We start from the raw sequence: 476,580 nt of genomic DNA on the forward strand, positions 1-476,580 counted from the left end.
TCTTTCACCAGTAATATCTTAACAAAGAAAAACACTAAAACACAACATCCCCCCTTATTAATAGAAAAGCAAAAGATTACAGAACCATACAAGAAAGCTGAGATCAAATATGGGAAAAGCAAAAGAAAAAAGTATCACTTAGGTAGCCCAGGGTCTTCCCGAGCTATGATGTTTATTTGAGAGCTCACACAATATAAAAAAAAAAAAGTTTGGGAAACACAATCACCCTTACAAAAATCTGGTGAGTGCATGACATGAAACCTTGCTGTTAGACATCTAATGCCTATTTCATGTGTGAGATTTATTCTGAGCATTTGTTATTACACCTCTGAACATAAACATAAAACACATATGAAAGCTAACAGGCAGGACAATTCACTCATATAGATCATTCAAAACACATCTGACGTGGTCCCTTCTTTCAGATGGCCAAGCACATCTTTCTTATAAGATCATATATATCCATCCGCATAAAAGAGACGTTTCTGCCTCTGGTGTTGCACGCTGGTATCACATGGCCACTGTAAAAGAGGTTCAAGGGGCTCATGAATCTGCCTTAGCCATCAAAGATAAACAAATCTGGAACTCATTAGTCTTCACACGGCAGTGTTTTGGCACACAGAGGAAAAGGAGTTATCAAGACTAAATTCAGAAAGGTTGATATATGTATCTACATCTCAAAATGTCTGTTAAACTGCCAACATGCTTCACATAGTCCCTGTGAGGTTTGTATTTTTTCCTGCATTGTTTAAGCTGTCAAATGTTAATGTGTTTCTGGCTTAATTTATTACACTGATATGACAAGTTATGAGCAAATGTATTCTTGTTTACTACTGTTAATATTTTGGTTATACTCATTAAGAGCAGTTTTAAGATTAGTCTTTTTTGTTATTTTGCATAGTGGAAAAGAAGCAAAAGTCTTCAGCAAGGACTGCAACCCTCTGCTGATTGCAGCACAGGCTTCAGACTGGAGTGGTCCAATTAACTATTAAATCATCACCACAGATCAGGACAAATCCTAATTAAGGGCAGTCCCAGTGCCTGTCTGATGGATGAACCATCTGGCTGCTTATGAGGTCTCACGTGGATGTGAGATGGACACTTCCACTAAGTGAAATTCCAGAATGTGCTTGTAAATAGGTAGAGTGGCTTTCTTCACTTGCAGGAAGCTGAGATGCATATAATTTGCTTTAATGCCAGTAGGGTCACCCTCTCCAACTTAAAGGATGGCACAAAATATTTCCCAGTCTTTCTTCTGAAGAGTCCAGTAGCTTTTTGTCATATTCAGGCCTCTTTAGCCTCCTAAGAGAGCGACAGATTCATTGATGGAGAATGAATTCACTGGTAGTTTACAACTACTAGCATACAGTTTCCCAAAGGACTATGTGTGTCTGTTGGCAGCACTATGATCATCTCATGTAAGACACTGTGATGAGCACTTACATCAGGCTGCCATTCACACAGCACAATACAACATGACATAGTTCAGTCACAAATCCTATTGCGACACAAATTTATAAGTAGAGTTGGATTAAGACAAGGAATTCTGACATGGGAATTATTTCAATATTCTGAAGTTTGTCTTAATTCTGGTTTGAAAGGAAAAGAAGGAAATCTAGAAGGTTTGAAAAATTACCAAGCAAATTGGATAAGTCTCTAATTAAAATGCCACTTGGTTGCATAATACAGAGACAGGAACTTGGAAGTCCCAGATGAATGGGAGTCTCAGGACTCAAGAGCCAATACTACTGGCTTTCCATGCATACACAAAGCCCAGAGCTGCAGCAATGGACTGTCAAGTTGCCCATCAGCTTAGACTCCTATGACTCTTCTGGTCTTCATCCAACCAGCTACAGATCCTGCTCAGATCCTCACAAAATGAAGCGTCCAGGTAACTTTCTGGGAAATCAACATCTGTCTGGGCAGGAGCAAAGTCCTTGACAAATATGAGCTCCCTAACTTGAGGGCATCCCTGTTTATGTCCAGGAATAGAACTACATGATTTCATGATAATCGTGGGTGATAAAAGTACATCCAAGTCAACAGCAGGATTTCTGTCACTTTTAGTTGCCTTTGGACCAGGTGGCTACGTCTACAACACCTTGCAGTATTTACTATATATTGCAAAATTAATTGCAATAGTGATAAATTGCCAACAAAGCCTTAGCTCAGAAGTATTTACTTATCTGGCATGGTTTCTCAGTAGACAAGTTGAGATTTTTCTCTTCCAGTAGCTCAATGAGGCAGATGGTTTGATTCAGTGTGGCTACAGAAAAAGAGCCAAGGCAATTCTGGGGCCATGTGTGAAAAGCCTTCACATCAGGGCTCAAGAACAGAGCTGCTGTAACATTCAACAGCTGCCTTTGCTGGAAGAGCACTGACAAAATGATGGAGAATGTGGCAAAGAACAAACATCAAGTCACTGTTGGAATGACTTCTGCAGAGACAGCTGCCCTGGACTTACTGGCCTGGTAGACTCTGCCCATCCATAGCTCACACAGTTCATGGGGGCACAGAGAAGGGGATTCTTAACTCGCCCACTCATTCCCTTGCATTATCAGAAATGTGATTTATGTGTGTGCTTTAATAAACATGAAATGCCTTATAGTCATGTGCCTTCAAAGTATCTCTGAATATACTTATCCCAAGGACACCAAGAATGGCATAACAGGCCTTTTTTATAGCACTTCCTCAGGTAAAGAGCAGCAGATGAACTCCAGGTCTTGCTTCTGTCCATATGTGACACAGCAATAATGAGAATACAGTTTTGATTGAAGGGACTTATTTTTCCACAGGCTGTGGTGCCCCTTGGAAACACACAAACAAGAACTCCATTCTGACCTATCACTATGCTATTATATCTTCCACTATTATAGCACTGCCTATGTATTGCATTACATTTCACTATATCAGCAATCCTAGATATACTTGTCCTATCACTTATCAGACCCATATTATATATACATAATTTTTTTTACAATTCTCTGGCAAGCAGTCTGAAACAGGACCAAATTTCTTGTTGCTACAAGCCAGTCCAGCTGAGGAAACACGCCAATTTGCAGAGGTCCTTTATATACAGTTTGCAACAGATACACAGATTTGATCTGTTTCAGCTATTTTTGTCTGAGGTATCCCAATATCCAGCTAACCCAAATTTCCAGGTTAGGATGATGAGGCAATCAGGCTACAGACCTTTGCTTGCTTAACCATAGGAGGCACTACTCTCTTCTCGATGCTTTACAGTACATCCTTGGCACAGCTTTCATTCATTTTCACTTCACCACCATAGTGTGAATTGGCCTCCAATGCTGACATTCCTTCTGCCTAAACATGCTTTCCCCCTTTATTTTCTTTGTTGTGCTTCCTGACATTTTTATTTTCAGGGTCACACCCTACTCCACTGCATATTTTAAGCAAAGCAATAAAATTACTCACATAAAGCCCCTGCAAGAACTGGACCCGTTGCTTTCATCAGTGAGCCCCACTCAAGTTTGATTGCACAGATCTGAATAACTGGAATATGTTTTAAGGCATAAAAGCACATTGTTTCATATGCTCAGGAAAGTCGGTGATGACGGGTAGATCTGAGCCTGCGTTGGAAATAAAGTACCTCTCTAACAAGTTGTCAATCTCAATTAAGACATCAACATGTCAAATTAAGAAGGTACTGCTGCACAGCCTATTGTTGAACTGTGTGTCAGGTGAAATAAGCACTAATTATACACTTAGCCAAATATGTCTGTTCAATATTACTTCAAAACTAAGGTCACTGAGTTATTGTGAAGTGGTAGTTTACACTATTTTGGATCCCACCAAATGGCAGGTGGCCATACAAATATGCAACTCAGCATGTTCTGCTTGGTCCCCACAGCTGTGCTGCCAATCAGTTAAGGATGGCTGCAAGTAAATGCTAATTAGCTTCTGTTGATCTGCATATTCCAGCAGCCTCCCAGGATTCCCATTTTGATATGCAAGATTGCCAGTTGGGTATGTGATTGAATTAAGAACCAGAAAAGATTTTATCTTCCATGCAGGAAAATGTGGGTCTGAATCCCCAGTAGAGGCTGTTATCACTCTGATTTATGTTTGGCAATGCCTGTCATTGGAGTGGTAGCAAAGGCTCAGTGCTAGAGGGTGCTACCTCCCTTCTTTTGAAGGAGAAAGAGCCTCCTCATTAAGAGCAAGCACTCACCATCTGGGGTCCGACCCACTCCTTGGCTTTGACATTTGCAAGGCTTCCACGTCTGCTTCCCCATGCAGGGTCCAGCAGATGCTCTTCTGTAGGTTGACTGGTCCTCAAAAAACAAAATAGAAATTAAAAAAAAAAAAGGATAGAAAGAAAATCAAAGAGCAAACAGATTTAGAGTGATAGGTTTGGGTTTTTTGCATTGGTAGGGTTGCAAGAGGCAAAAAAGAAAAAATTAAAAAGATTTCCCAAAGTTTTCCATAGCCCATTAATAGTTGGCTGGTTATGTTTGCAAGGACCACTTAAGAAAGAAACGGCTGGAAAGTTGCACTTCTGGGAGCAAAGTGTTTAGATTTTGCACCTGTACTTCATAAATGAAAAAAATATGACCTCATTATGTAAACATTACAATAACAATTTTCAGAAATTTTGCTTGGCTCTGCTATTAATGAGCACCGGTTCCCTGTAGTGAGGAAATTATATTTCTCAGAAATCGCTCACCACATATGATGGCAAAATAAAATTTGTCTCATCTTTGTGATTTTTCTCTTTATGGTTTGATCAGACATCAGAAGAAAAATTATTATTTAATTATCCTGCCAAGTTTCTGTAGGTTGTTATCAAATTCTTCCTTGTCTTGAAAATAAGTAAAAAGACCAGTTGGCTTCAGAGTGATGGAACATTGTATTCTGTGTTAAAATGCTGGGAAACTCTTCTTCCTTAGGAATTTGAAGTTGTTTTCATTTTTAAATGATGCTGTTCTCCCATTCATAAAGCTTGTCAGCTCTCTGCTGTAAACGAGACACCAAAGTACATGAGCAATAATCCGGTTTAATAAAGTTTATAGGCAAAATTAATAGGTAAGATTTCACTGCAAATTTCAGTATCATATTAATGTACAAGCCCCTGAAAACAAGATTACAACCACTGCTTTAAAAGGTACTTGTGTACCCTGACAGAGTTGAAGTTGAAAACATCCTCCTTTTTCTAAAGGACATAAAAAACAAATTGCTGGGTTAAGAGGCAACACTTCAATGTGTCCCCAGTATTTTCAAAATTGCTCTATTTATGTGTTTAGAATTAATACAAAAGGTGGGAAAGTGTTTAAAAGAAAGAAATGACTGACAAGAATTCTAAGTCAAACAACACTTGCTATCCCTTCTATTACACGTACTCAAAATGAGTCTTGGTCTTAAATGCAGGAATAACCTACATATATATCTATATCTAGATAAAGATATATATTATATAAATATACATATATGTATATGTTATATATATGTATTTTATATATATATATGGGATGAAGACCAAGCTTCTATATGGGAGAAACAGCTGTGAATTCATCCTATGGACAAAAAACCTTAAGTTTTTATGTGTTCATGTTTATATAGTTTATATGTTTATAAGAAATTGGAATTATCTATAAACTGAGCACTATTAAAATCTTGTAAGCCCATGCTTTAACCAGGCCATTTTTTAGTAGGCTGTGCATTATCACTATATATATGGCCCCAATTCCTCAAGGCAATGAAGCACACAGTTAACTTTAAGCATCTTTGAAGTCAAAGAGACTTATTTGCTTTGTGAAATTAGGGCCTTGGGCTTATGGTGTTATTAAATAATATGTCATACTTCTCTCCATTAAGCAAACTGCAAGAACCAGACAGTCTGGGAGGTGTTTTGTTTTAACTTTTTGCAATGACATGCTCAAAATAAGTATCTTTGTCCTCGAATACATATGGGCAAGAGTGGCTTCGTGCCCTAACATATCGCACAAGCTCCAAGGAACTCAGGAACTAACACTGAGAATGGATAAGTCAGAAAATGTCACCAAAAGTGCAGTTCAATCTATTTTTGTAGTTTTACCATTGACACATTTCAGGAGAAAGTTTTGAAGTGCTCTGTGACCTCTGTTTATCAGATCGCAGGGACTTACGTCACTTGTCCAAGCTTGGCCAAAACAGACAAGGACTTTCCAGTCCGCAAAGCAGACTGGGAGAAAGCGATAAATATTGTACTGCATAAAATCTAAACCAATGCAAAAAAAAAAACAGAAAAAAAAAGCCAAATACACTCTTAATTTCTCACAAAACTGCAGTTAAAGGCACTAAAGAAGTTATCAGGCAGCTAGTTTAAAATAAAGAATAAAAAATGCTTTTTTTATTTTTAATATGCATATGTGATAGATGAGGTGATAAAAGGTAATAAACAGTACTTGGGGTGGACATGCTATGAAACTAATGAAAAGTCTGTGTTGTTAAACAACATTAAATCTATGCACAAAGAGATAAGCTTAGGCTATTATATTTTGGAATAAATGCTCTATTCATGCATTCTTTACTATCAAGTGAACTGCTGTAATAGTGGTGATACTGCTTTGCAGAAGGACTACTCAGAGGAAAGATGTATTTGAACAATGTATCAACGTATCATTCCTTGCATCAAAATAATAAAAATTGTTTGTCCACTTAGCTCTACATTCACATTTCATCTTTGTTTGTAAATCAGTGGTTTCACCTAACAAGGTAGAGCCTGATTTTTGCTTTTTTTCAGCAACTCCACAAAAATAAATACCAGAAATTGACAGTTAGTGTACATATCAAGGGGAAAAAAATCACTATAATGAGAATTATTAGCTCTTGGACCTGTCTTCCAAGGGAAAAGGTTATTCTATTGAGTTCTTACTGTCCTTTTAGTTTAATTGTAGGACAAAATCTTGCCTCAGCAGTGAGGAGTGAACCCAGGACAAAGCCCATGTGTACAAGTAATCTTGCATTGACAATCGAAAATAGAAGAACTACTGAAAGAGAAAAGCTTTAAAATGGCAACATAAATCTGAATAATCTCACTCAAACCATATCAAAGCTAAAAGCTATTCAAACTAATTTCTCTGGAGGTTGGGTTGGACAATCTTCAAGGAGGAACCTGCTTCATTTTATGGATGTGAAGTAATATGATTCCTTTTCCTGGTTCCAGGGCGACTGAACTAAAAGATGGGGTTCTAAATATGATGGGAATAATCTTCCTGAGGTGGCTTCAGTATTCCAAGAGCTCTACACAGGCAATATATAACATTAGCTCTTGTCAAAGTGACCAGAAATTGGTCGCTTAATAGCAAACCGAATAAATAAATACTCTGGTTTACACCCAAATATATGTTCCTATCTGACTTCTTTTTCCTAATTTTACCCTTTTCATAGGCATTGGCCACTAAAACTGACCACCTGAGATCCAAACTCCTCTGAACTTAGAAAGCTTGTAGGATGTTTGCTCCAGAACCACACATCTCTCAATGAGAACAATGAGGGAGGACACTCAGCTTGACAGCTAGGGCGTAAAACTCCCATTCTTTCCTTAAACACAAAAATGATGAAAACATTTATTATGAAACATATTTTCCATTACTGTATTGTAGAATGTAAACAAGTTCTCATGACATATGGGGCCATGTGTTTCCTTAAAGAGGTGTTATGTATGTCAGAAGCAGCATATGTACCGTGTGATACAGCTACCACCATGGTAAGCATTTGTTATTGCCTAGTGAACAGGTGCATAAAATCCCCATGTAAACAGATGTCATAGCTGCACTGACATCTCTTACTCATGTCTACTCCTGCAGGAAAATGAGGGGGTTTGTTTCCCCTTCTTGGGTGTTTAATGTGGATGGCCTAGACTTGTGAGTTTGCATCTCCCCGCTTTCACATAGCTCCTTCTTGATTGCACAGTGGCTTTTAGAAGGAAAAACCAGCCCAAGAAGAACCATTTTCTGTAAGGGACTTCAAAATGATGCTCTTTCTAGAAGTCTCCATATGGGCAATTTTAACAGACATATCCAGTTTCATAAAGAAACTAACTCAATACAGAGAGTCCTGAAAGGCACAACCAGATTTTTTCTTGATTTGTCTCTTACCCCCTACAAGACAATTTTTCCCATGAAAGAAAATTTTAAAAATCACAGATAATTCAAGTGGAGCCCACTAGAAAAACTCAAAATATACAGAAATGCTAGGAGAATCTCTGACCACTGCTCTTTAAAGTCTCACTTTGCACGATGATGCTCACAGTGGACTAGCAGGACACAGCAGATCTCACTGGAAGTCTTTGCATGACCAAGAGTCCCTGCAGCGGAGCCAACCCACTCACACTTCTCATGTGAGAAAATCGTCCTTCCCCACTAGTGATCTCAGAGTTACCTGCACATCTCACGACCTCCAGGTGCTGTTAATTTACATCTTAATTAGTACAACCCTCAATTATCAGGTTGCTTTGATGAGAATGAGCCAGAACCTTGCAGAGCCCTTTGTACAAATCGCCTGAACCCTTTAGAAGACTCAGTAATGTAAGGAGTAAACATAAATATGTCGTTTCCTTTTGTCAAACATATGCATTCAAGTCAGGCAAAAAGTCTCGAAAGCTAAGTGTGGTACAGCTTCACACAAACATGTAGGGGCTCGTGTGCCAGATCTGGCTCTTCCTTCTCACACCTTCTTTTAAAACGAGATATTTGCCAGAACTTTTCAATGTAAGCCAAGGCTGTGGCTCTCTGCTGTTCTCAGACATGGTCACATTTGTGCTTGTCCTTGCTTGGTACATATTAAAATAATATTTTTTCTCCCTTTCACCCTTCCAGAGCAAAGTAGTCTGTTTTTGCTCAGATACTAAATTTTTAATGCAGTTTTCATTTTAAATTCCTTTAGCACAGTTTCTGTGGTTCTCTTTGCCTTCCTTCTTTCCCCACTCTCCTCTGCTGTGGCTTGTCAGACAAAAGAAAAAACCATTCTCTCAAAATTATGAAAAAAGACAGTATATTATGAACATGAATCTGGGCTTGATCCAAAGCCCACTGGAGACAAGGCTATTCTTTGCATTTATTTCAACAGGCTTTGGATCAGTCACTCCCTCAGCAAAAGTCTCTCAGCACAAATCATTTAAGTCATTAACCATGGCAGGTTTCTTTCCAGTGAAACATAGTATGGGTGGCAGCAGCTAACCCTGCAAAAAATGTATATGGTAAATCTGAGCATGCTCAGCACCTCATTTATGGCAATTTCTGACAGAGAAGCCAGGGTACACAATATCCATAAATTACTAATAAAGGAGGTGGTGTTTGCACCAGAAGCAGCACGGGTGCAAGCTGTGGCCCCATTCAGGTGGCTGAGGACCTACCATTTCTTGGCTTCCCTGGGGTTTCTATGGACTGGTGATGACAAATCACAGTGGGAGCCTGTCCTTTACAGAAAATGTCCTGCAAGTCCAATCCTGCTGACAGGGATGAGCTGAGGCAGTGAAAGGAGTAAAGCACAAGCCAAGGAGATGGAAGGTAAATCTGCTAGGGACCACCTGGGAGAACTGATCCTTCCATGAAGAGACAGGCCTATAGGAAGGAAGAGAAAAAGTGCTGCATGGTGATCATCACTGACTCCACAGACTGCCAGCAAACATCACTGGTTTGGCTGCAGGTGTGGAGCTACAGATGGCAGAAAGGTCTCTTCCCTGGCCAGAGGGGTCTGACCCAGCTACAGCCAACAGCCTTCAGTTACCTCTCACTTCTGGAAACACCTCCAATTTTTTTTTTTTCAGGAACATCTCTCAGCCAAGGACTGACCTGATCTGGCACAGCTGAGCTGGAGATCAGACAAGATCACAGCCTAGAGCCAGTGGTACAGCTGCAGGCGGTAGCAGGATCCAGAGTATACCCTGGGACTAGGGAATCATCCTCCTTTCTTCTCTGCTTTCTTGCATTGCCTTTCCAAGAATCTGCGCACAGGGAAAATCCAGTCTGCTGGTTCACAATGATATTTACATTTCCAGTATTTAAGTACCATTGAGAGATGCTCTACAGCCATTTCCCAAGGAATTTTTCCACAGTTCTCATTTCTGAGCAAAGGAGCAAGTTACAAGTCTGGGCCCAAATGAGAAAAACAACCATCACATCCAAATAGCCCCATCTTTCTCCTCATTCCCTGATCACTTCATTAAATGTGAACGAAACCATTTTTAACTGACACCAGTAATTTCATACTACAGTTTTTTAAGGCACTACTTTTCAGACTTGTATGAAACCAGAATGCAGGATCTGAAATTGATATTAAAAATTCCCCTCTGAGCTGCCTCGTTGAATGTGCGTATCCTTCCTGAGTTGTCTTGGTCTTTCTGGGAACATTTTCATTGTGAAAAATAGATTCCTCCATTTTTCTTTCTGGCAGGAAAAATCTTTGGTACATCAGTGGCTGGATCAGAGGCTGAATCAAATGAAGGGATTCATCCCAAGATCAGTTCTGTTTTCCATCCCTCCTCTCAACCAGTACTGAGCAGCAGGGTTGGGACAGGCAGATGCACAGCATAAGGACCTGTTGTTACTCAGCATTCAGGTATCAAGGGAGCAGAGAGGGGAGATGTTTTTTCAGAGAGGAGCAAAATAACTTCTAGTCACAGCATTGACTCAGTTTTTACACATTGAAATAGGAGTAATATGATTTTAAACTTTAATTAGAGTTACTAAAGAAAAATGGCTGAAAGAATATATTTCTGGATCCAAAATCTGGATCCTAGAATGGGATTCATGACAGGGGTTTTATTTGCTTTAGTTACACATACCTCTGATTGCTCCTTGGGGTCTTTAGCAGAAATAATAGAAAAAATGAGCCAGAAAGCAGACAAACTGTTTTGCCCTTATAAAGTGAAAAAATAAATGGGATAAATAGGGGAACGTGTTAGAAATTGTGATGTTTATAAACTAAAAATTATTGGGGGAAATAAAAGGATGGAAAGCCAGATTGTTAAAGAGCTGGCTTTCTAGGAGGAATTAAGTACTACGATATATGCTAAACCATGTTGTATCACCCAAGGTCTATTAAAATGTCATTCTATGGTCCAGATTTTACCTTCCCCCATCATTGCTGGTGTTTGTTTTCATAGAGCCTTGACTTAGCTCCATAATGCCACTACTGAGTAGGGTCCCTTGAGAAACTCCATTCCTCTATTTTATTTTTATAATTTCCTCTGGTGATTAATTTCTGAAAACATATTTCAACCTTTCAATTTCTAGCACATATCTCATTTCACATGTCATGGGAAGCAAAAATGTATTACTTTTTTGGGGGGGGGGTGGTATTTCCCTTCTCTCCCACCTCCTGTATTTGACTAAATCATTTCTTTTGCAGCTGAGCAGAATGACAGAGGTTTTGGTGTGTTGCCACAGTTTTTAGCCTGGTAGGGCTGAGACACCAAAGACCAGGCTGACAGCTCCACTGACCCCAGCAGGGCTTCACTGTGCTTCTCCCAAACAATGAATGATCCAGTATCCCGATATTTCCCAGTACCAGCACTATCCAATTAGCTTTGGCTGGAGTAGGTTGACAGAAAACTGGAGAAACCATGTTCTACTTCAGGTTTTTGATAGTTGATTTGGACCCCATGCTGTGATGAAGTGCTGGATGCTGATATGCATCAAATCAAACAGCGCAGAGGTAAAGCTGCGTGACAGCTTAAAAAAAAAGTAGGAGAAATAAAAGAGAAATAAGTGATCCTTCATTTCCAAGGACTTCCGTGTCTTATCTTTCCAGAAGATTGCTACAGCTAGCTCAATTATTACTTTCCTGGGATGTCTTGTTTGTTTCCACCAGACGGAAGTAATATAAAATTATGTAAATCAGCTTTCTCGAAGTAAAGAATCATGGACCAGTCAATAATGTTTATGCATTAAGAAAGGGCAGCTCCTCCTGGAAGAAATAACACAGGGAGCCGATCATAAGTAAACATTTCTAAACAGACAAAGGGCTGGTCCCTGCAGCACAATATATTATCATATTTCCACATAATTAGTTTGTTTTCCACTTGAAATCAGAAAACGATTCGACATTCCATTCTGTGCCTCAGGATGGTGCATACAGTACAATTCTCATGTGCAGGTTCATATGTTGAATAATTAGTAAGAATTAATCTGTTGAAATTAAAGTTTGGAATATTATAGAACTCATGAATAGTGCATGGAACAATCAAGTAAATTAAACCAGAAACAGAATTTAGGAAGCCAGACAATAGCAGATGACTGCTGGCAATCTGTTTTTTAATCAGTGCGTTACAAGCCAGAGGGATGAATATTGTTACTGACTTTGGAAAATAGTGTAAAACGTTAGCAGGCACAATAAAGAAGACTTAGGAAGTAAGCACATTTTTACTATGTTTGTTTAAGAAGGGCACTTCAAAAGGACCTGCTCACTTAGACATGTATGTGCTCTCCAGGATGCTCAGATCGAAAAAGATTGGACTTACAGAGCGTCCTGTACTTCTGGTCTGCTCTGCAAGTGCACTAAGGACTCCAAGAGCTCCATCCCTGTCTATTTTAAAGTTGCATTTGCCTATCTGGAGCCAAAAACGTGTAAGTTTCTTTTTAGTTTTTTTAAAATTACTGACTGAGTTGTTATAAATCTCAGGCAGCATGAGAACAGGGTGGCGATTTCTCATTTTAAGAATTCAGAACAGCTATACCTTAGTCCAGTTTTATTTTAAATGCATCTAACCATTTTAGTTTTTTTGCTTGCTTTAGTGTGAAGAAAGCACTGGTCATGTCTTTAAAAAAAAAAAATTGAGAGCAGTCAGAAATCCTGTGAGGACTAGGTTGACTCATGCTGAAATGTATATATTCCTTCCCTTGAAGGGAAGAGCCTTAAATCTACATGCACACTTGACTTTTTCTGTTCTGTATGATCCTGTTAAATTGGAAGACGTTTCCAGATCTGTTTGAAAAATGGCCACTACAGTTAGCTGAAACTTCAATCTTGAAAATGAATGAATGGAGCTGGTCCAGTACATTGGCTCTGGACCAGTCTTTAAAATACAGCAGAACAATGAATAACTGAATTCACAGCCAGCTGGTATCATAGTTGGGCAGTGAAAGTGTCAAAATATTAGTGACTTTTTTACATTTGTCAAAATCATTGCCAATATGGGAAGCATGGGCAGCTTGCAAATGCGAATCTTACACCAAAATAGTTTTAAAATCTTGCCTTAAGAATGTGAGTGCAGCTCCTGATTTTATCTCATCCATCACAGAAAAGACAGAAGAGAATAAAATATCTTTTACTTAGAAGATAAAAGCTATTATTGATTTATCATCAAACATCAACTACTAATGTGGTTGAGTGGTGCTATATGCCCTGAAGGAATAATGGATCAACCAGCATTTCTGTGCCTTATTTTCTGGAGTCTAATAAGTCCATTCTAATATGTCCATCATCTGATTTGTTTCTAGAATGTTGCAGGAAGGGTCTCCTATAAAAAATAAGTATAAAATTTATATCTGTATATACATACTCACACAAGGTAAAAGAGAAGGAAACAGAGTTTGGCCATGCTTCAGTTCCAGGAGAGAAAAAGAAAAATAAACATATGTTAGTGGTGTCTGACACATCTTTCTGCTCCAATAATTTGAAAAATGTTTGTTTTATTTTTAAAACAAAATTTCTCTGGCATTCACTGGATGATGCAGTTGAGATAGTTTCACTCTTTTTGGAAAGAATAAAAAAGCATCTACACGACCGAGTTACTCCACTGCAGCAGAGCAGAAAGTCTCTGTGCTCAGTTTATTCTCCAGCAAAAGAAGCTGAAGAATTTTTAGTATCTACATTGTGTGTGCTTTCTTACCCTCATTGAGGCAGATTTGTTCATGTATCAGGACTCCAAAGGGGCTACATCAATTATCCTTCCTGTGACTATGTACATGACAGCCCAGGACCACTCAAACCAAACACATCTATCATGGAACACAATGGATTTTCACAGAGAGTTTTGGAGACCTGAACCCTCTGACAAGTTATTGATGATCTCTAAAGGCCTGATGTGCAAAAATGAGTGCACAGTTAACTCTCCTGACCAGTTATATTAGCATCCATGGAAGCAATCATGGAGCTAATTAACTTGGGAGCTGCAGCTCCATCACGCACAGGTGGATTTGTGGGAGGACAGTGCAAAACTTCCACTGACGCATTTCAGACACAAATCAAAACACAACTTTTAAAAGAACAGGACATACCTACTCGTTTTTTCATTGAAAGACTAATTTCCAAATCAAACACATGCATAGGCAGATGTATACTTTATATAGGTAAATTCCCCGCAGTAATTAAGAGAAGCTTTTAACTGCCTCTGTGACTAAATATTTATTGATTCCTTTTTTTTCTTCCTTTGGAATTCATTAGTTAAATGAATAACCTCTTTATATTCCTCTATTAGTTTTATACTGAAAACCAGGAACCTGTGCTATTTTTCTCTGCTCCTCTGCAATGTTCTTATTTCAGCAAAGTAAGGTTTGAGCTGGAAAGTTTCCCTGAGAAGATTTTCATTTCTCATCTTGTCTGATGCAAAGTAAAGAGTATGCCAAGTGCCACTGACCTTAACTCTCCTGAATCAAAAATATCTGATGTGATATATAGAAAACTTTGATGTGTAGATATGCTAATCAGCAGAGAAATGTCAAATTTGCATACATTTCAAGTGACCCAACAATATTTACCTTAGAGCTAAGTTTCATATTTTTCTGACAATTGCAGCATTGAACAAGTGACTCATTTAGCATATCTAAGCAGCATTATGTCACAGGGATTTACCTCAGAGTTGTTTGAAAGCATCAAAAAGATGAACATCACTGTCTGAAATTAACAACAAGTCTAATTTGATTTGACAAATGATGTTGATTTAGATAGGGTCACTAGCTATTGAAGATGCGGAGGACAAATAGTGCCTTGAAGCCTTGATAAAACTGAATATTTAAACAGTTCATTATGCAAATTTGCCCTCTACCTGTCAGTAGTGACTAAAGTATAGGGTTAGAGTGCTGGAGAGGCTCGGTGCTAAGGAGATGACTGGTATACATGTACCTGACTCTTCTTAAAAAAACAAATCCATAGACATTTGTAAAGTGGACGTGCATCACCACTGTCCTCCTCAGGTTTGGCAGTGACAAAACAGACAAGGGCTTGATTCTGAAAACTTTCAGCATCAGTGCAGAAAACTTAATTTTACCAAGAGAGTCGGTAGAAATGGACTGCTGCATATTCAAGGCCTCATTCTCCAACCCTTTCTTACAAGATACACCCCCTGGGAGCCCACTGGGCTTCAGTGGAGCCACCTGCATAACCCCTGCTGCTGTTCAGGGTGAGGATGCTGGACAGGAGCCCTGTGGTGTAACCAGACTTAAGAGACAGAATCATCAAACTTGGAAAAGACCTCCAAGATCATCAAGTTCAACCCTTGATTGAATAGCACCATGCCCAATAAACCATTGGCACCCCTCTCTAAAGCCTGGGAACCACAAATGCCCAGGTTGTTTACAACTCTGTGCAACACCTGCACATAAGCTTCCACCATCGCTCCAGTATCACTCAGCCAACTGATACACATTAGCAGCAGAAACAGAAAGTCTTGTCCAAGACAAGACCTTGGGTTTTGAAAAAATACCAGGAGATACCATTGTCTATTCAAAACAAAGGTCTTTAACCCTTGAAGGTCCATCCTAAAAAATGAAATATACTGACTTGCATCAACCTTGTGTGGTTCTGGTCAGCTGAGAACGCATATTGCACCAAAGGAATAAAATGTGCAGTAAGTCAAAGTGGATATTTAAGTGTTCAGGAATAATTAACAATATTTGCATGTTCCAAATTCCAATACTTACTTTGAAAGCAAGTGCTGCAGAGTGGTCAATCTATACTGCAGCAATTCCTTAAAGTTATGTTCATCTTTTTTTACTATATATACAGTTTTAAACATTTAGTATAGTAGTATACTTTAATTTTGACCACAGGTCAGCAGCTTTTAAGATACCACATGGCACTTTACAAGTTAACTTTTAGTAAGACACTTTCCACTACGTTTTCCTCAGAGCTCAGAAAAGCCCATCAGTGTAAGCCAGGCTGAATTATAACACAGTGCATTTAGAGAAAATGTCAGTTTAAGTATTGGCAAGTAGATACTATTGGAACAGCAGACAGAAGCTATTTAATTAGAGAAGTATGGGAGAGTGACAACAATACAGAGAGCAGACAGAAGAATATCTGTTCCAATTAGATCCTGGGAAAGCCTTGCGTGGAGTGAGCTGTGCAGGGTGCCTGTGCAGCAGATGAGGGATGCTCTGTTGGCAGAGGGGATTGCACCCACACTGCCCCGTAACCAGAGCTCCTGGTGATGCTGGTACACAGACCAAGCCACACATGACTCAGGAGACAGTGCTCTTGCTCACAGCCCTGTGCATGAACATGGCATACCCACCAAGGAATGGGATTTCATAGGGCTGAGGAACCAGGGAAATGTTTACACCACACGTGGTAGACTTAGGCTAAGCATAAAGCAGCACACTGTGTAGACTTCCCAGCTCAGGAGCTCATTAACACCCAGGAATCTAAGCCAAAAGCATCATAAACCTTTTCCATTTTATGCTTTTATCATGCAATCTTATTGACTCATTTACATGTGTTTTGGAGTATTTGTGTTTTCTTTATCCAGGTTATCCCATCTCCCCCTTGCTGGCCCGACTAATTGGGAGATGACTGTATTTACCATTTCCCCGGATCTGAGAAAACATGCCTTGTGAGCAACCTTGATTTGTTTATAAACTACTCCCCCAACTCTGCTGAGCTTGTAAGTTCTTGGCTAATTGCTCTCATGTCCATGAAATGAGAGAAACCCAAGTCTGAAATACATGGAAACAATTAGGGCAGAAAAAAAAAAAAAGGCTTTCCCTGTAAACAGATGTCCATGCCAAGATACCCTACCTAGAGCAACTGGCACGTGGTATGTTTGCAGATGGATCCACAGTAGGATCTAGCCACTTATATTTAGCATGCAGTGTTATTTGTTCTAGCTTGCCAGTGAGCAATAGGTGGAAGTTGGAAGGGGAACTCATCATTTTTGCACAGAAGTGCACCAGTACTACACCAATCGCTCTTAATTATTACAAATGCAGCAGCCATTACAGGAATATCTGCTTCTTTCCTTCACCAAGTTGTCTTAGAAGAGCATAGGTAAGCTGATTTGTAATGTGCTATCCTGTTATGTAGTTCTTCTGACATTTTGTTCACATGTGGAAAAATAAAGAGCAATACAGCAAAGTGTTTCAGCCTGTTTCATTAGGCTGGTAATTTCCACTGCATGGATTTTCTATAAACTCTGGTTAACATGCATGAAGTAATTCAGCAGTCTGAAGGCCAGGAGGGATCATTTGTGCATATAGTCAGATCCTCCTCCATAAACCGTGCCACAGAGTTTCCCTGTCTTCATCCTCTCTCTGTACTCTGCCTTCTTACCAAGCTAAAACAATAGCAAATCTTGACTTGAAGCCTACAAGTGATGAGAAAAATCTATCCTTTTTCTACATAAACTATTCAAAGCTCAAAATTAGTCACTATACTTTCAATTTCTTCCCCATTTGAAAACATTGATTACAAAATCAGAGTTGTCTTTGGACTGGACATAATTGTACTCCTGAAGCAAAAAGCTATTATTTTTTATGGGAAGAAAAAATCACTTGAAGGGAATGAGAGCACTGAAATGTCAGACAGACTTGTTCTTTGGGCTCACATCCAAAAGAAATGGCTACATTTCCATGACCCACAAAGCAGGTAGTCGGTCATATTGACCCTTTCTGCCCCAAAATAACCCACAAGTTTACAAGCTGTCACCTTGGAGCAGTTTCTTTAACAAAGTGTTTGTCAATGTACAAGTATTTGATTCCTGGCAGTTTGCATATGACAGCCTTAATATTAAGGTTTCCTTCTTATAGAAAGATGTTCCAAGCACTGCTGATCTCAAAGGTATTTTTCTCTTTATAAAATCATGAGTCAAAATACCTTTTCTGGTAAAAGGGTGGTGACTGAAACAACTGTTATGATGGAAAAACTAAGAGCCTAGTCAGTTATTTATATATTTGGATGCAGAGTTCATCCTCCCATCCTGCTGAACAAGCACCTCTGCAATCTCTGTATGAAATGAAAAGGCTGTTTGAAAACATCTCAACATTTCTGAGTTATTGCAAATGGCAGAATCCAGCAATCAATAATTGAACCAACTTCAAGGAGTGCACATTTCTTTAGGACCAAATTCTCTTTTTGCAAGCATTGTTATTCAGTGTTATTAATTTTATGACTGAAAGTAACTGTTTGGGTTTGGTTTTGTTTTTGTAAATCACGGTATCTTCAAAGCAGACTGAGTATTTTTGACTCCTCTTTTGCCATAAAGCAGATTTTCCATGTGTTGCTAGACATAGCCAATATTCACCAGTAGACATTCTACCTTTGAAGTTGTTTCTGAGACATTTCAGGGTAACTTACACTGCAGTTGCTCTGATAACTTTGTGTTACACCTCCAAGCATAGGTAGGGAGGCAAATAACCAGCTCTTCAGGCTTGAGCAACACCAAAAAAATGTGGTTCTTCACCCTTTCAGGAGCTCTCCACTCGATAAAGATTTTCTCTGTAGAAATGAAAGTATTAATATCTCATCTGAGTATCTCATAAGGGATGAAGATTGAAAGACATTATCATAATGTGGTTTTACACCCTTCTTCAAACTTGCTTTGTGAAGTTTAAAGGTCTGTGATGGCTTGTGAATAAATTCAGGTAAATAAACAGCTTTTATCAACTAGAATTTATTTCTTTATACTAGAGGAAATCAAAATCACATACAATTTTTAAATAAAAAAAACCAAACCAAACAAAACAACAACAACAACAACAAAAAGGCAAAAAAAAAAAAAAAGCCCCAAAAAAGTCTCAATTGTAAAAAGAACAAGCAACTGACAAATACCAGGAGGATGAACAGCAAGCAGTGGTCTTCAGAATATTCCTGGAATGAATATCATTCTAGTAACTGGATTGCTGCCAAGACTTTTTATTCTGTGTTTTTAAAAATGCATAAACTAGGAGAGTCATAAAAGAATGTTTTTTCTCTGGAATATGCTGGAACAAAAGCCAGATATGCTTCGACTTTGACACAGACATTCATCATGTCCCAAGCTGAATCAGTTATTAATTCTGAAAGTATTAAATATGGAATGATTTGAGTGTCTAACAAGTCTCCATATTGTTCAGTTATAACTAAAATGTTAGAATGGCTGAATTTTCAGAAACATCCTCCTGTATATTAAGCTGTGTGAACTCAACCAAGCAGCACCTCCAATCCTATTCTCCATGGGGACCTCCCCCGGTTTTCCTGACAAGTTGAAGCACCAGGATTATTTTCATTTGCATGGAAAGGGTTTCCACACACAGAGCGCAAGATCCACATAAAATTTATAGAAGCTTCTCATTTTGAAAGTTTGCTCTGCACTGGCTCCTGCCTGCTGGCCAAATTGCCATCTATATATAAGTTGTTATAGCTCATGGATTCACAAGAATTCTTAAGGACATTCACCATATTGACATAAGACTTCAGTATTTTTTGCTCCTAAATGAAGAAAACCTCTTACATTCAGGAGCAAAAAGACACCTTTACAGTCAAAAATACTTTTAAATACATTCAGAAGCAAAAAACAACTTTATAGGCTAAAATATTGTTACATGTGAATTTCTGCACTACTGTTTTCAACATGAATGCATACTCCACAAAAAAAAAAAAAAAAAGTTTCCTAGGCTGACAGCTGAATGTTTCTTAAACTCCCAACTTAGATTGTCTTCAGAAGCTGAAAACAGATGGAAAAAAAAACAAGCCACAAATCAGGTTGGGTCTTGATTAAGAGCTGATCAAGAGGCTCTGTTAGGCTCTCTTGGAATGTGCTTCTCCATTTTCTAATCAATTTGTTAAGTGATGGCAATAGCAGTAGCAATAAATATTAATATTACTGCTGAGCAAAGTCACCACTGGAACCTATTGCACTGTGCACTACAGGAGTGGAGAAGGGACAGTTCTTTTGCAGAAGGACTTCCACGTGAAAGCCATCCCTAGACAAAGGGACTGCAAAGCATAGAAAGAATAAATAGGACTGGGAAAGTGCCCAAGGGTTCAGGGTCAGTCCATCATCCTATGGACCTCCCAGGATCTGACCTGATTTTTAAGAAGTCTTGCTTTGATGACAGTACAAGGCCTCCTATATTGCTTCTTATTCCTTACTTGTAGGAAAATCTCCACATCAGAGAAGTGTCCTCCTCCCTCCTCCCTCCCTTCCTCCTGCCAGAAGTATTTTCTTCGAGTGGGGAAAGCAATACATATTAACACTGCTTTGGACTCCATTACCAGAGGAAAGTGCCTTTTGAACCATGAATTCCTGATACTGAAGATCATCCACTGGAAAAAGCCTTCAGCCTTACCTCTGACATTCAGAGCTTTTGTTTATTCCAGCAAGCATGCATGTAATTTTTAACTCAGAGAAACAGAAGACAAATGTTGTCTTATGCGAACCCAATGCAATAAAGAAGATGGGAGAGAATAAAAGGATGTTTGTGCTGTTCTATGTTAAACTGAGCTGAGTGGTTCTGATATTTCCTCTCAGTTTTAACACCGTGATAGCAATTAACATAGCTGAAGTCTCAGCATTTCTCCTGCCTTCAGTTTGAGGAAGTGGCTCAAACAATCTGTAGCATTTTATCTGCTCAAAATGATGTTCAAAACCAGCTTGTCTAAATACTTGCTGGTTCTGTGCCCTGACCCTCATCTGTATTATCAGAATATTGTATTATTTAACCCATTAGGTACCATACCTGTTCAGCATAGGGGATGCTCTGCATGAAGAAGGAATCCTTACAGAATTCCTGCATAGATTCTAGTTTATTAAAGTCAGAATAAGCTGAAATAAGTCACCCTCAAGCCAGATACGAAGCATTACACACAAATAAGAAATACTCTAACCCAACTATGTTAAAAATCCCTCTTTATCAAACCAGTGCAAGTTTGCTTCTAGACAAGGCCTACTAAAATTTGCTACACTGTTTTAAAACTATTTTTTTAATACTTTTGGGCAAACAGCTTATACATCCACTGTGTGTCTAATATTAATGGCAGAGCTGTAAATCCCTCACAAGGGAGTTCATGGAAGTGCTGATATATCCATTACCATCACAGGAAAGTGCTGCCAGCCTCTTCTGTAATTACAGCTTCTTCAAAGGCAAAGTACATCATTTGGTCTGCAGAGAGAAGCAGCAAAAGCCAAGATGAGAGGAGACTGGCTGACTTGTCAGAAGTCCTGGTGCCAAGGGCATGAGTACTTTGGTACCCAAACATCCTCACTCAGGTCCCACTGCAGCGGAGAAGAGCAAATACCGCTTCCTACCTTCTCCACCACTTTCCTGTTCCTCTTCTTCCTTCATTACACCCACTTGTTCTTTTGCAACCCATGTTTCCCCAACACCCATCAACACAGCAGTCATGCTGTCCCTCTATATAGCACTTCCATCTGTAACTCCCAGAGCATTCTGCAAGAGGCAGTAAACAAGCTGCTTCCTCCACCCAAGGTCACCCAGAAGGTCAGTGCTGAGCCCAGGAACTGACCTCAACCTCTTGAGACCCACACCAAGGATGGGACATGCTGTACCACTCACAGCCACCTGTTAGGGAACACCACAGCCTGAGTAAGAGCTGAGCTCTTACAGAGTGCTTGACACTACTCCTAATCATGTAAAAATAATGAAAACTATTTTCTGTCCATTTGAGGCACTTGCAAATTACCATTCACTGTCATATCTAAGTGCCAAACAGTATCAGGCATACTGACAGGCTTTGAAGGCTTCCAAGATGAGGTGGTATTAATACAAGCCTGCCTCACCACAGTACTACAAGAATTATACAGTAGATACTTAAATGCTGGACCCTGCAAGTACAATCTGATTCCTTGCAATCGGTAAGAACAGAGTCTTGGAATGGAGTGGGACAGCTGTGAAAGGGTCATTCAGCTCAGCACCATCACATCCCTGTAGGGTCACCAACAAAAGGATGTTGCGGTCATGTCCCACAACTTGAGGGCAGGGGGTGGTGCCACACCACATCCCCAGGAGTAGGTGGCTATTTCCAAATAAGTGTCTGGCTTTCTGCTCACACAAAATTCAGATGAATCTTGGTATTACATACCAGATAAAAACGTTGTGTTACTAGCCTGTCTGCCTCTGATTTTGTCTCTGCACTGTAAATAACCAAGGGGAAAAACTACCTGGTTCACATGCACATAAAAACAGTCTCCTACACCACTGGTCACTGCTCAGGGTACCAGGACTCATCAAAATGCATCAAGAAGTTTCTCATTCTGCAGGCAGACACAAAGGGGAACTCAATACCAGAGGATGGGAACTTGGGAACTGCAATGGCTGTGTGTATCACTACTGCACAATGGCACCTTGCTCTCGTGTGTGGCCAAGGAGAATCATTTATTCAGAGAGAGGCTTTAGTATGAAAAATATCCACATTTTGCTGTCTTACTCAGATCCTGAATCTATGTTCATGTAGTACTGAGCCTTAAGAGGATTAAAGGAGCTTGGGCTCATTTTTGAGTATGCTACACTTTCTTTCACGCAAGACAACAAACATTTTCCACGCCATCTCAGATATGGTTGGCTACTGGTGGGAGAGAACTACTTTGGGCCAGGATATAGGAGTAAGAAATGCTATTTTACTTTCTGATAAGGTCAGTAAAACTGAGGTTAGAAGTAGGTCAAACTCTTTGCATTTTTTCCTGACTCATTAGCCAAATAAATTCAATGATTCCCTGCTCAAAGGGTGTGTGATTCTTTCTCTAGTTTGTGACAAAATTCTGTCAGCAAGCAAGGAGAAGAAAAAGTCTCCTAGACATTGTCAGTTATTACATATTTAAGCCTGTGACTGGTGTGGACATAAGTCACTACATATCAGAAAGGCTTCTTTATGAAAGCTCAATGTGTCTGTGATAGAAGTTAATTAATTGTAAGCAAATACTTCTCAAACAAATTATATTTTTTTTTCACCAGACTGAAATCATTGCAAGACCTGTTTTATCTTAAGGGGAAACCTGACTGAGGGTTTATTACAACAGGGGGATTAAATAATACAAAATAGGGAAAGATAATCCAAAAATTCGGCTATTCAGTACTTTTTTACTGCCCCCCAAAAAATATCTGGTCAACCACCCTACGCAGCTACATGTGTAATATTTCTAATTCCCCTCCCTTTCAAAGACATGGATTGGAAGTGCTTTTTCCAGTAGCATTTGGAGCACCACATAAGTTTAAAAAGCACAAACCCACAACTATACTACAACATGCAGTTGCCTAAAAATATGCAGAGTAGGTGAGAAACTTCACCTGTAATTACATAATTACAGTATTTTGGACAAGTTACCCAGTACAGGATCAAAGGCGATGCATCAGCACACTCTCTCCCACCAGATTCAGATCTTAATTAGAAATGGAGAATGTTTCTTTTCAGGTTTCTGTCTTGAGGCTTTTTTGTGGTTTTCTTTTTTCCTATCATTTCATCCAGAGAACCATCTTTCAGACATGGTCAAACTAATATTGTAAGACACAGACTATCTAATGATGTTGAGCAGGACAACGAGCAATGAATCTGCTCAGCCCTCAGCGGACACCTGTCTCCAAGACCAGCATCACTACTTTACATTAACATTCACTACTTAACATTTCATGTAGATAAAGTAAGAATTGAACAGAGCAGGACACACCTCCACACTACCTAAACCTGCTTTGGGCACTGTGCTTAAGTCTCAATTGCTCCAGTGCTGCTTTTGGCCTCTTTCATTGTCTACCTACAAACTTGGTCCAGGAGCTGGAAGCCTTTCAAGTTTTAGAAACTAAAAGCAAAGCGTGTCCATGTTGGGCAGTTGCAATTGATTCTGCTTGTGCCTGCTCCTGAAGATGACTCACAGTTTGTCAATGCTTAGACAGAGCAGAGCATGAGCACGTTCCTCCTGGTGATCCATGAGCCGACCTGCTGTGTCACCTCCTCGACACCAGTCTATCCATAAAGCCTCACGTGGGCTGGAGCGGAGCTTCCTGGTGGATCACTTCTCTCCCTGTGCCATCACAACACCCAGGCTTGGCATTAACTGCATCTGCTGGCAATCCACTGGCTGCATGTTCTGGGAATGAAGGCTGATGCTTTAAGCAAGGGGTCACCAGATGGCTGTTCCTTGTAGCTGAGCTTGACCTTCAGAGAGCTCTGCTGTGTCCTACGCAGCGCAGCACCGCAGAGCTCCAAGGCAGAGTGTAAGATGCATTAGTAGGTCAAACACTCACTTGGCTGAAGACCATTGTGGAACTATTTATTATGGCCAATTGGGGCAGATTGCACTGGGCATGGACGTGCTATAATAAGCACATTAATGCTAAGTGTCAAATGCCAAGATCTGACAAAGAGGGGTGAAGAACATCAGTTCATACTTCACTCATCTGTTTTTCTTGGGTAACTGCACAAGAGGATTAGAGAGCTTCTGCCACACTACGTCCAACCTGCTGGAAATCGGAGACCTCAATTTCCCAGCCCAAAACACAATCCAAATCCACTCAGTCTGATTCAGCTGCAGTCAGAAATAAATCCTGACTGAACCACACAGGGTTAAGCACTGGCCAAAATATCAGCAGAAGCAGGAGGCTTGAGTGCTTTGAAACTCTGTTCAACATATGTCTGAAGGATTTTTGGGACTGCACAATACTGCACTAAAAGAAAAGATTGGCAAGGCAGATGTTCGTTGTTTACTGACCCCTGATGAAACCTGCCCTTTCCTTTACCCATTTGAGATGTTCAATAGATACGTTGGTGCTGATTTTTAAACCATGTGCTGCCAAAAATCTGGTGTATTTCTACGTCCCTGAGAGTTTGAAAACAAGAAGTACACTAGACTAGTGTGAAAACACACTTCCTTATGGCAGGTTTATAAGCTGATCACTGGAAATGAATTTCTTGCAAAGTAACATGTTGAAAACCATGACAGGCTCATTGACAACAAGCAAAGCCCTCACATTTCTATCTCAGGAAGAGGGTCAGTTTGCAGAGCAGGCACCAAGCGATTGTTTATTGGAGCTTTTGCAGAAAAAAAAAGGAAATTTTGCCTTCCGGGTATTTATGTGGAAAAAGCTGATACTGTCGCAAACACAAATAACACAAAAACAGGACTGTGAGAACTCCCAACCACACTAAAGCTTTCCTTTCCACGCCATTTTTCTATATGGCTAACATGGCAATGTTGGAGTCTCAGCCAACGTGGTAACACTTCTGACTTTGGAAGAGATCAGCATTTTGCTTTGCTTGATTTTTCCCCACCTGTCAAGCATATCTTGTCCAAGAATATTTCCCAAGCAGCTGAAGGGATGGAGGTGCAGACATGACAAACACAAAATAATGAAGATACTTTCTAGAGCAGCTTCCTAGAATTGCTGGGGCAGCAGCCAGCAATAACCCTTGGGACTCTCATTCATTGGAAGCCAACACCATGGTGGTCCCAGATGGAGTAACTCAGCATTCATGAAGTCACAGGCACTATTTCTATCACACATTCACACCCTGCTTTCATAGTCACACTTATCTTTGCTTCCACTTACATTTCCAGGTCTTGTGACTGCAAGAAAACACCCCCCACACAGGTAGTGTGTAAAGCTGTTGTAAATGGGCACAACTTCAGATCTAAAAACCTGTAGAGCCAAGTGGTACAAAGTGGCATCCCAACAGGGAAGCCTCCAACATCCCATGCACCCTGGGATCAGTCTACTCACCTGAGTATACATATCAACAACTCTGGTCTCATGCTACAGGACACACAAGACTCTCAACCTCAGAACACAGCTAAATACCCGAACAGCACATCAAGCCCCACAAAGGAACACCAATATTGTTAAACATGACACACAGTGTTCAGTTTTAGGCTGTGCATGGTGCAGACAAATTAGCTTTCTTCCATTATACTAACTACATTAAATGAGATTTCATTCCATACATTATGGAACAGCAGAAATTGATGAAGAGTGGGTTTCGAAGTCCAGATTGGCATATTCTACTACCAACAAACTCTTCATTAGGGAAAGATGTTAAGCAAAGTTATGAACAGATACAGGGAAAGCATGCATGGAATATTGAAAAGAGTAGAGGAAATGTTATGCCTGGAGTCCCTGGAGTAACCTGGCAAAATGGCTGGGTGAGAAAGCAAGCAGGAGTTCAGAGAAAGTTTGTCAGTCACCATCAGTGTTAATACATCTTGCAGTTTTCACAAGCTAAGCTGATGGCCTTTGCCATGTTTTTAACAGAATACACGTCATTAATGCTCCATGATTAATAATGTGAAATATCAGAGACCCATGTGAGAATACCAGAGCATCCTGAGCTGTCAGGTAGGGCAGGAGGCAAGGAAAGCCTTCACATGCAGCAGAGCTCAGAGGAAACTCAGTACAGCAGAGATTACCTTGCATACCAGAAGTAGATATTCCTATAACAAGAAGTGCTACTGCATCTCCATTAATGAACTCTAAATCTGTCTTTTCATGAAAACTAGAGAGAAACACAGCTTTAGTAGGGATCAAGAATCCTTACGCCATCCTACGACTTGAAATCACCATTCTTCAAGAACAAATCCTTGCTTTGCCCAGTGTAGCTCATTTCCTCCAGGATCACAACCTCCAGAAAGTTTTTCTTTCCACAGAGGCAGACACCCTAAAATCCTGAGCACAGATCTTGGAGATATCAAGTGCCTCAAGCAAACCTGGCACAGGGATAGTTGTCACAGGCAAGGACCCCACACAATGCAGCAGACTCACCTCACAATACTGAGGAGACACCAAAGTAATGCAGGACAAATTAAATGAAAGAATCTATACCAACTAACATTCTAGTAGTCCCATCTCAAATATAGCAAGCACAAATCCCAGCAGGAAATTACTTTGGACAAGTGCAAGAAGCACCAGGGAAACTTTTTCTCATTCCAATCTCAACAGGTTCATCCTTCATACAAGCAAGGGAGCCACCTGTTTTTTACTGGATCAGCAGACAGCTATAATATCCAGCCCACTGCTGTCACATACAGGAAGGTTAATTGTAATTACACAAGTGAAGTTTCGTGATGAATGTATCAAGGGATCTGCCATTTGGCTCATGCTCTTTCTATTTTACAGGTAAAGCTAATGAGTACAAAATTAAGCACTTGAGAAACAACACTGACAAAGTCCACACCGGGTTTGTTGGAGAATGACATGAGCAAAGCCCAAGGAATATTCCCTATTCTCTCATATCATCTTTCCATCTCTTCAACAGATATGAAGCAAACAAGATACCAAACACCTTAAGCTGTTGTTTTCATTTTATTAATGTATTCCTACTGCCATTTTCAGCTTCTAGTCAGTGTCTTTGATAGCTGACACATCGTTGCTATCATATCTTATTTTGCTGAAGGCATTTTCCAATTCCCTTAAGCCTTTTCATTCCCAGCTACAGTGCATACTTTTGAGCTAATATTAATTTAAGTGACCTTTTTTCCCTTAGATCTGCTTTTTAAATTTAATAAGATCCCAGGATTAGACCTGTACTTACTAACACCCACAGAGTACAGTCCCCCACAGACAAACCGTATGGGCTGAACTAGGGAATGTAACAGAGGAAGGAAGCCTTACAGGAAGAATAAATTGGTATGGGTGCCATGCTCCTGCCTCCCCTCCAGTAGCACCCATGAAGTTCAGGCTCCCTGTTTATATTTTGGCTGTCTAGTACCACTGTGAGTGGAGAGAAAAGGAAGGCTACTGAGCTTGAAAGCTCACCTAGTGAACACTTCCTTTTTCTAATTATTTAGAAAATAGAAAATCCTCAAACCTGGAAGGTCATATATCCAGCATTGGGGCCAAACACACACAGCTTCTAAACCTATAAGCTCAGTCTCCTTCCCACTGGAAACCAGAGACCCCACATCCACCTTCTCTTCCAGCCTCCAAGCCAGGATTGAACAAGCAAAGGACCGAGACTTCCCACTCCACCAGCCCTCCTTGGCAGGCTTGCCTCCCACAGCTTGCTTCTCCAACACCTCCCCACCTACAACTCCTATTCCTGCTGGGCTGCAGCCTTTTATAGCAGCTGTTTTTTGATTGGCACTTTTTCACAGATGGGGGAGGCAAATAGGTCCTTCTTTAACCCTTTGCAGGTTGCTGCCAAATGTGTGTGTGGGTTATATGTCATTTTTGTTAATGAAGTGCCTTCTGGAATTGAACTCTGTGCTCCTTTTCCATAACTGTGCAGTTCGGCACATCTAACTGGAAAGTACAAACAATATCTATTCTTAATCTTGTTTATTGTCAGTAAATGAGGCAGTGAAGTGGCTGGGTGAAAAGCCAGAATTCTGAACAAACAGTTTCCTTTATCCAAGATAAAATTTAAAGATTAGCAGACTTTGGAAAACAAGACAAGTATTTTGTCTCCATAGTTCTGTTTGATTTTTATTTTGCTAAAAGAAGTCTAGGATAAACAGGAAGGAAGGAAAGAAGCATCTTACTTCCCCACTTTTTCCTTATATCTTGCTTCAAAGGGAAGTCTGTGGAGTCCCAGCCTGTTTGGATGTCTAGAGTAGCATACAACATTTGTTTGCAGGTAAAGCCTCCTGTGTATTGGTAGTGTGGGAGAGAACTCAGTAGCATGTGTGTGCAGTGCTGCCTGCCTGGCTGACACACATCTTGCTTTGCTGTCTTTTTCTGTCCTTGCTTTGCACACACTCCTGACCTAGTGCCTCACAGGAGAAATCAACTTGAGAAGGTTTATTAAAATAAAAAACTCTCTGCCCCATATGGGACTTTATGAAATTTTGCTGTTGGTGAAAGATGGATAAGGTTGTAGAGAGAAGCCTTCAAAAGTGAGATTTAAGTGATTTAAAGCAGAAATGTCTAGAAGTATTTTTTAAATCAGTGTTTACTCAGTTGTCCTACTCGTACTGTCGCCGCAATTAAGCAGGGATACACAGCCTACATCCGCACTACTTCTCAGACACAGATCCTTTCTTTACCATCCCTCTTCCCAGTGTAGGGTTAGGAACAAAGCCATGTGGGAAAAGGGGTGGGAACAGGACAAGGTACTCAAACTGCTGCTTGTGACAATGAAAACTGGAGGAGAAATTATTGATTGTGGCTAGAAAAAACCTTCTACCTCTGTTCAGGAGCAAGCAGCTCAGTCACTCTGCAAACATGGGAAAGGGCTGATTGATTAACCTACACCTTGAACCAGCTCTGTGGTTACTTCTAAAGGACACTTGCTTAGCACTCATGTAAGTCATTAACATGAGTAGTCAATTCCACACAGTTTTGGAGGGAAAATACAGTTAACAGTAAAAAGCGTCTCATAAAATGTATTTGATGTCTTCTGCATGATGATATAATACATCCAAAATTTGATTTTAAACTTTTTGACAAGTTGCTCCAGGCTTTACATCAAAATTAGCCTCGTGCTTATGCTGCTGAAAGGAAGGAGGAGGGGAGACAGAAGAACACCGTTGCATTAAGAAAATAAGCAACTACATGAAAAGGGTGTTCAAAGTATAAGTGCCCCAATACTCCAATGGTTCCAGGGACATACTGTGAATAGACACGAGCCCAATCTGTCCTCTTTCCAAGGTGGTCAAAGCGTTGTGGTTAATACCATGCCAAGACTGAATGGGAAAGCCCTGCTAGTGACTAAATATATTACCTTGGGCTTGGTGCTGCCTTGATGCAGCCACATGGAATTTGGACAAACTGGAAGAACACAGACAGAGTAAGGCTGTGTTTGCTGCTGAGGTACTGGCAGATGACCTCTACGTTCATCCATAAGAGCAAACAAAAGGTCTTCCTGCACCATGTCATTATGGCAAAACATCCTTTCCAAATTTCACCATAAAATGGAATGGACAGGCTAGAGCTCGCTGCAAGAAAGGGATGTATGTTTGGACAGGCTACTGAATGGCTGAAGTTGTGCCTTCATTCTGCATTTAGTGCAGACTGTGTACTCTCTCATAGGCACATACAAAAATGTCTCTCCTGGGGACATCCAGAGTCTTGCACATTAAAGGTGAAATGACATCAGCAGGCTCCAGTGCCTGCATCCTTAATGATCATGGAATATGCAGCAGAAGAAACCAACACTGGTTCCCTGTTAATGCTGTTTGGATTTGTGTTTGAAATCCTGCTTGTTTTGGTGCCTTATGCAGAATAATGAAAGAACCACTAACATACTGCCACTATACATAGTCATGCTGACTTTTTAAATCTATAACCACACCTTGGGCTTTGGGGCATAAATATTCTTTCAGTTATGTTACTCTGGTTGATGAACCTGTGAATTGGTAGTGCTTCTTTTTTAATTAAGCTCTGCCTGTTGGTAATGGAAGAACTACTCCTCCAAGAACCTACACCAGGATGCTTGTGAAGTCTCAATGAGTGGCTTGATTTCCCTCCCTTGATTTCATTTACTTCCCCAATGTAATGTCACATTTCCTGGTTTCATCAGCATTAGAAGGACAAAAGCTGAAACAATATTTAAAACTATTTATTTTTTGTAAAATCAGAAATAGAAAGTATCAAACATCCTGTGAAAGAGCTTGTTCTCCTGAGGCTGCTCTACCTCAGCATAGTTTATTCAAATGGCTTTGAATAAACATCTGGAACAGCTGAGTGCTTTATCCCATCTTAACATTTGACACCCATCTCTAATAGTGGAGTGGACCATAGTGGAATTAGATCCAAAAAGAATTTATCTGCATTCAAGAGTGCTGTGTTCAGTGAAACTTCACATCCATAGACAAAATCCACAAATTGTCACAGTGCCCAGACAAGTTACTTGTCATTATGATGATCTGCAAGGCATCCATAGAAAGAAATCATTTTGACTGAGCTTCGTTCCTCAAGGACAACGCCAAGGTTAATTTATTTGTTTTTCACTTTGAGTTGGGGGTGGACAGTCCCTGGAAGAGTAGCAGTGTTTGCCAAACGCGTTTCTGGGAGTATTTGCTCAACAACTATTCTTCTATTCCTTCCAAACATCTCCAGGAACGTAGGATGTGTCCATAAGCTCAGTTTGTTCTCACAGTTTCACTCCACTCAAGTGGCCCCTGGATGAATTTCCCAGGATTTGGAATAGTAAAAATGGGGATAGCTAAATGTCAGTGACCAGTAACACAAGAAAGATACTAAGAAATGGTAGATACTGCTCTCTGAGATAAAGGCAAAATATCTAGCCTTTCTCCATGGCTTTTTTTGTCACATGAGGTGGTATCTCACTGTTTGAGAGCCTGCACAGATATCAGTGACATTTTCTGAGGCCCCCTTATCTCTCAGGAGCTATCTAAGCTTCCAAGATACAGTCTTGAGGCTCCATATTGTATTTTATAGCCTGTTGTACCATTAAATTCTGTCTTACCTGAGAAGACATTTCAAGAACTCTACACTGTATCTTTGCAAGTAACTTTTCACTATATTTTTGCTTTAGCTTCCAAGGTTCAGAGACGTGTTCATGGGCATATAATAACCAGCTGCAACTTTACCTTTGGAATCAAGCCCTTCTTACAGAACCTCGTACACAGAGATTTTTGGCTCTCAGTAACACCATGATGAATAACCTTACCTCCAACAAATTATTTCCAAACCAGGCAAGAAAAGTGCATATTATAAAATTACACTTATTTAAGGGAAGTTGGACTGCAGAAAAACTGACTGCAGTTTGAACACACTGTGCATTTCATGGCAAAAAGTAATACGCAAAGGTTCTTGTTAGTAAAATTCAACTTTCTCAGGCTGCAGTTTGGCAATTAGAGACCAGTCAGTGTTTGAGGGTTTTTTTTTCCCATCTTCACTCAGACTTTGAAGGCTGACCAATAACTCCTGGAGGATAGCACAGTTCACATATTATATCATGGATATTTCTGCAGTGGTAGAAGAAGAAAACCGCCAAAAGAAAAAGTAGACAAAACAGGATGTGTTCAGAAAAAAACAAGATATTTTATACAAATTTAATAATAAAAAAATTGATATTTTTGATGGGAAATGGAGCTTGTAATCCTAAACAACAATGTCAAAACTCATCCTCACATGAGATATCCGTGCCCCATACATTTGATCAAATGTGGACTTGAACTCTTCTTAAAATTACAGATGTGTGTTTAGTGGTAAAATGACTTTTTACTGACAATGTGTGTCATATCCATTTACATTCTGGCCAGCCCTCCAGTATTGAGAACCATATGGCTGTTGTTTTAAACAGGCTGAACTCTTTTCAAAACCCATTATAGAGAATGTGCTAAACACCAGCTTTCTGAAATGAACAGAATTTGTGTAGCCCCATCTACATCCAGAGTTCCACGTGTGTAGTGAATTCATGGCTCCAAAGGAAACAGCAGATGTTGTCAGGACACAAAAGGTATATTTAATACACTAAGAACATAGAGAGTTCAGATTGAAATTAAAAGTTTTGATTGTGTACCTGTCTATTAAAAATGACTGAAACAGAGTTAGGGTGGTGGTGTGATCCCAACCTACAGGACTTGAAAGGAATACATATCCCAGTGGTTCGTAAAATACTTACAGAGATGTGAACTTCATTATGGCTTCTGCCTTCATTGTCCTATTCAATAGCAATAATAATTACTATTGTTATTTTTTAGGATAAAACACACATAGCTAACAGTGATTCCTGATATCCAAAGTGTCTCTCCCAAAGATAAGACTTTTCTCAGATGACATTCTTCCTGTTCCATGCATCCTTTCTGTGCTGAATCACACAACTTCCCAGGATATCTGACTGGGACTATAGCACCTTGCAGCCCTCCCTGATCATTCATTAGTACATTTCTACTATCAAATGTTCCTATCCCACTCCTGAAAAACTGATCCAATGTATTATAACTGTCTGGAATAATCTTTAAAATGGTCACTAAATACTTTCTCTTATAGAAATATGATATTTTGGGTGTTCTATTTAATCCTGAGTTCAAAGAGAGGACTGACTTACTAAAGTCCCGTTGATTTCAATGAGATTGTTTTGCATAGGGTGAGTGCAGAATTTGGCCACTATTCATTATTACACCACATAAATAGCAAGGTGATTATTTCCAAACTCTCACTCAGCTATTTTATTTATTTAATTACTTACATCCTTCTGCAGTTACAAATTGTTGGCCCCAAATCATGACCGCAGAAGGAAACGAGCAGCGTAACCACAAAGATAGAATATCATGTTTTACAAGGCTCCCAAAGAATCAGAAACTCAAGTTTGCTGTCTCCAAACAGTCACAGGGATAAAGAAGAAAATAAACTCATGCAAATCAGGGAACAATGCATCTTGGGGAAGCCCCAACTTCTTGCACCTTATTACTTTGTGCAATATATTAATGTTAACCTGACACAGCACATAACTGGAGAACTCAAGGTAAAGAAATGAAATCAGCTGTCTGACTTCTTTAAGATAAATGATGTTATTACAGCATAATTGTATAACCTCATATAGCTTACAGCAGCACAAGGATGTGTATTTCACATGCCCTACTATAATTACATTCCCATTATAATTTTGCAGTTAGTTGCTATGAGCTCTGGTCATGAAAACATGCCAATTTTGTATGGGATTGAAGTCTGCCTAATTTTAGCAAATTGAGAGCTGCACAAAAGAAAAGAGATAAATACTATGTTGTTATTTTTCATTAGAGAATTGCTATATTAAGAGGCTGTGATCCAGCTGTGTTTGTTTAAATAAAAGTGTGATTTGAATACCTCCTACAGCTATGTTCCTGCCAATGAATAAAAGATAAAATGCGGCTCTCGTTGGATGTTAGTCTCCGAGTTCTAGCTGACTCAGAGATTTATTGTTTAACATAAGGAAGTGAAAAGCATGTAGAGCAGACCACACACAGGGCTCTTTTGTGTATTGTTTCAAGCCATACCACTAATAGATTTGTTCCACCAAGGCTTGCAGCAATTCAGCTGTGCTAAAATGCTCCACTTAACTGTGAAAAAAATAATAATAAAATAGTAATTATGTCTCGATGGCAAATGCAGCTTAGACCAACACCACAAGTAGTGTAAACAGGAACTAATACCATTCAAAGCTGTATGTTATCATCATTATGATAATGAAATTAAGCTTTTATTTCCAAAAAACAAGCCCCTTAACATACTACTCAGTGTCTGTATAAACACACTGACTTCCTCTCACAGCCTGATATGACTCTATAGTTGCTGAGCTAATATCCTTCCAACAGTACATACAAATAAATCTACACATAAATACATATACAAAACGTACAGTGCACCCCAGCAGCCTGAAACTTATCACAGACAACTTACAACTCCTTGTGTGTTGGAAAAGCCTTTTACAACGCAAATAAAAAGTTGCATATAAATACTCCTTGCTTTGTAGCTGCTTGTTTTGTAGTTTCCTTCATGGTAATCTTAGATGGAGGCACATCGTTCTCCGGGAGCTGATGTGTTTGAATGGATTTCATTATGGGCAAGTGCAGGAGTGAGTGGCTGTGTGCCAGTCCCAGCCGACTACCAAAGGGCTTAGGTTGTCAAAGGACTGACTTGGGCTGTCGGAGTTCATTTAAATAACACAAGCATCTCCAGTTTGGGGGAAAGGAAAAAAAAAATAGAAAAAAAAGGAAAAAAGGAAAGGAAAAAAGGACTTTCTCTACTATAATATTTACATTAGATTTACAACTATAATGGATTGAGAATGTATATTACATACGTACAGTTTTGTTCAGTGATCAATAATTATATTCCAGACTTGGAATAATCTGAAGGAGTTGGAATCTTCCTTGAATAAAACAGGCCAGAGTGCACAGCACCCATAACCAAAAGGATCATGCACAGTCAGCTTGAGACTTGAACTATGTGTTTGGAGAAAAAGCTTGTCTAATCAGGCAAGCTGCATCTTGCATTTTATATTATCAAATGGAGCTTTGTGCCCAAAATTTACCTACTCGACAGCAGGTGGAAAGCAAGGAGAAAGACCAGAAACCTGAGTCTGCTCGCTGTTCTTTGGGCAAACAGCAAAGTCAGCAACTCTTGGTGCAGGACAGGCAAATGCTCCATCCTCCTTCTCGCCACACCATAGATGTAGAGGATGATCCACAACTCAGCCCTGAGCTGGAGCCACCCAGTCCCTGGGGCAGAGCCGTCACTGTTCTTTGCTCCAGCCTGTGCCAAAGGAACCTTCCACAGCCTATGATGCATTGAAGCTGCAATATGTGTGTTTTGAAGATACAATCTCAGCTCATTCTACAGGACTTTATGCTTCAGACTCTCAAGAATCTTAATAGCAATATCCTGCTTTTTATGTAGCACCTGTCAACCCGGAGGGACCAAAAACACTTCAAAAACTCTGTGTGGTTGTTGCTGTTAAAAAAACCAGGAATCACTGCTTGAGTTGCCTGCAGGAGGCTGAAATGTAGGATATTTAGCATTAAAGAAGAGCAAATAATTAGCTATGAATAATTTATCCCCTTAAATCAGCTTCTTTTTGACTTTATTAAACATCTGCAAATAGGTCTCAGCCTCAGTCAGCTTTATTTGACAGTTTCATTTCACTTTTTCTTTTTTACATTACTACATACTTTTATGAACCATCATCTACCTAAAACCACGGACAAGAATAGAGTAAAGAAGGGCAAAATTTAAATTACCTGATTATAAACATGACAAGAGACACTAATATGTAATGAGGGTGGAGAAAATTTTTAAATAAAATTATGAACAAAAGAAATGTTGAGTAAAAGGTTGGAAAGAGATGAGAAAGAAGAGAAGAAGGTGAATTGTCTAGGACACAGCTGGACAGAGACACTTTAGGGAGATATTTTACTGCAATAGCATTTTGAGGCTGTAGGCTGAAGGGAAGAGAGGCTCTGTGAGAAACTGGAATAAATGTGGTTGTTTGGATATTCATGTCTTGGAGTAGACATCCCAAGGGAAGCTCTAATCATCAGGATGAAAGGAAGGGAAGGTATGAGTAAAATTTCGGGAGGGAGACATCAAACCTGTAGCATGACAGAAGCCATTTCTGAAGCTATGATTAATTCACAGCTTAAAATGGATTAATTTAGACATTCTTCCTCCTGCTCAGAACTTTTCTATCAACACACTGTGTTTATTTGAAATAGTTGAAAAGTTTCCTGAAAATCTGTTACAGTTGGAGGTTGATGACAAAATATTTGGTTTCACATGTTTTCAATCAGACAGTGTCCTCAGGATGGGATGGGATGCCTTGGCCATGTGATACTGAAGCAGGAGGATGGAAATCATACTTTGCTATGTGAGTGCTTCCTACTACACATGAGCAATGCTGGAATGAAATTCTACCTATATATATAGAGATATATATATAAGTATATATATAGATATATATAGGTGTATATGTATTATGCAAGATAAGTGCAGTGAAGAATCTGTTGGATGGCTTTTTTAAATTGGCCTACACAAAGTTTTGTCTCAGGATAAAATTCGGGAGAATTCTTCAATACAAGGTGAAACAGATATAGGATGATAACTTTAATAAATGCTCTAAGGAGAGAAGTAGAAGAAAGAACTGCTCTTGACCTCTCTGACTTTCTAACAAAAGCCTTCCTTCACCTTCCTGGGAATTGCTTGTAATGGAAGACTGTCCTGGGGTCCAAAAGATTTACTTCTTAGATTTGCTAGTCCTGGCTGTTTAACATTATTGGTTTTACTCTTTGCTGGTTTTCTAGGGATCTGCTACCAGCACAGTAATGCTGACATTTCATTATTTTCTAGGCTTTACTGTTTCAACCCTTCACCTTTTTCCCTCTTTTTACTGCTGGCAAGGTTTACTTGCAGTTGCAAAAATACAAAGGAACTTATTTTCTAGCTGCGACTGAACTTAAATAAACTGAAACAAGCAGAACTATCATAGGATTAAAGCAGTTCAACAGTTTACAATGTGAAATGATTTAAGTTTTGACACTTATTTCCTCAGCTATCTTTCCTTATCGGAATATACCACAAATAACAGCTCAGCGTGGTAGTGCTGACAGCACTGCTACTGCCTGTGGAAGGTTCTAGCACCCTGTGCAGGGATCCTATGAGCTGAGCAGCATCTGCCAGGCACAGCCTCAGTGCTTCCACACACAGGCAGGATATGGCTGGCAAACAGCAATGGGAGCTGCTGGGAAAGGCTTCATCCCGCAATGCTTCTGAGCCCTTGGAGCTGGGGGAACCCCAGCACAGACACTGGAGCCAGGACAGGCCACAGAACACCCCTTTCATGTGACACCAAATGCATCCCAAAGACCGCAAGCAAGCTCAGGGTCCTTGCTGCAGGGCAGTGGAAAGTTCTCTGCCATTGACTGGGAGCAGGAGGGTCTCTAGATTTTGGGAGCTGAGCATATGCAGCCAAACCTACCAGTCAGTCCAAGCAACTAAGATCATAGAATCATAGCATCATTAAGGTTGGAAAAGACCGCCAAGATCATCAAGTCCAACCTTTGACCAAGTACCACCCACTAAACCATATCATGAAGTGACACCTCTACTCATTTTTTTAATGCTTCCAGGGATGGTGACTCTACCACTTCCCTGAGGAAGCCTGAGGAACCTGTTTCAATGCTTGACCTTTCTTCAGTGAAGAAATTTTTCCAAATATCCAACCAAATCCTCTCCTGGAGCAACTTGAGGCCATTTCATCTTGTCTTGTTGCTTCTTCCCTGGGAGTAGAGCCTGACCCCCACCCGGGTCCACTCTCTTGTCAGGGAGCTGTAGAGACAGAGAAGGTCCCCCCTAAGCCTCCTTTTCTCCATTTGGACTTATGTTCCAAATCTTTCATTGCGTGTTGCCTTTCCCTGGACACACTCGAGCACAGGATACACCACTGAAAACAATAAACTGTCTTTTAGATACTACACTTATATCTACATCTAGTCTACTACATACTACCTGTTCTATCTAGCCCGTTCCTATTCTTTTAGAGGAAAGTAGAAGCCCTAAAGCATGGAATTAGTTAAACACCACACAAATACAACAGAACTCATGTTCACTGATCAAATCTCTTTTCACCACCCTGTTGCGAATAACAAATCAACAAATCAAACCAGTCCAAGCTACATGATCAGAAACAGTGGTTTCCAGATTGCCATTATCCTGTTTTACGATCTCTTTCATTAATTCATTAAAGTTGCTCTTGAAACTCTATCCTTTTGGTGAGGGCATTCCAGAGCTTCTGGCAGCTACAAACTCTCCTCTAATTCCTAGTCTAAAAATATTGAGGACAATACATATTCATTTGATATTGTACCAGCCTCATGTAACCTCTCTTTAGGTGGTTAAATAAAACATTCTGATGCTTCAACAAGTGTTAGGAAGTTCTCATCTGTTACAGCTCCTTCCCAGAAGCATTTGTGATAATATAGGAGAATGGGATGCCATTGTGCTGGGTGCTGCAGAAATGCACAGAATCAAACAACTCCTGCCATTCAGGACTAATATAATGATGTATACATTTTTAATGTACCTTTAAAATGTGGATATTATTAATCTTTCCTCTCTCTCCAGGTCTCTTTCACTGACTGATTTTATTTTGGTTTTATCATAGAGGTGAAACCTGAGAACCAAAAGGAGACGGTGGCACTCAGTGTGCTGTGCCTAATATGGCTATATATATAATACAAATAGAAATCTGAAAACAAAATATATATAAAACAGAGCTGTTCATATGAGATTCTGGTTCAAGAGCAGCTTGTCCGGGTGCAGGAGTGGATGGGTACTACAACAAAAGACATAAGAACATAGTACAGATTAAGGCAAGGAAGCATCCAAAAGACTAAGAAAACAGTAAGGATGATGAGGTGAAACAGGATAAATAATTAGAAGAATTTGTCAGATAGATAGGCAAGGAAAATAATCTTTACTGGTGTCATTTGTTTGGACCAGCTGAGGGAGCTGGAGTTCTCCAGGCTGTAGAAAAGGAGGCTCAGGGGGGACCTTCTCTCTCTCTCCAGCTCCCCGACAGGAGGGTGGAACCAGGTGGGGATAGGGCTCTGCTCCCAGGGAACAAGGGACAGGACAAACAAGGGGAAACAGCCTCAAGTTGCTCTAGGGGAGGTTTAGGTTGGATATCAGGGAAAATTTCTTCACTGAAAGGGCTGTCCAGCCCTGGCACAGGCTTTTCCAACCCACATGACTATGGTTCTGTGACCAAATTAATTCCTCATTTTCTGAGTCAAACCTGACCATCACCGGCTGCAGACCTAAGCAGCAAGGGAAGAGTGGTGCAGCCAAGGATCATAAAGAACAAACGGTGTGAAAGAAATGTTAAGGATACATTAGGAGTTTACTTCTGTCTATAAAGCATTTTAGTTACAGCAAAACAGCCAGGAAGGTGGATGGTCAGAAAGAGTTCAAAAGCAGAAGGTCAGAATACAGGGGGTGTAAAGACAGCAGGTGAATGTGCTGAATGGGCAGGTGAAAAAATGGGTAAAGGGTATGAAGAGAAGAGAGGAAAGCACAAATAAAAGTGCCATGAGGCACCCTCACTTGGAGGGAGGAAAGCACAAATAAAAGAGCCCTGGGCACCCTCCGTTGGAGGGAGAAAGAAAGGAGAGAACAAAACAAGGAGATGAAAAATAAAGAAACTTAGATTTAATGAATAAATGAAATAAGTCCTGAATGTTTCCTGTTAGAAAAGAAATGCTAGCCCACATGTCCTGCCCAAATTTCCACTCTCCACAATTTAATTTTTCACATGGATAAAGATGTTCCTCTCATATTGTTTTTTTTTCTATTTGGTTTTATAACATTACCTGCTATATTCCACATAAGAGATGAATGTTTTTCAAAAATGCCTACTGTACTATATACATCAGTTGATTAAATGCATGAGTGTAAGGGATGAGAGATACTACTCAACAAAGATCTATTATTAATGTTCTCGGACCATCGATACAGAACACAACAGTCATTTTCATTATAAGGTTTTATCTCTCCTTCCACAGAAAAGTTTCTCAGGCAAGAACCACAAAGCAGGTTTAAGACAGAGCCTGGCTACAAGTATGTATGGATTTTGGATACAGTTTTGTTATGCCTTACTTCAGCAGAATATTCAAGGCAACAAAGAGAAAGGAAATGTGAAACCGTCCAGAGCACTGGCTGAGCCGGAGCGCCAGGGGGGGAAGAAAGCACAGAGAGACAGAGAATGCCTGAAATGTCTGCAAAATGTAACTCAATTATCAGAGATCAGCCATAACAAGGAAAAAAAATCACATAAGGCTCTAAGAGCTATAAGTATCAAATAGTTACGTTTACTGCATTTATAAACAGATATCTTTTGGCAGGAGACTCAAAGAGGCCTCCACAAGGCACGAGAATCTGGGCTTGAATCCATTCACTCTGTGAATTAATTGACTTGGTTTGAACTCTACTGTTTTCAGTTGGAGAATTCACTGTGAACATGTTGTACATATCTCAGATATCAAATAGCAAATGTACTGAAGCCAGATACTGAACTGGAGCCAGAAATTTTTCATTAATCAGTATTGTATGCTTTCTGTGAATAGGAAATAGAACAACAACAAAAAGCAGACAAGAATGGGGAAAATATTTTTCTCTCTCTCCCTGTTTCTACACCCCCACATATGCTATTATTATTACTCAGTATTTACATTGCAGTCACACCCAGTGGTTCCAACTGAGCAGGAGCCCCACAGTGCTAGGTACTGTACAAAATAAATACACTTTAAGAGACTGTGGTTGCTCTCAAGAGCTAAAAGTCTGAACAGATGAGACAGATGAGAGAGAGGTATAGAAAGGTGACTGAGGTGGCCAGAGGTCAGACAGTGGGTCTGTGGAAAAGCTGAGAAACCTTTTCTAGAGGGAAATCCTGAAATAATTGTCAAACCCTGTAAGTTTTAGCAGAGAAAACAGTTCATCCCACACTGCCAGCGACCCTTATCCACCAGCCTCCAGCAGCTCCCCAGTGCTGCAGATCAAAATTCACTTCCAGGCAGAAAGGGTAGCTGAAAATCACAATAACACATTATAATATCACACTCACATGCTTTTGTGAAAGGGCAGATTTAGCAGGGAACTGAGAGTACAGTAGCCCTCACCACCATCTGACAGGAAAGAGGCTGCCCCCCCTTCTTGTGCTCCTTTAATTAATCCACTAATTTGCTCATGGTTTACACCATCCAAAGGTCAGACCCAATATCTTCTCAACCCAGGGAAAAATTGTAGGTTAGATTTCCATTTCCTTGCAATTCTCCCTGGCAAAGCACAAACAGAGCAGAACCACCCCACAACTGGCAGCCATCATGAACAAAAGCCACCCCTCCTTTCCAGGAGCCAGGCAGAATCTATACGTTTTGAACAGCACCTTCTGAGTGCCCAGCTGAGATGGTGACTGAGCCTGCATTGTGTTCTCTCATCTCCCACATTACCTGCCCTGAATAAAGCTTCATCACTGTGTGTTTAGATTGTGACTTGCCATGGCCAAAATCATTTATTTGGGAAAAAATCTGCAGGAATATAGTCTAAACACATGAAGGTCCTACTGGAATTTGATGATGGCTTCTCTGTCTTGCCTCAGCTCTTTAAGCTATCTATTTGCAAACCAAATATATACATGAAAGGGAAAGCACATTACGCTGTTGCTGGAGGGAAGGATATTTCTACTTATACAAATGAGCAGGGGGAAATGGAGACAGAGAGAAGAAGACCATAACCAGGAAAATAAATGAGCAGATGGAGAAAACAACAAATGAGGAAATAACACCAGGCAGAGTCATGGCTGTGATTCCAGACGGCCCACCTGCAAATGTTTTATGGGGAGCATGCATAAGAAAAAGAAGAATATTTCCATTGGCCATCTCAGTGTTTGCCTCCCATTACTGGCACATTCTTCTTGCCCTAAATCCTGATGAATGCTGGAAAGAACACAGAAGCAAACAAAAATAATAACAGAAAGTGTTTATTAATGTCTCTGTAACTTACAAGGCTGCTGGCAGCAAACTGGGGAATCCTCTCGGGGAACCCACTGACCCAAAGCTCTCCCCATTTCATTCCCCCTCTGTTCTGACCCCAAGCATCCCATTGTCCTCATCTCCAGCTATTTTGGAAATCAGCTCACTAAATAATTTGAACCCATAAACCACTGACCTTGGAAATTACATTCATACTTTAAAGGCCCAGTCCAGAATAGCCTGATGTGAACAGAAAGACACACACTGTATATTTAGCCCACAAACCAGAGCCATATATATAAATTCTATACATGTTTATCTAGCTAACTCCCATTATTGTCCTTGACTAGATAATGCATGTTAAAATACAACTGCTTTGTCTTCAGCAGGATTTTAACATAAACTCAGACTGGCTTAAAAATTACGTATTTTTCCTTTGAGGATATATGTAGCATTTGAGCAATTGTTTGGAGAAAACTCTCTATCCTGTTCTGCAGAGCTCCTTGCCTGAGATTTGCTAAAGACAGGTGGTCCTACCTCATCTGGTCTGGAAGCACTGTTTGCTTTGGCCTATGAATTTTTTCTGGTTTACGTAGAGTGCTCAGAACAGTTCCAGCCATGTTCACTCCAACTTCCTGAGCAAGAAAATGTACATCAGCTCCCACACTTCCTGCCTCGTAGCCCTTTTTACAGATTTATGAAGGTAGACAAACATCAAGGAAACACAAAAAGAAAACATGAGCACTTTCCTTCCCGCCCTGGACCCATATTTGCACAATTAATTGGAACAGGAAGGAAGGAAAACACTATTTCTCCAAATTTACAAAGCAGAATCCCTAAATCTCTCCCACAGTTAAAATTCACACCTGCTCCATGTTTAAGAAGGTCCTGTTTCTGAGCAATGATGAAAATTTCGGACAAGTGAAAATCCAGCTTTAAATAAGGGAAAAAAATCTTTGTTACTTTGAGGACAGATTTCTATTTCATTACTCTTTTTTTACTGTTTCATTTGGTTTTTTTCAAATGGTCCCCAAAATTACTAAGCTTCCTCAGGCAAGAGGAGTACGACTCACTAAGAATTGACCTCTAAAACCAGTAAGAGACTCTGACACAGCCATTCATGCTCATAAAGTATGCAAACTGTATTCTTCCTTTCAGCACCCATTTAGTCTGTTCCAGAATAAATATATTTGCTTGCAGCCACGCCTGAAGAAAGTACAGTCAATAGACAGATGTGTTACATGTTTGGGTAAGAGAGTCCATTTCCTTTCCTCGTCACCTCCCATTTCTGGTAGTTCTATACTTTAAATAAAGTATTACTAAAATCCCTTATTTGGCATGGGTGACTGCCAGCTATTGAATCCAAAGCAGTTTAATTTAATCTATACAACCATTGTCTGGTTCAAATGAAATATGAATATTTATCATTACTAAATATATGAATTATTTACATTATTTATATTAGCCAGAAAAAGAGTTGCAAGCATTTTTAAAAGAAGTGATGGTTATACTGCTGACTGTAAAAAGACAGAAATATAAAAATGTTCTCAAATATTTTATTTATGGATTGAGCATACACAGTTTGCATAACAATCTAGTCATATATTCAGACACACATATATATATGTATGTATACATATGTATATATTAATAGACCAAGAACTGAGAGAAGGGCAATGTTGCTGATCCCAAGGGGATCAAAATGCTGTAGGATGAAAGCCAGGTGAACTATGAAACAGGCAGATGATAATAAGCAGGAAACTGGGAAAGAGTCTACAGTGCAAGTGTCCATAAGAAAGAGAAGGGAGTGGTAAAAAAGGGAGAATTTACCAGGACATTTAGGGAGAAGTCATAGACCCTGGAAAGGAGTGAAGAGTAATTCACTGAAGTACAGTCAAATAAAAAACAGGGAAGAAATGTGAAGCTGAAAAACTTGGTATAGGTGGTGATCCTGAGAAAGGGGAATCTTTCCATTTGGTCTCTATAGCAGGCAGACAACTGCTGATAACAGCCTGTCTAGAATTTGAAGGGAGGAGCAGGAGTTGCAGGAGTGAAGGCACCCAAGGATTCAGCCTGAATGAGAATGGCTGGAGCGCCGGCTGCAGTCACAGCTCAGTGCTAACCAGTGCTCCTAATAAAGAATTTAGTTTTGGAAATGTGGAGCCTTCCTGTGTGATTATGCAGCAAACTGTACGTACAGAAGTGTCTGGGGTCAGCTGTGTGGCACTCAAAGCGCAGAAGGGAGCGATACCATGGGAGAACAGCAGGGTAGAAGCAGAGCAATAGGCAGCACTCGGATGGCTGGGAAAGCTGGACACGCTTTGAAGGAGGGGAAGATAAGGATTTGTCTGCGTCTTCACCCATTTTTTTTTTTGACATTTGGAGAGTATTTTGCAGAGGCATGTAGTAACAGAACTGCCTCGGCTAACAACTAGACATGTCCAATGCAGATGAAACATTTATCCACATATCCTTGTGAGTTTCCTCTCAGAGGGCACCTTTGGCTGCAGATGCAATACAAATGCCTTCATGAGCTTTAAGAGGTGTGAACAGAGACAGCACTGGGCATACTGGCTTGACTGTAAAGATCTGCACTTGACTCAGACCAAAGAGAATAGGATTTTGCTTTGGAATCTTTTGTTTTTTCCTGAAAAAAAAATTTCTAATTTCATAGAACCATAGAATCATAGAATGGTTTGAGTTGGAAGAGACCTTAAAGATCAACTAAGTTCTACTGGGGATCAAAGTGCTAACATTAAACAAATGACCATAGAGAAACTGAGGCAGAAATTTTATTGTTAGGCCAACATGAAGGACAGCTGCTGCTAAATAATGCAGCAAACATCCAGGATTTTTTTAAATCTTAGGAAAGTCCAATCACTGACTCAATAGTTAGAAAATGTTTGTGAATAGAACATTCTTTAAAAGGCTGTTACAGAGTACCCTGTGTTTGTTTTAGGACTGTCTATACTTTAAGTTATTTTAACTGAGGGTTGATCTGAATTTTGAAAACAAAAGTCATTTTTGAGTAATTCCATGCTAGGCAAGCCACAGTCACATACTCACATAGCTCACGTTATCTTATCATGTAAAATAACATTGTCGTATGATCACATTAGATGCTGGACAAACCGTGTACTGATGGTCCCTGCTCAGGGGGAGGACCAGCACAGGACTGGGATTGCCTTGCTGAAACCACCCAACATCCCGATTTAACTCTTTCTGCACTTTCTCATGCTGATCAGTAGTCTGGTGTTCCTCCCTCAAAGCATTATGCCCACAGAAGAAGCACTATGCACATTCCTGACCTACTAAGGTGTATGAGAGGGTTGGGAGGGAAGATGGAGATGTTCCCCCTCCCTGCCCTGAATCTATGAGATGCTGAGAACAGCTGAGCTAATCCACATTTTCCTTCTCTTAGCCAGTGCATGACCTCTTCAGTGAAAACATACAACACATTATGTAGCTGCTATTAGTAACAGAACTGTAGTTCACAAAACTAAAAAGGTCAGATTAATATTAATTATCTTATAGGTATCAAGTTATATGCCATATATATTTCTGCTAAAGGTCAATATGGCCTTCCTTCATTTTATATCTATCTGCTTCATTAGGTAAGGGAACGTAAGCTAGGTATAATGGATTCTTTGGTAGTTTTAATCAACAATTTCATCAAAAGTACATTTTTCACCTGTGCCAACGACATAATGGAAAACTAGATCAATACATTAATTATACCAACTGCTTTCTAAACTCTATTTTTAAATTAATTATGGTAAGTGTTGTGGCAATTGGAAAAAAAAACACCTGTACAACTAAAAGATATTGCCTTTCAGATTCAGGCAGACAGATATGTTTGCCTATTTTTATTTTCTGAAGATTTTCATTATTGTTCCATATAAAAGACCAGAAATTACGAAGTCTTTAACTGTAATGTCCATACAGTGACAAATAAGCAGCAGAACTGATTTTGATAGCACATTACACAGAGCAGGATGAAGCAACGATTGCAACATGATAGAAATGGCAATTGTAATATTGTAGCAAAAATCTAAAATATTTACTTTGTGGGACCTCCTCCTCAGACCACTACGGTGAGGATAAATGTCCTTGTCAACTCCATCCATCCAAGGTTCTATGACAACCACAGGAAGAGAGATTAGGCCTCTGTCAGAGGTCTCTGTCAGAGCTGTAAGGAAGCACCTCTAGAGCCAGGCTATTTTTTGTTAGAAAGACTGTTTCCATACTGAAAGGCTTATCTCCCAGGATGCTGAGTTCTTATAAGCCTAGAAAATGGAAAAAAGCTACAAATCAGCTGAAATTTCTCTGCAGACCTTAGCAGGGTTTGAAAAACTTTTGGTCTCCAGGGAAAGTGGGAGCTGCAGTTCTCCCCAGTTTGCCAGCCTCGTTAACTTCCCATATCACACCGTCTACACCCACAGCTCCTAATAGGTCAGGTTATGTGCTTCTGTACAACAGGGCACAGTGCAGAGAGCTACAAGCAAGCACCAGCTTGGGCCAATAAGTCTCTATACAGTACTTACACAACACAGATCCACAAGCAACTGCCTCGAGGATAGAGTTTATTAATTTGGATGAAAGCCTGCAGAAATGTATCTGTACAGATTCAGATGCAGCTCACAGAGAAGAAGGAGTGTCTTTCCCTTCTTGCCTCAGAGACACCAGTTCCAGAGTGGACCTGCACTAGGTCAGCTGTAACATCTCTCAGTCTGCAATCTAAGTCAGCTTCACACAGGTACTAGTAACTATTCTGTGTTATGTTCCAGTTTCCTTACCCCAAAAGACACTTCTTTCAGCTGGCTGTTTTCCAGCTCTGGACAACCTTGAGAAGACTGAAGACAGAGCAGGGGATCGATTCAACTAAAAATTAACAAAATAATCTAAGTTAGCAACTCTTCATACCAAAGTCTATTCAGCTGCTGTTCCCATTTCTTCTCTTCATTATCCCCAAACCAACACATCCTTAACAGTTATTTCTTAATTTGTTCACATATTTTAGTTGCCTGATAAAAAGGAGAGCTGAGTTCTACATTATTTTCTTCTCCTTGAAGGGCTCACTGGTTAATTCCCAAAAACATCTTGCTTCCAGGCATTCCCTGAAGCTTTCTGATATAGAAGTCTATACCATTTGAGTAGCTTTAATTTCATAGACCAGTATCCCATGATCCTGATCCTCTGACCCCAATGACAGGTCAAATCTGAAAACATCTGGGGCCAGATTCTTTGCTGGTTATGGGGAAAGGGGAGAATTCTAATCTTCTGACTGTGAAGGGAGACCACTGCAAGTATTAAACTAATAATGGTGTGAGCAGTGGAATGAATTAAACCTGGTGTCTTATGAACTTAAGGTGTATAAAAGCATGACCTTGGACTGAAGCTTTTCCGTATAGTCCTGTTGTTTACTGCAGCGCTCACCTCCATAGATTCTCTGGAGTCTCATAATGTGTAAGTTCATGCTGCACCTTTCCCTCAGCTGTGCAACATCAACATTTTTTTTCATCTGTCTAGCTCCTTATTTTTGGAAATTTGTTAGAACCCAGTTACCCTGAAACTTCTGTCGTTTCATCACACTGGGTTGGAAAAGGCCACTAGATTCAAAAATTATTAGGGGGTACACAAGGACAGATACATGCACAGAGACAGCCTGATCACAGATGCCTTGTTTCCATAGGAAACCAAACTAAAAATAGACAGTTTCCTAAGTGTTAAAGATGGAATTTTTATTTGTTTTTGCAGTTGGGAACCAAACAGACCCACTATTCACATGGCTGTAGCACATGAGAAATATGAAAGAAAAGCAATCTTCAGTTTTCTGATAGATTTCCTCAAGTGGAATACAGTGACCAACGACACAAAAGCCAAGTGTCCAAAGTCTGCAATCTGCTGGGCTGGATTACAAGTTGTCTATGTGACAGTATATATGAGCTTTTTTTTCTTTTAGCATTACCTTTAAAATAATTTGTTAAGTTGGTTTGCTAGAAATGCAACACATGATGGCATCAAGTCTGTGTAAACTTCATTGTTTTGAATGATCGAGGCAAAAGTAGGGTCTCTGTTTGGTTTTTCATTCACCAAAAAAATGATAAAACAGATGTTAGCAATTCACTTTTCCCCCCCCTCAGTTGCTAAGTATCAACCTCAATGTGGCATGAGGCAGCAGATGATAGCTGGGCATACCACGAGTGAGAAAGCACAGCTTTCTTTTATAATCAAAACAGTATAGTCATCATAACCTGCGTATGAGCTGTGCAGGGCAACCTTTGGCTGCATCCTCCTAGAAGCTGACATCTTACATACGGATATCTTTGATGTATTCAAGGTGTTCGAGCTGAATCACTTGGGGATATTATATAAAGCTGTCTATAGAAGTGAGGTGAGGCTCTCGAGCGATGGAGAGAGTGACTGACAACTCAGGCTATCTGTGTATCATCCAGCTAAACACATAGGGATCTTAGGACCACAAGAAATGTATAAATACAGATAATCTGAGAACACCAAGGGGTCTCAAAACAGAAGGCTATTTTTAAGGTGTAGTAATAACATGGAAAGAACTTCCATGACATCTTATATGGCAGTACGTGAGCTCGTTGCATGATAACAACCTTTTAAACCCATTTTTCTTGGGTCTGAAGCTGCAGGTGGTAGAGGATGATCATAGGTATTGCTACCACCACACCTCAGGTGAGATCTGATAGTCAATAGCTTGCTAAGAGGCAGAGCATGCCCATACAGCTTTACAGAGATATGGATGCCTTAACCATCACCAGCAAACAGTGGATGCAGCTGGAAATTGCCCAGAAAGTGGTATCATGGCATTCATTTATATAGCTTCATGCAACAATAGACAGCAACGTAACACGGTGAGGGGGTCTGCACCTCAAACCTCCATACAACTCAGCTGCTGCTGGTCCTCAGCTCAGACTTTACTGTAACTACTTTCTACTTCCTACATCAGAATCATAAAATCACAGAATCGCTGAGCTTAGAAAAGCACTGTCAGACCACTGAGTCCAAATGTCCCCTCAGCACTGCCAAGCCCACCACTAAGCAGTGCCCCCAAGTGCCACATCCACACACATCTTTTAAATCCCTCCAGGGATAGGGACTTCACCACCATCCTGGGCAGCCTGTACAAGAACTTGACAACCCTTTTGAAAAAGAAATTTTCCCTAATATCCAATCTCAGCCTCACCTGGTGCAACTTTAGGCTGCTTCCTCTTGTCTGGTTCCTCTTTCACTGGGAGAAGAGCCCGACGCCCAAACTTGGCTCCACCCTCCTCTCAGGGAGGTGTAGAGAGCAAGGTGGTCTTCCTTCAGCTTCCTTTCTTCCAGGTTTTATGCTGCCAGAAAAGTACTGGGTCAGTCCTAAGAATCACATTTGTGGCTTTTAAGGACAGGAGGTCCCATCCCTCTCACCAACAGCCATAGCGGGAAAAACCCTGTGGCTGTTTCCTCCTCCAGCACAGTCAGGTGCCAGCAGACACAGCCCTACACTTGTGTAGACAAGTACTGCAGTTGTATAACAACCTTGCAGCAATAATTAATAACCTTGTGAGGAAGGGTGCTCAGGGCCCCCTCAGGCAGCACACAGCCTGCAGTGGAATGGGCTACAACAAGAGAAGCCACGAGGCTCCTCATCTTTCTGCCATGGCCGTGCTTTAGGGAACGGAATAATGTCCTGAATAAAGAAAGTGGGAATGGGGAGTAGATGCAAGACCCCAGACAAGAGGTGAGCAGGCAGCTGAGGAGGGTGTCTATGCTGACCAGTGCAGCATGAGGGAGGGAGACGAGTCCCTGAGGGAGCGGGGCTGAGGCAGCCGCCATGATGGCGATCTGAGGGGGAGCGCCGGCCCCTGATCGTAAACGAGTTAAAAGTCATGTCTGAAAACTTTTTCCACACCGCAGCTTGGAGGCTGGGTAGAGAAAAGGTTAGGAAGTGCTAGCTTAAATCCAGGATGGAGTTTTTCAAGGATAGGTTGTTACACACAGATTGATGCCACACTGTTGTCAATATGCCAGGGGTAGTTTTAGCTGTCAGCTCTGTCAGTCTGCCAACCAACTTTAACTTGTTTTCTGACTTTTCCAAATGTTTTCCAAGTTTTCGCTTGCTGTGCTGAGGATAAATTGTCCCTCAGTTTCTGTAAAACCACATTTGTTTACTTGTTTCCTTTTCATCTCCGTTTCTTTCTGTGGTTTTCCCTTTTTAGGGAAAAAAAAAAGCACAAAGCTTGCACCTTTGCCCAACCATAATATAAACACAGTTCACCGAAACTGTCTCATAAACCATAAGGTTTTGCTCATCCGCTCTTATGTGACACGCACTTGCCTCCCTCTTGAGCTGGATGTGCTCCACCATGGCTCTGCCCAAGGTAAGGGACTGGGCAGCACATCCCGGAATAAACTCAGGAATAAACTGCCACAGCAGCTCTTCTCTGCGTTTTCCTACAGGTGAAGACTTCTTTCTTCTGGAATGAAAAATTTCAAGGAAAAATCTTCCAGTTTGGTCAGAATTATCTGCCATGTGTGCAAAGGATTTGAAACAGGTAAGCTACAATCCTTTCTCCCTTTCCCAGAGCCTCCTGGACTGATACTAAATAACTCCATTTGGGGGAGAAAAAAACCCTCTCATTGCAAACACAGTAATTACAGTGAAATAACATTTAAGGAATGTTAAAAGGACTGGGGACTTCAAAGGTTGAAACATTAGAAAGCTGAAATTAAGACTGCACTACTTCTGTCTATGCATTATGCTACGTTTACTTGCCTGTGTGTTTTTTTATTCACATATAAGATAGATGGGACAAAAAAACTTCTGTTTCTCCTCACAGTTCACTGTGTGGTCTCAGGCCTTGTTTACTGCCCTGAGTTATTAATTTCCTCTTCAGCTTTTTACAGCACTTTTTACAGTCACGTTTATATATATGACAACCAAAATTTAATTTATTTTTCTTATACCACCGGAAGGTGAAGGGAAATGAGGTACAGAAAGAAAAAATAAAGCATACTAATGTTAAATCATAATTATTTTAGAATATTTAACATTAGATTTTCATATTAATACACTAATTTGGGGTAACTACAGAAAAATGTGTTCTTATGACCATTATTTTAATAAAATGCAGAAAGATAAAAATCTGGAGCAGTTGGATGACCTAAATGACATTAGTGAGTTATTAAACTCAGTCATTTTACTCCTTTGAATTCATTAAATTCACAGTAATAATATGTATAAAAGAGAATTTTAGATTCAGGCTTCTTTCTATTTTCAGTGTATCTAAAAAAATTACATCTTTTCAATATACTCATAGTTGATACTTCTTTTTTACTGATATTTGAGTTTATTATAAGTGTTTTATGGAAATACTTAGTTAAACTTTACATGTTCCTGGCATGGCCCTTTATGTCCTCACCTTCAGCTAGTTCAGCACTTCAGTATTTCTAACCCTTGACTATCAATTTGGGCCCCCTGAAAATGAGATACATAGAAGTGACCATATATCATTGACTATGTGATTTGTCCATCACCACATGCTGACTCTAGTAATGGTACTTAGAGAGTCTAGATCTCAGCCTTAAGTGGATTTAACTCTCTTGTAACTCCAAAGAATATCTACCTCATTTATTACCTCTAGTTTCTCAATATGTGAAGATCCAGAAGATTCTACTTCACTACTCAACCCTGGTTCATCTCAGTGTAGGTCAGAACTGTGCAAGGAATAAGGCAAGAGAGTTGTAGAAAAAAGCATCATGCAATTATGTTATTAAAGATATAATGCATATGAACAGAGTGAGTTCAATTTCAACTGAGGGAATAACATTGATTCTGTAATCTCTTTTCCCATAAGTCCTTGGCATTGAAAGATGTATAATTTTAGTATAGTTCCTGCCTGTCATCTTTCTAAAAGGATCATAAATAAAATGGAAAACAGATCTTGCATCACACTGACATCCCTCTGGGTCACTCCTGAGTCTCGGACCTTTTGTACCACATCTTGGACCACTCTACCTGAGCTAATGGAGCAGTTAACAGCACCTTCTACACATGATGTCCCCATTGGCTTCCTATTGCAGGTTTCACCCCTTACACTCCTTCCATAGCCAGCTCCAGTCCTTTTTTTCCCTTGCTAACTTGTCAGACCTGGTTTTTTTGTATCCTGTGAGTGTCTCTGGTTTAGGATTTTATCAGTGAGAGACTAGAAACAAGATCTATAAAAGGCTGCTGAACCCTTCTCTCTACCACAGTATGGAAAATCAGGCTTGTTGTCTCAGGTATGTCTTGGAAAATTAATCAGGATGAATTTTGATAATGGGTTAGAGTAAATGCAGTGATGGGGGATAAAGGCACATAACCAAAACATCCCAATATATATTTAAGCAGAAAGTTGGTGGACATGAGATGCTCTGCAGTAGTTGCCTGTGTGCTTGTTGTTATTCCATTGTAAATTAAATATAACATAGCCCTGTGTGAAATAAACTATTTAACATTTACCTCTACAGGTATATGCCTGCATACTATGATAATAAGGGTTTATATACTGTAAATTCACATTCAAGTTTAGGTTACTCTCTATTTCTAGGCCTGTGTGAGAATGAAGTGGCCCTACTTTGTGTGTGTTGCATTTTGCAGCAAGGTCACTGTTATCCTGCATCCACCAAGTGTTTCATGAAGGGTAACAGATCCACTCTTAATTTACATTTCAAGTCAATTCAGATTTTCATACATATTTCCAAGTAAACAAACACTTTTCCACCTCTTTTAGAGTCATCATCCCAGGAGGAAGTTGTCATATTGTGATGCAGCTCTGTGAGTGGACCTGTCTTTGATGGCTGTGGTAAGTCTACGGCAGAACTATCAGGGTTTTCTCACTCCAAGTCATATAAAGCATAACAGTAAAACATGCGAGAGGAGGTTGTACATGATATATCACAAAATGTGGTTTGGCACCAAGCACAGTAACAGTTTAGGGAACAGGCTGTTCTTTAAATAATATGCTTTTGTTTTCATGTTTAATTCTTCATGCTGCTGATTTACAGCAAAGGCTTTTTCTTCCAAAAAAAGTAGACCCTTATCTAATGCATCAAAACAACAAAGTATGTGGTTTCTTTGTCAAACATTTCAATAAATGATTTGGCTTTCTCAGAGGCATTTGTAGAACTCACATGGGAATAGAATTCTGGGGTTTTTTTCATTTGAACTGTGGGCTGGATTTTCAAATGTTGATGTGTGCAGATGTACCTGCACAAATTCACATGCCTGACTTTGAAAATCTGATCTTAAACATGCAGCAGGTGAGTGAATATGTGGGAGAATGAGGGGAAAATTTCAACATTTACCTAAAAATATCAAAAGAACTGTGAGCTGAGAGTGCTCATCACCAGGCTTTAGCAGAGGTCAAGGGGGTGATGTAATTGGCACCTTTTGGATTTGGGGTTGTTATGTCGCTAAACACAGACCCAGCAGCTAATCCTAAAAAAATCAGGAGAGTTTCAAAGCTGCACTTAATTTTGTCTATTTTCTCACTCTCTTCCCTTTCAAAAGTAAGTTTATTTTCTGTCTTATTAGATGTTTATACTGAAAACACTGTAATAACTGTAGAGCAATGTCTGACAGTCTATAGTAGTATTACAGGTAACAGAGGAGTTTAGTGTGTGGTAAGGGGTGTTGTTTGATTGTGTCACTGTAGCCAGCTCTCTGGTTTCCTGTATTTGCCTTAAGTTGCAAAAAATAGCTGAGTGATCAATTTTTCAATTCCATCACAAAATAAAAATTAAAAAAATGTGCTCTGCATCATCCCTGAATTTAACATTCAAATGTAAATTAATTCTCCCCCCAACCCCCCTTTTATATCACTTACAATTCCTTGAGAGTCTTGTCTTATTATAGGTTCAGGTCAAATTTTAAATGACAAATACTTGCTCTGAGGGAAAATTCTTAACCAAAAAGTGTCAGCATTCCTGAAATTAGACATTTTTATTTTGAAAAATACTAGAAAAATATGGTTTGCCATTTACAATATTTTCTGCATATTTTTACCCAATTATTGACCAAATATGTTCTCCAAAAAAAATATTTTGTTTTCTTTGAAACTGCCCTAAAAAGCCCACCTGGTTCTCTTTTGTACACTTCCTTTGTGAGGAAAAAAAATAGAACAAATTTTGATTAAAAAACATGGAGATGAAACAGGGAAGGTAAAAAGTAAAATGCATTTCCACAAGATGGACCATTTAAGACTGATTTTTCTTCTGTCCTTGAAGAAATAACTCATTTTTCACTAAAATCTGGTGATAGATAGCCAAGGTATCTGGTCTTCAGCAATGAATGAAATATTATTAGGCAAACCGGCAATAATGGAGCTTATGGGAAAGACTAAAACGGAAGCAAGTGGGAAAATTACTTACTTGGTGGACTAAAATCAGTGAACAACCACCCTGATTGTTAAACTTAGTGAACACTGAGCATGAGTGGAGGGGAAGCACTAAAATACTAAGAAGTACTTGGGCTAAGCTGTGTTGCATTTAATGTGACTTGAGGCATTGACCCTCATATGAGTTCTCTCTTTCTGAAGCCCCTCATCTTGATAAGCCCTGCTTATAAAGCTGCATCACAATGAAGCTGACTATTGTAAGTGTGGAAGCCAAGGGTGAAATCCTGGCTCTGTCGACATCATTAACAGCTCTGCCATTGATCTGGACTGGGGCGGGTTCAGCCCAAATTAAAGCAGTGGCCTTGCTGACAAGCCACCACCGGTCAAAGAGAGGCCCTGTCTTTGAGCTCGTCAATCCCGTGCGTTATATTCAATAAAGGTCAATAAGATGGAAGGTCTTGGATTTAGATGGCTTGAAAGATAAGCATACCAGGCTGAAACAAGACTCCAGCAAAATCAAGGGACAGCATTATTTGGATATTTGCTGTATGGCTTGTTGGTGAATTTTAGAAATGTGCTTTATCCATATTCAAATCCCATATAAACCAAAGTAGAAGAATATGATCTCTGTGGGAAGAGGTCATGGAAACAATATCTATGCACCTGCCTACAGATCTATGCAAGCATTTTCAAAACAGGCATTTTGGAAAGAGGCAGCTAATCTATTATTGTTTCCATGCAGATATTTATATAAATCCTCTTCTTGTAAAATGCCACATACCCTGCTAAGCTTTCAATTTAGTCAGAAGAGGCATAAGTTCAGCCTATGTAAATAAAATCTAAAACTGAAGTGATTTAGGAATCTGGACTTAATATGTGCAACCGTGTAAGAATTATCTATTAATTATAAAATCATTAATTTAAAAGGATAGTGTTTGTAACTTTTTTTACTGACTCTTAAACATTTTCCGTTTATTGTATTTCCTTAAAGAAAATCTAAAAATGCAGTTTGAACAGCAGCCACAACCCTATCCTTTCAATCAGCTGTACCTGTTAATTTAAGGCACAGTCACTTGAACACGGTTGGATAATACACCCCGTAATGCCATGTGTGTGCCACTGCACACACATGTGTTTATCCGTACATGCCTTCTTTAATTTCCTTCCTGAGACCAGCACACTTTGGAATGATATTTTAATTTATTATTATGAAAGGAACGGCAACTGGTTTTTAATGGTTACAGAATGGTGACTCACAACACTGTCCCAGATGCTGTCACCGTCGCTATGAGAGCAGATTTGCAACATCTTGTCATAGGCACACATCAGTGCTCCTGCCTGCTGCCTTCATCCCAGAGGACAGCCTAACACCTGCTGCTGGCAGCGTGCCGGCCCTTCAGGGAACAAATGTTCCATTGCTGCTGGGTGATAGGAGAGGACAGACTCGAGATTCCAAGTGAACTGGCTAAAGGCACCCTAGGGCTCGGTGCACCCACCCCAGCACCCAGATGGTTGCTGTTTCTGTAGGAATATTAGAGAGTGAGTGGTATGCCTATAGCTGTCTCCTATAAATAAAGGAAAAGAGAAAAATCAACAGCACACTTGATGATAAGATTTCTAGCGTTTGCTATTGTTTCTTAAGAAAAACAAAATCAGTATTTTTCCGGTCAGTATTATACTGAGGGAGGGCTACATGCCTTCTCTGTATTTATCCATATAAGCAACTTTGAAGACTGTGTTAAAGACACTTTTTTTAATAGGAAAATACAGGCACAAATCAACTTCGGGAAGGTTAATATGCTTCTTTCCTGCAGAATATCCTTAACCTTATACAATTTACAGATTCTAGACAAAATAGACATGATTTTTATATTTCACATAGTGTTCAGCTGCCATACCTTTATGTTGCCAGATATACTATGTTGAGATGTAAGAACAACAACAACAAAAAAGAGCAAATACACTTTGTGTTCCCTTTAAATCTATTTTTCAATACACCTATCCCAGAGTTGTAAGAATAAAGAATACTGTGCATTAGCTCTGGAGAGCCCAGATTTCTCACTGAGGTCAAGGAGAGCTAAAAGGACTCCTGGCTTGGAATAAGAAGCTCAGTGCAGTTCAGGATCAGGTCTCTTGGATAGCGTGTAATGTGTTTCTTTCCATTTATTACCACTCCACTTCCAGTGGGGTGATAAAAGCAGCGTTACAATGTCTTCACTTCATGTGGATTGAATAGCAGGCTAATAAAGATGAGGGTGGTGCTTTTTTCAGCTGTTATACTCAAATTTCAAATAAGACCATTTTTATTCTCTGCTTTTGAAAAGGCTTTTTGTCCACATTATTCCCCAAAGCTTAGATCAAAAACATGTCATGTTTCTGAGGGAGGTACAATCCAGGACACAGTGCATTAGTATTTCAGCTACTGTAATATAGATTTTGATACTCTTGCATTTCAGCACAGGAATCTACTCCTGTGAAAACAGGATCCCTTAAAAATAAAAAGATTGGTCATGTATTTATAAAGGGTGGCTTGATCCGAAGCCTCTAAGTTGCTGCAGTTTAATTCAGTGTGGTTTAAATCAATGTGCAGTGGAGCAAACCCCAGGTGATATTTCACTTTCCCTGCAGTGTGCTGCACTTCTCTGCAACAAATCAATCAAATCTACATCACAATACACTGAGTAACACTGAACTACCAACAGGAGAATTCTGGATGACTTTCACCGGTTAAAGTTTCCCTCTCTTTCTCTTGTTAGGCTAATGGCTGGGATATGTCCCTGTAAATTCTTTGGAAAGAGCAGCATCATACAAACAGTGTCAGCACTCTGTGGTTCTTTGAACACGTATTCCTATGTTATTTTTTCAAATGATCCCTAAAGGAAGGTCCCAGGTAATGGCAATTCACAATAATCCGCCTGCTAGTTATCCCACCACTGACCCTGGGCAAATTTTGTTGTTTTTCTTTGTTCCCCGACTGCTTCTGTAAAAGGATGCTAATAATATCCACCCCAGAGAGATGCTGGGTGAATCCCTGTGCCTACAGAGGGCTTTGAAGATGAAAAGGCTTATTTAAATGTTACATATTGCCAATAGTATTATTATTAAAGCTTAAGGGTGCATTCTGCCTTCAGATGGACACACGCAGCTGCCTCTATCCCTACTGTCCATGTTTACACAGAGAACTGTGCAGTGGGGCAGAGCTGTGAGGATCTAGAGACTGTGAGTTCAGCAAGGAAGCTTTGCTGGAGCAAAGGCAGGGTTTTATGTGCAGATGGCAGGCATGCAAATTTGGTATGATCACAATTTAGAGGTGCTTGTAAAGCATTTGCTTTCATTGAACTCTTTACAGCTTCTATTTCTACAATGATATTAACTGCAGTGACAAAGAATACAATGGAAGAGCAGGAGAAACACTTACCATAAACCTTTGGATAAATCTCCTGTTCAAAAATGAGCAGGTCTCAGGCAGTCCTGGGGACAGAGATCAGGATGTGATTCAGAGGTCAGGCTGAGCTCTCATGTCACATGTGGGTCATGCTGCATGAATTGTCTCTTCTGCAAGGCTTCCTTGTAAACTGTCAAGTGTCCTGAGTTCTAATGCAGGAAATGAGCCCCAAAGGTTTGATGAATCTTAAAGAACCCTTCTAATCCAGAATTTTTGTTCAAACTGAAAAAATTAGGGAGGCCTTCTTATTGCTCAAACATTGCACTCTGATTTGACATTCTTAAAAATATTTCTTTCACTGTCGTGCATATGGCCTTTACAGAGGATTTACAAGCTAATCTGTCTGACTGTGCCATGTCACTCCTGAGAAATTCAATTGCAGTTCTACAGTCATACTGCCTTTGACTATCTTGCCAGGTATAATGACAATAAAATTTGGCCTAATGAGTAGAAACAGCCTTGTTCTCAAATTTAAATAGATTGTCATCTTCCACTTTTCAATATAGACTGCTTTGTTTTAATTCCCTTTTTTTTTTTGGTTGAGTCAGTACACTTGCAAAATAAGGGTCATCTGAATTCAGAAACAGAATAAAGAAAACTGCCACTCTGAGGTTGTTTTCAAGATAGTGTTGTTAAATAGCAGAGATGCTTCTTTTACCAGGCAAAGCTGGTAAAAGCATTTATTTCTTTGTATTAGAACATTCTGAGAAGTGACCAGAAATTAGCAAGAACCAGGGTTTCAGAAGGAAAATAAGCAAGTTCCTGCAATTAGTGTTACCTTCCAATATACTTTTTAAGGTCAAGAATAATTAAATCCCGAACAGGAGATATATGCATCTACCTGCTATTTTCTGTGGACCTATGGTTTGAGAACTCAACGTTACTGGTAAAGAGTTCAGCATTAAGATAAGGGAAGCCAGAGAGTGTGGGCCAAGCTGACAGATCAAGCCAGTGTCTGGGCAGCTGCCTAAGTGCTTAAACGGCTCACTCTGCCTTTTAAAGTTTAAGACAAAAACAAGAAAGAAAGAAAATCTTTCACTGAGGCTCTGTTGCCCTGGATAACCAGGGACAGATTCTGGGTGGTCCCCATAAAGTTTCTTTTTAACTTGATAGCCGGATTCATGGGTACTTTTCCAACAGTTGTAGGGGATGAAATGATACTGAATTAATTCCCTTTTTAAAAATAAAAGGAATGAAAGGAACTGCTAGATCTCCATGCAACTACCTTTGAAATAATCACTATTGGGCTTGTCTGTTGTATCCAATATTCTGTATTTGCATGGCCTGGTCCTCCTTTGGGCTAAACAGCTAATCTTGGTAAACTGGAATGCCTCTCTTGAGCACAGCAGGTCATTTGGGCTGGTTAGTGTTCAGGAGGGTTATTAAGGTTATTTAAGTGGTAAAATAGATGACCTGCTCACCTGGCTTCTTAGAAAGTGTAGACATCTTCCACCTCCCTGTCATGTTCTCCTGCACTGTAGGAACCAAAAACACATGATAGAAAACTGTGGGACGACAGTTGTTAAAACCATTGATTGAATTGGTTACCTGAAATACAAGGTCCCAAACAAAGTTAAATATCTGACAAGGTGGTAAACAAGAAATCTTCAGGATCAAGAGGGGATTTTACTTGCTGTCCGTGTCTCATGAGGCTCTGGAGCAAATGGCTGCCAATAACAGTGAGCCTTGATCTGCTGAAAGATAACTGAAGATATGTCCCAGTCACACTTATATACTTAGAGTCAACACACTTGTAAATAGGGAGAGCCAAAATCCAACATCACTGCCTTGGTTTGACCAAACACATATAAACTCATGGTCTTATCAGGAAGCTCAGTCTAAGGCAAGTGGAAAGATGAAAACTGTTATTGACAGGGCAAATGAACATAGGCAAGAAAAAATGTAAGTTTTTGTTAGATGGTGTTCATCTGAGATTTGAATTAAGAAATAGTTGTATTTTTAAGTATTAAAAAATACCTTTCATAAGGGTATTATCAGAAAATAGTCTTAATTTGGAAACTCTATGTAAGGGAACAATTTATATTCTCTTGCAATCAAATTTCCAACTGCTCACATTCTGGTTTGCTTTTCCCAGATGTTCCTTCTCAGGTTGTCAAAGAAGTGAAGTAAATTTATGTAGTTTGCAGGTGTTTAGTTGCAGGTAGTGAACTTTCATTTTCAAAGATAAAATTCAATAATGAGAAATAAGATTCTTGGAAGCTAAATGTAGTCTTGTGCCTATTTTTTGCATTCCTATCACTGCTTTGTTACTTATATTATTAACATTAACAATCAAGGAAGAGCTACGAGGTAGATTGATGGTGTCCCAAAATCTAATTTCTGATAAGAATTGCAGATATATCCAAGAATACAATGCTAATTGAACTGACATTTGATTATGCATTCACCTGCACAGATATTAAAAACCTCTATGTGGCCAACAATGACTGTTCCATGGCTTGAAGTAGTTTGAGGACACTTTCCAGCCCAGTTACTCTTCAACCAGAAGAGATCTGAGACAAATCATGATCTCATCATGGAAAAACTACAATCAGTAAAGTGAAATCGAAACAAGCCAAGCTCTCACTAAATATTTTTCTGAGTTCTAGGTGCCAGTCAAAGCAAGAAAGATCAAATATTTGAGTAGTAATGAAGTCAGCTCATCATTATTTGTCCTTTAAGAAGTGCTGGAGGCACATTGGTGGCTTGCTGTCCCTCCCACTGTAGTGTAAGGACTCAAGGCTGCAGCTGGATCATCCTATCTAATGGCTATCAGTAGTTATATTCTCCATAAATTTGTTTAACTCCTTTTTTTGTATCATCAGATTTATTATTCTCCAGAACACTGCCAGAGTTTGGGATTGGATCATTGCAAAAGTACACTGCACATTATTTATATTCAAAATATTTAATGTCTGCCTCAACACTATAGCTTTACTTGTTCTAACACTATATATGAGGTTGATATTCCTGCTTGAGTAAACATACACTTACAAGTTAATAAAAATAACATTTTAACTGCTTCAGTGCAGTTTTCCAGTGACCCATAAGATCAGTTCTAGGCTCTCTGCAGTCCTAACTCAGCTCAGCAGCCATTGATCAACTGATGAACTTACCTAAAAGAACAGAGCATAAAATGCAAACAGCAATTTAAATGACTGTGTGGTAAAAGCAAAAATTTCCTGTTAAACCACAGCAGGCTGAAATGAGAACTGAGAATGACAGAGAGGGCAGGTACTGACCCCATATTAAAAGATGTACAACAAAGGCATTTGCTGTAAGTTCTCATGGAAAGCCTTTTAGACAAATTAATTAAGCAATAAGACATGACAGGGTGTGAATCACTTGGTAATGATTTACGCCTATTGTGTTGTTAGGCAGAAGGCCAAAGGCCGAGTGCTGTCAAATCACCTAGGTGTAAATTATCATTTGATAATTTGAGCCCTGGAGTGGCTTATTGTAATTAGAAGGTGTTCTATCATAGAAGTTTTGTACTTCATTCCATTTTTTTTTCCGTTCTCCGCTCCATTTCACTGCTTAGAATTCTATCATTAAAAAGTGAACTTTTCTTGCAAGATTATTTCAGACAACTAATAGCCTGAGAGGCTTTACACAACAAACCCTGTCATATTCCACAATGCATAGCAGAGAAGTCAATGCAGGCATGTCATCACTGTAATTTAATCACTGCGCCTTCCTTCATAAAGCCAGTTACAGACAAAGGGAAGCATTAGGGTTATAGGGGAATGTGCATTTAAAATTAGTTGAAAGTTAGAGATGCAGAGTCGATGAAGAGGAATGAGGCAGCTGCACTTTCTTTTTTCAAATTAAATAGCACAAAAAAGATAGAGGGATAATAACATGAATTCTTCCAAGATGCAGCATCCAGACAGCTGTAGAAACCACAAGGAGAAGGCAACTCAAAACTTGACTGTTCAAACTGAGAGAAGCAACGTCCAGCAAGAGCTGTTCCATGCAAAGATGTGAACACCAACTCTGGCTTTGGAAATTCATACAATGCAGCTTGTCAGAACTTGGGAGAAAGTTGTCACTGTCTATGTGTCTACTTGTTCTGTTCTTTTACGATTCTGGAGACAGGCTATTAAAGTAGCAGGATCTCCAGTTTGATTCAATTTGCCATTCTCAGGTGCCTATAGTCATTAGGCCCATTCCATGCACAGAGCAGAAGAAAGATCTTTTCAAGTCTGGCATAGAAATGGAAGTTATGACAGCCTCTTTTTCCTTCCTGTCTCATTTAAGGCTCCAACATAGTTAGGGAAAATTATTTAACCAAATCCAGCTATTGCTTCCTAAACATTAACCAAGGTCACAGTCATATGCAATAGAATATTCTTAATGTTCTTGCATGACTAGATGACAACAACCTTCATTGCAGAATTCCTAACACTAAAATGATTGCCCATTGACAACAAGCAGTCCCAGGATGGAAGTAGGCCAGAGTGAAATGTCAAGGCCAATCAAGAGAACGTCTTTCCAAGCATTAGGCACACTCAGAAAAAGAGAATTATATTGTTGGTCAGCCATGATTTCAAAACCAGCAAGAAACCATCTTGTAAGTGATGTAACTGTAAAAACAGAACGTGTCAAATCTGTTCTGATAAACTACTGGTCTTAACATTATTTTTCTGGAGTTTACTTTTGATGTTTGCTTGTTGATGGCATATGTTCCTTTTTTTTTTTGTTGTGATTCTTTTTGCATCTATTTTTTTCCATACATTTTGTGTTGTCACAAAAGCTGCCACACATCCCTTTGCATTTATTTAATCAGAAGATAGTGTGATAGTTGGTTTTACCATCCGTCTAGCATATTATTAGTAGGTTAGAGTTTGGAAAATTGACAGAGAAACAGATGTTGGGATTATTTTATGTAGCTTGAATACCATAATGATATACAGTTGTCAGAAGCTTCTATTTTCTTATTTTAGGAAGATGATTTTTTTATGGAGGAAATGGCTCAACTTTCTACAACCCAGGGGAGAGAGGAAAATAAAACGAAAGACCTGAGGAAAAAAGTCTAAGTAAGGAGTGATAGATGTTTAGTCTGTGCCTAAAAGTGCAGAACACGTGCAATTTATGAAATTGTTCTAAGGGAATAATCCTGGCTGTGCCTACTTCCCTCACAAATACATATTTAATGGAATAAGGAAAAATAAATCTATAGTCTCATGATTTGCACATCCTTGGCCTGCTGTAAAGTGTGACAGGAAGGAGGCACCATTTTTGTTAGTTGCAGTTTAATAATGTATTATGCAGAGATTACTCCCTTTCTCAGAAGGAAATAGAAGGTTTGCAAATGAAGAACCCGGACATGCTTGGCGTGTCTTCATTCCCTTTCTGCTATGCTTATCAGTCACAGTGGGGAAAAAAGATCTAGCTGGTGTCCAAAGGACAAAGGTCAAAAAAACTTCATTTCCATTTTTTTCCCCACATTTAGTGTCTTAGTATTGGACTTCCAGATATGAAATAATGAGATCAAAGTGGTTTTTAACTGCTCATGAGTTTGCTTCTTTTCTTCTCTGGCCACCTGCTCAAATTACATTTTAGAAAGAAACTAAGGGGCAGTGGAAAATACTGTGAAAAGGACATAGTACTCATATGCTTTGATGCATACTTTTAGGAATGAATATCCATTCCTACCTTTCTTTACCTCTAATTCCTCTTTTCCTGACCATTTCATCACTGCATGTTAGTGCCAGATGTGGAAAGAATCCAATATCTGGTAAAACAATTATATTTAGTTCCCATCACTATAGTTTAAGTCTAAATAGTTCAGGCATTCAGCTACTTCTGGAGGTAAAATAAGTCTCAAAAATTAGTTCCTTGAGCAGTGGGGAAGCCAGTAGCTGTGTCTCTTTTCACACAACATTCATGAGTAGGGCTTGATACTTCTAACACTGACATCTGGGGAAACACTGACTGGGGAAAAAAAAAATGAGAAAACAGAGTTGGATGTGGATTGGTGTGGCACTGAGTACAAAGTTGGGAGAAACTTCCCTCCGTGTACATGACTGTTCACATGTGAGCACATACCCACAGAGAGAGATGTTACATGACTTCTGAAATCTCTCTTATTTAACAAAATAGAAAAGATGAATGATCAGTCTTTAAAAAGCACACAAAATTGGGCCTGAATAGAGTAACTGCACAAGATGATATAGTCAAGTAACTCCCTGGAAATTTGCAAAGACCTCTATTATTAATATCAAATATTCTCTTTTCTTCCAGATTTATATTCTTAGTAGGGGTTTAGATATTTATGGATACCTCCCAGAAATCTAAGAGGTAATAAAGAACTACTGATCTAATAAAGACAACAGGTAGTTGATGCAATATTTGAATTTAGACTACACTTTTTAATTATAGGGGCACTACATGTAATATAAGGAACTGCCTCTGGACATTCATCAGAAGCGTCTCCTTTTGATTTACTTACCTTGCAATTGGTTTCTAGTATTACTCAATACACAGGCAACTGGGAAGGGATGTATCTGATAGTAAAACTATTTTCATTAAGATACTTAAGAAGCAGAGTGTGCATTTTTTCCATGCAGCTTTAATAAAAAATCACTGTTCATTGTGCTTTAAAACAACAATGGTTACTGCCAGTATTACCATAAGATTATTAGATTAATCCACTGATCATGTTATTTAGTCTTTATTCTCTGTCCTTTTATTTATTTTAAAATATGAATTTCATGGGTGTTACTGACAGACAAGAACAAAGAAAAGTCAGCTGAGTATCAGCTGCACAGTGTGCTCCACTTCTGTTCTCACAGGACCATGTTTTTAATATTCAGCTGCGCTGAGCCGTTCTTTGAAGTGAATAAAATGTAGATATTAGCATAAAGTTCACACAAAAGTTCTAGATCCAAACGTTCTTTGTCCCAGTGAAGACTCTGGTTCAAATTCCATATTTTTTGTCATAGTCTAGTTCCAGGCTCTGAATCCCGATTAATCCAGGATATTGAAGTAACTGTGATCTGAGTCTTAACTTCATAATTAGGGTCCATCTTAGTAACGTGCAGTGACTCCATAACATCCAAGTGATATTATAGGTGACCGACTTTTAAATGCAAGCAGTCTTTCAAGTCTGTCAGGAAAGCTGCTAGGATTTACAACTCATTATTAGAAGAGACAAACCAGAAAATAGTGGGTATTTGAAATATTTGAGAAGTGTCGGTGTAGTTTTACGTGATTAAACTACACACCAAAAGAATGGGAAGGAATTAGCTGTCAAAGATAGCAGGCAGGGACTAAAGCTACAGAGGGACGAATTGGGATCCCTTCAAACAGATTGTTTTATCCTTTGGGTAGATGTGTAGGAGAACTGGATTTCAAGATTATTCTTTTCCTTGGAGAATTAACCAGAATAATGAGATGGTCTTTACAGCCTTCAGTTTAACATAACCAGGATCAGTAATTTAGCACTTTTATCTATTGAACAGATCTGCACTGGGAAATGCTAAAGACAGCAATCAGCATGATACAGACTGTTCTGTAGCTTTGACCTACAAGTACATTTTATAGCTGAGCTGGTGTCAGGATTCTGTCTGGCTGCTGCAGCAGTCTCAAAACACAGCCCAGCTCCCTCGTACTACTTGCAAGCAATTCAGACACAGAATATTTTGGGGATCGTAAATGAGCAACATCTATTCCCAGGGTAAGGCAAGTCTATTTCACAAGTTACTTTATGGACCATATGGTTATACTTGGTTACATTCAGTCACATAACATCACATAAAGCAACTTAATCCAGTATATGCAGATCCCATGCAATGCAAATGGAGCATCACTTCCAAGCTTTAAAGGAGCCTTGTCTCCTTCCCCGGGGAGCACGGTGTAGACTATAGTTTTAAATCAAACTTCTCATAAACTTTTAACACTCCAGGCTTTGCAAAAAGCATGTCAGCCTCCAACCTGGTGTGATGTAACTTATTATCTCTATGTCTGAGCATAAAAAAGGCACTCTGGTGTTCTTCTAAAATTATGCTGAAAATAGAATATGAGATTGCAATCAGTGAAGAGAAGTCAGAATTGCTTTAGGTTTTTAGTACAGTCCTTGCCAAAACCAGCAAAGCATCCCTGAGGCCTCCTTATCTCGTATGCTGAGCCGAAGCCTTCTGGAAACAGCAGGCTCAAAGGTTGCTAAGCCAGACACTCTCTTAGATAATTTTAAGGCTTATAACTAGGACATTTTATTACCATACAGGGAAATAGTTCTCAGTCTCAAATATGGCACATATTGGATGTAATTATGGGGTGAGCAAGACAGAAAGCATTGCTCAAGAGGCAAGGAAGGAGTTAAGCATTATGCACTCAAAGGTAGGATTCTGTCCCAGGCTAACAGCCCTCCAACACAACTTCCCATTGTTCATAGGTCTGGGGAGCTCCTGGGGTAAAGTACTTTTTTGGCTGTTGATGTCAGGAATGCTATCACTTTTTTGATATAATTTGGTTTTCTGTGTAATTACATCCTGGCAAAAGCCTATTTCTAATAGCACAGCTACGATTTTCTGTTTAAAATGCATTGTTGACTTTCTGCTGGAATGCTGTATTTGGTTACATTCCACCCTCATTCTGGAGCTCTCTGTACATCCCCGAGCACAATAGCATCATTATACACTACCTTGGCCTCCAGGTCATGAACTACAATTATGTCTTTTCATGGCAACAATCTTTATAACCTAGAGACTACGCCCAGGGACAACATCATAAAGAGGGATTGGCATATGCATAAGTAAAGATGAATAGATATTGGCACTCCTCAGAGTTTTTGCCATTGATTATGGAATGTTGATTAATGCCATAATCACTACCTCCCCTCGTAAGTGATAGCGGCATTTTGTGCTGGCTTTACTTTTCTGTCTTCACATCTGCTGCTTTCTCTCCAGTCCCTGGCTCTTGTCACCCATCTGATTCATCCTCATAGCATGATGACAAAAGTCACAATGTTTGGTTGCCAGCGAGAAAATTTCAGAGGAACAATTTTGAATCTGATTGTTCTCGACTAACATGCTGCTTCAACGGATTATAGCACTTTTATATGCAGTTGCTTTTTGCTAGGTCCATCTGTCTGCGCTCCAAGCTGTGCTCCTAAGATTTGACATTTCAGGCAGTTCTGATTCTCTTTTCTCTCATTCAGTATCAGTTTTTAAGAACAGAAATCCAGTCAGGAAGGATATTTGGGGGGCAGTAAACAAAACCCATGATTATTATTAGCACTCTTCAAGCTATTAACCACAATGCTTTGTATTTACTTGACATTACCTTAAAAAAAATTATCTACAACTCATCTACAAGGCAGATGAGTAAATAGCACCTGCACTGCATGTAAGTAACTTGAAACCAGAAATCAGACATTCAGTAATCCACAGAAGGAGCTTATCCACCCTAACAGCTACTCCCAAAGCACTAATTACTACAATATTCCCTGTCCTCGTTAGATCAATTATTTGAAAGTTCATCTTCACTTCATGTAGGATGATCACCTGCATTTACAGGCAATGAATGACTTGTAAAATGCAGCTGCATTTTAACAGACGTGGCCACACAGACTTCACAGAACATGATCAGAATCACTACCATAGAGAATGCTCTGCTCTGCTAGAAATGTATGTCAGAGTAAAATAATTAATTTACATGCATTGTCATTTTATGCAACATATGTTCATTTTTTAAATATTTGCCTTGCCAGAAGCTAAGGAACCAGCCATAAAGATAAACTAAAGCAGACAGTGTCTGGTAAAGTTTAGAGTAAAAATTGCTCCAAGTCGTACTGTGCTGTTCTAGTTGTCCTCCTGTAGAGTTTAAAATATATAATGACATCAAGCTGATTAGGTTAGTCCAAACACACTAGATGAAAATTACTTGGTTTTGTTATCAGGGAAGTCTTCTGGTTTCATGAGAAGAAAATGCTTGAAGGGAGTTTTTTGGCCAAAACCAGCACAAATTTTGTATGAATGACCATCAAGGCTTATGCATGTATTTTGTGTATCTGATGTGTTTGGAACAAGTAGAACAAAAGGACTTAATCCCTTTTGTCCCTCTGCTGTGGGCCATGTATCTGAAAAATAGCATTGTTCCTAAATGCCCCAGGTTCCTATTGCAATAGGGTAGCTAGGAGCAGGAGGGGAGTAACATACATATATAAGTGGTGTAAAAATATATCAAAAATTCAGAAAAAATAAACTGAATGTTTTTTTCAGTTGTACAGGACAGAGGAAAGAAAACTGGACCCTCAAACTATAATATTCCAAATAATAACAACATTTAAAGACTGTGATTTCATTTTCTATGTCAAAAGATTGAACTTTTTTATTGTTGTAAATAAAGTCATACACTGGATACATAAAAGCAGGTTAATGAAAGATCTAATGAAACCTTTCAGAGACAGGGAATTTCTGAAAGAAATAGAGGTTGTAAAGATATTATTGTTTCCCTTTATTCAGTAGCTGGCAGAAAGAGGACAAAATATGGCAAGCCAGCAGTTCTAATGCTCTGGAGATACCCAGGTGTGTAGTTGTTGCTCCTCAGGTCCTATCACGAGAATGTGGCATGTGGATAATGAACCCAACTTTTAAATCTTGTTTTTCCAAAAACCTTGTAGACCCGTGTCAATGTGCTAGAGGTATGAAGTGACCCATTGCTGTCAGCTCCCAGAACATTCAAGCCGGTTTCTTTCTAAGATGGGAATTCATCTTCCTTGAGATTTGCCCCAAGATTTAGCTGCATGCAGATTCAGGGGCAAAAAAAAATTCTCGAGGTGTGTTTAATTATGTTTTAGCACAGGGAATTAATCACACTAAGCAGGACTCCCATAGCGTGGATATAGAGCAAATCCCCTTAACATTTGCCCCTGCAATCCAGAGGGGTCAGCAAACAACAAGTGTGTTCTCTCCACAGTAAAGAGAGCAGTAGAATTGAATGATAAGTAATATCCTACTTTCTGTACAAAGTACAGAAGCAGAGTAACTGCTTTGAAGGATCCCTCAAAATCTGTAAAATAATGAGAAGTTTAACTGAATGAATGAAAGGGGTGAAATGTAGAAAAACACTAGTACAGTAGGGAAAATAGGTTTGTCCAGTACAGCAGAGAGCATAACATGCTCCCAGCATTTGACAATGAGCCAGCAGCTGCTGTGTCCTCATGCCTTTCCATTTTTATAACTGCACATCCATAGTGAATACAGTTTTATGTAGAAGGAACTGCCTCTCACAGATAGAAAATTACCTGAACACCAGCATAGCTTACTACCCACTCCTGTGCAGATTTATACACAGAGAAGAAGAGAAACTGCAGTTCCCAGGAAGGTCTGCTGTCCCTTTAAAGAATTCAGGTTTAATGCCTCATGTTTGGGGAATCTTTTATCAGTTGAATGATCTTCACTGAAAAAATAACATCTGAACTGAGCTGGCTAGAATACATTTATGCCCATAGAAAATCAGGAATTCTTCCGCTATTCCTAGATAAAAGCAGAAAAAAAATTATATCCCTGTTTTTAGAGGCTGTCTATTATGGACAAGTACCATCTAAAAGCAAATCCAGAGCATTCCCATTCAGCCTGGTGACAGACTACGTAGGTAGGCTGGAACTGAACTGAGCTCTGTGTGTCTGTGGCAGCAGAGGTGACAGGAGAACACCATTTGCAGTGAGGCAGCCAAACAGCAATGACAGCAGGGATGATGGTAGTTGCAAAGTGCCAGCAGACTCAGCTTTGGAACAGATTTGCCAAGACTGCCACACCATGTGATGACACAGATTCCATGCTGAATGCACAGTGACATGGAAAATGTCTCCTAGTGGTGTCCAGGCTTCACCAGTTAACTCCTCTAATAGCTGCTCTCCCCTGACTTTGTCCTGTTTCACCAGCTGTTGTGCATCTCCTGTTCAGGAGACACTGGCACGGTGGAAGCATCATTAGGGAAATGCAACAACATATGGATAGGAAAAGGGGGGTGTTTTAAACAATGTGAGAGTGTGTGTTTGTGTTCAGTACATAAACAGGGGGTACCATCTTAGTTACTTGAGCTTGATTTGCTATTTGTACTGTTCTGTACCAAGGAGCTCTTGGAAGTGCAGGGCATTCTGGAAGGTACAAGAGCAAATGCACCAAGCACAGAGTCAGTTCAACCTGGCAATGCAAAGAAACTGCAGGGTGGAGAAAATTCCTGTTTGGTGAAGAGTCAGTTCAATATTCCAGCTGAATATCCTTCATTCCTGGTTGTCTTCCAGGGCTGAAGACATTCACCTGATGCCACCATGATCTATGACTGCCCCTTGAAGTCTGTGGCATCAAGTGAGAACTGCCTTGAATAGCCTCAAGATCAGAGAGCTGAAACAACCTATATCTATGGGAATTAGAGCTACTGAAGCCTGGGCTTCTCTATGAATTTTTCTCTTAGGGTAACTCTTTGGTGATACAAAACTGAGGTATTTGGATGCTAGGAAGGAGCAACCCTCTGAGGATTCTCTGACATCTAATACTGTCAGCCTATGTGATAAATGCTTCATTAGAGAATGTATAGGTTCATTTAGTGGGTCTTTCTTTTCTAAATACTGATTTTTACCCAACCTGGAGAAGCTTAGCTGTCCTTAAGACATATTTACAAAATATTAAAGGACACAATGCAGAAAGATAGCATGTGCCCCCTAAAACTCATCCCCTCAAGAGTGTTGTTCTGCAGGTCTTGTTTCTCTATGAAGAATAGTTAAAATAAATTATTAAGCATTTTTTTTGCACTTTCCTATCCAGTTTTGCCTGGTTGGTAGATAGCCTGGCTGTAGCATGTGATTCCTGGCATTATTTGTTCTGTGGGTCATGAAACCCTCAGGATGGTGCTGGGGCGATAAAGTCTGAAAAAATGATTACACTGTCTTTTGCCTTTTCTAGATCCTGTGGCATGTTCAGTGTCTCCAGTTGTCCTGAGGCAAAATTTGTAAGAGTTATTGAGGTTTTACGATCTCTAAGTTCCCATCCAAGAAGCACACAATTTATTTGGTCCACACTTAATTAAAGGCTTTTAACAGTTTACTAGCATTTCTTCCAAGCTCTCAGTTTATGGCTGAGATAAGAATGTATTCCTACGTTCTGCCTCACACCTGCCTATTATGTGTTTCATTATTAAAAGCTTTCATTTGTAAAATCTCCCATGAGATGCATACCTTAGAGAGTAACTCAAATCAGGCAGTCATAACCTGTCCAATTTAATGTTTCACAAGAAGGAAGCTTTAGGATTCCATCTGGTACAGTAAAAAATCACCAGATACTCCACCATAACAATGCATTGGAAAAATAATCATTAGAACAATGTTTAACGAGGCTGGTATCTTACACTATGTTTCTCGGGGGCTTCTATACTATCCTTAGCAATGTGGCAGGATCAGTGAGCAACCACTGTTATTCAGCAGAATGGTGGCTTTTCTCCTCTGATTCTGAGGCCTTCCATCAAATGTCCTCATCAAGTTTAGGAGCACAAACATACTCACTCCTCCTGTGTCAGTAGGCCTGTGTTAGCCCAGGTTCTGAGCCCAGTGGGTGGCAAGGACATACCATTTCTGTGTGGGGGGCCACCCACTGGGGTGCACCTCTCTTGCTGCCCAGAGAGGTTGTGGATGCCCCATCCCTGGAAGTGTTCGAGGTCAGGTTGGTTGAGTCTCTGAGCGACCTTATCTCGTGAATGGCATCTCTGCCCACGGCAGGGAGTTGGAACAAGATGATCTTTAGTGTCCCTTGCAATCCAAACCATTCTGTGATTCTATGATTCTACTATTCTAAGTACCAACCTTTAGAGATGAGGCCTAGTGTGGCACAGAGCCCAAAGTAATAAGACTTATTATGATTATCATTGTGGTTCTCCATTGACATAGCCAGAAATGGTGAGAGAGAGGACAAGAAGATATGGAAGAAACATTCATCCTGAGAAGGGTCATCCTGAGAAAGGAGATTATGATACAGTGATGGTAGCAGATTCCCTAGCCCGCACATTTGTCGACCACTCATTTGTTTTAGGTTTATCTGCATTCAGATCATGACATGAATTCAAAGCGTAGTGGATCCAATTTTCTGTTGCCTGGCACTTTGTTTAACATTTGCCTCTTCTGCAAACGAAAGGAAAAATGGATGTAAAATACTACTCAGAATCTGGGATCATTATTCATCTCACCCTAGTTTAGCAGAAATGCCTCTATATTGTTATTTTTTCCTGAGTTACCCTTTCATGACAGCAGCAGAACAATATGACCTTCTTTTGTCCTTGTTCTACTTATATGTAGCTTATGTTCTTATCAAACTGACCCTAAGCCTCTTCTCTGCAGGTCAAAACATCAATTTTGGCAATTCGGCTGCCCTCTCTGCCATTTGGAAGGAGCAAAGTGGAGACAGCTGGCAGTTAGGGGAGCACTAGGAAGCATATGGTAGCTCCGTGCAGTGTTGTCCAAGAGCTCATAGGACAATCACTCACTTGCTTCACTGATTTCCATAATGTATGTCTCTTTTTTTTTTGTCTTTTTTCATAAGCCCCCAGGATATCCATTGTTTAGGCAAAGGTCATTTTAGAAGAAACTTCATATTTTGAAAATTTTGGTTCTTTCCATAAAAGAAAATCTGCTTTAAATGTATTCTGCTACCAAAAATAACTACAGAGAAAATAGGGTGACTGATAAATATAAATAACTGGCCAGAAACACTTTTTCAGAGACTAAGTGGGACAAAAAAACGCTAGAAGACATCATCTTAAATTTAAGGAATTATATAGCTGGGCATTTCCAACTTGTGTTTTTAGCATGGCAGCTGGTCGGAGGGTTAGGAAAATATGTGGCCATGCAACATTGGCTGAGATCCTGCCTGATCTTGAGAGTTAAACACAGCCAAGCCCTGTAGTGTTGGATGGGAAACCACCAAGGAAAATCCAGTGATTCAGTAAGTGGCATTCTTCCTGCGTGATTACAGCAACCCAAGTGCCAGCATGGTGCTCAGGGATAGTTTTGTTGGTGGCAGTGATGTTTTAATATGAGATGTAAACTTGTTGAAAGATCTAGTGATGAACTGCACAAAGATAAGAAAGCTTTGGTAATAACTTTCTTGTAATTCTACCCTCTGCTTTCTGTTGTATTGGGCTTTCTTCTTGTTTTATTCTGTTGGCTGATCATGGTCATCCCTACAGTAAAACTCGTGGTTTCTTCCAAGGAGGTGGCTGCTTTCCTGTAGTACATTCTGTTTATATACACTACCTACAAAACATGTACAGCATTTGGTGAAGTGCATCATCAGAAGTTTATGCCTGTATAGAGACATTTTAAATATTCTCCAGCAATACACAATACTTTGGGAAGATCTTTATACAGTTTCTTTGTACAATTTCTCTCTCTACTGCAGTCATTGATTCTAGCCCCTGAATTACAATATTTGTGTTGATGCAACTGTGCTTTCTAAACCAGATCTATGAGTGGTTTGGACTAAAAAACACCCTAAAAAGGCACATTTTAAAACTTAGATAAATTCTGATCCAGTTTGAAGTGCAGCCATACAATCAGTTTCTTTAGCACAACTGTGGAGGCAGTAAATCCCAATGTAGGCCTAAATGTGGTGGAGCAAGGAGGCAGGAACACTTTCAAGTGGTTTTTAAACTGGAAGAAACAGCATGCAACACATTTTTACCAGAATTAAAATAGGCATTACCAGAAGAGTAATGCCTATTTTAAGTTTTGAAGTTTAACTACTAAACATCAATATCCAGTCTTTGTATACTTAAATTTCCATCATATAATTAAAAGTTTGGAGTTCATAAAGGACATAAAAAATGCTTTTGGATCTTTGGATTATAATTGTCTCCTGTAATACTCTAGATAATGCGCAAATAGGAGTGCCTAAATGAACATTTTTGCAGAGGTCAAGCTGTAATTTTTGTTATTTCACTTTACGGTTACCATTTGAAATAAGATTCCGTGACACATCTAAATGATTATGCACAAGAGTCTATTCTAATAGTAGTAGGCTCATAAAAAATAACAAGACCAAATGATAACTGTCTACTGACCCATACATGTATTTACAATAGAAGTACTTTAATAAAGGTAGCTACATCCTCTAGATCCCCAGACCTTTATTTGAACTCTGCTGTAGCATAATTGACATACAGAATTAGAGTGCATATTAAGACCTGGAACTGAACTTTTTCTGTAGGCTCAGCTTCACTCACATCACTCATAATATTAGAAAGAACCTGTGACAATCATATTAAAACGATGCCACTCTGACATAGATTAACAGAGTATGCAATTATATTTAAATGCTGTAATTGGAACTTCCGTTAAGTGCTTACTGTCACTTCTCAATTCCCCTCAAGGCAAGTAAACCACTGCTTCCTTTGCTCTATAAATTTAATGCCATATTCTGCACACAGAAAGAGCTGTTATTTCATCAAGAGCATTTTGTTTGCCTCAAATGCTGTGAAAACACAGGCCTTGTGAACACTGCAGGATATAAATCCATCCTGTAAAATGACTCTGTTAAAAAAAAAAGGCATTTTGCCACTTCATGCTTATGGGGACAACCTGAGTCTTTACATTTCATTAGTTTCTTCACCTGGAAGCTGTTTTCAGCTCATTCTTTTATAGACATCATTATTAGGAATAAAGATTGCAAGGGCAGGGACAGGTGAACCTAATGAAACTCAGCTGCATCTTTTTAAACCCCATGGATGCACCCAGGTGTTTCTGAGGGTCTTGACTCAGTGTCAGAGTAGCTTCTGCTTCTGGTGGTGTGTGACAAAGGAGAGCTCTACGTTATCTTCTCGATAGAGGTAGGACTGCAGATGGGGCAGATAGGAAAAGAGCATTGGTGTTTATACTTTGAAAGTAAGGTTTTATGGGAAATTTGAAAGAAAACGGTGATGGGAGTTTCTTGTGTGGCTCTCAAGAAATATCCTCCTCTTAGTGTCTCTCTGCTCTCTTGTGAATGTAACAGTATTGGCTGTTGGTCATGAGTCAGTTGTTTTTGTGTTTTCTTACATTTAGTCAGAATTGTGTGTATCCCAGATTTTGATATGATTCCTTATTTGGCTGGACTGTGTTAGTTAACATCATTGCCCAACTGTGTAAAGAACATTAAAGTGATAATTAAAGTTTGGATAAGAATCTTGCCCTTCTTATGGACCTAGACTAACTGGACTTCTAGTTTTCCAGCACAACCATGAACTTTTCCTTCATGTCCGTTGCCAAAATGACCTAGACTTGAACTCTCCTAAGAATGGGAAAATGTTTTTGTGTAGTCTCCATACTTTAGCAGTCCTGGAGATCTCAGCTAATATGTGTGATAGCCAGCGTGTGTCACGTTGGTCATTCATAAATCTGCAGTGTTGACTCTTGCTCACTAGAAACTTATTTAAGATAAGTAAGTCCTTTCATGCTCAAAACCAGCCATTAAATAGTATTCATTTGGAGGTGCTTTGAGAAAGGCTGACTAGAAAGTGTAGTAAGGAAAAGGGAGGATTTTTTTCGTTGTTATGACTGACTGTAGCTTTACTGTGGAAATCAGTATTATCCAGGCTGGGGTACGATTAGATACGCATTCTCAGGGGTGTTACTTTTCTACAAACTGTACTTGTGTTAATTGTACACAATGTCTACAGGCCTGTGGATGTTTTGAAAACAGTGACTATGACACTGTACATTGATGGCTTGATAAATACATAGTGGACTCAAATCTGAGATCAGGCATTGCTCTGCATTGTACAAAAATCCCTCTATTAATCCCTTTTCATTTTCTGTCTTGAAACCATGTATTTTTCTCTGAGCAATGAACTAGAAACCAGCACACCCAGATGCTACAGAGGGCCCTTGGCTCCTTCACAAAATTTGGTCTTAAATAATGTTTTGCATTGTGGCAAGTGCTAGAACCCCACATGGTGACCTACATGGCGTTGGCTACAGCTTTTCTTGTGAATGTAATCCAACAAAAGCAGCTGTCTCTAAACTAGTAGAGCTGCAAAAGCACCAGTGTTTTAGGACTACGGCTGTTCTTCAGGGAACCTGATAGTAAATGTGAATGTTTCAAATGGGATAAAATACTCTCAGTAAAACTCTAGCGTGCACATTTTCCTGTAAAATTATCTTTTTTTAATTTTTCATTCTTTTTATCTTTATGCTACATATACTCTGCTCCCTCCCTGCACTGGTGGAAGGTAAAAACAATGCAACTGAAAACTCTCTTAAAGAGAGTTCATGCTGCATCTGATCACTATTATTTTATGCTAATGGCCTCATTAGAGAATAATATTGAAGTAATACAAGGCAAACAGTAATATGAAAACATACAGCTCTTCCTGAGTCTAAATCTGTGTGTACTTCCATGCCTTTGTGTCAAGGCAAGAGTTCAACATACAGGGAGTACCAAGACTGTCACCATTCAGTTGTCCTCTGTAAAAGCTTCCCTTTACTCTTGGAGTCTAACAGCATTACTAATTCAAGGATTTTTTCCAAGTGCTGTAAGCATTGTCCTGCAACAAGGATTCACTATTAGTTAACCAAAGTTTGCAACATTGGCTGCTGCTTTCTCAGCCAACATGGCAAGATTCTGTAGATCAGGTCCTGCTCTAAGTTATCTGAGACACAACCTCCATTACTGAGACGACTGAGAATATTTCAAGGCTGTGTTTGTTCCATTGCACTTGATAATCTACTTTGTTAATTAAATTCTTTCTCTCAGGATTCCCTCTAGAATATGTAGAGCGAAACTCTGTCCCCAGTGAAGTCAGTGGCAAAACTCCCATTGTTTTCAATGGTCTGAGTCTTCATCCTTAAAACCAAACCAGAAGAGTTGCAGGCCAAGGGGCTGCAAAAATACTAATAGAGTAATTTTCAACCCACTGCCATGACTGAGGCTTGTATTTTGGAAGTGAGAAGCTTAATCCCAATAGTAGGCGACAATACATCTCTCCAAGGAAATAGTGGAAGTGCTGGTGAGGCTTAGAGGTTGTGACAGGCCTGCTGTCCTAATTAATAACGTGTCAATCTCAGGATGGAGTTAGGCTATTTCATCAGCCCAGGACTCCAACCTGGGGATACGCAAAGGCGGGGTTAATTGAAGTGATGCACTGGCTTAAAATATCACAAAGTTTGGGGGGATTGAAGGATCTGGATTAAACTTCTGATACGCAGTGATACTTCATTAACTTCAGGATATATCTCCAGCAAACATTGTCATATTATAAAATAAACTGGAGTTTCAAAATTCCCTCATGCTACCAAAGATGTGCCCAAAGGATCAGTTATATCTTAAAGCATTTTTTATCTAGTAAAAGAAAAAATCTTTCAGCATTTTAACGCGTGGGAGGATAAAGGGGTAGATTTCCTAAAAGCTCTGTTGTGTTGAGAAAGGTATCAGTGATAATAAATGGAAGAGGAGAGACAGAGTAATGTAAATACATTACTTTTGGGAAAAATAAAAACAGCGTTTGAATACAGTGACCTGAAAAAAGAAACAACAGCAACAGTGACCAAATTTTGCTTCAAAGTTTTGCTCAGATATTTTTGTCGTGAGACCCTGGCAACCTCACAGTTACTTTTTTTCATGCTTTTATAAGGAGTTGTTCCCCTCCCCATTTATACACAATGGGAAATGGAAGCAATAAAAGGATGTGCTAAAGACTGTAGCACTTACTATGAGTTTAGAGAGTACAATCCCTATATCCTATGCCAGCCTTCTAAAAACTAAACACAACTGTGCAAATGCTCCAGTAGCTTCAACTGTAGGAGTCAGAGGAAAAAGTATGTTATGTTTAACTGGCAAAAAGTCTTTTACAACTCACTAGTTTATACCGGGCACGCTGTTTGTGTGCTGAAAGTCATGTTTTGATACTATGCAGTTCTTTTTTCACCAAAATGCATTGAAGATGCATACCAGCTTGTCCTTTCATCCAGAGTTTGAAAACCTCTGAAACTGAAATCCATGGCTTAAATATCTATTGTTGATGTACAGTTCCTATTTTTTGAGTTGTTAAGTAACTCCCTGCTCCTAGAAGCATCCTTGCAGCCCTTGGGAGGTTCAGATCTCAGTCAGCACCTTTTAACTCTGGTTCATCTCCAGTGTTTGCTTCAAGCAGTCATGTAGATAAGTGCAGAATATTACACACTTTTCATCCTTCCTTGAAGAAGACAGTCCTTTGCCAGACATTATCCATCAGCCATTTGAAAAAATAAGGAGAAAAAGAGCAGAATGTGTGGGGTTATCGCCTGCCAAATGGTGCAGAAACCCATCTTAGCTATCTCAAATCCTGGTAGTCACTGGATTCCTTTGTGGAAGCAAACTTTGATTCATTGTCTCGTTCTAGCAGGCAGCCAGAAGGGGGGGATGACACCCAGGTTGTTCAAGACTTAGAGGGCCAAATTATTCTTAACTCCACTCCTCTAACATGAATAGAGAAGTTTTGCTATCCGTTGATTGGGAAAAAATAGACTTACAACTAGCAGAAGTGAAGTATGAGTAGAAATAAGGAAAGAGAATGCTTAAAACTTTAGGAGGCCACAAGGAAATTGATTTTGGGAGATTTTAAGTTCTGTCCACCTCCAGGGGGAGCAGGAAAGGTGCCTAGTTGAAAGAGTTTGCATTAAAGGACCGTGTGTTGTGTGAACAGATCATGTTAGGTCTACTTTGTCATGGGCGTCTGTCAGGTCTGATGGTCAAGATATCATCTGTACTCCTATAAAAATAAATTCAGTTGCCAGCCATACTATTGCATGTCAACAGCAAGGTGTAAGAGAAGTAAAATGTCAAGTGATTTAATCCATTAAAATTAGGTGTGAGAACCTATGAAATTCAGTGAAAATATTGTTTATGCATTAAGTGTCTTGTGCCTGGCAAGCGCTGGTTCCTCTTCCTGCTGACAATTTGGATTGTTGATGGTTTCACAGCTCATTGTATTTCAGCTGAGATTTTCTGTGTTACTCTGATAAAATCATACTGTTTGGTAATAAAGTTGGGAAGGAACAGTAGCCTAACATGGGACTTATCTAATGCTGAAAATGGTTATTTGTAAACAGATGCTGCTACTAAGTGCTTAAATTAGATAATAAATGGTACCTATCTCATGAATTCCTTCCCTCCATTTACTGTGGTATGCAGTCTGGGATTTTTTTTTTCCTGCTTTTAGGATGTTTTAGGGATGCAATTTGCTTGTGAATCTTGCACAACTGCCACTGGTTCAATACAGGCTTAAAGGGATTAATTCTTTTCTAGAGGGTCCCATGTGGATTTTTTATTAACCTTTTGGGTAATAAACATTTATCTCATTTTTACAGCAGCGTTTAACACTATCTATTTATGGCCAAATATCTCTAAATCCATTACATGAGCTGAAAATGCACCTGCTTCAGAAAAAAAGCTCTCTGGAGAACCCAAAGCAGGCACTGATAATTGTAAACAAAACAAAACAAGAGCTCATAAAATAAAAATAAAAGTATTACCTTGAGTATCATGTCTTACAGAATGGCTGCTTTGAACAAAACCCTAATCATTATCATAGCATACCTATTAAAAAAAAAAAAAGAAAGAGAGAAGAGGATGATAGAGTTGGTGTGAAGTTGAGGTGGGTGCTCATGTGCCCAAGACACAACAGCATCATCTGGAATGTCGTATGTATGTCAATTGAGACCATGACTGTACTGTTAATATATTACACTGACCTATTTGCACATCCTCTGACTTGTTGCTCATAAATTTACAGCCTCTAAAAGTGTTTTGAATGCTCTGTATGAAGAAATAATAATATAGACTAGTGGTGGAAGCAGCCCAGGCAAACTCCACACGTGCCGTAGTCTCCCCTCCCAAAGACCTTGGAGAATCAACATAGGTTTTAAAGGAGTAAGGATGAGAAAACAATGCAGGAAAGTAGGCTAGAACACTACCTGCCATCCAGGGAACATCCCCTCACACCCAGAACAGAGAGGGCGCACACTAGAAACCTGCAACAGTGTTCTCAGGGGGAACAGATTTTAAGCACATGTTGGTTTAATTGTCGTCTTACTTCCCTAAAGGTAAGCATACGCTTAAGAGCTTTGATGAATCAAAGCTGTAGTAGCAGAAATAGCTATTGCCATTAAAAATTGTTTGTATTTTTATTTGAAAAGTGTGACTGAGTCTCAGCAATTCACAGCATTCTTATTGAAGGTCTACTAGACCTTTCATGATCTCAAAGCCTTTGAAATTAACCTAGCCTGAAGCTTGGACAAAAGTTTGGATTTAATCAGAGCTGCATTTTTCCTTGTTAGTTACTAATGAACTGCTAATATTGTATGTGTACATCACCTTTTCCTAAAAGGTGATTATTTTCTTATTATGAAGCATACAGTTCGTCATAGTTCCCATCTTTTCCAAAAGTTACAAAAATTCAGTTTCTTGAAAAGATATTTAACTGGAGCAACATGACAGGAGGTGTAAATGCCCATGGCATTGAGACAGCCTGAAAATTTGCCATTTTAGAAATAAATACTCATGTATTTTCACCTATTGAAGTAATTATTCTGGCAATGAAACTGCTAATAATGCAAAAGTCACTAATTTCAACCATGTGAATCTCTTTTATCTAAATGGTAGAAATAGGGGTCAAAGAAATTGCATCATTGCAGCATGAAAGAAAGAAGCACTCTTTTCGCTGGGCTGATCAAATTAATTATGCTAAACAGCTGAAAATAGAGGGAAATGAAACAGAATTAGCCCTTCAAATGATGCTTAAGGCAAAGCCAGAAATGAGCCCACTTCAGAGTGGTCCAGTGATATTTACAAATGGGGATCTCATGCTGTGCCCTCTGGCTCTGGCTGACACCAGTTCAAGTTACTGGTGTGGGTTCTGTGGTGGAACTGCGCCGTACGGGAGCAGAGGGTGAGAGCTGTGAAGTTCTGGGATGGCACTACCGCTAAACATGCAGGTTTTTAGAGACTTTTCAGCAATTACTGATGCTGAATTTTGATTTGCCATTTACATAATGTGATTTTTCTTTTTCTGTAAGTGGAAGCTAAGAGCTTCCCAAGAAGTCTTGTGTTTGGAGGGAATAGGTAAATGTGCATCAAGCCAAATTTCTGTAGCATTTACACCTGTGCAGCCCAGAGGGAGCAAAGGAATCAAACAAATGTAATGGAGTAACATGCAGTAGGGGGGAAAACTGTTGTGAGCCTTCATTTATATCAAAATAAATCCTATCTTTGTATATTCCCAACACTGAATCCGTCACAATGTGATTTTGATTTAACTTAATTTTAATGAGTAGTTCTTCCTGCTGCTGCAGTGCTCTGAAAGTTATTGATAGTGTTCAAGTCACAACATAAAAGACATTTGATAATACTATCAATTTAATCATACAAGTATTTTGGTTAAAATGCTTATTCTATTGATATCAGTATTTATTTCTTGCCTTATCAGAGTTAACAATATAATCAAGGTACCAGAGGTGCCCATGATTTGGAGAAAGGATTTCTTAATATTTATAACTTTTCAGATAAACTCAAGCAAAATTCTTCCCTATGAGGGTGGTGAGGCCCTGGCACAGGTTGCCCAGAGAAATTGTGGCTGCCCCATCCCTGGAAGTGTTCAAGGCGAGGTTGGATGGGGCTTGGAGAAACCTGGGATAGTGGAATTTGTCCCTGCTCATGACAGGGATTGGAACTGATGATATTAGAGGTCCTTTCCAACCCAAATCATTCTGTAATCCTGTGATTAAAAACAGTAAGACAAGACACTGCACAGCCAAGGAACAGACCAGGCATGTTTGCTTTGGTTTTGAGGTTATGTTTTGCTCTGATTTTGATTAACACGAGGCAAAACTTTCTTCTGCAGAAGACACAGTGTATCCTCCCCGCATCAGAAGTGGACTTAAAGTCTTCCCCTTCTGTCTCTATCAGCCAGGAAATGTACAAGTAAGAAGTAGAAACTGTTCCCAATAGCTCTCATAATTCAGTGAAGGTCACTGGTTTTCTGGTACTCAACCAGAAAAGACTTAACATGAGAAATTAAACAATGACTGTAGTGAAGGTTAAAAGTCTTTTGTACTAGAAAATATTCCAGTGTATATGGAATAATAAATGTAATAAGGTTTGTAAAACCATTATTTTTAATCTAAAATCCCATATATTTCTTTACATTTACATATAAGTTATTATTTCCACTTTCTAGGGAGCCTTAGGCTCTGGAATACTGTTTCATTTAGCTGGGTCATGTAGTGTATCCGCAGAAGAATGAGGAATAGGGAACTGTCCTTCTTCCTGAATCTGACTGTACATTAGCCACTACAAGACTAGGTAAATAAAAGGCTGATGAGAGAGCTTGCAGAGGCCTTAAAAACTCTTGCTATGATGGGAAATTTAACCCTTTGATAAAGAATTATTACTTGTTGAAGCAGACAGTAATAAAGCCACTGTAATACTGCTATTAGGAAGTGTTCTTGAGACAAGATGAAATGCTTCTCTGGGTGGAACTCCTGAGCCAACAAGGCTGTTAGGATTATATAATGGTTGGGGTTCCTCCATAAATAATATATATGTAAATCTCTGGTGGGCTGTGTATTACTTAATAGAATATTCTGCATACCAAAAATGAGAACTGCAGAAAAGACTAAAACTGCAGAGGACTATCAGTACTGGTGGGATTTAAACTATGATTCTTCACATATACAAAAATAAAACTTTTACGAGAAGATGTTACTAGTGGATGGTCTGAAGCATACAATTTAAATTTGAGTGGTTTCAAAACTCGAATTAGAAACTTGAGTGATTCATCCAATTCAACATAAAGAAACATGAAGTAATGAGATTGAGTGAAAGGTAATGAAGGGAAAGGTTTTACTGTTATTTCTTATATGTTACGGGCATATGAACAAAAGAAAGATGTGGTAGTGATTTGAAATAAGCCCTCTGAAGTAATTTTCAATAGCAACAACAAAACCTTAGGAGCAAGGAAAAGTTTTCATGTTAGTTACCTCATTTATTAAACCAAGAAATACCATACTAAACAAATGGATGGGTGAAAGGTTGTTCCTCTCAGGGTGTTCTGTGATACATTAACACTACAAATCCAACTCTCAGAAAATAAAAGCTCCTGAGCTCTGTTAATAGTACATGTGGCTTCAGAAGTAAATTGTGTACATATTAGGAAAAAGAAAATATTGAAATAAAGCTTGTTACCAGACTTCAGTGGCCCAGGAATTATGAACACTGTGGTTTTATGCTTTCACAATCCCAGCTTCTTAATGATTTAGGTGTATCAGAAGCAGAGTTGTGGCTTTGGCTTCTGTATTGTGGTCACTGACACTGTCAGATAAGAGAAGTGCCTAAAACCTTGCACATGTGGTCCCTGAACCAGGTCTCCAGTACCTGCTTTCCTTGGAGAGATGTTTTGATAGGAAATGCAGAGTAATGTCAGTGGAGCTTTCTATTCATCAAGTTAAAAATTCTCTGCCCTTGAGCCCAAAATTGAACTCATTTCTGTTTTGAATACCTAACTGTCCAGCTACAATGTTTAGTCACAGTCAGATTGAAGACATGGTGGAAAGACTCTTGGGTTCTATAGTTACCTGCAGAGTCCTCTTGCTCTTAAAAAGATGCTGAGACCTTACTTTTCCTGTTAAGAAATCTTTCAGATAAATGAAGTTTGGAGATTATCAGTTGTATTCTCTGGTATTTCAACAAAATGAGTTAGAAAAGGACTCATCACAGAGAACAGGCATGAACAGGATCTTTCAGGGACTGCTGGGACATCAGGTGAAGAACCACAAAATAAAATGAACATTGCTGGGTCCTCAGAGCAAAACAAGGAGCACGTTCACATTGCTGTGCTCAGTACAGGCCCCAGTCTGAATGCAGTGAACTGTTCTCTGATCCAAACACTGGAGTGTTTTTGAGGACAGGGCTGTTGTAAACTTCAGTGCAATTCATAAGTGATTGTTTAATGTGGTGCCAGGGTGCAGCAGGCAGAGCTGTTGATAACAGCAGTTCCACTGTCATTGCAGTTACTGCTAAATTGAAAAAATACAAATAACCGAAGTACCTGAAAAATTGTTTGAATCAAACAAGAACACACACAGAAGCTTCACACTGAAGTGAAAAGAAATAAGCTTTGTCTCTTATGAGGGTTACAGATCCTTGGTTAACCTCCACTGCCACAGGAGTTGTAATCTGCCATAGTATTTTCCAGAACTGCTACTAGAGTGACGGTGGCAAAAATAAGTAAATAAATAGCTCTGAGAGGTTTTTTTTCCTGTTGCAGTTTTGGTCTACCTAGAAGCCACTCAAGGAAAGACATTTCTCATTGTGTTTCTGCCTTGTTTTGTATATTCTCTGTTGGTTCGACCAAACACCCAAGCTTCTGACTTGATTCAGCCTTTGCCCACATTTAGAGGTGTCAAATCACAACTGAAAGATGGAGAAGCACTTGATTTTCTTTTTCTCATTCATAGCTGCCAAGCTACTCTGTTTTAGCTTCTATCCAAATTAGCAGGCTCCGCTCCAGCCCAGGACTGACTCAAACTTCTCTAGAGCTCTTATTATGGGCTAAACCAGAGATTACTACTGGCTTCAGACATGCCGGCTCTTCTTTTGGTCCCTTTTGTACCTCATCCAACCAGAGGCAGGATGTATTCTGAGCTGGTGAAAATGAATTTGACCACACAAAAGCCAGGGATGCTTTGCTGCTTTACATCTATCAAGGATCTGACCTATCTGTGAACCCCTCACAGGCTGAGGTTGTTGGCTTTCTTCCAAATTTTTTTTTATAGTGTGATCAGGTGAACCTTGTCCAAGCTTTAACTTACAGAGTATCACTTCTGCGGGTGGGCATGGCTGAAATTGAGCTTACCTTTGCTACTTTATTAAGTAGCCAGTTAAAGTCTCTTCAGGCAAACCAAATCTTATGCAAAACATCCTTCATGGCCCACCCCCTCTGCAGCAAACAGCATAAATTTCGGGACAGTGCTGTCACCATAGCTTTAAATTTTGATAAATACCACCCTCTGTGGCTGCTGGCCACTGCCATGTGGGAAGTTAGTGCCCAGGGATAAAACTTGACCCTGAGTGACTGAATTTATAGTAATGAGAGCAGACATAGACCAAGCTTCATTCAGTGTGGCTGCAAAAAAGGAAAGACTGGGAAAAGGTTTGTTTATTCAAAGAGAGATGCTTTGCAGGGAAACCTTCCTGATGGTTTTGTACGGGGCTTGGAGTCACTTCATGTTGCAAAGTTAAAGCACTGCCTATATTTTTCCTGTGAGTACCACGCTGGACCTGAACTCCTGTGTGATTTCAGTGCCAACAGACTGAGCCTCTGCCATCACTAACGTACCAAAGCATCAGCAAGACCATTAACCTCTCCTTTTACGTGCTGAGCCCTGAAGTGCTTATTATTTATCAAGCAAAGCTTGGCTGCACATATGCTCAGCAGGTTTTCTAGTTCTCTTTTCCTTCTTTTACTGGCAAGATATGATGCACTATCTTCCCCTTGTAAAGAGGAGTAAATAATACAAGGTATTTCACAAAAAAAGCTAAATAACTTTTTAAATATGCAGAAATATTAGTGAATGCTTATATCATATTTCTAACTTGGATTTCAATGATCCTTGTGGATCATTTCTAACTCAGGGTATTCTATGATTCTAACTGATTTTTTTGATCTCTCACTCTTTTGAAAATGGCTAGAAAAATTGTGTACCTGACAGACTAGAAAACTGTCTTTCACTAATTTTTTTGAAAACTGCAATTACATAAAATTGTCATTTTTATGGAGGTTTTTTTATTTTTGAGAAAAATCCCTTTCACTGGGAACACTCAAAATTTGTTTAAAAATATTTTTCTTTGTGAAAATGTTATTTTTGTATTATTTCAAACTATTGCAAAAATGTAAGCACATTATTTATTATTTTATGAAATTTTGAAGTATTGTTCTGATTTCCTACAGTTAACTATGAAGGCCATCCCGTATTTTTTGTGCGTTGCTATATTCAGCCATATTGTAGAACACCTTGAAAACTATACACACAAAGGTTGTCCCTGGCATTATTTGAATAATTTCTAATTACAGTGGGCAAAGGAAGCAGCAGCAGTGAAATGTGAAGAGGGGTAGAGCTAAGGCTGCCTTTTTTTGCTTGATGAGACAAGGTGGCAAATTCAACAGAGGAAAAACTGCTGGGAGTCAAAGCCAACTTCTCCCAGCCGTGGGGCATGAGGCTGCTCCCGTTGGAAGCAGTGCTGCTTTTTTCAAGGCTCTGGGAGCCTGGGGGGATGGTTCTTGGGCTTTCACTAGCCCACATCTCCCCTTTCCCTGCCAGCAGCCCTGGCCCCACTCCCATTTCAGTTCCAGCACTGTGAACGGGTCTGTAACCTTGGTGGAGAAGCAGGAAAGTGGTGTTAATAATAAAAGGGCTAATTGTCACTGTACACCCCATCTGCCTTGGAAATGACAGAGTTCAAAGAAACTGGGCTTGCATAAAGCAAACAGCTTTTCTCCAGAAAGCACACAACAATGTATCCTTTAAATGACTTATGCAGAGGAATATCTGTATAGTGTATCAGTGTTAGAGCCTAATGCAGCTGTGGGTCTAAAAAATGATTTAGTGGGTATTTAACGAGAGCATCTTCTTTCCATTCTTTTTTTTCTTGGAGGCATTTTATATGGCAGTCATAGAAGTTGACAGAGCTGAAGGGTTTCACGGTGGAGACAGAGAAATTAGTTTAAATGGTGGTCCAAGTGGCAGGACCTTGTGAGGCAGGGGGTCTCTTTTTCCAGAACTCTCTTCTGTATTATAAGGTTTATATTATAAAGCCACCCTCCACTTGTACTCTGTAATGTCCATGACCTTAGGACTGAGAGGAAATGGGGTTAACTGGAAGGAAATGAAGTTATCCCCTATGCCCTCACGCACACCATTTTTAACCTTCCGACATCAGACACAACGCATGTGGTCATGATCTCATTTATAGTACTACAAAATGGAGATTAATTCCATCAAAATCACACACCAAGTCAAGTTTTGGAAATGTACCTTTAAGAAACATATGGCAGAACACAAATGTATTAAAGTCATCAATATTTATGGAGCAGGTAAAATGCATATTAGACAGGCTAGATGCCATCTGTCAAAATAATCTTGATTCCAACTTGCTATCCAAAATGATGAAGACTAATTCTAGGGCCAGCTCCTTAAGTCAGGTTAAAAGACAACATATTCCTGTGCCAACAAAAGTGGGGTTATCACATAAATGAATATGAAAGGATATCCTTATGTATTGAGTCACTGTCAATTCCAGACATGTACCAAAAATGTTGGACTGTGAACACATCATGGAGTGGCCTCTAGGCACGACTTTGTCAAAGTAATTTTGTCCTTCAGACCAGAGTGCTAATTGTTCAGAAGTATTCCAGGCAAATTACACCAAAAGTAAATTAACTAGTGACTCCATATCCCATTTCCTAAATCACCTATTAGAAGAGTGGACCATATAAGCACATGGGTGGAAAAGATTATTTTACGTAAGGAACAGGCTGAAATTTTCCCCTTTCTAGATTAATTTCAGGAAGTGTTGGGATTTAAATATTTAACGGTCTAATCCTGCATCAGCTTATGTTAATAAAACTGTCATTAAACCTGGAGGAAGAAATTTCAGACCCTGGAAGTTAAATTTATTTTAATCCTGTTACACAGGGCTGTTTAATGTTTTCCACAGAAATCCCTAAAATAAGGCAAAAGTGACTTGTTTTTCAGATTTTGGGGGAATTTTTGTTTCACATGCACCAACCTGAATCTCTGATCATGTTTGCCAGTTTGGCCAGAATTCTGACTAAGCTTAGGGAAAAAAAAAAAAAATGTAAGTTATAGCAGGGGTTTCATGTGGTTTATGGCTTTTACCCAAATAACTTTCACTTTAAGAACTGTTTTGATTTCACTTGGAACAAAGAAAAGAAAACAGTAAGTTGAAGGAAAGGGGACCTGAATGGTGATGCAGGCAAGCAGGTTGATTGTGTAGGAGTAGAGGGAGGCCCTTCCTCTGGTCATTGTCAGAGGTAGGTGCCACAATCCCCCTTTTCAATGGTAAAAAAGTATTAATGTCAGCATATATTATAAGTATAAAAGTATTTGAAATTCTGTTGGTTAACATAGTGTCAACTGCCACTTTTTCCCCTCATTCTTAAGAAACTCCAAATGTAGACATTTTCCATATATTTTGAAAAGTTTTTAAAATGCCAGAAAGTGAGTGTCACAATCAGTAACTAACAGACACTTCATTTGCAAAGCTGTTATTAAGTAACACAGAAAGTCCCCTGAAATCAAAGGGGAACTTTCCATTTCCACTTTGAACCAGACCTTTAGATATGAGCCAGGTAGTAAAAAATCAGGCCTAATTAATACATTTATTTCTTATGAAATTCTTATGTCCTCTATGTTATTGAATGCAGACTGCCTCAAATGGATTCTCTGAGACTACTTTATGTCATAGCAAATATCAACAAAATGTTTCTTTTGTTGATTGACGCCTTCATTAAATACTATTTAAATTTATAAGATGAAAGCAACTATTTAGTGTTGGTTTTTTCCTGCTACTGGCTCCATGTTTCATCAGTGATGTGAATCATGGAATCCCATAATGGATTGGGTTGGGAGGGACCTTAAAGATCATCCAGTTCCGCCCTACTGACATGGTCAGGGACACCTTCCACTAGACCAGGTTGCTCCAAGCGCCCTCCAACCTGGCTTTGAACACTTCCAGGGATGATGAATGGATAGTTTGTTGTTGGCAACACAAAAAACTTGCAATCTTTTCAGTTTTTCTCAAAACCTCTAACCCCTTAATGGGATAACAGATTGAGGTATTAAGTGTAGTGGGATTTGTTTGTCTTCCCCCCCTCAAAAGGTGTTTATAGAATAGTAGATTCTATAGTAGATAACTTGATATTCCAACTCATATATAGCAGGGGAAAAAGAAGAGTAGGATCAGGGGAAATGGAGCATATTTTTCTGTACAAGTAGAGGTTTGTGTTCTCATTTTGATTATTGAAGCCCATCCTGCAAAGTGCCTTCAAGTGTGCACTTCACTGCAAGTGGATGTTGCTGAGCTACATCTCTAACCCAGAACTCGTATAAAAGCATGCAAGGAAGACTAAATCTAATTTAATCTATTACATGTTAGTGCAAAATTGCTTAACCGCATCAAAGAAGCAAAGGCATCTACCCTGGGACAGACCTTGTCAAAGAGCTTTCAAATGCAAAATGCAATCTTACAGGTGACTTAGTCATGGGAATGCATCACTGAGTGTATGCTTCACTTCTGCCTCTCCAATCAAAACAATGGAACCATTATCAGAGAAAGAAATATTAGAACCGTTTTCCTTATTAACTTTTCTTATTAGAGGATATGTAGCTGTCTATTCATCTTTTCTCCTTCTTCATTTAATCAAAGCATTTTTTAAAAGGATCTTTACTGGGAATAAAGCATCTTCCAAGGGTCAGGAGACATTTTAAATTTTTTTTCTTAAGCAATAAATTTAAATATTAGTTGGAAGAATGAGGAGGGGGTAGAATTCTGAATGAAATGAATGAAGTTTAATTCTGAGTGAAGTTTCTTTCCACAGAGACCAGTAATTCTTACACAAAGGTAATGTTTCTTCCACACCCAGCTCTTGCTTCTCAATCATTTAATGTTCTTTACTGGGAGAAAAAAAGATTGGTGTTCTGTTATTTTGTTTCTGCACAAAGTAGTTTCAATGCCTGTTTACATCTCTTTCCGTGTTAAGCTGGTAAAGTTCATTGAAAAAAAACCTCAGGATTTGGGAGTTTATTGATCATCTGCTAACTCCTACTTCAGGCAAACACAACCGTGAGAGAATGACCTTACTTCACTGAAACTCTGCCCTGTTTTTCATTATTTTAGTCTGACATTGCATCTTCAGCACAGGAGAGGAATAGTTGACACAAACCTGTGGAGTTTGGCTCTAGGATACCTGACCTCTGTTGTCCTTTGCAGGCCTTTGGTTTTGGGGCCATTTACACTCATTGTCAGAGCATGAAGGGAATGTTATGGTTAATAACAATACCTGGAAAAAGCCTGGCAGTGGCACTTCCCCAGGCACAGCTTGGAGAGGGATCACACAGAGTATTCCTCTCACCTGCCTCTGATCATCCTCTGGAACAGACTGATGCAGTCACATAACCAGGCTCATTTTGGATACTAGGAATCTTTATGAACCATTAATTACTGAGGGCCCAGCTCTCTGACATCCATCCCACATCACCCGAATCGCCTGGATCCTCCTCCATAGCTTCATTTGGAGGCGAGCTGAAGCATAGCCAACCCCCCAAGGCTGGCAGTGATTGAAGGGGGCAGAGTGCCCGGGAGCAGGGAGTTATCCTTTGTGGCAGAGTGGGAGTGCCTCTGCACCCTGCACCTCCTGCCTTGCTCACAACCACAGAGCACTAAAAACATAAACTGGGGCTGACAAGGGAGAGTCAGAATTGACTTTACCTGCGGAATCTGGTAACTGCCCATAGTGCAGTTCCTCTGTGCTGTAGTGGCAAGAAGGAGGCAGGCAGAGCAGTCCAGATGTATTTTCCTGCAGCACTTAATCTTTGCTCAGAGCACAGAAAAGTCTAGATGTGTCCCCCTTCCCAATGAAGATGAAACTGGATAAAATAACAGTGTTTAAAAGAGGATCTTTGTGGGATTCTAGGACTCTTTCTCTAAGAGAAGTGTTTGGAGGTAGAGACATGCTGGTTTCGAGGTCCTGTAAATGCTGATATGGACCACCAGGATGCTTTTTGATTACAAATGGACTTGCAAATGCTAAGCAGTGGTGCAGCAAGACCTTAAAGCTTTTTTAATTCTCAGATATTTGCAGCTTCTGTTAACAACCTGCTCGTTCCTTGACTGGATCGAGAACCTATAAATACACTTAATTTAGTCATTTTAAAATAATAATGTCAATAAAAGGCTAGAGTGACCTCTTACTGGTGATTAGCAAGTGACATGTAGCGTGTAGCTTCTGTGAATCACACATAGTAGTGCACACATGTAGTTATGTGTCCAAATGTATAGCTATATGCTCAGATGTGAGTGTGCTTCTGTTTGCGTTCAGACAAACTGCATAACTCCAAATTCCAGCACTCATGGGAGTGGGAGTTCCTTCATCCAAGTCAACGTAGTGGCCTGAAAACTAGAGCTTGTATAGAAGTGCTGGTGCAGTGTGAGGTGTGGCAGAGCACCTGCACTGCTGCAGTGCAGGTTCAGTTGTGCTTCTGCCAATAACACCTGCACAATCTCACCTGTGTGTTGTGATCAGTTTTTAGCTCAGGTGAATTAATACCATGGGTTTAGCCAAGGTGTGACGATTACACGAGCAATGCTTCTGCAGCAGAATCAGCCTGGTGCAAACAAGCTGCTTGTGTTTCTCAGTGGGTGAAGATAATGTAAATATTGAATTGTATTTAAAAGCCCAGAAATCCTTTGTCATTCTTCACTAATTGGAGGAAGCAGACTATGGCTGCCAAAACCACAAGTCAAATGCTAATAATTTAAAGCAAAAAGTAACTGAAGGAACAGACACACTAACCTAGATATTAGAAAAATCGGGTAGGAGATGTTTTCTGATTCTATTTTAAGCCATATAAAATTATCACTTCATTAACATCCCTGAAACATCAACTTTAGGGCTAAATTTAGCTTGTACCAGCATAAATCCAGATTACCTCTCATAAGGCATTCATTTTATATAGATATAACCAAAGTCTAATTTTGTATGCTTTTGAAAGTGCAACCTTGTAGCCATAGAGATGGCAGCAGAATGGTGAATTTGGCCTTTTAATAGCAAAGCTTTTTAGTTCGTGACTAAGTATGCATCTACCTTAATGCAGAGAGACAGTGCACAGGAGAAGAGGAAGAATTAGGTTGAGGGGAGCTAATTCTGAAGAGAAAATATTAGTAAATACTCTCCTTGGTAACCTTCTGAAGTAGGGTGCCTGTAGCTCAGAGTCCCACCACTTGCTTTCTCAAGCAGTTTCATTTGCTGCATGAGTTCTCCTCCTTCATTAAACATCACGAGCCAAGTGCTGGTGAAACATCCTGCCATGATAAATTCAACACTGAGATATTTCTTCTTTCCAGAAAGTACTTAGTCTGGACATTTGGTCTTGGGCACATTGGAAATCACGCTGGAAAATAAGTACAAATCCAGACTGGGAAGTCTCTCTAGCCTTTGAAGAGCAGACTGTGGTTCTCCCAACACCCACAAGAGCACATAGAAATATTGTATCTTCCTTATGTTATTCCTGCTGACCCTCCAAGTATTTCGATGTTTTACATAGCTTCTTGTTCAGAGTTGGGATCTAAAGGCCTCAGCTAACTAGTGTGTTTGACAGCAAGCAAAAATATTTCTTCATATTTTGAACTGTTCTGTGGGACCTTAAGAATTAACTTGCTGCTAGATAAAAGTCTGGGAAACCTATGAGAGAATATCAGTCTCCTCCAATTCTTTTCTTTCCTCAGGTGTTTGTGATGTACTTCTGTTTTCATCCTTGTAATCTAGGCTCTTTTCCCATAAAGAATTAAAGTTCCAGCAATAACAATTCTTTCTGGAAGTACTCTCTGGCTGATTGGTAGTGCCAAAAAGCTTCTACTGGAAATTTTGCAGAGAACCTGTTTAAATGATTTACACACCATCTTCTGCATTTACTTTTTGCTATAGATCACACATATATTGTGTAACAGCTTTGACTATTCAGTGGGTAGTCTGAGGAACAGGAGGAGTACATGAGATGGTGCAGAAGCCCCAGCACTTGCTTCCTAGAGCATATGGTGTTTCTGGTCTCCAGGACACGTATCTGTGTCCATAAGAATTGAACTACAAAATGTAGCCAGTCATTCTGCATATGCTGGTGCTTATGAATCCTTGCAGTGGTTAGAGATGGTGTAATTGGCTACAGGAGAGTATAACCAACTCTCTGTCTCACAAAGAAATAAAAACATCCTTTATACTTAATGAGCTTTAAATCTATTTCAAGTTGTAGCTGCTACATTATCTGAGTACATATAGCCACTGAAACCATAGAGAACACACTGAGTAAAATATTCAGTGTTGGAAAACATAGGAAGATGTGGATGTGGTCTTAAAGCTCCAAACTTGCCTAATTGTGTTACCCATAGCCTGTAAGTTACAGTGCAATAACTGACAAGCAAAAAAAGCTTTTATCAATATTTGTGTGGTGTGGGAACCAAGCAAACCAATTTTGCAATTTGTGACTGCTTAATTATGTGTTTGGAGGCTAGGTCTGTTGCAGATAGCAAAACAAGGTTAATTATGTCCCTCAGTGAAAGGTTTAAAAGTCTTCTAAAAGGTTTTAAAGCATTAAAAATGCACTTAATATTTTGTTTATTGCTGGACATAATAAATTACACACATTCTGCTTTGCACATCTCCTCAGCCAGCAAAGTTTTGGACTGTTTTGGGGTTACCTGGGGAAAGGAAAGGAACCATTCCTAGGTGCCCTCAGTGCATTTTGTAGTAGCTCCCTGTCCAAATCCACGTGTCCTCTCACAGCTGTGTCTTCTGTAGCTTGTGGGAATCATTTCTTTCACCTCCTGGCTTCAGAATGCTGCTGCTGGATTATTTGCACACCCACAACAGCACAGCTGCCAGGGGATTTTGGAGTGGGAGAGGGGGAAGCAGGAGGTGGTGGCTTTGCTTAGGACACTGCGGTGATCAGAAAGGGAGTAAAAAAGTACCATCTCAAAGGGATTCTCCATCTAATTTCCCTCCAGAGTCAGCTGACAGCCAGTTGCTATTTCCCTCCCCTCCTCCTTTGTGTTCCAGGGAGGAAAGCAAGGTGGGAAAGGAGCAGGAGGCTGCAAGCAGACTAATTAAAGAAAGGTGTCCCTACAGAAGACATATCTTGTCATTGGGCTTGGCCTCTGCCTTCAGCAGCATCAGCTGGTGCCACAGCACACACTGTGTCCATGGATCAGCTGATGCTGTGACAAATGTGCAGACCCCACTAAAAACCAAATCTCTCCCTGCTCAAACTTCCCATAGACAAGTCCTTTTGGATACTCTCTCAGGAAATACATGGAAGTGGTTGGGGTACTAAATATTTGTTGCGGGTCCTTTCTCCACCAAGTGTGTCCTATCAGGAAATCCAGTTGGCTTGATTTACATCTTCTGCTTTAGTCTCTTTCAATCTTCAAATTCTTTTTGGACTGTTTCTTACCCTTTTTTAAGTGAGGATGCACTTGACTCTGCTTCCAAGACCACCTTGTCCAGTGTTGGCATCTTCGCTTGCTGCAACCAACTGAAAACAAGCCCAACTTCCGGAAATTTGATTATGTCTGTTCCCCTGTGCTGGTTCCTCTACACACAGGAGTGGATGCCTGAGTTTCAGGTTTATGCAATAAGATTCATTACAGGCAGGAGCAGGCAGCAAAAAACACAGCAACAAAAGAATTTACTGGGAGCTGTGACCCAGAGGTAGAAAGATCCTGTTTTATGAAACACTATTCTCAAGGTAATGTGCTACTTTTACTTAAACAGAAGTTATCTGTTCCTTGGCAAAAGAATAACTTCAGTTGCTGGTTGACGTTTGTCTTCTGTATTGGAGTTCTAGCTATGCTGTGTATTAGTCTCCAGTTCTTTCAGGATTCATTTTAAATGTATCAGATGTTGAGCTGGAGAAATCAGCTCGTTCAGTGTATTAGAGACCTGAGCTGCTTCCCAGTGAAGCCCAGTGCTTCCCTTTTCTTTCCCTAAAGAAAAAGATAAAAGAGGGAAGTCTGATGAAGTTTACAGGAAGGATGGATAAGATGCAGACAAAGCTTTTTGTCACTGCCACGATGGCGTCTGCTGACCAAACCTCCGTGTAACACAAGATGCAAATGTTCTTTTGGAGAGTATTCACTAGATGTGATGCCATCCAATAAATTCTTGAAACACTTGAGCTGGCTGAAAGGTTGGGAAAGGAATTGGGGAGGTGAGATCTTTCTTCTTCATAATCCTGTTTCTGCTTCATGTTGCATTGACTTGCAATACATGAAGAGAGAAAGAAATTAAATCAAATTTAGTCCCACAGCTCATGTAAATTATAGGTTCTGTACAGAAATGTCCACCACTGTGAATGCCATATTTAAACTATATGCTGACTAAATCATAAGGAGGACCCCATATGTGATATACAGCACATATCAAGGGTCAAGTGTTTAAATAACATTCTGCAGAAATATAACTTCTAAATTACAGAAAAAAAAATAATCTTATCACCCCTGAAACTGAAGGAAAATTTCTATCAATAACCACCAAGAGACAGTTTCTCCATTGCAGTTAGGAAAAAAAAAATAGAGGCTGCCAACCTATAAATTCAGGGGCTCTGGATATTTTCTCCTTCCAGCTCTGGACTGCCCAGCCAGAGTAAACACAGAGCCTTCAGCCTTCCCAGGTGACCCCATCCGTCCCGTGTGGCTCCAAGTCCCTGAGCCAGTACAGTGTTTTCCTTCCCGTTGCAGTCCAACTCTGGATCAGGCAGCCACCAGTGAGAATTCTTCGGATACACATCACCGAGCTGCTGTAGGGATATTGCTCGGATCCAGGGACCTCCCCCACACCACTGTTACCTTGTTCTCATCATGTTTCAGAACTTCTGCTCCAAAATGCCCAAGAAATATTTTGAGAAAAGGCCCTACTGTCCTCCTTAAAGAGCAAGAATCTCCAAGGCTACACTTCCTGTTATCTACAGTTTGCTATAAAATTCTCCACTATTTTTCCAGAGCTGGGCACAGTGGAAATGAGCAATAATTAGGAACAGGACAGATGACCTCCTTTTGAACTTAGTGGTTCCTTTAGATTTTGATGAAAACTTCTTATCTTTAACCTTTATCTCTACTTCTTCTCTTGGAGAGGTGCTGAAGTTTTGAGCTTTTTTTTTTATTATTATTCCTAGTCATTTTTGCTGAGGGAAAAAGTATAAAATTGACTGAGAAAGGAATTTTATTCTGCAGCTTTTAAAGAGGGCAAGGACATTGCAAGCAATGGAGATTTAAAAAAAGAAAATGAAACCATAAAGAAGTACTTGACAGTGTCTCTTCTGCACTTATTGGAATATGCTGCTCAAGCTAAAAGAGAGGGCAAGAGGTAATCTGCTCTGCTATTTGCTTTTAATATGATCATGTTTTTGGCTCCCACTACATCTAATGCTGCTTGTATCATTCAAAAACACACCTCATTATCTCCTGGTAAACGTGGAGCTGCTGGAAAACCAATTGTAGTGGGTAGAAAGCCTCTGAGGTTAGGACGTACGTGAAATATATACGCTCAAAATATGTTTGTAATCAGTGACAATACTGCCGGCTAATGTATTATTGCACCATTTGTCTTGTTCTTAGTCATAAATATTTTGTTTCTTAAGCTTTAAGGCAGCTCAGCACGGGAGATCGAGTTTTGTGTAACTGGTTTAGCTGTTGCTGCTCTGAGATTTATCTTGGGTGCATTTACTTGTGTGTAGCCTGCAAAAATCAATACATAAAACATGTAAACTTAGTTGGAGAAGAGTGAGTGTCTTTTAAGCTTTTTTCGTATGGTAAGTATAGGGCTGATTTGAACAAGGGTGAGGGAGAAATTGGGTTTCACTCTCTAAGCCTTGTTTTCAGGGAATGCAAAGCTCAGTCCAGGTTCAGTGCAGCATTCTCAGAGCAATGAACAAAATCAGTCTTTGTTCTTCAGTGAAACTTATCTGTGGAGGAGCTGCACTGCTTCCTGTGAAATACAGCCCTGCAGATGTGCTGTGCTCCTCATCCCTCTGCTTTTGCTTCCTTTGGTCAAGGAGTCGAGAATGGACACTTTGTGTGGGGTGAAAATGATGCTGCCTGATTTGCCCTCTGCTGAGCTGGAACCCTGCTCATGAAGGGACAGGACTTCCTGACAGTTATTCCCGTTTGTTTATTTGTAAAGTTCAATGGGAGATCCTGCGGTGAAACCAAAGCCTCCCTCCTCCAAACCTCAGGAAAAGAGGCAGCAGGTTCTCGAGCAAGTGCAAACAGCCTGAACTGATGCTCTTAAGGCATAAATGTAGGCAATAAGCAAGCAGAGAGAATGAACGTGGTAGACAATAATTAAATAGTTTAGCTCTAAGAAGCATGTGATCAGAGTTCAGGAAGTAGCTGATCCACTCTAACGAGCAGAAAGTAAGAAAGTGAATTGTAGCAAGTTAAGACTTTAAGTGGTTGGGCTATAAACCAGAATAGAAATTGATTTTCTAATAGTCTTGCATACTCCAAATATCCTTAAGTGCTTTATGTTTTAAATAGAGTAAATGCACAGCAAAATGAATTGCCTATTATGCACCAAAGAGTGCATTTGTTATTAAATCCTAGATCAAGACAGATTTTACCAGTATCTTTTCTGTAGGGATTTATTTAGCATAACATTTATTTCTAATATGAAATTGTCCAGAAACCAAATCCCTATTCATGGCCCCTGCGTGTTAGGGGCAGTATAAATAGAGTTAATAAGATCTCTGCTCCAAATGATCTGAGGTGTTAGAAGGCAAAAAGCACAGAAGTTGGTGAACACATCTGGCTTTTTCTATTTGTCTCTATATATCTTTGTGTTATATTGTCCCAAGTAAGTGGGATGAATCAAGCATTTTTTACTTGTAGATTGCCACAGAGGCGGGTGTGGAAATGACCAGAGGACTCCAGTGGGGCAAGGAAAGGGTGTTACAGAATGAAGTGGGAGGAAAAAGAAACCAGAAATATATTGAGAATGCAAAGAGGCCACAGTCGGGGAGCAAGGGAGGTCTGAGCAGAAGCTTGGCTATGTGGATGGATGAGAATACCTATGGGATAAGTTTGCGTTGCTGCTGAGTGCAGCTAAGACTGCTGAGCATTGTGTTCTAGGCTGGGGAAACTGATGACTGCAGGTCTGAGAAATAATGAAGTGCAGAAAGAGTAGGACAAGAGGATGTACAGAGGGGAGAGGGTGGGACCTGCAACATGTCCCATCCCCAAGGAGGATGGAAACATGCTACTGCTGACAGGGAGATACCAGCAGAGATGTGAATAGAAAATATGAGTACAGACCCACTGTGGTCCTGTGAAGCAGTCAGAACAATGCAGTCTGATGAGACACTGAAGGGGGACAGGGTTTAGTTTTCTTAACTTCTTTCTGCTTGGTTTAGTTTAATATAAAAGCAGTTATAGCGATGCATGTTCACAGACTGTGTGAGTGTTTTGCATTGTTTGATACATAACACTTGCCCGTTTTCTCTCATTTTACACTGGTCCAGGCAGCTTTCCCAGTAACAAATTCTTGGCTCATATTTGTGGTGTGACATTTTCGATAAGTATTGTCTGGGTTAATCCACTGTGGAATAATGGTTTGGATTATTCACCGGAGCCCTGGCCTTCCTGCACAAACATAAACAAGCTGTAGTTAATGTTGTTTCCCTTTAGGAAGGTGATCACTGTGTTCTCAGGTGAAGCAATTACAAGAAGGAACTTGATTCTGTGTTTATTTTAAAGACAAAATGAGGTTCTCTAGGCAAAATACTATGCATTCCTGATTGAGGGTGTGTATGTGCATTATATACACTCTACATTTCTGCAAAGACCAAGTTCTCTTGTTCCTTAGTCTTTCTGCCTCATTTGGAACATATTCAGCTACTGGAAGTTTAGAAGGCTGACTCAGGATGAGGTTTATCTAAACTAGTGAAAAAAACATGAATGTGTGCCTGCACATTTACATACGACAGCAGATATAGAGCTACTTAGCTGAGCATTAGGCTCATAGTTACATTGCAAGAAGTCTGGGAATTCTGAAATGGGAATGTTGCTATATAGATTTTGACCCAGAGGCTCAACAGAAAGCTGATGGAGAAGGCCTTGGATTCTCCATTTTACCTCCCGGGGTAACATATTCTTAGCCCCATGTTTCCTTCTTAGCAATAGTTTTCTAGTCTTCCTGAAATACAAGTTATTCTCAATAAGCTGAGCCTGTGTGCAAAGTTTAGGGCTTGAAATATGCTCTAACCCACTACATGGAGCTGTTTGTCTGCATTATCTCATGCAAACAAGAGAACTTATTTCTTCTACTTCTTATTGATCCCAGTAGTTGAAGGAAGAAACACCTGATTTATTAGTCATTGGTCCCCCTTCCTGAGGACTCAGCACGTGAAATAAATTGAATGGGGTTAAGAATGTACTTCAACCCAGACACAATTGTTTGTGTCTTGTCTTTACAACAAGAAAAAACTAAGAAGTAAATTCAAAGTGTCATTTACTGTCATGCTATAAATAAACACAATGCTGCACAGATAAGAGAATACAACATTTTCCATCCTGGAAAGAGCTTACGAGCCATTAGGTGCAGGATAAGGTACAGAACCACAGATTTAGGAAGGAAAAGTAAATACAGATAAGTGCTGAGGAACAGAGAGAAAAAGCAATCTGTGATAGCGATGTCTGGATTTTCCATCCCGACATGAAACTATTCCCTCTAGAAACATGAGAAAGCATCAGTATTATTTGGCAAGGTACTGTGCATCATTCCATCTGACTTTGAAAAACACTCTCAAGGAATGGGAAGCTGACCAGAGCTGATCTGATGGAGTTTCTTCCACAATGGGAGAGCCAGTGGCATCTCTGGGTGCTGTTTCTCTCCACGAAGCCTCTGGCAGTAGTTAGGTGCCAGGACGTAGGATGGGGAAGGACTAGAGCACCCTAAATTCAGCTTATCACATGGTATGATGTACATCTATGGAACCAGTTACTACAAGGAAAGACTTGCTCCTTCAGCATCTCAGAAATCACGTAGGTCTAACACACTATTTCAGTGTTTTTCCTTCTTTTTTTCTTTCTATTTTGTTTCACACAGCAGTCAAACCAACTCACTCTGTCTGGGCGGTCTGCAGCCCAGGAGATAAGAGAGCAAACACCTCCCATAGTGACAGGGACTCGTTCCAACCATTTGTTTTGAGTGGAATGGTAGATCTTGGAAAACATGTTTTCCATTCATAAAAAGAAAAAAAAAAGAGCTACTCTCAATACTTTCTAATGCCATCCTCTGGAGGCTTAAGGGCCATGTGTCTCACACCCTTACTTTGTAGGTCTTGCTTTTATAGACTTTGTTTTTCACTCCCAGAGATTTATTGTCCCAGTGAAGAAACAGTCTGGATATGCCTTGGCAGTGGAAATGTAGCCATCTATTTGCTAAGAACAAGTTTGTGGTTTACCAGAATATTTCTGTTTCCTTCTGAGGTTTCCAGCTAATGAAGGGGAATTTATCCAATACATTTATTGACATTAAAGTAAGAGTTGCAGTCCATAAATAATCCCATTGTTGTTTTAGTTTGCAGTTTAAAACATTTTGTCAGCAGCATTGTCATCTACTGTGACTCAGCTTGTGTTTGTGCTCACAATATCAGAGCTGGTAATGCAGACACACATTGCAGCTGTTCCCACCAAGTAGGCTGCAGAGTACATTTTGAAATCATTCTTGAGCTTTTCAGAACTGAGTCCACAGTTATTTGTTAAGTGATGTCTATGAAGATAAAAGCACAGCCCCCAGATTGATTTCTGGGTGTGTGCAAACTCCTGCCAGCACAGAACTGCAAGAAATCCTGTGAGGAACAGGTAATGTGGCAGCAAAAGGGCCACCTCCTGTTTTACCCACTCCCAGAAACCCCCAGGAACATTCCTGGCCCTGACCCCCCTCCAAATGAGTTGTAAGCCCTGCAAAGGAGTCCTAATAGGTAGATAGTGTCATCTTCTTGATGGTGGATCCCTGTGTTAGGAAAAGATGACAGTGCAATCCCTGCATCCTTATGTTTCCTAGAATGCTGACCAGTTCTTTCATATCTGTCAGCCAGAGTTATCCTTTGCAAAAGCAAATCCTTTAACATGAGGAACATGTCAGGTCTACAGAATTGAGGCAATAAATAACCACGTTTGTAATATTGTCTTATTTTAATAGAAATGTCCAGTGGATACAAGAAAAAATATCAAAGAACTTCTACATAACCTCCTCTTTGATTTTCAAAAACTTGAAGTAATTGATTTTCATAAATTCTAAATTCATGACAAATTTTCAACTTGATTAGCTGAAACTTTTCTACCCTTCCTGGTGGGTTGGTTTTTTTAATCAGCTAAGACTCCTACAGATTTTTAAAACCTGTTTTGAAAAATAAAATGAACCACACAAAAAGAGACAAGTGCTACAGACTTCATCTCCATAGTTCCTTTCTCTGTATGATCAGTTAACTGGAAGGGAAAAAAGAAAAAAAAAAAAAAAGGATGTTTAGAGTGATGTGTTTTGAATAAACTACATTTAGAGATTTCTCTTCCATGGAGTGATGTCCAGTGCCATAGACTACACAAGAGTGTAACTATATCTTTATAGTCACAAAAGTGTTATCTTGCTGTTAAATATTAAATAATCCAGAGTTATTTCAATGGCTTATGCCTGACTTGCTTGTAAAATTTGCTTACAGCAGCTCAGCCCTGCCAAAGCACTTCTCCAGGTATTTAGCTGAGGTGCTCAGCCTGCTGGGCACCAGTCAGCTGCATTAGCAGGAGGACAAGTTTGACACTCAAGAGGTGAAGCAAAGAAATAGGCAGGTATTTAAATACAAATACAAGCCAGCAAACAGGAGTGGTTTTAATATTAGTAGCATTTTAATCTTGTTCTCTAAACAAAAGAGGATTTACTTATTCATGGCTCAAGAATTACATATTAATGTGTGGAACTGGAATTAGTACTGAGGGCACTGGAAATTCCTATGATTCAGTGTATTTATTGTTTTAATTGTTCATATTTCCTTTGCTTTGAGGGATTTGGTCTCTGAGATTAATATGATGGTCACTGCCACATGTGTCTTGGATTCCTTATTCCTCAAGAATAGCCCTGAGCAGGGAACATTCCAGAAGTCTCTCATTAGGAAGGAACAGTCACAGTCTTTTATGTAGCTGCAGATGATAAAAGGCACTGATTTAGCACTACTGCCTGAAAGTCCACCAGCACTGCTGGACTCAGTAGGTCCTATGCAAGAAAACCATTTCCAGAGACTGGGAGGACTTGTCTGTCCCTCCTGATTCATAGTAAAAAAATAGTAAAATTTTTTTTCCACTATGAACCACTTGCAGCAAATCCTTATCAGGAACTGGACAAATAAGTAAAAATATTAAAGGATAAATTGACAAATTAGTTTCCTACTCCGTGTAAGACTGCAGTTTTTGAATCCAGAAATAGTTCTGAGTCCAGTGGTGTTACCTACAAGCTCAAATGGGGATGTGAGACTTGCCTATGCCTGTACAAATAGTCTACCTGGGTTGTGTACTCAGTAAGCACCAGTACTCAGCAGCCTGTGTCTGATGGAACTAATGACAGAACTCTGTAGGGCTTCTGGATTTTCACCTGCTGGATTCTCTCTCTTCCCATTCCCTGGAGACCTCAAACACAGAAACTGTCTGGAGCAATCACCCAGTTCCCACTTGTGGTCTTTGAATTCTTCTGCACACCTCTTCCTTCCTGACCTCTCTCTTCCTATGTGTAGGAACTGACCTGTAGTGATAGGACAAGGAGTAATGGGTATGAATTGAAAGAGAGGAAATTTAGGTTAGGTATTAAGAAGAAATACTTTACTTTGAGGGTGGTGAGATACTGGCACAGGTTGCCCAGGGAGGCTGTGGATGCCCCAACCCTGGCAACATTCAAGACCAGGTTGGAAAAGGTCTTGAACAACCTGGTCTGGTGGTAGGTGTCCCTGCTCATGGTAGTGAGTTTAGGAACAGAATCTTTAAAGTCCCTAACCAATCCTTAATAATCTATGATTCTGTGATTCTACCTATTCTGGATTTTCTTTTATGATAGCATTACTTTTGAAAGAATAAATTATTTGGGCTTGGGACAGTGACTCATTATGGTGATGTTCAGCAATTGTGTCCTCCCTAAGCAAAGACTTAAATATTGACTCACCTCTGCTATGTCAGATCTGTTTCATGATGATAATTTACTTCCCTAATTATCTGCAATTGATTTGCATAAGAGTCATACTGAGATTATTATATGACATGAAAACTGTCAAAAATTGTCAATTTAAACAAGTTTTTATATCAGCCAATATTAAACAACTCAAAACGATGTAAAATTCAATAGGAAAACAAAAATTGTGTCCTCCTGAATAAGACACTCCAATTGGCTGGCATACAGAACGAGTTCATCTTATATATGCCAATTTACAAATATGTCCAATAATAGTAGAGGGAGCAACTGTTCCACAGCTCTGCCAGTGTTCATCAGACACAGTGACAGTAGCCACATCATTAATCTCATGGTATATTAGAAATAAAGTCACCAGAATGGAATGGTGTCAAAGGATAAATGTTTCCCCCTTTGAAAATAAACTTCTCAGTTTCACTTCATTGTGTTGTCTTTTTTTTTTTCCCCTTTCCACCCGCCCTCCTATAAATCCTTTGGTTTCACCTGGCATTTAGGTAACAGTAGGAGACCAATATCCTGTGTCAGAGCTCATTCTACAGTTATCAGTTTAGCATACCCTTAAATCCCCACGATTGCTGTGCCAAGACCAATCCTTCCTCTGCGAGGTTAAACATATGCATTACATATTGAAACAATGTAAGTAGCATGTAATTAGCACTGTTTATGCATTCTCACTTTAAATTATACTTCTAAACCTATGATGTTTTTGAAGGCACTTCATGTTAGAGAGACTTAAATGAGCATTCATCTTGTCATTTTTAACTTTATTCATAAATAACCCTCTAAATATATTTGAATGGTTTATTACATTAGAGCCCATGAACCGATGTACACATTCTTCCCTTAGAGAATATAGTTCTTAATAGAACATCCTTTAAAATTATAAAACCCGTGAACATGGCAATTGAATTTACAAACAGTGTCATCGACAACTTTGACAAAAGATGTTTGAAGGGGGGGTGTGTTGGGGGACCTTTTTCCTGTCCTTTTTTCTTTTTTTTTTTTCCCCCTTCTCTTTTTTTCCCTTTTTTTAAAGCCTTGTTCCATAAGGATTATAGCTCCCCCGCTGTTTGGAAAAGATAATTTCACTTGTAACACTAATAACTTGAGCAGGGAGAAGGCTGGCTGGGTGAATGGAATGCACTTCACTGCACATCTTGGCTTCGCTAGAAATCGGAAACAGATGGTCCTTGCGGCTGGCTTCCCACTCGGGCCCGCTCAGTGCCAGCCTGTGGTCGTTGGCTGGTTGCTGCTGGCACTGTGTGACTTGAACATAGTAGGACAGTGGCAAAAGAAATCAAATCTTTTTCATTGAGCAGCAAACTGTAATGAAATTTGACAGATCTGACATTCTATACCCAACATCTAGTTAGAATATATTAACCTTTTAGTTTTCTTGAGCTCCTCTCCTACTAGTTATGAATCTCCTTATTAGAGGTTTGTAGTGGCTCTGGAGATGGCAGGAAAGCAAAATCTTCTGAATTCCCTCTAATGTTGGAGCCCAAATATATACTTCAAATAGTAAATACATATTTCAAATAGTAAGGGAAATGTGGGGTTCTAACTGCTCCTAAATTCTTATGCAAAAAACCCTGCTAGTAATAGAAATATTGGTTAGATATTTTTGTTAAGATTTCGTACCAGGAAGAAAAAAAATAGTAATAGTAAGGTGATGTTCCACCCCTGTGTGCTCAGTATTTTCTGGGTATATCCTGTATCCCCACCCCAGCGGGCAGTGATATCCAGCTGCATCCAAATAGAGCTTGTAATTTTGATAAATGCTTTTATTTATAATTCTGTGAATTTGCATTTACTTAGATGGTATAGATTAGTCCAGGGCAGGATTCCTCTCTTGTCTCTAAAGATTTCTTCCAATATATGCTTGATATTAGCTTTTTCCAGATTAGTCCCTGTTCAGTCCTTCTCGAGGTCATGTTGGCTGTCACATGGGCCTTGAACCAGCCAAGCACGTGCTCCTTGGGGACAGGAACCTCTCTCAGGTGAAAAGCATGTTGAAATGTTGTACTGAGTTATGGTCACAGATTAGGAAATAGTGGGTTATATTTAGACTTAAAAATAAATCTGGTTTATGTTCCTTTACATTTTGGATTGATAGAGAAGAATTTTTACTTATTTTTTAAAAATGTTTGTATGTGTCATTCCTTTTCCTTCACTCCTTTCATCTGTTCCTCCTGTTTCTTTCAGACATGAAGTCACAGCACTGTCTGTGATGTCAGTGTGTTTCCATATTGACAGACCGTTCTGTCAGAAACAAGATCTTGATGCTTGTTTCAGATGAGGCAAAAGGGGAATACAGATGGTAGGAAGAAAATCAGAAGAGTGAGAAGGGAGCGGGGAGAAACACACACAACGGAGCTACAGGGGGAAATGCAGAGTCCAAAAACAACTTTTCCTGCAGAGGGGAAAGAACTATTTTCCCTGGGTTCAGGAAAATCATCTGAAATATATGTGTAACGTTGAGCAACCAGTAGAAGCTTTACCATTGCGCTCGTTTTGGCTCGGGAGTCCTTGAAGGTGCAGCAGCCGTGGTCACATGCTGCTTCTCTCCTTGTTTACGCCTTCAGCAACAGCAGATCCTCTTGATTGAAGCCAGGATTATAGGATTTCCAAAAGCTAGAACACACTCGTTGTCAGCAACTTTGCATCAGTTCAGAGGCTGTCCAAAAATCAACTGCCGGCTCTCACATGGCACTTGAACTAATTGTCACTGTTCGAGATAAGGAAATCCTCTTCGTAGCTCATCTAAGTTCAGGCTTCCCAAGGAAAATGCCTTCCAGATTAGGAACAGATCTAAAGTCACACTGGTGCAATCGGCTGAAAAGGTTCTGAGCAATTGCAACTGGAGAAATAGGGGGAGGCAAAGGGGATAAAGAGAGGGTTAATGAGCAATGGGTGCTGTGCAGTTAATAGATAATCTAGTAATGAGGACTAAGATCCTAAAGATGTGTCTGGTGCTGGGAGCTGCACACAGTTCTACCACGTTTCTTTTACCAATGTGAATAGCAGAAGCCAACATTTGGAGGAACCACCCGCTATGCCAACATTTCTAATGCTCTCATGCATTCAGTTTCCAGTAGACTGTAAAATGCCAGCTTGATACAGTCATCTGAATTAATATACTTTATTAGCCTTTTTTAGCATTCGTTCCTGGTTCCATACACAGTATCCCAATCCAAGTGTGCTGCTGAGGGGAGGTAGAGGGGCCCACTCGCACTGTTTGAACTGTTGCAGGTAACTCTGCTCAACAATTAAGCCAATTATTTTCGGGTAGTTGGCCACTTCTCCAGCAGGAAGTCAGAAAGAAACTGGCAAGTCCTTCAATCCATTGCTTGAGGCCTGAAGCTGTCAGAAAACAAATCTCTTCTCCTGTAGCCCACAACCATACACACCTAACTTATTTCCAACGTGAAATATCACTCCTGTATTGCAAGCATTTTTGTTTTGCAGCTGTGTCTGCACAAATGTCGATGATGCACGAAGGCTTTTCCTTTCTTCAGAACAGATCTCATTTAGAAGCAAACATCTTTGTGGCTTATTAGTCTTTGGAAGGCATCGTTTTGTCCCAGTACTATTCACAGGGAGTGCTGTGCAGAATGCTGATTGACAAGAGTTAAATTCAAAACATGTAGCCATTTTCTGGTGTGTGGTTTTTTTCCTGATTGAAGGAAAACTACTTAGATGTTTGTTTCCAAAACGGCATCTGTCAGCAATCAAAGGGGAAAAATTGCATAAAACAAATGCAATTGTTTGGAGTAGCATTTCCTGGATCATGTTAAATGCTTGATTTGCTCCCCATTATGCTCACCAAATAATTTTATTTTCCACAATAATTGCAATATTTAACATGTTGTATTTAATCTTGTTTTAATGCTATTAACAACAGCCGCTTATAAAAGGAGTAATTGCTCTACGGGTAAGAACCCACCATCCCCAGCATCAGAAAGAACAATGGCAATGTTAACTGCACCTAATTGTTCTGAATTTAAAATGCTGTTAACCAACAGCACTCCTCATTTCTTTGCACATAACCACTCCACTGTCAGGAAGGAAATGGTTTCATGCTTCTGTCATTCATAATCTGAAAAGTGTATGATGTAAAAAAATATTTAGTTGGTGTGTTTATAATTAATATTGGGAGGTAGAGTCACATATTGTTATAGGAAGAAGAGCAGTTAATAGAGTAGTGCAGAGAAAGTTTGTCAGTAGCTCTATAACTACACCAGGTGCTGAAAGTCCATATAGAATAGAGATTTATCAGAACTTGTCTGGAATGATGTGCAGCACAACTGGGTATGAAATACTAAATAAATAATAAGCCGGGTGGGTATGTTGATGGGTTTGAGAGGTAGGAGCAGGAGAGCAGCATAAAATTGAATCTGACACTGATTCAAGGGCTGATTGCTACTGAGCATTTTGCTTTATATTTTGTGGGATTATTTGGAGGGAAGTTTTTTTCAATAAGCAGCGACCCACTGAAAGGACAGGTAACAAACCTGCAGTAACAGAAGATGACGAATGCTTTGCCTAGCCAGAGCAAAGACAGTTCCTGGCACAGTGTCCATCTTTTTTTTTCCTGGACTCGAAATAAAACTTAACACTTCCCGTGTTAGTCAGACCCTTTCCTGTAAACTGCAGTGAGATTATACCTGCTACCTGAAGCTTAAAGTGGAAACTGGTATGCTGAGTAGTTGCAGAGATCATTCATTAATGTATTTTTCCTGTAGTCCAAACAGATTGAAAGGCTGGGGAAAATAAACCCAAACCCCTGGTCCCTACATGTTACATTAGCAGTTTGTACCTACCCTAAATCATTTGCTTATCATCTCGCACATCACGGAAATGTGAAGGTATTATTGAAGCTCAATGAAAGTTAGTCCTGTCCTGAACTGAATGGCAGTTCTGTAATCTGTGCAGCCCCAGAATGATCATTTTGCTGTAGCCAAATAGTTAAACAACAGTTAGTACACAGAACATCCAAGGAAGAATTGTGTGCCCACGAGCTCTCTTTTTTGATACAAACAGAAAAGGATATTGTTTAAAATCAAGTGGATGGTTTTAATACATTTTCCTCTTGCATCCAAATCACAAAAAGATTTGCAGAGTGTAGCTGTTTCTGAGTGAGCAAGTTGTATTAGCCATAGCTCTACAGCCCTAAGAAATATTCCTGGCAAGAGTCCGTTTGCCAGTTCAGAAGTTCATTTTTCCGAGCACTTGAGGAAAGGCACAACTGTATATGCTGGAGTGCCCTGTCAGTGAGGGGTGGTAGTCACAGCCCAGCAACCGTCACTCTGTGTGACACAGCAGGGTGATTTAAATGGAAAGCATTCACTGCCTGCTTAATAGTCAGCTGTCATAAAAGTAATGCTTCTGTTTGGCTTACAGTGCTCCAGAAGAAGTGGAAAATTGGGAAAAATCTATTATTATCTTTGACTTTGCTATCCAGGAAATGGATTTTAATATTAGACAGCAGAATTTCATAACTTTTCAAAATTTTTTCTTTTGGAGTTGTCTTTTCCCAAGTTGTCTGTCAATTCCTCATGTAAATTTTGAGTGTTGCAGAGAAGTTTTGCATGAGGAAAAAACAAACCTCTGTGAGTTTGGTGGTTGTCACCCGATGGTATTAGAAAGTGTAACATTAAAAACCAGATTTAAAAAATATGGTAGCAAAATTATATTAAGAAAAATATATATATAAAGGGAATTCTTCAGTTCTTAGGCGGCACTTTGAACCTTCATATGAAAAGTCATTCATTTATACAATATGATCTGATATCTAAAATCAAGAAGGAATAAAGATCCAAAACTTTAACACCTCAAAAAAATGGAAGAGCATTTGATTCCTTCAGAAAGCATCTGTCACTGGGTTGAGAAATTAACTGGAGCAGTTTATACTTTTGTTGTGCCTTTCGCTGCTTAAATGATTATACACACAATTATGAAATAAAGAAAGAAAGACGCGATCTTTTTCTTTTTTTTCCTCAGTCTTTTTTTCCCCCTCCCGGTCACGTACATGAGAAAAGTAGCTGCGATAAACAGATAGTGAATCAGACTGAAAGTCTTTTAAAAAAAACAAAAAAAAAAAACCCACCCAAAACATTGCATGATAGTCTCTAAGCAGTTCCATCTGTCAAGCAGAAATTTTAGGCTAATAGCCTGTGGCGATCTCCCTCCACAGTCCACTACCTGCCTTTGTCCTATTAAATCTCTTTATTCTTCTTAAAAAAGAAAAAGAGGGAAGGAAAGAAAAACCTTGCAGACCAAAATCATCTGAATGATGAAGCCCTAATTTTGACCGCCTCTCTTTGATGTTGAGCAGTGGGTTCTTATTTAAAAAAAAAAGAGTGAGTGAGAGAGGGGGAGAGAGAGGGAGAGAGAGAGAGAGGAGAAGACAGTGCTAGGAGCAGATGACTTTTCATCTCCACTTCACCTTGCCACTGGGTCTGTGAGAGATTGGTTCATTGTCAAGGAGATTTTTTTTTTTACCCATGATTCCATATGGTATGGACCGGGCTACATGTTGCCCAACATGCCAGTGCAAATGTTTTCTCAATTAGGTGTCTTATCTCCCGTGAGTTAGCATCAGATGAAGCTTGCTGACAGCATAATGGCAGGGAAAACCTCCGACGGCTCCATCAAATGGCAGCTCTGCTACGACATCTCGGCCAGAACTTGGTGGATGGTGAGTTGGCAGCAGGGCTGCTTTTTTTTTTCTCCCTTTTCTACTTTCCCTCCCTCTTTGACAAAATGTCCCAGACCTCACATTTATCAAATTAACATTTGATTTTTTTCACACTCTTCAGTAGAGCAGCCTCACACTTGCCCCACTTGTGTGCTTTCCCCTGTGTAACAGGAGATCGTTAATGTGCACTACAGTTTCCAGAGGGAAGCTTTTTCAATTCTCCTTAAGGGAAAAAAAAAAAAAGTGTGCAAAGAAGTAGTTTGAAAAAGCCTTGTTGTGCAGAGTAACTTGTCTCAGTCGGCTGCCTAGCGCTCAGTTTGTTTTACTTTATCTGCTGCTTTCCAGCGTCCGTGTGCGCGTGCATTTTTTACCATGCAATATTTTGTAAAGAGGGGAGGTGGAAAGTTCAGTCCGTTACCCAGCGAGTCGCTCACTGTAAAAGCCTGGAACGGTGCAGTCGTGGCGTGGTGTAAAATCATCACGTGTGAGAGGAGCGCGGTTTGCGAGGTGCTGCCTTTCAGCCGAGACCCCGATCTAACTTTTCCCTCCGCTTGTTTGCGTTAGAACAGGTTCCCGGGCTGTGCTGACCTGGAGCCATGTGTTACAGATCCCACATAGTCTGGCTCTAGCTGCTTTTGGGCGCAATTAAAGTTTCAATAAAGTCCCAACGTGCTCCGTAGAACGAGTTAACTAGCATGTCATGGTCAGCCGGGCCAGACAACCTTTGACATCTTGAATCTATAAGAGGTATAGTGAGTTAGGAGGATGCACAATAGCCCATTGTAGCAGAAGATGCAAGTCCTGTTGCGAGGAAGAGAGTCCTCAAATCATTACTGCCCTCGTTAGCGTGTTGTCCGTTAGGGATTAATTCGTTAGCAGCGCATTTTTAGTTTTCTGTAATTATTATTCTTGTGGCAAGCGTGAATTCTTCCAGTGAGAGGAAAAGTTTGCTGCCAGGACAATGAATGTATTATCCGCTCCTAACTGGACCGTGAACCTCAGCTCATTTCACATAGATATCAGTTAAAAAAGAACTGGCGAGTGGAATTACAAAACAAGGCATGATCACTTTCATTGTATGATACGCTGAAACAAGTCGGGGGCTTTCCCTCCCCCTCGCCGCCCCGGACCAATTTTGGTATCATTTGGAAAGTTTAAGACCTCAGAGGACTTGAAAGACTTTTAAAAGTGAGATCCGGAAGGTTTTTATTCTGCAGCTTGGTGGTGGCCATTGTGTATATCATGTGGCTTGTATTTAAAGGTGTTTGGGCTCGGGGTTTTCCGTTTTGTTTTGTCTAAACTCTTAATTTTTTAAGCGTCTCCTAGAGGTTTGCCAGCGGTTGCCAGTGAAATGTAACATGCAGTGTTTGGTTAATGGGAATAGGGAAGGGTAACCACTTTACTTATAGTACTGATTTTCCAATTAGACTTTCTGCCAGGAGAAGTTGGAGGGGGAAGGGGTATTTGCATGCATATAAACTGTTGATTATTCATGTGACTTTTTTTTTTTAGCTTGTTAAACCCCTGTAAATAAGGCTATTGATTTTTACTTATCGTTTCCAAAGCAAAGTTTTTCAAGTACCTGTTTTAACCACAAAGATTTATATCATGCTGTGATTTTGCCTTATTCTAAGCCATTTGTATATTTTATTACCACTCCTCTTTTATTGTGTATCGGCTGCTTTTATGAAGAGGTACGTCCGTGTTTATTATTTAATAAGTATCCTCAAATGTTACTAGGCAGTTATTATCCCTCTGTAGAAAGTGTCCGAGGAAGTTTCATTTCAGTCGCATCTATTTCACAGATGTTTTAGTACTGTGAATATAATATGCAAAAATCCTGGAAACATTTAGTAATGCACTTGCCTAAAAATAAACAGTTTTATAACCACACATGCTGTTGTTTAGATTAAACATTGCAGAAAGTTCTCCTTAAACTTGAACGTCACACCATTTATTTTCTAACAGAAAAAAAAATCACTAAAATAGCCTCTTTTTGTTGAAGTTGTGCTAGATGAAAGAGATGTTATTTTTAGCTGAAATGAATAATTCAAGATCTTTACAATAGATGTGTTAATTGCAAATAATTTTCATACAAAGTTTCAATTATTGATGGAGTAATAAGCAGGCTTTCATACACTGCTAATCTAAAACGTACAACCAAAAGTAGATATATTTTTTCTTACCCCCAAACCTCATCCCATTTGCCACATTCTTTTAATCAAAAGTAAGCTAGAGAGCAGATTTTAATGTTTTAAAGACAAATAAAGCTTTGAAAATTACCTCATGCATCGTCTGGCTGCACAAAATCTCAGCTGCACAGTGCTAAACTTCGGTTTGGTACTGCCAGCATACAAAGAGATGAGTGAATACCCCTTGCACCCATATGGACTCAGCTGCCAGCACTGGGATATGCAATTTTGCTTTTTAATGAATCGTAAACAATTTGTGTGTCAAGCAAGGGAGTTTGTTTTCTTTCTGGAGCAGGTTCTAAATCCATTTGAAGCTATAGCTGTGTACTGTACTGGAGTATTATGCCCAAATTTAAATGTTCTGTGTCATTTGGATGAAAGGACCTGTTATAATGAAAGAAACGGCTTTATAAAAGGCTGAGTGTAGTAATCTCTCTCTCTTTCTTTCTTTCTTTCCCTCTCTCTGTCTCTCAACCTCACACTCTCCCTCTTTCACCCCAGTGTATAGCATGTTTATAGCCAGCCCTGGAGATAATGGAGATTGGTTGATTGCATGATTAGTAAAATGAATGGATTTTAGCATTGGGCAAAGCAGCTTGCAATTCTGAAAGGTGGCTTTAAAATGCAGAGTTCTAATTTTGACCTTATTTTCTTTCATAGATAATCTTTATTAATGCTCCTTTAATTCGTTTTTCCTCATCACAGCTAGTTTTTCTCTCCCGCCATCTGATGGAATGGCTAATATATTTTATCTTACTTGCCAAAATAGCAAGAGGTCAAAGTAAAAGAAAAACGTTATTTTTCTTTCTTGTAGACAGTTGTAAATGTTTCAAACATTTCAGCAGAACCCACAGGATTTGTACATTTTAGCAATAATTGCTTTTGTCACCACTGTTCAAGGCAATCTTACACCTAATCTACTTTTTTATGCTTTAACCAAGTAAATGCAGAAACAGTATTATTTTGGCTATGTTGTAATGTGACATTTTAGTACAAAATTTCTCCCAAATGCTGTAAATTTGCATAGAAATAAATTATATTTAATTTTTAAATATAAATATAATAGTAAATAATTTAACCGCTATAGAAGTCTGAAGATATGAGATGAATTTGTTGGAAAAATGATCATTATTTTGTTATCATTGGCACTTTAAATTTAAATTTGCTGCTGTCATAGAGACACTAAAGGGTTAGTCATAGAAAAGTTTCAGTACTGTCTTGCATTTGTAACAAATATGTGCAGCTGTGCTACTTTTATAAACATTTATTTCAAGCTGATTATTTTTTTAAAATTATTTGCTCTAACAAAGCCAGTATGATGTGACTATAATATGTTTAATAAGGGATTGTCTGCAAAATTCCTTTGCACGGGGTTATTGAAATACATGTGCAGCAAAGGTATGTACTGGAGGAAAATTCTCCATGACAATATAAAACTAAAGATCCCAAATTGGGCCAAATTCTGCTCAAAGTTTATGCTGCCATCGGCCTGGAGTTGCTGTGCTGGGAGGAGTAGAGCGACTCCAGGTTTACTCACCTGAGGGACTGAGAGCCAACTTGTACCCATAATTTGAGTTCTCTCAGTCCGAACAGTTTCAAACCCCCAAAGTGTTCTCTTTGTGAAACATCTGAAGAAATATAAAAAGCCTCATTAATAAATAAGAAGCCATTTCCAATGACTCCATGTATGAGTTAGCAGGCAAACTGCTCTTATTGAATGCAACAGTCAAAGCAGAGCTTTCAGTCATTTTCCAAAATAATTGGTTTTCTACTTTTATTATCCATAGTTCAGTGTAAATGCCTTTGTTTTCTTTAGATGCCATAAATAAAGAGAGAATTTATTAAAAATAGTCAGACTGGACTTGAAGTGGTCATTTTGTTACTTTAGTGGTTTTTAACTCAACAATATTTTTACACTGGAGCTGTTGGTAACTACTTTTCTTTCCCCCCGCTGTGCTTTGTTTTTTTCAGAGGAATAGCTGAAATTGCTCAGATTATTTATGCAATCAAAAAATCTCAAAATTTCAAAATGTTACCATAATTTCCATCAATTAAGAATTAGTAGAATTCTCACTATAAATCTCATTGTAAATGAGATTAAAAAGAATGGTGCATCTAATAAATATTTAATTTCATCATACAAAAAACTAATTGCTACTGCCAAAATACTCAAAAGTAGTATTTTTTTCTTTAAATCACTGAGCGTATCTGTATGTACTCTCATCCAAGTTTATCATGGTAATCCCCACATGCTGTTGAACCGTCCGTGGCTTTGCTGATCTGTGCTTCCGACTTATGATTTACTGTGTATCAAAAAGCATATATGTATTAATAATTATCCTGCTCCTACCCCTCTAAAACTAATGAAGTGTGAACAGAGTGTAACATTGCATGGATTTCCTTTGTTTAATACAGTAACTCTCACATGTTCATACACTGCTCAGCTGCTGTATAAATATTTTTAATAAAATTATTCCTTCTCTATCAGAGTTCCTAAATTCTATGTATAACTTAAACACTTCAGTGCATTATTATACATACACTTTAAAGTATCTTCATTTTCTATACATGGTCTCCTTTTGCCTATAAGTATTTGTCCTAGTTGTTTTCTACTCTTTTTACTTCACCTGTCCTGAATATTGCCATGAATGTTTCTAATTTAAAGCCAGAGGAGTCAGTGGCTGATTAGAAGACAGGAAATTGGAGGATTAAACTGTCTGGTTGAACTTCCTTTACTTATCAGTACCGTGTAACTCTCACTGGATTATAAACTCATTGGGACAATTTCTACAGTGTATCAGTACTTCTGTTTTCTTAGTCTTTATTTTTCTGGAGAAAGTACAAAAAATGGGGGAAATGGGTAATTTGTGACTAAAAACCAATACTTTTTAATAACGATGAAGCACTGGAAGTTTAAATTAAATTTTTACAAATGTCTTCAGATATGAGAATTCATTCAATTTTAAATCATACAGGTTAATAATATAGGTTTTAAATTCAGCATATAAACAACCAAGCAACAGACACTTTTGGGGAGGGGGAGGGAAATTACATCATTTTAGTAAGAGGAGAATGAGCCACGTTAACCCTTGTTCAACCCTCTTCCCCTCAGAAACTTCCGCATTTGTTGTGTCACGATGGTGTAGCTGTAGGACACCCTGAGGAAAGGCTGGAGAGAAAAGCCTGTTTATCCAAAAAACTTTGTCTGGCCTCCCAGTGCTGCCCTCTGAGTCAGGAGCCGGAGATCTGACGTCCTCGCCTGGCATTTGCCGGGATGAAGGACGTTGTGTAGATCGTGTAACCCAGAGGAGAACAGAGAAGGGCACAGATTTGTACCCTTAAAGGCCACCTCATTCTTGCTGGTGATCCCCATGTCTTATTTCCAGAGTTCATCATGACCCCTGGTTATGAAATCATTGTGATAGCTGGGAAAAACAAGTTAATAGCACAATCTGGAAGATCTGTCTGGTGAGGGGTGAATAGGAGGATTTCCAAGCTTAGTCCGTGCTGTACCTAGGGTGCCTCTGTGCTACCACTCACCATCATTTCATTTTACACACTGGGTTGAGAACTGAAGGTGTCAAAACTGCGTTGAAAACAGAAAAAGATAGATTTACCTGAAAGGTCGAACACTTGATCTGAAATCTGAAGCCTCTGAGACTAATCATATACTCCACTTTAAACACCAGGATTGGATCTTTAAATTTATTGGGATGGTTTGTGACGTTTCTATCAGCCTGGTCCTGCTATATTAGGCTACATTTGGCAAGTTTTCCACTAATACTGGGAGTAACTGGAATTGAGATGAAAATAAAAGAATATTCTGAAACTTTTTCTGCTAAAGTCCCAGTAGTTCCCATACAAACAATCTGAAACTTTTTATAACTTTCCCTACCTTCATATGAGAGGAAAAAGGTAACATTTTTGGTTTGTCTAAAGATTCCCCATGTTTAAAATCCAGAGTGAAAAGAATCTTGCTGTGCTGCTTGATGCATCCCTCTCTCTCAGATGTGGTCACTCACACTGATTAATATTTAAAGATGATTTTAGGATGAATCGAGTTGTTTCTTCATTGATACTGGGAGACAAATGTTCCAGTTCATAACAGAATGCTTTGGATTGATAATATCTTTGTTATTTCCATTAGTGTCAGTAGGAACCTCTTTCACAAGTGCTGCAGGTAATAATTACAGACCTCATTGCAGGTGCTCGAACTCTTTGTACATGTTCATACACACTATATATGGAATAGGTATGGAATCCACCCATAGGCCCTGCCACATTCCCAAGAAATTCAGCTGATCTCAGAGCAGCAGGAGCCAGTCTTACTGAGGTGCCTTCAGAGCAGGTCCTGCACAAACCTGCAGTAACTCTTTTACACAAAGGTTTTAGAATTATATTCACCACAATGAAGATCTCTGGGTCTATTTTCCATAGAGGAGATTAATGAAGAGTAGTTCTCAATAGGATAAAAATCATTAGAACAGATTAAATAGATGTGTTGGCTAGTGGAGTGAGATTCAAAATATTTTGCCTGTAGAAGTGTATCTGTTGTTCTTTGGTGGTTTGTGTTTTTCTCAGAGGCTGTGAAACGCAAAGTTAGCAATACAACTAGAGATGGGTGGAAGTGTTGGATAGTACAGATGGCACTATAAGCTTGTAGGCTTTTACTACCCATAATTGCAATGCCCTTGCTTTCAAAGGAGTGCAGGTTGCCCTTGATGTATGGAAACAGCCATATTAATTTCACAACCCAATTGGAACAGCACACACGGATTGAGGTTGTCAATAGGAGCAGTGTGGAAATTACGAGCACAAAACAGTGCTCTCAATAGGCCTTTCTGCTTTAAAAACATGACTAACTCAAAAGACACAGGGTGTACATGGTCACTAGTAGGGTATTTCCATAACTGAGAGAGTCTGTGAGTTAATTAGAAGGAGTTTTCCCATTTTTTTAATCCAGAATTTAATTAGGCTGGACCTGATTCTGCATGAAAATACACTGATATTCTTAAGTTGTCATCTTTAGTAAAGAAAATGGAAAGTAGAACATGGCTTATTGGTTTATGTCAAGGGAATATAAAGAGTATTCCAAAGTGACCTAAATTAACCTTTTGTGGTCAATACAAGAAGAGAAAAACTGTACCTTTTGATCGCTCAGTCAACATTTATATTTGCTTTCAGAACAAATAGACACAACATACATGTGCACTGCTGTTTTCCAGGGCTTTTTTTACTATAAATTTTCTTTTGTGATGTTATTTGAAAGAATAGATTAAGAAGAATGGGTTACACATGGGTTATTTAGGGCAGTGACTGAAAGGTGAATCACCAAGGTTTTACAAGAACACAAACAGAATGTGCTTTCAAGGATTATAAGCAAACACAAGTAAAACTCAACTTTACTCATGATCTGCTGCTAATGTGGACTTAATTTAGACAAATTGGGACTTGTTGCTTCCTCTCCTTTTACCTTCGTTTCCTAAGAAAATCAGCTGTCTGCCATGCACAGGAAACTGTAGCATAAGACATTATTTAACACACCCAAGGAATTTCCTTCCTTTTCAAAAATCAATGTCTAATTCTTAAACAATTTTACAGAAAATAGTAACTTTCTTACAAATTATCACTGTCTCATCTGATTTTATATGATGCACCTTTTTTACTATGGAGATATGTAGATTTGTTGAAATTGATTATCATTTCTATGAACACCATTCTTTTTATTCTTAATGAAGGTTTCTAAGAATTTCCCACAAAGAAATGGAGGAAATACCTTCCAGGGAAGTATATGGGCACGTAGGAAGAGGACAGAGGTTTAAAAATGGTGGGAAGGTCTTGGAAGGCCTGGCTGCTGTAAACAATGACGTCTGGTAATTTCTAATAGAAGTGTGTGTCAAGAAGTGAAAGTGTAAAGAACAGAAGGAGAAAGACTGCCCAAAGTGTGGCTGTTCAGCACCAGCACTGTAAAGGAGACAGGAGGGAAGGCAGGCTCTGATATGAGAATGTTTCCTGATGTTAGGAAGAGCAGTGCCAAGAGATCACCACCTGAGGCAAAGGCAGTGAATCACAGGATGGGTTTTTTCTCCTTCTCCAAATCACTCCTTGAAATTTTTTCTTTTCAGTGCTTAAAATCCATTCAGTAACATATGGGCTCCCAACTGCTCTGGTCCCTCCAGTAACTGGACCACTGCACAGGAAAATCACTTTGTGTTTTATTTCCTCTCTTCAGATGCAGAGGCAGGGTTTGAATTGCAGAGCAGACACTCATTTGCCCAAACTCTTCTGTACTGAGGCAACTCCATAGCAGGAAGCCAAATAGCCACAGGACAACAGTGTGAAGAGAGCAAGCTCTGTGCCAGCTCCAGGAGATGTCCCCCGTGACCAGCAGTGCAACCACTCCTGATTGCATCTGCTCGGTTCCACAATTTCAGAGAACGTTTTAGGGAACTTTGCTGTAAACTCTGTGCAAATTGAGAAGGGGGAGGGGGAAAGGAAAAAAGGGCGAAGTTGAGGATTCAGAAAAGCCTAATGTTGCATTGATCTTGTCCCACAGTCCTGCATCCTGGTGTCTCTCACTTCCAGCTTGACAAAGTCTGTGGTTTCACAGCACCTTTACTCTGAGAGCCACATGCCCTTATGGAAACAGTTGTTCCCATCTCTGAGTGGTGCAGTCCACCTTTCTCTTACTTGTCCCAACACATCAGTTTTCAGATCTGCTCCTTGATCATGGAACTGATCCTGCATAAAACCAAGACCTTCACAATAGCGAAATGCAGTCACTGAGGGAAAGCACAAAATTTTAACTAAAAATATTTTATCTAGCCAAAAAGTGGATTATTGGCTGCCTAGAACCGAAAGATCGATGGGCTGAGAACTTTATTTTCTCTTGCAACAGGATAAGGGGCTGGAGACAAAATGAGTGAAAGCTGTACCCTGAAACAGTGTGGAGATAAGGCCTTCTGGAATATGAGAAATAAACAGACCGATAAGGGTGGAGTAACAGAGCTGCAGAGTTTTGAGGATAGTGACAGTTTCATGTGATACACAACATCTGTTCATGTGCTCTGAACTGAAATAGTGAAACACCTGCACTTCCATGTCCTGTGTTCATGCCTGAAGATTTCTTTGTTCCAATGAGTTTTCTGGGTGCATGCTTCAGGACGGGTGTGCGCGAGTGTGGTGCAGAATTGTTATTTGTTGCTGTCGGTGTCCTGCACCTGCAAAATACAGGTGCCTGCTTAAACCTGTGTTATCACGAGATGATATGCAATGTGTTTCCCTTGGTTTTCTGAGAGGTCTGCCAAAACTAGCACTTTATTTCTTATGTCTCTCCTTCCCACCTATGGAGTAGAATAATTAAACTCACTTCAGAATGGTGTTAGATATTACTTATTGAGTTTCCAACATTATCTGTAGATGCTGTAAATTACAATATTATTTTTTAATAAAAATTACTTATGAATATAGGTTTACAGAATTAGGGAACTAAAGACAGGAAAGTCTGTGGAGCCTTTCCATCTCCCAGCAGTCTGTTTTTTACTGTTTATTTATTGCTGACTTTTATTTTGCCTTTAAGCCAAACACTATGGGTTACTCATATAGCATATGCTTCTTCACTCTGTACACAAGTAAAAGCAGTGATCTCCAAATCAAGATAATGTTTTAATAAATCTTGACTGAGGATGCCTGAAGTGGTACGAATGTTCACACTGTGTAAGGCACAGACATCTCTGTGCATGCCACTGTTTCATATTAAGTAGGAGTTTGGTAAATTGAGTGGATTACTTGGATTTCATTAAAAATTAAATGTACAATTATTTAGATGAATTTTTCACATATGCTTGTGGGCAAACAATTTTTGATTAGTTGTTGACATATAGTACACACAGTGAGTGTGTGTGTGCGTGTGCACATGTATATTTACATGCACAATATATAAATAAAATACAGACAGTAATGCAGTGTTAGGAAAGTCCACTGGTAGTCATTAATTTGACAAGACTTACATAGGATGGGAAGAATGATTTTCCTCAGAGTGAAAAACTGTTTTCATACATCACATTAAGACTTATTTATGCAACAAGCAGTGTAAGTGCTCAAGACCAAGCACAGCTCATCCCAGCTCATTTTACTTATCTCTTTGAAGGAGTTTTTCTTCCAAATGATGCTGTGGAAGGAAACCCATGCAATGCCTGTTACTGGCCTGGGGTTGCGGGATTTACATCAGCGAAGCAACTTTCTCAGTTTAATTTTAATTAGAAATCAGGTGGTAAAGCTGGGGAAGGATTTGTAAAGATCTGAAGTGTCTGAAGAGGAGAGGCTTGAATAACATTGTATTAGTCATGAGGCGAGGAAGGAAGAATGTTGTCGTGATTTGAAAGTAACATTGTTCAGTAAACGAAGATGTGTGAAGCACTTGCTAAACTAAATTAGTTCTGAGGTTTGGTGCACGTTTGTGTAATTCTGTTCATTGAAGCTTTGAACAATTGTGAAGGAGAAAACAGAAGTACATCTATTAAGGAAAAAAAAATGCTTGAATTGTCTTCTAGTGGTGTTTATCTGCAGTGATTCAGCTGCAATTTTACATATTTCAGACAGAATCATTAATTGGTACAAATAAATAAACACAAATAATACAGAGTAGTTCTACGTTGAATTTTATTTTGCTGTGATGGTCTGACAAAGACTTTGCTTTCCCTCACACAAACAGAAGTTGTAGGGAAGTTTTAGGAGCCTGTGCCTCCTAATTTTTCTACAGAGGCTGTTCCTCAGCAGATGACCTTTTTCTAATGCATGGATTCAGTGTGCAGAAAGGGTAAATCTCATGGTTTGAGTGTCCCCTGTAGAATATAATTGAATAATCGTAGCCATATACTTCATATTGTATTATCTTGTGATTAATTTTGTTAAGATGTGGTGCTCCCAGTTCTCTGTGGGGAGGGGGAACAGTACCTGCACTCTCAGGTCATATTCTCACCTCCCTTTATTGCACCCCTGACACTTACCCGTCTACCTGGGATCTTTACCTTTGTGCCATTACACTTGTTGCTGTCTTACTCAGTTAAGAAGTACAAATAGCCCCAGCATTGCCAGCTGCAGTCCCAGGCTGGATCATTACTCCAGATTTGAGGTTAATCAACTGCAAATTCCATTAGCTTCATACAGAGTGAAAATAAAGAACAGACGGTCTTGCCTGTGAGCCAGAAGTCAGGTGCAGCACAATACGGCCAGCCTTCAGGTAGAGGGATTTTATCCCTTCAGCCAACATCTCTGAGACCAGACCAAAGGAGCAGATCAAAAAAGATTTTCATGAAAGTTTCATAGACTCACATCCTTTTTTTTTTTTCTTCTCTTTTCTGTCCAATTGCAAATGTTAGTTCTTCACTTGATTCTAGTGGTATTTTTACCGGTTTTTCTTCTGAACACTATGGAAAACTGTTGCTAAGAGTTGTATTTTCAGGCATCTTACATTCTTTACCTACTTGTTGATTGTGCAATTTACATTATTGCTTGAGGAAGTGCTGGGTAAAGTTTGGTGGGGATTTGGGGGCAGTTCACTACTGAAGACCCATTTACTAAGATCCAAGCGCTGACAGGCACAAGCACCTTGTGAGCTCTGCCAGGGATTTCAATAGGACTCGCAATATCAAAGCTGGACACACAGGAGAGCAGAGGCAGGAACCAGGCCTAGACGCTTCCCTGCTGCTTTTATTCTGTGTGCTGTCTCCCCACACACTCCTCAAATAGTGGGTTTGTTTGTCATTGGTGGTTTTCTCATGAGTCCTTTTAAAATGTTTAATGTTCTTCTTTTTACATGTACTGCAAGCAGTCAATATTTATAGAAATTAAAAAAGTAATCTGCAGTTGAATACAAAAATAATGCCTCTGATAATCTCAATTCTCTAAAGCAAAAGCTTTTTCATCTAACAGAAGGAAGTGCACAAAGTCAGGTCTGTGGCCAGAAGCTGAGATGCTGCTGCACTCAGAATTCTCTGCACTTTCCAGGCTGAATTCTCAAAATGTACATTAGCACCGTGTTTACTGAACAATATGAATTTTGTATGCTGTGGGTTTTCTGTACATCTTTCTCTCTTCATCCAGTTTTGTTGGGAAAAGGAAGTGCCTCTGTGTGTGTGTGTGTGTATCTTCCTATATACATATGTTAGATTATCACTGGCACGCCATTACAAAAGTTAGGGAAAAATATTGCTGCCAACAGAACTAAAGATTAAATAATCCAGTCTCTGGGAACTGTAAACTAACAATCACTATCACAAACGGGCCCTTTCTAATCATAGTTTGTGGTGGAATGAAAGATGCAATTGTCTGGAATTGATGAATATGGGATCCATGCTGGCTTCAGGGTCAAAGGTGACTTCATGCAAAGGTCCCTTTCTCTCTGGCACTGCTGCCTTTGTATAGCATAGCTTGGCAGCTATCTCTTTGCACTTCGGCTACCTGCCAATGCAGCTGGTACTGTGCAACTGTCTGGTACAGACTACAAAGCATCACTCAGCAACCAGCAGCTCCGCATGGGGCCCCTTTTCTAGGATGACAAAGAAAGATGGGCTATACATTCTGCCATCTATGCCCATTAAAAAGACTCTTAAATTGCATTACTACAAGTTATTGTTAATTATGTAGTAGTCACTGGATCTGTATGATCCTTTTAGGGGTTGATAATCTTTACTGTATGCTGGCAGTGTGAGTAATCAAGAGGGGAAAATCAGTATTTTGTTGTGTATAAAGTACTTATGTGGTGCATTGCTTGTGTGTAGCCATATGTATTAAATCTTCACTTGGATTATGCACCATGGTTTTGCAGCATGTACAGGAACAGAACTGATTGAACTAGACAAATTACTTGTGAAGTTGTGTCCTTATACCTTCAATATTCATGTTGCAGTTAGGCTTGGGAAGTGTTTTTGTTGGTAAGAGTTTATCCTGAAACCTCGCTGGTTGTTAAAGTGTGCCTTGAGCAGAAACAGAGATGGAAGAAAACAAAGTTTCTGGGTACATTAAAATAAACACTTTCAGTTTAGAAATCATAAAATTAACCAGTGGTTAAAGGAGAGCATTCTGATAATAAAAGTGACATCACTGGCAGACTGATGAAACACTGATTACTTTTTTCCCCAGTAGTGAAATTTCTTCCTGTTCTTAAGAAATTGTTTGTAGTGTGGCCAACAAAACAAAAATGTTTGTCCCCCCTAAAGCTGAGGCCCTGGTTGTCTCCTGAGGAATGGCCAAGCTACTTCTGTTCTTCAGTCCAGGCGTGATGAATTGCATTGCAACTAAATCTGTAGGCCTGATTCCAGTGGATATTTTCCAACTCCTGTAAGTCCATGAGTGTTAATATAAACTGGAATCGCTAATCTGGGCAAGTGAGATTGGATTCACCTTCAGTAAGATGTATCGATGACTTGCTCCATAGATCCAAGTTATTTCAACTTAAATATCTTGAGCCAAATGCTTAGCTCCTGTCAACTGGCACAGCTCCACCGAGGTTAATGGAGATGTACCAGTTTACCTCTCCTGAACTTTCTGGCACTTGTTTTTTCTAAGATTTCAAGGAAAAATCTGTAAAGAAAATGATGGGACATTTTTACTTGTGACTGGGGGTTTTTCCCCTTTTCTTTTTTCCTGCTTTCCCTGCACTGTTTATGATCTTGCACTTGCCTCCTGTAGAGCTGGCAGGCAGCCTAAGATGTACACCAAATTCTGGGAAGGAAGCAACACCATTTCTGTATAGTACCACTTCAATGAGTCTGTTGGACCACTTTTATTTCCTCTTTTGTTCAAATTACACAAAAATCTGAGAGACACAAGATACAACAGGAGGAGACAAGAACCTTCAGTCTTCAGTTTCTCTCTTTCCTCCTTGCATCTAATATTCCTTTTCTAGCCTTGTTCTGATATCGGCTATTTGAAATAGTTATATATAATTTAACATTATACAAAAGTATTGTCATATCAAACATAGTGAAATGGATTCCAAAAACACCATCTGGTATTTGGGAATGCACTGTGAGTTGGGAACGTGAGAAGAGATATTCTTTGCCACTTTGCTTGGGACCCAGCCATTAGCAGTGTAATTGCCAAGAAAAGGTGACAGGCTTCAGGCTTAATGCAAGTGGTTGGGTTTTTTTCCTCTCTCTCTTCCCCAGCCTGTTAACTCTATGAGTCCTAAACTAAATTCAAAAGGCACTGTAAGGACAACGCCATGGAAAAAAAAAATAGGCTCCCTTAAATTTAAAGGAAGGGCAGAAAATGAAAACAGTTGCTGAGCTCCTATAAGGAGACTGGAATAAGTGAAAGCAAAATAAGCTTGTTGAGAGAAGGAAAAAAAACAAGCCATGTATGCTTTAAAGCTGCAGTGTGCTACACAGAATTGTTCTCTTAAGTAGTGGATTTGTAATGATTAGAGTTTCCCAAGCTTTATCCAAAAGCTCATTTCAAAGCCATCATTAGTTTCCTCTAATCCACCCAAAATTGCAAAACGCATGTTGTGAAGGTCATCCATGACCATTCTAAACCTGCTTTATTTGACGTTATCTCGCTTCTTCCTCCCTGTCTTCATCTATCCCTTTAAGGTGGGGAGGGAAGAGAGAGAGTGTTTTATAAATTAAAATCTCAGATTGATTTCTGTGGGAATATTATTCTGCTGTGTAAGAATCCAAAGGGCATACACAGTACAGTTTACAGAATTTCATGTCGCTACCATGTATGCTGCCATTGGCAGGTGTAATTCTAACAAGTTCTGCCAATAATTCTCACCTGAGAACCAAATCAAACATGAGGGATGTAAAAAATCAGGGATATTTGAATAAGGATTAAAGTCTCTGTATTACATGCAGGAAGGCAAATAAACTTTGCAGCAGAGGATGAAAATAAGTGAATAACACAGAAAGGTTTTAATCTTTCTTGATTTCCATCTAACATTTGAAATACAGCCTTGTATTAATTCTCAACTTAGAAAAAAGGCCACATTGATTTGTTTCAGTATGTCAGAAACTACGATGCTACAATAGATCTGCTATTAAATTACACAAAATAAAATGATTTCTGGTGGGTGTAGCTAATGCTTGCCAAATTAGATGAAATGAAAGCTAACCCTCTAAGTCTAGCTGTTGTTTTTAAATATTTATGTCTTTAACAGACATTTGTGTGTGCCATGAGGGGGACTAGAAACTCCTTTGCTATCAGTCAGTTGATGTAGACATGCAAAATTCTTACAATCTCAGTACTAGACTTGCACAAAACGTTCATCACCACAAGTTCTTTCGATTTATTTGAGACAGTCTCACCGATTCCCCACACTGCCGGCTTGGCTCCCGTTACTTATTTATTTACTGCGACTGCATTTCTCTGCAAATGAGTTCTGTATGCAAAATTTAGGCTACAAGGTGTAGCACAGATTTCCGGAGCTGAACCTTTCAGTGCAGAGAAGGTGGTGGCAGCCCCACGGCTGCCAGATTGCTGGAGGGACTGAGAGAGAAGCTGCGAGCCCAGAGCTTGCCCTCTCTGCCTGCGACCAGCCGGCGTGAAGTTTTGCCCTGAAACGAACACCATCAAGCCAAGCGTCACCACGCACTGGAGTGGGGAAAGAAGTCAAACATCACAAAAGGATCTTTCTGTTCTTTCCAGTGCTTTATTGGGTGCAATTTTATCCCAGTCATGCTCGGCCTGACCTTCAGTGCTGTTTGCTTTCTAAAAGGCAGTGATGGTCTCTGATACAGCTCTCATTTAGTACCAGGTTTCTTGCTTTGAACTGTGTCGATCTAAGGCAGTCCCCAATGCACTTAATGTCCCAAACCCTCCCCACTAAGAACCCAACCTGGGCAGCCCAGAAGAAAGATAAAGTTCTGATTTCCATCTTATAAAAACAAACACTCTTTTCAAGCAAAATCACTCTCCAACAGAGTGTGTATTCTGAGTCTTGTGCAGTACCTGCTGCTCCAACAGCGCTGGCTTTGGAAGCTTGGGATAGAGTGGTGAGGGACCATCCAGCACATCAGAACACAGAGGTTTTGTGCGTGCAGAAACCAAGGCCATGTGATCAGTTGAGTGACAGAGGTACAGATCACATATGGGATTCCTGATGCTCTCTCGAGGAGTCAAGAAACACAATGAAAACTGTTCTGCAATTTAATTTCTGAAGGGTGTATTCACCTTTGAAAACTTTACATACAAGAGGTAAAGCCCTTCAGCACAAACGAAGTGTGATAATACTTTTGCATTACAGTTCCTTCTGTAGCAGGAATTGCACAAATTCTCTTCATTCTGGCTGTGCTTTTCTTTGATCTTTGCCTATTGAATACTCTACTGTTTCTAGATTGTGTATTTTATTTAATGGTCTTAGTCAACAAGTACAGTAACAAAAATCTGCATCTTCATTCACTAACTTAATATTACAGAAGTGTGTTTTAAGCCTCTGTTGAGCACCTGCATCTTCTGTGACCCAAAATCTGCTGCTGTGATTAACAGTGGCGATACTTTGATTCAGTGTAATTTATTTCCCATTCATCCCCACCACACAGTGTGAGAAACTTTGGAGAAACCCTGGGCGTGTGCAGGCTGCAGCATCCCATCCCCAGCTCCATCCAGGTCCAGGCACACGGGTGCTTTCCTGGGTGGTAAACTGCCAACTCCAGCAGCTTATAGCTTTTTATCACCTTAACGGGAACGTACCACCCACAGCAATGTGGAATTATTGTATCTTTTGCATTGAGGGCTTTGCCTGTTTTTCCCTTCCCAACCTATGCTGGGCTGGAGTCTTGTTTTGCTCTCCAGTGACATGATGACAAACTGCAAATGAATGATCAGAAGTACTTAGAATGAAAATGGCAAAAATATTATTAGTTGCTGCCCCCCACCCCTGCTCCCGCACCACTCTCCCATTTTCCCCTCCCTCCTCTTTTGATGACAGGCAGAAAATGCAGATGCCAAGGCAGTGGAAGATATTTTTAAGCAGGAGCATCTGGCTCCTTGGCAGACTTCACAGGCAGTTGGTTTGGTTGTTTTGGAGTTGCCTCTGGGTCTGTCACATGTTTTGGCATCTGACTGATTGTCTGGGCTGCCTCCTCTTATTGGACATATTTTTTCTTTGACTCACCTTTGATTCTGAATTGTCTCTTTATTTTCATTTGCCAGTGAACAGCAAATTCAGCTGATCCTGTGCTTGTTTATATAGAAATAGTCCCTGTCGTTCCCTGCCTGTGGCTCACGGGAGCCTCCTGCCTGCCCAGTCTGTGCTACCAAAGGTGCTTCCTGCAAACACTCCTTCCCCAGGATTCGAGTCAAGCTCCGAGTGCTCCTTGGGAGGGAAGCTATTCCAAGGAGAAGAATTTTCCTGCATCCAAACATGTGACCAACAGCACAAAGACCCTGTTTCAGATACATGCTGTATCTTTGCATATGTTTCGTTGGTTTTTTAAAATATATGTGTAATATTATTATTTTGGGGAGAAGGTTTGTCTAAAAACAACGTGGGTTTTTCAGTAGATTTTGTGCAGAGTTTAGTAAACTTCTTAAAATTACAGGTCTGTTCCCTGCCTGAAAAAGTTAGACGCTTAGCTCTATTTGTTTCTCTGTTTTCTCTATGTGTTAAATCATGGGCAAAGCTACTTCCCCACGCCCCCCCAGTCATCCCCGCGAGGCAGTTTGGGAGTCTGTCCCTGTGACCTGCCTCAGCCCACAGAGCCAGTCCCGGGATTTTCTGAGTGCCAGGGCAGTGAGGTTGGAGAAACAGGTGGGCTCACAGCAGGGAGCAGCAGTGAAAGCCCCGCCACAAGTTCTGCTGGGATTTTTTTAGGTGGCTAAACTAAATCTAATTAAACCAGAGCATGTTTAAATGAGCTTCATTTAATGTGCACATAGTGTTGCTCCTCTACTAATGATGGCAGCTCTTGTTTTTATTATCACTTTTATGTCTTTCTTGATATTCCCAGGAATTGAATGGATTATTTCTCAGAAGGGTTGGGCTTGGGTTTATATTTCTAAAATGCTGGTATGGATCTGTCCTGTGAACTAGTCCTTGCTGCGCTCAGGAGGCCTGCAGAGACTCAGAAATGAGAGAGAAATCTGTGCTTTTAAGCTAAAATAAGACCCTATTCCACAGAGAAAGTGTTTTTCTTTTAAGGAGAGCTACAAATAGAAGGGAGAAAAAAATGCTGGTTTATAAATACATTTGTGATGTTTGAAGGCAACGTTGTCAAAAATCATTTTTCATTGATCTGACATAAAGAAGGCATCATGTAACTTATATGTTGCTTGGGATTTTTTCCTTAATTACACCAAATCAAATTAAACTTAGCCAGGGAAAAACATAATATGACATTTTAAAACAAAAGCTCCCCAGTATGTGATTTTCATTGAAGTTAAAGTATTGCCTTATCTCTCACTGGCCTGTCATTATCGCCTCAGTCAGGTACCTGTTTTAAAGACCTATGTGTATTATCACTGTAAATAGTAAAGGAAGTTAGAAGATTGGAAATTGGCACAGAGGGAATAAAGCTATTTATTCCCAGACAGGACATTTTGGGCAGCTAAGCCCCATCCTTGTCTCTTCTATATGTACACAGCAGAGAACTGCAGCATAGCTCCAGAGTTAGTCCCCAGGTACTCAAAGTTGAAAACACAGAGAAAGTCGACTAGGAAGATTTTAAAACATGAGAGAAACTGTATTTGCAGTTAATTTCTGTGTGTGTGTGTAAAGGAAAAAGTATTCTCAAGGAAATTCTAATTCCTAAACCAGTGACTGAAGGAGCAGGCAGAAAAAACCCCACTGGTGTGAATGTAGACATACTCACATGTACACACATCATACATAAAATTACTTTTATCATCCCATCCTGAGTCTTGGCTTGACTTATTCCAGGAAAAAAAAAAAACAACAAACCCCAGATCTGTACAGGAATATTAGTAAACATTTGCACTGAACACAATATTACATACAAATGAAAGAGATTTTCCAGCTCTCGTGTTCGCAGAGTGAGTACAGTGTGTTCTGAAATCTGAAAAAGAAAATTACTATAAAACCAGCAAATTCCCCCGTCTACACTGTGTTTTTTAAGCCATCTTGGTATTCTAGGGAATGTGCATCATAAATTTTGAATAGATGGGATTAGCAATATCATGAAGGGGAATCCCCAAGGACCTATCTACAGCAAGGAAGGAATCTTGTAAAAGACATTCACAATAAATCCTTTCATAGACCTTGGCACTTGGATGTAACTCTGTAGATTCCCTGTTAGGTTTCCCTGTGAGGGGAAAAAAGAAACAGGTCTTTTTGGACTTTCGATTCTGTGAGTCAGTTTTGTGATCTGAAAGCACAATATGAGTGCTTTCACCTTTGTTTTTCGGCACCTGCAGCACTTGGCAGATCCATGGCAAAGCAGAAGCAGCAGCACAAAACAGGATATTACTGGGAGAGGGAGATGTGATTCCAAACCCTCTGTCCTCTTGGGGTAAGCAAATAGCAGAAAGCAGCTACAGGGCTGTGCCAAACTAGTCCTGGGGGACGATGTGGTTACAATAAGTAATTTTGAGAATAGCCTTGTTCATGCTACTCTAAGTCTGTGCAGCCTTGTCCAACGGGAAACTCGACTTTCAAGGGCACAGCTCTAAGAGTACAAGATTATAATCTCTGAACAACAGGTACAGGCTTTGGACATCAAAAAGCGAGGGGGCTTTTCTGTCCTACACATGAACAGTTCACAGCATAATAAGCAAGTCTTTAGAAGCACAGTGATACTCCTTAAAATCTCTTGGATCTATTAATACTGCGAACAGCACTGCAGCTGGACAGACATGCTTCTCAAGGAAACAGACACACCTTTAGCACTTCTGGCTTGGTCTCTTGGCTTCTGGTGAGTCAAGTCAACACACATTCCCCACCAAGGTAACTGACTGTATTTCTCTTCTTATTGTTAAAAAAAAATATCCTCAGTCAAAATCAAGGTGTTCCAGTAAATCCTTACCGATGTAGTTGACTTTTAGGCTTTTGGGAACCCTACAAACAAGTCCATCTGTCTTGCTGTGTCCTTTTCTGTGGTCTGTTCTATGGCCACAATGGGCTTCGGGTCTCTACAAGACTGACTGAAGGAAAACTTCAAAAATATTGGGGAAAATAATGGAGTGAGACCATTCCACTTGACAGGGATCAGCAGTCTTCAGTTTACCGATAGAGAAAAAGGGGTTAATTGATTCTATGAATATTGAACACCGTCCTGTACAAGGCCAAGACTCATTCCATCACCGCATCAATCCTTTTGTAGACTCTGCAAACATGTTGTAAAAAATGAATGATGAGCCTGACTTCTTTTCCTGCTTTACCAAGACCCTTTATGTCATGAATTTCAGCAATTTGAGAAAAGGTTGTTCTGCTGTTGTTTGTAGCTGAACTAGGAAGCAGATTCATCTGGTTTCTCTCAACTCTAACGAGTAGCGAGGGAAAGTATAAAACTGTTCAGAAATCATTTGTCATCAGGACACGGAGCTAGCTGAGGTCAGAGCTAGGGCTGAATATTATCCCATAAATCTCCTATAAGCTGTGCCCGGTTATGTTGGTCACAAAGAGGCTCAGAGCATCTTGCTACTGCAAGTTTTGTAAACCTTTATTCCACTTCTAATTGAAAGGTGTTGCTGCTGCCAGTCAGATTTTCCAAAACAAGGACATGGCTTGGCCACTGTTGAGATGGATTTAGTCTCCCAGAAAAGTTGTTTTCTCTGCCACCATCTGACACAGGTGGAGCTTGTGCCAACGTAGTGAGCACAAATTACAGCCAACGTGATGCAGAATATCTTGTGCATGGACCTGTGTAGCTGTGTAATTGCTTGGCATGTCTTTGGCCCTTCACTTGTCCCAAGTGATAGGTGTGTGAATGGGTTTATAAGAATAATAATTCCCAAACTTAGAGCCAACTCTTTTCCTCTCTCCATCACCCTGCTGGAAAAGATTTCACAGTCGTTTGTGTTGGTTGCAGAAGCCCGTGGAAGAGGTGAATTTAATCAGGACTTTGGCTGTCACTCCCCTCCTAGAAGAGGTTTTTTGGAGCTGCGTTTCCACGTTCAGAGCAATATAGCTTTCCTCGTATTTAAAATGATCCAAGAGTTGGCCCATGACAAAGATAAAATAATAGCTTAAGATCTAGATCATCTGGAACCTAAACCGATCCATGGAAACAAATCCATGGGCCAAAACAAAAAAAAAAAAATAAGAAAAAAGAGAAGAAAATCAAAACCACAACTGAACTAGGAATAATTCTCCTCCCACCTCTCAAGGTTCACACAGAAACGTGTGAAATTGAAAGGGCAAACTGTGGTATAAAGTTCACTCACCTGTTGTGGCATTGAGATCAGTGACACACTGAGGTTATGGGAGTGAATCCTGGGGATTCATTGCAGGGGATAGCAAGGAATACCAGGTACTTCATGCCTAAAGTTTAAACGAACGTTTAAACATAACTCAGAAACAAAAAACTATAAAATTTGAGAATGAGAATGCTCTCCTGATGCACTGCATGCTCATTACCAGAGCATCAATCACTTTGCCTTCTTCATGAAATAGATCATATTTTCCTTTCCCACTCAGTGTTTTGACTGGGCATTTGTGCTCAGCATCCTCCCCAAATACTGGGAGCCCCTCATAGCAAGAGGAGAGCACTGTTCTTCCTTTGTATTTTCCCTGGGATGAGGCTCTCTGCTTCCAGAACGACTCAAGCAAGATGGAGTCAGAGGGTCAGAGAGCTCTGAAAGTCTAAACACTGCTCTGTGGGTTTGGGTTTGTGGATTTGTGTCTAATCTATGAACTTTACATCACTTAAGTGTAAATTCTCCCTGTGGTTTAGTACAAGCAGCCAAAGGTTGAATTCATACTGTGTTCTCACAGATGAAACTTCACTGACTTGTGCCAAGCAATATATTCTGTATGTTCCCACTTTACACATTAAATCTATGGGGTAGAAGTGGGTAAAGAGTAGGAAATCTCTTATTACCTATATACAGTGAGAAATAACATTCAGTGGGTAGATACAGTTTCTAAAGGAAATGAGCTGTCTCTGCTTTAAAGGAACATTTCAATAGGAGGGAATAGTTTGAAGCATAAACTGAAATAGAAAAATTCACTTCCAGCTTTATTCTAGAAAATATCATTGATATTCCTCAGATAGGACAAGTATATGTCATCATCAAAATCATTTGCAAACCTAGATTTTTACCTTCCTAGAGTGCAGAATTTACAGTGAATCCTTTGTTCACAGAGATGGAAAAAAATAATTGAGGGTTTTTTTCTGGATGGGGAAAGTTTTATAAGCAACCAAGACGTGTTTTGAAAGATGAAGGTGAGAATGAGCAGGGAGTTGTCACTATTGATATTCCATAGTGTAATTTAAAAACTATTTTTTTAATTGCAGCTCATTATGGTTTATTATGTGAAAATTTACTCATTCTTGAATTGTGTGATATATTAATGCACATAGCCCCTTTCTTCCCTACCCTACATCCTTTAATTCAGGGTCTATTCTTTATCCTGTATTTGTACAGCATTGATCCCAGGAGGCGTCTGGTCCGCTCCTCAGGCTCCTAACTGCTGTTGCAGTAAATATAAATAACATCTCTGAATTTCAGCATCATTTATAGAAGTATTTCCTCTTTCTGAGGAAAAAACTGGACTTGTCAGGATTTAAAGATCCCAAATTTTGTTTCCTGAAAGCAAACCAAGTGGAAATGACAGTCTGTTCGTGGAGAACCCCACTGACCTGTAGGACCATGGGTAGTTAATTTTTGGTATAAAGCAAAATACTTTTCATTGTTCATGTGCTGATGCTCCATACAAAAAGCCAAAAATGAGTGCGTGGAGACTATCTTGGAAGTTAGAAGTGTAAAACCTTCTCTTAAATAAACACCTTCTCTGGGAATTTTTGGTGAAAATTACAGGAGGGCAAACTGGGCGGGTGATTTTTTTACCACTGCTCTGATTCATATGGGGTCAGTTCTTGCCTTTCTCAGTGACTCTGGGGAAACTCAGTTTGTTCCTGAATTTCTTCACATTGAAAGAATCAGACATAACACACCATTGCTCTGTAAGGATACTGGTAAGGTAAAACCAGTATGAAGAGCAGTAGATAAATATGGTGGTGGGGCAGGTGTGCACTGATGCACAGTGCTCAGTCTGTGAGCTGCATATTTGCATAACTGAGTTAAACTGAGACTGTTAATACATTATATAGACACTGTGCAATGTATTGGTGACATGATCAGCTCAACAGTTGGAACAGAAAGTTGAGATTTTCCTATTTTCTTTGCATGAAGAACTTGACTTCAGTCAGACAAGACTGAAAAGATTGTCCTTTGTAATGGACTGTCCTAAAATCATGTTATCCTATAACAGGATTATCCATGGGAAGATAGATAATTGATACCTTCATCCTATAAAATGACAGCCTTAAAATGATCTCCTTGTTAACCTGCTAGTCAGCTTTAGGGCAAAGAAGTGACAAGTCAGCTACTTCACAGATTTCTGTGGGTTTTTAGGAAGAAGCACAGACAAGACCTGGTGTGATGAGTCATAACACACCTTTGTCATACCAGAACATTTCCAAGCTCCGTCTGTAAAATTTTGTTTTCCTTTGAAAGCATGAGAGCCCAGGCAGCCCAGCTCCCCCAGCACTATGGAAGTGACTGTGTCATGCCAGCTATACTATGCCTGCAATCTGTGCTCTGGTGATTGATGGATCCTCGAGATCCATCCTGACCTTGCTATTCCTATCAATGGGCATCCTGTCGGAAGCCCCAGGGCTTCTGTCACACTGACACCCTCACAAGCCCGTCACAAGTTTCATGTTGCAAGTACTTTCCTTTGAAGCTGCAACTCCTTTATTTAGCCTGCCCCAAGTACAGCTGTTTTGTCCACCTTCAGTGTTTCATCAGCAAATGCATCTCTCTGCAGTCTCAGTTGCTACCACACCCACGAGGCAGTGGAACAACAGGACTTTGCCAATTAGTAGCTGTATTTCTGATCTCTCTTGTCTGTTGTTTTTTTATTTCTGACTTTGGTTATTGCAAGTTTATCTTCAATATAATCCCAGCCTCTCTGCAGCATCATGGTTTAGGGAAGCAGGAGATTCCCTCCCAGTGTTTCACATCTGAACTCTGGACACAGGACAGCATGTCTTGATGCAGCAACTGTGGAGCCCTCCACTTAATATAGAGTTCAGGACAGAGCAGAACAAATGGGAGCTGGCGTCCAAGACACAGGCTGAGAAGTAGGGCTTTAAAGTAGGTTATGCCACCAAAAACCATGAAGAGAAAATAAAACACAGGTGGAGCAAGTAGTGCCACAGAAACATAAATTATTTCTGGTTGGAGCTCCTGATCTCCAGCATATAGCCAGGCTACCAAGAACAGCTTGCCAGTGACTCCAGAGCATTTCCTTCGTGCTCTACAGTCTCTGTCCCAGCCTTGTTCCTCTCCTCCATTGGCAGCAATCCAGGTGAAATTGTTCATTCTTCCCTCTCACCACTGATAAATGCAGAGAAGCATTTTATTTCATTTTTGAATGCTTTCAGCACAGGGAATGGTATCAATAAAACAATAAAGCTCCTACCAAACATGACATAATGATTCTTGGAGGTCACATCACTCCCTTCCTAGATAGCAGAGCTGTTCTGGGGCTGTCAGCCCATTAGTCTGATAGCATTGTCATGATAACCAGAAAAATACAGTCCCTCCGAGCTCAGAGAAAAATTCTTTCCTCTTGCAAAAACGAAGCTTTCGATCTCTATGTGCCCTGAGATGCAAGAGAAGGTGACTGAAGCCTGCGAGGTTCCTACAAATAGAAATCTTAATCATTGTAAATCAACTCAGTGAGTAGCAATCGACTTCTTTGTCTCTAGAGACATTTAATAAAGTACCCTGCAACCTCTTTGTCATCCATTAGTCACTAGATATTGGACATTCCATTTTAAAAGTACCATTTCTTCTTTTAAATATATAGCCTATGAAAGGTCTATATTTTACCTCTTTTTGGATGGACACATTAAAAGGATATTCTTACTTCCCACTCTGGATTGAAAGTGCTAAGAAAATGCTGTTGGTCATGAAGAAAATGTAAATGCATGTTTAGCAGGGATTTTGCTTTCCTATTTTATTGCTAATAAGGTGTACACACCTCCAGCCTGCTCTTGAAGCCAGAGAGAACTGTTGCTGAAATCCAGCCTGGCCAAGGATTTAGGGAGAAACAGCATTATGGAAAATAGGGAAAACTGTTGTTACCTTTCATATAAGATTTAACAAAAACTGTAAGCCAAAAAGTAGATCAAATTTATCAGCTGCTGAAGTTCATTAGTGTGCACATGTTGAGGAGTAAGAAGTAGAACATAGAATCACAGAACGCTTTAAGCTGGAAGAGATCTTAAAGCTTATCTTGTTCCACCCCTGCCACAGGCAGGGACACCTTCCACTAGACCAGATTGCTCCAAGCCCTGGGCAACCTGTGCCAGGGCCTCACCACCCTCACAGTGAAGAATTTCTTCCTATTTTTCCTTTATTTCTTCCTCCTACTTTTAGTTGGTTTGCCACCAACATCTGGTTCTCTCTGTGCTTCAAGTCCTCCTTGTAATAGACTTCAGTCCTCAAAGGCAAGAACTGCCGGAGGCTGAACGTGCCACTAATCTGAGCTTTGGCACAAAATAAAATACACTTCAAGTCTTCATGGAGACAGAGCAAAGCTTCACAATGCAAAACCTAGAAAGTGCAAAAATGTCATATAATAATATGAAGCGCATATATTTTGTTGCTTCTGTTTAGTCTCCTGATTCTCCAGTCAATGTCATTTTTGTGGGATCTGATGCATGATTTTGACATCGATAAACACTGTTCTCACAACAGAGTGCTGTTGGAATGGGCACTATATTGTACCACTGTGTAACTGGACCCCAGTTCCCTGGGAAGTTTTCCATTTTTAGCTGTTCTCTCTATAGGCTGATGACACCAGCATTTTCCTGCTGGACAAACATCTTTCTGACTCCTTACTCTGCATCCCAGCATAAGACTTCAAAGCTGTGCTTCCACGGCAGGGCAGGTGAAGACCTTGCTGACACTTTGCACTGGGTTTCACTGCAGTTACTAATTTTGTAAAAGTGACCATAGACAGGACTCAAGTGAATGTCTTAGCAGTGAGGAATGCCGCAGTCGGTATTTGCACTTTTCAGTAAATAGCTTGATATTCACCGTGACAAAGTTCCATTTCTCTGGAGTGCTTTATTACATGTCTTTTATTGGCTTTTTGAGTTCAGATTCTGTGATTGGTATATTAATTTTATTTTTTTATTATATTTCTTCCTTTTATCTTCTGCAATTACATTAACTCAGCCTTTCCCAATCAATAATTGCTGCAAACTATTTGCCTTTCACTGCACATACAAAATCTGTAATAATGATCTTCAAGTCTTTATAGTTTCTTCAGTGGTGTTAAATTCATTACACCTTATTAGCATAGGGAAAAGGATCAGTGAATACCTGCTGCGGTGGCAGGTGAGTAGCAGACCCAGCATTCACTTTTGCAAAAATGTACTCTACAATGGAAAAAAAACCCCAAACCCAACATTTCTTCTACAGAAATTTGTGGCCAGTCTGTAATCATCAGCATTGGTATCTTTTAAAATCAGAGCAAGCTCTGTTTAACTTCCTGAGTATGTTATTGGTTCCTCAGCCCCTTTCAGTTGTGGATGGAGTCAAACAGGATTAACATAATTGTTCTTTCTGGCCTTAAAAATCAAAGCCAGCATTGGAAGGGTTTGACTGTCCCCACTTCTAACTGGAATGTGCAGAGAAAGGTGCATGTGGTAACCTCTGTCCTGCTGCTCCCTCCCCTTTGGTCCATGGGCCTCTTCACTGAAGTCCCAGAGCAGGAATAAGCAGAGGATGCCAGTGCTGCCTCCCTCCTCCAGCAAAGCAACTGGGAAGGGGCAGAGCCCTGGGCACAGGTGGCTGGGAATGGCCACAAAACCCTGCAGCTCCAGAATGGTGCCAGGGAACCAGGAGCCACATGGAGAGCCGGGATGAAGGCACCTGAGACTCGGAGCAGTGGGCATAGGGGTTCCTGCCCCCCAGGCTATGCAGGGACAGGTCAAGCCAAGGAATGCTTGGCTTCTCCCCTCTGGGGGAAGTAAAATTATTCATATTATTTTCTGTAGACTTGAGGCTAAATCTTACTCATTTTATTTACAGAAACTTTTTCAAGCCATTGACTTTTGCAACACTACTCATATGGGTAAAGGAAACAAGAATTTGGCCTTGTGACAACTTTAAAGTCCTAGGATTTATGTTCCTTGCATCCCTCAGATATGTTTGCAAATGTTGACGCATACTCCTAGATTTTCACTCATAAAAATGCTGCTTGTGTTTTGGAGTTTCTTAGAAAAATATTTTTAAATCACTTTCGACCCTTAAGGGCCTTTTGAAATTCACACTCCCAAGGCAGTAAAGCAACACTCCAGGTTTGGTTTTAACAGGGAAAAGGCAGGAAGCTGGGTTTTAGTACACTGCTCTCAGAACAGTAGGTGATTCTGAAGACAGCTTTGGTGTCAGCTCTGAATATCCCATCTTGTACTGGTTCAAACAAGACCAACATATTTTATTTTTTCACTTTGGCTTTCCAACATTTAATTTTATTAACTGGGAAAAAAAAAACAGTGGACATAAACTTTTAATGGAAGTGTATGAGAACTGACACATCGGGAGCAATTACAAACACAAGCTGTGCAACGTAAATCTGCAGGCACTCCTTACAGACCTGAGGCTTTGACTCTGTGCAGTTTAATGGCCTGAAACATTCTTGTCTGTCAGTAAAAAAAAATAAACATTTTCTCTTCAGCATCATGTGTATCTAGAACACTGGCATAATTTTTAGCATGACTGTCTTTGAAGAGGGATTGAACCCAGCACCTCCCTCCCTGAAAGCACTGACCTTCAGGCTGAAGTTTGTAGCTGCTCCCTTGTCCCACGGAGGTCCCCACTCCAAGGTGCAGGATTCCAGCAGGAGCACAGCTCTACAGCTCCAGCATGGGTCACCCTGGGAAGGAGGAGACCATTCCATAGAATCAAAGAATCATAGAATGGTTTGGGTTGAAAGGGACCTCAAAGCCCACCTAGTTCCAATCCCCTGCAATGGGCAGGGACACCTTCCACTATCCCAGGTTGCTCCAAGCCCCATCTAACCTGGCCTTAAACAGTTGCAGGGATGGGGCAGCCACAGCTTCTCCAGGGAACCTGTGCCAGGACCTCACCACCCTCACCCCTCCTAACATTTAATATAAGCCTATTCTTTCTCAATTTGAAGCCATTCTCCCTTGGCCTGTCACTCCAGATTCTTGTAAACAGTCCCTGTCCAGCTTTCTTGTCAGCTCCCTTCGGGTCCTGGAAGGCCACAATTAGGTCACCTCAAAGCCTCCTCTCCTCCAGGCCGAACAATATGAAGCATGCTGACCTCCTGCAAGCTGAATGCACATTCGTGAGTGAAGGGTTGAGCTGGAGTGTACAGTGAGGCAATGCTCCTTTGGGTCAATAGTCCAAAAGTCCTCCACCCTTTCCAAGGGGCACACTAATACCCAGATGGATTTGGTTGCTTCTGCTTACTTTTCCTGGTACTTACACTGACTTCTGTTGTTACAAGTAGTACTAGTTAGGATCACCCTGATTGCTATGAAACCTGATTCTGTGTGCATGCAATGCCATATGTTCCTAGGGGATTAGGTACGGGTGCTCCGACAGCTCCTGGGACTGCAGCGCCATGTCCTGCTCCCTGCAGATCTGCACTGGGATCTCAGCACTCTGTGCCTCTCCCTTCTCATGCCAGGAATGGGAGACCCTCATGGCTTTGCCACAACAGCACCAGGGAAGTGGATAAGCTGGATCTGGTGTCAGGCTTCTCTTTCTCTTGTAATAACTGGGGGCATTGCAAGGAAGAGCTAAAAAGATGTTGTGAATTTGAGACAGAGCGGGTATGTTGGTCCTAGACCTCCTGGAATTAGTCAAGGGAAGGGCTTGTGCTGGACTGGATGGGGTAGAAAGGAGAGGAGTGTCCCGTTGCCCTGACCATCAGCCTACACCTCATCTTTCAGCATGGGGCGAAGGCTTGTTTTCCCAGTGAGAGGAGGACAGCTGGGAAATAAGGCATTAATGAATCTGTGCTCCACGTGCTACCATATCCCACAGCTCCCTCTACCACCTTTAGAGCCTCTGTGGTGCCGTGACATTTTCAGCATGTAGGTATCACGCAGGATTCATCAACTGATTGTTTCTGGCACCTGTTATAACACACGTTGTTGTCATTTTTCAAGGTGAAGCTTCTCTGCCACTTTGCATAGGCCTCTCAAGTGGTAATCCCAGTCTTTCCAGCCAAGGAGAGTCTCTCCATTGATTGTATTTTGTCCTGTAAAACTGCTATTAAGCAAGACAAAATGGTGAACATCATATTGTGCAGCTTCTGTTTTAGCCACAGCTGACAACAGGACTGGGAGAAGGGAATTGGATCCTGATTTCCTATAGGATGGAACAGCATTGCTGTAGCCCTTCTGAGCTCAGGGATGTAATTACAAAATGGGTCTATAAACAAAAATTCACCATTATGGAGCAAATAAAACCAAAGGGTAGTTAATCCAGGGATATATCACACATCAAATTAAATCTCACTTTGCCTGTAGTAATAACAGAAATAATTCATTAAGATAAACCTCTAGATTATGCACAGCATCTGGAGATAGAATTAAGACCTTAGCTGTGAGTGCCTGTGCACGCACACTCGCTTCCTCCCCCCTCCAAAAATTGATGCCAGCATAAAAGGCAGTTTAGAGTTCACTGTTGAGCTTTTCCCATCCATTTCTTTCCGGCACTTACAGAAAAAACAAATGTGATTTCAAAGGGGAGCTGTCTCTGGAAGGGTAAAAAATTCCCACATCCTTTATTCTGTGAAGGAATGTAACATGATGTAGGGGCCCCTGTGCAGAGTCAGGAGCTCTCAGAAAAATGTTGACATGCAGCCTTGGAACTTGATCTAACTTCTTGTGAAGGCAGTGTTAGTTTTTCAGTGTATTTCAACAGAAGCTGAAAAAGGCCCTTCCATCTGCTCTGCTTCACCTGTTTGGTGGAAGTAATGCTGGTGGTGAAGCTGTTCATGGGCTCTTTGAAATATTTGTTATCTTAGTGCTGACTGTGGGATGACAAGTTTCATTTAAAGAACTTGGGTGTGCTAACAGAGGTAGAAGTGAATCTGCATCCACATTCAGTCTGAAGGTATCCCAGCATCGTACCAAACTGGCATTCCTGATCCTATCACGGACCAAGGAAGAGCAGTGCGTTACTCTACAGCCCACATTTAGCAATTTTCAATAAAATCTGTAAAGCATTGTAAAGCATTTCCTTCCTATAACCCTGAATAATATTAAAGATGGAAAAACTGATTTGAGGCAAATAAAATTGGATCACAAAGCCTAAAAAACACTCAAGCTGAAATGGATACAAAACTCCTTTATAATTTCTATAATGGGACAGAAATTCTTTCTTCCACATCTGTTTTCATAACTCTGGTGCAAGCCCACTCTTACTACCCTGAACCAGTTCTTACAGCTGTCTGGAATATGCCTCTGGAAGCTGTCAAATACTTTAACTCTCCATCACATGTTATTGCTGCTCCTCTTCTTGTTCCAGACCTTGCAGGAAAACCCCTCCTTAGGACATGCCCAGGCCACTGTACCAGAGCGTGCTAAAGAATATGCTAGAATATGTTCCTCTGCCAGGAACAAGCCAGCTTTCGGACAGAAGTTCTCACAGGGGATTTTTCCAGGTCCAGACCAGCCCTGTTTTCATGAACCCATCAGCAAACCGTATGTTAAAAATTCTTACTGGCAGGAATTATAATGTTGTAATTGGTAGAGCGGAGATAAATCAGCCCTCATCTGTTCCTGAAGGCAGTCTATTACATTCAGACAGATTATTTTCTTCTGGACCTTTCTAGAAATGCCCTGACACCTTGTTTCCCATCCATGCCCTGCAACAGCTGTTACAGCAAATGGATTTTTCTATGGCTCGTACTGAGTAATGTGGGGCTATAAATTAGTGCATGCTTGGGAGCTCCCAAGGAATAGCAGCCATCATCTAATTACATTTCTAATTAATGTTACAGGACAACTATGATCAGTAAAGAATAAATGTGTGGACTTGCAGCAAAATATGTATTTAGAGGATACCATCAGGGCAGCCCAAAATGTGGTAGAGAGCACAAGACAAATGGAGGCACTCTGAGGGCCTCGATGAAAGATGACTGTACACAAAGGAATTGACAGTAAACCCATGGGAAAGGACAGTGATGAGTTGGAGATGCAGGCATGAATCCAAAAAAAGAGAAAAGGCCTAGCAATGGGTGTCTGAAAGAGCAGATCAAGAAGACAGGATCAGAGAGAGTGGGAAAGCCACAACAAAAGCCAAGGCTGGGAACTGCCAGGTCATAGCATCTGCTGCAGCAGGGCTTCAAAATCCTCAGGGAGTGGGAATAGGGACTAGCTATTAACTCATAAGCAAGACACCATGGAATGGGCTTAAATCACTTTTTTTCTCCTCCAGGAGAGACCCCTGTAAGGGTCTTCTGCTCAGTATGGTGGCAAATGTCACAGGATTCTAGCTTCAGGGGAAAAAACTTCCTCTCGATTTTTTCACTAATTTTGCTGGAAAAAATCCTGCAAGTACATTCAGCTGTCGAAAAGCATGGTCAGTTTTCTGACGTTGTCAAGACTTCTAGTGATGAACAATCTGTGACCTCTTCACACAACCTCTTTCAGTGCTTCACAGAGGATGTTCAAACCCCAGGGTCTGTCCTTACAGCTCCCATTGCTTCTCATCCACATTGGACAGTGGGATCTCAAAAGAAGTGTTCCACAGGAGACAGGTGAAAGGTCTGCAAACATGAAAAAGGGAGCTACAGAGAGGAAAGAAATAAATCCTTCTTCTGTCCATAACCAGCTCCTGTTATCCACCACTCCTCTCAAATTAATCTATATCATCTTTTGAATTATGGTGCCCAAAACTTATTCCTCAGAAGGCAATGTTGCAGAAATAGATTAGCTGTCTTGGAAAAGGAAGCTGAAAGAGAAGCTTGAATGTAAGAAATTCAGATGCAACTTGCTTGCATCAAACAGAATTAAAAGGAGATGAAAGGTGTATGGGTGCTGTGGACTGAGATTCGCAACCACTGCCAGGCTGGATGTTAAGTAGAGTCTCCATGTTAACACAAAAGTAAAATCAAATCTTTACAGATAAGGCTGAATCTTTTAGTCTAAACAGAGAAACTCTTCCAGAAGGAGAGTTCAGGCTTTGGTTCTTGATACAACCCTGTTGGCTTCCAGGCGTGGAATATGAATCAAGCTGCCAGCCAGGACTTGATGTCCAGAGCTGCAGTCTGATTCAAGTGGATACACATCAAATCACTTGAGCCTGGAAATCAAACAAGAAACTGCTCAATAGGCTTCTCACTCAGACCCTGTTAGTTTTTTACTGCATCTAGGACAGAAAAAAACTACATAACCAGCTTTTTCCAGTGTCATTTCTTGTTTCCACTTCAGTTAGTGAGCAAAATCATTAAGTGGGAAAAGCAATTAAAAAAAGGAAAAATAATTGGGTTGGGTCTTGCTTGACACATGGGCATGAATTGTTCTGCGTGTCAGCATTGGCAGGAGATATGAGTGAACAGGGACAGAGGAAATGTTCAAATCTATGGAAAAGGACGGAGGCGTGTTAATGGTGTAACTTCGAAGGTAAAATGGGGAGAGATCACACAGACATTTTTCTTTTCTGTTCCCCAGTCAGAGAAGGCCAGGCTTTGTGGTACTGCTTTGCTTCCATGTTCTCCAGCAGGTTAATTTATCCTTTTGTACCCTGCTCATAGACCACATCCCATGGACTTCTAGTGGAAGATACCCTTCTAGTGGAAGATACCCTTCTAGTGGAAGGGCTGGAATTAGATGATCTTTAATGTCCCTTCCAGCCCAAATCAGTTGATGAGTCTATGACCATGAGTGGTCTGCAGGCCCACAGGAATGAAAAGAGCAACCTGTACATGCAGGTTTCTCTCCCAAGCCTCTAATCAGAAACTTTAGTGATTTGCCTCTTCCCTCAGAGAGACCTTATATTGTTTGAGATATCCTTGCATCCCCGCCCTGGACTGAATTTAAGAAAAGGTACTTATTTACTGCAGATTAATACTTCTTTTTTTCCTTCTCCCCTCCCACCCCCCCCCCAGTTTCCAGTGTGTGCTGAAGCATTCAAATGCTAGATTATTCCTCAAACATCCCTCATTTGTTTATTCATTCATTCCTATGACTGACTTGGGTTCTCAGGCTATTCTGACAGTACCTTTCTGTGTAATCATTCCCTCTGTGAGGATGCCAGCTCCAGGGTATGGGTACTTAAACCTCTTGCCCTCTGCAAGGTAACTGAGCTCCCACATTGAGCACTGACACTTGGAGTTTTGAAACTATCACTTGCTTAATAACTCTACATCCGTCATTCTTGGATGAAATCCATGGCAAACAGAATGTGAGAAAGTGAAAACTAATGAGCGTCTTCAAGAAAGGATAGGGAGCTTCTGTTATTTCATTTAGTCCTAAGAGTTTAACTTCTGCCACCTCCATCACATTTCCAAATGGTAACTAAAGGTTGTTACTTTTTCAAGTTGTGCTGTGTAGCACATTTCATCAATTAAAATGCACCCTCAATGTAAAATCACAACAGGGCCAGCCTGGCATGAAGGATGCTATCATGTCATTTTTTTCCCCTGTTTTTAAAGGATACTTTTGTCTCAAATTGCTGAGATCTTTATAGAGCAGATTTAAATTAAAGAAAACACAGATTTAAATATAACCATGGAAAGAATACAACATGCCTTCATCTTGGAGTACTATGCAATTTACACTCCAAGTGGAGCGAACTCTGCTTTGTGTGCTTTCGTTTCATGCTGTTTCTAATGGTGATTATTAACTGTCTTTGTACTGAAAGGACATAAATATCTCCTTTATTATGTGTGGTGTTATGCAATGACCCCATATGGGTCTGAAGCCTCCATAGCAGCGTTATCAGATTGCACTTTCCAGACGGTTGAGAAGCTTAAGATGAAAGACTCAGAGTTGCACAGCAGTTAGAGAAGAGCAGGATGAGGATCAAAGTGGTACAGCCTCTGCTCCACTGTCCGCTGCTGCCGGGAGCAGGTCACTTGCTGCTTCCAGCTCTCTTCCATTTACCCAGGATTAGTAATGTTTGTGTGAGGAGATTTTGTGGAAGTGTGGTGCATTAGTGTTTTCAGCCACTATCTGTTTTTATGGCTGCACCTGCACAGTTGCTCTTCCAGTTCTACACTGGTACACCTGAGGCTGCTCAGCAATCCTGAACCACCCTCTCTCCCCTCTCTTCCTTGGTTCTGTTTTACCACCTGTATTTCTGTTCATGAGAGCTGAAGAAGGATAGAGTTAGTGAAGGATGAAAGCAGGGAAATGCAGTTCAATATGTAAGTTCCCAAAGTTACCAAAACTTCAATCAGGTGACAAGAATTCCAATTGCAAGGGTTCCAGTTCAGGCATTTTTACCAGTGGACTGAAATGAAAACCAAAGTCCTTTCCCTGCTACAAGACCGGTCTCTTCGCAGGTCCTCATTAATTAGACATTGCCTACAAATCCTAACTTGAACAGAAATGAAGTCAAGCACCTTGCTCCATTCCCAACTAGCATTCCCTGTTTTCCCTTTTGAATTGCTCAGGCTGAGTTTTGCACATTTTTGCTGCAGTTGATATCAGGTAAAAAACTCCCATAAAAGTCTGTGCCTAATGAAAATGATACAGCAAACATCCCCTGGCAGAGAATGCAAGTGTGTTACCGGGTACCCAAATTAGACTAGTTTGAGTCAGACATCAGAAGTACACGTTTAGACAACCCCTACCTCTTCCCAAGGGTACATCTTCAATCAATCTTGCTGTGGCGCTGGCTCAGCTGTCTCATCCACAAGTGACGCTAGGACCAAGGGCACTGAAGGAAAAGACTTCTCCCACTATCCAAAGGGAGTCCTCCCTTTGCTAGAGCAGAAGTGCAAAGCTGAAATGATGTTCAAACTCCATGACATTTACAGCTCTGAGATTTCTTAGCAGTGCACTGAAACCAAACTGAATAATGATCTCTGTTTTTGTTTTCTTTAAAGTTGCTGACATTTAATTTGTTTGCTTTTTACATCAAACAAAACTATATCCTAATGATTTCAGCTGCAGTGATCAATAGGAGAGGTGGGTCAGCCAGGTAAATAAATGCAAGCCTTGCTGATCCACATGGTAATTGTCATATAGCTGACCTGCACCAGCTTATGCTAGCTAAGAATATGGTATTTCATTTCTATTTTAGTAAAGTTTGGGAAAGTTTCAGGTACTAATTTTTGTGCCAAGTTTCACCATCGCTTTGGGTGAAGACTGATCCTCCATAGAAACCTGAAGCTGCTTCAAAGCTGATTTACACAAAAAGTGCATTGATTTTGCTAGAGGAACAATTTTTCACGACCTCAAGGTCCCCAAATTTCCCAAGTGTGGAGGGTACAAGTAAATGCATAACTCGATCTCCTCTGAGTCTATCAGCAATGCCTGGAATCATTTGTATTCACAACAGTTTTCCAAGCTGAATGCAGGACCAGGATTTAGGTCTGATGGAATGAGGTAGGGACAAAAGTAGGTCAGGCTTGGAATCCTGCTTTACCAGCCTGCACGCTTCAGGACTAGTGCAGATCCCCAACGTCTGTAGGGCTAGTGATGATTCCCATTTGAATCACTACTTTAGATTTCATCAGCAAATTGATGCACTGGCTCTATTTTCACAAGTCTGCTCAAGTGCTTGTGAAATAGATTTTTGGTTTTATCTGTGTGTCCCCCTTACTGCAAATACTGTGCTCTCAGAAAGAGAAAGAGCAATTTTTTCTATTGATGGAGCGGGTGAACAGCCATTCATTTACAGAGTATCTGTGTGTTCTGTACAATTCAAATGCTGCCTATTCAGCCAGTCAGATATCTTTGTTCTATGTCCAAGTAGGCATTTATTCATCACTACATCGCACTGCGATTCAAAGGCTCAGATGTTTAAAGATATATATAGGAGACATTTGGCTGGCACTGGCAAGCCTGAACGGCTTGGACAGCCAAGTCCCATTGGACAGCTAAGTCCTCTTGTTAAAGGGGAACAGAAACCAAGGCTCTCAGAGCTGACTTTCAGGCACCTACATCACTTGGACTGCATCTCCTAGATGTTTAAAGGATCTGTTTTCTGTGGCCATAATGAGCATGTGCAGCATGGATGGATGTATGCATATCATGGGATGGGCATATCCAGTGACCTGTTCTGCATACTGAAATTCACTGGTATAGAACCAGAATACTTATTTAATCCATATATAGAAGTTGACTGAGAAGCCATAGCTGGTGTGCTGCAGTTGATGCTTATTAAATACATAATCATTTCAGCCTTACCTTGTGCTTCCCCATTTGTTTGTGTCTTCTCTGTGTCCTCTACTCAGACCTGAGCTCCTTGGGATGGGGACTCCTTTCACTGAGTTTATACAGTCCCAAGCACCACACAGCTCTAAACCCACACTCAGACTGAGATCGTGGCACTCACTGTGAAAACTTCCAGTGTTGTAGAAGAGGAGTATTTTTAATATTTCCATGTGATGAGTTTACTTGGAGAGTTACTTGGAAGATGTTTCTGTCAGGTATTTAAGACCAGAGCTTTTGATCAACTCATCTGACCTACCTTATACCACAGACTGTAGATGTTCATCCTTTTATTCCCAAATGGAGGAGATTGATGTATGTTTGACTGGAGGTCAACTTCTGGAAAGGCATCCAGCCTTGTTGGGATGAGATTAAAGGGAAAAACAAAAAGAGATGTTTTTGTCTGCAGTAGTTTGTCCCAGTGATCCACTGCCACCACAGCTGAATGTCTCGTGGCTGGTTCGTAATTCTGGTGAATTCTTATGGATGTGCTTGTCTCAGCCAGACAGTTAAATATTATGGAGGCCAAATAATAAGAGTAATGGTAATGAATAAGCACCTCGTAACTATTTATGTGACATTTGCATCCAGTGAGGCAGCGTTCCAAGTGACACAGGTGTTGATATCAAATTGAGAGTGGCTCAGGCTCTCTTGGCAATAATAAAAAAGCTGCCAGTCTTCTTCCTTCATCAGCATCTACTGTCCCCTCTAGAAAACTGTAAGTTTCCTTTGCTTTTACTTTGGTTTCCAAATAAACAGAGAAGATCCCAGCCTTACCTAGTTCTGCAAGTTGTGTGACACCTATGCAGGACTACCTATGTATCCCTTAGTGCAACTTGCAATTTTAATTTGGGATTAAGTTGTCCCTTATTATTTCCTGAGTTTGTTCAGCACAGGGTTTGAAGCATCTCCAAAGAATCTCCTTTCTCATGGAGCACCTTGTAGACAGCACAGGGCCAAATGAGCAGGTCAGCACTGGGGACACTTGACCTCCCAGCCCTTCCTTCCCTCCCAGAAGGCAACAGCTTTGCCTGTGGAAGGTGCAGGAGCACAGACACACAGTACCATGTTCTATCTCCGGTTTGCTGCTGTGCGTGTGTGGTTTTTTGGAACCAGCTCAACATATGTAAAGGAGAGTTTAACCAGAAAAGGAAATATAAGCAAAGTGGTTGCATCCTTTTGCAATCAAGTATTTTCAAGGCTGGCCGTCATGTGCTTAATGAGCAGACTTTTTCCAGTTACCAATGAATAGTTTTATTTTACGTAATTGCAACCATTTCAGCATGGCAATTAAGATAGAATGTTACCTTTGGGATGGGATCAATTAAAGGTTTGAAAATTGAATTTGGGATCATGATTAGTCTCTTTTACATCACTTTAGTATTCTAAAATATGTAATTGTATCATTCAACCCTTTTTCATACATACAGTAAACATAAACTTTCAGGGTTTCTTTTTAAGCAGAAACAGATTTTTAGAGGCCTACTGGTAACTAAAACCATAGTAAAATGGGGGAAAAGGGTTTCCCCTATTTGATTAGAGGAGATTTTAAACTTATAGTACATGAAAATGTTGAATTTAGTGTAATTGGTTGTCGGATTTCTTCAGAATTGAAATCATTATGCCCTGGACATATTCCAAGACATCTTTTCTTTATTTTATTCTCCCTTTTTTTCTTTTCTTTTTTTTTTTTTTTTAAAGTTACAATTCAAACCAGCATGGAACACACTATAACGTTGTAGTTGGTCATGTAATGTCACCGAAGCTGACTTCTGAATATAGACAAAGGACTTCATGTACTGGAGTGCTCCACTGGTGGAAAATTGATAGCAGCACGAGATATGCTATTACAGGCTTTTTGTTCTTCCTCCAAATTTGTGCTGACTAAAGTGCTTTTGTGCCTGCACGGGGGAAAAAATCTGTCTAGAGGAGGCTGGAAGCTTAAAACAAATGCAGCATGGAGGGCATAGATTCTTAAGCAGGACTGTGTGAATTTAGCTGGAGCTCACTAAATAACAACCCAAGTGCTTTATTTCTGTCAATTACTATTTCTTAAAAGGACATGAATCACAGGGAAAATGATCAAGAAGCAAAGAATAAAATTCACTCCAAGACCGAAAAAAAAAGTAAAATGAAATAGAAGAATTAAGCAATGTTTCCTAACTCTTGTCAGTCCAGCGTGGAGTTATTGCCAGGTTTGTACACACCACAATCTATTCAAGCATTACTGAGAGATAGGAACCAGAGATGCAGTTTGAATGCCAATTAAGTGTGCACTTTCTTCCAGAGCAGCTTGAAAAAGTCAGCGTGACCATGGATATACGCCCCCTTCCTCCACCCTCCTTCTGAACATAAATAAATCAGCCAAATAGCACCAGCGCCGCTGCCCCCACACTCAAACTGCAGAGAAAAGGCCAAAATAAACATTGTTAATTGTGAGCAATTCACGTAACCCTCCATCAGCTGTACTGGTGGGGTGTCTCAGGGACAAGACAGTGCACAGCAAAAGCCTTTTGCTACTTGTGTGTGTTTTGGGTGACTTTGCAGATCCCTGGACAATGGAGTTGCCCTTGGAGAGCCATGATGGCCATGATCCTTCCTTTACTGCAAACAGTGCCTTTCCGGAATTTGGGGAATGAAATTGGAGTCCTTTTCTGTTCCCATCTCAAGGCAGTCCCGAGGAACTGGTTCTTCCTTGCAAGACCAGGTTGGTCTGCCTTTGGTGCTCTGTTCTGTGGAGCGTTTTATCCTCTTCCTGACCCTCTCCAATGTCACTCACTCATTTTCCTTCCCACTTCAAAATAAATGTCTTCCCTCTCCATTTCGCCCCTAGCCCAGGCAGTGTGCACTCTGTGTCTCTGTACAGTACACAGCCCCAGCACTGCCTGAACAAGCAAATCCCTTTTTTCCTTAAACACAAGGCTGGGTTCTCCCTCTGACCTGACAGGGGTTGGCTTTGAATTTTCATGTGAAATGAAAGGTGCAAGGTTAGCTGGTTCCAGACAAGGTCACTTCCATGCACAGCAGCAACAGTGGGAATGAGTAACCTCCTGCCCATTCGCAACACTTGGTCATATTTATCTCTAGTTTTATTGGGGAATTCTTCACTTCCACTCAGAAAAATCGAGCTGCCATCCTGAGGGGTAACTAAATGGCAGTTACAAAACAAATGGACCAATAGTCTATTTAGCCTAGTCAGTGTGAGCAGAATATATCCTTCAAAATAAAACACTATTGGATAGGCTATGGGAGTTCTCCAGATGGCCGAGTGGATAGCTTTCCAGGGTCAACATGAATATTTAAACAGCATTTTCTACAGTGCAAGCATTAAAGGCACAAAGTTAGAGTTGCTTGTGGTATCCATGGAACCCAGATCATGAGCAAGGATACCCCTTTACCAAAGGAAAAGGTAAAGCAGCCAGGTTTTGTGATCACTGAAGTGTATTTGAAATACATTTATTTAAATATGTGTTTTAATCATGCAGGTTTTCAGCAGTTGGGTTTATTCATGCTGGCTTTGTACTGGCTGACAACAGCACCAGAGACTTGCCACATTTGGCATTGGTACTGGGGACACATCAGTGGTAGCAAAGTGTTAAAATCGGCTTGCAGATGGTTACAGTGGTTCCAAAGAATGGCCAGTACCTTCTGGAGGGACTGGGGCAGGCTGTGCTGCAGCTTTTGCAGACTCCTTGCTCACACTGAACTGACCCTGCTTAGCAGAGACATGCAGGACCCAGGGGCTTCATCAGTGGGGAGATTATGCAAAACAAGGTTTTTCCCAGGGTGTTTTGTACCATGTGAAGGTTTCTGCTCACTCCTTTCCTGGAAAGATGCGTACAGGGGTAGTCCTGAAATTGGGATCTCATATTTATTACCCGAACTTTGTACCCAGGTCATTACACTTTTCTTTCCCTAACAAGCAGTGTTTTTCACTTAGAAACTTCATTTCTTTCCTGCCAGGATGTTATTCCTGCATCCCTGAGATCCTGACCCTGTGTCCCCACTCTCAACAGCCCTTTCACCAACAAGCATGTCCTTGCTGTCACCCAAAGAACCCCCTTCTGAAAATAACCCTGCTTCCATTAATTCCTCTCTTGAAAGAAAAATATAAAAAGAGATGAGTTGGTGCTATTATGAATTCAATAACCACACACACATCCTAAAATTATACTGCCATAGTTTTCAGTCTTTGGGATGAAATCACCCAGGGGTTCACAGAATACTCAACAAGTCCATGAAAGGCCACTAGAAAAGGAAACCTACTCACTATGGCCTTAAATTGCATGTGCATGGATCTCTACCTCCAATGGAGGTTAGCAAAATGAGAAAAGACTGAAATCCATTTTCCAGCTATATGCAAGGTCTAAATTCAAGCTGGTTTATTTCATAAATGAACAGCATCATTCTAAAGGTCTTGAATGCAGGTCTGGGTTAGTTGGTGTTAACCTGTATTTTGCAATGGGACTACGCCCATGTCTCAGCCCTGCCAGCCAAAGGCTTTGAGATGTTCCCAGTCCAGGTCAAAGTTTTGGGTGTAAGCTATAGATCAGCAGGAGCCTGGTTGTTCTGTATCACCTTGTTGATGTTACTGTAGGAGCCAAATGATTTGAACAATGTGACTTAAAATTTCTTAAAATGTAGGTGACTAGAGTGAGATAAGGGGAGTTGTGAGCCAGGTTTTCTCAGCACACATTAGCACTATTTACCAAAAGAAATTCGTTCATTATCTAACAGTGATCATTATAATCTACATGTTGTTTCTTTGATCTTTCAAATATTGCTTTGCTAAACAGACCTCTGGTGATTTCTTTTCTTTTTTTTTTCCCATCTGTTTTGCTGAGACTAAGCCCCACAACATGTGCATTTTTTCAGTACACAGAGTGTTTTCTGTACTGTGAGGTATATTCCAAATCTCAGTGCCCAGGGTTACTGCTAGATAACCAGGAAAGAAATCTTTCTTGCTTCCTTGCTTACTTTCCTACCTTCTCCTCATAACTGTAGTAAAGACATGACAAATACAGTGAATTTAAAGGGATTTTTTAAGCCAACCTCAGAAAGCTAGTTCTAAAAAAGTCAAACCTGCTGCACATACACAGCTGGGTGTGTAGCTGCATGTGTACCTCTCCTCTCAGGCATTTGGCATTTGGTGATACCCCTCTGATGCACCGCTGCCTCCTTGTTCCAGGACAATGGAGTGATGAGGCAGAGGATTGCATCAGTTTTATCCTGGGCACTGTGCCCATCCCCCCGCCTGTGTAGGGGGGGAGGGGGCACAGAGAACCCCACTTAGATACAACACAATGAGTAAAAGTCTTTCTTCTTCCTCCTGAGACCCTGCTCCTACTTATATCAACTCTGCTCCTTTGCCAACGAGAAAGGAAGCCAGCAGGATTTGCTTTCAAAGCTCCATCCTTTCCCTTATCCCACACTGCCCAGCTGCAGTCCCAGGACATTTCCTTTGGCTGGGGGCAAGGCAAACAGTTTTCTCCTCAACCAACAGACATCCCTTTGCTTCCTGAGCCAGCCTTGGGTGCTACTCTGTGATTGGGACCATCTTTCCTGTTCCAGACACCAGTGAGCTACATCTGGGTTAGATTTAAATCTTCCTCTTGGCCAAAATCTTTCCTGACTCAGTTATTTGAAATAACTGTTTCCATTCCAGATTCCTGCCCATCTTCCCCTTCTGTCCATGACAGAAAGTGAAAACAGAAACAGCACTAAAACACATTCTCTAAAAGTTGTCAGAAAGAGAATTAACACATTTTAGTTAGTAAATATGATTACTTGTGGGAATTGCTCCTTTGAAACCAAACCAGCAGGAGGAAGGGACTGAATTCTCCTGACTGGTGCTCAGCTGATGTGTACCTAAGTCAGGTTGTCAGTGACACCCTTTGAAGTCTGTGCAAAAAACAGACCCATAAAATAAACTACATTGCATTCCGGATGGGCACATTCCTTTTCACTGGCTGGAAGGGGTATTACTGTGACCATAATCCTCATGTAGGTGTCTTGCTTAAGTATCTACTGTTTAGTAGGATAACTGAACCCAAGCCAAAAGCCTTGCAGTGCATGGTGCCAGCCTGGACTTTGGGATGAAACAGGCTGGAGTTATCTACTGAAACCTGACTTCCAAACGAGTTGTACTGCAGGCTTTGTTTCCTCACACAGAGTGGTATCACCAGTCACAGATCAATACTGGCATTAAACAAGGTCGTGTTGAGTTTCTGAAGCAGTGGCATGTCTGGCCCAGCTTCCTTTCAGAGAGCAACAGTGGAGCCAGAAGTGTGGTGGCAAGTCTTCTGTTCCAAGCAGGAAAAATGGGGAGGTGATGAAATGAGTATCCGCCCGAGGCTCTGGAAAACTGGAGACAGATGATGATGCATCGTATTAGGCAGGCGCTTGCTGATGAACAAGAGCATGTATTGGATCCAGCCGAGGGGACATTTGCTTCCCTACAGATTGCAGGAGTAGCTGGTCAGAATCATTATAACACCAGAGTCCCTATAAAAATGACATGAAGAAAATGCTTTGGAGTGGCCACTTTTAACAAGCTGGAGGGAGCAGTTGCCTTCCTGCAAGTCTGGCACCTCCTGACCTACTTCTTAGTAGGAGCCGAAATCAAAGACCCTTTATGCTGCTGAAAGTCTGAAACTGGGAAGCCCTTCCAGCAAGGAAGAAGTCCTGAGGCACTTCTCCTTGTCCCTTATATGTTCTTTCTAGCCTTTGGCTACTCATGGAAAGAAATGCCTTTCTACTTAAACATAGTTTGACTAATTAATCTATTCCATCTGTTCCTTCCTCCCAAAATGTAACCATGACACTGAAGTTTCCGAAACAGATTTGGTTCTCGTATTGATTAACAGGTCACAGAAAAACAGGAGTGCAGGGAAAGGGATGAAGGGAAATGGTGGTATTTTAGCTTGTATTTCACCCCAACCAGGTTCTGATGCTTTCATGCAGACAATGATTTGTACAATGTGCTGGGTACGTGCAGGCAGTCAACAAACACCTCTGAGATCGTTCATGCAACTAGATCAGGAAAGCCAATCAGTGCTGGCAGAAAGGACTCTGAAAGCGCAGTGTGTTAAATTTGGGGCTTGTAAAGATTTAAGCACAATTAAATCATTCTTTTGGGGTTTTTGAGTAACCTGTAATTTTCCTCTTGAAGCAACTACTCAGAGTCTGCTTGTCACCCACAGAGACTAGTAAATAGGGGTATAGTTTGATCATTTTCTTAAAACATTAGAAAAGAGCCAAGTGGGTAAATTTTTAACAGTTCGAAGTGCACCTGAGCTGCTCTGACACTCATCAGCTCACGCTGCTGCAGAGCTGAGTGCAGCCCTGTGCCATGTGCAAATTTGCTTCTCACAAGTTAGCCCTGCTCATGGAGATCAAACGCCCTTCATCTGAACTGACAGCAGGTAACTGATCAAATATTACTGAGTTTGCCTTTAAATTTTAACCTGCAAGACTTACACTGCATCGTGTCGGATTTTATGTTTCGTGACACAGTGTGCCAGAACCAGATAGTACAGCGCAGCATAATGCAACGTGACAGCTAAATTCAAAGGAAAAGACACTTTTCCTGCAACAATTAACTACTGTGGATACTTGGAGTGCTTTGGAGTTACGGCAGCCACCAAGGCATCCCCATAGCAGACCTGTCAACTGCAGGGATGCCCATCTTTTTTGAAGGCTCAAAGCCAGGCTGCTGGTGCTGGTTTCCTGAACTTCAATGGGTTTGAGATGTTCGGGATATAATAACTTCGAACGGTTTGGTTTTTTTTCTTTTTTTAATATTCTGATGAGGTTCTCTTTTTTGGCAATAGTTTGTCCATGTTACTGCTCCATTGAAAAAGTATAATATTATTATTTCCAAACTTGAAGGGAACATAGTAAAAAAATATATTCTCTAATGAGATAAGTGTGCTTGGTCCAGACTGTATGTAATTTGGATAACCTTGACTACTAACACAATAAACAATGCCATGATTTTAAGTGGGGATGAGCTGGCATGTTACAATCTCTCTGCCAAATCTAATACAAGTGCCAAGCCTTCCAGGTGTTTCATTGTGTTATCACACAGAACTAACATAATTTTTTCTTTCAGTTCTGAAGAGGTGGTCCAAAATGTTTAAACTACAGTAGTTGCAACATGTCAAAGAGGGAATTTATTATCTCAGCCCCAATAGGTCTTAATAAGCCTTACACAACTGTTTAGGCATTTATTCTATTAACGGCTGTTCATTCCAGTGGCTTCACCTGAATATTCATGATCTTACTATTCCCAGTGCTTCAGTGTAGCAGCTGTTTGAAATCCACAGCAAATGTTCAAGAGAGTTCCACAAATATAAACACCCTCACAGCTGAATGTTTGGGGCCTGTGCATCGCAGAGGAGAGACATGAAACATTTATGTGGAGTGATTTTTGGAGGACGGCATTTACAAAGCTTAAATAGTTCTCGCACATTTGGGAGCACTTCAGTGTGATTGGGACATTACCATGGAGGACAAAGAGTCTGGAAGAGTCCACATCCCACAAAGATGTTACGCTCGCCTCTGTGCGATAATTCAGTGTAACGGATGATTCCTGCTAAATTCCAGATTTGGAGTCAAACCTAGGCAACTGGAATTGATGGTGGGGTCTTCTGGTTTTTTTTTTTCTTGCTTCATCAACATGGGATTGAATGAGGATGGAAATGGCATGCACAGAAGGGAGGGACCACAAAAGTAAAAAGAAGCAAAGTGCTCAATTAAATTAGTTAAACTAAACACAGAAGGAAACAGGTCATTATACAATAAATCCTAAAAATTTTGAAATCACCCTTGCTCATGTAGGAAATGAGTGTCTAACTCCAGTCTCTACTTATGTAAACCATTTGTCTCGTATTAAGTAGAAAACAGGTTATGATGGAGTCTAACCAGACAAGACACTTTAATTAGCAGGCACATGGAGGACATAAAGAATTCAAGCTCTCTCAGAGGAGTGGGGATGGGAAGTGAGTGCTCTACCTGTGGTTCCATCTGTTCTGCCACTGTCCGTGTTGCTGGTGTCTAGAAATTGTCATGGGCTCAGGATTATTTAGGAAGAAATTCTTTAATGTGAGAATGCAGGGGCATTGACACAGGTTGCCCAGAGGAGCTGTGGCTGCCCAATCCTTGGAAGTGTCCAAGGCCAAGGTGGATTCTCATGGCAGGTGGGGAACTAGACAAGCATTAAGGTCCCTTCCAACCCAAATTCTATGATTTTTTGATTATTGGTCCTTGCTGAAATTAATGGGGACATTTAGCCCATTTGTCAAAGGACAGGTGCTCTCCTGCAGAAAAGTGGTTTGAGGGCATGAGAGGATGCTTTGCTCTGAGAATACGGAGCAGGGCAGTGGGATCAGATGGCAGTGGGATTAGAGTTTGGCACTGTTGCTGTCTACATGAAGGACTCGGACAGGAAGGAGCAATAGCTGTGCTGTTGAGGGCACAGTCCCCAGACCCTATAGAAGAAGATTTCTGCTCTGTTTCATAGATTTCTGTATTTGTGAGATCTCTGATGCTGGGGCTGGTTTTCAGCCCCAAAATTGGCAAGTGAGACTGAAACAGAAGAGCAGGACCATCTCCTAACAATGGCTTAAAAACTTTACCTCTTTGGTTCGTGATGTGGGTCTGCATTTCCTTTCCAGAGACTTTCCTACTTAAATTGAGATCCGATGCCCTTCCAATGGAAGAACAGGAAAATAGAAACTGGAAACACAACAGACAGAACTGCTTCCCATTGCCTGAACTGCTCAAATAGGAAATTTTAGAGCAACTCTGGCTGGAGTTTCCCTGGACCTGTTTTAATACATCAACAGATTTGACATGACAGTAACACTGAGTTAGAGTTAATTAAATAGTTAAATTGTAGTTACAGTTAATTAAATAGTTAAACTATAGTCAAATTACAATAAATGTCAGTCTAGATATTGCAAATATATACACACACATACATATGTGTTGTATATGCAAACTGGTTAAGATCTTCCATAAACTATTGAAAACATCTATATTTAGCTTTTGTAGAATTCAGAGAAAAGGAATGTCCTTTCAAAGCCTGTGCCACCACACTGGTCTCACAAAAAATAGAATTCTAGTGTTTAAAAGAAACCTTACAACAGCCACGGGATTTTCAGTAATATACTGGGGGAGGCATTGTTCATATACAGACCTGATCTCTGTGAACAGTAACGGTTCCAGGCTAATAATGAAATAATCCATTTTTAGTAGATGAAAGAAGGGGGATCAGAAAAGTAACTCGATCTGTGGGTAATAATGGTGCCAAAAGCTTATAATGGAAAATATCTGAAGAATCCGAGACTCTCTTTGAGAGATATGAATGATTTCTTTTTTCTTGTGAAAAGTGTACAAAGAACTTGAGAAGAAGTGCCTGAGTGAATTTTATGAGAAAAGCTCTGTTTGGGGGAGAAAGGGGCAGTATCAGGTTGCAGCCCAAACACAGCCCAGCCTTACGTAACAGGAGGTACAGCTGAAAGATGCTCTGACGCCTGCACTTGATGCACTTGCACTTTGACTTTTTTTTTCTTTCTCCTTCTCCTCTCATTTCCTGCTCTCCCAAAACCAAAGTTTATAAATCAGCAGGAAAAGTCCCTGCATCCAATTTTCCATCTATTAACACGCTCCATGATTCATACGCTAATGATCTTTCAGCAGGAAGAAAATATGGGGTAAAATCACTAAAATTAATGGGACACTTGCTGTTTATTTCAACACGGTCAGGGTTTTGCCATTCCTGCCCAAATCCTTTGATTGGGCAGTCAAACTAAATTTCATACAGATACATCAAACTGGCGTGCAATGCTCGGCTTAGCTCACTAGTGCAAACAATCCTTACTCAGACAACCAGCCCTAATAAAATCCCAGAGCCTCTCTGCTGAGGAAGGTTTGCAGGAGCCACCCCTCCATCTGTGGAAGTTTTGAGACTGCAGCTCTCATCGTTGCTGTCCTGTGGCTTTTTTCCTTGACTTCTTCACATAAAACAGGTTCAGGGTGAATCAAAGCAAAACCAAGACAGATTTAAATATTTTTATGTTTAGACCCTCCAAATACAGGCATGAAAAGGAGAGTGCAAACAGGGTTCACCCAGCTCTGAGTGTGTAGCTCTCCAAATGTGCCTCTGTACAGGGTGGGCTCATAGGACAGGATGTGTGGTTCCGGAAGAGTCCAGGGGACAGCAGTATTTAATTCTGAAACACAGTGAGGATTTATCCAGAACTAATGTTCTTGTACAATAGTATTCTTGGAAGTTTTTACAGGTCATCAGACTACCTATCCCTGTTTTAGATTTGGGGAGGATGAGGCACCAAGGGAAATACTGCCCATGGTTACACAGCAGTTCTGTGCTCAGTGTGCTCTCAGCAACGCTGTGCTGTATGTCTGGATGAGGCAGAAATGGCAATGAGAAGGAATAATTAGGAAGGTGAGTTTAAGGCAGGTATAATGGCCCTCTTGGCCATTTTCTCTATTAAAATCCCTTTATTTTCTGCAGTTTCATTCATTGCATTGTAGGCACTGGCATAACATCTACCTCCCACTCAGTCATCCCGGACATGTGTGTACTGGGTACCAGCAAGTAAATAATGAAATTGGGAGAATTTCTCTGGCACAATAATTTAAAGTGTATTGCAAAATTCAGCCTTTCTCTCTCTCTCTTGTTCACACGGAAACCTCCCTACTCTGTGTGTGTGAGTGCGTGTGTAATGCAGATAAATCATTGGGTTTCAATGACTACCAGGCTGAGATTGAAATAAGAAATAGCTTGTTGATTACTAAGGCGATTAAAAGGATCATCTTATTGATTCCCACCCAGCCAGGCACAGACCTCAGTAATGAACATCGACTGGTTTAATAAGGGAAAAGGCAAGATTTACTGGATGCATGTGCTTTTCATTAGAGTGAGCTGAAAGGAAATAAAAATGCTGACCTACCCAGTCATGGGCCACTGTGCCTCTTACTCTTACGAGTGCAGCTAGTACAGGAAAGTAATAGAAAGCAGTATGTGACTGCACAGGGGCAATACTAATAAAATTATTGAAACTAAAGTACCAGAAATTAAATTATTTTCTTCCATCTTTCCCTCTTTTTGTACTGATTTCCATTCCCCTTGCTTAGAGCACAAGAATTTGGATGTCCATTACAAATGAAAGCTGACTATGTGTTTGAAAATCAGAGGCAAGTTCTCCTCCCTTGTAGATCTGTTGGGAGATATGAGATGCCTATAAGTAGCTCATCCATCTGGGTTCATAGTAGGAGCAAATGATTCTCTAAAAGATAAGCCTGAGGTTAAAAAGGCATCAGTGTGGACGTTTGTGTTATACAGGAATTCAGACATTGGTCCTATTTGTTCTTGTAACGATCGATTGCTCTGTGAATGTCTCCTTCAGAAAGACTTTCATTTCTCAGCTTCTGGTAGAACTGCAGGTACTTGGTAAAGGGGATGGGAAATTTTTCTTCCTAACTATCAGCGGCAATAGTTGATTTTACAAGAATACAAATAACCATATTTTCACATGTGTTAATCATACTTCAGAAAATTTACACCCCTGTCAGAGAACTCGTACTTGAACCTAACTCCTACACTGATGTGTAACCTCCTCAAGATCCGAGGCAGGAAGGTCAGTAGAGTACAGGATTCAGGCTGTGCAGCAAAGATCTTGTTTCTGGAAGAGAGGAAGCAGGTCCCTGACGATTAAAGACGATGTGGGCTGCTGAGGGAGACTTTCAAATAAACATCCCTTCACATCACCCCCTGATTCACAGAACCCACAGTGCTGCTGAATCATAGGGATTTTTACAAATAATCAAATACCTTGCATATCACTTATATGAAACATGATGTTCTTACTTTAGCCCCAAGGAGAGTATTCCTTTCTAAAACAACACAATGTGTGTTTTCTTTGCCTGCTTACACAGTGAATGATGAGGAAATGACAAAATTTAGTATTGTGACCAATTTTTTTCTGCATGAGGAGTGCAGGTTTCCTGAAGCATTTAAAACCAGAGGGGCCAAAGTCTGCTTAGATGTGCAAAGTCTGCAAATCCAAAGTACCTCCACTAACCCTAATGGTAATACACGAGATCTGCCTCTGTGTCCCATTTTAAGGAAAGGAAGGACAGACCTTGTTAGTAAATGAATTTTCCTTTAACTTGAGGAATTGGTACAATATTCACAGCTACATCTGTTCCTTTGTGAGGGAGTCCCTGTCACTGTGTCCTTTTGACATCACAAGAACTTGGTTGATCTTCTTTCAGTTTAATTTCTTTTTAGTACCATTAATGACTGTGGGATGGTACTGAGACCTCTTCATTAATGTCAAGTCCCTTCCTGCCCATGTGACCTACTGGAGCAGTTTTCTCTGCTCAGTCTTCTTGTCTTGTGCACCTTGTGAGCTCAGCTCTTGCCTTCAGGGATCACAGGCAGAGTCCCAGGCTGGTTTAGGTTTTACTTAACTTGGCCCAGGAATCAGCAGCCCGTTAGGAGTGGGGTGCAAGGCATTTCTTTCTCTCTCAGCTGAAAGCCTTGGGGTAACAGCTCAGCAGGAGTTTGGAGAATTAGCCTCCCAAAGAACCAAGATGCTGATAAGCAATATCCTGCCTCCAGGCATATGCTCCCAGCTCCCAGGAACTGCTGAGCTCCAAATTCAGCAAGAACCAGTGACACTGACATGACATTCAGGTGAGAGAGGCCACCACTGAGGGCATGAAATATGCCTCATAAGTGATATCTCATTGGGAGCTGAGAGCCCTTGCCCTGCAGGGACATGTCTCTCAAGCCATCCTGGTGCCTGGCCTGGAGCCAGCTCTGCCATGTGCCGCTCAAACCTGGGAGTATCCAGCCCCAGTGCAGTCCCCACAACCCACAGGTCTGAAGGCAGCACCTCCAAGCTCAGTTTCCCTCTCAGTTCCACCGTGTCCCCACTGCTGCCCAAGGCAGGTTTGGTTAAATGGCTGCAGCACAGGATGAACCAGTGGCATGAAAATTTGTTTCAAGAGCTGTGAAATGCTACCTGCACAGAAAGGTTTTGAGGTGCTAACATTAAACAACTCCGAGTGCTCTGAAGCCCTTTGTGAGCACCTTTGTCCCTGCTTATGAGTGTCCTATTTGAATCAAACTCAGAATGGTTGAGTCAGAAATAAAATGCAGCTGAAGGGTTCCAGAAGCACTGAGATAGGATTTCAACCCAGAAGAAATGGCTGAGCTTCCAATCACACCAACCATCTGTCTGGTGCCACTGGCCAAAACCTATCAGAGCCCGGCCAGAAAGGGCGGGAGACTCTCACCTTGAGTCCTACCACATTCATCTCTTTCCCGGAAACCTAAGGTGGCATTTCCATCCCTGAATACAAGCTAGTGATTTAAGACATGTTGCATATTATTCTGTAGACTAGAAGAGAAACCTACATTGCCCAGGCAGACCTTTTCCTAGAGCTGATTTCCCTACTCTGCATGCTTCCACCCAAGCGGTACTGGCAGTCAAAGCTTCCCCTTCCAAAGCTGGCAGTGCCAGCTTCCAGCTGAGGTCAGAGTTAAGATTTGTTCCTCTTGCCAGAGGAATCTGGGCATGTTTTAGATTTCTTGGATGCTGGAAACGCAAAGGAGTTTCTTGTGGAGGCTGTTTCTTGGTGTGATCGCTTGCTATAATGTGTGGGCACAAAGGGGTGTCCAAAGCTCTCCTTAGCCAAATATTTCCCTGCATTTTAAGATTTGCATGGGTGGGTTTTGTACTTAAGCAGCCTTTAATGTATTCAAAAAAAGGTTTGGTTGGTGGCTTACATAATCGTGTTGAATCTGACCCAGACGTGTTGTCACAGCACTGCTGTCAGAGAGAGAGTGAGCTGTCAGATTGAAATATTCACTAGTAATGTAGGTTATTGGGCCCCTTCATTCTACAGTGCACCCAGCAGAAAGGCAGCAGTGGCAGGAGCTGGAATTACCAGGTTCTGCAGCAGGGTTAAATCTTCTCAAATTTTCAGGTAATTACCTGATAATTTTCAGGTAAACTTCATTCTGTTTCAGGACCAGCTTCCAGCTGATTGGTTTTTTCACTCTTCTTCATCTGAATCATGGTTAGAGGTTATAATTTCACCTATAGGTCTAAAATTCCAAGAATTTACCGGAAATATGCCCAAGTAGGAAGTAAAAGGATTCAAGGACTTAGGTTATCTGCAGTCAGCCTTAACATAGAGTACTACACCATCAGGCACCATCATTACATAGTTGATCTCTAATTAAAACCTTAAATATCAGAGACCATATAAAGGGCTGACCTTTTGCACTCAGAAAAGACTCATACTTTGTTGCTAAAGATACATGAGGTATCTTTAAAGACATAACCTTGCTTGTTCCAGGACACTTTTTAGAAAGGTTCTGCTGTGGTCACTGATAGGAGGAACAATAAAATACATTTTATACTAAGTAACAGCAGTTATGTACATTTGAAAACATTTTACTGTATATTTCTTAGCTATTCAAGTTTGAATTTTTATTATGTACAATATCATTTTTTTAAATCAATTTCGGTATCAGAGACCAAGAATGCTAGCATTGTGTTGGAGAGTATTATTTCTCAGTCAAAGAATGTAATGACTTTCCATGGATAAATCTTGCACTTGCCATGTGTAGACTTTATTCCATAACACGGTGATCCTACAGTGTTGTGACTGCTTGACACAATATATCACATAATATATCTGCTATCGGGATTCTCATTACAGAGGGAGAGACAAGTGAGATTGGAAAGTGAGAGCAGAACCCTTCAGATCAAAGTAAGAGGGAAAGTGGTTGGAAGTAAAAAAAGACTATGTGGAAAAGCCATGTTATCAGGACCTTGAATTCTCCCCAGGTTCAAGTGACACAGGTAGAAAAACGGCTTAATTTCTGCCCTACCAAAAGACAAGAGTCTTTTGATCAGAGGAGAGGGAGGTTAGGAAAGGAAGTTAGTTTGTTAGGAAGACAAGGCATCTGTGGAAGATATCAATCTGAACCAAAAAAATGTGTTTGTATCCTTGGCTGAGCAATGTCTGCAGTCTCGGTTCCCCGGGGCTCACGCTGTGGTTCCTCGCTCCCGACTGCTCCAACTGCATTTTATGTTCCCTGCGCCAACTCCAGGGCAGCTCGTGTCCTGTGCTGGGGCTGGGGGGCTCTCTCCCGTTACACACATTGCAAACACTGGATGTTTTTAACAGTTTAGTTAAAAAACTCTTCATCTGAAGCTTCATCCACAGGGACGGCTCCGACAGTTTCACCAGAGGCAGAGAAAGGGTCCCAAGCTTCTCACCACCAGTGTTGTACAGGCTCCAGGAGGTCCCTGATAGCCATCAGTTCTGCTTTGCGTTTGTACACACACATCTGTCTGAGCTTTGTTTCAGTTCGGTACTACTTCTATTTCTGATAGATGAGGAATCTAGCCCTGCCTATAACAATGGGCTTGATTGCTTAATTGTGCTTTGTGTTGGGTTTGCTCGCACGCAACTGAGTTCACAGAAATTCAACATGTGCTCCAATATCTCCTTCTGCACAGAAGGAATAAAAGAAACTTTGCCTGAGCCATTCAACAATTTGTTCTCTCTTTGCTGTGTTTTCCTGGTAGTCTTTGGCCTGGGCACCACCAAAGCTCATTTTCCTGCCCCAGCTGTACAGTTTGACTTAGAGGATGGAGAAAGATGAGGCACCAGCTTCACTCCATTTCTTTTCTCTGAAGTTGCCCCAGCTCACACCACTCAGTATCTCACCATCATGATATCTGCTTTGAATTATTCCAGGCACTATATGCAGATACTGGTCCTCACTTAGTAAATTCAAGTTCATTCTTTGAGTTAAATACTTCAGGGCAGAACTGTGTATAAATGGTTGAGGCTAGTTGTATCTGATAATTGACTGGGAACTGAACAGTCTCTGCTAGGACTTGTTCCATGAGCAGTGGTGTGTTCTGTCACAGAAAAAAAAATTTGCCAAAGCCCAATCTTAGTGCCGTTTGCAGGGCAGGACATGGAATAGGCCACAGCCCAGTATGGATCAGATCTCTTGCCCTGGGCAGTGTCTGAACACAGCAGCTCTTCACTGAAGCTGGAGCAGGCTGGAGTAGCTGCCACCAGCTGCAGTGCTATTAATGTACAGGGACCACACCAGTGTGCGCTCACTATCTTTGTGACATTACCAAAGAAAAAAAAAAATAAGAAGGAAAGAGAGGCTATAAATCCCCTAAACTGGGGAAGATAAATTTGTGTGAAAAGTCATAAGAAACCTGACAGGAAAGAGTTACTTTATACCGTTTAGTGGTGAGGAAAAACAGCCTTAGGTTTTCTATTGTCTGCAGGTTTTTCTCTGTGAGAACAGAAGGTTGGGCACAAGGTGAACTGTCAGGAGGAAAAATCGAGGGAATCATAGAGAAGATGTGCCTTGTACATAATTGATCTGACAGAGTGCTGCCCACTCCATCATTGTGGCTGAAATATGCTCGGCCTCCTGCGCAATAATGCATGCGAGTTTAGCAGCGCAAGACTTGGTCTATTAGGGAGTTTGTTTAATCAGGAATGCTCCCGTCCCTGCCAGTGCTCAGCGTCACTTGCACAACACAAAATCTGCTCTCTGACTGAAAGAGAAAATTCTGCTGTGCTCGACAGTTTCAGCTGCAGACATAAAAGCAGAAAGTGACTTTGAGTAAAATCGGGAGCTATCGGAAGTAAGAGCAACATCTCTAATGCCTTCAACAGGGCCAGTACTATGCTTTGTACCCTGAAGAATTCTCCCACTGTTCCTCCCCCTCAGATTTCTCTTTCCCTTTTTGATCCTTTTAGCAGAAAGCATTATCCTCTCATTTAATTGTCTCACAACTGTCCCAGCAATACAGAAAATCAGAAGCTCTGTGGTCCTTTATAACTAGCTGTAAGTGGCTTTCATGTGAGGGGCAAAAGATCCCTGAGGATTGGGGATTTCAAACCTGGAGTGTTATTACAGCCACTAAATATCATGGCTTTGCTACTGCAAGATAAAGAGGCAAAGCTTAAAAGATGAAGATACACCACACTTTGTGAGTTCTGATAAAAGCTGACGATAGCGTTTTGAAGACTCTGGGTGGTCCAAGCCTGCAGACCTTTTCGGGAAGCCTCTGTCCTGCCTTGCTTTGAGCCACACCTCGACAAATGGGCAAGTCCTGCAAAGTGCCAGCAGTTCTCTGTGAGCAGAGAGCTCCTGGACCCCACGGAGCTCAGTGGAACTCAGCTCTGCACCAGCTCAGGCTGCAGAGGAGACACAGATCCCACTGGCTGTTCTCAAAAATACAGAGCTCAAGAAATATGGAGGAAACATGGACATTTCCCTGCACTGTGACCTATGTCACCTCCTGCTAAGGGGACAGAGGGAGTGCTGGATGTTCTCACAGCCCATCCTATAGTGGATAAATCAAGCCAGAAAGAAAGCCAGGAACATTGCAGCAGGGTCACCACAAGCAATTTTCTAAAAACCATGCTGACATCACCAGAAATTTTATTTAAATCCTTACTATTTCCAGCTAAAAAATCCATCATCATTATGAGAATTACTTGTATCAGACCCCAGAATAATCTTTTCAGAAAGGATCACTCCTGATGTTTAAACTGATTGTGATTTATTTTACCTCCTAGGTTTTCCCTCTGGCTACTGTAGGCAAGAGCCACAGTCACCAACTCCGAACTCAGTAATTTCGCCTAAAAACATTTGACAAAGGAGGGGTTAAAGATTTCTATGCAGGGTGAAGCAATCAGGAATTAGTGCTCCAGAGTGTAGAACATTCCCTTTTACAGTAGGTGGTGTTCTTGTTACACTTTCATACATGCCAGGCTAATTAACTGTCTTAAAGACCACATCATTAAATTATTTCCCCTGCTTAAAACATTGCAATGTTTAATGTACCCCAGCAATTCAATTATGTTTAAAACAATAACCTAAGGATGAACTAGTACGGGCTGGCATTTGGAGGAAATTTCACGCTTTACCTCAAACGCAGGTAAAACACGAGGAAAAATTGAATTTTAATTCCAAAACAGCTGTTTGAGCAAAAAAAAAATCTTCCACAAAAACTTGTAAATGAAGCTAGTTATTGTAGTCTGGATGACTGATTTTACCTTTACTCTCTTTTGTAAAAGTTCTTTCAAAGCCTTTAAAGAGCTCTATTTTTCCCTTAATCCTTGTTAAGGTCTGCTTGTTCCACCTTAGGATATATTTCTATATTTTTTTGTTACTTTACCTTCATTCCTCGTTGCGATTTCTCTTGTTTTAAGAAAAAAACATGAGATTTAATTAAGTATAGCATCCTGGAGGGGAAGGGGGAGGTCCTGATGGTGTATTTCAGACACTCTGTTAGGAAATACCTACGCAGAGGTCTCTGTTACACACCTAATCAAACCGTCTCACGTTAATTCATGAGAAGACAAGTGGGCTGCGTTCTGGCTCTGCCACTTTCCACACTAGCATCACTTCCAGGCACCAGCAATGCATCTCAGTGTGGCAGAATGAGTGCAGGGAGAGCACAGAGCCCCGCACGAAGGACACTGCTTTGGTTGTGCTTCAGTCCCTGCGCAGGAGTGCAGGGAATGTCCTCTGAGCCGCGGACAGGGAGCTGTGCTGTCAAGGGTAGGAGCAGCTCCCACATCAGAGGCTTATGTCATTCTGGACCTGTGTAAAAACAGGGCTAAAAATGACCAGAAGAGTATTTTGGAGCACACCTGAGTCCAAAAAACACACATCAGTCTCTCCTCTACCATCTTTGCATGGTGTTTAAGAAATACTGATCCCTGACGTCAAGCTTAAAAACACTTAAAAGCCTTGTTGACAGTTGGTGTAGAAGGCTGTGTTCTACAACAGGTATTTTAACTACTCAAATCAGTCTTTAAAATCTTACTAGGCACCCTTCAGGTCAAGATACAGATCTTGTAGTATAAGATAGGATAAGTCCCAGTTAAAATGCAAATCATCAACCCAATAATTTGAATTGAGTCCATCTTCATCTCCTTTCCCTTCAACAGGAATGCCAGTCATCTGAATAGCTTTGGTACCACTCCATATGAGGGAGATGCTGCTTCCTTCCCAAAAATTATCCCATTTTCTAAAGCCTTGTGCCAAGGCATGTGAGAGTAAACACGATCTCATAGGCAAAACCTGCCGAAGCCTAACTCAGGTAATAAACCACAACAAGGATATGTGGGAGCCACACACACACAGAGAAACCACAACTCAGAGTTGTTCCTTACAGTGACTAGAAGTGTAGCTCTCATTTGAAAAAAAATGCTTGTATCCAGCACGTGACAGTTTTCCTTTTGAATGAGAAAAGTCAGGTCATGTGCCGTGTCATCTGCCATGTGACAGAAAATGTACTCGGCACCTGGCTGTGCAATCCTGCTTCCCTGTGTGACCCCATTATACATGGGGAGATACGTCATTGTTGTGTAAGGGAGTGTGGCACTGCTGTGGGCTTGTAGTGAAGACCTCAGGTGATGTAAGGTGGAAAAATGGGATCTGCAAGTAAGTTGGGGCCACCAAAAAATTCATCCTCTTCTCAAACTTGATGATCTTTCCTGGTGGGCTGAATCCAGCCTTTAGGGAATAAACCAACTATTCATAAGCTAAGGGAAATGAAAGGGAACTGCAATGTCTACAGGAGCCTCTGAGTTTAGGAATTTAGTGTGGAAGCATCAAGTTGTTCTTAATGTAACTGACTGTGTATCACTGCAGCCTAGAACCTCACCAGGGAGAAAACCTTTTCAGATTTTAAAAGTCTAAAATTAGAATATATTTAGAGGCAGAGTTTTGGTTGATTTCAATTATAAGGAATTCCCTCATCATGAGGGAAGAGCATATGCACAGGCAATTTCTACTGAGCAGTGGCTGCAAATCCCACAGGGACTTGCTCGTATGGCCAATATTGGCAGAAGGAGCTGCTTCTTCAGCAGCTTGGTGGGGGTGAATGTTCTCCTCATGCAGGTCTGTAAGGAGGCCCATGATCCAGCTGGATACTGATACTTGGATACTCTTTAAGTATTTTCAAGCACTTCCCCACACTTCCAGAGAAGTTGAGCAGAGAAAGAGCCCCATCCTACTTCTCCCAACCCTGGCTGCCTGCTCCAGTCCTGCTTTGCCATCCCTCCCCCTTCACAGATTTTCAGTGAACCCAGCTAAGGAAATGGCCTGTCAGAAAAACAAGCATTTCTTCTTTAAACCAGGTCAGTTTTCACTGAGATCAGTTTTCTGATCTCTCACTGCATGGTCAGAGAAACACCTGTGCTGACACAGGGGGAGGGAGTGCAAATAACCATCTGGAGAGCATGGGGGGACAGGAAACCCATTTTGGTTGCAGAACAGACTCCTGCCAGCTTAACTAGGCATGGACTGGTGGCATTAATCAAGACCTTGAAACAAGCCTCAAGGCAAACATAGCATGGCATCCGAGGGATTAACCACGGGCTGAAATACATTGCTGACCATATGATGACCCAGAAGTCCTTAAAATATGCACATCTACACTGAGATGCCTCAGTGCTGGGCTAAGGATGTCATCAATTGTATCGAGAGCTGAAGGGAAAATTCCGATTATGTGATGGTTTGAAATAAGTAGGTCTTAGATGTATTAATTCACAGTAATGAAGTCAGAACAGAAATATATATTTGGAACGTCAATAGGTACCTGTGTGATTTCTAAAACATGTAGAACATAATCCCCTTGGACCCTGCTTAAACTTGTGCAAAAGGTTTGGGATAAGATCCTTGTCCAGGTGAATTTAGCAGGGAAGTACAAATATACATAACCATCCTGACTCCACTTAAAGCCCAGGCACATCCATGCTGTATATTCTGTTGTCTCATCTTGCATTGGCTTTCTTCTTTTGAATTTATCTTCACAATTTTAAATTGGTTTTGACACATTTAATTTTCCATATATGTCCCTATGATTTATTTAGCATTTTATTCCAATTTTTATGCCATCATATACTTAGACAATTCTTCTTTTACCTTCAGTTTCTGCATCTGTTTTACAAATAAATTGCAAATGTCAAGATCATTTCCTTTCTCAAGCATTTCCTAAACCCTAACTAGCTCAACAAGTTGCATGAAACATAAAACATACAGCAGGAACTTAAAACACAGGAATGCATATAACAATCTCTCTTTTTTCCTAATGCAGTTATGCTTATTTAAGGCATTGATTCCCTTGAAGCAGTCAATAAAATACTTCAGGTAGTAAAATATACCCTGACAGTAATATATTCCATTCAATACTTCTCCCTTTCCTTGTTGAAGACTCCAGTCATTAGAAAAGTGAAGATCATGATTGTTATATATGTTTAAATGGTATCTCAAGATCTCAGTTAGGCCCTGGTCTGCTCTTGACCCAAGCATTATAGATTTGGACCATCCATAACATGGATATTACTCAGAATGACTCAAACACTCACTTTTTTTAGGAAAGAATTTGCTGCACTGATTTCAGCCTCTCAGTTTTATAACTTAGCTGAACATCCAAAATGAGATTTTAGAGCTTTGAGAACCAGTCTCTTAAAAAGGCTGTTATGAAATCTCTTTAAATAAGAGCAAAGCCCACTGAATTCTGGAAAGCAATTTCTCCAGAAAGAAATTATAGCCTGTATGGGAAGGGAAGCTCAGTACATCAGGCTCTGCCTATCCCTGGATACCCATCTGCAATTAAAGGGCCTCACAGCAGCAACATTTTTGAGTAAAGATAAATCCTGCCACTGGCAAACACAATGACGATTCACCCAACTCAATGAATTTTGGCTTTTTTGCTTCTGCTCTTGTCCCCTTAAAATCTGCACAGGAATCCCTGAGAAACACTGGTCTAAACCAAACTTATCCATAGAGGCAATGGAAAAATGTCCCTTGATTTTTGTGGGTGTTACCCCTGAATGTCCTTTTCTCTCAGGACCAGCATCACCACCAGGAGCTGAGGGCATGGCACTCCACAGGGCCTAAAGCTGTGCTACGAAAGCCTGGTGTGACAAAGACCAGCTGTGTGTTATTTGAGTTGCACATTTAAAATTGCTACAAATACAGTGGACTGTTTAGTGCAGAAAATAGGTTTGCTGGGATTAGAAATGGCAGTATCCAACATATACATTCTTTGCTCCTAACTAAACAAGTGTCTCAGCTTCATGTCTGACTTGAACCTATAGCAGAATATGGCAGAAGGTTACAATAGTTTTGCAACACTTATTTTATTTTAGATGCATATGAGAAAGATGCAAGGAGGTGCTGAACACCCCCATTCCTAATTTGCAGTTATAATTATTTTGCAAGAAACATAGTTCTGCAAAGACGTCTTTGAGCTACGGAGCTGGAGACCAGAATTTTTCTTCTTTATATGCACTAAAGGTGTTAGTAGAGATGGAGCAGGGATCCCACACTGACCTAATCAATCACCTCCACCTCATACCTGCCAGAAAGGCTCCAGTGTTGGAAGGGCCTCCTTTTCCACCTAGGAGCCTTTGGCTTCTCCATTGTCACTTCCACATAGGACCAGAATTACAGCTTTGAAACAAGCAGAGGCAAGAACCTCCTTAAAGTCCTGAATCATTTCTTGCTCTTCTCTAAACCACCATCACCTGGGAAAAATTCATCACAAATAACCTGTGTCTGCTTTCCTCTGGAATCAGCAAGGTACAAGGCCACATACCCCAGCAAAAGTGCACTAGGCTTTGCAATGAATTTCCAGCAGCAAATACACAAAGCTAAATTCAAATTAAGAATGGCAAACTTGTATATGGAGCAAATAACACTTAATCAGAAAGCAATCCCTAAAATTTTATTTTCTGCCTGCTCTGTTCCTGTGAGCCCCCAGTTCCTGCTATGTGCTGTCACCTCCTTTCCAAAGGGAAGAGCATAGCCTCAGTCTTTCAAAGAGCAGGGAGGATTTCCTTTGCTCTGCCAGTGATGGCCGCTGGGTGAGTGTGCCGTGCAAGTTAAACAGCCCGGTCACTTAGCGAGCTCAGCAAAACCATGTTCTCCTAACAATCCTGTCTCAGCCAATTCACGCAGCATCATCCAGAGGGTTTGGCTGCTATTTGTCATTGCCTCCAGGAGGGGAGGGAATGGAGACAACTGCTACTGGAGATCTGAGTACAACTTGTCATTGTGCTACTACAGTTTGAAACAAGTGTTGCTCTGCTGACTTCTTTGGAAGAAGAAGATTCTTCTTCAGAGGGTTAAAATATCTCAATAACCTTATGTTAGTGAAAAATTGACAGTTCTGTTGTATATTAAAAGATTTTCTATTGCAGGGACCAGACAGAGATGCTGTTTAGGCAAGGCAGTAAGTGAGAGAAGTCCCTGTGGTGCAGGAGGGCTGCGTGGTCTGGCAACTAGGCAGGAGCATAAGGGGGAGAGACCAGCCTGTTCTGTGAACCCCATTATAGCAAATGCCCTAGTCATTGTAAGGAATAAATAAGCAGGTATGTGTATCCACATACATCTTTTGTTCCAAAACTTCAGGTACCAGAATTTCCACAATTTTGTTTCAAATCACAACTACTGCAAAAAGCAGCCAGAATATTGTGTGCTAAATTAACCTGGTAATTCACTCATAACCTGCTCCTTTGTCACTGGGCATACTGAGCATATCCAAGGGAGCTGGAGCATTGCTAGAAAATGTTTGAGACAGAAATTCCTGCGCCTCTTGTAGTCTTTGTAACTCCTTTGCGGGCCAATGTACTGCACTCTGTGTCACAGAAACGTGACGCTGTGCTTTAGCAGTGCCAGCAGATTGCGTTACCCTGCCTGACTGTACCCGAGTCACACATTTCTCTCTGCCTGCAGTCCCAGAGGTCACAGCTAAGGTCAGGAGAGAACAAAAACGATGCTTTGTGATCCAGAATTTAGACAGTTATCAACTCATAAATCTTAGTCAGACTGTAACGACAAAGCATGGGACAGTTCAGTCCACACACACACACACACACACACACAGATGTCTTCAGGGAAAAAAAAGGCAAAACTATGCATCAGACAAAAATTACCGAATTTAGCGTGTGGCAAACCAGACATGCCTTCCTCAGCTATTTTTATTTTTCTATTTTTCTCTCCTCTTTTTCTGCACTTCTAGGTGGGAATAGAAGACCGTGTCACCACTTCGAAGTATTTATAGCAGTTAGCTAAGGAGTAATGATCATAAGCAGAATCACTTAAAGAACAACATTGAAATGTTTTTCATACTGAAAATAAATGACTCACTCCTTTGTATTTGGCAGCTTGAAATGGGACCTCTTTCCTTAATGACATTCCTCCTTTGCAGCGTGCTTATAGTCATTTGCTGTTGTTCATTTGTTTGTAGTACCAGTAATCCTTGGCATTTACAGTCTGTACTGCCTTTTAATTCAAAGACTTTATGAACACTGATTATTTAAACTGAACAGTCTCCTTAGGAGGTTAGTGGTTATACCAGTATTTCAGATCAGAAAACCCCTTCAGATCAGAGGGGTTAAGTCTCCTGCATAAAAACACCCAACCCTGCTGCAAGTCACAAGTGAATTCCAAAATTCATAAGGGTTTTGTTCCCCTTCCTCTGTCACCAGGATTGAGGGCAGCATAGCATGTGCCATGCAAGATTTGTACCACTTGAGACCAACCTGGTGAGCAAAGAAGTATTGGGAATTTTGTCCCTGGTTTGGCTTTGAACACTTATCCTTGAATAGGAGGCAAGAAGACTTTGGGGTGACCTAATTGTGGCCTTCCAGTACCTGAAGGGAGCCAACAAGAAAGATGGAGAGAGACTTTTTACAAGAGCCTGGAGTGACAGGACAAGGGGAGATGGCTTCAAACTGACAGAGAGTAGTTTTAGATTTGATATCAGGAAGAAATTCTTCCCTGTGAGCATGGTGAGGCCCTGGCACAGGTTGCCCAGGGAAGTTGCATCTGTTCCATCCCTTGAAATGTTCAAGGCCAGGTTGGATGGGGCTTGGAGCAACCTGATCTAGAGGAAGGTGTCCCGGCCCATGGCAGGGAATTGGAACTGGACGATCTTTGAGGTCCCTTCCAACACAAACCATTCTATGAGTCTGTGAACTAATCTGGCTGCAGGTTCTTGTGTGCATCTTCAGCTCGTGAGTGTAACATTTAAGTATTTGAAATTGTAGCTGCTCTGCAGAACAATGGAAGGATTCTGTAACATCTGGATCCATGACTGCTTCCCTCAAGCTCTGCTTCGAAAATAGATACTGCAGCCACTGGAAACACCCTGGCCTTGCCTGCATTCATACAACTTCCTTGTTGAGCAATTTGATCTCTTATTCTCCTTTTCTTAAGTCCTTTTTTGCTGGTGAAAGGTATTAGCAAGGTAAAGACAGTGCTGAGTCAATCCCACTGCACTGGAAAAGTCCTCAGGAAATCTCCTCTTCAACTTGCCAAGTAGCTTCTGTCTCTGCAAATTTTCTCTCGCCTCCTTTTGCAGAGAGCCTTTCACACTTGTTCTGAAAGATGTACCACTTTGGGGTAATTCATTCAATGACTGTCAGATCTTTCCAACTGCTTTATAGCCTATCCTCCCCAAGCATTCTTTCAGTAATCCCTATACCAAAGCTGAACCAAATGTGTGTTTATGTAAAACAGCCCATGCTATATGCAGCCTGTGCTTTTTGCATGACCTTTAGTGTAAAATGCAATATGTCTGGTCTCAGTTATGTTATTCTGTCAACATGTTCCAGTTTGGGCTAAGCTGGAAGCAGCACTCTGTACATCTGGCTCAGGAAGAGAGGACATCTGTGCAACTAGTCTAATAAACCAGAGCAATTCAATGAAATATTGTTCTAGTGTTAGGGAATGAAAAGAATTTTTGCATTGCAAAACACAACAAATGCTGACTTCTACCAATAAAGTGACCTCCAAGTTATCTCCAGAAATCTGGGAGATAAATCAGCATGAGAAAAAGGCAAAGAGATGTTAAATGATGCTCTTATTTCAAGTATAAACATCTTGCAAACATAAATTGTCTCATTTGACTTAAAGTTATTTAGTTTACATGGAGTTAGGTAATGTCCTCCTTTTAAAATATAACTTTGGAAATTTATGGATGAAAAGTGCTAATTTCGTATTTTTAAATGCATTTGATAATTTCAGTGTATGAATCCCTTTAGGACATAATGCTGTCTATAAATCCTTCCCCTATCCTAACACGGATTGTGTAAAGAACACAATTGCTAATGCAGTCTAAATTAGACAAAGGCATTTGGTGAGGTCAGAATACTATTGCTTGGAAGTTCCCATTTTATTTTCTTTGGCTCTTATAAAAAGAATAGCACCTTACACTTACTCTAGCAACAGCGTGTAACTCTTTAGTAATTCATTCTGCAATTGCTTTTAGCTGCTTTACAGTCTTTATGAGCCATATTTATCCTTCTTTCCCAAGTCTCTCAAATAATGAAAAAGTGAAGTAAGCTCTTGCCTCCCTTTTTTAAATTACAGCTCCACTTGTAAAAGCTACTGAGGGTCACTGACAATGGAGAATAATCTTATTTTTCTCTTACATACTGAATTTCATACTTTGCGTGAGTTAGGGCAGAAAGAGCACAATAGTGTCAGATTTCTCATTCCATACTTCACATTCAACACCACTGATCTTTCTCCTGGAGTTTCTCTTCAAATCTCACCATCCATTCTGCTCATGTACACCTTGTTGTTGTCCACCTATCCAAAAGGGTATCCCAAAAGTATAATACTGTTCATTTGGTTCAGAATTTGATCCAAGGGCCCATCAGGCTGTTTTCCAGCTCTCCTGCAGTTTGCTGTCAGTAAACTTTCCTGCTCCACAGCCACCTGGCTTGGTCCCCACCTCATCTATCACCATAGAAGCCCATATAGAACTGAGTTCATCCTGTTCATTACCTTTGCAACTGCCCCATTCCCACTGATAACCTTTTCCCAAGCCCAGTGTGATGAGCATGATCTCCAGAGAGCAGGGGATGCAAAACATCTGCATTTAATAAACAGCCTCTGCAGTGGCTGCTTACAGTGCACATGAGGTGACAATATCTCCAGAGAATCCAAGAAAACCCAATACAGTCAGTGACAAGAAAACTGCAAACCCAGTAATATTTGCAGAAAGTCTTTTCTTAAAAGAAACTAAAATGCTCTTAGAAGTTTCCTTCAGTCAATTTGATTCTAATCCAAGGGCTCTGAAGAAAACAAACCTGTCCATATATCTTGGTGCATTCTTAACTGTCCCAGGATATACTTCTGACCCAAGGAAGTGCATCAGTCAGGGAAAAGGCACATCAGCACTGGATCCCTGACAACGTGTTATGTTTGCCTACAGGAATTTAGGAAGCGGGGAGGTAGTGGTGTTATATCCTACAGCCCCAGTGTATAATTGATGAGTGTATTAGCATAGGAGCAATAATGGTCCAGCAGACCAAGCACTTGATGAGGAATCAAGTTCTCCTCCTCTGAGCCCCTCCACATACCAGACACAGGATCCAGAGAAATTCTTTTGTCTTTCTGTACATCTTTTCCCAAAATATGCATTGTTCTAAATTGTCTGTGAGGACAGGGACCTCTCGTATGTTTCCTAAAGCACGTCAGTCCAGGACTAATGGTCTGGATGCTGAGAACCAAAGAGCGTTCTTACAGCAGACCCCGGAAGTCTCTTTTTTCTTAAAAGGGGAAAAAAAGACTTTTCATCTCTAGAAGTACAAAAAGTATCCAACTCAAAAAACGTAGGCAGTTTTTCTCACTAAAAGAACTGGGTTTAATTTTATATTTTTATTTTTTTTATTAATAACTTCCAGATGAATCTTTGAATTTTGAAACTTCATTTCAGAGTCAATTATATTGCCTGCCCTAGAAGTCCTCAGAAAAGTTCTAATGGAAGTAAAACCAAGGCCAAACTCCCTCTAATTTTCCTAAATTCCAAGGAAATGTATATCTGAGCCTATACTTCTCACTCCAGAACCATTTCCTCTCCCGGCTCCAGAGAGTGGCGGGAGCTTAAACGTATCTGAACTTCGGCAGCATTTACAGGCAAAAGGCTGCTTTGTTCCTACTAATACATGTCACTGCATATTTCAAAAGTCACCAGAAAGCTACAACCCTTGCTGAATATCTTGTTCCAAATTACTTGCCCTGAATGGTCTGGCTGCCCTGCACAGAGGTTAGGAAATACAATATGGATATGGCAGGGAAATGAAAGTGAGGAGCTCTCTAATGGCAAGAGTCAAGACATGGCATAGTAAGACAGTAAGATGCTGGCATTGTACTTGAGCTGTAAGGACTGCAGAAACACACATGTAAACGTCAGCATGTCATGGTCTGCCTAAAACTCCTGAAAACCCACAGAAGCTCTAACCCTGTTACTTTTCAAGCTCTTAATAAATACAAGACAGCAACAAATTGGTCTCTAGGTTTTCCAGGATGTTTGCAGTATGTTCCCCTGCAGCACTGAGCCCCAGAAGCCGTTCTACCACCTCGGATTTCCCCCGATAAAATCTTCCTTAAAATTGCTGAAAACAGTCGCGCTTTAGCATCACCTGCTGGGAGAGATGGGCAACTGACTGGGAGGCTCGAGCAGCTCCCGCAGCCGCTCGCGTCCGCCTGTCTGCTCCTGTGCAGTGCTCAAGCCAGACTCCAGCCACACAGGGAAAACTGGTTATTTTTCTCTTCTGAAGCTGCATTTTAAGGAATAGAGCACATGTTTTGGTGCTAGTGCAACGGAGACGACAATAAGTACTTTCTACCTTGATGCTGCTTCCTGTCAGGCCCCTGAGTCACGCAGCAGAAGTCAGTAAGAAGCCAGGAGGAAGGGAGCAGCTGATCTCACAGATCAGTTGGTGCTACGAATTTTGTCACCAAATCTGAGGTCGGTTGTGGTGGTGCTCAGCGCCACAGGGCCCGGGGGCTGTGCTGTCTGCAGTGCACCATATGCAAGACAATCTGAAATTCATGATGAGCTTGCACTTTTCACCGGCAGCGTCAGCCACCCAAAGATCTTAAAGCACTGGGGACAGTAATCCTGCCTGGCAGGTAGGTGCTAACCCTGTGTTGAAAACAGGGAAACAGAGACAGAGATTTAAGGGCAACAATCCCATCAGTGTTGAGATGTCTAAATAATTGATTGCAATCTGGATGAATCACTTGACACCAACAGCACTTCACACCTAAGCATCCCTAAAAATCCTGCCTAGGGTGATTTTTCCAAGGTTCAAAGGACAACAGTGTGAGAGAGACAGCATCCAGATCCTAGTTGTGATCCTTTTAATTGTGGTCTGTGCTTTAACTTAATTTCTATATCTCTGTAAATGTCCTGACATCAAATGTACATATAATACCTACAGAAAACAGCACATCCCACATCTGGGCATGAAGGGTGGATTCACCTGTTATTTTTACTGCCTAACAACTAGATATCTACTCTGAAACAGATACTAGGCTGCCTTGGCAGTCAAGAAAGAGTGGGGCACTTCCAGGGAGGAATTCATCTTGCACAACACAGGATCACTCCCTTGGGGTACAACAAAATCACCTGGCGTTATCTCACCTTCTCCAACTGAAGCTTTCAGTTTGGAACAAGTGCTTTTTTACTTTAATTCTCATTTTTGACACCTACATCTTGTCTGCAGATACTCGTTACTGTCTTTCATGCGGAGTTGCACCATCTCGGGTGGCTCAGTCCGGAGCTCAGACCAAGCAACCAGCTGCAAAACCTCATCCCCTGCAGATTGTTACAGCACTACAATTGATGCTATTCAGAAGAGCAGAGTAACAGTTTCAGTGGCATTCCATCTGTATTAAAAAAAAAAATTACATATGTTTTTGAATTCAGTGGAGTGACCTTTTGACTAGAGATTGAATACATTGACTCATCAAATAACTGTAATGAAGGCCGGGGCTTTTAGGTGTGAGGTTTAAAAGCTCCTGCAGGTACTAAAATACATGGCTTGATTTTTCAAGTTCCTCACAAAACACATGATCCTTTTTAACATTTCTGATTAAGATTCCTTGAAACATTACTTTGCTTCAATTTTAAAAGGAGCTTCTCTTTGTAGAGTTCTTGGGCAGCTCATACTCATCTGTCCTTTAGGACTCTGCACATCTCCCCCAGCTGCCCTGGAGGCCACGTAGCAAAATCCTCATAAAAGATGCACTGAAATTTCCAAAAGTTGACTAAAAATAAATGCTGAATATTTGAGAACATACAACTCACATAATTCAGAAAAATCTCTAAACCTGCTTTCTAAAATCAGCTGCAGTGACTGTATATTTGGTACACACCTCACTTTAGAGGCAGGAAAACCTCCTGTTTCTCTCAGCCATGGGTTTCCCTCAAAGTGTGTTACTAACATGCAGCTGTAAAACTCTGCATTTGGACTTTCCTCATTACTAACACTCCCAACTTTTCACTGCCTTCAGGAAATGGGTTGATCAGTTATCACACCTGGAAACACCTCCCCTTGGGAAATAAAGAAGTCACCAGACACCTGGTTGAGATGAGCCATCCACTGGCTTTCCTGAGGCAAATGTTCTTTGCCTAGCTTCACATTTTGGCAGGAGCAGTGACAGTCCCATGAGCACCAACCAAGAGAGCAGCCCCAGCCCTGCTGGGACAGGGTGGCTGTGTGAGGAAGCTCTTTAAGGGCAGGCAGGCAGAGCAGATCCCTGCGTACCACACAGATTCCTCTCCCAAGATATTTTGGATTTTATTTTTTTTTGAGAAAAATGTAAGGAATACTGCCCAGCTTTACGCTGGCTTGCATTTGAAAGACCCAGCCAGCATTTTGCAGCTGTCAGTGGCTGGTGTGAGATGTGGTGGTGCAACTCCCACCTCACAAAACCCCACCACAGCTCTCCAAGAGGCCCCAAACTGAAGAGGCACTAGGACTGACCTATCCTCCTCCTCACAGAGAGCACCTTTCCAGATCTGTTCCTTGTAGGGGTGGGATAATTTTCTCTGTCCCACTGACTCTGCTATCTGTATGATTACCAATAGGATTATTTTTTAAGAAATATTGGAGCCCTCACTGGGTGCTCTTCGTTAGTTGACAGGTACATTACCTGTTCTTTCAAACCCCAGCATGTCTGACAGGTCAGAAACACCAAGGAGACATGAATTTCATTCAGACTGCCCTTTTAGTACCTAAAATAGCACAGAAGTTGAGAACAGCAGTGAGCACCTCACATGGAAATAGGGGGCTGCCTCAGGGGAAGACAAAATAAGGAATAGACCCACTCATGCAAATCTAAAACCGCTCTATTAACAAATATTATGTGTCAGTTTGGCTCTGTATGTCTGGTTTGTTCTTCATTGACATGCCTTGGACTGGGCAGTTATGAGGACAAGGGTGGTCCTCTGCTTTGTGCCTGTTCTGCAATGGCAGAAAGCCAAAGCCTTCGCAGTGATGAGCTGATACCTTGAACCCATTAAAGGCCTCAGTTGCATGTTGGTTATATCTGGTATTTAAGCACCTCAGCCAGTCTTATCCCTTGAATGCCTGAAACCCTGAAAGGTTTATCTTCTCACCTCTTCACCAGTTCCAGGGTCTAATCAGTGCCCTGACAACTTTGGGGCAGCCGAAAGCCAACACTGAGGAAAAAAACAACAAGGAACCAAGCCTGAGTGCATGAGCAGACACTCAAACTACTTGTTTTCATCTTGTGGGGTTTTTTTACAGGACTAACTTTAACACTGTGTCTAAGTTTTTCCATCTGTAGAAAAGTCTTCTTTTGCAAAGCTCTGTAGCACTCTCTATTCTTAGTGCTGTTATGCCAATATGTAATTAATTTGCCTAATTCTGCTGTACTGTTCTGGAATATTTGGAGATTGAAGTGTAGACTTTTTGTGACTCGGTTAAATAGAAAAACAAGATAAAAATAATGGAGTGTTGGATGCAAATTTATTCCCCAAGTTATTAACACATTAGATTTCATATGCACTACTGAAGATAAAATATATATCTGAGTACAAAGATGCCAAAACGTGGCTTACTGAGCAGCTAAAAAAGGAAAGAGTGACACGGCCAATGACAATTTAAATAGTTCTGACGACGACGTGAGACCTGATTTGTTGCTTCCTGAACACGGATGGTAATTTTTGCTGTGTGCGTTGGCTGGGTTTGTATGTGCTTATTTACTTGCCATCCCATGTTTAGGTGTTGCTACTACAACGGGGGCAAACTGTTGTTTGCTGGGTGCACAGCATCTCCCTCCGCACACAAGAGTTGCAGTGCTCATTGGGAGAGCCCAGTGTGCTGCTCTCCATGCAACTTTGCCAGCTTCCCAAAATCCCAGCCAGCCTTCACTGGAGTCAACAGAGACACTCCCATGGACTTGGAGCTGGATTAGGCCATTGGCTGCGATGGGAGAGGAACAGGGCCAGGTCTGCTGGCTTAGACACGCAGGCAGCAATGACTTCAGCATATGAAGGAGATGAAAATAGCAGGTTACAACTTTTTAACAAACATTTAGGACAATTAATCAATGGTTAAGTGATACCATGTCCATTTACGGATAATGTTGAGCTACAGGTATAGCGTTGTAAGCCATGGGTTCCAAAGGGCTTTGACCTCTTTCCCAGCACTGAGGAACCACAAATCTTGATCTTACAGATCAGCTCCCAGCTCCTGCTCTGCGGTGAGCCCCACCTGCTGGGGCCCTCCTCAGAGCTCCTCAAAGCTCAAACCATAAAAGACACATGAGGTTTTTTTATTATGCTGTGAAAAGAAGTCAGTTTGGCCCTGACCAGCCTGGTCTTCAAAGGAAGTCCCTCCTCAGGTCTTGTTCCGTGCTAGTTACCATGTGCTGCTGTGACTCACTTAAAATGCTCTTGACACTTAGGACCTAAATGAGCTGGCAAACAAGTCAACTGGTATTTTTAAGCCCTTCAGCCTTCACTTCTCCACATCATTATTTCATACCAATCTTTAGGAAAAGGAGTGGCAGCACTTCATCTGGGGCATCTGCTCCTGCAAATCTCCCTGGAGGAACCAAATTGTTTTCCCCCAAATACTGTGATAGGGTAATTTCTCTTCCATCCTCTCCATCAGCCCATGCTACCATATTCAAAGCATTACTGGTTTCCTCTGAGATGTAGGGCAGAAGTCACCTCTTCGCCTACAACCCTGTAAATAATGCCTGTACCTGAAACAGTGGTGGGCTTTTAATCCACAGATCTGTTTTACTGAACTTTCTCTGAAACACTACAAGGTTTTAAAAAGCAGGTTCTGTGCTCTGTGTGAGCATTGAGTGCTGAGGAGGGGCAGATGCTGCCCCATCCCCTGGTACCGTGCCCAAGCCTCAGGTTTAGGTGTCCTCCAAGGTTACTCAGTCACAGGAAGCTCTCCACTGTCTAAGCTGGTGTTTCAGGAATGATGGGTACTTTAACTGTTTGTTTGCCAATGGTAAAAAAAAATATAAGAATCTCAGCCCTGGATTCAGGAGTTTGGTCACATTTCCAAATACAAGCTCACTGAATGTACTGATTCATCTCCAGGCAGCCCTGGAAACAGATCTCAGAAGGATACCCACTTCCTGTCACTCCAGCCTGGGACAGAGGCCTTAGCCCTCTGTCAGCTCCAGGAGCTCCCTCCTTATCATCCAAGGAAATTTTATTCTGTATAACTATATTTTACAGTGGATACACTAAAAAACTCCTCTACAAAACCAACTAAAATATTTTCAGCATCTATTATCTACTTTATGCCTATGGAGAACTAGGAAAGTTTACATGGGTACACACATATAAGAACTTCCTCAAACACCAGGTTTCATGAAAAGCCTGGCCTTTGGAAGTTGTAATTTACTTAATTCAATGGCCATATACACAAATGACATTTCAGAAGATGCCAGTGTTCCTGTTTCCTTGATCTGCATCTCATTGATCCAAAAATCTGTGCAGCATTTTTATGTGTGTTATACATAGAAGCAGTTGTACCAAAATAGATAAAATGACAAAAGAACCCAACTCAAAAGGGCTGTAGCACAATTAAACTTCAGAAGGTACTGGTTCATATTTATCTCCATTTACTTTAAAAGTTTGCCCCTCTTAGACACAAAAAGGTCTGAAGATGTGGAAAGCATTTTAAGAGAAGCTTTTATATTCTTGATTTAAATTCTTGATTTAAACTTGATGAAGTACTCTTAAAGAACAGGTCTTATGTCTTGTCATTACTATTTTTGTTGTATCTCCAGCGTGACAAGAAAATACTTACCGAAAATACCAAAAAAGAAAAACCTCTTGAGAGAGCCTGTTCTTGCAAGATTTCCATCCCAATATTTACATCTCCAGGAGGTCTGGATAAGCTTTGGATATGCATCAAAGCTCTCAGACCAAGCACAAGCCCTGAACCTTTTGAAGTTTGTCCATCACTAGTTATCACATCCAATTCTTGCTTTGTTATTACAAGAATCATAGTCTCTCTCTTCAGGAAGTTCTTATGCTCAGTGACTTTTGATTTTCCACAGAGGAATATGTAAGATTTCACTAATGTCTATACCAGGCTTCCAAAAGAAGTCATACCCCTATTACTTTCCAGCATTTAAAACTTATTTAAAACTTGAAACACAAGCTGAGCTTATACTTCAAGTATTACCTTGACAAAGTATCTGCAATTCTCCCCAATGCCGAGTCAAGAGTCTGCAGGTTCAGGGGTTCAGTGAGGCACAGACTTGGCCTTTCACCATTGGGACCAAGGCTGGAGTTCATCCATCCTGCACTCTGGAGTGAAATACGGGCAGCAGATTCTACTCAGTCCCCTGTGAACAGTAGCTCACACAATAAAACTATCATACCTAATTCAGCTTTTTGAGGGAAAGGCCTTGCCTGCAGGCTGATTTATGGGCTAACCCAGCAGAAGATACTCCTTATAGGTCAGGTGCGATGAGGTCATTGACAGGGCAATAGCAACGAAGTTTTTGACTGTAAATTCCCTTTATTTCAAAAGCTCTAACAGACAACTATAAACAATTTGGATAAAGTTCCTCCGTAACTCAAGAAAAATACTCTTGCTTTATGTACCGCATAAAGGATTGCCATATTGCCATTATCTTTCCTTTCCTTTTCCTTATGTATAAACAAAGGCTACCAGGATAAATTTATTCTCCATGTTGACACGTTGACTGTCTTCTGAGTACTTTCAAGTTCATTTACAAAATTCAGTGGAGATTGCTTCAATTAGGGTCATCTGGTCATGTATCCTTGATCCTTTGATCACCAAAGCAGAAATACCATGTTAGTAATCTCTGGGCTACCATTTGGGTTAATGAATCGGCTTGACTTTAATTCTAGCCCAGATGTAATCTTTTATAGCTTAATGATTTGTTCCAACATGAACTCCAATTGAATGTAAACAGTTTCTTTATTTAGAGCGAAAATTCTTTTTTATAACTTGTTTCTCTTCCTAATTAATTCTAGAGCAATTAAATCAAACCTTGATCTGTGGCAATCAAGATTAAATCATAGTATAGGTTAGGCTGCTAATATCGTCTTTGAGTTCATTATTATCAAGGCTAACAGTAATCAGCAAGGGAGGGAGAAACTGATGTAGCAAGGGCTACAGATCTGAGGACTTGTTCTTGTTTTTAATAGCTGATCTGATTTAATGTATGATAATACTTGCACTTATTTAGTAACTGTTTTCCAAGGAGCTCAACATACTCTCCCAAAGTTAATTTATTCTCACAACACTGATGTGCGGGAGGTAAATATTATCTCCCAGGGACACTGAGAAGTTTTGAGGCACAGAAGAGTTGTGGGCTGTGTGCGATGTCACAGATTGGGGCCCAGATCTTAATGTCATTAACAAATCATTAGCTGGGGAGCTTTACCATGAAGTCTGGTTATGACAAGAGAGGAACAGCACCTCATCCATAAGCATTCACGGAGCATCCTGCTTAAGATGGATTTGCTGGCCGTTGCATCCAGGCAGTGCTCGGAGTTAAAAGCTGCCCATGCTGTGAGCTGGCTGCCTCCACAGATCTCCCTCCACCACACCTCCTCGGGAGGACTTGCCATATAGCTCTGCCCTGCAGTTGCCAAGGCGATTTGTGTTCCTAGAGGTAAAGGAAATTCATTTGTAAGTTAACAAGATGGAGGCTGATTGATTTGACAGACGTTGTAGTCCTTAGCTCTACCTAAATAGTCTGGACTGTCCACATTACCACATATCTTTATTTTGAATCAAGTCTACATTTAAAGGACTTACAGCCCTGACTCTCCTCAAATCAAGGCACTGATGTTCCAGACGAGCCCCAGCTGAACCCATTCTGCCTGGATCTCTGTACGTAATTATATTATCCCATGCTGTGGCAGATTAATCCTGACTGTGCCGGAAACTCTTGCCCATTTGGGTCATCTCCACGTGGTACAGCAATTGTGTGGAGAGGACCAAATCACCCCGGTTCAACTCCAAACAAGGAAAACACAAGAAGGCATCACAATGTTGTTTGTACTCCAGTTCTATATTAGCTTCAAAAAAATTACAGCAGTGCCATTTTCAATTCAGTATTATGCTGGAAAGGTTGCAAATTAATTAGAATTATGCCTTCTTTGTGCCAAGTGATAATTTACTGCAATTAATTATCAAAAGATCTACTGCTGTCAATTACGGTACTTGCTCTTTGGGGGGGAGAAACTATTTACGCATAGATAAATTCTGTAACAAAGTTCCATTTTACTTTTATTGTTTTCAATTAAACTATCATCATTTGCTTTCCCTCTGCCAAACACAATAAAGACTCGTTAAGAACTAATCATGCTACTGTGACCTTTTTTTTTAATCCAAACACTAGCTAGACCTGCACTGAGTCAACACTCCTATTGTTACACCTGCAAATTGTACGTAGAGAGGAGCCTACTTCAGAATTAATGAGCACAGCTGTGGTCTCTCTTACATTCAACACTTGTAAAATAGACCTCTTTAAAGTGCCATTATCACAATATTGATAGAGTTATTTATAGTACTGCAAACGTTCCCAGTCATAACAGAGTCCTTGTTATCCCCCACAGCAGTTCATGTTGTTGCCATCTCCTGGACTCATTCCACAGTTTGTGATAAGGCACCACGTGGACAATCCTTCACCAACAAACTATAAAAGACATTAGGAAAACTTCTACATAAGCAAGTTTTATAGTTGGGAATAGGTCACACTGTCAAGACCCAGCCTGCATAAGACTTGTCATGTTCTTCTGCTGTGCAGTTTCCTGTATTTTCTGGGGGGGATGTGAAATGAAATTACAGACAGTACAGGCTGCAAATGATCTGCATGGCATTGTCCAAATGAGAGCTGCTTTTTGCAATTACTAATACTGTTCTACCGTAATTCAGTAAAACAGATGTAAGTTCAAACTCTTGGTGTCAGTCGCTGAAAACAAATATCACAGGTGCCAACTTTGGTTGCTAAGGGAATACAAGCTCCTTGGGCTTCCCAGTATGTGTGCAAACAGCTAGAGATCGTCCAGGGCAGAGGTTCTGCTGTCAGCAGGAAGGTGGTTGCTTTTTTCAGGTGTCTTTCTACTCAGCTTGATCTCCTGACACGTTATGGAAGTATCAGCCAATGTGGTCAAGATAAAGTCAGTAGGAGATTTCATCAGTGCGAGTTTTCCCAATCTCATAACAGCAGCGTTGGGCATTCATTTGTGGTAGTATTCTTATTGTAACTTTTCATATTAAGTTTTGTCACACTTGGCTCTGTATCCTACTAAAGATCTAGATAGAGCTTTTGTGGGGATACATTCATGGGAAGGCCTCCAGAGCCATCCTGCAGACCCAGCAAACCCATTGCCACCAACACTTTTCCTCCCTCTTGCTGGTTGCAATGTTTTATTGCAAAATAAATGTTTTATTGCAGGAAATATCTTTGCTTCTGATCCACTGTCCCTTATCTGAGGCATATCATTTTGTCTTAATTCATCCTTCATTTTGGAAAGAATTGCTGGAAAACCACAAATCCCGGAAGAGTGAAAATTCAACTAACACTTAGCTACTTATGAGTTATTTTCCCAGATCCATCTATTTCATATCATAAATGCTTCATGGCTGAAAGGTCAGATCTAAAATAACTTCATATTATATTCTCCCTCTGAATTTAAGAGAATACTTTTGATTGTACAGGTCAGCTCAGAGAAGCAGCAGAGCAATGTTCAGCTCACAGGTGTTGCTGGTTCACATCTCCTGCAGGCAAGTAGACTTGTGTAGGGATCCCCAGCTGGAGGCTGTTTGTCTTTTGTGAAGTTATTTGTCAGCTGTTCCTGCCTCCCTAGGGAAGGGAAGAGATGAACTTTTGCTTTCTCTGAAGCAGTGGGGAGGTACTTTCACACAGAGTTTTAAATTACCAAATTTCTCCTGGTTGGCACATATTGGGCTGTATCTCTCAGTGAGGATTTGAATCTATACATACTTTCTTGTTTGTAAGAGTTTTTACAATACCTGATTGTTAAAAAAATTTATTTCCAGAAGTCTCTGAATTTAAGTACCTTTTTTTTCCTCCTGAAGAAGTCCTGTTGCCAGGGTTGCTTATCTCTACAATTTGTACCTATGTAGATTTTTACCACAGTTTGGAGTACCCCTGATTTGGTATATTTATCCTCAGCTGTATCACTACACTAGGGCAAATGGAGGAGATGTGTCAAAACCTTCCAGTTACTTTGAGATTTGAAAGAAGTTTACATTTTAAGTAGCTTTTTGGGGCTTTGGAAATGTTGCTGTTTCTCAACAAAAGGAAAGGAAGAGACAGACTAGTTATGGGGATGAGAAGTTTGTGGGAGTGAAGGAGAGGGAGTACCTGGCTGGTAACCAGGGCTGTCACCTGGGACCCTGCCTTGACATTTTCCTCTGAGTGACTTTGTTCACCAGAAAATGACTCTTCTGGAACAGAGCTCTTCTCTGTGGAAAAGCTACAGCAGGGCTGAGGAAAGGGACAGCGAGTAGTATGTTGCTTTCTGTTTCCATAAACTTAGGGAGGAATGGCACGCAACTTCAATGCACATGTGATTAAACTAATCTAGTTAAAATCAGAAAAGGATTTCTCATAATTCAATTGGAGTTGTTTTTAATGTTTGGACTTTGGTCAAGGACAGCTTTATTGATTGAATTTAATTGCATATATTTTCCTGTCCATTTATTGAAGCCCATTTTTCAAGTCACTTGAGAGGCTGCTAACATTTCAGAAAGGGGATATGCCAAAACATCGCTTTAATTCATTATCTTTTTGGACATACAGTAGTTGCTACTTGGCCCAAATGAAATCCGTTAGAGAATGTGATAGCATAATTACTTACAGGTATCCAAAACTGCTTTTAACTGAATTCTCTAGGAGGTTATGCATAAGATTTGTCTTGCCCTTACATTGGATGCAAATGTCTGAGATTTCAATGATAAATAAATATTTCATCAACTGAGGACAGATTTTTCTCATTTCCTTATGTTGCTTATGGACTAAAATTCTTGTGAGGTCTTTGTTTTTCCTTAAAAATAAAAGTCTCTTGCAAATCAGCTCAGTCACTCTTTCAAAATGTGTAAACATGGTGATCCTTGAGGTAAAGAGGAAATCACCGGTGATTCTGACTTGATTTTTTTTTCTTTCAAACCATGTTCCACCCTGAAAGTCTTTCTAGACAAAACTGAACATTAGCTATGTTGCTCCACAATGTGTTCCCATGAAGTGAAGTCTGTGATTTTCCAAAAGTCACATCAGCCTGCTTCCAAATGGAGCAAAGGGCTAGATCTTCCCAGCCTGGGAAGACCTATGGGCTGGAAAACCCTGTAGGAAGGGCAGCAGTGTTACACTGCAAACCACCAGCCACAACCCTTCCACTTCACAGAACCAGAGCTCCTCTAGGCTCTGTCCCTGATTTCCTCACCTATTTCTTCCTATTTCTTCATCTTTTGCTCCCAGTTGTGGCTTCCTCCCTTCGAGAAGTTCTCTGTCTAGCAAAGAAATGGTACATGTGCAGGTCTTTAAGGATGCAGGAGTTTCTGCTGGCATTTGTGGACCCGCCTGTGTGTTGGGCTCAGCTCTCTGGCTCTGCACTGAAAGTAACTGGCATCATCTTGTTGTTTGTGAAAACTAAAAGCAGCAATAGTTGCAGCTTTTAAAACTGTATTTATCAATACTTGGTCTAAGTAGAAAATCCAAATCCACCTTAAAAAACACTGTGCTTTTCGGGTGCTGACTGTTTTGTAGGGAGATTCATAAGGCCAGAGTTGGTTTAGTTTCAAAAACTGCAAATCAGACACAGTCCAGACTTATTAATTCTTTCTTATTTAAGAAGGCATAATGCTTCCTTGGAGTGAGGGAAGATTCCCACAAAGACTCCAGATTTTATGTTGTTCTTGCACTAGCTCTGTGGTTAACAAATACAAGCTGAAATACCTGAAATCTGTAATACCTCTCGTCCCCCCAAAACACCTGACATTTAAACGTTGCCTGATTCACAAAAGTTCTGTTCTGGAATCCAGCGGTCATATCTGATAAAAGGCACAAGGAATTCCTTTCACAAGGAACTGAACCACAGATGGTTATGTGATTTGAGGGCCACTGAACATCGACAGTTTTACCGAGTGAATCAGAATTACAGAAACACCTGCATGACTGCATCTGCAGACTCAGCTAAATTACGCTTCCATCCAGCTACATGATATCTAATGTGTAATTCTTCTGAATTTTAATCAAATGCATTGTAATGACAGTACAAAATTTCAATATGAATGCATCTTAATGTAGGAGTAACTAATAGCTGCCATCCATTAGTACCAGCTAAGAGATATACTTCCTCCTAAGCAACAGGGGCACGGTTATTTTAACTCATTACCTGCTTTGTAAATGACATTTAATTGCACATGAAGAGGGGATATTCACAGGACACCGCTGAGAATGCAAGATTGAGCACCTAAAAGTTAGCAAATGTTTGGAAGAATGTTAGAGAGGTGTTCATGGACCCCCTGACAGTGACACAGGCTTTGTGCACTCTGCCCAAACAGTGTAAAACCTGCTCTGACTTTAGCAGTTTAATGCTGTAAAACTTTTGCTGAGCATGTGCAAACCATGAGTTTGTCAAGGATTTTTGGATTTGATGGATTTTTGAGGCTTCCATAAAGCACTTCTTAAGAAACAGATGATGTAGGCCAGTCTCCCAGTTGTTGCTTTCAAACAAGGATATTTTCCAAGCTTTACAAGGACAAACTACCAGAACAGTAACACTGAAACACCTTCTAGCACCTTTCTTACAGATAGATGAAGTAGTTTGGATAAAAATTTTCCAGAAAGAAATCAGCCTGACAAAACCATGAATTTTGGGAAATGTCCTCTAATGGTTATTAGTACCTGGTAAAGTTATGAGCACTGAAAATCAACTTTTAAAACAGGAAGACCTGGTCAACCTTGACTGGGCAATCTTGGGCAATGGATAACTCTGTGAGTTACTGCTTGCTGAAATTGCTGTATGTCTCACTTCGCTATGTCCTGAGATGTGTCCCCAGCTTAACCTTGAGAAGTGAGTCCTGGTGCCCACAGGACTAAATTCAAGATTTCTGCCCTAGTACAAGGTTCTGCTCGCAACGTAGCTGGTGGGATCAGGACCAGATCTCTGGAAAACAGGCGTTGTTTTATCCTGGTACTCTGTTATAGGTTTGTTCATGCTCCTAGTGCCAGTATAGAAGGCCTGGAGTGAGGTAGAAAGTGAAGATTTAAACTAAGTAAATTAATTCCTGAAAGGCTGGCTATTGAAACACAGTGCTTCCTGCCCGTGTTTGACTTTACTTCAGTTCATTAGTCCCTAGAGCACCCAGAATTATAGCTCAGTAAACTTCTCCAAGGATCATAAGTTTAAAAAAAAAAAAAATAACCTTCCAAAATCTCAAAATGTTGCTTAAAAGCAGGAAACCGCCTAACAGAAGAGATTGAGAGAACACTTCTTGACTTGGTCATTTCCTCTTTCAGATGTGTACACATGTTCATTACAAATTACTCTGAAATCAGTAATTATTTTCATATGGTTAGCAAATAATAATGACTCAACATTTGCATCTCCCTGAATTGCAGCGGAGTGGGATTACAGATGGCACAAGATGCATCAGTTTTACAAAACATATTGAAGACTTCAACTTCGTGATGGAAAGTGTTCTGTCATCTCTTAACTTATAGGCACGTGAATACCAGCAGAGTGGGGAGCCTGCAGTTATGAGAACCACTAAAGATGCTAAAAACAGGTACACAGAAATAAAATGTAAATGCTCAGGGTTACGTCAGCTTTTCATTTGTTTTCATAAGTACTGAATGCTAAAGCTTCAACCACCCTGCCTATATGGAGACACAGACAGAGCTCAAATGTCCAAGTCCCTCTTCACTCCTTAAAAAACCTGTTCTTTCTTTAGTGGAGTATCTTAACTGTATACTGTTTCATGGAAAACAGAAGGGAGCACACAGAATAAAGCTACTTTGTGCAATAACCTTAGATTCCAGTTTGTGTCTAGGAAATATTTACCCTGAGCCTGCAAACCCCACCAAGCAGCTTCCATGTGGAAGAAGGGAAGGGAGGTTTTACTCGGTGGTCCTCTTAAGTGCAGTGGTTTCTAATAACAGCCACGTTTGCTGTGAATGATCTGGATCAACATCAAAAAAAACCCCCATCTAGTCAAGTGCCCAGCAAGGGGTCTATTCTCATGTCCATGCTCATATGTTAAGTCCCATTGACAAGCATTAGTGGGAACTGCATGCACATATGGATATGTGAATAGCCCCAATGGGATCTGCATAAAGTAGTGTTTGACTATGCAGAGATTGCTTCAACTGCCACAATGAAATGATCTATGGGGAGAAACCTTAAAAAATGCTGTGAATAAGCCAAATAAATAATGGAGGTTAGAAATGAAACACCAAAATAAAAACAGCGTTACAATCTATTACTTGAACTGAATAGTAAACAAGAATTATCTTTTAGAAATTAACCCTGGCCAAAATTTACAAAACCAGCGCTTAACTCAGAATTCTCTAATTTTTAGAGTCTCTTTGTCTTCCTCTTACTCTATATCCTAAATAGAAATGAAAGATACAGCAAAAAGATCTTACTGACAAGAGGTGAGTTAAGAAAAGCACTGCTCTGCTGAAGAACACAGGGCATGAAATAGTGGCAGCTCTGCAATAGGTCAATGATAATGATGCTCCTGAGGTTATGCAACACCGACAGCCACTCTATAAATGTCAAAGCCTCCCAGAAACTTCCTGAGAAAGGTTTCCTGCTACCTGAAAAGCCTCCAGCAGCCAGTCTGCTGGGCAACAAAAATCTCTAGAGATCGGCAGACCATCTTCAGATTCTTCCCTGAAGCCACTGCCTCGTTCAAAATCCAATCTTGGAGATTTTGAGGATTTTTTTAATCCCATTTTGGTGATTTAGAGAACTATTCTTACACTCATATAGCTGAAACAACAAAACCTTTCCTGACAGACACACATAAATAGGTGCAATGAACAATGAAATCATCAATTAACAGAGCAGACAGCAATCACTGCAGTGATAAGTGCCCATATTAAGAACCTAAACTGATGGGATATGGAATAAATGACAAGTAAATATTATGTATAAATCAGGTCTAATTGTGATCAAGATCACTAGTTTCTTATCCTGTTTTGGTGTCCATAGTGGAATTCAACCATTGAATTGCAAGTTATTCCAGAGTCCTGTGTGTCTGTCTGTCTCACTGACTTCAGATCCAGGTCCAAACTGCTCCAGCAACACTGCTTTGGAACATCCTGAGGTGAAGCAATCCATATGACTGACAGTGAAAGCTCTTATCTTACAGGATGTCCGTTTCCAGTGGTCATTTAGACCAACAGCCAACCTATTAATCAGGGCAAACCAAAGCTTGTTAGGTCCCTGCTGGCCAAAGCACTTGAGAAGACAAAAGTCGCCATGTTCCAGCTGACACCTGCAAGTAATTACACATGGTGATAGCAGTGCGTGAAAGAACAATTTGAGAACTGATGTAAGAACAGAGGTGCATTTCTTTTTTATAGACTGAACTATTTTCTGATCTCTAAGTGCCTTAGGGTCTTAGAAATCAAAGGCAAATTAGGCAAGGTGAAGAAAATCAGTCACCAGGTGTTCATCTGGAGAAATGAGAGATCTCTAGTGATTTTCACCAGTTCTGGAAGCAAATTCCCCTTCCCAGATGACCCTATATTTTATAAGGCTGTTTGATCAGACTTGTGGCAGAAGGCAACTGCTCCACAGAGAACAGAATCTGGAGACCCACACTTCCCAGTGTCTTCTCTGCCTACCAACAGATCTTTCAGTCTGTCTCCAGTGTCTTTGGATATCAGGACACATATGAGACATAGCAAAGACGGTTTTAGGAGAAGCTGAAATATGGTGGCTGACCCTTTCCTGAAAACCTCCTGAAGAGAAGAGGAGAAAAGATGGATCCTCCTCTGAAGAATTCCAGATGACCACAGCCAGGTAGGCGAACTCTGAGTTATGTTCCTCATTAATATTTATTACATTATCACTGTTGAATATTACTGAATGCTGATTAGAAAGGGGATGATGTGAAGAGATTCAATTTAAGCAGTATTTGTTAATAAAACTCAAAATGCATGCTATGTTTTCGGTACTGAATTCTGTTTTGATAAAACCCACAATCAGAAATTGTTTTCACTCTGTGAATGCATTGATATAATAAATATCTAGAAATCCCAAGCAGAAAATAGTATTGCAAAGAGCAGTAAAGAGATATGACAACGTATTTTGCCTTGTTTTCTAGATTTCCACGTCTGGAAGGTAACCTACCCCCATCAGACTTCTTCCTATCAAAAGAAAAGTGGAAGACCAACTTCTGTTCACAGATTTAGAAATAAGTCACCATCATGTCGTATCACCACATCCTGGATCTATCAGTTGTTTTAAAGACAAAGGAGTTCCTCAGATAACATCCTTTCCAGCAACTAATTTCAGACTGTTTCATTTTAAGCTGCTGAGTCGATCAGGGGGACAATTTCCTGCTTTGAGTTGATCACCAGCATCACTGCCAGCCCAAAGGCAGGTCCTCGACCACTGGATTGATCTCTGCCTAAGTCCCTGGAACTGTCTAGCTGTCCAGGCTTTGCTGTCACTGACCACTTCAATGTCCCCCAAACTTCTGGGATTTGAGTTATCAATTAATAATGCTGTTCAGTGTCTTTCTTTGCTTTGGCTTGTTACTGAGTTATCAGTGTCTCTTCTGTTGTAGTAAAGGTGCAGATACATAGACTGGAGTACCATCAATGACATCCTGCACTTATACATGCGTGTGATGAATGAAAAGCATGAATTTCACAGAGGGTTGTACTGAAATTACCCTGAAGAATGGTGCTCTTGGGGAAAACACCCAGGACCAATTGGAGGCACATGTTCCATGCAGTTGGTGGAGTGTGTGAGGGAAGGCTGTAACCCCAGCTAGTTACAGACAGTGGAGGGACTGCCTCAGATGAATAATTAGGAGATGGATACACACACAAAAGTGCCATCTCTTCGTGTACCACACATGCATTGTGAGCTCTACTGAATGCAGTTACTTTGCAGAGCTTGATTCAATCACTTAGAGCTGAGATTTTACAGAGGATGCTTAGTATAGACTGAAAATGTTATAACTGATCGGAATGGCATCTTCTCTGGAGCATCCTTTTCTAGGGAAAAACAGCCTGGTCTTCACCAGCTGTACATGGCAATGCTGCTCCCACAGGAGAAAAGGCTCCCTGGTGGCTGGAAAGACTGCAGGGAGCGGTAGAGTAGAACTGAGAATGAAAGTATTTCCTACCAGATCCAGTTACATCCCTCTGTAAAATTAGTAACAACACAGACACCTGGTAGTTACATTTCATGGGCTAATAAATGTGTTTAAAGGCAGAAAGGACTGTGCTGAGCCATTACGCTGGCCCCCTGCATGGAACTGTCTATGCTATTGGATTTGATAGAGTTTAGCTCCCAGCTTTGGTCAGGGCTAGAGGCCATTAGGGTAGGCTAAGCTGTGCTTCATCCAAAATTAGATGGGAGACCTCTGAATATGGCAGTGCTGAAGGAAATGGGATGAGGTCCCTGCTTTCTTTTCCTTCTGCATTACACTGAGCTGCAGTCAGAGGCATCGTGTGGTGGTACTGTAGAGTCTTGAAATCGTTTCTGTTTGCTCATGGCTTTGATGGTTGTTGAATTTTTTGGAGAGGTGAGAGAGGAGCAGGTTTGTAGGATGCAAAAAACATATATGTCTGGGAACTGCTGTGGTGGGTATGTACAGCCACAGCAGAAAGAAGCTGTGTGAGCAGCAGGACAAGCAGTTGGCACCATTTCTTACGGGAATCAGCTGCTGAGGCAGGACTGCTTCAGAAAAAGAGGTTTTGGGGTGAAGTGTCAGCCTAATACTCTGTCTGTAACCCACTCCTGTCCAGGAATGTCTGATTCACACTGTAAATAAAACTGACTTCCAGGTAGAAGATGCCCAGAGATGGGGTTGCTGCTTCTCCTTTACCAGAGAGTAGAGGCACAGAGCTGAGAAATCAGCTGTTTCGTGTCAGGAGGCAGGCAAGGGATGAGATATCTGCTGGTAGGGGGCCGCTTTTGGTAAGTTTGTGTAGCCCCATCAGCACATAAACTCTGTTTCTCTCTTTTAAACAATATGTTATTAGAGAAATATGAATGTGCAATATCTGCACACCTGGCCTGGGTCTGGAGAGCCCATGAAATGTGTTAGACTTGTTATTACTTGATTATTCCTTTGCACAGGTGTACGTTCCTGCTTCCAAATGCTTATAAACTCACAGCGTTGAAGGCTGAAGAAAGGCCCTTGATATATGACAACTCATCATGTGCCATTGCTGCTGCATTAAATGCTTAAATTTGGTTTCGGTTACTGCAGGTCTTCTGGTCTAGCTTTGAAAGTATAAAAAAAAAAAAGACAGTATCCACTTTGTGCCTTGAAAGTCAGCCTTCAGCCACTCTGGCTTTTAAAAAGCTCTAAATTCTCACTTGAGTTTGTTTGACTTTGACTTGCAGTTATCCGTTTTTCTCTGAAAGTTTAAAAACATCGTCGTTATCCAGCAGATACTTCCAGACACATCTCACAGATACTTAAACACTTACACATTATACTCATGTCACGTCTCAGTCTCCTTTCCAGTAAGTGAGGCAGATTGAGCGCTTTAAGTCTTTCACAATTAAGCACTTTCTTCAGCCCTGAAATCCTCTCTGTGGCTCTTTTCTGCACCCTCTCCAGTTTTCCAACAATCTTTTAAAAGTGTGAGCAACAGAAACCACATAATCTTAAATTGTCTGTATTAAAACCAATTGTGTTTGAATGGGCTCAGCTCATCAAGCAACTGAGATCACTTGGAGTGTCATTCTCATTGCTGTCTGTCACTCCACCAGTGTTCTTGTCACCCTCAGATTTATCAGCTGTGAATTTACAGTGTTTACATCCAAATCATTGAAGAAAACATTGACTAGCATCTGACCTGATGCCGATCCTGGTAAAACTCTCCTGTTTGATAACGACTCCTGATTCATAGCTACTTTTTAACAGGCTGTTTGCCAACTCCTAATCTAATTAGTGCATGCTCTGTTGCTATTTCTAATGCTTTTTGATCAGAATATCACACAGTGTTAATTCTAATCTCCATAGAAAAATGAATATCACATCTCTTCATTGACCTTTATCATTCAGTCTTTACCTTCATCATATTATTTGATGCGCCTCATCAAAGAAAGAAATTGCATTTGTCTGCTAAGGCTTATTTCTCCTAAAACTGTATTTACCATCATTAATTCTATTTCCATTCTTCATTGTTTCAATCCCACGGCAGCTTTTCCAATATATGACAAGAGCTCAGGGTGTGTTAGAAGTCTGGCTTTGAGGTCAGTACATTGGGTTATCAACCCAAACAATTCAATTCTTAAACCCACACTATGAAAACTGATATCTTTCATTGTAGTGGCTCAATGCTTATTTACATTTATACATCATCAGGTGCTTAAAAATGACTACTTGCCATGCTGCTTTAAGTGTAACCTGTGGAAAAACTCCTAGTCCTGGCCACTGTTTTCCAAGTGTTTCTCAGTGACCGCTGGTACAGAAACCATTACAACCTTAGGCTGCCAGGGAGAGCTACACACTTCCTGAAGCCTGCCTTAGATCACCACCATGAAAGGGACGATGATGAAATATCAGCTATCATGTAACTATCTATAAATGTTAGATTTCTACAAAGTGACTCCACTGAATTGTAATTAAGGGTTTGAAAGTCGAATGATTTTAAGTGCTAGTTTTAATTACCGCTTGGTGAACTTTAGTGTGTTAGAATTGTCACAACTTTCCTTTAGAATTAGTGTCAAGCCAGGCAATACAGTGGGAAATTATTAACTCATACTTTGGTTCGGCAATTATCTGCATTACAAGGTTTATGCAATTAGCTGTTTAAGATGTCATTATATTTTGCCATCTGGTACACAGGAGTTTATGCATATGAACAGGCACATGTTGAAGTGATTTTCACTATATGACACTTGATCTCAACCCAAATCATCACTATAATGAGTGGAAGACACAGTGTACAGTACATTAGTGGCAGGTGCATACTATCAACTTCATTTTAATAGAAGACTTTCATGTTTCCATTTTTAAAGTATTCTGCACAAGTGCTGAAGAATTAATTGCTCGTTTGCAATTTAGCAAAAACCGAGGACACGTTATTGCTAAATGCTAAGGAACATCAGCTTTCAGGAAAGCGGCCACTAATTTAAGTTCTTTCCATCTGTAACTCCAGGCCAGTTTCTGCTCCAGACAATAAGAAAGTCTCAGTTAAGTTCAGCTTAAAATGTTCTCTGGTTTCATGGGGAACGCACTGAATTACCTTTCATGGGGTCACGGCACTGAAGGCCTCTTGAGGATGCCTTAAAGCCACCTGTGGTGTGGCCCATGTGTGACAACCTCCAGCTTCACCCGTCTCTGCCATTGTGCACTGTAGTGTCACTGTAGTGTCACCTGTGTCCTTGGCCTTACCTCAGTCTGTCTGACATCACTAGTGCCTGTTGGCTCACATTTGCCTCACAGATTCTAAATCTGGGGGGAAAAGTTGTTGCTGTTGGCAGCCTACCACAAGGAAATCCTTGCTTCCAGGCGGTACAAAATGTAAATATCGATAACACCAGCCCTGCGTGCTTAGATAATACCTGGAATTTCTGACACATACTGCGTCTGGTGTGCTAAAAATACTCGCAATCTTTAATTAATTAAATTGCATGCTGCTATTAACCTCATTTGACACAAGAAAACCAGTGTCTGGAATGGTAAAAGCCTCCTCAATCACGGGAGGGCTGTGCAGAGCCTGAGAGCGAGTGAACTGCACTGCAGGCTGTTAAAAAAGAGCTGCAACTGCAGCACTGTCCTTTACCTGCAAAAGTAGGTGCCATGGTTTGGGGCAAGACATGAGTTTGGCATTGGGGAATGGATGCAATAACTCCTGCTCCCTCCTCCAAGCTGGACTGAGACCTGAGCGTAGGACTGCTTGTGAAACAACACAAATCACATGGGTCTGCTGGAAAATAACACTTCTTAGCAATATTTATTATTTTGGGTTCTGGTATTTCACTCTGGATACTCCCCATGTCTCGGGGCAGCAGTGCTTGTCTCAGAGAAGGAGAAGGTGACGTTCCAGCCCTGGCTCCAAGCAGGGGACGATGCTACATCTCCATGTGCAGTCACTGCAACTTCATTATTGAATTACATTAACAGGCCGCCCTCTAGTGTCATATTTTATTACTTGGGTAAAAAAAATGGGCCGGGTGGGTAAAAACGTGTATTTTCAATTAGCAAACACCAGCAAGAGAGGCAGCCACAGAAGCAGCCAAAAAACATTTCAGTGGAGCACATTGGGAAGTCCTCTGTCAGGTCACAGTCCCTAAAATTTGGTGTGAAAGGGGTTTTCTGCTGAGGCTCTGGAAGCTGATTGCAGAAAGTCCAAGGAAAATATTACAAATTCTGTACAGAATTTGCCTTTCCTTTAAAACCAACATTAATGTTCCTGTGGATGGTTATAGCAACACCGTGGTATTTATGTGTCTATAACATGAAATGTTTTGTCCTCTTGTATGTACAAAAGTGTCATTCAGGGAGATTCAGTAATATCCTTCAAGGCAATACTCCCAGCACACAGGATCATTTTGCTCAGACTAAAACCAGAAAGGTGATAGACATAAGGTAACGGACAGTGATTATTCAGGAGTCTGCAGCATTTCAGAGCTAAAACCGGAAAATACTTAACACTGAACAACCAGATAAATACTTTTATGGTCTGAAAGCCTTACTGGCATTAACACTAACTGATCAGAGCTGCCCTTATAGGGCTGGTTAGGAGAGGGGAAGGGCGGTGAAGCACCTTTAGAACCATCAGCAGGACAGGACACACCAACAGCTGGCGTGAATTAGCAGGTGAAGGCAGCGAGTCCATCAGCCGGAGACCTGTCCTTGTGTGTTAATGTCCCCCCGTGCTGAAGCCACCTGCCCATCTTCTATTTTTCTGAGCATATCTGCTCGCGTGGGAGATGTGCTCGATCAGATGACCAAGCATCCTTCCCTTTGGGTAAATAAAACCTCAGCGCCAATTGCAAAGCACAAGGACCCCTCTCTGACCCTCTGGGGATGGGGGTCTGCCTTCACTGATGGTGTCCAGGGATGGGTTGTGGGAAAGATGGGAAATGGTGTCCCTGGGGAGTGTGGCGTCTCTAACCTCACTCCTCCTCCACAAACCCTCTGGAATTCCTAAGGAAGGAGCGGGGGACACGCCACTTTCCCCTCCCCACACGCAGGCGTGGGGGACAGGGAAAGCCTGACTCTGCTGGTATCGTATCCACACATCGTGGCTGACGGAAACCTCGGGCAAAGACCGGGCGAGCGTGCTCGGAGGTTTTAATGTGGCCTATTTTCCCCGGGTTCCGCAGTATTTCTGCCGGGATTGGACTCAAAGGGCCCCCTCGGGAGCCCGCGCGCTTCCCGCCGGGAGGGGGCGCTGCGCGGCTGAGGCGCGGGGGGGGGCCGGCGGGAGCGGCGCGCGGCCGCCTCCAGGGGGCGCCGCGGGGCCCGGCGGGCGCGGGGGCGCGCGCGGGGTGCGGGGGCGCGCGGGGTGCGGGGGCGCGCAGTGTGTGCGCAGGTGTGCGGGCGCAGGTACCGCCACCCGCGCCCCCCGGGCTCCCCCCCCGGGCCCCTCCATCACGGCATCGCGCACGGGAGGGGGGCAGCAGAGAGGAGAGCGGGATGCGCCGGTCTAAAAAAACTCATCTGCAAAAGTTGTTGGGTGTTACCGTTCAAGCCACCCCGAATCCGCGTTTTGCAACCCTGCAGGAACGCAACTGGGATTATTTATTATTGCTTCTCCTTATTAATTTAATTAAGTCTTGTTGGTGTAGCATTTCCCCCCCCCCATGTTAAAGGAAATGAAGTCAACATCATTAAAAGGAGTGGAATAGGCGTATGCCAAAGCATTTGTAAGAGCACGTTAAAAATATTCTAATATGAATTCCAGCTGTCTTTGCAGACCATTGGTAACTTTTCCGAAGAAATCCAGTGACGGCCGCAGCCTCGCTGCCGTCGTCCATGCGCTGAATGCAAATTTGTGGCAACAAGGGAAAGCCACCTTCATTATTTCCTACAATCACACTTTTTAAATCAAGTTAGCTAGGAATTTATAAAGGCCTTTGGCATCGGCTTTGGAGTAGGGCTCGCTCATGACGTTTGGAATTAAAGGCAAATTGCACCAACCTCTCCTGCTCTGGGGAACAGCAAAAACCCCAGTGAGCCCAGCCCAGGGCTGTGTGGGGCACAGGGCACGGCTGGAGGTGCTGCCCAGGGGCCATGGGTGATGGGGTACCTGAGTGCCAGGGTACCTGAGTTCCAGGGGATGTGTTTTGGGTTATCTTTGTGCAGGTACAGTCATGTGTGGGGCACTGGTGTTCATATGTAGTGATGTATTGGGGTGTCTGTGTGCTGGGGCACCTGTGTAACAGGACACCTATGGGCAGGTGTAGCAGCATACTAGAGTATCTGTGTGCTAGGGTATCCATGTGCAGGTATAGTCCTATACTGGGATATCTGTGTCCTGGAGTGTCTGAGTGCTGGAGTACCTGTGTGCCGGCAGTTATTTTGCTTGGGAGTACCTGAGTACTGGGGTACTTCTGTACCACACTTCTGCCTGTGTTCTGGGGTACCTATGACTCAGGGGTATCTGTCTGATGGGATACCCAACCCCATCCTGCCCTGCCTTCCACAAAAACTTCCAAACTGCCATAAAACCATCCTAAAGGATGAGGTGAAGGATGGGGGCACCAGCAGGAGATGCAAAGGGGCCCCCCTGCAAGAGGGGATGTCTGGCTGCTGCCTCCTTTGCACTCCCATGGCTGGAGGGCACTGAGAGCACCAGCACTGGTCCTTGCAGATGGGAACAGGCTCCTTCCCCTACAGTGTTCCATCCTGATGTCTCAAATGTTTTGGGAAGAGCAGTACTGCTGCAAGGAGGGAAAAGCAGCTTCCCTGGAGTCTGCATGGGACAGGGAAGGCAGTTGGCCACGGCCACTCTCTCCCTACACTCAGGTGTCCTGTGTCCTCCTCTTCTCTGTACATTCCTCCTCTGCTTACTGGTTTTCCAAACCTGCAAGGGGCAGGATTTTCTGTGGAGATTCAGTGTTCTTTCTGTCTTGCATATGCAGGAGGCCTGCCCACATGTTCCCTTTGCCAAGCAGGGCAGAAGTCACTTGCATCAAAGTTTGGAGCTCAGTGACACTGAAAATCTGGAGATATTTCTTGAATTTAACAAGCGAGGGGGATTTTTTTTTTAGTCAGTTTGATGCTGCAGTGCAGCAGCAGAAAATAGTTTCAGCCTCCTGCTCTGTGTGCTGCATTATTGTTGGGGGGTTTATCCCAGATTTTATTAGCCCTGTAAGCATCTCCAGCTGCATGTGACCATCCTGTTCTCAGGAGTGACTCCTCCCTTGCTCAGCAGCGCAAGTCTCAATGACTTGCCAATGCAGCTGGTGGGATTCAAGCATTTCTGAAACTTCTCCCCTGCAACCCTGCTCTAACTTCTGGGTGCAGCCAAGGGGACCCAGCAGAGCCCACATTGGGATGGAAATCCCCATGGATTGTGTCAATTCCTAAATTATAATAATTCCAACAGTACTTTTCATACTGATTTTCCTTTTTTTTCCCCCTGATTTTACTGTTAAAGGATGTGATGGGAAATAACAGGCAAACCCACTGTATGGCCTAACAGGTATAGTGGAGAGAGGCCAAACTGCGACCCCAAGCTGTGATGCTCAAATATCTCTGGTCCAGAGGACCCCTTGGCTTTGCAGATTTGATTCATCGGTGGTAGGAGCAGCGCTGGGACACAGGGGTTCTGCAGTCGCTGCACCTGGCTGGCACAGAGCCCCTCTGCTGCAGGGCTGGGAGAGCTGGAGGCTGCCTGGGGGGGGGGTCTGTGTCCCACTGTCACCGGGGAGGATGCTGCGGCTCCAGCACCGCGCTCCGGAGCGTGTAACCCCCCCATAGACACACATATATTGGGATAGGAATAATGTCTGTGGATAAGCACATGTGTAAGGGAATTGCAGCGGCGGTGTGTGCAGCTGCTGGCAGGCAGGACCGCGCTAGGCGGGAGAGCTCGGGGGTGCCCCCGCACCCCCCTCCACGGAGCCGGGCCCGGGAGGCACTGCGGGGAGCGGCGGGGGCGGGCGCGGCGGCTGCCAGGTGCCCCCCTCCCTCCGTCCCTCCATCCCTCCCACCCTCCGCGCCGCCCCCGCCACTTTTATTGAGACTTTATTTTGCGGCAGGGGTCGGGGGGCGCCGGCTCTCCCCTGGATTTCTCCCCCCTTTTGGTTATTTGTATTTTTATATTTTCTTTTTTTTTTTTTTTGGGGGGGGGGAGGGTGGCTCCGAGCTGGCCAAAACCTCCTCGCTCCTCGCATGTGCGTGATTTAGAATGACAGAATTGCGAGCCGGGGCTGGAGCAGCGATAAATCAGCCCTTCGCCGGCGCGAGGTTGCCGGGACTCGCCCAGCGCCGGACGGAGACTGCGGCAAAAGAGAGGGGGAAAAGGCGGGGGGGAGGGGGGAAAGGAAAAAAAAAAAAAAAAAGGAAGGGGGGGGAAAAAGAGAGGAAAAACATAGAAAAATATACAGGAAAAAAAAGATCAGCCCGCGGGCCGGCGGAGCGAGTGGCGGGGTTTGCGCGGGCGCGGAGCAACTGGAGCGGCCCCGGGCTGCGCTGCTTCGAGGGTTTTTTCCTTTCTCGGTTCTTCCTTTTTTTCTTTTCTTTTTATTTTTTTTTTTTTTACTTTTTTTTTTTTTTTTTTTTTTTTTTTGCTTTTTCTTTCCTTCTCCTGTACCTTAGATGAAAATGGCTACCAGTGACTTGGCGAGCGTTGGGAAGGCAGAGCTGGCAGGTTGCGAGATTTATTTATTTGTTCTCCCCCCACCCCAAAATAATCAAGAGCCAGACCAAAATCAAACAGCAAACTTTAAAGGCTTTGCTTTAATTCTCCCCCCACCTCTACTTTCTATCCCCCCCACCCCCGCGATGCGGTGCCAAGGCTGTGCCGGAGGGGGGGCCCGGAGGACCGGGAGCTGCGACGCCCATCACCGTCGCCCACGCCGGGCAGCGGCTGCTCGGAGAGGGGCAGAAATCGGGCAGAATCGGGCAGAAACCTCCGGGCTGCGAACTCCCTCGGCGAGTAAAAATGGTGCCGCGGAGCGGGCGGATGCTGCGGCGGACACTGCGCTCCCGCGCGTAGGGATTATCCACCTTTTTTTTAATTATTATTATTGTTATTATTTATTTTTATTGTCGTGCCACAGATCTACAACTGTACGTGCAAATAAAAGCGAGAGCTCACGGATACCGGTTTCCTTCCAGCGAGGACTGAGTGGTTAATCCAATAAGTATCTGTATTGTTCGGGGCGGTGGGGGAGTGGGGGGGAAGGCAGTTAATCATGTATCGCAATGTATGGATAATATATATGAATATTAAAGTGACGTGGGGGAAGAGTTTCGACGAGGGGGCTCCTATCGGGGGAGAGGACAAAGAAGAAAGTGGAAACAATCTTTTAAAATATTTTCCATTCATAAAAATGGCAGAGGGCTTATCCACCAGTCTATTTCTGCGTCTGACTGAACAGCTAATGCGTTATTGCAAGCTTCAAAAGATAATTGTAGTGTCGGTAGAGACCTAATAATACAGCAGCACATGTAATTTTAAACAACACCTCATTGTTTATTGGGATGTAACTTTCCCAAAGTTTATTTGTAGCATTAAGAGATTTTTAAGTGCAGAACAAATTGCAAATGAGCAGCTGTGGGGCGATGCACGGTTTGTGTGGCTACAAGAGTTTCTATATTTAGTGACAATCTGAATCTGAAGAGGATGAAAAAAATAGAATATTTTTAAGGAAATGCTTATTTCCTCCTGGAGAGGGGGGGAGCTGGGCTGGGGGATCTCCTAGCTCGGCTTTTCAGTTTTCTGAGGGAGAAATAATACAGTCTGTGTGTCTCTGCCCGCGAGCTTCATGACCATACGTACACCTGCTTCATAGGCTCAAAAATAACCTTTTCATCCAAGAACTTAAGGAAGGGGTCGGGCACACGTACGTGGGGCGGTGTCATGATTTATGTGCTTTTCCAGGAGTCCAAATAAAACCGTGGCTGAGCACGTCCCTTTGTAAGGGCCACCTGTGCATCGTGCCTGGTTGTTCCGGGGGTTACCCTGTGGAAATCTTCCCAGCCCAGTATAGAAGTTAACACAACAGTCGGGTGAGCAGAGGATGGTCTCACCTTCTCCCTGCTGTTAGGAGAGGAAAGCAGTGATTGTGACAGGCAGCCCACACGGATTACACTTCTTTTTTTTTTTTTTTTTTCTGTCTTATTTTTTAAGAAAAACTTCTTTTATGCAAAAAAACCCAACAAAGCAGCCTCTCCAGAGAGATCCAGTACCAGTGCAGGGTGCCCAGCTCAGGGATCTATATTGCCAGGGCTTACAATGCGGCAGGTCAGTGAATTACAGTAATAAAGACTTAAAAAAAATTCAGGTGCTGAGACAAACACATTTCTTTCACTATTCCAAAGGAGCCATAGGCACTGGGAAAGGCAGACCAAGCAAAAGAGAGCGGATGTGCTTCAATCTGTGATTTTTTGTGACATCTTTTAGGTAGAAGTGTTGGGTCTCGTGCAGGTGTGAGTTGTTACAACCAATCTTTTCACATGAGATACAGCACAATTTTTATGACTCACTCCTTGAACATTATGAAGTTGTCTATAAAATTAGAGAAAGTAGTGAGGTGAAAAGTTACTAATCTTGGTGGAAGAGTATTACTTTTTATTCTCTAAAATTTCATTCAGTTCAAAGTTTATGGGCTAAAAGCGGGTGTTTATAAACTATCTGTGTTAGACAGTGCCTGTTCTTCCTGTGAATAATATATAACTTACCACCTTCTAAAGAATATCTAATTTAGGGCTGGATTTTTAATAGCAGAAAAGAGATAGAGTTAGCAAAACTTGCGATGGAAAACCTTCCTGCTCTGTATCATTGAGGAAAGTGATCAGACCTCATGTGTGCTATAGGTCAGCAGGGCTAAAATTATTTTATAAAAAATAATTGTGGAAGAGATTTCCAGATGAATTTAGTGCCAGAAAAGCAGTAATAAACCTGCACCTGTTACTGTGTCCTCCTAACCAGCCCATCTCTAACCTAGGCACAAAGTTTTCTGAGTTTGTGTCTGAATAGGCCACTCGGATTATTTTTTTTTCTTCCCAAAACTTTAACATAGACAAAAAATGTGGAAAAAAATTTGCTTAGTAGTGCAACAGATTGGTGGTTTGATTTTTATTTATTTATTTGGGTAAATAATGCCCATCTCATTGTGAAAGTTACAGACCCCAGAGAAAAGCCTGCAGTGAAGGACAGCAGGGAATGCATGTTAATGAGGGCTAAAAGACCACCGCTGTTTCTAAGCAGTGTAGGTGATGATTATTAGTAGTATTAATATTCCTGCTTTCTCTTAGACATAATTTTTTTTTTGTCACATACCTGTTTGTGTTACCTGAAACTTTACAAAGTCCAGTCAGCAATTCTTAAGGTTTATTTTTCACAGCCTGCCTTGAATCTCAGCTTTTATATTCTGAGCAAACCCTGGATGTAAAATGTTCTCATATAAAAGTATTGACAAAAGCCTTACTTTCCTATTGAGAAATAGATTGCATAAATAAATATGACAATGCATAGATATATAATATACCAAAATAAATAGTGTGTGTATGGGTGTGTATGGGCACATAAACATTATTTGCCACACCATGTTTATACCACTCTTGCGCAAACTTTATCAAGCGAAATTTTCATCGAGGCGAGCGAGATTAGGTCCAAAGTGTTTATGCCAAACTGCCTGATAAAACATTGGATTTGGGACAATGGCAATATCAGTTCTGTGCTCTGCAATCGCTCTATATCGCTGGAGAATTATTTTGTACCATTGTGAGAGGTGTCCATCAGCTTCTAGCCGCAATAACACTGCGGGACTGCGTACAAATAAAATATATCTGAGGACAACTGTACCTGTTTGCATCTTTCCTGGTTGTGCATGGAGGATTTATGCAGCTGGATGGTGGCATCAACATGGTGGAAAGGGATTTTTAGGTGTCTGCTGGCCCTTGGAGTGGCCTGGATCTGCCCCAGAACTGGGCCAAAGGGCACCGCTCGAACCCATGAGTAAATCACAGCGAGCTTAATAAACTGCATTCACTTTCACACAGAACTTTCACTTCGAGGTCTATTTCTGTTTTTCAAATAAATCCTGCTTGCAAAGCGGTTTTTAGGTTAAAATAGCATTACCATTTATTTTGCTCCCCATAGAAGATCTACAGTAAAACAAAAGGGGAAACACTGCCTCTCCTGTCTCTCTCCGTTCTGTTGCTTCCTTTCTGCAGCCTGCACACTTTTGCTGGGAAGTTATTTCCTCCGCAGTGCATTTCGCAATAGACTCGAGACCCCGTGGAAATGCATTACAACTCTGCAGGCATTTCTGCGATGCGCTCGGCTCCGGAGCCAGCGCCCCACGTACGGCCGTGCCAGGCAGCGATGCCGCCAGGAATTCGTGGTTAAAGCAGGAGTTTTCACAGAAAGGAATAACACTGACCAATTTTTAGTGTAGTTATTCCCACTTGCCCTTAGCACAACTCCGTTAATTCCCATCCCCGCCTTGTGGCTTGGGCCTAGACCCCAAATTCTGGTGCAGTCGCCTTCATCTGTAGGATAGGGACTGAACCACCTATTTATCCTCCTCTGCTTTCCTGCTGGGAATCATGGCAATGGACAGAAAATACTGCATGCAAAAACCTTATTACGCATATGTATTTAGCAGTGTAAAGTGAGAATTTCCATTAAACATATTACCCTGCTTATTAAAGCTGCTCCCTGTAATCTGGAGCCTGGAGGTTGAAAGTTCTGCCCACCTGCCCTCCCGTTTAAGGGCAACACAGTGTTCGCATGACTGTGGTATTTATTTATTGTAGAATCATGGAATGGCTTAGGTTGGAAGGGACCTTAAAGATCACCTAGTTCCAACCCCCCAATATAGGGAACTATATTGCATCAGGGTTTGAAGCCTTCTAACTAGAGGAGGAAAATCCCATTATGCTCAGTTCTCCATGTACACGTAGAACAATAAAACAATATCTTCCCTGGAGAGAGTCTTACAGAATACTCTCATTTTTGGTATCTTCAGAATATTATTGATGCCACGATGGATGCTGGGACCAGGTTATGCACAGCACTAACCTACAGCTCCTCCATGACATTTCTGCTGGGATTTGTAGATAATTCCATAGCAGGTCATGGGATGACACAGAAATATCAGGACATTGATTTCCATCAACCATACTGGCACTTAGGTCTCTTGGAGATGTGAGTCAGCAACGTGTGGCTCTAAGGTTTTGATGGAAAGGGGATCAGGATTGACCTCCAGCTATTTCGGGGGGCTTCTGGCTCTCACTGGGGTGCAGCTGCTCCCAGGGCAGGCAAGCTGCTATGGTGGCTCTCCCAAAGCCATCAACACCACTCAGGGCCCCAAAGAGCCCTGTTGTCCGGCTCAGGCCTTTAATGATTGCTGCTGTATGTTAACAGGCCATACCACATATAGACTGGCTATTGTCAGCACTGATCCTTGTCCAACTGACGGGCTATTCAAAGCGCTTCTCAAGCCTCTCCAAAATCCCAGCTTGTTCTACCCCGATGACAGCCATCCCTCCCATTTGGAGTTTTCTTTGTATGCTTGATAACATGGTGGAAATCCCTTATTATGCTTCTTTTAATAATGCTTTCACATGGCAAGGGGACATGATGTTTTAATTTATGCAGTACACATCATCCTTCGACAATTTGCTAAGAGGAGCCCTTGCGACCTAAGCCTGCGCCGAATACCACAAGTTTATGCAAAACCAGTGGTTTCCAACCTGTGGTCTCCAGACCGCTGGGAATTGGCGGAGTCCTTCCGAGGGGTCACCAGGAGGTAACCAAGAAAGCAGAGCCGCTGTCGGGAGGTTCAAACGCGCCGCAAATGGAGCCGCGCTGTCACCAGCGCAGGTCTGGGGCTCCCAAACTGGAAACTGAAAATCACTGTCTCAGGGTTTTTTTACTTTCTTACTCCTTTTCTTTTTTTTTCATCTCTGTATTCAATACACTGTGGCTGCAACCTCTGTCTCTTTAACTACCTGCTCAAGTCAATTAAAAGCAGTAAATTCAGAGGGGTAACCACACCACTCCTTATGAGTTAAGTTGTGTGAGTCAAAGTCTTACTTTGTTGTCAAAAAATAGTAATTAACCTTCAGATCCACTTGCTCCCCCCCTTCCAAATTAATTTTGCAGTATTATCACGCATCTTGAGGCTTCCAGTTTTAAGCATATAATGCTTCTGCTGTTAATGAAGCGGGTATCCACGATCAAGGGGAGCTGAGAGCCACAGACAATTGTTTGTTTGCCTTTATTTCTCACGCCCTTTGAAGGTTTTTCTTTCTCCTCTGTTTTGCCTTTTTTTTTTTTTTTTTTTTTTTTTTTTTTTATTAAGTGACTTTAGCAGATTGTACCCTCGGAGCTGTGAATAATGGGGTTATTCTACAAAAATGGCCAAGGCTAGTTAAGACACACAAAGCCAGGAAATCCTTTCAGGGATGAAATCAGGACTATTTTAGGGGTGCCGTGTAACTTGGAGACTTTGCAGCTCGGCTGCTGCATCGCTGCCAGGCACGGCCGCGCTGCGGGGAGGATCGGTCCTCCCCCGCCGGGGGCTCGCACGACTAGGGGGGGCCCGCACCGGCACCGCACCCGGAGCGGGGGGGGGTGAAGCGGGGTAGGGTTTGTGCAGAGCAGGGGGGGGATGTAAAGGTGCTCGTGCAAACGAGGATGGGGGGTTTGCCAGTGCCGGGTAACTTTGCCCGTGCAGCAAAGGAGCTTTGCTGGTGCAAGGGACGAGGGGTTCCCCGCGCTGGGGAGGGCTGCCCGTGCGAGGGGTTCGCATGGGGGGGTACCCGTGCAAGGGAGGGGTTTACCCGTGCCGGGGGGGTTACCCGTGCAAGGGAGGAGATTACCCATGCAAGGGGGGGTTATCCAAGCGGCGGGGGGAGGGGGTTGGGTGGTTATCCGTGCGGGATGGGGGGGGGGGTTACCCGTGCAAGGGGCGCTCGCAGCATCCACCCACAGCATTCCCCCGCCGCCCTCCCGCGCAGGACCCCCGCGGCTGGGAAGGGGCTTGGCGGGGGCGGGACACACTGCGGGGCCGCCCGGCGTTGGGAGGTGTGCGGGGGATGTCCATGAGCCCCGCCGCCCCCCGGTGCGGGTCTCCTGTGCGAATCGCGGCGATTGCGGAAATAAGCGGGGGCGGGGGCGAGGAGGAGGAGGAGGAGAAGAGGGAGGTGGGCGGGAGGCTGCCAAATCGCTCGTAACTTCTGCAAAGTCCCGGGCACTGGAAGCCCACCAGGCAGAGCGGGGAGAGGTGGCAGCAGCGCCCGGATCCCCCTGCCCCGGCCCCGGCTCGCCCCGCGCCGTAGCCACCAAAACCCCCAAATCACCCCAAAACTCAAGGGGAAAAAATCAAAACCCCAATACATCCCATCCAAGAGCCGGCCGCAGTTGGCTGCGGCGGGTTTTCCCTTCCGGTTCCCAACGGCCGCGAGTTTATTTAAGCCATTAAAAAATACCAAAAAATCGCGGAAAAAAAAAAAAAAGAAAAGAAAAGAGTGCCGCCAACCACCAGAGCCCGCAAAGTTTCTCCCGCACTGTTATCAGTGTTATGCCTGTTATCCCTGCCTGTGGGACGCGGCGCCGCTTAAACTCCTCTTTTTTTTGTGTTGTATTTTTATCCCGATTCCCACGCTTTCGCAGCAGAGGGGAATTCGCTATTGTGTCTGCGCGGGGTCTGGGCGCGGAGGGAGCGCGGGAGCGCAGTGCTGCGCCGCCGCCTTTCTTTTTTTTCTCTTTTTTTTAACCTTTTTTTTTTTTTGAAGGGATTTGAGAAAACCGCTGAGCTTGACAGATTCCCCCCCGTGTTTCCCCCTCCCCGCCCGTACGTGCGCGCCGGCCCCGCGCGCGCCCGTCCTGGAGCGGCCGCGGCCGCGCACAAAGAAACGCGCGCGGGCGCGCGCCGTGACGGACCGTGGCGCGGACCAATGGGCGGGGCGGAGCTCTGTGACGTCACCTGACACCGCCCAATCAGCGCCGGGGGTGGGTGTTGCGACGTTTGAACTCTCCCGGGGGGAGGGGCGCGCCTTTTTTTTCCTTTTATTCCTCCTTTTTTTTTTATTCTCATTTTTTTCTCTATATTTTTTCTTCTCTTTTTATTTTTTCTCCCTTTTTTTTCCTCCTTTTTTTTCTCCTTTTTTTTTTTTTTTTCCGCCGAAGTTGGCGGCGCCCCGCGGGGGAACGGGGCCGCTGGCGGGGACGGAGCCCTCGGAAATCTCCGGATTTAGCACCCAAAAAAAAAAGGGGGGGGGGAGGGGAGAAGAAGAAAGAAAGAAAAAAAAAAAGCCAAAACTCCCTACATTTAAAAAATTATTTATTTTTTAAAGCATGCTTAACAAAACGCTGAGTTGGGAGAAACGAGGATAACTTGCGCGGCCGCCCGTTTAGCGCTCAAATATACCGCCGGGGGGGAGGTGGTTTTGTTCTCCCTTTATTTTTTTTGGGGGGGGGTGTCCGCGGCTGCGGAGGGGCTGCACTTGACCGTGGCCCCTGCCTAGAGGGCGCAACCAGCCGTCCCGCGGCCAAAAGTCTCCCGAAGGGCGCCAAAAGTTACTTAAAAGATAATGCTGGAAACCGCAAAAGGCTGGGAACGGTGCGGCACGGACGGGGGAGGGACACAACCCACTCCTCCGCCACCTCCTAAACAAGCTGCGGGGAGGGATTTTTCCCCTTATTCCCCTATAGATGGAATTTTTCCCTGCGTGTGTCGTCGTTCCCCCCACCCTCAAAAAAAAAAAAAAAAAAAAACAAAAAAGCCTTTAACTACGCGCCTATAGCTGACACGGGGGTCACCTAAACCGCCTCCAGCAGTAGTGGAAAACGCTATTTCCAAGCGGAAATGGGGGACACACACACCACCCGGGACACCCTCCGAGTCCTCAGGAGCGGGCTGGAGAGCATCCAAACCCCAAACCCAAACGTTGCCGGTGCCAAGACAATGCGCTTCAGAAGTGGCAGGAGGCGCGGGGGTATTTTTAATTTTAAGCGCTTCACTTTTAGATTTTATGAGTAAGGAAGGTGCGGGGGGTGGGGGGATGCGATGTGCAGCTGAATTTAAGTGTTGATATTTTTTTAAAGAAATTTATTATTATTAAGTGGAATAAGGCACCCTCGATTTAAAAGCGCTTGATTTAAAATGACAAGTGCCAAAGGGAATGGGGAAAGTTGTGGAAGGCAACGCCGCTCCCTCCGGCACCCCCCCCCCCCTCACTCCTCCACCCTATCCCTCCACGGTCAAGGGCCGAGCGGAGCCGCAGCCCCCCACGGGAAGAGCAAAATAAATAAATAATAATTATGATTAAAAAAAATACACAAAATACTCCCCCCCTCCACCACGAAAAAAAACCGAAGAAAACTTTGAGTTGGGCTCTGTGCTCCGCGGCTGGCCGCGCTGCGGGGCGGCGGGGCGGAGGGAGGCGGCGGCGCCGCAGCCCCCTCCCCGCCCCTCCCCGCCCCCGCGGGCGGGCGGCGCGGGGCGCGGGGCGGGCGGTGCGCGGCGCAGAGCGGAGGGGCGCGGAGCGGAGCGCAGGGGCGCGGAGCGGGGGCGGCGGAGGGGCGCGCAGCGGAGCGCTATGCCTTTAACGGCGCGCGGGGCAGGCATGCCGAGCGCGTAGTGCGGGAAAGTCGAGGCGGGGTTAAAGTTCAGCTCATGGAGCGGCTCCGCGCTGGCTGCAGTTTGGCAGAGTTGGAAATGTGAAAGCAAGAAGCAGGCTCGGGGCTCCCCCTCCTCTCCTCTCTCTCTCTCTTTTTTCCCCTCCTCTCTCTCCCTCTCCCTCTCTCTCTCTCCCCCTCTCTCTCTCCCTCTCTCCCCGCACACGCACACCTCCAAACCGCAGCCCCCCGCAGCAGTCATGTATTCTCCGCTCTGTCTCACCCAGGTAAGCGGCCGCCGGGGCGCGGTGGGGCCGGCGCTGCGGGGGTGCGCGGCCGTGCGCGCCGGGGAAGGGGCACCACCGCCGCTCGCCGAAACTAACTTTGTTGCCTTTCGCTCGCATCCCCCCCCCTTCCACCCCCTTCCCGCACGGCCATTTGTGTCGGCACATGGCTAATGGCGCCTACTTATTAATGCTTTAATTAACGGGGGGGGCCGCGCGGGCGCGGTGCTGCGGGACAACCCCGCACGGCCCCGCCGTGCTTGGTCATCCGCGATCGATGCCGCCGATGCTGCCGTCCGCGCCGGAGCGCCCCGCACAGCCTCGCACCGCGGCCCCGGGGCAGCGCTGGAGCCGCTGCGCCGCTCCCCGCCCCGGGCACGGCGCGGCCCGCACCCCCGGCACCGCGCCCGGGGCTCCGCGGGAGCGGCCCCACCGGCTCCGCGCCACCCCCCCGCCGCCCCGGGCGCGGACAGAGGGACCGTCCCCCGCACCTGGGCTCGCTCCCGCGGTGCGGCGCGGTGCAGCCGCCCCCGCGCTCAGCGCCCTCCGCACCCCCGGAGGCCGCCGCGGCCGGGGACCCGTGAGCGTGTCCCCGCACGGACACCCGCAAACTTGTCCCGCGTGTGTCCCGTGTCCCCCCCCCGCCACCCTCCCGCCCGCGGATCGGGCCCCCGCGGGACTCGGCGCAACTTTTGCGTCCCCCGCTCTCGGCGGGACGGGACTACGCGGGGAATGTGATGGGAGGGTTGTCGTTCCGCGGTGCCCCCCAGTTGCGCGGCCGCGGATCCCCCGGCCCCCCCTTTTTCCCCGCGCGCTGCTGCCGGACGCTGAATTACACCCCTTCAATTAGCAGGATATAATGGTTTAACGAGGAAATGCTTTGTGGCGGACTCAAACCCCAGATTATTTCCTCCTGCAGGAGATTTTGACTACATTATTCTTATTAATTTAATTGGAATATTTTTTTTCTCCCGGTGAGAAAGCCTCTCCGGGCTCTTTCCGCCGAGAAAAAAGCAAGGAATTGCAGAGAGAGGGGCGGCAGCTTCCCAGGCAGCCCGAAGAGCTGCAAAAGTTTCGTCCCCTTCTCCCGTCACAGTCCTCTCTCCTTCCCCAGCCTCCTCCAAATTTTGGGGTGCTGGTGAGGAAATGCCAGGCCGGCGGGGACATGAAACTCCAAACCGTACACTTGCTCAAAGGCAGGAGGAAAACAAGAGCAAAAGGAGTTTGCAGAGGTTGGGATGCAACTCTGGGCTCTGCCTGGACAAAGTTTGTGCTTCTAATTCAACTCTGAAAAATACCTGGTTTTTGTCAGCTCTGCAGCTGCAGGAGGGACCCCCGGACGCTCCGTGCAGGGCCCGCAGCACCGACTCGCTTGGCATCTCCACGTGGGGCTCCTTGGGCTCAGTAGGCCCAGTTGCACATTAAGGAGAGAAAATAAATCCATGGGCTGGTTGCTCATGGCCCACTCATGTTATGTGGCCCCCCTCTTTTTTTTTTTTTTTTTTTTTTTTTTAATTTATAAAAAGAAAAAAAAAGGGCAAAGAGCCCGGCATGTGCTTTGACTCCGTTAGGAAAATCTCGCATTCTTGCTGCACGTTTGGAAAAGTAATATGAGGATTAGAGGCCTCCTGACAAACTCTTCCCTCTGAAGGATCAATTAGGTGGTTCTGTCATTTTTCCATAGAGAAGGGGGCGAGCCCTGAGCCATTGCAAGCAATTCAAGCGATTTCCTATTTTATCATTTCGGGAGCTTTTATTGATACAAGTTTTGGACCAGAATTTTTTTTTTTTTTTTTTGGCAAGTTTTGGTTCAAATTTAAAGGGAAGCTCTTGAAAGTGGATTAGACAAGGAAAACAAACAGAAATCGTGGTTCTGAGCATATTTATCCAAGCCCTGGAACCGAAATGGCATGAGCATTTTGTATCATCTGTCAGGAAAAATCCAAACATTGTTCCATTTACGTATCTGCTGAGGAGCTAGGAAATAGTTGAGGAACATATGCACATCTCCTCATAGATTTACAAGTGAATGGATTGTAAAAATATTAGCAAGGGTCGCTGTAGCTGGCTTAATTTCAAAAAGATCTGCAGAAATACATTGTTTCGAAGTCTCCTTTGCAGGATTACATTATTGCGGGCACCTCTGGGCTGGGTTTGAGGCTCTTTTATCATAGTTCTTGTGGGGTTTTTTTTAACATCTTTTTGAAGAGCAGAAGAGAATTTTGGGATAACAGTACCAAATTGTGTGGCCCAAATTTTGGGTGCTGCTTAGAAACAGACAGCTCTCTGAAGAGCTGTATCCTCAAACTTTGGAGAGTAGTGCAATAAAGAAAAAACCAACTTTTTATTATCGCTTTCCCAGCTTTCTGATGTCTTTTATTTTTAGGTGACCCATCCAACACCAAGGGGGAAAAGTAAACAGCTTTATCACATACTTTCAAAGTTTCCCTTCAAGCTAACTTGGGGAAAGGGAAAGATCATTGCCTTTTCCACCAGTTCCTTAAAATCCTGCTATTTTGCAGTGAGGCTGCAGACAAGTTGTGTATCTGTTAGCATACTTGCACTGAGACATTTCCAAAACTTTTGGGGTGTTTGGGGGGGCTGTAATAATGCTGAAATAAATAACTATATTGTGCAGAAACTGCTCCCCCCTCCTCCGTCCCCGCTTCCAGCCCAATTCTGTTTGATCAGTCCTGGCTGCTTTTATTTCCACTTGAACTTTGCTAATACCTCACCGCTGAGATTGAAGCGGTGCAATTTTCCGGAGCAACGTGTTTACCAAGACAGTTTGAAAGTTGGTCTGTTTATGAGTCATTAACCTTTTCTCCTCATACACCATTTTGAAAAGACACATTGGAGTCTAATAGGGATGTGCACACCTCGCGCACGAGCAGCGGTGCTTCTCGTTTACTTCAGCCACAGACCCTGACTTTGCACCAAAAAACATCATCTTTTTCTCCCCCCTCCTTCTAAAGTGGTTTTGTGTTTTTTTTAAATTTTTTTTTGGATGTTGTTTTTACCTCCCCTTTCAGGTTCACATCGTAGAGAAATCAGCTTTAGCGCAGGTTAAAGCAACTCTCTCTTGGACAGTATCCAGTGTTGAGCCAAAAAAGTCTCGAGCACATGAGATCAAGCAGGACAAAGCGCTGCTTAAAGCAGAAAAGTTAAAATATTTCAGGATGTACCAAGACGTGTTTGGAAAGTGGGAAGGCTGGAAGCGTTACCCTGGCTCGCTCTGGGGCTGTCGAGCCTCTCTGCTCTGTGTACCTTTGCAGATAAACTTCCACTTGACAAAAGGCCTTTTTTCCTTGACTCTCCCTGAGTGGGGAAAAAGAAGGACAGGAGGGATCAAGAGGGAGGGTTTATTATTTTTAATAGCTTGTAGGGACCTGTAGTTTTTATATTTTTCTTCTCTTCCCCTCTCTGCCCCCCCCGTGAGAGCTGTTTCTGGTGGGTGAGAGCAGCTCCATGTGCTGGGATTGTGCCTCCTCTCACTTTTTGAATCTGCCGACTGCAAACTCGCAGCAATCTTTTTTTTTTTTTTTAACTTTATTGAAATTTGAAACTATCATCTTTTCCCATAGAGAAGGGAGAAAAAAAAAAAGGAATGTGCCAATCATTGGGGTGATTTATTTTATTTTACCTGCTTTTATTTTAATAATCCTTCATAGTACTTTGATTACTACCGCTTTGCTCTAATGAAATATATTGTGCTGTTTGGGAAGTTTTTAACAATATGTGTTTAAAATAAAAATAAATGCAATGGTATTACCTATAGATTTAAGTATTTATAATTCTGGGGCCACTTAGAATAAGTGCAATGAAAGCTTTTGGGAAGTCAGCAGAAGGTCTTGAATTTTGACAGGATTTTGCTGGTAGATATTTTTACTATTGAGTTCTCAATTTTTCATAATTTCTGAGAAGAAAATGCAAATTAAAATGAAGTGTTGAAAGGAAGTAAAATGTCTCTTTTTATAACAATATTTACACAACCTGCAATGATTTGGGTAGGAAACGTACTCCATGGGATAATTAAAAAAAAAAAAAGTTAGTTAATCTGAAAAATCTCCAATGTTTTCTTGCAGGAGTAGGCAGCGGGTGGCTTTTCCCATGCTGGGGAAAACTTTGCACAGATTACTTTATTTTTCACTCCTGGAGGGCCCAATCCTGAGAAAAGGAGGAACTGGAAGCAGGGACGTCCCCAGCGCACAGTGCTGGATCAGGCCCCACAGGCTGGATACGTTTTTATGTGCAGCCTGGAGTTCGGTCATTCGTTTATTACAAGAAAAAACAAGAAGTGTGGCCCCAGTATATTATAATATGTTTTGATCTCTTAGGCTGATTTATGTAGTACTTTCTGCGAATATATATATATATAATTTTTTTTTTAAACAAAATCAAGGGGTCTTTCTCACTTTTTTTTATCGTCAGCATAATTTCAATCGTGATTATTTTTGTGCCAAGGGAGAGGGGTGATCTTTAACTCCTCATTACACAAAGCAAGCAGTGTCTCCGGATGGCCAAACTAACTTTCCAAGTAGGGCATTTCTTTTTAAATATCTAAAAATATCTGACAAAATTAATAATTCTTCATATATTTGCGCAAATTGTACTACAGTTTTCATTTTTTCCTGTTGTTTTTTATTTTATTTTATAGAAAGGCACAGAGTTTGACTTTCCCTTATATGCCCAAATGTCAAGTTTTTGGTTTTTTCTTTTTGACAAAATATACACAAAACTTAAAAAAAAAAATTAAAAAAATGCAAGACTTACTTATTTTAGGATTTTAGTGTTATTGTTGCACCCGCAGGATAAATCAACTGCGGTACTTTCTACTCCCTTCACCGTTTCAGGAACCAGAGTGAAAACCACTGTTCATTGTAATTGTATATACAGCTATAGTGGCATTTTACTATACTGCCGGCTGCTATTTCCAAATATATCTTAGGGAAAGTTTTACTATACTTTAGACTTCCCCATACAAACATTGATTGGCATCCAAATGTTTAGGATTTGCCAAATTGGCGGGCAAATGCTGGCTACACCGCAAGCAGCGGGGTCAGGGAGAGAGCAAAGGGAGATATGCGCTCCGCTAGTGGACTTAGAGCCGTGTTTTTAGCTTTTAACTCATTCTAACTTTTTTATTTTTTAGAAATTTGGGGATTGGGAAAAGGGGGCCCCAGCGTTGCTCCATCTCCATCTGGGCGCTTGGTTGAAGTTGGATGCTGTTTTTGGGGGCGGGAGCGGAGGTTTTGGGTCGGTACAAGGGGAAGCGGGGATGTGGCAGTGGCGGGTTCGGGGTCTGTCAGTGAGCGTTATGAGTCCCACAGCCCTTAAAGCCCTTTATAAACACCCTCCTAATTCTCACCATCCCGCGAAAGCCCCGTTTCTGGAGGCTCTTTCTTGATGGTTTCGGTGACATCGACCCTTCTCTGTAACTTTTTTCAGGATGAATTTCATCCCTTCATCGAAGCACTTCTGCCTCACGTCCGAGCGTTTGCGTACACGTGGTTCAACCTGCAAGCCCGAAAAAGAAAATACTTCAAAAAACATGAAAAACGCATGTCAAAAGAGGAAGAGAGAGCCGTGAAGGACGAACTGCTAAGTGAAAAACCCGAGGTAAAGCAAAAATGGGCATCCAGACTTCTGGCAAAGCTCCGGAAAGATATCAGGCCTGAATTTCGGGAGGATTTTGTTCTCACAGTCACAGGAAAAAAGCCTCCGTGTTGCGTTCTTTCCAATCCAGACCAGAAGGGCAAGATGAGAAGAATTGACTGCCTTCGCCAGGCAGATAAGGTCTGGAGGTTGGACCTTGTTATGGTGATTTTATTTAAAGGTATTCCGCTCGAAAGTACTGATGGCGAGCGCCTTGTAAAGTCCCCACAGTGCTCTAACCCCGGGCTGTGCGTACAGCCCCACCATATAGGAGTTTCTGTTAAGGAACTCGATTTATATTTGGCATACTTTGTGCACGCAGCAGGTAAGTGCCTTTCTATACCACCTTCTCCAATTTTTCGGTTATCTCTGTGCCGGGTGCTGTGCCCCGGTGGCGGCTGCATGGGCCGGGGAGGGAGCAGGGGTTGCTGGTTTTCGCTCTCCCGGGGTGGTGAGGAGGGTGCCAAAACTTCCCCCCTCCGTTTTATTTTTTTTTTTCCATGGGTTTTTAAGGTACAGCCACATAAAAGTGGCTCTTGTTTTCCCATGGTTAACAGCATTTCGGGCATCCTTCACAGGTGTTATCCTAAATGTTGTCCTAGAAGGGCTCACAGCCAGACACGACTTCCTTTATCTTGATTTTGGGGGAAAACAGATTTTGATTGATTTTTTTTTTTAAATAAAATTTGTATATGTTATGCATAAAGTAGTGCAAAAGGGCTAGAGATGCTTGAGGCCTGTGAGTCAGGAGTACCAGGTATCCTCACCCCATGGGATGACATGAGGAGCATAAATTCCACAGGACTGGGCTTGGAGGGAAAGGAGAAGACAGTTCCTTGATAGCAAACCTAGTCATCAGGTTAGAGCAAGCAGGAAACAAACATCTGTGTAATCCTAGGTGGGAAAGAAGACATTAAACCCCCCCGGAATATCACAGTGTATATACCTAGAAGCTAAGGAGGTCTTGAAAATAATTCCTGATTTGATAATATTGTGCTTACTGGGGGAGGGCCGAGATGTTTTTGTGTGTGATGAAAATCTTGGGATCCCTGACTCCAACACAAAGTACACTCTGCCCGCGGCATGACGCGGTGTACCCAAAGGATGTGTATTATGTTGACTGGATAAAATAATATTGTAGTTCTCCTGAGTGATTATAGCGCAGAAATATGTGTGTGCGTGAAGTGCAAGGCCCTGAGTTTCATGTACGGGATGCTTAGGCCACCCTGCATATCCTGACTTGTGAGTTGAGGGGCTGGACAGGCTGGAAAAAAAGAGGAGCAGAGGGGAGAGGAATCATATTAGTAGAAACCACTTCGACGTAAATATTTATCAGTAAGGAAACTGAGTGAATTATAGCCCTGGGAGCTTTGCACTTCCCATGCCAACTGCTTTCAGAGGGTCTTGCAGAATATTTTGGCTCCCCCAAAGTTCTTCTGTGCTGAGTCCCTACCGTGGTTGTTGTGATAGGCAGTGTCACCGCTGGGATTTTACAGATATGATCCCTGTTCGGAAATAACTTTCGAGTGTCCTCGTGGTATTTCCTTCAGATAAGCTGCAACGTTTGCTTTACACTTCAGTGCAAGGTGGTAAATCCTATTGCTCATTTATGACAAAGGGGAAGTAGACAAATATTGGGGAAAATTATTTATTTACTCTGCAATTTATTATGACCACAGTGAAGGAAGGATTATGGATTAATGGCTAACTGAAGGGAGGTTGGGACTGGGGCATTTCAGGTCACTTCCCGTTCCGTCACCAACCTTGAGGAGACTATGGACTCGCATCCCTTTTGTCTACCTTAGTTTCCTCCTCTGCATGTCGAAGTGGGATGATGCATTTAAAGTGCTTTGATATCCACAGCTAAAACTGCTATTTACACTCCACGACACACAGGTTTTTATTATTTAGATTTATATATAGCATGGTGCTGGTAAATACTGGTCTGTATTGTGTTTCCCAAGCAGCCCTCCGTGGAGCGCACAAGTTGTTCATAGAAACCAACGGTCTTGGCTTAACCTGCCTGTAGGGTCATAAAAATGTAGGATGGGGAGAAAAGAACCAAACCCAGGGGTGGAGGTATTTCAGAGAGCTTGAAAGGATCCTCTCCGTGTTATAACAGTCGGGCAATAGATGTTATAAAAGTTCAATATTGCGATTAGGGATATCCCATCTTATCAGCACGCTGGTGGCAAACAGTAGCCTTGGTAGCGAACTCTTATTTATTTCTGCCTTCATCGTCAACAGGCAGCGATCGCACTAACTGTCCTTTGGACTACGTTTGCCACAGAACCTTAGCATGAGGCCTCGGCTTGGCTTTTGGGGGTTAGATTTGTGGATTTGTGTGAGCAGTAATGCGCTTGTGCGAAGCGCACCACTTCGTGTTTTTGGCCGTTGTTTGCTGATTGCACGCATCGCATTGTGCTCTTAATGCTGTAGCGTGTGCTGGCGTATTCCTGCTAAACCTCAGCGGGGAGGGGGACAAAATGATTTTTGGGAGGTAGCACAGCGCGGTCGCCATCCATATCGCTTCACAGAGGTGTACCAAAAGCCTTGCGTACAGGCTACCTCTTTCCCCCCCCCCCTTTTTTTCATTTTTATCCCCCCTCCGATGTATCCCAGCAGTCTTTGTTACACCTGAACATTGGCCAAGTAGACAGCCATTGGTTCCCGCAGACCCGCAGTAATGGCAGCTTGTGCCGGGTGCGCAACAGGAAAATTACGAAAGAAAAAAAATATTAAGGGTCCTTTGTCTCCAACTCCATCAGAACTCGCTCCCTAAATGTATGGACTGCATATTTATAAGGAGGTAGTCACCAGTGCAAATATTAGGTAGGCTGGTCAACTTACATATAGCGGATTTGACAAGCATCTGCTATAGTACAGAAGATTTGTAAACACTAAACAATGTTTTTACCTCCTTAAAAGTTTTGAGAAGTTGCCAGTATTGGCAGGAGGCACAGACTCCGAAACGTGCTTGAAGATACGTGCCAAAACCATTGTGACCTTTTCACCCATAGTGCTCGCTTCTCTTTTTCTTGTTTCCCCCCCCACACACACACTTTTCGTCTTCTTTTTTGGGCGAGGAGTATTCTTTTCCAAGATGCCCTTATTCAAGATGACTTCGGCAGCAAGATGTCCCTTTCCTTCTAAACATGTAGGATAATTATTGCTTTGAATCCACGCTTTTTCTTCAGTAGGCACTATCATCTGTAAGGGAACACATGTGCACAGATTTAAATAGTGCTTCTTACAAAGCTACTGAAATCAATTATTCTCTTTAAGAACTGGCTAGAAAGAGAAAACAAAAATATGCAAATAGACAAACTACATGTCATTTTCATTAAAAGGAAAAAAAGGGAAATTTATTAAAAAAAAAAAGGAAGATCGGTGTTTTGTGAATTAGAGGTTGACCAGAAAATGTATTGAAATCTAGAGTATTACTCTCACATTGGAGTTTCTAATCTGCTTAACTAAAAGCAGGCAGCATTTTCATACCCTGAACTTGGATTCGCTTTTTAGTTTTCACTTATTCTGTGCTTGTATCAAATGACAAGTTGGAAACCATTGTGGCAAACCGTTTTCTTTGTGGGAGTCGAACAGTAAAGCTAATTTATGACCGGTCCTTTACCAGATGATCTGTATCAGAATCTACAATATACTAGGCACGTGGCAAGGTCACAATTTAAGTTGTTAAGGTCACAACCTTAGCCACCAGGCATTTGACCTTTTAGATAAAGTTAACCTTTGTTCATTAGTAGGCACTCAACCGAGAACTTTCTGGAGTTTTTTACTGCTTTGGAGTTCCTTCTGCTAATGTGATCAGATTGGAGAATAGATTCGCAATTGAAGTAGTTAAATTTTGTGAGAGGTCACAGTTTTTAGAGCCTTCTCTAGTAGCCAAAGCTGGATGGCGGGCCAGGAAGCGATGCTGCAATGCCTGGTTTATTTTTTTGGCTGACCATCGTTATGCGCTTCGGGCGAGAATTAAGCTCACGAGGTATTTGTGGCAGAGAAAATCTTTTAATCTTTCAGAACGACATTTAAAAATCCCAAATTTAAGAAAAATCTGGGGCTAGGACTTTATTTACATGAGCTTATTTTTCCGTTCATGTTTAGACTAGAAACCAGCGAAGATGCAAGAACTTAGCCTTATTTCTGTGATTGAAAATTTATTTAACCTCTAAATATGCTCTGTGGCTAATTGCTGGGCAGTGGTATAGAGCACATGGCCTTAAACTTTAGGCAGACCCATTTTATGTTCCCATCAGCAGATTTAAAATATTTCTACTTGGACCACCACAAAGAGACATTGATGGGGAATAATGCAAAGATGGGTTAAGGCAGAAAGCGCCTGCGGATAGCCCATGAACCCGTGGAGATACTGGGGGGTCCAAAAGGTATCTGAGGCTTTGCGCTGTAATCTTTTAGTACAATTGGTATTGATTGTTGCTGCATTAATCCTGTTAATAGCTGCAGCCGGCCCGGCGTGTCGCAGGGATGGCAGAGGTGTCCTGACAATACCGTACGTCACCGAAAGAGCTGTCGCAGCGCCTTGAACTCCCGATCGCTGCTCTGCAAAAGTGGAGTGTTCCATGGTGGAAACTATTACCGGCTCATACAGAAACACACACCGTATTGTTTACTTAATTATGCTGTAGTGAAGGCTCATTTTTAATTATTTAGCTGATTTTCTTGCTTTGCTCTGATACCACATTTATTATTTAATTTAAAATCAAAAGGGCTTGCACTACTGTTAGTTTTTGATACGTTTTGGCTATGTTATTGTCATTCCATCGTACCGGGTAATCCAGATAGCCGTGATATGCAGATTGGCCAGATGGTCATGTTAACAGATTGAGAACCTACTTCCCACTGCTAAAGAGCAGGTGTAAGATCAGTGGGCTTTTTTTTTTCCCCTCTCCTTTCCTCCCAAGTTTCAACCAAAATGCTCTTTAGACAGCTCATAATGGTAGTTAAAAAGGGGCACATTTCAGATGGTGTTTATTCTGTGGAGATAATACGTAATGTACATGTCATTTTTACGCGTATCTGAAGAGTTTTAAAGCATCCGTGACATTCCCTCCATCTATAATGCTTTGGAAAACCTACTTCCAGCTTGTGACTGTTCCAGTGTATATCCAAAATAGTCCTTAAAGTTTTGTTCTACAGACAGAGTGCAGTTACGCTTACCAAAAGACCATTCAGCCAGCTTTGCAGAAGGTATCTCACACATGTTCCCTGCACAGGGCTCCTTGAGCACGCCCAGGGCAACCTGAGCAGATCAATGTTCAGCGGAGATTTTAATGTTTGGGGACTCATAGAGTTGTTTTTCTACTCCATTATTTTTTGCCACAGTGAGACATCTGTAGTTTTAAAGAAAAAAAAAACCAAAAACTAAGACATCTTGCAGTATTTCTGCCCTCAAGGAGTAACAGGAGAAGGCAGATTTTGTGTTGCTTTAGCGTTATAAACAGTACCCCTAAAAAGTCAGTGGTGGGAGCCTGGGTCTGTATCTCAGTTGGGAGAGGTAAGGAGAGGACAGTTACAGCAAATCAACATCCCAAATTTCATTCAGCCACCTATCGCGGACAAGCGAGACACAGCGACCTACACACCCCGCATGGCACGGAGAGATATCTCCATGTATGGATGCTCTCCTCTTTGGGGAGTGGGACCGGCTGCTTGCTGCAGCCACAAACAGGGTGGTAGCTGACAGAAGAAGGATTTAGGTGGGACAACTGCTCTCCCTGTGCAGTTGTAACTGAGCCGGTGAGTATCCGTGATAATTCAGATACTAACTGGTGCGGCACTTGGGACAGTCTGCTCTATCATGAACCCCTGGCAGGAGTTCAGTCATGTGGTTTAGCTTTTCCCTTTCTCCAACAACAACAACAGCAACAACAAATAAACATGGGATAAAGGCGTATTTCGTATGCTCAGGATGTTTTCCAGGTGATGGGTTTGGCTGGTATAAGGGTGTGTTGTTTCCATACCTCCCTGTTTCGAGGTGCAGAAGCAGGAGAAGCCTGTGAGTGGTAAGAAAGTCTCCCAACACTGCTGGCTTTTCTACAAGTGACTGCACTTTTATATTTCCCTTCTTTTCCACCCAATGATGAATAGCATTAATTTAGATCTATTTAAGGCGAGTGTGGGAGAAACCACAATCTTTGTTGTGGTCACTGCTGTACACAGCGGGGCTGAATGTTTCTCTTGGTTGAGGCCTCAAAGCTGAATCTGGAGAACCCAAAACATCGTGTCAGCTTTTCAAACCCTTCAAAGAGACAGTGGAATCCTAATTGTTCATAAAACTCAGTATTTATTATTACAATTATGTATTTTCTCCCCATTCGGATGTAAAGGAAAGGGCATCCCTCGCTTTCCGTGCCTTGAGCTTCTTCACAGCTCCTCCTCCTCCTCCCCCTGATGCTTCTGGCTCAGGCACTGGCGAGGTTTTTACAACCAGCAAACAAACCCCATTCTGCTGCTCCAAAAACCCTCAACCCCTCCCAAAAAGCCGGTGCTTTGCAACACGTCCCAGAGTGGGACCCTCTGGGTGTTGGGGACTGTCCCCAGCGGAATGGCTTTGGGGCATCCTCATTGGGAGCCATGGATCTGGCTCTGCCCAGCTCCCTTCCGCACAGACAAGGGCTGGAGCTGATGATTAAATTACAGGCTGTAAATTCAGGGGAAATTATTTTAGCCTCCTAACAGCAGCTGACCTGGAGGTTTCCTTATGCCAGTGAGGGCTTTTGGTAGATAAGGGTTGTCGGTGGACTAAAAATCATTTTAATAATTTTGATTTTCCTATTCATGTGGTACAACCACATCTCTAGTGTTGTTAATTATTGCTGATATTATAGGAACCACCAAAAACCCTGGCTGGGATCAGCACATGGGTCATGGTGTCTCGGGCGTGTGGGGCAGTTTTATCCTAGCAAGGCATTGCAGTGTTTTATCCCCAGTTGCAAGGGCAGTGCCTGGGCAATCCCCTCATCACAGTGTAATTAATTTTAAAGAGAAAGCAGTGTTATTTATATGTATTTTTTAAGTGTTTCTAGCTACCATCATCCCATGTCCCTACCCCAGGGGTGGCTGTGGCACCTGAGCTCAGCCTGATGTGTAGCACCATCATGGCTCGGCACGTAGGAGGAGGATGTGACCCTGTAGAGTGTGGATTTGGGCTGAACTTGAGCCGCTGCCTGTAAAATACACGAGGGCCTCCATTTTGTGTGCCAGGCTCTCATGTGTGAGTCAAAATGGAGAGCGGCGCGGTTGAGTTTGGCCTAGAGCGAAGCGGGTAGGCTTGTGTTGCCCACGGTCCCTGTGCCACTGCAGTGCACCCAGACCCACAGTGAGGCCCAGGAGGGGTGTCCTGAGCTTATACATCCATCAGCTCCTCCTAAGGGGGTCTCGGTCTCTTCTCCAGGTCTTTAATATCCACCTTGCCAGTCGAAGTGCTCTCCCGGTGTCATGGCCCAGCCGGCACGTTGGCTCTGGGACCAGCATGAAGGGCCTCGGGGAGCTGTTCCTCCTTCCCGCGGGCTTTGGTGCACATCAGTGCCATTAGATGAGCGAGATAAAATCAAGACGGGTTTAATGACATGCTCTTCTGAAAGTTTCCTGGTTTTCATTGTTCATAACTTGGACCTGAGTCGGGTTATTTACACATGAGGATTAAAAAGCTGCAAACAACTGTGTGATTTTTAGGGGCTGAAAGCAATTAACATATGTGGGTAGGAGGATACACAGCATGTCTGCGTTCCTTTAAAATATAAATCACAGTTATTTAATTATGCTTGGAGAGGGCAGATTTAAGGATATACTGCAAAATGCATTACCTATTATACCAACATGATAATCTTATTAACCTTGCTTTCTACTTTTTAATTTTATTGTGCACCCTGTACAACTCTTATGATATCAAAAATAATTACTTGGAGAATACATGATGTCAGAGGTCTGATATGACATTTATCTTCACAAGTGAGGAGAAGGCTCTCTCGTGCATTGCATTGCAGCATGGGAGGCATCCAGCAGGTCCACACCAGGGGAAGAAAGTGGGGATGGGTGTCATCAGATGCTTTTTAATGCATAGAAGTGTGTGTTTGCGGATTCGTGTTGTATCTGAGGGATGGCTTCATGAAACTTGATGCAATTCAGCATCCTCAGACCTCCTAAAATATATTTTCTTACATGTGCCGTACAACTCCTGTAGGTGAGCCAGTATTTCAGGGTGGCTCCATGCATCCAGCCCCCAATTCCAGTTGGATCTCCTGTTAAACCCTGCGTTCTCCATCCCATCCCTCACTCTTTTTTTTTTAATCCATCTCTCCTAATGTTTGAGATGTGTTGATATTTCCCCCTTTATTTTGGGAGGGAATGGGTTAGGGTGAGGGGAAACAAACGCCATAATAATATCCTTTTCCAGAAGAATATAGTTTAATTTTGTGTGTGCGTGCAGCAGCTGCCATTGGCAAGCTGTCGTCTTTGTTGCCATGGGCTTTTTTTTTTGGCATGCGTGCCAGAACATGATTGGATGTTTCAGCATGTTCATGTTTTGGGGTGAGATATATCTGTAGTGAAGCACAAAATTATCATGGGGTTGGTGGGTGTCCAGAGTAGGGTTATTTCCCTAGGTAAGCCAGCTGTGCTGGAGAGGGTCATGTGAATGTGGTACCTGGTGGTTGTTTGGTCGATGAGGGAAAACTCGCTGGTGCCCTGGATTTTTTGATGATGTAAAAAGGTGGTTTAAAGCATCACAGAAGGGTGTATCACTACGGTTTCCTCCAGTAGGACACTCTTGGGGTGCAGTGGGAAGGCCCTGGTGTTATCTGGGGGGACTGACTGGTGGGTTTCTCCTGCCCATCTCACTTACCTGGTGCACGGGAAGGTTGTGTCCATCCCTGGCTCACTGACACTGTGGGGAGCTGAATGTTGGCACCGGAGAGTTTGTGCTGCCTGAGCCCTGGTGATACAGAGGTGCTTACAGGAATGGAATACACCATCCACAGGCATTAAACCAGCGCAGCATCACCCGTGAGAGCTGCAGGTGACAGCACGTCCTCTGGACCTGCCACCATGGCTCTGATCCCTAGTCACAGAGGTGTAACCCATGTTGTTCTTCCTCCTTGTTTTCATCCATTTATCACATCCATAAGATGCCCATAACATCAATATCTAAACAAAGTCTAAACCTGCTCTGCGCCATCCTTTCCTGCTCATCCCAGCTTCTGTCATACCATGTTCAGTACGATTGGATTCAGTGATCTTAAAGGTCTTATCCAACCTAAACGATTCCATGATTCTAAGCAGCACATGGTGGGAGAGGAGTGCTCTGGGACCACCCCATGTGGGATCATTTCTAGGTACAAAATGCATTAACAAACTCATGAGGAATATTTCATAGTGAGGCATCTCCATACACCTCAGATTAGTCCTAAACCAGAGCCCCTGGCAAGGGGAAGGTTTCTGGGGCAAGTGCAGGCTCTGTGCACCGTCTGCCAAAGGCTTCCGGAGAAACAAGAGATGAAGAACTAAATGCGAAGTGTTGGGACAACCTCATTCATGTTGTGTTTTTCCACATCTGCCAATTTAGTCTGGTGTGTGAGGGACAGATAATGAACTTTGTAATAAACATGGCACCTAGTTAGATCACCATTTTGGTGTTTAAAATACCCTGTAATGCACTGAAAGAACAGGGCAGGGATGCACCTCTTTAAAGGTATCAAAAGGCAGGTTAGATAGCTACTATGTTTATTTTCAAGATGAACACTTACGGGAGATTTTAAAGCAGAAATACATTGTTAATCGGATTTCATCCTAAGGTTATTGACTTGAAATTTGTTGATCTTTTTACCTAATAAGGCTTTAATTTGATATGGAAAAAAATGGCCAAATGCCTGAGTGATGCTGGAAACTTAGGGTAAAATTTAAATTTAATTCAGGTTGGGTGGTTGGTTTTTCTTTTAAAATTTTTGGGGTTTGTGGTTTTTTTGGTTTGGTTCGGTTTGGTTTGTGTGTTTTTTTCATTTGTTTGTTTTTTTTTTTGTTTTGTTTGTTTTTTTGTTTTGGTTTTGGTTTTTTGTTTTTTATTTTGTTTTGGTTTTGTTTGGTTTGGTTTTTTGGGGCTTGTTTGTTTGTTTGTTTGTTTAATAAGGCAAAGTAGTTTCAAGTAAATCAGAAGAATGAATTCTTTGTATCAGGATGCTTTTCTAAAGCACAGCTATTGTTGGGATGCTTTTAGGGAGGATAGCCACTGCAATGCTTTTATTGTGTGATGATGAGGACTTTTCCTGATGCCACAAGGACTTCATTAAAATAGCCAACAAATCTACTTATGTTTGGTTTTGTGTTAAAAAGTAAAAATTAGTTGTCACTTAGCTGAAAAGTAAATCCCACGTAATTTTATTTAAAAGCTTGTCTGATTGGGGGAGCATCATCCTCAGTAGCAGCTGAACCCTTGCAAGCAGAAGTTTGGTATTGCTGGAAAAGCTGGGAAAAACACTTGACAGTCAGTTAAGAGGGGGATTTTTGTGGTCTTCTTTTTTCCTTAGAGAAGGACATCACCTTCAATAGCTCTCATTTAGGTTCTTCCCAGGTAGATGCAGTTACGAACACCCAACCATGGAGCTCGGTGTTGTTTGGGAATGCACACTTTCATCTTGGAAGTGCATCTTGAAGTTGTCTGTTCTTTCTAATGTGGACACATGAGTGTGATTTATAGGCAAAATAATGTGCTCTATGCCCACTTTAAACATGGACATTGTTTCCTTTTTGGTAAAAAACTGGAGGTAAAAATCATGATGGGAACTGAGAGTGGACCAATTGTTTTTTACATGCATGGTCTTATACTCTTCCCTAAAAGAGTGAGGTGTGTCTCACAGTGAACAACCCCAGGGTGTGAAGCTGTATGTCCATGGGATGAGGATGGTACAAGTAGGGTCCCCATCCTGTCCTGGAGCTTGGTTACCTGCTTGGTCCCGTACGGTGCAGAGTGAAGGATGCTGTGGGCATTGCGTTGACAAAAACAAATATAGAGAGTTTTAACTCCTGAATGTCCTGTTGAAAGGGTAGGTTTCCATGAGATGGATTGCTAAGAAAGTGTTGCTTTTCTCCCCACTTTTGCCTTCTGGAAGCGACTTTGTTTGCCCAGGGCCTGGGGCTGAGTTATCCTTGGCTGCATGATGCCTTCATCCTGATTTTGTGCCAGTCCATCCCGGCTCACGGTTCCGGCAGTGCCGCCATCGGCACAGGGGTGGGCAAAGGGAAGGCATGAGTGCCCGCAATGCAAAGTAAGGACACACAGGGCATTTGGAAGGAGTGAAACGAGTCAGAGTTTGAAAAGAAAATGGGATGTTTCTGTTCACACAGTTCCAAAATACAGGGTGCGATACCTTGGAGCTGATAAATGGACCTTGGAAGCCTCAAAAAACTTTCTCTGGTTGCAGAAGTGGTATTTAATATTAATAATATTTCCTCATTAAAAAAGATGAAGGCTTTCTCAGACAGTCTTTCTCATGTACATCATTTTTTTGAACAAGCTTCGCCTACCTTAGCAACTTCTCCAGGGAACTTTCCAGCTTGTGCTGGGACCACTGGCGCGGCTTGAGGATGGGTCAGTGGCCGTGGAGGCTTTTAACATTTTAATTGCCTTCCTACACTGATTGCAGATATGACCTGTTTGCTTGGCTTATATCTCTTTTTCATATTTTAAAAAAAAGGGAGAAAAAAAAAGAAAACAAAGGAAGTACAGTGCTGTGCACAGAACAGTTATTAAAAACAGTTGGGAAGCATATAAAAGGTACTGTTTGTGTGAGAAACGGGACAGCTGTGATGGTCTATTGGGAAAGTGTGTACAGATGGTGGTAGGGAGGGGAATGATGACTACATGGCTGATAAATGAAATACAAAAAGCATTAAATTGGTGATCTTTTTAAAGAGTACACTTTTGGTGAGCATTTTTGGTGCATCATTAGGGCTCTTTGTCTGCCTCTTATTTCGCCAGGAAGTGCGACTGTCGCCGCACATTTGTGCCTCTGATTTTGTTTACAAATAAGGAGCTTGTTTAATAAATCACATACCATGGAATTATTAAAGAAGATAATTAAGCACACGGGTTTTTCCTACATTGAGAATAGGCACGGGATCATCCTAAAGACCCAACGAAACCACAAATGCAGTTGGACTCGAATTAGTTACAGTAACATGTAGGATTTCCTGGAACCTAAACTGCTTTCTTTGTTTTGCAAGAAGTGGGACCAGCGGTGTGAACCGGGTTCAGGAACTGAGGTTTTGACATTTTGAAACCGTGGGAGGCAAAGCACTCGACATTTTGCCTTTATTTTATATCATCTTACAGTCCCGAAGGTGGTGGCACCCAGTGACAGATGCCCAGCCATGGAATCAGGGAGTTGCTGGGGTTCCCAGGGGATGCAGGGACTCCTCTTTTGGAGGAGGCAATGAAGGGAAGAGGGATAGAGAAAGATGGAGATAACATTTTTCCCTGCAGTTCATAGGAGAGGGATCCTTATCTTCTAATCCTCAGCAAAGCTTTATCACAACCCTTATCAGGGATCTCAACTATCGGGAGATGATGGAAATTAAGACAATATCATCATATTTCTGCACACTGCTCTAGAAATGGTCACTCAAATACTGCAAACTCCGGCACATAAAGTTTTTAAACTAATGTGCAAAATAATCCCCTTCCTCCTGGTATTTCATCCAGTTTCCAGCTGAAATAATTCCCGGTTTCCCTTTGCCTTCCCTCTCACCCACCCGTTGCTTCGTGTTCCTGCTTATTGTTTCTGGGTGCCATCGACAGATGAAAGCATTTTCCTTAATAATAAATAGTCTTTGGTAATGCCGCGCTTTTCCATGAACCAACCCCGTGTCCGGCCACCCCATGAGCCCTGGCCATGTCATTGTCCCTCCCTCAGGGGACACAGACCCACTGGCAACCTCAGATCCATGTCTCAGATGTGGCTTCAAGTGCTGCAAAAAAGGGAGTTCATAAGAACCTGTTCAGAGGGAATTTTTCCAAAGCCCTGTTGGTGCAGGTTTATCGATGCTCTGAATTTTGTTTTACAAACCTTCCAAAACTTTTAACACACCACTTTGGGGATTATTTCTTCTCCTGACACAATATCACAAACTCCTCTTGTTACCAGACTTGATGAATGACATGTTTCACTGTACCTTGTTTTGGGCCAAGTAAATTTTCTTCTGCATTTTCTTGGAATGTAGAAAAAAAGGAAGATTTTTAAAAAGGTTTAATGTGAAGAAAATGTATGACAACTTGATAGATTGCTTGGGACTTCAGTGCAGTAATTGTATAAAGTAGGTTGAAATTTTTTTTACAGATGCAATGTATTAAAAAGAACAATAGACAAAGAGACATAAAGCACGAGGATGGAGAGACCATCTTGGCCAGTCTCTAAAACTTTGTTCCAAATTTCAATTATTAAATATCACAAAAACATGTTTATTGTAGTAACACTGTACGTTTTCTTGGCTGATTGGATCTTGAGTCATTAGAGGGGTTTTTTGTACACCTCTTACCAAGAAAACAGTCCGTTGCATTTGCAGGTCACAGTGGAGGGATGATTTAGAAATATCTGGACATGTATGGATTTAAAGATAATTTGCTCTAATAATGTATTATTTTTTATCGGTGTGAGTGTGTGCTTCCCTATGGCTTCACTAAGCAGGCAATCCAGGAGGTTTCCTAAGAGCTGCACTGGTGGGTACCCAGAGGCAGCAGAAACAAGCAGCTCTTTGAGATGCTACTGTGGTGTCTCTTGGTGATACTGGTCAAACTTTGATCCTGGCCTCGCAACCTTGTCAGCTGGAGACGAAACAAGGATGTGTTTTAGGAATGTGGAGGTTTTCCTCTTCCTCTTCTGCAGTTCGAAGTGTGCATTGCACAACGTTTGAAGTGTGCATTGCACAGCTTAACTCACTGATGGAAAGCCAGATTTCACTGCTAGTTTGCACAGAAGTGGTTTAACCTACCACCCCTGAGAGCAGAATTAGGCTGCGAGCTGCTAGAACTGGGTGCATGGATTTCCTCTGTTCAGAGCCTTATCGGAGCAGCCGGGGTACGGAGTCCACCTCCAGTTATTCAGCCGCTATTTCGGTCTCTCCTTCAGGATGTTCTGCCAACCATGAGAGGAGGGGGCAGAACAAAATATCTGGGGTCCCTGGATACTTCCCCGAGCTTTGAAAGAAAAGGTTAATTCTTCCTGAAGCAGTGATTTGCGTCTTTGATTAGTTACTAATTTTGCACTCAGAATAATAATTCTCTTATGATCACAGTTGATGAGAAAGCCCTGCCACGTCGTATGGCTGTGATTTACAACTTGTGTTTCCAAACTTTTCTTTTTTTTCTTTTTATTTTTTTTTTTTAATTTTGGGGGTCTTGGTCTTGCCCAGAGCAGAGGATCTCAGCTTTATTTGAGATCGGGTAGTGCCCAGTCCCAGAGAAAGAGCCCTGTCCCTGGCAGGGGCTAGGCAGGGTGATGCTTCTCCCATCAGCAGACTACAGGAAGGCAAATATTAAGAGTACAAAGCTATTAAGCAGTCAGGTTTTTATTATGCTTTAGTGTTTTGTTTAAGTCTGTTCTTAATTGGTTGATTAATGTAAGCGAAGTCCTTTTCTCCCCCACCATCTCTACAGATGGCAAATGGTAGGTCCCAACTGTCATTGTGCGCAAAAAAGGTTATGGTTCAAAGTCAGACATCCAGAGATACCACGATAATCAATCATAGGAACTTGTCTCGCTGTGCCCAGCCAGGCAAAAGTTAGGCTTGGTAGGAACATTCCCTCCAAACCCATCCGGAGGAATTTCTTTTGCACTTTATTTCGGGGGGGACAAGTTGCTGCAAACTTCTCGCGGCCGGATCTGGGGCATTTCAATAAATCCCGGCAGAGCCGCGGCGCCAGCGCGCGTGTCTGGGGCTTTTCTTCTCGGCATCTTTCTCCTTGGCAGGGTCTGTATGAAAGCAGGAGGTGCAGCCTGTGAACCTCACTGCTAAAAAATGAGCCCAAGAGAAATAGGAGCTTCATGTCTGCTTTAGAGAATTGCCTTCAAATAAGTACCTTTGAAACTTTTTTCTTTTTTTAATCTAAGAGGATGATTTATTAAGGCTAACTTCCTTCTCAGGATGAAGCATAGAATTATGTTTCTGGTATCGATCTCTAAAGAGGATTTGCATTTTACTCATACTATAAAAGTGCTTTTAATGGAGACATCGTGGTAATTGAATTTATACTGTGTGTAACTATCGAAGTATCTTTTTAATTATTTTACGTTATGTAATACAATAACTAAATCTAAAGCCTGTGAAAGCGGATGGCTGTACTCTGTCCTTAGGAGTAACATATATAGCTTTTAATATTCTAACGGTGGAATGCAGTTAAGGACATTCTTTATTTGAGGGGAAAAAAAAAAAGAGGAGAGAGAGGAGAAAGATTTCATTACATTCAGCACAGTATGAGACTAAGTCAAAGTAGTTTTGCTAATTAAATTCAATTGCCATCCATTAGACCAATGGAATGAGATGAATCTACCATATAGCTGACACAGCACAGGTATGCAATTTGGCTAAATGGCCATTCCGGAGCTGCAGCACGGCTTCCTCTGCTCGCTAGTTTTTCCAGGCTCACCGTTTCTGCACGGAGAGAAGCCGAGCAGCCCCCAACACCTCTTGGGGAGCACGGCCACGTGTTTGGATAGACAGGATCGCGGGCTGAGCACTCACTGCTGAACACTTCAACATGTACTGGAGCGAACTTGTGAAGTCCGAAGGCAACGGGGAGATGGGTGGAGGATTTTTTTCTGGGTTCATCTGTGGATATTTTCCTTTTCTCTGCCTGTGACAGGCTCCTCGTATTGCATCCAGCCCTCCGGCAGCTGCTGAGAGAGCAAGTCTGAGTTACCAAAACGAAACACAGTGAGCAGGGTACATGTGCTGGCGTTTTGGCATATTGTACTACTTGGGGAGATCTTGTATGTCAGACGGAGAAGTCTCCTACCCCAGTGAAATGACAAGAATACCTCTCAAGCATTGGCGGAGGCAAAATTTTGACAGCCAGCAAGGCTGCAATGCTGCTGAGCGCACAGATTTACACTTCCTGCCAAGATTAAAATGGGCTAAACCCAAAAAGGGTATTAAGGATTGTCACTTTAGGAAGAAATAACGCCTTAGTGTAATGTGTGGAGGCGATTGGCCTTCCAATAATTTTATTTCCTGAGATCTCGCAAGCTTATGTGTAATGGTTGGTGTGGTCAGGTTGGGACTGACAGGACAGGAAAATAAAAAAATAAACTTGTAAGACAACCAGGATGAAAAATTTTCCGTCTCCCTTGCTGTGATGCTGGCGCTAAAGTTCCAGCTTTGCCTCTCACTGGAGCAAATCTCAGCAAAGTCTGGGGAGTTCGGTGTGAATGAAAGCTCTGAACTTCTCTTTCTGCTTCTGATTAACTGCTGCGGCGTATTTTCCTTCAAGCTATATTTAGTGAAAGGAAAAAAATCGCCAAGTTGGGCTGAAAAAAGGCCCAGCAGAAAGCTGGTCATTTAAGCCTCTCTTTGCTGTACAGTATCCCTAAACTTCCTTCCGACGGTATCCTTAAACTTCCTTCCGAGCGCAACCGGTGATGCTTTTTATGATCAATCTTTCGGGTCGGGGTATTTGCTCAATAGAATCCAGACAAATAAATGTGAAGAAAAGCATCCTGCTTTAAAAGAAGGAAACAATTAAACCTCCTACTTTGTTATTTACAGTAACTACCTTTTTTTACCAATTGTTGGAGTTCGAATGGAAGTAGCAGTGTGAAGAGGGAAATGTGGGAACTTTCATTTGTCGAGACTTTGCATTTCTTCTGCTTTATAGCCATCAGAAAAGAGATTGTTGTGCATTCTATTAAATACTGCCAGTATGATTAATTTAAAGGGTTACATTTTATTGAACCCTGGTGTAGATGTTCTTTGTCAACTCACATTCACTGCTAGTTAGAGTGTGTGTCGCATTTATCAAAACTTTCTGGAGCCCCTCTCACCTCATTAGCATGTGAATCTCTATTGAGCAGTTAATGTCCGTTACAGCGAGAGTGCTCAATTCTTGTTTTCAATAAGCCAGTTGTAAAATGTCAGACTGTCACTTACAATATAAAAAAGCAAAAATGATGGTATTTGTAAAAATGTTATCACCTCATAAAAACAAATTGTAAAGACATGAAAGTGATCTTGGTATGCTTTGCTTTCAGAAGTGAGTTAGTACAGCTGCTTTAAATACCAGTTGTCTGGATTCCCACACTTTCCTACCAATGGAGAGGTTTACACAAGCATAATTTAAGTTACAATTACCCTAATTAACATCTCATTTGCATAAATTGTTGAAGTCAAAACAACAAAGAATTGCTTAAGAAGCTTAACCCTATTTGTCCAAAATAAAGAGATGAGTTTTCACTTTGCAATCAAAATTGGCAGGTTCATTATGTCGGAACTGGAATACAAACTGAAGTTATACTATTAATTAATACTTTACATTTTTATGATCGGGCTGTGCTTCTCCTATTTACAAGGTGTGAGATTTCAAAATATCTCACTGTTGCTGTCAGAGGTGCAGAGCTGTCAGGTGAGGAGTCCCTGGAGTATTTCTGGAATTAGTAAACCCCAGCTCTGTCCCCCTCATCCCTCTCTTCTGCACACATAAGCCAACCTTGGCTAAGTCTGCTCTGTCTGGGATGGGGACTGGGGAGAAGAACTCAGCCAGGATGTGCTGAAAGCTTTCAGCCTGGGAAGGAGGGCTTGTGGAATGGTGTGAAGAGGCCAAGTGACAGTGGTGACAGTAGTGACGATGGGCCAAGAGACTCTCTGTTCCCCTGTGACAGAGCTGGCCAGTCCACCTGGGTTATTCAAGTGTTTCCAAACTTTCCAAGGCTTCTGCAAACTTTGGCTCTGAGCTTGGAATGCAGAAGTGCAGTGAAAGAGAACTGCAAAATAAAGTTTTGATAGTTTATTTAGTAAAAACACAACTAATCTTCCAATTATGGGTTTGGGGCATTGGTTTAGAGGAGCTTCCAGTGCTCGTGGGTGAGTCCTGGTCCTGCACTCTGATCCATCTCTGTTGAACATCTGACTCCTGGTCAGTGCCTGCTGCGGCCAGAGGGGGTGGACGGGGCTTGGCTGAAGCTGATGAAGACAAGGGGAGTTTTACCCTTGGACAGTTGCTACTTTTCTATACCTATTAACTGTTTCCTGTAAAAAAAATACATTTTATGTGCCTCTGCTATTGATATGGGCAGTCCCTGCTGGGATGCTGAGGGGTTTAAGCAGGACAGGATGTGGAGAAACTCGTTAGCCTGCAGAGACAGAGGGTGTCACAGGGTTTTGATCGGCTGTCAGGTGCCTGTGCTAATGAAAGCATTTCCAGTTGCCAGGGCCATATTTTCCTTTCCTATATTATCTTGTTGCAGCTTCATTGGCTAAGTCAGAGTGAATGTGCATTAGCCCAATAAAATCCTTCCTGCAGGCCTGTGATTTAGCATCCCCTCCCACCAGTGCCCTCTGGATGGAGATTATCCTCCGGTGTCTGCAAGTAGGTTCTGATCGATTGAACTGTGCCAGAGTCCTGTGTTGAGCTCGTGTTTAACTTGAGGTTGAACCCATACTGGAAAACTTTGCAAAGCAAAGATGCCAGTGAACTTGTAATTGTAAACCAGCTGAACCAAAGAGGAATCTTGCCTCGTGGTTTTGCATATTCTTTTTAAAGATTGGGTTATAATTGAGTGGTTGACTTTTGCACAGTACTCTTCTTTATGAGCTGGTGATTACACAGTGTACGGTGCTCACACTCTGAACATGAATGAATCTGCCAGTTCTACTACAGTACTCTTTATAAAATAACAAGGCTTACCAGGTGGCAAGAATTGCATAATTGAATTGGACTGAATCCTGGTTTTCCCAACCCAGAGCGGTTACACTTAGAAGTAAATTACAATTAAAAAAGGCAGAATGTTTCCATTGTATTAAGAATCTTTAATAGGAAACTTTTCACCCATAAGGCTCTGTTCTCCTCCTAAAGTGTGAGAGGAATGGCTGTATGTATCTAACTACCATTAACGCTAATGGGAGCGACGTACATAAATCCCAGCACAACGATGGCAAACCAGACTCCACATGCCTTTAAAGAGGGAAATGCTTTTAGGGAATGAATAGTGGTGCACGAGTCTGTTGGTGCCTGTAGCATCTGCTCTGGAAACGTGGAAGGTCTCAGTTTGGGGTGCGGGTTTTCTTGAGTTTCAGGCATTGTGAAACCAGTGCTCTCCTCCCTCAGCTGTGCTCTTCCTCCAGGGCACTGGGAGGAAGCAGATCTCAAAAGCAGATAGGAAGATGCCATGGACAGATTCGAATGCCACTAAAACCACTATTCATTTCAGTGCTCCAGAAAGTTTAAAAAAACAAACTGGCACTGTTTGCCAAGAGTACCCACACTCCTCAAGTTGTGCTCACCACTTCCTACCCTTCGGAGCTGGAGATATTGAGAACATCTGTTTCCAAATGGAATGAGAAGGGGATAGTCTGCTTCCTTCCCTCCTTTCCAGAGGACCTTCGGGTTTCTCTGCCTCTTTGTTTCTTATTCCCCTTCTCCGTGGGATGCCTGTCAACAGCAATACTCATCCAGCTGTGCAGGTCAGGCACCACAGAGAGCAATTCCTTCAGCCATCCTGAATAGCCAGGGACAAGCCCTCCCTCTCAGCCCTGCTCTGGCCATTTGGGCATGGGCATCCTTCATCCCATACACAGTTCACTCAAGGAGGAGAAGATGAGGATACAAACCCTCATTTTTATTCAAAACCTGGTTCTTCATGAACTTTCTGATCTGCACTTCTTGGTGGCGATGCAATGCACTGTCACCTTGCCATTAGGGCCCAGTAATTAATAGCTACCTAATAGAAGTGAATGTAGTTGCTCAGCAAAATGAATGATGTGTGCTACAAGGGAAAGCACTAGAAAGTAAAGCTGGAGCTGGAAAGTTGTTAGCGAGGGGAAATTTCTGCTTGCCCTTCATTAGGAGAAGCTCCAAAGAAATGTAAAGTGTGATCACATTAATCAGAAGTGGCATCATGCGATATTTTTCTTTGTTATTTGGCATAAATTGCATGGCATTAAATGATTTAAATTATTCATATACCTGCCATAAATTTTTTGCTGATATTTCATGAATAGTGTGCGTTGTCTTTGAGCATTGGAACATAACTGGCTCTTACAACCATCTTTCCCTCATGCTTTTCACGTCACTCACTCTCTTGAAGAGGAGCCCAATCCTGTGAAGAGCAAACCAGCTCTTCTTGCACCTCCACTGTGACAGATTTTAACCACTAGTGTAGTCATGAAATGACCACAAAATACCTATAACTTGTCAAAGACCAGCTGTGTTTTTGTAAGGTCTACTTTGAACAAGTTGCAGTCAATTTTTTCTGGCTCTTTAGAGGCCCTGACTGACATGAGCACATATAACATCAGAAATACCTTTGTATGATTTTTCTTCTGTTCTGGTACTGTGGTGTAATTAGCAGGTTCAGACTTGCTTGTGCTCTTTTCAAATGCAATTCTTCTTGGGGAAAGAAATTAAACCAAGGGATGATGTAGCTTTTCACAGCCACTCAGATGAAAGTAAGTGGTGGTTACAATTATTCAAAAGTACTCAGAGAAGTATTGAATATGTTAATCTTTGCAGGGAGAAAGCACCGGACTGGTGCACGTGGCTGGAAATGTGCAGAGGTTGGGTCCTCTTCCAGCTCCGCCACAGCCTTTCTTTGTGGCCTTGGGCAAAGTATTTAACTGGTTCTGCAACAGCACAGTTTGTCAGGAGCACAAGTGGGAGTGCCACTGTTTCTTTTCATCTTTCTATTTGTCTGCTTAAGATATTAAAGCTTCCGGAGTGTAGACAGTGTGTATTTGTGCCGTGCCCAGCCCAGCCACAGCACACATATTGATGTTATCACCACTACTGGCGTTCTTGCCTTGCAGAAGGCATTTACCAATCTAGCTCAGACCACATAACAGCAATGTAGGAACTTATTTAAATGTTGCAATCTATAAAACTCTCTGGTATATTCAAAAATGAAAGTGGGTGACACTCTCTCTCCCGCTGCCCATCTGCCTGGATGGACGTTGTGCACAGGATAATGCTGTCCTTGTTCTCATGGACGTGGCAGTGCTTTCTCTGATGGACAGGGCCAAAGCAGTTCCTCCCACACATCCACACACACCTGCAGAAAACCCAGAGATTCTTGATGCCTTTTGCTGCTGATGCATCCCTTTAGAAAGGAGGTCTGTTAAAGGTGTGAAAGAAGAACAATTTTGAGGAGTGTGTGGTAGAACCCAACCCTGTTGTACGGTTTTAGAAGCACTCTGAGATTTGCTCTCCCTGGCCCATGCACAGAATGTCGCCACATGACTTATTATGAGAAATGTTGGCTTTATTCAACCCAGACCTCTTGAAAAGTTAAAAAAAAATCAGTGATTTTAAAGGCCAATATCAATGGCTTTGACACATGTTCTCACAGCCTCTTTGTCCAAAATCTAGTGCAGCACAGAAACAGGGAGTTGCTCCTGGGTCTCTGCTGTGTGGCTGCTTGAGTGTCTTCTATGAAATCTGAATGGCAAATAGAAAGGAGGCAAATAAAAACCAAGGATGGTTTATCAGGTGAACTAGGAAGAGAGGGCTGGTATGCAGCATCAGGCCTCATCAGGGTAACCCCAGTCAGGGTTTGTTTTTCCCAACATAGGGGTTTGAACTAGTTGTGAGCATGATATGATGCAAGAGAGACTCAAAAAGGGGAGTCCCTGGTGGGACAGTCCTGGGGACCTCAGTGGGGAGAGACTGGCTACTTTTTTTGACTGCAAAATTTCTCACCCATCCCTAGAACCCTTGGCCATGCTGTTTTCCATGTATCAGTAGGGCTACTGACACTTCTTTTGCTGTGGGTACCTTTCCTCACAGCACCATCGGAGAGGTTATAAAGGAAATTGCTACAGGCTGTCCAGAGAGAACAGCCTGTTAGGAACAGGCTTGAAAAAAAGACCAGGGGAGCAAGTGGATCTCCTGGGACATAGCCATCAAAGAAATACCTAGTGTGAGATTTTGTTGAGTTTATTTCAAATAAAATTAAGAGAGGTCTTCTCCTCTGCTAGAACCATGTTCACTTCATTATTAAACTTACCAACAGTGAGTGCCACGTGGTAGGAGGAACATACCCATCCCTGTAATGCTGTTCTCACAAGCCAAGGAATTTACATGTCCAAACGGGATGTGTATCATAAATAGACTGTTTACAGTAGACTTAAATTATATGATGAGCCATATAACAGCAGTGAATATATCACACCGTGAGCTCCTGCCAACCATGCATGACTACTATTTGCTTCTCCTCAGGCAGTAAACAAAGTTTTCAGCTGACCTACTGTTTGGTAGAAGTGCACTGAAACAGAGATAAGCAGTACTGCTTGTAATGCTGTAGTGGAATAAAATCTGGCATAAATTTACCTAGAAAGTAAAAGGAATGTATGAAATATTATTTCTTAGTTCACATACAACTTTTCTGCCAGCACGCCCTGTAATATTGCATTGCTCAGAAAAGGGGATTTATTCCTGCTTCTGCAAGGGTTCATATTCCAATCGAGTGGTCAAGGTAACATATATCATATGAATATTAAATCCTTTAAGATGAAGTGCGTATTAAATGGCTGGAGCCCCTCTGCTGTGGAGACGGGCCAGGGGAGCTGGGAGCGTACAGCCTGGAGAAGGAAAGGCTCTGGGGAGACCTTAGAGCACCTTCCACTACTAAAGGGGCTCAAAGAGAGCTGGATAGGGACTTACTTTGGACTGGGGCATGGAGTGACAGGACAAAGGCGAATGACTTCATGTTGACTAAGGGCCTGAGTAGATTAGAGATCATGGAGAAATCCTTGACTGTGAGGGTGGTGAGGCCCTGGCACAGGTTGCCCAGGGAAGCTGTGGCTGCCTCATCCCTGGAAGTGTTCAAGGACAGGTTGGATGGGGCTTGGAGAAAGTGGTGTAATAGAAGGTGTACCTGCCTATGGCAAGGGTTGGAATGAGATGGTCCTTAAGGTCCTTCCAATCCAAACTGTTCTCTGATTCTATAAATATTCTAAACTAGTAACCTGAAGAAATACACAAAGCGTGTGAAGTTCCCTGTATCGCATTGAAATGCCTCGAGATTCCTGCTGGATTCAGCATGACTTGGAGCAGCCCTTCCAACTTTGGGATGAACGCTTTAACATAACACTGGAAAGGCACATCTGGGTTCCCAGGATGGACCTAGACTTCACCTATGCTCAAAAACATGCTGTTTGGGGCTCTGCAGATTTGCATAACACACTTTGGACTAATTATCCAATGCCTAATGGGAACATTGTGCATTCCAGCCGGTTGTTTGTTTGTCTGCCTGCACCTCGCCTCCCTCTTACCCTATTTATACACGCACACATGCAAAAAATATGAGAGTTAAAGAAAAATGTCAACCATATGTAACATACATGGAGATTAGTGACAGTAACAGTGAATTCATTGTGGTTTTGGCAGTCAGGACACCATCCAGGCCATATTTTAAAGTTTTAGACAAATCCACATGTATTCCAGAGATTGCTGTGGATTTTCAATATGTGTGGCTCATTAGATACGCAATCTGCCTGCTATTCTCTCCTGTCACACAAAGCTGATGGCAGCAAACTGGCATCTTGGAGATGTTGGTAACACTGCAGATTTTAGCATTAATGCCAGCCTTGGGCATCCTGGAGCTCTGCACCCTTCTGCAGCGCGTGCCGGCGGTGAGGGGTGCTGGTGTCCCAAGGAAGGGAGATTATGGAAAAGAATGCAGGAGAGGGCTGGTGGTGGGGTGGTTACTATTCTACTTTCAAATGAAATATGATGATTAAAATACATATTGTGTCCCAAATCATTGTCCTTAAAGAAGGAAATGGTAAAAAATTGGAGCTCTACAGATTTTGCTTTTTCTGGTCCATCACCAAAACCACTGACCAAACTTCAGCTCTTGTGCATTGTTTTCTCTTATCACAGCTTGAAAATACTTTTTTGGTGTGCTATAAGTGAACATAAACCTCTCCTAAATTCAAAATTTTTTTCAGATTTTTGCATTCTTCCCGGATTCCTAATTTTTCATGTAAATGTTCATAGCTCCATATCCCTGTGAATATATCTGTATAGAGCTATTGCTACAAATCTAATAACCATGTAGACATGTACAGCATACAAAAGCACAGCTTTGACTCACACAAAAGTGCTAAACTTGCCTAAACCCGTCCGAGTTCAGTCGAGGCTACGATCGGCATGGGGCTGGGTGCTTAAATATAGGTGAAGGCAACTCTGGTCTGCTAATTTCAGCAGAATGTTTCAAACAAAGTGTTACTGTTTAATCTGGGCACATGACGGGTGAATGAATGTTTGAATGAAATGACATAATTGTTGGTTAGCCTGTATAATTTGGAGAGCGTTCGCACAAGTTTAACTCTCTCTGGAGGCAGCGGATCCTCAAGGCAGGGAGGGAAGCGCCTTCCCCAAAGGCAGAGGGTGGCCAGATCCTGGATCCTGCACATACCAACCTTTGGAACGCCTTTCTGGACTGGCTTAGCATGGCATTTCAGTTCCAGAGTATCATCCTTAACCCCTCTCCTCACGTCTTATATGATATTTAATGCGTCATCTTTGTTTTAAACAAACAATACACAAGCTGTTGCTGGCAATGCTGGGAAGCTGGTGGTCCATCTGGAAAGCAGGGAGATAGATGAGGGGGAAAAGGAGAATTAAAACAGTTTAGGGGTGTATTTGCATGTGTAAAACCCTGGGATGAGAAAAGGGTGTTTAATAGCTTTTTAAAAAGCAGTTTGAAGACAGGAAAGGTTCTTTGTCTGTAAAGGAGTCTATCAATAATGAAGATTATTTGTGCAATAAAAATAGGGGCTTTAATCAAAGCAAAGCTGTGAGTCCATACCTTTAAAAAAGTTGTTTATTCATTATTTCTGCTGCATCAGATCCATTCACTGTAAAATTAACCAATTTTTCCTTGACAAAAGTTCAGGACAGTATAAAATTAACCAATAATATGGCTTATTAATTAAACCAGTGGCAAAACAGCTATTTGAGCGTAACAGGCTCCACGGGACAGTTACAAGTCGGGTTTCTGGCAGAGTGCTTCTGTCATTCCCAAAGACAGAGCACCCCACCTCAGCTCACCACTGCCCAGCGTGCAGCCAATCTGCCATTGAAAACCTTGATTATAACCAGAGAAAAGTTCATTGAAACCAGAAGAAGTTACAAAATCATTAATCTTTCCTGCCATCTTGGATTCCCTCTCTCGCCAGAATCCAGCCAGATGTTAAGCAGTCGCTCCATGCACAGGGCACCACGATCCTATTTGCACAGCTCGGGCTTTTTACTCCATCCTTAGGAATCTTTGCTCCGAAATCATGCGTTTTGCCATTGCTTTGGAGATTCTCCATACCTGCTAAGGGCTTCCTGGAGAACAGGAGCCACTCTTTCGGCACAAGCCTATGTGCAAATTAAACTCTTTTACACGTGCAGTGGTTTTGCTGCTGTCCTTGGAGAGCGGGGGTGAGCATTTTGGGGAGCAATTCCCTACAAGAATGCCAAGCGTCGCCACCAGGCCTGAGGATGATGTATGGAGCAGGTGGTTGCAATTTAGGGTTCGCTGCCGTTTCTGGGGAAATGGGTGGAAAAAAGGAGGATTGGGAACAGAGTGAAAAGGCAGCGGGAACAAGGCTGGCATTATCCACGCCGCTCCCAGCCCGAGCCTGCGCCCTGCACAGCTCAGAAAGCTGCATCTTCCCCCCTTAAAAAGGACCTCAGTGAATGAACAGGCGAAAGACCTGAGCAAGGAGGTTTTTATAAAAAAAAATATATACAAAAACTTAATTGGGGCTCACCGAGCAATCCGACATCTCGGCAAATCCTGCTCTGAAATATATGTGCTCTGCTTTAATGACAGCACATAGAGTACTGCTGAGATAGTGGAAAATTTTACAGGGAGTTTTGCTTAAGGAATGGCTTTAACTCAAGTTACCTGTAGAGCCCAGTGTCATATGGAAACACTTAGGGAGCTGTGGAAAACTTTCTGAAATACAGTGGAATTTATCTAGCGCAGCATTTCGCATAGGGAGGAGGAATATGGATTACAATGGAGTCAGGAAGGAGCAGGCTACGGCGCTCTTGGAGACGGCCACTCACAGCCCTATGACCGCAGATGAAAAGTCCATGTGTAACCAGGGGGAGCATTCCTCACCGGCCGCGTCTGGGATGCATTTATGCTATTTGCCATGCACGTAACCTCGTTATATAAAACAGAGTCCAATAACCTTAAAAAGATGGACGGTATAAAAAAAAAAAGGTGCAAGGAAGCAGATCTGCTTCCAGATTTGCACGCCCGGGGCCTGCAGTGGGGTAGAAACAGCTAAACGTGGATCTGAGAGGTGAAGGCGGCCCCCGGCGTCAGCAGCCTGTGTTCGCTGCAGGGATGGCGCTGGTGGAGCTGGAGCTCCAAGGTGGGAGGACACAGGACAGCCCTGGATTGGTGGGAGCATCGTGTGCTCTGTGGTCCTGCATGGCCGTGGTGTGCCGAGGAGAGCTGGTGTTTAGTGCCATGGGGTGTCCCGGGAGGTGGGGAGGAGAGGGATGGGGAGGAAGCAGAGATGTTTTCAAGTGCATTTGGTTATATATTTGCTCCCTAAATGCTTATGGCACTGGTCGCCAGAGCATCTGGGCACTTCACAATAATTAAAACTGACAAATCCATAAACAGTAAACAACAGGCTCCCCACTTGGGCAGCCAAAAACCCACTACTGCATAAGCTCAATAGCTGCACCCATCTGCCAAATAAAATCCTCTCCACTGCCTCCCCTCATCTGCAAAGGCCAGGGCAGTGCCAGCCCCTTCCCCACCATCACCCCCCAGCTGAGCACAGCCTGACCCCTCACCCTCCCTGGGGCGTCTCCAGGGCTTCATCATGGCTTCAGGAGCAGCAAGAGTTTATTTTTAATTTTTTTTTCCAAAATTTTTTTCCCCACCACAAAGTGGCAAGAAGTAATGACACCCTTTTCCTTCTGACTTCTTGGCCCGCTAACCCTTTCGCAACACAATGGGAAGGCAACCGCTCGCACCCAGGGGAGGGGATTTAATGACTAGAAAATAAAGAGAGAGAATTTGCTTGGAAAAACTGTGGAATTAAAAGTTCTGGACAAAACACGCATCACTGATGCATAACATTTTTGTTAATTGGGTCTTAACAGGTTTGTGACTCAGGCTGTAATTATTTGAGAAATGGGTCACACCAGGCAGTGCCAGCCATGCGTCCGCCGCTGCGGGAACTTTCACCTAGTTGTAAAACTACATCTAGACGCGTGCTCCCTCTGCTCCGGGAGGGATCCCGGGCTTCGGAGGAGCAACGGCAGCGTGCGGAGCCCCATGGCCTCGGGGACGGGCGCCTGGATGCTCCCTGCAAACTCCCTCCTGGTGCGAGAGGGCTGGGACAGCCGTGTCCTGCTCCCTTTGCCATGGAGAGGCGTCTTATCCCCTGCCAAACATTTCCCCTTTCTCTCACGCTGTTGTTTTTACTTCTGATTTTTTCCCGTGTTTTCCTGACCCGGCAGAGGCACTAAATCTTCCTAGTGCCTCCCTGCCCCCATAATGTAAAACGGGCTGCAGGAGGTTGGTTGTTTTTTGGTTTTTTTTGGACTAAAGCGATATTAATTAAAATATAAAAAATGCACCCAACTGTGGTAAATCGTTTCTCTTTGCGAAGCAATTGCTCTCTGCTCTATCCACCTCTGCTTTCCTCGGCAGAAGTATCTCCATGCGAGCTAAAGTCTTCTAATGCTCATAAAGCACCCGAGATATTATCTCACTAATTAGCTGCTGGAAAAAAATAAATGAGAGATCAATTAATGCTATAATTATAAACAGTGCCTTTAGATGTGTTGTTTGTGGTGAGCAAATTCTTACGCTGACAAGAGCCATGCTGTATTTCTCCCCCAAAAAAGTTGGAGCAGGAACCCCCTCTCCAGCCTCAAGTTGTTCCTGGCTGCACAGCCCACCTCAGGGTGCTGGGAAGAAGTTTGAGAGGACTCCCACATCCAAGGACAGCACTTTTACTGGTCCCTGACTAGCTCTGGGGAGGTGATGGGGTCCCATGGTGGGGCCAAGGGGGGTTTTGCAGCTCTCTCTTGGCCCTTCCCTGCTCCGTGGTAAGCTGTTTTTCATATATTGTAGCCTGGGAAAGCTGTGTTACTGTTAAAAGAGTAACCATATCCCTTTCTGAGCTGTTGCCAAGCAGATGTAGGGTTTTGGAAAGTTCCCAACAAACTTCCACAGCTGATACTTTACCGACTTGTTCCTTCTCCCATCCCTCTACTTGCACCTATTTAAATAACCAAAGGACATAATTTGGGGGAGGGAGCATTGCTCTGCAGTTTCTCCCTGTTAAATATAATTAATTGAGAGTGACCTGTTAGTCAATTACAGTGTATGGCTTCGAAAAGAAATAGAGAAATATAAAGTATTACTGTTTTACCAAAAAAACCTCCTTATTTTGTACTGAAGGAGAAAAGAATAATGGAGAAAATCGAGCCCTTTGTGCAATATGGGGCTGCTACTGCTTCTTGCCAGGGCAAATATCTCATTTACTTTCTTAATAGCAGTTTGTGGGGTGACTGCAGGAAGAGGAGAAGAAGAAATTGGGAGAAATCCAGGCTTTTAAAGGCTGGCAGTGGCATGAAACTCGGTGTCAATGCAGACGCTGCTTGCATGTGCCGGAGGGGGGACGACACAGGGCACTGTAACAGTGGAAAGCTCTCACAAATCATATCTCACAGGAAAGGTTTATGGGAGTTCAGAGTATAGCAGAGGGGATGGATGTCAGGTTTTCCTACACAATAGAGGGTCTTTTGTTTCCGCGCTCCCTCTTGGCAGCAGCCCCCAATGCCACTGCTGGTAATTTCCTGTCCATCCGTCGCTGAGCGGCGGGGCTGGAGCAGGGGAGTAGTCCCACGTTTTTGTTTAGACTGTGTTTTTTTAATGCTGAGCCTTGTCCTAAGCAGGATATCCCTGTGTATGTTTGGAGTTCCTGAACTTCTCTGGAGAAAATTATCCTTAAAAAGCCCCTTCCATAGCGCTGAGTTCCTAACTTCTGTCTTAAAAAAAAAAAACAAAGCAAAACAAAAAAAAACCCCACAAACACAAAAAGTCCAGATTTAATTGCTTTTGCTTGTGAGAGCTTGTATCTTGCAGCTTAATCTGCCTGTGTCTCAGACATCCGTTGGTGTTTTCCTCCTACCCAGCGGCTCAGGAGCAAACCAAAAACCGGAGGTGGTTGGGTTGGTAGTTTTACTTTTGGCAGCTGTGGGACACTTTGGCAGAACCCAGACCTCACAAGGTGGGACAACATCCCTCAGACTCCGCATGTGCCGAGGGCTTGAGTTCATCCCTGTTTTCCAGAGCATGGATGTTTTGCAGTTTAAGGGGCTGGAGGACCCAGCTGATGGTGTCTGGCTGCTGACTGGAGCCATAGGTTTCTCAGAAGCTCTCCAAAATTGTTAACCGGTGCCTATTTTTGTATAATTATTTTTTTGCCTGTCTCTCCCAGATGATTTCCTCAGACAACCCCATCTGCATTTGTTGACACCACAGTAAAACCAAAGTAAAAGTAAAAGCAAGGAGCCCCGTGGTTGGTGTGCACGGAGGAAGTAGACCAAGCTCCCAGCTGTGGGCTCTTTAGAGGAAAACACGGAAAAATATATCCAGTAAATCCAAAACTGAGGCATCTCTATAATGAATCTCAGTGGTGGGACGGCCTTTTGCATTTGAAAAACACCACTGCATTTTCTGTAAAACTCACATCACCTTGATAAAACAGAAGTGAAAGCAGGACAGGATCTTTCTTTATCCCGTTGTGGCACCCATGCCATTTGGGAACGTGGCGCTCTCAGCCATACACCATTATTTAGGTTTAGAGCCCCTCCAGATTAGCGTGATGGCTCGGTGAGCATTCCAGGGCAGCCCAGCCACCTCCGCGCTGCTGGGCCGCAATTGGCCTGTGCCGAGAGAACCTGGCTCCCAAGGTTTGGAAGCGGAGCGGCAGTGCTGGAGTTAGCCAGGTCACTCCCACGAAGCCCCGTGTGGGTTAAGCTGCAGCTGCAGCCGCAGCACGGTGTTGTGTGGTGCTGTATGCTGCTGTATGGTGCTGTGCAGCGCTATATGATCCTTTACAGTGCTGTGCTGTAGGGTGCTATAGGGTGCTGTGTGGCACTGCGCAGAGGGGTACAGTTCTATATGGTGCTGTACAGTGCTGTGTATTGCTGTATAGTGCTCTAAGGTGCTGTACAACACTGCTGTATATTTGTACAGCACTGTACAATGCTGTATGGTGCTGTGCAGAGCTGTGCAGTGCTGTACAGTGGTGCTGTGTGATTACTAGCAGTGCTACACAATGCTCTCCAGTGCTCTACAACATTGTACAGCACTAGAGGATGTATGGTGCTACAATACATGTTACGGTGCTATACAACGCCTGGTGCTACATGACGTTGTACAGTGCTACACAAGGTTGTACAGTGCTACACAGTGTTGTACGGTGCTACACAGTGTTGTACGGTGCTACACAGTGTTATACAGTGCTACACTGTTGTACAGTGCTACATGGCATTATATAGTGCTGTAGGACATTGTACAGTGGTATAGGGTGTACAGTGCTATACAATGCTGTACCCTACTATACACACTCCCCCAGCTCAGGCATTCTTCTGGGTAACTTGATCTTACTTCTGTCTGCTTTTAACAGATAGGGGAGGTGAAGTTATGTTAAACATGTCACAGTAAGTTTGATTCGCACCGCTCTGGTCTGGTTTTCTTCCTTGATTAGCTTTAATCAAACCCTCCACGTTACATGACCTTAATAAAGCTATTTTTCCTGACAAGCGAAGACCATCTTAACAAGCAAAGCTCATCTGGCCTGAAACTAAAGCCAAGTCAAGATGGTGTTTTAGGTCCTCATTAAAGTCCACAGCGTGAAGCGAGAGGGGAAATGATGAAATGGTGCTCCACCAAACCATCTCTCCTTTACGTTTAATTAGAGGAATTATACGCAACCCAGTAGATGCCTTGGGAAAGCAATCACCAATGGGTTTGTAAAGAGCCCGGCGGTATAAAAGGGGGCAACTACGGCTTTGGCAAAGGGTAAATTAACACCAGGAGCTGGGTGGACTTTGGGATCAACCAGGAAAACAAACTAATCATACGATGTTAATATGAAGAAAGATCAGAAGCCGCCCGTCCCTGCTCCAGAGCTCACATGGGGAGCGCACAGAGACCCTGCAATGCTAGGGAGAGAAAGTTTCCAAGCATTGGTGTTTATTCTCCCTCAGCCCTTTCCTTCGGTTACTGCTGACTCATGCAGGTTGGGTGAGCTATCAGCGGCCGGGAGGGCTGGGCAGTGGGGTGAGGAGGCGAAGGAAAAGCCCCGGCGGGGAGCGATGCCACGGGGCTTGGCAATGGGTGAGGAAATCAGCCACATGCAGACAAAATGCGGTCAAGCAGCCACCCCATGCAGAGGATGTCCCTTACGCTCATTAGCATTGTGTTTGGAGCAGGGCTTATCAAAAAGCAGCCAACAGCAGAATCTGTGGTTTGCGCTTTCTGGCGTTCCCTTCTTTTTTTTTTATTCTCTTGTTTTCTCTTCCCCCCCCCCCCCCGGAGGGTTTCTAAAGGGATGTAATCCACTCTGGTTTTATTGCCATTGCCTCTGGACATGCTGCAGCTCCAGCCAGCAGTTATTCCAGCCTCTTCAGCTTCCCTGCGAAGGTCTGTGCTGCTGCTGCTACTAAACTGTAAACCATAGTGCTGCCTTAACCCTTTGCCTTCTGCAGCTCCCCAGAGGGACCCTTCCTAAACCTGAGCCCCCTGGGGCTTTCTTTGAGCTTCTTCAAAATGTATTTTTGCACATTGATGGCTCTTCTCTGCAAAGCTGAGGAATTGTGGATCTGCTGGCTGAGAGAAGACCCTCAGTGCTGCCGTCCCATGGACTCCCTTGTGCCGATCACAGTGGGTTCTATGGGTGCCCCTAATCCATCAACTTTGTCAAATTCAGCCATAGTTCTCTCCTTGCTGCGAGGAGACCGTGGGTGCAGCCTCAGGTGGTGAAAGGGTCTGAGGGCTGCTACCCCATCCCATTCGGCAGCTTTGGTGGGATTAGGGAATGTCTCTGCATCTCTCAGTGGCAATGTCATCATGACTTGTGAACTACTGTACCTACTACAGATAACATGCTCAGCCATCTCCATTTTCCTCATTTGCACTATTTCATCCATATCTCCCCAAATTCAGGGATAAGCCAGGAATGTTTGTCCCACTGTGTGCTGTGAGCCCACAGGTGAGTGCTGTCCTTCCCTGCCCTGGTCCCACTGAAAATCATAGGATCACAGAATGATTTTGGTTGTAAGGGAACTCAAAAATCATCTTATTCCTATTTCCTGCAATGAGCAGGGACACTAGACCAGGTTGATCCAAGCCTCATCCAACCTGGCCTTGGACACTTCCAGGGATGGGGCAGCCACAGCATCTCTGGACAACCTGTACCAGGGCCTCACCACTCTTACAGGGAAGAATTTCTTCCCAATATCTAATTCAAACTGCCCTCTTTCAGTTTAAAGCCATTCCTCCTTGCCCTGTCACTCAATGCCCTGTAAAAAGTCCCTCTTTGCTCAATCAATTCTTTACTCCCTTGCCCATGAGGATATTTGGAAATAATCTCCTAAAAAGGCAATCTCAAAAAGGTCCTGTTGTTACCCATATTTGTACACAGGCTCATGAGCGACGGGATTCCTCAGGCTTGTCTACACGGAGACAATTGAAATGGATGTGAAATAACTTTTAAAGTGGATTACCTAAACTGCATTACATCCTTGTGTGGACACTGTCATTTAGAAATGAAACAGCCTTAATTTGGTTTAGTTGAATTTTGCTTTAGCAATTTAATAAAGACACTTCAAAGTCTGAGTGACGAGTTTACACAGGGATTTAATGCAGTTTAATTAATCCACTTTAAATTCACAATTTTAATTAATTAGGATGAACTTTCCTTAAGTGTTCCCCTGTTGAGATAGTGGCATGGCATTTGCAGCCACCTCGCCCGATGACCTGGCAATCTGGGACTCAGAAGAGCTGTTGCAATGATACATGACCGGTCCAGTCCCCAGAGCAGGGAACATAAAGAAAGTAATTTAAAAGTCCTTCTGGTCTGACCACGGCCGGGAAGTCCTTCCCTGCAGTAAATTACCTCTGGAGAACCCAAGTTCCTATTGTAATAAGCCACCATCCTTCCAAGTGCTTTAGGTTCTTGTGTTGCCCATGAAACCATAAGCAGAAGCATCTGTCTGATGTAAAAGGGGTTTGGGAAGATGTGGCCCAAAACACGGAATGGCACAACAGCCTCCTTCAGCTCTGTGAGTGCCGCACCGTGCTGAGCGCTGACAGGATTTCAGTTTCTTCCCCGGCTTGTACCATGGTTTTGCAATACTGGCAAAGCCTCAAAAACACTTTCTGTGCAGGAGAATCCACCTGCACCTGGGCTGATGCTGCTCAAGGCTGCAGAGCTCCCCTTGTCCCTGTTTATTTATCATGAGTAGAAATGTGTGCTGGGCTCGTTGTGAGGGTGACCTCTCCTCAAGGTGCTGACCTTGCTCTGGGTCCTCATCATCAGCCTTCATCTCCCGAAGCCCACTGGCAAGGGTGGAGTCTGTGCAGGGCTTTTTATGATGGAGTTTGCACAAAAGTTTCTTTCTGTGATCTGGAAGATCTCCTTGCTCAGCTCTCCAAGACCTCTTTAGTCCCCTCCCAGCCCTTTGGGATTTGCCTTCCTTGGGACCCCTTAGTGTGCTGCCCTAAGTATCAACCCCATGTCCTCCTGCCCGAGCCCCACAACCGTCTGTGTCCTTGGGAAATGTCCAGCAGCATAAGGTCTACCCATGGCTGTGTTTTTTTGGGCTACAACCTTTTATGCACGGCTTTACAGAAGCCGTTAGGGAATGGGAAAGGTGAAGGAGAAAGGGAGTAGATGAGTGGGGCTGAAGTATCCGGCAAATAAAGAAGTTTATACACACCAAGCAATGGTTTTGGCACTTTAAAAATCCTTTTGCAATTTTAGGCACTTTTTAAATCCTTTTTAAATTTTGCTGCCCGGGTGTTGGCAGTGCTGCTGGTGGTGGGAATCACTGCCTGCTGCTCACTTCCCAAGCACATGGCCCGGAGCATCCACACTCCCTCTCCCTGCCCAGCGTGTCGGGGCACTGGGCACAGCTCAGCCTTGCTTTGTAAACACCAAGCAGCTTTTTAGGATTGCTAGGCCAGTGCCAAAACCCAACAGAGGCTTGCTCATAGCCTCCATGGCACTCTCATGCTGCCACAGTGCAACATGACGTCATTGATTGGAGAAAGTGTCTGCCACCAACTGCAAGCTCAGAAGTGCCAATTTTAATTAAAAACTTCTCTTTTGCAGTGCTTGGGATTTATCTGTGGCTAAAAGGATGTGGGGAGGAACATTCCTAGGCTTTGGTGCTTGGATGTCTCTAGGCTAGACAATGTAGGGGAAGTTTTCTGTTGTTAAATGACTGGTAATCTTGTGTGTGTCCTAGATTTAGGGATAGTCCATTTTCTCTGTCATACAAAGGGATAAGGGATTCAAAACCAAATTGATGGCAAGCATCTGGGTAGAGACAGTCTTCCTAACAGCCATAAAAAGATTGTCTTTCATAGGGATTTTGTTATTTCACTGTGGAACTCATTACGAGGGAAGATCTCGTATCACTGTAGTTAGCCACTAGATTAGCTATTCATATATTTTATTGGTAAAAAATATGACAGGGGATTATTGTGTGAGAACTTTGTGGAAAAGCAAAGAGATAAAAGCAGTTTAACTGTCAGTACATTAAGGCTGTGGTTAGCTCTGTGTAGTGTGCTGGATGGAAGGAGACCTGGTCTCTGAGGACTATGGCTTTTTGATTTGGATAGGCATGGACCATGCTAGGGGCTAGAGGAATGAGCCTGGGTAGCTGAAAGAGGAGAGGCTAAAAATGAAAAAGGGTTTGGTTTAGGCAAAGAGATGGAGACATTCAGGGAAGTCAGCATTGTCCCCATATCCTCATCCAGCTGCAAAAGGGCTCTGGGTCACATGAATGCAGAAGGTGATGGCAGTCACCGCATTTGTGTCGCCTTCCTTCCACGTGCCTCCTGGGGGTTTTCACCTCCATTTTTTTTCCATTTCTCCATGTTTTTGGCTGCAGACATTCAGAAGTCTTGGACAAATGGCTGTGGTAAACATACAAATTGGTTGCACAGCAAGCGTGCAGGGAGCACACACAGGGCTTGCCACAGCAGTGCACACTCCGTGTCCATCTGTGCAGCACATGTGCGCCGGGGCTGAGGCACTGAGCTGGCTCCTGGGGTGGAAGATGGAGCCTGGCCACCCAGCTGCTCTTCTGGAGCAGGTTGGAATGTGGTTTGTCACGAGAAGATCTTTTTTGGAGTGGTCCTGGTATAGTGGTGGGGAAGGCTTGGCTACTGGGAGCCTTGGTGAAGATGGACCACTGTGATGGGAAGGTAAGAGGGCTGCAGAATAATTCCCCAGGATGGAGGTCCTGCTTTGTGTCTAGCTCAGCTGGAGTGCAGGAGAATGGATAATGAGATTCAGGAGAGCACTTGGTTTGGGGAGTTTGAGAGGCATGGTTGGTCCTTGCTCTTCACAGGGCACTTAAGCCAATGCTTCATAGAAGATAAAGAGATGTTGTATTGATAAGATGCCTTCATCTCTGGCTATACCCAAATCAAAATCCATGTCATCATTCTCACCAATGCTGCAGGATTATATCCTTAATTTCTTAACTTCCTTTCAATGAAATCAACCTGGTCAGCACCAAAGGCTTATACTGTGCCTTGTGTAGAGTCTGGCCTTACCATGTTGCCATCCGTCCACGCTCCTCCTAGATGTAGCTACGAAGTCCTGTTATATTTCATGGATTGTGCTGCTTATAGTTGCAGGTTTGGACACTTCAATGTCTTGATCAGTCCTGCTTTGCATGCCAAAGTGTTTTCATTAGCACAGCATTCATGCATGTGAGATTGTTGCTAACTGATATAATTAACCAGGATGTCAAAGGCTATTTGTTTATTGCATATGCAACGGCTTTTCTAGAGTAAGAAACCGTTTCTGCTGACACTGTGCGAATGGGAACATGCTAAACTGAAGGAATAGCCCTGACCTGGAGGTGGAAGTGAGGAACAATGATTGAAAGAAGCAAAAATAATAACACAGATTTGAATGGGTTTGAGTAAAGATGATCGGTGTGTGGAAAATGGAAGACAAGGATGAGGAAAAAAGAGTTTGTTGGGTAATTCCCCTCCCCACTTATGATTATAATATGAGAATATAATGTTATTCAGAAACACAGGTGTCTCCTCTCTCAGGTGGCTTGGCTGAGAACTCTTTGAGCCTTCTGTATATCATGTCTGTTTGATGACATCATTTTGGATATCTGTGCAGCTTTTAAGAGATCTTTTCAGGAAACCTTTCATTTTACTTGTTTATAAATAAATATTGCTGGGGTGTTCCTCACAGCAGGACTCAGTAGTTCCTGCACTGAAATATGGACTGTAGCATTCACATGTTAAGTGTTAAAATGTGTAGTTTGCCATGAAAAGATGAAGGTCAGAGGAAGTTTTGAGGTTTGACAGTGGATTGTATTCCAACAAATCTGAGGGCTGCTGCTGCAGAGATACCCAAATATCTGCCACAGAGATCTCAGTAAGAGTCAGAATTTCTCATCCCCTTGTGTCCCAATATCCCCATTTAGGCTTCCTCCTCTACGCCTTCTTCCAAATTATTTGCTTCTGCTTCCATGTTTTCAACTCCCATAATGCCCAGACTATTGCTCCCATCCCGCTCTTCCTCCCTCCCCTCCACACTTTTCCATAGTGACTTCTGTGGAAGCAGTTAAACCATCAGCATTATTTAACACCATCAAAAGTGACTTTCTTGCTTCCTCCTCTTCCCCTCACCGCTTCTTCTCCTTTCTCCAGTCACTGCCAATGGATGACCAAAACCTGAGCTCCATCTTTAACTTCTTGTTCCGCAAACGTGCAAACAATTTGTACCTCCCCGTCTCTTGCCTTGCCCATCCCTCAACACATGATTGCTCTTTTTTGTTAGTCCTGGCTGCTGCAAAGCTGTAAATTCTGTGTCCTGGATTTTCTCAGTCTCTTCCATCTATGCTGTTTCACACTGGGGCGCGATGTTATCCCTGGCCTTTGACCCTGGCTATGCCCTCAAAGCATCTCCCAGCCATGCTTTCCCTTAGCACTTGCACATCTATTGAACAATCTCCTTTGCCCTGCCCCCTCTCCCTTCTCTCTCCTGCAGTCTTCCTTGCCACTTGATTCAGATTCCCTCTGTGTCTTCCTTACCCATCACCTTCCCTGATGTCATCTGGTCCTTTCCCTCCCAGGTGCATCCTTAGGATCCTCATCTCCCACATGTCTTTGGACCGCAGGGGTTGTCCGTGACACTGCACCTTGTAAAGAAAAATCCCATATGCTGTGTATCTGTGCATTCCTCTCCCTGTTAACTTTTCACCTGCTCCCTCTTAGCACTTTGTTGTTGTCTTTGGCTTATCTTGCACTGTAATCTCTGCAGGGCACAGTGGTCTGTGTGTTCCTATAATTCATACCGTGCCTGCTGCAATGCAGCCTTTATGCTGTTGGGTACATGGGAACATTTCTAATGCAAACAACTAATAGCTAGGAAGGGAGTTAAAAAATTAGAAAGACTCCAAGCCCATGTCACATATTCTCTTGCAAGGAATGGGGAAAAAAATTGTTTATTCTGGCCCCAAATTTTAATCACCCAAGGACTGTTAAGATAAAAATAGTCAGTTCTGCCTTCTGTTTATGGTATACTTGGTTGAGTGCAAGCCAATTTTGAAGCTGAACATACTGTCTGCTATTTTTGCTTGATTTTAGATTCCACATTTTAAATAGTTTCTTTAACAAGAAGCATATTTTCACTGATACAAACTTAGCTTGAGGAGAAGCATCCTGAAGTTCCAGCCATATTGAAGATCAGTGAAATGTAGTAAACTCTGGTTTTAAGGGTTTTGTTTTCTCCAAGAGCTGAAATGAAGAGTGTGTTCTGGCAACAAGTGCTGGCACGTTGTTCATTAAAAGCTCTCTTCCGAGCCTTGGTTCCCACACACATGTGCCCTCATTCTTCGGCGGAGCTTCCAGGCAAGGGCATTGGCAGTGCTCTAGTCTGATCTTCAGCCATACAATTTGTCTTAATTGTCTACTAGCATCTAGGCAAGACTTAGCTCACGGGTGGCCACAGCAAGGGGCCACATGCAAACCGATGAGCTTCTTAATGTGGCCTGCCCGGCAATCGGATGATTTAATTATCTGTGCCCGTCGTAGGCTGCCTGGCTGCTCCCCATCCCGCCTGCCCTCAGGCACGGCAGGCTTAACCACATGCAGCCATGGGGGCAGCTGCATTTGATCTTCCTCGCCAACGCCAGGGTCCAGCCCTGACAACAGCCTCTCTGTTCGGAGCTTTCTTTCCCCTTCTTTCTTTTTCCGCTTCGTTTGGCACCGTGCCCCCGGCATCATTTGTGTGTAGGGGAGGATGGGAGAGTTGGATGGCAAAAACTTAGAACATGGAGTTGGGTGTTGACAATCCCAATGATTAATTGATCCTCCGAGGATCCAAGAGGATTTGCTGAAGCATCAATAATAGAAATCCTGTCATTATACACTATTTACTTGGTCTTTCTGTGGGAAGACATCCTGTCTCACTATGTGTCTGCATCGTGTGTCTCGCACGGGGCCAGCCTGTGGTTCCCAGAGCATTAAGGACTGGGCTGTCACCCTCAAACTTTCTGCCATCACACAGCACTGTCACATGCTGTAGAAAAATCGAGCATGTCCAGTACATTGATTATTTTCAAAATCAACTCAGCAAAGCCCTTCACTCTCAATGCTTCTGGAAAATAGCTCAATACCTTTTAACTAGCAGAAAGTACTGGGGTTGGGCTGGGACCGGATGGGATGTGGAAGGCAGAGGGGCCACGGTCGTCTGCCTAGGACATTTCACTGCTGGAAAGCTGTTTGGACACTTGTGACATTTGCCTGTAGCATTTCCCGCTCCTGACACGTGTCAAGTAAGGGCAGGAGACACTGTGAGAGAAGCAGTAGGATCAGGATGACCTCGTGCCCGGGGCAGAGATCAGGGATGTCCCCAAGGATGACCTCTTGCCATCCTGATCTCTTCTTATCTGCCCTGGTTGAAATGCAGCTGACTCTCTGCTACCTGGGAAGGTGGCTCTGCTACTTGTTAGAAAGGAAAGGAAAGTAGGTGACACCCAGGTGGAACAGTGCTGATCTGTACTGTGACAGTGATATCAGTATCAGGGATGCTTTAGAAATGTTGGGAGAAGGGGAGAATGGTGCTGTGTGTTCCTGACAGCACCATGCACAGCCCCCCTGGGGCTGAGTGTACTTCAGAGTCACAGAATGGTTTGGGTTGGAAGGCACCTTAAAAATCATACAGTTCCACCCCCCTGCCATGGGCAGGGACACCCTCCACTAGGTCAGGTTGCTCCAAGCCCCATCCAACCTAGTCTTCAACATTCCCAGGGATGAGGGAGCCACAACTTCTCTGGGTAACCTGTGCCAGTGCCTCACCACCCTCTGAGTAAAGAATTTTTTCTTAACATCTAATCTAAATCTCTTTTCCTTTAGTTTATAACCATTTCCCCTTGTCCTATCACTATTCGCTTGTGTGAAAAAAATCCCAAACACTTCCACAGCTCTATGCCAAGGCAGAATTTTATCCAGGGATTTTGTGGTATTTTTCATCTGTATTAACTCTAGGGGAGTCAAACATTTTCAGGTGGTGTCAGTCTCTAATACTGGGCCAAGAAAGGCTGTCCTTTGGGTAGTTAATGCATCTCAGACCTGCTGGTAGAATATAAAGTCTTAAACATTATTAGTGCTTTAGCAGACACCTCAGGAAGTATTCATACTCCTCTCTGCATTTTGCTTTCATGCAGGACGATGCCTGGGGTGAAAGTATTTCACAGAGTTGGGAAAAGGGCATCAAAAGTGCTCAAGTCTGCCAGGCACTGAGAATATTTTATTCTTTCATTGGTGTGGCTCGAGTTCAGCTCCTGGATCGTACTCACTGAGTTGTTTTGATGTGTTTCATTTTCTGAAAATAGTGACAGTTTTGGAACAGGCTGCCCAGGGAAGTGGGGGAATCACCATCCCTTGAAGTGTTCAAAAACCATGTAGATGTAGTACTCGGGAACATGGTTTAGTGGTGGGCTTGGCAGTGCTCGGGAAATGGTTGAACTCGATGATCTTAAAGGGCTTTTCCAAACTTAATGATTCTGTGATTCTGAAAATAGTGTTGAGTCATCACTAGACTGAAGATGCTTGACCCCTGCACCTCTTACATGCCTTTGGAAACCCTCTTTGCATAGATCCTCAGGGTGCCAACCCAGCCTATGCCTGGGGAGAAGTTGGCTGCATGTCCCCAGGGCATTCCAGCTACTGTCCTGTGTGGGTCCCATCTGTGGTCCCTGCAACCACCTCCACCATGGCTCCCAAATTATTCCAGTGCATGGCGTGCGAGGCACAAGCAAACCTGCGATGGCGAGGCAGGGTGGCAGGATGGGACAGCTGATTTTAATTATTTTACATATAAATAACTTGCAGATAGTTTGCAAGTTTGGCAATAGCTGTTGGCGTAGCAATGTGACCTTGTTACTCTTACCCCATTCCTCTGAGTGTTTGTCTCACTCACTTGTTTTTCCGTATCTTAAATTAGATTGCAAGTGGTCAGGGAAGGGGCCGGGGCAGCCTCTGCGCAGCATGGCCTCATGGGTCCCACCACAGCAACGACAGATAGTGAAAACACATCAGTTTGGGATCTGCTGAGTCCATGAGGATATGAAAGCCCAAAGTGTTGTGTTTTTCCCCAGGATGGTGTGGTCGATCCCCATCCTCCAGCTCCACATGAGACTCTTTGCTGGCGGCCAGGCACAAAGTGGGGGCTGATGCATCGCCCAGCCACCTTCCAGAGGGATGTAGGGACGAGGAGGGGGACGGGTGTCCTGGATTTTAGCACTTTGGGGAGTTTATTAGTGTTGACAGTGTGTGAACTTGACATCCTTTGTAATAATGCGGTTTTAAAATTTGCATTATTCATGCATGCTGTTTGAATACAGGCCCACTGTGTAAGTTCGAGAGGAAAATTAATTAAATAAATGTCAGTATCCTTGAAGAGCATGTGAGATTTCACATTGCAGGATAACAGCTCTGGCTGCTTTAACCACCAAAGGGAGTAAAGGGTGGGAAGAGGAAGGTCTACACTTAGGTATATAGCCTTTCCCTCACCAGTTCCTGAGAAATACTGAAAAGATTAGAGAGAAATTAGTCCAGCCACACAGATCAGTAACATTTCATGTTTTTATTAATAACTGTCGTTTTTTCTGCTATTTATTTGTAAGTACTGCATGATTCTGAATGATTTTATCCTGGGAAACTCCCTTCTAGGTTAAGGTTTAAAATTAAAATGTAGAGCAGATGGCTGAGAATGCACTGGCTAGATAAGCCAGACAACTGCACCAGTGGGTGGAAATGGAATTACATCCATGAATATTATTTGCAAGAGTAACAGATAGTTATAAAAGTTTTGTTTCTGCTGAAGCACCCAGTGATGCCAAGGCATGATGGGACAAATAATGCCAGGAGAGGTGAACAGGAAATCAAGATGTTAAGTGAAACTTGTAGGTATTTGTCAGGAGGTGGATTTACCTTCAGTTCTGTACCTGGAGGCTGCACTTTTCCAGGCTGAGAGTGATAGCAGGATTGGCCAGGGATGCTTCTCCAAGCGGAGTTCTCCTGCAGAGCAGGAAAAAGAAATAGAGTAGATATTGCAAGAGAAAATACTTTGTAGTTAAAAAGTAGGAAAAGGAAGAAAAATGTGCTTGTTAGGTCAAATCAACATTTTATTCTGGTTGCTGCAGTTGTTCTCAGAAGTCCTTGCAGAATGAAAGTGTAGAGGTCCATCGCTGACGGAGGTAACTATGCTTGTGGTCCAAGCGCTTCACTTTCTTGGTACTTGATGTTTATGTTATTCTCCAAATTATTGAGGATCTGTCTTGAATATGTATGTGCAGGGCCTTCCCAGTAAAGTATGTTTCAGAGAATCCTAGAATGGTTTGAGTTGGACGGGACCTTAAAGCTCATCATGTTCCAACCCCCTGCACTGAGCAGGGACACCTTCCACTATCCCAGATTGCTCCAAACCCCATCCAACCTGACCCTGGACACTTGCAGGGATGGGGCAACCACAGCTTCTCTGGGCAACCTGTGCCAGGGCCTCACCACCTTCACAGGGAAGAAATTTCTGTTAAATGGGAGAAGCCTTTCTTCCAAAGCAAAGCAGGGCAGGGCATGGCAGGACCTGAAGGACTCATCTGTGCCAGCGTGAGGATCAGGAGCTGCTCTTCAGGTGGGTGCAGCAAGGGTCCGGGATGGTCTGTGCTGTGCTGCACCTGTAAAATAAATTGGAAAAAAGGGAATTGGGAGTGCCACAGTGATTTAGGTCTACTCCCAAAGTCAAGTGTACATAAAGTCCTTGCAGCACTCCAGTGATTTTGAATTGCTTGACATTGTGGGAGCGCTCCAGTCTCGGTCTCTTTGAACCTCAAGAGCCTCGGTGTTATCTGAAGCACAGATTTGTTTTATAACCCAGGCAAACAGCATCCTCACCTCCTGGTTTTGAATGCAGAGACATGTGGTTACACACACCCATGCTCACAGTTAATGCACGGGGTAGGGGGAGAGGGAGGAATCAGTGTTGGCAGGAGAGCCCGGCAGCCTGGAATGCACTATCCCACTAATGCTGAGAAGCAACAAAATCAGATTGCAGCCCATGAATGTCCCGTCACTGAGAAAGGGGAGTTTAGAAATAGCCCCAAAGATAAAGGAGGGCATTTATCCGCACAATTGTTTGGCAGAAAAAAGCGATTTCCATAGTCTGCTGATGGTCAGTCGGGAACGTGCTGCAAGGGGCCCGTGGTTGTCTCGGATGGAGCTGACGGTTTTACTGGCTGAGTTTTGTTTCAACTTAATGAAGTAAGTACTTTGCCTGCGTCCAGGCGCTGACGAGGAAGGTTTGTAAACTCCTCGCCTTTGTTGGGGTGACTGAAGTATTTTTTTTTTCTTTTTAACCAACCATTTTTGTTTCTTCTCAAATTCGTTGCCATAGACAAAGGGTGCGTTTACTGTTAAAAAAAAAAAAAAGAAGAAAAAACCCAGAAAGACTGTAAAACCTGGTTTGCATCTTGAGTTCTGAAAAGCCCATTTTTTATGCAGGGGAAGAACAGAGCCTTAGAAAAGGCAGGAGGCAGGGATGGAAGCAAGGGGGTGGGGAGCTGGAGATTTATGGCGCTTTGAAGGCAGCTTTTCTGCTCAGCATCCTGCCCAGGCACAGGGGTACCAGGGTTGGAACCTGCACCTCGTAGAGAGCCGGACACAGCGGGTACATACCTGGACCTCCCAGTGCCTCCCAGTGATCCTACACCCATCTCAGCTGATGCAGATGTTTAGTTTGAAATCGTCACACGACCTGAGGTTTTTGACTTTTTTTTTTTTGACTAAATGTGGAAACGGCTGTCGCAGTTTGCTACCAGCCTGCGTTGAAGCACAACAGCCTCCCATGCTCCAGGAAAGGGGCACATCAGCAGCCCAAATCCTGTCCAGCAGTACAATAATAATTGAAGATATTTAAAAATGTATGTATCTTCCATCTTTTCCATATGGGCTCCTTAGGCAACATGACCTTATGTGGCCATTATCTGACCTCTCTTACACTTGGATTACTCGGTACAAAGCAAATTTATGGTTGTTTATTCTCTCCTCCTATCAGCTATTAGTGCCTAATCATATGGTCTATCGATCAAGTGATTAATCGCCTGCCTAAAGAGGCAGCAGGTCCCCGGGAATGCTGCACTGCACCAGCCTGAACTTCAACCTCTTATACAAACCAGCGGAGTAAAGGCATTAGTCACTGCCTGAAGCCCGGGGCTGGAATGCCGCGGGAACGCCAGGAGGTAAAGCCCCTGGCTTTCTTCAGCAGCCGACTTTGTATTTCCCTTTCTTAATGGATAAAACTCCACCTAACTGAGCGGGCACACAGTTGTAAATGGGATGATTTCCAATGCATCCTATAAATAATGATCAAAGAGGAAAATATGTGGGCCTTATTACAACAGTGCCCGCTAGTGCTGCTATAATTAAGGGTCTGTCAGCATTTCTATTATAAACCTTTATTTTCAAGGGTTTATAACTCGGCCATAAAATTTTGCTCCGGCTGAGACTTGGCATAAAATGTCCCAGCATGTGACCAGTTTTTCTTGTTACCAAATTGTTAAAAACCTAGCGATCAGCCCCATTTTAGTTATAACAACATCCAAGCACCTTTGTGTTTCAGAACCACTTTTTACTTCTTAAATAAGCCGCTTACTATTAAAATGAAATTAGCATTTGAAATGAAAAGTGTGCACCGAACCTCTCTGCTCTTTATTTTAACTAGCCTTAAAAATGAATGTGTTATTCCCTTCTGTGTGGGTTGAGTTGATGGTACCCATGCCATTGCCATCAGCGGGATGTGCTGTGGAGGGGTCTTCTAGTGGTGCAGGACTGGCATTTAGTCTTTGCTTTGCGGGGCTCTCTAGTTCCCTGGCAGGTACATGCTCAAAGAAGCAATTCTTGAAACCAGTGCATTGATTTCAGCTCTCAGTGGTTATGTATAAATCCAGAGTACTGGACATGGGTGCCCACTATGCTCCAGTTTAGCTGGAGTGCTGACCTGCCTTAAGTGGATTGTTTCCTCCATGATCCGTGCACGTTAACTCCAGCTAATGGGAATTATAGCTTAGTCGAAGGGGGGATCTAGAGTTCACTTTGAGTGAAACTGAGTGAATTTCACTCTAAAAACACATAGTGAATTTTAAAAATGTAAGGTTGCCATACCTGTACCTCTCTGATTTCAATGAGAGTATGTTCAGTTTCCAGAAACATGTCCTTGATGTGTTAGCAAAGGACAGCAAATTGGCTCAAAAAAAGATGCAGCCACTTGAAAACATTGATTCTCCCAGGACAACACGCCAAAATGCAGAAATAAATTAAACATAAGCAGATGCTGTACCTCCTTTCCATTTTTGGCTAGCACATCCCATTGTGGGACTACTAGTGGGACAACTGAGAGTGACTGACATTTGCTCAAACTTAAGGCCTTAATGGACTGTCCTGGCAGAAGTGATAAAAATTCAGGTTTGTACTAGTCTTAGATCTTAATGTTTTGCCGACTTTTTAAGGCACGTGTTGCATCAATATAGTTTTTCTTCTGTGCTGTTTTTTCACTATTTCTCTTTTTTAAAAGGACTCAATTGAGTTTACTAACATCGACTTGGATTTTCAAGGGAGCATTGGGGGAGACAGGGACCCAGCTCCTATGGAAAATCTCAATCTCAAAAAAAACCCCCAGAGTTCCTATCCTGGCAGGGATCCCACAGCTAAACTCTTTCCATTTCCAGAAAAATCATTGAGCTGAGGCTAAGAACACTCATCTGGTGCCTGTCGACTGTATTGTCTGAATATAAACACAATGATTCTGGAGCAGGGAAAGAGCCTGCAACTTAAATGGATTTATACTGGCTAAGAACCTGGCCTTCTACACTCGACTTCTGACATTACTTGAGAGTAAACATTGAACTGAACTATTTTGTGCTTTACACGGTCATTTAAGATGCATGCCGTGACCAGGCAGTCACTCTTATGGTGAGTTTCACCAGGTTTGATGTTTTCCTGAAGGTTCCAGGTAACCAGGAATTTCCATGTGCATCTCAACTGCCATAAAAAAAAGAGAAGAAGAAAAAAGATGAAAGCTTAAGTTTCTGACTCTTGAGAGAAGCCTGAAAATGTTCCTTGTCTGCACTTTAACGGCTCAGAAAGCAGAAGGCAAAGAGAAAAAAAGAAGTTTGAAAATGCCATGATTTTTGAGATGTGACATATGCTTTTCCTGTGCTCTGGGTTGGCAGGAGGCGTTGCTTGGTGGATTCAGCCCCGCCAGAAAGCAGGTGCGGGAGCCTGAGCGAGCAGCGCTCCCTCTATTCCGCTGGAGTCGGAGCCATCCAGTCGCTTTTCCTTACTCTTGTTCCCCATTGAGCAGCAGATTGCTGCAGGTTTTTTGCAGAAGATGGAATAAATAGTTGTGTATGTGCCCTAAAATCATTGTGTTGGTTGGTTAAGATGGGAGCACCGAGGCTACTGAAGGGCTACTGCAGTTATCCTGTGGTGACAAGTCATATGTACCGTTGTGTGCCTCAGAGCTGCAGGAGGACCAAAAAATCCTGGGGCAGAAATAAACACCTGCTGGGCAACCCAAACCACTCACTTTTATGCATTGTGGGCCAAAAAGTGTGGGTGAGCAGTTTTCAGGATGACAGTGGTGATCCAGGTGCTCCTCCAGCCTGGCACAGCACGAAGTTGGATGGGGATGTGGGTTCCCAGGGAATCCCACATGGGCTGTGGCAGCCCGCAGGGCTGTTTCTTCTCCAGTCTGGGGTTTGGCTGATGTAGCAGCTTGTGTGCCCACAGGGCCTATGGGTATCCTCAAGTCACCCTTCACCAGGCTGTCCCTAAGCTGGATGGTCTCCACAATGATGCTACTTGAAGCCTTTGGTCCGATCCCTCCAAGTCTCCTGTAGGGATGCAAAATCTGGGGCTCCTCTTGCATCCATAGTGTCACCATGGGCCACTCCTGCTTGACAACAAAGCAAGACATCCTCTTTGCCCCCTCCTCCCCACTGAGAATTAGTTGTTTAACTTCAAATGAGGGAAAGATCTTCTGCACAGCACATTTTTGGACTGCACGGCAGAGAAGAGCTAATGTTGTCCTTGTCCACATGGGCTCCTGCAAAGGAGCACCCAGGGCAGAGCCTGGGCGGCTCAAATTGCTTTTCCAAAGCCATCAGGGGAGTTTTGTGCATTTATACTAGACTGGGAATTCCCCCCCTCCCTGCTCCCTGTGTCCTGGAAATGCTTTTCTCCCTGTGCAAAAAGTGAGCTAAAGATTTTACAAACACTGAATCTGGCCCCTTTAATATGACAGTTTTAAAAAGTTCAGCAAAATCCAGAGGCTGGGGACAGATGGGGGGGTCAATGTTCTTTATCGAGGGGAGGAATGGTGGGTTAGTAGCAATTCCTTCCTCACAGTTAGTCTGGGTACCACTGGAAGCAGAATTTGTCAGTTCTGAAGTGCACAGATTAGAAAGGAATGTGGAATTTGGAAACGTGGCAGCTTGTAGCACTGTATGGTTTAAATTAAACCTTTTTTTGGAAAGCAGAATCGCTGTAGGCCACATTTAGGGGGAAAGCAACAGCAGAGAGGGCTGGCTGTGGTTTTTGCTTTGCTGTGTAACCAGTCCACTTTCTCTTGTTTTAACACAGATTTTTTTTTCAAATTAAAAAAAAAAGAGGAAAAAAATATGCCTCTGGCCTCCTTCTGCCCAACCACACAGCTTCACTGCTGACCACAAAGAGGAAGCCTGGGGAAGCAGCCATAGGATTAATACCCACTGTCTCTTAACCCAACAGGGTGTGAAAACATTTTATAAAATATATCTTTTTTATTTTTTTCCCCTTTGGGATGGATAGCATGGCTGGGATTTAGACATCTTGAAACAAGCACATGGTTGCCTTTGCCTTGCATTGTGTTCAGAGAGAGCGGGGGGGGGGGGGGATCTAAATCACGCTGGCCAGATCTGTTGTTTAAAGTCTGTTTATACCCATCTCCAGAGTTTTCGCCTTGCAAATCATCAACAACTTTGTTGGTCTTGCTGAAATGACAGGAAATATAAAAATGAGTCTGCTGCGAGGGCTGCGCGGTGTAGATCTTGATCAGTTGGAATATAATTGTTCCTAATGAAATGGAGACGCCTAGCTCTTAACTGAACAGCCTTTGCTTCTTTAGAAATAATAAGATTAAGATTATGGATTCTATTAATCATTTGATCAGCGTTATTCATTCATCTTATTTCCTTTACATGCAAAAAAACCCTGCTCTCTCCATGCCTTTATCTTTTAAGATGATGACATTTACATATTTCCCCGTCCCAGGCATAATATACAGATTGCTCCGCTCCGATCTTGTAAACTGACTATTTCCACTTGCTAAGTACTCTCGGTGATGAAGATCTTAATAATGTGATTAACTAAATTGTGTCTTTATGCTCTTCCTCGTGCCTCCCTCCCTTCCCCACCATGGCCTCCTGGCCGCCTCACTTACCACAAATGGCATCAGCTGCCGGGACGTGCCTGTGTTGGTGACCCCAGTGACAAGGAGGTGTCACATAGCACAGAGCAGAGAGGTCTGTGTGCCTTGGAGTCAGGGTGTAATTCAGATGACCCGTGCATTAAGGGAATCTGCTTTCTTGGCGTTATGCAGGAAAGATGCTGAAAGCAGGAGTTTGGAAACGTTGAGGGAATTATTAGAGGAGAAATTTGTTACTCTGCAGCATAGCGACAGCATTGTTATTTCTTGCTTGGATGTGCTGTTGGAAAGGTTTGATTTTGTTGTCATTAGAGAAATCTCTCTGTTGTTATAACGCTTTCTATGTGTGAAGAAATACAGACATAATGTGTATCTAGTCCATTAAAACACTCTTTCAGAGCCTCCACCTGTGGCACAGCCTCTCTGTACTGCCAGTATTTTGCTGAGTACTGTTAATAATTCCTCTCCTTCTGCCTTACATGGATTAGTAGTTCCAGTGAGTTTCAAAAAACCCTCAAAGTAGCAGCAGGTTCTCTCTAACTTCTGTAAGCTGAGCTGGAGAACTTGCACTGCGTCTTGGATCTTTTTCATCTTGGTAGAATTATACTGTAACTAATTGAATCCATTGATCACTGTCTTGTTTTTTTCCATCTTCTTCTCAGAGGATTCATTTCACAGTGTTCCCTACATCAGTCAAGAAAATGGCTGCGGTGGAATTACCAGGGTTGATAATAAAGGTAATTTAGCCCAGTTGAAATTATTTTTTATGTATCTAAGTAGGGTAACGCATTCACACGTGCTACCTTAAACCTCAGGATGAAATACCTGCATGGTCTAGGCTGCAAGATCCCGAAATAGCTCTTCTCAACAACCATGAAAAGTAGGAGTAGCTGATCAAGGGACCTTTTGCAACCCCAAAGTGACTAAACAATAATCAGCAATGTTCATTTGATCAAAGAACTGGCCCAGAGCAGGATAAATAACCTCTGCTTTGTGCGCTTCGTGGGACAGGGAGTATTTTTGGATTAGATAGCAAGTGCTTAACAAGCAAGAATAGCGGTAAGTGTCGGGAGAAGCGGCGTCTGTAGCTGGTGGTTTAGCAGCCTCCTGTGATTCGGGTTGGAAATAGGAGCCAAATCTGGCCTCAGCCAGGAGGGTTTTACCAAGGATGTCTGGTGGTGGCATTTAGCTCTTACTAAGTAACAGTTTGGAAAAGGATTCTCCTCCTAGATTAGGGCTGGTCTTGTCAGTAATACGCAAGACAGGATGTCATGAGATCTGAGCTGAGGTCTGCCACAGATTTCCAGCATGATTTAGGTCAAGTTATCTAATCTTGCCTCCTGACACAGTTTCACCCCAAGACAAGGTGACAGGAGAGTTTGTAAAAGGTTTACTGAACAAAGAGGCATTTTTATTCTCTCACTCTCTCCCCAGTCAAGGGCTGGATGCAGGAGCAGAGGAGTCTCCTGCTTGCAAAGCCACAGGCGTTCTTCTTGCTCCCGCTCCTGCCTCTAGAAATTCAGCCCCTGGGGCAGTGTGGCTATATCAAGCCCTCCAAGGTGACCAGGTCCATTGGCCAGTGGGGTTCATTCCCAGTGGGAGAGACCCCACTCACAGTCTCTCCCTGGCAGCAGCACAGCGGCTGCGGGAGCTGCAGGGCTGCCGACAAGCACATGCCCTTTGCTGAGATCAGCACTTTTTTGGGCAATGTATAGTATTTGCAAATGGGAACTGACAATGGAAGAAATACAGCAGAGTGAAGGGTTTAATATAAAATATTTATACAGTAAAGATCTTTCATCTTTTGTCAGTCACAGGGTAGGGAAGTGAGGAATGTATTGGGAGTACATTACCAAGAGTATGTTATAAATTAAAATCTCAAATTGAATAATACTGGCTGCTAATGTGCACAGCGTTGGAAATGAGTCACTTCTGAATCAATGTAATTTACTGTGCCAGCTGAAAGATATTTACAAAAGAAGGTATCTTCTTGTTGTTTTTTTTACTTAGATTTTATTCAACACTTACAGATAGCCTGTGCTGTCAACACTGACCAATTTGTCATGGAGAGAAAGTCACAGCCGTTAGTGCAGAGCTGTTTCAAAAGCACTTGGAAAGCAGAAAGGTGGGCTCCGGGCCACATGGGTGGTCAAACAGTTTATACCCATTGTTTCCTCTCAAATTCAGCACTGGTAGTTAGTAATACAGCAATTTTGTGGAGATTAGCTATTGGGAGAGAGCAGACCGACTGTTTTCTTGTAGAACTATTAAGTGCAAAAATTACTGTTCCCTCCGCATCCTTCAAGTTCATGTCCCACCATGTATTTAAGCTTTTCTTTGGGCACTGTGACCTCAGTGAAGTAGGGCTTTGACCTCATGTCTGTCAGATGGTTGGCATCATCTCAGGAGATGATTGATTGGTAGAGTTTCAAGATAGGATTTATTACCTTGGAACATCCAACATTTAAGGTGAAAGATGGTGTATCCACAAGGTAGGACTTTGCAGAATGTTGATTTTGGAAGGTTGTTAGCCAAAAGCTCTGCAGGAGCTGTCATCCTTTAGTGCCTAAAAAACATTGTAGCAGGTATAAGCAGTCCTGCTACAGTGCTGTGCTCAAATCTATGTGGTTCTGGGTCCTGGGGAGGGTGACTTCTGCTATTTAAGACATTTTGGCACTGCACAGACCACTTCATTACATCCTGCAGAACTGCCTTAAGGGAACCATGTGTTGGGAATGGTGGGTCCAACATGCAGGCAGATGCAAGAAACCAGAGAAGAGGTGAAGAGAAGGCAGATTTGAAGGCCAGTCTAGATTCAGATTTCTACCTTACTCCTCCTTCCACCACTGATTTTTCTGACCTTGTCAAGAATAGAAGAATTCTCTGGGATATTTTGTCCTAGTCTGAACTATGTCAGATTATCATCCCACTTTGGTCGTGCCACAGACTCTGTGATCCAGGCAAATATTTTGTACTTAGGTTCACGTCATCTAAGTTTTTCTGTCTAAAACTTGGGTGTTTGTTCTGAGGTGGTTGTCTAGGCTGGTTCTGCTGATTGGGGAAATGGGAGAGGCACTACCCAAGGGCACTTTAGCCCAACAAATTCCTTTTGGAACAGCTTGGCTCTCACTGTTGACTCTACAAAGAGCAGAGGCACCTCGCTTTGAGTTGTGCCCAACCATTAGACAGACACTTTTAGGTGAGACAAATCTCACCTCCACTCTCTCTGCCTGTCAGTGTTTTTATCAGTGCAATAGAAATAGTTTCAGATAGAGATGGTGAGAGTAAGTAGTCTGAAAGATGGGGAATATCCAAAAGGAAAGGGATACTTGCAGTAGCTCTTGTAAAGACTAATGGGACTTTCCTCTCCATTTTCTCATTGAAGATACGTAAAGGTAATTGTAGGCACAACCAAATTAGTTGTAACTGCAGAGATGCAGGTGATTTTCTGATGGATTCATGGATAAGCTTCTATATATAATAAAATATGTATTAAGGTCATATTCTAGCAGTGCAGTAGGGGAACTGGAGTATTCTTATGCCATGCTTTTTGGTAGGAATGCTTCTGCTGGGTTGCATCACTGTCTGTAAATTTTATTGATTATAATTAAGTCAGTCTGCATTGTCTCTAAGAACCTACATGGGTTTAAAAATCAATACTTCTTATATTCATCAGGGGAACCAGTTTGAAAAGGGATTATAGTGGGAATAAGCAATGCATTTATAGCTCTGAGTTTTTGTTTACAAACCATTAAATACTGGCCTTCTCAACAGTCCTCATTTAGGGGTCAGAAATAGTTTTTTCCTGTCTTTTATCCCATGAACAGTAACAATAATTTTCCCTGGTTACCTGCCCTAGCTGGACCCACTGGCTGGAGCTCTGCTGTCTCAGTGACCTTCCAGGGGTATGGAGACAGCCTTGGACAAGCAGAAACGTGAGCGAATGTACTAAAACTGGGAGTGAATCAACTGAAGTCCTCTCATCTGGGTCACTTCTATGGCACTATCCTGTTGCCTTAAAGGGGTTCATGAATTCTCTCCATTGGCTTGTTTAACCCAGAAAATATTACATTTGCAGTTATTGGAAGCTCTAACGGCCACACTCACAGAAAGTCAGAACAAAGAGCAATTGCTGAGGGTATCTGCTTTTATTGATTTATGGGTGAAGATTAGGACCGGATTGCCCTGTCCTTATTTCTTTAACTACCCGGTCCACAGACAGACTTCCTCCAAGTCAATGGGTTTCTTATGTAAGTGCTGTTTATTGAGGATAATCTTATCGCAGCCTGGTGCACTAAATATGTATAACTCACCTTAGGGAGAAGATGTGAAAGGTCTTTGATGATATGAAGGGTGTGAACACTAAGGAGAGTGAAGGATAATTTAGGCTGGGACTTGGGAATGCAACTAAAACACATACCATCAAAGAAATGGAGTAGATGTGGCATGCTCCCCAAGAGTAAAATTAAATGCCCTTCAGTTTGTGTCACCTAAAAGCAGAGAAAGGACTAAACATGTATTTGTAGGGATCATTCTGTAGACACAGAGGGCTGGGCAATCTTACTGAGCTTTCCTACCTTTGGGTTTAGTGCAGTGCTTTGATTCATACTTGATTTGGCCAATAATTGTGGTACACAGCGCACAACGTATTGCGACAGTGATGCCCTTTTAATACTTCCATACTGTGCCTTAGTACACATTACTGTGGGCTTTACTAGACTTGATTCAATTTATTTTATCCGTGATTTCAGTTGTAACTAAGCTTTCTAGAACAGTAATGAAGTGGCACAAACCGAGGTATACCCTTAGCTCATGAACCTGTGCAGGATACTGGGGGAATGAGATCCGTGCATGGCCTCCAACTGCACTTGACAAGCTGGTGGTTGGAGCATGCAGGCACTCATCCACATCCCCAAAATAACCATAGCAAAACTGACATTTAAGTGACCGTATGAAAGGACCACAAAGGAAAGACCAAGAGAAACTGGGTTTAACTAGGAGGTAGAGTGGTTTCCAGATCACATGGCAAACCAGCTTTCTCATCCTAGACACTGCTCTTCTGTCATCCGCATTTTGATTGTGTCTCAGTGCATGGAAGTTAAAAAGAAACTGCTTGAGCTTTGGGTTTTGTGCAGAGCACTCTGATACTGCTCCCTGCTAAAAAATGCACACATATACATACATAAAATAAAAGAGGCTGGAGATTGCTGAAGAGACTGCAAGAATCCTGTGCAAAATAGAAGAGGTTTTTTTGGTTGTTTTGGGTTTTTTTGCTGGATTCCAGTCTGGGCAGCTGCAAAGATCTGGTCAGAGCTGGCTTTGGGCAGTGGCAAAACCTGCAGGCTGGGCTTTAAAAGCATACAAGGAGTTGTGGGAAATGTTCTTCTTTGAGGCTGTCATTGAGATAGAAACCCTTGTACCAAGCCAGGCTGCCCTAGAAATTACTCAGGAAGATTTGAAGGGACCTGAATAACCAAATGTATCTCAGACCACTGACAACTGAAAGTCTGGTGGTATCTGAGATGACAGTATTTTCCACTGTGTGCACTCAGTAGTAAGGATTCATTAGAAAGTAAGTGCAGTTGTGGCCGGTAGTTGTGAATATTTCTTTATACTCTCTTATCAATGTTTTCCATTTGCAGCAGGACTTGGCTTATTTGTTAATACGAAGTTCTCCATTTGTTTGGAAAACAAGGTCTGACTTATCGTATTGTTTGGCAGGAGAAAAGAAAGGTGAAATACAAGCCCTCTAAAGCCCCAGAGCAAGGAAAATGGAAAGTTAACTTTCAAGGAACGTTGCTCACTCAGTGGGAACCAGCATAACCAAAGTAGGCAAATGGGTGTCCAGATCTTGTTTGGATCAAAGGCATGAGCAAAATTATAAAATCAGAGAATCACAGATTGGTTTGATTTGGAAGGGACCTTAAAGCTCATCTCATTTCAACTCCATGCCATGGGGGGGAAACCTTCCACTAGATCACTTGATTGATGATGGTGAAGAGACCTAATCTGAGAAGTAACTCAGGAAGATGCAAGACAATTTTGCCCCTCAGAAATGTTTGAAAAGCCAAAACTAGTTTCCTTGGACATTCAGAAAAATCACAGCCATGCTCAATGTGAAAAATAAGATACACATCATTTTTCTCAAGGTACCAGTTCTAAAGTTTACAAACTACTGTGCAACTTTGATTCAGTTGTACTACCCAGTGAAGTACCAAGTAGTACCAGGGAATTCTTGAAGTTACTGAATTGTTCATGTGATTCTTGTCTTTTTAAAATACATATAACACTTAGAATTTTTCACAAATGCTCTGCCACGGTGTGGGGTGGCAATATTTCCATTTTGCTGATGAAGAATGGGCAATGATAGTTGGAATCTGCATCATGTGCAAAGCTGATGCTAGAACCCACATGTCCTTGATAATAAGCAACTCACTTTTAAACTCTTCCCATTGACCTTAATAGGGCTAAGGTTTGATTCCAAGTGTTTATTCTTCATTCCAAGCTCAAACATGCATATTTTTAGTCTGAATTTGAATATATGTTTCATGGCTTATTCATGCTCGGAAATACTTCTTGGCAAAGTCACCTAAATTGAGCAAAATGAGAAGCTTCTTTTAATGCAGAAATATTAAACAATGTGTGCTGGAGCACAGAAAGCTATTTGGACACCGGAAAGCTTTATAAACATAGATTTGATTGTGATTGAACCAAAAATAATGGTATTAAATTAAGGTCTGTTTAAGACACTAAAAAAACCCTCTGCATTTTCCAAACTGCTAAGGATAAAATCAATCTGCAAAAGTATTTTAACTTTGTAACAAAAATATCATTGACAAAGTAAAGTGAAAATAATAAAGTATATTTAAAATTACTTGGAGGTCTTCTTGAAAATTTATGACCTCTTTCCAATTGGAGCTCATTTAATTCAGAAAGCCATTTAAGAGCCTGGAAGTAGACATGAGCCTTGCAAGAAATGAGCTACAGGACAAATGTTCACTTGTTTGTTCAGAAACACAGGTACCTTTGATTAGACAGAACCTACTGGGTTTTATTGTTATGTGTGAGCTGCAGTAAGACAGCATTTATATTTTTTTTAGAACAGAAATTACTGTGATTGAGCTCAGTAGTTTTACAGTGTGGTGAGGAGTTTCAGATCCACAGGGTCTACCCACACCAACGTGTGATCAGATCCATGTCCTTCCCCTCCCATGACTTCTGCTGCCAGGAGTCCTGCTGCGACATCATTTTGGGAACTCCCTTGCTCATGTCCCTTTTCCAAACATGGAGTTACAGGCCAGGAGTGATGGTTAGATTCAGCCACAGACTGGTTTGGACCTCAGATCTAAGCTCTTTAGCCCACAGGAACTGAAACTGATGGCAAGACCTTGGGTCATCAATATTTTCCATTACCATAACTGCTGTTTAGCAATGTCTACTTGATACAAGGGGAGTGTGTGATTGAGGCCATGTTCATCTCTTTGCAAGAGAAAGAATTATGGCATTAATAGATTGGAAGAGAGTGGGTGATAAATAAAACTGAGGCTATCCAGAAAGCCCCAGGGACCTTCCTCTCCACAGAAAGAATAAGAAATTTATAGATGTCTAGAAATTACAGTTGAGCTTTTTGCCTTTTCTTTTTTTTTTTTGGTTAGCCTCTTTTAGTCATATGACTGGAGTTCAATTATCAGCACAATAAATATTCCTGTGAATTGGAGCCGTGTGTTGGCAGCAAATTTGTGCTTCTTAGAAAGGAAGGAACATTTAGAATTGTTTAAAAACAATAGTTTACCATCAAACTTGGTTCTAAAGTCAGAAAGTAGCAGACTCCAAAATATTTGTGCTAAGGGGAAGTGTGTTCTGGAGGACTCAGATACAGGCAGGTTAATGCAAATATATTTTTGGAGTAAGATTTTAAAATTATGAACTATTCAAATTAAAGCAATACCATGCATCTGCATTGTTTTCAAAACAAAGCAAAACAGTTGCTAAGAGGCTCTTTTTGCTGCTTTTAGCAAGAGGCTGCACAGTAGGAATCTTACCTGCAAATCAATTTAATGGATCAATCGTTATGCTAGAAAATACCACTGATAATCGTAGTGTCTGTCCCCTAAGGTGGGTTGTGCCTTCCAGGTGGGAAATGGGAGAGATTTTAGATTTTTTTTTCCCCACCTTGACCTTTCTGGAGTGGTTACTGGGCTCCTTTAAAGTATTCCCTGGAAACTCTCGTTGCTCCATTAGAGCACAAACTGCTGGAACTGGGCTTCAGCCCTGCTCCGTCCTGGGCAGGAGATGAAGTGTGGTGATGAAATTTGAAGTTCCAAGATAATTTGGAGTCCTGGAACATTTTGATTCATTTCTCAAGTGCCTGAGCTTGGCAAATGCTAGAGGTTCGTGTCTTCCCCAGGATAGTCCATTGACTGACCCATATTGACTCATTTTCAGCACTGTTCCTGTTTGGCAGTACATTTCTAGATCTGTAAGCAGTTTCTCTTAATTTAAGAGAGACATGACTGTTCTGGGCTCAAGAAGGTCTGACAAGAGGGAGTAGAAGTCGTCCCAACTGTACACCTTTGGCCAAGGGGACTGTAATTCTTGGATTCAGCTAACACAGGCTATTTTAAGAGAACGACTTGGCCTCTTTACAGTAAACTTCTTCGGGGGAGAGTTCATTGCACCTACCAGGCTTCAGCCAGTCTGGATCAGCGTCTGACATTTGAACTCGATGCTCTTAACACATTTGTCAGCTATACATGCACACAAAGGGATGCTAAATGCTTCAATAGCTACACATTTCCAGGCAATTCAGCAAAACCTGATTCATTATTAGCTTTTAAATCAGATGGGGTATGTATGTATTTATGAATATTTCAGTGAGGCTCTGAGCACTGAATGTTGCAGGAACACAACTGCAGTAGTCCTGCAGTCACGAGAGCAGCTACTGAAGTTACAGACACCCGCTGCAACAGTCTGGAGAGTATCGGAGTGGAATTTTACAAATGACAGTTTAAAGAGTTATAGTTGCCTAAAGAACGAGGCTGGAAAATTTGCAAGAATCTGTTTTCAATTATTGTGGGTTTTTTCGTGTGTTTTTTTTATTTTTTTGTTCAGCTTTAATTCCTCCAGAGGAATTTCAGTGCACTACCTTAGTTGTTCCTTTGTAATCCTGCATTCCCGTTGCTTTATTAAATACCTGGAGTTATAATCTTGTTTATGAAATCGTTATTATCTCTCCAGTTGCAAATTGCAGCGTTATGTAGAGGAGTGATTATGGCATGAAGCATAGAAAAATCACGTATGCAAATGGAGCAACTTAAGCATAATGATGGTTCAGTCCCATAACAGGCAAAAAAACCCCATCCCTTTGCTTTTCAGTTGAAGAATTCAACTTGCAAACTGACCCCATGTTTTTTATATAAATGCCAACTGGTTGAAACAAAACAAAGAATAGAAAACAAAACAAAAACAAACTGTCTCAGAAAATATATTATTAAAAATAGCTTTACTCCTATAAATAGAATACTTTTACTGTGGTTCCGGAGCAGAAAACTGCATCTTTAGAAACCTTAGATGCAGTAGTTTAAGCTCTTTGGTAATAACATAATTTTTTAAAGAAGAGTCATCAACTTCTGGGTTTGAGTGTGCAGCATTAAATAATAAGTGAAACTTAACATATATACTCACTTTTATTGATTGAGATTACTTTGGAGAAGTTAAAACTTTAAAAATAAAGATCAGGCTATCAAAATGCTTGTCTAAAATGTTTTCTCCTCTGGGGTAACTACTTGCTGCACTAAGAATCATTGCTCTGTCATATTCTCACTCAGCTGCCATGCAGTCAAACTGGCCTTATCCTGGCATCCCTGCCAACCCTGCACGCACTCCTAGCTAATCCAAGTAGCAGCAACCTCATTTTGAGACTATCTTTTACCCTCCGCCTTGTTTTTAAGTGTGGCTTTAAGGACGGGTTACTTTGGAGTCTTTGATGTCTAAGAGGGGAGCAGGGGAATATAAACACTAAATGAATCTGATTTTCTTGCTCGCATCTTTCCCTGGCAGCAGAGTTAAACCTATGGCTTGTGTTCCCCAGCATTAAGAGGATTGTTGACCAGCTTTCAGAGTTGACAAGGTCACTCAAGGTACCGTGACAGGGCATTTAGTTGATCCTGTGTAATGTTAACCCAGGAAGCTGGGGAGAAATTGGGATGATCTTTCTCCTGGTTTTTCTTGCCTAATTAAGGGTGTAGGAAAAGCAGGCATTGCAACAGAACAAAATGTAATTATGGAGATGTTGCCTGGCATGTGTCCACTGAGCAATTGCCCCCCCCCCCCCTTTTTCAAAATAACTTTATTTTAGTTCCTTTTGGATCAGTTTAAACCTTTGAACAACTCCAGTGCTCCTGCACGGACCAGGGAGGAATCAGCTGTGTGCGCCAGGGAAGATGTTCAGAGTTTACTCACTAGCTTGCCCGGGTTTGGGCGCTGTGAGGAGTTCCCTCCGTCACTTGCTGGTGCCAGGATCCAGAAATATCGGGCAGGTTGGGCCAAGAGGAAGTTGGAGCTGCCCTGCTGAGGGAAGGATATGTCTGGAATTCCTATTTCACCATTCACTGCCCTAAAAAGGGATTTTTTTCTTTTTTTTTGTGCTCCATCCTGTATTTTTGCTCTGTCGCCTGAGGGAGAGTTGGAGAAGCGTGTTTGGGGGAAGTCAGTAGGGCCAGCAGATCCAGATGATGCTGGATGCTGACATGGAAGCAGCTGTGGCACTTGGTGCACTCACAGAATACCATAGCTGTTAATTCGATAAAATAGCTTTTCCAATTGAGATATCCATCCTGGGACAGCTGATCTTTTGTACAGCACAGCCCAATCATGGCTTTAAAGCAGCAGCAGCACCAGAACTTCCTGGAGGGAGCCTGCACTTCACTGCACACTTTGGCAGCCACACCATAGGCCTGAGGGATACTTTCAGATTTCCCTGTAATTAATGAGCACCTCTGCACTTATGGCAAATTACAGTGTCTGATGTAGAATGTTGACCTACAGCTGCCCCATGCCAAGTAGCCTATTTAGACCTATTTATTTCTAAATAGAGCCTGTAAATGATAACCGGAAACTTCACTATTGATTCATTTGCTCCTAAACGCTTCCTCTTTCAGGTATTGAAGTTGAAATAATTTTCCATAATCCTATACTTAGGCTGAGCCTTAGATTTATTCTATATTTATTATGTGAACATTCTCAAGCTATTTAACATTCCTGTAAAGCCAGAGAAATTAGAGATGGAAAGGACTTGTTTGATCTTGCATAGCCTGTCCAATGGAGCTCTGATTATCTACTTCACTTCTCAATGTCCCAAGTAATGAAAAACCTTCTGTTTCTCAAAAGAAATGCCAGAAGCTTCACTGACTTTTGCTGCTGCCATACAACATTGCCAGCTCTTGTGTAACCATCTCTTTGCTGTCACTGTTATGCTTATTTTGAGATGTTATTTCCTCATTTTTTCTGTCCCTGTCATTATTTGGTTTTCTTATTGTTTGGCCATTTTTCTGAAACTAAATTTGTTCTGTGCTCAGGCTGTTTCCAAACTTCTAACACCTTTCTTTGCTCTTCTGGTACATCAAGCATCTGGTCTGTGGCTATGTAGGATCTTCATTCCCTTACTATTTTTCTCTTAAATAAGATGGGGTTCTTTTCCTGACTGTCTCCTTTCCCCATAATATTCACTAAATGAGTAGTTTCAGGCCAGGAGGTGATTATTCATAGTTTTCATCCATTCCAGTAAGTTTTCAATCTGTACAATAACTTCAGAACCAAGTCAAAATAATGCTGCATATGCACAATTTTATGAGAGTTTGTACTAAGTACTTTGCCAGAATCTAAATATACAGCTTCTATTGTTCTATTAATACTGTCATTCTACTTGATATACCCCATAGAAATATCTAGTTTATCAAAAAATATCCACGCTAAAAAGTGATACTAATTGGTTCAGGCAGCTTTATGTGCTTTGATTTTCTTCTGTTAATTTTTTACTCTGTAAACATTAGTTTGGACTGTTAGTGCCAGGATTACTCTTATTTCTGGGAGATTTATATCATGTTTCTATTTTTTCCAGTATTCTGATCTCTTGCCATTTCTCCATGAATTTTTAGAAATAATTATTCATGTTCTGGAGGGCTAGTTAGATAATTCAGCATGACTTGGTACAATTAAGGACAGTAGGTTGTGGATAATAATTTTAAGCTTGATCAAAAGCCCATGGAAGCCAAGTCTTCTTAAGGCTTAAACCACTGTATTAATTTTATGGAGATCTGCCTCACTTTCTTTGCCGCTGATTTTTTGTCTCACCTTTCACATCGGGAGAGATCATAGGTTAAAATAATGTAAATCAGCACAGGTCCATTGAAACCTACTGTGCCTTTTGAGGAACCAACCCCTCAGGTTTAGGTGCCTTCCTTTCCCTGTATATGCTGTTGGGGTAAGAACTACTTTCCTCACAGGAGTGTTTAAGGCTTAATTTTTTATAGCATATAAAGTGCTCAGAGATGTTCAGATGAGGGATGTTGTGAAAATGCAAAGTAGTATTATTGTTGATAAATTATTTAAAATATTGTGGTCCATTGAGAAAATACTAGTTTGTAGGCAGTGAAGTGGTTAATACGATTGCATCTCTTACAGGTTTCACCAGATACACTCACTCACTTACAATGGATAATTGTTAGCTCTTGTTGTGCAGATGCTGTTGCAGATGGAGCCCTGTACCTGCATGCATAGCAAATGAATTAGACTGGCAATCCCCTTTATAAAGCATAAATATGTAATTTGTTCAGCTGTTGTAATTAAATATGTATGTGTGAAACAGCCACCATTCAGGTCATTAATGATGCGCCATGCCAAATTAGAGCTTACAGACAGTAATGTACATTGTTGTGCAATGAGGGAATTGCAAATAACATAGCTAAGCCTTTCCTAGTAAAGTGATGGATTCAGTGGCTTTAAAAGGAATATTTATATTTCCAGCATTTTGATTGCTTCAGTCTATATTTACATTGATGCTCAATGAAAAAGATACAATTGGATGAAATTTTTTTCTGTATTTGTTTTATACTCTTTGAACATGATAGAATACCCATTAGGTGCATGTCACACAACATTTATTGGGTGTAACATTTTATACCCGTTGGTAATAGGCTGAATATGTTGCTATGATCATCCTTAAATATATAGTCAATTAAGACCTGGTAAGTACCTTTTCTTCAGAATAATGTAGACAAACACTGTATCAAAGCACTTGGACAATTTCAATGCTTTCCGTGTATCTGCTTTTTAATCTTTGGACTTCAAAGACATGACTGGTAAAGGAATCCTCGCTGTGGTAAACAACGTATATATTTCCACAGAAATCTGCCTGATAGAATAATTGTTGTAATGAATTAAGCTTGCCAGTGTAGTGGGGTTGTTTAAATGCAGGATGACTTAAACATCAGACTTGCTTTCTTCTGTCCACATTGTTTCTTTCTTTATACTTACCAGAAAAAGGTAATTTGGCTTCAAAAAAGCCCTCCTTGAGTCTTCTGGAAAGAACAAAAACTTAACAGGCGGCTGTTATTGCACAGCAGAATGAAAAATCATAACTTGCTACACCTTAAACACATTTGAAATGATCCTTCCTAAGCGTGTCTTCTTCTCTGTTTAAAATAGATGGAGGTTTAGTATATGTTTTGTTTTGACGGTGGGTTCTGAGTGTACGAGAGCTAATCGTCTTGACCTTTCAGACAAACAGGGCAGCAGGAGGAAGCATCTCAGAGTTAATTCTGTCTTGTTCGCGGTGGGAACAGAACATTCCTCTGTGATCCTCTTTCACATGATTCACATGGGCCTCCTGGAAGCCTGTCCTGATACTATTAGTGCTGGGCTTCTTAGGTCTAAAGGAGATCGACGGCTCTGACATCACCTGCTGCTCCTGGGCTGCTGTCAGGTTGGACAGCAAAGGTGTTAAGGCTTGTATTAAATAAGAAAATTTCATGAGAAATTTTCTCTGTAACTCTAAATTTCAGATAACTGAATTTTCTGTTAACTCCCTCATATTTAATAAGAAAATGGAGTAGGAAATGGGATTAGTTGATAATTTGTGAGGGATTGCAGTGAATTTGCAAGTTTTTAAACCTAGACTAAGACAGTAATAAGGAGTAAAGGTTTTTGTCTAGCCTAGAGCTATTGCAAAGTATGCAACTTGCTACAAAACAGCTGCTTTAGTAGATACCTTCTGAAAAAAGTCAAATATTTCAGGGGTTTAAATGCATATATTAAAGGCAACACCAGAATAATTATTTGTATAACTCTCTTCACATTTTAGTTAAATTAAAATATGAAGGCTCACTTGCTTTTTTATATTCATTTCTTCATCTCTTCCTTCCTTACTAACTCCTCTCACTTTATTTCTTAGAGACGTTTTCCTAAAATACAGTTTTTCCCATTTGTTCATAGGAAAGTCCCCCTGATTTATGGCATGAACGAGTCAGATGTGCAGGGTCTTGGAACGTTCCTTTACTACATTTTAACGCTGCAATTACTGGTGTACTGGGAAGCCATTTCAAGGATGACCGCAATGACAACAGCTCTGATCACAACCAGGCCTCCTGCAGAGCTCCCCTAGTTTATATTTTTTTCCCTCCTTTCCTTACCTTTTCGGAGTGATTTTATGAATACTGAAGCAGCTGATTCATGAGTTGAATTACTTGTATTTTGCACCCCTTAGTTAGTGAAGGCTTTAAATAATGTTTGGTTTGGAGAGTGGGAGAGGAGCGAGAAAATTTATTTTTATGTCACTTAAACAAGCATTGCATCCCCAACTACCACTGTATCTTTCAAAATCTATTACTTCTTGCTGCTGAAAGTGGCTGCTTTCCTGCTGTCTGTCCCCAGCATGGGCGAGCAGTTGACCGTGCACGGGAGTGTCTCCCTGTGAGCTTTTGTATGCACGCTCGAGTCCAAGAGAACGACTCGACTTTGGAAACAGGCCGGGCAAAAAGTTCCTGAACTATCTGACAGTGTTATGGACATTACCTTAACGAAGGGTTAATGCTTTGAGGCTGTGCAGAGGCCATGTTCCCCCCACGCCAGGGACCCTCATTGCAGGCCCTCAGTGCAGACGAGGTAGAACTGATGCATTTAATAAATTAACCATTTCCCAGGAAGGGTGGCAGGGGTGGCGGACAGCCAGGTACTCCGCGATAAGCGCCCGCGGGCTGGGCTGAGGCGAGCAGCTCGATCGCTGGCAGTCACTGCTTTGGCCAGTGCTGCAGTAAACACTTTCCCTTGGATGTTGGTGTTCTGTTGTGTCTGGCAGCCACAGAGGGCTGCTTGAACTTTAGCCAGAGGCAAATATTTATACATCAGAGCATGCAGTGTTCAATGGGTCCGGCCTGTGAGTGCAAGGCACATGGCGGGCGATCCTCTTAATTGCACCCATGATGCGGCGAAGCGGGACCATCTTGGGGGTCGCGGCGGGTTTGGCGGCGGCACGAGCTTTGGAAACCTGTGAAAACATTGCCTTCCCTGAGCTTGGCGGAGGGGCTGTCCTGACGGGAGCCGTGTGTGCCTTCAATTCCTGTTGGAAAGTTTACAGTTAATATTTTCCCTGGAACGCTGTCAAGCTTTTGACAGTGCCTGAGTGTATGCTGAGCTGTGAAATTGAGACGCGGAGCAAGTTGTGAGAAATCTGTTTCTACTCAAATCTGTAAAGGTTTATAAAAACTTCAGCGGAGGGGGAAGGAGGGGGAAAAACGGGGGGGACAAAAAGAAGCCCTGGGGCTGGGGCTGGGCTGGGCTGGGCTGGGCTCGCTCGCCGGGCGCGCGGCAGGGCCGCCATTTTAAGGATGCAGCGAGGGGCGAAGCTCTCGCTCCTTACATGGCGGCTGCTCGGCTGCGGGGCCGGCCAATGGGGCGGGCGGTGCCAAGTCACGTGAGGTGCCACGACGGCACCGACAGCCATTTCCTCGTTTCTGGAAAACTTCGGTGCCTCCGCCGAGCGCTTCACCGTGTTTTCGGTGCCAAACGCTCTCTGCCGCATGTGTGCCTCGCAGGCTGGCATTTGTCCATAAAGTTATTTTAGTAGGTAAAAAGTCTCGGAGCGCTGGAGCTCTGTGCGTTCTGTATGTAAAATGGATTTCCCTTGCTGGCCCCGGGCCAGGAGCGCGGAGCACGCGCTGGGCGAGGGGAGCGCGTCTCTGCAGAGGAACTGGTGGACTGACACACTCTAATTTTTTGGCTCCTGACCAGACAAGCTAGATGGATGCCAAAATTCAACAAAATAACACATTATTGTGTAATAGGAACAGCACTCAAAGTGAGCAAGAGCTCACAGGAACTGAATACCAGTACTTTTTTCCCCTTTCTTTCTTTTATTTTTCTTTCCTTTCTTTCCCCGTTGTACTGCAGAAGCTCAGAACTGGCACTTTTAATATACGACTTCAATGGAACAAGGAATAAATATAACCACAATGTAAAGAATGAGGAATAATGTACAATCGGGAAGACGAAGGGGAGGAGAGAGCGAGGGAGGGAGCGAGAGAGCGAGACGGAGGGAGTTAAAATTACTTTTGTGAGACTTCCTTCAAACATGCTCCATAGTGCTCAGGGCTGGTTTAACCCTGTCTTCCCTGCAGCAGATCCCCAACATGCCTCATGCATCCCTCTTTCTCTTTCAGTGCCAATCCCCTCAATAAACAAATGCACACATATTAAAGGCAGCACCCAGCACTGCATGCCATTGAACCGGGGCCGTCAGAGGGCTTGGAATCAGTGCAAAAAAAGCCTTCCTAGAAAAAAACTTTTTTTTTTTTGATTGACCGTCTCTGAAAGAAGGAGAACATGCATGAAATACTGTTTTTCCTACTCAAATAACCAGCATTACCTGGGTTTGTCATTACTGTTCTCATGCTGTAGTAGCACCTCCTAGCACCAACCCAACTTCACAGTAATGAAGTAATTAAGCTTCTCTGAGAAGCTATGGCATTCCATACATTCATCTGCAAAATGCAGGTGTCTCTGGGGCTGCACATGGCAACTCTTGGAAAGTGCAAAGCAACACAATAGGAAGTGAAAACTAACACAGCCTATGGAAACTGCGAGGGGTCGTTGGGTCAGCAGCATGTAATTACAAGAGCTGGAAGATGGCCAGAGTGAGGATGCCCATCGTGTCAGGGAAAGCCATGTGCCCACACAGATTGGGAACTTTCTGGTTTCAGAGCAGTCTGTTAACATAGAATTCATGGAATCCTAGAATGGTTTGAGTTGGAAGGGACCTTAAGGATCATCTAGTTCCAACCCCCTACCATGGGTAGGGATGCCACCCACTAGACTAGGTTTCCTGGTCCTGCTGGTGGGGAGACCAGGGAGGAAGAGCATTCCTGGAGGGACTGTGGAGGATGGGAGGGCAGAGTGTTCTCCCAAGGCTTGGCTCCCAATCCCAGCCAGGCAGCAATGGACGAGCTTGCAAAGAGTGGGAAACAACCTTCCTCAGCCCTGAGATTGCATCATCCCAGAGCACAAAATAATGGCCATAACCTTTTCTACCCTCATTTTTTTCCTACCCTCTACATCTCATGGAGATTTTCCCCCAAATGCATCAAAATCCGTTGGAGCATAGGCCGATTACTGTCCTCTTAGTGCTCCTGTTGGATTTAACCGTCTTATCAACCCTGTATATTCCTAAAACAGATACTGTGGTAGATTATCACCAAGATCTAAACCAGAGAGTTTGCTGGGATTGCATCTTGAAATCTGTCTAAAGAGGGCAAATACACGGTTCTCGTGCTGTATCTCAGGTTTGATCTGCCAAAGAGGAATAAAGAGCCTGTGTCTCCTTATTACTTTATTAAAAAAGCCTACCATAAGGGTTTGAGGAATTTTGAGGACTATGGTTGCTAGATTTTAACATGAGGGATGCAAGTAACCACCAAAGGTGCTGTTTTGGGTTGAATCCCAGTTGTGCTGTGCACCACTCCTTCCTATTGTCCCTGCTCCGAATTGCTTCCAGGCAAGAATAAACCAAGGTAAACAAGCTGGTTTGGTGTGTTTGTGACCTTGGGGAAAACAAACCATATTAATGATATGTTATATTATTTAATTAGGTTTTTTTAATGCCTTATCAAGTACAGAATAGAAAATGCAAAATAAATAGTAAATAAAAAATAATGATATGGGAGTTGGAGTCATCCTGGTGTGCAATAACATTAAGTGTGGCTGTAATTATGGTTTGGACTTTCCATGGTAAAAGCAAATTTTTTTTCCCTCATAACCGGTTTTATATCCTTCTGGAACAAAGTAAAAAAATCTTCTGGCAGTTTTTTAATTGAGGTTTTGTAGCTTTGATGATCCGATGCTATAAAGAAGTCAACCCTTCTGCCAGTTTTTTAAGGCCAGATAAGGCTTTGCCGTCATGTTCAAGGCATTTTTCTCTGTCTACATGTATCCACATGCTCCTTTCTCTTTCCTCTTTGTCTCTGGGACAGGGAATAGGAGACCTTCAGAGCAAATATAGAATTCAGGGACGTAAAATAAGTTGTTCTGCCCTTTGTATATTTGGATTTTTTCTCTCTGTAGAGCTGGCTGAATATACCTGTGGTGTTATAAAAGTGAACTGAAGTGCTAATAGGACATTTCTGGGGATGGGTTTTTGCAGATGAGAGTTATGATGGAACCACAAATACCAGCAGCACTTCAGAGGCTCTGCTGCTGCCCCACCATTGGCTTTTCAGAGCAAACCCTTTCCCCAGCTGGCAGGGAAATACCTGGGACTCTGCTCTGGAGCTGAGGCTTCACAGCCGGGAGCGCGTTAGAAGTTAATACAAATTACATGAGCTTTACACCCAGAGCCCTGACTTGCCTTGGGTTACCATTTTGGCACAAAGGGTTCAGGGAACATCCAGCTCTGCAATGGATCCGCTCTGTCCGGTGTCCAGCTTTGCAGCACATCCGTCTCATGGTGTGCTCCAGGAAAGAACTGGCTTTTGGTACCTTAAAGCAATAAGAAAGCTATTAGAAACACCCAAACAAACAAACTCCCAAACCAGCAAAAAAGCAATAAATAAGGGGTAAAAACCTTGTAGGGGAACACAGGGCTGTTGGTGGTTTACCCTGTCTCTGAATAACATCAGGCAATAATGTGGCACAGTTAAAGCTGTTACACAGTGTGGATGTCATGGTACTGTCATTGGACCAGTGTAACCCCATTGTCTTCAGAGCTTAGTTTGCATGGATGTGATGGGAAAATCTTGTATTACTTCTCTCCTGTTTGTTTTTTTTTAATGTGTTAATATGTTCACTTAAATAAAAAACACTTTAAGAATTGAGGAAAAAAAAAAGGCCCAGGTGCAGTAACAATAGCTGATCCCAAACAAACAGCAATTCACTCTTGCCACTCTGAAAAGATAAAGCATGTCATGTACATTAGCAAAAGATAACTGACATTAACACAGTAGGCAAGGTGATTACGTACCACACTATTGACTCTGTGCGCTCATTACTGCTATTTGGTGGGTTGCTTAAGTGGGTACCTGAAGGTTAAGTAATAACTGTAGCAGGAATGAGAGGGAAGCAGAAAGAAAGAGAGAAAAGGAAAAGAAGAGAGAAAACATTGACACAAGGTTAAAATGGAGGAAAGTGGATAAGTGGGGGTGTGGATGTCTGAGGAGAAAGGTGAGGTGGCTGTGCCTTGGTAAGTGATATTTAAAGGCTGGTGTGGTTGAATAAATAATGCACCCAATTGTGGTTTCTTTGATATTTTTATGTTTGTAAAATAACAGAAGGAAAATACAACTTTGGGGTAAACCCGTGATTATGAAAAAGCCAAAAGAGAATCACAATCTAGATTTTCCAAGAGGTGTTCTCCCTCCTCAGCTTTCAACAAAATCCAAGAGAGTGCAAGGTCGGGATATAGAGGTTTTTTTGAAAACCAGCTGCCTTTTAACTCATCTACAGTTTTTTTCTGCGAGCCTTTGAAAATGCTTTGTTTATTTTCATACTCGGAGTGTGCACGGCCAGAGAATTCCTGAGTCTTCCTTGCACGGCTCAGCTCCAGCGCTGTGATGGGAGTCGATGGCATGGCTCTCACAGCCCGCAGTTAAGGGCACTCGCAGGGCTTAGTTAAGCCATTGACAGCAACTCTTTGGGGTGTTGGGATCTTCCTGTCCATGTGGCCTGTGTAACATTCTGTGGACATTGCTGCTCACGGTGAAATACTAACTGTGTTCTGGAATCAATGATTAATGCCAGCTTTTCCTATGGAATGCATTTCTGACATTATAATATCATGCTGCAGAATCAAGTTTAATTTCAAATTGTATTAACCTATTTGCAAAACATATCAAGGGGACATTTTTCAAGGGAATAGTTCTCTTCTTTATATAGATAGAGAAATAAAATACTTCTTTTAATATTGCGTTCTCCAGGCACTAGGACTAACTATTTCCCTGGAATTAATATCTAAAAGCGAGTCATTGCAAATTTTATATTGACATGCAGAACGCAACATTATGGCTTTTTAGGGTGGATATGCACAAAATATGTATGTGCCTTCCAAACTAGCTAATAGGTTTGCAACTGGTGAACATAAATTTTAATATCTATACTTCCCAGCTTGTAGCGGTGTTGTCTGAAGTCTGGGATGACTGATGTTAATCTCCAACTTGTTTGTAGCTTTCCAGAAAATGAACTCAAAGTAGAATAAAATGTGGTGTAATTCCCATTCATATTTAAATTTATTATAAAAAGTGCAACGTGGGATCTGTCCTATGTGCTCCTGCTTAACCAAACTTTAAAATGTAGCTGTATTCTTGCATTGTGAAAGGAGGAATATGCACATATGTTATCTGTTAAATGGGTTGCTGTTCTTAGGGCTTGCACTTAGGTGCCTCCCATATCATAAATTCATCCTCCTGTGCCCTGAAGTTTGGAGCTTTCAAACATTAAGCAAAACAAAGGAAAGGTGGAGGTGATGGTGCCATCTTGATTTCTTTTTGGGGAGCAACATTTGGAGAATGGTATCTTATTAAGACACATAGGAGAATTCTAGAATTTCATTTTTACTATTTCAGTTAGACTGAAATTACACAAGCCTTGTAGCTGAGAATTTTATAGGTAATCCCTTTGAAGACAGAGGATGAAAGCCTGACTTCTCCAAAGGAAAGAGGAATTTCTGCTGTTGATCTTAAGCTGGCTCCGAGTTGCTTCCTTGGTCTGTCCGTGGAGTAAGTCATTATGCAGTGAGTGCAGTGCTGCCTGGTGTATCCAAATCCATGGCTTTTGTTAGGCTAAGGCACGTTTCATGGCAACATAATGATTTGGAGCCAAATTTCAGAGATGCTGAACCCCCCTCCTTTCCCCCTGCCACTTGCATTCAGGTCAGTGAAGCCGAGAGTCAAACCCTTCCATACAAGCGGCGTATCAGACAGGAATGAGGCAACGGCTTGGGACGTGCAGGAGTTTATTGGGTGTCTCTCTTGTGCTGTAGTTTTAGCCATGAGCGCTGGATTTGTTTGAGAGCAAACAGAGACGCACTAATTGATGAGAGTGTTATGCAAATAAAAAAGAGAAACGGGTTGGGTAAAATAAAGGAACTGTAAAACACTTTATTATGCCTGGAAAGCCAAGCTAATCCCAGAGGAATTCTACTAGGATAAAATGTTAACTGCTTGGACATTTTAAGCCTTTGAGAGTTGTCTTGGAATTTTCTTTTTCATTTGCTTTTGTTACTTTCTTAGATCAGTCTACAGAAACATGGCTTACATTTTTCTCCCTCCCTCCTTTGCTTCCCCCCTTGGCTGGAGGTAACTCAGCCCACGCTTGGCTTGCAGGGGAAATGAAATGGTTAAGCAAGTTGAACCTCAGGTGCTTTGTTCTTGCACTGGATGCCTGCTGCTGGGAGGCAGGCAGGAACTCCTCACCGGACCGCAGGGCTCCCGCCGAGAGCGGAGACTTTGCTTACCCTACAAGACCACGAAACGAGTGGCTGCTGGAGTAACCTGAGTGCACTGCAGAGCCTGAAGTGGGGCAGAAAGTGGGTCCATTAGCTCAACTCCTTTTTTGACCTTTTCTCTTGCTGTTTCTCCCACCTTTCATGGACTTTCTCCTTCTTTCACCTCAGATGGGTAGGCAGGCAGGCTGCTTTAATGAAAGCAATACTGTGTCAAGAGGGATTGCTGGCAGAACCCTTCCCAGCCAGTCTGACCTAGCACCTCAGCAATGTTCTTGGCTTTGGCCAGCAACAGCTTGAAAACCCAGGTCTGTTTCTGAATCCAGATGGTGGTGCGTTGCCATATGTCAACAACACATGTCATCCTGATTAAAATTTTAACCACATCCATTCTACCATCCCCATAAACCATCCTCGGCCCACTGTGTGGCAAAGGCTCCTTCCACGCTGATCCCGTTCCTCCAGCAGGAACGTGCTGTTGGCATCGGTGCAGGCAAAGCCATTGCTTCTGCAGTGGTATCTGCCTTCCCATCCAGCTCTGTGCCTGCAAGCTCCACCTGTGAGGGCGCGTTGTCCTTATCAGCACTGCTGGAACAAGGTCTTTGCTTCAACTGACTCTGGAGTTGGGCTTTAAGTGTTGAAATAGAAAAGGGAAAAAAAAATCCCCACCAACCCTAACTTATTTAATCACTTGTTAGGGCCTGTTGAGTTGTCTGTTAGGAAGTGGCCTGCCCAGCCTTGGAAAGAGAGATAATGTATTCCTGTTGAAACACAACCTTGTCAGGTTGCCACCGAAAGGCATTTTGAAGTTGCTGATGTGTAGAAGACCAGCCGGGGCTGTTCTGTAACTGGGGTGAATGCAGTTCCCTTTACCTTGGTTTCTCAGATCTGAGGTGCAACCCTTTCCCTACACCATGAACATGAATCCCAGCACTTTCTGGATCAGGGAAACGTCCTTCAAGGGGTTTGCACAGAAAGGCTCTTGTGCTTTTATTTCCCTTTGTTCTAAGTGACAGCATCAGTGGGCAGCAGGGACAGGGCATGCTATGTGCTGCTAAATTCAGACCTGGGATCTCGCTCCAATCAGTCCTTTGGAGACTGGGATAACTTGTGATGTGGAAGTGGTTTCCCCAGCTGTGCCTCTCAGTTCTTTCATATTTCAGCTTTGTTTCTGCAACAGCTTCCCCTCTGCCTATAGGTAATGCTCACAGAACATTTATCCCTTTGGCTAATTTCATTCCAGTATGACAGACAGATAAAAGCTTTCAAAGACACCAAGTTTCTACTTTTGTTTGTTTGTTTGTTTAAAATGGTGGCTGAGCAGGGAAGAGACACCCCCATCCATATTCTTCCAGGAGGAATGTCTGCAGGGTGAGCCTCACCTTTGTCTGTCCAGCGCATCCATCGACAGACACAGAGCTTGGAAGCAGCCACACACAAGCTGCTTCTTGCTCTTCCAGATGTGAGGGCCAGAGGTCGGGAAGGGAGGAATTGCAGGGAAGGGGAAGATGAATCATAAAGGAGTTGGGGGAGAAGCGCAGGATGTTGTCCTGGAAGGAATGAAGACATGCGATGCGAATCCTCAGGAAACGAGGCTTTGTTTTCTCTGATGGTTGTGGAACAGCTCATCTTTCTGAGGAGAAGAGAGGTGACAGAGAAGAGGAAAGAAGCTGAAATATCTTCTGGCTATTAAATATTTTGGTTTATATATATGTATTTTCCCCCAACTCTTTGTAGTATGGTGAATCTTACAACCACTTTTTTGAGCTCTGTTCTGGTTAGGGCATAGAATTATAGTATTAAAATGTCTGATCCAGAGCTTGTGGAAATTGGGAAAACTGGTGGTAGACATCAGTTGTTGTATCTGAACTTGTTTATGGCCTGGGAGAGTTGTTTTAAAAACTATGTTGCTCCAGTCCCCAAGGGGAATGTGGGATATTCCCCTTCTAAACATAGAGCTTGTGTGAGTAATCTCCTAAATCACTGCAAATTAATAGTGCATTATGAATCTTGTAAGAATGAACCTTCTCATTTCATTTGGAGGAAAAAAGATGTTTCGGAAGCCAAGGATGCTGAAGTGCTGACCTACTCTAAGGTCTGGGACCACGTGCAGGAGTCACTTCCAAGCTTGGGTCTCTCCATCACAGAAACAGAAGTGGCATCCCTGCTCCAAAGAGGAGCCAAAGGCAGCACTTGGACTGGAGATAGGAGTTTGGACAAGAGCTTGTAGGGAATGAACCGTCCCCTACCTGCTATTGCCAGTTTGTGTTTCTAGAGCAGGTACCTCCAATGCCATCTTCATTTTCACATTATGAGTCATAGAGATATAAAATACAGAACTGATGAGCTATCTGAAAGAAAAAACCCAAACATAGAGAACTTCTCTAGTATATTGTGCACAACTGCCTGCACAAGGAAAGGGATGTATCTGGATCTCATTTTTCTGGGCAGTCACATTTTTTCAAGACAATGCCAAGAGTATTCTTTCAGTTCTCTTTCAGTGACCGAGTGCCGGTGGCTGGAGTGCCAGTGGAGAAAGATGCTATTTATGCAGCAGAGATCGTTGCCATTTTTTATTTAGTATATATTTGTACCAGCTATTGAGTTAGATTCCTGGCTAGCGTAACACAACACAGCTCCATTGGCTCCTGTGATTTCCATAGTTCAGAGCCTGGCATATGTTTTCCTTTCAATGTATATTGACTGCCCGGCCTGTTAAAACTCTCCTGCTAAACCTACGCTGTTGTGTAATACACTGTTGACTTTTTGCAGGGCTGCTATGAATAGCGCCGGAGGAAATGAAGTAGCTGTGAGGATGACTTTTCTTACACTATATAAAGTCTGCTCTAGGTTGATACAAAATGTAAATGGCAAAGTTAGATGTGGAGCCTGGAGAAATCAGAGAAATGTTTGGGTTGGAAGGGACCTTAAAGCCCATCTTGTTCCACTCCCCTGCTTTAGACAGGGACACCTTTCACTACACCAGGTTGCTTCAAGCCCCGTCCAACCTGGCCTTGGACACTTCCAGGGATGAGGCAGCCACAGCTTCTCTGGGCAACCTGTGCCAGGGCCTCACCACCCTCTGAGAAGTCAGCTTTGATGAAGTCCAGCCCCAGTTTTGCCTCTGACCTGCTCAGGGATTTGGGGACCTGCCTGTGTTTCAGTTTCCTCTTCCATGAAATGGCATTAATGTGTGAGGATTAATTAGTCAGTGGATGGCAAACCCTGGATTTTGTAAATGCTGGTGTAACTGCTTCAAAAACTTCCTTTTCTGGGTTAAAAGGAAACAAGCCTAAGGATTATCGAAGTCTTAAGCAATATTGTTGGATATTTTTTCAATGACGCAAATACAGATCTCATTTTTAAAAAGATCAGAATGGACGTCGATGGTAAATAAAATCGCCAGCCAATAACTTGCAGCGATTAAAACAAATTTGATTAAGCATTAACTGTGGAGAAACCTTCTCAGAGACAAGTAGAGACTGTAACCCTGGGCTTATGGCTCTCAGTCTGCATTTCAAATATATGCATGTATTCACCGTCCACTGAATACGTGCTGCTGCTGGGGTGGATCCCTTTGGGGCACAGAGTTTGGGTGCTGTGCAGTCATAGTGAGGAAAGATGGGATCTTATTCCTTGTGACCCAGACCAGGACACTTAGATATATGCTGGGATTGTTCAGCCTGGAGAAAAGGAGGCTCAAGGGGAATCTTCTTGCTCTACAACTCCCTGACAGGAGGGTGGAGCCAGGGGAAAGTCAGCCTCTGCTCCCAGGGAACAAGTGACGGGACAAGAGGAAACTGCCCCAGGTCGTGGCAAGGGAGGTTTAGATTGGAAATTAGAGGAAATTTCTTCACATAAAGAGTTGTTGGGCATTAGAACAGGCTGCCAAGGGCAGTAGTGGAGTTCACCAGCCTTGGAGGGATTTAAAATGTGTAAATGTGGCACCTGGGGACATGGGTTAGTGGTGGCCTTGGCAATATGTGGTTAATGGTTGAACTCAGTGATCTTAAAGGGCTTTTCCAACCTTAGCTTGAGGGAAAAGCCACCCCACTCTCCAACCTCATTTGTTGTATCTATAGAGCAATAAGTGAAAAATCACAGTATTTTATCACAGTCCTATTTGCACTGGACTGTTGCATTTGTAGTCCTGATATCGGGCTTTGGGAGCCCACCCCTGAAATTCCTGCCTTTTTGCAGGCTTTAGGCTCATTTCTTCTTGTTTTCTCAACGATTATATTTGTGGTTTCATTCTTACCAGACTGTTTTCTTTAATTTATTGAGATTTATCCTCCAGGTTTGAAAGGGAAATCCTTTGGTTTTGTCAGTTAGGTGTTTAGTCACAACAAGTCACATGTGAGTGTTTTTCATCAGTGGAGAGAGGCGGATGCAGCTGGAGGAGGCAACTCCAATATGTTGAGGATAGAAAGGCTGCTGGGCTGCTCTCTCTGCACGGGTGTCCTGGGAAAGCTCGGGGAATTCACTTTGATGTAGATAGAGCTTGGTCAGGGACATCAGCAAAGGCTGTAGGGGAGGCAGAACAGTTGTACTTATCATACCTGCAGTTTATGAAATGAAGGAGTTAAGTTTCCCAACATGACACAAGGGTAGCACCCTGTTATTTGCTTAACAAAGATTTTTGTGTCTGCGTCTCTCTAACCCAGTGTGTTTTAAATTCACTGCAAATAATTCTTTCAGCTGTTTCCTAGACATCCTGTCACGCAAATGGATAAAACAATATAGCCAGCTCAGTGGAAAAAACAATAAATTATACAATAAAAACGTATACAGTGTACTCTTTGTGTTAGGACCTGACTCGGCCTATGTTACTCCAGGTTTACACCATCAAAACTTGACTTCCATGGTCAAATAGTGGAAGGAGACAGTGGCACATCAGGCTGGTAGCACTGGGATTATGCCAAAGTTTTAAAAATTATTAAGAACAAAATAACCGTGAAATCCTGCATATGAAGTTCATTACTTTCTGGTAATGGTGACTTTGGTAGGATTAACATTTAGGAAAATATTTCTTCTTAGAACATTTTCATATGCATATTTAAAAACTGGAAATCCACTGTTTGCACAGGAATGCCATTAGCATCATAAATCAAACTGCACTGTTAAAGAATGTACTAAAAAAATGAGGAATTAAGAGAAATGGTCTATTTTTTAATCAATAAGCCAGGGTAAAATATATATATTTAATATAAATTACTATTTCTGGAAGCTGTAAACAGCACGTACCTCCATACTAGCGATGGATTTGGATGCTCTCATTTTCTCTCTGGAGGTATTTGCCTCTCTCCCCTGGTTGCATTTGATATTGAGACTCCGAAAAGCAGGCATGAGGCCAGGCACCCAATGGAGCTCCAAGAAGATGATAATTAAGTAAGATCAAATCCTGACAATTTTTTACGGAGAGCGAAACTCAAATGTACAAATTACCTGGGAATGCTGGAAGTTGATGGTTTCCCCACAGGACAAGGCTCATGGAGCAGGGAAGTGAATATGGGGACTGTATCAGGTTAACATCTGGCAGGTCGTGATTTACAGAACCCAAGAACGGGGCACGCAACACGGTGCTTTCAAAGATCTTTGTCCCTGTTCCAGTTTAATTTCCTCCCAGCCCCTCATATACAGACGGAGCCCCTTTCCCATCTGATCTCTATATAAAGAAAGGTGAATGATGTGTGTGAGGAAGCCGAGGAGGATGCCGCAGGGCCAGCCCAGCAGCCCTAAGTAGGTGTTGCAGCGTGCCCCTGAGGCATTTCTCCAGGCTGTTCCAGGGACCTTCTGGGAGCTGGTGGGAGAAGTGACTTTCCAGGCTGAACTGGGACTCAGTCTGTGCAGAAACAACCCACAAGATACTGGGCTGTGCTAATTACGGAGGTGAATATGGGTTGTGCAACCTCTCCAACAGGCTCAGGTCTCCAAATATCCAAATTTGTTCCATAGGAACCATGGAGCAGCCACTGAGCATTCGGTGTCAATCTGCTTGTGTTTAAGCTCGAGGAGTGGGGGATTGGTGGCCAGGTGCCAGACCTGGGCTGCCAGAAGAGCTCAGAAGTTTCCTGATCCCGCTCCCCACCTCCCATCTCTGAAGGGAGCTGCCGCCTCTTTCCCATGACAGCTTTGTCACCCGTCCAAAACGCAGGCATTTGTCAGGATGTTCTCTCCTTTCCTGTGATGGAAGAGACTCTGTTTCTGCCTTGTGGTGGGGAAGAACTCGGGCTTTTGTGGTCTTCCCATGCACAGACTTATTATTTTAGGGAATAGGCAGCAGCACCACCGTGCTCAGGACCAGGGTGGCAGATTCCCGGATGGAATCAGACCCTTCCACACATACGCATGTGCGAGGCCATTTCTGCAGGAGTGAGAGGAAACCTGCCTTCTATTCCCAGCCAGTTGGCTCCCCAAGAACCGATGCATTTGCAAATATCCACTTAATCACTTTTTGCCCCAACACAGGACAATGTTCAGTGTGTTCTCAAAGGCAGCATTTAATCCCCAACTCCTGATTGCACTTTTACTCCGCTCCACACTTGCCATTTTAACATTAACCCACACAGATTCTCACAGGATGAACCATTGCTTTTACTATGTAAAAGTAGACACGTAAAGCTGCATTAAGATAAACACAAAACAGAAAGGAAGGAAAGTGTTTAATTTGCAGCCTAAAGATCCTAGAAATTTGTCGAAGGATAATCTCAGTGCATGAGTGGGTATCCCTTGCTCACACTGGGACCAAATAACAGCCCAAGTGCACTGTGCACAGTCAGGCCCTCATTTACCAAATTATATCATTCTCACTAATGTTCCCTGGGTCAGTGGGTGAGGCAGCTGTGGGTTAGGACACTACAAATCTGACAAGAATTAATGCATTAGTAATTCTTTTTAAGCCCATAATGTATCCAGAGCTTCCAGGGGAGGTATTTTCAGATAAGAAATGTAGAAGTCAGTTGTTATATTAAGCTGCCTCTCATTAATGGGAGCCTTTCCTACCATCGTTTCCGATTGCATTAGTGGCAAATTCTGCTCTTTCAAAGATTAATGGTCTGAGTGCAATCTGTAGTGGAAACGTGGTCCCGTGGTGCAGGCAGTGGCTGAGGACACCAGTGAGTTGGCTTTAGATCGTGCCTTGGCCACAGACATCCTGGGCATGTTGCTCAGGGAGGATCTTGGTACTTGGACCTTTGTTATGGGTCACAGATGTGTGCAGGTGGGCTCTGGGTGCTTGGGAAGCCCCTCTCATACTGACTGGAGCTGAGAGTCTGATACCAAACATTCATGCCTCAGTTTCCCTCCCTGCAAACCTGTAGTAAATTATAACATCAGCCTTCTGCAAAAGGATCTTCAGTAGTTATACATTAATTTCTGAGGTGAGTTGTCCAGGTTTGATACTGGTTATACTTGTAAGAGTGATTCACTAGCACAGGTTGGCCAGAGAAGCTGTGGCTGCCCCATTCCTGGAAATGTTCAAGGCTGGGTTGGTTGGGGCTTGGAGCAACCTGGTCTAGTGGAAGGTATCCCTGTCCATGGCAGGGCATTAGAATGAGATGAGCTTCAAGGTCCCTTTCAGCCCAAACCATTCTGTGATTCTGATTCTCTTGCTCTTAGCTAACTGGTGTCCCAGGACTTACAGATCCATATGTTCTGGGGAAAAATGAGCACATGGTTGTAGCTGGGACACTCCTTCAAGATTTTAAATTGTTTGCTGGCTGCAGAGATATTCATGATTCAAAACAGTGTGCTTCAGTTGACTGATGAATATTGTCTCCCAAAAAGCCATTGAATACCAAGTATACTTTTCAAACAGGATATGGGAAACTATCTGTATGCAGGCAGTCCTGCAAATTTGTTGTAAACAAATTTATTCTCCTATAGCACACCTACACCGTAAGTCAAGGCACTGTCATGTGCAAGGTGTCTAGGCAAAGATGCATTTGCCAACTCTTGTTCCAGCCTGCAGAAGGGCTCTTTAGGTGTTCCCAGATGGTACTCTCATGAATCCCTCTTCAATTAAGTGAAATTTTTGTGGCATTGACTTGTTAATACGTCTTGTTTAGCTGTCCTTTTTTTTCAGAGTTGCTATCTGCTTTTGGAGGTTCCCTCTTTTCTCCCCCATCCATTGCAACATTGTTTTCTTAATATGTTAAATAGTAAAAAACCTTTTCAATACCCCCAACCCCCAAATCATTACGCTGAGAACTGTCATTAGAAATGTATATGTAGCAGAGCAGAGGAAGTGGCAGAGGGAAAATGCGGCAACACCACGCGTTTCTCGTTGTGTTTTAAGTACAATCTGACCCGTCATCTTCTTATAGATCCAATGTTTTTATAACACTGAATTTTCTGAAGTTGCTGCCTTTGTTGGTGCCCTTGCAGCACAGGCAAATGCAGGGATGGGGCTGCAGCCAATGCTTGGGCTCCTCTGCAAGGTCTCTGAAGGAGCCTTCACGTTTGGCAAAGTTAATTTTGCCTGGTTGTTGTCCCCTTTACCCCATAGCACTGGTGTAAGAGGGCAGCAACCTGACTGAAAAAGGACTTCGTAACCCCAGTTGCATAATATGTGGAGGAGCAAGCAGGGTTTGGTGGTAGGAGTGAGTTACAGACACTGCTCTGGGGCTACAGTCATGTTCTCTCCTTGTTGTCTGTCGGACCATCATGCTCCTCCTGGTCTCTTCCTTCACCTTTGCTTTCCTCCTAATAAATTTAATTAATGTTCAGCTACTGTGTGCTCTGCCAGGCTCCATGAAGCAGAACCTCCTCCCAATTGGACGTGGCCTGGCAAGCACCGCTGTCCCGGGGAGCTTTGGACTTGTGACATAGCCAAACATGGGGCCAGCAATGGCCCAGCCACAGAGAACTTTGTGCAAGATGGGGATGAGTTTGTAACAAGGCTGCTCTGCGGTCTGCCAACACTTCCCAAGGGCTGGTTTGGCAGCCTGACCGTGCCAGGACCCTGGGACCTTCCCCCCGTGCCCACTGTCCCCCAGCCAGCGGAGGAGGTAGTGGCCGTATGCCACGCAGGGATTCCCTTTCCTCAGGGCTGCCAGGTTAGAGCAGCTTAGTTCCACTGAAGCAGAAAGTAGCAGCGCTACAGCGAAGAGCTGGGGCCTTTCAGTGTGTAAATAACTAATGCCGCATGTGGGTTTGATTTTCAGCACAGAGGTTTGGCACAGGGTGTTTTTTTATTCACTCCTCCAGACCTAAGGCTGATCTGCTGCCACAGAGAAGCTCACCCAGGTCCGAGGCTGCCCTTCCATCAGCGAGACAAAATATTTTCACGCTTTTATCTGTGCAAATTAAATGAGTTAATATGGGATTAAAAAAAGTGTTTGTTTATATTGTTGCCCTCCTCTAGGGTAACCATCTACAAATTGATCTAAAAAGATTGTATTTGCTTCAGGGAAAAAAAAGAAAATTGTATTAAGCTGCAATCGCACTAATTATTGACCGGGGGGAGCTGAGCTCTGGGTATCATGGAGATTATAATAATTATATGGAGCTGAGTTTTAAAAGCAGTGTCCTACGTGGCTCTGAGCATTGAATTAAACTGGAAGTTTTCTAACAGACTTCACAGTTGCCAGTAGTAAGGTCTGGGTGAAGAACAAACAATAAACTACACAGTAATCAAAGATAAAAAAGATAAATCTGAAGGAGAAGGAGAATAAGCATGATCTTTCAAATTAGCATTTAAACTGAACCATGGCTGCAGCAGAAACTTTAGTTCAAGTAAGAACATTCTGCATGACTTCTAAATTTGTCATTTTGTGTACAGCATTTGTGTACTGGCAAAAGGCTTAGTGTTAAAGGCATTTCTGTCAAAACAACCCGTTGCTTTGGGGGACCTAGTATGAACTTTATTGGCAAAAGCATTTTTTATTTGTATAAGGTACAGTTACAGTAGAGGAGTTTGCCAGCAGAGCCGTACGAGGAATTTCTTTGCCAGGCTGACCTAGCCCATAAACTCGTTCAAAGTAATCGGTTGTACGTTGGCTTTACTTTGCTCTTATTAACAGCAGAGCTCCTTGTGCTTACAGGGAGTGCGGGGTTTGCACTAATTATTGTATTTTAACTGTAGAAAGGCAGCAATGCCAAGGGGTTTGGTCAGTATCCTCCGCTCCAGCTCTGCCAGAGCCCCGCTGGTGGAGGCAGCCAAAGGCTCCTGCCCTCCATGCCAGTGCACTATCGGCTGTGCAGCGCCTGATCGATGATGGGCTGGGACTCTGCCACTGGTACCAGTCCCACAAAAACACAGCAACCTGGGCTGGTGATGGGATCAGAACAGCAAGAACACATGGTGGCAAAACTGGAAAGAAGCAAGATTTTTAATAGAAAAGGAAAAAAAGAGTAGTTTAAGGTACTGGTGATTGTTTAAAAATGTAGGTAGGACAAGAATCATGCATAGAGGCATTGCTTTCCCTAAACTGACTGTATAATGGGAAAAATGAGACAATCTTCCAGGGACACAAACTCAATTAAAATAGATCTTTATATATCTCACTCCAATCACTAAAACGTAGCCAACTATCGCACTTTTTAATGCGGAACAGTGTCACACATCCGCCGCATTCAAACATGCACGCAATGTTTTCACTGATATGGTTAAGTAACCCAATACTTTGTATAGCTGAAAGATCAGTCGAACAAAGTATCCATCTAATTAAATCTAATCAGTCAGTGCACAAGCTTACATTGTGGTCATCGCCTTGGTATGTACGGGAGGGTTTGAAGCAGTGAAGCGAGGGGCATGGGATTGAATAAGTGTTGGATGATGAAAGGCAAGGGTTAAAAACTTTCAAACTACAGTGTTAACATTTCTTCCCTGTCATCAGCTATCTGATATTTTGGTATTTCGGGGGGGGGGGGTGGTGGAGAGAAAAGAAAAGAAGAAAAGAAAGAACAAACGAAGTATGCTTGGCATCTCGATCCTGGGTAGAGTTCTCTGGAAGCTGCAGAGCTCTGAGTTAGTTTATATACAAAATTAGTTGCATCCTTTCGTTTGCAGTCAAGGCTTCCCTGCAGAGTAGTGCTGTAGTGCTGTTTTAATGATGGAAGGTAACACTGTTCTAACTTTTCAGACTTCTAGTGACAGACTCTGGATGTCTCAAGCAGGAAGGTGGGCAGTCCTTTGCAAGACAGTTTTATGGAAAAAAAGGTTAAAGTTTGGTGTAAGGAGCTGCAGCACACGTAGCTGTGTCTGATATGAATAATAACTACTGCTCCCTTCATCCCTGTGATCCAGATAAGCCCTCCTCACCACAGAATAGCAACAGGCCCTTACTCGTAATCTTCCTAAATGTCTTTTGGTTTTTGTGGCTGCTCCTAAAACCTCACCCAGAACTTCAGCAGCATGAGGACAGGTCAAACCAAGGGCGACTTTTCACTCTTATGCAAGTGGGCAAAACGGCACTTTGGGGCAGACTTCGGCCATGAACTTGTTGCTCATATGAACTCTGACCATGTGGCCAAAACAAACCTAAATAATGTTCCAGAGGTTGGAGCAGGTTCTCAGGGCAAATCGATGCGGGTCCTCAGAGATTAACAGCGTTCTGCTGGTGATTGATGCTTTGGGGAGCCTTGGCCCCTCGTCACATTGCTGCTGAAATCCCAGGGAGGCTCACCCCCATCACCTCCCTGCAAATCTCCTTCATTAACTTCTTCCTTCTCGGCTCTGCGTTAAATGAGCCGGGGCAGCCTAATCTGGTGGTGTGGCCGAGGGCTGTGCTGGGGATGTTGCAAGGCTTCTTTTTGCTCCACGTCATCAGTGCTGTTTGCTGTTGTCCCTCTCTGGGTCATCCTGCTCCAGATAGGTAAACAGAAACAGGGGACCGTTCCCCGTTCCATGGGTCCAAAAGGAATGGTGTGTGTTTAGTCCTGTCTTTATCATTCTACCTGTGCTGGAGATATTTTCCTTACTGCTGGGTAAGCCCAGATGTACACCATCTGCTTGTCTTATGATCTTTGACATGATTGAGAGGCCACCAAAAATACCCAGTGATTGCATACTTTTCGACTGACTGGTATAAAAGGAGAAGATGTTAATAATCAAGCGAATAATATTTGCTATTTTGGGGCCTCCTGAAATTCTTGGGAGATATATTTTGAAAGTAGAAGCTAAACACTCTGTGTGCATAAGTCTTTGCATATATCTCTTCCCTTAGCCATATGTTTGAATACGCACAGTTTTAGATGAAATATAGCAGAGTCTATTTTAGGTGTGTTTGAAAAAGTCAATAGCCTTAGATTGGCTGCCACAGCCTGCTCTTGTCAGCCGTTTCACTTCTGACTTTCTGTGAAGTCACAGGGTCTCAAGACCAAATATCTGAAATACGCCTTATACCTCTTGGGTAAAAAGTAAAAATATCCTTCTCAGTACTTTTGAGCAAAATACTTCATCCATTACCCTTTGGAGAGATTTTGCCTCTGCAAGGCTGGAGTGCCTGTTGCCAGCACGGAGATCAATGGGAGCCCGAGTCCCTCAGCATCTTGCCAGAGCCCCGCTCCAGATGTCCGATAAAACTCCACGGGGCTCGTGCTTTGAAAAGAGCATGGGATCTGTGAATCGCTATTGCAGTAATAAAATTGCACCTATTCCAGATCTTGTCTTCTCTGTCCAATTAAAAGAGCATGTTTTCTGCTTAGGGTTTGTAAAAGTTGGCTGACCAGCTGGGTTTCATTCCTTTCTCCTTTTTTTTTTTCTTTTCCTTTTTCTTCATTTTTTCCCCCCTTTTTTTAATATATAACATTCAAATCGATGTTCAGTGCCGTTCTCTTTGATAGTTCATATGCTGGTTTATGAACATGGCAAAACCAAAAAAGGTCAGATAAAGGTTAAGAAAGACAGTTATCGGGCCTGTGTAAGTGAGGTATTTTTAAGGCTCTGCTAATTGGCAGTGCAGTTAAAGCATCATTCATAAAATAGTGTGCATTAAAATGACCATATCCATTTTTAAGAGTATGGAGATTATTCCTTTGCCAAAAGGATTAACTCCACCTTCTCATCACTGCCTTTATACTGGGGTGTTTTTCCATGGGAGAGAATAATTTTGGGCATTTTGCCTACAGTATCCAGGCTTAGACCCCTCGCTATTTAACTGTTACAGCTGGCAAAATCTGGGACTGAAAATGTAGCCATATAACACGACAGCAGCCAGAACAATAAGACAGGCAAATCTTTTAAATCTGTATTTTATAAAACATCTGTTAAAGAATATTAAGTCAGAAGTTCTGTTCACATATTTGCTGTGTTTCGCTTATTAAACTCAAACATTACAGCTTACCTTATTTTTCTTAATAGAATTACTCGTCAGGCTTAGGGGAAAGATTGAAAAAAATTATCTTGTTTTTTAGCCTTCTCTGAAACCTCTGGAGTAACAACCCAGGCATTTTGGCCTGAAACCCTGGCAGATTTTACAAGGGCTGCTGGTTATATTCACCTGGTTTGGAGGGAAACGTAACAGATTTTTGTCCTGATGTGTTTGCCCGCATGCTGAAACGCTGCCATAACCCGTCCTCGTTTTGTGACCAGCCCGCGCGGCAGCCGGCACTTGTTTGTCTTTTGTCTTTCAACCATCTCTCATTCTGGGTCAGCAAATTCTGGTTTTTCTGAGAACTGGAGTGTCCAGATCAACATCTCAAACCCAAACTAAAACATCTGCCAGGTCTCATGTGCTGGCTCAACTGGCAGGAACTATAAAACCGAGTGAGGACAGGTCCAACTTAACCCAAATTTTCCAAAATGTTTACAGTGCAGGGGGTCAAACCACGAGAAGCAGAGTCCAAAGTGGTTCTTCCATTCCTTACCAACCGCAGCCAGTATGGGAAATACTGGTGATACCCACAGTGGTTAGGAACTGAAGGAGCCGCTTTGAGTCTCCAACTATGAGTCCCAGTGTAGCGGCAGAGTCAGAAAAGCCCCCACACCATCATTTGGTGTGTGAGGACATGCCCTCAGGCTGCACACTGGGAAACAGGGTGGCATTCATGGGACTCCAGGCTCATTCTCACTCCCTGTCCCAAATTGATGGATGCTGGGCTGACAGATACCATGAAAATTCATATGGTAGATAGATATGAAAATGGATTATCCGAAAAAGCCCATTGTTAACTTTTCTAGCACTAGCGTCTACTAATGACTGGAGTGGCAGGGCAAACAAATGCTTCAAATATTTAAGGTACAGATACATCTTGTGTCTTGCAACCTTTTCATGTAAGCTGGCAGCTTACAAATGTCTTATTGAACTGGATTATTTTAAATGAGCAGATACTCCTGGGGAACAATTTTCTTCATTTTATCGGTCTTGCAAAAAAAGGGCTGTAGGCACTTGTGGGTGCTGGTATAGACATATTTAAAGTATATATTTTATGTAGGAATTTGACTGTATCTTGTACCACATGAAGAGTATATATGTTTTTTTTTACCTGGGCATACTGAAGGGAGAGTAACTGTTTTATTCTGAAGCACTTAAACTCAATAACTACATATATAGACTTTACTAGATGCTTTACTAATTTATTGTGGCAATGTGGTATTTAGACCACTGTTTAAGTGAAGTTTGCCAGTACAGTTAAAAGAAATTAGAGACACCATCATTGCTAAATCACTTTACCATTCAAAGACGAACTGTAAACATATGCATTCATTTAATTATAATAGTACCAATTATAAGAGAAATTGTAATGCCGAGAGTAGTAGCTTTTATGTGATCATAATAATGGCATATATTTATCTTGGTTTGGCAAGTTAGGTCTTTCTTTAATAGTTGGCTTTGCTTAAAGAGAATGTGGTTTGTTAAAACCCACACTAACCCCCACACCCTTCCATTTGTTATTGCCCAAATAATGAACAATAATCATGTGGTATAAATGATTAATGTATACATGGCTTAGCAAGTATCTTTGAGGTTTAGAAAGTGTTTTTATTTTCATTCTTGTGCCGGACCAAGCTATAGCCCAATTACATGTTACTCTTTGGTATTGGATAGAAAATCTTTTTGCTTTGGGAGAAGTGATAGGAACTTGAAGCCCGCCGAGTCCACTCTCTTTGAAGTCGATCGCAATTTCAGCGCCAGCCTCCGGAGAAGCGAGCCCATTGTTTCTGGGGCAGTTTGCTTTGTGCTTGTTATCTGCTAAATCAGAATTTAATGTCACATGTAGGAGAGCCAAAGCCTCACATTCCATTCCTGAGCAATTAATGCAATCCACGCGAGGAAAACCCCACGGAGGTAGATGCAAGCAGTCTTCCAATTATCCTCTCCAGATAAAATAACCTCACTCGGCGATGCGTACAGCAGTGCCTGCAACTCCCAGCCCGAAGTTTAGCAAGTTCTGTATCTCGCTTTTATTTACATCTGATTTCTTTGGAGTCTAATCAGTCCCAGAGATAAAAAAAACAAACAAACTCTTCTCTTTCAAGATTAATTTTTAAAGTGTCAGCCGTATGCGACTATTTTCAACAAGATTACCCCACGCAAATGAAGGGGGCTTTATCTTGGGCGCCGCAGCGAGCGGCACAATGTTGTCACTGCGCTGCAGACAATGCCACCCATTTATGAGAGGATTCAAAGAGTTAAAAAAAAGGCATTACTTGAAACTTGATATAAAACCTGTGGCCAAAGCAGGCTATGGGCTGGAGCACTTGATTATTCTTTTATCAATAAATAAGAGTGGCATACAGTTAATTTCAGCACTGTAATTGAGCGGTGCATTCTGGGAGGCTGCAAAGCACTGTAAGATGAGGAAATGTTTTAGAGACTAATCACGAGAAGAAAGGAGCCTTTCATAGCCCTTATGATGCTGTTGTCAGAGCTAAAGGCAGATAATGATTCAGTAATAATGGTACATTGTGAATATTTAAGCTGAAAAGATTGGGACAAAATGAGCAGACATTGTTGGTTTGCTAAACCGAACAGTTGGTCTTTGGGCTCCAAAACTATCTACAACTCAAATTTGGGGCTCTGAAGTTGTAAAATGAAAAAAGAAAGATGTTTCCAGGACGCTGGCCTGGCACAGGAATTGTGCATGGAGGCTGCACGGGGCCTCTTCGCTTACTTTGGAAATCTGAAATTGATAGTCAAAGGGGTTTTTTTCATGACTCTCTGAACTGACAAAGTACAATACACTGCAGACTGTGTAAATCTCTCTCCATTTAGGTGCCAGAAGAAATCACTTCAGAAGAAAATCAGTTTTAGTAATGACCTAAAATATTAAATATAGAATGGAGAGTGTCATATTGCAAATAAGTCGACTCATTTGCATTTTGTCTCCGGGGCATTAGTAGTGCTATAAAGAGACATGCATCTGAATTTATGTACATTGTCTTTTTTCCTCATTACTACATTCTGGATCTGTTAGTTGTCTTTCTTTAAACATCTGTTAAATGCAGTTTCATGAAGCTGTACGTTCCCATATGTTTGGGAACGGTATCAAAGCATGGAGCTTTTGGCCTCCTTTACAACCTTTTGTCTCGGAGAAAAAGGTGGATGAGCTCCGGGGCCAGATTCTGCCAAAACCCAGGGCCAGGAGCACTGTTGCTTTCTGTAGGAGCCAGATAAGTTTTCTAAAAATGTAAAAACCAGCATTGATAGGGACAAAGAACATTTCAGCCTTGGACTGTGTTATTGATACTTTAAAAGATTTTTAGTTTTATTTTAAGAAAAAAATGCGAAATTAAAAAGAAAACCTACCAAACCCCAAACTTTGGGGCTCTCAGGGCAACTTCTACTTTCCATAATTTTCTACATGTTAAATCTCAGAGAATTCAGAAAGTTTGACTGTGTGAGGACAGGAAGGAGAAACCTTCTCCTGCATTTTTACAGGCACCGTAAACCCTAATTTATTATTATCTTTACAATTACATAAACTATTCCAGCCCTAGTATGTCTTTTCCAGAAACACTTTTCATGTGTACTTTCACACAAAGAAGAAGAAACAAACTCCTGCATCTATACATCTGTTTTTCCTTGAGGAAAAGCAATTACTTACAATAAACAGCTTCAAAACTTTAATCAAAATACAGTAAGAAAAAGTTTATCTTTTTTCAAAATTCTTTTTAAAAACAAGGTCCGTGTTTATAGTAACACTCATTTTTATCCATATGCTTTAAATCTCTGTATTTACTTAACTAGGCAATATTTTTAACCTTTTTTTTTCCCCACAAGTCTTTATTTTTAATGAAAATTTTCTTACAAAGTCATTTATCTATTAAGAAAATTTAAAATCCCAGGACCAGGTCCTCCTCTGGGGAAAAGAAGCATTGCTGCAAGAGTCCACAGGCACTGCAGTTGTCTGCAATAAAAAGAGAAACCCAGTTTCTTCATGGTTTCCAGGGCCCCAGTCCTGCATACTTATGCACTTACTTCACTTAACTACTGGAAATGAGATCACCCGCAGCTCTGGTGTGTGCCTCTGCTGCACAGGGAAGGGCGGCTGCACGATGGGATCGCTCCTGCTACCAAAACAAGCTCCGGCAGACCCTGCCTGAGTCTCTCTGCCCTTTAGCAGGTAGACAAACCCTGCCAGGTAGACAAAGCTCTCGGTGGCCTGGTTTTGCAGTGCTTTGCTGGGCACCTCGCAGGCTTGGCACAAGGCGTACGAGCGTATCAGTGTGTCTGGAGCAGGGGACTGACGCGCGGGCAGTGCCCACGCTCAGGTCGGAGTGACCTGGACAAGTCTTTTATTTGGATTTGCATGACGTTGTCCCCTTCCCCTTTTGCTTTGACTCGTCAGTTTGTTACAATTCCCCAGGTAAAAAACCAATTTCAGTCTGAAGCGCTGATTTGATTCAGTGTACTTGGGTTATGTCTAAGGAGTGGTAACTCTACTCTGCCCTTAAGGGCTTTCTTTCATTTGCCTTGCAAAGCTCAGCAGTCTCTCTCTGTTTCCCACTCTGTCCTGGAAGTGCATTAGGGGTACAGTGTCCAAGTGCATCGTTGTCAGATTTCAGCCAGCTCAGACACAGGGGTAGGGGGATTCAGAGCTCCAGTTTGCCCCAATAAAGAGGTTACAATCATTAAATGAAGTAGCCATGCTAAATTCAGTGAAGATCTGGCCCGCAGATCCTTTGCCAAAAGTAGTCAGATCTGGATATGGAATTTCAATATCCCTAGTGGTTGGGTTGCTTTTGATCTTTCCTACTCAAGTGATAAAGGTACAAGAAGAACAGATTAGCGTTGGTCCATCTTAACATTTAGGAGCCGTGTTGCAGCTCCAGTACAAATTGCAGCAGCACATATAATCCATACCAATAGCTCCCTGTAGCAGGGAATTCAAGGCACAAATTTCCCCTTTGCTGCCGTCATCAGAGCCTCCAGTTCATGCCATCAAGAGAAATTCATAATTGTCAAGCGCTCAGGTGACAAGTCTGCACAGGACAAACAACAATCCCCAATTTGTTTGTTCCACCCTCTCTCTTCCTCCATCCAGGCCATCTGAGTTGTCTAAGAGCACTTCACATGTTGCCCTTGACCGAGGACGGCTCTGCCTGGAGCATGTCCAACTTGGCGTGGAGATGTTCTAATAAAGCTCCAAATGATGCTCGTTGCCAGTGAGGAGGGGGATGAGGAAGGTGAAGGGAAAGATGGCGCCAAGGTCATCGCGTTTTGGCCTATGACACTGTGCTTTTGCAGAAAGACACGTTTCTCTCCCGATTTTACTCTCGAATGCTGCTCTTAACAATGGTGATGATAATTTCATCAGTGTCGCTGATACTTGATATTTCTCATTTACATTGCACGTTTCATCTTCAAGGCTCTTGAAGTAATGAGCTAATCCTCACAACATCCCTGTAAATATTATTCCCCCCTTAAAGAAACTGAAGCAAGGAAGTTAAGTAAATAATGTACGCTATTTATATTATGATGGCTTATAGGGGTTCTGGTGAAGGTCAGGTCCTCCTTGTACGTCGACATTATACAAATAAGAATCTATATAAGTAAACTACTCCTTGACCTGATGAGTTCATACTTCAAATATACAAAACAAGTGAAAAATAGAGGGAAGGGAGCTCTATCAAAACCCCAAAATGACAAGGAGATTAAGTGATTGAACGGAGGTAGTGCCTGGAGACTTGGGCTGAAGGCAGCTCTGAATCCCTCTCTGCTGTGTGTATTTGTCCTTTCTGAGACGAGGATTGTGACGCCTGGATTAGTAGAACTTATTTTTACTAGCAGGTGACACACTTGTCTTTAAAATGTTAACAAGACTTCAATTTTAATTAAAACATATTACTATCAAGGTTTATATTCCTTAGGGATGCAGAATGACTTGTAGGTGACACAGGAATGGTAACTTCCTCTTAGCTCTTAAATAGCTTTTGGAAAAGTTTGCAGTTTTCTCTTTTTGAACTTTTTTTAACTGCTGAAGAACTGTAGGTAACAGTCTATTAAGACAAAATTGAGGTTATTGTCTTAATTTAGCTCCTGGCACTCGAAACTTCAGTGTCCAGTTTGTGAAACAGAAAGAGGTTTCAGTGGGATGAGAGTCAGCAAGCACATTTTTTCTGGAACTGAGAAGAATTTTTTCTTGTTTCTCATTAACTGAGGCTTCAGTTCAGTGAAACAGTTAAGCATTTACTGAGCTTTCAACGGGAGTCCCCTTGTTTTTAATTTAGAAGAATTTACCTTTGTCACAACCTCTGCTTAGAGGTAGTGGCAAGTAAGCACCAGCTTAGAGTTCGGCATGTGTTAATTGTTTAAATATGTTCAGTCCTTTCCCCAAAGCTGTTGTGAATGTTTAATGCAGTATTTACACTAGCCTTAGCACAAGGACTTGCGCTGTAGCATTGATGCTTAAACATATTCTTGCTTTGAAGTATGTGTCAAGTGCATCCCTTGAATTTTTAAATTTCTATTGGGACTTAACTTTAAGTTTTTAAGAGAAAGCACTCTTCAAGAGCAAAATGTGATTTAACATTTAATAAAGGCAACTATCTACATAAACCACAGAGTAACTGGGAAACTGGGAGAACTCTGAACATCTGTGTGGTGACGGCAGTGCAGGACATGGCTAATGCCGCTCAACCTCCCAACATCTCGCTGCAAATGCAAGTTCTGGTGTGCTAAGAGCTTAAATACTATCATGAGTACTTACCGCTCAAAAGGAACACGTGTGGAAAAAATGGCATATTTGGTACTTCAGGAGTTAACAAAAGTAAGGGCAGATCCACTTGCAGAAAGGCTGGGGGGGTGTCACTTTTATGCAAGGATTCATTAAAAAATACCATTAGTTTATTTTAATATAGTTATCTCTTTCTTATTTAAAGGAAGAGGTCACATGCAGTATATTTGGGGGATGATTTTATTTAACACTTGGATGCATTTTACTCTAAAATGAATGCTTGCTCAAGAGTCTAAGAAGGCTTCATGGGAAGAGCAAAGCAATCTAAGCCATATGTATTGGGCAGTTTGCCAGTTGTTTGCCAATATGCCCAGACCACCTGGCTATATATGCAGCCAAGTATGCCATTCTGACTAGCCAGCTTTAACCTTCAGGCTGCTTCTTTTTCAGCTCTTAGGAAACTCTGAAGCCCTCCAAAGCACGTTGCGTTTCCCCCATGCCAGTAGTTTGTGTGCATCCAGACGCAGGCTGCACGGCCGCCCTGACCAGACAGTTCGCAGCACCCATTTTCAATGAGTTCGCCTTTTGTCTAGAGAGCGGTTCAGTAGCGTTGAACCCGGGCCATAAGATGAGTCTGGAGATAGCAGACTGAAACCTTTACCCATATGCCACAGTTAGACACTTTGACTGACAAGCCACAGTTTTTGTTCCCAATACTGTAGAGACACTGTTTTACGGGTGGGGTTTACACAGGATTTTGTTTAATGTAGTTCACCACTATAATTTCTTTTCCCGAGTATTTGCATGAATTGTAAGAGAAGTGAAGCATTTAGCATAACTCAGGCATTAATGGCATATTGTTTCATTATTGGGGTAATTTATTTAAATGTTTATTCATTAAATTTCACGTGCAGCCAAAAATATCTCAGCATTCTATTAATCTTTAGTTACATTTTGGGTTGTGGGCAAAGCCTAAAACAAGTACAGTATCCATGGCAGCAATTTAACATTTAGTAGATATCAGATATAATTAAGCTATTCTAAATATTGAAATTAAGGTAGGGAGAAAAAAAAAGATTATATTCAATTCAGTAAACACAGCATGGGAAGTTTTGGTGCAGCAGCCAGCAAAATCTTTAACTGCATCCAAAGTGAAGGGCGTGCAGTCTGCTGGAATTGTCTTCTGTTTTAGAGGAAAGGAGTTCAGGGATGGGATAACGTGGGGACTTTCCCTCACTTTATAGCTGTTGATAAATATGGTGGGGAGAGCTGCGTTTGCAGGCTGCGGAAGGCACCCGTGTTTCTTTGGGGCGTATGCTCTCTGCCTGCTCCTCTTTACAGAGGGACGGGTATTTTTTGGCTAATACATGCGCAGCAAAACTTTCAGTTCTCCAGTCTGGAAGCAGACCCTGCGGATCAGATCAGAAAGCTCCAGGCAGAACTCGCTCAAAATGGCCACGGTTTCCTCCGTTTGCACACCAAAGCCATAAATCTGACACAGCTTCGTTTCAAAAGGTCCATGGACCTGGGGGCCTGATATTTGAAACTCAGCTTCTCTGTTTGCAGGTGGGATTATTCGTGGAAGTAAGTGAGAGCACGCAGGCATCTCGCTGCTTGGCCAATTCCCTGCTCAGGTGGCAGCAGGACTTTTTTTCAGCCTGCAAAGCTGGGCATGGAAAAACTGACACCCTCCGTTATTTTTTTTAAGCACAAAATTGAAGATTAAACAAAGGAAGGGAGGTTAAGGCTTTTGAAAAAATTGAGCCCCGAGGGAAACTTTGCCAAGTTTCTCATGAAGCCCGAAACGAGCAACTTTATGAGGGAAGTTTTGCCGCGCTTGGCTCACCACACATTGTTCCCATCGCCCTGAAAGCCGGGCTGCTCCCGCACCGCCACCTGCACCCGCGCCCCTCCCGACAAAGGCGATCCAAGATCAAACGTGGAGCCCACCGGCACTGCGATTTAATCCAGCAGGGTTTGCTGTTGAGTTGCACTGAGGTATTCTTTGTCCCTACAGGCATGCTGCCTTTGGGGAGCCAGGCATATTGAATTGCTTTAAATCAGAGCCCACGCTGACATGCTCGAGGTATACTTTTTGGGGAGGCCCGTCTTGGGTTTCCTTCGTGAAGGAGCACGTTGAGGATCTGTGGCTTATTAGCAGTGCGCCAGAGCCGTGCAGCATCGGTGACACGTTCGATAAAGGCCCAGGGAAAGGCGCTGTTGCAAATGCACAAAGACAGACATAAAGGGAGTGGGAAAGTGTCCCAGTGGGCTTTGCAGTCTGGCAGGTGAGATGCAGCTGCAGCCGCCCCATCTGTGCTACCTTGGCCTGCTATGGCTGTCAGCATAGGTAACTCGGGCTATGATGGGAGAAGCAGAGCAGAAATTGAGACAGAGAATAAAAATTAAGGTTAAAAGGGAGAATAATGTTCTACGGGCATTTTGGGGATACTAACAGGTCACAAATTTTCACTTTAAGCATTCACTGGGTCCCATTTTGTGTATTGCACTAATACATAGCTGGACAAATATACCCACTACAGTTTGTATTGTTTGTTTATTCAACCTTGTATCAATCTGTGGTGATTTCCATATAATATTTAATCTAAGTGATGGGCTTCAGGCCCTGTCTTAATAGTATCTCACTTATCACACGTTTCACCATTGTAAATCTGTTTATTGTTTTTCGGCGTGGGTGTGCATCGTGCACACCCGCATTCTTTCTACATTGTTACTCTCTTATTGTTTTTTTATTTATTTGGACCTGGTTTTGCTTTCAGATAAAAAGATTAGTCATAAATAGCAGCTTTGTCATCCAAGAATTTCCAAGCACTTAAATTTTGAAAGGTTGTTCATGAAAAGTTGTTTAAATGGGAGCATTATACCACCGTATAATATTTATAATGTTAAGTATCTGCAGTTTAGTTTGATTGTTTCTCGCCAAAGCTTTTCTGCAAAAAGGACTGAGAAAAATGAGAACTGTGTATACTTCGCAGCAATATCATCCTCTAAGGACCAGATATTTTTTTCTTCCACCATTTCTTCCTGTCTTCCTCTTCTAACAAACCTTCCTCCCATCCCAACCACATAATGTATTGCAAATATGCAAAAACACTAAAGGCTTAGTTCCCCTCTGCTTGTAAACACAGCACTCCCATTAGCGGTGAGACTGCCCATGCCTTTCAGGGGGAAAATGGACTCTGAAATACTTGGGAGAAAGAGCAAAGCTCTCATTCATGTGTCTTGGGTTGAAAAATTGAACCCACTCTGCTTATTTTCACCTCCATGCCAAAAAAAAAGTGCTGGTGTGCTGGTCACAAGTGCAGATGAAGCAAACTAATACGGATTTCCGTGGTCTAATAACAAACAGGGATGTTCAGACACCGTTGCCAATTCTGCATGATTGACTGTTAAGTCCAGAGAGACAACCCTGTCCCATTGAAATCAATAGGATTTTTGCCGTTGGCTTTCCTGAGACAAAGATTTCATTTCCAATAATCCACCACCTGATTTTAGGCATGTCATTTAGTAACTGATTCACTGCCAATTTACAGGAGAAACTTCCCCTACTGAAGAATGTGCTCTCCTTTTTCTCTTTTCTTCCCCCCCCCCCTTTTTTTTTTTCCCACTGGCTTTCCCTTTAGTAATAGTTCTTTCACGAAAGGTATCCATTTTCCTTTAGGTATTTCGTCTTGTTTACTTCTGTCAGGGGTTGTTGTTGTTGTTGTTTTTGTATTTTACTACATACCATAACATGGGAAATGTTCCCTCCAGGCATGACTGTTTCAGACAAGGATGTGGTAAGTTGAGGATCTATGTTGTTGTGTTGAATTTCATCCCGCCTCCACACATCCTTAAAGCACTGTGACATGCACTGACTTGGAACAGCTAATCCACACCTGGTGACAGGCAACATCACCGTGGCTCAAAATTTCAACCCCTTCCCTCGTGTATGGGAAGAGGTCACATTCCCCATGCCTGCCACAGGATGCTAACAGATATAATAGTAAGGACAGGGAAACAGAAGGATCTGTTAAAGGGAGTTGTCGTGATAAACAGGTGTGATATTCAGGTTGCTACTTCAGGGAATCTCAGGAAAGGAGGCTGGTTTTCCGAACCCCAAACAGATGGTAGGGTTTATCTTTGCAGAAGGCACAGCCTGAAACAAATTTTGACATGGTTACACTGAGGCAAACCAGGGTTGACTCCACAGAGTGGTTTAGGACTATGTAACGGCGAACACTAGGAGCTCTGCAACTTGTTAGAATTTTGTGTTTAAATTTTATGTCGTTATAAAGCCAGTAACCTTTAAATGAATGTGAATGACTACAGGGTGTTGGACAACCCAGTAGTGGTCCACACTCCATTGGGTGCTGAGGTCCTCCACCTACCACAGTCCCAGGACTTGGATTAATACTTGGGCTCCAGTTAGCAGTATGTGACTGCTCACACGGATTTGCATGTTTGAAAGTTGATACTTAAATTTTGGGATTCACAAGCAAATATAAGTCTATGGATCTATCTGCAAAAAACTTTTAAATTCAGTTACTTGAACTACACTTCAAGAAAGAGAAATGAAAAGCAATTCTCAACTAAAATATGAATTAAGACAAAACATGAAATTAATAAGAATTGAAGGCAAAAATATGTAGTGTGTTAAAATACTGAGTCATCTTGTGCAAACGCACAATTTATTAATTTACAGTTATGTTTCTGGAGGCAGTATTTCTGTTCCTAGTTCTCAGTTACTTCAGTATAGAAAAATGTTGATTTCCACTAAAGTTCTGTCAGCATTGATATCAGTTTTATCACAGTTATTTATAACCCATATACCAACCTGAATATAATTAACTGTATATAATTTGTAGGGCTTGCCAAATAGCGAACAGTTATTTGCTACCCAAAGTATTTGTGTAATTAAAAAAATGTCAGCTAGTGTATTAGAAACATTTCATACAGCTGGCTAAATAGTTCAGAACATATTGGTGAATAATATATTAATTCACTGATGTACTACATATTGAATAAACTGTTTTAATAAGTTAAATTACATTTGGTCCATTAGAGTTGATTCCAACTCTGCAAAGTACGGAGTCGAAGGGAGCTGAGGGCACGACAGAGGAGGCTTTATCAGGTTGTTAAGTATTAGGGCTTGTGAGTACAGTGGTTAAGGGTGTGTTTAGGAAGAATGAATGAAGAATACAGTTCTCCAAGATACTGTTTTCCCGAGGTCTTTCAAATGTCGTAACTGGAACCTTTCTTTGGCATAAAAGTACTTTTGTACTTTTGCAAAATCAATACGGTGCCGTTAACGCGAAGTTCACTTTCCTGGCCTGTAATTACTAAGGTCAATATTATACAATCATTATTAAATAAAAATAAAGAAAAATCTCACCCGGTATCTAATCAGATTCCAGATCCTGCTTTCTCTAAGTTCATGTCGTAACTTTGCCCTGTTAATGAGGAGTCTGTGCAGCAGCCCTGCCTGCACCATGCAGCTATGTTATGTAAGTGCTTTCCCGTATGGTGAGCCGTGCCTGCAGCAGCATATAGCACTTCTATCTGGTGCCGCGCTCCCCTTTCCCCAGGTTTTATATGCCTGATTCAACAGCAAGATGAGTGAAAGGGGAAATCAAGACCCTACCTTGTGGCCCCTGTGCTGGCTGTCTCACTGTTCTTTACCTCTGAAGATCCTAAGGCAAGATGTCTTGAGAATGAGTTTTAGTCGATGTTTTAGGTTACTTTCAATACTATGAGATGTACAAGAGCTCTTGTGGCTTCCTGTTGTGCTTCTGTATTGTATTCAGAGCAGGGAAGCAGTAAACTTAAAGAAATAATAAAATGTATTTCTGTATTCTCAGTATTTTTAATAAAATTCAGTAATTGGTATATTAAAAAGTCATAAACGGGTATAATTTTTACTGCAGGGAATGTCCATTCGAAGAGGGCTCCTGGATCACAGCAGTGATAAGCAGGCAGGGCTGTCTGTTGGGTTACTTATCCATGGCACCAGGATTGTCTGTTGTTCAGATGTGTGAGCTCCGGTCTCGGTTTCCGTTCACGGTTGCCGTGTATCATCGCAAGAGTGATGATAACGCCTCTTCAAGGTGGCATTATAGTGACAGTTTAACATGGCAAACTTCTGCTTGGCAAACAGACAGCGACTGTTAGCCAATATTGGCTGAGACTTGCTGATGATACCGCGTAGTGTATCCTTAAAGAGGATAGTTCTTTGGACTTGATCCCGCTCCGTTTTCTCTCATGTGCCTCTCAGCCCAAGGAGAGAAAAAAAAAGAGCAGATAAATGTATCCACCCTCCTTTTTATGCGTGCATTTACCCTTGTTTTTAGAGGGGTATGCTGAGGAATGATTTCCAAACATAGGCTTTTTACTGTCTTTCCTTCTAGGAATCCTCTGCAGTTTACAGTTAGAAATCATACTTTTTAAGGACTAAAAGGGGGACTTATCATAATGCTTATCACTGATCACAGGGAGTTACTTCTTTGTGAGAGACTCAAGAGAGTGTGTCCCAGTGAACCCTGCCAGGCCAGATGGCAATCTCCCTCCAGTGGGTTTTTGGGTTAACCAAGTTAGGGTAATCTCTGGCCTGTGCTCAGTAACTCAGCCCTGAAACTCTGCAGCTGGAGACCTCAAACATTTTGATTCTTCTGCCCAAACACGCTGTCATATCCTCCTTTACCACTAGAGCACAAAACCCAGCAATCCACATGTGCTGCTTCTCAATTTCTATTGTTAATTTCGTTAAACAATGCATTTAGGATTATTTAAAATAGTTGCGTTTTTACTATGTAACTTCCTTATGATGATCTCTGAATGTCTGTCAGTGAAATAATTGTGAATTTTAACAAGCATGCTTTAAATAGGCTGCTTTTATGTATAAATGTAAGGTAACATCTTAACAGGAATTCCATTTTAGTATCTGTCGTAATGTTTTGATGATCCCTTCTGATACTGTCTGTATACTGGGAGTCTCATTCCTCGAGTAACACTGTATTGTTAAAAGGTTATTCTTATTTTACAACCTCATTTTGTGATCTTGGTGATGCAGATGGAACTGTATAGGCCCAATTTCAGACAGTGGCCGCTACAGTGGCACCTCAAAGAAAAGGGGTGTGCAGGTTTGCAGGCTTAGTTTGCTGGTTGTATTGAGACCTCTTTGAAATTCCTGCACAATTTTTCTCTCTTGAGCTAAGCTTTTGGACTCCCCTTTGGCAACTGGAGGACTTGGTGCAGTTATTTTCATGAGCGTTGGTCACGGGCTGCTGGGCATGAGCATAGGTTACTATGTGGGTGGAAGTGGAGTCTCGTCAAGTTTGGTTCAGAAAAGCATTGCTCCAGAGCAACTTTGTCTTGGTTTGTTTTGGAAGGAGCCCTCACAGATCTTGGCTTGAGGCGAAGCTGTCGGGGTGAGGGTCATGACAAGCTGTACAATAGGCGATGAGACTGCATGAAAGCCTGTGTCACGAGCCAGGAAAAGTGCCGGCCTGAAGCTGAGCAGATTTACTTTATCCCCACTGCAGCTCAAGTCAGATTGCCTTCTTTACTGCTCCGACAGGAATTTACCAGCCCTTCTTAGGTGCTACCCCAGACATCTCAGGAAGATGCATCTTACCATGTGCCCTGTGCCAGCAGGAATGAGCAGGGACTATTCCCTTTTCCAGAAATACATTGTAAATTGTTGGGCCAAAATAGAATGTGTAAGTAAAGCTTAGAGGTAATCTCTTCTTAAGCATTGACCCCAGGCCTTAGATTTATAAGCTTATTCCTGCTGTCCCACCATAAAACTAAAATACCCACTCCAACATGCATCATTTGCATAATAGTTTGGTGCAGCTTTATGAATGTATGTGCTCATATTTTCTCTTTGCTTTCAAAAAAAAAAAAAAAAAAAAAGAGGCCTGAGGACTCAATTCAGCCTGGTTGTTCCAGTGCAGTGCAACTTGATCCCAGTACTGCAGAAGGTGGGCTCATCGCCTGGGGAGAGTCACATCACTTTCTTGGGAATGCCATGAAGAAAGCAGCTGTAAAGTGTCTGCAGGACTGCCGAGTGAGCAGCTGCCTCCCGAGTGTCCTGGTCATGGTCTCATGGCTCTGTCTCCTCTTCCTTCATGGAGGAAGATGGGGGTGCCTCGCACTTGGGCAGCACCCCGTTTGGCAGGACAGCTGCTGCTGGGAGCTGGCACCTCCACTTCTATCCTTCAGGGACCTGGAGATGAGCAGAACCCTCTCAAGTGAGGAGGGAATAAACAGCTGCAGAGTGAGTTTTGCAATAAAAAATGTAAAATATGTAGTGTATAAAAAAGAAAGTTATTAAAACTTTAGATAAGATCAAAACATTCCAGACATTATGGTCTGTGTTCCTGCAGAGCTCTGTAAAAAATGCTGGAGCTTTACAAAGGGGAGCAGCAGAAGAGTTCAGATATGTCAAATACTTTGGACCTTGCAGTCCATTAATGTAACAAATTAAAAATAACAGATGATGGTCTAACTCTGAGACTGTAGCACAGTCCTGGTTCAAAGGCAGAAAATATTCCTGATTTTTCACAACAAACTCATCAGGTTTTTGCAGAGGATCTTCAGAGGTTTCTTGAGTGCTTTGCTAACATTGTGACTTTCAGTATAAAATATGCACTAGGATTTACACCCTAACCATACACTTCGTAATTGGAAAAGGGTGTTCCTGTGGCTGAGATTCAGTTGCAAAATCCATGGGATTCAGAACCAAGCTTTCCTTTTGAACTGGGGCCATGCAATCTCCAAATTAAACACAAAACACTAGCTAAGAGATGAATATAATGAGTGGAACAGATGATCTGCAGCAAACATGAGATATTTCTTTTTAAATTATGAATCATCAAAATCACACCTATAGTTATTATTTTCCCAGTCTCCGTGTAAGGTCAGAAGTGCCTTCAGCTACATGGATGCAAATCTAAAATACTTTCAGCAAAGTTACTGAAACACAGAGTAGACTGATTTTGTTGACAAAGAAAAGGAAATATAAAATATATGACCTTTTTTAACACCTTCTTTCCATAGTGTGAATTATTTTAAAGTTTATTTAATCCTTATTATATTCATATTGGCTTCAGACCATTTTTGAAAATAATCTCTCTTAAACTTGTTGTTGCAGTATATGATCAAATATTTAAGAGGATGCATTTGGGACTTGCTAGTTGCAAAAAACACCTCTCTTAATTGCCCGAGTATGAAAGTCAGATGTCTTCATATAGCATTTGAAAAGATAACCGTTTTTTTTTTTTCAGATGTGCTGTAGCTTCCATATCTTACTGTCAAGAAGATTCTTTTGGGACTGAGACAGGTCACGTTGGAAGTCAGTGGCTAATCAGCTCCCACTGCACATCGTCTGCTTTCAACTTGAATTATCTTAGGCAGACATCCTGGCTAGCTGCAACACAAACCTCTGATGGCTTAAGCCTGAGAAGACCTGAGTTTGGCAGCCACTAAGTTAGCGATGAGGAGAGGCAAAGAAATCCTATCTCTTCTGGTGCTTTTCCCGTCTTGGTTTCCCCACTAGAAATCAATAGGATGGTCGATAGATGGTTTTGGGTTGTTCGCTCCATGCTGGAGTTTTCTGATGTAAACCTTGGGTGTCTGGGTTTCAGACGCTCTAATGTGTCAGGAGGTTTGATAGCTGCCACTGCCATCCCAAGTTACACTTTATTTCCAGTGACAGCCTTTGTAACATGAGAAAGGGATGAATTCAACAGTTAGAAGTATAGATCAATCTTATATGCTTACTCTTTGAGGGGAGGGGACAAGTTAAAATTTTTAGAGAAATTGATTATGGTGGTTTTTTTAACATATGTTGAAAAAATGCTGTGTGAGATAGGGCTGCATTTTGGTAACATCATTTTTTCCTCAAAGATATTTTTGGCATCATTCAAAGCTCCATGAGCATTGGGTTTCTTTGCTTATGTCTATGTATAAATTACTCAGCATGAAGGTACTATGACTGGAAAAAGGTTTTATTGATTAAAAAACCCCATCCAGGGTTCTTTTGTTAGCACTTCATAACCAGAACAGCTAAAATAGTAAGAATATTGCATAAATGGTATTTTATAGCATATGTTTTCTCTGTTCATGTGAAGGACCTGAATCCATGAGGGAAGCTTGAGTTATGAGCAATGCACAGGTCTTTTCTGCATTTCTTGAGACAGTCTTATCAGCGCTGGTACAAGAGTTGTCCCCTGTGCATCTCTGTAATATGGATTTGTCTTTTGTGACAGCGGTTTGATGTCTCTCTGCCTCACCTGCTCTCATCTTTTGTCACATCTCCTCTGCAAGAACACATCTGCTCCCTTGCTTCTTGAGGTGACTTGGGTCTTTATTCCTGAAGCACTAGGCTTAGGGTGCAGCATGCTCTAAAAAGTTCAAAAAGAGGGGTTTTTTTTGTATGGATGACTACCCAGAAGTACAGTAAGTTATGGGAACATAATTTTGGAAGGGAGATTAAACATGAGTATGGAAGTGCTGATGCCACGACATCTCATTGTTGAGGAATTCATGCAGGTTGCTGCTTTCTTCTACTGATGGCAGATTTGGAGAAGGGGTAGATGGATGTGCACCACAGAGCAGTTCCTCTGCAACAATAAGACATCATCCTAGCCTTAGCAAGGATTTCAGTGATGGTGTCCATAGATTTCAAGGAAAATGTTTGAGTTGTCCTGCCTTGCACAGATATTAATTGCAAATGTGATTTTTAGATCTAAGAAAATCAAAATGCTTTAAGTGGACCTAGAAAAGTCTTTGAAAATTGTGACAATACATCTTTCATATTACCAAAATGACACTGTTATTTAAAGCACTGAAACTGCTCTTTGAATTCTATCTCAATATTTAACCAATAACATTTAAAGATGTGCACATGAAGCGAGTATCTTACCCCAGTACACTTTTAGATATCAATCATACTGTATTAATTGAAAGGATTTGGTCTAATCTCATAAAGAAACAGGCAAACTCTTGGCTTTTCTCTAAAGTAAAAATATATCACTCATGTCATCCATTACTGTGCTATAATTATGGTAAGTGAAGCAGAACAGAATCGATGGAGCAATTTATCAATGCATTCCCAACTATTCCAGCACGGCTGACGTCATGCAGCTGCAGATACTGTCCTTCAATATAAAAGATATCCAGCAGTGTCAAGACTTTATTCTGATCTACTCCAGCATAATATTTTCATATTTAATATTGTCATTTCAATTATGGTTTAATTAATTTATTTCATTCACTATGAAATTACACTTAATTAGTTGGCTTTTAATTTTTTCCCCCCAAATTAAAATTTCAAAAGGGCAAAAAAAAAGGAAGAATAAAAATCCCAGACATCATTTAATTCAGACTTCAAGGTCAAAAACCCCTTATAGTTTAAACTTTATGCTAATAGAGCATAAACTTGATCTTTTCTGCTCCACTCTAAATTATTTCAAGATAAGAAGCAGAATATAATGTGTGTAGTAAGCATTTCCAATAGACATTTGTCTTCAGATATTAAATACTTCCCCAAAATGTCATTTTAATACTCAGATACTGTTTAGTACCTTCAAATATTTGCCTCTTTACACACTCTGTTTTCAAAGTGTTGAATCTTACCCATATATTACCTTTTAAGTTTTATTCAAATAGGCTGACAGAGTTAGAGCCTCGTGTAGTCTAAACTTTAGTGCAGCACTCCTGGAGATAGCGCTGTTTGTTCTTTAAAAACACTCACCCCGCATTCCTCCTGAAGTTATTAAATGTGTTCACACTACATTAAATATGAAAAATGAACTTCTTCAGCAAAGGGATTGTTTAAAATACTGGGAGAATTATGGGTGGAATACCTTGCCATACCCCTTGGCCCTGACGAGTGGTACCGAGGAGCTTCCCCCGGTTCCTCTCTCCTCCCTCACAATGCTTTTCCTACTCCTGGGCCAGAGCAGTTTCTGACAACTGTGCCTTTCTTCGTTTGGCACAAAGTATTCCTTGGGATTTTGGCACTGTTGGAGTGAAAGGCTTTTGGTCCAAAACCACGCTGATCTCGCAGGGTGGGGAGAAGAAGGGAAGTATTTGTTTACAGCTCACCCTGCCATTGGGCTCTCTCAATAAACCAGCCTTCCCTATGATGTCTGGCTGCTGAGATGACTTTTCTGTTCTCAAACTTTTCCTTTTGTCTCTGCAAGAGGAGCACATGGAAAAGTTCATCAGGAAATTAAAGCTGTGAAAGTAGCTTTTTCTCACACGCCAGCTGTGGGTTTACGTGTTGTTGTGTACAGTCCCCCTGTCATCCCATTTCCTCTTGTGGAGGGGCCCTTGCTTGCAGTGGGGTTCCTGGGGCCTCATTAAACAGTGATGAAAAGTGACAAGTCTTCTGAGTCCCACCATCCACAGTCTCCCTGTTCCACAGTGTTCCCACCATCAGAACCCTCTCATGGGTGTCATGGTGGGGCTTTGCCAGCACTGTGCCCCGGAAAGGGTTAAGGTGCCCAGGCGGCCCCATGGAAAGCACAGTGTCCGTTGCTCTTTAAAGATGTACTTATAAACACTTGCGAGGTGGATTTCTGAAGGGTGACTTTACCTGATATTACACAGTATTGTTTAATTTGGACTATATTTAACCAGCGCTGTGTTGAAACAGTGTCGGCGAGCTCTGAGAGCTTGCCAGGCACATTCTCAAAATGGTTGCCAAGCTGTAAGATGGCTGCCAAGGTCTGACTGCACTGAACAGGTCCAAAATGGTGACCAACTTCTCACAATTTTCCCGCCGATTTTTTTTTGTGTGTGTGTGTGTTTTGTTTTCCTTCCCAAAGTAAGGAAGATGCCGGACTTGGCACCAGCCTCTTGGCACTACGATTTATAGTGTCATCCAGAGATTCAAGTAGTTACTGTGTTCTTGTTTCACAGCACTTGGCAGAAAGCTGCGGAGGGGAGGACGTGAGGTGAAATAGCCAGTGTAAAATAACATCAGTGTTTTCCTTCCTTGGCTAAAAAGTACCAAACACGTTGGGGGGGGAAAAAAAGTTAAAAAAACCCAGAGTGGAAGGTAGGATATTTGGAAAGAAATCAGCAGAGAGTGGTTTTGACCAAAGCTCCAGACTTTCCTTTTGGGCTGCATGTCTAAAGTGGTGCAAACTTTATGTCCAACAGGTTTAAGATTATTTTTTTCTTTATATATATTTTTTCCCCTGCATTTGTTTACTGGAGTTTATAGCAGTTTCTTTCTGGCAGTTGTGCTACTTAGCAGATTGAAATAAAATCATAAGGGTGAATTAAAACACACTGCTGTTAGTGCTGATTAGAATTTTAGCTTAGTGTAAATACCGGATGCAGTGTCCAACTTTTCAGGGACTTGGCATAGACTCAACAGGGATCTCCGGGCTGCACAGGAGACAGTGTGTACTTGCAAGCTTTTTAAATACTTGGATAGGTGAAACTCACTGCTTCTGCTGGCGTGTGAGCTAATTTGGTGTCTGTGTAATGCATTATGTAGTCCAAAGTGGCCCTAAGAGAGAAAGGAAAAAAGCAAAGGATAAGAATAAAAGGCAAATAGTTCGATCTAAGAACTTTAAATGTCTGGATTTGTATTTATATTCTGACCATCCCATGCTACATACTTGCCCATGCATACAAGCAGTAAATATAGTTCCAGCTAGTTTTTAGATTGCACTTGAAATTAAATAGATTGCCTAAGGACAAGTAATTTTGAAAATATTAAGTAGTTCTCTATGCAGCTGGAAAATATTTGTAGTTACAGTAACAGAACGGTAGATCGAGTCTTTCTTTTGATGCAAATGCCTACATTCAGGTGGATTATATTGGTAAAAACTCCGTTTCTTATAGTCTCACACTCAGCCCACATGTCAACTTTCATCTGTTAGGAGTTTTTAGTGTCTCAAATTACCTCTGTATATTTTCCCTGTTTAATTCAACAGTGGAAAAGCAAGCATTATGATCCTGGGACTATGTGTCAGTTTCCCTCTGTCCAGCATTTGGGAGGTATTAAACCAGCAAAAGGATCAACACCTAATTCCAAATGCTGCATCTCTGCTATTTCACATCCTCCACTAGTGCAGGGTCAATAGGCCACATCATTTCTCCTGCAGGAATGGCAGGGACCCTGAAATCTGCTTTGCCCTTACCCATTTGCTTGAGGAAATTTGCAAGGATGCAGATGTCTCTTGCAGCAATATTTGCTGTTTATATCCACATTTCTCCCATAACCTATTCCTTTATGTCTTTATAGAGATTATAAACATCCCTTTAGTTCAGATTCACCCTCTTTCACTTGCATCCTATATACCCATAGTACTTTCTTAGAACAGGGTATTATTTTTAATGATGTAATTTGAACTCTTGATTCTCTGGTGAAAATATGAGATTAAGACACACAGACTCTGAAAAAAGTATTGGATACCGGTCAGGGCACATGGAGTTTAATTGAGCCAGATGCATTTATTGAGTTATATACCAGAATCTCTGAAAATAGTTTTCAGGGTATTTTAATATTATACATTACCAAAATTTAGAGCACTTTAAATTCAAGAAAAAAAAATCAAGAAAAGTCTTGCTTATCAATGTAAAAAAAAAATGGTGTAGAAACTAGAAGTGAACACTGTTTAGTGTTTAAAAGTCTTAGTGAAAACTTTTAAAGAAAGATTGGAACAGGATAGTAGTGTCATGTTCTCAGTTTCATCTCTCTGCCACTTCAATGAAAAACTGTTAATTTAAAGGACAATGTTTCATCTGCTTTAACTAAAAAATGACCAGTGTTTTGGAACACTTAAAACTAGGCTACAGAATGCACACTAGAATAATGTGCATCACCACTTTTTTGATTGAATCTAAAAGTTTATTCCGCTGTATGATTCTTGCCTTTGTGTTTGAGGTCTAGGTAGACAAACCCCCATCATCTGCTGCAAACCTAATTTTCAGTTACTAAAGTTGACTATGTTTTTAAATATTCAGTCATGACTGGTTTATGAAAACTGAACATAACCTTTGAACGTGAAAAATTTGGGAGACATTAAGACACTTGCAGCTTATACTAAATTATCTCGGGGCCATTTTATCCCTCGTATTAATGTGGCTCCTGCATGTAAAGATTGTCTTTTGATTTACGCATCAGTAAATTTTCTTTTGATTTAGGAGGAGAATTAGGTCTATGGTACTTAGCTTTAAGTAGCCGTTATTAATTCTAGATTCTGATGTCGTTATACTCTTGTATAATGGAAACAGCTCTACTGAAACTAATGAAATGGTAGTGTGAATATTGTGACACTGGTAGGACTGAGAAGAGGATCAGGTCTTTAGTTTACAACTTTTCAGACCTGCAAATTTATCTCCCACGAACAGCAATTAAATCCTTCAGCAGCTTTTGGCACTTTTGCTTGTTTGTATATTCTTCATGTACACATCATGTGCATCTGTGTGTGTCTGTGTGTACGTATATATGATATGTGTAAAAGTACTTTTTATATAGTAACTTTCTGCATAGGGCAACCCAAACAGCTGTTATTCCTTTTTATAGCTTCTTTAATCTATGTGCCAACAAGTCAGTTTACAAAATCTGTTTTGTTGATGACTGCTGCGATAATAATTGTGGTGTTTTGTGGCTTGGCAAAAGCCTGGGGTCTCCTCCGAGGACTCTTGCCAAAGCCTTTGAAGGGGTTGAGGTGGATTCACTGCCAAAATGAGTCACCACTCTCTATTTTATTTAGTGTCCTTCTGCCAAGGCCTTAGACACTTTCTGTTTTCATTCTTTTGTAGGCTTTCCTTCCCACATTGTGGTTTCCTTCACAGCCAGAGTAATGTGTTTGCCAGCATAGGTGAGAGAGTGTGGCTGACTCTCCAAATGCCACTGCTAGATTCTGCTTAAGGGTTAGTGGTTTAGCTATTGTGCTTTCTCAAAATGAATGTGCAAGATTTAATTATATGCTTATGAATTATAAATAAAAAAAAGAGGCTGCTGCATCTGATGCAGCCCAGTGCAATAATCTAGAGTAAGGTCAAGGGATTTCAGAGGTCTGTCAGTGTTTACTTCTCCAAGGCTCTGTACTATGCATCCTTTGAATTATTTTACTTGTGATTGTGCTGGTCAAATTAGAGATGAGCCACTCCTCTAGAATAAATATTTCTTTTTTGTGCCTGAGGCTGGCCTTTCTACTAACTTTCTTCTCCATCCGGAAGCAGATAATGATTCTGTTCACAGCAGAAAAACAGATGCATGGTAGTTATTATAACACTTTGCATGTCCCACCCAGATGCCTCAAAAAATTTGAGAAACCAAGATGAATGGATGTGACATCCTGACATCCTTCATACAGATGTGGAAAGTGAGGCACTGAGCAGTGAAGTGATTCAGCTGAAGTCACATAGGAAGTCTGTGTGAGGCCTGGAAACAGAACCCACATCATCTGACTCATTGGCCTTTGCTTTAACCACAAAAACTTCCTTTTCCCCGCTATACTGAAAGTGATATGTTTTGGCCGTATTCTCAATCAAATGTTAGATGTAGAGATGGCCTAGATATCCTTACAGTAAAATGTGTTATTCCTACTCGGGTGATGTTGGATGAGTCACGGCTTATTACAGTATCTGTGGTTTTCTTAGTGCCGTGAGGTTTTGGTTTGAATGAGGAAAGCAATATGGGGATTTCAGTTAACTGCTAAGCAAAATTAGAGTGGAAAAAACACTGAGTAACAGCAGTATTAAGCTTTTCAAACAGGTTTTCTGTTCCTCATCAATAAAGTGCTGCACTACAAGGTCAGCAGCTGGGTACTGCAGTACTGATGTACAGTCTTCGGTTTTACAGGGCCTAAAGGAATTAGTTGCTGTGTTCCCCAAAATCATGCCCTTAAGTGACTAGATATGCACAGAGGTGCACAGAGAGGTGATCCTGCAGGATTTTGAGTGTCACACCTGTTTCTCCAGTAAGGTTCTACCTGGGAGCTTACAGGTGCTCCTCAGTATTTGCTATCAAGCAAAATTATTCTAAGTGCGTGTTTTTGAACGTTAAAATACTACAAATGCTGCCAGACAGTGTAGTCCTTTGTATGGCTGTGGAGCTGAGCCAAACCAGGAGATATGTTTTCATCCATCCTTTTCAGTGTCATTTGCTTTGTGTTTCCCTCTTTCTTGATTGCCTTCTCCCCGTCTTTGGAGACCAGCACTTAAGTGATATAAGTCTTTGCCTAGCAAACTCTGGTTTGGGGCGAACTTCACTCAGAAAATAATTTCATCCCGGGAATTTTCTGCATCCTTAGCAATTCATAGATCTCATAACCCCTCCATACAAGTAAACATTTTAGCCTTTGTCCTCACACCTATTCAACTCCTTGCTACACCCGACCAGAGTTGCTTAGGATTGAGTTTAGGTTTGCAGATTCCAAATTGAAGTTGTAATTGGAAAGAAGAGACCACTTTCTGTTTTACACTCTGAATTAAACTCATGGTAAAGAGATTAGGCCATTCTCTTTTCCATGTTACTCAGCATCAAAAGATGGCTACAGGCCTTGTGTCCTGTGTAATCTAGTTGGACTAGATGATCTCCAGAAGGGAAGGATAGGGAAAGGAAGAAAAGGAAAGGAAGGGGAAAGGGGGAAAAAAGAAAATATAAGTGATTTAGGGAGACTTAGAGAGACAGATTGTATCCCTGTCCTTGGGCACAATATCAGGAACAAGTTTTCTGCCATTCTATATATAAGACACTTTCTTGCTTTTAATGACTCTATTAATCTTAATTTTTTGAGTTGTGTCTTTTTTTCTTCAGAAAATATGTTATGTCCCGTACTCAGGTAACAAATCAACTTTGTATAGAATCTGGATGATGATGATGACTGGATTCAGTTTAAAGTACAAGTTAAGAGGTTATTTGTATAGTTCAGTTGCAGCTTACCCTGGTTATCTATGTGCCGTGGGTTATGGAATTTGCTTCACTAGTGACAGCATTCACAATGCAGGCTTTATTTACAAGTGGTTTATAGTGATACCACAACTGATAGAAATCTCTGTAGTTCCATTGGTTTTAATGGAATTATTCCAAATCTGATCTGTAACACAGCACTTCACATTTTAAATTACCATTACAATTTAGAGGAGTTTAAGAAAATTCTGAGACCTAGTGCATAGTTATCACTGGGAGAAACTGTTATGATTAAGATCCAAAAACCCACTTTGCCATAGATTTAAATTAGAATCTGTATTTGTTAGCAGCAGCTAGACTGAGTCAGCCAGACCAGGGAAGATGCAGAGACACCATATATATTTATTCCGTTTTCTCCTTGTACTGTTTTTACAGCATTTGCTGAGTTCTGTAGCTCTAATTCAAAATTACAGAGGAGACAGAATAATTTTAAGAGCATGTGGTATATTCTCTATCCTGTAAATGCACAAGTTAAAGAAATGGTTGCTTTACATACAGATAAATAGTGATACGAGATAGAACAGGGAGAAAACTTTCAGTTCAGTAAAAACTAAAACACGATAACAGAGCCTGGACTATATCATATTAGAGAATATATTGCTTACCTTGCTGAAGTAGATTGAGGGTATTCATGACCAGTGGTGAATTCCCTGGTGTGTAGTAATCTCTCATTATTTGCACCTGAAATTCTTCACCAGCATAATGTTCTGTAGCTGAGGCTTATATAAAGTTCAGTTTTTATTAATTCAACCTTATAAGCACAGTACTTCGTTCACATTCATGATTACAATTATTTATTTAAGTAGAAAGAGATATCTAAAATATTTTGTGGATTATTTTTAATCTCAAAGGTCTCTTTCATATACAATATTTAATAAGCAATCTACTTTGGAAAATAACTAGATTTATTGTGGGTAGCTGTCCTTTACCCAAGTGGTGTGGTATAAATGCAGTGGAAGCCACTTTTAAAACTATTACAATAATAGGAGCACTGAAAGAAATAAAAAAGAAAAGATTTTTTTTTGGTATGACAAGCCATAAAGTGTACAATGGTGCAGCAGAATGAATGAGTGCCTGTTCAGAAGGGAAACTTTCTGTGCACCAGAAGGCTAACTGCCGAAATAATGGAGCCATTCACAAATATATTTTTTTGTGGAGCAAATAATAAAATAGTTGGACAATGAAGTCTCCTCAAGTGCATAATAAATAAAGAAATTAACTGGAAAAAAAAAAAAAGGAAATAAAATTCCATCTTCAGGATCATGGTTGGATTAATTAGAAAATATTTGTAAGGGCTGATCCTTTGTCTGCAAGTCTGTGTGTGCCCCAAAGACTGCTGATGCTCGCAGGATGGACCCTTTTCTGCACTCTTAAAGAAGCTGAGCCCCAAGGATTGTGAGTGTCAGTGTGGGGGAGACTCTGTAAAAAAGGGAAGAGTTAATCAAGCCATGAGTTTCGACCCAGTCTATCCTGGCCACATAAATACTCAGCCAGCAATTACTATCTTTGCTCTTTTTCACATGTAGTGTTACTTGTAGGCACTTTTTAGGCCTGTTCTGTTATCTATGCCTAAAACAGAGGGCCAATAAGCTACATTTCTAGTCACATTGCATTATCAACACTGTAGTTAGAGTCAGGGTGGTATTTTAAGTCTAAATCATATCCTTCTGTTGTTTATATATTTATTAAAGGACTTAGATGCATATATATGTTCTTCAAGGGTTTGAAATGATACAAAGTGACCAGAATTACCTTATACTTTTTCCCATTTTTATTTATGACTGGTTGGAGCCAGAGCTCTGAAAATTTACACTTGGCACCAGAGTAAGATGCTGTGCTTGTCCTTCTCTCCTGGTAGGCCTAGTAAATCCTAAGCTCTTTGAGGCAAGGATTCTCTCTTTGTTCTTTGCTTATACAGCGCTCAGCAAAATGGAGATCTGCAGGGTGGCAGTCCTGGGTGCAGTCCTGATCATAATTAGTGATACTTGGACTTGGCAGTGAGGTCCCCGTACAGGGGTAAAGGATGATCCCTCTCCTAGATCACATGAAGCAGGGGCACTCAGTCTGTAGGTGTTCTGACAGCCGCAGATATGGGTAGAGTTTCTGCTTGGGTTATGGTACCTGTGTAAGATTGAGAAAGCTGCAAAGTCAGATATTTGGTGCATTCACCCCTCCAGTGTCCTTGCTTTTCGATCTCAGCAGCACACAGCAACTTGTCCTGGAATATGTCCTGGCTATTGCTCTTGAATAAGGAGTGGAGAAAAACCAGGAAAGGACTTTGCCTAGTGGGGGAGCACAAGACAGTCATAATTAATTGCAGGCTTGCCTGTCATGACTAATGGATTCGGCCCCTATTAACTGAGCTGTGACACCTAAACTGACTATTTTTCTTCAGCTTCTTCCCTCAATTTGGACCAAACCACATATCTTGCAGGAAAGACATTCTTCTTTTCTCCAGGGCTGATTTTTGGTGTGTGAAATGAAGGGGACTTTGGGGACAAAATCCACCTCCACACATATAGACCATAGTTGGGGTTACACAGCACCCTCAGTTCTGCCCGGAAGTTTGAGTTTCAGGCCACATATAGTGTAAACTTCTGTAATACCCTCTGGCTGCCTTCCCTCTGTCTCCCTTCCCCACTCTCCCTTGCTATTCTTGCTTTATTTATCCTGCCATAATAAAATTAGTATCTAGCAGAGACTGGGCAAACAAGACCTCTGCAGTACTGTGCCAAGTTAGGGCTGCCCATGCCTTGCTTAGTCAGTAGGATAAGCATTCCCACCTTACTCACTGGGATGGGCATGGTACCTCCAAACATCAATAGGGTCTCAACTGTATCAGAATGAAGTGACATGGGGAGAAGTTGAGAGACATTTGGAGGTAGAATCTGTACTTACATGGATTGATTTTATCACAGAGATTATTTTGGAACTTCTTCAGGACAAGAAGACTGTTGTAAGAGGATGGACCAGACTATTCTCATCATTAAACATCGTTGGGTGCTGCATGCAGTGAGGAACTGGGGTTTAGAGCTAACTTTTTTCAGTTTTAGACCTTTATTTTTAGACATGAGTTTGCTAAATGAAGAATTCCTCTTTTGGGACCAGCATGAAATATGCGATTTCTGAGCATGTTCACCAGACAATTTACTCCTGATAGGAAGTTTAAAGGAACAAAAAAACAGCTTATTTTAAAGTCTTACATACACTTTTCTAACTAGATTATGGGTTACACAGTAATTTTAGGAAGTGAACGCAGTTCACATTTGAGGAGTAAGTTAAAAAACTCTGAGTTTGAAATTCATAGGAGGAGAGAGACATTCCTGCTTTATTCTTATGGTTTGGCATCAAACCAGTCATATGCAAATTTTAAATTGTGCTGCTAAATAGTTAAATAAGCAGATCTAAAGGGTATAAGGTTCCCAGATCCTTTGTAATATCCACACACAACTAATTTTATATCTTCTACCAATACATTTTGAATCACTTTTCTGATTTTATTGAAGAAAATGTCTGGAATTTTGATAGGAAGGACTTGAAAAAGATAGTTGAATCTGGATAAAATATTCATAGATATAAGAACTTGTAGTTCCAGGAAAAGGCTGCTGGGTGCCTTCATGACTGTTCTTCTAATTTCCTAATTTCTGTTTTCCCTGATTTTTGCGCTGTGTGTTTAAATAAACTCTTCTGGTTCTGTCTTTCACACATCATTGCTTTTTGCTTCAAAGGCTCCTTTTAATAACTTATTCTTTGGTTTAATTTTCTTTTGAACATGAATTGGGCTTCACTAAACACTCGGTATACAGCTCACACCCACAAATCCTGAGAGTGGGGTTGATTTAACCTACATGTAATTCTGTGTATGGAGTCACTCTTAACTGCATTGGCTGACAGAGTTCTGTTTTCAAAATAGTTTCCATTGTAACTCCTTCTTTTACCAATCCCGTGGCTGGGGCTGCAACTTTTCCTCCCTCATCTTTGTGGAAATCAGACCACACTCCAGGTTTGCACGGAATCTCTTCCACCATATGTTTTTAGTAATTGTATAGTAGAGAAAAAAAACACTTTTCCCTTGTCAGACATTTCTAGCAACACTTTTTTTATAAAGGCCTTCATCAGAAGTGGCTGAAATTTGAGACTATTCATAGAAATAGTCCTCAGAGAAGGTTACGTTTGAGAAAGAAAATAGAAAATATGGTTAAGTTGTGATTGAAAAATTACTTCTGAGCATGTTTGCCGGAGCCCTGCCTTACACCATGAACCCTCTTTGTTTTTGTGGCGCTGGGAAGCCGTCCGAGGGCTCAGCCGGAGGGAGTGGATACCGTGTGCTGGCGGCTGCCAGGACAGCTTTCCAGAGGGTGTCATTTATTTGCCGCTGTGGTAGAAACTTTGCTTTGCACTGGGTTATTTTTCTGCTGTTGCACCTGTGCCCTTTGGTGGGCAGCGGCTGTGTCTGCTGCCTGCTGCATACGGCACTTTGTGTGGCTCCCTAACTACATTTCCCTGCTTTTAATTTGCTTTTTAGCTCCACTTTTTTAGACCTTGTATGGAAGTAAGTGTATCTCTCTTGCTTTTATTCCTTATTTCTTCCACTGAACAAACTACTATTGGTGGCAGCTTAATGGTAGAGAATAAAGAAGAAAAATATCCCGTTTAAAAAATATGGCAAGGTATTCAGTTGACAGAGGCAAACATGGCATACAGTGGAGGGAGAGGGAAATCAAATGCTTATTTACCTTTTGGGATGACTTGTTCAGATTGTAGATAATCCCGTTAGAGTAGGAACAATCCTCTTGGATGGTGAGGTCTGTGCAGCAGATACAGCCTTGGGACCAGTTTACTGAGGCACCTGAGTGGTAATGGGAATTAGTAATAGTCTTAATATCATTAATAATTTGTGCGCTCCAAAGGGGGTTTAGGTATGGGAAGAAGTGATTAAGGAAAAGGTAGTGCTGGTTCTTTGCAGTCTTCCTGTAGGACCAGCACAAGGCCCTATAAATAGCTTTGAACATTTTAATCTGTAACATTTGGTGTAAATTGTAACTTTCAGAAACTTATCTTTTATGTGGTGCAGTTTGCTTTTATGTCCCTACTGTCTAATCTTATCTTCCCATGTGCTGAAATATAAAAATTCACTGCAATTATCTTTCCTGTAGTAAGATATCAAGGCATTGGTACATTGTAGGGGGACTGGGTTGAAGTACAATCAACACACATTTTTTTGGATCTAAAAATATCAGTGTTTCAAAGGTCAGCTAAATGATAAATCCCATTGTAAGTGTATATATAATACACATGAATGCACACTATAAATTTGTTTTATAGATTTTCATTGAAGTGCTTCACAGTCTGATGATAATTTCAAAATGTTCTGAGTTTATCTGAGGTTGCTGATACGGTGAGCAAGGAGGGGGAGAGGAGACAGCAAAGGCGGCAGGAGGAGGTTCCATCCCTCTCAACTGAGGGGGAAAGAGCTTGCCAGCATTTGGCTATTGAACATGGTGAAAACCCATCATTGTTTTTCCTCTAAGAAGTCAGTTGGACTACAGTAGCCTTCTCCTATGGCCAAAGCCACTCCTGTTGATTTAAATAGGAATAGGCCCTCGTATTGTGCTATTGACTTCTCCTTTGTTTCTCTGAGAACACGTAGGGTGGATGCGTGCAGAGCGCAGCTGCTGGAGGTTGTGCTGCCACCAGGAAGCTGGAATACTTTCCTGTGTGGACAGCGTGATCCATAACCCACAATTTATCAGTGTTTCTAACAGAGAGAATGTAGAAATTCTTCTAGAAGTGCTCCCAGAGCCTGTATCCCCTCTAATGGTCTTATTCTTTCCATGGGAAAAGATGGATTCAACCAAAGCATTGTAAATAATATAATTAATTGGGGGCATTTTTAGATGCACAAATGCTAAAATGGATTTTCTCTAACATATAAGGAGAGGAGACTTTTATTCCTCTCCAGCTGGTATAATTTATTTAAGTTTGGTGGTCTTGATATGTCTTTATTAGGAGTAAGAGTAACAGTTAAAAAAGAGATAGTGGTCAAGGAAACTAAAGGGCTCTCCTCTCTTTCTCAAAATAATAAGTATTTTTAAGTAGACCCAATGTTTCTTGTACTGAGCTAAATAAAGCATTCCAGAATAAAATAAACATGTCTTCCCATTTAGGCTTTCATTGCACAAGTCCTGTTGAAATTCATACTAAGAGGGCTTGAGAATTTCCCTCCCCTAGACAATCCCAGTGTTCGGCATTGTGTCCAGCCCGCTCTGTGCTCGGGGACAAACACAGCTGGGTGCTCAGGTTTGTGTTCGCAGGAGCTTCAGAAAGAGCTCATCAAATGAAAACATCTCATGTGCGTCATCTGCGTGACTGTGAGAAGCAAGTCAAGTTTTAACTACGCTTTCTGAAGTGTTACAGGCAATACAGTTGCTCTTTTCACTGGATAGTGCTTACTTTTCTTCAGGATCACAAATATTTGAATACAATTATTCAGTCAGCTGGACATCTTTTTCCTCCCATTTCTGCTCGAACAGTAGTAGAATTTAGTGTTGATTTAAAAGACTGTCTGCCTTAAAGCAGATTGCAGAGTTTGCACACTGTGAATTGTAATTAAAGTGTAAGGGGTGCTTATTATGTCAACAACTGGCATGAGAACCCCCGAGCAGCAGGTGACCCCAAACATGTGACGTTTGTGACAGCTAGGATCCTTCTTTCACTGGTTTAGCAATCTGAAAGACCAAATTGAAAGAAGCCCAGAGGCTGTATATTTCATTAAGTCCCAAGGGAAGTGTGGGATACAGCTTCCTTCTGCTTTGCTGGGACGTAGCCAAAAACTTTCTAGAGGCTCTGTTTTTGACAGAGGCTTGCTGAAGGGGGGGAAAAAACCTTCCAACACTCACCCATAGGACTATAAATTTGACATTTCCCACAGTTTCTTTGAGGCACTGATGTTGCTGTGTCAGCAGTATGTCCCGAATCGTGTGTTGTATTGTTTGAAAAGGAACAGTCAAACTTTCAGGGGAGCTGAAATGTTTTTCTTCATTGTCCAACAGTTCCTCTGCTGCAAAACCACAAGGATTATAAAGCACACCTCTCCAAACAGAGGCTGCTTTTATCAGCAGTAGGTTCTGTGCACGTTCACAGAGTGTGCACTGCTCCCTGACGCGGCAGAATGCAGTCGATAACATCTCGTCCATGTTACAAAGCAGACAAGAGAATATCATTTGTAGCCACGTATGACCTGATTGCAGGAATGATAAGAAAAGGAGCCTTATGAAAACACTGTGCTAAGTTTATCCCCAGTGTAATTCCACTTGGGTTATGTCAAGAATTACATTGGCCCAAAGACTGAATTATACTGTTTGTAGCACAGTCTGTAATTTATTTTTAAATAATTGTAAGTTTCACGTTAAACAAATTTTTCAGCCCCAGATTCTGCCCCACAGCCCACCAATCTGTTTGTGGGTGACCTGTGGTGCAGCTGGTAAACCTTTGCTCTTTCTGAGCCTCCACAGGAGAGCAGGGAGCACTTCTGGTGCCGCCATTTCCCTTTCTGTCTGGGCTGTGTGTGTTTCAGGGGGGAGACTTTGCATCTTTGTTAAGAGAGTTTGACTTAATTTTTTCCAAAAGGTTTGAAAAATAGCAATGCATGATTCTTCCCTTCATATGTGGTGTATTGCCATCTCACACCTATTGATCTGTCACTACGTTACCACAGCATGCCCTACCAGCTGCTTTATGTTCCTGCTGATTCCAGATCCTTCACTTACCTTGGTGGCACCTCAATCCCATGATGGTAGAGGGCTTTTTGTCCTCCCTAAGTAAGTTCACATATACATTTTTTAAATTAGTAGATGAAAGGTTTAGCATTCTTGACTCCTGAATGTGATCATTGTCAAGTCTACTGCTGAGCTAGTAAGTGTTTCTAGTCAAGTCACTTAACCTATAGTCATGCTCTGCCTAGAGAGATGCTACAGTAACTAGCATTTTACAAAGAAAATAGATCAAGTTAGATAAAGATAAAATAGATTTAATAGTACTCCTTTTAGTACTCCTATTTCAAAGAAGTATTTTGAGAATTATTGTTGATGAAGTTCTTTGATCTTGGATGAAAGATGCTTTAGAAATGTAAAATATCTTCATTTTTTGTCATCTCTGTGGCTGTGAAATTTCTCTCAGAAATGAAATTTTGCAAAACTCATGCAGAATATTTCAGTGTAGACCTCATTGTTTCCTTCTTTTAGTAGACTTTCAGAAAAAAGTGACTGGGTTGTTTGTGATTACAGGTAGCGTAGTATGTAAGTGGAGATGCAAGTAATCTGGAGTTGCTAGTGCAACTTCCTATGTCATTCCTCATTTTGACTTCATATTTTAATGCTTCTAAAAAAGTAATAAAATTACTAACATTCTGGGATTTTAAAAGTAGTTTTGAGCCACCCTTCCTGAATCTTTTGCCATCATTCTCATAGGATTACGCTTTTATTTCTAACCCTACATGTGGAATCAGTCAGACTCTGAACTGAGACAGAATTAGGTCCTAAGAATGCTGGAACAGAAGCTTTGCCACCTCTCAGCTCCGGCCCAGGGCAGTGTGACTTAATATCTTTGCATTTGGTTTCAGTACAGTCTGATAAAGACCTGCAAAGAGCCTCTTCCCTGCCAGCAAAGAAATGGGTGAAAATACTATTAAAAATGGCAGAGAAAATAGTCAGAAGTCAATGAGTTGGTTACATTTGGTCTGGTTTTAATTTCTGGACAAGTAATTTCTTTTTGAAGTCAACTACTAACTGAACCATTTTCCAAATGCAACGCTGTACCTTTAACTTTTTGGAAGGTTCGTTTCTGAAAAAAAAACAAAACAAAAAAACCAAAAAAAACCCAAAAAAACAACATTAGTAATATTTTTATCTGGGAAATTTTAGGGGTTTTTTGTCCTACTGAAGTTTCCAGGCTCTGTAACGTACTGCTTGCTAAAAGGCACACTTTACAATGCATTAAGTACTTTGCAGGATTCCCTTTGTTGCAGACATTATTTATGACATTTTAGTCAATATTTGCATGGCAGACTGTCCAAAATTATTTTGTTTTAGGCACATCACTGATAACTGGACCCATACTCTTTATCATTCTTTTACATTCATTAGTCACTCTGTAGTGTTTTTAACATTTTAAAACACTCATGCAATTCAAAGGAAAATAGATTTCAGCCAAAACGCCTTCAAAATTATCTTTTTTCCTTTGAGTTATTCAGCGATTTTTAACACTTCGTATGTTTGATGTTTTTTTCTTTAGTCTCAGCAAGGCAAAGTTTTTGCAGGCTTTGACTATGCTAAAGATAGGATTTTGATAGAAAAAAATGTGAGGTAAACTGAACTTAATGTGAAAATGTTATCAGACATGGTGTAAGGTGTAGCCAGCCAAAAAAACTGGCTATTTGCCTTCTGTGTAAAAGGTAATTTAAAAAAAAAAAATTACAACAAAACTAATTAGCAGATATTCTAATGCAAGAAAATGTTGCTGTTAGTAAAGTTTCTTCAATATGCCAGAAAGCAGATGGTGGCAATGGAATAGCGTTTTCTTTTGCCAGCTTTTCTATATGCTTTCTAAACCTGCAAGAGCTTTTGCTATTCAGTATTCAAATTTCTGACACTCTATGATCTTTTTCATCTTAAAACAGAAATAGAAACTGAAACTTAAAAATGTAATCAAGTCAAGCTGTCTGTTCATCAGATCATAGCCATGGCTTTAAAAGTTTGATTAAAATTTTGTCTACGCAGTGTAGTTACAGGTTTGGAGAGCTCTGGACTTTTCTGCATTTAAATTCCTTCCTCAGGTTTAGATTTGCAGCACTGAGACCTGGTGGAAAATGGATTTTAGGTTGCTTTTTCGGAGTCAACACATTAAGCTTAATGTTTTTCAGGGGGCGTACTGTATATATGCCCAACTCTTTCAGATATTTATAATGATCCACTGTCCTTTGAGATGTGGATATAATTCCATTTCTCCATGATTTATGGCAATCATAGCTTAGATTTTGCTGTAACTCGGTGTGATGGCTCCATACCGATCCTTCAGGATGTTACTTCTCTCCAAGTTTTAACTTTCTCTTTCACTTACATGGCTTACAAACACAGCAGAAACACAGACCAAGAGTAGGCTGCCTACCAAAAGGCTGCTTTTTTTTCTGCCCGAGTCTGTGGTGTTGATGCCAACATGATACTGATGCAACAAAACACGTCCTGATTTTTATGGTAATTCTCAGTTCTTCTTCACAGTCTACAATATTGTGAGAGTAGAAACACATCCATGGAGCAGCAATCAGTGGCAATTCTTTGTGGCAAAACTCTCTGACTTTTCTTTGGGCTGATGGCAATATTTCTGCAATTTTTCGCAGAAAAAAGGACAAGAAGAAGGTAGGGAGAGAGGAAAGGGAACTATTGAGCAGCTTTTTCTGCTGCATAATTTCATGTATCTATGTATTTTTGCCAACAGTTTAATTTTGTATAAAGCTTAAGAAAACCTGAAATGGAAATTTTTCGCATGCCACGTTGAACTCTTCGGAGTGCACAGAACAAGGAAAAGACATCTGCCAGAAAAAAAAAAAAAAAAAATTGGCCACTACAACCAAATATGTACTTAAGAGGGGCTGAAATGGAAGCCAAGAGGAAAAGGGTCAGGTACATCAAAATAAAAGAGAGCTGTGAAAACGGGACTGCAAGTGTCGATCCATAATAAAATAATAGTACCTAAATTTTGCTTAGATTGCCTCATCTGTAACTTGATATTAATCTGGTATTGACAAAATCTCCATGGAATATTAGCTCATCTTTTGTTTATTTCTTAAATAGTCACACATATTTTTATTATCAACATAGTTTTTCCCTGTGTGAACTGGAATAATCCTTTATAGGGAAAATGGGCCCATTCTTTGAGATATTAGCCCTTTTTTAAGTATTCTTTACTCTGATGTATAGATTCCTAGTTGAATTTTTGTTCAATCCAAGGAAAATTTTACAGTTGTCCTTTCAGGGAAAGAGGAGCAGGAGAGGTTGAAAAAGGAGGAGGTATGGGCTTCTGCCCAGCATGTTGATTTGGTGAAGGTTTTTCTTTGTTTTTGCTGGCTGATGAAGTCTCTTAGACTGAAATACATGAGCACTGATGGTCTCCAGAAACAGCTTTGTTATCCATGTGATGATGTTAGAAAGGTGAGCTTTGGAAGGCAGTTTACAAAGACTGCACTCATTGGCAGGGAGTGGGCTTTATTTGGCTTTTGGATGGAGGGCAAGTTTGAAAAATTCTTTATTTTTGTCCTCTATGGAAAATCTAGAGATCCTCCTTGGTTGTGACCTTGTAGCACAGTGCGTCTTGGCCAGTGGAGAGGTACCAGCCCACCAGACACTGCTTGGGCAGCATGGATAAAGAATGAGGATGGGCACTGACGAGAATAGCCTAAGAATGCGCAGCTCCCCGCCTTGGGTCCCACAAGGATGAGTTTGTCACAATAAATAAATAACAAGGGGATGGTGGGGGATAGAGATTAATTGGGTGACTGTACTACCGCCAATGGAGTCTCACCATATGGTGGACATAATCCTGCTTTGCTGATGTTGGTTTACTCACCAGTGTAAAATTGCACAGAAGCCGACCTGGAGACTTTGACTAAAGCTACCAGATCTGCTTGTCACACAGTTCCATCTTCACTTGCCTTATATATAAGTCAGGTTTAAAATACTGTCACCCTAAATAGTGTTGATATTGTTAAACTGAGATAGAAGATACTCTGGAGAGATACAGAGAAATAATTTTTTGTTTTTCAAAATACCTAATAAGACAAAAAAAAAGGCAAGGTAAACAGAAACTGGGAGTGACTGGAAGTATCCCTTCTAGGTGACTTTGGATCCATTCTACGAAGTAATTTTCCACATAATGTAGTTGAAGGCTTCCTAAGCCATTGCCACTGTAATGGCCACATTGGTGGGAATGAGACTTTATTCTCGAGCTCAAGAGTTCGGCCCTGTGCTTTTTACTCCTTTCAGTAACTGTGCTTCTTAAGGTAGATCACTTAACCTCTATGTGCCTCCTTCATCCCTGCATAAAATGGGCATAGTTATGCTCACCTTTCCCACAGAGGTGTTGTAAAGCTGAGTTTAATGTTAATAAGCTGTTTTAATTTTCAGAATAAAAGGATGTTCCATAAATATACATTAGAAGTAATAATAGTTTTAATGTATGCCATTATTTTATAACAGTGCTTTTTTAGTTTTAGAATTTTTTTAGTGGTTTGAAATTATTACAGGATCAGTTTTTATTAATTAAAGATTGACATTCGGGCAAAATCTGTTGAATTGTTCTATAAATTCAGGACCCTGTGCAGTGAGCATGCCCAAAGCCGTGCTCACCTGCACTTTGGGATCATCACTATGGCCCTTCGGCTTTTAAAACAACTCTTTGATGCATGTGCTCAGAAGTTTGATGGCTTCTAAATAGAATGGTTCAAATATTTCAAAGCACTTGAGATTCGTATAGTGTGAGGCAATTTAAAATTATTGTACTGCAATTAATTTTAAATAACTGAGCACTACATATGTCTAGAAACCCGTACAGATCCAAATGGAAGCTCTCTAAAAATTGAAATGATTCAATAAATTTAAATCACTCTGAAGAAATGGATGTAAGTACTGTAAATCATTTTGTGAGGGGGATAAGCAAATTTTCTAGAAGTGAATCTGAGGGTAGAGACTCTAATTAGATTTTTTATTTTGGGGTTTATGATGATGAAATGTAGGTTAATATATATTTCCTAGGGATATGAGGGCAGCTCTTGTTGATCCATATGGTTTCTTGTAGCTCTTACATAGGCTGCTTTTTTTTTTATTTCCCAAGATTACAGAAACTTAGCAATCCAACTTTGCACATATTTTTTTTCCATTACAAATATCTTTCCCTCCAAATCTGTATAAAAAGACATGAGAAAAATATTGGTCCACAGCTAGAAATGCCAAGTATATTTTTAAATGCAGCTAAAAAAAAATCCTGCAGAATTAAAACACTGTGCAGCATGGAAGCTCACATTTTGTGGAGCTGGGCTGTTCAATCAATATGAATTTTTATATTCCTCAGTCACTGATTCAGGTACAACCTGTATCTGCAGGTACCAAAGTGGATTACTGACTGTGATAGCTGTTCGTTAGCTTGAGCATGTTCTCTGTCCTTCCCTTACAGATGTATTAGAAAGATGCTATCTCGTGTAGGAAGGCTGCTAAAAATATTGATGCGAGACCTATTGGAAAGTAATGTCATTTCCATTGGCTTTAGCTCAGCTCCAGGAAAATCCACGTACCGCTTCCTCCTCCCGCCACGGTTGTGTGGGGTTCCCTGTGCTATGTTCTTAGCTCTAGGATTACAATTCTCCCCAAGTACCGGAGCCAGAAATTAGACATTAGTGCTCCTGCCGGCACTCGCCTGACCCTTCCACTTCCCTGTGTCCCTAACAGCCACAAGAAAAATAGGACAGCACGGTCCCTCTTCGTGCGAGGGCTCGGCTTTGCCGTTGGCACGCGTGCTTCCTCCGGATATGTTGCCACCTCTCGGCAAATGGCTCGTGAGGGTCCAGCCGCTGGTGTAGAGGTGTCCCAGGTCCTCAGCCCTTGGTGGCTGAGGGAGCTGCTCTGCCAAGCCAGTCCTAGTCATTGCAGTCTGGGGAGAAAATCTATTTTGGAATTTGCTCCATGGCTGATGGGCTCTTCCTGGGCGGAGGAGCCATGGAAAGCAAGAGGGGCCCCTCGGCAGGGTCTTCCTTAAGACCTTACCTTACTTTTAGACAGTTGTCATTATCTTTGTCTAAAGGTCATGGCTAAATTGAATAAAAGGAAAGCTGTGTGTTCCTGTCGATGCACAATGGCAGTATTGACTTTCCTAATCCAGTTTGCTGAGGGGTGAGAGAATTAAATTAGATATCTAAGCACAGAAATTGAGAGCCTTTGAAAACAAAGATAAGGAGACAGCCTGTATTTTCCTTTTCCTGGGAGCTCTGGGCTCAAGATTTTGCAGGTGTGTCATCTGATCCATGGCTTGCATCGATCAAAACTGTGCCAATGCATATTTAATTAGCAAGGGGACCCTGGATGCATTATGGCCATCATCCCTATATTGAATGGACTGTCAGACTTTCTGAATGCCTCCCCACCCCCCTGCTTCGTTGTTTGGGGAGCTTCTGCATTTTGTCTGAGCAGCTAAAAGTTTCTTTGTTTTTAGCTGGTGATGCATACAGCACCACTGAGGAGAATACAAACAAGTAAAGTCCTAAAGTGTTTATTTTGTCTAGGAAAAAGGGCTGAACCAATTTGAATCCTTTGGGTAACGGATTTTTGTATCTCTTGGAATTAAAAAAACACAGTCGAACGATGTTTACTTTAAGAATATTTTATTATAACAAATAAAATCTGTGCTGTGGGATTTCTTAAGGAAGCCTTTGATGACAATTTGAATTAAGTCAAAATTAACGTTTGCTACTGCAAAGGAATAAATAGAAAATGTTCCAGAAATGAATCAGTAAGCAGGAATCAAAGGCTGTAAACTGTTTTAAAAACAAACATTTAGAAGTGAATCAAATACTTGTTTGTAATATCAAGGAACAAGTATGGGAATACACAGATTCCCCACATTCTAGGCTATCACACGATAGCAGTAAATCATTCATGGACTTGTGAGAACAAAGAAAGTTGATTTAAAATGAAACCATTTTGATACAGTTTTAGGGTCTCGCAGCCTCTCGGTGAAGTTTCACATTCCTATTTCCAGCGAGGAGGAAAGTAACGGGGAATTTCTGTGGCCAAAAAAAGTTAGGCAGGGAGTTGTGGAGATCTTTGTTTGCATCCACCTTGGTACAAAGCCGCCCCAGCAGACAGAGTGTTGCCTGATAAACAGATGTAATACACAAAGTCTGCTTACAATACCGAGCAACAGACTGTGGGCACATGTTTTGGGCTCATTCAAACTCATCAGCATAGTCTCGCTGGCTGTTTTGTTGCTAGTCTACTTATGGGGTAGCTTAGGAGCGTCTTACTGGTGAAGTAACAAGAAGGGGTTTTTTGCCACAAAAGTTTTGTGGCAAGGGCTGATGGGAAAATCATTTGCATACATCTTGTTACAAAGGCTGACTACTTCCTGGCTTAGACAAAGTGTTGCCTGATAAACAGACTTAACACACAAATGTCTGTCTGGAATAAACAACAGCAAGCTTTGATTTACATTTCCATTATCAAAGATAATCTCTTTCCCAGTGTACAGGAATTAAGAGTCCTTGCCTTATAAAAAAAAAACAACCAGGCTGGCACCACAGGGATTTTACCACTGCAGAACCTCCTTGGAGAGCCATGGGGATGGGGCACAGAGTACAGGGGGTATGCAATAAAACTGGAAATCTGGTGTGGGCATGTACATGTGTGATGGTGAGGTGGATGATAATGAAGCACTTCGAACTCTCTATAAAAGTTGACTTGAAAGCAATGGCTGGAGTGATAGGGAGAGCCAGGCCTTCCTTAAAAGAAATAGTAGTAGCCACCAAAATAACCATAAATAATAATTGTAGCATATATGGAGCGATCCCTATGTGTTTACATTATAATGTATAATGAAGGAAAAGTGAGTGTAAAAAAGCTCCAGTTCTGGTCCTGGTTTCTGTTTGTAAATCCCTTAAGCTCACCACATAGGACTGTATATAAAGAAGCATGATTTAAATTATTTTTTTTAACATATATAAATCTTTGGTAGAATCTATGCCCAAAATTATAGATGAAAAATTTATTGCATGAACACAACCCAGCCATATAAATTTTTTATTACAAATAGGACTCTGAAACTTGAATAAAATATGTCAGTTTATTATACAATATCCCCCCCCTCCAAAACACGATACGAATGGAAAATTTAACTTGTGCACTTCTGTGAGGTACTGGGCTGGCTGTGGAGCGGAGGAACCCGCTTTATTTCACTGCAGAGCAGGCTCAGCATGGGCAATGGCAGCACTGCCTTGCTCATCTGGCATCACTGGTAATTTTTTTACTCCATTACGTGGGGATCACCTTTACTGTTTCCACGATAGATGTGTCTGCACCTGTGTTAGCTCACAGGCTGCTCAAAAGGCACAGCTTCTGCTGGGGGGTGGCTCTGCAGAGGTAAAAAATGATCTTGACATCTATTAATTTGGTTTGTGCAGAGCAGCAGACAGTGGGGTCACTGCCACCCCAGTGAATGCAAAGCTGGATTCAGCATGCCCTGGGAGACCCGGTGTGTTTTTGGGAGTGCTCAACAGAGTGTTCCATTTCTCCCAAGTCAGGCAGCCATGGAGTGGTTTAACACTGGGAAGTGCCATGACATTCGAAACAGGCTTTTTTGGTGGAGGGGTATAACAACTCTACACCGTCTGTGTCACGGTCTACAAAAAAGAACAACATTGTCAGTCTGTTGACATTGGTCCTGTCCACAGGCCAGACTTTCCTGGGAAGGTTTTATTCTTTCCAAACAATGGAGCTCTCCCTTCCAGCGCCGCGAGCCCTGCTTCCATGCAACCGTCGTGCAGCCCAGCTGGAGCTGTGTTCCTGCTGCAGCTGAAAAGGAAAACTGCATATTGAAAAGTCCAGAGCTTCCATCCTGGAGCTGAAGGTCCCTGCCTGCGTATGGTTTGGGATCAGGCAGACCTGGGGCTCGAGCGTAACCACCTCGGTTGTGCTGGGGTAGCATATGCTTAAGGAGCAGATCCAAAGAGGAACAGAGAATAGCAATGTGGTAGGAAATGCTACTTTGAAAAACTAGCCTGTTTTGTTGGTTGGGTTTTTTTTCCTTTATCCCTTAATCATAGTTGATTCTTGGAAGTAGAGAGTAAAATAGCTTCAATATGTTTTTTTATCCTGTTTGCCATGATTACGGTTGATACCAGATCCCCTTGAGCTTTGCTTGCCCAGTAACCTTGACTCCAGTGCACAGACTCACTCACACTCTGGCTAACTCGGGGTTAAAAATTCCAACCACTAACTTTTCTCTAACTAAAAAAGCCCCCAAATAAAACCCATTGTGCTATTCAAGGTTAAGCTTCCTTAAACATAAAACTAGATTCCTTGGTGATTTTTTTTTTTAATCAGCAATCTTAATAGTGGTTCCTCACTATAATATTTCCAACTCCATCTGAAATCATTTAAATCCTCCCCTTAATAACATGCACTTTATTGTAATATACAGATTCTTTGGCTTCCTACCAGCCTTAGCTTAAGGCACCAATGAAACTCATTGCCGCAGGGGGCCGTGGATTCAAGAGGGGCTTGCATCTACTGTATATTTTGTTTTGTATGTTTTCCAATGGCTCTAATTATTGCAGGTGGTAGAATTTAACTGGCAGTGTTGTTGCTAAAGAAAATAGGCATAAAGTGTATACTGTTTTGCAGAGTGGCTATCAAATATATAGAAAAGAGAAAATCAAATGAATTGTTAAACTGCTCTATAGTAAGTGATTTTATTGATTTAATGCAAATGCTTATGAAAACGATCTTCCATTTATATCAATTATGTATGGGCAAAAATTAATTTATTCCTACGGTCACCTGTTTGGCTAACTGACTCAGCAGGACAGACATTCCCCCTCACGTTGTAGCCGAACCCGCAAAACACCGAACATTCAGAAAACTGGAATTTGAAAGTTTCCATGTGCAAAACAACAAAAAAGCCCCGACGGGAGTTAGTGCCAACTGCTGAAAAAGCAGAGAGCGAGCGGTGGAGACTGAGCAAGACTCCCTCGTCCTAGGCAAGACTGTAAAACACAACGGCTCTGATTTTGCCAATCCCTTAACCATGTGGCGGCACATTTATATGTACCGGATCATCTGCGGCATCTGAATAAAATCAGGGAAGCAAAATTCTGCATATAAACATTTTGGCTAAGTGCCTTAACTCAGTCTTCTTATCTGGGGTTTCCACAAGATGCCACCTTGCATAACAATGCTGAGCATACGCTTGCCCAGTACATGTTTTCGGTAGCCTCCCGTGATCCCTACTGCAGTGTAGAGTGGCTTTAATTCTACCTCATCCTGCATTTTACTGTGTTTCCCCATGAAGAATAGTGCTTAAAGCCTTCGTTGTCTTTTTTTTTTTTTTTTAAGAAATTAAAATTTAATTTAAGCAGAAAGGGGAGGGTTACAGGAAAACAGAATAAGGAAAAATGTTATCGCCAGGGTAATAAAAGAAGAAAGTTAAGATTCAGTGTACAAGCAAATGTCCTACGGCCAGTGGAGCCTCTCTTGTGCCACTAGCCTTGGTGTTGGAAAAACAGCACTCAGTGCAAACAAAAGTACTTTGTTTCCCAAAATCCAGGAGCAGCTCGGGCTGTGTGTGCTGCCCACCGGCTGCAGGGTTGTGCTGGAGCCAAGGTGCCAGTGCCGAGCCCAGCTCTTGCCGCTGCCACAAAGCCCTTCCCTGGATTGTTTCAAATTTTGAAAGGAAAACGTGCTTTGAGTCCCATATTTCAGCAGCAACTTTTCCAAATCTAATAAATTTTTGTGAAATTCTGATCCTACTTTAAACATAAAGCCCAAAGGCTGATTAAACCATGGCTGGTTGAAGGGAAAGAAAAACCTAAAATATAAGCAAAAGCCTAATGCCTGCCCTGTAAAATTAAATCCATTGAATGTTGACTTTAAATGTTAACTAAATATTTTACATTCCGAATATTTTACCTTTGTTTCTACCTTTGCGGTATCGGAAACGTGAAACTTCTTGCCAAAATCAAGTGTCCAGAATATAACAGCACTGTGCATGTTACCCCACAGTCTATGTGCTGGCACTGATTTGAGCTATCAGGGAAAGATAACCCAGAAGATTAATATTTTAAAACAAAATTGCATAAGTGAGAATATTTTTTTTCACTGAGCTTCATCGGAGAAATTATTAAAAATAAAAAATACAAAAGAGAGAAAATGGATTCTGGACACACTGGGAAACATAGCATTTTTTAGGAGAATTTCATTATTTTAAATAGAAGTACCAGGACTGACACTTTCTTGGCTAAATATTCTGAATGTTTATAATCTGAAATTTATCAATTTTTGTTTTGCGAGTGTTTTTTTTTCACTTATAGTTTTTAATTTATACAAGATTGTCCTCTAAGCTTCTGAATGATACCTAAAGCAGACAGTCAGCAGGTAAAAAAAAAAATTTGAATATTTAAAATAGGCATTTTCTTTATAGTGCTCTGCGGTAATTAAAATCTTCATTTGCTTAAAAGCAAGGAACCTTTTTAGAGCAATAAATTAGCATTGCTTGACCCAAGGTCACTAGTAGTACTGCTTCTTCCAGCGCTATTAATACCTCAAAGAAAAAGAAGGGGTGGTGTTATGACTCTGTTGCAATAGAAGTAAGATTTTCAATTTAATCACAGTTAAGTGTCGTGACCTTTTGATCTTGCATTGACTTCTCACTGAAATGTGGTCAGATTTCAGACAGCTAATTCCAAACTCTGCAAAGTCAAGGTGAAGTCAGAAAATAGGTTTGTCATGATTAGGGGTGGGTTTGAGGCAGTAGCAAGCGGGTTCATTGCCTAAGTTTTGTTTCACAGCAAAAACTTTTTTATGGAATCGGTAAATTACAGAACAATTTCTGCGGAAAGAAAATAAAATTGTATTAATTGTAAAAACAGTAATTTGAGGGATTTTTTAAAAAAAAATTTTTTTCCACAGGTAAAGGGACTTTTTTTCCCCAATTCATAGTGACAGAAATAATTAAGAAGGAAAATACTGTTTGACTAAAGCTTCTACTAAGAATAATTCTTGGACCAAAGAGCAATCATCTTTACATAAAGTAGAGTTAATAAAATGTAAAAAATGCAAAACACTCATATTTACACATATAAGTAATTTTATTATTTTAGGCAAATAAATTGTGCTCATTGGAGAGTGTTAGCTGGAGTTTGTAGGATTCTTTACACAAGTTCTAAAGCAGGTCATCCAGTATCTGGTCTCATTTATCCCACTGCAGTTCACCACCAACACCATACATTTTAGGGATCCTGTAGCACTGTAACCACTGTGAAAGTACGCCAAAAACCAGCTCTTTTCTCAGTTTTGCAGATTTTGTTCCAGAAATGTGTAGCCAAAAATCTCCACGACTTTATGGGGTTGCTTAGTTACCTTTCTATGCCTGCTTGAAGATATGTTTTGAGACTTTACTATGTGTTGGAGTAAGGCTCTGGTTTGTATACAACATAGAGGCTGCATTACAAAAAACATGTAGGAGAGTAATTTAAACATGCCTTCTTTAAAAAGAAGGATTCTCAAAGCTTAATTTATGCTTACACACACCCCAAGCACTCTGTGTAGTGCTGTAAACAAGATTCTCTTTTTTTTTTTTTTTGCTTACAAACATATTACCTGGGCATGGGACTTTTGCATTATCATGTCCTAGTGCAACACTCCTGTGCTTAGTTTGTACTCTCAACCTTTTGAGGAAGTCTGGCGCCTCTGATCTATTTTCCACAGCAGACCCTGTAATTTTTGGCTGTATTTTATGTTTTTCAGATTCAAGTCAATCTGAAAGTCCCAGCCAGCCAAGTGAAGCTGATATTAAGGACCAGCCAGAAAATGGTAAGTTCTTACCTGCTGCTCCTGCTTTGGGATATTAAAACAGCCCATATTTATAAAGATTTTTTTTTTCCCCATGCCTAATATAAAAAGATTATTCAGAATAATTGACATGGGACAGCTACAAAGAGGGTGTGCACTCTCCTCATGGTTAAAATGCTACGGATTCACTGATCTCAGGCAGCATTTGTTTCTCCAGTCCTGGAGAGAGAATTTTTTTCCTTTAAAAATGATTTTAATTAGGGAGATGCTATTACAGAGCCTGCTGTATGCAACCCTTATCCTTATTCCTACATAGCAAAGGCTTTCAGTCCCTGGGCCATGAGTCAGGACCTCCTAGGGGTGTGTGTTTCATCACTTTTGGCTTTCTCTATGTGCTTTTAACTACTTTTTGTTTACTGATGCTCTCACATGACACACTGAAGTACTTGCTCAGGCAGGTGCCACTGCAGGGCTGTTGCAGGTGCTACTATAATTTGTATTTTTTCATCATGGTGCTTTAAAGTTTGTAGATACCATGAGTAAGCAGGTCAGGGGGTCTCAACTATAGTTCCTTGCCCCTTCTTCTCTCCATATTCTCAATACTATGGTTTCAGGTGGCAGCGGCTTGAGCTTATTTGGAAGCAGCAGCAGGACTGTGACTTTTGGGAACACTCGTGTTCTTTGGACTGGGACAGTTTTGAAGTAGAAGCAATAGCTTCTACTGAACCAATGGCTTGCTTTGTAAAGCAACCTGAAAAAAAATCATTCAATAATAGTGAATTTCTGTAGGGACTGTATGCGAAAGGATAAATATGTGTGTAATAGAACAGCTTCTCTTCCTTTTTGTGTTTAACTAAGGTAGCCCTCAACAATTTTTTTTGGCCCACGGGCAACTGAGTTTTGTTTTACTACTTATATTTAGAGTTTAGAATGTCTCCCAAAGTGAAAGTGATTATTATTACTAGTTTTTCTTGACTTTTCTTATCCATAACCAGACTTTTTTTGTAAGACCTAAATGTAGATTGGGGGATCCACTGTACTGGGGTCTGCTCTGCATATATAGAAAAGAATTTGTGTGAAGGTTTATGCCTCTGAACCCTGTCACAATTTTTGGAATGCGTAAATTCATGTAGAAATATTGTATCTATAATAATACAGTTGTGATTTCCCTTTCACAGAGCAACAAACTGCTTTTGCCTTAAATCCTTTCAGCTGTATATATGTTCAGTGTGTGTTTTGGGGGCTTCATTAGCCACTAAACAAGGGAGAGTGAAGCTGAAGGGCTACATTTGCATCCAAACTGCTTTTGGATTAGGGTTTCAACAGGAGATAAAATTAAGGGGAGAAGAAGATGTTTAGGTACATAAAAACCTTTAAATTACCAGCATGTATCATAGGACATAGAACATAGGGCTCATTGGCCTGGTAAGATTTTGGCTTTCAGGGTTCCTGTATTTCCTCACATTAAATATGAAAGGTTTCATATTTTGATAGATTTTGTGCTGTTCATCCAAACATACCATCTTAAAACATTGCTGTTGTTTCTGAAAGACAGTGCCTAATTTCCCTTATCAATCCTTTTCACAGAAATTCTAATTTGTAGCCAAAGGATTGCAAGGTTAAGAGAAGAACTGACTAAACTGTGATTTTCATTCTGCCAATTCTGCTGGGGTTTTTTTATGGGGAATATGTTGCCTGTGTTTATTAAATCATATTTTAATTTAGAATGTATTAGGCACCAAGCATGTTATTATTTTGTGTTTAAATAATATTCTTTCACAGCTATTAAAGCTCAGTTCTTCTTACCCTGCAGTTTCTCAGTCTTAACGAAGACTGTTACTCAATAACTGCCCCGAAAAGCAGCAATGTCAGTGTTTAATAATGTAAAATCTGTAAGAGCCTAGTGAAATTAAATATCTCTGATTTGGAGCCTGAGTCTTCTTTGTAAAACAATCTTTGAGTGAATTCTTGGAACTTTGCTGGTGACCTGCAAAAGGTACTTTTTTTTTTTTTTTTTAATAAACAGGAAAAGGTTTTTTCTTTTTTTCTCAGTTTTACTAAAGGGTATTTTTCCTTACCACAGCAGCAGCCTCCTCACTGATAACGCACCTTTTGCACTGCCTGTGTGGGAGATTTTCTTTACCAGTGTATTGGCCCTAAAGGGGTTGTTCCCCCCGAGCAGACACTGAGCTCATTCCCAGCACACCCAGCCCCCAGCTCGAGGGTACCCGGCGTGTAGATCAACACAGATCTGCAGCTCTTATCTCCTGAACGTGAGGATGAAAGCAAAACTACAGGCTTTAGAAAATGAAAAACTGCACGCACAGAAACGGACACAATAAATCATATTAACTGCGTTGTTCTACACTTGCTGTAGACCCACTTCCACAGGGCCTGATCCAAATCTCTCTGGAGTCAATGGGAGGCTCGTAATTGATTTTACTGAGAGTAAGAATGAGCCCACACAGAGAGGAATGTTTTATTTTTTTTTAAATCAAAGAAAAATAGTGTCGTGAATAATCTTATTCCCCCTGATGCCAACAGTGGAATGACCAGATTGGGGGCAGATTTAGAAGCATTTTGCATGTATTTCTGGAAAGCACAAAGAAGTGTATCAATTCAGTACTACCTTTTCCATGCATGCATTCCTTCATTTTAGAAAAATAAATCTTTAAAGGCCTTGTGAGGGTTATACAGCCTCTCTACTTGCCTGTTAATATCCTTTCTGTTCCACTCCATAAATTCTAGAGCTATTTATTATACACATATATTTTGCATACCTTGAGTAATGTAGGTTCAGAAGGGTCAACTATACAACCCTGAAAAAGAAGGCCTCCTACTACAAATTTTAATTTATCATTCTAAGTTGTATGTGTTGTTTTGGAAAGCCTGTATATCTAACCTTCATTAAAGTGAAGTTCACGGGGAAAAAAAGCTCTTCTTTTTTAAAGCCACTCCTTTTCTTCTAGTGGGCTTTACAGTCACATTTTCTGGAGCAGAATCATCTCAGGCAGAGAAGATGGTGACATTTTCTGTTCTCACTGGTGGCTTCAACACCAATTCTTGCCTTTCCTTCAGCCTTCATTAAGCTAGAATAGTTTTCAGGCAGTCACTTACCTGATCACTAATGCAAAAATTTACAGAAATATTGAACATTTAATTATTTCCTAGAGAAAGACAGAGACACCTAGCCTGATGGCCACGAAAAGCAAACATGCAGGCGAGACTGGGCTCGTTGGTACATGCATGGTCCAAGGTCCAGACACTTTGTCCTGGAACTGGGGGTAAAACTAGCTCATACCCACAGGGTGTGCACAGTGCTGCTCCCTTAGCAAGGGAAAGAGCTTTTTGGGGAGAGGCAGAAAGCCCAGAATTTCTCTGTTTGTTATATGGGTGAGTAGATTTACGGGAGGCCAGCAACTTCATCTGAAAGGCAGGAGCTTGTTCTGATGCCCTGATATTTTGCTCAAATGAGGTTTTTTCTGACCAGCTGGGTGGAACACCCATGTGGAAAATTCCCCACTTTTGTAGTTGCCTGATGGTATGTAAAAGCTTCATTTCAGTTGGCACTGCAAAGTGATTTTGCAATTCACCCAATCAAAAAAAAAAAAGATTATTGATTTTAAAAGCTTGTTAAATGCACTGGTTTGGTGTTGTATTTTATAAACAAACTAGGTTTTCTGTGAAGTGAGGATGACAAAATGGGTAGTCTGATGTAGTGAAGTGACTGCATGCCTGGGGATCAGGAACAACTGAATTCCCAGCTCAGCACTGCCGTGGACTCTCTCTCAGGCTTTTATTCTCACTTTCAGTTGTGGAAACAGCTATCAGATAGATTTTCTTTTTGTAAGTAGGATTATTTTAAACTTTTGTAGGAAAACCTTTTGCTTTTTTTGTCTGCAAAGAGGGGATATTTGTGACTCTAGCTTTCAGAGAGTATTAGAAGTCAAATCCTGCTCTGCTCCAGCAGGAGTTTAACTCTGCAGAAAGGCAGGGAGGATGTAGCATAGAGTGGTTAATAACTGTGGGACAGAGCTGTGCTGCTGCTGTCAGTAAATGGATGTCAGGCATTCACACAGTGATGTTTGTGTTTGATGTGGTGGCACTGGTGAATTAATAACTTCAGCGTAAAGGTGCACACCGAGTGTGCTGTGAAAGCAGGAGAATGCTGTGTCATTTTCGACAGGCTACTGATGGCTCTCGAGCAGGTGGGATTGTGATTTGGTAACTCAGAGTTGGTAACACAGCACTTCAATTGTAGATTAGCAAGTTCTTTTTAAAGAACTTGGTAAATTCTCCCATTTCAAGTGAGCAAAGTAACATTCATTATTACAGCTGATTGCAAAAGGATGCCAAATCCATTGCTCAGACAACTTCTGTAGAGGGAGAGACATTTTTCTAAAAGAATAAAAATGTTTAATACCCAAACCAAATGCTTTTTAGCTTTAATGTATTCTCACTGCTTTGAGCTGCAAGTACCTTAACAGAACTGCAGGAAATGAAAGGCACATTGTTCTTCGTAACATTAAAAAAAAAAAAAAAGAAAAAAGAAAGAAAAAAGAAAAACAATGATGCACCGTAACTCACAGAACTCGTTTTTCAAGCCCGCAGTAATTACACTGGACTTGTAAATATCATCTCTGAATTCTTTACTTAAGTAGGGCTGGACTTGAGTATGAAACCTTAAAAAAATGTTTAAGTATATGCTAAAAACATAAAGGAAGAAATTCTGTTCCTTGAGCTGTGAGGGAAAGAGAAGACAACAGTGGGAACATATGCAAAGAGAAGTTTCCTTTTCTTCTTCTCTAGGCAAAGCTGGTCATGGAAGGCATGATACAGCTTTGGCTGCAAGGGAGGAGGTGATTATGTGTGGAAAGACCTCTCTGCCCTAACTAATAGGCTGCAGAGTCCAGTCCCTCTGAGAATGGCTTCTTTCTGGTCCCAAAACTTGGCCTTCGTGTTCCATGCAATGTGGTAGCTTCAGCCAGTCGAACTGGTGCCCACCTGGCCCAAGGGTTGAGCATTTTTGGATGCAGAGTTCACATTTCAAACCCTCCTCTCAAGCTGAGATAGGCAGAACTGCTCTTTGTACTTGTCCCCATCATTCAACTACCGTGTAAGTTAAACAGTAGCTGAAAGACCTCCAATTCCTTCAGCAGCTGAATTTTTAACAATTAGAAGCATTCTGCCTTCCAAGGCCATCCCTTTGCTCAGGCCATGCCTCCATGCCTGACTTCCTGTCCCCACAGCTTCAGGTAGAGTCCAGCTGCCTCACAGGCGCTCTCAGCTGTGACTGAACTTGACGCCGCCAACTCCCCAAGAAGGTGCTTGAGGTGTCTGGGGGATTGGTTGTCTCTGGATAAGCCCCTCAGCTCCCACCTGAGGAGTGCACGGACACCAGAGTTCTCTGAACACACAATGCTGAAGCTGGTGCTGTTAGAAAATACGTGGTCTCAGATGACTAACATTCCTGAAACACCTCATTTGCAGCAGATAACTGAGCCTTGCGGAGAAAGTTTTCTATCAGTTACAGCTGCAATACAATACGGTAATACAGTAACGGCAGCTTTTATTAGTGTTCTTGTTCATAGGATTATTTGCATCAGAATCTTATAAATGCAAGAAGACTCTCCTCTCTTGTTTACAGAGCCATGCTGAGGAGTTATCACAGCCTGAGGGACTAATCTAAAATTAACTTTCTTCAGAAAAAGCTTTTAAAAAAAAGCCCTTAGCATTTTCAATAAGGAATCTCATCACTGGCGCTGAAGTCAAAACTCCTGGTGATGTCAGCTTGTTTGCACCTTTGTAACTTGCCAGGACCAAATTCTGAACAGATTTGCACCCTTATGGATCACGTTGTCTGCCGGGAACAGCAGTGGCGAAATTTGTCCAGGCTTGGAAGCTGGGGCCAAGCTGGGGAGCACTGGTGGGGCTGGTTTCTGCCTTCCTGTGATCTGGGCAGGATGGGCTGTTGATTTTAACAGGACCCATCAGCCAACAAAGGTCTGATGAGATCCAACCTGTATTTCATCACCCTGTGAGAGAGAGTTCATGTAGGCAGCTCTGAGAACCAGCGTTTCCCAAGGAAACAAAAGCAGATATGTCTGGTTATAAATTTAACTTATGTGTAATGTAGTCTTGCATTTTTTTTCATGTTATTTCATTACAGATAGATCCCAACAAGTACTAGAAATAAAGTATTTTAATCATAATAGTCTAGAAGTGGAACTTTGTAGCATCCAGGTGTGTTTCCCAAACAGTTTAATGACTACCATGAAGAAACATCTGAATAATTAGAAAAGAAAACACAATTTTTCCTTGTATTACCATATTCTCTTTTGTGGTCCAGATTGTGAGGCACAGTTAGACCATTTTCAGGATTTAGTGGGCCCTCTGATAGGCTCAGGGTTTAGCCTGCTTATCAGAAGCTGGCACTCTCTTGAGGGGACTCAGTGATGGCAACTGTGAAGGGTGTCAATTATCAATCTGGCAAGATCCATGGTCGTCAGTCAGGGTCAGTTGTGCTGCCTCTGTTGGGGCCAAGTGGAGACCCTTCGTCATCGGTGACCTACAGTGTTTGAGACTTGGGGATTGACAGAGGACCTCAGTTTTCACTGTTGCTAACCATTAACAAGCAAAGCATTCCCACCAAAAATTCATCCAAGGCAAGTATGACAGGAAATATTCAAAGCATGAAATGAATGCTTATAGCATGACAAAGCAGTGCTTGAAAGACATGAAACGTTCATTACGCTTGGAGTGGCTGAGTGCTGCAAAGGAAAGGAGAAATAAAAATGTGGCTCGAGTATATATTTTTATTTCTCCATGTGTGTGTACAGAAAAAAGGCAGTGAACCTTTCCAGTGGATAAGGTGCATAAATACAGCTGCGATTATTCTAAGTCTTTTCAAAATATATTTTTATTCTGTTGCTCCATTCCATTCCTTTCCATGAATCTTTATCCATGAGATAACAGCAAGGGCCATCTAGAGGGCAGTTTGGAAATGGGAAGGATAGAAGCCTCCACCTAGGAAGCTCCCAAGCTTGCCTCTGCAGGGCCAAGGATCTTCTTTGCCTTGAGGGGACCTCAGTGCCAGGTCACTGCCCCCTCTTCTGTGGCAGAAGCCATGGCATCCTCTTCTACCCATGTCCCACCTTTGCAAGGTAAGAGGTGCCTTAGGGCTCACTTCAACCAGTCCAGTGTCTTGGACTCAGCTGCTCGACCTGTGAGCAATCTCTAGTTTTCATTACAATTGGTTTTTTTCCTGTCTTCTTGAGAGACTTGCTGTTTAATTAACAGCTGAGAGCTGGGTTATGTCAGAGTAATTGTGGTTGCCAGGGTGGACCACAGACTGAAGGATGCTTTGGAACACCACACTTGCCCACCAAGAAGCTGGGCACTTAGGGAAAGGATTTCATTTGTGGTATGGGCATAATTTTAATTTCTGTTGACTAGAGAGGGCAGTTTATTAGTGGAAAGAGGATGTGATGCCAAGGTCTAACTTGCAAAACAAAACTCCAAACCTATCTATTTGTCTTTCTATGTAAAAATTCCCTAATACTTGGTAATGTAAGACAAAGGGAAAATTTTACTTGCAGGAAAATTGCCTTCCACAATAACCAAGAAAAAAAACACAAAACGCCCACACCAGAGCAGCATGATCCAAAATGTGAACTTTTTACGCCTCCCCAACCTTCTAGGTTAGGCTTCCAACCAAGTGATCTTTTATTATCAACATGATATACCCTTGACATAATCTGGCGCAGTAAAGCTTCTTCTGCTGAACTCGTGATTTCATTTACTAGATCTGATGAAAGTTCTGTGAACCACGGTAAAATGTGATAATTAGTAGTTTAATTCTTTTAGGGTGTGTGTATTAATTGAAAAGGCTTGAACTATAAATACAGGGCCTGTGGATAAAAGCACCCTCTGAAATCAGTCGCTTACCCAAAGTATTCATTACTTCACATCTATTTAGGTGGTGTCTTTGTGGCAGTGCCAGTCGGCTGTGGCAGAGTGGGAACCCTCCACTCAGAGATCACAACAGTAAAATCCAACCGGGCTCACCGCTGCTCTCCTGCGAGCGGAAGTGCTCCCTGGCCAAAATTTTGTCTTCTGTGGTCAGACCACTGGAAGTTAAAAAGGTGTGCCGGGAGCTGTGCTGTGCAGATGAGTTGGTGAGGCGCTGCCTCTCTCGCTGTGCAGGCTGCAGGAATCAAAAGGGGATGGAGGCTGGAGATGGAGGCAGTAACAGCAGTGGGTGGGTGGGTGTCAGGTTGCCCTTCCCGAACATCCAAGGGGGATGCAGCCCAGCAAGTCCACCCAGAGCATCAGAGGTCCCCTGCAACTCAAGTCCCAGCCTTTACAACAAACCATATTTTACCTCCTACTTACACACACATCCTTCACTGTATTTGAACTGCCAGCACCTAAACTGGGTTCATCCAGACGGTAATGTCCAAGAGGAGCACGAGGCCACCACCACGCTGTGACAAGGGATTGTGTTTTCCTACTCTTTTCTCATGTGTTCTTTTGCTCTGACATCCTAACCGACACAGGAGATATTCTGTTGACTCTAGACCTTTTCAAATACATATACGCACTATGAAAATGTGTGTCGTCGTTTCACACCTTCCCCTGGTTTCAGCGTGTGGTGTAGTGCCTGGATGAATCATGGTTTTACAGGTACAACATGGTTTTCATTCAAATGGATCCCAACCTTCATACTAATACTTGGTTTGCACATTCAGAAAAAATCTGAATTGTCTGTGCATGCTGCAGATTCGTGGGTTAATCAGGTGCTTTCCAAGTAGCCTTAATTTTGTAACCCTGAAGTTGTGTACACCAGCAAGGAGATGCATGTGGAAAGCAATGCACAGCTCCTGAAAGCTGTGTGCTGGACTGCTGCTGTTGTCAGAGAGTGTAATTTAGTGAGACCAAGCTCCTAGAGAAAGCATCATCACTTCTGTAGCTAAATAGTTACTGGTTTTTAGTTGCAGGAGTTGCTAGCTAGGAACTGGAAAGAAAGTTTAGGATGACTCTCACAGAGCTGCAAGAATAAAATCCCCTCTGAGGCCTGGCCTGAAATGGAAAAATACCAGATCCGTTTCTTGGAAAGTGAGAAGGAGACTTTTATTTGCAATGGTTTGCAAATATTTTCCCAGGAGCAACATAGGGAGCATGGCAAAAGGGGGCAGGAGGAAGGTGAGGCAAGAAAGCCACACTTGTAAACACACTCCTTTAACTCTGCTGTTGTTATCTGGCACACAAAAGACACCGCAAGTTGTTTACAGCAGTTCATGTTATTCATTTGTGCTCCTTTTTCTCCTGCCAGTGCCCTATCTCCAGTTATACAACTTTTTTCCTAGGCTGTGATAGTGTCCAGATAGATTTTGGTGGTGGGGTGGTAGGAAGGTGCCAGTTGATTAAATGTGCTGCTTACTATGTGCATTTTATGTCTGCTGTCTTAACATTTTTTTGTTAACCACTGTTGCAACTGAAGAAAATGTTGAAGTTTGACAGTTGGGAGTTACTGCTGAGTATGTGCTGTAAACTATATCATCCCTCTGCCTTCTCCTTTCTCCCCCTCCTGCTGAAACCAAATGATTTATAAAATGCCTTCACATTCTTGAGTGAGTTCACACTATCACCTCCAGGCACTGCACTGAGGAGTCTTAGGAGTGGATGGGAAACACAGATCTGATAGCTGGTATTTTTCTCTGAAAGAAAAAAAAAAAAAGAAGGCAAAAAAGGGCTGATTAAATTTAAAGGAGAAAAGTTTCCTGCTGTGCCCCAGAGTAAATCTGTAGTCAGTGAAGCACTTTCTAATAAACAAGCGATGTACATCGTTACTGTAGGGTTTTATTATTACCCACTGCCATTGTTTTCCATTTTCATAAGATTCAATTAATGCAATCATTTTAGAGTGTCTCTAATTATTACCTCCCACCCTCCCTCACTTGCACTTGAAACAAGGGGATATGCTGTAAGCCACACTCTGGGATGAGGAGCCAGCACCTCACTCCCATCCCTGGAGAAAGGAGGCACAGAGAAAAGATAGGGATGCTACAGGGGATCCAAATATTTCTCTTTTCTCACACATGACCAGCAGCCCAACTCTGACTGTGGGGTGTCCTCCCATGGGGTCACAGCACAGTCACATGCTGGCACCCCCAGCATTCCCCCCAGTGCCCCCTTGCCAGACACAGGGGTGTCAACACCATCTTCCAGAACACGGTGGGCCAAACCCTTTGCTGGTATTTCTTCTCCTGGGATCATAAGGGAGAGATACTAGTTAAGTAGCTGTACCACTCACTCACAGAGAATCCAGACCTCTGTCCCTGTAATTTTTCCACTTTAATTCCTTACTCTTAAGATCTTATCTCTAACAGAAAGCTCTTTGACAGCTGCATCCCCATCTCAAAACCTACTGGTGTTTGGGGGGTGTCCCACCTGACAAGCTTTGCACTGCAAACCTCCTGCAATTTTCCCACATATTAGTCCTCAAAGTTCTGATTTTTAAAATCAGGGAATTCACTTTCAGGAAGTTTCCAACAGCAGAATGCAGAGAGCTGGCCGTGTCCCCCATGCTGTACAGAGGGGAGCCAATTTTACTGTACAGCCGAGCATGCCAGAGCTGGAACTGCAGGAGGAAGGGAAGAGGTGAGGAGCAGGAGAGAATGGACATCAGCTTGACAGACTGAGGTGGCTGCGGTTTTGAGGCAAGAGGGGATCCTCACAGATTTTCGTGAGTGAAGGTTTAGAGCAATGGTTGGGTAGTGGCCCACGGTTCAATTTAAATCAATAACAAAATGGGATGACAACCCGAGCAAACGGCTGAGGAATGAGGCAGCCCAGAGTAAGTGAATCCATGTTTTTGTCTGACATAGCCAGGAAGGATATATTTGCAGTAGGACTGGGAGCCTTCCACTGTTAGAAGGAGAGAGAAGTAAAGATCATCCCGTGTACAATATAAATGTAAGTTGTTATTACTACTATTGCTATGTCAGCCATAAACTGTTCCCATGAGAACAGAGATGCAGCATCATTGAAAAAGAATGTCTTACTGTGAAATGGGCAGCAGAAACACTGTGGCATTATCTGCCAGGCAGTGAATTTACCTTGGTGACAGATCATTATTCCCTCCTGCAAATGAACTAGATGAAGGGCAGGAACGCAAGAATAACTCAGCAACGCTTGTATTTTACAGTCTTCTGAATTTAAAACACAAACAAACAAAAAGTAGCCAGATAAAACAGTAAGGATGGAGAATGTCAAGACATATTGCCTGGGGTAAGATATGGGGAGGAAAGCAAATTTTCTTCCTGATCTATGCTGATGTGGTACATGGACTAGGGCTTAGATTTAATTCCATCTAACATTAGGCATTAAAATGAGACACCAGTGATGAACCTAAAATCCTCACTGTCCCTCTGTAATCAGTGGACATACCAGGTCATCTTGGAATTCATCTCTCTGTGTTGAACCTCAGGAAGGTTTAAAACTGAGATGTTTCAGGCTAACTCTGCAATTGCTCTGGACCTGAGATTCTGCTGCTGGAGGAAGTCAACAACCTCTCACCTGCTTATCCTGACAAGTCAAAGTAGACAGTGTTTGCTCAAGAACAAAGGTGGATCACATGGACTTTGTTGAATGATTTCTTCAGGGTAGAAGGGTGGACAGTGTACTTTCTTCTCGTTCTGTTTTTCTTTTGAATTCTACAGAATGGGAGTTTCTTGGATAAATTATCATTTTAGATAAGTATTTATGTGCTCTGTGGAAGAATGTGTCTAGGGATGGGCACACTGGCAGCAAGAACTTCCTCCTCAGCTCTTCCAGTGAAGTTTAGTTCTAAACTGCCCAGATGAAGCCATTATTCAAAACTAAAAATGTTCTGTTCCAATTCTTGTTTTCATTCCTTTATGCGTCTGGGGACTAAACTGCTGTGAAAAAGAGCCCATTCTCACAGGATATCTTGCCTAATTTTTCAGACAAGAGAGGTTTAGTTATTCCAATTACGATGAGATAAGAACCTGAAATGTTGGGATCTCATCCATCCTAAACTGAACTCTAAGTCTTCCAAAATCCATCCATCATTATTTTTTCCTTTATTTCTGCATTTTGGTAATGCGAGTGAAGGAGGAACAGAGAAGAAACAAATGTTTATCCTTTACAAACTGTAATGGATGGATTTCCCTTTTACCTAAGTTGCTTTAGTTTAATATAAAGTTCTCTGTGAGTGAAATTCCTCTTCCATTTTTTATTCTTTCTGCCTGCTTGGAAGTCAGTCACGGTACACAAGCCAAACTGCTAAGCATGGTCCAAAATATGAAGTATCAGTCCCTGTGGTACCTACATATCGTCTTAAATACAGAATGTCTTAAATGATCCACCCCACTGCCATGTTTCTGCATCCCTGTGTATCGCGCTGTGCCACAGACAGTGACTGCTGGGAACTGGTTAGAGGCTCTAGAGAGGCAAGTCTTCTACCACAGGAAGGGATTGCATAGGCTTAGCTGCCCAGCCCAGCTTCTAGCAACAGATTCGTCTCAGGTCCTCTGAGATGAACTGTTACACCGAGAAAGTGTCTGAGTTGCTGGAGGCATGCTCCTGGAGCAAGACATCCCACCAATATCATCTTAATTCCCTGAGCACCTCCCCTGGAATCACCAAATCTGCCACGCATGGGATGAGCCCGTGAAATTAGTTGAGGACAAAGAAGGTCCCTCTCTGCCCCTTCTGTTTACTTTGTTAATCTTGACTCCCTCACAATGCACTCAGAATTCGTGAACTCCGAGGCCCTCTTCGGGCTACAGCCTGAGCAGATTACATGGAGAGAATAAACTAAGTCCATGTTCTGGCCTGACCTTGGCCTGAACCTGAGAAAGTGAATGCCCCTATCACACCAACATGTGTCTGTAGAAGTACACACAAACGGGGTCACTGGCCCTCTGTCATACAGTCCCAGGCCAGGAGTCTAGAGTTTTGGGCTGTCAGCCCAAGTACTTGTTAATAAATGTCCATTCTTAGTTCACGAAGGAATGTAGACAGGGCATCCTGCCCTACAAAACACAAACTTAGAATAAAACGGAAGGAGAGTCTCACTCATCATGCAGAGCTCTGTTGCTGGTTTCCACATCCAGCAGTCTTTTCCCACTGGATTTTTGTTGCTCATTCAGGACTTGGCTGGGGGTATTATCCACTAATACACTGGGTGTTCTCCACCACTGTCTGAAAGTGTAGTTGCCTGCCTGACCCTGAGTACATCAGACCTTGGGATTTGAGTCAATAAGTCTGTGGGGCTTCTTCCTCAGTGCTTGGAGGAGGCATGGTAGAGCCTGGGATATGAGCCCAGAGAGCCTGTGTCACCCAGGGAGGGGGCTGTTTTTCTTCTAGGTGAGTGCAGTACTTTGCTCAAGTACCTTCACACTCCTAGTGGAGTCAGTCAGAGGCAGATGAGGGGTGACATGTCCCTTGTGGAGACTCCTTGGTGTCTGTGCTAGTCATCCCATCCTTTTGTTCTTCTCTGGAGATGTCCTGTGTAACTCAGGTGAAGTTGGTGCAGACCTTGGTGGCCACCCAGAGATTCTGTGTTGAGTGGAGGCACTTTGTTCCCTGCTAGCAGGTGATGCGGACAGTTCCTTTAGTTCCCAGGCTTTATCATGCAGTGCCTCCATGTAGAGGGTGACACTGCACTGGGGATCGCTCTGCTGCCTGGAAAGGAACTTTCCAGACATGTTGGGCACATGGTGTTTGCCTACAGTGGTCTCATCTGCATCCATAAGCACCAAGTTTTGTGTCTAGGTCTTGTGCAAGCTTGACACATCTCTAAACAAGTATTACTGTGCTTTCAGACCCACCCCTTTCTGTCTTCCATGCTATCGGTACATCAAAGCTTTATTCCAGAGACTTACCTTGGCACTCTGCTGTCCAAGGTGAGACAGCCCAGGTGCTGCTGAAGAAAAGCTCATGAGATTATCCCCATCTTCTGTGTTGGGATCTCTCGGAGTGGCCCCGACTGACCTTCATGAACCCCATAATGTGGGCAGTCAAGGACAGATGATATGGATGCTCCATCCCTGGAAGTGTTCAAGGCCAGGTTGGACAGGGCTTGGAGCAACCTGATCTAGTGGAAGGTGCCCCTGCCCATGGCAGAGGGTTGGAACAAGATGATCTTTAAGGTTCCTTCCAACCCAAACCAGTCTATGTGACTAGTGGAAAATCTCTTTCCTCAAGCCACAAGGATAACTAATCTGTAAACCTGGTGGAAATCAGCTTACTTGGGACTAAAAGTTTTCAGAGTTCTGTACAGAGAATAGAGGAGTAACAGCCTCCTGGAGAGAAAATTCCAAGAATTCAATAGAAAAGACAATAGCTAAATAAAGTAACACAGTATCCACAGGGTTTACTGTGAACTACAGTTTGCTCAAGGTGGCGTCAGCTGAGGAGATGTATAAGAAGTAGCTTTGAAAGCAGAGGAAAGCCCGTGGGGAAAGGTGGAGCTGGCTGATCCTTTTGTGACTTAGCCTCCATGCACAGCATTCTTACTTTCACATCACATTTATACTGTCTAATCTTCAGCAGATATTTCTACAGCTTCCATTATCGTAATGTCCAGCCATAGTCTTTTAGAAGTGCCATGGTGTGAAGAGAGAGGAGTGCCAGGAAGGAAGGATGAGAGGAACCAGCTAATGAAGTCACCAGGGTTTGTGTCCATATCACTCAGCAGAGTGGGACTGGAGGATGCCCATTCTCACCTGACCCTGTCCCACAGGCTCCTCCTGGACACTGAGCTTTTCTAGAGAATTGTACTATATTATCTGAATACGTGGATTATTCCTATAACTATAAACTAACGTGCACATTAAAAAAAACCAAATCGACCCCCAAAAAACCAATGCCTCTTCTTATAGCCCTCTAATTCTGTGTCCACAGGACTTCAGACTCCCTTGGTTCAGCTCCGAGCATGTCTGCAGGGTAACCTTGGAGGGTGCACTTAACTACCACCAGCTGTTGGAGGGTTTCATAGATCCTAAAATAATTACAGTATTGTTGAGTGTAGATGTATAATTTCTTGGCAATATACTAATTAAACTAGATAGTTACACACAATGCTTACTTAAACTTAAGACTTGTTTAAAAGAACCTGCATACTTATAGTAACTATATATCATGACTTTATTGAGGATTGTGTTTATCATGCAGATTGAGTTTTTGAGTGTTGTTATTAACATAAATGAGCCCACAGCTTTATGTTCAGGCCTGAATAGTTCCAGGGCATCTGAATCATCCTGGTATTTCATTTCACCATCTAAAGTTATTTTTAAAATATTATATTTTTTTAACTTGCTGTATTATGGCAAATAGAAATCGCTCTGTGTTTACTAAGAACAGAGAGTCCAGCAGAGCAGAGTGTTTAATGTGATGAATAGTGTTAGGAGCTCAAAGAAAAGTCAAATGCGTGTCGACACATATCAAAGCTGTTCTGCTGCTCAGAATGACTGTTCGTGATACTTGTTTCATGATAAACTTCCTCAGAACATGATGTTACTGGAAAAAAAATGATCCACTCTGAGAAACACGCAGGTGACACAGTTGAGTCAGCAGCTTGCAGCAGTGACACAGGCTTACGTTTATAAAAATCCCCACTGAACTTTTGTCTCCTGCGTGCATACATCAGAGCCTTAAAACCTGTCCTGCTTCTTGTGTTCACTTGGTAGCTGCTTAAACTCGCAAAAATCTTCCCACCACCCTGATGAAGAGGTAGATTCCTGGCCTTAAAAGTCTTTAACAGTCACAAAACTTTCCTCTTTCGTAAGTAATTCACCATATAAATGTTAGCATCTCCAGTGACCACCGGTATCTCCAGGGAAATGATAAACATGGAAAAATAACAGACCGCTGTGGAAACCAGAAAATCCCAGCTCCCATCTGAGAGGGTTTAATTACTGGAGTTGTGAGCATTTCCCCGTGCACAAGCATCTCGGCATTCATAGGTGGAAAGTACCTCATGCTGTGTTTGAAATATCAACTGGATTTAAAAGAAGGCTTTGTGCTTCAGCATGGACCTTTCTTAGCCTCCTGCAGATGGTTCCTATTGCTGAAAAGAGACATGACTTACAAGACAGGGAGACCCCCATGCTGATTTTTCGTGCTGCTCTAATCCTGCTTTACACCTATAAAAGACTTCAGTCCTTAAGCCTTTACCCCCTTTCTCCTAAATATTAAAATTATTTTCCTGAGTGTCATACCGTATTAAAGCAGAATGAAAATGGGTTTAACAATTGCTGGCATGGGGCTTCTGTACAGCATGTGTGTCACAAATCATGTCACTTTTCAGCAATAGGGCTGCTGCCAGCGGGAGGCTCAGAAATGCTCATGTTAATCAAAAATTTTAATTTCAAATCAAATTGACAGTTTACACATGGTGAGAAATGCTTCTCACCGTGTGATATTTCAGTATGCTACACTGGGCAAAATGGGTGCACTTTCCTGTTAAGAATTTTGACTGCAGTATCTGCAAATTTATGGGTTTCAGTGTATTGGGTATGGTAGTGGTTGATCTAAGGGAGCCCCTTGGAGAATAGGAGACAGAAGGGTTTTCATGCAGCCTGGCACTGGTGAGCCTCTGTTGGCACATGCTGCTGGAGAAATGACAGGTATTCAATAAACATCACTATGGTTAAGAGGAAGATTTAAAGGAGGGAGGGGCTGTAGTGCTATAAACAGGATTTGAAACAAATGTGCTTATTTCAGCCCATGATTAGTCTGAATACCTAAGTATTCCACACCAGTTTTTAAATATCTTTACATTTATTTTCACACTGATGTTCTTCACACATCATGAACAATAATATTTATGGCATTAATACTGTAGCTAAATTCTAATTTGAAGTAGTGTAAACCCAAGTAGACTCTGCATGTACCAAGAGAGTCTCCATCAGTGTGAAGACCAGAATGTGGCCCCGCCGTCAGCTCCTACAAGCCCTTGCTCCTGCCAGGAGCTTCCTAGAAATCAGTGAACAAAATTCAGAAGGCAAAATGTCAGTTGATACTTGATGGGGAGTAGGAGGAGCAAGGACAAATGATGGAGAGAGGAGCGAGGACAGTTGATGGAGTGTGTGAGATTGGCCACAGACAAATGAGTTGTAGAAATCCATGTTTTCAGGCTGTACCAGAAACATGATGCTGGCATCAAAAAATTACCAGCTGGATAGAAATTATCCTTATATTATTCTCTTTAGGAGATTTTTCAGCTCTCTGGGGGGTCCTGGGGTTAATGCAATGCTGAGCTCCTGACACTGGGGCATTCACTTTACAAAGGCTTTGGAGGGGGAACAGGACAGACAGCAGTACCCCGCTTCCTGGGATGAGAGAGTGGGTGGGTGCCTGTGGGTAGGTGCCTGTTGGTGGGTGCTCGGGAAGCACCCTGCAGAAGCACCTGCCATCAGCTTTTCCTGGAAGCTCTGGGAAACCGGGTGGTTTCTCTGGGCTCATTTGGGCACTGAGTCACTGGCAGTATCACCACAGACCTTGGAGATCGCAGCTGTCACTGCTTTTGTAACCGGGGTTGATATAAAAATATGAAGATAAATAACTCCTCCATATTATTATTTGCAGAGAGGCAGGCTTTTCTTTTTATTACTCTTTTTATTGTTGGATTCTATAAATATTCCAGAATTATTATCCCAAGGTAGATTTCATCTCATTTACTTTGAAATGCTTTTGAGGAGGCACATTATTTTATAAGCTGCCAAATGAGTATGACCATTTATAATGATTTTTTTCTTCTTTTCTTTAAAATTTGATTTTTGGATTGAGGACCTGAAACAGAAATATGCTAATTTAAGACATCTGTTGTTTTTCAAGCTATAGGCCACTATCAGTATTAATGCAATTTTTGTATCGAATTGGGTATATGGTAGAGAGGGAGATTCTAAATTTTTATCATTATATCAAAAAACTGTATTTAACTGATTTCTCACACACATAAGTATGAAAAAGTACCCAAAACGTTAGGAGTCAGCAGAAACGAAAAACCACACCAGACATCTTAGATCTTGGAATGGTTTCCATTACACAAGGTCTTTAACGTGAATTGAAGTGTTTTCAATGTTTCAAAAAGACCTTAGTCTTCAAGAGAAAGGAACTATCTGTGTGCCCACTACTTGGACAGGACCTGGCATGATTGATTGCAATCTGTGATCGGTTCATTAACAGTAATAAGTTACCATTAATTCTACTATCTCTGCACTTAAATATAAAATGAGTTGAATCTCCTAAGACATGAAGTTGCAGTGGATTGCTGCAGGATCAGGCTGTTGGTGACACAGCCTGATTCCACGTTTCCTCTGGCCCATGTTTATTAATTTGCAACCCAGACTCTGGAATTGCAATATGACACATATCAAAAGAATAATTAAGCATTGTTATTACTAGAGATTCTAAAATGACTATGAAAGCAATGCACAGGGAGACATTACATGTGTATTTGTGGTCTAATTCACCTCTGGAGGACACCTATTGCCCATTGTGGTGGGTCAGGTAGGTTCCCTAGGGAGGGGGTGAGAGTTCTTCCCCAGAACCACTTCCCAGCATCTTCAGATGTTGATTCCCCATGGCCACCAAGAGTGCAAAAACGTTACGAAAAGGAGCTGAACTTGAGCACTGGGCACCCACAAAAACTAGCAATTTTAGACAGACAATTTTACTGTCTGCTGGATACAGACTTTTTAGCTAAAAACCCAAAAAGGCAAATCATTTACCAATGGTTTTGCATATTGTGAAGGGTTAACAAAACTTTCATTATCACAGTCTATTAAGCCAGGACCAGGAAACAATTTCTAATCAACACTCAGATCTGGGCAGGGATTGTGCAGTCTTTTGTAGGAGGCCTCAGATCTGTGTTCTCTATTCTCACATGCTCACTTCCAGCTGTTGTCATTGAAATCCCACATAATCTCCCTGGGTCAAAGGGCAGTCATCCATGACTGCCGCTGTTAGGAGGTTATGCTGATTTCTGTTGTCAAATATTGGCCCTTTTCTCTTTCAATGACTCCCATTCTACTTTTTTTAACAAGAAAGATCCAGCCTAGAATTGTATTACATGACTTTAAAGTCTTAAAAGTGTTCCTCTATTGTACTAACACGACATGCCCTGGACGGTCTAATCCATCCTGCTATGGGCCACAAAGAAAGTTCTGGTGCTTCTTAAAACCTCAGCCAAAGGCAGGTAGGCAAGTCAGGGAGAATAACGGCATCTGTGACGTGTGGCCCTGCAGTTATTTCATAAGAAAATGTGCAATTTGTCCAAGGTGAGCTATTGCTGTAGCATTAAAATTAAATTGGAAATAACAAGCCGAAATAGAAGTGGGAGCGTTTGTCAGGGAGTGAGAGACGTTTCTGTATCACCTTTAATGTATAATGTCTTGCTTAACTCTTCTATAAAACATCCATGAATTAAAAATGTGGTCTAATTTACCATTAAAGTCTTATAATTTACAATTTTGAGGAATACATTTTGTACAAAGCAATTAAAACAAGGCCACTGTGGCAGCTCTGGCCATCAGTATATGGAGGCTGTTGGTAAATGCAGATTTTATTACTGCTACGTGCAATATCCAGGCCTGTGCACAGCTCCCTGGTGCTGTCTGCTGTGAGAATGGCACAGACATTCCCTTGGACAGAGTATTGTGGCTGGGATGGACAGTCTCTTCAATATTCTTTTTTTTTTTTAGAGAAGTTAGCAAATGTGGCATGGCCCCGTGAATCTTTCTTTATATTTCCAGTGTGGGATAATGCTGAAGTTTTTCTCTGCAGTGGTGGGTCAGCCCAGGCTTGATAAACTCACCTTCCAATTAAGCAGAGTGTAAATGTTATGAAGGTCTTGACTGAAGCACGCCTGTTCAGCCTTTTCCTTTTTGCTGGAGAATGCAGATTAGGACTAACTCCATCACCCCCATCCTCCTCAGCCAGTGCAGCTGTGGAACAGCTAATCTTTTGGGAGTCCTCGGGGTGAGCCGGGTTCCCTCTGATAACATCCTCTCTCTCCAGGCCTGCATGTGCTGTGTGATACAGACATTAATTTTCTCATCAACATTATTGCTCAGCATTGTTTGTGAAACATGGGATTATCTAGATAGAGGATAAAACCAAAAGGAATCAAGTTGCACTTCGAGCAGAGAGGGCTTTTCTTTTAATCAGGCATTTGGTTAAGATAATAGGCTTGAGACCCTAATTGATTATTACTATTTTAAGGTTTTAAGATGGCTATGTATAGTGAGATGCTGAACATGAAAAAGGTTTTAGAAATGGGTTCAGTGCTAGTTTGGGGGACTTGTGTAATTTAAAACACTGAAAAGGAATCAAAGTCTCCCAAAAAGCTGTTCTTCAAATCTTAATACATTGTCACTCAGACTGCAGTGGAAGAGAAATAACTGGATTTGGACTTCGTCATCTTCAAAGAAGTAACTCTCTCCCAGTTTTATTTAAGCTTGGATTTCAGGAAACCAGCTATATCTCTGTTTAGAAAATACCTTGTGTATTTGTGGTGCAATCTAACTATTTTAGAGTAAAAATAATACTGTTGGATTACACAAGGAAGCCTGCTAATTAAATAACAATAATACCTCGAGCACCTTGAAAACATCTTCTGATTTTCAATTAAGGAACAATAACCCAATGAACTTTAACCTATAGACCATATTCAGACTTTCTACATAAAAGTAATTGCATCAGTCATGATTTTCTCAAGCTACAACACAAGCTCTTGATTGGTAGCTCAACGTCTGAGACTCCTTTTTACAGCATTAATTGGGAAAGCAGACAATACTCCCCCTGTAAACTCAATTTTAGGACGAAGGTTAGTTGCCTTTGTACACGTTTACTCATTGAAATAGGAATGTTTGCTTAATAATTCAAAACAAATAGCACTAGACAACAAGCCTAATCCTGATTTCTCCTCTGCCAGTGTAAATTAGGAGAAAATGAGGTGAAACTCTGTTTGATCAGTGTAGAAAGACTTGTTTAAAACTTCTTTGAGATCAGAATTAGACTCCAACAATTCAAGCCTTTTCTTCTGGCTTCTCTCCTGAGATCCAAAAGAAGAATATGTAAATCGCATTATGAATTTTCTCCCCAATTAAAGCAGTCATCAAGCTATGGAAGGATGTTTTCCATGTGGTACCTGTTATGATAATGTTGCACCACATTTGTACAATATAACAAAAGTGTGATTGGGTAATGGCATATGATTTGTTAGTCACTATCCTGATCTGCTTTATTGAATTTGATCTTATTAACCTGGGATTTTTCCCCCTTAGGGGGAATATGATCATCCTCATGAGCTGAAGTGAGATTTTAGGTAATGAGCAAAGTGCTACTGCACCTAGACTTGCATTGAAGGAATGATTCAACAGCATATTGTAATTCCTCCTCAAGGTTGTCAGCCCACCTTTATTTGGCAGGGCAATAACCATGTGCTTTAGTCAGGCGTGTGAGGAAATTGAAGCATGTGCTGCAGCGGTTTTGCTGAGTCAGGGCCTGCCTTGGCCAGCCTGGTGTCTTAATCTGTACCCAGAATTTCAGTGAATGATCTCTATGAGGTTAATTTTGAACACCTGGTTCACCACCAAACTGTGAGTGTCGCACAAAGCTGCAGAGATAACCTGTCACATACAGCAGTTTCAATGTCCTATCTTTGGGATATTGAGCAAAACTGTCGCAGGGAACATATTTCAGTAAAGTGCTGTATGAAAAGTAAATCTCATGAGCTTTCAAGATGTTTAATCATCTTTTCAGTACAGGAGCTCGTTAATGCTAACATCTGCATATGTAATTGCTTGACTTTACCATTTTTTTCTCATTCAGAATTAAGTGGAATGGCCAAATTGATATATCTTTGCATTTTGACCCCTGTTAAAGTTTTCTTCACGTATTTTGTCAATCCTGCTATTTCCCAGTCATTCTTCGTTTACATTTCTAGCTTCTTTGTCCTGTTTCTCTCATTTTCTTGTTGCAAAAGCTCAGCAAAAGCAACAGTCTTAGGCCTGGATTTTGCAATCTGAGCCATCCAGGCAAATCTTTAAACCTCCGTGGGGTTCTAGTGAACTGGAAATTCACACACTAACAGTGCATCAAAATAAATTCCTGATATAACTCTAAGCATTGCTTTTATGGGTATCAAGATATTAATAATTGGCAAGAGGACCCCCTGATTTCCTAATGTTTATAAGTAAATAGCAAATTGGAGAATTGTGAAATTCACCTTTCATTTGTGAAATGTTTATTTGCAGTATTGAAGGGTGAAAATCTAATCACACCCATTGCATGCTGTTGTTTAATGATTGCTATTACATGTACAACCATGAGGAATGTTCTTGTAGAACTATGCAGACATTTCAAGTATACCCAAAATAGGAATAACGAGGTCAGCAGGCCCAAGATAACTTACTCAATTTCTCTCATGCCCTGAGAGTTAGAATATATTTAAAATGACATTTTCATTTTTGGTTTTACCTGTGTTTGCCAAGTTAAGGTAACACTGTTAGCCGTGTGACAATCACATTTTTATTGGATAATTACAAAGGCTCTAGACTAATTTAAAAAATCAGCCAAATGTGCTACAGTGGCTGTGATTTGGAGTTTTTTTCCTCCCATATTTAAATTTCACCTTCACTCTTCATGAGCTAGGAACCTGCCTGAGAAATGCAGGTGGGAGTGGACACCAGAGCAGAGCCAGGATGGTGCACTGTGAAAAAACAACACGTGACAGATGTTCGTGGCATTGCTGGATGCACTTCTGGAAGTTGCTCAGATACTGCCATGATGAGCACAGTGTGAGAAGTTATATAGCATAGACTGGCTTCCCTCCGAAGGGCTCTGCGGAGTAGTAAGCGTCCTGGCCCTGATCCAGCAAGGCACTTAAGCATATGCTTAATTTTAGGCACATGAGTGGTTTCAGTGAAGACCTAAGAGAATTATTTTTAATTCACAGATCATTTAATTCAATAGGCAAGTCTGCTGCAGCATATGAAAAGTAGATCTTCATATTAAAAATACTTGGGAAATTGTCGATGAACAAACGTGTATGGCCAGCAACTGTTTCTAAAAAGCAGAATAAGGTAGACATCACCTTTATTATGGGAAAATACAAAACAGATCAGGCAAAAGCATTCACAGCTCTCTGAGAGCCATTTCTAAATTGAAAATAAGGAAAAATAAAAACTTGTAAGAACATTTATTCATTTGAAGTAGAGAAAAATTTATTCTCTTGATGTAAATAAAAACCTTGTTTGCAGATTGAGGAATTTGTTTGTGTTGAATTTCAGCATCAATTTCAATATTTTATAGTACATTTATCTACAGCTGGAGCATGACAGATTTGTGTATATTTATATGTTTGTGTACATAATACATATGTATACACACATACACAAGGATGCCCAAAGATATACATATACACAGTTTGAAAACTCGTCATTATTGCTGAAGTATAAAAAGATGCCTGATGTAGAAACTTGTCTGGAGTCTGTTAGCTTAGCGACTGCGTTCATCTGGCACCGTGGGCTCCTCACAGAAACAGGGAACTTCTTCTGTGTAGGAGCAGAATTCCATGAGATCTTGGCTGGAGATGAACGGCTTTCCTCCCTCCAGATCTCTCCAAACCTTTCCTTGACATGTTCCCTGACAATTATCCCTGACTTCTCTGTAGTCCTGCACACAAAACGTATTTCTTTTGCATCCTATTCTCCAGGTAGAAATGTCAGTGGTACATGTTGTATATGTTGGTTTTTTTTAAACAACCTCAAAAGAAAACCAGGGAATCAAATGTGCAGCTTGCATTAGTCCTATTGCTCTGGTCCTTAGAGAAAGGTGAACAGGTATTCCTGGGATGAGCGTGGGGTACAGTAGAATATATGGAATGTAGGGAAATCGTACTGAGCCTGACAAACAATTAATGACGGAGCAGATGGTGTCCCTGCAAAACATTCAATAATATATGTGTGCGTGCGCTGGAATCAGTGACTCTAAGTAGGGCAACCTAAAAAGGTATGGCACTTATCCTGTGGGCAAGTAGGACTTTACAGTTCTTTTAATAATCTCTTTATCCTGCGATTTCTCCTTTGACCCTGATTTCAAAAGCAGGAGGTCAGTCTGGCCGACCAACTGCAGACCTCCCTCTAATTGAAGTCCAGCTCTGTCCTGCGTGAGACGCTGCACCCCACCCCTCGCGCTCGCACTGGGCTGCAGCCCCAGCACTGCTCCTTTTGTCACTGATCATACCCGTGAAAATTAAATGAACATTTGGTGGTAGGCATGTTTGCAGAGAAGAAGGAAAATACTGTTATGTAAAGTGCAATAACATTTTGATACCAAGTGTAGAGGCATTCCTTGCACAAGGGAGATGAGTGTGGACGTGTCCGCCCTGATTCCTGCAGACAGTCCACAGCTCAAAGTTAACACTTTTCTTACATAGAGGTTTATTTTTCTTTTCAAAGCCTAGTTTGAAATGGTAGAATATTTTTTTGGTGCAAAAGGCCTTCATTTAAATTTTTTTAACCATCTGCTATTTTAAGATTTCCCTAGTGTAACCTTAGAAAAATGAAGAGTACATCTTTAAATCTTGTTTTGTTTGAATGAATGGGTAGATAATCCTGATCAGATGTTTCTTTAGAGAATAATGTTTAAAACGATTATGGAACTTAGCTGTCCTGTCTGTTTCCTAGGTACAGTATTTTCATTTCAATTGTGAAGTCATTAGGGGTCATCCAAGGTAACCGTTTATTAAAATAGTCCTCTTTTGTTTCAGATTTCCTGTTGAGATGCTTTAACATGTAAAAATCTCCCTGCTGATGTGTCATGTTAGCTTTCCTAACCTCTAGATAGAAACCACAAAGCAGCCTACATAGCTGTATGACTAGTTACCCACCTACATAAACAATAATTACTGCTAAGTGGGAAATTAGATGTCACATCTTAAGTCTAAATGAAAGTAAAGTATTTGAGAATACTGTCATTAAATGCTTAAAGCTAATCGCAGTTCTCTCACTCTGTTTGTTTTGTAGGACATTTGGGCTTCCAGGACAGTTTTGTCACATCAGGTGTTTTCAGTGTGACTGAGCTAGTAAGAGTCTCACAAAGTAAGTATCATTTTGTGGCCAGTTTATGTGGTTTCTGCAATGCCAGTGTTTTTTCTTTTATTCCTATTGTGCCCCTTTCCCAATTCAGAAACAGCATCTTGAAAACTGAGACTCACTTCTTCCCTGTTCTTGCTAGTGGTCAGCATTTATGTGCCACATCTTTTAATGGGCAAAAACAAAAAGGCAGAATTTTAAACTAAGTTAAAAAAAAATTGATTCTGCAAACTTGCCTGTGCAAAATGATAAGGTCATCTGGTACTCAGCTGAAAATGGACAGACTCCATATCAGAGTGCAGATAAATACCTACAGAAATCAGCTTCCCATGGCTCCTTTGGAGGATCCAAGGACTCTGACCAGACCTCTAGAAATGATCTGATCTGTGCACATAAGCCTGGAAATTTTCTTATGCTGTTTTTATCACACTGTGTTCATCCACGTCACGTGTACATGTCTTTGTGTGTGATTTTTGGGGTTGTCCAGTGCAGGTTCAGGAGTTGGAATTTGATGATTCATGTGGGTCCCTTCCAACTCAGGACGTTCTGTGATTCTGTGGTTTGTACACCTGCAAATTGCTGAAGTCATTAATAATGCCAACAACTGTACCAACTTCAGCCCTGATAATCTCACATATCTTGACTTCACCAGGCCTACGTTTTCCATTAACTGTATGGAATTCTGCCTTCTAGAAGGATTTGTTTTTTGACCTTTAAAGAATGCTAATGCCCCCAGCATGAATGACACACAGCAGCATGATCATTACAGGCTTGTCAATACTCACTAACAACAGTGAATTAAGAGTACCTGTCACCACCCTGTTCCATTGATCAAAGGTGCATCGATTGTATTTTGCTATGACATAATCCAGATAGTCCAAGGAGAGAGTATGGACAGTGTCTTGCAGAGGCATTACTGCTAAGCCAGGGCTATAGGTACTGGTCCTTTGGGGATCTGAGAAATTCTTCCCTGTGAGGGTCGTGAGGCCCTGGCACAAGTTGCCCAGAGAAGCTGTGGCTGCCCCATCCCTGGAAGTGTTCAAGGCCTGGTTGGAGCAACCTGGTCTAGTGGAAGGTGTCCCTGCCCACGGCAGGGGGTTGGAACTGTATGATCTTTAAGGTCTCTTCCAACTCAGACCATTCTATGATCTTTTGTCCAACTAGAGTGGGATAACGTGACGTTCAGCAATCACCAGTGCTCCAGATGGACCACTCAGCTGTGGGCCCCTTTAAAATCTTAGCGTGTGCAACCAATCTCTTTAGCATCAACAGTGATCAAAATGGTTCTCCTTGATGATAGAAATATTTGTTTGTGTACTGTCTCTGAGCATGTAGTTTAAGTCCTTCTGGGGCTGGAATCTGACTGGCACAAACCTAGCAGAGAATCTGTGGTTTTGAATCAGAACACAGAGTTTGTATAAGGATTTTCCTGTTTTATTTCCTCTTTTGGAAAGGCTTACACTGGCTAACACATTGGCTTTATATTAAAAATAAGATGCTACAAGGAAAGCATGGCAAGTGGGAGATACATGAATGCCAGAGTTATATGCTCTGGAGAGGGGCAGCGAGAGAAAAAGCTCAAAGAAAACATTTCTCCTGAGTTTTCTTCCCTGACAACTGGCGGGAATTTTGAGAGAAGGACAAAGTTAAGAGGACTTAGAAGTCAAGAGGAGCTGCTGAGTGCTCAGCACATTTGCAAATCAGTTCACTTACCGAAGTGCTTAACTAGGGGCTTTGGCATCTAACTCACTGTACTGAGTACACAGACTTGCTGGTACCTGCAGCCAGGGTGGACAGACCCAAGTTATCACCAGGCTTTGAACATCTCCGTGTTATGTCACTTTATTTCGGTGTGACAGCACAAGGCTTTTGAAGCCCAAAGGATTCACCCTCCCCCTCTGCAAGGCATCCCACTTCACCACAATCTTATCTGCGTTGTAGGAGCCCTGAACAGCAGAGCTGCCTCTGGACTCTGTCAGTCGTGCTCCATGTGTGCACTTTTTCTAGCTAGGAAAGTGCCCCACTCAGGGCTGGAGCCTTCCCAGCCAGCCTCAGCACCAGTCCCAGCCTCCCCCAGAGCTTGGCACTGACCTCATGAGCATCATGTTTCATGCTTATTAATTTTCCCTGATACTTTATTGTAACTAAACTAAAACACTGGGTATCAAAAATCCTAGCACTCAGCATGTTCTGCAAATTATGAACTGTGTCTGAAATGTTCCCTCTGCTTGCAGTTGAAGTGCACCACCTTCAAGGATGGGGCACCTGCATGCAGAAAGAATACAAACTTTATCATAAATAAGAAAAAAGGTGTTAGTGGGGAAAAATAAAGATATTCAGCTTTTATCTGTTCCAGACACAGGGGTTTGCACTGTTTTTCATGGGCTCTTTAATAATCCTGGGAGGTCAAGACCTCAGTTTTATATCCTGTCTACAAGCCAGCACCTCTACCAAAAATAGTGTCCCCAAAGCATATTGGGATATCACTTCAAAACTGACTCAGAGGGAAGAGTGCCAGCAACTGATTTAGCTGCTTTTGATAGCACCCTGGATTTTCCTTGGAGATGCCCCAGACATGTACTGACCAGCCGTAACCTTGTTTACTTTATGAGGTCTGAGAAGCCCACAGCCTGACATGCCCTGGCTACCCAGTAGGATATGTTTAGTGTCAAGTCTAGCAGCAAATTCCCAGGAAACTCAGTATGAATTCACATGCTCATATTCAAAGAATTATTTAACATAACAGAGCAACAAAGTGATTGCTGCATATTTGCCTAAATTGGCAGGCAAGGTCTTTTAAAGTTAATATAACCCTTGCTGGGTTGTCTACGTCTTCCTGTGTCCTGATTTGAGACCAATCTTCTTTCCAAAGAGGTCATCTTCGTATATGCCCACTGTCATTTTTCTTTCCAGCTTTCTTTTGAAAATATAATGCTCAAAATATTATTAATAAAATAATTTCCACCCAGTTTTAACTGGCCTGTGGCTACTGTTATGTAAAATTAATCTTACAAAATATTGTTCGTAGCAATTATGTGCTGGATTTATTTAGTAAAGTTTGCAGAGGTCCACATGACAAGGAGTCTCAAGTAAGAGGCAGTTGTCTCCGTCATGCAAATTTGGGGAATGAATTAATCAAGCGAAAGGTCAGCTGTTACTGTTATCTGTCTTACCTATCAGTGCTGATCATCACACTTTCTGTGCGCTATTGAACAAGTCTAGACTGTGTTGGTAACAGAAACTTGCTTTCTTCAGTCCTATAGATGCAGATTTTCTTTCAAAATGCTGCCCAGCTGCTGAGCCTTGCAGAGCCCAGTAAAACAGAGAAAATAGATGTGCATCTGAAAAACAAAGACTCCACTCCAGCCCATCTGATGTGGGTGTTGCAGATCATGCTGTCAGCTCTCCTGCATTATTAGCAGGCAGAGGGTGTGAGCGCAGCTCTAAGTGTTGTCTGTCACCCAAGATACTGAGGACACCCCTCTAGATAACAGAGACTTCATTCTTCCCTCACTGGAGAGGTCTGTGCTGGCAACAAAAGGCTCAGAGGCAGAAGCGTTGGAGATGTATGGGTCTGGGAACTGACAGCCAGCTGTTGGCCAAGTGAAACCTTCTCCTTTTCTCCCCTTGTTAGGAAAATATTCCACTGGCTGTGGGCAGCTATCTGCAGGGTACTGGAAAAGACCCTCTGCAGAAAGTGCTGGCAGAGGGGTGGCTGTAGTGCAAAGTGTACAGTCCCTTCTCTTGGCAGGAGCTGGGAGGTCGTGGCAGGTTAGAGCAGGGAGAAAGACATGGGGAACACATTCCCCTCTTGGCTTTCAGTCCGCACCACGAGCTCTTGTACAGAGAGAGCTGCTGGGAAGATCTCCTCCCTTGGAGGTCCTTCAAGCAGCCAGATAAACTGCACTGCCCAGGATGTGAAGAAAGATTTAGGATTTATGAACATTCGCTAGAGCCAAATCAAACATATTTGTTTGGTGGTGTGTTATTTGTCAAAATGACATCATTCTTCGTGCTGATAAACAAGGGAATTCTGACTGCACCCTGGACTGAAAACGCCACGCGTTGAGGTTTAACGTGTTGGCTGTGTGCAGTGAGGAGCAAGTGGGGTGACTTTTAATCCTTCTAATGAACCCGTGGCACCACAAGCACACAAATGTACCTGCAATTGCTTACTGCTCCTGTGTAAACACAGAAATGGTCCAGCTAATTATCCCTGAAACACTAATTCCACAGGTAAGAGTTGCTTCTGTGGCCAAGACATTGTGGAAAGCTCAGGATCTTGCCACAGCAATGCCAGGCTTGGTTCATGACAGCTGTCGGGGTGGAGAAAGGGGCTGAAGCTGTCCTTGCGGTGAGGGCAAGAGCTGGGAATGAGAGTGATTGCCAGTGCTCCAGGCCACAGAGTGTGGGTGTGACAGAGGTAGCACATCTTCCTCATGCCACTCATCCAGCAGCAGCTGAAACAAACTGCAGGGAAAGTCCTGTGAACCCCAGCATGTCCTGGGTGCCTGGGGCAAGATGTGAGGTACCTGGCTCTTATTGTGGGTCTGGGCCAGGCAGGTGGATGCCTTCCCTGTAGCCCAGGAGAGGAGGAGAGGTTCTCCTCCTCCTCGCAGAGCACATGTGGGAGAGCTGGGTGTGATAAACCAGCTCTCTCTGAACAGCAGCCTGTATGTTTTCTGCTATACTAAGCATTACACTAGTGAAGGCAGTTAAAGTCAGCAGCATGAAAATTAACATTTAAAAAGATACTCTATATTCCTTAGCAAAGCACTGCCATCCAAAACTCACTGTGTGGGCTTGGGTATGAGAGGGAGAAAAAAAGATTATAATAAAAAATAGACTGCAGGCATAGAGTGAACAGTTGCCGTGACCTTGCCTTTTGTATGCCATTACACAATTCAATGGCAGTCCACTCAAACCTTGCTCTCGATCAATATCCTATTAAAGCAGCACAAAAAGTCTCTATAAACTTAGTGGTTAGCTATGTTTATAAATGGAACTCAGCATAATTAGACGGTCAATAGCAGGCTGTACTTGTAATTTTAAAATGAACATCACACATTTCATATCTGTTGTATTCGGTAAGACCTCTTTGAATCTAATGATACAGTGTGGAGGAAACAAAGGCCCTGGGAAAAAAAAAAGCAACCCAGTTCCCCTTTCCTCTCAGCAGCAGCACAGTGTGTTTCCCTTTGTTTATGGAGTCACAACACAGGAAAAAGTTTATTAGTCAAATGTCATGTTTCTCCCATTTAACCTTAAACACATTATCACTTCACTGCAGTGTTACACATGTAATGATCCTAGTCACATCCCAGCCCCTCTGTAAAAATAAATACATAAGAATGGAAAAAAAGGAGAAACTAAATATTAAGGTGGCTAAAAGAAAGTGCCATATTCCAAGGGAGACAAATGCCAACTTGGCTGGTTTTATTTAGTGGGTTTCCTGTTCTGTAATTCAATAAATTTTTCAAAATAAATATTCAAATTGGGTTAAGTCAGAGGGCTTTTTCTTAATTTCTCTCTTATTTTTCTTGACATTTGGGGTGAGGAACTGAGCTGACACACTGGCAGTGGAGGGAGCAGGCTGGCAGCAAGGAGATGGTGTCCTGCATCCTGGGAGTAGCACAGTGTGCAGGCAGAGGTACCCACCTTCCTCCTCCTCCTCCTTTTGTGCAAACTACCTGCTCCTGCCCCCTCGAGCGTGTCTCATCTGCACAGGCAATTTTTTGTGATGCCAGCAGCTGAAATGGGAGCTGTGGGCTGGGTGCTGGGGGAAGAGGGATCCTTTCCCCTCACTCACCTGCAGCTCAGAGCTCTGGGTCAGGTGGCAACTTGATGCCAGTATGGAGGTGGAGAATTTTGTTTTGACTCACAACTGCAGTTTCTGACAATCTTTCCTGTTTGGGAGATGTTCCTGATCTGTCAGAAGGTCACTTTGCATTTCTTACAGGGGGAAATGGTGTGTTTTTAGTGTTGCTGCCTGGAGTTTGTTCAGGCTGCAGCATGGAAAAGCCTGTTGTGGTGGAGTGCAGCTCTCGATCATGCTGCTGCTTCGTGTGGGGCCAGAGCGTGTTCCTGGGACACAGGGACAGGGATAGGGAGGTTGTGTGGTGGATTGTCAGATGCTACAATAAGAAGGTTTAGTTTCAACAGAGTTTTGACACAATTTGAACCACTTTGATCCCTTTGCTTACGCTCCAGAGCTGCTGCCTTTGCTGGGAATCACAGAATCTTAGAATGGTTTGAGTTGGAAAGGACCTTACAGCTCATCTAGCTCCAACCCCCTGCCATGGGCAGGGACACCTTCCACTATCCCAAGTTGCTCCAAGCCCTGTCCAGCCTGGCCTTGGAACTTCCAGGGATGGGACAGCCACAACTTCTCTGCACCACCAGTGCCAGGGCCTCACCACCCTCATAGGGAAGAATTTCTTCCTAGAAATCTTGCAAATAAATGCAAGTGGCCCCTTCTCATCAGCTTTCTGACCTGTGAGAGGTAGGCAGTCCCAAAGGCAGTGTGAAAAGCCATTTGGAGCAAGCTCGGGTGCCTCCTGGGTGGGCTGGCTGCTCCATGCCCACTCTTGTGGCACATTGCACTGCAAAACACAGGGATGCGTAATGCAGGCAGGGAGCTGCAACCAAATTCCATCTGGGAAGAAGAGTCAAAGACTCGACCCGACCTTCTGCCATGCAGATGAAAATCATTAACCCCTTCCTGATGGTCTCAGGGTGGACTCTATATGTCAGGGTAGCTCTGCACATCAGCACATGGTTGTGATTTATGATAGTATATAGGAGAACTGTGAGCAAAGGTACAAATAGCCTTTGGTGGAAGACAGGCACCGAGTCTGTCCCTGACAGTAAGGCAGGAGAAGGGATTTTGGAACAACTCAGTCCTGTGCAACCTTTGCCATGGCACTTCTGTGGCCAGAGACCTTGAGCTGGTGGTGGCAGGGTGGTGGCTCCTGTGCAAGGACTGCCAAGGGGTTCAGGTCCTGGCCTCCATGGCCATGTCAGGTACTTTAACATCTGCTGGTATATATTAGAGGTGGGGTTTGTTTTTTAATCCTCTGGTTGCAAACTGGCTTTTGAGTGTGGCAAGGTGTTTTGGCCAGTGACCAACAAAGCATCCTTCATGTTTGCTACCCCTGTGTGGTCAACCCTTTCTACTTTGCACTGAGTTTACACAGCATTAACAATGCAATGTTCCTACTCCACCCCTGCTCTGGACACACATTCCATTTTCCTATAGGGCCAACTCAAGAAATACCCAGGATTTGGAGAGAGGGCAATAAACACAGGTGGAGAGAGAAAGAAGAAAAGCATTACCCACATACCAGTTTTTCTTTCATATCTATTTGGAATAAAAATGTTTCATAAATCTAGCAATGCCCAGAAAGAAATGGTGCTTTAATTTAGTGCTTGGCTTTTTATATTCCTCTTTGGAAAACAGTATTCTTAACCTCTAAGTTCGGCTTTGGGAGTTAGAGGGTGCAGAGGAATTGCTCAGGAAAGGGTTTGCAGAGCACAGATCTGTTTGGCAAAGAAGTTGCTGAAAACTGTGGAGTAGATGCTGCAGAGAGTACCTTTATGATTGATTTCCATTCAAGTCAGACTGACTGCAGTGTGGTCATTTTTCTAACCCATAACTGCACACACTGCAGCAGCCTGCTATCTGCAGGGTGTCTGAATTATAGCAGTCCATGTCCCTGTTACCTTTTACACAAATTACTTACACTGGTTTCTTTTTTCATGCAAATTCATCAGTTTTACAGTCTCTTGTAGCTGCTGTCAGGAAACTGTTGCAGAAAGCACAAATTGATAAAATGAGTTAATTTTACTGTGCTTAATTTTTCTTTGTGTTAACACACCCTCTCATATACCCAGTGTGGAGGAAGCATATGATAGTTAAGAGAAGATATCAAAGGATTTGAGTGTTCTCATCATAAATTACTTCCCAACTTAATTCCTTTTGATGATCATTCCAGATTTTCTCAAGTTTTAATGGTGTTGTGTATTTTCCGTCCCTATGCTTTTAAAAGTCCGTGGCTATCCAAGCTGTTCCCTTTCTGTCTCAATGACGTTCTTAAAAGATTCTTGCCAAACAACAACTAATTGTCTTGTGGGGATGATGAGGCAGCTGCAAAGCTACATTATTCCTCTGTCAAATTTGACATTGTGAGCTCCTTAAGGCTTGGGGTGAAAAACTGGCCCTGCTACAGTCAATGGCAGCACTCCCAGCCCAGACATGTTAGCTGGGTGATAGGAGCTATCCTGTCTTCATTTCCTCACTCCTGCCCCATCAGACTGAAAGACTTTTTCATGTTTGAAAATGGGCCAGATTCTCAGACCAAAGATTAAACTTGGCTCAGCATCCTTGTGTGGCACTGAGACTGCTTTGCCTTTGTGGCTGTGAATCAGGGCTCCCAGACAATACAGCCCAGGCCAAGCTTGTTCATTTTATTGTGCAAGACACCCTTTTTCAGATGGCTCTGAAATATTAGAGAAAATCATGATCTGTAATTGTCAGCTCCCAAAGATGTATTGTCCTGTAAATCACACTGGAACGGCAACAGTGGACATGGTACCATTTGCTGTGTAGTGGCATTTCTGCATGAAATCCATTCTCTGTTGACTTTAACATTAAGCTGCTCTGTTCCTTGTCTGTTCACACAAGAATACTGCACATGGCTTGTGCCCGAAAACTTCAGGGTGTGCAGGAATTCATTGTGTTTAATGTAAAGCCAAAGCTCTAGGACAGAGAAATTTCAGGTATTCATATCCCTTACAATAAAACTTCAGTGAAGGATAAGGTGATGAGAGTTGAACACTGGAAGCTCTCTGCTGGATAAAACTTTTGGGGAGTCATACGTCTCTAGTTCTGATTTAACTGGAGAAGAGACCAGAGGAAAAATCAGATGCTCTCAGGCACAAAAGAACTCAGGTTTCTAATGTGATTTTGAAACTTCTGTGCTTGTGGATGTACATCACGTATACCCCAAAGGTCTTGAGGTGTGTATTTCCCTGCCTATGCTGCTTATAGATCCTGCCAAGCCCACAACAGGGATGATGCAGCCTGTCTGTAACCGTTCCAACAGATTCAATGTTGTCCTAAAAGCAACAAGTTTCATTAAATGTTAGATTGATATCAATAGAAAAGCAGTGCTTAAAGAAAGTAGTGCCATAATTGTTTAATTTTTTTATTAAAAAGAAGTAGCTTTGGAGGTATGCAAAGAAGAGTGTATGTCATGGAACATTGTGTTGATAAAATTTCTGTCTTCTCGATTGCAACAGCAGTTACCATTAGCATTTCCTAATTTCCGTGTCCCACCTGTTCTTACCATGAAACTAAACACTCTCACGAGGAAGAAGAAAGTGATTTTGAAGTGCAATTCATACCATATTCACATGACTTACTGACTGCAATCTCTTTTGTTTCCCCAGCACCGATAGCTGCAGGAACAGGCCCTAATTTCTCCCTCTCAGATTTGGAAAGTTCTTCATACTACAGCATGAGCCCAGGAGCAATGAGGAGGTCTTTACCTAGCACATCCTCTACCAGGTAATTTAATCTCTGCCTACTACCAGGTTCCTTGGAAACCCAGGCCAGCATCATTACTCATCTGGGAAAGTAACCATTAAATTCTTTGACAAGCTGTTTGGGGGCCTCACGATGTGGAGCTGTTTCACATTCACAGAGTCGAATGTTCACCTGCATTGCTGTAAAGTTCTTTTTACATGTAGAAATCTCAAAGAAAAACTGCTGCATTGGCTTGTGTAACTTCTGGCTTGTATCTATGTGTATCAGGAGAAATTTCACTGGAACTGTTGAGTTTCAGTTGTGGCAGAAGAGAATTTGAAGAATATTGAGATGTGAGGAAAGTCTTAAGATAGACTTACATGTATTCTTTATTGCAAAAAGTGTTACCCGTGAGACTAACATCGTTTTAGGGCCTTGGCCTGTAAAGCTTTCTAGTTTTCATAAAGCATTTAGAAATTTGTGACTCAGCCTTTGGAAAACTGAATTGTTAATGCAGATGACTACCCAGGCTGATTTTGATTTTGGGTTAGATGCCAACTATCAAACAAGGATGTTTTTTATTTTTTACCTTTCCCTTTAATCATCCATGAGATTAGATTTATAAACAAGCCCAGTCACTCGAGTAGTCTTGAACACTATTAAGGAACTAGATTGATTTTTTTTTTCCCCCACAGCCAAAATAGCTCACTTATTTCAAAGACATGACAAGAAAGTCTAACTCCAGCCCAATGTTCTTCTACATTTTCATCTCAGCCTACAGTGCAACCAGTTTTGCAGTAAGCAAGTACACATGTAAAAAATCTCAATAGTTTGAATATAGCTGTTGTTTTTATTTAAAAAATAATAATCTTTAACGAGAGGCTCTTAGCAATAACTTCTTACAGTTTACAGTGATTGGAAGAACATTCTACTTCTTACACTTAGTGTGCATGTTATGAAGCTTGGTGACTACAATTCCCATTACACATCAATTAAAAACTTGGTGCTGTTCCTTTTTTGCCTGTAAACTGTGTAGCCTACAGCACTCATCATTAGCACCATTCTCAGGTAGAATTTACTGGTGATTCCAGAAGCAAAAGTGAGGTTATTAATGTTACTTAAGAGCTCAGTTGTTGCTCCTCTATTCTTCTGCAAATAGCTACCACTGATAAGGAGCTAATTATAAACAGCATGGGTAGTTAATAACTTGGTAATATGTTTGTTTTCCTCTCATTAGGCTGTTCCCAGTCAGAAAAAAAAATTCTTTAAATACACAGACTCAGCAGAATTATCAGGCAGTAATTATATTGTATGCACACAATTTCCCCTATTGACACATAACAATTCTCTAAATTAAGGAATGGCCAAACCTGCATTCCACACATACTGTAAGACTTATTCTTCCTGTTTCTCACCAACTGATTTTGCAAACCCGCCAGCTCCTACCTGTGCAGAGCTTCAGGTGGGGAGGCTGCAAGTTCTAAACCAATAGGAATTGCAGTGGAAGATTTTATGTCTGTTAAATATGTTCCCCCTACACAGAGGAGCCTGTTCTTGAATGCCTTAAGTCTTAATAGAATACAGATTTGGGGAAAAAAAGTGAACTGATCCAGCCTTGGAAAAGTACTTAGAAGAGAAATTCTCAGTAATGTCCCCATGCAGTCTGTACAACTCATTATGGAAAACAGAGCCAAGCTGAGTGTCTTTGGCTCCGGGATCCTCTCCCTGCAGAACTGCCGGAGCCAGTGGCCACCAGAGACCACTGAAAGGGCTCTTCTGTGTCCTGAGCCTTTGGCAAGGGAGGTGTGATATAGCACAGGGGATCTTTTAATGCTGATACTGGCCAGAGATACCTATTGGAGGCTTTCTGTGCTTGCTGGCACTCAGCTGCAGAGTCAAATGCTTATTCTTGTAGGATAACATGAACATTTGAACCAAAAATGGATTCTTCCATCATTCACTTGTCTGCGTTTCTTCTTATGTGAAATGTGGATTAATTTAAAAGATTGAAAATAGAAGTTCGGACTGATAAACAGTTTGCTTTCAGAATAAGCTGTGAAAAAATCTGGCGGTTAAAATAAGTCTCATGTGTCACCACGTATTCATTCCAGTTACAAAAAACACACAATGCAAATTAAATTACTGCCTCTTCATTGACCTCTGTGTACTTTGAAAATATCCTGCTTTTGGAGCTGTAAAAGCTTAAATGTCAAACTATCTTCTAGTTAAACTAGCACGTGTTTAGGGGGTCAGTCTGGACACTGAAAGGTTGTTTTGTATCTCAGTGGAGCTTAGTCATTGGATAGGAAGCAAATCAGAAACAAAAAGTGGATGCTGAGAGGTTAGGTGGTCAGGATGTCTCTTCAGGATTCACACCTTCCCCTTCCCAGGACTTAAATCCATTATAGCTTCCATAACCAAGTTAGTCTCAAGCAGGGCTAGCAAGGTATGTTCCAACAGACGTACCAGGGTTCCTTTTCCATACAGATATAGCCTTTATTCTGTGTTTTTGCTTTCTCAGCTCTACAAAACGTCTCAAGTCTGTGGAGGATGAGATGGACAGTCCTGGTGAGGAGCCGTTCTATACTAGCCAAGGGCGGTCTCCAGGCAGCGGCAGCCAGTCAAGCGGATGGCATGAAGTGGAGCCAGGTAAGCCACGGCTCTCCAGAGCCCGAGATCTTCATCTTCACTTGCTCTGTTTTGTTATCAGAATTCTGTGTAGACAGGTGATCAGTTCTAGACATCTTGTAACTTCTGGGAAACAGTCAGTCTAATGAAAATATGGTAGTGGTTTTATTGCTCCTGCAGCTGTGAATGTTTCTGTAGTGTGTCACTTCTGTGTTTTGGCCAAATATCTGAAGTATTTAAATAATGCAGCAAAAGATAGGCGGTCTTTTTTCCTGTCAAAATGTCCAGATTCTGTTGTGGGATAGCTTTTTCTAGCAAAAAGCAGTACCTGTCTGGGCTGTGCCCCATCAGTTATGCTGCTTAAATAAATATCCCAAAACTTATATAAGGTAGAAGGACTTTTCAAGCATTATACAACACTTGAGCTCACTTAGTAATGACTTTTAAGAGACTTACAGAAGGAGTTGTTTTATTAATCTGTAATGCTGTGAAGTGTGATTGGAGGCTTCATATCAAAATAGATATCACTGGGTGCTACACTTCAGAAGGTTGAGGAAGCAGCTCTTCGGTCTCTCTTCTCAGTTAATTTTTGTGTGTGATCTTTCTTGTTGATCATTTTTTTGGGTTGTTATGTTTCATACTTAACTGTCCATTGATCACTTATCCTGAGATCATCTGGGTGCTTAATACTATTGGAAATATTTTTCTGGGTCAGTGCTACATGCATAGGTGAAGTTAATGCCTCAGTGTTGCTTACAGCTAAATAATCAAGTATTTATTGCCAATAAAAATATCAGAAGTCCTATTTGTTAGAGGAAGGCAAGCAGTGCCTTCATCTCCAGCCTCCCAGGGTTTGAGAAGGTCCTCTATAAATGCAAAAGATCTTTCGCAATAGGTATTTTTTGTCTTTCTTGTTTGTTTGGATTTAAAATAGTTTGGGTTTGGTTTGTTTGGAAACAACACATGCTTGTTCAGGGCACTGTGTATAATGAACTATACAGCACAGAAAAGTAAATTCGACCTGAACAGCATTAAAATCAGTTCTGTGGGCACTTGGCCAGCCACCTATATCCTTCATCATGTAGGAAACATACCCACAGCTTTCTCTGGAGACCCTGTCAAACAGCTGTCCTTTACAGCATGCCCAGAAAGTCACCAAATTTGGGCTATTCCAGACTGGGAGGGGACTGATTCCTGTGCCTGGGAGCCCTTGGAGGATCCCCTGCCAGCTGCCCTCTCTGCTCTAATGAGGAGGAGCCAGCTTGTGGGCCCTTATTGACTGCAGATGTGGCACTTTGGCAGGAGGAGAGGGTGGACCTGCAGGCAGACAAGTGCCAGGCTCCCCGTGACTGCCTTGCCACTGCCGTCCCCAGGGCTCTGGTGTTTGCAGTGAGGTGTCCTGCTCTGTAGGCACCAGAGGCTGTTTCCTCCATCAGCTCCAGGCTCCAGATGATGTAAGGGAGAGCTTCACCTTGTACTAAACCGGTCTGCTCATGGAGCAGCAAAAACACACACCAAAGCTCAGTGCACAGTGAAAGGGAGAGATCACAACCTCCTGTGCAGGCACAGATGGCTAAAAGCTGAGTGGGTCACTGCTTCTACATCATTGTCAGACGGGGGAACAGCTCCCTCCAAAGTTTGGGGTACTCTTTGTTAATGACAAATGTTCTCCATTTGTGCAACAGCCAGAGGTTGGCTATTAATTTTGCTGTCACCTCTGGTGGTTTTCCCCACATGTGGTCATTACCTCTGGCTCATCCAAGTCCTGGCTAGATGGTGGCACTGAGCTGCTGAGCTAAGCAAGAGAAGTGCCTAAAGCCTTACACCTCGGAAGCACCTCCACCACCTTGCTCCATTGGGTGCCCATTGTGAAGAAGCGCAGCTACCCATGTCAAACTTCCTGAGGTGCTCAGAAAGGCAAGAACAAGTCAGAGGAGAGAAGGTTCTTCCTTCCTGATGACCTTCCTCACTTATTATAGAAAAATCCCAGATTCTGCTTAGTCTTGCCTGTAAAATGGCAGACAATCACCTTGCAGCATCAGGGACTCTAGCCAGGTACCAACTCGATATAGCTCAGATTCACCAAGCCATCTATCACTGTCACAGCTATGAAGAAAAAGAGCTTTATCCTGCCCATGTGGGATGCACTTCCAAGCCACCCTTGTGCTATATCCACACAGCCCCCCCCCAGTGCTTCTGCCATGGCTTTCCAGCAGCCTGTCCTCTGAATTCATTGCCTCAGCTTCTCTGTAAAACAGGGTCACTGCAAGAGCACGGCTGACAGAGAGATTACCTGAAGAGCCACAGCTCATCGGTGGTGAAGGACAAAACAGTACTGAAGTGTCCTTCCATGCCAGGGCAGCGATGGTGTGTCACTGGCATGAGGTGCTCCACCAAGGGACACATCCTGCTGTGGTCTGTGCACAGACATCACACCTGGGTCTGATATTAACATGTGACCCTTTGTGTTTCACACGGGTATTTCATCTCCAGAAGTGTAAAATGTTTTATGAGTCTTCAGTGGGGCATCTGCCTAGAAAATAAATTGGTCCTCTAAAAGCTGTACAAGTGATGTTAACATTCCCTATTACCCAGTGGCTTGCCGCGACATTCCTCTCTGAGAGAGAGCTTTGGAGTCTGGACCTGTTTCAGATCTATCCTTTCTGATGTCTTTATTTACAGAAAAAGGCCTTGCCATTTATTTAATCTACAATCAAAATGGTGGCACAGTTTTAACATGGAATAATCTCTGAGCTTCAGTGTTTTGGTTTTTTTCTCAGTGAAATTCACAGTAGAAGTCTGAAGACTAAGCCCATCTTTTTGTTTGACTTGGCATTTCTTCCATGCAATTCATTTTATGCTGCATGGGATAACACAGGTATCAGCAGTGCAGAATGAAGCGGGTTCAGAAGACAGGCTGAAGTTTTAACCTGTGCTGGCAGAGTAGTGTAAGCCAGGTTTCCAAACTCCATAATTAAACCCTGTTCTTTGGGTTACTGGCCAAACAACAGGAGGAAGAAATCAGACCAAGAAAAGGAAGCTTAGACTTGTCTGTGGGATGGCTGCTCTGGCTGGGAAGGAAAGTTCAGAGAGGAGCCAGCAGCCAACTTCCCAACCCAGTAGGATCCACACCAAAGATAATAATATATCCTTTGGCTTTATTGCCTCTGAGTAGATTGCTTCCTCACAAGAGATTTAGATTTATGCAGAGATAGCTTCTTGGCCTATATGCCTTGACAGGTTTATGGGAGCGAGAGGATGAATATTCTGTCTCTGTGTGTTGCATTTGCTTAATTTTGAGGTGTGCACATGAGAAAGAGGGGAGATTCAGACATAGGAGCAGGTGTGAAGCATCCGCGTGCTCATGGCACAGAGACTGTGAGAGGGTGGTAGTAAAGGATGTTGCCTGGGACAGTGCAGGAAAATTAGGGGGAAATAGGAGAAATGCACTTGAAAGACAGCAAAACATAGAAGAGAAAGGAAAAATGAGAAAACAGTTACAGACTATACAGAAGGGAAAAAGAACAAATGCCAGGAAAACAAAGATTTGACTTCCTAGAAAGGAAATATGAAATGGAATATGTAAACTCCTCTTAGAGCACTCCAGGCAGAGGGTTATTTACCGCCAGCCGTGACTAGTCGCTCTACATCTGTCTCCATTTTTTTCTCTTGAACAAATTCCCTTTTTGGATACTTTCTCCCTGCTTTGCTTCCCTGTGATTGCCCCTGTAAGTGGTCTTTGGAGGGCAGGCTGTATACTCAGAACATATGTGCAAACTGGCAGGAGAACAGAAGAGGACAAAACCACTCTGTGTGCTATTTAGATTAGGCAGTGGATGCTTCCCCTGTGCCTACTCTTGGGTCCCTGCTGTGTGCAGGATACAGGCTGCACCTATTGTCCATCCACAGCCCTTCCTCTGAGCTTTCACATGCTCTGCTTGGAGCACCCGGACGTCTGTCTTATGTGGAAACTTTGCTGGGTGTAGATCCCACATGCCTCACCCACCTGGTTGTAGATCCTGTGTGCTTCACCCACTAGCAACACTACCTTTCCATTTGCAGCATTTCAGTCTTATAGCAATGAGCAAAGACTCAGCCTTGTGTTTTTACATCCAGATACTTCTTGCAACCAAGGATGCAGCACTCTCCTTATACGTCAGATGTGACAGCCAAAGCAAAACTCAACATTAATCCCATGTTGCTTGTACTGTACTCCTTGAGTCTCACATCCATTTACCTGCATTCAAAAGCTCCTGGGGAGCTCTCCGGCCTAAAAAGGCTGGAGTCTGCCAGAAAAGATGAATTTCCTTTCACAATAGGAAGGCTTAGGAAGTAAAACAAAGCAGACATGTAGTAAATTACTTCTGCTTTTCAAATACCTTTTGTAGTATCCTCCTTACCATTACTTTATCTCAGCACTTTCAGTACATAACTCTTATTAACTGAGAAGAAGGGCAAGAGAGGATAAAGATGATGTTAGCAAGAAAATAAGGCAACATCACACTGGCTTTGAACTCCTGCACAAAGCTGGCCTGTGTTCAGTTCTGTGGCAGCTCTGCTTGGAATGGAGGTAAGCCATAATTACAGGTATACAATTTTTAATTCCATAATAAGAGAAGATTGAGTTAATGTATATCTGTATTCCACTTATGCATTTTTTTTAATGCGTTCTCTTGATCCAGTCCAGAAGTAATGTTCACATTGTGCTCCGTCAGTCATTTTGTGAAGCATATGGATGGTGTTTGCCAATTCTGCTCCCATTGTGTTTCTACAGCATGGCATGGAAAAAAGTTTAAGATGCAAATTCAGAGCATCCTGTTGGTTTCTTTACTTAGATCTTCTACTTGTTTCTTTACTTAGATCTTCTAGTTGTATTCTTAAATCTTCTACTTGTGTTTCCACAAGGTAGTTTAGTCCCTAGAGGACAGTAATCTCAGGAAAGGTACATGTTTGTACTGCTTGCACCTCTTGAGATATCTGAAGGGACAATTAGCTCTGCTTTGATTGTCGTCTTGACCAGCTTGGTTTGCAAAATGGCTGAAGCTCTGTAGTCCTTCTTCCACTGAAAGACTGATGGGACTGTTCATGTCCTGGTCATCCACCTCCCCTTGCCTCAACTCCATCCTGGCTGTTCTCCTCCCATCATGCTCTGCTGGGCTTTTGTGTGTCTTCACCTTGGAAACCCCAGGAACCAAATGAGACTTTCAGTGCAAAAACATTAACGAATCAGTAATACCACTTGCAATGAATGTCTGAAAGAGAAAATCACAGTTCCAGAGGCTTATGACACTGATAATTTTATATGAACCTGCAGTAAGCTCGAGAGCTTCCCGTTAGACTGCTGGACACGTCTTCAGTAGTAACGATGCTATTAAAGTCAGCCTCATGATTGCTCGTTAAACCACTTGGGCTACTGCTGCTTGTTCTCATGCCAGCATCTATGGGTCTGTCTGAAAACAGGTTCTGAGGAATTTCTATGCAACCAAGGAGCTGAGATCTTATTTTGGAGTATTTCTCTTGCAGTGGCAGTGACACCTAACTTAATGGTGCCGTGCCTCTCCCCACTGCTGGTTGTGGAACAACCACATGCAGGCAACCAGTCCAAACTCTTGTTTCAATAATGCTTTTCTTAAGTCTGGCAGGGGCTTTCTTCTCAGCACGCAAGAAAACTTCTTCATATTTACTAAGAAACTTTTTATTTATGCCGTATGCATTAGAAAGACTCATTCAGGCAGAGCTCAGATGACCACAAGAGTTTGTTTTCAAAGTCTGTTTGGAATTATATCTTGGAAATTCGAGAGAAAGTGGTGTAAGGGAGATCCTAGATTGTGTTCTTTATGCATTCTTTATGCCCTAAACACAGTTGTTGCCTGGCACTGCCTAGAAGATAAAATATGTGTAGTGTGTCCCAGCATCACTGATGCAGAGTGTGTCTGATCTGTCCTCAGGCAAAAGGTCTATGGACTCATCAAAGGACTTGATGCCGTGCACTAACTCAGAGCCCAGAGAAGTTTCCAATGATTGTGCTACATTACTGCCAATGATTCAAGGGACTGACTGCAGAAAATATGATGAAAAACATGAGAACCATGTATTATACAAAATAAGGAATAGAAAAATAATCCCTTTTTACTGGGAAAACATTCAGCTTCAGACCTGCAGTATTCAGTATCAAATAATTCTCTGGCACTACTTTGCAGTAACTTGCTATAGTGGGCAGTTTTCACTGGATTGTTACTAGACACAGGAATTTCATGATCTCTATTAATTTCCTTGAACTAAACTATTTGGATACTCATAGACCTATTGAAGAAAGACAAAACCTAGGAAACATCACATTTCCTTAGACTCGAGGAGGTCTACACTCAGGATCCCTGCCAATGATACTTACTCAGTATTTCCCAGATGTGACATTGTCTTGCCCTCCAATTCTCAGTGTGTAAAGTCAGGCAGCACACTCCCAGAGCCATTCCAATCGTACCTGCCTTGTGCTGCAGCTTCATTACACACCTCAGCACATCTACCAGCAGGCACCAGGGCTATTTTTTTCCTCCATTGAACTTAATATCTTAAGACAGTGGGAACGTTTCACACAGAATGGGTTAGGTTGAAATGGGCCACAGTGGGGTCATCTGGTCCAACCTCCCTGCTCAAGCAGGGTCATCCCAGAGCACATGGTAAAGGATTGTGTCCAGTCTTGAATATCTCCAGTGAGGGAGATTCTTCAACCTCTCTAGGCAATCTGTTCCAGTGCTCAGTCACTGCACAATACAGAAGTTCTTCCTCCTGTTCAGGAGGAACTTCATGCTTCCATTACTGGTACATGGAGTTAAACATGGGCTCATGTGCATGCAACTGCCTAAAAATCTGGCTTCAAGTGAATAGGTAGATGCTTGAAGTGAAATGTGTGATGGGAACATACTTCAAGGAACTCCAGCAGCTGTAGAATACAGAACTTTTCTGAAATGTCTTTTTTCATAGAGTCCATGTGTTCCCGTATCCCTGCTCTCTGGATTACAGTATCCCATCAAAACACAAGCTGCCCAGTGGTTTTCAAGAACATAAGATTTTTCTTTTCTTCTAAGAGCAATAACACTTATCAACTTTTACTGAAATACCATATCAGCTCCTTGTCACTGGCAGTCTACAGTTCCTGCCGCTAAAAGTTTAATGCATTTACAGGAGCACTTAGGCATCAAGACTTTGATATCACAATCTGTTAGTCACAGGTGCTACATGATAGGTTTGTGTTAGCACATTATAGATCTTTTATCAGATACTGCACAAAATGTGTGTGTTTCTCTGCCAGGCAATCAGAATCAGGCTGCTGCATAGCTGATGAGTTACTCACCAATATAAGTTGTTGTTTATTTTAAACAGAACTTTTCCAGAACTGCACCTTAATGGATATCTTAAACTCTAATTGGTCAAGGCCAGCGAAGACCAAGAGCTTAATGGAGCCAGGAAAAATGCAGCAGGTACATAGTGGTGCTTTAAGCATTGTCAGTCTTTTGCCATGGCATTCGTCAAGACAAATGATTAACACTGCTCATTTGCCATAACAGACAGAATCACTTTGACAGCAAATTACCACTGGATCAATAGCTCAGCTTTTCTTTGGCAATTCATGTAGTAGCATGAGACCTGTGACAACATGCCATGCTGCTGGCATTGCTGCTTCAAAGTCATGGAAGGAAGTTAGAGGTGGGGTAAGAACTATTGATTGAAAAAGTTCAGATTGAAAAGTTCTAGATGGTTTCACATCCCTCCAAGGCTTTTTTTTTTTTTTCCAGACGCTGGACAACACAACAAGCTTGGCCCTGAAATTCAGTCTAAACTGTACTTTCCATTTTTAATAAAATTAGTAATCCCATGCAAGTGTTAGAGCACATGCCTCAGCTTTGCTGTAATCCCCTGAGGAAAACATCCCTTCAGTATGGTCTCGGAGAAGTCAGTCGGTCAGTCAGTGTTGTGGCTTTGCTTCTCACATCCAGTTCCAGATGTCAGGAAATGCATCATTTAAAAATGACTATGGAGCTGTAGGAGTTCTGAGTTAAAAATGCAGAAAGAATTTTACTTTAGTTATCAAATTAAAGTTGTTTTTGACTGGCCTGGTCCTAGCATCACCCATACACAGTTTTCTCTGACTGAGTTAAAAGCAGATCTCCTGTGTCACAACGTAAGATCACCTGAACTATTTCTGTCTTCACACACAATTAGCATCACCTGCATAATTTTTCAGATTGATAGGAAACATTTAATGCATGGAAAACTATTTTCTGACAAATGCTGGAACAATGCTTCCTGATGACAACAGGATTTCTGGAATGGGAGTGCTGTATTGCTCATCCATGGACTTAAAAGTTCTTCAGACATTTTGCTGGCAGAGCTGTGTTCTGCTACCCATTCTGCTGGACGTAGAATCATAGAATCCCAGAGTGGTTTGGATTCTAAGGGATCTCAAACACGCAGTTCCAACCCCCTGTTACGGGCAGGGATATATTCCACTAGACCAGGTTGCTCCCAGTCTCGTCTAACCTGGCCTGGAACACTTCCAGGGATGGGGGTCCTCAGCCTCTGTCCACAGCAGTCTCCAACATGGACACACAAAGCAAAGACAGTGTTGTGGTTTGGGCTTCACTTTTGATACCAAGTGAAAACTATAGCCTTCCTTGGTATTGGGACAAAAACAGACTCTTTCTGCATCTTTCCAGAGTGAGCTCCGAAGGACAGAAGCTCCTCTGGTTGACTGTGGCTGTGCATTTCTTACTGATTTAGTGTCTGTCAAACATGAATCTTTGTGAGCTCCAGACAGGTCTCCGCTGACCCAGATATCCTTGAAGATCATCTGATAGTGCAGCTTGGGGCTGCTTAGTTGCAAAATGGCATTAAACACACTGAAAGTATTGTACCTGTATTCCAAAAGTTGAACTGGTTTTCTTGTTTGCTTCTGGGACCAATTCAGGATGTTGACTTGGATCTATAAACTCTTCTATAGATTAGATCTTGGTTAGGAAATGGACTACATTCCTTTCATGTGCTGTCTTAGCAGTTGAGATCAGCAGACTTGCTTTTTCTAATGTGTTTGGGAAGCAGAAGCAATATTTTATCTCCTGTGGTATGCTGCTGGTATAGAAATGTTCAGGCTTATTAATTCTTCAGGACACAGGAAAGTCTTCATCACCTGTGTAGGCAGTCATGGGAAAGGACCCACTGCAAAGACTCCATTTAACTCTTTTTTTTTTTCTTTTTTGAGGCAGCTGGAAAATATTAGTAATCTTCAGAGCCAATATACAGTACATATTGAGAGCCAGTAAATGATGCATATTATTGCAAATTCCTGTGCACTTCTGCATTTTGTAAAACAGATAATTTAAATACTCACCTAGCCAGATCAGTTCCCCAAGGATGCACATTTCCAAGCAGAGGACAAACCGAAAACACAGAACAGAACACAAATTAGCCAAATAGAATGGCTAACTGGTTGAAACAAATGGTTTTAAGATCACTGAGTAAGGACCATGACCTCCTTTTGCATCAAGTCAAGGCAACTGTGAAACTTTGTGAAAGAAGCTCACCACAAAACAGATGCTGGGCTATCTTAGGTAAATAAATTACCAAAAAATAATAATAAACCCCCCCTACACTTTTTGCAAAGCACAGCTGTGTAAATACTGCATGAGACAGGGGAGAGGGGGAGAGATGTAACATACACACTTTTTTTATGCAGAAGTTCTGCTCTGGGCACTGTTTATTAACATTCCCAGTACAACCATCACTCCACTGCATAGCAGACAGTGCAGCTACTGTACTCCCTGCACATGTTTGATCTTGGCTTTAGAGGAGAAAACAGGCTTTATTTTAAAGGAAACATTTTCACCCAAAGTTAAAATGTGCAATGAAAGGTGTTAGGGGACAGGGAGGATCATAGAACAGTTGGAAGAGGCCTTTAAGCTCATGTCATTCCAACCCCCTGCCATGGGCAGGGACACCTTGCAGTAGACCAGGTTACTCAGAGCCTTGTCCAACCTGGCTTGAACACTTTCAGAACGTGGTACAGGACCAAGAAGAAGACTCAATTACATCTCTTTTTTCCATTCCCTTTCCCACATGGTCAGCCACACTGACTTTAGATGTGCCCCTGGTTCTGCACAAGGTGAGGAGCAATCCTCCTTAATGTATTCATTTCATTGTACTGGATACCTGCTGTAATTTTCCTGCTTCTCAACTGCCAGGTACAGCACATTCCAGCCTACAACAACTGTGGATCTGCCCACAGAGAGGAGCAAATGTCTCTTCTCAGCCACACTGAAGGCTCACCTATTCCAGTTCACTGTCTCTGAGTTGTGGGCACTTCAGGAAGAATACAACAGCAGGACAGGCATGCAGTGATGCTTTTCAGAGTACAGCCTCATGGATTTTGCCAGCAAACAGCTTAGTTTCATGAGCCAGAGGCTCTGTTCACATCTTTGTGTTTGACAGCCATCAGTGAACTTTTATTTCAGAGATGTGCTTTTAACCCATTCTTTATTTTGGCCTCTACAACATCCCACGGCAGGGAGTTCCATTTTACATGGTGCTGAGTAAGGAAGAACCACTTCTTTTGTCTGTTGCCTGATCATTTTGCTTGATGTAGTGGTTTGTTGGGTTTTTTTTTTCACCGCCAGAAGTAGTGAATAAATCATTCCCCAGTTACTTTCTTTACTTTCTTTCAAGGTAAGTGCTGCCCCAACACTTTGACCACAGCAGTCACTGAGCACAGGGAAGCACGAAATCCATCTAGCAGCCTGTTAGCTCAGGTAACAACTTGGCTGAGTGGCTGCAGAACCATTTTACACCTCCAGGAATGTCTGTGTGCTGTGACAGCAGCTGTGTTGTGCACCCAGAGTTATTAGTCTGTGACTTTGACCCCTAACCCCAGAGCTCACGGAGTGAATGCAGTGATCCCCCACAGAGCCTAAAGAAGGGATGATATTTTAATTCTTTCATTTTCCATCTCCAAAGACACTTAAACCTCAGCAGTGTCTTCATCTGGCATGTATACTGGCCACAGTTCTGTTCTGATTCCACTGGTATCTTGCTCAGGGAAGAGCAGGTGATCCTTAACATACTCCACCTCTGCTTGCTCCCACCACTCTGGCACAGCCCTACTGAGATCATCCTTTCTGGTCTTCTCACTGTTATTTTTAATGTAATATACACCAAAAAGCATAACATAAGAGATCCTGTTGCTAAAATTAGCTGGAAAATTATAGGCTGTTTTACCGTTTTGTGCATAGTCTTCTTTTGCCTCAATGGGATTTGCATGCAGGTCTTTGAACCCCCAAAAGCCATCCAAGTGAAGTGGTGCCTGCAGTCCTCAGCTCCAAGAGCAGAAATCTGGAAAAGAATAGGAGTATTTTATATTGTCAAGGGCTGGAGGCAATGTCTTAGGTTCCACCTATAGGAGGGGAAATACTGCTATTTAAAAAAAAAATAAGGATTTGCAATCAATGAGATTGGGAAAATATAAATGCATGGATTATCTTTCTTTGTATTTAGTATTTTATTACAGTAGCCCATGTTTGTCTCCAGGAGTATTATCCTTGAAGCAGCACACTAATGCACTACCTTGCTCTGAACAGGAGAAAGCACTTTGGATGTAGTCCAGATTTAACCCTGTCTTAGGGCTTGCCTTTACTCTTAACTGAAATAACAGCAAACAGAATTAAAGCGTCATCCTGACTCTTCCACGGAATGTGGTCAGCTCTAGATGTGAGGTGCAGCTTTGAATCAAAGGGTGATGGTCATTCCCACTTTGTTCATGACTCCTCTGCCTTGCTCTGCCTTTTCAGTCCTTACAACCCACCCTTCTTTTCCATTCCTTGAGTGAAAACTGCTCAGCCACACATAACTTAAATGTGCTCTGCAAGGAGCTGCTCCTGGCTGTCAAAGGGAAGGTTTGACATATGACATCAAGTTGATTCCTGAAAAGACTCCTGTCATCCAGGCAGAATTGCAAACTCTAGACATTTGGAGACTTTAAAAATTAAAAGATTCTCTAAACAGCTGTATTTCGTATGCAAATCCCTGACCAAATGGGACCTCGTAAGTATTAAAGAATTGTTTGTCCTCTGTTAAAAAATGATCATCTAAAAAACCCAATAATCTGGGGGGGAGACAGGTTTTAAGAGGGCAAAACAGTCTTACAAACAGCATTTCTCCCATGTCCTGTGAACTGCTGTACTATTGTGGTTTTACAATGCTATTTCTCTACTTTCGCTGGATTTTTCTCTTTAATGTTATGTGGAAAACCCTGAACAAAAACTGGCACTTAATTCCAAGTAAACAGTGGCAGTGACTGAATAGAAACCTGATGTCAGATATATAACCACCCTGGGAAAGTCAAAATCCGCTGCTTTCTCATCTCTTCCAGTTGTTGCCTTCTTAAGTGTATTATTCATAAAATTAGCGATTCAAAAATGCAATGAAACATTATTTTTTATATTCATAGCGTCACTTCGAAAAAAAATGGTTAAAAATCGATTTGCTGGCCTCTTGGGGAAATGCTGTAATGTTTTTGGCTGTCTCCTACTTTCTGCTGCCAGCTAAAAGTACCATCTGGCTTGTTTAGGGCCCTTTTCCATATCAGGTGCTTCCAAAATTCTCCCCAACCAGAGGATTGTTTCGTTGGGTTGCTTTGCCTGCTGAGGCATGTGTCCTGGGCTGGGAATCCTACTGCTTCTGTTCCCTGCCATCTTGCTGACGGTGGTGTGTGTATGTTTGGGCACGGATCTTGCTGCCTCTCTCCCGAGGACATTTGCATCATTGTCAGCTGCACATATTAAATTGATATGCAGGGCTCAGAAACACGTATCCCATCTTTTGTCCCTTTGTTTGTGCAATTGTTGTGGTTTTAATTCTTCTTTGACACCTGGAATATCACAAAGCTGCTGATAATCTGTTGGCTACTAAGGGAAATGACATTGATAGAAGGATAATGTGTGTCAGGGTTATATCTCGATAATTGCAGACACACCCTGAACCCTCTCAGCTCAGGGAATGAATATCCTAAATCCATTATTAATTTGGAGAGTCACATGTGGCAGTTGGCTGCGGTGTCATCCTCTCGCTGCAAGAGTCACTTGCAAGGGATTTTAAGGCAGTTTTGGTTAATTCTGCGTTGCTGTGTCGAGTTATGCCTAATACGAGTCAATTTTGGTACATTCTTGCTGCCATTTTGTGGCAGCATGAGGAGCTGTAACAAAATGGGGTTGATGTCTTAACTCCTCGTGGAAGGAAGGCAGCTGCCCATGTGCCTTGTCCTGCACAGGAATATGATCCCAAGGAGCTGAGAACTGATGCTCTATACATGGTACCAGTTGACAGTGACACCTCCTCCTCTGGATTCTTTGTTTTTCAAGTTTACTCGTTTACTTAGAAATAGAAATCCACACCCCAAAAGGTTTATGAGTAGATTTGAAGCATTGTAGTTGCTGAGCATAGACTTGATGTGATGGTATGGAAAGAGGGAGTGTGGTTTGGAATAGCTACTGCCATAAGCTGTCTTGTCCTATTTCAAAAATGATCTGTGCCATACACTGCTGACTTTTCCTGTCCATCCATTAAAAAGTGAATTATGAAGAGTGCTGACACAAACAGATAGGAGTTTAACCTTGTTAGTAAATATCAGGTAGCTGATATATACTGCTAGAATGTTACATCACAGCCTTGCTCTTCAATATAAGTTTATGAAATTATCTTGTTACTATATAAACTGCCTTGGCTGGGTACACTCTTCCAGAGAGTTATTGTTTGCTGGATGTTGGCACAGTAGCGCTCCGAAGAGTCAGTTCACGATGTGGTGAATTTTAAAGACTTGGGAGATGGCCATATCTATTTTTCAGCAAAGGAATGAAAGCTTTTTTTTCTTTTTTTTTTTTTTCCCCCAAGGTATTAAAAGTTTCAAAAGATGTGCTGAAATGAAAAGGAAATAATAACTAAAGTCTGGATGGGAAGTAGTGCCTCAGAGTACTGACTTTGTTTGTTTGCTTGTTTCCCCCCAAATCTTAATATTTTAATTACAAGTTAATATTTTAAATCAAGTAAACCTGTTCTGTGAGCTAGTAAGATACTTGAACTATATCACACATTATTCATTTATTTTTGTGTGAGTGCAATAAAAATTTTACAAGCTGTAATCTTGTTCTTTTAATAGAGAGAAAACTATGCAGAATATGTTGCTTAAAGTATTAGATAAACTGCAGTATGTTAATCAAATATTTTCATGATATGAGGGCAGTTGAGAAAACAGTACAATTTTTGCTAATGGCACTGGTAAGTAAACGGATCTATCATTACATTGTCATGAAAAGTGACATTGAGCAGAAACACCCTGCCAATCCCTAGAAGATAAGTATTTAATGTAATTAGACAGACACTGTCTCCTTTGTTGAACGTAGCATTAATCACCCAGAGAAGTCCAACTTTATATGAAATGGCTTTTTCTGATATGTCTTTGTATTAGAAAGCTTCTTACATGGTTTTACCACAATGATATATTTGAAGAAATGACTGCTGTAGCTTTATGGGTTTCCTTATGACATATCTTGCTGTTCTGTGTTTCATAATATTTAATTTTTTTTATTTAGCAGTGTTGCATTATATAACTGTGACTTGTTCCTAAGTCTAGAAACCTATGTGCAATTGGAGCTGAACCTCTTTGAAGCAGTTTAATGCATTCAACTTATGAAATATAAAAGCAGCACAAATAGCTTCCGTTATGTTCTTCAATCCTTCCTATGTGGTGTTAGCACAGGTTCATTGTTATGGCATAAGCAAAATGTTTCTTGCCTCAAATGCTAGTCCATAATATCACATACAAAAAAAAAAAATAAAGAAACCTTCTTTTTATGAAAATCTCATTGTTAAAGGGATGAAAAATGTTGCCCCCTTCCAGAATTCATTGGCACTACATTTTTTTTTCTTTTTTTTTTCTCTCTTCTGTTGCTTGTAATTTGTACTGTGAAACGCTGTCTGGTTATGAACTGGTATCAATTTGAGTCAGTGCACAGCTGTGTCTTCCCACCTTCTCAGTGGTGCCGAGGGCTTTGAAGGAAAAGAATAGGGTTTAGTCAGAGATGACAGGGGACTTCACCGGGTAACAGGTGGAGGTCAAGTCAGTTTATTTGTTGGGCTGAACAGAGTGCAGAGATGAAAAATCTTTGCCATAATAAGGTTTAGGAAGAAAATGCTGACTAGTCTAAGCTTTGATTCCAGCTGACAGATCCTTTTCTAGTGTTCATTACTTGATTTCACAGTCCAGGCAATTTTAAGAGGCTTAAAATTATGTTTCTGCTCTCCTCTATAAAACTTTTTGATCACTTTCTAATTTTTTGCTTTAAGTAAAGTTATAGGGACTCCCTGATATATCACTCCTGCCTGTAGACTCTTACAAAGTCAATATGCCATAAAAATGTAAGGATAAGCTTTTTTTTTTAGAACCCTACTTTTACCGATTCTTTTAATAAATGGAGTAAAAAAATCACGTGTAGGCACCAATTTGATTAGAAAATTAAAACTTTCTAAAAACTCTGAAAAGTGGATGTTAAAACAAATAGGATGCTTGAGAAGCCAGTGTTCCTGTCTGGGAATATGGGATTTTTGTGTTGCTGGTGGCAGCATTAATGAAGCCGCACCAGCCCAGTGTGCTGAGTTTCAATCCCCGAGTGCCGGTGAGCCGTGCTCTGTCCTGAAAGGGAGTCACAGCAAGACCCCAGAGAATCAGAGCAGAACGTCCTGACGTTGTGTGGCAGTGCTGGGACTGGGATGACCTGTCGGCATCGTTGCATGTCACTGCAGCATCACAAAGGGATTTCAGAGGGCTGAGCTGCAAGGGTGCGGGTCTCTCCTAGTTTAGTCTCCTGCCCTTCCCTGTGCCAGCTGCTGGGAGGGCAACAGAGGCATTTCTCCTTTCCCACCCTTTTTTTTCCACCACCACCTGCTTCCTACCTGCTGGAGTGGGCAGAATAGGATTATCTTTAGCCATTTGCTAAAATCTTCCCCCTCAGACTTTCTATTACTTCTGCATTCATTCTTTGCAGGAAGAGGAAACTCACTGGTCAAACCCTTGGACACCAGAATAGTTGCATGCAGTTTCCCAGGGAGCCAGATAGCTCTAAAGCTTCCCAGTGAGTGACAGTTTCTCTCTTCTATTCTTCTGAAACATGTGTTTTACACATATACTGAAAAATGTTAATATCAATTTACAACCAGATTCTTGCTTTTTTTTTAAAAAAAAAAAAAAATATCAAATCTCCCAAAGTATTTACACTTAGAGCACCTCAGCACACATGTCACTTTTTTACGTAGGAAAAAGTGTTGGATGCTCTTATACACATAACATCATTGGGCTGGAAAGCTGTTGGCTCATTCCGAGTTAGTGGCAAGAACGCTGGACTTGCCAGCACCAAACTGTGAAACCTTTTCTGTGTGACTGGTAGAAATCTCATGGGGGTAGAAATCCAAAAATGGGGAGGAGGGGGGAATGTAAATCTGTGCATTTGGATTCGAGCAGCTTCAATACCGTGATATCAACTTTGTCCTAGAAGTCCTTGAATCACAAATCATTGGGAGAGTGTTTTGGAGAATTATCACTGTATGCTTTCCCTGGTCTTTTACTCTTTTCTAGGCATCCATTAGTTCCCACTGTCAGTGAGAGGATTCTGGACTAGGTGGATCCCTGTAATCTGATTTGGCATGGCTATTTTTCTGTGTTTCTAAGCTCATGAGATCAAGTTATGTAGGATTATTTCATAATGCCAGAGCAGGAGTTTCTGAGGTTCGACAAAGCTATATAGCAAAGTGTCTGATAAAAGAAAAATCCTGTCCCATACTGTAGCTTTCTTGGTCCAGTGAAGCAGCATCCTCATGCATACAAATCTTGTAAAGTTGCTTCTGATAGCTCCCTCTGTCCCTTCATTTTTGCAAGCTAAAGTGCCATTTTCCTTTTTACAGCTTAATTGAACCTAAATGCACCCATTTTCTGCAATGTGGTATTTTGGTAATTTTACTATTTGCTTGTAAGTTTTCCCTTAAGCAAACTGAAAGCTTCCCCTTTATCACTTCACTGGGCCAAGATTTCACACAGTATCCTGCTTGCTACAAAATATGATAGTGTTCTCTCTCACCTTGTTTCTTTTTTCTTCTTTTACTTTCTTTTATAAAATCAGGATATCTAAGAAACCCCGAACACCGCGGAGCACTACATGGTGGGTGTGCTTATTCAAACAATGCCAATGCTCTTGTTCTCGGTACACAGACATTTTGTGTTGGTTGGGGGGGATGTACCAGGTGTCCCTCTCGTGTGGATTCTCCAGTGTCTAGTAAGGACAGAGCTCTTGCCGAGCACTTTGCCAGAGTGACAGCGCTGGAGGGAGCACTTACATGTCACCTCTGCCCTTCCTGTGCCTGTTTTCATGGAACTTGCAGGGAGATTTTCCCTGGGAGCCCTCTGCCTCTCTGTCAGGTGTGTTTTCACTTGTTCCATGGGTGAGAGAGGTGTTGGGCAGCTCACATGAGCAGCATGGCCATCCACGGCTCCTCTGGAAATGATGCCAAAGCCAAACTGCTGTGCTCTGTCTTCCGTCCCAGAATCCTAAAGCCACTGGGAATGCAGAAAAGTGAGCCTGATTTCTTCACCTGTCTGAGAACTCACCTGTTGGAAAGCAGTTTCAGTCTCTGCTGCCTGGGAACTGCTGGTGGCAGGTCTGCAGTGCCATTCCAGTGGGGACTCACCGGTGTGCAACTGGAAATGGGCACTTCCCAGTAAAGAGCGCAACAGTTGTGTGTCACCTACAAATTATTTTTGGTGTTATGGAGAAATAATATGACTTTTCAGTCCTGTGACTCTCAAACTCAGATGGTAAAAACACCAAGAACTACCAGATAGCAAAACATAACAGTTCCATGAGTACACTCCTGAGCTGTCAAATTATAAATCTGTTGGTACAATGCACGTGAATTCAGTTTGCAACATTTTCTTTCTTTGGAATAACCTATAAACTCTTCACCTCAAATTGTGCAGAAATCAGGTGACTTTACAGTCCGTGGTAAATTATCTGAGCTACTTTTAATCCTGACCACAGCTTTTTATTAATTAAAGCACATGTTCAATGGCAGTGTACACCAATTAAATCTTCAAAACCAATATTAGCACCAAACTCAGTCTTGTCATCATAAAAGTCATTTGAAAACATTACCATGCAGTAACTGAGGTCACAAGTCGAAAAAATCTGCATATTTACCCATCTCCATCTCATGCCTGGGGCGTTTTGCAGCCATCATTGTTATGTATAGCCTGAGTAGCCAATGATCGTTTGATGACATGCAAATAATGAGCAAACGATTTTTGAGGAAATTAAATAAATAAATAAACCCAAAAAATTCTACTCCGTCCTCTTCAGTTACTAAAATTCCCTTTAGTATCACTTGCAATTTAGCATCCATATGCATCCCAGGAAGATATAGTTGAAACATAAATCTATTCTGGGTCCTTTACTTGCAAAAATATCATACCTCAGCTATAATCATATGCAAAGACTTTTTAGAGGGCTTTGTAAATGCCATCCAAATTTATGATGGCATTTTTTGCCTTGCAGCTATAGATGTTCCATCCCCAAAGCACCCACATAAAGGTATATTCTCCTATGGATGGCTGCAGTTTGTCCCTGCTGCTATATCTAATCTGCCAAGTATGCTGAAAAACTCTGAAGTAGCATTTGAAATGAAACAAATGTAGTCATGAATTTTAGACGAGATGTCTAAAGACGTCATTAGCCTTTTTTTTTTATTCTTCTTGCAATATATATTTATATAATGTAAAATGATGCCAAAGCTAACATTAAATCAAAGGGAAAATTGAACTGTTATCCTGCTGTTTATTACACTTCTCATTAAAGTTTTTAAATGTAAAACTCATTAAATTATATTTTTAAGAAATTGGTAGGATGTTTAGTACTAGTTTATTAGTTATTGAAAGAACTGCTTGGGTGACAGAGCAGGAATGAAGCCTAACTTAAGTGATCTAAAACATATCCAGATGATGCTGTAAACACAGATACAAACAGATAAGGTAATACACTCTATGGGAACGTTGTACCAAACAATTTAAGACAGACTTTAATGGGGTAGAATTTTAAAATAATGGGCAATATTGTAGTGCTCGGCTTTAAAATTCTGTAGGCAAAGTTTTCCATCAGTATAAATTGATATTTCTCCTTTGTAAGTGGATTAGTGCTCACTTACGAAGGAGAAATTTCAACCTCCTTTTTCCCTAAGTGACATCAGAATTTTGATTCTAACTTGAATTATCATTTTTGGCTAAAAATTGCTGAGGAGTCCAAAAGCATTTAAAACCTCAAGCCATTGAATCCATTTAATGCGCCTTTGGCACCTCTCTCTCTCTCTCAGTCCTTTTTGAACATTCTGGTCCTCATTTTAATCAATCTCTTTTTATTAAGTTCTTTGGCTCATTTACTTGTACGTGCATTTGCTTTATTTTATTTGGAACATTTCTTTTGTAGTGTCTTGAAAAAGAGTTGTGACATTTCTTTTGGATGGCTTCTTAAGTATCTGGCAGTCACCTATGATACGATGTTGATGGGTACGGATAGATTAGCTCTGTTTTCCTGATGATCTGTCAGATGTCGAGTTCTGAGGAAACTGGTTGTGTGTGTTGGTGATGCATATGCAGTAGTTTGATAAGTGGATAGAGGGGGAGCTTTCATTTTTCTTCTGTAAAATCACTGTTTATTAAGCTGGATTTAGCCTTGTGAAGCGAGGTGCTCGCTGGCAGGTAGTTAATCAGTGATCATGGCAACTCCGAATGCAACCAGGGGAGCCAGTATCCGTTCAGAACGTAGAAACTAAAGAGCACTTCATTAGGATGAGTGAATTTCCATCTGTGTTGTATTTTGTGTATACTGGAGCAATTAATACAGTAAACTGATGGATGGCAGTTAGTGCGATTGTATCTCGGCTGATGACAAAGTTTGCGCAGCACTAAGCAGAACAGACTTACTATAACTGGCAGGACTGTAGCCATCAACATTTCAAGAAGCTTGAAATTAAGGATTCCCCAGGAAAAAAAATATAGCAGCTGATCAGCATTTTTGTTGATACTGATTTCAGTGAAATTGCTGGAATAATTTGCACAGAAGGATGAAAATTCCTTGAAAAATTCTTCCCATGTATCAGGTTTTTATTCAACAGCCAACTTGTTTTTCTGCATCATCTATTTGTTCCGCATGTTGTTGAGTTCATGGTCCACCTGATGATATCTGAGTTTCCGTGATTCCTTTTCCTAGTGTGCCTTGAGAAGGAAGATCCAGATCATATTTCATTCATAGCTTTTGTTACAAAATCTCCTTCAAGAGTGTAGTGGGAATATTGGGGTAATTATCCAAAATTTGTCTTTGGAGGTAAATATATGAGCTGGTCTATCAATGTGACTAACGAGAGATGGAGTTTTTGTTTAAGATGTGTGCAGGCAGAATAATGGTAGTTATTAATGGAGTGAAATTGGAGATAGATATATATATATACACAGGTATAAATACAGCTATAGATTTGGATAGAAGGGATTGTTCTCCTCTTGCTGTGACTCCATTCACTCCATCAAAGTGAATTCTAATTTCAGTCCCTCTGTTAGTAAGGCACGTAGGTACATGGGAAAGAGGTTCACAGATATTTATTTGTTCTGGAAGGATTTGTGCATTCAATTCTCACGCATCATTTTCTGGTCCATTTAAATATATATCAGCCTCATACATGAACATTTGAAGATCTTTAGCTGTACTCAAGGAAGACTCTTATGTGGTGCGTTTCTAGTACTGGCAAACGTAAGGAGGTAGAGGAATTAAACTCACCACAGTGCTCCAGTGCCCCTTAGAAGATGAGGAACATGAAGTATTCCTGTGCACTCACTGATTAAACTTGGGCTGGAGGTTTGCGAAGTGCAGAGTTTTCGAAAGTCTTACTACGGGACTTCAACATCTGTGCAATGGCTCCAGTAACCAGAGTCTCCCAAGGACAAGGATCCCATTTACGCTTGCATTATGCATTGAGCAGAAGGGTGTGATGCATGATGTGGAATGAACAAAATAACTTGTGTGTTTAGGGAAATGCCAAATTAATGAAAATTCAGAAAGCTCTAATGTTGAAAAGGCACACAAATTCCTTGATAGAAATATAACGCTGCTAACAGTTTCAAGATTATTGTTGTCTGAATTTTCTGCTTATTGTGTACTGCAATTAAAATTCTTTTCAACTGAAAAACCAATGTCAAATTAATATTTCCTTTTGGAAAAAAAAATACAAAAGTACACATCTTGTTCCATTTAGCACCATCATGGTCTTTGATCTGTTTCCCTCTGTCCAGTGAAAAAAGCAGATTCAAGTTAATGGGAGCAGGCTAAGACCATATATGTTTGGCATACATATAGAATCACATGAACACAAGTACAGTAAGTTAAAGTAACACACCCATTCAGGCTTCCATCTGCGCTTTCTTCCAAAAATCCCTTTATTTTCTTTTTTTATTTAGTAATTAACTTTCCCATTTTTTCTGTAGTTAAAAGCTGCCATAAGATGAAAATAGACTAAGTCTGATTTTCTCCTCTCGCACTCTAAATAACATTCAGAGGAGACTCAGACCTGGATTCTGAAATCTGTGTTCCCTAAAAGTGCCAGGTGTGATCGTGATTTGAACAACAGTACTATCCACAGAATAGTAAGGAACACACTTAAACCCCACCTGGGTTACCCAGCCGTTGTGTTCTGGCTGTTCTTGTTTATTCCTTGCTCAGAGCAGATGGATAGAAAGAGGCAGGGAACGGGGAGGATCCTTGGCTCCATTCCCTATTCACCGGCCAGCGCAGCTGAGATGGGCTGGGGGATGTTGTAATTTGTTGCTGCCCTGCACCAGAGAGCAGAGAGAGGAGAGCAGGGACTCAGAGGTGTCCTTAGAGTTGGCACTACCCCTTCCTTGGGGTCCTGTGAAGTGCTGAAATCTGATGTTCAGAGCAGTGGTCCCCAATAGCCATTGGCTCTCGGGAACAATGCTGAGGAAAGCTGTGCAAGGCAGCAGCATCCTCCTGGGATGCATCCTCAGCTCTGCCCGGGGTACCTTCAGCTTTAACTTTTTAATTTCCTGCATCCCTGAGCAACACAGGAGGGGACACTGCAGGCTGGGGACCACTAAATGTGTTAAAACTCATTAGATATGAAACAGAAGACCTTTAAAACTGGCCAAGAGTCTCAAACATGGGTGCCAAAAATTAAACACCTAATTCCATATTTAGTTCTTTACCTTAGTTCCTTCCTCGTAGCTGTTAATATACACCATGCCATCTCACAGGTGGCCTAATTTTCATAGGCACCAGGCACCTACAACTAACTCAAGTGCTGAGACTGCTCACCTAAGTGAGACTTGTAGTATTTGAAGCTTTTCTGGGTGATTAAACCAGAGTTCCCTCTCTCTCAGCTCCTGAAAGGAGCTTTGATAGAATGACCAGCATTGTAACATATGGCTTAGCAAGAGGAGAAAAAAAAGAAGAAAATGAGTATTAGAAATGGATGGACTAAAGAATACGCAGGATATATCAGGCACATTAACCAAACATATGGTGCTAAATGAGATATTTTTTTTAAATTGCAAAAAAATTGACATTCCTGGCAGTCTCAAGGATAATGTGACATGGCTGTGATAAATTTAGAAGAATGGGACATATTTTGGCTTGTTCTTGGAAACCTTTTTCTTGCATGCCGACTGTATTTCTTCTTTTATTAACCCATTCAAAGAATGTTTGAATTTTGCTGCTAGAGCACCATGCTAGCGCAACATAAAATGTGAATGATGCTAATTGCTTTGCACTGCCTAACTTTCTGTCATCCTCTCCCCTCTTAAAGGACAAAACATGCTTTGGAAATGAGCTGGCAAGCTCATCTTCTTCTTTCTCTTGGTCAATATTAAGTGATGTAATTAAGCTCCTGTTTGCATATTCTTCTGAACTAGGAAGCAGCCATTTTTTTCTTGAGATCTGATGGATGTGATCACTCAAAATAAAATGTGTCATTACAAACCCCAAACAAAACAAAAATATGGTATAGTTGGACTGTTCCAAACCAATACATTTCAAAATACCCGGAAATAAATAAATAAATAAACCAAACTTGTGATAATAATGGCAATCAGAATGATAACAAACAAATAGAACAAAAGTAGTAACAATTATCAGTGCTTCAATTTGTCTTTCTACACAATTTTACAGCATAATGTTACATTAAAATCTGTATTTTCACATGAAAACAGCTGCCTCAACCTTATGAAACCCATCCCTATATGCACATGACACTGCTCAGCATTGTCACACTCAAGATCATTCATCAGCTTCATTGCAGCTCCTGAAGTTCCAGTGTTTGGACACAATCACATGAACTTGCTACAGTTTTAAACCATGTTCCACTGCCTCTCTGCCCCTTTTCCCTACCATGATTTAGGTGAGTCATGCAGGTTTTTTAACACAGGGGCAAAAGAAAAGCTATTTCACTTTTTTAGAAGCTTTATTATCTTTCCCATAATCCTGAAGAGGGTTTGCAGCCAGAGGATATGGGGAAAGCAGGGAGTTCATGAGCCAGCTGAACCATACAGTGCACAGACTTGGAGATCTTACTCCTTCCACTCCTTCTATGCTTGCCCAGGGCACAGGTAACTCGTGTCCTACCTGGATCCCTGCTGCCCAACCTTGCAGTTGGAGCACTCACATGCTGGCATATTTTACTGTGACCTTCCCTGTACGTAAATTCTTGGACCGTCCATGCTATTTTGCACTTGGGGCTGGGTTTGACACTCGTTTGGTGTTTCCATCCCTAGTTCTTCCATCATAAGGAAATCTGGGTCAACAGCACCGTTAATTCCTTTGAGTGTCCTTGTCCTGGATATGGACATTCAATAACTGTTACATCCAAACGTGCTATTGGAGCAGAAATTCATCAGGCTGCATTGGAATATTTCATGAAGACACCTTAGTTCAGTCTCCTTTTCTCTCTTCCCCCTCAACTGAACCAATCTTTTCTTTTGTCCCTACTCCAAAGTCCTTAAGACCAATATGAAGAAAAAAACCAAACCCAGCCCAATATTTTTCTTGCACAATAGTCAGTTCTAAACTTTGATTTTTAAAAGGTTAAGTCTGTAACCTTTCCTGCTGCGAGGAAAAAGCCACTACGACAGCAAACCCTGTAGCAAACAGTTTTGAGGGAAAAAGCTTCAAGTACAACACTGGAACTCGAACCATTCCCTTACTTTATTTAACTTTCAGAAATATAAACTGCAAAGCCTCACTGAAACCATTAAGACCCAGCAGTGCAGCATATAAAGTACAAGAAAGCTCCTGCTTATTGCAATCAACATCCCAGGGACTATAAAACTAGTGTTATTAAATATAAAGTTAATAATATTGCCCAGAGATAATATTGTCCAGGCCTCTCTCTTTACTTTTTAACAATTAAATTCTATAAAATACGAAGTTGGAAATAAAGTCGAATGACTTTAGTGGAAGTTCAACTTCCACGTTATCTGATATTTTGCTTTTGCACCTGAAATCTCAACCATTCTGCATCTTTGTTATATACCTACGGATGTGCAAAATGCCTGATGATCTGTATATACTGGAAATTAGGAGTTTTCAGAAAATGTGCAGATAATCAGAATAGCCAGACACATCTGGAACTATAAAAATATAGAGACTAGTACTGACACATTCATACTTTTCATCTGTATACTGTGATATTCTTTTATCCAAGCATTAACCATACAAAGAAAAATCTTGGATTTTAAAAGCCTGTTGAAATATATTAATTCCAATAATTTCTTTGATGCCAATGGCTTGACATGGTATCAACAGGAGTTATTCTAATACCAAACTGGTCAGATTAGCATCACACCATTTCTGCCTGTCCATGGCAGAGGTTTCACCCAGTGACAACTTAACTCTAATTTTCATTGGAAGCCTTTGATATAGTTCAAGGGCATTATAACAACTCTGAAATAATTCTAGTGCGGCTTCTAATATCAAGACAAAAATACCATTCACCCTTTAAAAAAAATTGAAAGCAAAAGAGAAGCACATAAATATATTACTTTCAAATACCTTTGAAGTCAAGAGAGTAAGGGGAGGCAGAATTTGAACTCAGAAAACTTCATTCTCTAGTTGTGCCTTGAATCGTGCAGCACATTTAAAAGATCCATTTGCAATAATCTACTAAACCAACGAGTGAAAGACAGAACTCATAAAAAGCCTGTAAAAATCCAAATGCTCCAGCTATTACCCATTTCTAAAAATAAAGCAGAGTAGGTTTCAGTAGCAATAATAAGCTGCATCCTATCCATATTTCAGATTTATAAGAAAAATATGGCTGCCTTTTAGTACTCATGGCTCAGAGCAAACCGTGGCTGCTTCTGCCTTCAAAAAGACCACAAATAAAAGTGAGCTTTCAGCTTGCTGTTGTGTTCGCTTCATTTGTCCTTTAAGTGTGTCTAGCTGCTTCTGCACCCCCTTTCACAATGCATAGGCTGTCGTTCCATGACCTAGCATTATTAAATTGCACTTATCAATCATTCTTGCCAGGAATGCCATCGCCAACTACATTAAAGAAGTCAGAGAAGTCTGGTTTCAGCAGTCCCTCGCCTTCGCAGACCTCCTCCCTTGGAACGGCTTTCACACAGCACCATCGACCTGTCATTACAGGACCCAGAGGTGAGGCTTTACCCAAGAGCCCCCAGGCAGCTTAAACATGTGCCACGGCACCCAGTGTCCATCCCAGCACCTCTCCATGGAAAGCCATCGCCACCTGTGACCTGCCCAGAGAGAGGCTGCGCTCAGAACCTTGAGAACCCTGAGGATTTAGGTGTCTAGAGTTTGGTTTTGTTAGGCTGGGCTCTTTAGGCAAGCTCCTGATGACCACTCAAAAGTGCCTAAGGTGGAAGCGCTGGTTTTGAGGGCTTGGGGTTTTATTTGAAGAGGGTGGGGAAAGGGACAGGATGTGTTGCAGAGAGTGTCTTCTGCTTGTGACCATTCATCACGTTGATTCAGTCCAACTGTTTGAGACAGGGACCCATCCATCACTTCTGACCCTCGCCTGTCTTCCAGCACTGTGGCTTTCCTTCTGCCAGTCCTTTATTCTCGTGCTGCTAGTGTCAGTGTGGCGAAGAACCACCTTGTTAGGGGACTCCTTTGAAGTTGATTCCTTCAATGCTTTGGCTGGTTTTCCTCCCAGTACTCTTCCGACTGACTTTCCAAGTAAAAGAGATGTCCTCTGGGTCTAGATGTGCTTATACATTTTTGTTAGAAAGATGCATTTGCATTTAGCCTAGAAAACTAAATGTAATTCTCAGTTTACATTTGAAAAAGAACTCACTTGGGCACAGTAAGAGACACAAATGAATGAATCCTCTTACAAACCTCTTTGGAAGATACAAAAATAGGAATGAATGGTTGTGACATGTTTCTTTCTGCTATGAAATTTTGTTTCATTTAGAGAAGATTATTAAGGAGTTGGTCGAATGGTGAAGCATAAAAAGGCATATTAGCAATTCATCCCAGAAATTATTTGGAAATGTCTATTTGGCATCAGCGTGGTTTTACTGAGGGCAGCTTAAACTAGGAGGAGCCTCTTTGTCTGCACAGTCCAGGTGATGTGGTGAGAAGTGGTGGAATTGCACAGAGTTGAAGCAAGATCAGACTTGTACTTCATGGAGTTTTGTGCTTTGTTAAATCTACTTATTGTAGTTTGATTTGTTGTGGTTAATCTATTAAAATTATTCATTACCCTTAGACACACACCTAGGTCCTCAGAAGATGTTTAGGCATCTAAGCTCTGTACAGATTTCCCTTGAAATTTGGATCTGAGCTATCTGGCAAATATATCTTCTTTTAAAAGCCTTGCTAATTGGTGATATAAGTATGAATAATATGAAGCTTCCATTAACATTCTATTCAGTGCACATCAGCTGACTCCGAATTCCTGTCTTTTAGAAGTTCAGCCTTTTAGATTCGGGTTGTTGATTGATTAGTTAATAGGCCTTCCTTTATTTAGCTATGTTTTACCTCCCACTAATTTTTTAAGATCATTGACTGCCTCTGTCTGCCCCTATTTAGACCCTCTGTGTTTTGGATTTTTGTGTGGTTGAGAGAGGAAATATCTCACTGGTGAGGCCTTGTTTAAATCTCATCTACAGTCTGTTTTCACAAGACTTTTTCTGTGCACTGGCGAATATCCATCGGCTACGTGAGAAGAACATTCAATGGCAGCCAGAAGTTGAAAGAGCAAATACAATTATTACAGTCCCAAATTTTGTTTGTTTGGAAGGAGATGTCTTTACTAACTCCATAAAGAAGGACCACAGTTTTTAATCATCATGGTTCCTAACAGGTTAACCAAAACTGTTCTTCTTCAACATCTTCTATTTTATGATTGTTCACAAAGTCTCACAGATTTTCAGGAAAAAAATCCCTCTGAATTTCTTTAAGTGTCATCATCCTGGAAAAGTCTTCTCTCAGACTTCATTCTTTGTTCTTTTTGGACATTCCTTCTCAGTATTCTTCCAAGCACACTGGCTGTGTTTATTTCTCTGCTACAATGATCGTTCTGTTAGTAAAGGGTAATATACTGAGATGGATTATTTCCTGCAAATCCAGTTTTGTTCTTTATCCCATTGCCTCCAGTGTACTTTAGGGACAGTAAGCACAAGAGAGAAGCTTTTCAGGTATCAGAAGTGGCAGCATAAAGAGTATAATGCAATAGTATAAGAGGATATAATTCAGCTATTCATATCCACCAGTAGTTACTGCAAGTTGTGCCTCTGCAGAAATGATATAGCACACATATGTTACATTCTCTTTGGATACAGGTGCATTATGTAAATGGTCAGTGACAGGTCATTCTGAGGGGTCTTCAGAAAACTAAGAGCAGGACTTAATCTTCAATCTTCAGAGAGATTTCAGAGAGAGGAGAGTTGTGAGTAAGTAGGTCACCATCAGAGTAAGCTCCTCAGCCAACCAAACAATCGCAAGAAGGTTCGATGTCCTTCTCATGTTCATATGTGCAAGTTTATCACTTGGATGTGTGTATGAGATGCATTTGTAAAGCATGATCAAAATAGCAGAGAAGAAGCTGTAGACTATTCATGGCAGGTGTTGTCATTGACAACCAGTGATTTATAACTTCTCAGGAATATTCCCGAATCTTTCACACGCTTTCAAACATCCCTTAGAATACAGTGCACATCGTATGCTAGGGTATCCCAGGATACTGAATGCCCTTCCCAGTCATCCCCAAAGTGAGTCATTCTGGAAACAAAACTTCCTTGGAGGAGGAGTAGATCCTTAAGAGGATTTCTTAGCTCTGAGATGCTCCATCCAATGAACCAGTTGGAAAACCTCTGCTCTCATTAAATTGTCTGGATGCTCTGTGTTGTGGAGGGCTGTGCACTAGCTCCTCTCTGCACTGGTGCTGCTGCCAGTGCTCGGCCCAGCTGGGCAGTAGCCAGCAGAGAGGATCCGAGCTGGCTGACCAACGGACCAGATGTGCAGTGAGTGCTGGCGCATGGATGCCAATGCTTCAGTGACTCCTCAGTAGTTCCAACAGATGGTGGCAAGATCCAAGTTTCTTTGGTGCTAAGCTAGCAAAGTGATTCATGGAGCCTCACTTGATGATGGCAGTTTTTTGGGCATGACTCTATGAATGCACCATATGTCTTCTCTGGACCAGCGTGGTTAGGACTCAGTGCCTGGCAGATGGTAAACTGATCACCTATAGTGTGGCTTTAGCATCACTATCAGTTTTAGAATTTATTTCAAATACATTCAAGCACTCAAATCTCTTACTCCTACGCAGCATACTTTTGTTACCTGCAAATTAGATTATTTGGTGGTCAGTGTAATTCACCACAGCACTCCAGCATTGCAAAACCATAGTGTATGGCTGGCACCTCACAAAATTTCCCAGACCACTTGAACTCTTTACCAGACAGTGAAGGATTTAAATACCATGGGTGACAGCAGTATTTACATAAGTGGTTTTAGGCTTCCATGTATCGCTACTTACACTCTAGTGACTTTATATCTGGAGCTAAAAGTTAAATTGACCACGATCTTGTAAACCCAGGATGTACAGCAGCCTGTGCTGCAGAGCGTTCAAGCATTTCCACAGAATATGACAGTGTGGATCCTGCAAGCCAAAAAGCAAGGAAGAAAAGGCAAGTAAAGAAAAAAAATAACAATGAGATGGTATGTTAGGAAGATAAATGAAGGAGAAACACAATTACAAGAGGCAAGAAATACAGCACAAAGGGAAGAATCTGAGGAAGTGGGTGTGTGAGCAGAAAGAAGAAGGAATGAAAGTCAACCAGTGGACTGGTTTCCATTATATTAATTTCTCCATAATTACCATAGCCACTGAGACTTTTATCAGGACAAGGGCTGCCAGGGAAACACTGCAGGACAGTACTCTCTGTTCGTGCCAAAGTGGCAAAAACTTTATGTCACATATCTGGAAAGATATTGTGCCCTTCTCTATCTAAATTCTCGACTGGGTCACCAAAGTATCAGTGCCTGTTTGCTGTCCTGTCAACCAGCTTCAAGTGAATCAAAGTGATAATTCCTGCTGCACAGTGTAAAAAGACATTTTGTAATATCCTGTTCTGTACAACTTTCAGTGGCTGCTCCTCGGTGCTGTCAGCTGGCAGACTGGTGTAACCTTCTACTTTCCTTTGAATTTTGACAAAAACAAAGTGGTGCAACTTCATTTTGATACAGACACCTCAGATCAAGGGGTGGTAATGTCAGATAGCCAAAAGAGGAGAGCGTCACACCACAAGGGTGAGAAAGTTGAGGTGAAGCCATAAATAGCACAATGCTGCCCATCAGATGAGTTTACATGTTCCAGTCTACAATGTCAGGATAGCTGACTGTGTAGGAGATTTTGATTTTCTCCACTCAGTTTGCAGTAATCTGCTGTTGAAGGAAAAGCAGTTTCTAACAGATGGCCTCAAGGTCAGGGTTTAGCAATGACACGATCCCCAAATTGCCACCGACTGCAATGCCCAGTCAGGGAGGACAGGGAGGGAGGTTTGCAAACGGTTAAAGCTTCAGCTAAACAAAAGTCAGGAACCGTGTAATTAAAACTCTACCTTTGTTGTATTGTAAAGAGTTAGCCTGTGACATAGGAAATATTTAAAGGAACAGGCTGTTCAGCTAATTTGTGTGTGAGTGAACTGCTTAGACAGTCCTATCCTAAATTAACTATAAGACCACCCACCGAGCCCGCCTCATAAAGGGCTGTGATTGCTCAGCTTCATTTTGTATAACCATTCAATAATTACGAGATAAATGCATAACTAAAAGCTCTATTACACTAATAATTTGTACTGAGATAGATGTGTGGGACACCATGCTGGGTTAATTTGTCATCCCTGCAGCAAACTTCTAAAGAGGGCTCTTTTGCAGTGGAGTTGTGTTAATATGTTGCTCCAGTGAGGACATGTTAGAGCAACAAGATGACTTGGTCGCTTAATCTCCTAAAGAGGCAAAATGCCTGGAGGGTAAGTGCCAGAAAGAAGAAAGAGGGGTGATTAACACAGTGGACCCAGATTTAAACTCATCCTGACAAAAGGAGCTGATCTAACTGAGCAAAAGAACAAAAAAAGGGGAGTGTTAAAAATACTAATAGGATTTCATGCATCCCTAAAAAATAATATAAAAATAAAGTGCTGCAGGAACAGAGTGTTTTGCCCATGCTTTTACTGACACTGACTTCAGTTTCTTTGCTTTCTTTGATGTATCCGTGAAGTTAAACTATATGCTTTAAACAGTGCAGTGAACTATAATATTTTTATCTCTGTGTTATGCTAAATTCTTCTAGCTTCAGACACACACAAAAAGCACATTATTGCTTTAAATATGGGACCCATGTTTAAGCATCAGAGCTCTGGATTTTCAACCTCCTCTATTGACAGAACCATAAATCATGTTAAAGTTAAGTGAATTACTGTAGCGTGGAACTATAGCTTTAACAATGTTTATGTAGTATCAGCTTACCATCTACAGAATGAAAGGGGGGAAAAACACTGATATTAGAAATGGGAATGTGGAGTCCTATTAACTTAACAGCAATATATCACTCCAAAGTCACAGATTCCATTACCATGCCCTTTTTAGTATCAAAGCAGAATTATATCATCACACACATAAAGGTTGTAGTTTTTAAGAGAATTTACATTTCTATTGTAAACTTATCAACTGCATTTCATTATAAGAAAGACATGATATATTTTCCTAGCAGCAGTTTTTATCTTACGATGAGAATATATGAGAATACATCATGTGTATTAAAAGCAATAATAATATGCACAAGTTGACAGCATTTGATGTGATGTGGGAATTCTATGAATACGTTAAATTAGGGGGTTTTTGACCCATAGCTATAGTCTTGTAAGGGAAGAGTGCTTTCTATAGGTATGAGTTTTATTTCTGTCCCGATGTAATCAATTCTGTAGTATTCTGATCTCTCAAAGGCAGTAGAATTCTGACATGTTTTAAAACAATCTGCTCAAAATAGCAAACTTAACTGGCCCCCTGCCCATGCCAGAATCTGGAACAAGTGCTCAGTTCAGCTCTACAGGTTTTCAAATGCAGCCTGTACTACTCAGCAGTCCAGAGCTCAACCCTGAGCTCAAACACAGCTTTCAGCATATTTTCCTTTTGCAAGGAACTCTGTGGGCCTTGGCAAAATGTACTTCTGCCTCCCACTTGCTACTGCAAAATTTCTTACAGAAAGAGTGTTTCTGAACAAAGGGTCCAGGTGCCTTGTACCACTCAGAGCAGCAGAAAAGGGGCTGAGAGCCAGCCCTGATTTGGGGATACCATGGGTCTGTTTTTTCAACAGTGCTTAGCTGACCACCTGTACTTGACTTCTGGAGCTGAGAGATGGATATTCTACAATTCAGCCTTTCTTTTTGATGTTCATGGACAGGAACAGCTCCTCCATCCATCCTCCATCCATCCTATTTAGGGTATTTGTATATCTCTTGCATTGGTCAGCTGTGTATATTATATTTTGAATTTTTCATCTATGTTTGTCTACATGTGGGAGCAAATATCAGTGATATCTAAATTTTACCCATGCTAAGAGGGTAAAGCCTATTTTTGTTCTACAGCCCCATGATTTCTCACCCTTGTCAGTGCAAATGGGAATGTGACACAGGATCAGTTTGAATTTAGCTCATCCATGGCCCCAACAGACCTGTTGCCAACAACCCCTTTGCACCATTATGGGACTTAACCAATACTTAAGTTTTCCAGTGCTGTGAATTCCCTTCAAAGGGCTCATCCTAGGACTGGTCATCTTACCCTCAGCAGCTCAGTATTTAGGTAAAGGCAAGTTCTTGCTAACCTGAGTAAGCTGTTTCTCTACATTTATCACCCTAAAATCTGTTCCTAATGGGCAGTAAGAAAAATGGGGACTTTCAGAAACCTTTCAAAGAGTTATAGGGACACAGCTCCCATTGAAATTCAAAAGCAGTTAATGAATTCTCTCAGGACCTCTGCAAATCCCAGCCCAAGTTTCTTAATTATTTTTTTTTCTTGTTTGGGTAACTGCTTTCATCACCAAAATCTGGGGGCTTAAAGCTATTGTTTTAGGCTTCCATTCTTTACCTCTTGTATTGTATTATACACAGAAGTGTAAGTTCCTTTCAACAAATTTGGATTATTGCCAGATCTCCTTATTAAAAAGTCACTCTTCATATTTCCGATAAACACAGCTGTTTCATGGTGTTTGAAAGCATTTCACATCAGCCAGCATGGTGGCTTAGCCAATTAGTACTCTAATATGGTCAATTTTCAGAATAAGTACCTTTGGGGTACAAAGGGTGGGATATATCTCGCATAATGGCAACACTGGAACGGTAGGAAAAAGCTTACAGCACACAGGGAGTTAAAGCAACTTAGAAGCCTGACGTGGAAACCACTAGCAGAACAAACTGTTCTCTAACATTTCCAGGGAAATGACTTTTAAAAAAATACTTTCTTAATTGTAATGAAGCCAATTATAATGGCCTCAAAAACAAGCTGATAAAAACGATCCTGTTTCATTATGATTCTAATGTTACTATTTCTAGGAAGGCTGATCAATGTTTAATGAAGTATTAGTAAACTTAATTATCACTTTATAGAGGAGATATCTGAGCATTGTGCCCTAGTGAAGCTGATGCACTGTTCTCCTGGTCTGATGGACCATGGGCCTGTGAAAGAACAGTGATTTTGATTCCCAGCCCTCCTTAGAGTAGGCAAGGGGTGCAGGGTGATCGTGGCCTTTTCCTGAGCAACACTAAGTGACCCTTGCAAAGACTTCAAACGACTTTATGAAGAAAGCAATTTTATCCAGTCATCTGGACTTGAAGGGGTTGGCAAGGCTTTTTGGAAGAGGAGATGGAAGGTGGATGGACCAATATGTCCCCCCATATGTTGGGCTGTGCTGGTGGAGAAATCTGAGCACTGCAGGTGCGATCCCAACATCCCTTTACCACATCAGTGAGCACTCCCTGGGAACAAAGATCCCATTCCTCTTTATCAGGATTGCTCCTTTGTTCCAGAGTACTAAATATCTGAAGAAAACTATAACCTGTTTCAAATTAACTTATTTTTTATTATCTGATCACTCAGTTGAACAAAATTCACAGTTTTGGCACTTCTTCATAGCCTCAGCCATATGCAGTGCTCACCTAATCAATAAGTGAAGCTTATTTTATCCATTACTTATTTTGTTATTGGCTACTACAAATCAAGAAGGGAAAAGACAAGACAGACCTGCATAATCAGACGTTTGAATTCAGCGTTCTGAAAAACCCTCTGACTTCTGTGCTGCACAGCACCACAAGCTCATAAAACACTGAAGAATCCAGTGTAGCACACAACAGCTGTACTGCATAATTACTTGGCCCAATAGCAGTAGTTTTAAAATACTGGTATATCTGTTGCAGGCCACCATACATTATCATCTCATTTTCAATAAAAAGTCTGGGATGTTTCAGACGAGCTTCAATGGAATTAGAATCATGTGTGCTTTGAAATATTTATGCTTGCCTTGAGATGGAAGGATAACTCCTGCCTTCAACCCCCACACAAAATAACAGATTTAATAACACCAGATAGTCCAGCTCCTCTGTACCTACAGCAGGTAAAATGAAGTTCTGATCTGGAATACACATCTTTTCATAGGTTGTAGAACTTATATTTTACGTCGTTTACTGAGGTCAATAATAAAATATAAATGTCACAGGCTGAAAGACGCCAGGAGAAATATGGTTTGGCAGGATGGAGCTGCTTAGGGATACATAAATAATAAGTCAATAAGTAAATAAATAATAGACAAAGACCTATTTTATCTTCCATTTGAAGATCTCAAAGAATTTACAATCACGGATTAAGACTTGTAATATTCCATAAGAAGTAGTAGGAGCCTCTTCTCATACACAGGACCATTTGCATCAGTGTAGGTGTAGTTTTTGGAATTAATTACTATAATTTTTATTAAGAGTTTCTGAAAATCATGGCATTTTAGAGGCAAATAAGGAAAATAGCAACCTGTTCTATATTACTTCTCATGCTTTAACTGATTCAAAATATTTGTGGGGATTCCTATATTTGGAAACATGGTTGTGTTCTGTGCTCAGAACTTGTTTGAGCAGCCAGTTTTGCACTCACCAGAGTTGCTGACCACAACACAACCATTGGAGTAATGGTCTGTATCTGGGCCAGCAGTTTTTAGACTTAAGCATTTAATTCCCTCTCTCTAGTATCAGGCAGGCACATTTGTAATGTTGATCAGTTTAATAGTAGTGGATTTTTCCTCTCACCAAACAGCCCCTCCTTTTGCCTCTTGAGAAATTTGGTATTTCCCAGTCAGAAGCTGCAAAAACAAACCTTTTGGAGATCTGTATTCTACTCATTACTTCTTATGCCAAGAAGAAAATGACCCCTCCATGTCACTGTATGGCACAGACTGGGGACTGATGCCTATTTGGTCTGGTTTCCTTCCCCCAGTCCTTCTTGTGGTCAGCAGAAAGCCCTCAGCTGTGCTGAGGAGTTGGCCAAGACTCTGAAGAGGAATCACTTTCTCCTTTTTGCAGCACTTTGCTTTGCTGAATTATTGTTGCTTATTTCTGCATTCATTTTTCTTCTCTCTCTCTTTGGGAAGATCAGTGACACATGATTTCCACTTTGTTTTCTACCCTCACATGCTGAGGAAGTCAAGGCAACAGAAAAAGACTCACTACTTACATGCCAGTGAATATTTCTTTCATCTTTCATAAAGCAAATTAAATTATTAAATGAAGACCCACATCTTGGAAAAGCTAAATACAGTGTGGTCTCAGTGTGGTCTCAGGCCTATCTCCTTTTCATCCAGAGAAAGAATAGGAATGAGTTTGTTCCCAGATATGTACAAACGACAGTGCAGTTGCATAACAATTTCAAATAGTCTTAAAAGAGCTGATACTAAAAGGAAATTTTTAAAAAATATTTTTAAAATCCCAATCTATTTTTTTACAGAATTAGATGTTTGCCACATAAATTTTTATTTCTCACTTTTATCTTCATCCTTCATATTCCATTTGACACACAAGGAAAGGGGAAACTACAAAAGGAGATAGGAAGAAAGAGAGGAAGAATATATTTAATATTAAAAAAAGATAGAAATATTGTATGATAATAAAAATTTTGTTGTAGTCATCAAAACACTTGCTGACAGCTTCAGTTGAAGCAATATTCCTGGCAAAATGTTTTGAGGAGCTCTAAAATGACTGTTGTTTCCTGGAATAGGTTATGGTATCTTCATACCTCTGAAGTGGCTCTGACGTGAGTGTCATTAAAGTGGTTCCACCTCAGGGGTTGGTGTAGGTGAGATCAGAGGCTGCCACTTTAGGTAGGATTCACCTAAATGAAGCTGTGTACATAGACTGGAGGTATCTACCTCAGAACAATACCAGTGGGCTCTTTGCACATCCACCAGTGAGCCAGTCAGTGTGGTCAGTGAAGTCCAGTCAAAGATAGGGGTCTGTTTTGGGATAAGATGAACAACTCCTTATACACCGTTAGTTCTGCTTAGTTCTCTGTTGACTCTAATAATTGGCTCCATGGTAGACACCTAGAGTTCCTAAGGGGAATTCCCCATTATCTCTGCCTTTAATAGCACACTTCAAAGTTACAGCCTCTCCCAGGAGTCTGGGGACAGGAAAACAGCCTTTATTTCTTCCTTTGAAGATTTGGGTTCTTTATCTGAAGAGTTTTCAAATATACTGTGATTTAAGATGCAAACTCAAACAAAACTAGTTGTCTTAAAAGTGAATAAGAAATAATTAACAAGGTTTGTAAAAAACACAGGAGATAAGCCCAGATGTGCAGACAGGTTGAACAGGCTGGGTACACAGGTGTTTGCCTTGGCCATGGAATAGCTGTCAACATTTCCATAACGAGGAGTGTGGGATATGCTGCTTCTTGTTTCCTTTTCCCAAGTGCAGTGTTGCAGACCTGGCACAGCTGTGGGAAGACACTGTTTTTCAGCTCAGCCCACATGTCACGATATCCAGGTGTTATAAGATAGGTATAGCCCGTGCTTTCCAAGGAGTTTCTCTGGATATCCATCTGCTTCCACCAGAGACAGCTGAAGGCTGCGTGTCTTTTGGCTCCTCATCTCTATGCTTTCTTTCCGTGGCTTTTTCCCATTTATTACCACACATTTAGTGTGTGTTTCTCTCTCTATTGTGAGCAGTACTAAGGGGAGCAGACTTGTGGGGTTAACATGGATACAGGAGTGCTTTTCATGGCAAGAGCGAGACCTTCACATCCATCCCATACCAGCACCCCTGGCATGAGTGCAGCTCTTTTTGGGGGTGGGATCAAAGCAATCATTCTTATCCCATCATGGAGAAGGAAGAGCATAGAAGTGCTGCCCAGCCAACCCTTAATGAATGTTTACAGGATAATGCAGTAGTTTCCTTGCTGCTGTCTCAGAGTACATGTTTTATCCACATCTTCAGGCTTTAGAGTTTGCTAGTGGTTTAATAATGCTTAAGAAAAAAATTATTAATAAAGTGTCATATTATTAAACTGGCAATGAGCAGGAGTAAGAAGCAGATTTTAGCTTTTATTTAACTGAAGGTTTTTCATAACATTCATCATGAAATGAATGTTTGCTCATTTCTGTTTGATTTTAGTTAACTTTCCTGCATCTCTCCAATTTTTCTGGAAGTGCCAAAGGGGTTTTTTTTCCCTCTTGTATATTTAACGTACTTCAAAGCCAACACATGAGTTTCTGTAGGATATTCCCTCCCCTGCATAGCCTTTATCTAATTGGTTATGTGTGGTGTACAAGTGCAGTCTATGCACATGGACACCCCTCAAAGATTCCTAGGATAACATGCCAGGAACATAACAATGACTGTTTGGTGAGAAATAAACTATGATTCACAGATGACCTTGTGCACACCAGATTAATTGGTCATTCTAAAAGAAGAGTGAATTCTCATTTTAGAGGGGAAAGGGACAATTCATGGCACTGTAAGTGGCAGCCCTTGCTACCTCATGGTGACAACAGTGGAAAACACTGCTGACTAACAAGGGTCCAACTCCATACATTTTGAAGGCCAAGGAACTGGGCAAAGGTGTCACATAATGCAGGAGAGCAGAAGGCTCTTCAGCTGCACTTGTAGTTCTGCTGAAATCAGTTGAGGGTAAAATCGGTCATTGCCAATGGGCTTGTGTACATCACACCTCTGCACCTTCTCTGGAGTACATTTTCCAGCTGACTTGTTGGCTCGTAAATTCACCAAATTAAACTTCATCCCTGAATGCAAGCTGAGGTCTTGCTGAAGATTTGAGGCTAACATTATTCAGGGGAAATGTAAATGTAATTTTCCAAACGATCTCGCCACTTTGTGCATGTTCATTAGATGAAAACACGTTACTTAAAATAAATGTTTCTAAACTGAGGTGGGAAAAAAACCCCAAAAACAAGAAACGTTAGACCATCTTTAAATTATCGACCATTTATATACAATATAAAATGGATTCATATGTGCAAATCCAAGTTACATGAAATGTCAATTAAATCAACCCTAATCTCCCATTTTTTTATTGCCTGATTGATGAGGGCTGCTCTTAAGGTGATGAATAGTTTTCAGTCTCACAAAAGACTGTTGGATCCTTTATACATGTCCACTAAAAATACAGAAAATCCTTCAAAATGTCTGGCTCCATTTGCTTCCAGGAGGTAGATGGAGTGAGTGTAGGACACAATGTGGTCTAATATATTAATTGTGAAGATCCGATGTATAAAAAATACTGTGCGTTAAAAAAAAAAAAAAAAAAAGGAAGACTAAAAATAAAACAATAGTAGATTTAAACTGTTTTATTTTCCGAAGGCAAAACTCTATATAACGTCTTTGTTTTCTTTCCTATAGCAAGTCCACATGCAACACCATCGACTCTTCATTTTCCAACATCACCCATTATTCAACAGCCTGGGCCATACTTCTCACACCCAGCAATCCGCTATCATCCTCAGGAGACTCTGAAAGAGTTTGTCCAACTTGTCTGCCCCGACGCTGGTCAGCAGGCTGGACAGGTGGGGTTCCTAAATGTAAGGAAGCCGTTTTTCTTTCTTCAGAAGTGTTTGTCCTATGTAAAAAATTAACCATGGGATTATTTATGGGGTTATTTTAACAGTATGTTGCGTGCAGGAGCACACCTGGAATAGTTGCTGGAAGGAAAAAAAAAAAATTAAAAATATGCTGCTACTGCAAAAGTATTTTAAAAAACAGCATGAAACCTCCCCAAAAAACCACTCGACCACATTGTGGTAAAATTAGCTTAAACTGTCAGAGAAGCTGGTGCTACAGTGACCTTCTGGGTCCCCCCACAAATGACTTTGCTGCATATGTTGTAACCCTTCTGCAACCAGGGTTAACCAAATATGAAGGCAGAATAATTTTTATTAATTATTTTTGAAGTTCAGGGGAGAGTGGGGGGGATGGAGCAGGAAAAGGGAGGGTGAGAAACAGATGTTTCAGATCAGCTAAGTTCATTAAAAAAAAAATACTGCCTTATAGCACTTTAGATCAAGTTGACCAGTACTTGAACTCAAGATGTTAAAAGTACAGTTTATTATGGTTTGTTATTTCTGTAAGCAGTTATCTTTTCCCCTTATCTCTATGAAAAATTAAGCAGAGTTCCAAAGCTTCAAATAACCATTTTCTTTTTTTTTAATCAAATAAAGTGAATCATCTTGCTATTATTGAAATAGCATTCCAATTGAATACAGAATTTATAAATTTTATGTAAATCAAATCTAAAATAATGCTCTGAATAGTTCATGAAATGTAATGCATGTAACTTTTTCCAGCCAATGAAGTAATAACTGGCAAAATTACTGTTTCTCTCCTGACATACGTACAACTGAAAGTGTTAATGAGAATTAGTTTAATTATTAGCATCTAATTTATTACATTTATTTAATAAGCTGTATTATTCTCAGTGTTTTCCTTTCCCCAGCAGAAAAACTGACTCTACTTATTCCAGCTAGTCCTGGCTTTGAATAATGTCTGCAATATGTTAGCAGATACATTTATGTCTAGACAACAAATCAATACAGTGCTTTTCTTTTTCCTTGAGTATTCATTTGCTTAATTTATCCCAAACCATTCAGCATTATGAACTGTTAGCACACTCACAATGAACATGCAGCAGGGGTCTTCTTGGCAGGAAAGGGACCTAATTGGGAGACAAGATAGTGTTTGAGAGATGTCACTAATATATTAGTTTATTAAAGGTGCTGGATGTTGGAAAAATAAATATCCCTGAAGGATTGCTTCTTGCTGCAAACACTAGTAACTGCAGTCTTTGAAGTCTGTGGGAGTGCTGTTAAGTTAAATGCAGATAAATTTGAGTCTTATTTATGCCCTCAACCATTTTTGCTCTACCACAAGTGTGATTTGCACCTTCACAACTTTAAGGCTTTTTGTCAGTGCCAAAACAGGTGAAATGAAAATAAGGTCCCAAGTGCTTTGCCAGGATGAGTATTTTGTCCCCAGTAATTCAGGCTAATGGAAACCATAACAGGAATTAAAATATTATTTTCTTTAGCAGTACTTAGAATATGGATCTGTGTTTAAAGCTGAGCTTTTATCATCAATGGAAAAGCCAATGCTCAGTGCCAGAAGAACTGCAGTGAGATCAATTTGCAGAGTGCTGTCGAAAATGATCTCATCATTTTTGTCACTAAAATGGAACACCTGATTCACAGCCTGTCCTACTTTCTCTTTGTAATGGTATTTGGCATCTATCTGTATGGTTTTCAAGTGTCCAGGCTGAGTTACATTTAAAATGTAAACTTAATAAAGCTGGGGGAAGGGTTGGCATGTTTTTCTAAGCCTGCTTCTTGTTTTTGTGATACTTGAAAACACTTTTACTTATGAACACATTTTTCTGGTGATTAATTGAAAGACCACACTTGTATAGCTCAGCCCCTTCAGCCTGTGACTGACCACATCCCAGACTAAAGGGAGGGTGTTTTTTTCCCAATGTGTAAAATGAAGCGGTTCTAAGTCCGGTCATTTTTCCATATAATCCTAATGGTAACTAAAACATGAGGTACACTATTGCTAACTCAAAAGAGATGTGGGAGAGCAATTATTTTAAAATATACTCATTCATTTTCCTGTAATAAGATATCAGCATGACTTTTAAGACCACCAAAAATGCTTGTTTTTTCTCTTAATGAGCAGTATCTTCAAGAAATTTACACTCGAGTCCTAGGCACTGATATCCCAAGGGGATAACAGAGGCACGAAACTGGGGAGCTGTGGTCAAAAATCCTGCTTCACCTCTCACTGAGCATGGGTTAGTGCTGCAGGAAATGTAAAGAGGAGCAGAATTTAATCCAGGACATTTCAGACCAGTTGCTAATGGGACTTTCTTTGCCACCTCTCAAGTAATAGTAAATGTGTTGCACATAGTTTTCAATTAGATTGTTATTACTAGAGGCTCCTGATAATAGCTGATTTTTAGTATAATTTCTGTGTTTGCTTGTTTTTCGGCAGCCCAATGGTAGCAGCCAAGGCAAGGTGCACAATCCATTCCTTCCTACCCCAATGTTGCCACCACCACCTCCGCCACCAATGGCTAGGCCTGTGCCTCTGCCAGTGCCAGACACAAAACCTCCAACCACATCAACAGAAGGAGGGGCCACCTCTCCCACTTCTCCAAGTAAGTATAGACGCAGCGGGAACCAAGGGCTAACGACCGTGCACAACTATTGGTCGCTGCTCAGAGATGAGGACTGGACTAGCTCTTGGGGAGCAGGAGAGCTCTCTGCTCTCTGTATGATGGACAAAATTCTGAGCTGCTTCTGTGTTAACAAGAAAAGCGTTAGCTTAAGGTTGCAGTTTTATTTCTGACTCTGTGGGCATTTCACATAACCACATGTGACAGAAATCAAGGCCAGTAGCTAATCTGTGACACACACCTCGGACCTTTGGAATCTTGTTTGTTGTCATAAGGAGGCAAGTTCATATCCCATTCAAGGAATGGTTCAAAGTCAGACTGGATGGGGCTCTAAGCAACTTGGTCTAGTGGAAGGTGTTCTTGCCCATGGGAGGGTGTTGGAACTGGATCTTCCAACACCCTTCCAACCCAAACCATTTTATGATTCTGTGAAAAATTGGTGTCTCAAGCCGGGCTTTCGAGGATAGATCCTACATGGAAGTCAGACAGTCTTATCAAAAACATCGCTGCTTAGACATAACTGGGCTAAACTAACAACTCTTTCCAGTTTACTTCAATTATAGTTCTTTTGGGAATAAGTCTTCCTAGATCAACCCAGACATCTTTCCCTTATGCCTTGCATTTTGGGCAAGAAGTTTTGGTATGTTTCAGGGCTAGGGAGAAAGCTTTAATCCTCTCTCCACCACCCACACTGCTCCCATATGCATTTTGTGAAGCCACAAGTCAAATATATGAATTCCTGGATACACACATGGGGATACCACTTTGGACTCACTCTTCTGGGAAACAAATGCAGTTCAGCTGTGTCTGATGCTTTAAAAAAATGTCTGGATGTTCAGGGAGTTAATTGTGAAATGATTTAATGAAGCTATGCTCAAACTGACATTTAAAAACAAAAGGGAAGCTTTCAGTGCTTTAATGGCAACTGTAGGGGACTTGTTCCACAGTGAAGGGAGTCCAAATAACATCCACAAACAAAAATCAATCTAATCGAAAGAGCAAATCCCTTTGTGTGCTTTTCAAGCTTATTATTTAAATGCTATATGCAACCACTGCTTGATGTGCAAAGAGGTACTCACTATTCAGACCAAGTGAAGCCTACATTTTTAAAGCTTTATATACTGTTCAGGAGATTTGCTCAGGTTCCAGGGGGCATTTTTAAGATCTGGGAGTTCTCAGGGGTTTGCATTGCCTTCTGCTACATGATAGCGCACAACTGCAAACTCAGCAAGATGTTCTGGCTTGCTTGGAAATTAAAATGGGTTTTAGTATGAGACAGTCTGGTAAGACTGTGAACACGATCTTTTAGAATCAGGTCTTCCTGAACTGATCAGCAGATTTTTGTTGAGCAAAGAAGTTGATTCGTTCTCTCCCCTCTGCTCCTCTTTCTGACCTTAGACCAACACTTGTGCTATCAGGAAGTTTTGATGCTCTCTGATGGGAGATACCGTCTTTCGAGTCCTATCAATAAGATTCAGCAGTGGAATCTAAAAGGTTAACATTTAGTCATAGTTATCACTGAATAAAGTCAGCAATGCCTTATTATTTCCTTGTCTTCAGAACCGGGAAAAACAAAACTAGGTCAGTATGTACTTGTCATTACAGTTGTGACTCAGTTTACTGGCAGTGTCTGGTGTCGAAAAGAAAAAAATTCCCAACATCATTTTAGCAGTAATCTTAATACTTAATGTTTATGATAATGTCATTGTGTAAACAAGCTCAATGTGTGTCTGGCCTGATTCTCAGCTGGCAGAAAAACGGGCATTTCTCCGCTGAAGTGAGCAGAACACCCGTCGGTGTCGGCTGGGGCTGGCCACTGGGCTCAGCGTTCAGCAGACAGCTGCCACGTTAATTGGGAATCGAGGTTTTCTCAAGAGCAGCCAGTTAATGGTATTTAAACAAAAGATTAGGAAAATAATTACTGTTTGTTAATTAGCTACGCTGATGTCTAAACATATAGTTCTGTGCATATTCAGGCACGCATCTTCCTTTTGGTAAGGGGCTTGAATAACAGTGACTTGAGTTGTAAAGAAGCATATAATTTAATTTAGGGACAAATTTTACAGAAAAGTAGATTATAGGAAACATTTTCTAAGAAAAAATATTACATATACACCAAAGCCAGTGGAAATATTTGCCACGTGAAGAGTAAAGCAAACTGAAGTTGCAAGCCTCCTCAGTGAGGGTTTGCCAGAAGGACCCACTGGACTGCATTCAGTGTGTCAATCAGAACCAACCCTCCATTTCCTCCAGTGTTTATTTTTTCCTTAACTAAATATTAGCCTTCAAATAGCAACTGCAGATTCACCAGAGTTCCATAAAAGCCGCACAAAAAGGTGTTTTCCATGGTTACGAGCTGCTGGAGCGCACCAGTTCTGGGAGTGTCTCCGGGCTATGGCTGACTGCCCTGCAGAGCCTGAGGATATTGGAAAGTCACTTATGCAACAAAGGCAGGAGTGATGTTAAATTTTGGCCAGACTCTCTCCTTAGTTGTATGGAGGAGAATGAAGCCCCCCCATCCAAGGAAATGGAGTGAAAGGGGTTGGCATTTGCTCCATTCTCCTTCCCTTTTTTGGTCTAGCAGAAAGCCCTCAGCAGAAACAAAATGCAGTCACGGCCCAACCAAAAATTGGAATATGGCCCTCCTGAGGGGTGCAGGAGCCAGGAGCAGCTGTTCAATACAGCATGGCCTCCTGGGAACGAGAGCTAAAAATCACAACAAGGTGGTTAATGATTCTCAGAGCAATAGTGAAACTCTCCAGCTGTGACATTAACCAAAACATGAACATTAGTGCTGTCCAAGGAAGGAAGAGCCCCTGGAGATCCACACCAGGGATTTGACACTACTGGGTGGCCAGACACACTCGGGGAGTTGAAAATTTCAAATGCGAATCCTATCCTTTTGGAAAGCCAGCATTTTCCTCAATGACATGACACAATGGCAATGGGATTCATGAGGTTTAGGGCGGTTTATTTTTCCTCCATAAAAAGCTTTTTCAATAGAACACATCTTTGATATCAGAAGCAGTCCCAATATTATCTTATCTCAGATCTCTTCTTGATTTTCTTTGGTTTGTAACCCTTAACAAGCACAACACAGTATTTTCTTGAACTTGGCGGTTTGGGGGTTTTATATCTCACTGCCCAAAGCAAACACCACCTCCATTAGATGCCAGTTGAACTTTAGCACTATCATAACTGAATCAGAATGTTAGAATTTGTGGCCCTCATTCCAGTGCAGAGGCTAAGATACTGCCATCCTGTACACCCTGATTTTTAAAAAGCTTTTTTTAACTAAATGTCATTTTCTAAGATTCACAGCTCTTTACAACTTTAACAAAGTCATTACTGGTTAATGTCCCTTTGCACAAAGTAGTTTTCGTGTTAAACAGTATTTGTGTCAGGATGAGGAGAATGATCTTATGACTGTAGTACTGGATTCATAAAGCCAAGTGCCAGGTTCTGCCTTTGGGTCACAACAACCCCATGGAGTACTCCAGGCTGGGGACAGAGTGGCTGGAAAGCTGCTGGGAAAAGGACTCGGGGGTGCTGGTCAACAGTGGCTGAACATGAGCCCAGGTGTGCCCAGGTGGCCAAGAAGGCCAATGGCACCTGGCCTGTACTAGCAACGGTGTGGCCACAGGACGAGGGCAGTGACCAGTCCCCTGTGCTGGGCACTGCTGAGGCCACACTTCAAATCCAGTTGAAAGACAGAGGGGATGGAGCGTGTCCAGAGAAGGGAATGGAGCTGTCAAGGGGCCTGGATAGTTAGTCCTGTGGGGAGCAGCTGAGGGAGCTGGGAGGGCTCAGACTGGAGAAAAGGAGGCTCAGGGGGGACCTTTTCACTCTCTCCAACACCCTGACAGGAGGGTGGAGCCAGGTGGGGGTCAGGCTTTGCTCCCAGGGAACAAGGGACAGGACAAGAGGAAATGGCCTCAAGTTGCACAGGGGAGGTGTAGGTTGGATATGCGGAAAAATTTCTTCACAGGAAGAGTAGTCAGGCACTGGAACAGGGACAGTGGTGGAGTCCTCAGCCCTGGAGGGATTTAAAAGCTGTGTGGATGTGGCACCTGGGGACATGGGTTAGTGGTGTACTTGGCAGTGCTGGGTTAGTGGTTGGATATAATGATCTTAAAGGTCTTTTCCAACCTAAACAATTCTATGATTCTGTAATGAGATTGGATTTCTTTCCCTTTCTCTGCTGTGCATTGACTGAGCACCCTCTGGGCAAGCCGTTTGAGCTTTCTTTTTGCTCCTTTCCCCATCCATAAAAAAGAGGGTGATGACTGCATCATTTTATTTCGTAAAATTTGCAGTTCCCTCTAAGATACTCATCTGCAGAATGCACTGCAGTACGAACTGTTGTGTTGCACCACACTGCTTCATTTAATCCTCTCACTACAGCTCCACCAACAGCTAAACTAATTCCTGGTCCCTTGAGAAACAGGACAATTCTTCATATCAAATACATGTACCTGTCAACTTGGTCTGTAAAAGAGAGACCTGGTGGTACATTAGGTCATCACTCACCGAAATCATCCTTACCAAGCAAAAGTTAATCCTTTTAATCCAGAACTGTCTGACAAACTACAGACTCTAATACTTAATAGCAATTATTTCAGGAAAGTATATTTAAATTAACATTTTCCTGCTGAAGGCAACTTTAAAATACATGACATTCCCAAAACTGTTTGTTTGTCTTGTCTTTCATACAGTTTCTTGCCATTTTGGCTAAATATCAAAGCTGTCCGTGTGAGCAAATGTTCTTTCTCTGCCAGCTCCTGTTTTTCTTGTTCCTGAAGTGAAGCATCATAGCAAATTTGTGGCATCACATTCATTTCCTTGGCTATGGGCTAGGATGTTGCAGACAATCCTTAGTGAATTCCAGTAACAGAAACGCCAGGCTGGACAGGAAGATGTTCCTGTTCACGCCCCATGGGAGAGATATCAGCTGGTGTAAACTAGTATAGGTCTATGCAATTCCCATGGAGCAAAGCTGATAAGATCTGGAGAAGATCTGCCTAAGACACCTGGCTCCCGTTCCTTGTTCCTTTCCATGCTTTGGCCTTTCCCAAACTGGAGTTTTAAGACTCCACCACAGGCTTAGCTTGTATGTATGCTATAATGTAATACAAACCAGCTTTAACGTGTGAGAGCTGTTTACCCCATCCTAATCTCAGAGCAGAGTCTAGGGATCAGACTTCCAGGAATTCCACTTCCATGTCAAACAAGGGTATTTATATGAAGACAGTAAGAGAGTAGAAACTGTGTTGGTCGTGGGCTAAGCAACATTCGGTGCTACTCCCTTTTCTGAGCCTAATAGGAGTCACTGCTGATGTGTATTCCATGTAAATTTAATATTCCGAGCCAAAATGGCCCCTTACCGTCTGCAAACAAGTCAGGATATTTTACAGTGAAGTGGAACTTAGCACTTAGGTAGAGTCCAGTGTAAATCCTCTGCATATGTGTAGTTTTGGTGCTCTTCCCTCCTTGGCTCTGGCAATGCAGTTATATGACCTTAAGGAAATACCAAGCTGACATCCGAGTATTTTCAGAAAGCAAGTTAAACATTGTTTGGAGTGGAAGAAAGGTATACATAGCAACTCTTCCAGCAAGCTTTGAGGGGACTTTTGTGCATATTACACAGTTTTTGAAAGCTTTTGAATTTTTGTTTGAACAGAGAAGCCATTTAAGTCAGCATTCTGCGGGTTTCCCTTTGATTTTCTACCAAATATCACAGCAAAAGTATCTGCCAACGGGGAACTGTAAACAAGATCTTGAGTTCCTTCCCTTCTGAGTGGAACTTACCTGCTCCAAGGGATTAAATGGCCTCTCCACTCAATCTGCTTCCTTAAAAGTAGACCAGAAGAACCAAACAACAGATGTTTGAGTTTTTAGCTTTAAGTTAATTTTCCCCACTGCAGAAGGAATTTTTAGTCTTGCAAAACATTAGTTCATTAGTTAGTTAAAAAAAATACCTCAGCATAAAGCAGTACAGAAGAATGTTAATACATGGCACTAGCAACAGAGAGATACCCTTTGCAAAAGTGTGGCTTCTTTGAATTATTAAAAAATTACATGGTAAAAGGTGAGGAGAACATCTCACCAGATCTACTCAGTTCATTTCTTCCTTGATTTGCAGGTAGGAGTAACACCCACCGTACCTGTTTATACTCAAACACTTAAGCGGCACCACAATTTGCAAAACCATCTCAGAAAGATGAATTAGTGCACTTGAAAATTCCTTTAAAATTATGTGAAGGAGAGGTGTTTCTTGCATGATTTTTGGAAGTGTTAGCTTCTTGGAGAGAAAAGCTCACCTCACCAGAAACAAGTGGGAAGAATTCATTCTGAAAAGCCAGGCATGCATTATCTCCTCTCATATCAGTAGGAAATGAAGATATGCAGTTCCTGGGGTGATTTCAGGGAATGCTCTCTGAGAAAAGGAAGCTGTCTGATGTAACTGTAAGAACTAGGAGGCATCACAAGACATTTGTGAGACTTGGGTAGGCAGGGAAGGGAAGAATATGGGTCTGGCTGCTCGCAGACTTGGGAACTTATCATCCAAGGGCTTTGTGGGATGCAGAACATTTACATGGGTTGAAGGGCAGAGAGAGCATTCACCGGTGAGAAATCCCTTGAGGACCATTAAATACAGGGAGACCATGAGCTGAAAATAATCACAGGTGGGAAAGAAGAGAAGAAAGTAAATGTGTGACCTGTTTTGGCAGTTCCCTGTGTAACTGCTTATGGTCTTTAAGAGTCATGACAGTGGGTAAGGTGGAGCATTGATATGGTTCAACATAGCCTTAAATCAAAGGCTGCTCCAATTTAATCCCTCTTCACCAAATATTTGCCTTCAGAAAGGCAACAAGTTTTCCTCTACACAGCCAACTCAGCGTCTTCTCAAACTCTTAACTCACTTTATTTTTTAGTAGCGTTGAGGCCTGAATATTATATTTAGCTTGACTGGGATTTGGCAACTAACTTTCCTTTTAACAGTGTTTTTTGTCTCTTCATTGGATGGTTAGATTGTCTGGGGATTTTATTCAGCAGAATGCATTCCCATAAATATATTTAAAATAGACAGGATCCCTGTTTGTATTAAGGCATCCATTTGGGTTGTTTGAATTTAGATCTAAATATGCAAAAAACTGAAGATGGGAGAAGATTGCGTGGGGGGGTTTCAAGTGAGAGGAAGACTGAAAATGCATTGAAAGCTTTTGGATGTGGAAGTACGTGGCATTGTGGACAGTTGCAGTGGAGAATATAATGCAACAATAAAATCATTAAAGTACTTCAAGTTTGGAAGTAATCTGGGTTCTTGGCTTGCATTGCATTTAATAGCTTTACATTTGTGGGAGCCACTCCAGTTTTTAAAGGCAGCTTCAGCCTTCAGACTGATTGCACTTACCACCCCAGTGAAACTGCAACCCATTAATTTTTTACCAAAAGGATCTTCCTAGTTTGTCAAACACATCAAGTGAACATTTTAGAGAGTGCAGACCACAGCAGTATGAAAACCAAAACTTTATATCAAGAGAGAATGCTGGATTAGCATGAAATAATGGTCTGATTCTGTTAATATTCACTTGGGTAAATTCATTGCTATACAAAACTCTGTTAAAAATAAAGATACCAGACATTGGAGGGAAAATAGTCAGGACCTGCAGAAGTCTCCTGTGCCAGCCCATCATGGAAAGGCCTTCAAGCTGGAGAGCTGCACAGGTGGCCCAGCACACCTTTCCCTGAGCCCACATCACAGCCACCCCCTCTCCCAGCAACCCAGTCCCCTGCGTGTTTATATCCTCACCACTGAGACCAAAACTTTCCAGTGTCTAAAACCAAACTCTCGCTCTCTAAAACGTTTGCACATTTCTATGTTGAACATCTGCTTAGGTGGCTCTGAGACAGTGTGTTTTGGTGTTGTTCGTGTGCAATCTAGTGCCGCTTCCTCAACGCATGTGTCCCTTCCCTTCACAGCCTACTCGACACCCAGCACCTCCCCCGCAAACCGATTCGTCAGTGTTGGACCACGGGATCCAAGCTTTGTAAATATCCCTCAACAGACTCAGGTGGGCCGCTTTCGACTTCTCTGTATGCCTGCACCTCTTTTTCTTCTCCAGTGTCCTCTAACGTGTCCCCGCGGAGCAGCTGCATTGCCGCTGTCACTTCACCCACATGGTCTCAGTAACTACAGTGAAATGTCACCTGCAGTTTGTTTGTCTGTTGTGTTTTTTTTTTGGGCTTGTGTAGTAATAACACTGCTTTCGTAACTGGAAAGATCTCTCTTGCTTTCTAAGATATTGGCTTCCAGCACGCAGTTGTTTCTGCTAGGACTGGGGTTTCAAAGAATTTGGCTGCAACCTGCTCCCCAGGCACTGCATTTAATTGTGTTTAGATTAGATGGTAGGAAGAAACTCTTCCCTGTGAGGGTGGTGAGGCCCTGGCACAGGTTGCCCAGAGAAGCTGTGGCTGCCCCATCCCTGGAAGTGTCCAAGGCCAGGTTGGACAGGACTTGGAGCAACCTGGTCTAGTGGAAGATGCCTCTGCCCATGGGAAGGGGGTTGGAACAAGATGATCTCTAGGGTCCCGTCCCACCAGACACAATGAGAGACTGCTCCAATGATTTCCATGGAAAAAAATATTCAAATTCCTGATTGGCCGTTTGCATGGTGGGCTTTGAGCGAGCAGGAGATTTTGTAATTGCAAGCACATCTGTTTCCTTACACAAAGAGAAAAAAGTCCAGTTGAGGCAGGCATATAAAGCTGGGTTAGCTGAATTCATAGTCCTGCTATGGTCAAATCAGAAGCTCAAGTAAACATTTGTGTTTCTTTAGGAGAAGGACAAGGTTTAAATGTGCGTTTTCCAAGCTGTATCAGATTCCCAGGGTCGATTAAGAAAATAGTTGTTGGCAGTTTTGTTAGCAGCTAATTTGAGCCAGATGTTGAAAAAATTAAGTCTGTGCTTAATATCACGTTATCGGCGGGGGGGGGGGGGAAGGTATAAAAAAGTGAGCAGAGCCAGTACTTTAGTACAACTGTAGTTCGAAGTGATTGCTTGACTACGTTACAATTATTTTAAAGGTCAACGACACGAAATATTTGTAATTTTGTTTTGAGCTGGTTGCAATGACTAAAAAGTAGTAATTCAAATAACTAGAAAACTGGGGAGTACTACTCTTAACTCTTCTAAGTTCTTTCAAACCTTTTATAGGCATCTGAATAATTAGTGTACAGATTAATGGTTGTCACATGCCACAGTAGATGCACGAAGACAGACTCTTCATTGTGATGGTTTCAGCACCTTTGCTGTCACTGAAACACAAGTCACTTGCTCCCAAAGATTTTCAGTTTACAGGGCTGCAACCAGCTGCCTGTGAACACAATGCATTTTCTTGCTGTCTGCTATTTGTGTACCATTTGTTAGGGGCTTTAGTTTATAGCTCTATGCACAGCACAGGTTAAACTACATCAAATCTCAAACCTTCTCTGCATTAAATAGGGTCACAGAAAGTACAGCAGCAATGCAGAGAGGGGTTTAACCCATCAGATTCTGGGGGTTTTTTTCATGCCTTAACAAAAAGCAGACTGCACCCCACTTTTCAAGCCTCTTCCTTTATTTGGTTCATGTATGTTACAAGTTCTCATGCACTCTCACATTTAAATCATATTTCTCTGGTCATTTTGAAAACAACTGGAATACACAGAAATATGCTGAAATTGGGAAACAGGAATGTTAAGGTATACTGCTCAGGAAACCTGAAACCCTTTGGAGAATGCAACTTACCTTCTCCAGAACACTTGAAAAACTACTAGTTGGTAAATTGATTATGTAGTAAGACACAAGACTATCAAGTCTCAAAAAATATTTAAAACTTATTTGCATCCTGCAGCCTAAGTTTCTCAGATAAGTTTGTTGACTGTAAACTTTTATCCTTCTTATTTATGACTTAAATAATTTTAAAGTGCTCTAGCGTTACTTTAAGTGCTTCCCTGTAATGCAGTGTAGTGAATAACAATGCTATACAGTGAAAAACAATACTCAAGCACAGCTTTCAATTAAAGTCTAACATGCTGCAGTGGGGAAGGAGACTGACTCCCAGTCTCTGACTCCAGCTGCATCTCCATGCTTCTATACATCATTACACCACCACAACCCACTTGATACTAAATATATAATTTATCAGCAAAACTCACTACTTATTCATGAAAGAACTCAGAAGCTGACTGTGCTTTGAGTCAGAGAAGTGAGGTAAAAATGCTAACTGCAAGGAATTGGGATTTGTGTAGATTTCCTCTAAACAAAGACAGGCTTTTGTGCTTTTTTTGCAGGGCATCAGTGTATAGGATGATCACTTAGGATATATTCAAAATGAAAATATAAAAATACACAGGACTGTGTTATTAAAAGCAGCTGGGGTGGCTGCTTTCCATTAGGATCTTTGTATTACATTCAGAGCCAGGCTAAGATATGGGTCCTGAGGACCACTAACTGCCAGGGACGCAGCTCCCTGAGACAAGAGGAAGCAGGGAACACTGAGCTTCTGAAAGTCAAGCTTAAATATAAGGGTTAATCAACTCTTTAATGCTGGAACAATAAAATAAAATGAAGATTGTATCTGAAACATCTGCTTTTCAAAAATTAGGGTCCAGCTACAAGCTATAGGACAATATTATGGTCAGCTATGGTGGCTCTGATGTTCTCTTTCAGTTGGAACATTGGACTACAGACACTAGTTGCACATCATCATCATTAGTCCTCAAATGCTGCAAAAGCGAGTCTGTGCACAGGGATGTGGCAGCCATGTTCAGCAGAAGTCGCAGTTCCCATACATGGGCATTCACAGAACCTTGGAATAAAATCCCAGACAAATGTACAACAACATGGTTGGGTTGGAGCAAGGATCATTCTGTCCTGGGCTGCTCTTAAACAACCAAACCCAGAACATGCCTTTCTTAATGGGTATTAACCCGTAAGAAAAATTAACAGTAGACATTCCCATTAGCAGTATGTTCTGATTTATGTCATGTTCCATCAAATATAATCCCTTAAAGGGATTTTATAGAATTTATATGATATTTATAAAAAAGCTGTCTTCCTGTGTCAACAAAGGCTGTAGCAGGATGACCACTCCATGACAGAAGAGACCAGGAAATAAACTGCTTTAAGTCAGTAGTTCTGATTCAGCAACAAATGTCCCCAAAGGGCTGTTGGCTTTGTCTGGTTTTAGCAGCTTCCAAACTTTTCAGATGGTTTGTTTTTCCATACACAGCTTACTCCATCCGTCACTCTGCCACTCCACTCACATAATTGTCCTATCTGGGAGGTTATTTGAATCTAAATTTCTGTTTGAGCTATTAGAAGCAACACTTGACTTGGCATCCCTTGTATATGTTGACGAAAAGGCACAGGTGTTGTAACCTTTGCTTGATAAATCATTTACTTTTGCTACTTGACTCGCAAGCAGTATGGGGGCATTGGCTTTTTAACTGCCTTTTCCATATGCAAATCAGAAATACAGTATGCCTGGGGTACACGGGCTTTAGTTTCAAAAGCAAGTTGGTCTGGATACCTCATGACTAAGTAATAGATAAGCCTCTCATATTGCCAACGACTTGTAATAAGGAGAGTGGTAGAGGGATGGGAGAGTACCATCACATTAATTAGGGGCGAGCTTCTTGGTAGCAATAACACTAATAAAGGGTTCTGAATTTGGGAGGTTTTTTCCTAAAATTAATAGTGAAACACGGGCTATGGGAACGCTAAACCAGCAACCTGCTCCCTGTGACCAGAGTTTATGTTGTCACTTGCCATTCTAAATGCTCTTTGCTGATCTGTAATGCCCTGGCTGTGCTCTAGAGTACAAAATTCCTTTAGGGATCAGTGTGCTGTATCCAGTGTATTGCAGCTCCACTTCACACTAGACATTGTTTACTAGGCTGAGTCCTGTTTGCCACCTACTTACCCCACATCTTCCTGGAAATTGTACTTAGGATGCTAAAAACAGCTCCTGAGAAACACATGCCTGCTCCATCTAATCGCTCCTACCTGCCAGTAGCCAAGTGCCTTATGAGGATGCAGGGAGCACAAACTGCCTCCCACTGCAAGCACCAGACAGAGGATCAACCACTTCACCTGTAAGAAACTAAATGGAGAGAAAGTGAATCCTGTACCCCTGACTAGCAGTTTCAGGAAAAATCCTTCTCTAATGTAAACACATTTTATATCAGATCCATCCCGGGTAGTTTCTAAAACTTAATTAAGCACAAACCCAAATATTTATTCCCATACCTTTCTATATGGAAAGATAAACTGATTTCTAGGCAAACAGAAACTCTTCCTGCTTCTGCCTTTCCATGATCCCAAAGCACAGTCAGATCATGGATAATAAGCCAGGGTGTTTTCACACTTTCCCTGGTGGGGCCCTAACACCACCCAGCTACAACAGAGCTCTAGAGAGAGCTCATCCCTTATAACACAAAACAACTGAAACAAAAGGCCTGTAACTTGTTTAGAACACTGAAACAAAGTTTAAGAAAAACCCCAAAAGTCAAACATGCTTATCTAGGCAGCAAAATGACAGGTATGAAAACCAGCTAGCTCAGCACAACAGCCTTATAAAGACCAGGTACAAAAATGCACCCTGTGAAACACATCTTAAAAAGAGCAATAGTAAGTTAGGGGGGAAATTACTGAAGTTTAACAAAATGTTTATAGGACAAGAAAATTGCTAACTCCTTTAGATCTGCTCCTGCTCCCTGCCTTTCCCAAATAAATAGTGGTATCTTTGTAGCTTCTCCTTTTAGGCTTTTATTTATCTCTAAAAAACCACCGTACGCCTCAGGTGCATACACAAACCTAATTGTACAATTACTTTCTTTCCGAGAGACAAGGCAAAGCCTGTTTTACTTCCCCACAAGCCTTTTAGAAAGCGAACTGCAACTTGCAATTTTTCACTGGCAGCACTTTAAAACAAAGGGCATGAGGAAAAAAATTAGCTGGATGCTGTATCCTGTAGGATAGCAGATGTTAGCTCTGTCAGACCAAGGAGGGAGGCAAATTCCAGAGTCACTGGTCCTTCTGTGAGAATGGTCAGTTGCTGCTGCCCAGACACTGGATTAGAGGAGTGTGGTGCAGGTGATGCCCCTCACCAGGCTGGAGGCAGGGAGGCAGGGAAGCAGCCTCACAGATAGCAGGCTCCAAAAGTATATAGGATCCATAGACCAAGTCAGCACCTTGACTGGGAAGCTGATGCAGTCCTTCCAGTGCTGTCATTCCTGCAGCTGAAACCACGGAGCTGCTTTGTGCCCAGGTTCCATTGCCACCCTATGGAAGAAAGAAACCAGTGCACACATTTTTCTTTGGACAAATCAAACATGTGCCTCGCTTCATGGGGATTTTCCATCTTTGCCTCTTGCTGAGCCCCTGCCACTGTGCTGTGACCTCTGCCCCCTCAGAAGAGGACGTCGAGCTATCAGCCTTTGTGCCTTATTAATGAGCACCATAGGCTGCCCGCCCTTTCTGCCTCCACACCCTGCTCTCTTTCTCCCATTTTCCAGAGCCCAGGAATTGCACTGGTCAGACAGGTAGACCTGCTGACCCTGGGGAGGCAGGGGAAGGTCAGAATTTCATGGCATTGCAGTGTACTAACAGCTGAGCCACCACCTCGCTCCACACATGGGGTACAGCAGGTTTGGGAAACGTGTGAGGGGTGCAGGTGGCTGGTACATGGCAGAGAACATGAGAGGCTGCAGGAACAAGATCAGGCCTTTTATTCTGGGGGTTCTGAGCACACCATTTATAAGGCAGGTCGGTGGTACTTGTTGCTCAGGGGACTGTCCCTCCTCAGGATCAGAATACTTATCCTCAAGGCTGAACACACTACTCGTGTCTGAGTGTGAATGAAGAACACTAATTTAGAAATATTTGTTTGAATCATCCCCCTGAGAATTCCATATTCCATACAGTAACCTCCCTAGGCCAGTGCATGTGGCCAACTTCAGCTGCAAAGCACTTCCAAGCAGAGACTTGGCTGCCTCTTTCCTTCTCTTGGTCCATCCAGCAAATGTAGTGGCAGGTTCAGAACACTATTTCCATGCAGGAATAAAATCTCTACTGGGTAAAGAAGAGAAATTTGCTGAGATTAGATATAAAACAACCATTTTGGGATGTGGGACTGCTACTTTCTAGAGGCCCTGAAGTTGAAGGATCACTCTGCTTCCAAGACCAGCAGGGATCTGTGGACTTTCCCATATTGGCAAAGGGAAGTAAGGGCTACTCTCCTCCGACACCTCAAGGCTTGAGCTCTCTTATGATCACTGAAAGGTTTGATCTCTGTGCAAAAATGTTTTGCTGTTGAACCAGTGGCATCAAGCTACTGACACGTGACCTGAATGTTGGTGCTGTCTCTCCTCTTCCACCCAGGAAGTAGTAATACTGGCCTGAACTTGAGGGTGACCTGGAGATGGCTCTAAAAGTAGATGGAGTATAAGTCTTGAGAATGTGGATAAAAAATGCACTGTCAGACTGTGTCAAGCATCAGAAGGTCATAGACCCTGGGAGGCTGAAAGATCTCAGATCCTGCCTCTGCTTTGTGTTTGGCCATATTAAATTGCTCTTCTCTTTGGTTGAAATTAGTCAAGGAAATGTGGACTGAATTCTTTGCTGAGCTTAAATTGAGATGGTTCCACCATAATGGGAGCAAAGAGCCCGCATGTGGTCGTGGTGCTTTTGATGTGTCCCAGTCACAGAACAGTTCTGTGGCCACACATCCCCAGCACAGTATGTGTTAATGTGCTGCTCTGATCACCATCGCTAATGACAGTCCAGAGTGTGCTCCACAGAGAGCAGGTACAAAGGTGACCAGAAACGAGGGTCACTCCCCTTCCCTTCCCTCCTGCTCATCTCGGGGCACAGAGCCCATTTAATTGAGCTCTCACACAGAGGGACACTGTGGAATTCCACTCTCAGATCAGTTCTTAAAAAGCAGCTGAGAACAGCACACCTTTTCAAGAAGAAAGCACATATTGCACTGTAAAGGTGAAGATTCGCAGAAAACTTCCCAGTACCATCATGTGGCTGTACCTTCAAAGTGGGATGGAGCCATATCAGTCCCAAAATGCCTGGGTTAGTCCTCAGCGGGGGAGGTCCTTGTTCCTGGGCTTTTTCTTCCTCCTCCTTGCAGGCTCCGGTGAACAGTTCAGGCTCTTTTTTGGAAACTAATACTCAGCATCCTATTTCTAACAGATTTAGCATAGAATTATTTACAATCGACATAGACGAATTTCCCAAACTAAGCAATTAAACTTATTGAGTTTTGCCCCTCCTCACAATAACCAGGAAGCCTGTGAGTAAGGCTCCCTTTCTGTGGGTTTTATGGCCATTACTTATTCCACAGTGGGGGAGAAGAGAGGGAAGAAGTAAGTGTGGGCCTGGTGGGAAAAGCTGGCAAATGCAGAAATATGATGAATGAGCTGGAGAGATTTAATTTCTTACTAAATTCTCTACAAGCTGTGTAACCTTTCTTTAGCTAAACAATTACTCTAAAAGGCAATGATTTTCTGTGTTTTCATTGAAAAGTCTTCATAATAACAATGGCCTGTGTTCTCCTCCTTGAAGAACTTCTGCCAAAAAACAGTTTTCTTTTTTCCATTCAGCGGGAAACTTTCTTTTATTTTTATTTTTTCCATCTCATATTCCCCACTAACATGGATTTTGAAGGCTTACCACTTACTGCATGGGGCTGGGAAGAAGCTTCCCCTCAGGCTGAATCATTTTGGTCCATCTCCTTCATAGGGATTCTCACAGCTTCCTCCCAAGAGGAGCACAACCACTGTCAGAGACATAATACCAGGCCCAAGTGACCATTTAAGCTGACAAAATGTGATATTTCCTATGTTCACAGATCAGGATACATGGAAGGGGACTCTCAGATTTGTTTTTAATTGACAGGTGGCAGGTCTTGCCGAGTTGTGGTGAGTGCAGTCGAGGGGAGCATGACTTTGGTGTGGTGAGGGAGAAAGTCATCATGTCTTTAAATATGACATGATTTAACAAGAGTGGATGCTGATCCTCACTGGACCATAAAGTCCAGTTTTGGTGCTGATCCCCACTGAACCACAGGGTCCTGTGGCCAGCTGGAGTTTTGGAAGGGCTTTGAGGATGCAGCATGGGCAGAGCACTGTCCTCCCACAGAGCTGCAGTTTGTTCACATACATACACTCATACATACAAATCAAATTAACAAGTCTAAGGCAAGATTATAGTTATGTGCCTCTTACTGCTGTTAGTTGGTTTGGCTGATTTTCTGGGCACTATGGGCCCGGCCCAACCTCCATGGCAGATAATGCTGTATTGGATTAGTCTGCCTCACTGCTGCATCAGGTCCCAGATCGATTTATTGACTCTGTCAGAGTGGCTAGTACAGTAATTGTTACAAGAGCAGAATAGAAAGCAAGAATGTGTCCACATAAAATATAAAAATGACGTTTTGTTCGTTCTTTCCTCCTTTGCCCTATAGATCTTTATGTGTTTACACAGTGGAGAGCACTTTACTTAAGTTAATCAGCTCCTTCTACATTATTAATTGCGACAGTTAGGGTGCTACGTGGCGGCAAACGTATTATTGAGAGCATTGATCTCACTCTGATGGTGTGGACCTGGGTAGGTTTTGTATTTCTTCCCTTCTTTTGCAACTGCTTTAGGGCCCTATCAAATCCCATTTCTCTGACTGACAATACACCATCGATACCATCGATTTCAGAGAGGGGCAGGAGGATGCACACAAGAAAGAAAGGAGTGAGCAGAGATCCAGGCTTGGAAAGGGGCTGGTGGAAGTCGGTAATCACAGTAATTGCATGCCTGATCTGATTTCTCTGTTTTGTAAAGAGTAATAATTTGAGAGCAGAAGTTTCCTAAGTGTTGAAGATTTGCAGAGATGGCACGATGAGACCTTTTAAAATGTGTGCAGGATGTATATCCTTAAAAAAAAAAACCATACTGACTTTTTACAAGGGGTTTGGAAGTGCCTTTGAAAGACATTTCATGAAAGTTCAGCCTTCACAGCTGATACCTATATGAGCTCCATAAATTCCACCCAGCCTGACAAACTCCAGTAGGTGTCACATGTGACCTGGATGGAAAAGGTCAGTAGCTGAATTTATGGCTTTTGCATTTACTGGAACATTAAGATTTTTGCCAACTGCCATATATACTTTTTAACAATTCTGCAATCAAAGGATTAGGACCACAATCTACAATGAAGGTCAAAAAAATTAAAGGCCACAATCCTTACATCCTTCCCAATGGATAGGCATTAAACTAAGCTACCTCTGTTGTAAGAATCACCTTTGCTTAATGACATTAACACGGAGGTCAAGGAATGAATAAACTCTAGAGGTGAACACTTTGCAAAACAGACTATCCTGCTCTGAAATTAATACTGAATTCCATAAGAAGGGACCAAAAGATGAGAACCCTTTTCCTAATGGAGAAGGACTCTCCAGTTTGCAGCAGATTCCATGTTCCCAAGACACTGAGCATCACTTCCCTAGTGCTGGACTGTCCTAGAGAAATGTAAATAACATTGAGAGGAAGGACTGGGGCTTCAAATGAAATACAGTAAAATTACCTCAATTTTATTAAAACTCATTTATATTTTAAATTTAACAAATGTGTCTGTTCTTAGTAAGGATTACTAACAGCACGTCAAGTTGTAGCTTTCAAATTTTACTGGGCTTTAGAACATCAAAACACGTCATCTTGTTTTAGGTTTTTGTTTTGAGAGCATTTTCTACTTGAGCAGAGGTAGAATTGGAAAAATTGAATTCAAAATCAGGATGTATTTTCTTTTAACCTAAGAAAAGTCAAAAGACTAAACATGAACATATCTTGTAGGTTTCCCTTTAGTTACTTTGGTTATTAATATTCAATTCTGAAAACAGCACTGACAGTATAATCATAATATTCTCAGGCATATTCACTTGTGTGACCCGACTGTTAGATCATCTATACAAACACTAGTTATTGCACATGAAGAGATGCAGCTGAAAACACTGCAGAAGGCAATGAAATGTAATTTTAATTATGAGATATGAGTATCCAAAATCACTACCAATAGATTGCAGTCACCTCTGAGGGTGAACACAATAATTTAGGAATAAATTCTTCCCTGTGAGGGTGGTGAGGCCCTGGCACAGGTTGCCCAGGGAAGCTGTGGCTGCCCCGTCCCTGGAAGTGTTCAAGGCCAGGTTGGACAGGACTTGGAGCAACCTGGGATAGTGGAAGGTGTCCCTGCCCATGGCAGGGGGTGGAATGAGATGAGCTTTAAGGTCCCTTCCAACCTAAACCATTCTAGCATTCTATGAATTTCTGCATTTTTTGGAGCAGCTTTATACAACTTTAGATATCATTTTATGCTTTTGATGTATCTTTTTAAATATGACAGCAGAAAAAGTATCTTTTTTATTTTAAAAAAGGGGATAAAGTTAGATATGACATTTGCATGCAGGGTTGGGTTTTTTCATCCTTCCATATGCTAAACAATGAGATTTGAGATTTTGCAAGAACACTTTGACACAATGTTCCTTGTTTGGCTATACTCTGTTTTGCTGGGGTTTTTTTAAGGACTTTCTTGTAGTCTTCTGGGTTAAAGGTCATGTCTGAGAATCTATGGTATGGGCCCAGAATGTATATTCATTGAAGCTGATGAGAGGAGGAGATGGAAGATTTGTTATTGGCAGGAGTTTGTTTTAGAAATACAATAATATTTTTGTTTAATTATGCTTGTCTTTTGCTTATAACTATGCACAGTAGAGTAAATCTAGTCTTTTTCAAATAAGATAAAGGTTAAAAATCACATTGTCTTTATGGGGAGGGCTTGCAATGCATCATCATGTATCTCTGGAGTTTTTATTTTGTGGCTACAGGTGTTAACTCTCAGTGACTCTAAAGCAATCTTCCTTGACATAGAGATGGATTTTATTTTGGGGCTTTCCCAATTTACTGATCTTCAAGGGTAAATCTGAAAGTATAGGCCAGGTTATGACCTGTCTGGTTCATTCACAGACCAGGTAGGATGGGGCTTGGAGCAACCTGGTCTAGTGGAAGGTGTCCCTGCCCATGCCAGGAGATTTGGAAATAGATGATCTTTAAGGTCCCTTCCAACCCAATCCATTCTGTGATTCCATTATTTCCCTGCAAGGGAGGCTCCACAGGCTCTTTATAAACTCCTTGTCTTCTTGACAGTAGTAACAAGGGCAGAATTTGTCCCAGTAGTGGTAACTGCTTTATCAGTGCTTTTGATGTTGAGTGACTCTAAACAGAGCTCAGATTCTTCTCCTGGAAGCTTTTTGGGAACATGAGGAGTAAAAGTAGTAACATTTAAGAAAAAAAAGGGGGGGGGGGAAGAAAAGCTGGGGGAGAGCTGTAGTTCTGTGTACAATGGAGCAGCTTGCTTAGGGAGTACAAAGAGCCACTTCTACACAGGCTATTTTCAGGGAAAAGCCTCACATTGAGTGACTCACAAAAGCAAAGAGGCACCTTTTGATTTTCAGTTCAAGGTTTACATTAGTAATTTTGTCTGTTTTCTCTGTTAGTATTAATTAAATTGAGATAGTTTAATTAGTATTACTAAATTTGATCATTAGTAGTAATTCATTCTGCCTGCCATACTGCACAAATATGATGAAGCAGAAATAACTAAATTGTTTAATTTCATCTAATTTAATGACTTTACACTCCACCAGGACTTTCATTGGCATCTCACAGTATGTGTGAAAATCTCTCCAAGCTAGGCCAAGACCCAACTCCCTTTAGCCAACCATGTCTAATACGTCCCTCCTCATCCAAAGGCGGATCATGTGCCGAAAAGGCTTTTCCCATTTCTCCACCGGAGAGCTGGCAACCTCCGGAGCCTGGGGTGGTCTTTCCCTGCCCCAGTCACACAGCTCCTGTATCATCCTGATCCCAGTGGCTTTGATGGATTTGTACAGGACTCGTCGGCTGCTGCATCCTGGACAGGGGCTCCCTACGGTGTGGCAGAAGTCCCATCATGGATTTCCACCAGAGAAGTCCCATAATGGATGCCCGTGGCTTCCATTTTTGTTAGAGAAGTCTAGCAAGGTGCGAAGCATCAAGAAAAATGCAGATGACAAAAATCCCCATGTTCAGGGGAGTTTTTTTGTTCAGCTCAATTCCCTCTTGGCTTCCTTTTTTTAAGAGCAGTTTTAGAGAGGGGGGTTCCCTGCTGAAATGAGTCATTATTCCTCCAGCTTGCTGTCTTCTTTAATTTTAAGGTCAATGTGGCAAAAACACCAGAGTTGCCTCAGTGCTCCTATTTCTGTCCGTGTTAATTTGGAGACTGTTTTGATCTCCTTGCCCAGCAACACCTAGGACTTGCCAAAAACCCAATTCCTCTTCCTTTTTTGCGGTGTCCAAATTCAACCTTTCTCTGCCCACTTCTCAAAACATGCTGTTATCTTGGCCCCCCCATTCCAAGGTTCCCAGCTGTCCCTCTGCGTGGAGTGCACCCTGCCAGCCCCGCTGTTCCTGCTGCCCACAGCCCAATTCCTTGCTTACACCTCCCAGTCCCCCACCAACCTGTTTCCCCTGGTTTTTGCCCTGATTTGATCAAGGCTGTCCACACTTAGCTCTCCCCATGAAGCCACAGGGCTGCTCATTTGTCTGCTTCACCCACAGACAGAGAGCACAGGCAGGGACCTGGCACTGGGGGCTTTGAGGGGGATTTCGGAGGGAGTGCTCTCCCTTCCAGTCCAAGCTATTCCCTCCCTTGCTTTCCTCTGTATGCTCTAAAAAACTCTCAGGGCAGCCAAAAAAAGCAACTGAACTACCTTTTGTAGTTATAGATCAACTACCTTTTGATCCATGACAGGTCTTCTCCCATTACACCACAGGGAGCCCCCAGCCAGGGATGCGTTGGCCGATGAGTCCCGTACAGCTCTATCGGGACTGTCAGTGCTGGGATGATACAGGAGCTGGGTGACCAGGGCAAGGAAAGGCCATTGCAGTCTTCAACCTCTGAAGGTTAAAGTGGCCTTTCCCTGCTCCTTGCTCTCCAGTGGAGAAATGGGGGGAAAAAAGGTCTGAAAACTACCTTTTGTACTTCAAACTGCAGAGCAAAGAACCAGAGCCTCTGCAGCAGCTTGTTGGTAGAGCAATCCATCCCACTGGGACCCTTTGGCCCCTGGGCCCCTCACGTAGCTCCCGTCACTCCACTGCTCCACGGGACAGGGAAGGAGAGTCCCAGGGTAAACCCCTGAGTGTGTGTGTACGTGTGTGTCTGTGCATGTGTGTGCTCAGGCTGTCTCACTGCAAACGGAGCCTGGGAGGCCCAGGCTGGGGTTGATTTTCTTTGGATGACTTTCCCCAATTGTTTAAAGCAATAAAAGTAAAGAAACTTTTTGGGGGGAAATGGTGGTTGAGGGGAGATTATTTTTGCAGTCCTGGTGCGGGCAGAACTCCTGAGGCTACAGGGGAGTTTTGCTCGGCTGAGGACTGCAGGGACTGGCTTAAATTGAATAAAACTGTAAGTACAGTATCAGGGACAGGGTAAAAAGGAGTTCTGCAAAAGCTACACCACCGGAAAGCACAACGAAGAATAGAGCGGGTTACGCCGCGGTGAAAGTATGTACTGGTTGTTATAACACCGTGCCTCCAGAATAAATTATGTCCCTTTAAAAAGTAATACTTTAACTGTGGAGCTATATAGAGACAATTAAGACGATATTGTTCTCCTCATTTCCCTCCCCCCCGGCTCCCTCCCTCTCTCTGCAGTAGCTCTGTGGAAACTTTTAATGCTGCAGCTTGAAACTTGGGCCTCTGGGTCTGAAATGCCTGAGAAAGCACTGCGGGCTCTAACTGTAAAACATTCCTTCGGCGGGCCCTGGAAACAGGGCGCGCTGGCGCAGGCGAAGTTCAGAGGGATCACATGGAAATGAGGGCTGGCTGCAGGCTCCCGAGGAGCGGTTTATTTCCCTTAAACCTGAACTTGAACTTGCAAACACACAGCCGGAGCCTGGGACGGGCGGTGAGGGGATGGGAGCAGGGCTGCTGCCGGCCCCGTGCACCCACCAGCTGGGTTGGGGGGTCCCTGTGCACCCACCAGCTCTGTGCCGTGTCCAACGGCACTGTCGTTTGGGGAGCCAAAGGGTTTGTTTTTATCCAAGTGAAATGCTGGAAAGTCCCGTCGCAGCATTGTGTCCCAGTTTCCACGGGAGTTCCCGGCATGAAGTTAAAAGCAGGTCCAAGGCCCAATGCACATTTTATTTCTTAAAAGGAAAGAAATGAGTGAAATTTAGTGTAAGAAACATGGAATTGCTCCACTCTTGAGCAAATTTAACTGTGCTTCCAGCAGAGGAAAATACGGGGCTGTCTAAAAACGAGGCGTAAAGTGCAGAACTCAGCCCCCCTTGCAGCACATTTGCTTTTACATCGCCATAGTGCATGTAAACCATGAGGCAGGTTTTAAAGTTGGTTTTGTCTCTTTGATTCCACGCATCCTGCTGTTTTCTTCTTCTCTTGCAAAAGTCTGTATCGGGGGAGTGAGGTGCTGATGCCAGCGGGTGTCACCCAGGTGTGGTGGCAGAGGTGGCTGCTGTCCCAGCCACAGGCATGGGGCAGCTTCCTTCCCCTCTCCCTGCAGCTGGACTTGGCTAGGGGGGTCATATTTTGGTCATTTCTGATTACTCCCGAACAATTTTGGCTATGTTTATAGCAAAATTTTGAAAGGATGAATGGGTGAAAAAAATCCCTTTTGGCAGTAACTCAGGAAATATCTACAAAGATGTCCTTTCTGGAGCAGGATCTTATTTCAGGGTTTGTGTTAGGATCATTTTTATTCTGTGACAGCACATAAAGAGAGCGGGACAGAGCAATGAGGTCTGGCATAGCTAAAATCCCTTCTGTGTGTGTGAGGTTATATAGTTTATCAATTCAGAAACCACCACGGGCTTGGAAAAGTAAACAGCTGGTTTGGGTCTGTGCGCTGCACTCCGGAGTTGTCTGCAGGATTTAAATGGCTTGCCTGCGATTTTTAGAGCGGGGCAAACATATATAGTTTTTCTTTTAAACATGTCAAAAGGTTTTTTGCAGCCATTTGTTTTATTAGATCCTTTTTATTTGTTGCGATTTTCCTTTCTGGCTAATTTTGGTTTATTTTGCTTTTACAAAGGGCTCTGCTGCCACCAGCAAGTCTACAAATAAATAATAATAAAAAAACCCCTTCCATCCCAGTCAGAAAACCTTGTGGCAGCAACAAATATCAGAGAAAGCCATCGTCTCTCTCAAAGATTTCATCTCACCCTCCACTTAATCCGCTTGCTGTACCTCAGATCTCAAGTAACTTTCATACTGTGGGCTCACTTTAATGGATAGAATCTATTTTTCATGAAAAAAGCAGGAAATAAGCTGTCTTTCGTACAAAGATTTACAAAATGTAATCATTGTTGAAATATTCTCTTTGAACTGCCTTGTCCGCAGGGGTGTCTGGCTCCCAATACCCCCGTTTCTTTAGAACACCCTTACAAGTTCTTCTGGTAGATCAGGTACACTGGTGGTTCTGGTCTTTGATGTCTTGAATGAATGAAAGAAAAGCATAATAAAAGAGAGCTGTTGATCAAGCATAAAATACTCTTTAAGCTGACAGAATGGCAGAGTTAACACATTCTAAGCTGCTTTTAGGTTTTTCCTTTTTTCCTCACATTTTCCTGTGCTTTGTGTACAGTGGGGGTTTTTATTTTTTGAAAAGTCTCTGATCTATGTAGTATGCCGTCCTCTAACAAAAACCCAAATGGGATTGTTTCTCTCTCTTTCTCCCTTTCTTTTTCCTCTCTCTCTTTCACACAACTATCTTTTTTTTTCTTTTTTTAAACAGCAAGGTTTGCAGTTTAGTGCGGCTGCAGTCAGCTTTCAGCCGACCAAGCAAAGTTTAGAAGTTATTTTGCAGATTTCAAAGTCAATTTACTAACAAATAAATGAACTTCGTCACTTGACTATTCAGAAAACTGGAGGAAAACTATAATGTCCCCCAAAGAAAAGGGAAGACCCTCTGCCTAAATGCAGTTTTGCAAACCGAAAGGCGGGCAGGAAAATGACCTCATTGTGAGAGAACTTTCTTTTAGAGGCAGAGAAAGGGGAAAGTTTTCTTCCTGTAGATCTAATTTAGATCTTAAGTTCCCATACATTATTTATACATTATATTCCGTGTGCCAGTCTACTCTGCTGGCTGGGTTACATTTCAAACATTTGCCATTGATAAGTCTTTGCTGTATTATATTCAGGCTAAATGCGAATATGTCATAGCGCAGTCAATCTTTAATCCGCTGAGCTCCAGGTCAGGGCAGCAGGGGGTCCAGCACTCAGAGCATTGCTTTATACTTAAGAAACATCTGGGGCCAGCTGGGACACTTTACTGGAACATTCAGATGTCTGGAACAACAGCAGGAGTTACTGTATGAGTGTGTTTTCATAGGTTTGGGAGGGTTTGGGGTGACTTATTTAAAAACACTAGCTGTTCCCAACTTGAGGTTTGAACCCAAGCAGAAATCTTGCCTGAAGTGAGTTTGTTGGTCCCAGGAGATAAGTGGTTTGGACTACTATACATTTTTAATAGTCAGCAGGCAAAAGTCTATATTACAAAATTATTGCACGTAATTTAATGCAGTTTGCCACAACTGGCATTCCTGCAAAAACTATGGGATGCAGAGCTACTGTATGCATCGCCTGGAGACTAGTGTCCCTCCTGGGATGTGTTTTATCTGCCTCAAGACAGTATAAATGTGCTCATAGTGGGGTGTGTGACTCTCCTGGGTGCGGATGTTGGACAACCAGAAGATTCTCTCACTGTTTTATGTCCCTTTGGGGATGACCAACATGCTACTTACATCCCTGTTGGTATTTCATTTTGGGAAATATAATTACTAAATAATTAATCCCAGCTCTAAGAAAATAACTTCCACAGGCACAAAGGTGACCTTGTTTTTAATATTCACCTTTCGCTCCTATGCAGCAGGATCAAATTTCGTGCCTGGAGAAACTCTGGAGAAAGCACTAGAAAAGCGGGATGAATTCAGACGTGGGGTAAACCAAAGGCAGTTGCTTTATCTGCAGGAGCCCTCCAGCCACCAGAAGCTGAATTGCCACTGCCTTCCCTCACCCTGGCAACCCTTTTGAAGTGGCATCAAAGCCCCAGTTTTGGCCCCTTGCTTTCACATGATGCACCGTGGGGAAGAGCCTTCCCGGGACCTCTCACAAGGTGATGCCAAAAGGACCAGTTTGCTGCATAGCTGTTCACATCCTCATTTTACCTTTACAACCAGAAGGACTCGTTACTCCAATTCACCTTTCCGGGGTTAATGTTTGTGAGAGCCTTGAAGTTCTTGAGGTGACTGAAGGGTCATCCTCGAACCAACCAACCGAACTGATGAGCCACGATGAATCCTCGTGGGTGCCGGTGGTCATGGCTCGGGTTCAGCTCAGCTGCCCAAACAGCCGCTTTGCCGGCGAGCTCTAAAGCTGTACAGTTTTTTTTTATTTAGACTCTTATCAAAGGTGGGTTTTCCCGCCTGGGCCTGTGCAGCAATAGCTTCCTGCACACACAGCCGTGCCCAGGGCAGCAACGGCCGCAGGGCCGTGGCAGCCACGTTTGAAGTCCTGATGGCACCGACCCGTCTCGCCGCCAGGCAGCCAAACTGGGCTGAAACCTAAAGAAAATGGCTAGCACAGAGCAGGTCTGAGCCCTGAGTGGGTATGGGGAAGCCAAAGTTCCTACGTGTGGAGTTTGTCAGAGTTTCAAACGTGTGAATGTCCTTAAATAACCTACATCGCCCGGAGAAATAAGCCAACTGTCACACCCAGTTCTGGATTCCACATTAACAACCTCCTTCCGCAGCGTTAAACTTTGCCCTTGAGGACTTTTGTTTAACTTCTTAATTCGAAAAACAGATAGGGAGGGTGTACAGCCCCGGCTTTCTGTGCAAGCTGAAAGGTCCCATTGTTGGGGCAGGAGATGTGCAGGTAGAAGCAAACTGAACAAGTTTAGGTTTGACTGTCCTTCTGGTTTGAAACACGTGAGCAGTGCTCGCCGTGAGGCCAGGAGCCAGGGTGAGGGACGGCATGCAGGAAGGCTGGTTTAAGGAGGTTTTAATAAATAATGGGCCTGTTCCTGGGCTCCTGCTCCGGCAGAAACTGCTGCCGGAGTCAATGAGGCACTCTGAGCTTTTCTCCTGTTAAATATCCTGAATCGTGGAGTGTTTCTTTGCTGTTCTTCCTCTACAAAGGAACTGATTGTCAGAAGTGGCTGGAGGATTTTTGTGTGTCTCTGCTATCTCCAGAAGAGCATAAGAAACAAATAGAATTGTGCTATCAAAGAACCGTAATTGCCATCTCAGACTTCCTGTTTAGGATTCAGTCAAGTAGATATTGTTTATGGATCATAAAACCTTACTACTGTGAGGATTCTCAGATACTGGCAGTGCCGAGTTTCAACTTTCATGGTGCTGTAAATTAGGGGGGGGGGGGGGGAAAGTGTGATAATACTCCTCGGAGAACAGTAAAACAGAGCTCTGCAATGGTTAAATGGAATTTTATAAGCACATTCAGTGTGGAACTGTTTTGCATTACATGAGTTGAATACCTTAGAGATGACACACATCTGCAGGCACTTTATTAAATCCTTAGTCAGCACTTTTCAACCTGATGAGATTACTTCTTCATTTGACTGGAGAAAGGGAAGCGAAGATCTCGTACCGGACTGCAGAATTCTTTCTGATGTTTCACCTTGAGCACTGGGGAAGGACAGAGAGATGCTTGGCAGGACAATACAGACCTGTAGTGGCACCAACAACTGTGTGGCAGTAATTTTACTGAATGGGACCTTTAGCTCCAGCGGATTCATTTAGCACTAAACTCACTGAGAGTACTGCAAAGTAAACAGAAGGGAAATAAAATACCGTCTCTTTTATGAAAACGCATGGAGATAATATCATCCTGACCATATTGTGATAGTGTCTATGATTTAAATGGAGATTTTAAATTAAGAAAGGCAATACGTCATTCTCCGAGTGGGTGCAGTTGGATAGGTTACAGAACTGAAGGGATAAAGTGGGTAAGGTGGTTAGACATTGAGCAGAGCTCTAAAACAAGGCATAAAACACTTCAGCCATCTGAACGTAGGGATCCAGGCTTCTTTTTTCCTCCTCTAAGCCCCCTAATCATGCCAAGAAAAAGTTGACAGATCCCAACTATTGGGTCTCCTAGTGCCTAATACACTTCCTAGACGTTTTTATTTGAGGCGCGGAGGTCTCCTCTCCCTCGCAGAGAAGTTTCACAGGTGCTTCAGAGGAACAATGGTGCTCTTCAGCCCTAATCCTGGAAGACTTAGACATGTATAGGAGGCTTGAGGGGGATATGAGATCTTAATATTAAAATGATTAGTAGAAAAAGGAGGATCATTCTGTGTGTGCATTTCAGCTGTAAGATGCTCTAAATTAAACCAGTGTCCCGAGAGCGGTGCTGGTGTGATCTGCTGGGTAAATGTGCTCTCTGTCTTGCTATTCTGCTGCCTCAGCCCATAAAACATCTCATCCAAGTGGGGCTGCTGGAGCAGGCGAAGCAGGACGCAGCTGTTGGTGAAGCACTTGGAGTTTGGGTCCCGTAAAAGCAGCTTTTCAGTCAAGGCAGTGCAGAGCCCCGGCACGGAAGTTTTGAAACTCCCCGTGCAGTTTGGTTTGGGTCGATCCTGTAAGGGTTAATTAAGTTTTTCATTGGTATTAAGGCCGAGCAGTGTCTGCAGGAGTCATATTGACACCGTAGTGCATGGTAACTCTACTCCTTTATTGACATGTTGCTAGTCAGGAGCACAATAGCACTCTGTGTCTGCAAATCATTGCTAAAATCATCTCAAGAAAAAAAAAGTTTGAAAGCCCAACGCGAGACAAAGGCCCCAGAGCTGCACTGCGCCGCTCAAAACTCCCGAGTCAGCAACTTCTATTGATTAAAAACTAACCTTTAAAGTAACTCGCAGAGTGTGTGGTTAGCATTTAAATTTAAACATGTCATGAGTTGATTTGTGTTACTGAATACCAACTCCGAAGGAGTTACATTCACATCAGATTTTTTTTTTTCTAATTCCCTTAAGCAGCTAAAGTATTTCATGAAATGTCAATAGGGCAGGGGGGAAAAAAAGGTGTTTTGGAGGGAGGGGACTCGCACCCAGCCTCGCCGTTTCTTTTCCCATGCAAATAGTCACCCCAAAAAGAAAAGTGTGGGGAGCGACACACAATAATTAGACCTTTGTCTAACTTTCCCAAGTGCCAGAGAAAGACAGATTAATTAAATATACAACAGTGTTGGTTTTTGGAGTGGGGGTCTCTCTTGCTGTGGAGGTCATAAATTAGGCAGAATAAATAGTTCAGTGTGTTGGGAGCGGGGCTCGACGTCAGCGCGGCTGGCGGCGGTGGGAGGGCGCAGCGCCGCGCTTGCGGATGGCGGTCACGTCTGGGGCTGTCTGGTTGCCCTTAGCAACGAGACATGATGTAACACCGGGATGAACTTGAACTTGGGGGACTTGAAAAGGGAACAATAGACCAGAGCAATCAATAAAGCCTATTTCAGTGAAGGATTACAGAGCCGCTCTGGGGTAACCTTGTCTGCGAGGCGCGGGGTGAATAGCGAGATGCGTGAAGGAGCGCGGGGCGGCGGGGGACGGACCGACGGACCGGCCGGGACGGACGGACAGACGGACCGAGGGGCGGGGGGGGCGACGGAGTCCGGGCGGGCGAAAGGACCCCACCGCTGCCAGATCCGGCCCTGCGCAGCCCCACCTCCGCAACCTCTGCGCTTTTTTTTTTTTTCTCCTGCCCTTTTTTTTTTTTTTTTTCTTTTTAATCAGCTTTTGAAGCGAGGGAGGAGTGGCGAGGGCAGCGGCTCCCGCCACCCGGCGGGCCATGTGCCGGGCCAGCGGCCGTGGAGCCAGCCGGACATCGGCGCTAGGGATGGGAACCATCGCCTCGCTGTGTTCAACTCCTCCACTCCATCGCCTCGCAGTCTTTAACCCTTCCATTCCAAAACCTCGCAGTTTTCAACCTCTCCACTCCATCACCTCGTAGTGTTCAACCCCTCCACTCCATCACCTTGCAGTCTTTAACCCTTTTACTCCATCCCCTCACAATGTTCAACCCCTCTACTCCATCCCCTCTCAGTCTTAATCCCCCTTAACTTCATCACATCTCAACCTGTAACCCCTCTACTCCATCACTTCAGTTTTAACCTCTCTACTCCACCTCCTCTTAATCCTCAACCCTTCTACTCCATGCCCTCCTAGTCTTTAACCCCTCTGCTCCATACTGGGCACTGCCACAGTTCCCAGCCTGGCCAAAAACTGTCACACTCAAACAACAAGTGTGAGGTTTGACCCTGCAAAGTTTTGGAGGAGTTGGCAGTTGGTGGTGGTCGGAGGTGCCTCCAGCACAATACAGCCCACACTCCACGTCCCTGCACCCACCTAAAATCAGTCTAGCCCCGCAGTCAGGGAGGGGAACGGGACTTGGCTCTGCTTCACGAACCCTGCCAGAACTTTCCTCTGTTTATAAACTTTACATATGAGAACTATTTCGTTTAATTGCAGCCTGAGTAAGTCTAAATATAAAATCTGTAGGCAATAGATAGAGCTGATATGGGACCGGTGTGTTTGTATTCAGAAGGGCGAGCAGAGGAAGAGTTAGTTAATGAGGTGTATTGGAAGCAGGACAACTTCTCCAATCGTGCTATTTATTTTACCAGTTCCTACCTCCATGGCAAGACCACATAATCTCCAAGTCCCACATGAAACTTGCCTCAGAGTCTTCTGTAAATGTTCATAAATCCTCCCTGAGTTGATTGTGCTATCAATCACGTCAGATGCCGAAAAGGAACGAAGGAAAAAGTTGGTAAAACTTGTCATCGGTTTGTACGTGCACACGTACACACCTCATATATTACAGGATCCCGAGCAAAAACGTGGGGTATCAGCAACAGCTCTTTAATACCTGAGTCTTTCTTGTTGTATTACTTTACTTCAGGCTAAATAGTTGCTGCTTGTTGGTGTATTCCCACAGCAATATGTCATTGCCAAGTAGCATCCCCCCGCGCGTACAGTCCCAGGGCCTAACACTGCTCTTATTCATGCCGGGATCAGGTTGGGCTGACCTTGCTGGGGCTGAGCCGGGTCTCCCTGGTGCGGTGGCACTGCCCTGGCTCCAGCAGAGCCCACTCCAGCGTTTATTTTCCTATGGAGGAGCGAAATTGTTTTCTGTGCATCTGCGCCATTGGGTTAAGGACGGTATTGTTGCAGAGCTGAATTCCCAGGGAATTCCCTCCCTTTGGGAAAAAGAAAAAAAAAGATTTTCCCAAAGACCGGCTATTAGTTGAGGCCCACGTTTTGTTTTGAAACACAAGTATGGGCAGAGATACGGGACATTTTTGCTGATCCACTTTCCCCCAGATTTGCTTTATCCTGGCTTTTCTCTAGCGATCCACATTTCTCCTAAGAAAACAGCCCTGTTGTTAAATTTCTGTGCATCTGTTCCAGCGAGACAGTTGAAGCAGGGCAGTATAAAGCAACAGATGCTTATGCTGGCACATGCCTAAATACCCAAGAAAACCCCGACTGCAGGGTGATAAATGGCACAGAGAGGCGAATGTGTATCGCCTTTTCAGGGGATTAGACAAAAGTGAACTGGAGGGATCTTCAAGCCATCATCTATTAAAAAGATTGATAACTTGTAACGTGACATGACCCCCGCGTTCATCTGTAGCTATGTCCAGCTACTGTTGACGAGAAAAAAAAATATATTGATTTGTACAGTATTTTTAATTAAGCTTTGTAATTAGGTCAATTCGTCACGGTCTCAATTAGCCCCCCTCTTGGTGGAGGAGGCTGGCGGCAATGCCCGGAGCCCTTGGGGAAGCAGCGAGAGCGGGCGGCAGGGCTGACGCTTCTCCTTTCTCCTTTTACAGTCCTGGTACCTGGGATAAAAGTCTCCGCTTCCCACCACCCACCGGACAGACCACCAGACCCCTTCCCACCTCTGTAACATGGAAGCAGCAGCAACGCAGCGCAGCGACTTCACATCGGCGGAAGGGGAGGCGAGCAGACACCGACAGCAAACTAGTACATGGAAATGGCAAACGTTATGGTTGAATGGCAAAGGCCGTAACTTTCTCGAGATTTTATTTTATTTTTCTTTTTTTTTTTTAGACAACTTTAGGACTGTTGTAATTTCTCATATGGTGCTGGAAATGGTTGGGCTTCATAACTTTTGAAGTGTTTCATTGGTAGTGTAAGCGTTAGGTGACACTGAGTAGAACTAGCCTCTGCTGCTGCTTACCAACTCGCTGTTGTAACACACTTTCCATATGGAGCCTAACTGTTTTACAGTATCCTCATCGGATTTTCCCATACAGGTGTGAGACTTCTTGAGAAATCATGAAACACACTTAAACTATAACTTTTGTAGTAGCTGAATTCTGCAATATATAACTTACCGGACAGACATAGAGCATGTTTTTCTGTAACATATCGGGAAAAAAAAAATGCAGGTTTTTTTTGTTGTTGTTGTTGTTGGGGTTTTTTTTTCTTTTTTTTTTTTTTACAGTCGGCACTTAGAAACGTAACATGAACCATAAGAGCATTGTCAACAATTTTTTTCCACTCGATTGCAGAGCGATTTAAAACATCGAACTACTACTATTCACTAAAAAAAAAAAAAAGAAAAAAAAGAAAAAAGTTTGAAATGCTGCACTTACATTTAAAAAGAAAACATTTTTCAACAATTTTCAACAATTACACAAAAATTCACGCAGAAATGGGGAAGTTGGTCTGTTTTGACAGAAACTGACAGGAATCAATCAAAACAATCGAATTTTGAATTGAGTAAAGTGCAATTTCATTGGATAGCTAAATATCTTTGTAAGATAGAGATTGTTGAAAATTCTATTTTTGTTTTCCAAGTCCTTCCACCCCAGGACTCTAAATTATTGGGGTAAAAAACAGCCTTGCAAGAAAAAGGGGAGCTATTTTTGCTTTTTATGTTTTTTATTGTTGAACTTGTATCCCTTTAAAACTGAAGGAAAATTAAAAAAAAAAAAAAACAAATCTAATGGTGCTTTTACCACAATATGTTAACTACATTAAATGCTAATTAATCATTTTCTGTTATCAAAGCACATAACTAAAATGAAATCATAATATCTGTTAATTTTATAAGCTAAAAGTCACTATAATGGATTATGCCAATTCTGACAAATTTTACGTGTTTCCGGCAATATAGGGTTTATCAGTTCTCAAACACCTTGGGAATAAGAGAAAACGGTCCAGAAAGTAAAACACCTTTGTGTCCCTGAACTGGTACATTTTCTGGACTGCAAAGAAAACAATACAGAAACGAATGATGCTGATCTTACAACTTATGCCAGTTCAAAGCAAGGGCACTTGCTGAAGAAGAAAAAAAACAGACAAATAAAAAAATCTAAAAAAAAAAAAAAAAAAAAAAAGAAGTTTGGACCCCAAACGTCCTGTATCTTATGTACAAAAAAAAGGAAAAAAAAAGAAAAAAAAAAGAGTGCAAGTGATTTTTTCTATCAGACAGCGGAGCACCCCTTTGCTTCACATGCAACTTTAAGAAGGTTTCCTATACTATACATATATATACGTTCTGGTTGGCGAGTCCAGCTAATCAGAGAAAGTCTCTGCATGTTCTAGTGTTAGTAACTAATTTTTATATAGTTAATGTAGGGTAAAGTAGAGTGCATTAAGACACAATATTGTAATCCCTATTCCAGGCACTTGCCTTTAAACTATGTTTGTTCGACCCTTCAGAAGGGTTTCTACTACTGTCCTATACAATCAAGTAACTGAAATTCTTGGGAAGACACTTTGCTCCTCATCTTTTCCCTGAAACAATGTTTTGTTTTGTTTTCTTAATTTGCACGAAACAAAAAAAAAAAAAATTCCATATCAATGTGCCTTGCCCTGGATAGCGATTATTTGTGGAATTGTTGCACATGTTCCTATATTGAAAGGGGTTTTTCCCTAGTCAAGCATTTGGAGACACTTTTTGTAAATGTGACTTTTATGTCAGCCATTGTCAGTTCCAACATCTAGAATTAAATAGGATGTTAGTTGTTCCGCAGATAGGAGTAGTGTTTATTGTCCTGTATGGTCAGTGGCAGTGCTATTCTGAGATCTGTAGATGCTAGATTATCAGTATTTTTGGATGTTGCTGCATTTTACCTTTTATTTGGAGTCTTCCTTTTTTGTTTTGTTTTCTCCCAGATATATGAAAATATGCAATACCTGCTTATATCATGTAGAAAAGCTTAGCAATTATTAATTTTTCTTTTAATTTTTTTTTATTTGACCAAAGTTGGTGCTGCACTTGACGCAGTGTGTTTTAGGTGTTTGTCTTTGTACTTTTGTGATTTTTGAATGCACATGCAGGAAGGGCTCTTCTTAGAGAAGCAGTCAAACTGTGAAGCACTAAGCTGAACCCTGCTTCAAGCAATTTTTGTTTTACAACTGTTCCTTTCACAAGCAAGCCTTAAAAAAAAAAACTTCCTTTTTCTTCAGATCCCACACCCATTTTTATTAGCAGACTGCAATCAATCCACATTCAATAAAAGTATATAATGCCCATTTTTATATGCACGTTTTTAAACTTCCAAGTTCTGAAAATTGTTTACTGGTTATTCTCTATTTAAGGAAAAAATAAAATGTTTTGGATTTTCATATGTGTCTGATAAGTGGTTGAGTAGTCATTTTGCTCTATTGTATTGTGTGATTGTTAGTATATGGTATCACATCCTCTAGCCAGCATCCTTTGCCTTCCCTATAGCACTTAGCTGGGCATTACTTTATTAAGACATATGTGCACTAAAAAAAAAAAAAAATAGCAGCTTTCAGTGCTTCACAGTGAAGGGAAAAAAGCCTAGACAAACATTTTGTCAGAACCTTGCTATGAGACAAGGTATTACCAGTAAATTGGTTGTATATACAATAAAATTGCACCCTTTTTTAAACAAAACAAACTAAGCAATAGTTTGGGCAGTTAGTTGTTTTTAGTGAGCATGTTGTAGTCATGGCTGCAAAGAGAGAGAATTAAACTGCCCACTCAGAAGATATGTAATTTGTATGTTGTATAGTTTTATTGATTACACTGATTTATTCTACCCTATTTTATAATGCAGGACTTTTGTAATGTTGTTTAAATGAGGAAAAATTTCTGTCAAATTAGCTTAGTGGAATTTCTGATTGTTCGTTATAAAGGCAGCGTTCATAGAATTGCTTTTTTTTTTTTCCTTTGGGAACTGGATTTAAGTTAAAAACTTTCCTGTTTCCTTTTTTTGTATGTATTTAAATACAGTTATTTTTCTTCTCTCAATGGTATAGCATATTCCTATGCTTGAGAAGTATAGGCTACTGAAGAACCATTGTAAATGGACATTACAGGTATGCTGTATTTTTGAAGGTATTTTTGTCATATTAAGTTTGATGACGCTAAAGTTAGGGAACTCTGAGCAGAATTGCGAGAAAAAAAATGTTTTAAAGGCTTTAAAACATTAGGTAGGAGGTCAAGGGTGTTAACCAACAGGGGTTGTAAAGTATTACACACTAAATTCAGTTTGCGTTCACCTTCCTCTCACGCAGGAAACGCGGCAGTTCCGTTCTGTGCAGGTGTAGAGAACAAACAGTGTTTTAGTCCTCCGAGGAGTGGGGAGGCAAGCAGGGATGGGGCAGGAGGGATGGAGCATTCATCCACCATCCATCCATCCATCCCTCCATCCCGTGGGGGTGTGAGAGGGAGCGGGGCCAGTGGCTGGAGCCCCCTGAAGGGTCACAGCCCCGCTCCCGCTCCGGTCGCTCTTTTTGAGTCACAAGAACAACTTTTTTCCTCCCTGTCTCCTCTCCAGAACCGTCAGACGCACAAATACTCTGACCTGTACCCACCCCCCGCCCATCCAAATTTAAAGCCCTAGGGATGGCTTAGCGTGAATTGACTTTTACTCAAGTTAATTCCTTTGTTTTTCCCTCTTTTTTTTTTTTTTTTTTTGAGCAAGGGCACTTGCTTTTCTCATGCCGCACACCCCAGCAATGCCATTATTATTTATTCTTCTTCCTTTATAATAAAAACTTTCAGGCTTCAAGTTTAGGCAGCCATGGTACACTTTGTCTCTGTTGCTTGTTCCCCCTCCCCTTGAGGTCGAAGGGGAAAAGAAACACCAAGTTTTCTCAACTCCACAGTATTCAGTCAGCCCACAGGAATATGCAAAATCCCTCTAACATTTTTTTTTTCTTTTTCTAGTTCTCTTTGTTCCGTATATTTGCAGCTTTGTAGTAACAGTGTTATAAAATATTTACTGTACAAAAATACAAAAAAACCCAGATACATAGCCTAAAACAGGTTTTTTTTTCCTTGTGGTGAATTATTTTTTTTTTTAAGAATGTCAGTTAATATTGTACTTTGCATTGTGTCTCTGGAAATATCTTTTTTTTTCTTTTTTTTTACTGGTAGAAGGCCTCCATCGAACAAAATTAAAACCATAACCGGCATGACAATGTAAGGAGAGCTTCAATGGCACCTAAACAATAAATAAATAACAAAATCAACCTCATGAGGTCTGTCGGAGGCAGGTCTTGTGAAGTTAACACTGCCTGCTAGGCAGGATTTTCATTAAATCAAGCTTACAATGCCAATTTTGTCTTGAAGTCAATGCATGTATTACTGTTTGACAGTAAACCCAGCTATGCCATCATCAAGTCCAAGGCTGCGCAATAGTCTAATTAGTATCGAGTACATTTTCCTTTTATTTTTTCCAATAAAAAAGCAGTGGGATGAAAATTGCTTTGATATATAGCAGGTAACATTGAAGCTATTCCATAGCACTTAACTGTAGTGAATACTGTGTCACCAATTCTGAAATCAATTTAATGTTTAATGCAAATCCATTACATGGTGCTATTACAGGCTGGCAAAATGATTTACAAAAATGTGACAACTTGGGCTCAATTCACTCTGCTTTCCAACAATGTAAATGCATAGCAGTGTTTATCTGCATGAAAACTATGCACTAATCTATCTGAAAAAAAAAAAAAGAAAAGAATATATCAACTTTGGTATCTACTTTCCGTTTACTTCGATCCTTGCCTTTTCGGTCATTGTTATAATGCCAGCTTTAGGACAGAAAGAATTATAAGAAAACCAGCATAATACCTGATATATTAAAATGTAGTGCCTGTGAAATCTGTATTATATTGCTCTTCTGAAGTAAGATTTTTCTACACCGGTAGCCTTCGCTGTCTGTCAGAACCTTCTGATATAGGTGATGTAAAATAACCGTACAATATTAATGCATGCTATTCCATAATGCTTAGTAGCTGTATGAATATTACTCAAAGTTATGTTAGTCTTTTTTTCTGACTTGGTTCTTGTCAGATAGGTTTAAAGATATTTCACTGAGAACGCAAATTCTGTCTTTATTGATTTGGGGTGTTTTCAGTATTTTGGAGGTATACATTTACTTAAATTCAGTATTACTTGTGTTTTGGGTTTTTTTTCTTTTTTTTCTTTTTTTTTCCTTTTCTTTTTTTTTTTTTTTCCCTAGAGGGCAGGACATGGTGTTTGAGACCAGAAATCCGTGCCTGGTAAGATTTTCGTCTCGAAAAGCTACCCTAAGAATTCAGAGAGCTTGCTCTGAAGAACAGTTCAAATTGAAAGGACAGTCCTTTAAACCCACAAATGAGACCGAGCTCATGTTGCGAGAGATTTCTTAATGGGCAGCGGTGAACCAGGTACCCATGCTTGACCCTTCTTCACACCAGACTTCCTCATATAGAAAGAAAAAAACCCTTTAAAAAAAAAAAAAAAAAGAAAAAAAGAAAAAAAAAACCTCATGTGGTTGTTTAGTTTCATGCACAGTTGCAATATTTTTCTTCAAACTCTGTACAAACTTTGGGCCCGATTCATAAAAGTTCCTTTGCTATTAACACGGGGAGGCTGGTGGGCTTTTCTCCTCCAAATTGAGGACAGGTTTCACCTTGGCACGTATGCCAGCTGGCTTTCCTCTCCCTCACGTTCCCCTCTCTGCCTCCCCAAACCCCATGGAGACCAGGAATGGATGGGAAGGGGTTGTGGAGGCGGTGAGGCAGCACAGGACCATGCTCCGAACGCCAGAGGTGCAGCTGGCAGGAGGAAAGGGGACATGGGAGAGGACGGCTCTGTGCCGCGCTCCGGCTGGTGCTGGGGGCTCGGGACACAGCAGTATGAGGAGACTTGATTACAAAAGAGATCTTGTCCCGTACCAGAACAAAATACGCTCGATCGCTACCTCTGAGCTCTAGAGAAACCCTCCATCGAGGCGAGCGCTTGTCCACAATGTGAACTTTTGTACTTCGTACGCCTTTTTTTAGGGAAGACTATTTTCCACTTAGTTAATCTTCTATGCTCGAGCATGAACAAAAACAATTGTGTTGGGTGAAATCCCCCTCCCCTTTTATCTGCATCCACAAATTAATATGAGGGGAAAAAACAAAAGAAGATGAGTTTCTAAACGGAGCATGGTAGGGAGAGAGTGCCGACGATGCTTGTCCTTGTTGCCGGCGTCCCTGCTGCCTTGGGGAAAGGGCCACGAAATCCTTTTGAAATACAATCAAGGAGAAATCTCCAGTTTGGCTGTCTGTGCGGGTTCTCCGCTCAGCCGAGCTCTGCCCTAGCCCTGCCCTGCTGCCTGGGATCGGCCCAGTCCAGTCCCTCAGCGGCGGTTTGAGATTTGGGGCGCTAAAATTTCCACCGGCCGTGTGAAAGATCTGCTGCAAATTCACTTGACACCCGTGTTAATACCATGTCGTGTTCATTTTTTTTTATGAGTCAGGCCCCTCGTGCCTCTAGTATACTTGTATTGACTCTCATAGTTACCATTTTAGTTTTACTGTGTTCTGTGAAAAAAATTGTAATTGGTTGAGAATCACTGTGGGCATCCATTCTTATTCAACTAAGTCTCCGCAGGTTTTTTGAGCTGGTGTGGATTAGTTTAACTCTTGTATTCAACCATTAGTGCTACCACCTTCTCACATTACAATACAATTACTGGAAGCAAGTACTGCATTTCCTATGCAACAAAAAAGGAAAATAAAAAATTGCTAATGCTAACGGGCTCTGTTGTTATTTACTTCCAGTTGGGCACTGGGTGGGATGTGGCTGTAGGGCTGCGGGCATTGCTGCCGGTTGCGGCATCGACCTCTCCAGGTGCTTGGTACCAGCCCTCAGACCTGGGTAGGCTCCCAGGCGGCAGCTCCATCCCAAATGATGGGGATATTTGGTTAAATCAAGTCACTGTTGTCACATCGACCATTCTTCCCTGTGTTGTTGGTGTCCCACCACACGAAATCATTCCTTGCACAATAACGGATTAATGCTTGGCAAAACTCCGAAGATTAAATCATCCAAAGTAAAGACACAAAGCACTCCTAGGAAAGACGAGGGAGATTAATAAATGCTGCAAATGCTGCAATATATCTTCAAATTTAGCTAAACTAGAAAAATATTACTGCATTTCCAAGGAGCCCTAGTACAGCCGTCAGCTATGCTTTGGCCGTGGCTGTTGGGGTTGACCTTGAAACCCAGAAGAGCTGCCCTTCTCTGCAAGATTCTTTGGGCAAAAACAGGAAAAAATTAGGTTTTACAAACTTTAAAGTTTCCTTCAAAGTTTTTCACTCTGCAACACCTTCTGCTTAGAAGATATGTACAGAAATTAATATTTTTAGAAAGAGTTCTTTTGCATTTAAGCCATTCTGCCTGTTTTCTGCTTAAAAGAGAGCACTGAGATGGGTGAGAGGCAAGGGCTGGTGCAGCTCTCTGCCACATGGCCTCAGGGGACACAAGACAGGGACCACCGTGATCCTCAACCCTTCCTTGGGCAGCACCAGCTGCAGCACCAGCTCTTCCATTTTATATGGAGGGAAATTAGTGTTTTGTAACAAATAGCTGTCTGACACTCATAAACTGCTGGTATTTCCTTTCTCACACCTCCACAGAGTTTTGGTTTTGGCTACAAGGCCAGGGTGGGAGGGTCAGGCTGGGCACAGCTCTAATGTCACTGTCCCCAGGGGCCCCTCACTGTGTCCTGGTCACTGTCTCAGACATGGGCCCTGCTGGCACCAATTCACAGTGTGGCAGCTGAGGACAGCTTGGACCCTGTTCAACTTGGCTTTTTTTTCTCATAAAGGAGACTAGACAGTAAGGAAAAGCCAAATCTGTCCTCAAAGAAAACACAGTACCCCAGGCAGGGGCTTGCCAGCAGCATTGCTCCTTTCACCCCTGCAAGCACTGGGAGGAAAGAGGGCGAAGGAGGCAGGGTGGAGGTGCTCAGTTCGTGCCCACTGCCCAAACTGGGCAGAAAATTTATCTTGAGGTTGCAAAAACAACCTAAATGATGGTGGTGTCCCTTTGGTTTGGAAGTGAGGCCAGGCATGGGCCAGCCTGCTCCTTGGGGCTGCAGGATCTGAATGCTTTCTTCAAGCAGTGGCCGTGATCACAGGAGGTGCCGGGATGGATGGGAGGGATAGGGACCCATTACTGCACATCACTGCACAGATACACACAGAAAAATTAAAATCTGCTTTTAAAAAAGTGCAGTGACAGTACACAGGGAAGGTGTTGCCCATCGCCACATCTCCAACAGCTCCACACCACTGCCCATTCCCTGTGCTCTCATCCACCGCCCCCCTACAAAAATCATTCACTATTATTTACTTATTCCCTTTATTATTGAGGGCATTGGCTGAGGTTGCCCTGGGTTTGGTGGAGGAATGAGGAGGGTGCTTCTGCAGCTGAATCCTGCCCCACATGGGTGACAGCTGTGCCGGGAGTGGAGCAAGCACTGTCCAGGGCTTGGGGACTGTCTCCTGCTTTCCTCCTTTTCTTTCACCTTTTCTTTCACTCCTGCTTTCTCGCTTTCTCTTTCTTCCTGCAGGAGAAAAGGTCTCCATCAGCATCTAAGGAAATAAATCCCATTTATTATTTATTGCTATCAAAATGTGTCAGCCTGGTTCAGGACGCAAGAGGAATATGCAATAGCCACTAACAGAAATCAAAAACTTGGAGTGGAAAAACCACAGGGTGGGGTTTAGGCCGGGAAACGTGAGTGCTTTGCTCTGCTCAGAAGGAGATCTGGCTCCTTAATTGCCTGTTTAAATGTAAATGTTCCTGTTGATGCATCAAGAACAGGACTCAGGAAATATTACCAAGGCAGTGGGTTTGTCCAATGTCTGCCGAAAACAAGCCAAGACTAGAAATATTTATTGGTTCACTACTTCAGCAACACAGTATTAATTGCAGCTGCATATTTTGATGGGCATTTAGCACACAGGTATTGATGAAAATGGCACCACTTCATCTCAAAATTAACTGCTTGGCCATTCAGAAACTGGAGCTGATAAATTCTGGCAATAAATTTGCCACAGAGATTTATACCATTGTAATTCGGGCCCACAGGCACATTGTGATGGGGACAGGGACCATGATCGACACCACTCACCCCTCATCCATGGGTTTTTTAAATCCTTCCAGAAGTTTGGATCCAGGAGTTTCATGACCTTTCAGGTCAGATTTGGTGTTCCTTTGAAATCAATGATGCTCAGGGGCCAAGTAACACTCCATGCCACAGGCAACTGGAGGCATGGCCAAGTCTCCAGCAGCACGTGGGATGCTCTGAGCCACCTCCTCTTCCTCCAGATCAATGGAATCAGAGCACAGCTTTCCCCATTGGTGTTATTTTTATGGAGGCCATTGGCAAGGAGAGGAGCCATCTGATAAACCACACAGTCATTCTGTTTTCCCAAAAACCTTTGAGATACAGCGTCAGGCTGCTGGTGCTGCAAACTGGAAAGATCCAATTTCGTTATTATTTTTATTAACATTTGTTATTATCATCATCATCATCCCCTCGCTTGGCAGCACTGCACCCAGCATGTATTTATTTGCTTACTTATTTACTTATATCTCCCTCTAGCCTCCCACAAGGCAAAGCAAAGCATCACTGCGGTTCAGGTCAGGTCCAAACCCATCCCTTTCTCCAGGGTTTTTCATTGTTTTGCAGGATTTGCTCTGGACTGGAGGCAATGTGTGGGCAGGGGCCGCAGCCCACCCTGTGCCACAGAAATATTCATCTGTGGAGGATGAACGGCAGCTCCCTGCCTTGGGCGGCGAAGAAATTGGAAAATGTTCCTATAAATGTGATTCATATGACACAGCACCTGCCTGCACATTGCATTATCCAAGCCCATTAGGGTGAAGGAGATGCAGCCAACTATTTTGGGATATGGGGTTTAATTTTCCCCCCCATTGTTCCTTATTTCCCCACAGAAATTTCATATCCCGACTCCTTTTTTTCCCTTCCAACACTCTTTCAAAATTTTGCATATTGTTATTGGGTGGAAAAGGCCCAACTTTTAAAGAAACTTCAGCTGGATGTTGCATTTATAAATAAATGTGACAAATTTAATAGGGTAGGATAGGTATTTGAATTATTGATTGTTAAATATTTAAGCTGCAAGTCCCCATCCATCAGCATGTGTGAGAAGGCTCGGGGCAGATTTATGATGCTGGAGTTTTCCTGGTTAGCTGGCACTTGGCATTTCTATTAATTATAGCCCACACATTTGGGTTTTTTCAGGATTTGTTAGAAGTATTTATAAAAGATGTCCCTATTATACCATTTAAATATTGTTTGTGCAACTGGAACGTGTTTTCTATTGGGGATTAATACACTGTTTGATTTAGAGGAAAATTAAATTAGAAGGTGTAAGTCTCAGGAGACAAATGCTATATTTGAGAAGGGTTTCCACCACTGCAAAGCACAAAGGTTTTCTTTTATATATAAATATTTTTCTCCGGGTCTTTCCTGGGGTCTGCAGGTGGGTTGGAAGTCTCAAAAGCGCCCTCAGTGATGGAGAGTTGGAGAGGAGGCGCATGGCAGGGAGAGGGCAGGATGGAATACATCCTATTTACTAATTTTAAGGGATTTAGGGCCTCCCTCTCTAACGATTTCCCCGGGAAGGATGCAAGCCCTGGGGCAGGAAGGGTCTGTGCGAGGGAGGAAACCGCCCGGGGCCATCAGGTCAATAACGCGCCTCCGAAAAAATCCCTCCCGAAGTCTGGAGCTGGATGATAGATTGTAATTGCTCAAGAAGAGCCATTACAGCCTGTTAGGTCAATACTCTGCATTTCCAAAGTGCTTTAATTAATACATATTTACATCAGGTACAGCAGGGACTTCTCTGAGACTTCTCTGAGGTTTTAGGCCAAGAAAGGCTTCTAACTTTCATAATTTGGGGGAGGGGGAACACAAGTTTAGTCTCTTAGGGCTTTATGACAACTTATAAATACTCAATGTCATGAGCAGCAAGAAAATCTCCATCCAGCAAGAGCAACACATCGTCCCTCACCCAGGGAGGTGGTTCAGGGGGTTCCACTAGGTCAGGAGGGCAGAGATACCCCTGAAGCTTCACCAGCTCACCCACCAGAAACTCTTTGTCCTTCCACTCCCAGTTGTTCTTTTGGAGTCATGAAAAGTTACCAGAAACATAGATGGGGAAATGAGAGATGCTAGCAGTGGGGAAAGCACAAAGATTATTTTGGAGAAGGTAACCCACACCCTCCAAAGTATTTTTAAGTCATAACTTCTTTCAAGCAACAAGTCACTCATCCTCCTCATGGGACCTCAGGGCTCAGCCACCTCCCCCATCTTCCTCCTGGGCACTGCTGTGATCCTGCACAGGCAATTAAATATATGAAGGATATTAATTAAATTAAAGTATAATTAAATATAATTAAATATAAGAAGGACGTGGACCTGCTGGAGCAATTCCAGAGAAGGCCATGGAGATGCTCCGAGGGCTGGAGCCCCTCTGCTCTGGAGCCAGAATGGAAGGGGTGGGAGTGTTCAGCCTGGAGAAGAAAAGGCTCTGGGGAGACCTTAGAGCCCCTTCCAGTGCCTGAGAGGGACAAGACAGGGCAAGGGGGAATGGCTTCCCACTGCCAGAGGGCAGGGTTAGATGGGATGTTGGGGAGAAATTCTTGGCTGTGAAGGTGGTGAGGTCCTGGCACAGGTTGCCCAGAGAAGCTGTGGCTGCCTCATCCCTGGGAGTGTTGAAGGCCAGCTGAACAGGGCTTGGAGCAATCTGGGATAGTGGAAGGTGTCCCTGTCCATGACAAGGGGTGGAGATGATCTTCAAGGTCCCTTCCAACCCAAACCAGTCTGTGATTCTGTGATATGCCCTTAAATTTTTGCAGTTCTGCATCTGCTCAGGGCTCAGTCCGGTGTTGGGGTCATCAGGACATCACTCACGGGGCACCAATTTACCTGCTAGAGGAATTCCAGGTGTGTTTCTTGATGTGGGAACCAAAGGTGTTACATCTCTGCCTACTGTCGATGGTACGGCGGGGGCCAGTGACCAGCAGGTCACCACTGCCCGAGGTAACTCTAAAAATATAAATGCTACAAGCCTATTGATTTTTTTTATTTTTTTTCCTTTGCAACCGCAAATTAGAACCGGCACTGCTAAAACTCACTGGTCTATCCACAAATTTTAATTAAAACCTAAATAAATCATTTTGGGCGCTGCACTTGCATATAAACAATGCGGGAGATGGCACACTTACAGCAACTTGTCAGCATTCGCTGACTAATGAATCACTGTGAAAATACAATCTGAAGGGCCAGAATTGAAAGCAGATTCCTCGGCTAACGAAGGGCACATGCGACCCTGCCGTGGCCATCACGGCAGAAGGCACCAAAACCACCTCTGAGGGCTGGAGGGGAAGGAGAAATTTCGTTAAGGCTGGCAGGACGAGGGTTTATTAAATAAAGCGCGGTAATGCGATAGTGCAGCTGCAGCCTTTTCGCCCAGCTATGGAGTCATGTTTTCCCCTGTCCTTGCAGCAAACAATAACCATATGCTGGATTTGTTACCAAATGTTTATTTTATTCCTTCATTAGGACACAACGAGGACTCAGAAAAAAAGATGTTTCGTTGCTCCAAGCACTCGGGAAGAGCTTTTAACCAGGATCCAGCTGTGTTGTGTGGAGCTCATGCCGCTGCCCAATGCTGCTTGCAGCGGGTGCTGTTCAAGGTTGTGCTTTGCCATGTGTCACCACATGTCCCTGCTGTATCTCTGGGTTCAGGGGTCCCATCAGAGACAGCCGGCACGTGCAGGAGCAGAGGAGCCAGGATGGATTTGTGGGTCATGTTGCTCCTTCTGCTCTGGGGCACCAGGCACAGGACTGTTGGGAAGGTGGCCAAGTGAGACCCAAAGTTAAACAAATTCTTCTCCTATGTTTTACAAACTCTCCCTGTCTGATGGCACAGGCAGCACCAGGGCAGGGAGTTTCACAGTTCCACAGAAGTATTTGGGTTGGAAGAGACCTCTGGAAATCCTCCATTCCAATTCCCTTAATTAAGCAGGTGACACAGGAATGTGTCCATGTGGGTTTGAAATGTCTCCAGAGAGGGAGACGCCATGCCCTCCCTGGGGGTAGAATGCTCCAGTGCTCTGCCACCCTCCACATAAAGAAATTCTTCCTCATGTTGAGGTGAAACTTCTTGTGTTTTAGTTTATGGCCATTTCTCCTCATTCTGTCACTGGGCACCCATGGAAAGAGTCTGGCACCATTCTCTGATGCTATCTTCCCCGCATGGACCACCCCAACCTCCCTGCATGGACACCACCCTCCTTGCATGGACCACCTCCTTCCTGTGCAGACCACATGGGAAAGTGTCCTCCCAAGGCCAGCATTCACGTTCCAACCAGCAGATTTCCACAATTGCTTTGAATTTAGTAAAACACCATTTTCTTAGGGAACATCTTCTCCACCAAACAGTTAAGGCAGACCTAAGTTTCAAAGTTCAGGATTTTCCCTGCCAAGGGACTGAGAGTCTCCAGGCAAGAAGTGCATCTCCCACATGCATGAAGTTTGGAGCCACAGTTCCTAAAAAACACCCAAAAGGACAATGCTCACTGCAGCCCCACACATGCAAGCAGCTCCACGAGAGACAGCAAACCATTCCCAGCAAAGACCAAGGAATTGTCTTGTTCCCAAAATACCCAAGAACGATGCTATTTCCTCCAAGAATGATGTTTTTACCACCAAGAATGATGCATTACCACCAAGAACAATTCTGTTTCCATGAAGAATGATGATATTTCCACAGGAATGATGCTATTTCCACCAAGAACAATGCTATTTCCACCCAAGAAGGATGCTATTTCTTTTGGAGGGTGATGCTAACTCACCCCAGAGCATCTCAAGCAAGGAAATGCCTGGAAACAGGAGCTGGACCACCTTGCTTGCCTTTGCTTTTGGGGTTTTTATCCCTCTTTTAAACAACCTTGTGAAAAGAAAGAAAAATATGGTGGGGGTTGTGTGTTGCTTCTGCAATTCAAAACCTGGTCTTGACTGAGAAAAAAATTTTAAAAATCAGAAAAATAAGCAAACCTCTCCCAACTGCAGCACATGTTCATGGGAACAAGATGTGGTGCACATGAGGCTGTCCCAGGGAGAAAGTTTGCTAAAAATAACATATGCAGATTATGTACATAAAATGTCATGAAATATCAGCACAGAAAGCCGTGTGGTGGTTCAGGCTGTTGCAATTACAGCTGAAATGGGCCAGATGAAGGACACGCAGCACTCAGAGTGTCTGCAGCAGGACCAGGCATGGGGCCAGCTCCTCTCTCCAGCCATTGCTCAAGGCACTGGGGCCAAGACCCTGCCAAAATATAGTAGCATGGGGCTTATTATTATTTTTTGGCTAAGGAGGATCAGGGATAGCCCTTGGGCTGCTCTGAAAGGGTGAACTACCTGCAAAGGGTGAACTCTCAGGGGCTGGGGAAGGGCTGGGTTGGGACTGCTCCACCAGCCAGGAGCACAGGTATGGTGGAGTTGCCAGAAACATCCAGACTAGAGAATATCACAAGGACCTGCAGTGACAGGACAAGGGGGAATGGCTTTAAAGTGACAGAGAGTAGGTTTAGGTATTAGAAAGAAATTCTTCCCTGTGAGGGTGGTGAGGCCCTGGCACAGGTTGCCCAGAGAAGCTGTGGCTGCCCCATCCCTGGAAGTGTCCAAGGCCAGGTTGGACAGGACTTGAAGCAGCCTGGTCTGGGGGAAGGTGTCCCTGCCCATGGCAGGGGGTTGGAACTGGATGAGCATTGAGGTCCCTTTCCACCCAAACCATTCTATGACTTTCCCAAATCAGAGCAAACTCCATTTCACATAATATTTATTAATATTTAATTGCTAATATTTAATATTAAGTGAAGAAGAGGCAGATTCAGTAACTCTGCAGCCCATCCTGATGGCTCTGCAATGGACAAATTGCAGAAGAAAATACATATTCCCACATATATGGAACTGTGTGACCTGAGGGAACCCCCCCACCCTTCTCACAGCTGGGGGCTCCTGGAGCATCGCCGTGTTTCTGCTAACAGGAATCATTATCTCAAAAGGAGCAAACAGGGAAGAGAACAGAGGAGACAAATTAAATTTAAAAATTAATATTTTATTAAAATTGACAGTTAAGAAGAGTTCATCCATGGTTTTGGCAACCAATGGAAATTGCCAGACACTATTTCCACCAGCACGGAGGGCTTTAGCAGGACAGTGAGGGGAGGGGATGCCATTGCCCCCATTGCCTCTCCCAAAACAGAGAAATGATGGATTCCTTGCAGCTGAGCTGCTGCATCCCACCAACACCCCTCCAGCCCAACCCTGCCACCTTGGTACGTATTAAAATGAGTTATGTAGGTCACTGTGTAAAAACAAACAGCATGTAGATGCATGCAAATAACAGAGCAGAACTCCAAGAAAATTTATATCACAGTCAGAAGACCAAGGAGGGAGCGTGGAAAATGTCAGCCATGTTAAAATGCCACCCAGAAGGGCTCGAGGGGGTCTGGCAGCCTCGTTAGTGCCTCAGAGTGCCTTGAGATCCTCCCATGCACAAGCAGAATTAGTTACCAGGATCTTTCCTCTGGCAGAGTAATTGGTAGGGATCTGCTTCACCCAGGATGAGTGATGATCTGAATAAAAACACTACCCTTTTTGAGATTTGCTGTCTGAGCAGAGGTGTGGCTCACAGCCCCAGCCCAGGGGAACTTCCGTAGTTGGAAATCATAGAATCACACGCTGGTTTGGGTTGGAAGGGACCTTGAAGATCATCTCATTCCACCCCCTGCCATGGGCAGGGACACCTTCCACTAGACCAGGTTGCTCCAAGCCCCATCCAATCTAGCCTTGAACACTTCCAGGGATGGGGCAGCCACAGCTTCCCTGGGCAACCTGTGCCAGGGCCTCACCACCCTCACAGGGAAGGATTCCTTCCCAATATCCCATCTAATCCTGCCCTCTGGCAGTGGGAAGCTATTGCCCCTTGTCCTGTCACTCCAGACCCTTGTCCAAAGTCCCTCTTCAGCTCTCTAGGAACCCCTTCAGGCACTGGGAGGGGCTCTAAGGTCTCCCTATAAATTATAAATTGTCAGAAATCACAAGTTATCAGATAAACCCAGTGGAGTGCAGGGGGAGTACATCCCCCTATAAGCACCATCCCTTGCCCACAGCCTCGCTTTGGGAGCATCTCCCTCCGCACCATGAGGGAATCTGGGCTAAGACCTCCCTGAGCATCTCATTAGTTCCTGATGCCAACAGGGATCCGACCTCTGCCTTCCCTGATGTTGCCAGCACACCCCAGTCCTTATGAACTTAAGTTACCCATGTTACACATTAAATCACTTTTCTAGCAAATAAAGCTTTTACCCAGCTCATTGGCCAGAACTAAATCACTTTACACAGATTTTTCTTTTTTCCCCTGCTCCAAGAATGCTTTTAATTTCCAAGCACACACTGCCCTGGTGGCTCCTGGGGTGACCAAGGCCTCTCGTGTGCCCACAGAAAAGTACCCTAATTCATCCCCTTCCCATAATTATGTCCTTTTCTTAGGTTTTTTTTTTCCTTTTCCTTTCTTCCCAGTGTGCTTGAAAGGTGTTGATGAAAGAAGAGGAGTATTCATCTCCCAAGTTCATTCACGTGGCCGCCGGCGTCTCCACAACTTTCCTCTCCGCTGCCGTCCCTGTGCAGGGCTCAGTGTGTCTGCAGAGCTTGGCAACCCCAGCAGTGGGACAGCCATGTGAGGAATGACACTGTTTGCTTGCTCCAGGTCCAGCTATGTGTCACTGGCCATTTTGCCTCCAAAGCTTTAATATTCTATGAGCTCTCAGCTGGCTGGTGCCACGCAGCCACGACCGGGTGCTGTGGCTCCTTCTGCAGTGCAGTGATGGCTGTCAGGGGGTGTGTTGTGTCCTGCAGCACACAGGACTCTTTTTATTCTGATTGATTTTCAGTTAATAAATTTTAACCCCCTGAACTGAGGTGGCTGCTGATGGGACTTGTGCATGGAGCAACAGGGATTCAGCTTGTGGAACACTGGGGGCTTGGTAAGGGGGCCATGGGCACCCCTTTAGCCCATCCAGGGAAACCAAGGGGACCCCAAAGGGGAGGTTTGTGGCTTGAGGAACACCCTCACAGGGAATACAGTGTTTATTTATTTAGGAAACATGCATCTTAACAAAAAAACATGAACCCACCACAGCTCCCCACACACCATCCCCATGGCTGCCAACCAGCCTCCGTTTCTCCATGCAGGGAAATGGGTTGATTTTCCATATTAAGAAAGGACAGGAAGGACAATACAAAGATCCCACATGTAAACCTTTTTAAGAGTCCCTTCTTCCCTCAGGACCCCACTCTGAAGCCTTCCCACAACTCACATGAATGAAGGAAAAGACATTTGCAGCATTTTCCCAGAATTTTCTCAGCTGGGATTCTTCCCTCATGTCACTGGGCTGTGATTCCCCCACCTTTACAATCCCACAGTTGGGGCTTGGGGAAGGTTTTTTTGTTTCTAAATAATATTTCTGCACCATGTTGGAAAGTGTTTAGGGTAGTTTTTTGTTGTCTATCCAAAGGAAGGTTGGGAGAGCAGCAGTTGCTTGGCCACTGCTCCCATTGCTGGTGGGTGCAGGTGAATGGCAACATAGAATCATAGAATGCTGGAATGCTTTGGGTTGGAAGGGACCTTGAAGGTCATCTTGTTCCAACCCTTGCCGAGGGCAGGGACACAGTATAAGTTATCAAAACCAGTCTCTTCAAACAAACATTGCTCTGGGAAAACACCTGGTTGAGGCAACTAGAGGTTTTGGGTGCTAGAGGCACTTGGCCTTCATCTTCTTACGCGCACAAAATGGGTTGTTCTCTTCCATCCACTGCATACACCCAGCTTTGCTTGTTGCCACCAGCACAACAGCTTTTAAGGATAGTCTCATCTTTGTTCACCTAGGAGTAAGTAATTGGACAAATTTAATTCAAAGAGAAATCAATTAGAACAGGTTGTGATAGACAGTTAGGTCACCAGCAGCTCCTATAAATCGCGGGTAGAATTTCCTCCTTTGCCATCTCCCAGTTTGATGTAGGAAATGGCTCATTTGCAAGCTAAAGGTTTAATTAGGAGAAAAAAAAAGGTCAGCAGAGATCAGATGTGAATTGCAAAGTGCTAAAGAAGTTTACTGCAGCAATGTATTTATTGAGAGCTGCACTATAGATCTGCTCCCTCTCTGTCCAGAATGCAAATATCACCCCTTTGAATTCTTTCATCAACAGAAAATTCATCAATAATGCGTGGGATATTTTAAAACTGTTTGACACGCGCTTTTTTTTATGATAATCGAGACTCTCTTACCCATCTCGTTAATTGTGGATCCTTCTTCCCAGGTCAGGTTTCCAGAATGTGACACCCTTCGAGTCGCTGTTTTCTCTTCCATCCGTCGCAATATGAGCCTGACAGAGGGTATTTATTGCTCCTCATCATCAAGGACATGGTCACGATGTAAATTGGGCCAGAAATATCAATATGATGAAAATTCATGGTGTTTCTTCCTCACCTCCCTGTATTCCATATGGTTTTTATGGGTGTGCAAACTGCAGAAGTAAAGAACTCTGTACAGACTCTCCTAAAAGCAATGACAGCAACAGTAATGTGATTACACGAGCTTTTGGCTCAGTGGTGACAGTGCTGAGCTGGCCCAAGGCATCAGAGCCTGAAGTTAAGCCATGTCATTGATCTCAGCTCCTGGTCCAGGGGAGAGGGGTCCAGGGAGGCTCAGCAGTGTTTTGGGTGCAGACAGCTCTGTGGATGGCAGGAGGAACAGGCTGTTCCTGCATGTTGCTGCAGACACTGGGATGTAGTGGAGCAGAGATATAGTGTGACACTGCTGTTCCTGCAGATGAGATGAGAAGCATCATCGCTTCATCTGCAGCAATGGCTTTGGGCTGGGAGAGGGTAGATTTAGATTGGATATTAGGAAAAAATTCTTCCCTGTGAAGGTGGTGAGGCCCTGGCACAGGTTGCCCAGGGAAGCTGTGGCTGCCCCATCCCTGGAAGTGTTCAAGGCCAGGTTGGATTGGGCTTGGAGCAACCTGGTCTAGTGGAAGGTGTCCCTGCCCATGGCAGGGGGGTTGCAACTGGATGGTCTTTAAGGTCCCTTCCAACCAAAACCATTCCAGGATTCTACGATCTCCAAGAGCTCCATGAATACTCCCTCCTGCTGTTCCTCTTTTCTTTTTCTCTATGGGGTTCCCACTGGTGGGGATTGGCATCAGTGCTCTTGCTGTGGCGGTGCTGTGACTGCCCTTGGCTGGGACCTCGCCAACAGGCACAGATGCAGCTTCCAGCCTGATCTGCACTGCAGCTGGGACCAGGAACAGTTCAAGGTCTAGAATCACCAGGGGTTCAGGTATCCTGAATTGTCACCGGCAACACTGTTTGGGGCCCCTTTAGGTGTCACACATAACTAATGGCTCTGCAGTAATGTGAGCAGGAGCGACGCTGCAGAGGGCCAGGGACAGCCACCAAGGTGGAGAGAAATCAAAATGGCAGCTGGGCCTGTCTGGGAGAACAAGAGCAATTTTTCCAGTCACTCCCATTTGTTCCAGTATCACTCAGCCCCCCACTCAGTTTGATGTGAGATTGCAATTGCAACACTATGAAAAAGGACAGCTAGCAGCTCCAACTGCACACTGATGTAATTAAACAGGCAACGTTAATTCCCAGCACCTGAGACTCCAATCCTCTGTGCAGTGATGGTACAATTCTGATTTCAATACTTTCGGCAAAGCCAACAGTAGGAACAATGGACAGAGGATGGAGGAGGCTCTTTGCTCTTCTGGAGGATCACAAACTCACCACGATTATCAGTCAACACTTCCTGCTGCCTAGTAGAGGATAAAGCACACACATCCCAGCTCTGAGGCAGGAGACAGCAGAGCTGTAATTATTCTGAAGTTTAACTATTGCCCCCATCTCCAGATACAGAAACGAGGCAAATCCTGATGCATCCCGCTTCTGACAAAGGTGTGTGATGCTCCTCGTGAAGCAGTTCAAGTGGGCCTCTAGGATGCTTCAGATTCAGGTGTGAGTGTAGAAAGCATTAACCATCTCCTGACTTCAGCAGACAAAAGCCGCATTACATTGGGCAAACCATGTTCCCATTAAAAAATCGGCTCCTATGAGCCTGGTAAGAGGAGTAAGAGATTCCCTCAGCTCTGCTGAATGTGTGGGGGAAATCCAGCTGTTCTAACAACCAGATCATGTTCGGTATCATCCAGACTGACTCGATAGAGATGTCAGAGGGAGGACATAGCAGAAGTCAGCCTCACAGTGTAATTGGCTTACACCTCTGTCTATCCTGTTTGAAAAGCAAGGCCTTCAGAATGCCATTTGGCCAAGGGAGTTGTGTGGGGCTTTGTCCCGTGTGGTCTCACAGCCTTCTCCGTGAGAGAAACAGCCCAGCTCCCAAAGCGGGCTGTGTGTATGGCTGGATTTATGGAGTATTCATTATTTTAATAGCACTTATTGACTTAAGGTCAAATATCTTTTTCTAACATTTTTTTTATTTAACGAAAGAGCCCGTATGTCACAATCTCATGCTTCATCTAATTGGGTAAGTGTTTCCTTTGTCCTTGAAACTGAAAAGTAGACG

General features: G+C 42.0%; 1 protein-coding gene and 1 long non-coding RNA gene across 17 annotated transcripts; one reads left to right on the top strand and one right to left on the bottom strand.

Moving 5' to 3' along the window:
• Positions 1–49,877: 49,877 nt before the first annotated feature.
• On the top strand, positions 49,878–460,813 carry NFIA (nuclear factor I A). Of its 16 annotated transcripts, none has more exons than XM_032696705.1 (16): positions 49,878–49,995; positions 50,516–50,610; positions 52,828–52,899; positions 109,471–109,595; positions 216,478–217,009; positions 345,731–345,796; positions 370,840–370,914; positions 380,359–380,476; positions 382,956–383,083; positions 399,145–399,231; positions 400,273–400,311; positions 408,727–408,855; positions 421,617–421,780; positions 424,254–424,419; positions 432,421–432,512; positions 455,453–460,813. In XM_032696705.1, exons 4-16 carry the CDS (start codon positions 109,500–109,502, stop codon positions 455,468–455,470), a joined length of 1,710 nt encoding a protein of 569 aa, XP_032552596.1. In that variant the 5' UTR covers positions 49,878–49,995; positions 50,516–50,610; positions 52,828–52,899; positions 109,471–109,499; the 3' UTR covers positions 455,471–460,813. The 16 variants fall into 16 exon arrangements, with proteins under 16 accessions (XP_032552596.1, XP_032552597.1, XP_032552595.1 ...); XM_032696704.1 differs by having other exon boundaries at positions 49,879–49,995; positions 421,617–421,795; XM_032696706.1 differs by lacking the exon at positions 345,731–345,796 and having other exon boundaries at positions 421,617–421,795.
• Positions 103,639–112,095, bottom strand: LOC116791055. Its single transcript, XR_004358598.1, has 2 exons — positions 111,879–112,095; positions 103,639–105,755 (listed from the first exon to the last, which is right to left on the bottom strand). It is a non-coding gene; the product is annotated as an uncharacterized LOC116791055 (long non-coding RNA).
• Positions 460,814–476,580: the final 15,767 nt, after the last annotated feature.

The sequence above is a fragment of the Chiroxiphia lanceolata genome, chromosome 9 (genome assembly GCF_009829145.1).
Source record: "Chiroxiphia lanceolata isolate bChiLan1 chromosome 9, bChiLan1.pri, whole genome shotgun sequence".
Lineage (NCBI taxonomy): Eukaryota > Metazoa > Chordata > Aves > Passeriformes > Pipridae > Chiroxiphia > Chiroxiphia lanceolata.

What these genes read in the sequence shown, in the direction of transcription:
- NFIA (XM_032696704.1), top strand. Translation starts at nt 109,500, where the DNA reads ATGAAGCTTGCTGACAGCATAATGGCAGGGAAAACCTCCGACGGCTCC. An exon ending in CCTAGCACATCCTCTACCAG is followed by an intron (nt 380,477 to 382,955) that starts GTAATTTAATCT and finishes TTGCTTTCTCAG; the next exon opens with CTCTACAAAACGTCTCAAGT. An exon ending in ATGGCATGAAGTGGAGCCAG is followed by an intron (nt 383,084 to 399,144) that starts GTAAGCCACGGC and finishes CATTCTTTGCAG; the next exon opens with GAAGAGGAAACTCACTGGTC.